General features: G+C 39.0%; 22 protein-coding genes and 1 long non-coding RNA gene across 32 annotated transcripts in view; 8 read left to right on the top strand and 15 right to left on the bottom strand.

The window, feature by feature from the left end:
• Positions 1-3,422: 3,422 nt before the first annotated feature.
• On the top strand, positions 3,423-12,607 carry LOC144076231 (leucine-rich repeat-containing protein 3-like). Of its 3 annotated transcripts, none has more exons than XR_013300767.1 (4): positions 3,423-4,239; positions 7,426-7,534; positions 8,837-10,750; positions 12,468-12,607. XR_013300767.1 is itself a non-coding variant. In XM_077603904.1 (3 exons), the coding sequence occupies exons 1-3, from the start codon at positions 3,994-3,996 to the stop codon at positions 9,634-9,636; spliced, it is 1,155 nt and encodes a 384-aa protein (XP_077460030.1). In that variant the 5' UTR covers positions 3,423-3,993; the 3' UTR covers positions 9,637-11,112. The 3 variants fall into 3 exon arrangements, 1 of the variants encoding a protein (XP_077460030.1); XR_013300766.1 differs by having other exon boundaries at positions 12,465-12,607; XM_077603904.1 differs by lacking the exon at positions 12,468-12,607 and having other exon boundaries at positions 8,837-11,112.
• A 7,982-nt stretch (positions 12,608-20,589) lies between these two features.
• col2a1b (collagen, type II, alpha 1b) lies at positions 20,590-61,380 on the bottom strand. The gene is made up of 54 exons (XM_077603113.1): positions 58,074-61,380; positions 53,087-53,293; positions 50,509-50,525; positions 49,779-49,811; positions 49,173-49,205; positions 49,029-49,082; positions 48,085-48,186; positions 47,608-47,688; positions 45,762-45,806; positions 43,870-43,923; positions 43,315-43,368; positions 42,616-42,669; positions 42,471-42,524; positions 42,324-42,377; positions 41,998-42,042; positions 41,334-41,387; positions 41,203-41,247; positions 40,954-41,007; positions 40,682-40,780; positions 40,566-40,610; positions 40,403-40,501; positions 40,227-40,280; positions 39,232-39,339; positions 38,664-38,717; positions 36,321-36,419; positions 35,264-35,317; positions 34,340-34,438; positions 34,204-34,257; positions 34,070-34,123; positions 33,939-33,992; positions 33,100-33,153; positions 32,165-32,209; positions 31,435-31,533; positions 31,047-31,154; positions 30,882-30,935; positions 29,989-30,042; positions 29,837-29,890; positions 29,693-29,746; positions 28,497-28,604; positions 28,366-28,419; positions 28,245-28,298; positions 27,179-27,340; positions 26,804-26,911; positions 25,690-25,797; positions 24,890-24,943; positions 24,693-24,800; positions 24,563-24,616; positions 24,389-24,496; positions 24,247-24,300; positions 23,939-24,046; positions 23,578-23,866; positions 22,591-22,778; positions 22,279-22,521; positions 20,590-21,514 (listed from the first exon to the last, which is right to left on the bottom strand). The coding sequence occupies exons 1-54, from the start codon at positions 58,162-58,164 to the stop codon at positions 21,368-21,370; spliced, it is 4,473 nt and encodes a 1,490-aa protein (XP_077459239.1). The 5' UTR covers positions 58,165-61,380; the 3' UTR covers positions 20,590-21,367.
• Positions 61,381-80,951: 19,571 nt separating this feature from the next.
• On the top strand, positions 80,952-101,648 carry nckap1l (NCK associated protein 1 like). Its single transcript, XM_077603114.1, has 31 exons — positions 80,952-81,134; positions 81,636-81,746; positions 81,815-81,907; positions 83,239-83,295; positions 83,374-83,516; positions 83,590-83,680; positions 83,753-83,890; positions 85,412-85,460; positions 85,548-85,704; positions 87,127-87,183; positions 87,258-87,354; positions 87,419-87,528; positions 87,614-87,746; positions 87,808-87,889; positions 88,204-88,262; positions 89,120-89,265; positions 89,339-89,471; positions 89,532-89,651; positions 89,718-89,857; positions 90,703-90,834; positions 91,420-91,629; positions 91,699-91,829; positions 93,000-93,097; positions 94,291-94,384; positions 94,468-94,550; positions 95,102-95,182; positions 96,823-96,916; positions 96,988-97,104; positions 99,995-100,104; positions 100,317-100,406; positions 101,359-101,648. Exons 1-31 carry the CDS (start codon positions 80,976-80,978, stop codon positions 101,473-101,475), a joined length of 3,432 nt encoding a protein of 1,143 aa, XP_077459240.1. The 5' UTR covers positions 80,952-80,975; the 3' UTR covers positions 101,476-101,648.
• Positions 101,649-107,700: 6,052 nt separating this feature from the next.
• Positions 107,701-121,521, top strand: LOC144075756 (dual specificity calcium/calmodulin-dependent 3',5'-cyclic nucleotide phosphodiesterase 1B-like). Its single transcript, XM_077603115.1, has 14 exons — positions 107,701-107,881; positions 112,775-112,888; positions 113,255-113,437; positions 114,411-114,477; positions 114,558-114,674; positions 115,397-115,537; positions 116,170-116,270; positions 116,829-116,954; positions 117,138-117,239; positions 117,303-117,423; positions 118,648-118,729; positions 118,803-118,920; positions 120,364-120,500; positions 120,589-121,521. The coding sequence occupies exons 1-14, from the start codon at positions 107,829-107,831 to the stop codon at positions 120,663-120,665; spliced, it is 1,539 nt and encodes a 512-aa protein (XP_077459241.1). The 5' UTR covers positions 107,701-107,828; the 3' UTR covers positions 120,666-121,521.
• On the bottom strand, positions 121,092-137,415 carry LOC144075753 (uncharacterized). Of its 2 annotated transcripts, XM_077603112.1 has the most exons (9): positions 137,342-137,415; positions 136,850-137,089; positions 136,569-136,735; positions 131,006-131,066; positions 126,588-126,625; positions 126,280-126,343; positions 125,394-125,576; positions 124,040-124,174; positions 121,092-123,305 (listed from the first exon to the last, which is right to left on the bottom strand). In XM_077603112.1, exons 3-9 carry the CDS (start codon positions 136,647-136,649, stop codon positions 123,226-123,228), a joined length of 642 nt encoding a protein of 213 aa, XP_077459238.1. In that variant the 5' UTR covers positions 136,650-136,735; positions 136,850-137,089; positions 137,342-137,415; the 3' UTR covers positions 121,092-123,225. The 2 variants fall into 2 exon arrangements, with proteins under 2 accessions (XP_077459238.1, XP_077459237.1); XM_077603111.1 differs by having other exon boundaries at positions 136,569-137,089.
• A 4,822-nt stretch (positions 137,416-142,237) lies between these two features.
• hyal1 (hyaluronidase 1) lies at positions 142,238-147,608 on the bottom strand. Its single transcript, XM_077603832.1, has 4 exons — positions 147,462-147,608; positions 146,182-147,071; positions 146,011-146,100; positions 142,238-144,342 (listed from the first exon to the last, which is right to left on the bottom strand). Exons 1-4 carry the CDS (start codon positions 147,487-147,489, stop codon positions 144,016-144,018), a joined length of 1,335 nt encoding a protein of 444 aa, XP_077459958.1. The 5' UTR covers positions 147,490-147,608; the 3' UTR covers positions 142,238-144,015.
• A 1,277-nt stretch (positions 147,609-148,885) lies between these two features.
• Positions 148,886-163,339, bottom strand: LOC144075523 (hyaluronidase-2-like). Its single transcript, XM_077602639.1, has 6 exons — positions 163,052-163,339; positions 161,348-161,457; positions 156,663-156,949; positions 154,527-155,502; positions 151,695-151,784; positions 148,886-150,302 (listed from the first exon to the last, which is right to left on the bottom strand). The coding sequence occupies exons 4-6, from the start codon at positions 155,457-155,459 to the stop codon at positions 149,952-149,954; spliced, it is 1,374 nt and encodes a 457-aa protein (XP_077458765.1). The 5' UTR covers positions 155,460-155,502; positions 156,663-156,949; positions 161,348-161,457; positions 163,052-163,339; the 3' UTR covers positions 148,886-149,951.
• Positions 163,340-163,346: 7 nt separating this feature from the next.
• Positions 163,347-166,217, bottom strand: LOC144075525 (tumor suppressor candidate 2-like). The gene is made up of 4 exons (XM_077602642.1): positions 166,063-166,217; positions 164,716-164,957; positions 163,969-164,089; positions 163,347-163,897 (listed from the first exon to the last, which is right to left on the bottom strand). Exons 2-4 carry the CDS (start codon positions 164,862-164,864, stop codon positions 163,832-163,834), a joined length of 336 nt encoding a protein of 111 aa, XP_077458768.1. The 5' UTR covers positions 164,865-164,957; positions 166,063-166,217; the 3' UTR covers positions 163,347-163,831.
• A 17-nt stretch (positions 166,218-166,234) lies between these two features.
• Positions 166,235-175,404, bottom strand: LOC144075524 (ras association domain-containing protein 1-like). 2 transcript variants are annotated; one of them, XM_077602640.1, is made up of 7 exons: positions 175,037-175,404; positions 173,808-174,163; positions 172,655-172,779; positions 169,011-169,115; positions 168,655-168,940; positions 168,457-168,572; positions 166,235-167,414 (listed from the first exon to the last, which is right to left on the bottom strand). In XM_077602640.1, the coding sequence occupies exons 1-7, from the start codon at positions 175,075-175,077 to the stop codon at positions 167,268-167,270; spliced, it is 1,176 nt and encodes a 391-aa protein (XP_077458766.1). In that variant the 5' UTR covers positions 175,078-175,404; the 3' UTR covers positions 166,235-167,267. The 2 variants fall into 2 exon arrangements, with proteins under 2 accessions (XP_077458766.1, XP_077458767.1); XM_077602641.1 differs by lacking the exons at positions 172,655-172,779; positions 173,808-174,163; positions 175,037-175,404 and adding an exon at positions 171,216-171,805.
• A 626-nt stretch (positions 175,405-176,030) lies between these two features.
• zmynd10 (zinc finger, MYND-type containing 10) lies at positions 176,031-180,988 on the bottom strand. The gene is made up of 12 exons (XM_077602638.1): positions 180,766-180,988; positions 180,270-180,378; positions 179,971-180,087; positions 179,844-179,897; positions 179,250-179,405; positions 179,094-179,182; positions 178,453-178,547; positions 178,204-178,376; positions 177,861-177,986; positions 176,537-176,658; positions 176,355-176,480; positions 176,031-176,270 (listed from the first exon to the last, which is right to left on the bottom strand). The coding sequence occupies exons 1-12, from the start codon at positions 180,852-180,854 to the stop codon at positions 176,123-176,125; spliced, it is 1,404 nt and encodes a 467-aa protein (XP_077458764.1). The 5' UTR covers positions 180,855-180,988; the 3' UTR covers positions 176,031-176,122.
• Positions 180,989-181,599: 611 nt separating this feature from the next.
• Positions 181,600-186,727, bottom strand: nprl2 (NPR2 like, GATOR1 complex subunit). 2 transcript variants are annotated; one of them, XM_077602995.1, is made up of 11 exons: positions 186,295-186,727; positions 186,068-186,159; positions 185,820-185,988; positions 184,230-184,338; positions 183,660-183,796; positions 183,484-183,581; positions 183,345-183,381; positions 182,508-182,601; positions 182,138-182,255; positions 181,911-182,053; positions 181,600-181,846 (listed from the first exon to the last, which is right to left on the bottom strand). In XM_077602995.1, the coding sequence occupies exons 1-11, from the start codon at positions 186,370-186,372 to the stop codon at positions 181,779-181,781; spliced, it is 1,143 nt and encodes a 380-aa protein (XP_077459121.1). In that variant the 5' UTR covers positions 186,373-186,727; the 3' UTR covers positions 181,600-181,778. The 2 variants fall into 2 exon arrangements, with proteins under 2 accessions (XP_077459121.1, XP_077459122.1); XM_077602996.1 differs by lacking the exon at positions 186,295-186,727 and having other exon boundaries at positions 186,060-186,134.
• A 151-nt stretch (positions 186,728-186,878) lies between these two features.
• hemk1 (HemK methyltransferase family member 1) lies at positions 186,879-195,755 on the top strand. Its single transcript, XM_077602880.1, has 14 exons — positions 186,879-187,127; positions 187,738-187,911; positions 187,980-188,071; positions 188,173-188,266; positions 188,594-188,710; positions 189,624-189,688; positions 189,767-189,816; positions 189,889-189,994; positions 191,360-191,455; positions 191,618-191,728; positions 192,465-192,522; positions 192,662-192,774; positions 195,350-195,477; positions 195,559-195,755. Exons 1-12 carry the CDS (start codon positions 187,068-187,070, stop codon positions 192,695-192,697), a joined length of 1,059 nt encoding a protein of 352 aa, XP_077459006.1. The 5' UTR covers positions 186,879-187,067; the 3' UTR covers positions 192,698-192,774; positions 195,350-195,477; positions 195,559-195,755.
• cisha (cytokine inducible SH2-containing protein a) lies at positions 195,140-200,639 on the bottom strand. The gene is made up of 3 exons (XM_077602881.1): positions 200,020-200,639; positions 198,571-198,737; positions 195,140-195,864 (listed from the first exon to the last, which is right to left on the bottom strand). The coding sequence occupies exons 1-3, from the start codon at positions 200,037-200,039 to the stop codon at positions 195,362-195,364; spliced, it is 690 nt and encodes a 229-aa protein (XP_077459007.1). The 5' UTR covers positions 200,040-200,639; the 3' UTR covers positions 195,140-195,361.
• A 10,172-nt stretch (positions 200,640-210,811) lies between these two features.
• Positions 210,812-222,219, bottom strand: twf2 (twinfilin actin binding protein 2). The gene is made up of 8 exons (XM_077603425.1): positions 221,948-222,219; positions 218,912-219,090; positions 218,229-218,324; positions 217,441-217,545; positions 215,342-215,467; positions 215,118-215,268; positions 213,322-213,443; positions 210,812-212,174 (listed from the first exon to the last, which is right to left on the bottom strand). Exons 1-8 carry the CDS (start codon positions 222,042-222,044, stop codon positions 212,007-212,009), a joined length of 1,044 nt encoding a protein of 347 aa, XP_077459551.1. The 5' UTR covers positions 222,045-222,219; the 3' UTR covers positions 210,812-212,006.
• Positions 222,220-223,426: 1,207 nt separating this feature from the next.
• wdr82 (WD repeat domain 82) lies at positions 223,427-227,665 on the bottom strand. Its single transcript, XM_077603424.1, has 9 exons — positions 227,253-227,665; positions 226,549-226,646; positions 226,209-226,275; positions 226,022-226,121; positions 224,830-224,946; positions 224,610-224,765; positions 224,440-224,509; positions 223,688-223,830; positions 223,427-223,598 (listed from the first exon to the last, which is right to left on the bottom strand). The coding sequence occupies exons 1-9, from the start codon at positions 227,411-227,413 to the stop codon at positions 223,569-223,571; spliced, it is 942 nt and encodes a 313-aa protein (XP_077459550.1). The 5' UTR covers positions 227,414-227,665; the 3' UTR covers positions 223,427-223,568.
• Positions 227,666-228,402: 737 nt separating this feature from the next.
• Positions 228,403-234,273, top strand: aurka (aurora kinase A). 2 transcript variants are annotated; one of them, XM_077603822.1, is made up of 9 exons: positions 228,403-228,683; positions 228,885-228,950; positions 230,185-230,608; positions 230,688-230,727; positions 230,802-230,999; positions 232,183-232,321; positions 232,389-232,537; positions 232,617-232,791; positions 233,802-234,273. In XM_077603822.1, the coding sequence occupies exons 2-9, from the start codon at positions 228,888-228,890 to the stop codon at positions 233,982-233,984; spliced, it is 1,371 nt and encodes a 456-aa protein (XP_077459948.1). In that variant the 5' UTR covers positions 228,403-228,683; positions 228,885-228,887; the 3' UTR covers positions 233,985-234,273. The 2 variants fall into 2 exon arrangements, with proteins under 2 accessions (XP_077459948.1, XP_077459947.1); XM_077603821.1 differs by having other exon boundaries at positions 230,799-230,999.
• Positions 234,274-236,087: 1,814 nt separating this feature from the next.
• On the bottom strand, positions 236,088-239,700 carry slc32a1 (solute carrier family 32 member 1). The gene is made up of 2 exons (XM_077603137.1): positions 238,786-239,700; positions 236,088-237,678 (listed from the first exon to the last, which is right to left on the bottom strand). Exons 1-2 carry the CDS (start codon positions 239,224-239,226, stop codon positions 236,491-236,493), a joined length of 1,629 nt encoding a protein of 542 aa, XP_077459263.1. The 5' UTR covers positions 239,227-239,700; the 3' UTR covers positions 236,088-236,490.
• Positions 238,640-273,178, top strand: LOC144075771 (uncharacterized). 2 transcript variants are annotated; one of them, XR_013300628.1, is made up of 5 exons: positions 238,640-239,600; positions 239,753-239,913; positions 240,675-240,893; positions 244,013-244,095; positions 272,684-273,178. It is a non-coding gene; the product is annotated as an uncharacterized LOC144075771 (long non-coding RNA). The 2 variants fall into 2 exon arrangements; XR_013300627.1 differs by having other exon boundaries at positions 239,690-239,913.
• A 4,921-nt stretch (positions 273,179-278,099) lies between these two features.
• On the bottom strand, positions 278,100-366,106 carry arhgap40 (Rho GTPase activating protein 40). 3 transcript variants are annotated; one of them, XM_077603133.1, is made up of 30 exons: positions 366,033-366,106; positions 365,440-365,552; positions 361,790-362,026; positions 355,557-355,617; positions 348,312-348,490; positions 339,207-339,338; positions 326,401-326,686; positions 326,099-326,316; positions 323,595-323,670; positions 323,431-323,502; positions 318,237-318,534; positions 316,802-317,017; positions 312,013-312,078; positions 306,942-307,053; positions 304,832-304,936; positions 304,654-304,720; positions 292,719-292,969; positions 290,936-291,150; positions 290,335-290,401; positions 289,464-289,582; positions 289,206-289,371; positions 287,892-287,983; positions 287,553-287,630; positions 286,592-286,751; positions 285,242-285,324; positions 283,605-283,811; positions 283,384-283,527; positions 282,075-282,226; positions 281,894-281,943; positions 278,100-280,600 (listed from the first exon to the last, which is right to left on the bottom strand). In XM_077603133.1, exons 17-30 carry the CDS (start codon positions 292,948-292,950, stop codon positions 280,497-280,499), a joined length of 1,869 nt encoding a protein of 622 aa, XP_077459259.1. In that variant the 5' UTR covers positions 292,951-292,969; positions 304,654-304,720; positions 304,832-304,936; positions 306,942-307,053; positions 312,013-312,078; positions 316,802-317,017; positions 318,237-318,534; positions 323,431-323,502; positions 323,595-323,670; positions 326,099-326,316; positions 326,401-326,686; positions 339,207-339,338; positions 348,312-348,490; positions 355,557-355,617; positions 361,790-362,026; positions 365,440-365,552; positions 366,033-366,106; the 3' UTR covers positions 278,100-280,496. The 3 variants fall into 3 exon arrangements, with proteins under 3 accessions (XP_077459259.1, XP_077459260.1, XP_077459258.1); XM_077603134.1 differs by lacking the exons at positions 316,802-317,017; positions 318,237-318,534; positions 323,431-323,502; ... (7 more) ...; positions 365,440-365,552; positions 366,033-366,106 and adding an exon at positions 313,262-313,686; XM_077603132.1 differs by lacking the exons at positions 304,654-304,720; positions 304,832-304,936; positions 306,942-307,053; ... (11 more) ...; positions 365,440-365,552; positions 366,033-366,106 and adding an exon at positions 295,560-295,778.
• On the top strand, positions 313,136-363,864 carry ppp1r16b (protein phosphatase 1, regulatory subunit 16B). Its single transcript, XM_077603136.1, has 11 exons — positions 313,136-313,325; positions 331,318-331,722; positions 346,760-346,830; positions 356,479-356,624; positions 356,690-356,793; positions 358,350-358,474; positions 359,126-359,251; positions 359,324-359,399; positions 359,479-359,608; positions 360,673-360,832; positions 361,538-363,864. The coding sequence occupies exons 2-11, from the start codon at positions 331,455-331,457 to the stop codon at positions 361,979-361,981; spliced, it is 1,650 nt and encodes a 549-aa protein (XP_077459262.1). The 5' UTR covers positions 313,136-313,325; positions 331,318-331,454; the 3' UTR covers positions 361,982-363,864.
• Positions 365,450-369,011, top strand: fam210b (family with sequence similarity 210 member B). Its single transcript, XM_077603139.1, has 3 exons — positions 365,450-365,956; positions 366,734-366,933; positions 368,056-369,011. Exons 1-3 carry the CDS (start codon positions 365,672-365,674, stop codon positions 368,270-368,272), a joined length of 702 nt encoding a protein of 233 aa, XP_077459265.1. The 5' UTR covers positions 365,450-365,671; the 3' UTR covers positions 368,273-369,011.
• An 18,701-nt stretch (positions 369,012-387,712) lies between these two features.
• On the bottom strand, positions 387,713-404,656 carry shmt2 (serine hydroxymethyltransferase 2 (mitochondrial)). The gene is made up of 12 exons (XM_077603138.1): positions 404,488-404,656; positions 397,609-397,800; positions 396,085-396,164; positions 395,666-395,866; positions 395,486-395,567; positions 393,802-393,924; positions 391,273-391,412; positions 391,047-391,209; positions 390,865-390,964; positions 389,459-389,614; positions 388,879-388,986; positions 387,713-388,771 (listed from the first exon to the last, which is right to left on the bottom strand). Exons 1-12 carry the CDS (start codon positions 404,518-404,520, stop codon positions 388,644-388,646), a joined length of 1,506 nt encoding a protein of 501 aa, XP_077459264.1. The 5' UTR covers positions 404,521-404,656; the 3' UTR covers positions 387,713-388,643.
• A 2,734-nt stretch (positions 404,657-407,390) lies between these two features.
• The window catches only part of nxph4 (neurexophilin 4), a 43,301-nt gene continuing 19,451 nt past the window's right edge, over positions 407,391-431,240 (bottom strand). Inside the window, exon 2 of the mRNA XM_077603301.1 lies at positions 407,391-410,546. Coding sequence (XP_077459427.1) covers positions 409,749-410,546 — 798 coding nt within the window. The 3' untranslated portion in view covers positions 407,391-409,748. The remainder of the gene's footprint in view (positions 410,547-431,240) is intronic.

The raw sequence follows: 431,240 nt of genomic DNA, 5'->3' as shown, positions 1-431,240 counted from the left end.
GCGGGGAAGTAGGATTTGACGGGGTATTAGCTTCAAAACATCTTTAATAACTCAAAAGGGCTTTACAAAACAACAAAGGCTTGGAACCAAAACGGGAGCATGCAGGACGCATGCAGGAACGATCCGACAACGATACTAGGACTCATTCATGTTTAAATACCAAAACAGGAAGTAATCAGCAGATTGACCGCAGCCGCTCTGGCCTGACGGCATGCCAGGAGGGACAAACGGGCCGCTCCTGACACTTTCAGATGCAACCTTTCGAGGGTTGTTTGCTTTTGTATTCCCTTCAAAATATCCCCAAAATGATGCACACAAATGTCCTCACAATAGGATAACGCACGGCCACTTGCCAACAAGAAGTAGTATAAACTCAACTCGTATTAGCGAACAAGCTCCGCCATTCGCACTGACTAACGGGAAAAAACACTGAAATAATGCAACGCTCCGCCCAGTGCTCGCCGAGACATTACACGAGGTAGTTGCGACCAGAAAGACAGTGGCCATGATGTTCTTATGAGCAGCCTCTTGCGTCCGCTGTATGCTCATATATCAAAATTTTCTCGTATCTCAAGATAAATATTTGCCCGAAATTTTACTCGTATCCCAAATTGCTCGTATGTCGAGGTATTACTGTATTTAAGAAAGTAGAATAACACTGTTGGTTGTAAAATCGCAAAATAATTGGTAGCGTCATGCTGAGTTGAGTCCAAACAAAATTCCATTGTCTTCTGTCGCATGTCCCTGGAATTGACTGGCTTCAAAATAGTGTATTTTGACCCAAACATTTCACACGTTTGTTACGGGTGTTAAAGTAACCGTGACGATAATAAATAGATACGATATTTGCTGATAGTACGCAGTCCATCGTTTATTTTTCCGGACGTGCGCGCCAAGAAAATAACGCATTTCTTTTGGATGGGTAGCGAAACCTAATCCACTGTTTGTGGTTCCTTGCCAATCAAACAAAATGCTTTGCGCTCCGTTCTGTTTGTCCAACAGCGAATTGGCGGATTTGCCAAATCAGATCATGTAATCGCCGTGGGCCATCTGCCAAGATGGGCCATCAAAGCTGGCCAATAGACACCAAATCCCTTTTTCCAGGAAGTCCAATTTACGTCGGCGTCATTCGTTGGCGGTCTCGTACAAAGCGGCGCGCAGGCGCCACATTTCTGCCAGGCTGCCGCCATCAAAGCGACCCACCGCCTTGATTAATTCAGAGAAATTAAATTTTCAAAGGCCGCAGCGGTTCAAGGAGATTTTCAATTTTCTCGTTAATATTTCCTTCACTTGCAAATGTGTATGTCATAATTGCAATGTCATTTGTACGCAATTTTTAACCCATTGATGGCCATCATTCGCTGCTAGCCTCCCAGTTGAAATGGATTGGACGTAAACATCAAATCATTCAAAGAATCACTTAAAAACGGCTCTCAGAATCCCATTTTTTTAGAATTATATTCCTAAATATTCAGTTAGATTTGTCATTTTTTTCATTAATCTTTTATTCCTATTGAAAAAGGGTATGTATAACACATCCCCTACTACTACTACGACTACAACTCCATCTAGTGTATGTATAACACATCCCCTACTACTACTACGACTACAACTCCATCTAGTAAATGTATACCCCCTATAACTACTACTACAACTCCATCTAGTGAATGTATACCCCCTATAACTACTACTACAGCTTTATCTAGTGTATGTATAACACATCCCCGACTACTACTACTACTACGACTACTGCTCCATCTAGTGGATACATATCACAACCCACTACTACTACAGCTTCATCCAGTCTATGTATAACACATCCCCTACTACTAATACTACTACCACCACCATCACTACTAAAACTGAGTTTTATACTACTACTACGACTACTGCTCCATCTAGTGGATACATATCACAACCCACTACTACTACAGCTTCATCCAGTCTATGTATAACACATCCCCTACTACTAATACTACTACCACCACCACCATCACTACTACTACTGAGTTTTATAATGCAGTGCGCCTTTTATATATAAAAAAAATAAAATAGGCCCTGGTGCATCCAATCCAACCAATCTAGCCAGATAGGTGCCCATTCCATCTTGACTGGGAAGGCCGGCAGCCATCCTTGGTTGCCATCCTCCCAAACCGTCAACAATAGCCAGTGAGTTCATGTTTTATAACCGTCGTTTTAGCACAATCCAATGTTTCTACTCCTTTTTTGAGGGGAATGGATGTTTTCATTTGCTCAACAAAACAAGAGCGTACTGTCTTCTGCACGCAATGTTCACATCGGAGGTGACGAGGTCCCACGAGGCAGCGCGCTGGAAAAAAAAAATGGCTGGAGATGGGCTGGCGGAGCAGAACACCTGCCCTCATGCTGACCTGTTATTAGCGCATTGAATCCCAGAAGGAAGACGGGCAACGCTCCAGCGATTTGCACGTCCATGCCGTCTTTGTCTCGCTCGTGAATCTTTTCCGCTCTCGCCGTCTGTTTACGGCCCAGCGCCAGCTTCATTTCATTTGCTGACAAACAAACAAACGACGCCGCTCGCTCGCTCCACCGGGTTTACGTCGTCGAGCCTCTTTTCCTTCTCGTCGTTCTAGTGGAAAAAGTGCAAAAGTCAGCTTGTCCTCCTCATTCGTTTCTTTCAACCTGTCAGGAAAAAAATGCAGTCACAAAAGCGGGGAAAAAAAAACTTTCCTTCCACGATAACGAGGGTCTTTTTATTCGCCGTGCCCTGGAGTTTATGGCAAATGTCATTTTTGACTACGTTGACGGATACCCTGTCGAGGTCCGTCAAATGCTCGGGAGCTTACGAGGTAGCAAAAAATAGGAGGAATATCTCTCCGCTAAAATGTGAACCTGCGAGAGACATTTTCATATCGCGGCGAGGCAATTTGTTTTTGTCATCCGAAGGGAGTCGAAATGGATGATCGATTCTCACTCAAGCCTGCGTTCGGCACCTTGAATTGATGGAATGGCGTTGTTCTGGTCGAGTCAATGACCTGAAAATGAAATGACCTGCATGACTGAGACTATTTGTAGCAGGGCTAGGCAGCCTATGGCTCGCGAGTCATACGTGGCTCTTTGAATGGCTACTCTTATTGTAGAATATTTTGTGTTTATATGAGCAAGAAAGATATCAGACGATGTGTTTTGGCCAAAACGATGACGAAAGAGAGCAGATGTCCTTTATTTCATTTGATTCCCTTTTTAATGCACACTCTCATTGATATTAGTAGAATTTTTTGGTACTTTTAAGTGTTGAAATGATAAAAAGCTCACATTTTCATTTACTTTGACTTTTCATTTCAATGTGGCTCTCAATGAATAATATTTAAAAATAGGAATTCTTTCTGGTTCTCTCTGTTCCCGAGCCCTGATTTTATAACCTAGTCTAATCAAAATTTTTAACCTTTTAAATTTGCTAGCAAATGAAGTCTATGAATTAATCCAATGGTTGTCAAACATATGGCCCTCGGGCTAGAAATGACTCGCCAGAGGGTCCAAAATGGGTTGTTTTGCCTGACAGGAACATCATAGCGCTTTTATTTTGACATCGGCACCATCAAATCAGAGATTTGTGATCTGAAAAAAAAAATCAAGCACAAAACGAACAGGAAATGACCTGCCATTAACTTAAAGTGACTCAGAAATGCCCCCAAATCAACAAGAAGCGACCCGTAAATGCCCCCCCAAAACAGGAAGTGACCTCTACCCACCGTAATTGCCGTTAAATCTACAGGAAGTGAGTTTACCGACCTTCAGAGCAACTCTATCTTGAAATACAATGGAGTGATGAGCACAACCATGAAAACAAATTGGATGTTTAAATTGCCAACCACAGACTAGAACCCCATTTTCCCCCAAAATTTCATATTTCTCACCCCCCACTCCCCTTTAAAATATTCATGCCCTCTTGACGTCTCCCCTCTGAGGTCCCGTGACAGCCGTAATCAATAAGATGATAACATAGTCTTTCACATGGCGGGGACGCGAGGAACGATGACACGTGAGATGCACCTTGGGAGGAAAGCGGGAATGAGAGATGGGAGAGAGAAGGACACGCCCCTTCCTCTTTATTACAAGCGCTCCCCCCCCGCTCTCGCTCCAGTCTCCGACGAGGACGGAGCGGACCGCGCCTCCACCAGCGCCTCCACCAGCCAAGATCCAGAAACGGGATTTGAGAAAAGACAAACTTGGGAAAGGAAGACACCCATCCATACACTTGTAAGTTGAGTCATTTACTTGCTATTTTTTATTTTATTGTCAGAATAGAGTCAAGTGATGATACATTTTTGATTTAGAAAAGAAACATATGGCAGGTCTAAGCTTGGGAGCTTCAAACACATTTTTTTATGAGTGTGCGCGCTACGTTTTGATGAGTATTTGTCATTTCTTTGGCTGGTACTTTAATTGGAAACTCTTCATTGACGCTATGTTATTTTTTTAAATGTCACTGTCACTTGAATGCACTTTGGAGGAAAACTGGGATGGAAATTAATTTGAGTGCATGTGTGTGTTATAAATGTGTGTACGCTTTGACTTCAGTCATCAACTATTAGCTCCTCCCACTTCATTTTGCTTGGAAGTCAACACGCTCTCAATGATCTTTTCCTATTGAAATGGACAAACGACAAATCCTTACAAGTTAAAAAAATGCGGAATAAAATGTTATTTTGTAGCTTATTATAATATATCGTAATAACATGATTACTTAAAGAGCTGAAAAAGGCGCCTTGTTGTAATTTGAGCTTTCAGGTGCGTAGCCACACTTTGTTCCGCTTTATCTTATAAAATATATTTGTTGCATTGGATTTTCCCTTCAGTTTTAACGACGGGAAATTTAGATTGTTTTTAGAGAAGCGGGTCATTTTTTAGGGAATACAAAAAATCTGAGAAATTTGGAAAATATGCCCAATATATGTTTGTATAAGCTATTTATCAACAATATATAAATTGCAAAAGGAAATTTTGTATTTTTTTTGTTACAACAAATTTTAAATTAAAAATGTAATAAAAATTATTAAATTGAAACAATGCAATTCAGTGCAATGGCAAATAGCTGGGATAGATTTGTTTACTTATCAATCATAATATCGGAAAATCCAGTTAAAATGAGGTTAAAAATGTAGAATTTAAATATTTTTTCTGAAGCACTCTTTTGGCTTTAAAGAAAAGCCTGGCGAACCGCCAGGCTTATAAACCACAGTGGAAAACCCTTAGAACACTTATTTTATGACTTATTTTATTTTATATGAAGCAAATATCAATGAATTCGAAAAAATACGTATAAAACAATGAAAATATATAATTGAAAATGAAAATATTCCAAAGTTAAAAAACAGTTTTAAAAATAAATAAATAAATAAAATGAATACATTTAATATTTTTTTTTAATATGGCTATTGACGATCCATTCTGACTGGTAGCCCTCTCAGTCAATGTTTAAATGCATTTAAAATTTTCTGCCCTCCCAAAAAAAACAAAAACTGCATTTTATTTGATTCCCAGTGCAGGTCATCACAACTCCACTTGGACACGTGCTGTTAATGTTTAGCCTTTGAAATGCTTTGGGAATTGAACCGTCGCCCCACCTCGGCCGTCCCTCCCACTTGTCCCCTTTGTTCGTCTTATTGACGGCGAGTGACTCCGACTGGATTGATGTGGTGGCCGTTAATAGAGCGCCAGGCCTTACGTCCACATCCATCTCAGCCACTTTTTCTAACCCTCATCCTCAAAATGTCCGTGTCAACGCCAATGAAATATGATGAAGGCGCCGGTGCATCATGGGAAAAAAAGACGGAGTATAATGAATGTGATTCTTTTTTTTCCCCTTTGTGTCAAAAGGTAGAAAAGCTAGGATGAATCATGTTAATCAGTGAATTTTTATATTTAATAAAAATTCAATAGAAGCTAACAAGGAAGAATGTAACCTTGACCAGAATGCTATTTTAATTAGCAAGCTTGATATGTTTTTTTATTTTTGCTTTGAAAACCTTGAGAAGAATCATTAACGGTTTAAAAGAACAAAAAACAAATTCAAAAGAACTAACACTGAGTTTGGGTATCATATTTCCAATTTGCAGGTTAATCGGAGTATTGTTTTGAATTTATGAACAGATATTATCACAGAGATAACAATAAAAATTAAATACAGTAATCCCTCGAATATCGCGGCTTCAACTATTGCGGTTTCACTACATTGCGTTTTTTATGGGGGATTTTTTTTGTCAATTAAATTTTTTTGTAAGTTCATAAAAATGTGAAAATTCACGCTGAAACTCGCAAGCAGAAGCCACTCCCCTTTCTTCCACTAGCTACTAGAACTCAGCACTAAAGTTTAAAAAAGAAAAAACATTTTAAGTTAATAAAAATGTGAAGTAAAAAAATGTTTTTATTAGCGGTGAGGCTACTTTGCGGTTTTTCCCGCTCTACATTAACCGCGATAATCGAGGGATTACTGTAAATTGCTCATTGCACACATTTCAGAGAGACGGGTACCGTATTTTTCGGACTATAAGTCGCACTAGCTAAAGAATGCATAAAGGTAGGGGAAAAATATATAAGTTGGACTGGAGTGTAAGTCTTTTAAAATGATCAGAAACCAATCAAAAACATTGTACTTAAGTATAATAGTAAATTTGGGAAAAAAATGGCAAACCTCTTCTTTCAATGTAACATATAAACTGTTTTTGGATACCTATAGCCTTAAAAAAAAGATAGGCTATTGATAGTCAGAGTGAAATAAAATAAAATACATATATTAGTCACTCTATAGCCAAACTACAAAAAAAACCTGCGACTTATATTCCGGAAAATACGGTACAACCCTCTTAAAGGAACAGACACAACAACGCCTAAAAAACGATAACAGGCTATTGATAGTCAGTGAAAAAAAATACATATATTAGTCACTCCATAGCCAAACTACAAAAAAAACTGCGACTTATATTCCAGAAAATACGGTACAACCCTCTTAAAGGAACAGACGCAACAAACAGTATCATTAGGTCCGTACAATAATATATACATGAATTTTTGCACATCATACACATCATTTAACATATTGAAATAGTTGAAATAGTGACATTTGGTCAGGAAAAAAGGATTTTGGGGCCTCAAATTTGCCCCCATGAATAAATCAGCAGGAAATAAAAAGGCCATCTTCATCGGTTTCAATTTGCAGCCATAAAACCTGAAATGACGGCTATATTCCAAAGGCTAAAATGGCCAAAATGCCAAAGGCCAGCACGGGGGGGGGCGCGACGTTGAGTACACAGAAGGTGCGAGCGATAAGATTGTCCCAGAAAATGAGGTAGCTGAAAGGCTTCTTTTTTTTATTGGCGTCCCCCAGCGAGAAGGTCGGCGCGTGTTTGAGTCCCCCGCCACAAAGTGAACCCTTTCCTCCTCAAGGTGTCAGACTGCGGCGCTGACTTCCCAGCGGAGGGGCTTGTCGGGGGGCCACGCCGAGGCCATGTGCACGGTTGCGACGCCACAGCGATGGAGAAAAGAAGACTCCCACGTAAGTCTGCAAATTTTATCAAATTTTTTTTTGCTGTTGTGCTTTGGCTGGAATTTTAATTGAATTGTGCACATTAAAAAATAAATAAATAAAAATATATAGTACATATGTATGTGTACAAAATGCATAGAAAAATACAACAACAAAATTGAAAAATCTCAAAGTAGAAGAAATTCAAGAAATGCAATTAAAATATATGTATATAGTTTTTGTAATTTAATATTTTTTTCTTTTTCATATTTTTTTTAATTCATTATTTCGTACCCTAGTTGATGTTTTGATTTTCTAACTGGGTTCTCAATTAGAATTTTTTTGTTGATTATTATTCCTATCAATACTATTTTGACTTATGTATTACTCCAATGCTTTATGGTTGATACCGTTTATAACAATAGCTCGCAGAGGGATGATTGGACAGCCACGTGATTGGACGTCAGGCATCGTCAATGGCAGCAAAATCTTAATTAAAAAGCGTAGCACACTCATGTAAATAATCTCATCTCAGTTAATACGACTATTTGACAGCGTTCATACAAATTCAATAGAATTGAAAACAAATTTCACTATTTTACTATTGTTACTTTATCGTATGTTCTTGGTTTGCGATAACATCCAAAATGGCCGCCCCAAAAGTGCGACTATCATTTTTTTCTCTGTCATCATGCATTACAGTGGTACCTCGACCTACGATCAGCTCGTGGTACGACGAATATTTCGAGCAAATAATTTGCTCTAGATACGAGAAAAATTTCTAGATGCGAGAAAGCCAGGTGGCCATGACATGAGAGGCTGTTTATCATTGTAGCGCACTGTCTTTTTTTGCCGCATCTCTTTCGTGTATAACTACTATATCTACGAGGACTGAATGATTTATTCAGACGAGTTTCAACCAGGAAACGCACAACGCGCATGCGCGGGCAAAAAGAGGGCTTTCTGGGTAATGAAGTATACTCGTGCACACAACACCCCCCATTTTTACTTCTATTAAACACATTTTATTACTATTAAACCACTAGTTATGTTACTTTGTTAATAGATGGCGAATTAGAAGAAATATTTTTTTTTCCAATCCAATATCCTATTTTGGGTGTTTTTTCAGAGGGTTGGAACATATTAAATAGTTTTTAGTTCATTTCAATGGGAAACGTCCGCTCGAGTTACGAAAAGCTCGACATACGATCTCAGTCCCGGAACGGATTAAGATCGTATGTCGAGGTAACACTGTATTTGCCCGGTGCGACTTATAAACTGAAATTTAAAAAAAGAAGCTAACGTAGTGCAATAACAACTCTCTCCCTGAAGGAGGCGACGCAGCGGCGCTCCGATGGCTGTTCGGCACGCTTTTTCTCCTCTCCCTGTGGTGCCCGGCCCGTCCGCATTGCCCCGACGGCTGCCGCTGCGCCCGCGACACGGCCACCGTGCTGTGCTCGGACGCCGGTCTCCGCGAGGTCCCCGAGGGGATCCCGGCGGACACGCTATCCCTCCACCTTGAGCGCAACGACATCCGCAACCTGCCCGAGCACGCCTTCGCCCGGCTGGCTCAACTGCGGGACCTCCACCTGGCGCACAACCGCATCGACTCGCTGTCCTCGGGGGCCTTGCGGCGGCTGGGGCCCGACTTGCGGCTCCTGGACTTGTCGCACAACCAGCTGAGACGAGCCAGCCGCGACGAGTTCGGCGGCACGCGGGCCAAGACGCGACTCTACCACAACCCGTGGCGCTGCGACTGCTCGCTCCAGGAACTGATGGAGTCGCTCAACCTGGAACCCGAGACGGTCAACGGCATCGTGTGCGAGAGCTCGGCGCGGGGGCCCGGCGAGGCCGGCCGCTGGGAGGACCCCATGGCCGGCGGCGAGCACGCCGGACAGCCGCTGGTCCGGCTCTTGGACGCCGGCGTCAACTTCTGCAGCCTCCACCGGAAGACCACCGACGTGGCCATGCTGGTCACCATGTTCGTCTGGTTCTTCATGGTCATCGTCTACGTGGTCTACTACGTCCGGCAGAACCAGGCCGAGGCTCGGAGGCACCTGGAGTACCTCAAGAGCCTCCCGAGCCCCCGCAAGACCCCCACCGAGACGGACACCCTCAGTACCGGCTTCTGATTGGATGCTTGCCTTTCCACGGTTGACAATGAACTGTTTGATGAGTGAAATGACCACAAATATTTTGATATTTTGAATCATTTGGAGAGATTGACCTTAAAAGATTATTTGCAAAAATGCTGGACACCGAATCAGGGTGCCCCCCCCCCGTAGTTAGCGGGGATAGGCTCCAGCACCCCCGTGTCCCTTGTGATGATAAGCGGTTTGGAAAATGAATGAGCAATTTTCTCTTTTAATTTATTAAAAAAAGACTGCCTGGTGTCCACAGTTGGCTTGGATGGGCTCCGGCACCCCCCGCAAACCTTGTGAGGATAAGTGGTTTGAAAAATGGATGGAGGAATGCATATTTTTTGCATTTCTGATTTTCATTTTTTAACTTTTATAACTTTTTGATTTATTGGGCATGCATTTCAGGTTCGTATTATGATTACCATGACAATTATTGTCATCTTTGGCTGTTTTATTTTTTTATTGCTTGGATGGGCTCCGGCACCCCCCGCGAACCTTGTGAGGATAAGTGGTCTAAAAAAAAAATAATGGAGGAAGGCATAATTTTTGCATTTCTGATTTTCATTTTTTAACTTTTATAACTTTTTGATTTATTGGGCATGCATTTTAGTTTCATATTATGATTACCATGACAATTATTGTCATCTTTGGCTTATTTTTTTATTTTTTATTTTTTTTAACACAGGAACAGGAGAAGTGTTGATTTATCCTCAGGAATATGAAAACAGTCACCCAAAAAAAGGCCAAGAAGTCTCTCACACACGCTTTAAAAAATAAATACATACTGGAATAAGACAATACAGAATGTATGAAGTTTCCTTTATTATCGTTGTCCCTTGAACGCAGCATTGTTCTTAATCACCGTTGGAGTTTTTCATAAGTGCCTGCTTCCCTTTTTATCAAACACTCAAACTGACGTGTGCCATCAAACGCATCATTGTTACAGATTGGATTTGTGTTTTTTTTCCTGCCCTGTGATTGGCCAGTCATTTCACTTGTGATTTCCCTGCCCCCGGTGACCCAGCTGTTGCTGATTGCCATGCCTGTCTATTGTGTTTGTCAGTCCTGTTTGGATGGTCTGCGTTTCTCACGTCCTCTTTTTCAGGTATGTTTATGTTATTTGAATTATAAGTCTGTTATTTTTCTTGAGAAGTTTGCTATGTTTGTTAAAGTTTTCTTGTGCGCACGGCGTTTCCCCGCGTTTTGGTCCTACCACGCTTCACGATTGGCAAAATCTAATAATCATTCAGTTTTTTTGTTGTTCTCGTTGGCCTGGATTTAATCGGTCTGTTTTTCTTTGATGTTTGTGTGACATCACGATGATAACGTGCATTGGTATAGCCGTGACTAAATATAATGTGTTATATGTGATGACAAATTCTACCTTGTATAAGGAGGCGGATTTGGGGGGAGGGAAAATGATGTTAATTGTCATGTGACGTTCCCAATAAATGTGTGGACACTTGAGTTTTCATTTTGGTCCAGCGGCACTAGTAGGTTCTGAGGAAGGGCGTTTATGATCATAAGCAATACCCTAAATTCCCAAATAAAAGCCTTACTATACATAGTCTAATTTTAAGAGTCCATTTAAAAAAAAGCCTTACTATACATAAACTATTTTTAAGAAAAAAAGCCTTACTATACATGGTGGTTTTTTTGAAGAAAAAAGCCTTACTATACATAGTGTATTTTTTAAGAAAAAAAGCCTTACTATACGATGTAGTTTTTTTTTAAAGCCTAACAATACTATGTTGTTTTTAAGGAAAAAAAGCCTTACTATACCATGTCGTTTTTTAAAGAAAAAAAACCCTTACTATACATGGTTGTTTTTTTAAAAGAAAAGCCTTACTATACTATGTCGTTTTTTTTAAAAAGCCTTACAATACTATGTCTTTTTAAGGAAAAAAGCCTTACTATACTATGTCGTTTTTTAAGAAAAAAAGCCTTACTAAACTATGTATTTTTAAAGAAAAAAAGCCTAACCATATGTCGTTTTTTAAGAAAAAAGCCTTACTATACTATGTCGTTTTTTAAGAAAAAAAGCCTTACTATACTAGTCCGTTTTTAAGAAAAAAAGCCTTACTATACTATGTCGTTTTTTAAGAAAAAAAGCCTTACTAAACTATGTATTTTTAAAGAAAAAAAGCCTAACCATATGTCGTTTTTTAAGAAAAAAGCCTTACTATACTATGTCGTTTTTTAAGAAAAAAGCCTTACTCTACTATGTCGTTTTTTAAGAAAAGCCTTACTATACTGTCAATTTTTAAATAAAAGCCTTACTATACTGTCGTTTTTTAAGAAAAAAGCCTTACTATACTATGTCGTTTTTTTAAGAAAAAAGCCTTACTATACTATGTCGTTTTTTAAGAAAAAAGCCTTACTATACTATGCCGTTTTTTAAGAAAAAAAGCCTTACTATACTATGTCGTTTTTTAAAGAAAAAAAGCCTTACTATACTGTCATTTTTAAGAAAAAAAGCCTTACTATACTATGTCGTTTTTTAAAGAAAAAAAGCCTTACTATACTATGTCGTTTTGTAAAGAAAAAAAGCCTTACTATACTATGTCGTTTTTTAAAGAAAAAAAGCCTTACTATACTATGTCGTTTTTTAAAGAAAAAAAGCCTTACTATACTATGTCGTTTTTTTAAGAAAAAAAGCCTTACTATACTATGTCGTTTTTTAAAAGAAAAAAAAGCCTTACTATACTATGTCGTTTTTAAGAAAAAAAGCCTTTTACTACACTGTCATTTTTTAAGTAAAAAAGCCTCCGTCAAAGCACTCCGTCATATTCTCACTTAATGTAATTTCCGTCTTTCAGCAGGCAGCGCGGCTCCTTAGTTTGGGAGACCATTCAAGAACCGACGGTAGACTGAGAAATTTGTGGATCTCTTCTCCAAGAGCGCAGGAAAAGAAAATAAGAAGCCCATTTCCGACACAATCAGCGTATCCAAACCCAAGCAGGTACCATCTTTTAAAAATTCTCTATCTACTTTGATTCTGATAATTGGGTGCACCTCAGGGCTCCTACTTACTATACTATGTCGTTTTTTAAAGAAAAAAGCCTTACTATACTATGTCGTTTTTTAAGAAAAAAAAGCCTTACTATACTATGTCGTTTTTTAAGAAAAAAAAAACATTACTATACTATTTTGTTTTTTAAAGAAAAAAAGCCTTTTACTATACTATGTCGTATTTTAAGAAAAAAAGCCTCACTATACTGTCGTTTTTTAAGAAAAAAAGCCTTACTATACTATGTCGTTTTTTTAAGAAAAAAAGCCTTACTATACTATGTCGTTTTTTAAGAAAAAAAGCCTTGCTATACTATGCCGTTTAAAAAAAAGCCTTACTATACTATGTCGTTTTTAAGAAAAAAAGCCTTACTATACTATGCCGTTTTTTAAGAAAAAAAGCCTTACTATACTATGCCGTTTTTAAAGAAAAAAAGCCTTACTATACCATGTCGTTTTTTAAAGAAAAAAAGCCTTATTATACTATGTCGTTTTTTTTAAGAAAAAAAACCTTACTATACTGTCGTTTTTTAAGAAAAAAAGCCTTACTATACTATGTCATTTTTTCAAAGAAAAAAAGGCTTACTATACTATGTCGTTTTTTTAAGAAAAAAAAGCCTTACTATACTTTGTCATTTTTTAAGAAAAAAAGCCTTACTATACTATGTCGTTTTTTAAGAAAATAAGCCTTACTATAATGTTGTTTTTTAAGAAAAAAAGCCTTACTATACTATGACGTTTTTTAAAGAAAAAGCGCCTTACTATACTATGTAGATTTTTAAGAAAAAAAGCCTTACTATACAATGTCGTTTTTTAAGAAAAAAAGCCTTGCTATACTATGCCGTTTAAAAAAAAGCCTTACTATACTATGTCGTTTTTAAGAAAAAAAGCCTTACTATACTATGCCGTTTTTTAAGAAAAAAAAGCCTTACTATACTATGACGTTTTTAAAGAAAAAAAGCCTTACTATACCATGTCGTTTTTTAAAGAAAAAAAGCCTTATTATACTAAATCGTTTTTTTAAAGAAAAAAAGCCTTACTATACTATGACGTTTTTTAAAGAAAAAAAGCCTTACTATACTATGTCGTTTTTTAAGAAAAAAAGCCTTACTATACTATGCCGTTTAAAAAAAAAAAGCCTTACTATACTATGTCGTTTTTTAAAGAAAAAAAGCCTTACTATACTGTCGTTTTTAAGAGAAAAAGCCTTACTATACTATGACATTTTTTAAGAAAAAAGCCTTACTATACTATGTCGTTTTTTAAGAAAAAAAAACATTACTAAACTATTTTGTTTTTTAAAGAAAAAAAGCCTTTTACTATACTACATCGTATTTTAAGAAAAAAAGCCTCACTATACTATGTCGTTTTTTAAGAAAAAAAAGCCTTGCTATACTATGTCGTTTTTTAAGAAAATAAGCCTTACTATAATGTCGATTTTTAAGAAAAAAAGCCTTACTATACCATGTCGTTTTTAAAAGTAAAAAAAGCCTTACTATACTGTGTAGTTTTTTAAGAAAAAAAGCCTTGCTATACTTTGTCGTTTTTTAAGAAAATAAGCCTTACTATAATGTTGTTTTTTTTAAGAAAAAAAGCCTTACTATGACGTTTTTTAAAGAACAAAAGCCTTACTATACTATGTCGTTTTTAAGAAAAAAGGCCTTACTATACTATGACGTTTTTAAAGAAAAAAAGCCTTACTATACCATGTCGTTTTTTAAAGAAAAAAAGCCTTATTATACTATGTCGTTTTTTTAAAGAAAAAAAGCCTTATTATACTGTCGATTTTTAAGAAAAAAAGCCTTACTATACTATGTCGTCTTTTAAGAAAAAAAGCCTTACTATACTATGTCGTTTTTTCAAAGAAAAAAAGCCTTAATATACTATGTCGTTTTTTAAAGAAAAAAAGCCTTATTATACTGTCGTCTTTTAAGAAAAAAAGCCTTACTATACTATGTCGTTTTTTCAAAGAAAAAAAGCCTTAATATACTATGTCGTTTTTTTTAAGAAAAAAAGGCTTACTATACTATGTCGTTTTTTAAGAAAAAAAAGCCTTACTATAGTATGTCGTTTTTAAAGAAAAAAAGCCTTACTATACTATGTCGTTTTTAAGAAAAAAAGCCTTACTATACTATGTCATTTTTTAAGAAAAAAAGCCTTACTATACTATGTCATTTTTTCAAAGAAAAAAAGCCTTAATATACTATGTCGTTTTTTAAAGAAAAAAAGGCTTACTATACTAAATCGTTTTTTAAGAAAAAAAAGCCTTACTATACTATGTCGTTTTTTAAGAAAAAAAAACATTACTATACTATTTTGTTTTTTAAAGAAAAAAAGCCTTATTATACTATGTCGTTTTTTTAAAGAAAAAAAGCCTTACTATACTGTCGTTTTTTAAGAAAAAAAGCCTTACTATACTATGTCATTTTTTCAAAGAAGAAAAGCCTTAATATACTATGTCGTTTTTTACGAAAAAAAGGCTTACTATACTATGTCGTTTTTTACGAAAAAAAGCCTTACTATACTATGTCGTTTTTTACGGAAAAAAAGCCTTACTATACTATGTCGTTTTTTGAAGAAAAAAGCCTTACTATACTATGTCGTTTTTTGAAGAAAAAAGCCTTACTATACTATGTCGTTTTTTAAAGAAAAAAGCCTTACTATACCATGTCGTTTCTTTAAAGAAAAAAGCCTTACTATACTATGTCGTTTTTTTAAGAAAAAAGCCTTACTATACTATGTCTTTTTTTAAAGAAAAAAGCCTTACTATACTATGTCGTTTTTTAAGAAAAATGCCTTACTATACTATGTCGTTTTTTTAAGAAAAAAGCCTTACTATACTATGTCTTTTTTTAAAGAAAAAAAACCTTACTATACTATGTCGTTTTTTGAAGAAAAAAGCCTTACTATACTATGTCGTTTTTTTACGGTAAAAGCCTTACTATACTATGTCGTTTTTTGAAGAAAAAAGCCTTACTATACTATGTCGTTTTTTACGAAAAAAAAGCCTTACTATACTATGTCGTTTTTTGAAGAAAAAAGCCTTACTATACTATGTCATTTTTTGAAGAAAAAAGCCTTACTATACTATGTCGTTTTTTGAAGAAAAAAGCCTTACTATACTATGTCGTTTTTTTTTAAAGAAAAAAGCCTTACTATACCATGTCGTTTCTTTTAAGAAAAAAGCCTTACTAGACTGTCGTTTTTTAAAGAAAAAAGCCTTACTATACTATGTCGTTTTTTAAGAAAAAAGCCTTACTATACTATGTCATTTTTTAAAGAAAAAAGCCTTACTATACTATGTCGTTTTTTAAAGAAAAAAGCCTTACTATACTATGTCGTTTTTTTAAAGAAAAAAGCCTTACTATACCATGTCGTTTCTTTAAAGAAAAAAGCCTTACTATACCATGTCGTTTCTTTAAACTTTAAAGAAACGACATGGTATAGTAAGGCTTTTTTCTTTAAAGAAACGACATAGTATAGTAAGGCTTTTTTTCTTTAAAAAACGACATAGTATAGTACGGCTTTTTTCTTTAAAAAACGACATAGTATAGTAAGGTTTTTTTCTTTAAAGTTTAAAGAAAAAAGCCTTACTATACTATGTCGTTTTTTAAAGAAAAAAAGCCTTACTATACTATGTCGTTTTTTACGAAAAAAAAGCCTTACTATACTATGTCGTTTTTTACGAAAAAAAAGCCTTACTATACTATGTCGTTTTTTGAAGAAAAAAGCCTTACTATACTATGTCGTTTTTTAAAGAAAAAAGCCTTACTATACTATGTCGTTTTTTAAGGAAAAAGCCTTACTATACTATGTCGTTTTTTAAAGAAAAAAAGCCTTACTATACTATGTCGATTTTTAAGAAAAAAGCCTTACTATACTATGTCGTTTTTTAAAAGAAAAAAGCCTTACTATACCATGTCGTTTCTTTAAAGAAAAAAGCCTTACTATACTATGTCGTTTTTTAAAGAAAAAAGCCTTACTATACTATGTCGTTTTTTAAAGAAAAAAGCCTTACTATACTGTGTCGTTTTTTAAAGAAAAAAGCCTTACTATACTATGTCGTTTTTTTAAGAAAAAAGCCTTACTATACTATGTCGTTTTTTACGAAAAAAAAGCCTTACTATACTATGTCGTTTTTTACGGAAAAAGCCTTACTATACTATGTCGTTTTTTGAAGAAAAAAGCCTTACTATACTATGTCGTTTTTTTAAAGAAAAAAGCCTTACTATACTATGTCGTTTTTTAAAAGAAAAAAAGCCTTACTATACTATGTCGTTTTTTATGAAAAAAAAGCCTTACTATACTATGTCGTTTTTTACGAAAAAAAGCCTTACTATACTATGTCGTTTTTTGAAGAAAAAAGCCTTACTATACTATGTCGTTTTTTGAAGAAAAAAGCCTTACAATACTATGTCGTTTTTTAAAGAAAAAAGCCTTACTATACTATGTCGTTTTTTAAGGAAAAAGCCTTACTATACTATGTCGTTTTTTAAAAAAAAAGCCTTACTATACTATGTCGATTTTTAAGAAAAAAAGCCTTACTATACTATGTCGTTTTTTAAAAGAAAAAAGCCTTTCTATACCATGTCGTTTCTTTAAAGAAAAAAGCCTTACTATACTATGTCGTTTTTTTAAGAAAAAAGCCTTACTATACTATGTCGTTTTTTACGAAAAAAAAGCCTTACTATACTATGTCGTTTTTTTAAAGGAAAAAGCCTTACTATACTATGTCGTTTTTTAAAGAAAAAAAGCCTTACTATACTATGTCGATTTTTAAGAAAAAAGCCTTACTATACTATGTCATTTTTTAAAAGAAAAAAGCCTTACTATACTATGTCGTTTTTTAAAGAAAAAAGCCTTACTATACTATGTCGTTTTTTAAAGAAAAAAGCCTTACTATACTATGTCGTTTTTTAAAGAAAAAAGCCTTACTATACTATGTCGTTTCTTTAAAGAAAAAAGCCTTACTATACTATGTCGTTTTTTTAAGAAAAAAGCCTTACTATACTATGTCGTTTTTTACGAAAAAAAAGCCTTACTATACTATGTCGTTTTTTTAAAGAAAAAAGCCTTACTATACTATGTCGTTTTTTAAAGAAAAAAAGCCTTACTATACTATGTCGTTTTTTACGAAAAAAAAGCCTTACTATACTATGTCGTTTTTTAAAGAAAAAAAAGCCTTACTATACTATGTCGTTTTTTGAAGAAAAAAGCCTTACTATACTATGTCGATTTTTAAGAAAAAAAGCCTTACTATACTATGTCGTTTTTTAAAAGAAAAAAGCCTTACTATACCATGTCGTTTCTTTAAAGAAAAAAGCCTTACTATACTATGTCGTTTTTTAAAGAAAAAAGCCTTACTATACTATGTCGTTTTTTAAAGAAAAAAAGCCTTACTATACTATGTCGATTTTTAAGAAAAAAAGCCTTACTATACTATGTCGTTTTTTAAAAGAAAAAAGCCTTACTATACCATGTCGTTTCTTTAAAGAAAAAAGCCTTACTATACTATGTCGTTTTTTAAAGAAAAAAGCCTTACTATACTATGTCGTTTTTTAAAGAAAAAAGCCTTACTATACTATGTCGTTTTTTAAAGAAAAAAGCCTTACTATACTATGTCGTTTTTTTTAAGAAAAAAGCCTTACTATACTATGTCGTTTTTTACGAAAAAAAAGCCTTACTATACTATGTCGTTTTTTACGGAAAAAGCCTTACTATACTATGTCGTTTTTTGAAAGAAAAAAGCGTTACTATACTATGTCGTTTTTTAAAGAAAAAAAGCCTTACTATACTATGTCGTTTTTTAAAGAAAAAAGCCTTACTATACAATGTCGTTTTTTAAAGAAAAAAAGCCTTACTATACAATGTCGTTTTTTAAAGAAAAAAGCCTTACTATACTATGTCGTTTTTTAAGAAAAAAGCCTTACTATACCATGTCGTTTTTTTAAGAAAAAAGCCTTACTATACTATGTCTTTTTTTGAAGAAAAAAGCCTTACTATACTATGTCGTTTTTTACGAAAAAAAAGCCTTACTATACTATGTCGTTTTTTGAAGAAAAAAGCCTTACTATACTATGTCGTTTTTTTACGGAAAAAGCCTTACTATACTATGTCGTTTTTTGAAGAAAAAAGCCTTACTATTATGTGAGAATATGACGGAGTGCTTTGACGGAGGCTTTTTAACTTAAAAAATGCCAGTGTAGTAAAAGGCTTTTTTTCTTAAAAACGACATAGTATAGTAAGGCTTTTTTTTCGTAAAAAACGACATAGAATAGTAAGGCTTTTTTTCGTAAAAAACGACATAGTATAGTAAGGCTTTTTTCTTCAAAAAACGACATAGTATAGTAAGGCTTTTTCCGTAAAAAACAACATAGTATAGTAAGGCTTTTTTCTTAAAAAACGACATGGTATAGTCAGGCTTTTTTCTTTAAAAAACGACATAGTATAGTAAGGCTTTTTTCTTCAAAAAACGACATAGTATAGTAAGGCTTTTTTCTTCAAAAAACGACATAGTATAGTAAGGCTTTTTTCTTCAAAAAACGACATAGTATAGTAAGGCTTTTTTTTCGTAAAAAACGACATAGTATAGTATGGCTTTTTTCTTCAAAAAACGACATAGTATAGTAAGGCTTTTTCCGTAAAAACGACATAGTATAGTAAGGCTTTTTTTCTTTAAAAAACGACATAGTATAGTAAGGCTTTTTTCTTTAAAAAAACGACATAGTATAGTAAGGCTTTTTTCTTCAAAAAACGACATAGTATAGTAAGGCTTTTTCCGTAAAAAACGACATAGTATAGTAAGGCTTTTTTTTTCGTAAAAAACGACATAGTATAGTAAGGCTTTTTTCTTAAAAAACGACATAGTATAGTAAGGCTTTTTTCTTTAAAAAACGACATAGTATAGTAAGGCTTTTTTCTTTAAAAAACGACATAGTATAGTAAGGCTTTTTTCTTTAAAAAACGACATAGTATAGTAAGGCTTTTTTCTTTAAAGAAACGACATGGTATAGTAAGGCTTTTTTCTTTTAAAAAACGACATAGTATAGTAAGGCTTTTTTCTTAAAAATCGACATTGTATAGTAAGGCTTTTTTTCTTTAAAAAACGACATAGTATAGTAAGGCTTTTTCCTTAAAAAACGACATAGTATAGTAAGGCTTTTTTCTTTAAAAAACGACATAGTATAGTAAGGCTTTTTTCTTCAAAAAACGACATAGTATAGTAAGGCTTTTTTTTCGTAAAAAACGACATAGTATAGTAAGGCTTTTTTTCGTAAAAGACGACATAGTATAGTACGGCTTTTTTCTTTAAGAAAAAAACCTTACTATACTATGTCGTTTTTTAAAGAAAAAAAGCCTTACTATACTGTCGTTTTTTAAGAAAAAAAGCCTTACTATACTTTGACATTTTTTAAGAAAAAAGCCTTACTATACTGTCGTTTTTTAAGAAAAAAAGCCTTGCCATACTATGTCGTTTTTTAAGAAAAAAAAGCCTTGCCATACTATGTCGTTTTTTAAGAAAAAAAGCCTTACTATACTATGTCGTTTTTTAAGAAAAAAAAACATTACTATGCTATTTTGTTTATTAAAGAAAAAAAAACCTTTTACTATACTACGTCGTATTTTAAGAAAAAAAGCCTCACTATACTATGTCGTTTTTTAAGAAAAAAAGCCTTACTATACTATGTCGTTTTTTTAAGAAAAAAAGCCTTACTATACTACGTCGTTTTTTAAGAAAAAAAGCCTTACTATACTATGCCGTTTAAAAAAAAAAGCCTTACTATACTATGTCGTTTTTTTAAAGTAAAAAAGCCTTACTATACTATGTCGTTTTTTAAGAAAAAAAGCAATACGATACAGGCTCACATTTTTAAGCATTATTATATCAAAATTGTAGCAACATTTTTTCCAGCGTAAAAAAAACAGCTGTCGACATTGATTTTTGTCTTTTATTTTTTCCAATTTACATTAACAATAAAACAAGTCACGATCATCAAATTACTATAAGAATGCTGTTTTCCATCTTATTATTCATAATAATAAATATACACAATCTCACGCACATGTGAGCTAATTTTATTTAATATTTTAAAATAAAGTCAAGTCACATCTCGTGTAGGGGATGAGTTTTTGCCTTTTATTTTTTTAATTCCAGGGGTCCGTAAACAAACATTTAGTCAATTTTTGTCCTCATTTTGATGCTGCGTGAGGTAGCTTAATAATTGGAAAACAAAAAAGACGACAAACTTTGAGTTGGGTGTGTAAAAACAAACAAAAAAAACACGGAGCAAAGGCACCTGTTTGGCAAAAAAATGCACATATTTTTCTTTGGAATAAAAACCTATGGAACCATAGCACCATTGTAAGCATAAACAGTAATAGTTGATATGAGAAATATTTATGGATATGACTTTTTTGGGGGGCGACATGTGTAAGTGGGCTTTTTATTGACTTCAAGCAACGCATTGAGCCCAAACAATAAATAAATAACACGGACACATGAAGCTGTAAAGGTGATATGCTGCTTTTGGTTGGATGGTGGCGCCAGTCAGTGCAGGTATATCTAGCCTACATAGTCAGTTCAATTTAGGAGGGGGGGGGCACTTTTTTGACCTAGAAAAATAAGTCCCATTTACCAAAAAAAAATGAAGAAAAAGTGTCTTGATTTCTCTCCTGGTGTTCCACTTTGATTTATTTGGAATTTTTTTCCTTCTTACAGGAAGCAGACGGCACCCACTTCTATGCCAAACTCCTGCTCGGGACCACCGATGTCCATGGGGGCCACGTCTACGATGGGAAGGCGGGAGGTCTTCTGTGACCGGTACTCAAACACTGTTTTGCCCCACTTGCCTGTGTGTCTCTGAAGGTAACAACAACAAAAAAGGTAGGCAAAATGTTAAATTCCTTCAGTATTCAAGTCCCACTAACAGACTTTAGTTAATTCAATAGATTGGACTTCGTTTGACACAAAATGGCGTCCTTTTCTTTGTTAGGTAAACCCAAAAATATCTGATATTTGAAGTTACTAGTGCCCAAGATGGTTCATTTTAGGGCATTCTCGCTCTTGTTTTCTCGATTTTTTTTTGCCTCCAGTTTGAATGTATAATTGAATTGAATGCTTTTATTGTCATTATACAAGTATGAGATTTATAGTTTTCACCACGTAGTGCACAATTCTAATTATATTAGTAGCATGACATTTTAATTAAAGCTTCTGCACAAATAAATCCATAAAGTAGTCACATATAAATAAGTTGATTGTTTTCTGTCATTAGCTTCCTTCGCTAACCCAGTTTCAATTTCATATTCCAGCGCACCACCCGAAAAAGACAACGAGTCTCAGCTACTGGTTTCCATTGAGTCCCCCTGGCAAACAATAACGATCCAACCTAACTTTTGACAACTTCATCTATCAAATTCAACTATGCAGAGGCAAACCATGACATTGATTATTTTTATTGTATGACTTCAGGAGTAGTAAATGTGTGCGACTCTTCATGAATGACTTTTGAATGCTCTTTGACAAGATTATCTGATTTAAATAGGAAGTGCAAACTACTTCCTGATGCAAACACCAGGTCCAGTTTCAATGCCATCCCTCCCAGGTAAAATAGATCGTCGTACCGTGCACCCGTCCTCCATGACGCTGTAGGTGAAGCGGCTGTTGCCCTCGGCGCGGATCTCCACGTCGTTGGAGCCTTGCAGCAGCACGGCCTTCTTCAGGTTGCCGGTGCCGGCGTCCATGTAGGCCACGCTGTTCTTGCAGTGGTAGGTGATATTTTGGGACGCCTCGGTGGACAGCAGGCGCAGGAACGTCATCTGGATGGCCGCCGTGTTGGGCGCCAGGTTGTCGTCACCGTAGCTGAACTGGTGGGAGATTTGCAAGTCAGCGAGAATCTACACCTTGATTGTCAGGTACATTTTAGATCTACTCACGTGGAATCCTCCGTTCATGGTTTCTCCAAACCACACGTGTTTGCGATCTTTGCTCTTGCTGGACCACCAGTTCTTGCGGGGGATGCTGGACGGTTTGGAGCGAACGCAAGATTCGCCCGTCTCCATGTCGCAGAATACTTTGATGGCGTCTACTGTGCAGCCCTGGTTGGGGTCGATCCAGTACTCTCCTGAGGGCGCAAAAAATGTGTTGGAAGTGTACACTGTCACGCCTTTCAATCTCCCCAATCATGCGTCACGCTTGGTGAAAGGTAAACATTTCATTTGTTCAGTTTACCTTCACCACACCACAAACAACAACAAAGGAAAAAAACAACAGGCTTATTTATTTATTACTTATCTATTATGTCTAAAATGTATTTTGCTGTGTCTGTATTCTCACCCTCTTGCTACTGTGACAATGAAATTCCCCAAATACTGGATGAATAAAGTTATCCAATCCAATCCAGTTTGCTACGACAGAACTACTATGTGTTTGCTAGGTACAAGTTAAGGCTAGCTATGTTTTGACAAATTTAATGAAGACAAAACAATTATATTGATAAATTGCCAATGAGAGAACCATTATGCTATGCTAGCATACCTGTCAACCTCTGCCGATAACTGCCCTTATAAATGATTATGATTCCCCTTACAAACCCCACAAAAACCTTACAAACACCGTACGAGTCGTACGGTGTTTGTAAGGTTTTTTGGGGGGTTTGTAAGGGGAATCATAATCATTTATAAGGGCAGTTATCGGCAGAGGTTGACAGGTATGTAGCTAGCACCCTGCCGGCCAAGTTCAGACTAGCCATGAGTGGACTGTCTGCTACGATGAAACTGCTATGCTGGCATTCTTCTAGCCAGGTTAGTTAGGCAAAAGTTGAGGTTAGCCATGATTGGTTTGAAACATTTGAAAAGAAAAGCCATATTGCCATGAGTAAAATGTTGGACCAGATTTAGCACTGACACTTGTTAGCCACTTACCGCTCTTCCAGTCAGGATGGCAGAGCTTGAGGTCCCTGCAGGTGCGAGCCGGGTTCTTCCTGGACCCTTCGGGACTGCGAATGTTCTCGATCTGGTTGTTGAGGGACTTGAGCGTGGCGTCCACTTCGGCGTCGTGCTGACGCAGATTTCCCGAAGCCTGGTCGGCTCTCATGTACCTGAGAGGGTCGGGAGACTTCTCCGTGTGACCCAGGCCGGCGAAGGCCGACATGTCAATGCCAGGGCCGGGGGGACCGGGAAGACCGGGTGGGCCGGGATTTCCGGGAGGACCCTGACGGACGAAACGGGGTCTTCACTTTATCTGCATTTTTACTAATTTGTTTTTTTTCTGTCCGTTACTCACTGAAGGACCAGTATCGCCACCACGACCGCGTACTCCCGGGGGTCCGATGGGTCCGGGCGAGCCGTTTGAACCCTCCTTTCCAACAAGTCCAATAGGTCCGGGTGGTCCCTGTAGTCATAGTTAAACCATTAGCCAAACTTCCTGTGTGTGGCTCCATTTTTTTTAACTAGGTCTATAATGTCTTCTGTGTCTGTGCTTGCTACTGCAACCAAGGGAATTTCCCAAAAACAGGATGAAATAAAATTATAATATAATCTAATCTGCTGTGGAAAATTTGAGTCAGTGCAGGACAAAAATGGGTTTCTTACTCTTTGTCCAGAAGGTCCAGAGGGTCCAGTGGCACCTTGGTCTCCAGATTGACCCTGAAAAAGACAAAAGTGTTGACTACTAAATGGCCTCTACCCACCATAGTGGAGTCTACTTGGAGTTGGCGCCTTCACAGCCACTCACCGGGGGTCCAGGCAGACCCTGCAGACCGGTGAAGCCTCGGTGACCTTTCTGTCCTCTCTCTCCAGACTCTCCGCCTTCTCCCTTGTCACCGCGAGGTCCTTGGGGTCCCTGGGAACATGAGTTGATCAGGTATACAATCGTTTGGAATAGAATTGAGTATTTTTTTTTACATACAGGCATTCCTCTGGCTCCAGCAGGTCCCGTAGAACCAGCAGGTCCTTGCGCACCCTAGGACGGAAGGATGGAAAAAAATGAACGGAATTCAGACTGGAGCCTCACATGAAGGCAAAATAGGAGCGCTCACAGCTTCTCCTCGGTTTCCTTGCTTCCCCGTGGGACCGACCGGGCCCGTCGAGCCGGGGGCGCCTGGTAAACCAGGAGCACCGACTGGACCAGTGTTACCGCGATCCCCCTGAAGTAACATAAATATAAAAAAATAAAAAAGTTGATGTTTCAACGAGATGAGCAGTTATTTACAAGTAATGGAATGGAAAGTGTCACCTTGATTCCAGGAGAACCATCTCTACCAGGAGGTCCATCTGATCCAGAGTTGCCCTGTCAAATGGGAAACAAATTCAGACGCAGTATCTTGAAAGCGGGCCATTCAGCAGACAAAAAATAAAGCGGAATATAAAGGACCGAGTCTATTTTTCATGCTTGTCTATAATTTAATTGAAAAGTCCATGTTATCTTCATCTTAATATTAGAAACAAACAAATTATTTAAAAAATAATTTCTTTTAAAATGAATGATTTAGTAAAATATACATTTCTCGTTTTAAATGAATGGATTAGTGATAATATATATATATTATATTTGTTGTAATTTCTAAAAAATAAACAGGGATAGTATTTATGAAAAAAGCAAGAGTAGTTTTGGCATCTGTGATTTTTAACAAATAAAATGTTAGTTATTTTTTGACGTAACATGACTTTTAATAAACTACATGATGTAAAAAGTGAGTGGACTTTTACATTTATAATCGTTATCAGCCAGAATAATCAAATTAATAATAAGAAAAATAAGGTGCTTTCATTTTGTTTCAGTGATCCAAAACCTGATTGGATCCTAATCATTGTCTTTTATCAGAACTAGAAGCAGCCCACTTTCAACATATCCCTCTTTCTTATTTTCCTTTCCTGGGAAAACAAAGACTAAAATAAAATAAAAATGGATGCGTTATTGATAGCTGAAAGAAACGTCTCCCGCTAACGAGCACTCGTTGACCTCCAGTACCAATCAGAGTCGTACCCACGGGAAGTCCTTTTAATAACCCGCGGCGTGCTCGGCCTTTAACTGACCTCTCTGCCGGGCTCTCCCGCCGGTCCGGTGAGCCCAGGCGGTCCGACGGGCCCGGGGGGTCCGCGATCTCCGCTGCCGCCGGGAGCGCCTTGCTTCCCAGGCTCGCCCTGTGTGCGCCAAAAGACAAACAGGAGGGAGTGCGTGAGTCACCGTAGTACGCACGATGACGATCCTCTGACTCAAAAGCGTGGACAAAATGTCACCGCCGTGACTGACGTCGTGGAAAAACAAAAATAAGCCTGACCATCTTCACCGCCGCGGAAACAAACGAGCGGCCTTTTCGTCAAAATCAACGATAAATGTTCTCATTTTCGGTAAATCAGCGAGAGGTGAGGAACACTTATGTCCTTTTTTATGTTTTGTTTGGACGGCCTTTGCGCTAAAATAGCAGGCTGAAGTGGAGCGTTTGCATGAATCACGCCAGGAAAATGTTTTATTTATGAGCTCACTCATTTTAAAAACATTTTAGAAGGGCTTTGATGGACTAAATTGTTGACAATAGCTAAAAAAAAAGTGATTGAAATCAAAATATTACATTGTTTCATTGAGATGAAAATCACCCAATGCTGTAATTGGCTTGCAATTAGGTTAACTAGTTACTCAGTACTCTGCCTTCTGCCCATTGTTAGCTGGGCTCCAGCACCCCCGCAAGCCTTGTGAGGATAAGCTGTTCAGCAGATGAATCAATGATTAAACGCCGATTGACGGCAATAGATGTCCAATCCATTTGGATGGATTGGACGTCTCTGGCAGCCAAAAAGTTAAGCTATGAGGTCACTATTTCTAGTATATTGTGCATAACTAATATTATAATTTGATGTCAAAATGAGGTCCAGAAATTATTAAAAGTTTGACACATTGAAGGAAAAAAATAATAATTTGTGCCTGGGTGAAATCATGCAAATAAGTAGATGAGTTACTATTTTGAAAAATACAAATGTCCTGTATTATTAATATTAGAAGAAGGACTTGTCATGGTACTATTTTTATCATGTCAGGCGATAGGGAACATTACCATGACAACCGATATCACACGACCTGAGAGCTCACGGATTCAAATGTCATGGCATCAGATGTCACGGCTTGGTTTTTCGTTTTTTTGCGGTGACTTACAGAAGGTCCGGGAAGACCGGGGAAGCCTCTCTCGCCACGTTGTCCGGGCAGACCTACGATGCCACGCTGGCCGGCCAAACCTTGAGGACCGGAGGGACCCAGAGCGCCCTGGAATGGAGGAAATGGACAAAAAAATGTCAATTCGAAAGCAATTATTCAACCATGGGTCAAAATGGATTGGACTTCTAAATTGGTTAATGCTAGCTAACACGTTAGCCCGTTTTTTCCATTAATTAAGTTTTTTTTTGTTAATATATATCCCTTAGACCAAGGGTGTCAGACTCAATGGCTGTATTAATGGATGGAAATGACTTTTTTTGCAGGCTGACAGCCACGCTTTCAACTTGAAATGTATTTTTTTTTCTGTCAACTCACAGGAGGACCGTCCTCTCCAGCGTCTCCCTTCTCGCCGGGGGTCCCGGCAGCACCACGCAGGCCGGCGTCGCCCTGCCGGCCAGGGGGGCCGCCGTCTCCCCTCACGCCCTTGGGGCCGTCTTTGCCAGATTGGCCAGCGGGACCGGCGGGTCCGGGGTTGCCCTAAAAAACATCCGACATGTATTTCTGTCACTTTTACGTCCAAATATTAAACCGCATGACAATATTATATATGTTTTATTTCCTCGAATTGTGTCTCAAAATCATTGTAAAATTTTATAAATCAAGAAGAGACTTATTTTTGTAACATATAACGTATGCGACTAACATTGTTGAAAATTGTCACAAGGAACCTATTTAAAAATGATTAACATTCGTAATAGCGCATTAAATTTAGAGTTAAATTATTTTAATTTAATTTTGCCTAATGAAAACTATATATAAAGGTTCTTAATATCTTTCAAATATTCCAGTTTTTTTTCTCCCTGATGACAAAACTGAATGAAGTTGTATAGTTTCACTCATCCTCAAAGAAAAAAAAAATCATTTATAATTGTTATTTTGTATTCGATTTTTGTTTCACTTCATCTAAAAACAATGGTGTCACTGTTGGACAAAGAATCAATTTTTTTCTCTAATTTGGATTAAAAATTACTACTGTATACATCACTAATATTTTGTAAATTTTGAAAAAGCATGCCCAAACTTTAATGGATTTTTTAAAAACAAGATAGTGTTGTAAATAATAATGCGCAATAGAAATTTCCCGAATACGGGATGAAATAAAATTCAATTCTAATCTAATCTAAATTAGCCCCACCTCCGAAAAAAATCAATAAATTGATTTAAGATTTAAGAAAAAAAAATCTTTTGAGAAAAAACATCAGCGCAAATCCAAAAGCATATTTTGTTTCCTTTTCTCAGCAAATGATTGTTATTTCCAAGTACAAAAAAATAAATAAATATGAAAAGGCATGTTTTTAACACTAGCGACAATAATATAATAATATAATGACAATAAAAAGCATTCCATTCAATTCAATAATAAGTCTGTAATACGACTTACATTGGGACCAGGGGGTCCGACTCGGCCGGCGGCTCCAGGAAAACCGGTGGCGCCCTGAAAAAGAGCCAGGTGGTCAAAACCTGCTGGAGTAAAGAACGGCGACCTCCATTGGGGGACTTACGGGAGGTCCCTGAGCACCACGTGCGCCTTTGGGTCCAGAAACACCAGTTGGGCCCTGAAAGGCAAAGAGACAACTAAATGTACCTCAGCGGGATGCTGACTCCCCTGTTAAAATGGAACCGGGTCACTCACAGCTGGTCCAGGGGACCCGGATGGTCCTTGAGGGCCGGGGGCGCCGGCGTCGCCCTTCTGCCCGGACTCTCCCATCTCTCCCTTAAGTCCGGGTTGCCCGTCAGAGCCCTAGCAAAAACACGAACACTTTTAGGTCATCTGGATTGAGTGTTAGCTTGTGGTGGCTAATTGGTGTACTAGTGCTATTTATTAGCATTAGCATTTACTTGAAAAATGTTGTAAATCTTGTTTTGTAGACAATTTGTAGCTAACTGGAGCTGTTTCAGATCCAACTGGACCAATTCCACCCACCGGAAAAACTCCATATAATAATATACAGTGGTATCTCTACTTACGAAATTAATTGGTTCCAGAACTTCTTTCGTAACTTGAAAATTTCGTAAGTAGAGGTGTACTTTATATGTAAATTCTCTTATTCGTTCCACGGTCCGCACAAAACTACCAAGTAACCCTTTAAAATTGGTCAAAGTGTCCCAATTTTGTATGGAAGATGTGAAAAAAGACAAAAATGAGAGAAAATTATAAGGAAATTTAGTTATATAATTATATTTATTAATGTCTTAGAATAAAGTACATAAAAATGTGTGCTGCGCCGCTGAAATAGTTCCCCCCGCAGCCTATATAATGGGAGACTAATACCCATGTTTGATGCTGAAAGCCGTCCACTTTGTAGTACATTTTAGACTTTTACGTGTGCCCTGTGTGAGTGTGTGGAAATATGTGCCGTGTGTCATTTGTATGGTTTTTAATCACTTAATAAGGGGAATTCAAAATAAAATAACAGATAAGCAAATGCATTTACTTTTGGGGGATTTTGTAACTTGGCCTTTTGTTGCTCGAGTCACTTATTTGCATATAAAAAAAAATTGTAACCTGAAACTTTTGTATCTAGAGGCATTTGTAAGTAGAGGTATGACTGTAGATTATATTTACACAGCAGATAGTGTTTTTTTTACCATAACAAAGAGACAACGTGTGCTAAAGGGTTAAAAGCAGAATAGAATCTGCAACCCTCCAATTGAAGGCGGTTGATGAACAAGTAAAAGTGACAAGAGAAAAACCTGTTTGGAGTGCGTGTGGTGTTAAAGTGTGACGGCTATTAACGGAAGAGGAACGGAAATGGCAAGAACGACATCGTGCGTCATCCTAACATATCGGCCATAATTAGCCGTGCTAATACGCTAGGTGTTACTTACAGGGGGTCCGGCAAATCCAACTGGCCCAGGAGGTCCTGTCTCGCCTCGGTCGCCCTGTAGGAGGACACAATGGGATGAATGTGCAAACGTGATGACAAATTGGAATCATTTGGCAGGCTTAGTTGGGGGAAAAAAAAAACCTACAGGAGCGCCACGGGTACCAGGAGCACCAGAAGGACCAGCTGGACCAGATTCACCCTTAAAAAAAACAACAACAAAAAACAAACAGTCTTATTAGAATGATACCCATATATGTTTCAAGATGAACTATATACATGTGGAAAAATGTATCTTACTTTTTCACCATTAGGTCCACCCGGACCAGGAGGGCCAATGGGACCAGTAAGTCCCTGAAACAGTAAAAAAAAAAAACAGTTTTTAATCCTGGTGCAAATATTGATTGAAAATTCAACCTGGAGACGCAAAATTGGTTAAGCATATACCGTATTTTTAGCGGCTAAAGAATACGCAATTTAAAGGGGAAATATATATATGTTGCATTTTTGGTAAGGCGATTTTTTTGTGTCAAAGTGGCGGCCCGGGAGCCAAATCTGGCCCGCCGCATCATTTTGTGTGGCCCGGGAAAGTAAATCATGAGTGCCGACTTTCTGTTTTAGGATCAAATTAAAATGAAGAGTATAGATGTATATTAAATGTCCTGATTTTCCCCCTTTTAAATCAATAATTTTAATTTTTTAATCCATTTTTTCTGTGTTTTTAGTTCAAAAATCATTTTGTAAAATCTAAAAATATATTAAAAAAGCTAAAATAAACATTGTTTTAGATCTATAAAAAAACTGAATATTCAGGGCTTTTAATTCAGTTATAAAAAAAATCTAATTATTATATCTAAAATGGTCCGGCCCACGTGAAATCAAGTTGACGTTAAAGCGGCCCGCGAACCAACCCGAGTCTGACACCCTTGCAAATGGAGATCAAAAAGCTAAACGGGCATTTTTTATCTAACAGTTTTTCATAGTACCAGATTAAAAACTATTAACAGTAGATTCAAAATGACAAATACAAGTCACATCATTTTCATAAATAAAATGTATAAAAGGGGTCCAAAAGAGACCTTTTTGGGAGGATTTTTTCGAGTTCGAAACATAAATATAGGGCAAGCAGTTGACGCACAAATGCTAAAATCTTTAGTTCTATTCAAAGTTCAAGTCGTTGTAGTATAACTCACCCTGCCGCCATCTTTTCCGGGAGCCCCTTCAGGTCCTTTCTCTCCAAGGTCACCCTAACAAATTAGAAAGAAAAAAAAACATTTTTGATAAATATAATAAGTGAAAACGAAAGAATAACGCATTTTGTGTTTGTGCAGTCAAAGTTGCAATCCAAACATCCTTACTCTGTCTCCTTTGGGTCCCGGGATACCTGAGCCGCCTCTCTCTCCGGGCATCCCCTGCAGACCGGGGGGTCCTTGAGCTCCGGCACCCCCAGCAGGTCCAATGGCCCCCTACATAGTGAGATTAAAATGAATTTAGCTTGACAGTAAACCATCTCTACTTCAATTGAGGATCTAAAATATGGCAGAACACAACCACATAAAAACACACTTGGCGGATTCCACCTGCCTGAAGTGGATTTGTCATAAAATGAGGATTGTTTACCGGGTAACTTGGCGGATTATATGATAACATTTCCCCTTCGGGGAGCAGCAGGAAGCTATTGATTTGCAATGCCATAAACGGAAGTAGCTGATAAGCGATGACTCATATATAATAATAAGAGCTCACCTTGGGGCCGTCGGTTCCGGGCGTTCCGGGCAAGCCGCGGGGTCCCTGCAGACCCTGAGTGCCGGCGGCTCCTCGCTCTCCGGGGAAGCCGCGCTCTCCCTGCACGTCAGCAGCGCTCAATTAGTTCATGGCGTTTGTCTCCAAGTACAACGTTCAAAGCGGGAGTTATATTTAACCTTAGCATTTTCTTAAGATGGCGTGTATTCGTTAAGGGAGGAATTTAACAACTTGGAGCCACTTATTTGATGAATGAAATGTTGACGATGTACCAAACCACTGTTTACTACCTCCACCGGTATCGGTGAAAAACTACAGAAGTTAGTTAAGTATTCCAACTCAATGTACTACAGTAATCCCTCGAATATCACGGATAATGTAGACCAGATATAATCGAAAAATCGCAAAGTAGCATCACCCCAATTTTTACCTTGTATTTAACGTATGTAATGATCTAATAACTTGGAGGCACTTATTTTATGTTCATAAACCATTGTTTACCTCCAACAGAAAGTAAAAACTAGTTTTTCGGTTTGTTTTTGTTCAAGTTAACTTGAGAACAAATGAAGGGATTATTATTAACAAACCCGCAGGATTTGTTTTTAATGTAAAATGGCAGAGGTGACTAAAAGTTGGGGTCGTGATGTCAAAGTTCCAAGAATAATTTTACGCTAACTTGTTTTCTACCTATTGAAATCGGTCCCTACGATCCAAAGACATTTTATGAACTTACCCTGGGTCCAGTGGCACCGGCAGCTCCGCCTTCTCCTGGAACACCCTGTTGCGCAAGAGAGAAGTCTTAAAGAATATTCAATGAAAATATTCAAATGAAATATATTAATTTGACATTAAACCTGCGTTTTATAAAATCAGAAAATTACTCAGATTTATTTTTAACCCCAAATACACACACCATGCGGTAAAGTGAATGTCCAGTGGACAAAATAAAAGCATTTTCAATGGCAATAAAATATAAAATGGATGCTGCTGCACGAGTGGTTAGCGCCTTGGCTAGCACCTTGGCGCTATAATTTTGAGACTGAGGGTTCGATCCCAACTTCGGACATTTCTGTGGGGAGTTTGTATGTTCTCCTCATCTATGTGGGTTTTTTCCGGGTACTCCCGTTTCCTCCCACATTACAAAAACATGCTAGCTAAGCTAATTGTACACTAAATTGCCCCTAGATATGAGTGATTGGTTATTTGTCTCCTTGTTCCCTGCAATTGGCCGGCCACCTGATGCCCAAAGTCAACTTGGATAGGCTCCAGCACCCCCCGCCACCCTCGGAAAATAAATGAATTCTTGTGATTCACTCCCAAAAAAGCGAAAATATATTTTATGAGTCACACAAAAGCAAGCAGCAAGGCTGTGCAATATTATTATTATAAAATGTGTGTGTGTATATATATATATATATATATATATATATATATATATATAATTTATGTTTTTACTGAGAAACACACACTTTGTGGAGTAGCACCAGCAATTTTGTTATACGCAGCTGTTGTATAATGAAAGTAAATATTGATTTTGACTTGCAGTCAAAGCAAAATAATTAAGCCCCCCCCTCATTTTTGCCATTTTTATTGAGGACTAAATAAGCAACACCGTCAAGCTTGCGTGCTTGAAATGATTGGCCGAATGGTCAGCACGTACGAACGCACCTGATCTCCGGGCTTGCCTCCTTCGCCGGGGGGGCCGGGTGGGCCAGGCAGACCCTGCATACACACACACACACACACATTAAGGATACGTGCATAAAATGATACAACATATTACTCTTCTGTTGCAATTCATAAAACGATAAGTGCAATTTTGAACACACCGTGACACTGAGATTATGCACCGTATCTTCTGCACTATAAGGTGCACCCTCAATTAATGGCCTATCTGATTTTTTTTTAATATATAAAGGTGTATCGGATAATAAGAGTAGATAAGTAGTAGCAGTGGTAGTAGTAATAAGGGATTGTGTCCACTAGATGGAGCTGTAGCAGTAGTGGTTAGGAGTTGGGTTATACACACTGCGCTAAAAGGGAATTTCATACAAAGATGAACCATTATTGATCATATATAAGGCGCAATGCCTTTTGAGGAATATTTAAGTTGCGCCCTATAGTGCGGAAAATACGGTATTCCGTCTCATTTGTATGCCTATGATCAAAATAATTCAGTGAGGCACAAAAGGATTATTATTAAACTGGCAGGATATTTAACATGAAAGGTTGCGAGGTGATTACGTTTCGGGATAATGAAATTAAAGGTCACAGAAATCAGAAAATGAATTAGGAGATAACTTAAATTTGCCAGGCAGGTGGTATGATGAGAAGAGAAAGTGTTGATATTTTGAGGGCAAAGTTAGATTAGCTTTTCCAAATATGCCGAAGTTTTGAATTTGGTTGCTTAGGCAGAAGTCTGCTGATCTCTCATTTTTGTTTTGATTTATTCTAAAACAAAACTCATTTCTATGGACACAAAAAAGGAAAAAAAAAAATGAATATACCTGGAAACCAGAAGGACCGGGCTGACCTTGCTCTCCTCTCTCACCAGCAGGGCCCTAGAAATATTAGCCAAATTAGCAATAGCCATAAAAGAAAATCCCTTTTCAAACAACTATCCAATCCGGATACATACCGCAGGGCCAGGAGGTCCGGCAGCACCCGTTTCGCCATCTTTACCAGGCAGACCCTGAGAAGAAGAAACAAATCCAACCATTACGTGACCGTGTCATCGGCGTTTTCTTTTGTCGACGATTGGCTGGCACGTACTCGCAGGCCGTGAGCGCCGCCCAATCCTTTTTCTCCAGATTTGCCGGGCTCCCCCTAAAATTAAGACACAGAAACGGGGATTACAAAGAGATTTCCATTGTTGGGTGGATGTGTTTATGCTTGAAAAATCACGTACGGTTGCTCCTTTGGGGCCGGGGAATCCCATGACGCCAGGCTGTCCGCGGGCACCCTGTGGTCCCGGGGGTCCCGGTCGGCCATCTTCGCCGAGGGCTCCCTGTCGGAAAAAGCCAATTGTAGCTTCCAGTTTGTTTTATTTTTATTTTTTAAGTTGTTCATGTTGAATAGGAACCATGACACATTTGGACTGGTATGAATTGCAGGTGTCACCAATTGCACAATTATCGTTTTTTTTTTTTAAATATAAATCGAAGCAGGCAAAAAAAATCGCAATGAAAGGGAGAAAGAAGGATATAAAGTTGTTGCATTTTGGGGGGAATTTTATGTGGTAAAATCCCAAAACCTACTTTAGAGGTCTTCTTGAAATGAAATAAAAAATAATAAAAATGAGAATAGAAGCAACAATGTGCTGAATTTAATGTTTAACAAAAATAATAAAATAAAGTAATTGTTGTTATAAGTTACAGTCGATTCTACGGGCCAAACGTCTACCCAGCGCCAATGTCGAAATGATAAACACGGCCTAGAGCACCCTCTAGTGGTTGAGTGTAAAATAACTTTTTTTAACCCTAAAATTTAAAAGAAACTAATTTAAACATTTTAGTAAGCACTTTTCAGTTGTTTTTATAAGTTACAGGCAATTCTACTGGCCAAACGTCCATCCATCGCCAATGTTGAAAATATCAACACATGCCTAGAGCGCCCTCTTGCGGTTCAGTGTAAAAAATAACATACACAACTCGCACTGGAGTATAAGTCGCACCCTGGGCCAAACCTTTTTTTAAAGCGATTTATAGTCCGGAATATACAGTACTAAAAAAGCCTTCCAGTTAGCCTAGATGCTAAATCGTAGCCCCTGAAGCTGGACATCGTCTTTTTTGGTCTAATTTTGATTGACGCGAGTCATGCAAAATGCACTCACAGAAGGTCCGACTTTGCCTTGAGGACCCGCATCACCAGGACGTCCAGTAAGACCCTGCAGACACACACACGCACACACACAACAAAACAAAAAGTTAATTTGCATAGAGACGAGTGACACAGCCCCATGTGGGAATTGAATCATCTTCGAAATTGCATGAGGAATAACTTATTTGGGTAACAAATGGAAAACACAAACAAGTTGTGGAATTTGAATGGCTGAGGGAGGCCTTTTTTTGTCTTTGCTGATAAAATGATCACATTCTCAAACTAAAAATTTTAATTAAGGTGTGTTCGTTTTAATTTAGTGTTTCTCATCGTAGTTTTATGGTTTTGTCCTGGTCCCGAATGGAGAAAAATAAATAAATGAAGATGAAAAAGGGCTTATTAAATACATCTTGTCATATATAAAATTGAGTTTTTTGTATCATATTTCATTATTTGAATTTCCCCTTTTATGTTTTCATACTTTTCAGTTATACATATTTTAGTAGAATAGGGCATAATAAAAAGCATCATTCTTGTTTCTATATTTATGTATTTTCCCTAATATTTTTTTAGTGCTGCATAAGCAAAGCATAAAATAAATTAATGAATTTAAAAAAGTTTCCAAAACATTTTAAGCATTTTTGCTGTGCATATGCAAGTTTTTGAACAATGTATTTCTATTTTTCAATGGAAAGTTATTCCAAACATGGATGGAACAATATAAATTAGTATATTCTGTTACAACTAGAAATATATCATGAATAAAAACACTACATTACAGTTGGCTATGACAACTTCTCCACACAGTAATTTTTATTATAAGTATTTGATAATATTTTTTTCAAAACCTCTTAACAGTACTTTCTTTGAACTCTTTCCCTAAGCACATCATGTGCACCTCATTTTTTTACTGGCACAAATCCGTCCTTCTGAGCACAATGTTAATAATTCTCATTTTGACTCAATAATGGCGATATAAAAATTTCATTCCATTAAACTACGTGACCTTCTCCACTGAAAAAAAACCCACACCTAAGATCAATGACTCTGTTTCTATCCCCACAACTTACTCTGGCGCCGGTTAGACCAGACTCTCCGGGACGACCGGGGTCACCACTGGCACCCTTAGGACCACTGGCACCTGAGGGTCCGCGCTCACCGGGGGCACCCTAAGAGAGCATGAACATAAAAAAATTAATAAAAAAACACACACAAGCCTTTTATTCCTCCTTCAAGAAGTCATAAGAGAAGATTTTCTCTCCATTTACGGCATGAAGCCTTTCATTGACCCACTCCAGATGGGCAGATTAAATTCTGGCAGGATGATTTGAGCGTAAATGAGATGTGTGCGCGAGGAGACGACTTTAAATGAGATTCTGCAGCTGACGTACGACACATTTGGGTCGTCGGTGCGGAGAGGGATTTGGAGCTATGCTACCATCGGGTGGCCGCAAATTGAAACGGCATGCTTGATTGACACTCAGTTTAGCTGACATGAATGTCAAAACATCCCGACGTAACGCCACTTTCGATATCCACTGGATAACATTGTGACTTTTTATAACTACTTTTTCAAGCCAATGTACCTATGCGTATATTTCCATGTGACTCCAAGTTGCCAGATTTGGAGAATCTGCCGATATATTTTAAAAATGTATTTTCACGACTATAAGGCGCACTTAAAAGTATAAAATTTTCTCCAAAATAGACAGGGCGCCTTATAATCCAGTGTGCTTTATATATGGGAAAAAAATTAAAATGTGTCATTCATTGAGGGTGCGCCTTATAATGTGGTGCGCCTTATAATGCGCTGCGCCTTATAATGCGCTGCGCCTTAAAATGCGGTGCGTCTTATAGTCGTGAAAATGCGGTATATAAAAAGGTGATTTCGACAAAGCATAAAATAACTCATTTTTCTCAAAATAAGGTTGCAAACAAATTGTTTCAACAATGTATTTTATATAAATAAACTTATACGGCCAATTAACTTGGTCACCCAATGCGATAAATTGAGCTATTTTAGTTTACTAATTTGCTGGACATTTACTTTTTGTACTTCAATAGTGTCGAAATATTCTATATATTTGTATTTTTTTTCCATTACATGTAATTATGGATCATTTTGTTACCTTAAAGCACAGGTGTCAAAGTGCCGGCCCGGGGGCCAAATCTGGCCCACCGCATCATTTTGTGTGGCCCGAGAAAGTAAATTATGAGTGCTGACTTTCTGTTTTAGAATCAGATTCAAATGATTGTAGATGTACATTTCCTGATTTTCCCCTTTTTAAAATCAATCGTTGCAATATATTCAATCCATTTTTTTTTCTTTTGTGTTTTTAGTTCAAAAAGCATTTTGTAAAATCTAAAATTTAATATACAAATATTTGCCGTTTTCCACTTAAAACAATATTTAGTTTCCATTTGAAATAAAAAACAAGATTAAAAGACATTTTCCATTACTAAGAAAAAAAAGCTCAAATAAACATTGCTTTAGATCTATAAAAATTGACTATTTAGGGCTTTTGATCCAGTTCTTTTAATCCAATAAAATAAAAAAATAAAAATCTAGATATTAGATCTAAAATGGTCCGGCATGAAGTTAATGCGGCCTGCGAACCAACCCGAGTTTGACACCCTTGCCTTTAAGTCATTAACTGCCATAGCAAAACATAAAAAAAAATCTTTTTTTTTTTACCCGATTCCGATCCTCTGAAAAATACTATATATACTATAATAATAATACTATATATTGTTGCTGATTTCCCATAAATTCCAATCCGATTTCTGATTAGGGACATCCCTACTATTTATCTTTTTTTTTTGTCAAATACCTTCAAGTTAAACTACCCACTGAAAAAAATAATACAGAACATCTAATTATTTTGGCCTTGCATGTGTAATTGTCGGGAAAAATGGCATAAATTGTTCTAGAAATGCTCAAGAAAGGTTAATGAGAGTGTAAGTGGGCGTTTACTCCTGGGAACACCTGCCTTATTGTTGCAACACGCATCATTAAACTGATTTTTAGTGCATGTAAGCAATTTAAAAATAAAAGTTTGAAGGAGCTAATGAGGTGCATAATATCCAGCCGGAATGACAGGTCGTTTATTGCAAGACAATGTGCGATTGTGATTTGAGGGAAATGGGAATGCTAAAAGTGTTTTAGGGCTGAAGGTTAAGATATTTAGAGGATTAAAATGGAATTAGAGTGCCGAGGGATGAGATAACATTGACCCAAAAGTGACTTTTTATAACAAAAAGTTGCCAGCGCAAATTTAGGATTGGATTCCATGGAAGCCACGGCACGGCGCCTTCTTATCTCTTGCTAATGCATTTTAATAAAGGCATATTTCCATATTTGTCAGTAATGCAATCATATTAGCTGTCTTCTTGGAAATGAGGACGTGACTCACCTTGGGACCCGCTAGACCATCTTGACCTGGGAAACCGCGGTTACCGGGAGATCCCTGAAAACCAACCAAAATCAACATTAGAAATATTTTCCAACTTTTAATCTATGCTAAAAACTTAAAGAAAAAATTACATTTCAGTTTTTGTGCATGCAATTTATGGTAGTATTTTTTCCAGGACTTATTAAACCCCAAATACCATCTTGCCTTGCATCCAGACAAGATAGGCAAAGGACTTTAACATGTAATTTGCACCAATATGCCACTGGAGGGCGCCAAAGCAACCTTTCATATTTAGCCCAAGCACAACCTATTTATCTTATATAAATAGGCATTATACGAGTGAACACCTCCACATAGTGTTGAACCTGAGAAGTGCAAATCAATGTAGATTCAAGTCAAGCTTCTTCTGTGGGCCATATTCAACAATGTTTTCATAATTTGCTACGGTTCAATAAATAATTAAATAAAAAAGAGTTTGGACTAGCTCTAACTGGAGTGAAAACATCTTTTAAATGAATCAGCAACCACGAAACGAATGGTCACAATCCCGAATTTTAAGCGGACTCACTCTCTCTCCGTGAGGTCCAAGAGGTCCAGCAGCACCAGGTTCTCCTCTTGGTCCTCTCTTGCCCTCTTCTCCTTGTGGGCCATGGGCTCCCTGAAGACCAACTGGTCCCTGCCAAGAACAGCCATTATCAGCGAGGCGGTTATTAATGACATTTTCTTGAAACAATCTCTCCTCAAAGTCAGAAGTCATCATAAGCAATACATTTTCCGGCCATCTTGCCGGATACGGTTTGGGGATTTTGTCGTTTGTAAGATGTCTTCTCTTATGTATCGGGGAGTAACATCTACTTTCCGAATGCTGGTTGCCCCATCCAAGATGGCCGCCAGCTATGGACACTACCGTAAAAAAAGGAGGAGTCGTTGCCATTCCCGAGAGGATGATAGCCGTCCAATTGTGTTTTTAAACATCCTTCTGCTGTGAATGTCAATGTGTTTTCTCAGTAGTAAATGTCCAATCCATTTGAATGGGAGGTATGGCAGCCAATGAGGTTGCAATTGGACATCTCGTCATTGAGAGCTCGTAAATAAAGTAGTGTGTTACTGAGTCATTATTTTACATTCAAGTGACTATACCGTAATTTAATATTGAAATATTAATTTTTAAAATTTATTAAATTATTTCTAATTATTTTTTATTTATATAATTGTATTAATAACTCAGTGACCTATCATATTGAGCACCCAAAAAATATTAAAATTAGCTGACAGTAAAAATAAAGAGACCCAAGAGCCAAGACAGCTAAATTTAACAATTTTTCTGGATGCCCATAACAAAAATAAGTTTGACATCTTTGCTACAGATTTCAATGTAAGATTCAATTTCAACTCAAAAACAACAAAACGCTAATGCAGGCGTGGTTTTCTGCCAAAAATTGCTAGGATTAACTCGGAAATGGCGATAAAAATGTTCGGTATGACTTCCCTAGGTTGTGTCTTTAAAGCTTATGTTTCACATAGTTAATTTCAATTTATAAAAAAAGAAAAATGTGGACTTACAAACTCTCCTTTAGGCCCCGCCTCTCCCTTAAAGCCTGTAATACCTGGATCTCCCTAAAGGACAAAAAAAAAACAGATCATCATTCTCAACTTGAAGAGTGGAAAGCCATGTATTTTCCAGAGCAAAAAAAAAAAGCCACTATCTCTGCTCCCCGTATTATAATGTGATCACGTACAGATGTTCCTTTTGGCCCGAGAGGTCCGGTGGCTCCCTGAGGCCCGGGAGGACCGCGAGGTCCGGGGAAACCGGGGGCGCCTGCGATACCGGGAGCGCCCTGGAAGGAAAAAAAACTAGATTTTATTTTTTTCTTGCTTTCATGAAAACGCAAGTGGACTTACCGATGATCCTTTGGATCCGGGGATCCCGTCGGTACCGGGGTTTCCCTTCAAAAGGAGAAAACAGGCAAGTGAGCCTCACCAGAAGCCGTCAAAATATTTCATTTGAAATCGTTTACAGAAGCGCCAGAAGGTCCGGATGATCCAGGTGTGCCCGACTCTCCGCGGGGTCCTTGAGCACCCTCGGGTCCACGGGCACCAGTGGGACCAGCTTCTCCCTAATGGGCAAGACAAAAGGATTTTGTTAAGTGGGGGCTTCCTCTGGTGGTTGGTGAAAGTATCCGATTATTATCACGGCCCAGTGCACTTTAATGGCTCATTTAACTTACTGGCTTCAATTTTTCATTGAATAATGACAGTCTTTCCGTTAAAAAGAAACTTTGCGACTGACCTTTGAACCAGGAGAGCCAGGGAAGCCCGGAGCTCCAGAAGGACCAACGGGGCCCTAGAAAAAAAAAAAAAAAATAAATAAAAAAAAAAAACATTACAACATTGCATATCCAGAATTTTCAAATTGAGAAAAAAAAACACGTGCAACTTTCTGGATACTGGCCATAGAAAGTTGACATTTAAATTGGCATGCTATTGGACGACAAAAATAAATAAATTAAAAAAGACATTTTCAATATGGGGTGCCTACCGGGGGACCAGCAGGACCAGGCAAGCCGTCGTTACCACGGGCACCCTGCAATCCAAAAAAGCGGCCACAAAGTCAAGATGTTAGCCCAACGATTGTTTTCCCGTTCTGGCCTCGTTCTTTCGGGCACTCACAGCGACACCACTGGGTCCGGGACGCCCTCTCTCACCCGGAAGACCTCGAGGCCCCTGTGCAGGTGGGTGACAATAATAGCATTAAAATTGGACTCCAACCGCAAGGCTAGGCTAACGTAGCGTATTGGCCCGAGTATAAGACGGTGTTTTTTGCATTGAAATGAGAGTGAAAACGTCAGTCATCTTAAAATCGGGGTATAGACAGTATACCCACTCATAACGTTAGATGGCGCCAGATATATTTAAAGCGAATGCTTAACACTTTGATGGTCAACACAGCTATTGCAATTTATTATTATTATTTTTACAGGAGATGGGTTAATTTGAATTTCAAAAGGCAGAAGCCATTCATTTACAAATGTAATTGCACTTAGGTTACATAGTTAAATGTTCGAAAATTAAGATGTCATAGCATTTTTTGCATGATTTGAATGAGGCAAAAAATATGCTTTTCCTATATTGTTATAATCATTTGTTTCATATCCCACTGTCATCATTTTCTATATAAAATTGAATTTGGTGCTCACAAAGTCTTTTTTCAAACTTGAGTCTCGAAAAAGAGGAGATCGTCTTATATTCGGGTCAATACGGAATTCAAATGGTTCAGTCTTAGTCTGTTAGTGTTGAATATAGTGGAAATATATATAAATATATATGTACATACCATTGGTCCAGGGGCGCCACTCTCTCCACCAGCACCAGACTCTCCCTGCAGAAAGGACGTGACAACATTCATTCATTCATTTTCCAAACTGCCAGGGGGTGCTGGAGCCCATGCCACCTAACTATAGGCCCGCTGAATCAGTGGCCAGCTATTCACAAGGTTGACAACATCATTTTAAAAAAAAAGGTCTTTTATTTACTTGAATTCACAGCTGCTAAATACTGGAAAAAAAAAGTGGTAGTTAGCTGGGTTAGGCTCCGGCACCCCCTGCGATCCTATAAGCAGTTGCGAAAGTGAAACAAATGAATAAATATTGTTGATAATACCTTTGCCCCAAGTGCACCGGTCTCTCCCTTGGTTCCATCAAGACCAGGGTACCCCTGAAGAAAGAGAAAAAAAGGCAACATGGTGAAGAAAAGATCTGAAAAAGAACGTTGGAATCGTTAAAAGAAAAATGGAACAAATGGACTTACTCGATGTCCCTTGATGCCAGGCAGTCCCGGCGTTCCCGGGAATCCGCGAGCTCCCTACAAAATAAGAACAGCGTCAAGGCTCAACGGAAGCGGGGCGCACGTATGACATGGCATCGCCATGGAAACAAACCACGTGATTACTCACCTGAGGTCCTGAAGGTCCACGCTCACCTGATTTTCCAGGTTTGCCAGCATCGCCCTATAATGCAAAAAAAAAAGTGAATCAAGAATTCAACACCTTTCGGTGAATGAGTTCATGACAAAATTGGGAAAAATTATAAAACATTAACTAATGTCATTAAAAAAATGCTTATATAATACCAAAACAAAAGATGGGTAAAATGAGATCGGTTTTACAAAAAACGTACTTAAAAAAACAATAGTTGATATATTAATAATTTCATGGTGTTTAAATTAACATAGAAAAAAAAACAAATCTCCGTTAGATTCGTCAAGCATGTATCCACCAACCACATTTAAAAAAATGAATAACTTCGCTTTACATGACATTATTTACAAAACCCAATTAGACTCGCCGCGTGTTCGTACGAGGGAAACTAAATATACTTATGATACAATTCATATGTATATATATATATATATATATATATATATATATATATATATATATATATATATATATATATATATTTCAGCAACACACTAATTTATTGATTTATTTTTTCAATACCTATTTATTTATGTCTAAAATGTCTTTTGCTGTGTCTGTATTCTCCCCCTCTTGCTACTGTGCCAATGAAATTTCCCGAATACGGGATGAATAAAGTTATCTAATTTAATCTAACCAAGGCAAACCACTGCCATCCAACTTTTCCACACTCACATCATCACCAGGTTTTCCAGAAGGCCCCGGGGGTCCCCGAGGTCCCATGGGACCCTGAAAAACACCACAAAACAAGCACAATGATGAGATCAAGACGCCCCTGGCCTTGGAATCGTTACTTCCAAAACACGCGGTCCGCGGCGGGACCGGTTCGGCATTGATTTTAATCACGCATAATGATGCCAAGCAAGATAATCCCAAACTGCAGGGGGGAAGATTAGCACAGCTCAGGGTTCAGTCTACCTGCTGAGGGTTTGTGGGGGGGAAAACGGGTGGGGTCATGCCATTTCTGGAAGCTAAATAAAGGGAAGCCGGGAAGAGAAGTAAAACGACAGACAGGCCGCGTGTCCACGTGAAGAAATCAATAAAAGAAGGACGCAGATGTTAAGACAATCTGCATGTTGGAATTCCTGCACGACGGTAGAAGCTCGTTTTTCAAACATTTTTTTTAGGAGATGCTGTCGGCTGGAATGGTAAAAAGGTGCTCGGGCAGGAGAAATAATGGTGGGAGATGATATATTGAAAAATGGAGTAGAAGGTGGGAATGAGACTTACAGATTGTCCTGATTCTCCACCTTCTCCAGGGCTGCCTTGGAATCCTTGAGGGCCCTAAACCATCAGAAGGGGATACAAAATGGTCACTGGTCTGCTTATTCACATGTTAAATAGAAAATAGGATGAGTTAAGATGACTGAAAAATGCCTTTTAAAGCACAAAAATGCATGCAATGAAGAAAGAGAAACATTACATAAATATTGTGCAGATAAATATACATAAATGAGAAAAAAATAAGGAGCAAAAATCTATTATTCAAATGTGACTATCCAATTCATAAAAAAATAATACTGCCAAAAATGCCGGTATTGAATAAAAAAAAACAAAAATAAACAAAAACCTTTAAGTATTCTCTAATGAAAAAAACACTACAAAAAAGTAACAAAAAAATGTACAATCGTAAAAAGAAAAATGCCTATTAAAGCAAAAAATCCAATAAAGAAAGAGAAATGTTAAATAATTATGGTGCTGATAAATCTACATAAATGAGAAAAAAAAATAAGGAGCAAAAATCTATTATTCGAATGTGACGATCCAGTTCATTCAAAAATAATACTGCAAAAAAAGCCGGTATTGAATAAAAAAAACAAAAATAAACAAAAACCTTTAAGTATTCTCTAATGAAAAAAACACTACAAAAAATGAACAAAAAATATACAATCATAAAAAGAAAAATTCCTTTTAAAGCAAAAACATCCAATAAAGAAAGCGAAACATTATATAAATATTGTGCAGATAAATATACATAAATGAGAAAAAAAACAAGGAGTAAAAATCAATTATTCCAATCTGACTGTCCAGTTCATTCAAAAATAATACTGCAAAAAATGCCGGGAAATGAATAAAAAAACAAAAAAAATAAACAAAAACCTTAAAGTATTCCCTAATAAAACAAACACTACAAAAAATGAACAAAAAATACGCCTATTATCAAAATAAAAAATAAAATCGTAAAAAGAATGCAATAAATGCTAAAATGAATCCTGAAATGCAGTGGTTAAAATTCAGCCAAAATGCCATCTAATGTACAAACACACACTTTTTTTCTCCCTCTTCCTGGAAGCATCCGGAGGCCTCCAAATGTGAAACACAACATTGCACTGTACATCAAGTGGAGACCCGTCAGACATAATTTGGCTGGGAGAAAGCTGCGAGGCCTTACAGCCTTAAAAACCAGGTGGGACGTGCCAGACGTAAATCCTAAGGCGGGCTGTCAAACTGTTTACTTGGCGGGCCACATTCATCATGCCAACTAGCTCTCTTCTAATTTTGCCCCAAAAAGTGAACTTTTTACAGCAATTTTTAGGGGTCAATAGCAGAGTTCATTTGGCGTCACTTCCTCATCATTTTAGGTTTACTTCCTGTCATTTGCTACTGATTTCAAGGGACTGTTTGTCAATTTCAGGTGACTTTCTGTTGGTTTTGGGGCATTGGAACTTGCTACCTTGGTTTCCATTGACTGCAGAGGGCGAATGAACAAACTTGATTGCAGATAGGAAATGAAGCAAAGTGTATTTTTGGATCACACAACTCACAAACATATGGTTTTGTGGCGCCATTGTCGAAAAATTAAAAGCATTTCATTATGTATGTACAATATAAATGGGCTACAAAGTGCCAGTGGGCTGGATAGGGGCCCCTACCGGGCCTCTTCCCGGCCCACGGGCCACAGATTTGACACCCCAGTTGCAAGGAAATGGGCGTGTCGTCAAAAAAACAGGGGGGGGGGCAAACATATACCTTAGGCTTGCAACTCGGAATTCTTGTATTCCACACTAATGTTTCTTTGAAAAAACTTAGTTTGTCCCGATTATCTGATTTTATACACAAAAGTTGTTGATGAAAATAATTGTGTGGCAGTGGAAAGTGTGTACTGAAAAGATAGTACTTACAGGGGATCCAGTGGGGCCAGGTGGTCCGCGGGGACCCATGGGGCCCTGAAAAAAAAACGGGAAAAATTAAGAAATAAGCAAACATACATTTCTCATATAACATCGGGATGTTTTGCGATTTGTTTTGCGATTTGTTTTGCGATTTTTACAGGCTGGAGTGCTATCAAATCACCACTTGGGGTATTTTAAGGTTCCCTGTTGTTCTTCTTGTGTACACAACTTTAAATTCTGCCTTTTCCATCATTTGAGAAACAATTTTCTTGAAACTTGTCGACTATGTAGCATGGACTAGTATCCTTCAATCTAAGACCCCGATTTTTGATTTGTTTTTGTATGAGGGCTGAATATTTAGTCGTAGAATTATAGTTAAAACTGAGCCACTAGTGGGCAGCCTTCTGTAGGTTAGACATTTACCTCGAGCTGTCACGTGTACTTATTGGTGCCTGTATTGACTGTAGCTCGGAGGAATTATATCAGTTTTCCCACTTTTTTTAGTTTAAATTTTTTTTTTGTACTTTTATTTAAGTAAAGTGTGCATTGGTTTCCCACCTTTAGCAGTTTTAGTATTTGAAACCCACTTTTGGCAGGCAGTAAAACACTGTCTCGGGCCTCAAGGTGAACTACGACACGTAAAAAAACATTATTTGGAATTCCACAGTGTCATTCATAGTTAACAGTTCATCGCCATGTTTGAACTCTGCTTGACACGGGGCGAAAATGAAGGCTAACGCGGGTATACTTGCTCCCCTCAGCGGTAGCAGGTGAGATTCCTCCGACTCATTTCTCTTCTGTTCAGCCTCAACGTCAACACGCACACACACACATACACACACACACACCCTGACCACCGAAAACGCTTAACATGAGCAAATCACATTCTGCGAAGGTGATGAACCAAACACTCACTTTGTTGAAAAGCCATTAAGCGCGGACAAGACATTTCAGTCACTTCAATTGACAGACGTCCAATCACGTGACTGTTTGCATCCTTTGGCTGTAAATTTAAATTTGTTCAATCCAATGAACAGTCTCATGTTAAAAATAACTTTCCTACCCAAATGTGAACGACAATGAAATTAATGCGGGTTAGTTTGCACTCATTGGCCTCTTCAGTGTAGCAGGAAACCAGCCTGGGTGGGCGGGGCTATATGTTGGGGTACTGACAGCTAAATTTTAACCCCGAAAAAACATATTGCCTTGCACGTCATTTTCCAATTTATTAATACTCTCATCTCACCCAATCACGCCCTCAAACAAGGCCCCAAAGTCGGGGGCCCGGTTGCGAGTGTGCCCCCCCTATGTTCCGCCCCTGTCCTAACCCCTCTTTAACAAGTGCTATAGAAAATAGATGGAAGTTGCTCAAATATTTGGAGAGTTAAACATATATTTTTTTACATAAATGCTCCTTTCAGGATGTTGGCGTGGCTTTAAAATAATTCCCCCAAATTCAAATAAATGCAGCACAGTGGTCCTCAGAAGTGAATGAAAGTCACCATTGAGTGGGAAACCTTGACCACCGTGGCTCCAGGATTATCAATGGAGGTCTGTAGGATCGCAACTTCGGCATATATAGTCGTCTATGTGTGTTTAAGTAGTCATGTTGTTCCCCCGTGTGCTCGGAATGGGCGTGTTTTTGATTAAAAGTCAAGCTGCTAGTCCAATTCAAGAACTTTCCAGGTGGAATAAGGTTCTGGAGTCTGAACCTTCTGCTTTATTCTCCTTCTTGATCAGTTTAATCCCCTTCCGTATGCATTGCAAGATGCTGATTTGGTCTAGCATCCAGATTTTATCAATTTCTTTTGACCGCCGGCTTTTTAAGAAGAAAAAGGGGAAGTTTTTGGCTTACCATAGGTCCTTGCATGACACCCATTTGGGCGCCGCCACCGGCTTTCTCGTCGAAGCCACCGGCCATTTGAGCAGCAAAGTTCTAGAAAATCAGAACAAAACGCATTTTGGTTAGAATTCATAATAACATTTCAGTGCAAGTGTTACTGCAGAAGTCGATCTTCAAATTAATGTTAGCCTTTATGTTAACATACAAATTTGAATGCTTAACTGTTGTATTAACCAACCAGGTCGACCTATTTTTTCCCCATTTTAAACATGTACTCATCACATTAAAAGCATACGAATCCTTAATTCGGATTAGCCGCCTGATAGTTTTTATTCACTATTATTATTTCTTAACAACAAAAATGTCTTGTTTTATTATCAATAAAACAATAAAGCTACTTCCCTTCCCTTGTCCATCAAAAGCCCCGCTTTTTGTCTTCCTAAAGTAATGATTTTATTGATGTTCTTTTGTCTTTGAGTTGACACTTACTCCACCAAGGCCAGGGGGTCCATTTGGACCTGGTGGTCCAGGGGGTCCAGGGTTTCCAGGGGTACCGGGCTCGCCATCTCGGCCACGGGGACCGGGGGTTCCCTGGAATCAATAGGGAGAAGAATGAACTAGTGTGTACCTTCAAACAACGGCTATTGATCAAATCGTGATTGGAATAACTTGGAGTTCCTATTCCCTAAAAATATATATATATATTTTTTTGTTAAAAGCTTAAATTGCGTACAAAATGAGGCCCCCTTTAATTTCTTTTGATTATGATTGAATGGTTTTGATCCAATCAGAGCAGAGCTTACTATACTTAAATGCTGCATAATAATGAACTGACTGTCACACTGAAAAAAATAAAATAAAATAAAAACATCTTTAAAAATGGCTAATTTTGCTAATTTCATTTTGCAAATCTAATAAAAGGACAGCAAAAAAGTTTCAAACGTTATTTAGTGTCACTCAATAATTGACAGCTTTTGTATTGGACTTCAATAAATTGTATAACGCTGCAAAAAATGTAATAATAACTGATATCTTTCAGTAATATAGTACGCATAGTAAAATCCAACTAGTTTAAAAAGTTGCTATTGTGTATATATACTGTTAAACGAATGTATTTCAATTTCCCCCAAAAAATATTTGATACACACTTGATTCCCCTATTGACAAAGCTTAAATATTAAGTGTAAGTAAACATGTGTCATATATGTAATAAAAAAAAAACTATAAAAATGGTAGGAAATATATTATAGCACTAATATCGTATTGGTTAAAATACAAAGAAGACTACAATTTATAATCAAGAGACGCTGACTGGTGGTAAGATATGAATCAAAACACACGCGATGACTCAAAAGACCACCTGCACACCTTAATAAAAGCATACCACAGACAGAAAAAAGTGACATATTGTACCCAAAAAAGGAGAGACTGACCTTCTCTCCCTTATCTCCTCTTGGTCCTCGATTTCCCTGCTCTCCTGGTGGACCCTAAATGTGTAATAAAACTGATTCTAACTCTGAGGATTATTTAATCCCGGCGCAATGAATGAATGAAAAAAGTCATAAACGAGAGTAGACCATTGGGCCAGATGGTCCTCTTGGTCCTATGACCTAAAAAAAAAAAGAGAAGAAGACAATCATGAGTACGATTTGATTGGTTTGTCTTAAAAATGTGGATAAATGAGTAAAAATCACGGGAATACATCTATACCACACTATAAAAAATATCAACGATACAAAGGGAAATAGGACTACCGACTCAAATGAACTTTAATTTGAAATATTTTTAGCATTGTACACATCTATGACCGTATTGACCTCCAAATGACCCTTCAAAGTAAGACGCTTTTACTTTCATACAATAATCCGATCGTTGTCCAAGACTAAAAGTCTAACAGCGCCACACAAATAAATCTTTTAAATTTCCTGAGGAGAGCTTTAATAGGTTTTTACAGTGGGGTGCTTAAGCCCCGCCCCCTTCATCAAAGCACACTGGTTAAGGGCAAACGTTTAAAACCAAAGATAGGATAAACAATTCCGTTTTTATATGCCACTGCATAGTATTCCCATCTGGCCCCCGTTTACACAAACCTTTCGGGGTCACATTTAACCCTTTCTAGTTCACAAAAAACACACTCTACAATCTGATCTTAAACTTTATAATATTGTATGGTGTTGACTTACATCTGTAATATCTCCGGGTTCCCCTTTCTGGCCCTGTGTGAGAAACAACCCCCCCAAAATAAAAGGAACATTAATACATATAAATGATATAATAGTGTCTTAGTCATGTGGGGTTTACTATAAAAATCAATAGTATATTAAGGTTGGCATATGTTTAGCAGAACTTTACAGTATTGTCAGTTACATAAAGGATGATTATACATAAAACATTCTTAAAAAAATGATCATAAAACTGATCCTAAATAGAATATACTTGACCAGATATGACTACATTGAAGTCCTTATACAGTAATCCCTCGATTATCGCGGTTAATGTAGACCAGACATGGCCGCGATAAACGAAAAACCGCGAAGTAGGGTCACCCCTATTTAAAAAAAATAATAAAATAATATATATATGTAGGGGAGGGGCTTCCACTTGTGAGTTTCAGCGTGAATTTTCATATTTTTATGAACTTACAAAAAAATAATGTAATAAAAAAATCTGATGTCGTGAAACCGCGAAAGTTGAGGCCACGATATTTGAGGGATTACTGTATATACATTCCATTTTTCTTTGCATTATCTGCCAATTAAAATATTAAAATATACATTTCTTATAGCTTCACTGAACCCGTAAACATAGCATTTCCTGATTTAAAAAAAGAAACAACTGCCTCTAATATTTGAATCCTTATAGCAGCAGGTTTAAAAGCAAAGAAAAGACATTCTTTACACACAAAAAACTCACCTTAGCTCCAGGTGTTCCTGTGACGAGGCAGTGGAGAGGAAAGAAAGCGTTAGCGTACAGTTTATGGAACAAATGCAAAAAAACAACTCTCAAATTTCTCTATGAATATATTGCTAAGTGGCTTTAAATCGTCCTATTTCAAAGAAAAAACGAGCTAAATGTGATTGTTTGAAATCCCTAACGACCCATTTGGATGTTGCTAACTCTCCATCTTGAGCTAAAGAGCGTTAAAAGCAGAAAAAGCAGATGCTTCGTACAATCTGCCTGGCAACAGACGATTGTGGAAAGCACATTTTAATACAGGGTGACCCAAAAAATATGTACTCACTCTGGCTGCCTCTATTTAAATTGCATATCATCATGTACTATATCTAATGTTAAAATTTTGGCTTATCATACCCAACATATGTGAACACTTTTTTTAATTACCAAAAACTTACTTGCCCTCAAAAATGTCAAGTTTGGTACTGTCACTCATAAATAAATGAAATATTCAAAATATGCTTATGTTCGTTTCAACTTTAATCTAAATCTAGTACAGTAATCCCTCGCTATTTCATGGTTCAACTTTCACAGCTTCACTACATCGTGGATTTTTTTCTGCGGATTTTTTTTTTACAATTTTATAAATTTTTAAAATTGTTTTAATTTTTTTAAACAAAATTTAAAACAGGGGTGACCCTACTTTGCGGTTTTTCGATTATCGCGGCCATATAGTCGAGGGATTACTCTATATGATATTGTAAATTTACGGTTTAATCTAGTCAATTGTTAGCTCCAATTAATTCCAATTATGCAATACAATTGAATGAAATCATTCGGCAAATAATATAATTAATATTATTAATACTATATATAAAGCATTATATTACAGCGGCTAACAAAAATATAAAGTGAAAAGAAATGTATTTACCTCAAGGCTAGTTAATGAGTTAAATATACTTGGTTTTCCTTACAAGAATTTGTGGTAAGAATTGATGTTAAAAGTTTGATAACCATAAAAAATATTGAAAAAGTGAGTACATTTTTTGAGGCACCATGCATATGAAAAAATTAAATTATTGCTCATTTGGAAGCAAAATTAAAGCACTTGTTTACCTAAAAGAAAGGAAAATAAAGCATTTTCACTGTCCAAAGAAAAATGAAATCATAAAAGCATAAGGATATCAAAACATTAAAAATAGATTTGTGTTTTCAATGTATTTTTGGGGGGATGAAATTAAAATCGTAATCATGGTATCATGGTGGTTTTCATGTCCGCCTCACATCGCTAAGATTTAGGTTTGAATCCCGATGGGGTTTGTTAACCAAAATGGAGCGCTTCCGCAGATCCTTCCTCCCAGCAGCTGTCAGGCTCTTTAACAAAACAAATGGCTGAGTGTTAAGACCTACCGTATGCATGCATGTACATCTATGTGTATGTATGTATATGTGCTTATATATATGTATGTGTATGTATGTATATATATATATGTGTATGCACTTGTATCTGTATATGCATGTGTATATATATTTAAGCAACACACTTATTTATTTATATATTTATTCATGTATTTATTTATCAACTTACTTATTACCTATCTATTTATGTCTAAAATGTATTTTGCTGTGTCTGTATTCTCACCCTCTTGCTACTGTGACAACGAAATTTCCCGAATACGGGACGAATAAAGTTATCCAATCCAATCCAACTAAAATGACCAAAATTCACCTAAAGAGGCGGAGCTTATGTATAAAATTCCGTATGTCTTTGTGTTTGTATTCAAGATGACTCAAGAACGAATAAAGGGATGATGATCAAACTTATGGATGCATTTATGATATGAAATGTGATTAGATTTTGGGGTGATGGGCCAAAGGTCATAAAGGTCAAAAGGATTAGCATATTTGCAGATGAATTTAGGTGATAAGATAACGAGTGATGACATTTTGTGAAATAATGCTTTGAATTTGGATCCTTAGGCAGAATCTGCTAGGGATAAATTGGAATAAATGCAGTTTTCCTTAGACAGTGAAAATAGAAAAATTAGATTGCCTTGTGTTAAAAAAAAAAAAAGTATATTGAAAAAGGTAGCAATTTGATAAGAAACTATGCCGCACCTGTAGTCTTACCGCCATGACAGTATGTTAACACGCAAAAAGAAAACAGCTTCAGATTTAATCAGCAGGCAGGCACTTGATTTCACTCATGCTTCCCCAGGGACTTCTTTTTTCCCCAAAATATAAAACTCATTCATAAAAATCAAGGGCGTGCGGCCGCATTTTTCTCCCCACATCACACAAAAGTAAAGAAAGATTGAAGGGATATGAAGGAAAAATGTCAAGCTGCTTCTCCTTGACTTTGGCTATTTCACTTAATCGTTGCCTCATGTTATTTTTTTTCCTTCTTTTTCAAAGTGTGCAAGGAAAAAAAATTTTTTTAGCGAGGGAAGCATGAGAGTGAAATGTGAAATCATGTCTTTACTTGGAAAGCTGAAATAGAAAAGTGGAAAGCCACTTTCTCCAAGTAAATGTCATGATCCTGCAAGCTTTGGGTAATTTATTTATAGAGAGGACGGGGAGATAAATAAATTACAACCAATGGGCGTGGCCAGGTCAGCGGCGCAGATGGGGCAACACTCTCCGAATGGGATTTCGGGTTTGGGGCAGTCTCGGAGCTCCTCGCAGACTATTTCGTCGCACAGGACCGTCCCGGTGTCGCACACGCAGATGCGACACGGCTCGGGTTTCCACACGTCCTTGTCGCTATAGCGTTGGCCGTCCTGCGAGCAGGTGGAGGCGTCCTCTGTGCCGGGGTAATGGGTCAGATTGTGCAAGATGTTATTGACATTCCGCAGACGCAAACGTTGTTAAAAGAAAGTTTATTCCTTGCAGGCGTTTAAATAATATGCAATTTTTATATTATTAAGTCTTTCCCTGGCATTGACGGTGATGGACGTCCAAATTGTTGTAACTAGGAGAGGCGGAAGGCAATCATTCATTCATTTTCCATGAATTCGCACAAGGGTTGCTCGCGGGGGGTGCTGGACGGGAGACACCGTGAATTGGTGGTCAGCCAATCACAGGGAAGAAGGAGATGGACAACCAATTATAGCTAGAGCAGGGGTGTCAGACTCGGGTTGGTTCGCGGGCCGCGTTAACGTCAACTCGATTTCATGTGGGCCGGACCATTTTAGATATAATATTTAGATTTTTTTTAATAAATGGATTAAAAGAACTCGATTAAAAGCCGTGAATATTCAGTTTTTTATAGATCTAAAACAATGTTTATTTTAGCTTTTTTTAAATATATTTTTAGATTTTACAAAATGATTTTTGAACTAAAAACAGAAAAAAATGATTAAAAAATTACAATTATTGATTTAAAAGGGGGAAAATCAGGAAATTTAATATACATCTATACTTTTCATTTGAATTTGATCCTAAAACAGAAAGTCGGCACTCATCATTTACTTACCCGGGCCGCACAAAATGATGCGGCGGGACAGATTTGGCCCCCGGGCCGCAACTTTGACACATGTGAGCTAGAGGCAACTTAAGAGTTTCCGATCAGCTAGCCTAGCATGCGTATTTTTGGGGATGTGGGAGGATTTTGGAATACCCGGAGAAAAGCCATGCAATCCCAAACTCCATCTGGGATCGAACTCTCGATCCCAGAACTGTGGGGCCAATGCGTCAACCACTCGTACACCGATAGTTCGCTAGTTAAAACGGATTGGACGTCAGTCGCAGTCAATGCTAGCAAGTGAGTTAAATGCTAATAGTTTTAGGAGGTCAGTTTGTCCCCAATTTTGGAATTATAAATATTTTGATAGTCATTTTATACACATTGAGTCTAATGATTGAAATGTTACATCTGTAGTGAATATACAGTATATCAACAAAGTTTCACTTTTAAAATAGCATTTTCTAAAATTAATTAAAATTAAAGGTGAAGCAATTAATTGATCAATATATCAGAGTTTGAAATTCCATCAAAACGCAATTTTATATTTGCTGTTTTGGTAAAAAAAAAGATTTTTATTCAAGTGTATGAAATGGTAACAAATTTGTCCCAAAAAATTGCTTTGTATGTTTATTATTTTAGGTGAAATTAAAATGTTTATGGTGTTCTCCAAAGAGTTAATATTCTATTGTCATTAAATTCCTTGATTCAAACCCTACATGTAGTATATTAAAAATCATCTTCAAAATGAAGGATAGATTTTTTTCCCAACATAAATGATTATAACCTGCAAAGGATAGAGGACTTTCCAAAAATTAAATCACAAAGTGGCATAATAATAATGTTAGTTTGACGAGGGAGTTACATCAGTTCACTCCAAAATTGAGTTTAAATATCTAAAATTGGATTTCCATAATAAACTTTTTGACAAATAGCCCTTACTTTATTAAATATGTCATTTTATATTTATATCATAAGTGACAATATTATCTGATCTTTCAATTGAGGATAATCTAACAGGCAATAATCTAATTTTATTACTGAATTTTATATTATCTTCTTGATATGACATTTTATTGCATTTTTTTGCTGACCCATGTTTAAATACGCCGTTTCAAATTTCTCAACATATTTTAAACAGCAATAAACTAATACAAAAATCGAACAAACAGCAAAATCAAATCAATCAATCACTTCTATGAGAGGCCATTTTATACCTTAACTTTGTTTGACACTTAAAGCATGACTAAACCCCAAATAATTTATATCCTGGCCAATGTTACTCTTAAAAAGGGGATTTTTATGTGTTCAATTGGTATATTCCACTATGAATTTAAACCAAAAAGTGGCATTTAAGACATTTGCCACCATTTCCAAGAAACCTATTACGCTAATAAGAATAGATGACAATTACAAAAAAAAGTAACCGACTAAATTTACAACTTTGCCCTGAAAAAGACCACAAATAAATACGTGGAATTTAACTAAAAATGCAACAACAGCAAAAAACTCTTGACTTCTTTTTCAAACTGACCAACAAAAACGACCAAACAACCAAGTGGAATCCTAAAATCCCATTTAACAGTCAATCCCTGCCACCACCACCGGGTGGCGATAACACATTGCAAGATGGAGCCGAACAGGAAATCACAAGCGATGAAGAACATGTGCAAAAATTTGTACAAGGCTGCTTTACATTTATCGAACAGGCGAGACAGACTTGGCATAGAGACGCTAACTTGGCACGCTAGTCCGATACCTCCAAAAGCCGCTACTGTACATAAATCCAGGCCCCTCCCCCTTACAATAGTTAGTCCGTTGTAGCACTGTAATACACTCACAGATGTGAAATGATCCAAAAAAAAGACCCCCCACCCTCCAAGTACAGTAGTCATATTTAAGTCATGAAAAAAATGCTCAGGTGGAGTTGACCAACAAGCCCCGCCCCCTCCCATGTATCCACAACGAATGAATGAGGCCTTTCTGGTAGGGCGGACAATTCCCGACCTTCATAAGCACAGCATGCCAGCCCACCTGGATGCCAAGGTTGGGGTCGGGGGGTCTCTATGGCCTTTTGATTGCTTCATTTTAAAAAGATATTCTGATATTTGGCGCTCTCTGCTGCTGGCCAAAGGTAGAGGGAAAAAATGAAAAGCATAAAGTGTTCCCAGGTGCATTTTGACGAGCTGTTTTCCATCTTATGCTGTCTGCTTAGCTTATTACACTCTGGGACCCCTTTTTTTACCCCCCCTTCAAACTAAAAGTGACCCGAGCCTCCTCAAATGACTTTCCTCGAAATCTCCAGCCAAAAGCTTTCTTACCCGCGTTTATAGCGAGAAAAGAATGGGCTGCATTATAAGACAGGGGTCTGTGTTTTAGTGTGGGTAACCTGAGAGCTAACTGGCTTTTTTTCTTTTATTTTGCCGTCCGTCTACTCCCATTTTTTTTTAGATGTAAATACACCTTTTATTCGGTCCCGGTCTAGACGATAACAAAAGCGCTAGTCTTGAATTTTTTTTCCAATCATCTTTTACTTGCGTGCAGACCGACTGTCACATTTTATGGCTACCGGTAATCTTTAAAGCAGATGGAAAACTTGCTTATGGAACGTTATTCTTGGAAACAATCCTTTGCTCTTAAATCTCTTGCGTTTGACTTTGCATGACAAAAAGGGCATTTTATGGGATGGCCAATGGAGGGGTTGCATTGAATTTTTTACGTGAACTTGAGAAGATTAGGCAAGCCATGATTGGCCCGGATGCCTTTTGATGGTAATGGAATGCGAAACCTTTTCACCAAAGGCCTTTCAGCCTGACCACCTTTCATTTATTTTTTGGGCGACCAGTGATGCTCAATATATGCGACATTGGCTCTCTCTAGTGGAGAGCACAGGTATGACTCAATAAAATATTCAAATATCACCAAATTTAAGTGACTTTCTTCCTAAATTCAAGTAGAGTAACAATGTTTAAACAGTGAGTCATGATAAAGTGAATCCCAATATTAAAATATGACTTAATGGATGCCATGGACGGCAATATACGTCTAATTCACTTTAACTGGGAAAGGGCTGTAAATGAGTTATGGATTTAAAACATTCTTATTGGATGATTAGAATTAGTAAACTTGGTTTATGGTGGTTTGATCTCCAGCTTGTTTAAAAATCTAAAAAAAATGAGTACAGTATATTTCCTCCCACCTAAAATTTGAATTTTTAAACCTTTGCTTTAAAATGTAGTTTAGAAATAGTTCAAATCTATAGCATCACGAGAATGAGTGAATTTTATTCAAGTAAATTACAATAGTAAATAGTCTTGGGGAGCTAGACATCCAATATCTTAAATTAGATTATTTTACTGACGATTGCTGCCAACCCTCTGTGCTCAAATGGATTGGACATCGACCTTTATGTTCAATTAAAAACCTGGTGTTGAACACGTGACTATTGCCCTTTAATTTGGGGCTTTAAGTTAGTAAGAGCTCCAGGCTGCTCCAAAATGAAAGTTTTACCCTCAAAATTTGATGCAAAGTAATTAAACGTAATTTAAAAAGCAATTTTCCATATTTCTGGAGGCCTGCTAAGAAACGACTTCTATAAATTCAGCTAAAAAAACAGCTAAAATATACTATACAATGAAAATGAGTGGGCATATAATTACTAACTACACAAGTATCTTCCAAACCCTTAAAATTTCATATCCTAGGGGCAACTATACATGAAATAAAAAGATAGTTAAGGCTCTGGGGGGAGGAAAAAGTTTTTTTTATGACTATTTAATCCTGTGCTGCCTTTATATTAAGTACATTAACAGTTAAAAGCAAAACCATAACAGCCAAACAGGTTTTCATCTTATGAGGAGGAAGGAAAGAGAGTAAAAATGATGGACTTATAAACTTTTAGCACTAGTTCCTCATCCAATATGACTTAAATAATAATAATAATTGTTATTATTATTCCACCAGGGACCGCAATACACACCAACAACCACCATCCTTATAAACCAGAAGGTCCTCACAACAACACCTGCTTCTCCAGACTTTTCCAACTCGCGCGTCCCATCACCCAAGTCGATCAAAACCTCTCAATCAGCCTGACCCAAAACCATAAAAGCGCACTTACGGTTGTTGTCCTGACATGTGACAACGGCTAATAAGCACACGTGTGCGGCTGCCAGTAGCAGTAGAGTCCTTGAATCCAGGAAGCCGACCATGTCTAAATATTAGACACGCAGTGGCCCTGGAAAAAAACAACTTCTTGCCCGAATAGATTCTCTAGAGTGCGTGCGATCTCCTTGTAATTTCAACACCACTCGACGGTCACCCTTGCCCAGCCAGCGGCGGCGACCAGGGGATGAGGGGGGGAAATCCAGCGGGCAGGACTCGGACCTGCAGGTAGCAACCAGCTCAGCACCGACCGCGTTGAGGGCCACGAGCGGTAGTTTTATGTCCCCGTTGCCTTCAATGAATCTTCGTATATTCCCAAATATGAGTCCGGCCCCTTTACCCCCAAGTGAGGGTGAAATTTGAGTCCACTTTCCCTCCCATTCTGTCTCCCAGAGCCCCCCTCCAAATCAGTTCTAGACCACTCCTTTCCCCACGTGCTGCCACTGAAGCCCCTCTACCCAAAAAAATAACTTTCTTCCCAACTTTGCGTCCCTCCCCCCCTTTCCTTCCTGCAGGGTTCATAGAAAGATTTCCACTTTTTTTTTTGCTGTCGTGACCTCAATGCACTGCCAGCAGGTGTTATGTTGAAAAAAAAAAACACACAAATCACCCCAAAACGGCACGGCGAGCTTTTAAAAAAAGTTCTGAAAATGCCACTTCACGTGGAACACGACATAAAAAGGCATCTGATCGCACCCCGAGGCTGACTTAAAAATACCGATGCGTTTGCCTCAACAGGTTGATTCAAAAGCAAACATATTTTTGGGCGGTTTACGCTGGACCGCAATCATTTATGAAAATCTCATTTGCGCCAAGTATTGCTAAATTGCTCTTGTCAGGACATATGACACCTAAATGATTTGGAAAAGAATACATTTAACGACTGTGATTGGCCCGTAATTTGTTGAGATAGGCTCCAGCACCCCCGCGACCCTTATGAGGGCAAGCAGTTCAGAAAATGAATGAATACATTTAACTAGGGGTTTCCCCAATCAAAAATCAGATCAGAATTTCTTTGAAATCATTATCGAAGAATCGGAATTGGTTAAAAAAGTTGTCGTTTTTCTTCAAATTTAATTATTTACATTTTTAGGCATTAACTCATCAGCTGCCATTATTGGCAAAAGATGCCCAATCGATTTTGACTCCCAATCAAATTGGATTGGACGCCTCTCGCCGTCAATGGGAGTGAAATAAGATCACTTGCTAATGGCAGTTAATGAGTTAAGCTAACAAGTAACAAAATGATCCATAATCCAAACATCTATAGCAGTACAGCATATTTTATAATATGTCTCTATATTAACACTATGGAAACAATCCTTGCAGTAAAAAAGTAAATAAATCCCAACTAAAATATCTCATTTGTTTGCATTGGGTGACCAGGTTTAATCGCTGCATATGTTTATTTATGCAAGATACTTTGGTTAAACAATTTGTGTACAACGCCATTTTGTTCCGGCAAAAAGGGATTTGTAATGTTATTTTCTGCTTCATTGAAATCACCCATTTATAAGAAAAAAAAATGCCATTCCTGCAGTATACCCACAAAACTGTCTTGTTTCTAAATATAAAATCACGCGGGAGAAAGTTTAAACTGAGCCAAAGCAGGTTGTGACCTTTGACCGTTGACCTTTGCCAACCTCGTTCGCTTTATTAGCCAGCTGAGTCTATTTTCAGGGAACTTTCGTATATTTTGGAGGGTCATTAATCGAGTTCCTACATAAATTGAATTCGACAATTATTAACATATCCTGTCATAAACACCTGCCAGTCTCATAAGCACCACACTTGGAGGAAAGGTGACTTCTAATGCCAGGAACAATTTAATACACTTTACTTTACGTAATCCTCAAGAAGTCAGGAGACCACGAACATGCAAAGAACGGTTTGAGACGTGTCCAAACTGGTCCTAAAGGGCCGAAGCGGGTGCAGGTTTTCATTCCAACCGACCAACGGGAGACATTTTCAACAATTTGACGTCTTTAAAGTGCAATCAATTGAGTCTCACTCAGGTGTTGCTTGTTTCAGAAGAAACCGCATTGGTTAAAGAGTCCGTGCTGGATCAGTTGGAACCAAAACTTGCACCCATGTGGACCAAGTTAGTCAGAAACAAGGCAGGATTTCTTCATTTTCCATAACGCTAATCATCACAAGGGTTGTGGGGAGGTGCAGACCTGGGATCGAATGCTCAGCCCACAACTGTGAAGCCGAGGCGCTAACCACTCAGCCGCCAAGACAGTATTCAACCCCCAAATTTGAGCAATATGAGGTACCCCTTCTACCCACAAAGTCAGCATGCTGCCGTCTGTTTGACTATGTAACCGAAACTTATAATTGTTGCACTTGTGCGGAGGTCCCATAAAGCCAAGAGCTTTGCGATCAAAGTCAAATGTTTACTAAGCTACCAATTACACATTGAAAGACTGCAAGACCTAATATCAGCTTTGGAGGCGGTCTGCTCTACAATCTGGTTTCAGCATAGGGGGGGCTTTTGGTATGCAATTCAAAAACCAAAGATCACTTGTTAGATCTTTGGGTGTGTTTATAAAAAAAATAAAAAATAAAAACAACCACAAACATCATGTGTAGGACTTTCTAATCACACATTACACTTTACTCACAGTTTATTTCTTTGGCACGTGCCATTATTGTGTCATTGTTGTTGTTTGATACTAGTGAGAATTCCAAGGTTAACTCAAGAACGTTTAAGAGTTTTTATGGGGTCTATTTAATATTATTTGGACTTCTAAAACCCTCTCTGACCGATTATTTAAGGCCCAAAAGTGAATGCTGCTCTTTATTGGCCAGTGAAAAATTCTCCCAATTGTGACACATTCACACACTTAATATATAAATATTTATCATGACTCAAAGCTAATTTTTGGAGGACATAGCTCAACTTAAGTAGCATCGCGATTACAGGAATTTGACAGGGTCAAGTGAGTGTTCAAAAATGTGGGAAAGTATCTTTGTCTGAGGCTGTTTAGGAACAAAGTCTGGAAAAATAATCAGCAGTGAAATGATGGGAGAAAAGAAGAAAAAAGGGGGATGATGCTACACTTGCAGGAATTATGAAACGAGAGGTAAAGTGGGCGGGAAAGCTGGAACGCGGGGAGCGATGGATGGCAAAATGGAGATGTGTGGGATAAAAGTAAGATGCACACGTACGGGTTATCATTTTAACGGAAGCTGGGTAACAAAAAGTGATGACGTCGATGGCTAATTTCTGGTGGGCTGCCGATAGTAGCAATAACGTTGCTAATTTCAGGGACAGTGATTATTACTAAAAATCACTGTGATTAAATGTTAGTTAAACCAGTGCAAGAAACCAAATACACTTTTGGTTTTTGCCGTTTTTTTCTGAAGAAAAAACATTTTTTATTCAGTAAAAATATGCCTATCCGTCATTTTAACCCTTCAATTCTTAAGGAATGTATTCCATTTCTCACCTTACATAAGTCCCAAATAACACGTCTCTTGTCTCATGAACTGCGATGTTTATTGACACAGCGTACAGCAAAAGCTGGGAACCGGCATGCTAATGTGTATCCATCCAGGCTAAATAAATGCTCAAAAGCCACCCAAAAACAAATGATGCCTTATTAATGCAAAAGACCGCCATGGGAGCGAGGCTTTCAAAACCATTGCTGGGTTAATTGTACGTACACACAAGCGATGCGTTGATGGTGATCCCATTTCGCGCCGGATGTGAAGATGGAACTAAAATGCGCTAACGTGCCGCCCAGATGGAAATGCTTCCGACGCTAACCCGAATGCAGACACGTGGATGAAAGGATATGTACGTCAGAAAGGACGTCTATGTGTACCTGCCGCGTAGTCAAGACACACGCCCGTCTGGCTCGCGGAACGCAGAGTCAACACGGCGGTCCCGTCATGTTTACCGAAGGCAGCGGGCATCGAACACAAGGCTAGCGCTATTCCGCCCAGCTTCTGCTGCACCAAAGTGTCACTTTGGCTTCCACCTTTCAGCCAGAACATCCATTTTCATCATCGGAAAAAAAGCAATGTTCTAGGATTTATGGATTTATTCATTCACTATCCGTACCACCTCACAAGGGTAGGCGGGGGTGCTGGAGCCTATGCCAGCGAACCCTCCATCTCAGAACTGCGAGGGCCACGTGCTAACCACTCATCTACCAAGTCACCTTTAATATTTAAAATAAACATTGTTTTAGATCTATTAAAAAACCTGAATATTCAGGGCTTTTAATCCAGTTTTTTTAATCCATTTATAAAAAAAAATCTAAATATCATATCTAAAATGGTCTGGCCCACATGAAATCGAGTTGACGTTAGCGCGGCCTGCGAACCAATCAGAGTCTGAAACCCCTGCTCTAATCCAATTGCTTTCATGCCACCATCACAAAAACCAAGGTTTGATACGACTGTAAACTACCCACACAAAATGATTTTCCAACCTAAATGTCCAAAACATTTAAGATTCACGATGCTATCTATATCTGATCTTTTTCCGATAGACGACAATGTTCAGTGTTGATGTATTGCGATTGAGAGCAAGAAACCAGACAGCCTGACTGAAACAAATACCTTTTCAGGTCCAAAAAACTGGACCTACTGCAAAAGTCTGCTGGCCGACGGACATGCTAATAGACAAAGCAGATGTATCCAGAGTGGAAGCAGAATGTCGAAAACTACATTTTGTAGGCTCCAGATATTGCTTATTGTCAAGTATTTATTAGCATCGACCGTATTTTTTCCATCGCACCTGAGTATAAGTCGCACCGGCCAAAGAATACACAACGAAGATAAATCTCTCAATCTAACCCTAGGCTAAAAAATGCATCTGTTAATATAACAGTTTTTCAAAAAACTATACCCTAAAAAAACAAAAACAAAGTTACAGGCTTTCGGTGGTCACCGAGGGAAAAAAAGCACAAGTTACACTTGAGTATTTGTCTAAAACTCAGGCAAACTATAATAAAAAGTGTGACTTATAGTCCAGAAGATGCAGTGCTAGCACTTTTTAAAGTAGTTATAAGTCCAGAAATGTTTGTTTAAGAGCTACAAATCCGTAAGGGTAAGCGATATGGACAGTAGGTGGATGGATGGACATTGATGATACCAAAAAAACTATTTAGGGGACAAATATAAGGAAGCAAGATGGAAAGAGTAAAGCTAAACTATCATTTTGGGCGGAAAACAGACACGGTGGAATCTGATTGAGTGCTTGAAGCGAAATTACATCGCCAAAGAAGTGAGGCTACCTTGAAGCTGATGATAAACAGACCGTATTTTAGCCAATCTGGTCACCTGGGTTCTGGACCAGAAAGGCAACATTGCACCGACCGGGTGTGTGAGCTGTCTCGCTCGTCCACCGGGAAGGATTTCCTCACCTCCAGTTCTTAACTAAACCATCTGGAATCACTTTCTCCCATGAACACCAAAGGGAAAGAATACATCGTTGTGCGCGGACTTAAATGTGAAAATATATCAGATTGGCTTTTAATTGCTTGGATACCCAGGAAATGTATTAAGTACTATATTCAAATGTCTATGGTCCATCCAATTTGAATAGGGATTTCGCACCATGATAAACACAAGTCTATTTTTAACACACACAAAAACCCCAAAAATCAAAAGTCCCTTTTTTAACAAATCCGTTGTGCAGCAGTAAAACAAATTGTTTAAACAACGTACTCTACATAAATAAAATTATACAGCGTGTAAACTTGGTCACCCAATGCCATAAATTGAGCTGTTTTGGTTGGGGTTTATTGGACATTTATTGCTTCTGAAATTATTTTGGGTGGAGCTAGTGGGCGGGGCTAGTGGGTGGAGCTAGTAGTGTGATTGATGAACAATTGCTGAATGAAGCCCTTGACGTTCGGGGAAAAAAATGAGGACCTAGAAAGCTTCAAATTTGGATAAATATTATTTCTTGAGCTTTTCTTGGAAGAAATGAGCCTGTGGCTCAAACTACTGCGTTTCTAATATTATGTATAACGCTCTGTAAAAAAAGTAGCTATGCTTACAGTCCCTAACGAAATATAAATTTTATTACGACCCAAAAAGAAAAATTAAGAAATGGCACCTAATATGTAGTATATCTGATTTTGACCACAATTAGGACAACAATAGCCTCATTCATCTTCTAGCATTATGAGCTAATTGACTTACCTGTCTTGGTCATTGTCATCTCTCTTGCAGTTTTGCCTTAAACGCATCCTCCTCCATTTCCCCGCCCTGCCATTTCCCAGCATTCCACAGGTTCACCACACAGACCTTCATTGTGTCACTGGATTGGAGAAGAAGGAGTTTGACTTTAGAACACCACACACTCACAGCGGATCAACTTCCACCTTACCCTCCATGCACATGTGATTTTTGGACCCCCAAACTAATGCCCACAGACCCTCTAATCTCCCCACTTTTTGAACACTTTGATGTCATTCCATCCATGGCCACCATTTTCTTCTTCTCTTACTGCCATGGCTTTTGGACATAAGCCACCATCAACAAGCTCCAGCGCCACCACTTCTTCAAACCCTGTTTATAACCAAACATCGACTCAAAAAGCCCATTGATGAGTCTCACATTTTTTCAAAAAGGGGGAGGATGGGAGGAAGGAAGGATGGAGGGGGGCAGGCGGGGCATAGGGGATAATTTGAGAGGCTACATTCTCTATAAAATTCCTGAGATGCCAAAGTTAGAGCACCTCCGCCCTGGCGTGGCCAAACTAGTGGTTCATCATCATGAGAGCGCCCCTTCATACTTCATAATTTGGAGATCAGCAGTTACCCCCAAACGCCATGTTTGAAATCATAAACTTTAGAACCAGCAAATACCATAAAATGATTTAATATTGGCGGCTGGTCATCGTGTCGGCATCACATTTCTGAGATCAAGGGTTCGATCCCGGATCTGGAATTTCCCATGTGGAGTTTGCATGTTCTCCCCGGGCTTACGTGGGTTTTCCCTGGTTAGCCCGGTTTCCTCTCACATGCACAGTAGGCTGGTTCGACACTCTAAATTGCCCCTAGCAATGATTGGTTGTCCTTAATGTCCTCATGCCTTGTGATTGGCTGGCCACCAATTCAGGGTGTTCCCCTGCCTTGTCCCTGAACTCATCTGGGAGAGGCTCCAGCACCCCCCGCGACCCTTTGTGCAGAAAATGAACGAACGAATAAATATTAAACCTTTTTCGTACTGTATTCCAGAAGTTGCTTTTTTGTGTTCGTGCCAGTGTTTGACCTATGACCCATTTTATCAACCCCCATTCTAATGAGTTTAATTGGAGCCATTTGAAAGATTACCCCTTGTGACTGAGAAACATAATTCTCTAAGTCCCCGAGATTCCAAAACGGGTCTAGAACAACAATGTTGTTGTTATTCTACCTGGAAAGTTGGATTCCACAATTTGAAGGGCAAGCATGGGGTGCCTCGAAAAGAAAATTTGCGGTGTATAGATATGATTTTCTGACACACCTGCAAGCTGAAACACAAGGAGCGATTGATTTCTTACACAATACGAACTTGGCACACTCGGGGGGCCGTGATTGACTGACATTCCTGCAAGGCTTACTAGCTTGCGGCTGAAAAGAATGAGCAACCGCCCCGGGGGGATCTCCTCAGAAGATAAAGGCCTATACGGATGGCTTTCGGCGTAACCACGGCGACGGGAGGGCGTAAACTTCAGTAATCCCTCGAATATCGCGGTTAATGTGGACCAGACATGGCGGCGATAATCGAAAAACCGCAAAGTAGGGTCACCCCTATTAAAAAAGTGCTGAGTCCAAGTAGCAAGAGTGGCTTCTGGTTACGAGTTTCAGGGTGGATTTTCACATTTTTATGGACTTAAAATATAATTTAAATTTTTTTTTAAAAATTGGGGATGTGGGAGGAAAGCAGAGTATCCAGAGAAAACCCACACAAGCCCGGGGAGAACATGTAAACAGCACATGGGAAGGACTCAGCTGGGATCAGGGTTGGTTTACCAAAATTTGAACGCAAACGCAACCATTTTAGAACATGCCGAACAAGATGCCCTTCCAAGATGGCCGCTCTGTAGGACGGAACATCCATCAGTAGCGGAAGACACGGTGATGTCATACCTTCACTTTAGAAACAAACGTATTTTGCATGCCGCTCCACTCGACTTGTCCAAAAGGGCAGCGAGCCGAGGAAAAAGCCAGGAATCTCGTTTGGGTGCGAGGAATGCTTTATTTGGGGAAGTCTGCTGTCTTGTATGTGTGAGAGTGTCCATGGGCATGACTAAGCATATGTTGGCTGTTTGTATCCGTGATGGATGGAGTGAGTAAGCGATCAAGTAAGCGTTGGATTGATTCAGCTGCTCAAAAGGAGCATGTTTCTTTCTGCCCAGAAACAAAAGAAAACAGGAGAAGGATGCTAGATAAAATAGTTTTTTTGGTCATATTAGTGTTTTTATACTCTGCGGCCAAGCGGTTCTGGGTCATGAATTCCATCCCTGGTCAGTTATCAGTCTGTGGAGTTTGCATGTTCTCCCTAGGGTTGTGTGGGTTTTGTCCAGGTACTCCAGTTAACTCCCACATCCCCAAAACATGTATGCTAGGCTAATTGAATGCTATATGGGTAACAGCAAGCATGCATAAGGACGAGGAAGTAAGGATTCCCAATCAGAAATCGGGCCTGATCGCATCATTTTTCTATGTGGACTGCTTATCTACGTGGACTGCTTATCTACGTGGACTGCTTATCTACGTGGACTGCTTATCTACGTGGACTGCTCATCTACGTGGACTGCTTATCTACGTGGACTGCTTATCTACGTGGACTGCTTATCTACGAGGACTGTTCATCTATGTGGACTGCTCATCTACGAGGACTGCTTATCTACGTGGACTGCTTATCTACGACGACTGCTTATCTATGACGACTGCTCATCTATGTGGATTGCTTATCTATGTGGACTGCTTATCTATGTGCACTGCTTATCTATGTAGCCTGCTTATCTACATGGACGACTTATCTATGTGGACTGCTTATCTCTGTTGACTACTAATCTATTAGGATGACTACTTATTTATTCATTACTTATTTATTTTTATTATTATTTATTGATTATTTATCTGTTTATTTGTTTGTTGTTGTGATTGGTGCACTTCCCTACTTATTTATGTTGTTGACTACTTATTTATTGATTATTTATTTGTCACTTTGTTCGTTGTTTTTTTGTGCACTTTGTGGTGAAGCTTTAAATCTCATAATACTTGTATTATGACAATAAAAGCATTAAATTCTATTCAATTCAAATGACAGTGAGAGGCGTCCCATTGAATTTGACTGGGGGTCCTGGCAGCGATGGAACCATGAGGAGGGAAGAGGAAGGTAAAATTCTGTGATTTTAAAGCTGGCAGGAGAGAAGTGATGACAGATTTGTTTGCTGAGTCACCCATAGTGAGTGTGCAGGCTCCTGGGGTCTTAAAGGAGAGTGGGACTGACCGGAAAACTTTTCAAAACCAATAACTTAAAGACCTTAGAGGGAAATGTCCACCATTGTCTTTTAACAAACCGTGCAGTAAAAAAAGAAGTAAATGTCTAACAAATCACAGCAAAAATAGCTCAATTGGTTGGACCAAGTTGATTCACTGTATTAGTTCATTTATGTGAAATACATTGTTAAAACTATTAGTTTGCAACCTTATTTTGGTGCTGCACAACTGAAATAAGGGATTTTTTTTGCTATGTTAAAATCACCCTGTTAAATGATTGTAATGTTGAGTAGCTCTGTTTAAATTGGGTGGACAAAAAACTTTTATAATATTTTTTTGTATTTAATTACTAGAATTTCCTGGTTATAGAATCGACAGATTCTCAAATGTATGTGATCAGGAGATCCCTAAAACTTTATATTCTGTGTGTATCTAAGGAAACCCACAAATGAAGGTTCAAAGATTGGATTTAAAGACTGACACCCCCTGCAATTCCCACACTTTTCTCAGAGAAAACACTATTTTTACCTCACAGGAGCTCCACAACAAGCCGTAATCCAGTGGAACGCTAGGAGGATTTTAAACGACAATAAACAGGTCACTGGGCCATTTTGGAAAACTAGCATGTCTGGACAAAAGAGCAGTGTTTGGGAGCCGCCGTCCTAACGTGCAGCACGTATGGCGGAGATGGCGCTATATGGTTAAAGACTAAACACATCCCGGCATATTTGACTTGCGGTTGGAGCTGTTCGTACACCTTCATGAATATGAATCTTTGACAGAGTCGTGCGTCGGCTGGAAATAGAGAAAATTATATTTTGGTACACTGCGACGAGTGTGTGCACAAGTGAGAGAGGCCTCGATTCATGGTCGTTTTCGGAGACGCGGTGGCGAATGATGCTTGGGAAAGTGCGTTTGTAAACAGAGTGGCTATTCACTTGTACTGTACACTGTCAGGGTCCGGTCCAAAAGGAGCCCCCTGGTGGCAGAAATGCAGCAGCGGCTTTGTTAGGGGAAAAATAGCAATCCGCTAAGCTGATTATGGTGGACCATTAAACAAAATGAATCAGGAATGAAACAATATCGCAGAGCAAATGTAAAGCTGTAAGAAGGCAGAGCCACCAATATCATTTAAACTAAATTTTGGGGTTGCCATTCATGATTTCTTGATTATATTTACACTTATACACTATATTAATATGTAAAAAAAGAATAAAAATGTAGCATTGTTAGCCCAGGAAAAAAAAATGTTAAGTCCCCCCCATTAATTTAAATGTAGGTAATGATAATCAATACTAATAAGACTGATAATTTTGCTGCATCCAGAAGGAACTGGCAATTTATTTTTACTTTTGGAAGGATCAACCTTTAGAAAGGCTTTACATTTTTTCTGTTGATTAGTAGATTCATTATTAGTAGATTACCTATGTAATTATATCTAAAAATGTCTTTTGCTGTGTCTGTATTCTCACCCTCTTGCTACTGTGAAATTTTCCGAATCTAATCTAATCTAGTCTAATCTAATCCTGTTTGGAATCAAGAGATACTGCGTACACCTACATATTTTGATTGAAGTCATAGTTATAGAATTAAATGATAAAAGACGAGTTTACCCAATTTCACTACCAGTGTTGCATGTGGAAATTTGACCCAAATTCTGATCCAAATTTGAAAGATTTCTCACCAAAAGAGTTGCAGCAGGTATGAATCCATTGCCTAAGAGTACAAACTATAATGTTTGTGTCATGGGGATTATTACAAAAAAGCATATTTGTGAAAAAGGTCGCTCTTGGAATGTCTTAGGTTTTCTTATGGCTACAGTACTGTATCTCATGTACATTTTCAATATATCCGTCAAAAGTTGGATCGACCTTGTGTACATTTTCATTACAGAGAACCCTCTATACATACCGTTTGGAAGATCTTTTGATCGTGGACTGCGAATGACGCCGTGCCCAAGGTAGTTCAAGGTGTGGATCGTCACTAGTGCAAACAGGAACAGCTTTTTAGGAAACAGAAAAAAAGCCTGTGTTAATACCAGCTACCGGTCTGGGACAAGGTACAGATTCAATGCTGTTACATGCTAGAATTAGCGCCGTTTAACAGTTTCCATAGCAGAATTAAATGCTGTCAAATAGTAGCAAGCAATGTACCCAGACAGTCAATCTGTCAGCGACATCTGCAGAATCCTGAATTTAGTGCCTACTGATTGGAGAAATCACTTTGGAGAAACTTTTAGACTTTTAAGTGCGCCCTATGTGAGTAAATATGTACCGCTTTGCATTTCTATTTTTTTTTTTTTTTTTTTTTAAATCGCTTAATAAGGGGAATTGCAATCATTAATAAGGGGAGGAATTGGCCCAGGTTGACATGTATGGAAATGGTCTGAATAAAGAAACCACCAGATAAATTTCAATTTCTTGAAAACCAGCACATTATCTTCTGAAGAGTCCTCTAAATATTATCAAATGTGTCAAGTCTGTCATCTTCCTGGACCATTTCCCAACTTTAATCAAGCTGCCTGTAAAAGGAATGTTGGCATTTTACACCAAGATTGGGTAAGCAGACAATCAGAAGCTCAGACAAAACAAAACACTTTTGCTCTTTTGAGGGTAAAAAAAAAGATTTAAAGCTTTAGAGAGGAAACAAATCCCTCTGAATCTGCTGCTTCTCAATCATAACTGAACTCCATCTTGATCTGTGTTGATTTTGGAGATGCATCAGAAGAGTTCTTACGCAGCCGCTGGACATCAGACATTACCCATAAATCCGAAAGACAGACAATTCATGATCATTTCACCACAATTCCTACAAACTGGCACAAAAATCTTATCATATTTGTCAAATAAAAAACCAGCAAAAATCTTGTTCTTGAGAAAAATCCATTTAGGATACATTTTTCTTGCCTTCTTTATGAGTGGGCTTGCAAGAATCAAGTACAATAAACAGCAACACGGCCCCCCGAATGTCCACAACAAAAGCAAATAGCCCCGGCGTGGTTATAGCTTTATTAGTGGTCAGCTGGTTCCCATTAGAAGGGCTTTGTGAATCGCTATCGTCGCTCAAGAATCCCAAACAAACTGACCCCGGGCTCTGTTTGTCTCCTTCGAACCTCTCACCAAATTGGCCGCCCCCCCCAAAAGAAATATCCCTGGATACTGCCTCCTTCCCACAAATAGGAGAAGGTCCCACTGACCTTGCTGGCCATTGATATTTTTATACGGCTACTTAGGTGGACATGGTGTTGAGTTAAGGATTTGTTTGCTGCTTTTAACGGGGTGGGGGGGGGCAAAGAAACATGTTGCTAATTGTTTTGGGAGGCTGTTAGCTTGTCGTTAAGTAACCCTGGAAACTTTGCGACTTCAGTCACCCTGACAGTTCTTAACGTTAATTACATCTACTCGCGTTCTATAAATTCTGGCCTGTAAATAATTCAAATATGGATTGGAATTTGCACGATTGCTACATTTTTCGGACTATAAGTCGCACCTGAGTATAAGTCGCACTTGAGTATAAGTCGCACTCAAGTATAAGCCGCACCCGAGTATATGTCGCACCCGAGTATATGTCGCACCTGAGTATAAGTCGCACCTGAGTATAAGTCGCACCCAAGTAGAAGCCACACCCGAGTATAAGCCGCACCCAAGTATAAGCCGCACCCGAGTATAAGTCGCACCAAACATAGTATATGTAAGTCACTGGAATATAATTTTAGGGAGGTACATTGCTTGCTGACACGCTATATTTATGAAATGTGAAAAGAGCGGAAATATGAAAGGGGAATGCGCGTGCTCATTATCATGCTTAAAGCATAACAATATTACGCATTTTTCGAAATCAAGGTCAAACATACTTTGAAGTAAAAATAGTTCAATGGAGAACAACAGTCTAAATAGATTACTTTTAATGTTGCATTGACTTTTTTTTAAATAAATAACTATAGCCTAAAAAAACAGACTTTCGGTGGTCGGAGGGAAAAAAAATAGATAATTCGAACTTGAGTGTTAGTCGCAGAAAAAAAGTGCGACTTAATAGTCCGGAAAATACGGTAATTCAGGTTAACTATTTGAACTTTTGAAGTTGGAATTTATTTCGATCATTGTTTATCTGCAATGAATTTCTGTTAACTCAGTATTAGTTGAGTAAAATCAGTCAACGTGAGTAAAGAATGTGCCGAAGTTGGTGTGTGGCAGATGAAAAAAAAACAAAAAAAACCATACTTTTCTTCTCCTCACTAAGTAAGCTTGGTCAGGCCCAGAAGACTGAACAACCTTTGTTCAGCCCTATTTGTGTTCCCAGATGGTCTTGGGATCAAAGCCTTCACTCAACCTAGTTCCTTTGATGGCCATAAAAAAGGCAATATCAATCCTCAAAAAGAAAATCAAGTATTGTTTGTAGTAAGAGCGCAAGAAGGCATGGTATAGATGGTTTTAGGGGTATACTTAGCTTGGTGGTCTAAGGAGCCACTTCAAGTCCGGGCAAAAAACTAACATGAAGAACAACCAACAAAGCTACCATTCATATTCCTTGCCCGGCAATGGAAAATGTGCCCCCCTGCCTCGGCGTTAAGAACGGAGAGAGGGGCAAATGTGTAAAGACAACACACAGGGAGAGGTTTCCTTGACTGTGGACCAGGATCTGCTTGCTGTGAGCCAAATTTAGATCTGCATTGATGTGAAAGGAACCCAAACATCTGGACTATGGACGGCAAAGAAGTTTAGTCCATGGGTGGGACGGATTATGTGCCCTCCAAGGTCTACTAATGCTGCGTTCAGACTGCCTGACGGGAAAATAAGAAATATTATAAGATTAACCTTGTCATTTTACGACTACTTTTCACCTAATATAACATTAATCTCATACTTTTGACTTGAAACGTCACCAATATTGTCAAGCAATTTCCAAATCACATGAGCAACAAACCAACTTTAATCTTGCGATATTACAATTTTAATCCTGTAATATTCCAATACGTGATTATCGTAATCAATCAATAATAATATCACAATGTATGACTTCCTTCTTATAATATTGCCATTTTATAACATCAGAATATTTTAGCAACTTAACGCGCACCCTATCTGGTCAAAGCGGCAATATCCCGTCGCTAGGCTACATGCTAACATCCAATGCGTGATGACATTGACTTTGCATGGGAAGAAAAAAAACAAAGAACAATAGATACGTGCAAGAATCAGGCTGATTAAATCCGATAAGCAAGCCGACTTTACTTTGTTTAGCATTAGCGTGCCTTTTATCAAAACGCCACCCCTCATCATCTTTTAATGTTTAGAGAAAGTGTTTTTCTTGGAATCAACTCTCCCTCTCAGATGATATCAGGATGTAGCGGGGATTAAAAAGGGGTAAACTATTTTGGGTGGCCACTGACTGAGTTTCCGATTGCCTCACACCACGTTTTGAAAGGCTTTATTTTGTTTTGGGTCTGAGGGCACTTGTCATAGTACGGATATCCTGTTCCAAGAGGATCGGTCCTGGGGAACTTACAGACATTAGTGCTGATATTTTTACACAAATGCATTGCTTGGATACGAGATGAAAGTGTCCTGAAAAGAGGATGTCATTATTGGAATGGATTGGATAATTTTCTTCATCCCGTATTCGGGAAATTTCGTTGTCACAGTAGCAAGAGGGTGAGAATACAGACACAGCAAAATATATTTTAGACATAAATAGATAGGTAATAAGTAAGTTAATAAATAAATAAAGACATGAATAAATATATAAATAAATAAGCGTGTTGCTGAAATATATACATATACACATACGTGTACATTCACATAGATGTACATGCATGCATACGGTAGGTCTCAACACTCAGCCATTTGTTTTGTTAAAGAGCCTGACAGCTGATGGGAGGAAGGATCTGCGTTCTATGTTATAAGTCGTTGTCTATGTTACTCCCTTAGTGGGCCAATGTCGTTCTTGGATTCCAACAGTCTTCAGTTTGCTAGAATACTACTAAATGACGCCCAAACGATGATTTCAGAACTAGACAAAACATAGACTTGCACGAGCTTGTGAAAAGTGTAAAGAATTGGCAGAAATAAATGTAAGGGAATAAAGTCAAGGTTTTCCAGATTTCGCAACATTAGCTTCCACATCCAGTTCTTATGACTTGGCTTAAAAACGTATTCCCTGAGGGTAGCATAATGTAGAGTTTAACGTGTTGGTCTCTGTACGATCTAGTATCCTAAAATAACCCGTGAACCACAAACAGTTGTGAGCATTATCCATGAAAATCACGATCCGTTTAGTGAAGAACCAAATTGAAACCGACACCCAACTTTTTTTCGGAAATACCATTTACTACTGGCTTGTCATATGACATATTCACTTTGTACCAGACAGGGGCGATTGATCCAACGGTCTGCCCCAGGGCTCAACATTTAGCAAGCTGTCAAAGTCTGACGATTCATTCTGTCGGTTTGACAGGCAATTATCTCGTCGTCCATCACCGTCCCCCCCTCGACAGCCTCATCAGTCGCACGAATTCTGCGCTGACGGCTTAAACGTATTTTTCCTGAACTTGGGCATGTCAACTGTGGGCTCTCGCAGTGCCTACCAGCCAAATGAGAGGTGAGTAGTTTGGTGTAATTAAGCTAGAAACTGCACGTGAGGGCCTAGAGGAGGGAGGGGATGGCTTATGAAGAGAGGGGCTTGTCGGGGGGCAAGCAGCTCGAGGTTCAGTTGGGCAGGAACACTGGGCGCTCTGTGGCCTGCTGAGGTGATGCTATCTTTACCCCGCTGATACAATGGCCTCATAGACATCGAAACTTGGGCCAGGGCCGAGTGAGCCTGAATCGTGGCGAATTACCGGGAAGACTGCGCCACCTACCGGTGCTCGATAGGGGGCCTCAGGGTTGAAAATGTATCGTGATTGCTAAATTTGCCGATAGATCAGAGTCAATAAACACTGTTAATATGAATATCAGACATTTTCCCTGTACAGTGGTACCTCTACTAACAAAATTAATTTGGTCCAAAACCTGTTTTGTAACTTGGATTTTTCGTAAGTAGAGCAGAATTTTTATATGTAAACTGTCTAATTTGTTCCCCAGTCCTTAAAAAAAACTATAAAAAAAGATCAAGGTGTCCCAATTTTGTGTAAAACGTGAGATAACCACGAAAAAAATGAGACGTATGAATGTATTAAAATGATTAACAAGAATTTTCTATTCACGCAGTTGCATAAGTGTAAGCAAGAAGTTAAAAGTTTACACATAAACATCTTGGCAACTTCAAATTAAAGATTCCAAACTATTCATCATTAAATAAAACTCAATTAATTCACACCAGTAATTTTAAATAAAAATAAAGTTTCTTTGACGAGAAGAAATAGAGAGTTGTTGTTGTGAGACAGCCAATGGGAGCTCAATAGAGTGTAGGGTGATTGTCAAGTAGGATGCAATGCTACTGCCCCAATTTCAAAATAAAATGGATACAGGAAATGTATTTACATTCAAGGGAATTTGGTCATTTGGACCTTGCTTTCGTATATTGGAACAGGGATTTGCATATCAAAGGTTTTGTAACGTGAAAAATTTGTATTTAGAGGCATTCGTAAGTAGAGGTACCACTGATTGCTCTTTTTTCAATCAAAGTCAGCACATATTAATTTTCATTCCAGCCTCACTGTCCTGGTTTCTGAATTTGGCCTTCTCCTTAATCACACAAACGGACGCTGCAACAGACACGAGGCTTGCCCAGGATCGGTCACCGGCCAATTCACAGGCATGACAAAATCCATCGTTCCAAATATGACTTTTGGCACACAGGAACGATGCTAAATGACAGCCTTATCATTGATATTGTGAGCTATACCTGCTAATCGCTCATCCAGGAGACAATCAAATTGAAGGATTTCTAAAACTTCAATTGTTGGGACTGAAAACTAAACCTGCTGGAAGGCTAAGTGCAGCAGCTGCTGGACGGCATCCCATAATTCTGCTCTCGTGATGAGACGCATTGGCAGACGGGAGAACACTCAATGGAAGGAAGTTTGTCTGTGTGTGTGTGCGTGTGTTTAACTATACGAACACATGGCAAAATGTTAGTCAAAAGCACACACATGAAGATAAATATGGACATTGCATTGTAGCCCGAATGTCGCGTCAACCACTCGCGACATTCCGGGATTTAAGAGAAATAGCCGGGACGGAAACGTCACGTCGGTGAAAGAATGTCTTTCCCACTGGCTTCGGCTCGTTGCATTAACTGCTGCCTCCTCACCTAGTTTCCCCTCCTTTCCCACCGTCCCGGCCATCAAGACATTCCTCCAATCCCGAGCTCCGATTCCCTCGCCAGATGTCATTAGATTGACTGAAATGGCTCTTTCCAGAAGAGGAGACTTGGCAGATCACTTTCGTTTTGGGGCCTAAATTAAAGAGGCCGTGATAAATCTAGTATGGAGATAAAGTGTACTTTAAAGTGATAGAGAGAGGCAAAACAACGAAAATAAAAGTCGCAAATTGAAAGACAGGAATTAGTTTGGAGTGCCAGTTGAGCTGCCAAAACGTTTATTATTTTGGGCTGCGACGTCTGTGAACAATTTGCATTCTTCTCACGGAAGCCATGATGATTTTTTTACGTCACAAGACAGACCAGTAATGTGGGTATAAAATTAGCTTTAGCTTATAAATTAGCTTGCAAGTGCTTATTTTTGGTCTGTTCAAAATAAACAAGTCCATAAAACTTGACTTTTACTGAAAAAGGGATATAAACAAATGTATAAAATGATAATTAAAAAAAAAGAATAATACCAGAAATAGACAGTTTTTTGGTTATGTCATATGATTTAAATCATTGCCTACCAATGACACAGATATATATCCAATTTATTTAAACTGGGAGGAGTGGATGTGAATGCTAATGTTGCTAAAATTGCACAATGAAGTGACACCATCTAAATCACGTGTCAAAGTGGCGGCCCGGGGGGCCAAATCTGGCCCGCCGCATCATTTTGTGTGGCCCGGGAAAGTAAATCATGAGTGCTGACTTTCTGTTTTAGGATCAAATTAAGATGAATACTATAGATATGTATTAAATTTCCTGATCTTCCTGATGAAGAGAATAGATGTATTAAATTTCTTGATTTTCCCCCTTTTAAATCAATAATTGTAATTTTTTAATCTATTTTTTCTGTGTTTTTAGTTCAAAAATAATTTTGTAAAATCTAAAAATATATAAAAAAGCCAAAAAAATAACATTGTTTTAGATCTATAAAAAACTGAATATTCAGGGCTTTTAATCCAGTTCTTTAAATCCATTTATAAAAAAATATATCTAAATATTATATCTAAAATGGTCCGGCCCATTCTATGGAATTTTCCTTGTTGACATCTTAAAATCCATCCATCCATCAGTCTGCAGAAGATCCCCACCTTGTGGACTTCCTGTGTGTGGCTCCAGGTTTTTTTTGGCTAGTTCTACAATGTCTTCTGTGTCTGTGCTTGCTACTGCAAGCAAGGAAATTTCCCAAATATAAAATTCTAATCTAATCTAATCTAAAAGTGGCTCTCAAATCTTCATATGGAATTCCTCAATTCTTTCAGGCGAATATATCGGATGACATTCTTTTATTTTGGAAAAAAAAAAACTGGCGAGTGAGCGCGCTGATGATGACTTGGCCATCTGTGAAGAAGCAGTGGCTGATCAAACGTGCACATTTCCCAACTGATTTATTCAATATTTTCCAGCCATCACCTCCACTTGACACTCATTGCTTTCTCTCCGCCTGAATTTCCTGCGTCGGCCAGACTTTACAGGCCACCTCTTCCCCCACTAGACCGAGTTTGTAACAACGCGGTCGGCGAGGTTGAACCTGCCGCCAGGTCGAAGGATTACTGTCTGACTGAATCCTTCAAAAAGACCCCCCTCTTGCCCCAACTTACAACTGCCTTCCATTTTCACCTCTGGAGTTCTGTCAGCTGTGTGAACTCATGCCAAGTAATGGGATTTACAAGGCTGTGAACGTCTCACGGCCATGCAATTGGTTTTTTTTTCTTACTAAAGTACCAGCACCATAAAAAAGCGACTACTATGCGAACATCTTGGATAACAACAGGCACATAACGATCTCATTTCATGAACTGCTTCCACTGAAGTAGCTGCAGTGTCTGATTTTCATAAAAAAAAAAGTGTCATACCATATTTTCTCGCATATTAGCCACCCCCTCGTATAAGCCACACCCTTAAAATTGCCTTAAAAATCGTTGAAATTTACAATTTCTCGCGTATAAGCCACACCCTGAAAATTGCCTTAAAATTGTTGAATTTTACATTTTCTCGCATATAAGCCACACCCTAAAAATTGCCTTAAAATCGTTGAATTTTACAATTTCTCGCGTATAAGCCGCCCCCCTGATTCCCAATTTTCACCTGCATATTCATGGTTTTAATAGGGAGTACAAATGTCTTACTTTGAAGGGAAAATCTGAATAAAAATCATCGCACGTGGTATTTCTGAGATACAGTATGCATCAATTGTTGGATTGCACATTCGATTCATTTACAGCTCCAAAAAAATCTTCCGGCTCACACTTTTCCAAACAAATGGGAGGGAAAAAATTCCCCCCAAATCTGTATAATGCATTAAAAATGCTGTAACTATAGTTTAAATCAGGTCTGACACGGGTATAGCATGTTTTTAAGCAATAATTCATGTACTTGCCACTTAAAGCGAGTTTCGTGTGCTATGATAAGCATCTGCCTTGTAAATATCAGATTTTGTACAGTATATTTTCATTAACATCAAATGAATTCCACCGAGCAGTAAAGCGCTCAGATTTAATGTACGTGGTCGTCGTGACATGTCAAATAACGTGTAACTCATCATTACGCTTGTATGTGAATTTTCTCTTCCGCCGTGTCCCGACTTGAACGAAAAATTCCATCTCTTTCAAATCGGTCTTATATTTAATGATTTAAACGCATTTTGCTAACTGTCAACACTTTGGCACCCTTTCGAAAATGAACCCCAATAAGTTCCAGATTTTCGTACATTGTTTCAATCATATTAACATACAGCAATTTATTATTATTTTCCTTAAAGATTGCAGACTAGAGTGCTAAATATGACTCCCAATCATGTTAAAAATCAATCAATTAAAATAGTGTTTCCCAACTACGAGTAATTAATGACAAGACATCATAAATTGTAATATTCCGATAGAAAATTCTTGATATTACGAGATTGCAATAGAACTACTATGACATTAAAATCAAAATATGATGAACATTAAAACACAGATTGTATTATTGCAATTAAAATTGAAATATTATGAGATTAAAGTCATTTTGTGTTTATTTTTCAGTTTTTGGTGACATTAGGTCGGTTTGAAAAATTAGATTTTCGAATAATTTGGAGGTTTATTTGATCCCTGTTGATAAAACTTTGATAATAATGACTTTATCTTATCAATATAGGCCACATAGTTTGAAATTAGAACCTTTTCATTTGGTGGTGTGCCATTTTGTCCACTGCAAAAAGTGTGCCTCAGCTCCAAAAAAATTTCAATCAAAATGGATAGGATATTTATCAGTTTCTGTGGCAAAAAACGACTTCAACATGCAAAATATGAGCAAACCTGAAGCTATGTCTGATCATTTACTTATCCGAACCCGTCCCGCTTCAGACATCTGGACGACAGCCGAGCCAAATACTTCCAAAAACGCTCCTGTCTACTTTATGTAATGCACTCTATCATCTCTAAAATTATTAAATGGTCTGTTGATTTTCTCAATATGGCTGTTTTAGCATGTGGAGAGATCTTTATTCCTTATATTTTTATGTAGGATATATATTTATATAATTATTTATCTCTATATATTACTATATATATGCTGTCTTGACATTTTCCCACTGTCCCCTCCAAGTTTTATCAATGTCGATAGAAAAATAAGTTTTTTGTTCGTTATTATTTTTATGAACTCGCATGAAGACAGTGAATCACTGTTTTCTACTCTTGCATTCACACTAATCAACCCGTTAGAAAACCCACAGAGGGACAAGCAGGAAAAGCGGAAAGTGACACTTGGCTGCTGAGTTAGCTTTAGATTTTTTTTGTTTACATGGCAAAAGGTGGGAGTCGCAGTAATTAGCCTGATGTGTTAAAAATAGACGTTAACCAGGAATGGAGTCCTTCTTTTACCAGTAGGGAGTTAAAAAAAAAAGAATAAATCCAGCTCTGACCTTGATGATTTGACCTACAGCTTTTATCTTCAGTATTTTGAATTTGATGGGGTTTTTTTTAAATCAAATTAAGGACTTATAAGTCTAAAACTTTAGATCTACTCTCAAAATCTCCATGTTTTTTGACCTGTCCTGACTGGTGCAAGACATTTTTAAAGGCTGTATTAGGTCAATTATAGGGAACTGGTAGGCTAATGCTAACTCTGTAATTTTACAATGTGTGTAGGCTAACATTTGTTCTATATAAGATGAAGAATAATAACATATGCTCAAACAATGTTGGAAGTTTGGTTTGTATCTTACCTTCATGAGGCAATGCTTCTTCTTCTTCTACTACGAAATTCTCACAGCTCACTAGCGCCCCTCAGGTGGAATCCTGGTATTACAGTACAGTTTTACCAGTCTCATACTGTATTAACATTTATTAGCTTAAAAAAAAATATGACACGGTTTTATCTAATAAAATGCATTCTAAAATGGATTGGCAATTTTCAAAATTACATTTAATTATATTAATTCGAATGCTCTGTGACAATGGTTACATTTTTATTGGAAACTATTTTCAAAAAAAAGCAAAAATGTGTCACTGTTGAACGTCAATTATTCCACCATAACTAGAGTGACTAAATTTCACTTTGGTATATCACCCCACCTTGTGGTAGAACAAAAAAAATTTTGATATATTATTTTTACATGTCTATTGGACATTATTTATAATCCAGTCAGTGAAGTTGGCAGATTTTACAAAGAATACATTTGAACAATAATATATAAAAATAAGATACAATATAGTTATATTTTTATATTGTGATATTGTCTTTTTTTACATGAACTGTAAATTAGCAGTGTACTACTGTTGGGTTTCAGATGAATTATATTGTTCAAGAAATCCCTACAAACACTTTTGTTCAATTTCGTGTATCTTTGAAATAAAAATAGATGAATATATCATTAGGGTCCCCAAATATAAACATGTCTGAATTATTAACAAACAAAAAAGTGCATTTAGTAAAGTTAATCAAATTGAAAGCTATGAGAATGTGAAAATAATATCTTAGAGTTGATATTATAATACTATAGGCTTGTTGACACTTTTTTTCCACCATACAGACGATTGTGACAAACTCACCCCAACAAGTCCAAACTCCGCCCACAACCACGAGGCCATGTGACCCAGAGGCTGGGGTGTGTGATGCTCGTTTGCTTCCAGGTTCCAGGAGGCCAAGGCTCTAGCGGAGGTCGCGGCCAATCTGGGGGCACCATGGAAGTCCATCAGAAATTGGCGGAAAAGTTCACCATCCTCAACGAACGCGGGAACGGCGTGCTCATACGCATCAACTACATCAAGAAGGTACTGCCAAAAGACATGAAATGAGGAACTTGAGTCACATTTAAAAAAAAAAAACATGTAAAATGTCATTTATGCATTTTTTACAGACAGTACAGATAACATTTAGGGACATAAATTCAAGTAGAAAATTATTTTGTAAGTATAACATGTGGGTGGGTGACCAAAATGAGAATTTTGTTGACTTTTTAAAGCTCCCGTTTGACAGTTGTCGTCTTGAACATACTTCCCGTCTTACTCCGCTCCATTTGATCAAAGAGGAAGTGTAACCAGGAAGTGGTCCCGAGCTGTCAGTTTCAGTTAGTCTGAAACTGTCAGAAAAAATTCAAAAACAACCAAGTCGTGAAATCAGACCATCTATTTTCTTTTAGCATTGAGCGTACACTCAGCCTAAAATAATTAAACAATTGACTTCCTCCTTCTTGTCTCAAATATCATTTTTACCGTTCAGTCACGATCTATGAACTAAATAATCATATTAACGTCCAGTAAAATATTTTGCAGATCTGCGCAGATCCAAAGCTGCGACCGCGCATCCTTTCAGACAAAAACATGGAGCCTGCCATTAAATATATCAGCAAGAAATTTCCCACCATTGATTTTCGTGGGACCGTTGTAAGTATTCTGGTATTTTCTTTTGTGATTGGGGCATATTTGGCTGATTAAAAATGATCTGGTCCTAGCAAAGTCTGACCTGCATCCAGAGACAAAAGTCCGAAGTGATGGAAGCCACGACGAGCTACTACGACTCCTTTCTCGATGTGATAGAGTTCAGGGTAATTGTACACTAAAAAGCACTCAAATGACATACGCAGAGGGAACATCCAATTTTCAACTGGAGATTAAATTTACATATAGAATGGTTTATTTTCAAACTTAGTTTAGTGAGGTACACTTTGTGACACTGCCGTATGCTTTTTGTGTGATGGAGGTCGCTGTAATTATGATCACTAATTATGAGGACCACTCAGTCATGGTGATGATTTCATGCAATTTCTTTTAGAGTGATAAAATCATTTCCAGGGCGGCTGTTATGCGACAACAGAGTGTGTGTGTGTTATTTTGTTAGAATCCTTGTTTCGTTTTAATTACCGTATTTTCTGCAGTAAAAGATACACCGGAGTATAAGGCGCACCCCCGAAAAAGTTGTTTCATATATAAGGCGCACTGGATTATAAGACACCTTAGTAGTTAGTAGGAGTAGGAGCAGGAGTAGTAGGGGATTGTGTTGCAGTAGTAGTAATAGTAGTAGCAGCAGCAGTAGTAGTAGCAGCAACAGTAGCAGCAGCAATACTAGTAGTAATAGTAGCAGTAGTAGTAATGGTAATAGTAGTAGTAATGGTAATAGTAGTAGTAATGGTAATAGTAGTAGTAATAATAGAAGTAGTAGTGGCAGAAATAGTAGTAGTAGTAGTAGTAATAGTTGTAGTAGTAGCAGAAATAGTAGTAGCAGCAGTGGCAGTAGTAGTGGCAGCAGTGGCAGTAGTAGTAGTAACATTAGTAGTAGTAGTGGCAGTAGTAGTAGTAGCATTAGTAGTAGTAGTGGCAGTAGAATTAGTAGCAGTAGTAGTAGTGGCAGTAGTAGTAGTGGCAGTAGTAGTAGTGGCAGTAGTAGTAGTGGCAGTAGTAGTAGAAGTAGTAGTAGCAGCAGTAGTAGTAGCAGCAGTAGTAGTAGCAGCAGTAGTGGTTGTAGTAGTAGTAGCAATAGTAGTTTTAGTAGTAGTAGCAGTAGTGGTTTTAGTAGTAGTAGTAGCAGTAGTAGTAGTAGCAGTAGTGGTTTTAGTACAGTAGTAGTAGCAGTAGCAGTAGTGGTTTTAGTACTAGTAGTAGTAGCAGTAGTGGTTTTAGTACAGTAGTAGTAGCAGTAGCAGTAGTGGTTTTAGTACTAGTAGTAGTAGCAGTAGTGGTTTTAGTACAGTAGTAGTAGCAGTAGCAGTAGCAGTAGTGGGTTGTGTTATACATCCACTAGATAGAGCTGTGCTAATGGAATTTCATACAATAACCAATATTGATCCATATATAAGGCATACTGCCGGCTTTTCAGAATAAAAGTGTTTTAGTGGCATCTTGTATTACGTAAAATATGATATCTTTTTGTTGGCTACAGGACCATGTCTATGAGTTATTGAACATCATAGACGCCAATCAGTGCTTCTTCAATATAGTAAGTACGGATCTTTTTCGGAGTCGTATTACAACTCACCGGGGGAGGAAAACGCTGAGCGGAAATGTCCCATTCCAGGCCATAAACTTCGATTTCACCAAGAACTACTTGGACTTGATCATCACATACACTTCGGTTATTGTCACACTGGCACGCTTTGATGAGAAAAAGGCTCTGGTGGGAATGTTCAACTGTGCCCATGAGATGTCCAAAGGATGTAGGTGAGAGAAAAATCCGATGCGGCACCCTACACAATGTCTTTTTTTTGTTCACACTCCCCATCTTGACCTGCAGTGACCCCTCCTACCCACGGCTCAGCCAAATGTTTATGGAGTACGAGCATCCCTGGAGGAAGCTAGCCGAGGAGTTCGGCCCGCATACCAAGGTTCTATTCAACATGCCAACATTAAAATGTAAGAAATATTCCTTCTCAACGAGAGCTGGCGTGTCGCTTTAGTCTGTGACGGCCGCTTTGCTGTCCCTGAGGATCATCTACCCACGGAGGAATTTGTCGGTGGAAAAATGGCAGAGCGCCCAGCTCCTCAGTTTGCTCAACGCTTCCGGGACCATGTTGGACCCGGCCTGCTGTGATACCGTACGTCCTTGACCTAATTAATGGATCAATAATTATGATTAAGTATGGAGTCAAACTAAGCAAATAGTAACTGAGATTTTTTTTTTGCAATATCGGCCAATTAGCTGGTAATGTTACTCAATGTTTTACATTTTGATGTGTTTTAGAACAACAAACTGTGCTAAAAAAGGGCCACAAATATGTTGTGAATTAATTTGATCGGCAATTAGTTGTCAATTAATTATTGCATAAGCCTTTGTGTGGAGGTTAATGCAGGCTAGGTAATAAATAATTGAATTGAAAGCTTTAATTGTCATTATACAAGTATAATGAGATTTATAGTTTTGCCACAAAGTGCACAATAACAACAACAAACAGACAGATAAATAAATCAAAAAATGATAACAATAAGTAGTATTTTGTCAAGATGATGGTTGAATTGGGACAGTTTCAATGTTGTTGTATTAAATCACATTGTGAAAACCAAAAATAATAACAGTAATCATAATAAAAAGGAATTTTGATAGTGTATACCAGGGGTGTCAGACTCGAGTTGGTTCGCGGGCTGCGTTAACGTCAACTCGATTTCACGTGGGCCGGATTATTTTAGATATAATATTTAGATTTTTTTAATAAATAGATTAAAAGAACTGGATTAAAAGCCATGAATATTCCGTTTTTTATAGATCTAAAACAATGTTTATTTTAGCTTTTTTATATATATTTTGAGATTTTGCAAAATGATTTTTTTAACTAAAAACAGAAAAAAATTGATTAAAAAATGACAATTATTGATTTAAAAGGGGGGAAATCAGGAAATTTAATATACATCTATACTCTTCATTTTAATTTGATCCTAAAACAGAAAGTCAGCACTCATGATTTACTTTCCCGGGCCACACAAAATGATGCGGCGGGCCAGATTTGGCCCCCGGGCCGCCACTTTGACACGTGGTGTATACCTTAATTTAAGTGTGCACGTTTATGTTAGTTGACTATTTCTAGCATTACATGCTTTTCTAAATGTCAATTTTTCATATGAAAACAATGTCTGACAACTATAAATTTCTTCTAATATGGCCTTATATGGTGTTAACTTATTTATTGTGCATTTATACGCGGGAAAAAACATGTTTAGGTGGGCTAGGGATATCTCGCTTGGGGCCCCTAGAGACGCTAGCAATGCTAATGCTAATGAGAATGCAACCGTTTAGTTATGAAAAAATGAATCTTGCTTAGGAAACGAATTGTCGATGACAGCAAATGATAGTTTTGCTCCTGTCGACCATTAATCATCGCAAAGCGTGCCCAAATCGTGTAGGCATGTCTTGTCCTTTACACCTCATTAAATCTTGTTTTCGCCGTTTTTGTCGGGTGCAACAACCAGCGGGCGGCTTTTTATCTGAAGATCCAATACGACAGACAACAAGTCGCTTTGTCTACTGAAGACAAGTGCCTGCCAAACATGCAATTTGGGCCAAATGATTGTAATCCATCACAGTTTGGCAGTTAAGAATCCCAATGTTGCTCCACTCTTCGCAGATGGCGTGTGAATATCTGTCTTTAGAAGTCATGGAGCGTTGGATCATCGGTAAGTGTTGAACTCTCGCTTAAAAATGACGAGCGTCTTGTTATATTGCGGTGAACACTATTTCGATTGGTTGTGTTTTCCTCGTAGTCGGCTTCCTTTTATGCCACAGCAGCCTGAATAGCAACCCGTCCTCGCAAGACTTGTGGAAAATGGCTCTGCGGGGCGGCCTGTACATCGGCCTCACCAGGGACGAGCTACTCGGCGTACACAAAGTCACCGAGGAGCTCTTTGACGGCATCAAAGGGTAGGGAAGATCCCCCTCGGCGGTGCGCCGAGCGAGCGCTAGTTGCGCGAACGTCTGCGTTCGTGACGGTGAATTAGACTAAAGTGAGTTTTAATATGCACGACTGCTTCAAACGGGAAGGCCTATTTATATTCTGCTCGCACGCAAAAAGTAGATACAGTGGTACCTCGAGATACGTTCCAGGACTGAGCTCGTATGTCGATTTTCTCGTAACTCAAACGAACGTTTGACATAGAAATGAACTAAAAACTAATTAATTTGTTCCAACCCTCTGAAAAAACACCACAAACAGGATATTGGATTGGATTTTTTTTGTTTTGTTCTAATTCGCCGTCTATTAACAAAGTAACAAATAACTAGTGGTTTAATAGTACTAAAATGTTTTTAATGGTACTAAAATTATATATATATATATAGAGAGAGAGAGACTTTTTGCACGGCAACACGCTCGTAACATAACAAACAAATTTAAATGAACTTGGATTACGATGCAGACACTCAAAAATAAGTTTAATTTAGCCTTACACTAAACTTAATTCTAATTTTGTTATAAATTTTGATACTTTTCTTCTCCTGGGTTGGCTCTATTTGCCCCGCCTCCATCCTGACTTTCAGATGCAACCTACCGAGGGTTGTTTACTTTTGTATTCCCTTCAAAATATTCCCAAAATGAAGCACACAGTTGTCCTCACAATAGGATAACACACGACCACTTGCCAACGAAAAGTAGTATATAAGCCATTCGCACTGACTAACGGGAAAAAATGCAAATTTTTGACAGCACAATCTATAGGTGAATGCAGTTTTTCTTGGTATCGCAACTATAGTATTATTTTCCAAAGCAGACCTACTTACAATGTTGTTACTACGTACACACAACTGACCTATTATTTTGGTTAAAAAGGCTTAAGTAGACACTGCAGTTATGAATGTTGGACACTTGTTGGTGCTACTTCTGTATAGGCATCGTGGGTTGGTATTCCACTTGGATGTGGTGTAATTGTGAGCGCCCTATGACTGACTAGCGACCAGTCGAGTGATGAATGGAAAATGTAATGAACTAAAACGAATGAATGAGTTATGACTGTTACTTTTACATTCTATTGAATTACAATATTTAATTTGATTTAATATACATCACTGTTTCCCAAGAAAACAGGTATTTGAAATTGGCCTGAATATAAGACAACCCCGATTTTAAGATGGCCAACACTTTTTCAGCCTTATTTCAATGCAAAAAAACATCGTCTTGTATTCGGATCAATACAATAGTTAGTCCAATAGTCCCAAAAAATCAACACGATGGGTAATACCTGAAATGGGTTTTGGATTCCGCACAGAAAAAATATGTTAAAGCTCCTGTCCAACCAAAAATGCCTTTTCCCCGCCGTTTAAAGTTTCAAATGATTCCATCTACATCAGATACGGCAAGCGAGTGACTGACATCAAGGAGTGCCGTGATCACGCCCTAGCCAACAGGTAAGACGCTAAAATTTCTTGGACTGGTAGAAAAAAAATGGGGATGTTTTACAGTAGGAGAGTTTTCTTGACAGCGGGACGCTACATCGTGAGAGAAGAAACTACCTTCGCGGAGCTTTAAAGGAGTTGGTGACAGTCCTGGAGGATGAACCGGGACTGCTGGGACCAAAGGTAGGATTCATTTGGGTCAAAGACACTTTTGCCACAGAAAAAACTGTGATTTTTGTCCCCCAAGGCTCTGTTTGTCTTCATGGCTTTGTCCTTCTGCCGCGATGAGGTCCAGTGGCTCGTACGGCACTCTGAGAACATGCCGAAGACAAAAAACCCAGAGGACTACAACGACAAGTGGGGCGCTCCAAACCTCGCTAAATTCCGCCAAACTGGATTTGTGGAGATGCGTTTAAATTAAAAGAACGTGTTGCCTTTTCAGTCAGATGGCAGAATTGCTTTACCACATGGAGAAACTAAAAATACTGATAAGGAAGCACCAACACGTGGTACAGCGTTACCACATCCAGTACCTGGCTCAGTTTGATGCCTTGGTTCTCAACGACACGATTCAGGTACGTAAACTTAGACGTTTGTTTTCAATGCTTCGTCTTCAACCGCGATTGTCCTCTACAGAACATGCAGGTGTGTCCAGAGGAGGAATCGGTTCTGCTGAGCTCTTTTGTTTCAACCCTTTCTGCACTCTCGGTCAAACAAGGTAACGACAGTCCTTGGCGGTCCTAGCCTAGCTTAGCACTCACCACCCTCAAGACATTGAACCACCAAAATAGCACACACATTAGCTCACACAAATGGTTTAAAAATACATAGGTATGGCTTCGTTTTTAATGCCAAAGTACATCTGTAACATCTGTAATGGGAAGGTCAATGTCAACTTCTACAAAATGGCCACCATGACTGATGAAAGCGCTAGGTGTGGCTCTGGAGTCAAAGGTCGCCGACTCCCGGCATAACCCGCAAAGTCGATGGCCTCCAAATGGGCCGCCGGCTTTATGTTTGATTTGTTTGCAGTGGAAAACAAAGAGGAGTTTGATTTTCGGGGTGTTCGATTGGATTGGCTGAGATTGCAGGTATGAACATAGAAGTCTTTACTGTAACGTATATTCATATATATATATATTCATATATATATATATATATATATATATATATTCATATATATATATATATATATATATATATATATATATGTGTGTGTATATATATATATACACACACACACACACACACAACTTAGGCTTTTTTCATTTGAATTTCAAAATTACACTCGTTCAACTCATTGGCTATCATTGACAACTCTGGACGTTTCGCGCCAAAAATGGCGCTGAAACCAACATTAAATGCAGTTTTAGTGAACTGGACATCCGCCATTGTTAATGGCAGACAAAGAGTTAATAGTATAAACTTTCAATATATAATGGAAAAAACAACAACAACAACAACTATACAGTGCTGTTTCAGACCGTACCCAGAATGTATTTGCGTTCTCCTTCATTTTAATTGTATTAGCATCATATTTATATATATTTTAAATATAAAAAACATTATTTTTTAAAAATTGATAATAATAATAATGAGCAATTGGATAGCAAATGTTAAATTGGGAGGCTGGACTCACAGTTCTGTGATGGAGGGTTGAATCCCTGGTGGGTTCCGAGTTTCCTGTGTGGAGTTTGAATATTCTCCCCTTGCCTGCGCGGGATTTCTCCGGGTACTCCAGGTTTCTCCCACATCTGAAAAACACACACGGTGGACTAGTTGATCACTCTAAATTCCCTCTAGTGTGAATGGTTGAGAATAAGCAGTAGGGGGAAATGAATGAATGATTACCAGAAATAGCCATTTAAAAAGGGGGCGTTAACCTTCATATTTTTGACCTGCTTCCTACTTTTGATGGCAAATTGCTTTTCTCCAACTTTGTCAAAAGGCCTACACCAGCGTCAACAAAGCCCCTCTGCCAATAAGCGACTACCCAGACTTAGCCAAGGTGATGAACTTGATTCAATTCCACACCAAGATGGTGGACGCCACGGAAGAACTCCTTCACGAGACGTCGGACGTGTCTATTCTCTGGTCGGTTTGCTTTTCTACCGTTTCCATTATTTGCTCTGCTCCTCTCAAAATGGTGTGTCGATCCCTCTGCTAGCTTCAACCCACGCGTATTTGAGAAGATGTTCTGCCAAAGCGGCGATGAGATGACGATGAAGAGATACCTCATGGCCTTCCCTCATGTCTGCTCCCATTTCCACAAATGTGGGCACCCACTCTGCCCCGAAGAGGTCAGTATTGTTTAACGTGGATCAGTTTTTGGACTGGTCTTGACTTCTTTGGGAGTCCAGGAGGAGGCGGTAGAGAAGAGGAGTCTCCACTTGTGCGTGACCTTCCTGGAGCACATCGCCAAGCAGAGCGCCGCAATCGTGTTGGAGTTATGTGCCGAGCAATGCAAACTCGATGAGCAGGTTGAATGCGCCACATTTAGCGACCATTTTAAAAGAAGGAACTAATCGTGTCCATTCTTTCTCTAGTTGCTGCCCAAACATAGCGCCGAAGCCATCAGCGCCGCTCGCTACAGGAAGCAAAAGAAAGCCGTGATCAAGAAAGGGGAAGTCCACAAGGAAAAACCTGGAGCTGAAAGCCTGAGAAGGGACCGCACCATTTTCACCAAGTCAGATTTGCCCCCATTTTACTTCAAAAATCTCAACCCAGGCTGCCATTGAATGATAACAATGTGATCAATTTCATTCATTTTCCGTACCGCTTATCCTCGCGGGGGTTGCTGGGGCCAATCCCGGCTAACTACATACAGACAACGGGTGTGAGAAACCCTGAATCTGTGGCCAGCCAATCGCACCATTAATAATAAGATTGGAGTGATCTGGGGTCCTGGGTGTAAAATCCGGTTCTCTCCGGGCCTGCTTGGGTTTCCTCCGGGTACTCCGGTTTCCTCCCACGTTCCAAAAACATGCATGGTAGGCTGATTGGACACTTTAAATTGCCCCTAGGTATGGTGTGAGTGTGCATGGTTGTCCACCGATTCTGGTCCGGAGACCGCTGGGATTGGCTCCAGCATCACCTGCGACCCTAATGAGGATAAAGCGGTTCAGAAAATGCAATGAGATGAGATTGGATTGAATTGTTTTGCCTGTGTTTTGCATAGATGACATACATGTAAGAGAGAATCTTGAAACATGGATAGTGGTTGTTGTGAGCCAATTGAATTGATTCAAATGCTTTTATTGTCATGATATGAGATAGAATGAGAGCGATGAAATGAGAGGTCACTGAAGTGAGAATCAATGCAGCGGCGACAGTATTTTCAAAACAAAATAACGGATAAAGGAAATGGATTTACGTTTTGGGGGATTTCGTAACTTGGATCTTTTTCGGATCTCGAGTCACTCATTTGCATAGAAAAAAAATTGTAACCTGAACATTTCGTACCTAGAGACATTCGTAAGTAGAAGTACGACTGTTATTGTTTTTAACATGTTTTTCTATTGGCATTCCCAGCATGGACAAGATGCATCTGACGTTGAGCGAGATATGCACCTCCTACGACCTGTGCAGCGAGATGGTCGTCTCCCGGCACGTCATCGTTCCCATCGAGTTTCTCTCTTCTCACCTGGAGAAACGCCTCTCCGAGTATGGCCGCCGGCGGAAACGGGAAATGGGAGTGGGGGGTCTACTTACCAGTGAATTAACTTACTAGCGGCATTTTAACGCTATCTGACACCATCTAGCGTTGCAATGGGTATAATGTCTAGACCCCGAATTACTTTTCCAGGCTTATTTCAATGCAAAAAAAAACACCGTCTTATATTCGGGCCAAAATGGCAAGTCATCATTTGTAGGCCAAAGCACTAGATTAGTGATCTGGACATCTTATGTTTGTTTTATGCTGCCCTCTCACTCAACCACGCCCCCTAGAGGCCGGGTGCTGCCCCTGAGTTAATGTCTCCTGGGTGAATTTGAATAGGATTTTTATGTAGTCCACTTCAAGGTTCTCCACGCAGTCAATCACTCGGATGCATTAAGTCAAGTGGCATGTGTGCTCTGCCTTATTTCAACATAAATGTATTTAGATTACAGTTTGGCACTTATGTTTTTTCATACACTAAACTCTACTTAATCCCCCTCCCTTCAGCTGATGATTATCTAGCACATAACCCTAAAATGAATACCCTCCAGTAAAAAGTCCTGATTTTTTATATTCCCTTTTTCTTCCAGGATCATCGTGAGAATGGCCCAATGTGGCCAGGAGATAACCCGGCCCACCGAGGTGCTGGCGTCGTTGGCCGCGTACGGCGCCAGCCTGCAGACGCTCCCCAATTACGTCAACGTGGACGTCTCGCGGCTCTTCAAGAACGTCCTGCTGCAGCAGATGCAGCCTGTGGACTCCAGAGGGGAGCCCACACTCACAAATCTTTACACCAAGTGGTCCGTACGTCCACGCGCCCTTTCAATCCACCTTCCTACATCTTCACGTCTCTTAACTGACCCATGCAGGTACCTGGAGTATCTTCTCCGCCTGGCCAGCAACTCGCTGGTGCTGCACAGTCCGGCCATGCGGTGTTTCGTCAATCAAACATCCGAAAACGACTCCCCCTTCCAAGCAGAGGAGTTCTCCGATATATCAGGTTGGCCTTCACGATTTCAACCAATCACCACGTAGACCAGAGGGTGTCAATAGTGCGGGCCCACTTGGTTGTTCTGCCTGACGGCCATTTTGGTGCTAATTCATTCTACACGAACACAATGACACACAATTGAAAATAATCCCAAAGTACAACTCACTACCTTCATTTTCCATCTACTATCTGAAACGGGATAAAATTAGATCATTCATATGATTTTTTTTACACTTTTAACATTTTGACCTCATTCTGGGAAAACTCCATCTTTTCCCGACCTCAAGCATGAAATGTAGGCATACTATACATACGGATTATGCAATAAAAAATAACATTTCCACATCATATATCAAGACTTGAACACTTCTCCCGCCCACTTTTATCTGATCGAAACTCAACAAATCAACATGCACAAAATGTCGGAATAGAAAATAATGAGATGAATCCCAATTTATTGGGTACCATATTTTGCTGTTTAATATACCCCCCCATTTAATATACCCGGGTATATTAAATGGCGCCCAAACGGGAAGGCACGATCCACTACGCACTCTTTATGCCGTGACGGCGTGCATCAACGTTTTACAGACTAAAACTACTTACTGCTGAATAAAGTCTGACTTGGAATTTTAATGAACTTAAGTATATTATAATTATGCCCCCATGAACACCATACAAATCTTGCCAAAAAAGCGGAGTTGCCGTTTAATATACCCGTGTATATTAAACGGCAGGGGTATATTAAAAGGCGCACAAACGGGAGGCTCAAAAAAGCAAAAATCATTTCATACACCCGGGTATATTAAACAGCAATATACGGTAATACTAAAATTCTATTTGACCAAATGTTGTTTATTCACCCACTAACTCCACAATGTAAACTTGACTTGAGCTTCTACCACCCACGAAACTATTAGAGAACCCCTCTAAACTGGATTGGAGGACCTCTCCATTAACCCACATCACACACACATACACACCCACATTACACACATAGAGCAGACCCCTCATTATGTGTATATTTGAGTCCGCCATGTTACGTGCCCACCCGGAGTGATTCATAGCCGAGCGCTCAGTCCACCAACTGCCTCCTCCAAATGTTAATAAATACACGGGAACGGACTTTTCTAAATAAATCTCGAAGGCTCGCTCGTGATGTCACGATGTTGTTAACAGAACTGCGAGCGTTGGCTCAACTGCTGGGTTCGTACGGCCTCAAGTTCTTGAGCGAGAACCTCATGTGGCACGTCACGTCGCAAGTCGGTGAACTCAAGGTACGGCAGATCAATCACACTCACACCAATGTACAAATCTTAACCCTTGATTTATTTATGATCCCGTCCCCTTTTCTTTAAATATCTTGATCGCCTTCATGTAGGACGGGCGACTCAAAACTGCAGCCCAAATGCGGCAAGGTTTTGACATCCACTTGTAGTATTAGTGTTTCCCGCGTATGGTATTTTCTGGACTATAAGTCTACTTATAAACTACTGATGACATATACTCAAGTGCCACTTATGTCTTTTTTTTTTCACTCTGACTGCCAACAACTTGCTATGTTGTGATTTTTGGACAATACTTATCAACTCTTAATATGTTACATGAACAGATCTTTTTTTTTTTACCGTTGTTCCCAATTAAAACTAAAAAATGAAATTCTTTGGTTAGTCAAACTTTTTTTTAAGTATAGAACTTAAATTTAATGAAGGATGTATTTTGTAAAAAATAAATAAATAAACGTCATTTATGAACAATAGTAAACGATAATTTTAAGGAAGGATGCATTTTGTAAAAATAAATAAATACATGTAATTTAGGAACAATAGTAAACGATAATTTTAATGAAGGATGCATTTTGTAAAAATAAATAAATAAACTTTATTTAGGAACAATAGTAAACGATAATTTTAATGAATGATGCATTTTGTAAAAATAAACATCATTTAGGAACAATAGTAAACGATAATTTTAAGGAAGGATGCATTTTGTAAAAATAAATAAATAAAATTTAGGAACAATAGTAAACGATAATTTTAATGAAGGATGCATTTTGTAAAAATAAATATATAAATGTAATTTATGAACAATAGTAAACGATAATTTTAATGAAGGATGCATTTTGTAAAAATAAATAAATAAACGTAATTAATGAACAATAGTAAACGATATTTTTAAAAAAATCTAAAAAAAAACATAAAAAAAAAAAAAAATTGAAAATAAAAAAGAAAAATCCAGACTTAAATTCAAATAATTGCAGTCTTTATGTATTTGATCTGGAAAGTGAATTTCTTGATTTTTATTTTGCCTTAAAAATTATTCCATTGTACCTTTATTGCCATCAATGCATATTTTCAATGAGAATTTTGCTCTTTTACGAACAACTACAACGCAATTTGTGACTTGGACAGAGTTAAACGAATGAAAGCTTTTCATTGGTTGGCGAGTTGACTAATGAGACTTTAATCAGAAATTAGTGGTGGAAAACATGGACGTGCTGGTGCAGATGAGGAATAACTTTGATAAGGCCGAAGAAATGGCATATCTCAAGAAAAGGCTGACGGGTGAGAGATTTGGGGGTGCAAAAAATTTGGGGAGAAGTAGGCTCATAAGCACGTTGGCTAAATATGTGTTCCGATATTTCCAGGAGGAGAGAATTTGCTGAAGAGGATGACCATCATCGGTGTGATCCTATCCTTCAGAAACATGGTGCAGGACTGTCTCAATGAGGTAAAAATGGCAGAACAAAACGTGGGTTTGAAGCAGCATGAGTCAATGGGACTACAAAATAATGGTGGAAAACTTATTTTTATATCATTCACGAATGGTTCGTACTCTTTGATGGACTGCAATTATTGATGCTATGACAAAAGGTTTATTTTTTATTTTTTAGATGAAATGTTTTGATATGTATTCATAGGAATTATACTTGGGAAACACATTTGTACTTTTAATATTTATTTAGATCAAGCACAGAGGCTATTACTATTACAGAATAAAGTGAAAATAGTTTTCATCTTAATTTGTAATATTGCTGGATTAATTACATTTCAGATTGTTAATATTATGGGCGTAAAAAACACAGAAGACATTGTAGACCTAGGTAAAAAAAAATGGAGCCTGAGACTGAGGTTAAATGTGCAGAATCACTCTTTCAAGATGAGCTGCCATGGCTTTTTAGAAAACGGAAGTCTTTTAGTTGCAGCTTATAGTGCAGAAATACGGTCCAAAATGTGAACTTTTGAATCCAACAATCATTTTGTTTGACTGCCAATACACAGGTGCTCCAAATGCATTGTCCCTTCCTGATGGGGCCAATCCAGTGCCTGAAGGACTGCGTCTCCCCCGACACAGACATCAAGGTAGAAACACGTCCAGTCACATTCATTAACTCATGAAAACCATGTCAACCTCGGCCAACTACTCCCCATAGAAATGATTGCAATTCATCTTATTGATTAAAAATGTACAAATGCAACACGACACATATTTACTCACATAGGGCGCACTTAAGTCTCAAATTTTCTCCAAAGTGGACTCGGTGGCCAATCAGTATGCATTAAATTCAAGATGGTATAGATGTCGCTGTATGACGCTGATAGCTTGACTGTCTGGGTACATTGCTTGCTGACGCGCTATATTTATAGAGTGAAAAGGGCGCATATCATGCTTAAAGCATCACAACATTAGCAGTCGACGATGATATTTTGGTCAGTTGGTATTCCAAAAAAGTTGTTATACGGCATATAGCACGTGTCAAAGTGGCGGCCCGGGGGCCAAATCTGGCCCGCCGCATCATTTTGTGCGGCCCGAGAAAGTAAATCATGAGTGCCGACTTTCTGTTTTAAGATCAAATTAAAATGAAGAGTATAGAAGTATATTAAAGTTCCTGATTTTCCCCTTTTTAAAATCAATCATTGCAATTTTTTCCTCCATTTTTTTCTTTTGTGTTTTTAGTTCAAAAAGCATTTTGTAAAATCTAAAAATAAATATACAAATATTTTCCGTTTTCCACTTTAAAAAAATATTTAGTTTCCATTTGAAATAAAAAACATGATTACAAGACATTTTCCAATACTATGAAAAAAAGCTCAAATAAACATTGCTTTAGATCTATAAAAACGGACTATTTAGGGCACGTGTCGAAGTGGCGGCCCGAGGGCCAAATCTGGCCCGCCGCATCATTTTGTGTGGCCCGGGAAAGTAAATCATGAGTGCCGACTTTCTGTTTTAGGATCAAATTAAAATGAAGAGTATATATGTATATTAAATTTCCTGATTTTCCCCCTTTTAAATCAATAATTGTAATTTTTTAATCCATTTTTTCTGTGTTTTTAGTTCAAAAATCATTTTGTAAAATCTAAAAATATATATAAAAAAGCTAAAATAAACATTGTTTTAGATCTATAAAAAAACTGAATATTCAGGGCTTTTAATCCAGTTCTTTTAATCCATTTATTTAAAAAAATCTAAATATTATATCTAAAATGGCCCGGCCCACGTGAAATCAAGTTGACGTTAAAGCGGCCCGCGAACCAAACCGAGTCTGACACCCTTGGCCTACACGATTTGAAATGATAAAAAAACGTATAAAAAAGGGGAAAACCGTATAAGTTGACGGGTAGGAAACAATCTCAAGTGGAGTAGACAAACGACGCAGACCCACAACGCGTGCCCGCCGCTACCGAGCAAATGAAATTCTTTATCTCCCTGCGGAGCCGTCTACGGCGAAGGCGACCCGCCGAGGCCCCCCTTTTGCTTACGTGCGGCCCCCGAGCGAGGCACGACAGCCGCGCCACAGCTCAGACCAGGATAACCCCAAAGACGTCAGCAAGCCCCCCTGCGTGCCCACCCTGCAGCCGTGGGAGAGACCACACCAGTGGAAACAACACCCTGGCAGCGTTGATATTTTAGCCTGAAATGAGCTTAAAGCAGCTTTTTGCTGGGAAAGTTAACAGATACGCAGTTTAGAAAATGAATGACTGACGAAAGACACTTGCAGGTGACACTGAGCGTCTTTGAGTTGGCGTCGGCTGCGGGAATGACTTGCGACGTGGACCCGGCCCTGGTCTCCGCCGTCAGAAGCATGCAGACAGGTGAGCGTCCGTCGCAGCTCTCCTTCACTCACCCCCACACCCTAACCCTACCCCTAACCGTCCGCCAACAGACAACATGTCCATAGATGAGGAGTACAAGCTGTCGTGTTTACTGCTGGTCTTCACGGCCGTGTCCCTGCCCGCCTTGGCCCTGGACCCCAACTCCTGCTACTCCCGAGAATACGGAGGTGGGCGTGCCTTTATTACCTTCAATGGCGGCAGTTTGACAAGATGGAGCGCTCACACGGCCCTCAACCTGACATTCGTCGGCTAACGTGAATAGGAATGCATTTTATAGGTTTGCCGACAATATTTTAATTTGGCCAGGAATCAAATTGCTTTTGCGGAAGACGGAAAATCACGTCTTTTGGCTACTTTCAAATGTAAAAAAATTAGTGAGAGTGAAAATTTTCTTTAAAAAAAATCACCTAAAAATTAAAACCTAGGAGTTACACTCTGGCGTTTGAGTAGTTAGCGCATCAGCCTCACTGTTCTGGGCTCCTGGGTTCGAATCCAGGTTGGTCCACTTGAGTGGAGTTTGTATGTTCTCCCCCGGGCCTATGTGGGTTATCTTCGGGTGCTCCGGTTTCCTCCCACATCTCAAAAAGTAGGTGGATTGGACACTCTAAATTGCCCCTAGGTCAGGGGTCTCAAACTTGCGGCCCGCGGGCCAACTGCGGCCCTCGGGACGATAATTTGCGGCCCCCGTCTTAATATGAAAGATTAATGTTCGTGCGGCCCGCAAAATTGATATGAATGACACTTGTGTTCGGAGCAATGTTCCCTCTAAGCTGCGCGCGTGCGCAATTGCGCACTACTCTCGTCTTCTCTGCGCAGTAGCAATCATATGGCGCGCAGTAAAAAAAAATCGATTTTTAAATTTTTTTAATTTTTATTATTATTTTTTTTTTACCCCTTTCCCCATGATGGCGCCGTTTAAGTGGCAGCCAGTGGCAGTAGCTCTGTCCACTCATGTTTTTCGTGTTTTACAGCATGTTTCGATCGATTTATTTTTTATTAATCTTTAAGTTAATTTATTTAATTCATTATTTTTTGTTAAAAAATAAAGATATTTGATAACGTTGGAATGTTTTATCAGTGCTTTTCTTGTGGAAATCCTGATGCGGCCCAGTCTCACCCAGACTCGGCCTCTAGCGGCCCCCAGGTAAATTGAGTTCGAGACCCCTGCCCTAGGTGAAGGGTGTCAGACTCGTGTTGGTTCGCAGGCCGCTTTAACGTCAACTTGACTTCAAGTGGGCCGGACCATTTTAGATATAATATTTAGATTTTTTTAAATAAATGGATTAAAAGAACTGGATTAAAAGCCCTGAATATTCAGTTTTTTATAGATCTAAAACCATGTTTATTTGAGCTTTTTTTTTAAAATATATTTTTAGATTTTACAAAATGACTTTTGAACTAAAAACACAGAAAAAATGATTTAAAAATTACAATGATTGATTTAAAAGAGGGAAAATCAGGAAATTTAATATACATCTATACTCTTCATTTTAATTTGATCCTAAAACAGAAAGTCAGCACTCATGATTTACTTTCCCGGGCCACACAAAATGATGGGGCGGGCCAGATTTGGGCCCCGGACCACCACTTTGACACATGTGCCCTAGGTGCAAGCGTGAGATTGAATGGTTGTCTGTCTCCTCGGAGTCAGCTGGGATAGGCTCCAGCACCCCTTTAGAGTGGTTCAGAAAATGAATGAATGCATGAATAGTTAGACGACCACCAACTTAAATCATTCAAATGCATAACTGCTAGTAAAAATGATTTATAATACCTGGTGTTAAGACTAATCTAGAACATGAACCAAAACCAACCTAAACAAAACTAAATCCACAACTTTATACAAAAAAAATGCATTCAACTGGGTCGAAAATGACCAGATTTGATGGGTTCCAAATATTGTTGCGTGAGTAAACAAGTCACCCCACCCTGAGAACAGCATGCGTGTCATACTTTCCACTCTCAAGTATGTCTGTTCCTAACGAGAAACATGTTTTGGCCCCCAAGACTTTTTGTTTGCTGACGTGCGTCGGTCGATAGTCGCCGCGGCTATTTGCTGCGGAGCCCAAGTCATAGCCGCTATCTCAGCTCAGTTATTTACTTTGCCTCCACTTTCCATTTGCCAGCTCCCAAAAAAAACACGGGAGCCGGGAGGAAACGCGGGCGACGTGCTTTCATTTTGAACTTTACGGCTCATTAACGGAATTGTGCTAATCGGCGGGCCGCTAAATACATCCACTTTTGACTTCCGTTCGCTATATGGCGCACACGCACACTTGGGGGGGGGGAAAGGAAAGGGTCACAGATGTTGGGGGAAAAAATGGAACACAGTAATACAGCCCTGCCCCTACTTATGTATTCCTCTACTTACAAATGCCCCGACTTACAAATGCCCCGACTTACAAATGCCCCGACTTACAAATGCCCCGACTTACAAATGCCCCGACTTACGTATACCTCTACTTACAAATGCCCCTACTTACAAATGCCCCGACTTACATATGCCCCAACTTACAAATGCCCCAACTTACAAATGCCCCAACTTACAAATGCCCCAACTTACAAATGCCCCTACTTACAAATGCCCCTACTTACAAATGCCCCTACTTACAAATGCCCCTACTTACAAATGCCCCTACTTACAAATGCCCCTACTTACAAATGCCCCTACTTACAAATGCCCCTACTTACAAATGCCCCTACTTACAAATACTTACAAATGCCTCTAACTGTATTACTGTATTATTAAAAAAGTTTTTAAGGGTCATTACAGAAAGTAAAACTTGTTTTATATACTCGGAGTGAAATATTACACTTAAAAAAATACTTCCTCTCTGACGGAAGTCTTAATTATAATTGTGTTTCCAGCACGACTTGATTGGCTGGCAATTTCCCCTGACCTAAACCCCAATCTGTGGGTATAAATTCACAAATGCGCCATCAATGCTTGCAAAAATCATTTTGGATTTAGTAACGTGAAGCTTTGTCTGAAATATTTCAGTTTGTATTTTCACAAAACTACAGATTTTTTAATTTATTTTTTTCTCTTTCCATCAGGGCACAAGAACAACATCCACTGTTTAGCGCTAGCCATCAACCACGTAGCTGCCGCCATGTTTACGGTGCAGAACAAGAACATAGAGCAGCACCTCAAAGAGTTTCTTCTGGTCAGTTTCCACAAAACCACTCTGTTTTTTTGCGAAACTTTTGGGACCAATCACAAATTATCAGAATGGAAAATCTGTTAAGTAGAAACTGGCTTCAATGAGGTCAGCAGACCAAAATGCTTATGAGTAGACTTTACAAATGACTCCCACTCTCGGCTTTAGATTCAGTTCCTGATCGCTCCTAACATTTTTTCTCCCCTAAACACACACAGTTGGCGTCTTCTGCTCTACTTCAGATGGGACAAAACATGGAGAAAATTGAGACCAAAAACCGGGAGTCCATCTACTTGCTCCTGCACATGGTGAGCCCCTAAAAAAATTACATCCATCCTGATCTTAGAAGAACCACGGTCCTATTTTTGCGGGGGAAAATTGGACAAATATTGGTCAAATCGTAAATTATGATACAATTTCGTATTATTTAGATCACCAGTGTCAAAGTGGCGGCCCGGGGGGCAAATCTGGCCCACCGCATCATTTTGTGCGGCCCGGGAAAGTAAATCATGAGTGCCGACTTTCTGTTTTAGGATCAAATTCAAATGAAGAGTATAGATGTATATTACATTTCCTGATTGTCCCTCTTTTAAATCAATAATTGTCATTTTTTAATCCATTTTTTCAGTTTTTAGTTCAAAAGTAATTTTGTAAAATCTAAAAATATATAAAAAAGCTCAAATAAACATTGTTTTACATCTATTAAAAACTGAATATTCAGGGCTTTTAATCCAGTTCTTTTAATCCAAGGGTGTCTGACTCGTGTTGGATCGCGGGCCACTTTAACGTCAATTTAATTTCACGTGGGCTGGACCATTTTAGATATAATATTTAGATTTTTTTTTTTTATAAATGGATTAAAAGCCCTGAATATTCAGTTTTTTATAGATCTAAAACAATGTATATTTTAGCTTTTTTTATAAATATATTTAGATTTTACAATGATTTTTGAACAAAAAAACTAAGAAAAAATGGATTAAAAAATGACAATTATTGATTTAAAAGGGGGAAAATCAGGAAATTTAATATACATCTATACTCTTCATTTTAATTTGATATTAAAACAGAAAGTCGGCACTCATCATTTACTTTCCCGGGCCACACAAATTGATGCGGCGGGCCAGATTTGGCCCTCAGGCCGCCACTTTAACACATGTTTTAATCAATTTATAAAAATAAATCTATATATTATATCTAAAATGGTCCGGCCCACGTGAAATCAAGTTGACGTTAAAGCCGAGTATGACACCCTTGATTTAGATAGTGGAGGAGTCGGCCTTCCTCAGCCAAGACATGCTGGAGAGATGTTTCCCGTACGTTCTGCTCCGAAACGCCTACAGAGAAGTCTACAAGTCTGTCGCCGTCACCCTCGGGTGAAGACGTGCCATGCTAGATTTCATGATAAATTTCATAAACGATACTAGGTTAAATCCTTTGGGAAAGCAGGTGTAGTCTTTTTGCTGCCACGGCACTTTTCAAACTGCAAATTCCTTTGGTGCCATGTGTGTATTATTCTTGCAAAGTTTCCATGAATAAAGATCTTAATGATATTTAGTTTGTTTTTCTTCTCTGGGCTCCGAGTCAACACGTGTTCCTCATCTGGTTGCAGCCATCCGAACGTTTGCCTCATCAACTCTATTTCACCCAAATAAAATGAGGGTAAGCTTCAATAAACCAGGGGTGAGAAAATAGGATTCATAAATGACAATACGTAGAATTTAATGGGGTATGTTTGAACAAAATTGGAAAGACAGTGCGTCTTAAATGTGGCAAAATGTTTGTTTAGTCGAATTTAATGCAATTTTTTTAAAGGGTACCACAAAAAAAAATTGAGAAAAAAGTGGGGAGTGGTTTAATTAGGGTGCTAAAATAAGACTAGTACCACAAACAGAACATAATAATTAACTTTCTAAGTACCACCAGATGACGAATATTGAAATACAGTAGCACAGTTGATCCCTAATCATTAAAAACAATTTCATAGGGTTTTATCCTTATACGATGCCGTATTTCCCGGACTATAATACGCAAGAAAGAATTTTTTTCCCCAAAAATTGCCACTGAGCCCATCAAGTGCTCAAGACATTTTCATCATTCAAACCCATAAATATTTTTTAAATAAATTAATATGAGTAAATTAAATACATTACAGCAAAATCAAGAAGGAAAAATCGAATTAATTTTTTTAAAAACTGAAAACAAAAACTGGTTGATCCAATCCAAATAAACCGCCCAAAAATTCCAACTTGAATGCATTTAACCCCAAAAATTAAATATAAAAAACGTCCTTCTTTTGCATCCGACTTTATTAAAACGTGTTACGACTGAGAAGAAACGCTCACCATCTGCCAACCCCCCCAGGAAAACAAAATGACCCCTTGTATTTTGCAAAACTTCTCCCACGTGATCAGACGACATGCCACACTGCAACTAAAAACAAACTTCCTTTACGTATCCTTCTATTCTGGAGACCGCCTCCATTGGATGAGACCATCTACTCCAATGGGTCCCAGTCCCGAGACACTTGCCCCCATTAATGGTGGTGGAATATAAAGACTCTCTACTGATTGTGTTGGTGACACCTGAGGGCCACAGGGACACACCTTGCACCAACACACAAACACACACAGTGTTCATACACAGAGGAGAAGCCATGAAGTAGGCGTGAGCGTAAACATAGCTCACTGACATCGACCTGGTCAACATATACACACATGCTGGATTTACAGCAAGACACTGGGGCTCATGTTCATTTTGGGGGGCTCGCTTAGACACAAACACACATGCGTGACGAGATGGCGCACCCCCGCAAGACAAATCGGCATCTGAATCTTGCGACGTGGAGGACCACTCGAAGACGGTAATGCTGATTTTTTTTTCCCCTCTCTCGTCGTCTTTGACTCGATGGGGTTTGAGTTGGGAGGGGCTGGCAACCCTCTCCGTTGTCAGGGATTGGTCGAGAGAGTTGAAAAGAAACGTTGCGAGAACCATTGAGTCGACTATTTGGGTCATTCGAGTATGAAGGCTGCTTAAAGAGAATTAATAGGCACACAAGGATGATGTGGTAGGCAGAATATTACAAGATTTAAGTCGAAATGGTACCTGAATAAAGTTGTAACAGTTCTAGATTTAAATCATATTATTAAAAGAATACCGGCGACCCTGGTGAGAATAAGCGGTACGAAAAATGAATGAATAAATATTACAGCATTTAAGTTGTATTATTATGATAATTGTGACATTGCAGGAGTAGAGTTGAAACATTACAGGAATACTACAGTTTTCGTACAAAAACAGAGTGGAAGCGTTCCCAGAATACTACTCCAGTACTCTTACCAAAACCGAGTCAGACAATACCGGAATACTACTCTAGAACTCTCACAAAAACAGAGTCAGACAAAACCGGAATACTACTCCAGTACACATACAAAAACAAGTGTCAGACAAAACCGGAATGTTACTCCAGCACTCTTACGAAAACACAATACTAGTGCAGTACTCTCACAAAAACAGAGTTAGAAAAAACGAAATACTACTCCAGTACTTTCAGGAAAACAGAGTCAGACAAAACGGGAATACTACTCCAGTACTCTAACGAAAACACAAACAGTCACAACAAACCCCAAAATACTCCTCCAGAACTCTAACAAAAACCGAGTCAGAGCATTACCGGAATACTACTCCAGTACTCTCAGGAACAGAGTTAGACAAAACCGGAAGAATTACTCCAGTACTCTTATGAAAACACAATAGGAGCGTTACCAGAATACCAGTCCAGTACTCTCATAAAAACAGAGTTAGCAAAAAATGAAATACTACTCCAGTACTTTCAGAAAAACAGAGTCAGACAAAACGGGAATACTACACCAGTACTCTCAGGAACACAGAATCAGACATTACACCTGTAATATTACAAATTAAATAACATTGGCCCTTTTGTTTATTATTTTTGTGTAGCCCCAACACTGCATGGTATTTAGGACTACATTTTTTTGGGGTCAAACAAAAAAGACCACTCGCAAGTAAGTCACTGTGCACCCTAGACCTCACGGAAGGAAATTTCTCATATGAGGTTTTGCAACATTTCTGCATGATTTATGATCTCATGGAGTGATATTTCTTCCTGGAAAGATCAAAAGCTGTGTTTGTCATCCTCAAGGGAGGGAAAGACTGAAAAATATTGCCAACCTCAAATTTCAACGATTCTCCCAAAATCGTATTCTCTGGAATTTCAAGAACGAAGAAGACCTTTCTCTCTCTCTCAATTTTTTTTTTTGGTCTATAAACAGGATCCCGCACAAAGCAAATACTTTTTATCCAAACTTGGTTACGGCTTTAAGCATCGAAACCCAATAAAGTCTAGAGGCGATCTATTTATGAGCTGACACAAAAGAGCATTTTGGAGGATTAACGGGGAGAACCTGAGCGCCAGATGGCTCCTTTCAAATTCCGCTTTGTTTAACCCATCCATCAGGGAGCGAGCCAATAGCCACGGCGGGGAAAAGGCCAGGTACATTTTCTGGTCCGCATCCATCAGTAACCAATCTCATCAGCGAGAAAAAGAAAACGCCACTTTTTCAGAATTACAATAAGGTTAGAAGGTTCAAATGACTTATTTTGAACTTTAAGTCACAACAGCCAAAGAATACACAACAAAGAGAAATAAAATATATATTTTCTCGCATATTAGCCACCTCCACGTATAAGCCGTACCCTTAACATGGTTGAATTTTACAATTTCCCTCATATAAGCCTCCCCCTGATTCACAATAATAACCCCTATATTCATGGTTTTAATAGCGACTACAAATGTGTTACTTTGAAGGGAAAATCTTTTAAAAAATCATTGCACGTGGTATTTCAGATACTGTATAAATGGATTGCAAATTTCTAAAGGGTGGGGCCTGCACATAGACAAACTCAAAAAGGAAGTTAGGTGACCAGTACAACCTGGAGGTGTGTCCGTAGCAAGAAAGTGACTTTTTCACATTTTATGTAAGATACAGTTAATTTTTTTCCTTGAATTTCATTCATATACGTCAAAATAAATGTTAAGCGTTTTATCTGTTTACTTTTTCTCTATTTTGAACTAAATGACCATATCGGCCGCATTGTTTTGCGTTATGGCATTTTTATGCACGTCAAGTCTAATTTGTGCGCATATAAGCCGTAGCCTCGATTCAGTCATCAATTTTTTGGAGTGACAAATATGGCGTATATGCAAGAAAATACGGAACGTAAAATGCGAAAGCATCTGTTAACATACATTTTTTCAAAGTAGCTGTATCTTAAAAAAACAACAACAACATAACAGTTTGTTGTTGGTCAGAAAGGAAAATTATATACAAGTCACACTTGAGTATAAGTCAGAGGCTAAGCTAAACTATGGAAGAAAAAAAAGTGTGACTCTGAAACATACAGTAAAAGGGTCATTGGGCAAAATGGTTCAAAAAATAAATGCTTAGGAAGGGAAATAGGCCTTTAGTATTCATACCTGTCAACCTCGGCCACTTGCTCCCTTTATTAATGATTGCAAATCCCCTTATTAAGCGATAAAAAACGTACAAATGCAACGTGGCACATATTTACTCACATATGGCGCGAAGTCTAAAATGTACTCCAAAGTGGACGCTATGTTTATAGAGTGAAAAAAATCCCGTACAAAAGTTGTTATACGGCATACACAATTTGAAACGATCAAAATAAATGTCTAAAAAACATAAGTTGACAGGTATGAGTATTTCATGATCAATTTTAAAGCGAGCTGTAAATAAAAATGCCCTTTTGGTAGCAAGACAAATGTGAGCAGGTTTTTCCCCACTTTGACATCAGCGGTTGCTTTTTATCAAAACAAAACCAGCTTTCCCCGTGTCAAAGTGACTTTCCTTCATTTTGGCAATATGTCATGCCATGTCAAAAGAGCATGGGAGCAGGAGAGGGAGTCTGACCCGGGAGCCAAAACCAGTACCGGCAACCAAGCGGGGGCTTTCCGCCCCGTCACCGTCACATCGCTGCTCCAATTCCATAAAAAGATTCGATATAAGGCGGAAAATGTTAAGGGCGGGCGCGTTTAACAACCTGAACTGACTGATCTTCTCCCATTTGGGACATTTTTGTTTTTAAAATTTTGACCATTACTATAGCTTTATTTACTTGTGTAAATAAATAATTAAAAATCCAACAATCAGTGATTTTAACTTTGAAAAAGGCCAGTTTTGGTTTTATCTATTAATTGTAAGGAATTCTTAAGTGGATTTCTTCTTTAAACTCGAGAAAAAGTACATTTGTTAATGGCAGTTCAGTTGTATTTCACTTTAAATTGAAATTATTCGGCTATTAATGCTATTTTGTGTTTGATTGTGCGATACGGTAAATTTGCCTCTACAAGGCAATTGACTATTTTTGGGTCATTTACAAACAGCGTCAGTAATATTAATTTTTGGAGAATTACGAGAAGCTTTATTGTTTTTGGTTCACTTCCTATTAACCTCGGGTCACTTCCTGGTGATCTTGCGCCATTTCCGGGTCACTTTGGACGGATTCTGGGAGAATTTCTAGGTCATTTTCTGTTCAATTTTGGGCACTGACGAATCACTCCCAAAATTGAATGTATGTTCTGGCTCACTTTTTTTGGTGCATATTCAGTTACTTTCCATTGAAGTTGGGTTCCTGTTCTTGCATTTGTGGGTACTTCTGGTTTATTTGGGGACATTTGAGGGACTTCCTGTTGATTTTGGCTCATATCTTGTTAGTTTTGGCCCATTTCTAGGTCACTTTTTATTGATTTGTTGAATTTGAAAAGACTTAAAAGGGAGAAAATCTTTGGTCGTGGGTCTAAAGTGGGATTAAATTTGATTCTATTACAATAAGTCTCCTATTAATTTAAAAAAATCACTAGTTTAGAGTAATTTAAAAAAATCTACTCCAATACAATTGCTATTGAAATGTGTGAAATACATTTGCACAATCCCTAAAAGATATTTACGTAGTACTCTCAGGTCTCTAGTGTTCATAATTCATAAATCCAGCCTATGAAACCTGTCCCATAATTAAATTTTTAACATGACGCCCCACAATTGCCAGCAGAGTTCATTAATGCTAATCAAAAATTCTATTGACATTTGCACAAAAAGAAAAAACAAACCAAACAATAGTCCGACCACAAGCCCCAAAATGGCCGCCTGGCGATGGTCATCTGCAGTTGTTTCTTACGGATTCGAACCACTTCAGCCAATCTGTATTCAAAATGGCCGCTCTGTTGTGGGCGCCTTCGGAGGACACGATTTGTTTTACGAGGACCGGTTGGACCGAGTCTGCTGAAAGACAGTCTGTGTGTGTCTCCCCCCCGATTCGCGCCGTGGTTGGAAAAATCTCATTCGGCGTTTAAGTACACGCAGCTTGAAAGGCTCGCAGTCAACACCTCATCAGTGAGGTCAGCTCACTCACACTCGTTCACGTCGAGCGAAAAGATGCTCGCACACACACACACAGGGTCTGGCTTCTTCCAACCAATCAGAGGGGAGTGGAGTAACCCCCCCATACCCCCCTGAAGTGGGTGGGAGAGTTGTTGAAACACAAGTCTGTCTTGGGACACAAGTTTTTTGGCATTGGAACTTTGAGGAACTTTTTGGGGCTCTCCAGAAAAAGCCTTCCTGTATTTTTTGTTTCGACCTGCGGGGGGAGGCGAAAAAACTTTGGGGTCCATCGGGGGGCTAAAACTCCGACACAGAATGGCTGAAGTGGTTCGAATCCGTAAGAAACGTCTGCAGATGCCCATCTCCAGGTAAGGTGGGAGGACATTTGGGGTCTTTGGAAAGCTAGAAGGACTTGGAGGGTCAGGTCCGAGGGATTGATGGTTCTTTAAAAAGTGCACAGTAATTCGACGAAAGTGACTAATGGCGTGGTTGGTAATCATGGGGTTGCCTATACTTAGCCGGCTCGACACTTGCCAGTTGTTTCAGGAACACTTGACTTCCTGGCACGGTGGATTAGCGGGAGAGGAAAGGCGGCTCATGCGCTTTTTTTGTTTTGGTTAGCGCGTTCAGGTCTTGGCATCTATTGGTTGACACGATTTTGTTTGTTAGTATGGGTAAAGATGGCGCCCATCCGCAGTGGTCATGTGCACATTGGAGGTGTTTTGACGACTGAAAATAATTCATATGTTTCTCAGGATGTAAATATGGATGGCAATTTGAAAGGAAAGCAGTTCAAGAATAAAAAAGTTTTAAAAAAAAAATAATAAACAAAAAAAATATATATATATATATATCTACACATACACGTGTGTATGTGTATATACATATTTATTTTTTTGTTTATTTATTTATTTTAATTGTTGAACTGCTATCCTTTCAAATTGCCATCCATATTTACACACACACATATGTGTGTATGTGTATATACATAGATATATTTATTTTTTGTTTGTTTATTTATTTATCTATTTTTATTCTTGAACTGCTATCCTTTCAAATTGCCATCCATATTTACACACGTGTGTATGTGTATATATATATATATTTATTTATTTTTTGTTTGTTTATTTATTTATTTATCTATTTTTATTCTTGAACTGCTATCCTTTCAAATTGCCATCCATATTTACATCCTGAGAAACAAGCGTACACGCGTACACACATACATATATACATATATACATATACACGTACACACAATAGGGGCGATCCTGCTTCGCGATTTTTCAATTGTTGATATTCGAAGGATTACTACACACATTATATAGACATACATATTGCTGGCAAAATCTTTCGATATTACTCTAACCTTTCAAAATGGCCGGAATTGTGTTTCTTGCGCTAAGACTAATTTCTCCATTTTCTATAACTAAAAATGCCTCTTATATTTTATTTGTTCAATCCTGTGTACTTAGTCAACTGGTAATTATTTGTCTTGACAATTTTGAGCATGCATTTTGTAAATATGGATAACATCAGCAGTTTTTTAACCTAAAATTTGACAGTTTCCTGAGCAAATCCATCTAGTGCCGAAGCCCAACAGAATGTAGGATGAACTGAAGGTTCCTGAGTGGGCTATTCAAAATTGAGTGGGCCAATGAAAACGAGGCTGCAGATTGGACACTAGGGGGAAAAAATCAAATAATTACAGAGCAGAAGTACTCTTAACGTAACAGCTGCCATTGACAACAATGGGCAGTCAATCCATTTGAACCAGGAGGCGTGGCAGCCATAATCTCCTGCTAGCCAACTGATTGGCTCCCATTGATAGCAACATACAAGCGAGTCATTTGAAATGTAAAAATAAGAGTCATTTCAAATGGATTGGGCCTTTATTGTGAGAGATGAAAGAAAATGCAAAGCTAAACTAAGTTGAAGCAGCTTGATAAAAATAGACATTTTCAGCCTGTTGAAATAACTTAACGACAGCAAAGTCCTAAATTAATCACAGGTGTCATAGGAGGGTCAAAATATTTGCACCGTATTCAATTTCTAGGCCTGATAGCGTAGTTGCTGTAGTCAGTGAAATATACGTATTGGGAAGACGAAGTTAAACATGTCGGAACGTTATGATTTTTAGGGCAACCAATTGATAAATAGAAATCAAATATATTGGGATTCATCATGGATTGGGGAAGAGGAAGCTAAAAATGACTGATCATTTTGATTTTAGGGCAACAAATTGAGAAATAGACATCAAATAGCTAGTTTTGGGATGCAGCTAACCAAACCGAGTTTGATACTAAACTAAACAGAACAACATAATAGAAAAAGAAAAACAACTATTAAAATATACAGTCATACCTCTACTTACGAATGCCTCTAGGTACGAAAGTTTCAGGTTACAACATTTTTAATATGCAAATGAGTCACTCAAGATACGAAAAAAGATCCAAGTTACGAAATCCCCCAAAAAGTAAATGCATTACCTTATCCATTATTTTGAATCACCCTTATTAAGTGATTAAAAACTACAAATGCAACGTGACATATTTTCACACAGACACACACACAGGGCACAAAGTAAAAGTCTAAAATGTACTACAAAGTGGACGGCTTTCGGCCCGGGCTAATGCCGACATCTGGCGGGTATCACATCTATAACGGCCGCGGAGGGAGATATTTCAGGGGCGCACGGCACATTTTCATATATTAGATTTATTTGTTTTAAGACATTAATAAATCATCTTATAATTTTCTCTGTGTTTCCCCACACCTTTCATACAAAATAGGGACACTTTGACCAATTTTAAAGGGTTTAGTTGGTAGTTGAATGAGGACCGTGGAACGAATTAGACAATTTACATAAAAAGTACACCTCTACTTACGAAATTTTCAAGTTACCAAAAAAGTCTTGGAACGAATTAGACAATTTACATATAAAGTACACCTCTACTTATGAAATTTTCAAGTTACAAAAGAAAGTATTGGAACGAATTGGAGAATGTACATATAAAGTAAACCTCTACTTACGAAATTTTCAAGTTACGAAAAAATTCTTGGAACCAATTAATTTCGACTGTACTTGTAAATGTCATAGGCCATGTTCATAATATTACAACACTTTAAACTAACTCCATTCAAGACTTGATTAGACTTTCCAATCCGCTGCGTACAGCAAGGCAAAAAGCACATTTGTCATTAATCTCTATAAATAAAAAGCGCTTCTGACAAGTCATTTCCGGGGAAAAGGGGCCGCCAAACAAGCCCCCCGGCTTCTAAAAGCCAAAGCAAGGCGTCGACGGGGAAGATTATGAGCGCTATTTTAGCCCGGCTGCTTTATGAAGATGGTGGCGGCGTGATAAACGCTTGAAAAAAGTGGCGAGTGCCGCCTGCCGTTTCCCCGCCTACGACGACGACGGCCTCATCTGGCGTTGCGTAAACAACAGCCACGGGGGAGGGTCGTCCGTTATTTGAAAGAAACTCACGTCACGTCCAATAAATCTGCGTGAGAGAATAAATCTGCTCGTGTAAACAGACGATGAAATTTCTCATGGACACCAGAGCAAACCTGTTGAAGCTTTGGGGATTTATAAAAAAATAAAAATTTCTATCGCCGGAACTTGGGCGTCAAGACGGAGATCGTCAAATCTATTAACCCTTAAGAAGTAAAAAAATTATAATTAATTTCACCTCGTCAGTGGTTATTAAAAGTTTGAATTGACCTTTGACCTTTTATAGAGCAAAGGACTATACTTTTGATCATTAAAAAATAATGTGAGCAATTCTTGTGAAATTATTTATTTATGATAATTACATATTTGAATGCTATTTATTGAAATTTTGTTTTCATTTTTTAATTATTATAAATAAAGTAAACCATTTAAATAGTTGATTAAAAGTTCAATAAATACAATTAAAATCGGAAAAACACACTCGTTACGTACGGGTTTGACTAACACTATAAAGTTATTTTTTTTCTACATAATATTTAACTGATTGTGTGCTATTAATGTGATGGATGTCCAATTCATTTAAACTGGGAAGACTGGCTTTCAAAATTCATGTTCCAGGGCTATCAACTGCAATAGAAGTCCAAATTTGACATTAAAAATCATAATTTCTGTGCTGTGAACATGCAAAAATGTCGTCATTTTCCCCAAAGGACACTTTTGCTGCAAGAAATCTCAGTTTTTTTTGTTTGCCGCTGTAAGTTGATTCACCCACATAAAAATTGTCGCTTTATTGTAGTCAACAGATGCAGTAAAAACATTAATAGTGCAAAACATCCCAAGCGTATAGATAGCGTTATTACCATGCAACAATATGGACCAAATCCAAACGTTCATTTCCACCCAATTGTGGCCAAAAGCATGGGAAGTTTCCCTCTCACGGAAAGACTGTCAGCCACATTCCCCATTTTTTTCCCACCTTAGGACAATTTGGCGTGAAATGCTTCCAAATGACCTCATGCAAAGACCTCATTCCCCCCCGTGAACATCAACTTGCACCTTGAAACTCCAACATGAGCTGAATTGCCAATGTGGCTTGCTTAAAAGCACAAGGGTCAAATGATGCAATTCTAATGGTTTTCTTCCCATTTGGCCTAGTTTGAACGCAGCTTCTTACAAACTTTAAAATTCCCTGACAATTCCGAACCCGTCTGCCTCAATATTTAAGATCCGGATGTTTTATTTTTATTTTTTTTTAACATCTATGCTAGGCCTGCATTTCCCAAACATTGTTGAACTAAGGCAAATCTCCTACATTAAAAGATCTCACATCATAACATGCAAACGACATTAGACCGCCAATTCCCAGAAGCCACCCATGTGGCGCTAATCCGTAAATCCAGTCGACCTGCCAATGTAATCAAACCAAGGTCAAGTCGCGTAAAGTTTATTTGCAAAGCTCTTAAAAACAAAAAAGGCTGAAAGGGTTCCGCGGTTTCATAAAGATCGACAACAAAACCTGCTTTAGGAAAGGGAAATAATTCTGAAAACCAACTAAATGGCTGTTAAACAGGCTGAAGACTTGGTTTCAGCGTGAAAAGGACTTTTTCCACTAAAATCGAGAGTCTGAGGTCAATATTTATACATTTCTACCAAGATTGCTCTCTATTTTTTGTGTCTGGGGATTGCGGAATTTGTTAGGGGAAAGAAAACCTAAATTAAAGAGCATGACGACATGTCCTGACCAGTCAAATTTGTGTTTGTCAAAAACAACAATAACCAAAATGAAACTGTCATGGCTGCTTTCAGGCTACGAAGCATTTTGAAGCAGCTGGAGGACCGAGACGTAGACTACGAGGACATTAAAAAAAGTCTGGATTTGACAGCATCACTGCTAGAGGCGGTTTATCTGGATGGAACCAGGTAAACAGGGACTACCGTATTTTTCGGACTATAAGTCACACATACTACACAATGGAGAGGAAAAAAATATACAAGTTGAAGTTTTAGGAGAGCCATTTTTTATTTGATTAGAAAACAAGAACAAACCCATTAAAGAAACTGTGGGAAAATGGAGAACAATATGCTAATGCTAGTTTTTCAGATAACTATAGCCTTAAAAAAACAACATAGGATGTCGGTGCTCTAAGAAGAAGAAAAAACAAGACGCAGTTGCGTATGAGAAACATGCAAAGCCAAACTATGAAAAAAGTGCGCCTTATAGTCCGGAATATACGGTAACACCCGCAGAATGGCGTGCCCATTCAAAGACCGACTGTCAACGTCCAGGCAGTGCTTGGAATCCGAGGATGACCTCCACCAGCTTCAGTCGGACGGGGTGCCCGCGGAGGTCACCGATTGGCTGGCGTCAACATTCACGCAGAGGGTACGGCCGTCGGGCCGGCGCTCGGACGAGAAGCCAAAGTTTCGGAGCATCGTGCACGCGGTTCAGGCGGGGATCTTTGTGGAGAGGTACGACGCAAACCGCTGTGAGCCGTTTTCATTTATTTACAATCGCACAGGTTCGCCCTTAGACATTTCCACGTCTCAACTCCAATAGGAAGGGGTGGAGTCTAGAGCCTAGTATCGTATTTTCTCGCATATTAGCCGCCTCTGCGTATAAGCCGTACCCTTAAAATTGCCTTAAAATTGTTGAATTTCACAATTTCCCTCGTATAAGCCGCCCCCTGATTCACAATTTTCACCTCCATATTCATGGATTTAATATGGAGTACAAATGTGTTACTTTGAAGGGAAAATCTTAAGAAAAATCATCGCACGTGGTATTTCAGACACTGTATAAATGGATTGCTGGGTGTTGACTACAGGTAGACAAATTCAAAAAGGAAGTCAGGTGAGCAGTACAACCAGGAAGTGTGTCCGTAGTTTGTCATCCCTAGGTAAAATGGCGGCACCCTGAGCGAGCAATGGCAGGCACAAGTGAGTTTTTTCCCCATTTTATGCAAGATATGGTTTATTTTTTTCTTGAATTTCATTCACAGACGTCAAAATAAATTTTGTTTAGCCTTTTATCTGTTGATCTTTTCTCTATTTTGAAATAAATGACCGTATCGTCTTGCGTTATGGCGTTTCGTGCATGTCAAGTCTAATTTATGCGCATATAAGCCATACCCTCGATTCAGTCCTCATTTTTTTTAGCGACAAATACGGCATATATGCAAGAATCCTTTTTTTCCCAATCATAAAATACGGTAAAACCCCTGACACAATCTCAAGGCCATACAATATTTCCCTCCAACAACCTCGGCGATCCCAATGGACAGCAAACCATTGGCCCCTCCCTCTTCCTCTTTGAAAACATCCTCGGCAAAGCGTAAGGAGCCTCGGAGGATTTGGAATATAAACACCTCCGGAGATGAGCACGCTGCACAATCTCAGCATGTGAACTTGAAGTGAACTCAACATAAACATTGCCTTCTTCCAGGATGTTCAAGAGGACCTACACGGCGGCCATGCCGGACCAACCCTTGGCCGTGGTCAATTGTCTGAGGGTAAGACACAGAACGCTATGTCGGCTTTAGCAGTTTTTTGTTGCGATTGGATCATCTCCTCTGGAAATCTCTCCCAAAAGGACGTGGACCGCTGGAGCTTTGACGTGTTTTCGCTGAACGAGGCCAGCTCGGATCACGCGCTGCAAACTCTCTTCTTTCAACTGGTGACCAGATATGAACTCAACAGCCGTTTCAAGGTCTTTTTCCCATCCGGTTTCATCACACGCGATGTATAAAGTCAGGTTTTTTAAATCAAAGCAACCCACGTCCCAGTTTCCAAGTAACGATGGCAAATATGGGACTCCAAGATCACAGTCTGGTACCGCTTGTCCGTCAAATTGAGCTCTGCCATTGGCTGGGATAGGCTCCGGCACCCCCATTTCCATTGAAAAGTCCAAACATCAATTCAGAACAGACGCGCTCTGCTTGCTGCATAACAAAAGCTGACGTTTGGAAATTGTTTACAGGACAGTAATTGAACCCTTGTTTTTGCCATTTTTGATATCGCACACATGGAACATACTAGACCAAGGGCGTCAGACTCAGGTTGGTTCCCGGGCCGCTTAAACGTCAACTTGATTTCAACCTTTGAATTACCCAAAACCAGCAGGAAGTTACCTGAAAATGCCCCAAAATCAGCAGGAACTGACAAACAAACAAGAAGTATCTCGGAAAGTCCCTTAAAAACAATAGGAAATGATCCAAAATGTACCAGAAGTGACCCATAAGACCCTAAAATGATGCAAAATGAACTCATTGCCTGCCATTGACAATGATAGATGTCCAATGTCGGCCCCCATGCGATCTAGTTGGCATTAATGTGGCCCGCAAAACTGAGTTTGACACCCCTGTTGTGAGGTTTGATAAAAGAGGAGGCCATTTAAAAATAAAATGTCTCCATCAATGGATGTTTTTCTAGATTCCCATTTCGAGTCTCACGCTGTTCATGTCTGCGGTGGAGAGAGGATACTGCAAACACAACAACCCGTACCACAACCACGTTCACGCCGCAGATGTCACCCAGACCATGCACTGCCTGCTGCTGCGATCCGGTCTTGTGGTAAACTTAACCAGTTACAAGCAACTTTAGCTTACGACATAAATAGTCCAAGATGTTTAAGGACCAAGACCAGATGCGGAATGAGACTTTGAGGACCGGAGCAAAACTGAAGACCCTAAGACCGATGACGAGAGAGCAGTTAAGACCAAGTCGAGACTTTGGATATTGAGAAGCCTTTTATGAGTAGACAAGACAAATATTTTGAAATGTTTCAGTTAAACCAAAATTACGTTTTTGGGGAGTCAACGTAGATATCGAAGTCTGGAAAAGCCAAATAATCAAATTTTCCAAGACCCATTATGCCAAAACCCTTATCTCGGGTGCAGAACGTTCTGCCAAATATTCCGACCTTGCGCCAAGATAAAATCCAAAGACAAGAACCACGAAAAAAGAGCCCCAAAACCTTTAAGACTGAAGACCAAACCCACACTTGGATGACCTAAAAGCAAGTCCAGACTGAAATTTTCAGTTGGCAAGAACCAATTCAAAAATTCAAGACCAAGTTAAGGTTTTTACGAGGTAAAACCAAGACCTTGACGAAATCAGAGTACGTTAAATTAGAGACTTTGAAGAACAGAACATTCAAGACCAGATTTCTAGTCATCTAACCAATTCCCAATTGTACTAAACAGCACTGGCTAACGGAGTTGGAGGTGATGGCCTCGCTGTTCGCCGCGGCCATTCACGATTACGAACACACGGGGACCACCAATACCTTTCACATCCACACAAAGTAAGCCATTTTCCCTGGAACATTTTCTTTCCACTCACCCGCATTCCAACAAAAGCAGCATTCAAGTCGGGGAGTATTAAATGCACCGTACACTGCGAGTGGTTAGCACGTCGGCCTCACCGTTCTTGGGGTCGTGTGTCCGATCCCAGGTGGGTCGTCGGTATGTGGATTTGTGTGAATGTTCTCCCCAGGCTTGCGTGGGTTTTCTCTGGGTACTCCAGTTTTCTCCCACATCCCCAAAACATGCATGCTAGGTTAGCTGGTTGAACACTTTAAATTTCTACTAGCTAAGATTGGTTGTCCGTCACATTGTGTTCTGCGATTGGCTGGATTAGTCAGTTGGGATAGGTTCCAGCACCCCCTTGTTAGCATGAGCAGTTCTGATAATGAATGAACATTTAGCTAACCAACTAAATACAGTAGAACTGATCAAGAATTAGCTGGAAATTTACAGTCTAAGGCTCAAACCAAATGTTTCGTGTACTCTTCAACAACAAAAATTCTCGTATTTGGGAAAAGCTCTCAAGTTTGCTAACTTTGCTAACTCTGCCTCTCCAGGTCCGAGTTCGCACTGATCTACAACGATCGATCCGTGCAAGAAAGTCATCATTTGAGCGCGGCGTTCCGCCTTCTACAGGACGAACAAATGAATATCTTTATTCATTTGACCCGAGAGGAGTGGATGTAATTGTTTTTCTTCCAAAAAAGCTACTTTTCCCACTCAATGTTTGGTTACTCAGCCATCCAATCCATTTTAACTGGGACTGCCAGTTCAAGGAGATTGGATGGCTAACGCCATTGTTGCTAGTCAATACGCTACAAGAACCATCTCCAAAAAAAATCCTTCTTCATTCTCCTCCTACGCAGGGAACTACGTTCTCTTGTCATTGAGATGGTGCTGTCCACCGACATGTCCTCTCATCTTCTCCAAGTAAAAGCAATGAAATCCTGCCTGCAGCAACAAGAACGGTAAAGAAGGGATATTTTCAGGAGGCGGCCAACGGCTGAATTTGGTGTTTTTTCATCAAACAGGATTGAAAAGTCCAAAGCTTTGTCCCTGTTACTCCACACGGCTGACATCAGCCATCCATCGAAACCCTGGTGTCTTCACTCCAGATGGACCAAAGCTCTAATGGAGGAGTTCTTCAGGCAGGTAGGAGGAGCATGATATAAGAGTCCAAAGTCAGTTTTATCATCCATCACCTACCGCTGTACTTGTGCAAGGTCACTTGGAAGGTGAGGGACTAATAGCCAATCGCGTCGGACGTGTAGCAGGAGGCGGGGCTCATACATCAGATAGGCTACCGTTTCTGATTTTAGCAACATGCATGTTGAGCACACCGGAACAAAGATCTTGTAGTATGTACAGGCTCTCATAGTAGTCCAAAGACTTGTAGTACAAGTATAGTATTTAGTACACTTCATAATTGTACCTGTATTTTTGTATAGGCGCAAAAACATGTCATATGGTATGTCATAATACTTTGCGTTTTTTCCATTATCGTGGCCTTGTCTGGTCTACATTATCCATTAAATTACTGTACCGGTAATACAAGTACCGTATTTTCTGTACTATAGTCACACTTTTTTTCTAGTTTGTCTAACACTCTACTGTATTCTCTCGCATATAAGCCGTATTTGTAACAAAAAAAAAATACTGAATCAAGGCTACGGCTTATATGTGAAAAAAGACTTAGTTGCTATACTCTTTTTCACCAGTAGATGTCGGCAAATTAATATTTACTATTTGTTGGTTATTTTCAGTTTTGCAGCAAGAAAACAACCATTACTGGATGAATTACTAACTTCCTTATGATATTGAACCTAATAATGTGCTTTTGATTCATACAGTATCTCAGAAATAGCACGTGCAATGATTTTTCTTAAGATTTGCCCTTCAAAGTAACACATTTGTACTCCCTAACAAAACCATGAATATGGAGGAGAAAATTGGGAATCAGGGGGCGGCTTATACGTGAGAAATTGTACAATTCAAGAATTCTAAGCCAATTTTAAGGGTGCTGCTTATACACAGGGGCGGCTAATATGGTAGTTTAACACATCTTTTTTTCTGACCAGCAAAAGTCTGTTTTTTGTTAAAGCTACAATACCTTAAAAATAAAAATTGTGAATTACATCCCGTTAAATTCCACCACATCATTCTTTCCATGAAATATTTTGAGGGGCCTAATACAAAAATATAATAAAGAGGCGTACAGTGCCTCCTCTGCTATTCAGGTTTTTTTCCCATTACTGTAAAAAAAACAAAAAATATGTACTTGGATATATGACATAAGGCTACTATCGTTATTTTGAGCTTTTAGAGTGGGATGCCTTTTAAGATATCTGCTGCTTGTCTCTTTTCTACCATGGGGAGGGTGATAGAGAGGCGGAGCTCGGTTTGCCCTTCTCGCCACTGTGCGATCGAAAAACCACCCTAGTGGCCGAGTCCCAGATCGGTAAGTGCAAAATCATAAAAAATTCAGAAATGGACTTACCCGGATAACGTCGGATGGGCTGTCTTTCCTTTAGGTTTCATCGACTTTATCGTGTATCCGACGTTTTCCCTCCTGACGGACATGGCGGAGAAGATAGTGGTTCCTCTGGTGGAGGAGAACCCGGGACCGCTAGACCCGTGCAACAGACACAGGTACAACGGATTTGCAAATCATTGGCTTTGTTTAAGTGCAGTCAATAAAATGGTGAATGTTATTGAATGAATGAAATTGGCGGCCCGGTGGGCAAGTGGTTAGGGCGTAGGTCTCACATTTCAGAGATTGGTGGAATCCCAGGTGGGTCCTCAATGTGTGGAGTTTGCATGGTTTTTTTCCAGGTACTCCGGTTACGCCCACATCCGCAAAACATGCACGCTAAGATGAGTGAAATTGCCTATAGGTACAAGTATGAGCGTGAATGGTTGTACTTGGTTGGGGACCCTTGCGAGGATAAGTGGTACGAAAAATTGAATTATCTGTGCTTTTTTTGTCCTAAATACCGCGACTACTGTACTTTCTGAGTGACTTTTTTTTGGGCAGTGGCTGCTTAGCCGGTAACCAGTCAAAAAGTCCCAGGGACTATTTAGCCGGTAACCTATTATTTAACATTGAGTGAATAGGGGATTTTCTAAACCATTCAACCAATCTTATTGAAATTTGATGTGTTATTGCCAATTAGATAGATTTTAACATTAGGTGAATAGGGATTTAATGACTATTATTTAGGCAGTGGCTCCGGAGCCATAGTTTCTTACTATTTACCCCACACAGAATTCTTACCGGCTAAATGGCCATATGGGGCCATATAGACTATTTGACCGGTTACCGGCTAAATAGCCCCTGGGACTATTTGACCGGTTACCCACTGCCTTTTTTTTTTTAGAAAATGTGTATCACATTTCACCATGTAGCTAAAGGCAGGCACAATTCTTACACTCAAAAGTCCGAAAGTGGGGCATTGGATGCATGATGATGATAATATGATGATAATTGGATGCATATAAATATATATAGTGTTTTATAAGCATATGTTACACCGGGGGTCGTGAAGATTTTTAACAGAGAGCCATAAACAACTCCTATTTTCAAATATTATTCTTTGAAAGCCATAATCAGAATTTAAAAGTAAAATACATAAAAATATGTGCATCTCTTAGTTATTTTACCATTTTTAAAGTACAAAAAAGTCTCAGAATTGACAACATTGTTACGCTGTTGCTAGTCAATTAGTATCAATGAGGGTGTACATCCAGAACATTCTAATGGGAAAAAAAGATTCAAAATACTACAAACATTTGCATCAAACAAACTGCTGATAAAACAAGTCAGCTTACCTTAGTTGAGTCTTCGCCTTGTAAAAAATAAAATAAAATAAAAACATCTCCAGAAAAAGAAAATAGTTGCCGATGTAACTCCAAATAACGTATACAAAACGACGACCCAACAACAAACACCTGGTTAGCAGACGAGCGCAGGTGGAAACGGAAATCTAATCAGAACAGAGCCTAACAAAATAATGGCTGAAAAGAAGGCATATTTGAATCGGAACAAAAAAATACATATATGTACTACAACTAATGTTGACTTTTACATGTTAGTAACGTGTGGAAAGAGAGCTCCAGAGGCCTTCAATGGAGTCTGGCTCACATCACAGCCGAACTGGTCAGCTTCCGATCCACTTGGACGCGGCATGCTGACGACAACAAGCTAAAGTGGAAAGACGGAGGCTCCAACGGTAGAATTTCCTTTCAACGAGGATCCGTAAACGCATCACGGTTTGGGCTGCATTTCTTTTTTTTAACGCATTTACTTTTGTTTTGAAGGATTCTCAGAAGTGACAAAAGAGCGGAAATCAACAAAAGATGCGTCGCACAAATCCCAGCTGGACACAAAACACTAAACTTTATACAATCCTGGTACGAAAAATATGTTGAATTGAGAGTCACTGTTTCTTATGCTGTCTCATTTATTATGTCATAATTTAATTGTATAAAGTATAACATGCGGGTCGTGTTGTGCTATAGCTAGAAAATATTAAATTAATTTCCTGGGAGGAGAAAAAATGTTTTTTTTTGTGCCATTGACTGCAAAGAACGTCCAATCCAATTTGATGAGGTAGGCCGGCAGAGATTATTCTCAGGAAAAATTGGCGTCTATGGCAGTCAAAGGCAGCCGATGATGCTGCGAATATGTTTATGAAAGATGTATGCGTTTTTAAGATTGCGGCTCATAGTTGGATGAATTATTAATGCGAAAGGCCTATTTTTAGGGGAGTCACCTCAAAAAGTCCAATTTTGTCTTTTTTTGCTGTAAGAAAGCACAAGTGTTGAGCAATTGAAAACATTTTTATTGTATCAAACACATTTTTGATAAGCCATGTCATCAGTTCAAGTAAGGCTGAAACATGGGAGTTCAATTAGGGACAAAATCCAGAAATACACAAAACATTATTTCTTTATTTGGACTTTTTGGCATTCTGATTCATGAGTTCCTTTCTATTTCTGTCATTTAATATTAAGCATATGGAAAGATTGTCACAATCTATATATTTAACTAGATTTTTTTTTTCATTTTTTGGGGGCTACTTGGGAAAAAAATGGAATTGGAGAATACTTAACAGAAAAAAAATGGTTTAGTTAGGTTTTTATGCTAATTAAAACTAACACTATCATGCGAATTCCAATTTTTTTATGCTATTCGATACTAAAAAAATGTATGTACCTATATGGAAGAAAATAATATGAATTTCTCTAAGACATTCTCTCAATATTCTGGTATTTTTTGACAAAATTAACAATTTCATTCATCCACATTGACCTAAAACAGGAGGTTAATCCTCATTTTGACCCCCAAAAATGAAAATATGAATGTAAATCTACTTGCTATTTACAGTATTTTGAAAAGATGGGCATCTGTCACTCAAAAATTTGACGTGCCAGGAAAAAAATTGAAATGAATTCCGCACCAAAATTTAGTTAGTAACAGCTGTCAACAAAAATATTCTTTCCTGTGTCTTATTTGAAATTAGCACAGTAAAAGTACGCTAATAGTGGCATGCTAGGTGTTTAGGAAATATTTATATTTAAACAAAAAGAAGATGTCGAAATGAAAAATGTCAATTTATTGATCATGGACTTTTAAAAATCCCCAAAAGATTTCATGACATAGTAATTAAAATCATGACATTTGAATTTGAGGTAAAATAAGGAGGCAATGACAACAATTAATTAACCGTGACTATTCATAGCTGAAAATAAGAGTCAAACTAACTCCTAAATCCAAGCACAACTAACTCTATTACCCTCCTATTCTCTTTTCTATGACTTTATCTTCTAGAATATTAAAATGACACTTCTCCCAAAAGTGATCTATTTCTTAAAGTACAAACGGGGTGTTGTTGTTATTATTATTGCTTCCATGTCATGGCACATAAATGACATTAAAATTAGTGTTTGGATATCGGCTTTATAGTGAAAAAAATCCTTTAATCCGGATTAAAATTATAGGATGATTTCCTGGATATTCAGGAATAAACCCTTCCGGAACAAATTATTTTAACATGCGCGGATTGGCCAAATGTAGCGGAAACAGTAGTAGAAGAAGCCGTACTTTAAACATGAGGGTTATTTCGTAAATATTTCCACTTTTTATTCTACCGTTAGGCCTTTCAACCTTTGTAAGAGCCTTTAATTTTTTTATTTGATAAGATGTACCCTTGAAACTGCCTTAAAATCGTTGAATTTTACAATTTCTCACGTATAAGACACCCCCTGATTTAACTGTATGAATCCAAAGGAACGTCTACTGAATTGCACATTATTTGGGTCAATATCATTAAGAAGTTAAATTCAAAAAGGAGGTCATGTGAGCAGTACAACCAGGAAGTGTGTCCGTAGCGGTCTGGTTTGTCATTCTTAGGTAAGATGGCGGCGCCCTGAGCGAGCAACGGGAGGCACAAGTAAGTGAGTTTTTTCACGTACAATTATGCAAGATACGGTTTATTTTTCAAAATAAGCGTCAAAATAATTTTTCTTAAGCCTTATATCTGTTTATCTTTTCTCTATTTTGAAACAAATGACCGTATTAGCTGCATTGTCTTGCGTTATGGCGTTTTGTGTATGTCAAGTCTAATTTGTGCGCATATAAGCCGTACCCTTGATTTAGTCATCATTTTTTAGCGACAAATACGGCTTATACGCGAGAGAAAATGCGGTAAATGTAGCCATTGATGCCTAGGCTGGTCAATAATAGCCAAAATGGGGAAAATTTGAGTTATAGGAGCCAAAACAAAGACTTGAACGTATGAATATTTTGCAGCTGGTAACCGAGGCCCTATAAAGGACTGACCTGGTGTGTTTGCACACAAACACAATGTTGTGTGATTGTTTAGGAGGAGTCGCGGCGTTGGCGACGTACACCAGAGCGCTTCAATTCATTCCTCTTATCTTGGTTTTCAGTATTTATTTTTCCGTCCCCGGGTCGACCTTGTTTGTTTCGTCGCCGGCCGGCTGACTGCTGCTCAACGTCGCCGCTTTTGTGTCTGGAAAATACGGACGGACATGAAAGTTCATTTTCGGAACTGCTTTTATCTGGATTCAGGGCTTTACGGTATTTATCTTTTTTCCATGTTTGTGCTTTAAAAAAAAAATCTCGGCTTTAAAGGAGGAAGTTTTGTTTGCCAGCGTATTATTTATTTAACCTTGAACTGTCTTTAATTACTTTTGAAAACTCTAATCAAACAAACTTTGCTCACAATCGCACTATATTTGGAAGAACATATTTTGTGAGATGTTAATTTTTTACAACAGTAAAATGGAATTCCACTTAAAAAACGAGCTGTCGTCTACTTAAACAAAAGACCCTTTGCTTATAACAATATTTTTGCTGTGTATAATCCTCATATTGGCCATAATAACTTCATTTAAACAATATTCAAGATAAGTACCGTATTTTCCGGACTATAAGTCGCACTTTTTTTTCATAGTTTGGCCCTGGTACGACTTGTATATGTATTTTTTTCTCTCTGTTAAGTTGTGTGGTTTTTTTTTAGGCTATAAGTATCTGAAAAAATGCTATGCTAACAAATGCTAATTTTGCCTGTCCATTTTATTTTTGTTGGTTTCTGATTTTAAAAAAATGGACCACCCAAAGTACATGTATTGTTTTTTTCCCTCTTAATTGTGTATTTTTGTGCGACTTCCAGTCCGAGAAATACCGTCCGTCTTCCCATCCGTCAAATTTGACAGCTTACACACCCCAAGAAAAACAACTTACCTTCGCGCGTGTTATTGAGCCGAAACGAGGAATCCGCCAAATCCGCCCCGGAGCCGTCGTGGTCTCCCTCCGTCCAGAGGGGGCGCTGCGTGCCGCCCAGGGCCGCTTCCGACGCGGTCTCCCTGGAGAACGCCGCTGCGAGGGACGTCAAGCAGAGTCATGATGATCGAGCGCTCGTTAGGCCCAATTATACGCCGGATCGATCCCGTCTGACATTTCCTTGTGCGCCTTACTGTATTTACTCATGCTGAGTGCATTCGAAAGGGCACGCGGCCAATTCGTCATGGAAACATCGGATACACTAACCTCTGCTATTACATGTTGCACGGTAGTCCTTTTGATACGATAAGACGGCTCGGTGAATGTGGGTTGGTTGGGGCGAGTTCCTGTGTGTGTGTGTGTGTGTGTGTGTTTGTGTGTGTGTGTGTTTGTGTGTGTGTGTGTGTGTGTGACCATCTGGTGACCTGCTATTAAAGTGAATTAGTGATCCCGAGATGGATCTCCTACGCGCACTCGTCGTTGCTAAAGCAAGGCCGCAGCATCTGTGCAAGCAGCAGGAGATACCGGCGCGAACGTATATTACAAGAGGGAGCCAATCAGATTGTATTTCCAGGAGAAAGGAAGGAGAAAGATGCGGTAAAACTTTGGGGAAAATAGGAAAATAATGTACTATAGTTCGTTTTGGAGTGATTTACATGTTCATTTATTTGTGCATCTTCCAATATGGTTGACCTCAAGGGGGTATGGGGGTGCTGGAGTCTATTCCGGCTAACTACTAGGCGGGGGAAATGGGAATTGGTTTTTGGTCGATCGCGGGGGAAATAAACAATGGGGCTTTAAGACAAGGTTAACCCTCGTACTGTACAGTAATCCCTCGAATATCGCGGCTTCACTACATCGTAGATTCTTTTCTGCGGGATTTTTTTTTATTGAACTCAGCACTGAAGTTAAAAAAAATCAACAACAAAAAAATATATATATATTTTGTTTTTTGTTTAAAGTTCACAAAAATGTGAAAATCCACGCTGAAACTCGCATGCAGAAGCCACTCCCCTCTCCTCCATTTGCTACTAGAACTCAGCACTGAAGTAAAAAAAATCCCCCCCAAAAAATTAAAATATATATTTATATATATTTTGTTTTTGTTTTAAGTTCACAAAAATGCGAAAATCCATGCTGAAACTCGCAAGCGGAAGCCACTCCCCTGTCCTCCGCTTGCTACTAGAACTGAAGTAAAAAATTATTATTATTAAATAAGGCTGACCCTACATCGCGTTTTTTCGTCTATCGCAGTCTACATTAACCGTGATAATCGAGGGATTACTGTATTCACTGGCCTGGATTGCCCACTTACCCTCCATTTGGCAGCGCAGTTTCTCAAAGGCCTCGGCGGTGACCTCGTCGTCCCTCGGGAGCTCCTCCCCCGCGACGGCGGTGTCGGGGCTGGGCCGGTCCGACAGGCAGCTCTCGGAGGAGCACTCGTCGGCGCCTCCTTGCTGTTGCCTGTACAGGTGGTGCTCCACTAGAAATTGCAGCTCTGGGAGAAGGAGAAGAAGGATGGAGGAGAACACGGTAGGAGGAGACTGAGTGAATGTGAAAGGAGTGACGAGGAGGACAGAGGAGCCACACGGGGGAGTCACAGGTGGAGAGCTTGTTGTCAAACAGCCAATGAGAGCACGGTAGAGTGAAGTGAAATTGTCAAGCAAGAAGCAATGCATGGGCGACGATTTCAAAATAAAATAACCGATACAAGAAATGTATTGTTTATGTAACTGGGATCTTGTTTTGATATCCCGAGGCCCTCATTTGCATCCCAGAAGATTTTGTAACCTGAAATTCTGGCACCTCGAGGCATTCGTAAGTAGAGTTAGGATTGGTTATTACTCATTTGGTTTAAGGCTGCTTTGCGGCAAAACTTAGAGATAATAAAACCGCCAGCGATATTTTTGTACTTAATTAGAATCAGCGTGAGCAGGGCATTACAGAAATTAAATCCCACGTCTTTTAATATGTTTTAACACCCTCCTCTGATTTTGCCTCGGGCAACTTGAAGTTGAAACAGGTCATTTTTGTTTTGCTCAACTTTTTAATCCACTGTAACATGGGAATCTGCGATTGTATTTCTGAATTGCCCACTCAAGTTTCACATCAATAATTCTTATCTTGCTTGAGAAAGAAATGTGGCGCATCACCATGGTTACCACACACACACACACACACAAGCAGAAGCTGTCACTCACCTTTCATGGTAGGCGTTCCCTTTTGTCCTTTTCTTCGCTGTCGAGGGGAGTTCAACAAAGCAGCCTGGATAATAATTCAAAAAAAAATTCGATTTTTCACCAATTGATGAAACAATTACGATCGTTTCAACTGTTTAAGACACTCCTTTAACTCATCTGCTGATTTTTTTAAAGACCAAAATGAGTCAAGAAGAGTTAAAGGTTCTAAGAAAAAAACTTTTGTCCAACTGTCCCTTAAAGAGTTCATTAATGAAAAATTGTATAATTTTATCTTTCATTTCTAGAACAGAGATTGTAAAAGGAAGCACCTTGTACAGCTGGTTTGGAAGACGGTCTTCGTCTATTTCTGTAAGACACAAAAAATATTAACTGATAAAAACATATTACATATGACGTTGCATTTTTTTGTCTCTCAAGCTGATTTTCAAAAAAATTGACAATGACTTCATTTTGCGTCACTTCCTTGCAATTTTTGGGTACTTACGGGTCACTTCCTGTCAATTTCGGATAATTTCCTATTGATTTTGAGGGACTTTCCGGGAAGCTTCTTGTTCGTTTGTCGGTTCCTGCTAATTTTTGGCCGTTTCCATGTGACTCTGGGGGCATTTTAGGGTTCCTTTTTAACTCATGGGCTGGCATTGAAGGCACCATTTTGAGGGCGGGATGAACGAATGGGATTGCGGACCGGAAATGTAGCAACACGACTCACAAAAATCTGGTTTTGGCGAAAAACAGAAAGCATTTCAATCTGCGCGTCGGGTAGAAATGAGCTACAATGTGCCCGTCAGTGGCCGGATTGGACCCCCTTAGCGGGCCACTTTCGACCCACGCACCACACCTTTGACACCCCGTTGGGTTATAAGCTGTCAGGGCCCTGACATTGGTTCCTCGGCTAATTCTTCACTGTAAAAAAAAAAATCAAGTCAAATTCCTCAGTTGTTAAGTTCAAACAAAATGGACGTCTAACAGGAACTTTTTTTCCATCCAATTTGTTAGCAGGCCTGCTTTTGCACATGAAAAAAATGCTATGCTAGTTTTGCAGTCAGCTCGAGGAGAATCACAAGACCACCAAGAGACAAAGAGCAGCTTTCCCGTTGCCAATTTGGCCCCCATGACTTTAACACATCGGCCTCTCAAAAAAAGAAAAAAAAAGAAAAGTATCCGTTGAACGGAAGGCGTAAACTGTGACCAAAAGAGTTAAACGCACACTCGCTGGGAAGTTTTTCTAGGACAGCGCCCTGTTGCTCGGCAACCTACACGTCCCGGAGGCGGCGCGCCACTGCGCATAAATTATTCCGGCTTAAAAGCCAGCGCCGGTGGGTTTCTTCATTCGTCCGTCATTGAATTTGGTAGACGTAGATTCCGATTTCCACTCGGTTTTAAGTTAGGAGGTTTATGACCTAATTACGCATGTGGCCAGAAATCCATGGCGGTAAAAGTGGGTCAAGTTCAAATGAAGATTGAGGCTCGGGACACGTACGCAACTCAGCATAATTGCGTTAAAAACTAATTATTTTGGTTTAAACTTCAAATTTATTAAGTTTTCCGGGCGAGGGGGCGCACCAACAAGTTTATTTTTCATACCTGATTAAATGGAGTAATAATAAATCAATCAGTATATTTGTTATTCATTTTTTAATTTTTTGACATTTAAATTATTGCTATATTTTTTATTTTTTATGAGTATGATAAATATAGTTCTTGAATAAAATAGGTTTGAGGTCATTTAGCAGAAACAGAATTTATACATAAAACATGCTGTCTTTTTTTATGTTATACATACTAAAATTAATTTTTAAAATTTTATACAAGTACAAAAAAACATCTGCAGTTTACATTCATATTACATAACAATTACAATTTATTGTAGGGCTGGTGTTGGGACCTAAAAAAATGATTATTATTATTTTTATTATTTGTAAAAATCCACATGAAAAGTTAAGAGCGGCTTTTACGATTGAAAAATGCGAATTGGTCAGTAAACAGATTAGATTTGCATTCCGTACCCCTAAAAATAGCTGTTAGACCTTGAAAAAAAAGTTAATATGTGAATATGCAGTGATAATAATAATATCATTTGATAGAATCTCTCAAAAGAATGATGATAAACTCAAGTCCGAATGACCGAGACATCTACCACCGTGTAAAAATACATTTAAAAATGAAAAAAGTAATCACAGAGCGCAACCCGAAACGATGCTTTCACTGATCACAGGAAATCGGAGCACTGACATCTACGGGGAAAGTGAGCAGCCGTGGCCGTAAGAAGAGACGAGTTGAGTTGAAAAAAATCACCAAACCCGCCTTTGCTATTGATCTCCTTCTAATTGCCTCCCCCCATCCCATCTGCGCCCCCGAGAAGCGGCCATGACGGCGTTAATGAAAGGCTTTTTCTTACTGGCGGGGGACTCCCAGCTGACTAACTGGTGGACACAAAGTAAAGTCAGACAAGAAGCCGCGCCCTCGTTCTTCAACGTGCTTAGCAGCCGAGGGGTGCTTCACTTCAACTTTTTCATTCCTCATGGAGTCCTTTTAGGCTCCTTCTTTAGTTTATTTTTCTTTTCTCTGGCTTCTTCTTCTGTGCTCTCCAACTTAGTTTGATTGGCGGGCCACATTCATGCCAAGATCTCATGTGGGCCGCACCACTGCATTTTTTGGCCATAAAAAAGGGAACTTAATGGCCGCCATTGATGATTGTAGACGTCAATGCCACTCAAAGATGAATGAATTGGACGTCTATTGTTGTCAATGGCAGGCAGTGAGTCAATTTTGCGTCACTTCCATATCATTTTAGGGGACTTACAGGTGATTTCCTCTCAATTTTGGATTATTTGTGATTTATTTGGGGGGAATTCCTGGGCTGTTTCCGGTGTGTCGCTGACTTTCTCCTGATTTTGGGGCATTTTCACGTGACTTAATGTTGGTTTTAAGGCAAGGGTGTCAGACTCGGGTTGGTTCGCGGGCCACTTTAACGTCAACTTGATTTCACGTGGGCCTGACCATTTTAGATATAATATTTAGATATATATTTTTTATAAATGTGTTAAAAGAACTGCATTAAAAGCCCTGAATATTCAGTTTTTTATAGATCTAAAACAATGTTTATTTTAGCTTTTTTTAAATATATTTTTAGATTTTACAAAATGATTTTTGAACTAAAAACACAGAAAAAATGGATTAAAAAATGACAATTATTGATTTAAAAGGGGGAAAATCAGAAAATTTAATATACATCAATACTCTTCATTTTAATTTGATCCTAAAACAGAAATCAGCACTCATGATTTACTTTCCCGGACCGCACAAAATGATGTGGCGGGCCAGATTTGGCCCCCGGGCCGCCACTTTGACACATGTGTTTTAAGGCATTTTAAGGTTCCTTGTTAACTCTTCGGCTGCCATTTTGACGGCAGGGAGCCAAAGAACGAATAGTATCACAATGATTTGATAAGAAATTGAGTTGAACAGTACGTGCACTCCCTCACAAAACTCACAAAATTCTGCTTTTACAGCGCCTGCATCGAAAAAACAAAAACAAATTCTGTATGTAGAGTATGAATGAGCCAGAAAGTCAGGCAGAACACCCCCGCGGGCCGTATGACTGACACGGATTGTTTCTATGGGGGATTCAGGGGGCCCAGCTGGTAAATAATGCAGGCTTTCTGTGTAATTTAGGTGACGCAAAACATATCGCCCTCCCCCTCGTGGTGGTATCGCTTCCTCCCCCGTCTCCGTCGCCCCCCCAGGTCAATCAATGCATCTGTTCCAACGTTCCACCTCGTATTTCAATCGGCTGTGCGTCTTGTGGTTAATCTATTTTTACTACGGAAGGGTAGACGCACACGCGCGAGCGGGTTAAGGCTGACTCTCCAACAAGAGAACTCTGCCGCTGTTGCGTCAATTCCCACGCGGGAACGCGTAACTACTTTTGTCGCCGTGACATCGCCGACACAAAATGACATTTTGAATTGTGGATGAGGTAAAAAAAAAATGCTTACACCCAAACTCGTTATCGTCATATCTTATCGAATAAGAGTTGCACCTAGAACCTTTATGACGGAGACAGCCACAAACTATTTTTTTCTTATCCTCATAAGGGTCGCGGGGGGTGCCGGAGCCTATCCCAGCTAACTATGGACACCCTGAATCGGCGGCCGGCCAATCGCAGGGGAAAAAGAGACAAAGGACAATCGATTATAGCTAGGTGCGATTCAGAGGTTTCAACTAGCTAGCTTAGCATGCATTTTTTGGGATGTAAGATTGTAGCCGTGGGCTAATTTCCATCTTTAGTCCCTTGTGTAGGTTGAAAATAAACGATGACACATACTACACACACACGTAGCACAGTTTTAGACAGCGTTGAGACCGCAATTTTGTTCGTCCAATAGCCAGGCTTTAAGATGATTGGCCAAAAGGTTCAGAGACGGGAGTTGACGTATGCTAATTGCTATGGAGTTGCAGGTATGAAGAAAGAAGGTACTTTGGCTAATTTAGCATTCTTATTTTTTTAAGGGAACTACACAGTCACCTCTAGAGCCAGCCCTTGTCGATTTGTTGATTTTTTTGGTAAAAAATCTTGCAGTGGAGGAGGAGCTTTGTGTGGGAAGATTTTGTGAACTAAGGTGGCATCTGCATATTTAACAGTATTGTTTCAGTTCAGTCATTTGTGTGTTTTTTTAATACCTGACAGTGGGGCTACCTACATGATGGTTTAGTTTGTTTGTACCTGGTGATGATTGGTCACTGGACGCCACCAGGGTTGCAGGTGTTGGTCGACGTCTTCGAATCTGAAAGCGTAGAGGAGAGTCATTTAAAACTAGACATCTTCAAATAATGTTTTTTATACAATAGTATATTATCTCATTAGGAACATTTGTCACTACCGAGCACTCATTCAAAAAGTGTGTGTTGTGCTAGTTAGTCAACGAGGAAAATGGATGACAAAGACAAACTAATACATTTTAACTGAGAACGGTTGAAAGCCATCGAAAAATTGCTAGCGTAGCTACGTTTAACATCGTCAATAGCATTGAAGGATACTCTTTGACTGCCAACATGGCTAATGAGATGCTAATTGTTCCATCAGGCTATTAGCGTAAATGAGACGACATCGACGTGCGTCACAGACGCTTAGCGAGTAGTCAGTAATTGCAATGAAGAGCGTAGTACGACCGCCGCATAATTCGAGTGGGAGTTGAAAAAGGTTTGGCCAGGCTCTGAGCTCCAGCTGCTTTGGATGATGCCAACCTCACCTCACATCCTCATTTCAAATTGACCTTCTCAGCACTTTCCACTTCTATTTATATTCATGACGGCGAAAAACAAGCACATATAAAGGGGTCATTTGCAGGGAAGCAAAAAAACTCCACTTCTGTTCTAGAAAAAAATGCCTTTTACGTAAATCCAAGTCTGGCGCCGCTGTTTTCAGGACCAACTTAGAAATACGGAATTAGCATGGCGACCGATCTTCAAATGTCAACTTGCGTTCATCGCGTATATTTGTCATTCTCGGACTAAATAATACATGAATAAAATGGCTGACATAACGGTTTGTGGATGCTACACTATAACAGTAAGAAAATATGCACTCATACTATATATATGAATCTAATTCTATATCCATATGCTGCTAAAGGAGGAATTACACACGACTGAATAAAGAAAATCATACTAGACTTTAAAAAAAAAGGAATGACAGAGAAGAGAAATTTAAGAAGAAAAAAACAATAGCTGTTTTGAAGAAATTCGAGATAATAAAATCTAAAACAACGACTAAAAATGAGTTTAGCAAGTGTGTTTTATCGTCTATCACAGTATTCTAGATTAGATTAGATTTTATTTCATCCTGTATTTGGGAAAATTCTTGGTTGCATTAGCAAGACAGACACAGAAGACATTGTAGACCACATGTGTCAAAGTGGCGGCCCGGGGGCCAAATCTGGCCCGTTGCATCATTTTGTGCGGCCCGGGAAAGTAAATCATGAGTACTGACTTTCAGTTTTAGGATCAAATTAAAATGAAGAGTATAGAAGTATATTAAATTTCCTGATTTTCCCCCTTTTAAATCAATAATTGTAATTTTTTAATCCATTTTTTTCTGTGTTTTTAGTTCAAAAATCATTTTGTACAATCTAAAAATATATTTAAAAAAAGCTAAAATAAACATTGTTTTAGATCTATTAAAAAATTGAATATTCAGGGCTTTTAATCCAGTTCTTTTAATCCATTTATTTAAAAAAATCTAAATATTATATCTAAAATGGTGAAACCAAGTTGATGTTAAAGCGGCCCGCGAACCAACCCGAGTCTGACACCCTTTTTGTAGACCTAGTTAAAAAAACTGGAGCCACACACAGCAAGTCCACAAAATGGTTGCTGGCTAATTTTGCAGCCTGGTCAGTCAACCCCCCCTACCACCCAGACCCCACTGATAAAATACTGTGCCCCCTAACTTGAGCCCTCCCAAGTCAATCCCCAAATTGCTCATAGCAAAAACCAGCCCTGCCCTTCTATAAAAACAAACAAATTCCGTCCCTCGATCTATTCGGGCGAGTAAACAGCCAATTTAGCGGCCCCCATTTGCCAACCCCTGGTAAATCCAACCCCAAGGGTCTCGTTATGTCGACAAACAAAGCCACTGTCATTACGAACGCGGCAAGCGAATGAAAAGCTAGAGTTTGACAGTCAATCCCGTAAATCACAGTTCAAGGCCTGGGTGTCAAAGGCTTATTATGTGCCATGTCAAAGGTTTAATAGCGTTATAAAAATCACTGACAGATACATTTTCTCATCTCATATGACTTTGATTTCAACATGACATTTTTTTTACGGCCAATACGTTCGTTTTTAGATCATAACATCCAACATTTCAGCTAAATAATGAACATTGTTTTATATTATTCCGATTGTCTTCCTTGCAGGATTTAGTTCCATGTTATTCCGCTCAAGGACAAAGATAATAGAATATGAAAGAGTCTCGCTCTCTCACTTGGCGGGGGGTCTATCATAAAACATATGGAAGCCCATCATCTTGGCATTCTACTTTTCCTAAATTGTTGACCCTCATCTAAATGATAATGAGCTCCCACGAGCGATGGGCCACTTCAATCTCGGCTGTAAACACGTCCGATAAAACGGAATTTTATGTCGTCTCGTGTACGCTGCGCTGCAATTACTTTTTTTTTAACGGGAAAAATAACCATAAAGCAAAACCATTTTGAGCCTGTTGAAATACAGAAAATGAATTCTCAGCATGATGGATATATTTCCATCTCATTTGCATATTAAGTAGAACACACGCATGGGGCGCTTTGAACGTCGTCGACAATCAAAAGCGACATTTCATCTAAAATCATATTTTACCAATCACCATTTATCAAGTCAAACACTTTTTTAGTACTTTTTTCGGACCAAGTCATTCAAAGTGCAGAAAATTATGTTTGTGCGGGTGTTGTTGCGGTGACAGTTGCAAACCTCGGGGAGGTTTTTATTGACATGCACCCCCTCACAAAAAGTGATTCACAAGCACAGAGGTGTCAGACTGAAGGGTGTGTGTGCGTGTGTGTGTGTGTGTGTGTGTGTGTTTGTTTTTGTTCAGTCAACCATGCATGACACATGGACATACACACTTTTTACGTCTTTCACTTCCCTGGCGTTCTATCAGATTAGCATACCCGAATAATTATATAGCATAACATTAAAGGTTGCTCATAAACACTTTGTTATGTGTATACATGTTAATTTAAATATGTATTTGCGGACTAATCAGGTTTTGCATGCACTTGCATTTTCATTTTTGTTTTTATTTACATTTATATTGGTGTTTTTTTCATCCTGATTTCCTGACTGTCATTGTATTAAACACTTGAGGGTTGAATTTAATTTTGGAAAATATATGTCAAAAGGATTGGGCGGGAATACATACAGTAAGCATATTGTTAACAAAAATAATACATGGGAAAATAAAATTAGAGTTGCACGGATAGGGATTCTGTCCCATAAGACATTTAATTGGAGGCATCGATATTAAATTGTACTCTGAAATAGTGCGCTGATGGTGCACAATACGTACTCTTTAGTTTTTAACCATTGATTACTGTTCCCAAGATGGCTTACAAATGTTGCCAAAGAAGCAGAAAAGCCAAATAATGTTTTTTTCCAGCCTCCAAGAGTTTTTCTTCCGCTAAATGTAGTTAAATGTGCTCCATTGGCGCTCATATTTATGATTATATTGAATAAATGTGCATATTAAATGGTAATACGAGCCAGAATCACAAGTTTTACGAACACTGACATTGAAACGAGCGTCACTAAAGCTGTTTATATTGTTGAAAGCGCACATTTATCGTTAGCGAACTTGTGTCCTTTTGCTAGCATGAAAGATTTAGCACGTGTCATGAGCGAATCTAATGGACTAACGCGGTGTGAAGGCGCTGACTTGATTTGTTACGAGATAGTGACTTGAAATCAAGTGGAAAAAAACAGAACAAAAACAACATTTTGGTTTTTGATAGCATTTGATAGCATTCAAGGTCACGCTAACGAGTTAGCATAAAGCAACTTGCTCCACTAAATATCACCATCCGGCCAAGCCTGAGTCACGCCGGAGGCAAAATGGATAGTCGCACGTCACGAGCGGCGGAAGAGACGCGTGCTCGTGAATCTCTGCTATTTATATATACAAGGTTCATTCAATATGAATGGCCCGGCTTGTTCGTGGAATATTCATCTAATGTGGAGAGCGGGACATGCTATCTGGCCACTGGATTCTCTAGTGGCTCTTAACATGCAGCCTTCTTTGCTTTACTTTGCTTTGCTATCCCCAACCCCCTTCTTTTACGAACACAATGCCTCAAGGGGTGTCAAACTTGGGTCCAGTTCGCGAGCCACAATCGTGATAACTAGATTTCAGGATTTTTGGGCCCAAAAAGGTCACTAAAGTCAAAATGGATTGGACGTCAATCCCATTGAACGATAAGCACCCATGGCCAGTTTAAGTGAATTTGACATTTATCGTTGTCAATAGAGTTCATTTTGCGTCACTTCCTTGTCGTTTTAGGGTACTTATAGGTCACTTCCTGTCAATTTGGGATCATTTACTTTTGATTTTGAGGACCCTGTTTTGACGGCAGAATGAACGAATGGGATTGCGGATAGAAAAACTCACTAACATCATGTGGACATACAGGATGAATGAGCTACAAAGGGCCCGAACGACCCCGCTAGGGGGCTGGATCGGACCCCCCTTAGCCACTCCATGGGCCACATGTTTGACACCAACGGGTTTTGCAAAAAAGCACACAAGTTCTTTTTGACTGCTGAGATTTCTCATTATAAGAAACTTGCATGAATGCATGCATGGGTGGGTGGGCACGTGTGTGTATGTGTGCAGAAGTTACACACACACACACGATTCGGCATGTGAAGACAACTAATTGACTGCACGGGAGTCATGAAAACGCAACGTGTGTCTTTTTTGGTAGATCCTGTCGGTGACAGGAATATCTAACGGGAAAGGATAGCTAACGAGCTGCCATCAATTGCAATGGATGGCCAAAGAATTTTAACTGGGAGGCCTGGTAGCGGCCATTCAAACGGCTTGCGGTGAGAATTTTGAAATTAAAAACTTTTTTGGGGGGGGAATAAAGTAAAGTGCCCTCCCAAATGATGCATTTTTGTCAGTAAGAAAATACCCCAAAAATAAAATATGTATCTGATATTTACAAAGTGAAAAACGAACAGAAAATAAATTGAATAAGACATTAACTAAAAAGGAAATTTAGAAGTAAAATAAATGTGGGATTATTTTTTTCATCAATATTTTTAACTCATTTTTAATATATATAATTTACTTAATGTATAAAATGAATAAAATAAGAATAAATATTTCGATTATGTTTTTAATCAATATTTTGAAATCATTATTGAAATTGTAACACTATTTTTATTTTCAAATTTTTAGCTGTAATTTCCATATTTCTATATATTTAGTATTTTTTATTGAATTAAAATTAAATCATTCTTACCTTATTTCGCCAGTACATTTAATTAAAAATGACCTAAAGAACGTTCAACTTTTTTTTTTCTCGCCACTAAAATGACTTTGAAGTAACCTTTCCTTATTTTGCGAAAACATGACTTTTGATTAAAAATGACCAAAAGAATGCTAAACTTTTTCCCCCCACGACTCTGACAACATTCTCCTTTTTTATATATAATCTGAAGAACAATACCTATTTTTCCAACAAACAACTTTGTTCTTCTGAAAACACACACGCTTTAACGAGTACCTGTTCAGCGGCCTCCGGGTCCAGGTGGGTGTCCAGCAGTGGGACGGTAAACTGGATCTTCCTGGGACTGCCCGTTTCCATGGCGGCGGAGTGCGTGCGCTTGATTGACAGCTGTCCTTAAAGACACCCAAGAAGCAGAAGTAGAAGGACGCCACTGTGCGAGGACGCTTGCAAAGAAAGTGAAGAGAAAAAAAGGGGCAAAAAAGAACAAGAATGAAAAGACAAGAGGTCAAAAGCGCACTTTTTTGCTCGCTTGCTAGCCAATGTTCAGTGCGACCTACTTGCCAGCACCTGCCAGCCTGCCTGCCTGCCTGCCTACCCGCCGCGGATCGCCTCCGCTGTGGATGGCGATGCTGAGGCGACAAGGGCACCCCGGGCTGGGGGGCGCCTCTCCTTGGTTGTCATTGGCCCATCGGCCGGGTTGGCCACGCCCCCGCCGCACGCATTGGCGCGCTCAGAGCTCTGCGGCAGGAAGAGCCGGCGTGACAAACACATTCTCGCTCTCTCTCTCTCTCTCTCTTCTGTTGTAGGAGGGAAAGATCAACATCATCATCATCATCATCATCATCATCACCATCATCATCATCACTATCAATCATCTTCATCATCACTATCAATCATCTTCATCATCATCAATCATCATCTTCATCACCATCATCTTCATCATCCTCATCATCGTCATCATCGTCATCATCATCAACATCATCATCATCGTCATCGCCATCGTCATCAACATCATCATCACCATCAATCATCTTCATCATCATCATCACCTTCATCAATCATCATGTTCATCATCCTCATCACCGTCATCATCATCATCATCACCATCATCATCGTCATCACTATCAATCATCTTCATCATCACTATCAATCATCTTCATCATCATCAATCATCATCTTCATCATCATCAATCATCATCATCCTCATCATCGTCATCATCGTCATCATCATTGCCATCGTCATCAACATCATCACCATCAATCATCTTCATCATCATCACCTTCATCAATCATCATGTTCATCATCCTCATCACCGTCATCATCATCATCATCTTCACCATCATCATCATGTTCATCATCATCATCATCGTCATCATCATCACCACCACCATCATCATCATCATCAACATCATCATCATCGTCATCATCATCGCCATCGTCATCAACATCATCACCATCAATCATCTTCATCCTCATCACCTTCATCAATCATCATGTTCATCATCCTCATCATCATCATCATCATCATCATCATCAGCACCATCATCATCATCATCGTCATCATCATCATCAGCGTCGTCATCATCATCACGCAGCATTAGAATACACAAATTATAGCAAAGATTAGAGTCATACTTTTTTGGGGAGGCAATAAAACTGATATTTTATTTTTATTTTGCTTAAAAACACAGGTCACTATTTGTTTAGCTGTTTTATGCCGGGAAAATCCGAATTTATCGGAAGTAGAGGATCGGAATCAGGTCAAAAAGATTGTTATGTTTTTGCTATGGTAGTTAAGGGAATAAATAAGTATAATGAAAAAAATATACAGACTATTTTGATATTATCGAAATAAATAAGTACAAAAAAGTAAATGTGCTACAAATTAATAAAAGGAAATAACTCAATTTATGGAATTGGGTGACCACAATTATTTGCCGTATAAGTTTATTTATGTAAAAATGCATAATTCAAATAATTTATTAGTGCTGCACAACTGAAAATTGATTCGTGGTTGACTTGTGTCAGGCGACTTGGAGTCACATGCAAAAATATTTAAATCAATTTATTCATTTTGTACACGCCATGTTTGCCGTATTTTCGGGACTATAAATTGCGCTTTTTAAAATAGTTTTGACTAGTACTCCAGTGGGACTTGTGTGAAATTCTTCACACATTATTTCATCACGTGTTAATTTTACACTGAACCACAAGAGGGCGCTTTAGAGCTGTGTTGATCATTTCAACATTGGCGGTGGGTGGAATTTTTTTGGCTTATCGAATGTCACTTTTTTAAAGGGATTAGCAAAATAACCCAATAAGACGTGTTTTTTTTCATTCATTGTGCATTTTTTTGGCTAGTGGGACTTATACTCAGATGCGACTTATAGTCCGATAAATACACCCATGACTTTTTTGGTTTTGTGTTTAATTGGATTGAGCGTCAACTGGAGTAAAGAGCAAAAAGTGAAGTGCAATATGTTGTGGAATAACTATTTAAATGAGGGAACTTTAACAAATAAAAATCAGTATCATGTTGGCTGTAAGGAGAGCTTTTTTTTCAATTTAATGTTGTTTTATAGTGAAATACTTTCACAGACAAAACAAGAGATTTTCTTGGCCCGTGTGGCTGGGCGCATTTTCTTTTATTTCTTGCCAAACCTCTGTGGCACAGCCATGCTCCAAATCTGGCTGGGCGCCTCCTCCCATTGGGGTGAGTTGAGGTGCTCCTCCAATACGAGCGGTCCTCGGGAAGATCGGCCAAACCTGTCGGGAGGACGAGAACCGTGAGTCGATGATATGGTCTTGGGGCTACGCGTTCCACTGGGGAAATGATCGGAACGGATCGGACGTCCGCCACCGTCGATAGCGGTTAAAGAGCTCATTAGCTGATTAGCTGATTAGCTCATTAGCACTGACCTCTGTGGTTCTTGGAGCACCAAGTTGCGGGCTTCTTTGCGAGCTCCCAGGAGAAGAGTTCTGATCAGCGCCGTCAGCAGACCATTATCTGCGCCTTCGTTCTGGCGGACATCGAAAAAATGAATGCGAGGTAGAGGAAGTGCTTTGAGGAATCATTTCAATGCAGATTATAATCGTTTTTTGTTTTTCCTATTCAACTCAATCACTGCCGTTGATCAAAAATCGGATCGGAATTTATCGGAAATTGTGGCTTCATTTTCAGAGGATCGAAATTGGGTAAAATATAAGATTTTTTTTTAAATGTACTGGTTTATAGTATTTTTTTATATTAACTCATTAGCTGCCATCGATGGCGAGAGACGTCCAATCCATTTTGACTCCCGGTCCTGGATTGGACGCCTCTCGCCGTCAATGGGGATGAAATAGGATCACTTCCTATGGCAGTTAATGAGTTCAGATAACAAGTAACAAAATGATCCGTAGTATAATGCAAAAATGCATAGCTATACAGCATATTTTATATTTCAATACAATGGTACCTCGACCTACGATCAGCTCTACCTACGACATGCTCGAGATACGATGAAAATTTTGATTGAATAATTCGCCCTAAATACGATCAAAATTTCGAGATGCGACCAAGCCAGGTGGCCATGGCACTGTCTTGTCTTTCGTGTATAAAATATATTTTCGTCATTTTCGAAATACTTTGAAGGGAAGGCAAAAACAAACAACTCTTGATGCGTTTGTTTTGAACGCTCCGGCTGAACGTGCGGGTGGAGTCAACCCGTTACAAAGGTAAAAAAGATTAAAACAAAATTAGAATTCAGTTTTGTGTAAAGTTACATTAAATGTACGTTTGAGTGTGTCTGTATGTATTAATCCAAGTTAATTTAAATTTGTTTGTTCGGTTACGAGTGCGTTGCCGTGGATAAAGTCCCCCCCGCCTCCGTGAATGTCGCTGTCTCTCCCCTCCGCGAAATGCGTCTAATTTTACATCTATTAAACACATTTTATTACTATTAAACCACTAGTTATGTGTTAACTTTGTTAATAGATGGCGAATTAGAAGAAGTAAAACATTTTTTTCCAATCCAATATCCTGTTTTTGGTGTTTTTTCAGAGGGTTGGAACAAATAAATTTGTTTTCAGTTCATTTCAATGGGAAACGTTCGCTCGAGTTACGAGAAGCTCGACATACAATCTCAGTCCCGGAACGGATTAAGATGGTATGTCGAGGTACCACTGTATTTATTTTGGCACTATGGAAACAACCCTTGTAGTAAACAAGTAAATAAATCACAACTAAAATAGCTCCATCTATCGCATTAGTTGACACGGATACAAAAAATATGCGATGGGGACATCCCGAGTTTGAAGCCCAACGTTGCCGATGGAATTCCAACCCATTTCGACAATTTCGAGAAGCGGACGGCGAATGATCGCCGCCTGCCCTCCCCATCGAAATGTCTCGGACGCCCAACGGTGGATACCAAAGACGCTTTTTACGATCAACCTCACCATCTCCAGCAAGTGTTTTTCCACGCCGTCCATCGAGCCGGCGGGCGTGGAACGTTCGCCTCCGACGAAGACCCCTTGACCGACGCCCGCTAGCAGCATCAGCGCCACCAGAACGCTCAACGCCGCGCCCGTGTCCATGTTGGCCAACCTGGGGAGGAAGAAGGAAATGACTGTCACAAGAACGGACAGACTTTGAGCACACGGCGAGAGTCACCGACCTTTTATGCGGGAGCGTCCAACCTCTGGAGAACCCAAGGAAGATCTTAATGGGAGCGAGGGACGAAACGGACGCCGGATGCGAGGCCGTTTAGGCTCGGCGTCGGGGTATTTAGCGACGACGGAAAACAGTCATTACGCGGCTCAGGGGAGTAGACGCGGAACAATTATCAACACTTATTAAACAGATAAATCCCCGCAAATGGGCCGTGATCCACAAGCCCCTCGACGCCGGAGTGCGAGGCGGGAAATGTTCGGGGAAGCGTTTGTCAGCCTGTAAATCGACATAAAGTCGGATAGCACACGGTCAACAAAGCATGCGTAACATTGCAATGGATCGTTGTGGTGGTTTTTCATTTTAACGAGGCTTTCTTGAAATGGATGGACAATTTGGGAGCCTTGAATAGCCTGCGTTAGCATAACGCTAACAGCATGTATAGCGAGAGATTTTTTCCATTCGATTCAAGCCACCCAATAACATCGACAAGTCGAGCTGAAAGCATTTTTCGATATCAATTTCGAGAATATTTACCCAATTGCCATTTTGGGATGATGGGTCAAAGGTCACAGAGGTCAAAAAAGAAATTTTGCAATAACTGGAACCAATAAAAAGGGTTAATATTGAACTTGCAAGATATGTTCGCAACATGAAACGGAAGAGGTTTTTATTTTGGGGTCATGAGGTCAAGGGTCACCAATTTCCTCCAAAAGGGAGTGTCCAATATTTTCCATTCTGTTTATGTCAACAAATAACATCGACAAGTAAAGCTGAAACCATTTTTTGATGGTCGAATATTTAGCTGATTGCTATTTTGATGTAATGAGGTCAAAGGTCACAGAGGTCAGAATAGGATTTTTGCGATAACAAACAAATAAAGGGGTTAATATCAAATTTGCAAGCTCTGTTTGTAACATGAAACAGAAAGTTTTTTTAATTTATGGGTCGTGAGGTCAAAGGTTACTAGTTTCCTTCAGAAGAGTGTGTCCAATTTAACTGCTTTGAATTGGTATGCTTAGGCAGAACTCTGCTTTCTCATACACTGCCAACTGGATTTCAAAATAAGGCCACGACCGGGGGGAATTGCTGCATTTCGAATTAAACTATTCCACGTTTAATTGAAGATTACTAAAGAAAATGTGAAAAATAAGTCTTACTATTCAGGAAGCAAAAACAGTCAATTCCTTAAATTGACATATTCCGAGTATACACCCCCATGGAAAACAATATTCTACACATCTTGAATAAAAAAAGTCAAAGAAATGAAAAAACTAAAAATAATCACAATCATGCAGTATGTGGGATTTATTGTATGCGCAGTAATTAATCATTCCCACAGGGCATGTGCTTATACAGTTTTAATGTGGGAGGTGGGGAACAATCGGCTTAACGTAAACACACACACAAGCGCCACAAGAATATATACTAACTGCCATGGCAACCAGCTCTTAGTCACCAATTTATGATTTTCAATAGAGATCATAAACCATTGCCTGAGATGCCACTCTAAATTCCCCTGGTGTTATATTAAGGGTGTGAGATTTATTTGTATTTTTTTACAGGAGCAAAGGAGTCATCTCAATGCTAATAAGTCCTCATAATGACGTCAATGGGGACTCACAGGAGCAAACATAAAATGTAATAGATATTAAATTCCTAGCTAATCGTAACATAGGACCGCAGAGTGAAAACTGTAAAATTTAGTTGATTATTTTCCATATTGGAAAATGATTTTTTTTTGGCTACAATTTTTGAAATCATACACATATCAACATACATCAATCATTTGCTATGGTTTCTTTCCAGTGCCATTTATATCAAAAATATAAATAATGAAATACATTCAATTTTTTTTAGTATTTAGTTAAAATGTTCTTTTGAAGTTTTATTTTACTTGATGACTTTAGTTTTTTAGTTTGACTAAACTTGTATTTGCAATTTCAAATTCCCACTATTTTTTTTTGAATTCTTTTGATATTTTTGTTTATTCATAGAATTTTTACACATCTATTGGAAAAACTCAACTATGTATATATTTTTAAATAGTTCTATGGTCTTTAAAGTATTTATTTGATTGGATTTTAATTTTTAATGCATTTTTGACCAGAGCCTTTTAACATTCTAGACTAGCATGGTAGCAGCCAGTAAGTTTTTTTCCCCGTGTGTGTTTATCCATAAAACTAACCTGATTAAACTGCAGAAACTTATCTTCTTTACTTATATACATGTATAAATAGCGTTCCAACTATTGCACTTTAAAAACTGAAACTGGTCCGGGCCCCGGCTACATTTCTTTACATTGTGCTATATTACCATCTACTGGTCAACCACACTTCTACACAAAAGTCTTTTTTAACACAGATAGCCAAAAACAATTCATACTTATAAATGTTATTCCTTGAGAGCCATAATCTGAATTTAGAAGTCAAAAAAGATGAAAAACTGTGCCCTTCTTTGTCATTTTACCCCATTTACGGTACAAAAAGTACCTGAATTCTTTTGACAACATTGTGACGCTGTTGCTAATCAACAAGTTTGTATAGTTGTATACCAACTATGGCTCCCAAGCTAAATGCACCCATCAAAAGAACCATATCTGGCTCACGAGCCATATGTTCTGTTCCCCTAGGTCAGGGGTGGCGAACAAGTTAGACAGAAAGCCAAAATTTGAAACCGTGAGAGTTTAAGACCTTCAACCGCCATATTTATTATTATATTTACTTAATTTATTATTCGTTTTTAATGAGCCCTGATGAATTTGAGTGTGTTTTAAGAGAGAATAGAAAACAAGAGAAAGTCAAAAGAGCCGCAGTATATTCAATAATTCAATTCAATGTATACAAATCAGGATCAGACGCAAAGAGCCGCATGCGGCTCGAGAGCGACATGTTCGCCACCCCTGCCCGAGCTGCAAGGAAATGAAAAAATACACTTGCTGTGATATGTAGTTCCCGCCTTTGCCAGCTAAAAACGTCTAATCCGTTTGAACTAGGAAAGCGAAGAGCGATCCAGTTCAAAAGTTTTGGACGTCTATAGCAGTCAATGGCTCTGGAAAAAACATCATTCCCTTAACCACGCCCCGGCGTGGAACATCTGTCACCCACCCACCCCGAGTAACACTTACATTCAAAGTTGGACCTCATAAACATCACCTCCTCCTCGTCGAGTCGTCCCAGCACGGCGTAGTGGCGCCCGCCGGAGCCCCGCCCTTCGGACGTCACTTTCCAGCGGGCGGCGGGGAGGTGGAGGTAGGCTCGCGAGCGGGGGTCCCGCCTGGCGCACCTGCCCCTGGACGAGCACAAGGCCCGGCTGCAGAGGACGGCCGCCGACGTCACGTTGACCAGGTAAGGACCGAGGGCGCCGTCGATGTACCACTTGAGGACGTCGCAGGAAGCCTGCAGGGGACGCAATGAAGTTTTGGGCGGAATTAAAACATTACTCGATTAGGTCGTCTTTATGGTGAGGACACTGCGTAAAATGCATGTGTTGTTTGAGGACAGATTAGGATTAACCTAGGTGAGTGTATTTTAGGGATTTAGTTTGAATTTTTTTTTTTACAAAAAAATCTGTGTTTTGTATTTATTGTAATTACTGTATCCAAAATATGGCAGTCTCGTCCGGCATTTTATTTGGGTCCTGGTTTAGTTGAATTATTTTAAATTAAAAATGTTAGTCTTTTTTAAATTAAAATATCAAAATGAAACCAGGTATTATAATTCATAACATAAACCTCTAGAATAAAATTATCTTCAATTATTACTAGTTAATCCTTTTATATAATAAGCACTATAAAATATTCATAAATAGCAAAAATACATTTTTAATATGCCATTTAAATAATTTACTAAAACATATACATTTCACTAGGTTTAACATAAATGCTGCTATTTTATTCTACTAAATGATTTTATTTTATAATACAGTATTTGTCATTTAGTGCACATTCCTATGAAGAAAATAATTAACATAAATACAGACACTCCTCAACTTACGAACGCAATTGGTTCCGAGCGATTGTTCATAAGTTGAATTTGTTTGTAAGTTGATTTAGTGCTATATTTTGTATTATAATTTATGTTTAAGGCCCATATAAGTATATTGAAGGTTTATATAAGTGCATTTGTATGTTTAAGGCTTGTATAAGTAACACGCATTGGTTTGTACTGAAAAAAAAAAAAATTCATAAAATGGAGAGAATATGTACAGTACTGTAGAGAGAGAGATAGATTTATGTATTAGAAACTGGCCAAAAGAAGCGACCTAATGACGATTGCACAGTTTTCTTCTTTTTTTCATCATAAATGATGCAGTAGCACTGTATGGCATCATTCAATTGATTTGCAAACTTTGTGCAACGTTCAATATTTGGGTCCTGCTGCTCGATCTTTCTGTTTATAAATGGTACTGAATGTGCAACGCTCACCACTTTCTGACGCGCATCAAGCTTCGTTATTATTGCCACTCGTTTCAAATGAAATGGCTTGACTCTTCCTTGCAACTCCCTCAATAGAAGCCTTTAGCTTTTTACCAACCATATTCAATATTGGATGCATGAGATATTTAATGATACAAATGAAAAAGGTTCTTTGCACACTGGAGATACATTCACGCACTTCCGCATTGCAACGAAGAAGGTAGATGCAGGGTGAGCTGAGCTCTCACAGCGCCAGGCGTCGGTATTAGCGGCGGAAAGAAGTACTACTTCGAAAAAGACGCGAAATACAAAATTGGACTTGCGAACATTTTTGGACTTAAACGCAATTTGCAGACATGTTCGTATGTACCGTTGTTCGTAAGTTGAATGTTCGTAAGTAGGGGAGCGTCTGTACTGCTTTTTTATACTACTAAATGATTTTATTTTATAATACAGTATTTGTCATTTAGTGCACATTCCTATGAAGAAAAATGATTGTGCCATTCTTCAACCTCAGTTTGATAAAATCTTTTCAGATTTTAAAAAAAAATCTCAAACCAAAAAGGATGTTCATCTGATATCCAGGGAGAAAATGAATATAAACTCATGCATTGGCATTAAATAGCAAACACTCATTTGATTACTGTACCTTGGATTTGGAGAAATTGTTGTCACCCCAGAACACTACCCCAGCAGAGCCCAAGGCGGCGCTCTCTCCGACAGTGTACACCAGATGCTCCTGTGTTGGTAGAATTAGCATCACATCATCCGTCAAATCAAAAAATCGCTAAAAATCCATACTTTTACCACTCTTACCGACCTGTGAGAGGAATTGGAAGGAGTAAGTGTAGACGAGGGTGGCGTAGGGTACGACGAGGCGACCCGGCGCCGCCACCCGGTGGGCCTCCAGAATGCGATGCCGAGCGTAGAGCGCCACCTCTTGGCCGAGCCCCCTCATCTCCTGGCTGAGGTAGATGTCGGGATACATTACCGACGAGGCCTTCCACAACCACGCCAACTTGTCGTTGGCCTCCGACTGGGTGGAGGGACACTCCCCCGTGTAGTTGCCGCTTTTGTAGTAGTTGTAGCAGTTGGGGAACCCGTAGAACCCCCACAATCCACCGGGTCGCTCCCTCTGGCCCAATTTCAGCGTCTCTTCCATGAACTTCCTGGCCGCCGCTTCAAACTCGGCACGCGCCAACAACTCCACCAGCGCCGGTTTCAAGTCGGCGTGCTGGGATCGCACCAGGGCTCGCGATCCTTCCTGGTAGACCTGCTTGGTATCCCAGTTTCTCTCCCAAACGGGTCTCCAGCTTTCCCAGTCCACCACAGCCAACCCGCGGAAGTCCCGGTCGGGGATGTAACGGCGGATATCGTCTGCGGACGCGTTCAGGTGTTTGCCGAGGCTGGCGTTTTGGGGGACGCCGCCGTTGACCGCTCCTCCTTGGCTGTAATGCGGGTACGTCCCCAGCTTGTCCGCGTAGAAGACGGTGATGTCGTCGCCCATGAAGGTCTGGTTTTCGTTCTGGCCGATGCTGAACGTGCCCAAGTCCAGATCCACGCCGTACTTGGAGAGGCAGGCTGACGAGGGGGCGTTCCACACACCCGCGAAGGGCAACTGGGAGAAATATGCGGGTGACGTGGTGACCCTCGGAATGTGACCCGAGAGGCTGAGGAAGAGGAGGAGGATGGGATGAAGGCCTCTCATGTCTATGAGGGAGTGAAAGCAAAAAAGGGTTACCATTTATTTTAATATCACCACATTGCTGCCTTGTGTAACAAGTTAGAAATGTCATTCTAATTGCCACATATTACGGTAATTTCACGTTTTATTGGACAATGGGGTCTTGTTAGTTGGAAAGTCACAAAAGTTTGGCGGAGATATCTTGCTTCACCGGGCTACTAAAACACAGGACGTTGCACCACTTGTGACTTCATTCGTCGTTGTAAACTCAATTTTAAGTGATACAAACTCGAATTTAAGCAGTGTTTTGAAGTTTTCACGTCCTTCTTACGTTCAATTCACGCTCTTAAAAAGCGTGGAGACGAAGTACGAAGCAAAATATTATTCGTTTTAGTTAAAGTCTTTGTCACACTTACCAGCATGAAGTTGGCGAATTAATAGCATAAACAGAGTAAATTTCGGAAAACGAAAAATAAATAAAACAACAAAAAGTGACTCGTGACTGGCATGGAAAGGGGAAGAGGATTAAAAACAGATGTGTGGGATTTGGCACAACCAATCAGAATGGTTCTCGGGGATTTGGCCGCCGCAGCCAATACGAAAAGCCTTCTGGAGTTCTAATAGCCAATCAGAGGGGAGATGTGGTAAACAACAGGCAGTTTGCCTAACATCGAGTCGGTTTTCTATTATATCATATATTATAATAGCATATTTATAATACAATAAAAATATAACCATGTATCTTCTATATATATATAATTACAACTGCGAAATTGAGCTATTTAAAACATTTCAGGCTTGGCTTAACTATGAGCAAGAACAGTGCCCCTTCGTGGTAATATTTGGTAGCCCATGGTGTGAACCGTTAATAACGTAACATTACTCATAAAAACATTATAAACACGGTCATTTTGAAGGAAAACATATATATTTACATATTAAAAACAATTGTATAATAATAAAAGATAGTAATTGTTCATCAGCTTAGTTGTACGGTGTGCAAAATAATACATTTAGTTAGTTTAATCAATCAGATATGTTAAAATATTTTTTAACAATTTAATAAAACGGCCATTAAATTCAAGCGAGCCAAATAATAATAGTATAAAATATTGGTATGTATTTTTAAAGATAAATTTAAATATAGAAAGTCAAATTTAGTAGCATATTTCCAAATGGTGTGCTTAAGAACTATATCTTCTACCATACATACTATATATTGATAGATATAGACCTTATAGATGCGACCACTTACAACAAAAATGTAATCAATTAATTGAGTCAGCTTTTCAAAATGTCAAATAATTATAGAGTGAGAATAAATAAGAGCCAGTTCCCTCAGTCAATCTATTTATTCTAAATGTATTGTATCTTTTTTCACAATGTATTTTTTCACTCTGGAGGAGGAAATTAGTAGTCGCTGTGGCATTTAAGGCACAAAAACATCATTTGAAAAACAGCTCAATTACATTCAAATAAATACTGTGATGGCCTTCATAATTCTTTTTTTAAAAAGTGAGTCAGCTCAGCTAACGGCGTCCACTCACTCCACATTTCCTTCGGCAAACATCCTCATCGCCGTGAGAATCGAGGAATCTGACACCTTTGGGAGAAACGACTGGGAAACTGAGCAAAAACGTAAACACCATCATTCCCGCAAGCTCTTGCTAGGTGAAAAAGTTACAAAAATAACTTTTTCCCCTCTACTTGCTACAGTGTTTCTCACGAAAAAAAAATCACTTTGTGTCATTGGGGTTTTACAGTATTTTAATATTATAAAATCATAAACAGCCTCTCATGTCTTGGTCACCTGGCTTTCTTGTATCTCGAAATTTTTCTCGTATCTAGAGATAATTATTTGCTCTAAATTTTACTCGTATCTCAAAATGCTCGTATGTCGAGGTACCACTGTACTTGAAAAAGGATGTACACTAGGGGTGTCAAAGTCCGTTTGGCTGGGGGTGAAAAATCAGCATCCACGGCCAGTTCAAGTGAATTGGACATCCATCGCTGTCAATGGCGGGCAGTGAGTCAATTTGGTGTCATTTTAGGGTACTTAGAAGTCACTTCTTGTAAATGTTGGATCATTTACGGGGGAATTCAAGTTCAGATTTCCAATTTGAAATATTCATTCCTTCATTTTCGGAACCGCTTATCCTCACAAGGGTCACGGGTGGTGCTGGAGCCTAGCCCCGCTAACTACAGACAACCTGAATCGGTGGCCAGCCAATCACGGGGCACAACGAGGCGTACAACCAATCATAGCTAGGGGCAATTTAGAGCAAGGGTGTCAGACTCGGGTTGGTTCGCGGGCCGCTTTAACGTCAACTCGATTTTGTGTGGGCCGGACCATTTTAGATATAATATTCCGATTGTTTTTTTATAAATGGATTAAAATCCCTGAATATTCAGTTTTTATAGATCTAAAACAATGTTTATTTGAGCTTTTTAAATATTTTTAGATTTTACAAAATGATTTTTGAACTAAAAACACAGAAAAATGGATTAAAAACTTACAATTATTGATTTAAAATGGGGAAAATCAGAAAATTTAATATACATCTATTCTCTTCATTTATAATTTGATCCTAAAACAGAAAGTCAGCACTCATGATTTACTTTCTCGGGCCGCAAAAAATGATGCGGCAGGCCAGATTTGGCCCCCGGGCCGCCACTTTGACACCAGTGATTTAGAGTATCCAAACCACTTAGCGGGCATGTTTTTGGATTGTGGGAGGAAACCGGAGTACCCGGAGAAAACCCACGCAGGCCCCAGGAGAACACGCAAACTCTACAAAGGTCGACCGACCTGGGATCGAACCCTCGACTTCCGAACAGTGAGGCCGACGCGCTAACCACTCGCCCTATTTGGAATATTTTCCCCTAAAATTTGAAGAAGCCCGATTTTACAGTACGTGTTGCACCCCGGCGCACAAAATCAATAAAATAAAAGACGGCCAGGTCCGAGACGCCTCCCCTTTCTGGTACTGAGGGTCGGATTTCTGACAGCGTTGGCCCTCGTAGCCGCTGTAGCACTGGCATTGAAAGTCGGCGCTGAAGTCGGCGTGACCCGGCTCGCCCGACGCCTCCATCTTCCCGTTCAGGTGCAGGTAGACGTCGGCGTCGAGGTCCCGGCGGAGACAGCGGCCGTGGGAAGCGCACAGGGCCCGGCTGCATAACTCGGCTGCCGTGGAGACGTTGTGGAGGTATTTGCCCAGCGGACCCCGGAGATAAGCATCCAGCTTGGAGCAGGTGCTCTGAGAAAATGAGAACGTGACAAAAGGGCAATGAGAAAGAGGACAAGAGTTATGGCTTTTGGACGTGGGGGGGCGCAGTTTGCGTGCCTGCAGAAAAAATAGAGTTTATTTATGGTTCTGTCTTTTTTTCCTGTTTGTTCATGTTCATGTTCTGTTTATTTTCCCCCTTTTAAATCAATAATTGCATTTTTTTCATGTTGTTTTTCTTTGTGTTTTTAGTTCAAAAATCATTTTGTAAAATGTAAAAATATATCAAAATAGTTTCAGTTTTCCACTTTAATATGGAACATAATGATTAAAAGAGATTTTGCTTTACTAAGAAAAAAAAAGCTCAAATAAACATACTAATTAGCATTCGTCAACTCCCGTCTTTGAACCTCTTGGCTACAGGTGTCAAAGTGGCGGCCCGGGGGCCAAATCTGGCCCGCTGCATCATTTTGTGTGGCCCGGGAAAGTAAATCATCAGTGCCGACTTTCTGTTTCAGGATCAAATTAAAATGATAGATATAGATGTATATTAAATTTCCTGATTTTCCCCCTTTTAAATCAATAATTGCAATTTTTTAATCCATTTTTTCTTTGTTTTTAGTTCTAAAATCATTTTGTAAAATCTAAAAATATTAAAAATATTTTCAGTTTTCCACTTTAATATTGAACATAATTAAAGAAAATTTTGGATTAAAAGCCCTGAATATTCAGTTTTTATAGATCTAAAACAATGCTTATTTTAGCTTTTTTTTCTTTGCAAGAGAAAATCATTTATTTAATCATTTGTTTTTCATTTCAAAAGGAAACCATTTTTTTAAATTATGTTCCATATCAAAGTGGAAAACAGAAAATATTTTTACACAGAAAAAATGGATTAAAAAATTACAATTATTGATTTAAAAGGGGAAAAATCAGGGAATGTAATATACATCTATACTCTTCATTTTAATTTCATCCTAAAACAGAAAGTCGGCACTCATGACTTAATTTCCCGGGCCACACAAAATGATGCGGCGGGCCAGATTTGGCCCCCAGGCCGCCACTTTGACACCTGTGACCTAGATGCTAGAAAACGGGCCCAGAGGACAAAAAAAGCCGAAAATGGACGAGAAGCGCTTGACTTTGGACTGACTCACGCACAAACAAATGAAAACGCAATTGGAATATTCCGGCCACTCCTGGGATTCATTTTCTTTTGATTCCTTCTCCGTTTCAAGTGTCATGCCAAGATTGCACAAACATCGCGACCATCGAAGCCAGCACGTGACGCCGGACTTTGAAGCGGCGCCCGGGGAAAGAAGAAGCCCAAAGTGAAGCAGCTGCCCGAAAACCGCGACGTCACCCGGCACGAATGTGGCATTTACAAAGCACGCAAGCACGGCGGTCGGTGCGGTGAAGGCTCACTTTGTTGCTGGCGTAGGCGGCGTCTCCCCACAGGATGATGCCGGCGGCCCCCAAAGCCACGCTCTCGCCGATGGTGGACACCAAATCCCTCTGGAAGAAAAGAAGCGTACGTTCTGTCAATAAATCAAACACTCATTCTCTTGTTTTTCCTGACATTGAGAAATAAGTCGCGAGCCGTCTTGGATGACGTTCCCAAAAAAGGGGAAGTCAGATTAGAAACCATGATGTCATTGCATTTTTTGTGGCCTGTTTAGCTGAGTTGGAGTTTGATTTATCTAATAAGGGACGGCACATTTTAATCAATGTATTTATATTCATGTTAATGAGCATTATATATGTAAATATGTAACATTGTAGCCGTGGGCTAATTTGCATCTTTAGTCCCTTGTGTAGGTTGAAAATAAACGATGACACATACTAGACACACGGATGCCTACGTAGCATAGTTTTAGACAGCGTTGTGATGGCAATTTTGTGGGTCTAACAGTCAGGCTTTAAGATGATTGGCCAAGAGCAGGGGTGTCAGACTTGGGTTGGTTCGCGGGCCGCTTTAATGTAACCTTGACTTCACGTGGGCCGGACTATTTTAGATATAATATTTAGATATTTTTAAAATAAATGGATTAAAAGAACTGTATTAAAAGCCCTAAATATTCATTTTTTTATAGATCTAATTCAATGTTTATTTGAGCTTTTTTTTTCTTAGTAAGGGAAAATCATTTATTTAATCATTTGTTTTTCATTTCAAACGGAAACCAAATTTTTCTTTGATTATGTTCCATATTAAAGTGGAAAAGAGAAAATATTTTTATATATTTTTAGATTTTACAAAATTATTTTAGAACTAAAAACACAAAGAAAAAATGGATTAGAAAATTGCAATTATTGATTTAAAAGGGGGAAAATCAGGAAATTTAATATACATCTATATCTATCATTTTAATTTGATCCTAAAACAGAAAGTCACCAATGATGATTTACTTTCCCGGGCCACACAAAATGATGCGGCGGGCCAGATTTGGCCCCCAGGCCGCCACTTTGACACCTGTGGCCAAGAGGTTCAGAGACGGGAGTTGACGTATGCTAATTGGTATGGAATTCCAGGTATGAAGAAAGAAGGTGCTTTGGCTAATTTAGCATTCCTATTTTTTGAAGGGAACTACACAGTCACCTCTAGAGCCAGCTCTTGTTTATGTGTTGGAATTTTTTGTACAAAATCTTGCAGTGGAGGAGGAGCTTTGTTTTGGAAGATTTTGTAAACTAAGGTGGCATCTGCATATTTAACAGTATTGTCCCAGTTCAGGCGTTTGTATTTTTTTTTTTTTATATCTGACAGTGGTGTTCCGTTTGTTTTTTTTTCCGTCCGTTTTTCTGCGAGTGGTTGGTTCCAATCTCGGCACGGGACAAAGTCCGAGCGCTTATCAGCGAGCGCAGTCCTTTCCTGCGCTGATGTGACAAAATTGCGGGCGGATGTGTGTTGTTCCATTTTAAAAGCTCGCCCACACCCTGTTTAAGGCTTCCTTAATCTCGGGGAGAAAAAAAACAGGCCGCAGGTGAACGATGATATTTATTTTACAATTTGGGCGAGTGATTAGCGCGTCGGCCTCACAGCTCTGGGGTCCTGGGTTCAAATCCAGGTGACATCCACCTGTGTGGAGTTGGCATGTTCTCTCCCCGGGCCCACGTGGGTTTTCTCCGGGCTTTCCGGTTTCCTCCCACATTCCAAAAACATGCATGGTAGGCTGATTGGACACTCTAAATTGGAGTGTGGATGGTTGTCCTTTGTCTCCTTTTGCCCTGCGATCGGCTGGCCACCGCTCCAGCACCCCCCGCGACCCTAATGAGGCAGCTGAGAAAATTAGATGAGATGAGATTTTTTTTTTTTTATAAGGCACTCTCATGGTCTGCCATTGATGGGGATAAAGGTCCAGTGACAGACAGAGGGTGGGACTAAATTAAAATAAGCAACAGGAAACACCACCTGCTGGTAATTGACACCAAAGAGTGCCGTCAGACAGAAGAAAAAAAACACTGAATTAAAACAGCAATGACATATGAATGTAAACAGAGTAAAGTGGAACAACGGGTACGGCTTATATGCGCACGAAACTTACAGTTGCTATACTCTTTTTTCACCAGTAGATGTCGACAAATTAATATTTAGTATATGTTGGTTATTTTCTGTTTTGCAGCAAGAAAACTATCATTACTGGATGAATTAATTCAATATGATATTGACCCTAATAATGTGCTATTGATTCATATAGTATATCAGAAATGCCACGTATGATGATTTTTCTTAAGATTTTCCCTTCAAAGTAACACATTTGTACTCCCTATAAAAATCATGAATACGGAGGTGAAAATTGTGAATTAGGGGTGGCTTATACGAGAGAAATTGTAAAATTCAACGATTTTAAGGCAATTTTTCTTAAGATTTTCTCTTCAAAGTAACACATTTGTTCTCCCTATTAAAACCATGAATATGGAGGTGAAAATTGCGAATCAGGGGGCGGCTTATACGCGAGAAATTGTAAAATTCAACGATTTTAAGGCAATTTTTCTTAACAGTTTCCCTTCAAAGTAACACATTTGTACTCCCTATTAAAACCATGAATACGGAGGTGAAAATTGTGAATCGGGGGCGGCTTATACGCGATAAATTGTAAAATTATACGATTTTAAGGCAATTTTAGGGTGCGGCTTATACGCGGGGGTGGTTTTTATGCGAGTAAATACGGTAAATTTAACACAAAAGACCGATTTGTTCGGAACGAAACGTGGCGTGGTTTCAAGAAGAAGCGGCGCCAAAGAAATTGGACGGCGTCTCACCTCAGTCAACTGCTCCAGGGAGTTCATGTACGTGGGGCGAGCGTACACAAAGACGGGCCGTGCCAGGCCGCTTCCCGCCGACGCCAGGCGCATCCCCTCCTTCACGCGGTTTTTCACGAAGCGCCTCCCGGAGGCGGACGAGCGTAGGACGGAGCCCAGGTAGACGGACGGGAAGAGGGCGGTGCTCTCGGTCCACAGCCAGTTGAGCAGCTCGTTGCGCGCCACTTCCACGTCCGGGCAGCGGCCCGTGTAGCTCTGCAGGGTTCTCCGGTAGTCGTGGTTGTAGCAGTCCGGGAAGAGGTAGAACCCCCACAGCTGATTGGGTCGCAGGTGCTTGGCCAGCTTCAGGGTCTCCAACATGAACCTCTTGGCGGAGGCCTCGAACTCCTGCATGGCCACTTTGGAGACCCTCTCGGGCGGCCAGTCGGGGTTCTTCTGGCGCACCAGTTCCTTGGAATGGCGGCGGTAGACGTCCTTGGCCTCCCAGTTGCGGATCCACAGCGGACGCCATTCTTCCCAGTCGATCACCGCCAGGCCTTTGGCGCCAGGCTCGCGGATGTACTTCTCCACGCCCTCCGGCATTTTAGCCAGATGGCGCGCTAGGCTAGCCGCTTGCGGGAGACCGCCGTTGACGGGGGTGCCGTCCTCCTCGAAGTGGGGGTACAGACCCAGTCGGTCGTTGTAGAAGATGGTGAGGTTCTGCTTCACGAAGCCCTCGTTGGGGGAGGCCACGATCTGGAACTGGTCCAGCTGGAGGGCAACGCGGTGACGGGGGAGGCAGTCCTCCGTCGGGGCGTTCCACGCCAGCAGCAGAGGCTTGTGGGAGTACAGCGGCCAGACGGTGGCTTTCACTTCCGGGGATCCGCCGGCGACCCGTCGTAGAACCATCAGCAGCAGGAGGACAACGTTGGGATTGGACGCCGTCCACGGCATGTCTCCAGATGGGAAGGGACAGAACTGACCGTCTCTCGTTGCTCTGGAATTAGCATAAACGTCTTTTTCATTGACTTTTGCATTGATAATTTCAGCGGTGACAAACTGAATTGATTTTTGGGCCCAAAAAGGTCACCATTTACGGCACTTGATGTCAATGGCGCTGAAAGATGAGCATTCACAGCCAGTGAAATAAGTGAATTGGAAGTCTATTATTAGCAATGAGTTCATTTTGGATCACTTTGTTTTTCCTCTTGCATTTTAGAGTACTAACACAGGTCACTTGCGGTCATTTTGAGGTCATTTCTTATTGATTTTGAGGGATTTTCTTGTTCATTTGTCGCTCCCTGGTGATTTTTTAGTATTAGCAGGTGAATTCCTGTTGACTTTGGGCCATTTTAAGGTTCCTTATTAACGCATTAGCTCCTAAATTGACCTGCCATAATGATTATATATCCATTCTATAAAGTCAGTTTAACATCACTTTAATGGAGTTGAACTGAGACGTCTTTTCCACTATTGATTCATTATTTAACCCTATATAGAGCATTTATTTAATTTTTCAGCTGCCATTGACGCTCCTATATGTCTAATATATTTTGTCCGGGAGAGGCGGGCTGCGACCATTCCAGTCAAAATAGATTGGACGCTTAGTCCCGTCAATGGCAGCAAATACGTTAAATACTACGAAATATGAAATAATTAAAAAATGAAAAATAGATGCGATAATTTCAAATTCAAAAGCCTTTATTGTCATCATAGGGGCTTTTGAATTTGAAATTATCTCATCATTTTTTAATTATTATTTCATATTTCGTAGTACTTAACTATTTGCTGCCATTGACGGCGCTAAGCGTCCAATCTATTTTGTAATTCAGGCTTCACACTGTCTATGCCCATAGTTACTTTATAACATTATTTTAAAAATTAAAATACATTAATGATTTGTAATATAACTTCTGCTGTGATTTTGAATGAGTTATATTAACCAGTATATGTCAATCAATTGCAGTCTGAGTTCATTATAAAGTCACTTGCCTCGCGATAAAGGGTTAAAATATTCACGACAGAAATTTCAAATACAATTAACGACTTACAAAAATACAAAACTAATACAATTTCAATGACGTTGTATTGACAAATTTTAGGGATATAAACCGATAAAGTCCGTTCCCAATGAAATAAATCATCAGCGAGCCTTACCTTTCCCAGCGTTGTGGACAAGCATTCCCTCCGAAGTTTCCGACGACTATTCACGCCGCCATCATTTGTTGCTGTCGCTTAACGCCAAAAAGAGCCACCCGTGGACATTTCGACTCTTTTGTTAGCGTGCTGCGGCGGGTCGTTGAACAAGAGAAAGAACCGGACGAGTGGCCTCCTTAGCGGGCTGAAGACACGGACTGCAGCCCCCCTGCGAAGATACAAGAACCACCGCTGGGCGGTACCAATCGGCTGCAAGCCAGGGGGTGCACCGTAGCTAACCAATCTTCCTGTAGTGACGAAAAAAAAACCTTTTAATTCACAAAATCACCCCAAATCACTACGTAGCGACCGCTACTCAAATCCCATGTATTGAAAGTTTTCCCTCAGCATTCCTACTCAAACTACTTAAAATAATCCCCCCGTAGATCCCGCAAAGTGAACCGCTCCAAAAGTTTGCTCCCATCCATGAGAAGCAGATATACAGTAATATATTTCATGCGAGATCACAGCCACACTGTCGCTTCCCTAAAAATAAAAATAAAAAAGCAGGCACACACACACAAATGAGCACTTTCGCCACACGGGCTTTAAGTATGATTATTTACAGTCAGATAAATACATGGTAATTAGGTACAAAGTTGCCACAAAAACCTCTACACAATTTATTCATTTCCCATTAGCTCATCCAAAGATGATTTAAGTGAAATTATATTGAATATTCAGTTTTTAATAGATCTAAAACAATGTTTATTTTAGCTTTTTTTGTATATTTTTTTAGATTTTACCAAATGATTTTTGAACTAAAAACACAGAAAAAAATGATTAAAAAATTACAATTATTGATTTAAAAGGGGGAAAATCAGGAAATGTAATATACATCTATACTCTTCATTTTAATTTGATCCTAAAACAGAAAGTCGGCACTGATGATTTACTTTCCCGGGCCACACAAAATGATGCGGCGGGCCAGATTTGGCCCCCGGGCCGCCACTTTGACACATGTGCTCTAAATTGCCCCTAACTATGCTACGTTGCAATTAGCCCGCCACCAATTCACAGTTGTCTGGGATAGACTCCAGCACCCCCTGCGACCCTTGTGAGGATAACCGGTCCAGAAAAGAAATGAATTATTTACCTTTTATTAATCTAGTTTTATATTTTTCCTGATTGTTAAAATCTATATTTTTGGCGTTAATAAAACAGTAATAGTGATCATTTGGGATGATGACTCCGCCCCTAAAATTGATTTTTTAAATGTCATAAAATAAAAAATGTCTAAAATATATATTATTATATATATATATTAATAAATATATTCTAAAAAGTCTACACATCCGTGCTCGAAAAAAAAAAAGATAATATATCTAAAAAGTCTACACACCCCTTTTCTTGAATGCCTCCTTTTCTCTTGATTGCTAACGGAGCTGCAACGCTCCGCCGAGCATCTCCCGGTTGTCTACAATTAGTGGCGGAAAGCCATTTTTAAGGGCCTCACTTAAGCGCCCCCAAGAAATGGGATTCTTCCACCGACAAGAGGCAGAAAGAAAAAGCTGAGTGCAAAAACACGCTGCTTTCCCAACAAAAACACGACAGGAGGAAAGTCAATAAATGAGAAAATGAGCTCCTTTTTTGGGATTTCCTTCCAATGTTTTATTGCTCTATAATTAGCTTTCTTTTCCACTTATACAAAACATGTTTTTTTTCCGTAGTGGTGACTTGATTGTTGACTGTTTTTGGAACCTTTGCACGTGTTGTGTTCATTTGCTGTCACGATGCTGCCATGTGGAATATCTAGCATAGAATAATATATCTAGAATATAATATATAATGAAAAACATCTTTTCAGTGCGATGATAAAACATTGATTTGTTCAGTTAGGGAGGGAATTATGAATAATGAGTTCAAATTCTGATTTATTTAAGTATTTTCTTTTTTTTAAAGTTTGTTGAATGACAGTTATTAGTTTTTAAAGGATTAACGTGGTTAAGTACATTGATTATATAATATTTAATTATCTGCAAACTATTTCATCATTAATTGCATGGACTTTTAGTTTATATAATTTAAAAAAAAATTAACTACTTATGGGACTAAAGAACACATTATTGAAAAAGTTAAGTCTGTGATTATTAGTGTTAATACTTACTATTAATATTGCTATTTAGATGACATTATTCATTTCTTCTTAATCATTATTTTTATTTTTTTCATGTAGTATCTATTAAATAAAATAGAATGTTACATTGTTAATTTTTAATGTATCTAAATATAAATATTTAAATAAATATTTTATTTTTATTTCATAATTCCTTTATTGTCATTAAACAAGTACGTACAATGTAATTTAAAGCTACACTATAAAGTGCACATAAATAAAAATATCTCTTAGTTTTTTAGGTATTTTTAAATGACGTCCCATTTAATATACTGTGTAATTGTTCCGCATTTGATGTATTATGTTTATATTATCTTTTTATTTAGCATTTTTATTGTTCAACTGTTCTCAGTCACCCTTCATGAAAAGCGTGGCCTTTTTTTCCGAGCGTACGCCAGACGGAAGGCGACATCTTTCCGCCGTTTGTTTCCAAACCTTTGCTGACTCATGCAAAACCAACAACGGGAATCCTCCACCCAAGTGCACTTTAAGCTTTAAGAAAGTGTTTGCATGAATGGACGAGCGATGGGAAAAGTGAACAAAGCCGCCCGCATTGCTTTGCTAACCCGACCGACCTCTTCCCAACAGGCGGGGGGGTCTCCGCCTCCTCTTTTGACCTACGCTTCCCGAACGTGACATCAGCAAAAGACAGGAAGTGGAAACAATGGCAGGGAAATGTTTGGCCACCTTCACTTGGTGGCCCCGCCGTGCTTTGATTGCGATGGAATGCTTTTTGCTCGTGGAAACCTTTGGGCCCAATTAGCCAAAAAACAAAGAACTGCAAATGTACTGTGTTCGCTTCCTGTTAAAGCAAAGGTGCTAAACATGTGGACGGCGGGCCAAAAGTGGCCCGCTAGGAGGGTCGGATCTGACAAAACGACTGTATTTTCTCGCATATACGCCATGTTTTTCGCTAAAAAAATGATGACTGAATGAAGGGTACGGCTTATATGCGCATAAATTAGACTTGACATGCACGAAACTGCAAGGTGATAAAAACGAAAAGCCATAACGCAAGACGATGCGGAAACTGCAAGGTGGTTTCGTTATGGCTTTTTGTTTTTATCACCTTGCAGTTTCGTTCATGTCAAGTCTAATTTATGCGCATATAACCGTAACCTCGATTCAGTCATCATTTTTTTGCGAAAAATATGGCGTATATGCGAGAAAATACAGTCATTTTGTCAGATTGGACCCCCTAGTGGGCCACAAATTCTTTATTTTATGTTCATTGGGTTTGCGCCTCAACACGACGATTTTGCCTGTTTATTATTGTATTTTAATAATTATTGTTGTTTTAATATTATATTTTAATGGCTAATTAAATCATTTTATGATCATTTTATCTCATTTTTGTGTGTCTTCACATCTTTACTACAAATTGGCCCACTTTGATCCATTTTTAAAGGGTTTTGGTTGGTCGTTTTGGGAGGACCGTGGAACTGAATTGACCTATAAAGTACTGCCTCTACTTACGAAAATAGTTAATTTCGTAAGTAGAGGTATTTTGATTTACATTTTGTTCTTCCAATGTACACTATTTGTTAAATGTCAATGGGGCATTAAGAGGTTAATTTCAAGGCTCTGGAGTATATTTTCATGTGCAAAAAAGAAAAAAAAGAAAAAAGAAAGCAGGAAGTGGACAAAGTAACGTATTTATGAAGGGAAGTCCAAGGGCTTATGGGGAAATTTGAAGGAGAGGTTCTTTGCGAGAATTATTGAAGCACGCTGGCCGCGCCCTGGGCAGGAATCGTTGCATAACGCCCAATGAAATGATGATGTTTGGGGAGGGACAATGCGGATAATTCAACATGAAAGGATTGGGTAATATACTTGGAAGAATATATGTATACGTACTAGTCTCTATTGTACAACAGAAGGGGGATCAAGTACAATTTATTTTCTTTTTCAGTACTAAGAAAAGCAAATTGGTTCAGTTTGTATGGCTTTGAAAACTTAAAAGCTATTATTATTATTATTATTTGAAATATCCATGAAGTCAAAATGAAAGGCACATGTATTATTGTAACTATTTTGATTAAGCTGAATGAAAATTTGGTACAAATATGTATTTATTCAATTGAACTGTGAATTATTTCAATGTCCATTTTGGGTTTATTATTGTATTTTAATTATTATTGTTGTTTTAATATTATATTTTAATGGCTAATTAAGTATTGGACATTTAAAATTATATTCCTTAAGAAATATCTATTTATATATTTTTGAACATTTATTTAAAGTCATTTTATTTTTTCAGATGTATATTTTCCTTTTCATATTTGATACTGTTTTTAGGTACTTCCTGTTTTCTACATGTTACTTAAAGTAACATTTTTTGACATCACAGAAAACATAATTATCACCTCACATGACGATCAAACAACCTTTTTTTAGCCCAACAAATAGCCAACCACCCGAACAACTACATATTTCACAGACCATTTCCAAAAAGCCAATGTTAAAAAGCGGGTGGCCAGAAAAAAAAAAAAGGACGCCCTCCCCCCCAAATGATGTTCCCATATCCTACCGTGCTCCCAGCACGTCATCAAAAGAAGCGCTTGGCTGGAAAGCGAGTGACCTCTGGCAACCGGAACACGCCCGACCGCATCGGGCGAGATTAGAGAGGGGAGGCCGGGCCTGGAAAAGAAAAGCGGGTCGTTTATCCACCTCCGAATGTTTACATTGCCATTAAGAGTTGGCGCGCCGCCAAAGCGGAGACGGCGAGGCCGCAAATTGGCAGGGTTGTCGTCGTGGGGGCAAGAGTCGGGGCCCATAATCACACATCATTAAATGGCACAATAGCTGAGGGTTATTATTACGAGAGGAAGCGACGACTTTAGTCCGGCGCTTTGGGAAAATTGGATTCTCTGCTGCCCTCTACAGGTGGGATAAATATCACATATTTTAGGAGACAATACATGCATGTTCGAGGGACAATTTGTGAGGACTGTTGTAAGACTTTTAGTGAATACATGACACGAAAAATGTAGTTATAAAAATAATAAATAATATAAAAATGTAAAATATATATATATATTTAAAACAATAAATATATATATAAAACAATAAATATAAATAAAAATACTAAATATAAAATATAAAACAAAAAAAATAAAAACTAATAAAATAAAACAAAATGAAATAAATTAAAATAAAATAAAATAAATAAAATTATAAATAAGTTTTAGTTGAGTTTTTTAATCTCTGTTTGGAATGTTATGAATTTAAGATAACTCAAGAATGAATAAAGGGATTTTTATATGTTTGAAATAAGAAGACGTTTGGGGGTCAGGAGGTCATAGTCATCTGGTGTTATGTATTTCTTTGAAAAATAGTGTAATTAAAAACTGTCACATTTTTAAATGTAATTTTAAGAATGAAAATAGTATACATTCTCAGATTTCTAGAGTCCTCCATAAGATGTATTTTTTTAATTGTACCTAGTCATTTTAAAGATTTAAAATGGAAAAACAAAATACTTTGAGCAATTTTTCAAAAGAAAAATAGAAATACATTAAATATTCTTGTATTTCTGTAGTACTCCATAAATCCATTTATCGATGTACTTAACTAAAATGAAATATTCTAGATCGAGTCCAACATAGTTTTACTAACTCAAGTGTAAACTGCACAATATTCATATAGGACACAGACACAAAAAAAGTCTGTTCTAACAGCATCATGTCATGTCAGGAAACTATTTATTCAAGTATTTCCAACTAATACATCGGAATCATTTACAGTGCGTCGTGTTCACTAGTGCAGGTCACATGACCGACAACAAAGGCTTTCAAACGGAACATTTAACACCATCACTCATCACACGCTTTAACCCACACACCACCTCTTTCAAAAGTGCAGCCCGTGGGCCAAAAGTGGCCCGCTCGGAGGTCCGATTCGGCCCCATAGTGGGCTTTGTAGCTCATTCATACCGTACCTACACAATGAAATGCTTTCATTTCTTCAACAAAACCGGATGTTTGTGATTCATGTGTTCAAGTACTACACTTTGCTTAATTCAAATTCGTTCATTCGCCCTCTGGGTTCAACGGCAGCCAATAAGAAACCTTAAAATGTGCCCAAAACTACAAAAATTAACCTGGAAATGTCCCCCCCCCAAAATTAATCATTGTGAGCGACAAACAAACAAAAGCAACTGGGAAACTCCAAAATTTACCGTAAGTCCCCTAAAACAGAAGTGGAAAAAAGTGACGCAATATGAACTCATTACCTGCTATTGACAAGAATAGATGTCCAATTGACTTAAACCAGCTGTGGATTCTCATCTCTCAGTGCCATTGACGGCGCTAGGCGTCCAATCGGTTTGGACTGGGAGGGAGGGGCCAACACATCAAGACACAGTTGCTACCTCTGCACTTCTAAGGCTGACACTAACTTCCACAGTGGTTTTTATAGAAGTCACTATAGAGCCACAAAGATTAGGAAAAGAGTCAGAATCCCAGAAATATCTAAACATAATCATCATAATAATAGTAATAGTAATAATTACCGTATTTTCTCGCACCCTTAAAATGGTTGAATTTTACCATTTCTCTCGTATAAGATGCGCCCCTGATTCATAATTATAACCTGTTTTATGCAAGATACGGTTTATTTTTTTAATGACCATTAATGACCATAATAACACATTTTCTTGCGTTATTTACCTTTCTTCGTTGTCACCTTAGTTTGGTGCATGTCAAGTCTAATTTGTGCGCATATAAGCCTTACCCTCGATTCAGTCATTATTTTTTTTTGCGACAAATAGGGCGTACATGCGAGAAAATACGGTAAGTGCTTTCCTTCCTTAATATGATAACTTAAGGAAAATAACTTTCCTCTTTTCACATCACTGCTTTTCCCAAAATGTGACTTTTCAGCGCGGTGCCAAAATATTGTTCTCATTTTTCATAACGTCCTCTAAAATCCAACGGCAAAACATGGATATGTCCTTTTGTGTTGGACTTTTTCTCCTTTTTTGGGGGGTCAAAATTGTATGAAAATAAAACCTTTACACCTCACAGAGGACAATAGGGAAGTCGACGTGAATACGGGGGTGCTGCAGCTTCACGATCCCCTAAAGAGAGTAAAGTTAAGGACCGTTAGAAAATGTCGTCAGATTTTTTTCCAAAGTTTTTGGAAGCCTACCTGCGGAATGAGATTTTTTTGTATCCTCTTCAACTTGGACTTCCGACGTCCGTTTTTCGTCACCACCGTCTCCTCATAGAACTCGTGAGCGAGGTCGCCGTCCTCGTCGAAGTACAGCGAGCTGTCGGACACGCCGACGATGAGAACGAGTTTAAATCGTGACCCCTCTATGTAACGTTTCGTGTGCAGTCGATTGGTCGCCAGTCTTTTGGTCGCCAGTCTTTTGGTCGCCGTCTTTTGGTCGCCGGTCTTTTGGTCGCGGTCTTTTGGTCGCGGTCTTTTGGTCGCGGTCTTTTGGTCGCGGTCTTTTGGTCGCGGTCTTTTGGTCGCCGGTCTTTTGGTCGCGGTCTTTTGGTCGCCCGGACCGTGACAACGGGCGACCAAAAGACCGGCGACAAAACAAGGTAAAACAACACGGTCTACGCATGAATAAAAGCCAACAATGGCCATGAGCAGTTTCACTGAGCCGACGTGTGAGTGTAGAAGAGTTTGTATGTACATGCGTTGTCCCTTTAAGAAGCGACGTCAGTCAGGGTCTTAACAAGTTCTCCAACAAAAAACAATAAAAGTCCGGGAAATTTGGAGCTTTTCTTTAGCCTAATAATTACTAGGGCATTAAGTATGACTAAATAGTCATTCGCAGTTTGTATTTAGGGAATTAGAGCAACGATTTAAATGGTCATTATCAATAACCTTCCGGGCGACCAAAAGACCGGCGACCAATCAACTGTGTACCATTACATTTACCTCCTCCGGGTGAAAACAAAGGGGGCCGCGTTTCTGGAACATTTGAGGCGGGCCACCGACTGCTCGCTGCCGTTATCCGCCGAGTCGCCGCCCGCCGTGCCGGCCGAGAAAGGCCAAGCGCCTTTGCCTTTGGATCCACTTCCTCCCATTCTCCTCACGCATAAGGCATTGTTCGATTGTGAGGTGAAGCGCTAATCTGGTTATCGTCGGCCAGCCTGCCAATTCCCTAATGAAGACCGGATCTGGAAGAAAAATAAATAAAACATTCTGTCAAGTTGTTGTGTAATTCCCTCAATTTTTGCCCCAACTTGAAAAAGGTCCCGATCTTCTCAACGCATGAACCACTGAAATTCTTCCTCCATTTTACAATTTTATTGAAGTTTATGGTGATAGGAAGGGATTATCTTTGGTTGCCTGTCTTGTCTTGTACTTTTCAAGGCTGGACTACTGACTTTACATACTGGCTATGACTTCAGGCAGGAAGCGAGGAGAGTTTGGTCTGATTGTGTTTTTTACTGCCCCCTGTTGGTCTGGAGGGGGGCAGACGTATCTTCCGCTTAGTTGACTTGACACATACTGTCATCCGAAACAGAACCAAAGGAATTCATTATTGATAATATTTTTTCCTGTCATTTTAATGTGCACTTGAACTCATCATTATTAACGTTCCGTGCTGAGTGTATTTATTCATCTTATGAGCCATTTATCCTCACAAGGGTCACGGGGGGTGCTGGGGCCTATCCCATCTAACTATAGCTAGTACACTTTATTATTATTTTTTAATGAAATGTGCAACACCCACATTTAAAGTAGTAGCGCTTGTTTGGAGAAGTACTTGGAGTACAAACACTACACCTACAGGTCCAAAAACTAATGTACTTTTACAAGTTGGAGTACTAGTATTCATACACAGTACAAATAAAAAACACATGTATGTACACATGGAGGGTCACCAGCGCACATACAAATAGTTTCCTAATTTTAAATCTGGTTCAAGTGAACAAAAACAACTACTAGCCCTCGCTATGTGTCGTTATATTTAAAGCCATTGATTAGCTTCGTGCAACGGTGTCCCACCTGGGATGCTAACGGACTCCCCTGGCAGTGCTCACGAGTTATTAGGCATAAGTTTATGATATTATCATTCACTTTACGCATTTGCTATTAATATACACACGGTGGAATAATAGTACAGCTCTCGGTAGCTGTGCTATTGGCACACGCTGAGTAAACAGCTAGCCTATTAGCAGCAGGTTAGCTAAATGACACCTCACGTTAATAACATTTAAACCTTTCAAAATGTACTCGACAGAACCGTGGCATCGAACAGTTGGTCACTCCACCTACCTTCTTTTAATATTTATAATCCCCATTATGGTAGCGTTGTTTGCTACGAAGATAGCAGTGATGGGATCATAAAGATGCCTGATAGCTAGCTAGGTAGCTAGCTCTCCTATTCGCACGAAGAAAAAGTGTGATGTCACAGGTGTGATGTCAAAGTCGATTAAAAAACACCGAATATCCAGAAAGAGTTTATTTTCAGTGCACATTTGAAAGAATATGATAAAGTCACTTGAACGTCCACTTAAATAAGCGTCGGTTTAGACAACAGTCCTGCTATTGTTCCCTAATAAAATAGTTTATCTAAAATATATTTAGTCCAATTCAACAGTACTAATTTAGTGCTATACAATAAGGATGAAAACTATAATAATTAATAATTACAGTATATACATGCAGGACTGTCGCACTATTTTGTGTGAATCTAACTGTATTTTCAAACATTGTGTGCGTTCAACAAATATAAAGGAAAAAGAAATTAAAGGACAGACAAAGATTAGACATTAGAGAACATTTTAGGTAAAAAAAAGATGTATAAAGGACACAGTGAAAGTCAAAACAAACAAGAACAGCTTCAAGTGAAATTGTGCACAATAAAAAAAAAAATCATTCACATTTACCATCAATACAAGTGACTATCATTCGGTGCGACGCAACAATGTCCACGCGAACGCTTCACTTGCAAACTGACAGTGAAAAATAAACTTGAGTTGCACCCAAAAAGGGGTGGAAGACATGACAAGACTGGAATGGCTCCTTTGAATGAACACCTATTGATACTTGACAATTTAACGTGAGGTTCCAATCATTTAAATCTCACAAATTCAGCTTTAAAAATTGGGATGTACCCCGACTTGTGTCTTCTGGCTGTCAACAATCGCAACGAGCCAAAATAACCATCAGTAAGGTGCAAAAAAATAATAATAGGGCTCATCAGGCCATAGATTTTGATGCCAGCTGTCTGTCGTCACTATCAACTCATTCTCTCAGGCACATCAGACTCTCCGTGTGTCAGGCACTGCTTCTCGCATCATCTCACACGCACATTCGCGGCAGGGTTCTCTCTCGCACGCTCTCATCGTCTCGCGCCCCCTTTCACTCTCTCGTTCACCGAAGAGGTGTGTTTAGCTTTCGTTCGTTCGTTTGTTTCTCGGTGAGCTTCGGGCGCACCGGCGACGGGTCGCCGATGCCACGCTCGAGGTCCGGTCCGTTCATCCCGGGGTGGAGCTGCGCAGGGCGTCTTCCATCTTGGCTCGAGCCACTTTGTAGCGCTGCACGATCTGCTTGACGTGCTCCTCTTCTTCGCGCTGGAGGATGAGCAGGAAGTTCTTCAGTTCCGGGGTGGAGAAGGCGTCCCACTGCAATGGGTGGGGTACATGGGATTAATTGTGGAAGAGCGGGAGAGGATAAGCGACTTGGAAAATGAATCAGTTTTAAGAAGGGGAGGTGGGGGTTGGTGGTCATATAGTTTGGTTGCTTGAACTTCACCAGTAGAAGTTAGTGTTCTGCAAAATCAGTATTGAAATGGTCCGAATTGGGCCGATAGATCTAGATCAAGGGTGTCAGACTCGGGTTGGTTCGCGGGCCACTTTAACGTCAACTCGATTTCATGTGGAGCCAGACCATTTTAGATATATTTAGATTTATTTAAATAAATGGATTAAATGAACTGGATTAAAGGCCCTGAATATTCAGTTTTTATAGATCTAAAACAATGTTTATTTTAGCTTTTTTTAAATATATTTTTAGATTATACAAAATTATTTTTGAACTAAAAACAGAAAAAATGGATTAAAAATTACAATTATTGATTTAAAAGGGGGAAAATCAGGAAATTTAATATACATTTATACTCTTCATTTTAATTTGATCCTAAAACAGAAAGTCGGCACTCATGATTTAATTTCCCGGGCCACACAAAATGATGCGGCGGGCCAGATTTGGCCCCCAGGCCGCCACTTTGACACCTGTGATCTGGATTGTCTTTAAGTGTCACTTAACTTGGGTAAGAGTCAATTAGAAGTCCCAATTTCAAGATCATTACTATTTTTAAATTGGCTTTTGTACTATAGGTTTCTAATCACACAAGTTTTGCTATTAAAAAGTATGACTCAAGGCTACAGTTAAGATTTGTTCTGTAGCAGTGTTTCCCAACCAGAGTACCCAGAGGAAACCTACGCAGGCCCTGGGAGAACTGTGTATCTCATAAACATTGGAAATAATTAAATGTAGTATAACAAAGTGAACTGTGATTTTTAAACAGAGACCTGACAAATTGATGTGATGTCGTGTTCTGTTGCAGCAACATTGTAAAACCTGTACTAATTTAAAGCTAATCTTTTACTTTTAAGATAATTCACGACCCAAAAGAAAAGTCTTCCATCTGTATGAAACGCTTACATTGACCTCTCCAGTCTCGTTCTCCTTCAGAACAAAGCTCAACGCCTTCTCGTTGGGTCCGGCACCAAGTCGTAGAGGTAGAGGGGGTTCCTTATCAGACAGCTTACGAATGTACACTAAATTAAACAAAAATAAAAAAACAAAGGTCACTTCCGAGACCATTTCTAGAAGCCAGCTACTAAAACAAATCTGCTATACCTTGATCGTGGCGCTCGCTGCGCTCAAACAGCGCAAACTTTCCGGGATTGTCGACCACGGTGAACTTCTTCAACAAGGCCTCGATGACTTCGCGCGCCGACGTGCGGGAGCTGATGTGCAGGTGTTTGGACGCGTCTTTAGGCAAGTAGAAGGAGGTCCGCCTCTTCACGCCGGAGCCCTTCTTGGAGGCGGCGTTCGGCGCTCCTTTCTTGGGGTGCATGACGGACACGGGGCGCGCCAGCTTGAATTGCACTTTGATGAAGCCCGTGAAGGAACCGTCTTTGTTCTGGAAGAACCAATCAGTGAGTATTTGACGCTGGGAAATGGGGGTTGAATTTGTTCAACCAAATACGTACCGCATTCATGAACAGATTGCTATTGATCTGAGCGTTGTACTCCTTGACCTTCTTCTGGGTATCGGCAGGCGTCAACACTTGCTTGCCACTTTCAGTCGCTTCGTCCTGAGAAAAAGGGAAAAAAAGGGTTTACACCACGAGTACAGACTTCTAAGTGTACCATCCCAAACATAAACAGGAAAGGAGGACCTCCACCCAGGCGGGACTGAGGAAGGAAAGTCACTTTTTCCTTACCTTCTGTCTCCATTTAAAAAAAAAATCTGTTGTAGTGTTAAAAAAGTAGTTGCATTAGGATTACAAAACAGAAACAAACTTAAAACTTAGATATTTTAATTCTCAGTGTAATTATTCGTTATTTTCTCCTATTTTTTTGTTTTTAATACAATTTGGGGAATATTTTAATTTTGTTTATTTGTAGTTCCACGTTTTATATGCATTTTTTTTAGCTTTGTTAATTGTATTAGTAACATATAGTTCATGTGAATATTGTTGGTACGCTTGGATTTTTTTTAAACTCAAGGTATAGTAATTTAGTTTTGGATTCATGTGTCGGCTGTGTATAAATTTGTTTTACAATTATTTTCTCCTATTTTTTGTTTTTAATACAATTTGAGGAATATTTTACTATTGTTTATTTATAGTTCCACTTTTTGTAAGCATTTTTTTAGCTTTGTTAATTGTATTAGTAACATAGTTCATGAGAATATTGTTTGTACGCTTGGATTTTTCTAAACTCGAGGTATAGTTTAGTTTTGGATTCATGTGTCGGCTGTGTATAAATTTGTTTTACAATTATTTTCTCCTATTTATTCACTTTTTCCCCCACCACAAGAATAAAAATCAAATGTTACCTATTTTTATACATAATATCTTACTATCCAACAAAATAAACAAACACTTGAATGCCTTGTTTCTAGCTGCCATTGTGTAATATTCTAGCTTGAATAGGCTTTTCGTTTTTTTTAATTTGGCAAGCGCCAGTTGCATCAGACCCACTTCCTGCCAACGCAGGCAAAAGTGACGCCATCCAATCTCGTTCGGCGCCTGCGCCTTGCAACTGCGGGGGGTCTGATGAGGGAATCGGGGGGTGGGGGGTGTCTGTGGATGGGGCCTGTACCGCGCAACTTGCAGCTGCTTGCCATGACACCAAGGAAAAACTCAACAGTGCATTCCTTCAGCGAGAGCTCATGTAAAAATAGCCCCCGCTGGTGGGAGATACAAAGCCCTCCCTTGTATAGACATCCTGCGCGGTCAGCTGACTCCTCAACCAGTCACGTTCCAGCATAAGTACCAAATTGCCGTTTTCCTGCGTTACGCAGGCCGCCCGGCATTTCCTGCCCCGATAAGAAGTACATTTCATTACCACCCGAGTTACTATTTAACGAGCATTAAAACTCCCAAAATCAATATTGAACGCTCTTTCCAATGTTGTAGTTTGAATACTAGCCTGGAAGAAAAACAATCAAGAATTAGAAGGAAAAAAATCAATTACTACATCCCTCTTTCATGTACTCAATGAATTGTGCTTTTTGAGGGATGCTGAGAACTAATCAATAACTCAATAGAAGGACACAGAGGAGTTGATGGAAGAAAAAAAAATCAAAAAATAGGTGTGGGCTACTATAACAAAATTCCACAACATCCCATGAATCATAGATGACGCAAGAATATAGTCGATGAGTAGTGGGTGTTAACGTGGAAATGTGAGTGGCTTAGGTCTCAGAAAATTCATTCGAATCAAGGCTGCATGCCGGCTAACATTTACAATGGTTACTATTATGGCACTTTGACAGCAGATAGAGTCACAACAATTTAAATAACTGAAGTAACTAAAACAAGCAAACAAAAAAACTGTCAAAATCGCTAATAGCCAAATGACAGTTCCCCCAAATCAACCAACTCTGTAACCAAGAAACAGGAACCGAAGATTAACTTCCACATTTAACTGATTTCCCCTTTTCTTTGTCTCTTTATTATTACAATTAAAACAACAATACTCAAGTTCCAAGTCCGTTTTAACTATAACATCGCCAATTTAAAAAAAAAACTTTTAAAGGCGTTTTAGTAACTGACGACGCTTAAAAGGAGCACTTCAAAGACAACTGGGAAATTTTGGAACTGTAGACATTAAAGACTAAATGAAGCCTAACTTTCCCAATGCATTCCCGATAAATTTGACGTGTATTCTTATTTTTCGTCTCTCACCTTTTTTACTTGGACGTTCGCTTTGCGACTTTTAGGAAAGAAGGACGTGCGAGCGGTGAAAAACTGCTCAAATTCGGCGTCGGAGTCAGCCGCCTCGTCGCTGCAGTATCCGCTGCTGGTGGAGCTTCCCCATGTCTTCTCGAAGGAAGGCAGCGACTTTTCCGAGCTAATGGCCGTGCTTGACATGGTGACGATGTCGTCGAGAATGGCTAAGCTACTTAACAACGTTTCCACAAATTACCTAAATGAAAAAGTTGTTGGAGGCTGCGTGAATTTCGACGAAGACCAAATGTATCAAACGAGCGACAAACTACCTCTAATAACTTGATAGGTCGAAAACAAATATAAAAGAAACCTTCGTAAATCAGTTTGGTAAACTTGTTCTATCAGCCACGTTTCCGCTCTACGAAGAGTTACTGTGTGAAACAGGATGTGCTTGGGTGGAGACCCCGCCCGTCCCGTGGCCTCGCCCATATGCCGTTAGCTTTGGAAAATACACAAATCCAACTCCGCGCATTCTGATTGGACGATAAGCGCTTCCGAAGAGACACTCGAGTTTGACATGTCTTCTGATTGGACAAACGACACCGGCGAAGAAAAAAAAAACTACGCATGCGCAAAAACAAACCACCATCCACCCTTAAGTTCCACGCAGGCAACACGCCAATGGTCACGTGACGGTTTTTCAAAGATAAACATCGAGCGTCAATTTCTGCCAACAATTTATATTTGGAACAGTAATTGTTTTGATAAATTACTATCCACACTGAAAAACCACGAACCTTTCTTCAAAGATTAAAAGTTGTGAGTCAAGTGATACAAAAAGGGGAAAAAGAGCATTATATTGATAATGTATTAGTAAGTATATTCCAAAGTATCTAATATATTCCTGAAAAAAAAACAAATATTATTTGAAATGTCATATTAAAGGCATTGAAAAGTTCTTCTCTAAAGTTTGACTTACTTTTAGCGTAAATATATTTTGTGAAAAAACTTGCACAAGGTTTTACTTGTAAATTTCTCAACATTAACGCATTACCCAAAGTACCTTGCAGCACTTCCCTTTATCCTTGGACGATACGTTAAAAATATTACCACACCTTTAATAAAATGTTTTTCAAAATCATCTTTCAAGCAAATGTTGAAAAGTCTCCAAAATTAAAACCCCGTATGTAGTGAGAAAACTTTGCACTGTCACTCGACAATTTCCCCAAATTAACGCATTTCACAGAGTATCTCTACAGTACTTCCCTTTGTAAATAATATACCAGTCATTTTTCTTCTTCTATGTACTTGGACATTGTGACCGTTTGAAAGAATGTGCCATAAGTAATCAGAGTATTTCTGGTTTTAGTAGGAAAAGATGCTACTTGGGTGTTATAATGTAATTGTCTAACTAACATGACCTTAGTGTTCGAGATAAATAGATTTTTTTTTACCACATTGGTGTCTGTTTCGATGGTGTGCTCCACAACCAACGTGTAGTCGGTAGAAGAAACTCGATCCCAGCTGCAGTCCAATTGGATCAGGGGCCGACAGCGGTAATGGCAGGTGAACTTGCAATCTGGAAGAATGTTTTAGATGCACAGGAAAAGTGATTAAAAATATATATATTGCATTAGGTAGTGAATAAGTGTAGTACTGTCCATTAAAGTTTTCACAGTGGATTTTGGGGGGTCTTTCAAGCATAAAAAATCAGTTTGGAAACCTGTCTTGCAAGATTTATGGTGCATGTATATATATTTTTGTATTAGTATACAAGTAGTGATGATAAATTGTGTTCAAATCTGGCGAAAAAGTAGCAGGTTATTGGACGAGAATTGCGGAAAATGATTGTTTGATAATCATAATAAAGATGCAGGGCTCCATTTTTTACACATTAGCTAAGGCGTAACTTTGTGTGGGTTTCTGCTGTACAACAGGAAGTTCAAGACTTTACCTCTAGATCAAGGGTTGGTTCACAGGCCGCGTTAATGTCAACTCGATTTCATGTGGGCCGGACCATTACAGATATAATATTTAGATTTTTTTTAATAAATGGATTAAAAGAACTGGATTAAAAGCCCTGAATATTCAGTTTTTTATAGATCTAAAACAATGTTTATTTTAGCTTTTTTTAAATATATTTTTTTAGATTTTACAAAATGATTTTTGAACTAAAAACACAGAAAAAATGATTACAAAAACTACAATTATTGATTTAAAAGGAGGAAAATCAGGAAATTTAATATACATCTATACTCTTCATTTTAATTTGATCCTAAAACAGAAAGTCGGCACTCATGATTTACTTTCCCGGGCCACACAAAATGATGCGGCGGGCCAGATTTGGCCCCCGGGCCGCCACTTTGACACATGTGCTCTAGATAAAGATAACATCTTGAGTGAGAGAAACCTAAAAGACAATGCGACTGAATTTGGGGTTGTCATCCATGTCTACAAAAGGCAATTGAAAGCAGCTCAATTGTTATTTAAAATGGCCGACCTGACTTATTTCCAGCCATTTCAACATGGCAAGATGATGGGCGATATGAGTGTTTTGAGTTGGGAGCGACGCCAGAGACAAAATGAAACTCTAATCTCAAGACTCACTTGCACAGCGCAAACTCTGTTTGTAGAGACCCCAGATGAAGTCCCCACACAGGTCGCACCAGGTAGGCTGAGTATGGCTGCAGGGCTGGAAGTCGTGGCCTTCTCCGCTCTCCTCCGCCTGATGCCGGTCCGACTCGCAGCTGCTCAGGACTCGGATGATGCCCACCCGGCTTAGGAGATCGGGCACTTTTCCCGGGCTGATCCTCAGGGCGTTGGCTCGCTCCAAGCGAGGAGGGGAGCGGGGGCAAGTGGCTCCGGTCAGCCGGATGGGTTCGGTGTCCGGATTCAGGTCGCGGAGCTCGATTAGCTCCCCCGTCGACATGGCGTCACTTCCCAGTTCGATACATCCGGGGTCACTGAGAAGGAGAACACCTTGGTTAATATATCTATGCCTCTGACAAATAGTGACAGGCAGACTAATTAGATGTGGGAAGGAACAAAAATACCATTTTGGCCACCACTGCTGATGATAGATGTCATTAGTTTTGACTGCTTATCAGTTAAAAGAATATCTAAGCCTTATCGGAAACCTTTTTGAGCCATAAACAATTGGTATTTTCAAATGTTATCGTCAAGAGCCAAAGAAAACCATTAAAATGGGTTCCTTTTGTAGTCATTTTACCACTTTTAATGTAGAAAGTCTTAATTTTTTGACAACATTGTTACGCTGTTGCTAATCAATGAGGATCAATAACAGTATGCATGAATTTTATCTCGGATTAGCGGAGAGAGCCGCATGTGGCTCTCGAGCCATAGCTTCCCTCGCCCTTATCTAAGCACAGGCATTGAAAGAGAATGATTCCGACGTCTATCGCTGTCAATGGCAGTGTATGAAGGAGTGCTGTGAGTTTATTTCGAATATAAAATGGGATTCCTCGTTTGGATAAATAACATTCGTATTGGGAAAGCAGGTGATGCATTCACATGTAATCGGTTTTCAAGTTTCAGATACTAATTATATTTTATTTTATTTATTTTTTGCTTTTGGGGGGTAAATGTTACAACACGCACAATCGAAAACGAAAACAGAAGCAAAGCACAATGCCTGAATGTCAGCAGACTGTGAGAAAAGTACCTCACCGCAACTCGCTCAAGAATAAACAGCGACGTCTTAACTAACCACCGTTAGAAAAGCACGCTAGCCCATTTTCGTTAAAAACTAAAAAAATAATAATAAACATTTCCATGAAAACGAACAATTCCACTCATTATCGCTTATTCCGACTCACCCAATGAGATGGGAAAGATACGCGCTTTGTTTGAAAAACATCTTTCATCCGGAGAAGAAAACTTTCCACGGCGGACATCTCTCTCCGCTCGGGCGGGAAGGAGCCTCTTTTCTCGGCGTGCAGTCTGGGGGTGTTGCGGTGTCAGCCCCGGTTGTTCTTGTCGGGTATGCCCGGGGCCATCACAGGGGAGGACGCTCCGTAAGAAGCACGGTGGAGGATATTGGTTATAACTAAGAAAGGTTGAAGTTAAAGGAGGAGGGGAGGGAGAATCAGCAGATGAACCGCATGAACATCCGGGATGTTTTCGAGGAGAAGGCCGAGGAAAAGGGCGTGCAACAATCTACAACTTCATTGACATTTTCCCCCCTGGTGGGAACCCCAACTGTGCTCCTCAAGATCAAAACATGGTCTATTTTTCATAGCTAAGCGTCCCAAATGTATCTTTTCTGAAAAATAGCATTTTAATGATAAATTATGATGGTTCTATTTCCTTCTTTTGCATTTTCTGAGGTTGTGGAGACTATTTCAAATACTATAGTAATGTTAGCTTTCGGGGATAGTTCATATACATAGTATGATTTTTTTTCTTGAAAAATGTGAACTTTTCAGAGTTTAAAAGCCAAAAAAAAAGTCCTGGAAAATGTCTGTCTGCGCTCATCTTTTGTTTACATTCAAACAGCTGTTTTGCAGAGGGTGATTATTTCTCCAAGATGGCGACTAACGGGTTCGAAGCGTTAGTTTCCGTTTCTACGTGGCGCTAACTTGCGTTTTTGCTAGTGAGGCCTGTCATGAGACTGTTTTAATTTCCACAAAAATGTGCTTTAGGCAGTCAAAGGCTTACAGATCATTTCATGCATTTATATTTTAACTGTAAATAAATGGTTTTGTGATCAGCTGGCAACCAATTAAACCAGTCGGATTGGATAGGCTCCAGCACCCTCTCGAGACCCTTGCAAGGCTCAAAATGAATGTATAAAACAGACAAAATCCAAAATGAAGTAAGAAGTTTAATAACCAAATGCAAAGTGGTTAAAATTAAGATGAAAATGAAAAGTCCCAGTCAGGAACGACTACTTTCAGGTCACCTCACAGGTTTTCATTGGAGTCGAGATCCACGTTCTGGCCAGACCATTTCTTTTTGTCGTTCCTCAGATCGCCTTGGGTCTTCCTGTTGGCCTCCATCATGAGCTGGCAGGCTTTCTTGTGTTTTGGCCAGTGTTTCACCTGGCATTCTCTACAAAACGCAGCCGAAAGATGATCACCGTTTTTACACTTGGTCGCATTTAGGACAGATGGATCACGTCGATGGCTATTTCACCTGTGACAGTACCACTCGCCTTGGCAGCGGCCGCATCGCTTGGCAGCCTCTTTCCCGCAACCGCCACATTTTGGCTTCTCGGGGAGTAAGCTTTCCATCACGTCCAAATTGTACGTCTGAGCCAACCTGGTCCGACGCAAAGGTCAGAGATGCTCTTGCGGGCTTTTATTTTTGAGTCCTACCTCTGCGCCTGCAGCCTCAGGTCTTTTTCTGAGGCGTTGAAGGTCTCTTTTACTTGATGCTTGGCAATTGCCTTCCATTTGTTGGAATTCTCCCTCATGATGTGGTTCCACATTTCGGGAATCTACACGTTGAGAGAAAGTTGTAAAAAGTTTCACTCTTCTCTGGTTTCTAAATTCCCTTAAACTACAATGGTGCCTCTACTTACAAATGCCTCTACCTACAAATGCCTCTACTTACAAATGCCTCTACTTACAAATGCCTCTACTTACAAATGCCTCTACTTACAAATGCCTCTACTTACAAATGCCTCTAAATACGACATTTTCGGGTTACAAAATATGCCGTTTTAATTTATGAAAACAAGATGTGTTGACATGTTAAACAAATACATTGTGTATCCGTTATTTTACTCAGAAATTGTCCTGCAAACTGTTACTACTATTTAATGCTAAGTTGTTTTGAATTCATAATTTAAAGTTGTTTAGATGTGTTCGTGTGCTTGTGTTAGCTTTCTCCTTATATTTAGGCACTTGCGCAAATACATGATTTTTCATGCTTGTTATTCATTTTAATACATTAATACAAGGGTGTCAGACTCGGGTTGGTTCGCGGGCCGCTTTAATGTCAACTTGATTGCACGTTGGCCAGACCATTTTAGATATAATATTTAGATTTTTTTTAATAAATTGATTAAAATAACTGGATTAAAAACCCTGAATATTTGATGATGACGACATGTCCTGACTTGCATAAAAACTTGTTTCCAGGGAAGTCCACATGGAACTAAAATGATGCTTGCTTACACAGTAACTGTGAAATTTGTCATAATACCTTACGGTTACGAACTAAAAACACAGAAAAAATGGATTAAAAAATTACAATGATTGATTTAAAAGGGGGAAAATCAGGAAATGTAATATACATTTATACTCTTCATTTTAATTTGATCCTAAAACAGAAAGTCGGCACTCATATTTACTTTCCCGGGCCACACAAAATGATGCGGCGGGCCAGATTTGGCCCCCGGGCCGTCACTTTGACACATGTGCATTAATGAATAATTTTCTCAAATTTTTATGTGTTTCTCTCACATCTTTCATACCAAATTGGGACACTTTGATCATTCTTAAAGTAGTGAGTTGGTCGAATTTACATATAAAGTACTCCTCTACTTGTGAAAAATCCAAGTGATGAAACATGTTCTGGAACCAATTAAATTTGTAAGTAGAGGTAGCACTGTACTTGATACCAGAACTCAGTGCCACCAGATGGCGCCATTTCCCCCTTTCAGACAGAACATTTGGGTTCAACGCCAAATGGTACCTGCTCTAAAACGAGTTCCTTTTTGGGCGGTTCGGGGTCGGTAACCGCCAGATGAGCCAGGAGCCGCTGGAGCTCCGCCAAATTGGGCAACTGATCAATCAATACCTCAGTCAGGAAACTACGCAGCTGTTAAAGAACAAAGACTTGACGTTAGTGCGCCAGCAGAATGAGGAAATTAAGGTCACAAAACAAACGTCTTGCTTTTTTTCATAAACAGGAAGTGGATGAGGTGTGAAAACAAAAGACTAAACAGTGCCGAGAAACAAGCATGAAGGACAAATGTCAACCGCCTGCATCTTGATAAGATCAAATATGATTTTGTTAGTGTATTTCTGTCCCTCACCTTTAGAAGCTGACTCTTATTGAAACTGTTAAAGTCATATTTCCGTTGACAGTCTTCTTTGAGAAGTAGATTATGCAGGGAAATCCAAACCTGCCCATCTAGTTTTGTCATCTTCAGGTGATCTTCCTCTGGTATCTTCTGCCATTTGCCGTTGATGTATTTTTCGATGTCGCCTACGTCGGGAGGGGGTCGGGAGTGAGTGATAATTTGAATGGGATGAGGACAATACTCTGGTGTAACGATACTCACCCTCTGTGCGCCGACTCCACGGGCAGCACTCGATCAGGCGCACCAGTAAACAAGGGACGTTATGCGTGCACAGCATTCGGTTAATGGCGCTGATGCTGGAAAGCAGGGTTATCAAACTCGATTTGGTTGGCATGCCAACGAGATGTCATGTGGGCCGGACCAGCCCAAAAAAATAACTTACTTCCCCCCCATTTGCGTTGCTATACGTCCAATCCATTTTGCCTGGGAGGGGCGAAAATGGATTGGACATCTAGTTTTACGGTGCCCTTGTGGAAAAAGAAAGCATTGCATTCTGTACGTAGGGTATGAATGAGTTACAAAGTGTCTGACAGGTAGAACAACCCCACTAGGGGGCCGGATCAGAACCCCTAGCGGGCCACTTAGGGCCCGCCGACCGCACCTTTGGCATCCCTGCTATTAAAAAATGGCGTCCTACTATAAAAAATGTTGTGACATTGTACAATAAATGACTGTACAGCATCTGTATATATTAAGGGGAAGGTCTTATTAAGTATAGATATTTTACCATTTGTTAAAAAATCAGTGGCTGCCGCGCACGCCAATGGAAACGTTTACCGCTGTTAATGATTATGAACGAGTTGAAAAACAAAAAGTTTTAACTAACATTTATTAAGCAGTACCTATCAGTGTGGTCAGTGATGTAGCGCAGGACGGACAGTGCCTTCAATGAAATGTTAAATTCCAAATCAGCAGCTTGAATCTGCAACTCCTAAGAAAGAAGGATGGGCAACCGTTTAAAATAGCGTGCGCTCCCGACTGAACCAATGGGGGTTTACCTCCTTTGAGGAAAGAACGGCTTCGCCGGCTGCCTTGTTCGTCTTGTGTTCTATGTTATGACCGTCCTTCCCCGTGTTGGCGGCCACCAATGTGAGCTTCCGGTGGCAGTAATCCACCAAGTCCAGAATAGAGTCGTCGCTGGCCTCGCACGAGTCCTATGTACACAAAATGTCTGTCAGTTAATATGTTGGTTTACAGTAATATCTTGACATATGAGTGTCCCAACATATGAGAAATTTGAGATGCGAGAAAATTCTGAGCAAATTTTTGCCTTGAGATAGGAGAAAACATCTGAGCAAATTTTTGCCTTGAAATTGGAGAAAAATTCTGAGCAAATTTTTGCTTTGATATAGGAGAAAAATTCTGAGCATTTTTTTGCCTTGAGATAGGAGAAAAATTCTGAGCAAATTTTTGCCTTGATACAAGAAAATTTCTGAGAATTTTTTTGCCTTGAGATAGGAGAAAATTTCTGAGCAAATTTTCACCTTGAGATACGAGAAAAATTCGGAGCAAATTTTTGCCTTGAGATAGGAGAAAATTTCTGAGCAAATTTTAAATTAAAACGTCCAAGGATGGACACAAATGTAAACAACCTTGTGATACATGACGGTTTCCAGCAAGTTGATGATGGTGGCTTCATGGTGGATCTGTGTATAAAAGAACGGGTGTTAATTATGGTTCAAGTTACTTATGACTAACCATGCGTAGGCATCTACTCACCACCATGTAAAGCGGAAATGTGTTCTTGGGGGTGAAGTCCTGCAGCTGGCATAAGATGGGGAATATTTTTTGCTTCCAGACTTCAGTCAGGATCATCTCGTGCACCAGAACTGTGTTCTGAAAATAGAATAGACAATCTGACATTTATCTGATCAATGGCAGGTTGGTTTCAAAATAATAAATAAGATCTGGAATCTGACCAAGGGACTATATTCCTTTAAAGGGCTTTTGCATGCGCAAAAATGTATTTTTTAAGAGTTAACACCAACTTGAGAAGTCATTTTTAATGTGTCACCCACCTTCCCATGAGACACCAGCATCTCCTTGATGTACTCATCCAGTGTGGCAGAAGCACTGAGTATCGCCTGCATGTTGAGCTTCTCAATGCGTTCATGCTGTCTGAACCACCTGTCAAGTTGAAGAAAAAAAAATGGTGTGTCGTATTGTTGTTTTGGAAGCGATTTAAATGGGTTAATTAACTAGTTTTTGCAATTTAGAGTCCAAAATAAAACATGCTAGATCAATTATTCATCCCTGTCTTAGCTTTTAGCTAACATCAAGTTAGCTCTTAGCTTTTACTGTGTCGGTACTAATGTGGACTTTTTTTTGCTATTAGAGCGTAAAAGAGAAATTGGAAGGGTAACAATTCATATTTATGTTATCTTAAAATTAAAAAAAAAAGTTTCAAATTAACATAGGAAGAAAAATGCCCCTAGGAATTCCAAAACATTTGAACATCAATGTACATATCAAGCTAATTAGCGCTAGCTTGTTAATAATTCGAGTAAAATGTACCTTGTCGAGCCCACGTCTTGGAGGGAAAATGTCTCCAAACTTTGAACAAATGCCTCCGCCTCCACTGGCAACAGAACTGAACCCTCCATTCCTTGTTAGCAAAATCCTATCGTGTAAAAAATAGTCAATTAAAGTGAAGTTTCGTCTGATGTACGACCTAATTTCTGGCAGTCGTGTGGGCCAAGCGGTTGCGGCTGGTCGTCATGGCAGCAGCACGCTGAGAGCGTCGTGACCTATGACGTCATTAAGAAGCGCCACATCACAAAGAGCGAGGTCGCTTCATAAATCAACTCAATAATATTTGATAAAATCATCCACTTTCCTAGATAAAATTAAACAATTACAACTTAAAATCGTTGATAAACTAACATCAAAATGTAAAATAATGTGCTTAAAACACTCATACTGAACGCTTATTCACCTTTTGGATGATTAATGCATGTCAATACGTCCTAAATCGTCACTTCAAAAATCCCAACAAATTTTTATTCCTTAGAAAATGTGTGTTTTGCTCATTTTCTTACTAGCACATGGTGAAAACTAAAATACTTGATATTAATTTATGCTGACGTTTTCGTTGTTCTAACTAAATACAGAAAAAAGTTGTCACATTTCTACATTTGTTTTTCATTGTTACTAAAAAAACAAGTTTTTGTTTTAAAATATTTGTAATCCCCCAAACCTCAGATATTTGTTTTCAACAGTTTTAAATTAAAAATGGTTCTTGTGAAATAATTTAGACTTTTATCAACATCTGAGAGGAAATTCTATTTTGCAATTTATATTTTTCCACTAAAAGTCTTTCTGGAAAAACAACCACATAAAAATACTGCAAAATGTTAAAACAATTTTTATTAATCATACTTTTTCATAAAATAAATATTTGTCCTGAACATTTTAAAGAAAATAATGTTTAAAAATCATGTCACTTTTCTGGTATGAAGAATCTTTGGTTGGTCCACTCTTCATCTGTCAATCAAACAGTCGTCCATTTTTGGGTGGCATACGGAACTTCATTTCCAGCACACAACAACATTGGGATCGTTTTCCAAACGTTCATCCAGCTCCTTGTAGCTAAGCCCTACCAATCAAAAGCAGCAAAGTGAGCACACTTGGTAAATAAATTAAAAAAGGTAAAGACCTACCCGTCTTGCAGCAGATGTCGTCGTAGCAGTGGCACCCCGTGAAAAAGCGAGGAATCTTATTCTTGTCGTCATGCACCACCGTGACAGGATACTTTTGCAGCCGGCGGATGAGAGACTTCATAAGGCCAAACTGAATCAGCTTCCTGATAGAGCGAGCGTACACGTGACATTATCAAACCTCATATGACCTCCATCGTGTTATAACATGTTTTTTTTAAACCACTGACCTCTCATCAACCCTTTGCAATTGCTGCGAGTAACGGGAACAAAGGTCACGGACAGTGGTTCCTGGACTCAAACCGCAGTACAGCTGGAACACATCTCTTACGCTTGGGGTCTTCTGACCTGACAAAAAAGACAATATCTGGAATAATTGGACACTGAACTCATTGACTCCAATTGGCGAATGTTAGCTAGCCTTCCCACTTCGAATAGATTAGACATCTGTTGCCATCAAGAGGTTTTGAATGTAAAAAAAATCAAAACATATACTTAAGACCACAACACATTCTGTCAATACTATACATAGAGCTGGCAGTGTATTATTTATACTACACTCTCTTATATTGTTGAATCCCCAACCCCAAATATATTTACCTAGCTTGGTGACATAGTTCAGACACTCCTCCTGGATGAGTTTATCATCGATCAGGCTCTGCACTTTGGGGGTGGTACAGTACATATTGGAGTACTAAAAGTAAACAAACAACAACAAATGAAGGTCACAGCGCAAAAAAAAGGAAAAAAAGAAAAAAAAAAGGGAAAGAAAAGCCCACCACCAAAATGTTACAAGGATACTTTGACAGTGCTTTGACGGCCACTAACAAAAACACACAAGTTTTTCAACAGTAGCAGCTCTGGAATTCAACCAATATGAACACTTTAGATCACAGGTTTCAAAGTGGCGGCCCGGGGGCCAAATCTGGCCCGCCGCATCATTTTGTGCGGCCCGGGAAAGTAAATCATGAGTGCCGACTTTCTGTTTTAGGATCAAATTAAAATGAAGAGTATAGATGTATATTACATTTCCTGATTTTCCCCCTTTTAAATCAATAATTGTAATTTTTTAATCATTTTTTTTCAGTTTTTAGTTCAAAAATCAGTTTGTAAAATCTAAAAATATATATAAAAAAAGCTAGAATAAACATTGTTTTAGATCTATAAAAAACTGAATATTCAGGGCTTTTTATCCAGTTCTTTTAATCCATTTATATTTAAAAAAATCTAAATATTCTATCTAAAATGGTCCGGCCCACATGAGATCTGGTCACCATGAATGTGGCCCGCCAACCAAACTGGGTTTGACACCCCTGATTTAGATGAAAATGGGTGACTATATGATTTACTAAACAATGTCCTAATCCAAATATTAACACTCAGTTTACCCAATCATATTCTAATCTTAAATGCAAATGTAGTAACTTCCGACAATACCTGGAATATAGACACCAAGGTGACAATATCATAATACCTGTCAAATGGAAAAGAAAATATGGATCACCTAGTGGTAGAACTTGGAATTAAAAATACAGGACTAGAACACAGTTCCATTTGTTTACATATGTTTACTCACAGCAGATTCTGCACGGCGATACGAACTATATTCAATTCCACGTCGGCTTCGGCAGAGATTTTTTGTACGTGTCGGAAACCGTCGATGTAAGGTAAAATCTGCAGGAGGAATAACAAAAAAAATAATGGATTACTTGACTATCGCGTTGCATAACGTGATATTCAACAATGAAGCACCTGCTGAGTGGTGAGATCCCATTGAGAGTTAATAAAGTGGTCAATGTTTTGGATGAAAACCGGAACGTCGTAGTCCTGGACCACCGGGGGATCATCCCGTAGAGGGATTAGCTTCAAGTGAATAGTGTTGGATTTATCTAAAAAAGGAAAAATGCAATAATGACAGTGAATCCCTCCAAAAGTTGTCCCTGCTGGGAAGATTCCATCCAGTCAGATACGCATTTTCATGAGCTTTTTGGTAGCCAAAATAACTGAACTGCCTGAAACATTGAGACAAATCATGATTTCATTGTCTGTAACTAATCCAAAATTTCTAGAAACGGTTCCAGCAAATAACTGAGACGCTTTGAATTTTACGACCGAGATATTTAATTCAACGTGATCAGATTCCTCGCAGCAGATTAGCTAAATGAGAAACTGGCCCACATGTTAGCATCCTCCCTGGAATCAGACTGAGAGGAAATTCAATTCTGATTGTAACTTTCACATTATATTCTTCATAAATCTGAGTTTGTTTTGAGAAAAAAAATGGTCAAAGTACATATATACGAGTACGATAATAAACGGTACCTATGGGTAAGGTGCAGGCGCCTGTTGCGTTGAGGTCGTCCAACAAGGTTGACATGATAGGTAGAAGTTTCTGCTTGCTTTCCTCGTTGGATATGAAGCAGCTTTCCAGCTGTAGCACAGCAAACACACACAGTATACCATATTGGCCCGAATATAAGACGACGCCCGTCTTTTTCGAGAGTCAAGTTTGAAAAAAAGACTTTTTGAACACCGAATTCAATTTCCGTACAGAAAATAATGGCAGTATATCTGAAACAAATGATTATGACAATACATTTGAGAGAAAAAGCATGTTATTTTGCTTCATTCCAATCATCCAAAAACACTTTTTGGGCTCCAAGATCTACTTTTCAATGAGCCAACCTCCCACAATCTACTTTGTCGTTAGCGTTAGAATTCAGGGCCACTGCGGGTGCAGGTTTTTGTTCCACAGACACTTTAACCAACAGCTCCAAGATCTACTATTCAAGGAGTTCACCTTCCACCATCTAGCTTTTTTACAGGCGACTGACAAAGTGTAGCAATGATGTATGTTGATCTACCTGGTTGATCACCATGAATGGGAACGGCAGGGAACGGGGGTGAAAATCCATTTTCCATTCATTCATGCTAAAGCTTATTGCGGACATGCCAAATTCATAAGAGCCTATCTAAAAAAAATCGACAGAGGGGAGGGATCAAAATGTCTATCAAGATAGTTCCTTCCTCTTGATCAACACAGCCCAAAAGATCATCAACTGCCCCTACCTACCCTGTCCAGCATCTACAAATCCCGGTGCCTTAGAAGGGCAGAAAGCATCATAAAAGACAATACACATCCCAGCTTCCACCGCTTGAACCTGCTGCCCTCTGGAAGGCGCTACAGAGCCGCAACACCTAAGATAAACAGACTCAAGGATAGTTTCTTCCTAAGAGCTGTCACTATACTCAACTCGAGTTCCGCACCTAGGACCTAATCAAGATTTATTACTAGTACTACTTATATGACTTATTTATTATGTTGACCACTTATCTATCATGACTATTTATTGATTATTTACTTATCATTACTATATATTGATTATCTATGTGTTTGTTTGTTTGTTGTTGAGTACATAGACTCAGCGAGTGGTTGCACTCTCAACAACTTGGCACTGAACATCTCCAAAACCATGGAACTCATCCTGGACTTGAGATGGAACAATCTGCTGATGATCTCACTTGGACTACTTATTTATATGTCTTATTTACTGATTATTTATCTGTCTGTTTGTTGTTATTTGAAAGCTTTAAATCTCATTATACTTGTATAATGACTATAAAAGCATTCAATTCAGTTAAATTCAATTCCTTGGCGATCTACGAAATGGGAACCCCTGGTCTATCTGCCTTTACATCTTAATATATCTATAGACTGATTATTTTTGTTTAATCGTGATAATATTTTTTTTGTCATATCAGCCAGGCCTAATTTTAGATATCATAAGATTGCCGTTGGTCCCACATGACAGCGCTTCCCATTTTCACATTGAAACTCCAGATTGTTTGACCTATTTCCCAATTTTTTTGGATCGTTTCTCTGTTCCGGAAGATCAAGATGTACTAATTTACCTCCAGCGTGGTAAGGTATCCAGAGAGCTTCTTCACAATTGGCTCGAGGACACATGTATTTGTTTGGGCATCACAAACAAAACCCAGATTAAACAAGAGGGCGTTGCGGCTGTACTTCTTGTGTTCGATGCACACCGGACACCCGATTAATTTTTTACCCATCGAAGTGCTATGGAGAAATGAAAAAGATGTTGGGTTACATAAAAATATCAATTAAATACTGGGTGATAAATGATTTACTTTCATACACTGTTATGAGTTTGTTTTGCAGCTCCTGTTTGGTGATAATGTAGACTTGGACAGTGTCAAAGAGCTCCCGTGAAATGTACTCTTCTGGGACCTATTAGAAGACAACAAGAAAAATATTTATACTTTTTATTATTAATTGGAGGGGATGACGATGATTATATTGTTCATTTTCTCATTGAGGGACTAAACAGAGACAGATAACACTGACACAAAATATTTCACTCACCTGATATGTGATTTTCGGACCCAAAGTCGGATGAAATTCGCTAAAGAATATGCACCCAATTCTCACGTCCATGCTCATAATAAATCTTGTATAAGGAGTTTATTTTTAATTTAAAGTGCCTTGAAACTGGCAAAATGTTCCGACGCTAACATATTTTCTTAAGCTAGCTGGTAAGATAAAGGTGTCGTTTGGACACGAAAAGTACAAATCAAAATCATGCTAATAATCAAACAAAATCGCATTATGAAGGTGACGTTTGGCATTTTCTGAAAGGTTAGATCATATTTGAAATTGAGAACATTTTGACAGAATCGCGACCACATTGAGGAAAAACAGTGAAGGTGCTTTCATGAATGGCTCGTACAAATGAAAACTAGAACAATTATTGTGCGTATGATTAATATGCACAGCATAATTACAGCAAAAGTTAACCAATAAAGACAAAAACATAAAAAAATAATGTCACTACCCATCAGTTAGTGATTGTTTTAAAGATTTATGTGCGTTAATGTTGTCGGAAGCTGTATTTTTACGACTGTCTGTAAACGCAACACTACTCAGTACAGTCAGTGCTGCGCAGTTTTAGCGCAAAAACACAGCTGACGTCACTTTAGCTAATCAAGAGGTTTACTCTTGCGCCTTGAACAGCGACAACATCCCACCTGTAAATGTCGAATAAACGCCGAACAAGACGGCTAAAAATATCTTAAACGTTCCCTGTTTATGACCAAACGTGTACCATTACCCCGACGAGAGCTAAAGTGGCTTGAAACATGTGGCGAAAACCACTGAGCAGATACATTTGTTTAATAAGCAGAAGCGTGTCATTGAAGGTAAGTGTGTCATTTCGAAATTAATATAAAATAAATATTATATATGTGGGTCAAACGTAGGTACAGGAATTCACCGACTTTAAGTACCGTATTTACACACCAATAGGACGCACTTAAAAGTAGTTTCCATTTAATAACATTTACGAAACACAATGTTATCTTAGTTTCCAATGCTGCATGCTAGGTATGCTAAAAGAGCGATTCAAGTTGACCCCCAAAGAGAAAGCCTGGTTAAACAAACAATTCATTCATTCATTTTCTGAACCGCTTTATCAGGGTTGTGTGGGGTGCTGGAGCTGACTTTAGCACAAGACGGGGGGAACAACCATTCACTGTCACACTCATACTTGGGAGCAATTTAGCATACAATTAGCCTAGCATGAATCTTTTTGGAATGTGGGAGGAAACCAGAGTACCCATATAAAACCAACGCAGGCCTAGGTAGAAGATGCAAACTCCACACAGGTATACTGACCTGGACTCGAACCCAGGACCCCAGATTTGTGAGGACGACTCGCTAACCACTCATCCACTAGGCCACCCGACATAATTCAAAAGACTTTTTGCCACGTTTTGCTTAATGAGACCTTGTTAAATCTTTTGTTTTCAGGATTTTTTGAGTTTTCCAGCTGTGCGTCATTGCAGTTCTCAGATTTCCCCATCAGGGAGAATAACCGCACAAGAAGCGGCGGATATTTGGAGGAAACGATTTGAGGCGGAAGGTGTTACCGAAGCCGATCTCTCCAGCCAATACATCATCGCCCATGCGCTCGGGGCTAAAACCGTGAGTGGAGGAATGTTATCCATGATCTGTTCGCTGACCTCACGTCACCTGATTCTTCATCCTGCTAGGTAGAAGGTGTCGGTTGGAAGAAGTGGTCCGAATTTCTCACCCAGGAGGAAAAACAGCAAATATGGGAGCTCTGCAAGAAACGACTTTCCAGGTTTGAAGTCCACGCAGAATTGTAATGCTTTTTTAAAAATCCATTCACCTTGGTTTGGGGTCACGTACTGTACATCTGTGTTTATTTTATCTTAATTTTAGGATGCCTGTGCAGTATGTGATCGAAGAGTGGGACTTCAGAGATTTGACCCTGAGGATGAGGCCACCAGTGTTCATCCCACGACCTGAAACGGAGGTTTGTGAGAACTCTTGCGAATACAAATGTCGCTTTCTTTTGCCTACAGATGGCCTTAATCATGGGTTAAAGTGGAATTTCCAAACTGGAATGCCATCTGGAATGCTCAAGTGATTCTAATTTGAAATTATTTTTTGTTTTAAGAATGCATGTTAAGACAAGTAAATGTATTTTGTTAGAAATTCCTCTTGTCTTGCTCCATTTCGCAACTTCATGTCAATGACGTCATGGGAAAATGGACTGACTCAATTGTCATTATTGTTGGTGACAAAAATAACTACAGGACAATAGAATATCATGAGTCATGTGCTTTGTGTGCCTATGTAGGAGTTGGTGGAATTAGTCCTGAATGATCTGCAAAAGAAGAGCGGCTCTCTTACGTGTTTAGAAGTGGGATGTGGTTCGGGTGCCATTTCTCTCAGCCTCCTGAAGACTTTACCTCAGGTGAAATGTCACAATTTTACCCAGTATAAGGCATTCATTTCATGATATGCTGTTTGAATTGTCATCCAAAATTCAAGGCCTTCACAATCAGTTCTGCAGGCTCTGCTGCATTAAACAAGCGTCAATAAGACTGTTGCTTTAACCAATCAGAATTCGATTTGGTAACACCAAGGCCTTCCATTACCAATTTCGTCATATGCAGCTGGGTATGACAATTAGGCTTTTGTCGAGTCAATGATGATGACAAAGCCTATGTCCTATTATTATTATTATTATACACGGACTTAATGCGTTCCGGGACCGAGCTCATATGTCAATTTACTCATAACTCGAATCAATTTTTCAGTGTCCAATTTTTCCCATATAAAATTAAATACAAATTAATTTGTTCCCTCCCTCTGAAAAAAAAATGCTCTGAATTTTCCTTGTATCTCAAATTTGTCAGATGTTGGGACACTTGTATGTCAAGGTATTACTGTACAATCTTTTTGTTGTTGTAAAAGCCATAACAGCTCTGTTGCATGTCATTTAATTCTTCAGAGTTTTTATTTTTATTTTTTAAATTTATCCTCGGTCTAAATCAAGTTTGTTGGGATAGGCTAGGATAAAAATGAATAGGATTTCTGTTGTTCAATGTAGGAAAATACATATTTTAAATGTAATGCAATGTTTAGAAAAATAAATTTCTCCTCACATTCGCATTTACTTAGGTTAGTTCACATTGAGCTAATTATGGATCCCACCTTTCATTCCAGGGAGCAATAGAAAAGAAATATATTTATGATGCCCATTCCTATTGATAAATTAAGTGTACTTTGCCCTGATGTAATTGGATAAGGTTTTATTTTAGCTGAACCAAATTAATAGTACTCTACACTGCATTGAAAAAAAAAACAATTGTTTATCATTGTAGCTCAGAGTTATTGCACTGGACCAAAGTGCAGAGGCTGTGGACTTGACAAGAGAAAATGCATTAAGGTAACTTTTAATTTCCTTTATTATCATCTCCATATGCATATTTTTTTACACATTCATTCCAAATATTCATCTCAACAGATTAGGACTTCAAAACCGATTAAAGGTTTATCAGGCAGATGTTACAAAAGGTAACAGAATTTCTGAATTGTGTCCCTCACACAAGGAATTGTTTAAAAAAAGGTCTATTTTTCTTTTGCCAGATGCAGAGAAGGTGTTGAAGCTGTGCCGAAACATCTCCGTATTGGTCAGTAACCCTCCCTATCTCCTCTCAGAAGATCTGCATTCACTGGAACCCGAAATTTCGAGGTAAGAAACACAATGCGAGTAACCAGGAAATTCATAATACTGTGTAAAAACCTTTGAGAAAGGGGAAATGTAACAACAGTGTGTGGACAATTTAGAAAATGGGAAGCGAAACTTTCTCGGTAGAGCTTTGTGCTGACTTTGAATGACGCCAATGGAAAAAAAAACGAGCTGACAGCAAGTGCTGTTTTGGTGAATGGAGTTGAAGAGGCACAGAAATTCAAACTTAAAATTAAAATTGATAGATTCACGCATCTACACATTTGATTCAAACTGACTAAATGTTCTCTGTGGCCTCATACCTCAAAAAGGTTCTGACATAATCTTGCTAAATGTGTCTGTCCTACTTTACGTACCTTCTTTAGTGTTTTTTTTATGTCAAGTTGAATGCATTTAAAAAGTTGCATGATAAAAAAAAAAAAAAGCGTGTGGAGGCGAAACCAAATTCCAAGAAATAATTCATCCTTTTTGTACTGCTTGTCCTCACAATGGTCGCGGGTGGTGCTGGCGCATACTGTCTCCAATGGAAGGTGGCCATTGGTGGCCAGCCAATCGCAGGGCAGAAGGAGACAAAGGAAAACCAATCATAGCTAGGGGCAATTTAGAGCAGGGGTGTCAGACTCTGGTTGGTTCGCGGGCCGCTTTAACGTCAACATGATTTCACGTGGGCCGGACAATTTTAGATATAATATTTAGATTTTTTTTTAATAAATTGATTAAAAGAACTGGATTAAAAGCCCTGAATGTTCAGTTTTTTATAGATCTAAAACAATGTTTATTTTAGCTTTTTTTAAATGTATTTTTAGATTTTACAAAATGATTTTTGAACTAAAAACACAGAAAAAATGGATTTAAAAAATTACAATTATTGATTTAAAAGGGGGAAAATCAGGAAATTTAATATACATCTATACTCTTCATTTTAATTTGATCCTAAAACAGAAAGTCGGCACTCATGATTTACTTTCCCGGGCCACATAAAATGATGCGGCGGGCCAGATTTGGCCCCCGGGCCGCCACTTTGACACATGTGATTTAGAGTGTTCAACCTGCTTGCCTAGCATGTTTTTGGGATGTGGGAGAAAACTGGAGTACCCGGAGAAAACCCACGCAAGCCTAGGGAGAACATCCAAACTCCACACAGTGAGGACCCACCCCGGGATCGAACCGTCAACTCCCGAACCGTGAGGCCGACGCACTAACCACTCGCCTCCTTTAAATTTGATTAGCAAATATACATGGAATTTCCCAAAAATCGGCTACTTTATGGGCTTCCGCGAACTGCCAACCCTCGCAGTCCAAATAAATTGGACATCTATTGCCATCAGCAGCAGCGAATGACTAAAGTTCAATGTTCTGTGTCGGCAGGTTCGAGGACCACGCCGCCTTAGATGGCGGCGAAGACGGCTTGAAAGTCATCCGTCAGATTTTAACCCTGACTCATCACCTCCTCTCAGACAACGGGTAATTTATTCCCCCAAAACGCTCTTTCCGATTGTTCCCCCTTAAGCCTTTTTCACGAGACAAGTGCCTGCGTCTTTCGCCCTAAAGGCCGCTTGTGATAATCTCGTGCTATGGTAATTACATTTAAATCAATGGCGTGCTCTTTTCCCACATAAACAACAGCTGCGTTTACTTGGAGGTGGAGCCCAGACACCCCGGGCTCATTCGGCAGTGGGCGGAGTCCGACGCCAAGTGGCTGCGTTTGGCTGAGACGCGCCGTGACATCGCCGGCAGGTCAGTCCGACTAATGCAATCATCATAAAAACAATAGTAGGCCAGCTTTTCCCCAAGCTTTTTTTGAGCGGCGTTATACTTTTTGCAGCGTAAAAAAATCTCAAGGATTAAATCTCAAATTTAAAACTCTTTCACCTTTTTTCCGATATAAAGTCATTCTCATCAAAGTTTTATCAACAGGAATATAAAAAAACAGTATTTCATTTTTCACACCGACCTTACGTCGACAAAAGACAACAAATTCCGGTTCACGTTTTATAGAAATAAGTACTCGTGTACCAATTTTATTCTGGTAATTTGATGACATTTTCTCCTAAGATAACTTCCATCTCGTAATATTCTGCAAAAAACAGTTTTGTGGTCGCACCGACTTTACGTTGCTAAAATTTGATGCCCCACAACTTCCGGCTCACGTTAAAAATAAGCAAGAAAACGACTCTAATCTTGTAATATTGCAATTTTAATCTTACAATTTGGATTTAACATCCGTTTTTATAAAAAAAAAATAGAATTTAATTGTGCACGTACATTATGAAGGAACTTCAAAGTGCCCGTCAGGCAGAACAACCTCACTAGTGGGCCGGATCGGACCCCTCAGCGGTCCACTCCCGGCCCTCCGTCCGCACCTTTGACACCCTCGGTCCATTAGATTCCCACCGTGTGGACAAGTTTAACTCGATTTGACAATTACACAGCATCGGGCAAGGATGACAGTGATTTTCTTTGTGCTTCCCAGGACCAGATTTTGCATCCTTCGGAAAGATGGCGAGTCCCACGATCACAAGCCGCACCTGGTCTGAGAAAATCCAGATCCTATTACATTGGCTTTAGTCCCCCCACTGCCCAGACTCCCAACCTCCCCCTCCCGCCTTGGCCCCTGAGCGTCTCAAATCTCAAAAACGCCCCCCCCCCCCCCCTTATGATCTGCTCCAGGAATCATACAAACGGACCTGCCGCTGCGCTTTTTAATCCACGCCCATCACGTGCCACGGCGACGGCGAAAAACGCTAGCGCGGTGGAGGCACAAAAGAGGCTCAACGCCGAAGGTAATTACCGAGGCTTTTCTCGGAAGCCTCCCTCTCTGAAACGTACCCTCCTCCCTGGAAGCGTTTTGTAGTTCCATGAATCGCCTGATGAACGGTCCTCCCCTTTGCCCGTCCGCTCGCTGACTCAGACCCACGCATGCACGCACGCAAGCCCAGCGCGGCGGCCTTTACAGCTCGCGCAATCTGCCGTAAACCAAGCTCAAAGGCCACAGACCATTAAGAATATCAAATATTTCTTGCACATGCCGAGTCGAGGAAAATAATCTGACACATTTGGAGGTTTATTTATTCATTTTCTTGAACTGGTTATCCCCACATGGGTCTTGAGGGGTGCCGGAGCCTATCCCAGCTAACCAACCAATTGGAAGCCACAAGGAACTGAAAATAGAAAATAACATTTGGCTATAATCTTACATATTTGCATATATATATTCATTGCCATGAATATGTATATGTACATTAATATGTACTAGACAAAGGGTGTCAAACTCGGGTTTGTTCGCGGGCCGCAATAACATCAACTCGATTTCATGTGTGCCGGACCATTTTAGATATAATATTTAGATTTTTATTTATTTATTGGATTATAAGAACTGGATCAAAGGCCCTAAATATTCAGTTTTTTTATAGATGTAAAACTTTATTTGAACTTTTTTTTCTTAGTAAGGGAAAACATCTAATAATCATTTGTTTTTCATTTCAAATGGAAACATTTTTTTTTTAAAATTATATTCAATATTAAAGTGGAAACCCAAAAATATTTTTATATATTTATTTTTAGATTTTACAAAATGCTTTTTGACCTAAAAACACCAAAAGAAAAAATGGGTAAACAATTGCAATTATTGATTTAAAAAGGGGAAAATCAGGAAATATAATATACATATATAATCTTCATTTGATTTGATCCTAAAACCGAAAGTTGGCACTCATGATTTACTTACTCGGGCCGTACAAATGATGCGGCGGGACATATTTGGCCCCCGGGCCGCCACTTTGACACCAGTGATTTAGAGTGTTAAACCAGCTAGCCTAGCATGCATTTTTTTTGGCATGTGGGAGGAATCCCATTTGAATTATTTCATTTTCGAAACAGAATGGCATTATGTGCTTTTCAAAAATGAAATTACTTGTTGGTTTCTTGACTTGATTGGCATTTTATGCTACAAATGTGTCGGATCAATTTTTTGCCTCACCAGCAATTGGGCCGATGGCAAAAATGCTTGTCTTTTTTTCCTCGTACGACTAATTTCAATGGCGAAAGGGTTGAAATTTAACATTCACGTTTCAGGGGAATCCGTGGTTTGAGTTAATCCATGTTCCCTCAAACAAAGAGCCGCTTATATTGCTAACAAAGAGCAAAACAGTTCTTGTCGCCAAGCAAAAATTTCTAAAGAATTGTATTGTATCACCCTTTTAAAAAGTACGCCTTTTTAATTTCCTAGCGAGGGAACCTGGGCGGGATATCGCCGGCAGACAAATTTATGTTTCCATGAAAGCCCACCGTAAAAAAATACACACAGCAGTTCAAAAGTGTTGTCAGAAATGTCCATATTTTCATAGAAAGCCACTTTAAAAATTGGCAATATTCCACAGGTTGGCAAATGACAATATATGCAATCATAATTTGAGCATGAAAATAATAGTACTGAATATAGGAAGAAACTGTGCTTAAATAACTATTATATTATACTATAAATTGAATAGTAGCTCAATCAGAATCCGGCTAGAAAAAAGTATAAAACCATTCTTGGAGATGTAATTGCAAATGCAATTTTTGCTAAAAATTGTTAAATACAACTGAACTGTACTCAGGCTTTGATTTTTTTTTTTTTTTTTGCTTTTAATATTTTATCGTTTTTGTACTAAAGCCACACATTAAATTAATGTCGTGTTGGTCCATTATTTTCAATTGTTTCTCTCATTCACTGCCATTTACTAATTTCATATTGTTTACAAAAATGTTTTTTTATCGTTCTAATTTTTAGATTATCTATATTTCAAAGAGTGGTTAGCGCGTCGGCTTCACAGTTCTGGGATCATGGGTTCGATCCCAGGTGGGTTCTCACTGTGTAGAGTTTGTATGTTCTCCCGGGCTTGCATGGGTTTTCTCTGAGTTCCCCGGTTTCCCCCCACACCCACAAAACATGCATGCTAGGCTAGCTAATTGAACACTCAAAATTGCCCCTAGCCACGATTGGTTGTCCTCAATCTTCTGGTGCCCTCCGATTGTCTGGCCACTGATTCTGGGTTTCCGTGCTTAGCTGGGATAGGCTCCAGCACCCCCTGACACCCTTGTGCGGATAAGCGATTCCGAAAATGAATAAATGAACAAACTGTGAAAGAATTGACACGATACACTTGTAAAAGGTAAAAAAAAAGTACTTTACTGAGTAAAATCAAATGGCAAAGATGTGTAAATGGAATCACTATTTACAACCCATGCACGTGCTTCGCCGATATCAATCGTTTTTTATACATTTTGTGTGTTTCAAATGACCCTGTATCCAAAGTTCTGAAGCAGCAAACGTCATTTCCAGGACCTCTTTATGTCTTTTGTCCTCTTTTTTGCCAGTCAAAAACAGCCTCATACCTTGAAGGGGTATTCCTGCAAGAACCGGAGCAGCGGCTTGGGCAGCGGCAGCCGCTCGTGGCACTCGGAATGCCGGTTGATGACGAGGCGCGCGAGGTGCTGCAGCGACGGTAGGCTCTGCGTCTTGTACACGGGCCTTTTCAACTTCAGCACTACTGACGCCGAGGCTTCTTGAATTGTCACTTTGGAAGGCGCGTCCGGGTCCTCCGGGCCCCCCTCCGGCTTTTCCGCCCTCCTCTGCGGCCCCATGTAGTGCTGCACCAGGCTGGGCACGTTGGGGAAGGACGACAGGCCGGGCCGGGCCGGCGAACTGCAGTCCAGCAGGAAGCGAGTGCAGCTGTACTGGATTCGGATGCTGGTGGGACCCCGGGCCGTCTTCACGGAGAGGGTAAGCATGTATAGAGGGTGGCTGCTGTCCCGTACTAGGAAAGCCCCTTCCGAGGCCTCTTGGAGTGCTCCGTGCGCCTGGGCCGCGCTGATCGCTCCCCAGTACCACCCTGCACGCACATGGGAGGGACGCCATTTTACATCACTTTTGGTTACATTCGCAGAGCTGCTAAATACTGCCCGTCTTCTAAAGTACTAAATAGGCATTTTGTATCAAAAGGATGACAATTCCCCCAAAACAAACCCCATTGAGAGTGCTTTGACATTCATTGGCACTTTCCGATTATTATTATTATAGTTTTTCAAAGTAACAGTTCTGGAATTCAACCAACACGGACACTAAATAGGCATTTTTTATCAAGTGTCAAACTACTAATTATTGTATATTAATTTTGTATCAAAAGGATGACAATTCCCCCAAAACAAACCCCATTGAGAATGCTTTGATAGCCATAGTTTTTCAAAGTACCAACAACCAATATGAACACTTAAGGGCAGGGGTGGCGAACAAGTTGGACACAAAGAGCCGAAATTTGAAACTGTGACCGTACAAATCCAATCTGCCAAATTGTTTTTAAAATAGAATTTATTATTTGTTTTTTTATGGACCATGATAAATTGGAGTGTGTTTTAAGAGAGGATAAAATCAGAGAAACATGAAACAAGGCAAAGAGCCACAGCATGTGCAAAATATGATAAGACTCAAACAACCGCATGTGGCTCGAGAGCCACGTGTTCGCCACCCCCACTTTAGATGGAAATAGCCGACTTCCTATAGCATTTGTGTATGATTTTCAAAAAAAAAAAAAGCAAGCTAAGCTGCCAAATACTAAGAAATCTTCCGTTGTTTACTACGCCAGTCTTTACCAAACTACTAAATATGCATCCAGTAAAAAAAATATCAAGCAATTTACTTCCATAGGCTTCTTAACTACCAGTTAAAACAATCTATAATAATCAAATAGAAATGTCAAGGTCAGCCCTTTTCCCATTTATGCATATTATTAATATTATAGTATTTTTAATGGTAAAATTCTGCCTACTAATATATTATCGTATGTTCGATGTCCCACAAAACTAAAAAAATCTTGTAAGCTGTTCTTGAAAGTATAAAATTATTCAAAAGTTATTGATATAATGCAGTCAACAAATTTTGAGGTTATGAAAAGTGCATTCAAGAAACAAAAAGAAACGGCAAGACTAGATTTAATTAGGTTTATAGTCAAAACGCTATTACCGTACTTACTAATATCGACTGTAACTTCGTTTTTACGACTGCATTACGTTACGTTTGCGACGATGATGACGACATGTCCTGACTTGCGTAAAAACCTGTTTCCAGGGAAGTCCCATGGAACTAAAATGACGCTTGCTTACACAGTAACTGTGAAATTTGTCATAATACCTTACGGTTGCGTGCTTTTGTGTACGATCAATCCGCTCCTAAGCATTAAAAGATAAACTTAACGGGGGGAAATTTGCACACACTGGCCAGGTTTTTAGCTTCAAATTTATCCACAATAATATTTTAAACAGAGTGTGCGGAGAACTAGCCAAACAGAGCCATGACTGATGGCTTTTATTTTTGTATCAATAATTAGTCACAATAGAAGTTCAAAAAATAAGAAGTGAAATGATAACTGGGTCAGAAATAAAACATATGGATGCTCAGCACATCATAAAAAATGCTTTTTTTTTTTACAACGTTCATATTATAACTGCATTTAATTTCTAACCTGAATTACTATGTACATCATCACTAATTTCTGTTAATGCTATATTGGTTGAAACATAAAACATCAATCAAAATGGTGATCTTTTAGGTATGCTAATTTGTCGGAAATATTTGTCACTAAATGTCAAATCTAATCATAGCAGACTTGACGTGTTGTATTGACTGAAAACTAATATATTCACTGAACTCAAACTTTATTATTTAGGATATTACACAGGAAATTAGCTAAGAAATATTAGGACTTAAAGTGGAATTAATTTTAACAGATGTTATAGCTCATCCAACTACTTCATAACTACAATTGACTGTTACGACCTTAATAGTTATGAGCAAGTTCAAATAAAAATCAAAATTATATTTACACCAATAGCTAACATTGTAGTAAAGACAATTACGGTCATAGAACTTTTGGCCATAAATGTAAAACAGCGTGACACTCCCACACAAACGAGTTCCTTTTTCATAACCTCAAAAATGTTTATATTTGTCCAAAGCCTGTGTGATAAATTGATCAAGTTTTAAACGCGGATAATTTAAACCAAGGGTGTCAGACTCGGGTTGCTTCGCGGGCCGCTTTAATGTCAACTTGATTTCACGTGGGCCGGACTATTTTAGATATAATATTTAGATTTTTTTATACATGGATTAAAAGAACTGGCTTAAAATCCTTGAATATTCAGTTTTTTTATAGATCTAAAACAATGTTTATTTGAGCTTTTTTTTTTTTTTTTTTTTTTACATATTTTTAGATTTTACAAAATGATTTTTGAACTAAAAACACAGAAAAAATGGATTAAAAAATTACAATCATTGATTTAAAAGGGGAAAAATCAGGAAATTTAACATACATCTATATCTATCATTTAAATTTGATCCTAAAACAGAAAGTCTGCACTCATGATTTACTTTCCCGGGCCACACAAAATGATGCGGCGGGCCAGATTTGGCCCCCGGGGCCGCCACTTTGACACATGTGTCATAGAGTTTCATAAACTGTATTAGATGTAAGATAGCAGTTGCGATAAATCGCTATTGACGGCCATAGACGTCCAATCTATTTGAAGTTGGAAAGGCAGCCTACCTGATGTTTCCAAGTAGCAGAAGTTGCTGGCAATAGCCCGCAGATCCTTGGTGGGATCCCATAGCGGCGGGCTGCTCTGAAGGCAAGGCGCCGGCGCCACCGTCCCCGCTCGCATGCCCCTCTGGGGTGCCTCAGGGGTTGGCGCACTGGGCAAGAGACCTCGGGGCCTGCCGAAAATGACACGACAGTAGCTCGGTAAAGCGACAAAAACACCTCGCGTATTGTTCCCTTTTAAAATGCGTCGACTCTAATCATGTTAGGCGAACCTTATTGACAAACGCCGCAAATTCCTCTCTCCCATTGGTCAATATAACAAAGTTCCGTCACGTAGTAGTACATTCAGAACCGAGTTTACTCCCAGAAGTCGTCCAAATACCTTAAACGGGGGCTTTGACGTGGCCCAAAACACCCCAAAGTTGCTAGGGTACGACTTAAAAAGGCTATTTAAAAAGTTGTAAAGCTCTCTCTAGGTATCAAATTAATGGTATTTAAAAAGGAGTCATAAATATAACCACCGTAAAAGCCGGGTTTAGTCCTCGGGGTCCGCATAAATTGTTGGGTAGGCATTTAACACGGCCCACAGCTTCATAATAATATGTTAAAATGTTATTTTAGAAGCACAACAAATGCTCACGGCAGGGTATCGGTATTACGTGCTAATTAGGGTTTGAATTAAAACAGCTCCAAATGTCGTTATAAGGAGGATTTAAGGGATTATGACAACAACAACAACAACATAGTGCCGTGTGTGAGTTATTTGTTTAATTGGAATCAGACAGAAAATTAATAATGCTAGTTTGTGTGCGGATAGAAACAAGATATTTTCCCTCCATTTTTTTTCTTCACTAAAAATAATTAAACACTTCTAAATGTCGCATACAAAAACCTTTACTTGATGGAAAATATAGCATTTGGTCCAAGTTTTATTGTTCTTTGGTTTCAAATAACTAATCTAAAGTCACAATGCCAGTAGAAAACTATTTTAATCCAAAAGTTAGGGAGCGTTAGTTTAAATAATGCCTCAATTTGTAAAAAAACAAGACAAAAGTATTTTTTAATCGGTTCTAGGTAAATATATGGGAAAAAAATAATAGTTTTGTATAATGTTTGAGGTCTAAGGTCTTACTGTATTTATGCAATAAGTATTTTTTAAGCATTTTATTTAAGAAACTGGCAACCTCTAATGGAAGTTACATACTCTACATTCCATTTTTGCAATGTTGAATAATCTTCATTTTGTAAGTTTAAGTTGAAGTGCCCACCTGTAATGGAATTTAATAGGCTGCAATTGTACATACTCTACATTCCATTTAGGAACAAATAAGAGCACAGTTTCACAATGTGAAAATACACACGATCTGTACTGAAGATTTAATTTAAAGTCACTTTATGGATTGTCATCGTCATATGTTGTTGAATTTTAAGCAAACAAAGACACGATGTACTCACCCTGGCACGCAGAGAATCATACTATTTCTTAAATTCCTACTAATTCCAGTCGTATTCCACTTCGGTTGATCAAAAGACTTCAAAATAAAGCAACAAAAATCAAAATCTGATGAAAAAAAATGAATGACAAAAAAAGAAGGAATAATTCTCAGGCTGTTTTTGTAGACGCGCGTCCGTCCGTCGTCAACCAAAAGACGACCACCAACATTTAGCTTGTCGTTCACCTTTTTTTTTCCCCGTGGAGTGTGTGTGTGTTGTCGCCGGAATAGGGAGCTCCCAATGTGGGAAGGGGACGCGCAGTCGAAAGCCTTTGGCTTTTTTCAAATTGCCTGTTTCCTAGAAGTCTATTCTGAGAACGCCTCTCGGCACCGGCACCTCTGACGTCACCTTCGGTCCGCCGAACGAACGAACGAGCGAACGAGTGAACGAGCGAATCAGCGAACAAACTAACCGAACGCTCTTCTGTCTAAAAAAAAAGACGTTTCGTGGCGAATCATCCCGCTTTTTCTTCGCCGTAATGTTTAAGTCACGCGCGCTCGCGCGTGCGTGGGTTGCGTGCGGCGTTCGCTGAAGCGAGGCGCGCGCCCGCGCGCTCCCGGGAATTGAGCGCAGGCTTCTCTTTACACGCTTTCCAGGAATAAAAGCTCGCCTGCGCTTTGACTCCGCCCCCCCTCCGTTCGGACCGCCCCCGGTGCGGGCTTCATTCTGGGAATTCACCGCCTTGACATTAAAGATACGAGTCGTGCCCGCCAGGGGCGTTTCTAGAAGCCTTCGGGGATCTGGCAACACAAAAAAAAAGAAAATAAAAAAAGGAGGGGAGTGTGATTAAAACATAACCAGGTGCAGGAAGGAAATGTATATTGCAATGCTAAATATGCTTGCACCAGTTTAACTCGTTGGCTGCTATCGATAGCAAAAACCGATTCAACTGGGAGGGCTGGTTTGATCATGTTTTGCTGACGTTGATGGGAATAGATGGATCGCTGCCAGCCCTCCAGTCAAATTGGATTGGACGTCTGTCATACGATCGCTTTCAGCCTGATTGGACCTCTATCGCCGTCAATGGCAGCCATTATTATTATTATTATTTTTAAAGCATGTCCTTTTTTTGATCTTGACTAAATTATCATTGGGTGGATGAGTGGTTAGCGTGTTGGCCTCACAGTTCTGGGGTCGAGGGTTTGATCCCCCTTGGGTCATTACATTTGCATGTTCGCACTGGGCTTTCGTGGGTTTTTTCCGGGTGCTACGATCGCTTTCAGCCTGATTGGACCTCTATCGCCGTCAATGGCAGCCATTATTATTATTATTATTTTTAAAGCATGTCCTTTTTTTGATCTTGACTAAATTATCATTGGGTGGATGAGTGGTTAGCGTGTTGGCCTCACAGTTCTGGGGTCGAGGGTTTGATCCCCCTTGGGTCATCACATTTACATGTTCGCACTGGGCTTTTGTGGTTTTTTTCCGGGTACTATGGTTTTCTCCCACATCCCAAAAACATGCATGCTAGGCTAATTGAATGCTAAATTGCTCCTAGATATGAGTGTGATTGGTCATGTGTGTCCTTGTGCCCAGCTGGGAGAGGCTCCAGCACCCCCGCAACGCTTTTGTGGGTAAACGGTTCAGAAAATGAATGAATTGTCATCATAAGATTACAAAGAAAATGATAAATTTACCACATCCAATCCATTGAGTGAAGATAAGTTCCATCCTGAAAAATAGGCCATTTTTATTGGAAAATGTTGAACTTTTCCTTGAAATGGAAATGATTCTATTTTGATAAAATAACATTTGTGTCTTTGTTATGATAGAATGATTTAATATTAAAACTTCAGGGTAAAAAAAGTGACTTTTTACATTGACAAAAAAATCAGTTTCAGACTTTTAAATAATAATTGACCAAATAATAGTCAATTGTTATAGTATAATTATAGTAATAGATAATTTGAGCTAATTCCATTGACGCCGATCGACCCATTTTGCCATTTTTAGAATTTTGTTTTTTGCTCCACCACGACGCCCCGTGAGGTCCATCCAGCATGCAGTGAAAGACCTTGCCCTTTATCCTACTTCCATTTTGTTGAGCTGAAAAAAAAAATTGTACACTACAGGAGAAAAAATGGCCACTCTAAATGTCCCACATAAAATCCAGTGACATTGTGCGATGAAATAGACAAACTCAAAAGTCACAATCCTTATCTCCGAAATCTCCCGTCTTGTCTTCCTGTGTGGAAATGAGTTCTCCCCGTCTTTCCTCCCACATTCCAAAAACGTTCCTAGCTTCATTGAAGACACGAAATTGTCCTTTGAGGCCGGATAAGGTTGATCCGTGACCTTTAACCCCCTCCCCCTCCGACCTTACGTTTTTTTGGAGCTCTTGCGTAAAACCACGTCAATCTGCAATTGGGCTACGATGTTATTGAAATGGCGTCTTTGTAAATAGTCGTAATCACGACGTGAGCGTGATAAGATTTGAAGTTAACACCGTTTGTGGATTTTTTTTCTTTCAGAAAAAAGGATCTGGGAGGAAGTTGTGGCGTATTTTGGGGGTCCCCCGAGGCTTTGGAAGGTGAGTGTCTTGTTTAAAACAAAGAAAAAATGAAGATTTAATTAAGTGGTGTAGAGCAAGGGTGTCAGACTCGGGTTGGTTCGCGGGCCGCGTTAACGTCAACTCGATTTGGACAATTTTAGATAGAATATTTAGATATTTTTATTATAAATGGATTAAAGGAACTGGATTAAAAGCCCTCAATAATCCGTTTTTTATAGATCTAAAACAATGTTTATTTGAGCTTTTTTTTTTCTTAGTAAGGGAAAATCATTTATTTAATCATTTGTTTTTCATTGCAAAAGGAAACCAAATTTTTCTTCAATTATGTTCCATATTAAAGTGGAAAACAAAATATTTTTATATATTTTTAGATTTTGTAAAATGATTTTTGAACTAAAAACACAGAAAAAATGGATTAAAAAATTGCAATTGTTGATTTAAAAGGGGGAAAATCAGGAAATATAATATATATCCATAATCTTTATTTGAATTTGATCCTAAAACAGAAAGTTGGCACTCATGATTTATTTCCCCGTGCCACACAAAATGATGCAGCCGGCCAGATTTGGCCCCCGGGCCGCCACTTTGACACATGTGGTGTAGAGCTTACCCAGAACATAAACAACGATGTACAAGCATCGCGTGTGTTTCTGCTGGTACATTTTCTGGGTATTCATTCAAGCAGGCAGTCACGCACTCCAAAATTATGTCGGTGCTACAGTCTGGGCTATGATTTATATGGTTACACTTAGCAAAAAGATCATATTGTTTTTTTTTTTAAAGATAACAATCCTTTTTTAGATTACTTTTTTTGCACTAATTTGCATGTTACGGACCATTTTCCTCATATAAAACATCCAAGTGTAAAACCCTAATGTAAAAAAAAAAAAAAAACATATTTGAATTTATTTTAGCGGTGCAATTTTGATTGAAATCCAAATTTTATCAAAATGTGCAATATATGTAAACATAAAAGACAAATTGCGGTTGGAATGGGCAGATGTTTTCAGGAAAGCTTATGAGTGCAGCTCACATTTGAAGTGTCCGAGATCAGTGCATCACTTAACGAGTAGGGACAACTGCTCGTTTATGACAGGCGAGTCAGCCGAATCCACACAAGAAGTTATTCGGCAGAGAGCCACATATGGCTTGTGAACAATTAGGAATATGCCATCCAATATGCAATCCTCGCCCGATTGGGTATCAAATATTCCAATTATTTTGCTATTTTAACATAGTTAACCATAGTGGGTGGTGTGTCGGCCTCACATTTCTCGGGCCCTGGGTTCGAATCCAGCGTGGTCTTCCTGTGTGGAGTTTGCATGTTCGTGGGTTTTCTCCGGGTGCTCCAGTTTCCTCCTATATCCCCCAAAATATGCATGCCAAGCTAGCCGGTCCAACACTCTAAATTGCCCCTAGCTATTTCCGGTTGCCCCTTGACTCCTCGTGCCACCCATTCAGGATGTCCCTAGTTCGTTGAGATCGGCTCCGGCACCCCCCGCGACCCTTGTGAGGTCAAGCGGTTCGGAAAACGAATGAATGAACACGGTTAGCGTATTCTGACAGCGAACACAAACATTTTTCATCTGACATCATTGACCTTAAAGCCCGCCAAGTACTTTTCATGACAAAAACAACAAAAAAAACGTATTTTTTTTCCCCTTTGGAATCCTCCCGCTCGTAACACAAGAGTTCCACACATTCCCACTCACACGCATGTGGCGGATTGGCCTCGCACCAACACATGCAACTATTCAAGCGTCTTAATCATTGCCATTTGGACGACAGCGCGTTGATACAGTGCCGCTCCCTGGGAACTTTTTCCTAGAAAACCTGAAGCGAGCGCCGTTCTCAGAAGGCCTCTGGACTTTTGTCTACCCGGACGCCATCCAAAAAAAAAAAACTGTTTTCTAGCGTAAAAACAACCAGATAAAAAAAAAAAATCTGCTAACCCGCGCGGCGTTACGTAAAGAAATCCGTTAGCGCAAATCAAATCAATCGCGATTTACAAGCTGAAGTGCTGGTCAAGTTAACCTCATAAAAACGGTCGCACCGATGATTAACCCGCACGCGGCAGCCGGCCTTTTCCGAGGAATGCCCCTCCCACCGCGGCATTTTTCTTTCCGGGTTTTCCGAGAGCCCGAGAATGTCTTGTTATTGAAATCTCACAATGTGAGCTGTCATGTTTTCCGTGGACGGAACGTACGGGAGTCGATTCTCAGAATGACGGAGAGGATTTGGTTGAAAGATCTGACGGGGGTGCCGGAGTAGAGAACGGGCGGGCGCTTAGCGAGAATACTAGAGAGAAAAGGCCGCCACTGGGGGGTGCCGCACGTGACACGTTTATAGGTCGCGTTTTCACGAAATGGCTGTTTATTTATTGGCGGGTGGCGTTTAACGATGAGCAGATGCTGGATGTGGCGTTTGTTTTTGTCATTTTGCTAAAGCAAAAATTGTGGAAAATTAAATATACGTGTTGATTATATAATGCAAGGGTGTCAGACTCGGGTTGGTTCGCGGGCCGCATTAACGTCAACTCGATTTGATGTGGGCCGGACCATTTTTGATATAATAGTTAGATATTTTTTTAAATAAATGGATTAAAAGAACTGGATCAAAAGCCCTAACTATTCCATTTTTTATAGATCTAAAACAATGTTTATTTGAGCTTTTTTTTTCATAGTAAAGGAAAATCTTTTTAAATCATTATGTTCCATATTATAGTGGAAAACAGAAAATATTTTTATATATTTTTAGATTTTACGAAATGATTTTTGAACTAAAAATACAGAAAAAAATGATAAAAAAATTAATCCGGTTCTTTTAATCCATTTTAAATATAAAATCTAAATATTTTATCTAAAATGGTCTTTTTTTTATAGATCTAAAACAATGTTTATTTGAGCTTTTTTTTTTTCATAGTAAAGGAAAATCTTTTTAAATCATTATGTTCCATATTATAGTGGAAAACAGAAAATATTTTTATATATTTTTAGATTTTACGAAATGATTTTTGAACTAAAAATACAGGAAAAAAAATGATAAAAAAATTAATCCGGTTCTTTTAATCCATTAATAAAAAAAATCTAAATATTATATCTAAAATGGTAATTTTTTTATACATCTAAAACAATGTTTATTTTAGCTTTTTTAAAATATATTTTTAGATTTTGCAAAATGATTTTTGAACTAAAAACAGAAAAAAATTATTAAAAAATTACAATTATTGATTTAAAAGGGGCAAAATCGGGAAATATAATATACATCTATAATCTTCAATTTAATTTGATCCTAAAACAGAAAGTTGGCACTCATGATTTAATTTCTCGGGCCACACAAAATGATGTGGCGGGCCATATTTGGCCCCGGGGCCGCCACTTTGACACCGGTGATATATTATCTCATTGCTGTTCTCAAAAACTCAGACTATTGGACACTTTTATGACTTTTTGATTTGTGACTGTTTTTTAATCAATTGAAAACCGCTTTATTTCCAGTGCAATCTTAATTGTTTGTTGATGAAATTAGGGTTTGTCATTTTTCAGATTTTGTAATATACTCTATTGAAAACAGATTGGACGTCTATGTCAGTCAATGAGAGAAAAAATTGTAATTCTTGCATGTATGCAAATGGAATATATCTCATTTTTTTTGCTAATTTAATACATTTAATGTTCAAACACCCCCAAAATGATCCCCGCTTACAAACAGCCCCAATTTAGAATACTCACATTTGATTGGCTAAATCAGTTAATAAAATGTCTTCTTTGTCCTTCACATATCAGAAAAATAAAATCTGTTTTTTCCCCCCAAGTAATCAAACACAATTTAATTGGCTGGCAACCAAATCACATGAATGAATAAACAATGAATTTTTGCAGGGATGCTCATCATTAAAATGTTTTATTTCCTTTTAAAAGTTGGAATGATTATTTAAAAACCAACTCAGCACTTAAGCACCTTTACATTGCAAAAATACAATATCAAACCCGTTAATTTTTTTATTGTGAATATTTAAAACCTATAAAGTCTATGCAAAATGCTCGGTTAAATGTATACATAATGGAGCACACCGATAGGATAAAATGGAATAGGTTCAGACGCCTGAGAAATTCAGACTAAATTCGTCGCTAAAGCTAAAGTTATTTATGAATATCCTGAATCGTCTGTTGTTTGAAAATGTCTGCTCGTGAGGATCACGCAGATCACCGATTCCAAGTAAAAGCTGTCCGCTTGTTGCCAGATGCCGAGACGCCAAGATTTGCAAAAGCGCACATGACCAATTATGTCTGCTTTTAACAATGTTCTTCTGAAATCAAATTTTATCTGGAATATTGGGTGAGTGGACATAAAAAAAAACCCACAGATTCGATTGGAGATAAATGCTGCAGCTGGTCTTGCATGTGTGTGTATGTGTGTGTGTGTGTGTGTGTGTGTCCAATCTGTCTTAGATTACCGTCCAATACATTTATTTTGACAACATGCATAATCAGTACTAGCTTGAACACACTTTTAGAATGTATTCATTCATTTTTGGAACTGCTTTATCCTCACTAGAGTCGTGGGGGTGCTGGAGCCTATTCCAGCTGACTTTGGTCCAGAGGTGGGGTGTGGGGGGACACCCTGAATCTGTGGCCAGCCAATCACAGGGCAGGAGGAGATTAAGGACGATCATTCACGCTCATACCTAAAGGCGAATTAGCATACAATTAGCCTAGCATGCATTTTTTTGGAATTTGGGAGGAAACCAGAGTACTTAGAGAAAAGCCACGCAGGCCCGGGGAGAACATGCAAACTCCACACAGGTGGACCGACCTGGGTTTGAACCCAGATCCCCAGAACTGTGAGGCTAACACGCTAACCACTCTTCCACTGGGCCGACCCCACTTTTAGAATTGAAAAAAGTCGCTAAATGCTCCTGATTTGGTGAGCAACAAACTTCCAATCAGCATGGGAATTGGACCGTGGTGTCAAAAATAGGGCGTGCGGCCCAAAAGTGGCCCATTAGGGAATCCGATCTGGGGTTGTTCTGCCTATGGTACATAGAGAATCAATGGCGGCCTGTATGCTAACATTTTTAGCCAAAAATTAACTGGTCAGGCCCAGATGAAAATCTAGTAGGCATGAATGGGCCCCCCCTACCCAACCCTGCTTTCACCCATGGGTGTCCAAAATGGTCCTCAAGGACATATTATAGTATTATCTTATTATAATGTAAGTTCCCCTCACATGTTTTCTCAGAGTTTGGTCTTGCACTTCAAAAAGGGAATAAATTGTGAGAGTGGACAACTCATCTGATAAGGCTGATAATCACATTTATCTTTTTTGGTTATTTTTCTGATGATTCTGGGAACCCTTGTCCAATTTTACAACAGTGTGCTGTGTGTGTGTTTGTGTGTGTGACGTCACCGTGGACAACTTATGGTTTTTCGTATATCTTCCAATGATTTGTGGAAAAATATGGAAGTTTATGAATAGGACCGCCAATGATGACTCTAGACCACATGGGTCAAAGTGGCGGCCCGGGGGCCAAATCTGGCCCACCGCATCATTTTGTGTGGCCCGGGAAAGTAAATCATGAGTGCCGACTTTCTGTTTTAGTATATTAAATTTCCTGATTTTTCCCCTTTTAAACAAATAATTGTAATTTTTTTAATCCATTTTTTCTGTGTTTTTAGTTCAAAAATAATTTTGTAAAATCTAAAAATATGTATAAAAAAATAAAATAAACATTGTTTTAGAACTGTAAAAAATGAATATTCAGGGATTTTAATCCAGTTCTTTTAATCCATTTATATAAAAAAAATCTAAATATATCTAAAATGGTCATTTTTTTATAGATTTAATGTTTATTTTAACTTTTTAAAAATATTTTTAGATTTTACAAAATGATTTTTGAACTAAAAACACAGAAAAATGGATTAAAAAATTACAAGTATTGATTTAAAAGGGGAAAAAATCAGGAAATGTGATATACATCTATACTCTTCATTTTAATTTGATCTTAAAACAGAAAGTCGGCACTCATGATTTACTTTCCCAGGCCACACAAAATGATGCGGCGGGCCAGATTTGGCCCCCGGGCCGCCACTTTGACACCAGTGATATAATGGTTATATCATTGCACCACGCAGGATTGGACTCTTAATTCACTACGACCAATCAGTTTTTCGGCACTTCCCAATTGATTCAAGTATACAGTAATACCTTGAGATATGAGCTTAATGCATGTATGTAGATTTACTCGTATCTCAAATCAACATTTCCCATAGAAATGAACTCAATACAAACTCATTTTTCCCACCATTTGAAAAAACAGCAAAAACCAGAATATTACAATGGAAAATAACTACGCAAAACAAGTTTGCCAAGTTCCCGTGTTGGCTAAGTCAAAACATCTTTAGCACATTAAACAGGTTTTTATTTGGAATTTGATTTTTGTTGAGTTTCTTACAAACATCGTTCGTACAAAAATGCCTCTAAAAGTCCACTGCAGATTCGTCGTGCCGTTCGTTCCGTCATTGTGTAAACGACTCCGCTATTCTCATATCCTAACAGAAGGGTTAAAAATAAAGAGATTGGCTTCACATGATCTTGGCTCAGGAGCCACATATGGCTCTTTTGATGGTTAGCATTTACAGTGGTACCTCTACATATGAGCAGCTCTACCTACGAGATGCTCGAGATACGAGGAAATTTTCAAGCAATTATCTCTAGATACGAGAAAAATTTCGAGATGTGAGAAAGCCAGGTGGCCATGACATGAGGCTGTTTATCATTTTTTGCCGCATCTCTTTCGTGTATAACAGATATCTACGAGCACTGAACGATTTATTCAGACGAGTTTCTGATACACATGGACCAGAAAACGCAAAATGCGCATGCGCGGTCAAAAAGAGGGCTTTCTGGGTAATGAAGTATACTCGTCCACACAACACTGATAGCCAATGGCAGCCTTTCTCAGAATAAAACTTCATTACCCACAATCAATACGTGGGTAGGCTGAGCTGTTGCATTTTTTCAGTGTTTTCCCCCCTAGCCTGTTAGCTCCCGTTAGCTCCCGCGATCGCTCATTCAAGACTACTTCTTGTTGGTAAGTGGTCGTGCGTTATCCTATTGTGAGGACATTTGTGTGCATCATTTTCGGAATATTTTGAAGGGAATACAACAGCAAACAGCCCATCGATAGCGAACGTAAGGGTGGAGGTGTGGCAAACAGCTAAGATAGGAAAAGGTATACAAATGTAAAACAAAATTAGAATTCAGTTTTGTGTAAAGTTACATTAAACGTATGTTTGAGTGTGTCTGTATATATTAATCCAAGTTAATTTAAATTTGTTTGTTCGGTTACGAGTGCGTTGTCGTGGAAAGTCCCCCCGAACCCCCCCCCCCGCCCTCTCTGTGCGACTCTCTCGCCTCCGCGAAATCCGTCTAATTTTAGTTCTATTAAACACATTTTATTACTATTAAACCACTAGTTATGAGTTACTTTGTTAATCCTGTTTATCCTGTTTTGGGTGTTTTTTCAGAGGGTTGGAACAAATTTGTTTTTAGTTCATTTCAATGGGAAACGTTCGCTCGAGTTACGAGAAGATCGACATACGAGCTCAGTCCCGGAACGAATTAAGCTCGTATTTAGAGGTACCACTGTACACTTTTGTTCAGAATGATAACAGTGGGTTTAAGAATATGCATTCGGGAACACTGCTTGGATAAACAATGATGAAATTGTATCAAATGTTTGACTTTGTTAAAGAAAGTCAAGAAAATTGAATAAAGGATGCCACAATTTATGCGTTTTCGATATTAGGGCTGTCACTCTACTAGTTGGCCATCAGATTTATGACACGCATTGGCTTGCCTTGCTGATCCAGATCGTTCATTAAGATATCTTAATGTTAGGCGATTAAAAATGATTTTTAGCATTTGAATGGAAAACTGCTGAAAAGTTTGCTTTCCGTGTATCTTTGAACTTATTTACTTTCTATTATACATACCTGTCAATGTATACATTTGTCTCGTATTTTATGCGTTTTTTTGTATCATTTCAAATTGTCTACCACGTATAACAACTTTTATTCGGGAAAAAAATATTTGTATGTTTTTCGTAAAACCGTAGTAGACGAAAACGGTCGAAACTAGTCGACTGCTAATGTTGCTATGCTTTAAGCATGATTTGCGCATTCCCCTTTCACTGCCTTTTCACTATAAAAATATAGCGCGTTAGCAAGCAATGTACCCTGACGGTCAAGCGGCATCTACATAATCTTGAATTTAGTGCCTACTGATTGGGCACCCCGTCCACTTTGGAGAAAATTTTAGACTTTCAAGTGCGCCCTATGTGAATAAATATGTGCCATGTTTTTTTATTATTATCGCTTAATAAGGGGAATTGCAATCATTAACAAGGGTAGCAATTCTGATCCACGTCCGATACCGTACAATTAGCACGCTGATACGCCCTTTACTTTTCAAATTAATTCCTTTTAGCGCCATTAGCTTATCCAATAACTCACCTGAAGACAAAAGCCTACCGTCCTCATCCTTTATCTGAACTCCCGACTATCAGATCAACTCGGACTGTTTACGACGAAAAAACGGGTGTAAAAAAGGAACTAAAATCGAAATACTGGCTTATACTGTCTGCTTACCAAACCAGTAAAGTTTGAAATGATACTCTACTGGTTTGGTGGTGACTGCATGACATCGCTAATACCGCCGCTAGCATTTTTTAGCCATATCGCTAACTTCTGATAGCCTTGGTATCGGCGCAATGGCAGCGCGAACGTATCAAAATCCATTTTGGACTGCGCAGTGTTCCCATTTCACATCAAACCCACTACAACAGGGGTCGGGAACCTATGGCTGGAGAGCCACATGTGGCTCTTTTGATGGGTAAATATGGCTATCCGCTAACATGTGAGGTAAACGATGGAAACTACTAGTGAGAAAGCGCAGGAATAAGAGCTTTACGTCGCTATTATGCCATTGACACTATAATTTCTAACTCAACTATAACTTATAATCATAATTTTGCATGGATATTCTCATTGATACTCATTGATTAGCAACAACGTAACTATGTTGTCAAAAGAATTGAGTCTTTTTGTACTTTAAAAGTGGTCATGTGACTAAAAAGGGCACATTTTCATGTATGTTGACTTTTCTTTAAAATTCAGAGCATGGCTCCCAAGGATTAACATTTAAAAAAATATGAATTATTTATGGATCTTTCCATCCAAAAGGTTCCCGACCCCTGCACGACAAGCTTTCTCTATTTGTAAACACATGGATATTATTCGGAACTTTGTACAGGGAGAGAGCAGCCAATTTATGAGCAAAGCTTAATCGCGGGCCTGTCGAGGTGTGGGTGTTTTTTTTTTGTTTTTTTTTTTTTACGAGGTGGCGGTAATGGAGAAACACCTCGTAGAAACTTCTAGCCGTCCTGTACGACTTCGTCCGGGCCCTTAATGAGGCGTTTGTGTCCCCGCTTGCCCGCCGGCCCACTCGGCTTGGCGAAGGCCTGCTTGAAGGCGTGTTGCTTGGGATGGACTTCCTCGTACAGGAAGTCCTCCGTCAGATCGTCTCCGTCGTCGATTTCCAGCTGGAACGAGAGAACATTTGTCACGTTTTGGCCACCATGGCTTCTTTTAGGAGGCTAATGAGGTTATTTTGCAGCATTTTAGGGGAGTCACGGGTCACTTTTGGTCAATTTTTGATGATTTTCTTTTGATTTTGAGGGACTTTTCCGGATGCTTCTTGTTCGATTGTTGCTTACTGGGGATTTTTCTTTTGCATTTCCAGGTGACTTTCTGTTTTGGGGCATTTTAAGGTGCCTCGTTAACGCATTGGTTGCCATTGCGGACGCCATTTTGACGGCAGAATGAACATATGTGATTGCTTATGTCAAGATTTCAAACTCGGGTTGGTTCGCGGGCCGCTTTAACTTCAACGCCATTTCATGTGGGCCGGACCATTTTAGATATAATATTTATATATTTTTTTAATACATTGATTAAAAGAACTGGATTAAAAGCCCTGAATATTCAGTTTTTTTATACATCTAAAACAATGTATATTTTAGCTTTTTTAAAATATATTTTTAGATTTTACAAAATGATTTTTGAACTAAAAACACAGAAAAAATGGATTAAAAAAATACAATTATTGATTTAAAAGGGGGAAAATCAGGAAATTTAATATAAATCTATACTCTTCATTTTAATTTGATCCTAAAAGAGAAAGTCGGCACTCATGATTTACTTTCCTGGGCCGCACAAAATGATGCGGCGGGCCAGATTTGGCCCTGGGCCGCCACTTTGACACCTGTGGCTTATGTAATCACTTTTTCAATGTTGACTATTTATTGATTAGTTATCTGTTTGTAGTTAGTCTGTTTTTTGTCTGTTTGTTGTTGTTATTTGTGTACCTCGTGGTGAAAGCTTTAAATCTCATTATACTTGTATAATGACTATAAAAGCATTTAATTCCATATGAAATGGAGCAATACCTCCAATCATTTGTTGGGTTTATTTCATTCCTGTTCATAAAACTTTGATGAGAACAACTTTAGAATGTTAATATAGTTAACATCGTTTTCAATGAGAAGATTTTCACCTAGTGGTGTGCCTTGGGATTTTTTTCAATGCAAAAAGTGCTGTGGGAGCTCAAAAAAGGTTGGGAAACACCTCAGAAATAAAAAAAAGAGCACCGGGAAGCGCTGTATTGATTGGTTAAAAAGTAACGTTTACCTTTTTGACCACCTGTAATTGGCAATCTCTCTCCGCCTCTTCCAGAAGTCGACTTTTGCAACTGGAGTAGAGCATCCTCTCCTTAACGCTGCAGCTGTATCCAGGCATGGAGTAAATGAACACTACCAAGAAAAGAAGACAGCCAATCAAACGTCAGGTATGGCCTCCACGCGCCCTCGTCCAATCGGATGCCGGCAATGAATTAACGAACGCGGCGTTGAAATAACGGTCAAGTTTGAGCATGCAGACTTCCTCCGCAATAAAAAAAATTGGAAATTCCCCAAAATGAAAGGAACAAGTTACTCATTTTATGCCCCGATTCAGGCTCAATAAACTTAATTAACCATGCAAACCCAATCAAAATAAATGTATGAACTACTATTATGGGATAACTATACAAGGCCATATTTTTTTATTTGTTTTTAACATTAAAAAAATGTCAATTTGATCAGCAAGACAGCCGTTTAGATAGTCTTTAGTGCCTGTCCTCATGGAAGTTGGGGGTGCTGGAGCCCATCCTAAGCTCAAAATTTCAAACTTGACCAAGTTTTGGCCCGACATTGATACTTATTTTAAAAAAATCAACTTTAATATCATTTAGTTTTTAAATGAGCTGTATACTCTTTACTTTATCATCATCTCTAAATTTGAATTTAACAGGCTAATAATTCATTTACATATAAAAGAACAGCTTTGATTTTCCTCCAAATTATTAGTTTTAGTCATTTCTCAAAGGCAGGATTTAAAAAAATATATATCATAAAACTCACCAACAGCTACAAAAAAGGAAAAAAACTTTAGTTATAACACATAATAGTTTCTTGTTTTAAGGATCCTTTTGATTGGTTTCGAATCGTGACCGGACGTTTTGTCGAAAGACGTTTGGTCGAACGGACGTTTGGTCGACCGGACGTTTGGTCGAACGGACGTTTGGTAGAACGGACGTTTGGTCCACCGGACATTTGGTCGACCGGACGTTTGGTCGACCGGACGTTTGGTTGAACGGACGTTTGGTAGAACGAACGTTTGGTCGCCAGGTTCGCTCGCTGTCAAATTATGACAGAGAGTTTACTGTTGATGTTTTGATATTAGATATTTAGATATTAAACTCACTCTCTCTTTCTCATGATTATAATTCTGAGAGCTGGTTTCAACAGTAACAACCCGGCGACCAAACGTCTGTTCTACCAAACGGCCGTTATACCAAACGGCCGTTCTACCAAACGTCCGTTCTACCAAACGTCCGTTCCACCAAACGTCTTTCGACGAAACGTCCGAGTACCGTTTCGAATAATCAAAATGCTTTTTCATTTTTTGCGTTTGTTTGCATAACCCGTCACCTTGAACCCCACAAGCCCCCCCTTACAAATAAAAATAAAAATGCAGGACAGGTGGATTGACGTGCCATAACAGCAAGGCATTCTGGGATTTGTAATTTTAAGGATACATGACGTGGGTCCTAAAATTCGACCACCCAAAATTTGTCACCCTTGGTACAAAAAACCCGATCTTTCCCATTTCTGAACAATTTTCCATGTGATAGGACGCCAAAACACCCAGTTAAAAGTCAACCCCTCACCGGTCCACTTCATCGGGGTGAGCTGAGACCAGATGAGGGACGCCAACTAACTCAATTAGTGCGTTCTTTGCGGTCGATAGCTAAAACTTTTTCTCCCAAATCAAATTAGCGCTCTTATTTTAGACATCCCATCTCGCCCGGCTTAACGTCTCGCCCGGATGTCAAGTTCAAAAGCCCGCCGTGACACATTCCGCAGAAATAGAAAATGGCATCCTACCGATGGACTCGAGGTAGTCGCCTTCGTGCAAGTGTTTGTAGAGGAAGAAGTGATATCTGGGCGTGTCTTTGGGAACCCGGCAAGGCAAGTCCCGCGTGTCCGTGGGTTCCGAATGAACCAGCTCGATGGTCTCCCTCTCCACGTCCAATCTCTGGCAAAGTAAAGGTCAAGGTTGGCTTGGAATTTCGGGCTCATTGAAAGGGGATGAGAGGGGAGGCGCTGACCAGCTGTAAATAGTTAATCTTTTTCTGCGCGAACTGCCGGAGTGCTTGTCTGGCCGTCTCCTGCATTGGGAAAGCCAGGCCTTGAAGGGTTTGGTGCTTACTATCCACGCTGTTCTCCGATGTCACCTGCAGGGGGAGGCAAACGTGGCTGTAAGAACAGACAGAATTGAGTTTTGGGCTTTTTTAGTTGTCTTATTCAGGAGGTGATTAGGATCTCAAAGACTTTCCCAGAACTCGCCGCTTTCTTTGAATGGTCGTCACTTGATGCCAATCTACTTTGATGTTTGCCCGTCTTTATGGAGCCAAGTCACGTCTTTTAGATGAGGACAATTTCAGCGTGCGACGTTTCAATTGACATTGTTCTTTGTTTTGTCTGTTATTGAAAATGGGAGCTGTTTTTTTAAGTGGTTATGGAAAGTTATTGTGTCTTTGGCATTCCTCTGATAGAAATAGTAGCACTTCCTTTAAAGCAGTGGGTTCAAACATACGACCAGACCCGCAAAGGTGCTGTGCCTGACTTTGTAGCTCATTCATACTGTATAAACAGAATTAAATACTTGGATTTTTTGGGGGGTACGGGCACTTAGAACTTGAATTTTATGAGTTCTGCATTTTCTGATTGGATTAGATAACTTTATTCATCCCGTATTGGGGAAATTTCACTGTCACGGTAGCAAAAGAGTGAGAATACAGACACAGGAAAAATCTACAATAATGTTCGTTCTGTCGCCCCCTGCAGGCAAAACTTAAAATGCCTCAAAATAACTTGGGAAATGGTCAAAAATGAGGAAAAAGCAACACACAGGAACTAGCAAGGTAATTCCCATCTACATCAATAGGAAATGATCCTAAATTTACATAAAATGACCCGTAAGTACCATAAAATGACACAAAATGGACTCAATGTCCACCATTGCCAACAATAGATGTCCAATTGATGCTCATCTTTCCATGCCATTAAGTTTCCTTTTTATGGGCAAAAATCAACTAAATTTTTCACCAACTGGACCTTCGACTTTCTTGTAGGTCTAATTATCACGGCGACAAAATTTTTCACTATTCATCGATAACGAGCAGCTATTCGGACACACAAAACGTATTTTCTGGACTTCAGAGTGTACCTCAAGATCATCGGGTGTTTTGGCCATTACCACGGGACACCCTCATTTGAGGGAGCCCCCCCCTGAGGGTCGATCAAGTCCTAGTTGTGTCCAGTAGCCAATTATTTGTGCTGTTGAACTCAAAGAAAATGGATTAAGAAGGTAACTCACCTGGCACACACGGGCGTCAGTGCGGTCCTGCAGTTTAGCGGTCGAGAGCTAACTCTTAAAAATTCCTTTAAGATATGATGTCAACGTCTTTTATATAGAGGGATTATCCGTCGACATCACTGACGCATGTCGGTTGCCGAAAGAGCTGTCGTGATGTCTTAACGGGCCGTGTGCCGCGTCGGCCATTTTGACAATTCAAATGAAAACTTTTCCTGCCACTCGTAACTCTTTCAAGGTGAACAGAGGACAAGGGTGTCCAACACACTAAATCTCATGTGGACTGGACCAATGTATTTTTGGCCATCAAAAGGGAATTTGATAGCACTTAAAGATGAGCATCCACAGCCAGTTTCAGTTGAGTTGGACCTCTATTGTTGTCAATGGCAGGCAGTGACTCCATTTTGTGTCATTTTAGGGTACTTTACAGGTTGTGCCCTGTGATTGGCTGGCCACCGGTGAAGCCTCCAGCACCCCCCGCGGCCCTTGTGAGGATAAGCGGTTCAGAAAAGTCATGAATGAAGGATGTGTACCTGTTTGACTTGGCCATGTGAAAAGAATCACAGTCATGGGTTAGCAAACAAATCAATCCAATCAAGCGCCTCACAAAGGTAAACAACCCCCCCCCCCCCACACCCACCCACTTTGACCTTGTTCCACACTTTGTCCCACATAAAATAGATTAAATTAGTATATTTTCTTTCTTTTGATGCATACATGCCCACAAAAGTATTTCAGAATTGAACCTCAATTGATTCCAAACGTAGAATGCCAAAATGCAAGCAAAAACGAAGGGGGCGAATACTTAGCGAGCCGATTTTGACCTCTGACCTCGGTGAGCTTGATCCTCTGTAGTTCTTGCTCCGCTTGCGTGAGGGGGGCGGGACCGCAAAACGATGACACGTGATGCTGATAGCCTGACAAGCAGACATCTTCCTGTGGTGAAATAATGATCACTACTACTACTACTACTACTAGTACTACTACTAAAACTGCTACTACTACTACTACTAAAACTGCTACTACTACTACTAAAACTGCTACTACTAGTACTACTAAAACTAGTACTACTAGTACTACTAAAACTAGTACTACTAAAACTACTACCACTAGTACTACTACTACTAAAACTACTTCTGCTACTACACTACTACTAAAAGTACTACTACTACTAAAACTACAACTACTACTAATAGTACTACTACTACTAAAACTACAACTACACTACTACTAATAATACTACTACTACTAAAACTACAACTACTACACTACTACTAATAGTACTACTACTAAAACTACAACTACTACACTACTACTAATAGTACTACTACTACTAAAACTACAACTACTACACTACTACTAATAGTACTACTACTACTAAAACTACAACTACTACACTACTACTAATAGTACTACTACTACTAAAACTACAACTACTACACTACTACTAATAGTACTACTACTAAAACTACTCCTACTACTGCTACTACTAAAACTACTACTACTAAAACTACTACTACTAAAACTACTACTACTAAAACTACTACTACTAAAACTACTACTACTAAAACTACTACTACTACTACTAAATCTACTACTACTCTATTAGCACTCCTCACCTCCGTTGTGCCAAACATCTCATACTTGACGTGGCCACCACCAAACTCTTTCTTCACGGTAGCACGTGTGGCAGCGTACACCATCTTGTCTTTGACCTGGAACCAGTATACCAAAAGGGATTCAGATTTACAACTTTACTGACAAGTATGAAAGCAATAGCTCAATGGATCATTCTAAAAAAAAAAAAATTACAAAAGAGACTGGCCATGAAAGTGCATCTGACCCTCCCAGTATAAAACGATTGGCTGTCATTGGTGCATGAAATGGTTAGAGCCAAAATGACATTTATTCTCATTTCTCATAATTGCATTAAATCCGTAGTTGATGATGAGAATGAGATTTTCTTTTTTTAGAGGTCATGCTTCTTCCAAAACTATACGGGAGTGGGTGTTGAATCATTTTAACGCAACTGTGTACCGGATAAACCACCGTTATTTTTTTCATAGTCAATATTTTGGAGGACTTGCATTGATTTAAAATGAGAACGGACAAAAAAATAATCCATACGTATGTACAGGTATGATGACACTGCACATTTAATATAAGAAAAGTTGGCGCACTTGTGATCAACTTCGATGCTGACGCCAAACCCACTTGTATGACAACCAACCCCGTTCTCCCCTCCGCAGCGAAACCAGCCAAATGGGCTATTTTGAAGGGCAAAGCGAGCGGCGCAACATACGGGTGACTGATCCGGCGACCAGGAAAGGAAGAGCCACTCAAAACCCAGCGCGTTCCGGGAGTCCAAGCGGTACAGCACGTAACATGGCTCTTGAGGGTCCAGCAGAGGAAGCAGGAAGCGGTCATAGTCCCTGTCCCAGCTCTGCCCTGGTTCCCTGTGGGCTCCCAGAACCAGCTGCTCTGAAAGTCACAGCGGGGGGACGTCAACGGGATGACGTGACCGTAGTGCACCGGCAAAATCGGCTCATGTAACTGTTTTTTTTTTTGTTGTTGCTGCCGGCCTTTTTGAAAAGAACCAAAAAATGCTTTTTCTTACAGGATGTTGGAGTCTGCCGACAAACAGCTGCAATTCTACGGGGCAACCCATTCCCGGTCTGCAATTTTTCCAGTGAGTACTCCCACATACACAACATTAGGAATGACTCAGGGAATTGACTAATCAATTAATGATCAAGCTATTTTGATAGTTGATTCAGTGTTCGGTAAAGACATTGTTGACCTTAAAATGGTCCAAATAGTCATTTTGGGGCTTTTTAAGAGTAACTATTCAATGTATTTATTTACTTTTATTTCATTTAATCATTTTTTTTGTGTGCAACCTATCCTCACAAGGGTTGTGGGGGTGCCGGAGCCTATCCCAGTTAACTACTGCCACCAGGGGGGTGACACCCTCAATTGGAGGCCAGCCAATCGCAGGGCACACTGAGGCAAACAACCAATCACTCATAGCTAGGGACACGTTAGCGTACAATTAGCCTAGCTTGCACATTTTTTAAGATGTGGGGGGGAATTGGAGTACCCAAAGAAAACCCATGCAAACCCGGGGAGCACGTGCGAACAGCACACAGTGAGGACCGACTTGGGATCGAACCCTCGACCCCAGGACTGCTGGGCCGACGCGGTAACCACTCGCCCGCCGGCCCACTATTCATGTTTAATATATTTAAAAAAAAGAAATATTCTCCGCATGATTTTTAAATTTATTTTGAAGTATTTTAAAATATTGTCTTTTTAATGTATTTGATCGTACTTTGTTAAAAATGTCAACAAAGGAAACACTTGTATCCGAATAGCAGTAATAGTTTAGTGCATACCTGTCAACCTCTGCCGATAACTGCCCTTATAAATGATTATGATTCCCCTTACAAACCCCCAAAAAACCTTACAAACACCGTACGACTCGTACGGTGTTTGTAAGGTTTTTTGGGGGGTACGACTCGTACGGTGTTTGTAAGGTTTTTTGGGGGGTTTGTAAGGGGAATCATAATCATTTATAAGGGCAGTTATCGGCAGAGGTTGACAGGTATGTTAGTGGTTCTCATACACACTTAAAATGCAAAGCTGAGAATCCAATGACCAATCAGTAACCAACAGGATATACGTACGATCCAAGTAATTAATTGTCGTCAAGGCTCGTGCCAGCCCTAATCGTAGTTGACGATCTTTCCAGTCTGTTGCTATTTTTTGCTCGGTGACTCCACACAAACAAAACAGCTAAAGCACCAATGACGGCGCCAGTGTCGAAAGCGTCGGTCGGCTAGGAACAAACAAGAGTCATGCGTGCTCAGTGTGTGTGTGTGTTTGTGTATTTGTGTGTGTGTGTGACACGAGATTTAAAAGTACACAACTGGTGGCCTCGTTAACCTCGATTCCTTGCAGCCTTCAGCAGACGGCAGCTGCTTCCAAATCTTATTTTCCTTTCCTGCCGCTGTATCTTTTCACGTTAGCTTTATTTCCTAGAAGTCGGTCGGATCACGTCGACATGAGACGGGACACATTGCATAATTTGTTTATTTTTATTTTTCCAGAAAACAAACTCCGCTTTTGGAAATTTGTTTTCTTATGTCATTTTTGAGCCTTGTTTTTTTTCATAATAATAATAAAATATTCGGATTCGCTTTTAAGTAAACACCAGATGTTTCTTTTGCGTTATGTAAGGACAAATTGAGGATTTTTGCCTAGGCTGCACCCATAAAAAATGTTTAAAAAAATATATTTATGTTTAAATTTGACAAATGACCCTTTTTCTTTCTGGAAAATTCACAAAATATGTCACTGGGCCTAAAAATGGATCCAAAATAGCTACTTAAAGCCTTTCAGGGACAGTTGTTGAAAAGTTGACAAAAAAATAGACCTTTAACCCTTTGTATCCTCTTGACTACCAGTAGTTGAAATTTGTCCTCTGTAGAGGACATTTGTAAACCTAAATATCTCCCACCCAGTGCATCCAATCGCATTAACTTTATTAATTTTGTTTTCTATAGAGGACATTCATAGCTTTCCAATAATACCAAATTTCTTTTGCAGTATTTCAATTACTAGTTTGGGGAATTTCAAAATAAATGTGATTGGACAACATTTTTTTCCTGTTGGTCAGGATGATATTAGTCATCTTTTAAACATATACATGCTAGTAATTATTATACTACCATTTTTTTTAAATTGTTATTCCTTACAATATTTTATAATATTTTCTATAACCAGAAACACAATGCAATGTGAAGACATGCTTACTAAGTTAGGTTCAAATTTGAAAGCGAAATTTACTCTTACTACCCAAAGTCATACTTATCTTTTCTAATAATACATTAAACTCCATGTTGGCCTCACAGTTCTGGGGTCGAGGGTTCAATCCCAGGTGAGTTTGCATGCTCTCCCTGTGCTTGCGTGGTTTGTTTTCCAGGTACTCCGGTTTCCCAACACATCCCATAAACATGCTAGGCTAGGCTAGCTGGTTGGACACTGATTTTATTGTTTTTCCGTCTCGATGTGCTATGCAAATGGCTGCCCACCGATTCAGGGTGTCCGTAGTTAGCCGGGAGAGGCTCCAGCACCCCCTGCGACTCTTGTGAGGATAAGCAGTATGGAAAATGAATGAATCCCAAACACCAACTCCATACATAAAGTCCACAAATGGACCATTTTAACATTTTATCCTCAAAATGAGACTTTTGAGACTCTTAAACCCGCAGTTTTGGTTCAAATTCAGGCAAAAATTCCAAGATTGAACCCCGTAGCCAAGCCACTGGTCACTCACCGTCCTGTATGCGCACTTTAATGAGGCGCACCGCTCCCCCTCTGGCCCAGGCCAGAAAGTCTCTCAGCTCTGGCGTCACCACTAAGGCCAGAAACATGGCGGCTGGAGCAGCCGGTCGTCCTCCCAAAACAAAAACGCCCCCCCAAAAAAACAATTCCCACTGAGAACGTTAAAAAAAAGTGTATATATATCCAAAATGTACAGATGAACGGCGTCAAATTGAAAATGGTGCCGTTTTGGAGAGCTGTGCGGGTGTCGGGGAAGCTTCTGGGGGTTGCAAGATACTAACTGGCAGGGTATCTATGGTGCGCATGCAGACTGGGAATCTGATCCCCCACCCTGACGGACCACCAAATTTAGCTCCCAATGACAGTCCAGTCATGGTGCTGACCTGGGAAAAAAAAATAGATCAATAAAAGGGAGACACCCACAAATGGAGGTGACGAATAGGCAAATCTCAAACTTGGTTGGGTGGATTTAATGTCAGGGATTTTTTTTAAATATTCATATAGACCAAGGGTTGGGAACCTATGGCTCGGGAGCCATATGTGGCTCTTATGATAGGTGCATACGGCTCTCCGCTAAAATGTGAAGTAAAATATGGTAACCGCTGTTGAGAGCTCAGTCCTGAATGCATCAGTAGGAGCGTTATGTGATCATTGTGGCGCCGACACTACTTGTAGTGCGGCTTTACACGTTTTTTTCCATTAGATTCTTCTGCATGCATGCATACTCCCATTGATTATCGTTGATTAGCAACAGCGCGACAATGTTGTCAAAAGATCTCAGTTTGTACTTTAAAAGTGGTGACATTACTAGAAATAGCACACATTTTAGTGTATTTTTTCCTTTTAAATTTTGAGTATGGCTCTCACGGAATAACGTTTGAAAATATGAATTGTTTATGGCTCTCTCATTCAAAAAGGTTCCCGACCCCTGATATAGACCATTAATATATTTTTTTTTTTTTTTTTTAATAGATAAATTCTATTCAAGCATCATTTGTCATTTTTTTTCATGTGCATGTAGTTTGTCTTGGTTTTCCAGAAGTTTAACCCCTCGATTTTGTTTGTAAAACCCTTAAAGGAAATTTGTTTAACTCTGTGACTGCCATTGATGGTGGGAGACATCCAATGCATCTTGATTGGTAAGTAAGATTTCTCATTTTCTTTTATGTTTTAAAAAAAAAAAAAATTCAGATAGATGTCAATATGTACGTTTTTAATGTTTAAATTGCAATTGGCCTTTAACCTTTAAAAAAAACAAGTCACTATATTTTGCCTCATTTAAAAAAACTTTATGTATTGTATTTTTAATCCATTTTTCTCATTTTAAGTGAGTTCACAAATGAATACATTCCCATTGATGGCGCCGAACATCCAATTAATTCAAATGACCAATCGTTCAAATGCATTGAACATCTATCGTTGTCAATGGCAGACGAGTTAATAAAAAAAGTAGTCCACACACACAAAGAAGTCATTTTTAACATTTTAATGCGTAATTTAAAAAAATATATAAAACACCAAATAGACACACTCCACTTTCGCATACCACCTATTTACAATTTATTGCCTCGCAAACACAGAAGAAATTGTGTCGCCCCCTGCTGGCCGCCACTTCAATCATCAATGGTGGGCAGCCAGAACGCCTGAAATAACATGCAAGCAAAAAAATGGAGGCCATTAGGAATGTTTGTTTTCAAAAAACAGGGCTCCCACGTGACGGGACGGGACTCACCATATTGGAACAGGCGCTGGCGAAGGTCATGAATTTGGGGTTGAATTGGAGGCACGTGATTGGCCCCGTGTGCTTGCCGTCCAGCACGGCCACCTTCATGCCGCTCTCGGCGTTCCACACGTGGATCTTGCCGTCCTCGGACCCTGATACGCAAATTCGCCGTTACCGGATTTTGTCAAGCGTAAGTACATAAATACGCAGTGAAAATAAAATAAATATGTATATACCGTATTGATCCAAATATAAGACGATATTTTTTGCAGTGAAATAAGACTGAAAAAGTGTCTTTTGGTCGTCTTAAAATTGGGGTATAGAGATTGTACCTATTCGCAACACTAGTTGGCGCCAGATATCTTTAACACGAATGCTGATGGTTAATGGTGTTTTATCACAGTAGATTGGGTCATTTACATTTAAAAAAACCATTAGGCATTTATTTACAAATGTGATTTCACTTTTGTTGACATATTTAAATGTTCAGATATTGAGATTTGATCGTTTTTGCATGATTTAAATGAGACAAAATAAATATTCAATATATCGCTATACTCATTTGTTTCAGATGTCTTGTCATTTTTTTTTGTATAAAAATTGAACGTGGTGTTCAAAAAGTATTTTTTTCCAAACTTGTTTTGAAAAAAATGGGGGTCGTCTTGTATTCGGGCCAAGGCGGTATGTACAAACATGGCGCCTTACCATAGAGATCGTTATTAAGCTCTGATTGGTTCGTTTGTAAGATCTCTGCCACTTACCGATGACGACGAACTGCGAGTCCGGCGTGAACGAGGCTTCCAGCGTCACACCTTTGTTGTTGTTGTATCCCTATGGCCCCCAAAAACAAAAAAATGGCAGGTAAGTGTGCATTCCCTTAAACCCGCGGGGCCTCCAATCTCTTTTCCAGGGGCTGTCCCTAACGTCTCACCCCGAACGAATGCAGCACGGCTCCCTTAAAGGCGTCCAATACGCGGAGCGCGCAGCCATTGGTGGACAGGAGGATGAGTTTGCCGTCGTTGCTGAACTTGAGTCCCGTCCACTCGCACGTCCTGTCGTACTGCAGCTTGAAGGTGGCGAAGGGACCCTGCGGACCACCCGAGGGGAGTGGGGTGAGGATTGGCGCCAAGCGGTCGCGCGCTAACGCTCACCTTGTCGAAGGAACGCAGGTCGTAGAGCTTGACCATTTCCGAATTGATGCCGGCGGCGAAGATGAGCCCCTCGGGATCGAAGGAGCACACCGGCTTCCCCTGGAGGTGCATGAGACCCTGCGTGCGACGGGACAACATCGTAAGGTGACGTTTCCTTGGTCCCGTCAAATGTATTTATCGCCCCAAATAACAAATAACACTTATCGCCACAAATAACACAATGAGATGTTCTATAGTTGTACTCATTGTAACAAGTTCTAATTTTGGGTAGAAAAATACAGGTGGTATTTTGGCCCTAATGCTCAATACAAAAATGTATCTTTAAAAAACTATTTGGTATTCTTTAGTTTTCATGCAATCTGCATTTTTGCTATTCTTAAATTAATATTTTTTAACGAATCGGTCTATTAAATATTGTTGTTTGTGGGTTATATGCCAGAAACCTTATAGCCACTATTTTAGAAATATCACTTTGCAATCATTTTTCCCCGACCAAGTAAAATTTGCTAAAAAACGTGTTTATCCCAATGCAACATTTTTTCCTTGTTGACCAGTATGATGATTCAATTCATTTTGGCCAAGATCCAATTTGATCAAATCTGGCAACCTAGGAATACCATTTTTTTTTCATCTTAGAATTCAATCACAAATAATCCAGTTGTATCAAATGACATTATTACAATCATTTCAAACCATTGCTAGCCATTGTTCTTTCGTGACACTAATAAATAACAAAATTTCACGTTGAATTGAACATTGACAGGGAAAAAAAATTTCCAACCCATTTGTCGGTACTCGGACGTTTCGTCGAAGGACGTTTCGTCGAAAGACGTTTGGTCCCCGGACGTTTGGTCGACCGGACGTTTGGTCGCCGGGTTGTTACTGTTGAAACCAGCCCTCAAAATTGTAATCATGAGAGTTTATTATCTAAATATCTAATATTAAAATATCAACAGTAAACTCGCTGTCATAATTTAACAGCGAGCAAACCCAGCGACCAAACGTCCGTTCTACCAAAACGTCCGGTCGACCAAACGTCCGGGGACCAAACGTCTTTCGACGAAACGTCCGGTCACGCATTTGTCGATGGTACATTTTGCCATTCCCTGCCAGCCCCCCCCAGACAAAAATCAACTCAAAGGCAAACATCCCCCCCCTCCCAAACACACTTCCCCCGTTGAACCACGACTACCTGACAATTGGGCGAACGCAGATCCCACAGTCTTATCGTCTTATCCAGTGATCCCGAAATGAAAGTGTCATCCACAGGAGACATGGAGAGCGACGTCACTCTACAACAGTCAAATGTCATTAATTCACTCTGCCCCCCCCTCCAAAAAAAAAAAAAAAACAATAACCACAAGACAACCCACACCTACCTTTTACTGTGTCCAGGAAAGTAGCGTATATATTTATTGTCGTGTAGGGACAAATATCTGATTGTGTCTTAGGGGCGACATAAAACAAACCATGAAAACCACGACACGTTATTAATCTAAGACAAAATTTAACGCTACCCCGGGGGAGAAGTGGGCTCAGACATGAGCAAGGCAGTCATTTGTACAGTTAGCTCCAGTGTGGGACACAATCACAAACCCAAAAACTGTACAAACAACTACCTCAGCTCAGGGCGAGCAATAGCGTGGAAAGCACCTGTACGGGTTTAAAAAAAGCAAAAAAGAATACGACAAAGTCCGACAAAGCTTGACATCCACATACCATCTATTTTGTTGGAACTGTAGACCACCGTGTTGGCCGCGTGTGTGTACCTGATCAAATCCACGCCGTATTTTTTACTGTATAGGGTCCTCTTGGGTCTGGAATCATAATTGAGAGAGGAAGGAATATTAATCAAGTGAAATGTACATTTTTTTAGGTCACTTAGAACAGAATTTAATGCATTTAATATTCAGGATACGATCGGAAAGGAGATTGTCTTTGTGACATCTCCATTCGGAAGCCTTGGGTGCAATTTTTAAACAGAAATATGTTTTTTTGTGTCTTGGCAACGGTCATTGGAATTTTGTTTTGTTTTTAACGCATTGGCAGCTGTTGACGGTGACAGAATCGTTGTTAAAATTGACTCTTTTTTTTTTTACATTAAAGCCGCTTAAACATCATTTCATAAATCAACTTTGATATTTGACGTCCGATCCATTTGGACCAGCAAAAAATAAACGGCTTTTTCCAGCGCAAATGGATTGGACGTCTATTGCCGTCAATCCCATTGAAACACGATCGCGCCATTCTAGTCAACTGATTTGAAATAAATTAGACGTTTATCACCGGCAATGACGGTTGATGACTTTCATTTTTTTGCAATCCCAACTTGTGGCCGCTAACTGATGTTAGCATGTCAGCTAACAGGACAACAAGAGTGGTGATGGGGGAGGGAAAAGAAATAAGCACCGCGTCTGACTTACTTGCCCTCCTGGCAATCGTACAAGACGAGCGAATCGTCGTCGCTGCTCGATATGATCGACTCGCCATTGGAACTGAAATCAAAGCAGTTGATTTTGTCCGTGTTCTCCCGAAAAACCTTCGCCACCCTGAAGCTCCGCAGCACATTGTCAGTCAGCTTCATGGCGGCCCCCCTCTCTCTCTCTCGCTCTCTGCCCCGAGGACGGCTACCACAATCCCCTTTCTATACTTTAAAACTTCTTTTTCCTACACCGCGTTTATAAAATATACTACGATGTCTGTAAAAGCTATATAATGGCTTTTATAAAGGAATTATAAACTGATATGATTTCTTTCAGCGCGGGCATTCCTTGATGCAACCATGTAGCTACGCGCATGCGCGGCCGCCGGCGCGAGAGATGGAACGTTTGGAATCTCGCGATACTCAATGTTTCCGTAATAATTTGATGACCATATTCATAGATGCTATATTATTATGTGGCATGCGTAGATAAGTGTCCATTAATGAGATTTATTATAAGCTTTTAATGTGGGTTTGCCATTTTTAACACATGCATCTTGTTCGCTTTCTTATTAGGTTTAAGATGGCGTGAAAATCTCGCGATACAAAAACATGAAACGTCACTAATTCTTAAACGAAAATCTATATGAATTGTTCTAATATTGAATCATTTTATAGATTCCACGTCACTATTTTCCTTACTGACATCATAAATAGGAATTACTTGTTTTGAAATTGCTATAGAATGTTCAATGTTTTTATTTTTTGAAATTATTTTTATACATTGTGATTTTATACACGACACATTAGGGATTCAGTATCTTAAATGCATAATTTAAAATGTTTTGTCATCATTCAACTTGATTTAGTGCCGCGTTATTAACCAAACTGTTGTAAACCTGTCAAAAATTCAGCAATTTGATGAAAAAAACCCACTATGTCCTCTACAACAGATCCCATTCATTGTCTGACGTAAAATGGTCGTCAGTTAAATATGCCGCCGACCCTACCTGAAAACACCTAACCTTATATTTCGGACATCTTTTTTTTCCGTCCAACGCCATTTTCTATGACGTTGCATTCTTGGCCGTTGTCAGCCAATGAGCGATCCACCAGTGCATTGTCTTAACCAATGGAAGAGCGTCGTTAGCTTAAAGGTTAGCAAGCGAGGGACGTTTGAATTGAACGGAGCCTATACTTGCGTTCAGGCGTCATTTTTGTACATCCGCCATTGTGAATTTCCTTAGCGTTAATTGTGCAGGAGTCCGATAGCCATCGAAAAATAAGCTAAATGCATCTGGATTTCTGAACCACCATACTTATTCTTCATTTTGTCTGCAATTATATAAACTAGACCGAAGTTAACGCTGCCGACCATCGAGCTTTGTCTGGGGTGGTTCCTCTTCGTCGCCGTGTAATATAACACATCCAGGTACATTTCCATTTTGGTTAATTTCCCCAAACAATAAACAAATACAAATTGGTTTTATGAACCTCGTTGTTCGTACATGTCTTTAGCTTATGCTAGCTAGCTACGAGCTTCAAGTCGAACTTTCTGCTATGGGGACACCGTCAGCAAACAAAATATATCTATATATTGTGATTTTTACCATTATTTTTTTTTCCTTGTCAGACTATGGAGACCACTGCCAGGGTCAAAATGTTAAATGAGTTGAAAAGTCGGAGATCTGAAGGGAAGGTAAGTCGTGTGCTTTATTTGAAATTTTAAGCTGCGACACACTTTTTGCATTGAAAAACTTTTGATTTAAAACTATGTCGCCTATATTAACACTAGTCATGCTCGTCAAAGTTTTATCGGCAGCAATCACACAAACCTCCAAAATGTAATTTTTCCACACTGACCTAATGTCACCAAAAGTTTGTTTGCGGACCCTCAACAATTTACGGTTCGAGTGATGCAAAAATAAGTAATGTCATGTATTTAATCGCATAATTTTATGATTTTTCTCCAAATATATGTCTCCTAATATTACGCAAAAAAGTCCTCACACAGACTTTACGTCGCCAAAAGTTGATGCCCTAAAAACCAAACAAAAGGACAGTTTCATAATTTGAATCTTGCAATAGTAAAGTCTATAATTTAACGTTGGTCATATTTTGATTTTAACCTTGTAATAGTTCAATTTTAATCTCGTTATGTTCATATTAATTTCTCTCTCTGAATATTACATTGTATGACTTCTTGCAATGGTTGGGAAATACTGCACTAGTGGACATATCAATAACTCAAGTATGTGTGTTGTGCCATTTAAGTAAAAGAAAGAAAAAAATAATTGACGGCGCTTAATGTCCAATTCAAAGCCGTGCCAATGAAGTAAAAAGTAAAAACTCCAGTCCTCGAGAGCCCCAATCCACTCTGTTTTCCATAGCTTACTCCTAGCACACCTGAATCAAATGATCCACTCGTTAGCAAGCTGTCCAGAAGCTTGATACTGATTATTTGATTCCGGTGTGTTGGTGGAGGGAGACATGCAAAACAGACTCTCAAGGACTGGAGTTGGCCACCCCTGGAGTCAAGTTTAAATTCAACGGGCGACCAAAAGATCGGCGACTAAACAAGGTAAAACAACACGGTCTACGCATCAATAAAAGCCAACAATGGCCATGAGCAGTTTCACTGAGCCGACGTGTGAGTGTATAAGAGTTTGTATGTACATGCGCTGTCCCTTTAAGAAGCTACGTCAGTCAGGGTCTTAACAAGTTCTCCAACAAAACACAAAAGTATGGGAAATGTGGAGCTTTTCTTTAGCCTAATAATTAATAGGGCATTAAGTATGACTAAATAATCATTCACAGTTTGTATTTAGGGAATTTGAGCAACAATTTAAATGGTAATTATCAATAACCTTCCGGGCGACCAAACGACCGAGTACCATGTGAGTGTAAATTTAATTTCTTTCCTTCCCTTTCAGCTCTATGAAGACGGACCGAAGCGTATCCCCGTGTCCCAACAGCGCCCTCGCGTTCTGTCGGTGACCAACGGGCCTCAGCGCCAGGTGCCGCCGTTAAAAAACGTCAAGTCTGTGCCTCAGCTGTGGAACGCCACTAAATCTGCCCAAGGAGCGGATCAGAATGTCAAACCGGCAACCGCCGACGGCAAACCCGCCGGCGAACGAACCCGACCTACAACCAATGAGCCCAAATTGACAAAACCTGCTGTGGCAACGACCGCGCCCGCGAAACCCGTGGCGGGACCCGCGAAACCCGTGGCGGGACCCGCGAAACCCGTGGCGGGACCCGCGAAACCCGTGGCGGGACCCGCGAAACCCGTGGCGGGACCCGCGAAACCCGTGGCGGGACCCGCAAAACCCGTGACGGGACCCGCGAAACCCGAGAGTATGCTTGTGTGATATATTATTATTTTTTGTTCTTGTGTGGGGTTTATTGCCAAAACATCTGCTTTTATTTTCCTCAGACAATCCGGCCAAGAAAGAAGCAGCCGGGGGCTCGCTAAAGTATGTCCTTCCACGTTTTCGTCACGTTCGTATTCCTCGTGGCTTATTGACATTTGTTTGCGTCTGGCCAGCAGCAACAGGAAGCGCTGGAGCCTGGATAGCTTTGAAATTGGCCGGGGGCTAGGTAAAGGAAAATTTGGCAACGTCTACCTGGCCAGGGAGCGCCAGACCAAGTTCATCCTGGCCCTGAAGGTGCTCTTCAAAAAGCAACTAGAACAGGCAGGTGTGGAACACCAGCTGAGGAGAGAAGTGGAGATCCAGTCTCATCTCAGGTAAAGTCAAACCACTGTTTTTAATTGATGTTTTTCTGCTCGATATTTTGATTAAATCCCAGATTTTCTTCCAATTTAAGATATAATGCCCGCTAAAGTGATGTAGTAAGATTACAAATGCATGCCTGTCGACCTTGGTCAATTGCTCCCCTTTATTTATGATTGCAATTCCCCTTATTAAGCGATTTATAAAATAAGAAATGCAACGTGGTACATATTTACAAAAAAATTATTCCAAGTGAACTTGGTGCCTAATCAGTATGCACTAAATTCAAAATTCTGTATATGTCGCTGACAGCTTGACTGTCTGGGTACATTGCTTGTTGACGCGCTATATTCATATAGTGAAAAGAGCGAACGTGACTGACACGCGTGCGCATATCATGCTCAAAGCATGACAATATTTCAGTTGACAATGACGTTTTCGTCTGCTACCAGTGACCGAAACAATCCGGATTAGAGCCGAAATGGGTAAAATCACATTGGTTTTACAAAAAAATGTACTTAAAAACAAATCCCATACAAAAGTTGTTATACAACGTACACAATTTGAAGTAATCAAAAACGGGGAAATGTATAAGTTGACAGGTATGCAAATAGTAATTTAAAAATACACCACACCAATAAAACACATTTTCTAACTCTTAAAATGTAATGATGCTAAAATCAAAGCTGCTGGGCTGAATCTGGCACACAACAGTTTTATTTTGTGGTCATGTTTTTGAAACAACTTTAAGTCTTTAGCTAAGATACCCAAAATAGTAGACGGTAGTCAACATGACTTTATTCAGAGTTTTTTGCTGTAAACATTCTATTTCATGTCAAAATTCAGATTAAAAAAAAAAAAGCACGACTCTTAACTCTTTACCAAACTACTAAAATACACTTTGTATCAAAACTACAAAAAAAATACAATCAAATCAAGCAACGTTTTTGGCCATTTTAATTGACCTTGACGATTCATTTCGAAACGCAACGTCACGTTCCAAATACTAAGTTAAGCATTTTGCACGTTGTCAAAACATTATTTTGAAAGTTAAGTCGCGGACTCATTTCTTTTTCAACAACACGGGTTCATTCTCATCATATTTTTTGTGCCACTCGCAAAAAAGGCTCACCAAATCTTTACCCACTACGAAATAGGATTCTTTTTTGGGTTGACTGTAGCACCATTCCTTTCCAGGCACCCCAACATTCTGCGTCTGTACGGCTATTTCCACGACGCCTCCCGCGTCTACCTCATCCTGGAGTACGCACCCAAGGGCGAGCTCTTTGGGGAGCTGCAGCGCTGCCGCTTTTTCTCCGAGGAACGCAGCGCCACGGTAAGTAGTCCTCACCCGAGACCTCGGCGCCGACGCCGAGCCGTCTGTGACTGCCGTGTGGCGTTAGTACATCATGGAGCTGGCCGACGCCTTGGACTACTGCCACTCCAGGCAAGTCATCCACAGGGATATCAAGCCTGAAAATCTCCTGCTGGGCGCCAATGGGGAGTTGAAGATTGGCGATTTCGGTTGGTCCGTTCACACCCCCTCGTCCAGGTGACCTTTCCTCGTTTCTTCTTTGCGCGAGGGCGAAGGAGAAGGAACATCTCTTGTTGACTTAGCTTCCCTGGAACAGGAGGTCGACGTTGTGCGGAACGCTGGACTATTTGCCCCCCGAAATGATCGAAGGGAAGACCCACGACGACAAGGTGGACCTCTGGAGCCTCGGCGTGCTTTGCTACGAGTTCCTGCTCGGGAAACCGCCATTTGAAACCAAATCTCACGACGACACGTATCGCAGGATAGCCAGGGTAAGGCAAGGAGGATATGATAGGATAGAAAGGGGAGGCTTTTGTCTCTGAACCTAGACCAGTACCAAAAATTTCACAAAATTTGACTCGTCAATTTTCACAATATGGAGTCACACGTGGAGTTAGCATGCGTGACCGGACGATTCAGCGAAAGACGTTTCGCCGACGGACGTTTGGCCGGTGGACAGTTCACGGAACGGACGTTTCGCCGAAGCGCCCGCCCCGCCCCCGGACCGTGTGTACATGTTTTTCAATCTCGGCCCGCGGGCCATATACGGCCCATTACAGATAACATTCATTTAGGAATAACAAGGGCATGACGTACGTCGGCGAAACGTCTTTCGGCGAATCGTCCGAGCACCGTTACCATGTGCTTTCTGTGCTTGAGTGTGGTTTTTCTCCTGGTTATCCGCCTTCCTCGCACATCCCAAAAACACAAGGTTGGTTGATTGATCCAAATTGTTCTGATTCATTGTTTGTCTCAGTTTTCCCTGTGATTGGCTGACTGATTGGGTGAGCCCGCCCACTGCCCGTAGTTGTCCGTGATAGGTTCCAGCACCCCTTGGAGGCTCGTGAGGGTAAATGGCTCGGAAAATAAATGTATGTATTGTATAGTAAGTTTGGGGAAACTTCTACAGGGGGTGCTGGAGCCTATCCCAGCTAACTACACCCTGAATCGGTGGCCAGCCAATCGCAGGGCACAAAGGACAACCAGTCATGGCTAGAGCCACTTTAGAGTGTTCAACTAGTTAGCCTGTTTTTAGGTTGTGGGATTAAACTGGAGTACCTTGGGAAAACCTACGCAAGCCTGGGGAGAACATGGTAACGCCACACAGTGAGGGCCGTCCTGGGAATCGAACCCTCGACCCCAGAACTGCGAGACCTGACGCTCTAACTCCGCCTTGAACGATTTTTTAAAATGTTTTCCCATCTAATAGCCAAAAGTGCTAAATGTATTGTCCAAGTATTTTGAAGGCATGTTGAAAATCTTTGTGGTTTTCTCTCGGCAGGTGGAATACTCGTACCCCTCCCATTCCAACGTCAGCGCACCAGCCAAAAACTTGATTTCCCTCCTTCTAAAGCACAACCCGGCCCACCGGCTGCCCATACGGGGGGTCATCGCCCACCCATGGGTGGTCCAAAACTCCACCAAGAAGTCCATCGCCCGTCCCGCAGAAGAACCCAACTATTGATGCTAATCAATTCACGCTAACCTTTCCTTATAGGCGACTTTCTGGTCCACTTGTAAATATTTCAGTTTTTTTTCTTCTAATAAGTAAGAATTGTTAGCTTTTATCATTCTTCTTACTTGAATTAATATAAAAATGTGCCTGCACTTTCCCCTCAGTATCTTTTTGAACTTTTGCTGGATGTGCTGTTTTGTATGTAAGCAGCAGGGGGGCGCCATTGCACGGCTAGTAATGTGACTCGTTTATCTCCGTGTTTGCGTTTAAAGCTCGAATAAAAGTGTTTAAATACAAACGGTACGTTTATGGTTTTATTAAAAACATGTTTGTCATTTTATTTGTGCCATTTATGAATGCTTTTTTCTCTTTTTCCACCAGGTTTTGGAGGTTTAGATACTACAATCAACAGTGCGTGCATGAACAAGGTAAGAGCAGAAGGACTTAAAATGCTTGGAGCAAAAATCTGTTCATTTTCGTTTTGGATGACTAAAATAAGCAACAGAGTTAAATAATTGTTTAATTTGGCTGATATTTAAAGCGATAGAAGCCCATTCTATTCGGGCTGGTAGCGTAAATTAATGACATGGACGCCAATCGCCGTTAAAAAAACACTTTGCACGTCGTTTTCAGTCCTTTATTACTGAGAAAAAAATACATGTTCTGACCGTTTTAGTGTTACATAAGACCACACATGATTTTTTTTGTTTACAATAGAATTTCACGTCTTTTCATCTTGTATTCATTTAATATTAATTTCCACGATATATGATGACGACTTTGCGATATACATTCCATCAGTTTTGAAACCACAATAATAAACACTACACGTACGCTTATTTTTTCATCTTTTTTTTTGAAAGAACATTTCCACAGGACCCCATTTGGATTGCACAGAATGAAAAATGTCCGTTTGCACGTCTTTCGTTTTCCTCGTGTTTTTTTTTCCTTATTTTTTTTCCCGTACATCGAACGCATCCATTGACGTTAATAACAGGCCACGTTTTTGGAATGTGATGAAAAGCAGGGAGTCTTTGCATTTTTAGAGCTGCCAATTCTAGCTAGAGAAAGAAAATATGCTAATTTATCCAATTCCTTTCTATTTTTCTTGAACTATCTCCTTCGATGTTGCGTTGTGTTGCGTTTGTGTGCTCTCTAAATATCGTACATTCAATGCATAGTTTTTTAAGGTCCAATCTCGTTACTTTTACAGACTAAATAGGCTACGACTCTGGAAAAAATAAGGCTGCTTTGAGGCCTTATTTTGTAGGGCTGTAAGGTAAGGATCCAATCAGAACGCAGAACACAGATTAACCCTTTATAGGACAGTTATTTAAGTAGCTGGTGAAATGTCTAATCCATTTAGATGTGGGGAGGCTGGTAGCAAATAATTGCATCCCAGTCAAAGCTATTATTGAAATACTGTCGTAATTAAGAATTATTGGGAGCCGTAAACAGAGTATTCCTGTTTGCATTTTATTCAATTGCATTTTTTAAACCTGTATGCTTTTGTTTATTCATATACATTTTAGAGGGAGATAATTTAGTAATGTTAAAGTAGGCCACACTTACCAAATGTTATTGTTTTGGCCTACCTGATTCAAAATGTGGTGCCCACATATCCTTCTTAGCAAATATTGTCACTTGCCCTGTAAAGAGTTACTATTGTCACAATGTTTAGTTGAAAAGATTCATTCCAAGGTCTAAAATTTCAAAATTGCTTGCTATTTTTATTGCTTTATGTGAAATGTGTTCCGTTCCAGAAGGCCCTTGAATCGTCGTGAAAATGGTGAGTTATACACCCTTACGATTTTTCCCATTTTTAATAATCTGCAAAAAAATGGTGCTGCCAATCTCATTTTTTAATGAATTTTGCCATTGAGAATTTTTTTCCAGAGCTGAATGTTTATTTGTCTTTTGCGCTAAATGATTTTATTTTAGTCTTGCCTTCAAAAATTAAGCACTTAATTGTTTATTTGACGAGTGTGTAATGCCAATGTCTACACTCACGTGAAAAGAAAGCATTTTTTTAAACTAGGGGTGGGACTTGATTTAAAAAAATTGAATCAATTTGAGCATCTGTAATTTATTAATCTTGATTCAACGCATAGTTTGGCTCTAAAAGGTTTAAGTTGAAGGGGTTTTAGTAGATAAAGAACTTCAGGTTTTAAACAAATCTGGGGACATGACTTAAAATATCCAATTTCAAAGTGCACATTAACTGAAAAATTATGTTTCATTATATTTGCACAATTCCACTTTAAAAGAAAACACTTATTTTAGATATGTATTTGTATAATTGGATTTCTGGTCATTAGCTGACTTTATTGGTCTCCTGTCGGCGTACCAGAAAATGGCGCTTTGTTATTTCCAATTAATAGGAACCAAATAAAATGGGGATCAATTTGCCGTTAATTGCAAGCAACTCGTCGGCGTGGACGTCCCACCCCTAGTTTGAAGGCGGTATGTGATTCTCTTTTTTATTTAGCGAAGCCAAGTGACGAGTCGGCGCCGCCTACTCGTGGATGTTGTACCTGTAGGCCTCGATGAGGCCCTCCATGGAGTGGATGAAGCCGGAAATGCTGCAGATGCCGCCGATGACGAAGATGGCCACGTCGAAGAACACCTGGTGCCACTGCAGCTTCCTCCACAGGAGCTTGAGGTGGAAGAGGCTGGGCAGCAGGAAGCAGAGCCCGGCGCCCGTCAGGCTCCCCGTCAGCCCCATGAGGAGGGCGAAATGCGGCACGTAGATGGCCATGAGCAGCGTGAAGACCACCAGGACGCAGCGCAGCGTCAACCCCCAGGACTTGAGGCGCCCGTCGCCGGCGTAGCAGTCCGGGAAGAAGGCCCCGCGCCCCTCCTGGAAGAAGCTCTTCTCCAGCACCTCCACGGCGGCGAAGAAGGGCAGCGGGTAGGAGAGCAACGCCTTGGCCACCAGGAAGAGGTTGACCACGGCGCGGATGCCCGGCGGTAGGTTGTCCGTGATCACCTCCTTGGTGGTGTTGGCCCACGTCAGGTAGGCCACCAGCGCGAAGAGACCCTTGAGGATGCAGGCGGCGATGTGCGTCCAGTTCATCATGCAGTGGAACTCGGCGGGCCGTTGCATGTTCCCCTCCAGCGAAGGCAGGAAGATCTGCGAGGTGTAGCTGAAGACGATGATGCCGATGGAGATGGGGAACTTCTTCACGTCGATGTAGAACTTCACCTTGTCCCAGGCCCACAGGCGCGCCCGCGACAGGCAGTAGGCGATCACCAGCACGTTGATGACAAAGTGCGCCAGCGTGCACAGCAGGCTGAACTTGGACACGGCTTTCAGGTTCTTCAGGAAGGCGCAGGGCAGCAGCGCCGCCGTGGCGATGATGGCCCACGACTTTTGAGAGATGGGCATGTTGGGGAAGCTGTTGTACATCAGGTTGCCGCTCACCACCACGTACAGGATGCACGTCATCACCAGCTCGATGATCTGCGCCACGTTCACCACGTGGCCGCCCAGAGACGGGAAGCGCGGTGCGCAGCAGGCGTTGGCGATGTCCACGTAAGAGTCGCGCACGCGGACGGGGCGTCCGTCTTCGTCTTCCTCGTACAGGCAGGCGATCAGGATCTTGCCCGTGTAGCAGCACACCACCGCCGCGAAGATGATCAGGAACAAGCCCAGGTAACCGCCGTGCAGGATGGCGTAGGGGAGGCCCAGCACAAACATGCCCTGCAAAAAAACACAACCATAATAATTGATAAGGGTGATGTCCAATGTTCCCTCTAATTGCGCACTACTCTCGTCTTCTCTGCACATAGCAAATCATATGGAGCGCAATTTTTTTTTTATAAGCTGTGAGGACGATGCACGAACCACTCATCCGCCGGGCCGCCCATTCATAGATATTAACATTTTATTATTAATAAATAATTTATGTGTAGTAGACCTGCACCTGCTTATGGCAGGTGTGATACTGGTGTGTGCCCATAGCGAGCAATGATGATGTTGCTCACACCGGTACTCGGCATGCTCAGTGAGGTTGTCTTTCTGCTCAGACAAACAAAAATTTAGAGGGAACATTGGTGATGTTTTTTTTTTGACCGGTAGTAAACATGCAAAAAGATATAATCAAATCCCATTTGACCTATACAGTAATCCCTCACATATCGCAGACAATGGACCCATGGCCACAAGAAGACAAAGGACTTGGACTAAAACGCCCATTAACCTGTTTTTTTCTACCTGTACGTACACAATTGAATGCTAGCTGTCCAATCTATTTTGACTGGGAAGGCCCTGTGAACGAACTTAAATAAACAATTATCTAAGTTAACTTTTTGGCTTTTTTTTTTTGATGCAGTCAACATGATTTCAAATATTGCTTCAATTGGATTGGACGTCTATTGCTGTCAAACTCGCAAAAATAATTATTCACCCCGCAGATTTGTCATTCCAATGTCCTTATTTACTGAGGGGAGCTGTCTGGACGTCTATCGTCGTCAATGGTAACGAGTGAAATTTAGACATGTGGGTTTTTCTCTCCCCCACGCGGTTTTGACGTCACCGCGCGTCGAGGAGACACGTGGTGACGTCACAACCTCGATCAAGGCTGCCTATTTTTTTTGTCGCAGAGCGAGAACTCCCGAGGGGGGGGGGGGGGGGCACTCGCTTTGTTAACGCCCACTTTTTTTTAGGAGGGGGGGGGGGGGTGCGCCATGGCCGTGCGTAATTGCGCGCGCAATGCATTCGAATAATAAGTAATTAAAATGATGGGCAAAGATGGGATTCAAATTGCAGAAGAGTTGGAAGCACAAAAGTAAAATAAGAATGACTTACCTGTATGGCGTTGGTGACGTTCCAGCCCGCTTCCCAAGCCGTAATTTTGGGTTTATCCTCGGACAGTTCGTTGTTGGAAGCCCCGTCCTTGGAGGACGAGCGCGACAGTCCGGTGCCGTCCCGTTGGTAGTGCGTGTCCCCGTCCTGGGCGCCGTCCGCGGGGCCGCCGTCGGGGGAGCGCTCCATGCCGCCGTCCGACGCGGCCTTTTCGCGGCCACCACTGCCGCCGCCGCCGCTCTGCAGGACGTCCATCTGCATGCCCTGCCGGTGGTCGTAATCCAGGTCGTCGCAGGCGGCGAAGCCCAGCGCCTCTTCGTCGGTGGCGGCCTGGAAGCCCATCCGGGCGAACATGCCGCTGACTTTGGCCTGCGATTTGTGGCTGACGGTGGTCGCCGCGTTGGAGAGTTTATTCGACAATTTGCTCCGGATTAACGTCGCCATTTTTGCCCTTTTTTTTCTTCTTCCCGAATTATTCTTTTTTTTTTTTTTTTTTTTACAGATGAGGCTCCTTGCGGTGGCGACGTCCGCGAGACACAAGAGTGGGTGGGTGGGCACGAGTTGAGATGAAGACACCGATGGTTTTTTTCCCTCCTTTTTTTGCTTTTCAAAAAAGCTATTTTTTTCTTTTTAGTTGTTATCTCCACTTCTTCCTCAGTGTGCTTCTCCTCAGGTTCATTTCACCTTCAGACGTCGCCAATCCGTTTGTGCATCCTGCCGTCCCTCCTCGTCTCCGTTCCTTGGCCTCTCGTCTCCTGGCTGCCGTTGGACTCCGGACGCCGTGCGCCCCCCACCCCCCCAAAAAAGTGGATTTGGAAGTAAGGCCTTTTGTGATATCCTTTTTTTTTTCCAGGGAAGGTGCGTTCAGGTGTCTTCACTGATGCCAATGCGGTATCGTGGCGTTCAGGGGGGGTGGGCTTGACTGCCCCCTCCCTCTCTTCCATCTCCTCCCTTCCTTTTTTTTTTGTAGACCGAGCCCCGCACCAGGAGAACACGGGAGAGATTTGCTGCATTTCTAGGGGAGGTGCTTGTGGTACCCCTCATCACCCGACGCCCACCCTTCACACCCTCCCACCCCCCAAAAAGCCATGCAGACATTCCGACGGTTTCCGAGTTTTACGCACATATAAGGTAAAGGAAAGCGCGTTGGAGCACAAGCGTAGGATTTTTGGAAGATTGAAAATATGAAAGTGGGGGGCAGGAGGGGGGAAAGGTTGCTTTTGTTGATTTTGGCTGGTTGAATGTCGAATTTTTAGACATGGAAAATTGATTTTTTAGCTGTAATTAGGTGTTTTTAGCCGTTTTTTATTGTTTAAAAGGGGGGAAATTTAATTCATTTATCCTTTCATTGAGGGATTTTGGTTGGGCCATTGTGAGGAAAAAAGGGATTTTATTCATGAGGAAATTACGGCGTTTTGGCTTGATTTTGTTATGATAAAATACTGAGATTAATTTTATTTATCATTTTCAGTCATTTGTTGAGATGCTTAGGAGAAATCGTGTCTATCATAATTGTTTTTTAAATTGTAGCATTAGAAGTGTGCAGAAAATACTTTTACATTTTGCATGCCATTAGGACAGAAAATGCGTCGTTTTTTATATTAAATCAGATGCGCAAATTGCAGTTTTATGCAGTTAAAAATTTGACAACAATAGAGATTTTACGAAATATACACCTTTAGGGTAAAAAATATTTTTCCATCTCCCCCCCTCAAACCCCGGAAAATACACAAATGAAATCTCTTCACGTGCACGATTTAACGACGAGCGCTTATCAGCAGCAGCCAGGCAGCAACATGAAGATTACTTGTGTCTGTGTGTGCGCGTGCGTGCGCGTGCGTGTGTCCTAAAACCCCATTTAACGTCGTTTTTGTGTTTGATTTTTTTTACAGGCCCACCAAATATGTGCTTTCATCAAACAAAACATTCGGAGCTGAAAAATGAGCGCAAAATAAGGCATTTTGCTCCCACAGGGGAGGCGCAATGATGAGGGGGCGTGGCCAAATCCCACTGGGATTCACGTCTGACGTCCAACCAATCCAAATTGTGGATGTGTTACACAGCCAATTGAGGGAAAAGATGCAAGCGCCACCACAGAGCTGCGTTGGAAGGTTGAATTCATTCTTGACTTATTTTTCTATTTTTTTAAATGTATATATTGGGTGCCAAATCCAAATGTCCTAGATGTCTTTCGCCGTCAATTGTTGTTAAGAACCCTCGCAGTCAATGGCAAGTGACCACGTGGCATCCTTTTCCCCTCCCCCTCCGCAATTTGCCCGCCCACCTCCAATCAGTCACCTGGTGTCCTTTTCGCATTACACACATGGCTGGTGGTGGATGGACCACCTGGATTTGTTTGTCACGTGCCTCCTGGCTTCTTGCTTTCAATTCAGCAACACTGGGAAGCCATCTTTGATCACTTCCCGACATTCTAAGGACCGCAGTGTTGTTCTTGTGCTAGAATGTCGATCGGGAAGTGTGGCGATGATGATGATGATGGCGATGATGATGATGATGGAGGTGATGAGGATGATGATGGTGATGATAATGATGATGAAGGCGATGAGGATGATGATGGTGATGATGATGGTGATGATGGTGATGATGATGAGGAGGTGATGATGAGGAGGTGATGATGATGATGATGGTATTGATGATGATGACGGTGATGATGGTGATGATGGCGATGATGGCGATGATGGCGATGATGGCGATGATGGCGATGATGATGAGGTGATGATGAGGTGATGATGATGATGGTAGTGATGGTGAGGATGGCGATGATGATGATGACGGTGATGATGGCGATGATGAAGGCGATGAGGATGATGATGGTGATGATGATGATGATGGTGGTGGTGGTGGTAATGATGATGATGATGGTATTGATGATGATGATGCCAATGATGACGGTGATGATGATGATGGCGATGATGAAGGTGATGATGGTGATGATGGCGATGATGATGAGGTGATGATGATGATGGTGGTGGTAATGATGATGAGGTGATGATGATGATGGTATTGATGGTGATGGTGATGATGAAGGCGATGAGGATGATGATGGTGATGATGGTGGTGGTAATGATGATGAGGTGATGATGATGATGGTATTGATGGTGATGGTGATGATGAAGGCGATGAGGATGATGATGGTGATGATGATGATGGTATTGATGATGATGATGCCAATGGTGATGACGGTGATGATGATGATGGTGATGATGATGATGGTGGTGGTAATGATGATGAGGTGATGATGATGATGGTGGTGGTAATGATGATGAGGTGATGATGATGATGGTATTGATGGTGATGGTGAGGATGGCGATGATGATGATGACAGTGATGATGATGATGGCGATGATGAAGGCGATGAGGATGATGATGGTGATGATGATGATGGTGGTGGTGGTAATGATGATGCCAATGATGATGACAGTGATGATGATGGCGATGATGAAGGTGATGATGGTGATGATGGCGATGATGATGATGATGATGATGGTGGTGGTGGTAATGATGATGAGGTGATGATGATGATGGTATTGATGGTGATGGTGAGGATGGCGATGATGATGACGGTGATGATGACGATGATGGCGATGAGGATGATGATGGTGGTGGTGGTAATGATGATGGTATTGATGATGATGATGCCAATGATGATGATGGTGATGATGATGAGTGTGATGATAAAGGTGATGATGGCGATGATGAGGTGATGATGATGGTATTGATGGTGAGGATGGCGATGATGATGATGATGACGGTGATGATGACGATGATGGCGATGATGAAGGCGATGAGGATGATGATGGTGATGATGATGGTGGTAATGATGATGGTATTGATGATGATGATGCCAATGATGATGAGGGTGAGGATGGCGATGATGAAGGTGATGATGATGATAATGGCGATGATGATGATGGCAATGACGATGATGATGGCGATGATGGCGATGATGATGATGATGCTGGTCAGGACGATGATGATGAAGGTCATGACCTTCATCATCATTGTCATCATCAACACCGCCATCATCATCGTCATCATCATCGCCATCATCATTATCCCCATCACCTCATCATCATCATCATCATTACCACCATCATCATTATCATTCTCATCGCCTTCATCATCATCAACGCCATCATCATCTCCATCATCGTCATCATCATCGCCATCATCACCGTCATCATCATCGTCACCATCGCCATCCTCACCATCATCGTCATTGGCATCATCCTAATCATCATCATCACCTCATCCTCATCCTCATCACCATCACCTCATCATCATTACCGGCTTCCCGGTGTTGCTGAAATGAAAGCAAGAAGCCAGGAGGCGCGTGACAAACAAATCCAGGTGGTCCATCCACAGTAGAAAAACCACTAAGAGCCTTTTCATTAGCCCCTAATGCGGGTCGTTTAATGACTTATTATGGCCTCCCCGGAGAAATTGTCCACTGGGAGCTTGCGCTGGAAGTGCTTTCTCTCCCACCTTAACCCTTTCAAGGCCAGCTGACTGACAATATCTTTGTTTTGTGTGCTGTATATTATGTTAAAACTGCTATTCGATTTGTCTATTTTACTGATGATGCATTCAATGAATACGGGATGTTTCTGTTCTATTTTCTATTCAATTCTGACTGCCAAAGACTTCGAGGCATTGTTTTTTTTTTTTTGCCGAAGCCAACGACTCCCCTGACGCCATTTTGCGGTTGACCCGGGTCGTCCCCGTCAAACGTCGGACGCGGTCGGCCCTCGGGCTCCGGCCTCCCGCTGCGACACATTAACATTGTAATTGGCTTTTTTTTCCTTTTCCCTTCCACCATAAACGGGGGAGCTCCTCGGGGACGGGCGGCAAACACAAAAGCAGCGGTTCGACATTTTTCACGCCGCGTGTCGGCTTTTGGAAGGTCATTTTTTTTTTCCAAGCCCTCCTCGGTCCTACATTTGAAAAATGACAGAAAAGAGGTTTGTCAGCAGGATTGGGAGAAAAGTACAACATTCTTGCACCAAAATGGAGGCCTGGCATAAATGGATCATGTGATTTGTCACAGCCAATGACGGATCAGATGCAATTGTATGTTTTTTAACTAAGGCTTTCCATTTCAACTTTGATCATGTTTTTGTTTACATAGTATTTCTTGTTGACATTTTTGGAAGATTCTTCAAAATTTGGAATACATATATTAATTTTACGAACCGCTTATCCTCACAAGGGTCGTACAGGGTGCTGGAGTCTTTTACCGAACTACGGGGGACACCCTGAATCGGTTGACGGCCAATCACGGGGCACGAAGAGGTAAAGGACAACCATTCACACAAACACACTTGTTTTGGATTAGATAAAACCGTACTATAACTGTTGTCATTTCCTGCACGCAAGTTTTGTTTTGAAAGGCATGCTTGAAAAGAACGCTTTCTTGCACTTTGGTGTCCCTGTTTCTGCCTGTTTTTTTGTGTCTTTTTTCTGTCTTTGCCATTCATAGAAAGCCTCCTTTAGCCGCTCTTGATTAAAATGCGCATCTCGGTGGTGTGCCGGCAATGGGCGACATTCTCGACCAGCTGAAAGGATTTTCTATTTTTTTCCGGCAGGGTCTCTATGATGTGAAACACTTTGATTTAATTGCGGTACACAATGCCCGTAGGTCTACGGAAAAAAAGACCATGAATAGTAAGGATTATTTTCTTCAAAAAACGACATAGTAAGGCTTTCTTCTTTAAAAAACGACATAGTATAGTAAGGCTTTTTTCTTTAAAAAAACAACATAGTATAGTAAGGCTTTTTTCTTCAAAAAACAACATAGTATAGTAAGGCTTTTTTCTTCAAAAAACGACATAGTATAGTAAGGCTTTTTTCTTCAAAAAACGACATAGTATAGTAAGGCTTTTTTCTTCAAAAAACGACATAGTATAGTAAGACTTTTTTTCGTAAAAAACGACATAGTATAGCAAGGCTTTTTTTATGTAAAAAACGACATAGTATAGTAAGGCTTTTTTCTTCAAAAAACGACATAGTATAGTAAGGCTTTTAAAAAAAAAAGACATAGTATAGTAAGGCTTTTTTTCTTTAAAAAATGACATAGTATAGTAAGGCTTTTTTCTTCAAAAAACGACATAGTATAGTAAGGCTTTTTTCGTAAAAAACGACATAGTATAGTAAGGCTTTTTTCTTTAAAAAAAAGACATAGTATAGTAAGGCTTTTTTTCTTTAAAAAACGACATAGTATAGTAAGGCTTTTTTCTTTAAAAAACGACATAGTATAGTAAGGCTTTTTTCTTTAAAAACGACATAGTATAGTAAGGCTTTTTTCTTTAAAAAACGACATAGTATAGTAAGGCTTTTTTCTTTAAAGAAACGACATGGTATAGTAAGGCTTTTTTTCTTTAAAAAAGCGACATAGTATAGTAAGGCTTTTTTCTTAAAAAAACGACATAGTATAGTAAGGCTTTTTTCTTCAAAAAACGACATAGTATAGTAAGGCTTTTTTTTTGTAAAAACGACATAGTATAGTAAGGCTTTTTTTCGTAAAAAACGACATAGTATAGTAAGGCTTTTTCTTCAAAAAACGGCATAGTATAGTAAGGCTTTTTCCGTAAAAAACGACAGTATAGTAAGGCTTTTTTTAGTAAGGCTTTTTTTCGTAAAAAACGACATAGTATAGTAAGGCTTTTTTCTTCAAAAAACGACATAGTATAGTAAGGCTTTTTTTCGTAAAAAACGACAGTATAGCAAGGCTTTTTTTATGTAAAAAACGACATAGTATAGCAAGGCGTTTTTTCATAAAAAACGACATAGTATAGTAAGGCTTTTTTTCTTTAAAAAATGACATAGTATAGTAAGGCTTTTTTTCTTTAAAAAATGACATAGTATAGTAAGGCTTTTTTCTTCAAAAAACGACATAGTATAGTAAGGCTTTTTTCGTAAAAAACGACATAGTATAGTAAGGCTTTTTTCTTTAAAAAAAAGACATAGTATAGTAAGGCTTTTTTTCTTTAAAAAACGACATAGTATAGTAAGGCTTTTTTCTTTAAAAAACGACATAGTATAGTAAGGCTTTTTTCTTTAAAAAACGACATAGTATAGTAAGGCTTTTTTCTTTAAAGAAACGACATGGTATAGTAAGGCTTTTTTTCTTTAAAAAAGCGACATAGTATAGTAAGGCTTTTTTCTTCAAATAACGACATAGTATAGTAAGGCTTTTTTCTTCAAAAAACGACATAGTATAGTAAGGCTTTTTTCTTCAAAAAACGACATAGTATAGTAAGGCTTTTTTTTTGTAAAAACGACATAGTATAGTAAGGCTTTTTTTCGTAAAAAACGACATAGTATAGTAAGGTTTTTTCTTCAAAAAACGGCATAGTATAGTAAGGCTTTTTCCGTAAAAAACGACATAGTATAGTAAGGCTTTTTTTTTCCGTAAAAAACGACATAGTATAGTAAGGCTTTTTTTTTTCTCGTAAAAAACGACATAGTATAGTAAGGCTTTTTTTCGTAAAAAACGACATAGTATAGTAAGGCTTTTTTCTTCAAAAAACGACATAGTATAGTAAGGCTTTTTTTCGTAAAAAACGACATAGTATAGCAAGGCTTTTTTCTTCAAAAAACGACATGGTATAGTAAGGCTTTTTTTTTTAAAAAAAGACATAGTATAGTAAGGCTTTTTTTCTTTAAAAAATGACATAGTATAGTAAGGCTTTTTTCTTCAAAAAACGACATAGTATAATAAGGCTTTTTTCGTAAAAAACGACATAGAATAGTAAGGCTTTTTTCTTTAAAAAAAAGACATAGTATAGTAAGGCTTTTTTTCTTTAAAAAACGACATAGTATAGTAAGGCTTTTTTCTTTAAAAAACGACATAGTATAGTAAGGCTTTTTTCTTTAAAAAACGACATAGTATAGTAAGGCTTTTTTCTTTAAAGAAACGACATGGTATAGTAAGGCTTTTTTTCTTTAAAAAAGCGACATAGTATAGTAAGGCTTTTTTCTTAAAAAAACGACATAGTATAGTAAGGCTTTTTTTCTTTAAAAAACGACATAGTATAGTAAGGCTTTTTTCTTCAAAAAACGACATAGTATAGTAAGGCTTTTTTTCGTAAAAAACGACATAGTATAGCAAGGCTTTTTTATGTAAAAAACGACATAGTATAGTAAGGCTTTTTTCTTCAAAAAACGACATAGTATAGTAAGGCTTTTTTCTTCAAAAAACGACATAGTATAGTAAGGCTTTTTTTCGTAAAAAACGACATAGTATAGCAAGGCTTTTTTTATGTAAAAAACGACATAGTATAGTAAGGCTTTTTTCTTCAAAAAACGACATAGTATAGTAAGGCTTTTTTTCGTAAAAAACGACATAGTATAGTAAGGCTTTTTTCTTCAAAAAACGACATAGTATAGTAAGGCTTTTTTTTCGTAAAAAACGACATAGTATAGCAAGGCTTTTTTATGTAAAAAACGACATAGTATAGCAAGGCTTTTTTTCATAAAAAACAACATAGTATAGTAAGGCTTTTTTCTTCAAAAAACGACATAGTATAGTAAGGCTTTTTTTCGTAAAAAACGACATAGTATAGCAAGGCTTTTTTTATGTAAAAAACGACATAGTATAGCAAGGCTTTTTTTCATAAAAAACGACATAGTATAGTAAGGCTTTTTTCTTCAAAAAACGACATAGTATAGTAAGGCTTTTTTTCGTAAAAAACGACATAGTATAGCAAGGCTTTTTTTATGTAAAAAACGACATAGTATAGCAAGGCTTTTTTTCATAAAAAACGACATAGTATAGTAAGGCTTTTTTCTTCAAAAAACGACATAGTATAGTAAGGCTTTTTTTTTAAAAAAAGACATAGTATAGTAAGGCTTTTTTTCTTTAAAAAATGACATAGTATAGTAAGGCTTTTTTCTTCAAAAAACGACATAGTATAGTAAGGCTTTTTTCGTAAAAAACGACATAGTATAGTAAGGCTTTTTTCTTTAAAAAAAAGACATAGTATAGTAAGGCTTTTTTTCTTTAAAAAACGACATAGTATAGTAAGGCTTTTTTCTTTAAAAAACGACATGGTATAGTAAGGCTTTTTTCTTTAAAAAACGACATAGTATAGTAAGGCTTTTTTCTTTAAAGAAACAACATGGTATAGTAAGGCTTTTTTTCTTTAAAAAAGCGACATAGTATAGTAAGGCTTTTTTCTTCAAAAAACGACATAGTATAGGAAGGCTTTTTTCTTCAAAAAACGACATAGTATAGTAAGGCTTTTTTCTTCAAAAAACGACATAGTATCGTAAGGCTTTTTTTTGTAAAAACGACATAGTATAGTAAGGCTTTTTTTCGTAAAAAACGACATAGTATAGTAAGGCTTTTTTCTTCAAAAAACGGCATAGTATAGTAAGGCTTTTTCCGTAAAAAACGACATAGTATAGTAAGGCTTTTTTTTTCCGTAAAAAACGACATAGTATAGTAAGGCTTTTTTCGTAAAAAACGACATAGTATAGTAAGGCTTTTTTTCGTAAAAAACGACATAGTATAGTAAGGCTTTTTTCTTCAAAAAACGACATAGTATAGTAAGGCTTTTTTTCGTAAAAAACGACATAGTATAGCAAGGCTTTTTTTATGTAAAAAACGACATAGTATAGCAAGGCTTTTTTTCATAAAAAACGACATAGTATAGTAAGGCTTTTTTCTTCAAAAAACGACATAGTATAGTAAGGCTTTTTTTTTAAAAAAAGACATAGTATAGTAAGGCTTTTTTTCTTTAAAAAATGACATAGTATAGTAAGGCTTTTTTCTTCAAAAAACGACATAGTATAGTAAGGCTTTTTTCGTAAAAAACGACATAGTATAGTAAGGCTTTTTTCTTTAAAAAAACGACATAGTATAGTAAGGCTTTTTTTCTTTAAAAAAGCGACATAGTATAGTAAGGCTTTTTTCTTAAAAAAACGACATAGTATAGTAAGGCTTTTTTCTTCAAAAAACGACATAGTATAGTAAGGCTTTTTTCTTCAAAAAACGACATAGTATAGTAAGGCTTTTTTTCGTAAAAAACGACATAGTATAGCAAGGCTTTTTTTATGTAAAAAACGACATAGTATAGTAAGGCTTTTTTCTTCAAAAAACGACATAGTATAGTAAGGCTTTTTTCTTCAAAAAACGACATAGTATAGTAAGGCTTTTTTTCGTAAAAAACGACATAGTATAGCAAGGCTTTTTTTATGTAAAAAACGACATAGTATAGTAAGGCTTTTTTCTTCAAAAAACGACATAGTATAGTAAGGCTTTTTTCTTCAAAAAACGACATAGTATAGTAAGGCTTTTTTTTTGTAAAAACGACATAGTATAGTAAGGCTTTTTTTCGTAAAAAACGACATAGTATAGTAAGGCTTTTTTATTCAAAAAACGGCATAGTATAGTAAGGCTTTTTCCGTAAAAAACGACATAGTATAGTAAGGCTTTTTTTTCCGTAAAAAACGACATAGTATAGTAAGGCTTTTTTTTTCGTAAAAAACGACATAGTATAGTAAGGCTTTTTTTCGTAAAAAACGACATAGTATAGTAAGGCTTTTTTCTTCAAAAAACGACATAGTATAGTAAGGCTTTTTTTCGTAAAAAACGACATAGTATAGCAAGGCTTTTTTAATGTAAAAAACGACATAGTATAGCAAGGCTTTTTTTCATAAAAAACGACATAGTATAGTAAGGCTTTTTTCTTCAAAAAACGACATAGTATAGTAAGGCTTTTTTCTTTAAAAAAAGACATAGTATAGTAAGGCTTTTTTCTTTAAAGAAACGACATGGTATAGTAGGGCTTTTTTTCTTTAAAAAAGCGACATAGTATAGTAAGGCTTTTTCCCTAAAAAAACGACATAGTATAGTAAGGCTTTTTTCTTCAAAAAACGACATAGTATAGTAAGGCTTTTTTCTTCAAAAAACGACATAGTATAGTAAGGCTTTTTTTCGTAAAAAACGACATAGTATAGCAAGGCTTTTTTTATGTAAAAAACGACATAGTATAGTAAGGCTTTTTTCTTCAAAAAACGACATAGTATAGTAAGGCTTTTTTTCGTAAAAAACGACATAGTATAGTAAGGCTTTTTTCTTCAAAAAACGACATAGTATAGTAAGGCTTTTTTTTTCGTAAAAAACGACATAGTATAGCAAGGCTTTTTTATGTAAAAAACGACATAGTATAGCAAGGCTTTTTTTCATAAAAAACGACATAGTATAGTAAGGCTTTTTTCTTCAAAAAACGACATAGTATAGTAAGGCTTTTTTCTTTAAAAAAAGACATAGTATAGTAAGGCTTTTTTTCTTTAAAAAATGACATAGTATAGTAAGGCTTTTTTCTTTAAAAAACCCACATAGTATAGTAAGGCTTTTTTCTTAAAAAAACGACCTGGTATAGTAAGGCTTTTTTCTTCAAAAAACGACATAGTATAGTAAGGCTTTTTACTGTAAAGAAACGACATGGTATAGTAAGGCTTTTTTCTTTAAAAAAACGACATAGTATAGTAAGGCTTTTTTCTTCAAAAAACGACATAGTATAGTAAGGCTTTTTTCTTTAAAAAACGACATAGTATAGTAAGGCTTTTTTCTTAAAAGAAACGACATGGTATAGTAAGGCTTTTTTCTTTAAAAAAACGACATAGTATAGTAAGGCTTTTTTCTTTAAAAAACGACATAGTATAGTAAGGCTTTTTTCTTAAAAAACGACATAGTATAGTAAGGCTTTTTTCTTTAAAAAACGACATAGTACAGTAAGGCTTTTTTTCGTAAAAACGACATAGTATAGTAAGGCTTTTTTTCGTAAAAAACGACAGTATAGTAAGGCTTTTTTCTTCAAAAAACGACATAGTATAGTAAGGTTTTTTTCTTTAAAAAAGACATAGTATAGTAAGACTTTTTTTCTTTAAAAAAACGACATAGTATAGTAAGGCTTTTTTCTTTAAAAAACGACATAGTATAGTAAGGCTTTTTTCTTTAAAAAACGACATAGTATAGTAAGGCTTTTTTCTTTAAAGAAACGACATGGTATAGTAAGGCTTTTTTCTTTAAAAAAACGACATAGTATAGTAAGGCTTTTTTCTTAAAAAAAACGACATAGTATAGTAAGGCTTTTTTCTTTAAAAAACGACATAGTATAGTAAGGCTTTTTTCTTAAAAAACGACATAGTATAGTAAGGCTTTTTTCTTTAAAAAACGACATAGTATAGTAAGGCTTTTTTCTTTAAAAAAACGACATAGTATAGGAAGGCTTTTTTCTTAAAAAAACGACATAGTATAGTAAGGCTTTTTTTCTTAAAAAACGACATAGTATAGTAAGGCTTTTTTCTTCAAAAAACGACATAATATAGTATTGCTTTTTTCTTTAAAAAATAAAATAGTATAGTCAGGCTATTTTCATCAAAAAACTCAGTCACTGTGGTCCAGTGGCAAAGACAATGGGTCAAAATTAAAGGTAGACACAAGTTCAAATCTGGAGTGAGTTCAATTCCACTCTTTGCAATTCTCAAATTGTTTATTGAGGTAATGAAGAGGATGAATATATCTTCCAATCACATCATTTCAGAAGTCACTGTGGTCTAGTGGCAAAGACAATAGGTTGAAATTTAAAGTGCACACAAGTTCAAATCTGGAGTAAGTTCAAATCCACTCTTTGCAATTCTCAAATTGTTTATTGAGGTAATGAAAAGGATAGATATAACTCCCAATCCTGAAGTCACTGTGGTCCAGTGGCAAAGACAATGGGTCAAAATTTAAGCTGGACACCATTTCAAATCAGGAGTGAGTTCAATTCCACTCTTTGCAATTCTCAAATTGTTTATTGAGGTAATGAAGAGGATGAATATAACTTCCAATCACATCATTTCAGAAGTCACTGTGGTCCAGTGGCAAAGTCAATGTGTTGAAATTTAAGTTGGACACAAGTTCAAGTCAGGAGTGAGTTCAATTCCACTCTTTGCAATTCTCAAATTGTTTATTGAGGTAATGAAAAGGATAAGTATAACTTCCAATCACATCATTTCAGAAGACACTGTGGTCCAGTGGTGAAGACAATGGGTCAGAACTTCAGGTGGACTCAAGTTCAAATCAGGAGTGAGTTCAATTCCACTCTTTGCAATTCTCAAATTGTTTATTTGGTTAATGAAAAGGATAAGTATAACTTCCAATCATGTATAGGCGGGCCGCCTCGTGGTGCAGTGGGTAAGTCACCTGCCTGCGACGTGGGTGTCGAGGGTTCACGTCCCGGTGTCGCCAGTCAACGACTGTATGGTGTCGGCAGTCGGCCGAAGGCCGACTGTCGAACACCACCAGGGATCCCCCCTCCCAACTGTCTTCCGGTCAGCCGAAGGCTGACCGGAAATATTGTTTTGCTGAAAAAAATGACTAAGTCTTTATTTGAATGAAAAAAGGATTACCCATTTACTGAACTACATAGTGTAGTGATCAGTCAAACGAGAGCGGGTTTCGAACCCCAGTCTCCCACCCAGCAGTCAAATTCACTAACTTGAGTTCTGACCCATTGTCTTTGCCACTGGACCACAGTGACTTCTGAAATAATGTGATTGGAAGTTATATTTATCCTTTTCATTACCTCAATAAACAATTTGAGACTTGCAAAGAGTGGAATTGAACTCACTGCTGATTTGAACTTGAGTCCACCTGAAGTTCTGACCCATTGTCTTTGCCACTGGACCAAAGCGACTTCTGAAATGATTTGATCGGAAGTTATATTTATCCTTTTCATTACCGCAATAAACAATTTGAGAATTGCAAAGAGTGGAATTGAACTCACTCCTGATTTGAACTTGAGCCCACCTGAAGTTCTGACCCATTGTCATTGCCACTGGACCAAAGCAACAACTGGAAGAAAAAGATTGGAAGTTATATTTCTCGTTCCTCTTACCCCAATAACATTGGAAAATTAGTTTAAATATGTAAGTGGTGGATTTGAACTCACTACTGATTTGAACTTGTTCCCACCTCAGATTCTGATCAAATGTTTTTGCCACTGGACCACAGCAACAACTAGGAGAAGAAAAAAGCCTTACTATACTATGTCGTTTTTTTAAGAAAAAAGCCTCACTATACTATGTCATTTTTGGGAGAAAAAAGCCTTACTAGACTGTTTTTTTTTTTTTTTTTGAAAAAAGCCTTACTATACTATGTCGTTTTTTAAGGAAGAAAAGCCTTACTATACTATGTCGTTTTTTAAGAAAAAAAAACCTTACTATAGATACTGTCTTTTTTTTTAAAGCCTTACTATACCATGTCGTTTTTTGAGAAAAAAAACCTTACCATTCATACTATGTCGTTTTTTTTTAAAGAAAAAAAGCCTTACTATATTGTGTCGTTTTTTTTTTTACAAAAAAGTCTTACTATTCTATGTCGTTTTTTAAAGAAAAAACCTTACTATATATACTATGTCGATTTTTTAAAGAAAAAAGCCTTACTATATATACTATGTTGTTTTTTAAGAAAAAAAGCTTTACTGTACTATCTCATTTTTTAAGAAAAAAAGCCTTACTATACTATGTCGTTTTTTGAGAAAAAAACCCTTACCATACATACTATGTCGTTTTTTTTAAGAAAAAAAGCCTTACTATACTGTGTCGTTTTTTTTTTTTTTTACAAAAAAGCCTTACAATTCTATGTCGTTTTTTAAAGAAAAAAGCCTTACTATATATACTATGTCATTTTTTAAAGAAAAAAGCCTTACTATACTATGTCGTTTTTTTAAGAAAAAAAAGCCTTACTACATATACTATGTCGTTTTTTAAGAAAAAAAAGCTTTACTGTACTATCTCATTTTTTTAAAAGAAAAAAGCCTTACTATACTATGTCATTTTTTAAGAAAAAAAGCCTTACTATACTATGTCGTTTTCTGAGAAAAAAGCCTTACTATACTATGTCGTTTTTTAAGGAAGTATAGTAAGGCTTTTTTCTTTAAAAAAACAACATAGTATAGTAAGGCTTTTTTTCCTTAAAAAACGACATAGTATAGTAAGGCTTTTTTCTTAAAAAACGACATAGTATAGTAAGTAGGAGCCCTGAGGTGCACCCAATCATCAGAATCAAAGTAGATAGAGAATTTTTAAAAGATGGTACCTGCTTGGCTTTGGATATGCTGATTGTGTCGGAAATGGGCTTCTTATTTTCTTTTCCTGCGCTCTTGGAGAAGAGATCCACAAATTTCTCAGTCTACCGTCGGTTCTTGAATGGTCTCCCAAACTAAGGAGCCGCGCTGCCTGCTGAAAGACGGAAATTACATTAAGTGAGAATATGACGGAGTGCTTTGACGGAGGCTTTTTTACTTAAAAAATGACATAGTGTAGTAAAAGGCTTTTTTTCTTAAAAACGACATAGTATAGTAAGGCTTTTTTCTTCAAAAAACGACATAGTATAGTAAGGCTTTTTCCGTAAAAAACGACATAGTATAGTAAGGCTTTTTTCTTCAAAAAACGAGATAGTATAGTAAGGTTTTTTTCTAAAAAAAAGACATAGTATAGTAAGGCTTTTTTTCTTTAAAAAACGACATAGTATAGTAAGGCTTTTTTTCTTTAAAAAACGACATAGTATAGTAAGGCTTTTTTCTTTAAAGAAACGACATGGTATAGTAAGGCTTTTTTCTTTAAAAAAACGACATAGTATAGTAAGGCTTTTTTCTTAAAAAAATGACATAGTATAGTAAGGCTTTTTTCTTAAAAAACGACATAGTATAGTAAGGCTTTTTTTCGTAAAAAACGACATAGTATAGTAAGGCTTTTTTTCGTTTAAAAAACGACATAGTATAGTAAGGCTTTTTTCTTTAAAAAACGACATAGTATAGTAAGGCTTTTTTCTTTAAAGAAACGACATGGTATAGTAGGGCTTTTTTCTTTAAAAAAACGACATAGTATAGTAAGGCTTTTTTCTTAAAAAAACGACATAGTATAGTAAGGCTTTTTTCTTAAAAAAACGACATAGTATAGTAAGGCTTTTTTCTTAAAAAACGACATAGTATAGTAAGGCTTTTTCCTTAAAAAACGACATAGTATAGTAAGGCTTTTTTCTTAAAAAAAACGACATAGTATAGTAAGGCTTTTTTTTCGTAAAAAACGACATAGTATAGTAAGGCTTTTTTTCGTAAAAAACGACATAGTATTGTATGGCTTTTTTTCTTAAAAAACGACATAGTATAGTCAGGCTTTTTTCTTTAAAAAACGACATAGTATAGTAAGGCTTTTTTCTTTAAAGAAACGACATGGAAAAGTAAGGCTTTTTTCTTAAAAAAAACGACATAGTATAGTAAGGCTTTTTTCTTAAAAAAACGACATAGTATAATAAGGCTTTTTTTCTTAAAAAAACGACATAGTATAGTAAGGCTTTTTTTTCGTAAAAAACGACAGTATAGTATGGCTTTTTTTCGTAAAAAACGACATAGTATAGTAAGGCTTTTTTCTTTAAAAAACGACATAGTATAGTAAGGCTTTTTCCTTAAAGAACGACATAGTATAGTAAGGCTTTTTTCTTTAAAAAACGACATAGTATAGTAAGGCTTTTTTCTTCAAAAAACGACATAGTATAGTAAGGCTTTTTTCTTTAAAAAACGACATAGTATAGTAAGGCTTTTTTCTTAAAAGAAACGACACAGTATAGTAAGGCTTTTTTCTTCAAAAAACGACAAAGTATAGTGAGGCTTTTTTCTTCAAAAAACGACATAGTATAGTAAGGCTTTTTTTTCGTAAAAAACGACATAGTATAGTAAGGCTTTTTTCTTCAAAAAACGAAATAGTATAGTAAGGCTTTTTTTTCGTAAAAAACGACATAGTATAGTAAGGCTTTTTTTGTAAAAAACGACATAGTATAGTAAGGCTTTTTTCTTTAAAAAACGACATAGTATAGTAAGGCTTTTTTCTTTAAAAAACGACATAGTATAGTAAGGCTTTTTTCTTAAAAGAAACGACATGGTATAGTAAGGCTTTTTTCTTTAAAAAAACGACATAGTATAGTAAGGCTTTTTTCTTAAAAAACGACATAGTATAGTAAGGCTTTTTTCTTAAAAAAACGACATGTTATAGTAAGGCTTTTTTCTTTAAAAAAACGACATAGTATAGTAAGGCTTTTTTCTTCAAAAACGACATAGTATAGTAAGGCTTTTTTCTTCAAAAAACGACATAGTATAGTAAGGCTTTTTTCTTCAAAAAACGACATAGTATAGTAAGGCTTTTTCCGTAAAAAACGACAGTATAGTAAGGCTTTTTTTTCGTAAAAAACGACATAGTATAACAAGGCTTTTTTCTTAAAAAAACGACATAGTATAGTAAGGCTTTTTTCTTTAAAAAACGACATAGTATAGTAAGGCTTTTTCCTTAAAAAACGACACAGTATAGTAAGGCTTTTTTCTTAAAAAAACGACATAGTATAGTAAGGCATTTTTTTCGTAAAAAACGACATAGTATAGTATGGCTTTTTTTCGTAAAAAACGACATAGTATAGTAAGGCTTTTTTCTTTAAAAAAACGACATCGTATAGTAAGGCTTTTTTCTTAAAAGAAACGACATGGTATAGTAAGGCTTTTTTCTTTAAAAAAAACGACATAGTATAGTAAGGCTTTTTTCTTCAAAAAATTACATAGTATAGTAAGGCTGTTTTCTTCAAAAAACGTCATAGTATAGTAAGGCTTTTGTTTTCGTAAAAAACGACATAGTATTGTAAGGCTTTTTTCTTAAAAAACGACATAGTATAGTAAGGCTTTTTTCTTTAAAAAACGACATAGTATAGTAAGGCTTTTTTCTTCAAAAAACGACATAGTATAGTAAGGCTTTTTTTTCGTAAAAAACGACATAGTATAGTAAGGCTTTTTTTTCGTAAAAAACGACATAGTATAGTAAGGCTTTTTCCTTCAAAAACGACATAGTATAGTAAGGCTTTTTTCTTTAAAAAACGACATAGTATAGTAAGGCTTTTTTCTTAAAAGAAACGACATAGTATAGTAAGGCTTTTTTCTTAAAAAAACGACATAGTATAGTAAGGCTTTTTTCTTTAAAAAACGACATAGTATAGCAAGGCTTTTTCCTTAAAAAACGACACAGTATAGTAAGGCTTTTTTCTTAAAAAAACGACATAGTATAGTAAGGCTTTTTTTTCGTAAAAAACGACATAGTATAGTATGGCTTTTTTTCGTAAAAACGACATAGTATAGTAAGGCTTTTTTCTTTAAAAAACGACATAGTATAGTAAGGCTTTTTTCTTAAAAGAAACGACATGGTATAGTAAGGCTTTTTTCTTTAAAAAAAATGACATAGTATAGTAAGGCTTTTTTCTTCAAAAAATTACATAGTATAGTAAGGCTTTTTTCTTCAAAAAACGACATAGTATAGTAAGGCTTTTTTCTTCAAAAAACGACATAGTATAGTAAGGCTTTTTTTTTCGTAAAAAACGACATAGTATAGTAAGGCTTTTTTCTTTAAAAAACGACATAGTATAGTAAGGCTTTTTTCTTAAAAGAAACAACATGTTATAGTAAGCCTTTTTTTTTAAAAAAACGACATAGTATAGTAAGGCTTTTTTCTTAAAAAACGACATAGTATAGTAAGGCTTTTTTCTTAAAAAAAACGACATGGTATAGTAAGGCTTTTTTCTTTAAAAAAACGACATAGTATAGTAAGGCTTTTTTCTTTAAAAAAACGACATAGTATAGTAAGGCTTTTTTCTTAAAAAAACGACATAGTATAGTAAGGCTTTTTTCTTAAAAGAAACGACATGGTATAGTAAGGCTTTTTTCTTAAAAAAATGACATAGTATAGTAAGGCTTTTTTCTTAAAAAACGACATAGTATAGTAAGGCTTTTTTCTTAAAAAAAAACGACATAGTATAGTAAGGCTTTTTTCTTTAAAAAACAACATAGTATAGTAAGGCTTTTTTCTTAAAAAACGACATAGTATAGTAAGGCTTTTTTGTTTAAAAAACGACATAGTATAGTAAGGCTTTTTTCTTTAAAAAACGACATAGTATAGTAAGGCTTTTTTCTTTAAAGAAACGACATGGTATAGTAAGGCTTTTTTCTTTAAAAAACGACATAGTATAGTAAGGCTTTTTTCTTAAAAAAACGACATAGTATAGTAAGGCTTTTTTCTTAAAAAAACGACATAGCATAGTAAGGCTTTTTTCTTAAAAAACGACATAGTATAGTAAGGCTTTTTTCTTTAAAAAACGACATAGTATAGTAAGGCTTTTTTCTTTAAAAAACGACATAGTATAGTAAGGCTTTTTTCTTTAAAAAACTACATAGTATAGTAAGGCTTTTTTTTCGTAAAAACGACATAGTATAATAAGGCTTTTTTCTTAAAAAAACGACATAGTATAGTAAGGCTTTTTTTTCGTAAAAAACGACATAGTATAGTATGGCTTTTTTTCGTAAAAAACGACATAGTATAGTAAGGCTTTTTTCTTAAAAGAAACGACATGGTATAGTAAGGCTTTTTTCTTAAAAAAACGACATAGTATAGTAAGGCTTTTTTCTTTAAAAAACGACATAGAATAGTAAGGCTTTTTTCTTCAAAAAACGACATAGTATAGTAAGGCTTTTTTCTTCAAAAAACGACATAGTATAGTAAGGCTTTTTTTTCGTAAAAAACGACATAGTATAGTAAGGTTTTTTTTCGTAAAAAACGACATAGTATAGTAAGGCTTTTTCCTTCAAAAACGACATAGTATAGTAAGGCTTTTTTCTTTAAAAAACGACATAGTATAGTAAGGCTTTTTCCTTAAAGAACGACAGTATAGTAAGGCTTTTTTCTTAAAAAAACGACATAGTATAGTAAGGCTTTTTTTCTTTAAAAAACGACATAGTATAGTAAGGCTTTTTCCTTAAAAAACGACATAGTATAGTAAGGCTTTTTTCTTTAAAAAACGACATAGTATAGTAAGGCTTTTTTCTTTAAAAAACGACATAGTATAGTAAGGCTTTTTTCTTAAAAGAAACGACATGGTATAGTAAGGCTTTTTTCTTCAAAAAATGACATAGTATAGTAAGGCTTTTTTCTTCAAAAAACGACATAGTATAGTAAGGCTTTTTTCTTCAGAAAAACGACATAGTATAGTAAGGCTTTTTACGTAAAAAACGACATAGTATAGTAAGGCTTTTTTCTTAAAAAAATGACATAGTATAGTAAGGCTTTTTTCTTAAAAAACGACATAGTATAGTAAGGCTTTTTTCTTAAAAAAAACGACATAGTATAGTAAGGCTTTTTTCTTAAAAAAACGACATAGTATAGTAAGGCTTTTTTCTTAAAAGAAACGACATGGTATAGTAAGGCTTTTTTCTTCAAAAAATTACATAGTATAGTAAGGCTTTTTTCTTCAAAAAACGACATAGTATAGTAAGGCTTTTTACGTAAAAAACGACATAGTATAGTAAGGCTTTTTTCTTAAAAAAATGACATAGTATAGTAAGGCTTTTTTCTTAAAAAACGACATAGTATAGTAAGGCTTTTTTCTTTAAAAAAACGACATAGTATAGTAAGGCTTTTTTCTTAAAAAAACGACATAGTATAGTAAGGCTTTTTTCTTAAAAGAAACGACATGGTATAGTAAGGCTTTTTTCTTCAAAAAATTACATAGTATAGTAAGGCTTTTTTCTTCAAAAAACGACATAGTATAGTAAGGCTTTTTTCTTCAAAAAACGACATAGTATAGTAAGGCTTTTTTTTCCGTAAAAAACGACATAGTATAGTAAGGCTTTTTTTTCCGTAAAAAACGACATAGTATAGTAAGGCTTTTTTCTTTAAAAAACTACATAGTATAGTAAGGCTTTTTTCTTTAAAAAACGACATAGTATAGTAAGGCTTTTTTCTTTAAAAAACGACATAGTATAGTAAGGCTTTTTTCTTAAAAGAAACGACATGGTATAGTAAGGCTTTTTTCTTTAAAAAACGACATAGTATAGTAAGGCTTTTTTCTTAAAAAACGACATAGTATAGTAAGGCTTTTTTCTTAAAAAAAACGACATAGTATAGTAAGGCTTTTTTTTCGTAAAAAACGACATAGTATAGTAAGGCTTTTTTTTCGTAAAAAACGACATAGTATAGTATGGCTTTTTTTCGTAAAAAACGACATAGTATAGTAAGGCTTTTTTCTTAAAAGAAACGACATGGTATAGTAAGGCTTTTTTCTTAAAAAAACGACATAGTATAGTAAGGCTTTTTTCTTTAAAAAACGACAGAATAGTAAGGCTTTTTTCTTCAAAAAACGACATAGTATAGTAAGGCTTTTTTCTTCAAAAAACGACATAGTATAGTAAGGCTTTTTTTTCGTAAAAAACGACATAGTATAGTAAGGTTTTTTTTCGTAAAAAACGACATAGTATAGTAAGGCTTTTTCCTTCAAAAACGACATAGTATAGTAAGGCTTTTTTCTTTAAAAAACGACATAGTATAGTAAGGCTTTTTCCTTAAAGAACGACAGTATAGTAAGGCTTTTTTCTTAAAAAAACGACATAGTATAGTAAGGCTTTTTTTCTTTAAAAAACGACATAGTATAGTAAGGCTTTTTCCTTAAAAAACGACATAGTATAGTAAGGCTTTTTTCTTTAAAAAACGACATAGTATAGTAAGGCTTTTTTCTTTAAAAAACGACATAGTATAGTAAGGCTTTTTTCTTAAAAGAAACGACATGGTATAGTAAGGCTTTTTTCTTTAAAAAAAACGACATAGTATAGTAAGGCTTTTTTCTTCAAAAAATGACATAGTATAGTAAGGCTTTTTTCTTCAAAAAACGACATAGTATAGTAAGGCTTTTTTCTTCAGAAAAACGACATAGTATAGTAAGGCTTTTTACGTAAAAAACGACATAGTATAGTAAGGCTTTTTTCTTAAAAAAATGACATAGTATAGTAAGGCTTTTTTCTTAAAAAACGACATAGTATAGTAAGGCTTTTTTCTTAAAAAAAACGACATAGTATAGTAAGGCTTTTTTCTTAAAAAAACGACATAGTATAGTAAGGCTTTTTTCTTAAAAGAAACGACATGGTATAGTAAGGCTTTTTTCTTCAAAAAATTACATAGTATAGTAAGGCTTTTTTCTTCAAAAAACGACATAGTATAGTAAGGCTTTTTACGTAAAAAACGACATAGTATAGTAAGGCTTTTTTCTTAAAAAAATGACATAGTATAGTAAGGCTTTTTTCTTAAAAAACGACATAGTATAGTAAGGCTTTTTTCTTTAAAAAAACGACATAGTATAGTAAGGCTTTTTTCTTAAAAAAACGACATAGTATAGTAAGGCTTTTTTCTTAAAAGAAACGACATGGTATAGTAAGGCTTTTTTCTTCAAAAAATTACATAGTATAGTAAGGCTTTTTTCTTCAAAAAACGACATAGTATAGTAAGGCTTTTTTCTTCAAAAAACGACATAGTATAGTAAGGCTTTTTTTTCCGTAAAAAACGACATAGTATAGTAAGGCTTTTTTCTTCAAAAAACGACATAGTATAGTAAGGCTTTTTTCTTCAGAAAAACGACATAGTATAGTAAGGCTTTTTACGTAAAAAACGACATAGTATAGTAAGGCTTTTTTCTTAAAAAAATGACATAGTATAGTAAGGCTTTTTTCTTAAAAAACGACATAGTATAGTAAGGCTTTTTTCTTAAAAAAAAACGACATAGTATAGTAAGGCTTTTTTCTTTAAAAAACGACATAGTATAGTAAGGCTTTTTTCTTAAAAAACGACATAGTATAGTAAGGCTTTTTTGTTTAAAAAACGACATAGTATAGTAAGGCTTTTTTCTTAAAAAACGACATAGTATAGTAAGACTTTTTTCTTTAAAAAACGACATAGTATAGTAAAGCTTTTTTCTTTAAAAAACGACATAGTATAGTAAGGCTTTTTTCTTAAAAAAACGACATAGTATAGTAAGGCTTTTTTCTTAAAAAACGACATAGTATAGTAAGGCTTTTTTCTTTAAAAAACGACATAGTATAGTAAGGCTTTTTTCTTTAAAGAAACAACTTGGTATAGTAAGGCTTTTTTCTTTAAAAAAATGACATAGTATAGTAAGGCTTTTTTCTTTAAAAAACTACATAGTATAGTAAGGCTTTTTTTTCGTAAAAACGACATAGTATAATAAGGCTTTTTTCTTAAAAAAACGACATAGTATAGTAAGGCTTTTTTTTCATAAAAAACGACATAGTATAGTATGGCTTTTTTTCGTAAAAAACGACATAGTATAGTAAGGCTTTTTTCTTAAAAGAAACGACATAGTATAGTAAGGCTTTTTTCTTTAAAAAACGACATAGTATAGTAAGGCTTTTTCCTTAAAGAACGACATAGTATAGTAAGGCTTTTTTCTTAAAAAAACGACATAGTATAGTAAGGCTTTTTTTCTTTAAAAAACGACATAGTATAGTAAGGCTTTTTCCTTAAAAAACGACATAGTATAGTAAGGCTTTTTTCTTTAAAAAACGACATAGTATAGTAAGGCTTTTTTCTTTAAAAAATGACAGTATAGTAAGGCTTTTTTCTTAAAAGAAACGACATGATATAGTAAGGCTTTTTTCTTAAAAAAAAACGACATAGTATAGTAAGGCTTTTTTCTTCAAAAAACGACATAGTATAGTAAGGCTTTTTACGTAAAAAACGACATAGTATAGTAAGGCTTTTTTCTTAAAAAAATGACATAGTATAGTAAGGCTTTTTTCTTAAAAAACGACATAGTATAGTAAGGCTTTTTTCTTAAAAAAAACCGACATAGTATAGTAAGGCTTTTTTCTTTAAAAAACGACATAGTATATTAAGGCTTTTTTCTTAAAAAACGACATAGTATAGTAAGGCTTTTTTGTTTAAAAAACGACATAGTATAGTAAGGCTTTTTTCTTAAAAAACGACATAGTATAGTAAAGCTTTTTTCTTAAAAAAAACGACATAGTATAGTAAGGCTTTTTTCTTTAAAAAACGACATAGTATATTAAGGCTTTTTTCTTAAAAAACGACATAGTATAGTAAGGCTTTTTTGTTTAAAAAACGACATAGTATAGTAAGGCTTTTTTCTTTAAAAAACGACATAGTATAGTAAGGCTTTTTCTTTAAAGAAACGACATGGTATAGTAAGGCTTTTTTCTTTAAAAAAACGACATAGTATAGTAAGGCTTTTTTCTTAAAAAAACGACATAGTATAGTAGGGCTTTTTTCTTAAAAAAACGACATAGTATAGTAAGGCTTTTTTCTTAAAAAACGACATAGTATAGTAAGGCTTTTTTCTTTAAAAAACGACATAGTATATTAAGGCTTTTTTCTTAAAAAACGACATAGTATAGTAAGGCTTTTTTGTTTAAAAAACGACATAGTATAGTAAGGCTTTTTTCTTTAAAAAACGACATAGTATAGTAAGGCTTTTTTCTTTAAAGAAACGACATGGTATAGTAAGGCTTTTTTCTTTAAAAAAACGACATAGTATAGTAAGGCTTTTTTCTTAAAAAAACGACATAGTATAGTAAGGCTTTTTTTTCTTAAAAAAACGACATAGTATAGTAAGGCTTTTTTCTTAAAAAACGACATAGTATAGTAAGGCTTTTTTCTTTAAAAAACGACATAGTATAGTAAGGCTTTTTTCTTTAAAAAACGACATAGTATAGTAAGGCTTTTTTCTTTAAAAAACGACATAGTATAGTAAGGCTTTTTTCTTTAAAAAACGACATAGTATAGTAAGGCTTTTTTCTTAAAAAAACGACATAGTATAGTAAGGCTTTTTTCTTAAAAAACGACATAGTATAGTAAGGCTTTTTTCTTTAAAAAACGACATAGTATAGTAAGGCTTTTTTCTTTAAAAAACGACAGTATAGTAAGGCTTTTTTCTTAAAAGAAACGACATGGTATAGTAAGGCTTTTTTCTTTAAAAAAAACGACATAGTATAGTAAGGCTTTTTTCTTTAATAAACGACATAGTATAGTAAGGCTTTTTTCTTAAAAGAAACGACATGGTATAGTAAGGCTTTTTTCTTTAAAAAAACGACATAGTATAGTAAGGCTTTTTTCTTTAAAAAAACGACATAGTATAGTAAGGCTTTTTTCTTTAAAAAAACGACATAGTATAGTAAGGCTTTTTTTTCGTAAAAAACGACATAGTATAGTAAGGCTTTTTTTCGTAAAAAACGACATAGTATTGTAAGGCTTTTTTCTTAAAAAACGACATAGTATAGTAAGGCTTTTTTCTTTAAAAAACGACATAGTATAGTAAGGCTTTTTTCTTTAAAGAAACGACATGGTATAGTAAGGCTTTTTTCTTTAAAAAAACGACATAGTATAGTAAGGCTTTTTTCTTAAAAAAACGACATAGTATAATAAGGCTTTTTTCTTAAAAAAACGACATAGTATAGTAAGGCTTTTTTTTCGTAAAAAACGACATAGTATAGTATGGCTTTTTTTCGTAAAAAACGACATAGTATAGTAAGGCTTTTTTCTTTAAAAAACGACATAGTATAGTAAGGCTTTTTCCTTAAAGAACGACATAGTATAGTAAGGCTTTTTTCTTTAAAAAACGACATAGTATAGTAAGGCTTTTTTCTTCAAAAAACGACATAGTATAGTAAGGCTTTTTTCTTCAAAAAACGACATAGTATAGTAAGGCTTTTTTTTCGTAAAAAACGACATAGTATAGTAAGGCTTTTTTTTCGTAAAAAACGACATAGTATAGTAAGGCTTTTTCCTTCAAAAACGACATAGTATAGTAAGGCTTTTTTCTTTAAAAAACGACATAGTATAGTAAGGCTTTTTTCGTAAAAAACGACATAGTATAGTAAGGCTTTTTTCTTCAGAAAAACGACATAGTATAGTAAGGCTTTTTTCTTCAGAAAAACGACATAGTATAGTAAGGCTTTTTACGTAAAAAACGACATAGTATAGTAAGGCTTTTTTCTTAAAAAAATGACATAGTATAGTAAGGCTTTTTTCTTAAAAAACGACATAGTATAGTAAGGCTTTTTTCTTAAAAAAAACGACAGAGTATAGTAAGGCTTTTTTCTTTAAAAAACGACATAGTATAGTAAGGCTTTTTTCTTAAAAAACGACATAGTATAGTAAGGCTTTTTTCTTAAAAAACGACATAGTATAGTAAGGCTTTTTTCTTTAAAAAACGACATAGTATAGTAAGGCTTTTTTCTTTAAAAAACGACATAGTATAATAAGACTTTTTTCTTAAAAAAACGACATAGTATAGTAAGGCTTTTTTCTTTAAAAAACGACATAGTATAGTAAGGCTTTTTTCTTTAAAGAAACGACTTGGTATAGTAAGGCTTTTTTCTTTAAAAAAACGACATAGTATAGTAAGGCTTTTTTCTTTAAAAAACTACATAGTATAGTAAGGCTTTTTTTTCGTAAAAACGACATAGTATAGTAAGGCTTTTTTTTCGTAAAAAACGACATAGTATAGTAAGGCTTTTTTCTTCAAAAAACGACATAGTATAGTAAGGCTCTTTCCGTAAAAAACGACATAGTATCGTAAGGATTTTTTCTATAAAAAACGACATAGTATAGTAAGGCTTTTTTCTTTAAAATACGACATAGTATAGTAAGGCTTTTTTCTTTAAAAAACGACATAGTATAGTAAGGCTTTTTTCTTAAAAGAAACGACATGGTATAGTAAGGCTTTTTTCTTTAAAAAAAACGACATAGTATAGTAAGGCTTTTTTCTTCAAAAAACGACATAGTATAGTAAGGCTTTTTTCTTCAAAAAACGACATAGTATAGTAAGGCTTTTTCCGTAAAAAACGACATAGTATAGTAAGGCTTTTTTTTCGTAAAAAACGACATAGTATAGTAAGGCTTTTTTCTTTAAAAAAACGACATAGTATAGTAAGGCTTTTTTCTTTAAAAAACGACATAGTATAGTAAGGCTTTTTCCTTAAAAAACGACACAGTATAGTAAGGCTTTTTTCTTTAAAAAACGACATAGTATAGTAAGGCTTTTTTCTTAAAAGAAACGACATGGTATAGTAAGGCTTTTTTCTTTAAAAAAAACGACATAGTATAGTAAGGCTTTTTTCTTCAAAAAATTACATAGTATAGTAAGGCTTTTTTCTTCAAAAAACGACATAGTATAGTAAGGCTTTTTTCTTCAAAAAACGACATAGTATAGTAAGGCTTTTTTTTCGTAAAAAACGACATAGTATAGTAAGGCTTTTTTCTTAAAAAACGACATAGTATAGTAAGGCTTTTTTCTTTAAAAAAACGACATAGTATAGTAAGGCTTTTTTCTTCAAAAAATTACATAGTATAGTAAGGCTTTTTTCTTAAAAAAACGACATAGTATAGTAAGGCTTTTTTTTCGTAAAAAACGACATAGTATAGTATGGCTTTTTTTCGTAAAAAAATGACATAGTATAGTAAGGCTTTTTTCTTAAAAGAAACGACATGGTATAGTAAGGCTTTTTTCTTAAAAAAAACGACATAGTATAGTAAGGCTTTTTTCTTTAAAAAACGACATAGTATAGTAAGGCTTTTTCCTTAAAAAACGACACAGTATAGTAAGGCTTTTTTCTTAAAAGAAACGACATAGTATAGTAAGGCTTTTTTCTTAAAAGAAACGACATGGTATAGTAAGGCTTTTTTCTTAAAAAAAAACGACATAGTATAGTAAGGCTTTTTTCTTCAAAAAATTACATAGTATAGTAAGGCTTTTTTCTTCAAAAAACGACATAGTATAGTAAGGCTTTTTTCTTCAAAAAACGACATAGTATAGTAAGGCTTTTTTTTCGTAAAAAACGACATAGTATAGTAAGGCTTTTTTCTTTAAAAAACGACATAGTATAGTAAGGCTTTTTTCTTTAAAAAACGACATAGTATAGCAAGGCTTTTTTCTTTAAAAAACGACATAGTATAGTAAGGCTTTTTTCTTAAAAGAAACGACATGGTATAGTAAGGCTTTTTTCTTTAAAAAAACGACATAGTATAGTAAGGCTTTTTTCTTAAAAAACGACATAGTATAGTAAGGCTTTTTTCTTAAAAAAAACGACATAGTATAGAAAGGCTTTTTTTTCGTAAAAAACGACATAGTATAGTAAGGCTTTTTTTCGTAAAAAACGACATAGTATTGTAAGGCTTTTTTCTTTAAAAAAACGACATAGTATAGTAAGGCTTTTTTCTTAAAAAAACGACATAGTATAATAAGGCTTTTTTCTTAAAAAAACGACATAGTATAGTAAGGCTTTTTTTTTCGTAAAAAACGACATAGTATAGTATGGCTTTTTTTCGTAAAAAATGACATAGTATAGTAAGGCTTTTTTCTTAAAAGAAACGACATGGTATAGTAAGGCTTTTTTTCTTAAAAAAAACGACATAGTATAGTAAGGCTTTTTTCTTTAAAAAACGACATAGTATAGTAAGGCTTTTTTCTTCAAAAAACGACATAGTATAGTAAGGCTTTTTTTTCGTAAAAAACGACATAGTATAGTAAGGCTTTTTTTTGTAAAAAACGACATAGTATAGTAAGGCTTTTTCCTTCAAAAACGACATAGTATAGTAAGGCTTTTTTCTTTAAAAAACGACATAGTATAGTAAGGCTTTTTTCTTAAAAGAAACGACACAGTATAGTAAGGCTTTTTTCTTTAAAAAACGACATAGTATAGTAAGGCTTTTTTCTTCAAAAAACGACATAGTATAGTAAGGCTTTTTTTTCGTAAAAAACGACATAGTATATTAAGGCTTTTTTTCGTAAAAAACGACATAGTATAGTAAGGCTTTTTTTCGTAAAAAACGACATAGTATAGTAAGGCTTTTTTCTTCAAAAAACGACATAGTATAGTAAGGCTTTTTACGTAAAAAACGACATAGTATAGTAAGGCTTTTTTCTTAAAAAAATGACATAGTATAGTAAGGCTTTTTTCTTAAAAAACGACATAGTATAGTAAGGCTTTTTTCTTAAAAAAAACGACATAGTATAGTAAGGCTTTTTTCTTTAAAAAACGACATAGTATAGTAAGGCTTTTTTCTTAAAAAACGACATAGTATAGTAAGGCTTTTTTCTTAAAAAAAACGACATAGTATAGTAAGGCTTTTTTCTTTAAAAAACGACATAGTATAGTAAGGCTTTTTTCTTAAAAGAAACGACATGGTATAGTAAGGCTTTTTTCTTAAAAAAAAACGACATAGTATAGTAAGGCTTTTTTCTTTAAAAAACGACATAGTATAGTAAGGCTTTTTTCTTCAAAAAACGACATAGTATAGTAAGGCTTTTTTCTTCAAAAAACGACATAGTATAGTCAGGCTTTTTTTCCGTAAAAAACGACATAGTATAGTAAGGCTTTTTTTTCGTAAAAAACGACATAGTATAGTAAGGCTTTTTCCTTCAAAAACGACATAGTATAGTAAGGCTTTTTTCTTTAAAAAACGACATAGTATAGTAAGGCTTTTTTTCTTAAAAAAATGACATAGTATAGTAAGGCTTTTTTCTTAAAAAACGACATAGTATAGTAAGGCTTTTTTCTTAAAAAAAACGACATAGTATAGTAAGGCTTTTTTCTTTAAAAAACGACATAGTATAGTAAGGCTTTTTTCTTAAAAAACGACATAGTATAGTAAGGCTTTTTTCTTAAAAAAAACGACATAGTATAGTAAGGCTTTTTTCTTTAAAAAACGACATAGTATAGTAAGGCTTTTTTCTTCAAAAAACGACATAGTATAGTAAGGCTTTTTTCTTCAAAAAACGACATAGTATAGTAAGGCTTTTTTTTCGTAAAAAACGACATAGTATAGTAAGGCTTTTTTTTCGTAAAAAACGACATAGTATAGTAAGGCTTTTTCCTTCAAAAACGACATAGTATAGTAAGGCTTTTTTCTTTAAAAAACGACATAGTATAGTAAGGCTTTTTTTCTTAAAAGAAACGACAGTATAGTAAGGCTTTTTTCTTCAAAAAATGACATAGTATAGTAAGGCTTTTTTCTTCAAAAACGACATAGTATAGTAAGGCTTTTTTTCGTAAAAAACGACATAGTATATTAAGGCTTTTTTTTCGTAAAAAACGACAGTATAGTAAGGCTTTTTTTCGTAAAAAACGACATAGTATAGTAAGGCTTTTTTCTTCAAAAAACGACATAGTCTAGTAAGGCTTTTTACGTAAAAAACGACATAGTATAGTAAGGCTTTTTTCTTAAAAAAATGACATAGTATAGTAAGGCTTTTTTCTTAAAAAACGACATAGTATAGTAAGGCTTTTTTCTTAAAAAAACGACATAGTATAGTAAGGCTTTTTTTCTTAAAAAAACGACATAGTATAGTAAGGCTTTTTTTCTTAAAAAAACAACATAGTATAGTATGGCCTTTTTCTTAAAAAACGACATAGTATGAACATGTAAAGTGACCATGTACAGTAAGGCATTTTTTTCATTAAAAAGATGACAATGTATAGTAAGGCATTTTTTCATTAAAAAAGACCATGTATAGTAATGAAAAAAGACGTACTATACATGGTTATTTTTGATGAAAAAAAAGCCTTACTATACATGGTCATTTTTTAACGAAAAAAAGACTTATCCCTAACCTTAACCCATAACAATAAAAAACAACAACCCTGAGGAACCCCAGTAAACACCAGGAGCCAATATTACTATTGATTTGACTTCTGACGTGCGAGACGACGCAGGACGAAAGGTGTTCTTTGGATTTTTTGAACGTCAGATCGTCTTGGCATCACCCAGACAATGGCCGCCTGTGTGACCCCGCCCCCTCACAGATCGTGTACATAGCCAGAAGTGAGGTGAGAAGTGAGTCAGCTCAATAGCCGGTCCCGAGGGTGCGCTTGTACCCTTCTCACATACAAGCGTGTCGATACGGCCAAGTTTTTGGTGGCCCTCGGGCGCCCGCTGATTGCTTCGCGTGAAACACACTTGGCTGCGCTCGCGCTTTTATCACCCTCTCAGCATCGCGTCGATCGTTATTGCGCCCACCGCCGATACCATCGGCGCCGAGATAAACTATATTGCACGCCTCCGTATCTCAACTCAATGTAGGCCGCGATAGCTTTCCTAAGTGTTGACCGATATTAATGCTAAGTGAGTTAACTCACATTATTTATTAATTTCAACGATGCATTAACTCATTCTAAGTTAATATAGAGTCAATTATTAAAATAAACGTTCTCCTAACTGCTAACGTGAATGGTGAGAGTGCGCGATTAATCGCGGTTAATCTTGCCGTTGATTCTTTTAACTGCGCATTAACTACCATTGAATGATCGATAGTGTGTCACTCGTAAGCGTCCAATCCATTTAATGTGATAAGAGAATCAAAGGATGCCGATTTGCTGCAACCCCACCACTTCAAATGGATTGGATGGCTAGCTGATGGTTTAAATATAGACAAATTTATCATTATGGTCTTTAGTACTTGGAAATTTGTTATAGAATGCAATTAATCCCGATTATTCTCGTGGTTCATTATTTTAACTCCACATTGTAAGATAAGATTGTAAGATAAAATGACAAAGTCGCTTGGCAATTGCTTGTTCATATTGTATCAGTTTTTGTGAGTATAGAAACATCGTTGTCATAAGAAACTTGCCCAGAGTTTGGTCGTTGTCATAGAAACTATACTATACCCTGTTTTCCTATATAAAGACTGACCCCACAGACTGTGAGCGGTTCACAGCTGTTCGAACTCTCTCCCCATCCTGCAGTCTGGTAATAAACCTATTTCCCAATAAATTGATCTCACTCTTTCTTAACCTGTTCTTAAAGTTGTATTTTCTGATCTATCACACGTTCACTCATTGCCTCCCATTGGACGATCGAGAGTGAATGTCCACTCCATTTGAAATGGAAGGGATGGCAGCAAATGAACATTTGTTCAATGAATTGGACGTCCATGGCTGCCAATGGCAGTCAAGCCAAAGAATTCCTATCAATGGCCATTTCATGATTTTGGCAAGAGATTTAGACACAGAATAGGATTGAACGTCATTAATCTGACTGGATTCATCTCAATGAAAACCAGTGACCACTTTTTATCTGTCGCCACAGCTGCAATTCATTGTGAGCTGGCGAATGAAAGGAGACGGGGGGGAAGGGGGGTCATCGGCTGATTGGGGGTGTTATATCGACAGCGCTCTCCAATTCCACTTTTCTTCAGCTGCCGTCTGAATTAGACAACGTCTCCGTTGAATGGACTCGACGGCAGCTGGAAAATCAAAACCAAGCCAATGTCGGAAATGAAACAAAAATGACAAAAAAACAACTGAAAAAGTCGGAATATATTAAAACGTTCCATCAACTCCGATTGTCAGAAGCACTTCGTGTCTGTAGAATTGATGTGATAGCATCTTGTTATTACATTGTTGATTTACAAACCGAGTTGAAGCCGCGCTAACGCTAACCCTCCGCCACAAAATGGTCAAAAACATCAAACTTTGTTGACTGATTTTGATTCAAATGGAATTGTGGCAGATTTTATAAACCCCCCCAAAAAATATTGTGTCGTTTTCACCCCAAAATGGAACCTCAAAAGTCTGACTTCCACTTTTAGCTTTAGTCCTTTAACTTAACGCTAAAACGCTAGCATGCCCTGCATTTTAGCGTCCCCCTCTGCCCACGCGAGGGTCCTCGGTGGTCTCCGTGTGGCTGTTCGCGCTCCACTGAATCTCTTTGTCCAGCTGCCATTCATCCCGTCCCTTGGTTTGCCCCACTTAAGACCACGTCGCCACGTACGCGCAAACGGTAGCGTGTTTCTTACGTCGAGTCGGAGAAAGGCACTTTTCCCCCATAATGCGCCTGCTCGTCTAATTCCCGCTATTACTGAAATTACTCCCAATTTGTTGCCATGGCGATTCTTTTTTTAAGCTGACGACAAGAGCGCGCACCACTCACTGTGTGATTGGCAGAGAGAAAATAGGCTGCAAGGCAGTGACCTGGTAATAGTCAACGTAACCACGGGCCATATTTCTAGATAGTTGCCATGGTGACCATAATTGGCTGGCAGAGGAACACACACTCTCACGGGGACTAAAATCATGTCCGTGTCTTTTTACGCCTCAACGGGTCTAAGGATCCTGAAACCGTATTTTTTTAATGTGCTATTAAAAGAGGCACGGTGCAAGAGTGGTTAGCACGTCCAACTCGCAGTTCTGAGATCGGGGTTGAACACAAACGACAAATGGTCTACCCTGCGATTGGCTGATCACCCTTGTGAGGATAAGCGGCACGGAAAATGAATATGATTATTTTTCATATATTTGTCTATTATTCTAAATAGACTTAAATTAATAAAATCAGAAGTACACTCTCGTTACCACACCAAGTAAAATGTTAACATTAATTTAGTTTTTCTTTAATTTCTGGTGGGAGATGCTAATCATTCAGTGCTATTGACGGTGCTAGAAATCTAATCTATTTTGTCTAATTTATTTTGTCTAATATTCTAAATACACTTAAATAAATAAAATCATACACTCGTTACCACACCAAGTAAAATTTTAACGTTAATTTTGTTTTTCTTTAATTTCTGGTGGGAGATGTTAATCATTCATTGCTATTGACGGTGTTAGAAATCTAATCTATTTTGTCTAATTTATTTTGTCTAATATTCTAAATACACTTAAATGAATAAAATCAGAAGTACACTCGTTACCACACTAAGTAGCATTTTAACATTAAATTAGTTTTTCTTTAATTTCTGGTGGGAGATGCTAATCATTCATTGCTATTGACGGTTTTAGACGTCTAATCTATTTTGACTTGGGGTTTTGGGGGGACTGATTGAATGTTTAAGTATTATTGCAGACTTATTGTTGCCTGTAGATCCCAAAATAAGCCTATTAAAGGAATACGCGTCATTTTAATGATGTTTTGAAAAGGTTTCTGACCTCATGAGACGTTCAGGGAGAAGGCCAGGCAGTTGTAGTACACTTCAAGTTGTTGTTTTTTTTATACTTGGCAGGGAATTGCAGTAAATCAGGAGCTGCCAAATCTCCCAGTCCAAACGGATCAGCGTCAATAGCAGGAAAGGAACGTCACGCAGCACGTGGCGATGTTTCCCTCTCGAGTAGAAAGCCGGCCACCCCCAAGCGAGGGCTTTCCTGACCAGAGAAGAAGGAAGACAAGCGGATTAGACGGGAAGATGCTGGAGGGCAGCGAGCTAGCACCCTCGTAAAATGTGTGCGGTGGGATAGGCGGGGGTCTCGGGGGAGGAGGACGAGGATGGTGATGGTGATGATGATGATGCTGCGTGGTGACAGCGAGACGAGCAAGAGAAACAAAGACGCTAGGGGATTTTTTTTTCTCCCCTGGGAAAGACGCTATCTATTTTAATTATGTTTATTTAAAAAAGTGTGTCACTATTTGAATCCACTACAAATGATTTTGTACTGATTTAGAATTAGGCTAATTATGTAGATGTTTTTTGAATAAAAATATTAATGTAAAAGGTAATGCCCTGAAGGATTTTTTGTCATTTAAATGAAATGATCAAAATTAAAGATCTACGTCTTTGTGACACTGTTTGGAAAAAGTTGTATTAGTTATTGTAAATGAGTCCAAAATCATTTAATTCACAGAATATAAGTATCAACTTAGTTCTTATTGGCTCAGGAACTGAGGAGTAACCATTTTTGATAGTGTCCTTCAAAGTGAGCGAGACCTTGAGCCCTCCCTAAATCTAAAAAAAAAGGCTGTTATTGGGAAATACTGAGCCAAAGAGATATTAGCAACATTTTCAGGTCATGCTTCATGAGATTATTTTCCTATTTAATGATTTTTGGCAAAATCGGGTTTGGGGAGCTGATTCTAAAACATTTTAAAACAGTTGATGAAATATAAAACCAACCTTGAAAATTCATCTTCAAAATTATTACATTCAAAACGATGTTTTTAGGTATTGTTTCACAAACATTTTTTGGTGTGTGTGATAGACATTTCAACCGCTAGTCGCTAAATCAAGCTAACTGGGAATTTGCATTTACATTACTATTACAAAAAAATATGGATGCCATGTTCACAAACACTGGCTTATACAGGCATTCCCACACAGGTTAGACAATCCATGGTGACCACACACACATATACACACACACACAGACGCACACACAGGCGCAGTCAGATGTCGCTTTGTGTTGGAGATAAAGATAGTGTGTCATTCAGGGCTCACTAGAAAAATATGCGTAAACATTCACAGAACACGACATCATGTCACTCGCTCAAGTGCTAGCTTTGCACGGGCGTGTGTGTGTGTGTGTGTGTAGGGATTCTCCTGTCTGTCCATGTTTGTGTCTGTAAGAGTTAAAAAAACAACAACAACAACAACAACAACAAAAATAGTAGTTTGAGAGACAGGCAACAATTGTAAAAATGAAACAAAAATCATTAAGACTTTCCAAATTAACTACATTGACTGAAATATGGAGTTGAAATCCTGATAAGCCGATGCTATCACTTTTTTTTTAAATGTACAAAATATTACAATAATTTCAGACCCCTCCTGGAAGGCTTTTGTGAAACAGGGTGGAAAAAAGTGAATAATAATTTAAAAAAAAAAAGAATTAACCTGGGACCGTTTCCATTGCTTATCTAGTATATTATTGCATTAGCTTAGCTCATTTGCTAATCACTTTTGCTAGCCACACGAGTTCGCTAGCCTACTTTCCCCGTTTTCCATTCTTTTAACAAAGCTAACGTTTAGCTCACTTTATAGATGTTCATTTCAGTGTTCATTAAAGGTTAAATCATGGCTGTTTTTACTCTTTAACACGAACATTTATCTAACATTTAAATTATAAGCTAATCACCAATTGAAAATACCAACGCTAAATGATTACAAAAACAACAAAAATAAATAAACATGACCATTTTCCATCTTACCCCAAAAACATGTAATGACTTATAAGTTATTTATTTTCAACCATTAATTCTTTCTTCTGAAAAGTGTTTATAATTGTAGGCTATCTTAGCAAGAACAACGAGCACCGCTACTTTTAAGGCAACGTTCGCAACCGGCGGCCATCTTGGAGGGGGCAACTAATTCTCATTTGCTTATACGAGTATCTTAATATTTTCTTTCAAATCCAACATTATTTTCCCGAGTTGTAAATATTACCTCTTCAAATATGATCATATTTCAGCTCGACTATTCCAACTTTGAAACAAAATCCCATCCAGTGTCAGCACGTATTAAAGAAGGTTATCAGTGGAGGAAGCCGCCTCCTTTAAACACATTTGCTGCTGATGGCTATTGAAAAGATAAACTCACCTTTTGGCGCAATCGTTTTATCTTTAATTACGCGAGTCACTAAGGAGACTTTTTATATGGAAATGGGAGCATATTAAAACATAACACACACACACACACACACTCAGACACCTCTACATATTCCAGCTGCTTTAAAAAAAAACCCAACGCATGTCCATTTGAATATGTTTGATGTTCCTTTCACATGATTTACCATTCTGGAGCACTGATAGCACTCTTCATTACGCGCTTCATTAAGTCCATTGATAATTGATTCCGGTCTTGTGTGCGCGTGTGTGTGTGTGTGTGTGTGTGTGTGTGTGTGTGTGTGTGTGTGTGTGTGTGTTTAGAGTGTGACACTAATGTGCACTAGAGATGTAAAAAAAAAATGGGGAGAGTGAGAATCGAGACAATAATGGATGCTGGGATGGTGGAAAAAAAAGAAAAACAATCCAAAAATGCTTGTTGCCGTGTTGCTAGGCGACAAAAGTGGCTGGATGGGGGAGATAAACTCGGGGATGTGCCCCCCGTAAAGCAGGGGGGGGGGGGGTCGACAACAAGGAGAGAGGAGATAAAGGAGAAGAATGGGGGGAGGAGTCATGTGACATCATTGATTTGATTTTCTTTTTAACATGTCATTTTTCTTTAACGTATTCGTTGCCATTGACGGTGAGAGGCGTTCAATTTATTTTGATTGGGAATTTACGCCGTCGAGGCCGATTGGACGTCTAGTGCCGTCAATGGCAGTGAAATTAGTTAAACAATAAGAAAACAAAACTTTAAAGTAGTATTTTTTAGTCCAAAGTGTGTATTTGGGATTTTATTCATGTCAGTGAAGCGAGCCTTAAAAGGCTTTAAAGTGGGACATTATTATTTTAAATGCACTGATTTAATAAGGACGAGGGGGGGGGGGGGGGGGGGGGGGGGGGCTGTGGTCAAGGGGACTAGCCAACTGAAATGGTTACATGTGTGTGTGCTGTAAATAGGTGGATATATAACTTTTCTCTTTATGATAACTATTGGTAACAACTACAACATAAAAAAATGAATAAAAAATAAATACATTTTTTGCCGACATTTAGTTCTATTTTAGACCAGAATTGTCGCTTTAGACTTGACATAAATGACAAAAGGTGTGTGCGTGTGTGTGTGTGTCATGATTACTTGTGAATGAGGGGCATCAGCCTAATTATATGGGGGGTGGCGGTGGTCCAGAGTGGTGCCAGGGTTTGCTGATTGCTATTCATACAAAGATTACAGTCATTTAGGTCTGCAGAACCAGAATGGGGCGGGGTGGGGGGTTGAGTCTGGGAGGACGGCTGCTCCAGATCTGTCTGCTTTTTTTTGGGGGGGGGTCAAATTCTGAAAAGGCTAATCATGATCCGAAGTGATGTTTATGAAACAAAATCTTACATTTTTAATCCTGCTCATTTTCTGAAGCACTTTATATTCACTAGGGTGGCGGGGGGTGCTGGAGCTTATCCCAGCTGATTTCAGCCCAGCGGTGGGGGACATCCTGAATCGGTGGGCAGCCAATCGTAGGACACAAGGAGACAAACAATCATTCACGCTCACACTCATAGCTCGGGGCAATTTAGAGTGTCCAATCAGCCTACCATGTGTTCGAAATGTGGGTAGAAAACGGAATACCCGGAGAAAACCTACGCAGGCCCCAGGAGGAGAATATGCAAACTCTACACAGGTGGACCGACCTGGATTTGAACCCCGAACCCCAATGTAATAATATACTGAATAAAACATCTTAATAAATTACACTAGAATATGCACAAATGAGTTAAATTTTACCTGATTTTTCATGTCGATGCTTCTCACTTCTCATTGTCGTTCAAATGATGTTTCTTCTGAATGTGTCACTGGAAATAGTCAAGTTTCCATTTATATGCAATATGATCCATTGGAAAACTTGCTTACAACTTTAGCTTCACTGCATGTTTTACAGGGGAGAACTTACTCAGGCAACTTCATGGCTTGTTCTTCTATTTGCACATACTCCGACAGCCATCTTAATAAAACCGCATTTCTATTTAACTCGTTTCGCCATGATATATTCGTATAATGCCAATAGCATTCAATTCAATGGTAAGGGCTTGCCATCAGCTACACCATACCGTTAGCTCCATGCTAACCTGCCAATCAGTGGCACCTGCGCATAACCCACAACCACGCAGCCAATCAATGTCGTCACATTTCGTCATGCCGCAGCTGTAAACACACGTGACGTGACCGCGTCATATCATTGGCTGGACACAGTGTTAGTCATAGTTTACCGTTTCTTGTCGCTGGTCAGTGACAGGCTGCCACTCTCCGAGTGTCGTTACAAAATGGGACAGAAAAAACTAAAGTGTATTTTTTTTTTTTTTTACAATTCAGGTTGGATTTTGTGCGCTGCATGTTTGCTGTGCGCGTAGAACACGAGAGTAGTGCGCAATTGCGCACGCGCGCAGTTTGGAGGAACATTGTTTTAACAGCCTGATTTTAGCCAACCAGATACCGATGATGATGACGTCATTAATACACATCCTGTGTATACATGTATTCTAGTGTTTTAGTGTATGAGTGTGTGTGTATTTGGACTACTTATTTATTTATTGATTATTTATTTGTCTGTTTGTTTGCTTTTGTAATTTGTGCACTAAGTGGTGAAAGCTTTAAATGTCATTATACTTGTATAATGACAATAAAAACATTCAATTCAATTTAACTGACATCACAAAATCCTTTAGCATGTTATGTGTCATGTTTAAACATTGTTTTAACCATTATGACAAGTCTAAGAAAATTGTCATTTGCATGCCAAAACTTTGAGCATCCATCTTTTACATAAATATCATTTTGTAGAGTGAGTAGAGTTACAAAACGGAATGCCGCAATACATTAGCATTTTCCTTGCGTGCTATATATGAAGATACCCTGGAAAAATTGTGCGTCGTCTTTTTCGGGCTTTGACTATGATTAATCCAGACACCCTCGCACACACATGCATCATCTCCGTATTGATTAGAAAGCCGTCAGTTCACCCGCGACGCTCGACGTCCAGATGCGCTTGACGAATGCTTTTTCCCCGGCTGATTCCATCTACCCGTTAGGCCATATTGAAATAATACATCACGCGTCGCGTCAGATTCCCATTTATTGACCCAAAACAGAATCTAACGGCTTCTTTTGTATTCCAAACACTCGGACATAAATACTAGTACAGCGTATATTGACATATTCACATAAAAAAAAGGGGGCCGCTTGATTTAGGACGCGATTCCTTCACCGCTATTGACGACGATAGGCGTCCAAAAACATTCGCACGGCCCGTGTCTCCCATTTCGAACGCCTTGGACGTCTATCGCCGTCTTTGAGAGACACATGGCGGTGAAGCGAAGAACCCCCGTAAGCGTGGCGTGAGAGGGCGTGACGCAAGCCGACCCGGTCCGAGGCCCCGTGGGACGCCGTTTCCGCCTCGGAGGTGACCTACTTCTCCCTGATTGTCGGCAGAAGGCCGCTCCATCAGCTCGCCTTTGTACGCGCTCGCTCAACTGTGTCGCCGTGATGAAGCTCATCACACACATGCACGCACACGGCGGCGCGTGCGCGCGTTCCCGTCACGGATTCCTGAATTTACAACATCCATTTATTAGCTTCTCCTTTATCGGCAGCGGCGAGGACGGCGCCCGGCAGCCATCACGCTCCATTACGGGCCAGATGACAGCGAGATGGCGAGTCGGGGCGATGATGGATGTCGCCCGCGCCAGCGCCGACCACAAAATGGCGGCGGCGGCGTAACGAAATGGCGGCCGGTACCCGTTTTCGCGGCGAAAAAAAATGAAGCTAATGAACAACGGCGTCACGAAACACTTTGACATTCATATAAATAACATCCCATAATAGTCCCGCCCCCGTAAAAAAAAAAATGAAGACCAGCTTCACCGTGTGTCCTTGAAATGACACCGTTCGACTTGAAAATGCCCTTCGATACACGGTTAGGAAGTCCATTCAGGTTCTTGATAACGCCCGTGAGAGTGGGGGTCTTTGATAATAAGATAGCCATCAGTGCATCGGGGTCTTTGTTTTTTTTTAGGGGGGGTTAAAGGTCACACGCTGAAGTCAAAGGGAGGTCGGAAAGAGACGAAATGCTCAGGACAGTCAAAAAGTTGGAGAAGGAAACCATTTGGTTTCTCAGACCGAATGTCAAGCATATTGTCTTTGTTGGAACTCTTTCAACGCCATTGACGTCCAATTAAAACTCTTCGACGGGGTTTATCGCCAGTAGACGTCGCCTGGGGAAATGCCTCATCAGTTATTCTTCTATGAATGGTCTCATATTCATCAACTGAAACCCTAAAACTGAGAGGAGGCTGAACTGAAGCTTCTTGTGCGGGCCTTTTTCAGTAAAATTGTCATCATTTCATGCGGGATAATAAAAAATGACTTTCAGGCCTTAGTTTGAGACCCACAAGAGGATTTGATCCCAGTCCAGTATTCTGGCGTTTTGAATTACAAAAAAAAAAATCAGTTTTGCCTTCAAAAAGGCCAAAAAGTTGTTGCCTGAATTCAAAATGGTTGACTTCCAATCCATTCAAATCGACTGTAACACATTGTCTTCTTTAAGATATGCTTTTTTTGTTGTTGTTTTCATTCAAATGTCAGCAAAAATGGTGTAAAAAATGTCCAAATGACTCTAGGGGAAATATAATCCATTATGTTAAACAATATCAAGTCTCTAGAATCAAATTGAATAATAAAAAAATCTATATTACATCAAACGGGTATTGTCAGGAGTACTTTTTTCCCCTTTTGGGAAGCTCCAAAAATATTTGAACTGCAGGCACGTGTGGCCGTTTTGGTCAAAATAAACCAAAAAAATCCCAAATTCCAGGAAATAAAAAAGTGAACCAGCCCTTGGGAAGTGTCTTGTTTTAGTGCAACGGACCAAAAAGGTTCCAAAGATATGCCAGGAAAAAAAAAAGCCACAAAAAAACAGGAGTGCGTCCCCTCGAGCAAGGCACTGACTGAACCCTGGTGTGTGTGTGTGTGTGTGTGATGAATTTCTGCTCCTGTGGTTGTCTACGTGATGATGGGGCGGGGGAGTGGAAAAAAAGGGGGCGTGGGGTGCTGGGGTATCGCCAGAGGTGCTCGGCGGACCCATCTGCTCGCTCTCCAGCGGCGATGATTGCTGGAGAGAAAAGATGGCGCACCAAAACTGCCCGGAGATCTCCCTCTCTCGTTTTTTTTTCCTCTCTTTTGCTTCCTCTTGCTTTCAATGCAGCGGCAGGTCCTTCAGTGGGAAGTAATGAGTCACGACCAAAGGAGGAGGAGGAGGAGATGGAGAGGGATGGAGAAGAGGAGGATTTTTTTTTCTTTTTTGGGGGGGTATGCTGTTTTTTTTTGTTTGTTTTTTGCTGCTGGCAGATTGCTCGTCCGTCCATCCGTCCTCCATCTGGATGCTTCTGCCTTGTTGCTCTCAGCCACCGTGAAATGCCCGCTGACTCCGCCTCTTGAGCTTTTTCAATGCGTCTTTTCATATTTGCTTGGCTTTGGGCTTCATCTTGAGGACCCACTCGCCTCCCGAGTTGCTGTTGTACAAATCCAGCAGGTGCGTGTCCCAGTCCAGGCGGCGCTCGCCTAAAAGGGGAAAAAAGACACGGGTTTTATTTATTTGGTATGGCAGAGAAATAGGGTAAAAAAAAAATACAGGATTGGAAAATGTCCCAGAAAAGTTGTAATGTCACCAAAATAATGTCACTTGTTGTAATATTACGGTATTGGAGGGGTAATATTAGGGGAAAATTCGTAATATTACAAAAGTAATGTCACACGTTGGAATATTTATGGTAAAATAAATACAAGAATGGAAAATGTCGCAAAAAAGTCGTAATATCACAAAAATAATGTCACATGTTGCAATATTACAGTATTGGAGGGTGAAAAATGTTTAATATTACAAAAGTAATGTCACACGTTGGAATATTTATGGTATTGGAGGGGTAATATTAGGGGGAAATGTTTTAATATTACAAAAGTAATGTCACACGTTGGAATATTTATGGTAAAAAAAAATACAAGACTGGAAAATGTCCCCAAAAAGTTGTAATATCACAAAAATAATGTCACATCTTGTAATATTACGGTATTGGAGGGTGAAAAATGTTTAATATTACAAAAGTAATGTCACACGTTGGAATATTTATGGTATTGGAGTATTAAGATTAGGGGTAAAAAGTTGCAATATTACAAAAAATAAGCCACACGTAATATTACGGAATTGGAGTGGTAATATTATGAGGAAAAAGTCGTAATATTATAAGATCTACATTTACATGTATGTAATATGGATGGAAGCATTATGGCTAACTTATCTAAATTAGCTAATATCTTTTTTCTATATTAAGCTTTGTCGTCCCTGATATAATAAACAATAGTAACACTGAGGCTGGATTTCAGAATCATCAATTAATAGTCAATAAAATGACTTGTATGAATAATCCATTCATTTATTTTAAGAGATGCGGTCCATCGCCATCAATGACAGCTAAAGAGTTTTAAAAAAATCTTTAAGCTTGCACGCATTCCAATACAGAATATTAAAACCATATCTATCTTAGCCATCATCATGAGTGTCATTGCGCCCTCAAATGGCCAAATGGGAGACTTACAGTTTTCCGTCAAGCCTCACAAAAAAAAATCAACGCTTATCCAATAAGAGCTTTCGGCCATTTTGAAACCAGCATAATGTGACTCCAATTTTAGAACCATATATTAAAAGGTCTTCATTCATTTACTCATTTTCTGAACTGCTTATTATTAACCATTCGAGGTCAACAACAAAAAGTATCAAACGTGTTCAATAGGGAATCCTTAGACCTGATTTTCCCCATCACGTTAAAACTTTTGAAGAGGTAATAAAAAATTTCTTACCAATGTTCCCCCCCACTTCGTACAGTTCGCAGGAGGACATGGAGCCATTCCTGCAAGGTAAAAAAAAACAAAAAACACAATTTGTCAAGCTTAGTCACTAGTTCACGTCAAGATATCACCATAACCTGGACAAAAAATAAGATTCAACGTTTTTTGCCCAAAAAAATTCTATGTTATTCACCTTTGTCGTACGTCCTTCCCAATGTCAGGGCTGCAGATGAACTGCTTTTCAAACTGGGTCAGCAAGTCGGACGCTCGCGAGTCCTTGTTGACCTTGAAGTCCATGGTCCCGCTCACCCGATCGCCCATTTGGATCTTCACCGCGTGGCGCGTCTGCAGGGATCAGGAAAACATATTTTTTGTTCATTTTTCCGACCCACAGGTACCAAAAATAGCATCGCTACCGGTACGGCACTGAAATGACCAAATTTGTTCTTCCTCTGGCCAAGATGCACCCCCTCCCACAATGAGTTTATTACTATTTATTACTAATAGAAGTCCAATCCATTTGAACCCTCCCACTTTAAATGAATCCAACGTCTAGTGTTGATGACATCATGAAATACATACTTTGTTCCTACCGTATTTTGCTGTTTAATATACCCGGGTATATTAAATGGCGGGGGTATATTAAATGGCACACAAACGGGACGGTACGATGACACTACGCACTGACGGGGGTGCATCAACCTTTTGCAGACTAAAACTACTTAGTGCTCAGGTTAAAACTACTTACTGCTGAATGAACTCTGACTTGGAATTTTAATGAACTTAAGTATCTATAATTATGCCTCCATGAACACCATACAAATCTTGCCAAAAAAGCGGAGTTGCCGTTTAAATGGCGCACAAACGGGAGGCTCAAAAAAGCAAAAAACATTTAATATACCCGGGTATATTAAACGGCAAAATACGGTAAGTTTTAAGTGTAATTTCTAGGTTTTTTTGGCGCAGTGACATATAAAAAATGCTTTTGTTTCCTAAAAAGTTTGGGTTTCAGGGGCGAAAATTTAGTAGTAAACTTTTCTTTACTGTTGTACTTTATAATACACTTATAATAAGATTTGGATGTTGTCCTCCTTATTTTTATAGACGTAGTTTAAACTGAAAAAACGAATGACATTTAACATTATTAGCATGTGAAGTAAAATTGGACGTTTTAAGTATAGCCTCTAATTTTAACAAAATCAAACTTTTACCTGATTAGTGGCAGTTTTGGACCAATTAAACCGATAACAACTTAAAAAAAAAATATTCTCCAACATGATCTCATTTAATCTAACCAACCAAGCCATTTTAGCATTTACTTTAAAATACTTCATTATTTTAAGTATAATAAGTATTTCATTATTGTACATTATAGTGGAATCGGTATCCAAAAACCACTATTTTAGATATACTAAGATAAACTGAACCTCTTTTCCAAATTGCAGTATCCCAAAAAAATGTAACGATCCTTAAAAGGGTTCCAAAATTTGATGAAAACTGACCTCTGAAACATTTTTATCGGGTTTTTCCTTGTTGTCGGCGTGGATCTTCCTCAGCAGGTTTTTAAAGCGGCGATCGTAAAACTGGTAGCGCCGGTTGTGATTCTCGTTGATCTTTCGCACTTGCTTCATGAGAAAATTTGGAATCTGCGGTCAGAAAGTGAAAAGACGTCAGCGTTCCTTAGCTCGCGCAAGACGAACAAAGGCGTCCGTCCTTTGCGTACCATCCAAAGCAGGTCCTGGTAGCGGATGAGGAGCCTCATGACGTCGGCGGCCTTCTCCACCTGCCATTTTTCGGCCCCCTCGGTCAGCCTGCCGGCCACGGTCTTGTGGAGGAACAGGTTGGGAGCCATAATGGTGGCCACGGCCCACAGGTTCATCCTGTTCCACTTCTCGTGGTTCACCACCTTGTTGAGGAACTCCAGAAGTGCCTGCGCAAAATAATTATTATTGAATACAATTTTATATCAGCCATGTTTACATTTTTTTTTCAATTTGATTGTTGCATCCATAGACATTCAGGAGTTATGGATATAAAATTTGGTTATCATGGGAAAGGTTGAAAATCGAAGAATTGTTTTTATTGAATGCAGGGTGATGCTGTTCATAAGAAATAAGAAATGAGTTGGGAATTTTGGAGCCTTGTTTGAATAGTTTTTTTTGTTTTGGGCGTTTGCTACTTTTGTGGATGTAATTATGATTTTGAATTGAGTTTTTTTCTTCTCTGCTATTGCATTTAATTGATTCAGTTGTTGCTGTTTTTTTAATTTGTATTTTAAAAAGTGGGCTTTTTTGTATGATTGTTAGTGTTTGTACAGTAATCCCTCGATTATCGCGGTTAATGGAGACCAGACATGGCCGCGATAAACAAAAAAACGCAAAGTAGGGTCACCCCTATTTAAAATATTAAAAAAAGAAATAAAATAATATATATATATATATATATATATACACACATTTTTTATTTTTTTATTTTGTTTTAACTTCAGTAGTTAGTAGTAGTTCTAGTAGCAACTTACTAAAAAATAAACAAAAAAATCCCCCAGAAAAAATCTGTGATGTCGTGAAGCCGCGATATTCGAGGGATTACTGTATTTCTAATAAATAATCATTTAAAAATTCTAGTTTTACAAGGCTTGGATTTGCATGTCTATTAGTTTCAATAATTAATGCTTTCCTGAACATAGTCCAGCTTCAGTTCTCATTTTCATGTTGACTACTTATTTCTTAATGAATTATTTATGTGTGCACTTCAAATCTCAATATACTCGCCTAATGACACTAAAGGCATTCAATTCAAAATGGATTGGACGTCTAACGCTGTCAACGGCGGGCAGTAAGTTAACATTTTTGCTCTAAAATAAACTGTCCAATCAGAGTTTACGCACACAAAAAGCCAATATCTTGAAGGCAAAACAGCAGTCATGTTGAGGGCAGCTACTCGAGCACTGCAGGTGGATCACACACTCCTCAATTGATCCTCTAATGTCCTCGGCCCCTAGCCACTTCACAGATTTGCCACTAAAAGCATATTTTTGGTTGAAAGCGAAAGTTGCTCACCCCACGCTCTCCAATTTGCATCATAAAAGCCTCGACCAGCCTTGCCGGTGCAGACAAAAGCCGAGGGCGCTCCACCCACTTTCACCGCTAAAAGCCTAGCCGCCTTGTTTGTGTAACGGGCGCTAAACTCAAGTGCAACCACACAATTTACGGTTTGCTATGATTCAAGCGCCGTTGCCAGGCAACCGTTGGAATCAGGAGGAGGTCTGCCGGGAAATCCTGCTAGGTCTCGTTACCAAAATACTACAATGTGACTACAAATAAAACCCACACAAACGGAGCCAAGTGCATGTGTGTTTACCTTCAGAGTGTTCCTGTTGGGTTCAGGCAGCAAGAGAATAAGTAGGTTTAACATGTGCAGTTTCTGCTTGAGCTCCGTAATGTCTGGAAGAAGCACAAAATAAAGCTTTAGCAGCTTGAAAACTGTCGTATACTCTAAATATATCCTCACCACACTTATTTTGAGATCCATAATTTCTTCTCTGTTAAGCCCTGACTGTCCAGGAAGGTATGATATTTTTTCAATTCTAGCCGGAAGGATTCTACTAGTACAGTAATCCCTCGATTAGTGCGGTTATTTAAAAAAAGAAAAGAAAAAAAAAATAGGGTTCAGAGTTCTAATAGCAACTTACAAAAAAAATAATTAAAAAAGAATGTGATGTCGTGAAGCCGCGATATTCGAGGGATTACTGTATTTCTAATAAATAATCATTTAAAAATTCTACTTTTACTCATTTGATCCACCACAAGGCTTGGATTTGAGTGTTTGTTAGTTTCAATAAAAAATAAAATATATATACTGTATTTTCACGACTATAAGGTGCACTTAAAAGTCTTAAAGTTTCTCCCAAAATAGACAGGTTGCCTTATAATCCAGTGTGCTTTATATATGGAAAAAAACATTAAAATGTGTCATTCATTGAGGGTGCGCCTTATAATGCGGTGCGCCTTATAGTCGTGAAAATACGGTATATTTTTTACTTCAGTGCTGAGTTCTAGTACGTGGACAGGGGAGTGGCTTCCGCTTGCAAGTTTCAGCGTGTTTTTTCACATTTTGTGAACTTACCAAAAAAATTGTTTTAAAAAAAATCCCCAGAAAAAAAAATCTGCGATGTAGTGAAGCTCCGATATTCAAGGGATTACTGTATTCATAAGGCCTAATTGCTAAATCAAGTTAATTAACATACTTGCTATACTTACAAAAATTATTCTATGGAAATTCCTTTTTAACTGAAAAACACCCACTAATATTCAAATTAACGCCCACCTTTGCCTGTTGGATAAGAATTTAGAAACGAGAGTCAGATGATCAGAGGTTGTCTTTTCTCTTGCACGTGGCGTTGCGAGTACGACGTCGAAAAGGAACAAACGCCAATAAAACAAACCGAGACCCTCTCATTTCCTGTGTGTTTGTGGAAGAGTAATGGGATGTCCCGAGATGGATGGGGTTATTGACGGGGGGTCATTTAGCTTTGTCGTCTTATATCCGCGCTCGCACGCGTGGTTTATCAGCTAGCACCAAGTCTCCATCTGTGAGCCATTAATCAGAATGTTATTAAAATGAAAAATAAAAAACAGATTTCCTGGGAGGGGACGCATGTTAAGAAAATCCTAAACGTCGGTGCGCCTTTTGTATGTGTTTTGTTCTGACCTCTGACGGCGCTAAAAGTGTTGAGGTATTCGGCGGTGAGCAGAGGAGACGGAAGGTCTCGGATGAATTTCTTGAGAACCGTGGCGGCGTCGTTGGGTCGCACTTCGTCCCATTTGACGCGACCCGCGTAAAAGTCGGCCTCCAGCTCCTGCTGCAACGACTACGTGCAAAAAAAAAACACATATGTACTCTTTAGATTTATTTTCCAACTTCAGGTCCCCCTTACTAAGATGGCTGCCAGTTACAAATGTCGAAGCGGAAAAAGAAAAGGGAAGAAAAATATATATTTTTTTAGCCAGTGCAAGTGAATGTGTTCTTTTAGTGACATTTTTATATATGGGCCCATACTTTAAATGTACACGTTAAATGGTAATACCAGCTACAGGGATGCTAACTGTGTTAGAAGGAAAACTGGAAAAAGTAAGCTAACTTGTGTTCTCGGCTAGCGCTAACCACTCGCACACAAAACCTACATTTAAATGTTCATTTTAAATGGTATACCAACCAGAATTGGAAGTTTTATGAGCACTGACATTGAATTGAACCACTATAAGGATGTTAGCTGTATGTTAGCTGTAGAAGGAGGAATGCTAATGTGGAATAATGGCACTGACTATGAAATTGAGTACCAGGACAGCATTTTAAAAAAACAAAAACTATATTTTGGTCTTTGGGAGTATTTAAGTCCCAAGTTTAATTTAAATGAGTTCATTCATTTATTATCACATTTAGCATGTTGACTGCCATTTTAATTGAAAGACATCCAATTGAATGGTGATGGTTGGCATGTTCTATAGCCATTGACGGTGATAAACATCCAATCCATTTTGACTAGATTGCTGCTGCCAAACCTCTCAGTCAAAATGGATGGGACATCTACGCATGTCAAAGGCAGTTAATGACTTGAGTAAACCTTCCTATTATAAAAGTAAGATACATTTCTTTGATTTGAATTGAGTACCTTGATTCTGGACAGAGATCCAGGAACCCGCAAGATACCTTCGGAATGCACGCCATTCTCTTCCAAGAAGTCCAAAAGCTGACAGAAACACAAGAGAAGACAATTTACCCTCAGTGAAATGACTTGGAATTCCCTGCAATTGACGGCCATAGACCTCCAAAACCATTTGAACCGCTGAATCGATTGGATGTCTTTTGCCATCAATGACAAGTGAATGAGTTGAGGACAAAAAACACACTAATTTGAATGCCATTGTAATTAAACACTGCAGTTCTGTAAATATATTTCTGAAAAATGTTGAAACACACCCACACGGTTGAATTTCTTTTGGGAAAATACCTTCTGGAGGAGGAGAGGAGTGGTGGTCCCAGGGTCCAATTTTTGATCATTTTCCAGCAGGGTGGACAGTGGCACGCCAAATAATGGACTATCTGCAAAAACAAAACATACCTTCCATTCATTCATTTCCTGAGCCGCTTATCCTCACAAGGGCCGCGGGGGGTGCTGGAGCCTCTCCAAGCTAACTGCGGAACCCTGAATCGTTGGGCAGCCAATCGCATGGCACATAGAGACAGACAACCAATCAAAGCTAGGAGCAATTTAGCGTGTTCAACCAGCTAGCCTAGCATGTTTTTGGGATGAAGGAGAAAACCGGGGTACCCAGAGAAAACCCACACAAGCCCGAGGAGAACATGCAAACTCCACACAGTGACGACCGACCTGAGATTGAACCCTCGACCCCAGAATCATGAGGCTGTCACGCTACTCATTTATTTATTGTTTATAGATTATTTATTTACTATTATTTATTGATTATTTATTTACTATGATTATTTATTGATTATTTATTTACTATTATTATTTACTGAATATTTATATACTATTATTATTTATTGATTATTTATGGACTATTTATTTACTATTATTATTTACTGATTATTTATTTACTATTATTTTGCACAGATTATTTGTTTACTATTATTATTTACTGATGATGTATTTACTATTATTATTTACTGATTATGTATTTACTATTATTATTTATTGATTATTTATTTACTATTATTATTTACTGATTATTTATTTACTATTATTATTTATTGATTATTTATTTACTATTATTATTTACTGATTATTTATTTACTATTTACTTATTATTCATGGATATCTATATATTCTTATTATTTCTTGATTATCTATTTACTATTATAATTTATTGATTATTTATTCATTGTTTTTATTTGTGAATTCCCTACCTATTTATGATGTTGACTACTTATTTATTTATGGATTATTTATTTATTCATTATTGTTATTACTTATTATTTGTCTGTTAGTTTGTTGTTGTTATTGTAGACTTTTTGGTGAGGCTTTAAAACTCATTAACTTGTATCATCACAATAAAATCATTCAATTCAATTCATTACTTTTTCTTTTTTTTCTTTTACTTTCAACTGCATCTAGTCTGCATTATGAAATGGTGTTGTTATGAATTGTTTATGCGCAATTAAGGATCATTAGTATTGAGTTTAGAAGCCGAAGAGCCATAGTTTTCCATTCTAACTTTACTGGCAGGCTGATAAAAAAAAGGAAGCAATGTAAACTGAGTATAATTGTGGCAGACATTGTCGATAAAGTGGCGCGACTCCGCACCTGGCATTTTCCTCTTGGCCATCTTCTGCCGTTTGAGATCCAGCCCGAAATGGTCGCACAGCGCCGTCATGTCGATGAGGGCGAACTGGCGAACCTTCTTCATGTCGGAGTGAGACAGGTCTTGGATTCGGGTGACTCCCAGGCGGCATTTGGGGCACACCACCCGCTAGAGACAAACAGGCAAAATCAAGCGGACACGTTGAACTTTAAAGGCCGAGAAATGCGCCACCGAGGTCGAAAAATGAAAGGCGTACGTACTGGCAGGGTGCCGTCCTCCCTCCTTCGCTGGATGCTGTTTTTGGTCACTTTGGCCTGTTGGAGGATGCGAGCCTGTTCGCAGTAAGCCACGTCGGTGATGAAGATCTCCTCTTCGGGAGCTGGCCAGAAAATATACGTTTGAGGCCTGATTTCTCAGTGCTTTCAACGAGTGGAATTGTCATTTTAAAATCACTTGGAACAGAATGTAATGTCATTTTTAGGGCAAATTTCAAAGCCAGTCACCCCCCCCCAAAAAATCACTAATTCCTAAAGTGCAAAAAAATGCATTTGCTTGCATTTTTTTTCTGCTGCTTGAACACATCTCAAAACGCAATTGAACATCGTGTGCGGTCGATTGGTCGGCGGTCTTTTGGTCGCGGTCTTTTGGTCCCCGGTCTGTAATTATCAATAACCTTCCGGGCGACCAAAAGACCGGCGACCAATCAACCGTGTACCTTGAACATAAACTTAAGCCCAAACTTAAGGAATTTAAGAAAATGTCTTCTTTAAAGCACTTTATCAAGATTAGAAAGGAGCCTGTTTTGTTAAAGCCATTTTCAGCAATGAATATTGTGACACTATTTCTCGGGTTACAACCATGTAAACATAAAAGCTGTTTAATGTAAGATACATTTTAAAAAGAACAGGCTTGTTTCTATTGTTCCCTTTAAAAAAAAAATTAAAAAGTAGTGAACGACACTAAACATTTGAAGAACGTTGAACGAATGAAGGGATTATCCTCAAATTTGCAGATTAGAAGTGTCATAAGAAAGGGAAGCAGTGATTCAATTTGGGGGTAGTGAGGTCAAAGGTCGCAGGGGTCAAGGAGGAAGTCTGGTTACTATACTTTGATTTTGTCAGGCTCTCTCACCTGATTTGGAGACTGAAGTCATACTGTTGTGGGCCAGGTCTTCACTATGCTGAGAATCAGACAAATCCTGTTGGGAAAAAGGAAAATATGACACAACTGCCAACCTCTTTTCATCAGGAGTGAATGCCATTCGCGCAGATTCGATATAAAATGTAAAAAACCAACAACAACTAACTATTGAAATCAAACTGCTCGGATGATCCACACTGCACTGGTGTTACCGAATTGATCCGGTTTAGAATGCAGTTGAACCAAATGCGGAAGCAAGATGGCGGAAGATGTAGCGATGGTGCCAATTTTGAGGCATTTAAATTGGAAATGTAGTACTTTTCCCAAATGGTTGCTTCAAAAAAAAAAAACGGTGACAATTTTTGGGATTTCCGGAGGTTGCCTTGCTTGTCCAGAGTAAAATAAAATATTTATATAATATAATAATATTTATAAAATGCTTTGTCGATGTGTCGATCTGTCTATCTGTCGATCTACCTACCCATCTACAAAGTTGTTATACAATTTGAAATGATTAAAAAAACGTACAAGTTGAGAGGTATGTATTATTAAAATGAGTCACGTGACGAGAAAGGAGTGACGTGAAGCTCACCAGACGGACGATGGTTTCAAAAACTTCTCGAACGTGGCGTTGTTTGTTCCTCTTGCGGTGGGAAGTGGTGTAGGTGTCCACCCTCCGCTGGACCGCTTCGGCCTGAGTCCGCGTCAGCGTGGATAGAAGCAAGGTGTTGTCGCCATCCTCCATGTCCTCGTTGATCAGGTTGGAAAGACCCACTTCCAGTAGCCACTGCTCCTCTTGCTCCCCTTCTGACCAACAAACACAAAAAAAAACTTTCACCATTGATGGAAACTTCCAAGTTTACACTACAAGTGTGGCTTTGTTAGCCAAGTGACGACCATAAACGTCCAATCCATTTGGACTGGGAATCAGTGTTTGTTTTTTCTTCACTTATCGCGAATTCACTACGTAAAATTGCCCCTAGCTATGAGTGTGAGCGTGAATGGTTGTTTGTCTCCTTGTGCGCTGCGATTGGCTGGCAGTGTCCCCCGGATTTGGTCCGAAATCAGCTGGGATAGGCTCCAGCACCCCCCTAGTGAGGATAAAGCGGTTCAGAAAATGAGATTTTGCCGTCAATGCGAGTCGTCCATTAGAACGTGTATCGTCGTCAACAACATTAAAAATCCTTTCAGTTCCTTTAACTCACATTAGTGAAGCTTTAAATCTCATTATACTTGCATACTGACAATAAAAGCATTCAATTGGCTGAAAAGCGGCGTAGCCCTTTCAAGCTTTTACACAAAGGAAGTCACATGACCCGGCGGCGTGTGCCATCACAAAGCCGGATGTCAATCTCTGATTATCCACAATTTTAAAAAGCCAACACGGATCTATTTAAAATAACGTCAATAGGGTTCCGATCGTAGGGCGGTTAGATTCCGGGGTGTGTCGTTATGGCGACATTATTTTGAAAACCACTAAAATCAGTTGGACGTTATTTTGAAAACCACTAAAATGAGTTGGACTTTATTTTGAAAACCACTAAAATGAGTTGGTCATTACTATTTTGAAAACCACTAAAATGAGTTGGACATTATTTTGAAAACCACAAAAATGAGTTGGACATTATTTTGAAAACCACTAAAATGAGTTGGACATTATTTTGAAAACCACTTAAAATGAGTTGGACATTATTTTGAAAACCACTTTAAATGAGTTGGACGTTATTTTGAACACCACAAAAATGAGTTGGACATTATTTTGAAAACCACTAAAATGAGTTGGACATTATTTTGAAAACCACAAAAATGAGTTGGACGTTATTTTGAAAACCACTAAAATGAGTTGGACATTATTTTGAAAACCACTAAAATGAGTTGGCTGTTATTTTGAAAACCACTAAAAATGGGTTAGGACTTTACTTTGAAAACCACTAAAAATGAGTTGGACATTATTTTGAAAACCACTAAAATGAGTCTGTCATTATTTTGAAAATCACTAAAATGATCATTATACTTGTATACTGACAATAAAAGCATCCAATTGGCCGAAAAGCGGCGTAGCCCTTCCAAGCTTTTACACAAAGGAAGTCACATGACCTGGCGGCATGTGCCATCACAAAGCCGGATGTCAATCTCTGATTATCCACAATTTAAAAAAGCCAACGCGGATCTATTTAACATAACGTCAATCGGGTCCCGATCGAATGGCGTTTAGATCCCGGGGTGCACGTAACGAGCGGGTCGCGCGTAAATAGGGAACCCCCCCCCAGCCCCTCCTTCGAACTGGGCGTGTGTCGTCATGGCAATGCGCTCTCCTCCGAAACCTGATATGTCGCCGTGGTGGGAGCGCGCTAAGGCAAACGGCGTCTGCTTACCGTCCGATTGCCTGGAATCCCGGCGGGCGCTGTCGTCGGCGAAGTCGCCCCCCTGTTTGATGGTCTCCAACTCGCTCCAGAAGGATTCCACGCACAGTTGGTCGGGATGCCGCTCCCGGTCCAGCGAGGGCGGTGTGGGGACGCCGTCGTGCTCAGCGGCGCCGACGGCAAAGGCAGCGGCGGCGGCGGTGGTGGCCTGGTCCTGCGGGCTGGCCCAGGGCTCGGCGCTCATCTCGGTGGGGCTGGGGTCTCTGGCGCACGCATACACACACGGGAAAAAATCACAGGCGTGCATGCAAACAAAAGGGAGACGCCGACCGCGGGGGGCCCAAAAACGCGGGGGAGACCGAGCGAGGTGCCGGCGAAGGGATGGAGAGACAAAAGGGCGAGAGAGAGGGAGGAGGGGAGCGCTATTGTCCCTGTGAAATGCGCTTGCGAGGGGCGGTGCGGCCGCTAGGTGTCGCTCTAAGGACGGGGTGTGGACGCGGAAAAAAAAATTGGTGAATTCGCTTCTTAATAAATGCATTTAAGAAGTCGTGTTTAAAAGGTGCGGTGATTGGCAAACTAGTAATTCAGGGTGTTCTCTGTTATAGTGAGCTGGGATAGGCTCCAGCACCCCCCGCAAACCTCGAGGGGGTAAGCGTGTTAGAAAATGCATGAATGGACGTTTAAAAGTAGTGTTTAGTGTTTTGTCATTGGACGCATTGGCTGTCAGTGAAGGCGCAAGGCAGAGATGTTTTTTTTTTTGCTGCCGTGCGTCCCAGTCCACGTGGATTGGACGTCCAGTGGCATTAAAGGGGCTTAAAGATGAGCATCTATAGGCAATTTTTAAAGGTCAAATGAATTGTCGATCATTGTCAATGGCAAGACTAATGATACTTTAAAATGGCTTTTGTTTTATTACATATTATGAATTTAGAATGGTGTATTTATTCAAAAAGACTGTAAACATGTTTAGATAAAAAAACTAATAACGCAATTCAATGCAATTTTGTCACCACAGTGAAAGATTTTAAGTATCGGTTGAAACATTTGTTATTTGAATTGAACAATGTGAGATAGTCGACCTAAAAATTGATATTTCACAGAAAATATTCTTAGTTTTCAATTGATTATTTAATAAATTCACATTTGAAAAATGATTCTACAATTGCACACAGTAGTCGCATAGACATGAATTATTATGAAAAGCACGGTACTTTTTGAGTACAATTTTACAGACCACAAAAATCAGGAAATCAAGCAATCATTCACATTTGCCGCCAACATTTTCCACCTACAAAAAGACTATTAAATAAACAGCAGTTAAAGCAACGCGAAGCATTGGTATCCCCAAAAAGCTTTAAAAAATGCGATTTTTAAATATGCAAGTATGTCACTCAAAAAAAATGCAACTCACGGAGCCACTCCAAGCCTTCGTGAGTGACTCAGTCGCATTCCAAAAATGACAAACAGGTTCGCCAATTACAAATGGTCCAGTCACGATCGCAATTTCCTTGACGGGCCAATCAAAACAAAGCCGTAAACTATGCCAAACCAGCAAGAAATACAGGTGTCAAATCACTCTTTCGCCTTTTGCACAGCATCCATCCGCAAATTGGACATCTATCACAACAACGGCACTTTGTTCACATTCCATTTCCCCCCACAACGTTCACAGGGGGTGCTACAGCCTACCCAGCCAACGCCGTCCAATGGCAAGGCACAGTGATACAAACAACCATTCCCATGGACAACTTTGAGCATTCGACCAGCTAGCCTAGCACACGTTTTTGGGGAATTCGGGCGAAAACCGTAGTACCCGGAGAAAACCCACCCAAGCCCGGGTGAGAACATGCAAACCCCAGGGTATAGAACCCTCGTTAGCACGTCTGACTACTACGCTAACCACTTCAATGACTGCTAATAAGGTCAAAAATACGATGTAAACAGATATGGGAGATGATTGTCTAATGTAAACCACTAAATACAAACTTTATTTAAAAAAAAAATCAGGACAACACCACAAATACTTTAAATAACTGCCCGATGGATCACCCACATATCTGCACTTAATTAGCAAAAGTGCTCCAGTGCCAGTTTCTCGCCATTTAATCAACAATTGTCTTATCAAAAATTCAAATGACAATCAAACATGCAATTTCCAATGGATTAATCAACACTTGTTGTGAGCATTTCAGACAGAAGTGGAATTTTTCAAGCTAATCAAATGTCATTGTCAGTGATTTTTTTTCATTTTTCCCCTTGAGTTTACTATTGAAATCCGGACAAACATTGTTTTAAGGTTTCAAGAACAGTGGTCACTACAGTCTATCCAAAAATTGCGATTATTTTATTTCAGTCACAGAGTATGTGCTGTGGTAGTTAGTTTAAGAAGGAAATTGATATAGAAACAAATGGTCGCTTCCAGCCCCTCCCAGTTAAAATTGATTGGACGCCCACTGCCGTCCACGAGTTTGTCAGACCATAAAAGATTTATAAGACAAAAAAATCCCCCTTTTTTCAATTTATTACACATTTTAAAAATATTTTTAATTATTTTATATAAGATTTTTTTTTAAACCTCATGACTTTTCAATTGTTTTTTAAATATTTTCACTCATCACTAGTTAAAAGATTGATTTTATTTCACATGATTTATTTTACTTAAAAATACCAATTATTTTTAATTGCCTATTTCAACATATGTGAATGTCACATTAATACTACAATTGGTTGCCGCCAAAATAAAATCATTTAAGAAAAAAAATATATAATCTGTGTATGAAAAGAATGAACGCATGTCCTAAAAAGTAAAAGTTCAACATTTTTTATGGCTAAAGCTGGTGATTTTTCGCCTACCTGATGATCTTTTTACGTGAAGACGCCTTGGATTTTTTGATCCTCATAGGTTTCCGTGTCGGACCTAGTCTCATATTGGTCCAGGTGGGGAAAACGGCGGGCCCCATGGCTCTTGTCACCTTGACCTCCTCCCGTCCTCCCATGTTCGTAGCGCCCGCCAAAACAAATCCGGGGATGGAGGTGGCTAGCTCGAACGTGAATGGCCTTGCTGAACAGAAAGTGGCGGCCAAGCTCCGCTGGTTTTGAGTGCGGGAGCCGGGCCAAAATGCGCTCGGGGGGAGGGGCCACACCTTCGGGGGAGGGGCCACGCCTTCAAATGCAAGGCGTTACCTGTCGCTCGAATTGGAAACAAGGTGAAAAATGAACATGGCCTTTTACGGAGTGTTGGCGTCAACGTTTTGTTATTGGGGTCAGGGGTTTGGGACTGGTGGTTTTTTTGGGGGGGTGACGGTACTTGACAAAATGGGGGAAGATTTAAGTTTGGGGACGATAATCGGCCCTGTGGGAGGGATTTGTTCAAGATAGAGCGGGGGTGTCCAAGTTATTTTTTGTCGCTAGCCATGTGGTTTTGTTGGGAAGGCTATCTGGCAAGTAATGGGTTAATAGATCATGTGAAAGGATTAGCAAATGATGTTATTACAATATATACAATACAATGTGTTATTTCAGGATGTTGCTAAGCTTAAAATTTGATTGTCTTCTGTATGCCTCTTAATAACAAAATTAATTCACATTTTTAAATCTAAATCAGTATTTTTCCCCATATGTATTTACTTGACTTCATTCATGTGCTTTATTTATTTGTTTGTTTATTTATGATATATTGTGATTTGAAAAAAAATATGGGTATTTTTTTTAAATAATGTTGAAACAAACAGCGACTATTCTTGTACTTATTTTTTCAATTTGAAAAATGTTAAGAAGACACTACATGATTTTTATTTTATTTTTACTTTTTAGTACATTTTTATTTATTTATTTTTATTCATGATATATTGTGATTTAAACATTTTACAGTGTAATTTCTTTAAAATGTAAAAACAAACAGTGACTATTGTACTGATTTTTTCTATTTGAAAAAAGTTAAGAAAACACTACAATATTTTTATTTTATTTTTACTTTTTAGTACAAAAGGACATTTTTATTCTATTGTTATTTTCACTCTTAAAACAGGTTGATATATTTATTTGATTAATTAAAAGGCAATATTACATAATCATTATTTTAAAGGGGAAACGCTAAATATTTTCAAATTATTTTCTAATAAAAAAATAACATTATTTTACTTTTTAAGGGTAGAATTTTTTTTAATATATATTCTCAAATGTTGTACGCATCAATCTTTTGATTAAGACTCAATTGAAAGATAAATTACATTTTATTTTGGCGAAAAAACCCAAAGTCAAGGCACATGCTTTACTTTGGGTAGACGACTCTCTTCACGCTTTAATCAATGATCACTGTTCAAAAATCAAGGCCAAATCTTAAATGAATCAAAGTGTGAAGGTTGTTTCTTCACACTTGGATAGAAAAGTGGCCTCATTGGGGGAAAAAAAAACTCTCTCTGAAACAACCGCCTCATTTGTTAAAATGCAAGAACTTTCTTCCACATACCGGACAGTTTGTGTGACTTGCAAAAAGGGGCGTGGCAGGCAACAAGAAGGCTGAAAATGTTTGGCCTGTCGCTCAAGCACAACAGGTCTGTCAACATTGGCACGTGTGAACAAGACCTGTCGCTTTCAGTCCAGTCCGTCCTTTCATTTGGGAAATCAAACGCTCCTTCTGATTGGCCGTCGTTGACGGCGACTGGGGACCGATCCATTTCGACCGGGTGGGTCAGCACCCGTGGAACGGACCCCCTGGTACAATTGGATTCCACGTCAGTCGCCGTCAATGGCAGGGAAACGAGATCGCTCAATGCCGACCCTCCCACTAAAATGAGTTGGACATTATTTTGAAAACCACTAAAATGAGTTGGACATTAATTTTAAAACCACTAAAATGAGTTGGACGTTATTTTGAAAACCACTAAAATGAGTTGGACGTTATTTTGAAAACCACTAAAATCAGTTGGACTTTATTTTGAAAACCACTAAAATGAGTTGGACTTTATTTTGAAAACCACTTAAATGAGTTGGACATTATTTTGAAAACCACTTAAAATTAGTTGGACGTTATTTTGAAAACCAGTAAATTGAGTTGGACATTATTTTTAAAACCACTAAAAATGAGTTGGACATTATTTTGAAAACCACTAAAATGAGTTGGATTTTTATTTGAAAACCACTAAAAATGAGTTGGACATTATTTTGAAAACCACTAAAATGAGTTGGATTTTTATTTGAAAACCACTAAAAATGAGTTGGACATTATTTTGAAAACCACTAAAATGAGTTGGACTTTATTTTGAAAACCACTAAAATTAGTTGGACATTATTTTTAAAACCATTAAAAATGAGTTGGACATTATTTTGAAAACCACTAAAATGAGTTGGACTTTAATTTGAAAACCACTAAAAATGAGTTGGACTTTAGTTTGAAAACCACTAACATGAGTTGGACTTTAATTTGAAAACCACTAAAATGAGTTGGACATTATTTTGAAAACCACTAAAATGAGTTGGACTTTATTTTGAAAACCACTAAAATGTGTTGTACTTTATTTTGAAAACCACTAAAATGAGTTGGACTTTATTTTGAAAACCACTAAAATGAGTTGGACATTATTTTGAAAACCACTAAAAATGAGTTGGACATTATTTTGAAAACCAGTAAAATGAGTTGGACATTATTTTGAGAAAACCACTAAAAATGAGTTGGACATTATTTTGAGAAAACCACTAAAAATGAGTTGGACATAATTTTAAAAACCACTAAAATGAGTTGGACTTTATTTTGAAAACCACTAAAAATGAGTTGGACATTCTTTTTAAAACCACTAAAAATGAGTTGGACATTATTTTGAAAACCACTGAAATGAGTGGGAAATGAATTTTAAATCCACTAAAACTAAAACACTAACTTGCTAACATAAAAACGATTTGTGATGATAACATATTTCTCCACAATTGTAATTGAGTTCAGTAATCACGATTTGTTCATTTTTCTTCTTTCTGAATCATTAAAAAATGCTATAACATGCCTAAATAAAGCAATTAAGATGAAGTCATTACTGTAAAATCCTTCATTAGCGTCAAGAGATTACAGTTTGTTCACTGCATAAAATAAGTCATTTATTTATAAGCCATTGCACTGCTTTTTTTGTGGCTTAGCTCATCAGTCCCGCACTAACAACAATTGCTTTATGCAAGCAATAAAAAGTACATGCCATTGTTTGTCTACATATGTTGCTGCACCCATTGTGTTCAATACGTTACGTTAAGGTTCATAAACAGTAAAACGAGTTCCATTTATTAGAATTTCCACATAAAATGTTCAATTCATTTTAGGATGAAGTATTTACAGCAGTTTTAAACTACATAACACTATTTTTAGATCATTCACGGGGGTGTATTTAGTTATTCAAATTTTTACAAGAGACGTTAATTGGTTGGAATTTTGGCTAATTACGGCAGGGCTTGGTCCCAATCCGCCCGGCAACCATAAAAGGATCTCTGTACTCATAATGGATTATAAAGAAGTTGATTAAAAAAAAAAAGTTAATCGCTCACGATGACGCATTGGCGATTAACACCGAAAGTCCGATTAAACAATGAAACCTTGAAATTTGTTGCAGGTAACCAGGTAAAAAAACAAAAATGACGGTCAAAGGAAATGCTTAATAAGCCCGAACAAGGAAATAACCTGCAGGAAGTTTTTTTTAATCAAATGTTTCAAGCGAATTTCTTAATTGCACTTCTAAAACGTCCGATAATTTTTTCCCCAATTGAAAAATGTCAAGTTTCTGGCTTAGACCCACAAAATGTCGCAAGTGGTTTCTCGAATCCAAGAAGCCGACTCGGTAACATTAATAACGCAAAATAACCCTGTATGAATAACTCTGTCAAGGAATACGGTAATCCTCAGCAAGAAAAAAAGGGGGTCTTGTGTCGAAAGCGAAGCAAGGTTTAATCCCAGCGGAGGAATTTCATCACAAGCTTCTTAACCTTTAGAGAATGAAAGGCTTGCTTGACAAGGATCAGTAGACTGATACAAAAATGTGCTTTGAATCACTTTACAACGGGGGTCTGCCTCAAACCGGTTCTCAAGGGGCCGCAGTGGCTGCAGGTTTTCATTCAAACCCAACAAGAGGACGGCGTACACCAAGGGTGTCAGACTCGGGTTGGTTCGCAGGCCGCTTTAACGTCAACTCGATTTCACGTGGGCCGGACCATTTTAGATATGATATTTAGATTTTTTAAATTATAAATGGATTAAAAGAACTGGATTAAAAGCCCTGAATATTCAGTTTTTTTTATAGATCTAAAACAATGTTTATTTGAGCTTTTTTAAATATATTTTTAGATTTTACAAAATGATTTTTGAACTAAAAACACAGAAAAAATGGATTAAAAAAATTACAATTCTTGATTTAAAAGGGGCAATATCAGGAAATTTAATATACATCTATATTCTTCATTTTAATTGGATCTTAAAACAGAAAGTCGGCACTCATGATTTACCTTCCCGGGCCACACAAAATGATGCGGCGGGCCAGATTTGGCCCCCGGGCCACCACTTTGACACCCTTGGCGTACACCTTTTACAGTTCAGCTACTTCTTTTAGAAGACACCTTATTGTTGCGGTAATGCACTTTTATTGAGACTTTTTTGCACAGCAACGCGCTCGTAACATAACATACATTGTTTAAATGAACTTGGATTACGATGCAGACACACTCAATTTAACCCAACCTTACACTAAACCTAATTCTAATTTTCTTTTAAATTTTGATACCTTTCTTCTCCCAGGTTGGCTCTATTTGCCCCGCCTCCACCCTGACTTTCAGATGCAACCTATCGAGGGTTGTTTGCTTTTGTCTTCCCTTCAAAATATTCCCAAAATGATGCACACAAATGTCCTCACAACAGGATAACGCACGACCACTTTCCAATGAGAAGTAGTATATACTCCTCTCGTATTAGCGATCAAGCTCCGCCATTCGCACTGACTAACATGAAAAAAAAATGCAAAAAAAGGCCTCCAAATCAAATCTTTGCGTTAACACAATAGTAGGAGAATAAAATCCTACCTGGCCTTGGCCCGCCCGGATCCCCGACCCGAGAGCAGCAGCAGAGCCACCGAGCTGGCTCTCCCCCACGGCATCCTGCGGACTCTTAAAGCGGACCCCCCGTCCCCCGATTTGGAGGAAGCGGCGGCCGCCCGCCACCGGCAAGCTGTTTCCTCGCAATCTCTGGGGCGCGCAAAAACACGACTAGAACAAGGATGGTGCGCGTCGCTACAATGCATCCTGGTGCAGGAAGAGGGGCCTTGGGGGGGGGGTCCTCCAGCAGAAATGGAAATGTTTGTTCTAAGCAGGGACACGATGACTTATTATATTTAATGGTTGAGCTGCAATAGACTTGAGTCAAACGTGATTGCGCAGTGGTGATGTCAATCATTAAAAACAAGTCAAGATCCCAAAAAGTCAACTTGGCTTCACTTATTTACTATCCTTGACAGTCCCAGACGTCAAATCCACTCGGATTGGGATGGCTGGCAGTGCGTGATCACGTTTCACTGCCGGTCATAGACGTCCAATCCTTCTGGACTGGGTCAAAATGGATTGGACGTCTACACCTGTGAATGGCGGCCAATGAGTTCATGCTTATTTGCTCATGACTTAATACTTTTAACAGTAATGAATTTTTTTTTTTGCTTTTTAACCTATTCTGATCCTCTGAAAATGACATGATCGGGCCAAAATAGATTAGTAGTTTTTTTTTTTTTTTTTTTATACAATGGCATTTACCATTTTATATTAGCATTAAGTTAGCGACCGCAAGAAAAATGTATTTTACTCCAAAATGAGTCATTTCCATTAATATGTTTTCAATTGCATATGGCTGTCACTAATATATATCCACAAAAATGGTTTTTGATATTTGATTAAAATAAATTTTAAAAAAATCATCTTTCTAACTAAATACTCCAAATTAACGACATCGCTCAGAGTAGTTTTTGTCATATTTTTTTGTTTACAAAAAATAATCAGCGACAATATGAGGACAAAGAATACTAAAATGCAAGTGTATAAAACTATCTGCCCAGTAATAATATCAAATAGAAGAGAGAGTAGAAAAGACAACATGGCCGCCATGTCCTTTGAGACACTGGATCCAAAAATCCAGAAAAATAAATCAAATCCAAATTTCAAATTAGTGCCTAATTGGTTTAATCTCCATCAGGACCTCCTGAAGAGATTACAAATGAGGATTATCTTTCTTAACAAACAGCTGTTTGTTAAGAAATATCAAACCATGTAAGTAGGGCTCATGGATATAAATAACACAAGTCTGGAGAAACAAAAGAACAACGCACCAAATCACGGGAGGTTGCGACCACGTCAAGCGTGACGTCAGAACAAAAAAACAAAACAAATCTCCGGCCTTCAGGTTAGTGAGCACTTTTGCTTAGGACGTGACCAATCCATCCACGTGGATTTAGGCGTAGTAACAAATCAGATCAGGTCATGAGGTCACGAGCCTTGGCGATAGCAGGTTGGAGATGTCCTGCTGACTATCAACTCGATGGCAACTTGCCCGCTCACCTCCTGGACTTTGGCTTTAACCCGATCAACAGATTAGCGCAAAAACGTCAATCTCTTCGAGGATTCAGCTCTCCTCAAACTTTCCTCCACTTTTGACTATTCCACTAGACAACCCAAACTGCTTTTTTTCTACTGAACAAGGCCTTGAGACGCCCCCCAAAAATGTCTCCTCCACAATCTCAAAGAGACACCCTGAAACCGAGACCTCTGACAAACCAGCTTAGGAGGCGGCAGGAGAGAGTGCCGGCCGGAGGAGGTCGGGCACGTTTGCGTGCGTGACCCCGCCCACCGACGGCACGTGAGGGCCAGATCGGCCTCATGCCCCGCTCACCCGCGTCTCGGCCACGCACAGCCAAGGACTAGAGCGGGAAAGTGTGGCAATACGTAGATAAGAGTCACGGTTGACAGACAAGGCTTATAGTCGTGGAGAAAATTGATTGTGTGGTGTCATATTCATGACTGGCCATTTTCCCATCATGCATTTCACTCGGTCGACATGTCCGACGTGCTGCATTTCAGCGTGAAACGGAAAAGTCTGCATTTAAAACTTTTTAGATGAGGGCTTACTGTGTGTTACCCAAAGCTTGACAAGAGTAATACCTTAAAACAGTGGTCCCCAAACTATTCCAGAAAGGGCTGCAGTGGGTGCAGGTTTTCGTTCCAACCGATAAGAGGAAACCTTTCCACCAATCTGGTATCCTAGAAGTGCAATCAGTGGATTGCAGTCAGGTGCTTCTTTTTTCAGCAGAAACCTCATTGGTTAAACTGTTTGTGTTGGATCGGTTGGAACAAAAACCTGCACCCACAGCGGCCCTCCAGGACCGGTTTGGAGACCTCTGCCTTAAAAGGCCATGGAATATATATGCTACCTAGCTATAATTATCATTACAGTGGTACCTCGACATACGAGTGCCCCGACATACGAGCAATTTGAGATACGAGTAAAATTTTGGGCAAATATTTATCTTGAGATACGAGACAAATTTTGATATAACAACATCATGGGCACTGTCTCTCTGGTCGCAACTCCCCCGTGTAATTTCTCTACGAGCACTGGGCGGAGCGTTGCATTTTTTTTGCATGTTTTTTTCCCCGTAAGTTAGTGCGAATGGCGGGGCTTGCTCGCTAATACGAGAGGAGTATATACTACTTCTCATTGGCAAGTGATCGTGCGTTTTCCTATTGTGAGGACATTTATATGCATTATTTTGGGAATATTTTGAAGGGAAGACAAAAGCAGACAACCCTCGATAGGTTGCATCTGAAAGTCAGGGTGGAGGCGGGGCAAATAGAGCCAACCCGGGGAAGAAAGGTATGAAAATTTAATACAAAATTAGAATTAAATTCAGTGTAAGGTTAGATTAAACACATTTTTGAGTGTCTGCATCGTAATCCAAGTTCATTTAAATTTGTTAATGCTATGTTACGAGCGCGTTGCCGTGCAAAAAGAAAGGGCACCCAGTAGAATACGAAAAAGTATTCATCTCGATTTGAACAAGGAGTTGCTCGAGGAAGTAAATACCCTGCCCAATCCAGCCACGCAATGGGAAGGGCGCCGTGGCACAGACAATAAATGCCGCCCAATTAAAAAGACGGGAACATGGGCGTTCTCTCCAATTGTTTACGTTGGCTCATTTATTCACTTCGAGACAGTCAAATTGTTCAAGGAACAAGTCGGACTAAACTTTAATTATGAGTGCAACAGAACATTTCAACTTTTATGTCATTGGCACTAGCTAAACAATCTGCTTGCTTAATTTAGTCACTTTTATTTTCAGTTTAAGGTCACAAGTTGAATTTACGCAAGAAAAAACAATGACTTTATTCTACTTTTTTAACTAAAAGGGTGATTCCAAATATATTTTAGTTTCTCTATATATAAATAATACATAATGTAGTAAAAGTGATTTTTAACCTTCTGCTATGAGTTTTTATAGTAGGCAAGATCATTATTTCAGTTTTAATGTACTCTTTAATTCAAAAAAATTGTTGATTTGATGCTTTATCTTTTGTAAAATCCAATTTTTTTGCAATCCAAAATTTATGCAAAGCAACATTTTATGTTCTACAACATTTTAATGTGATAAAACGTTATATTCTCGTTTGTTGCAACATATTTGAAAGCCGTAAACCAACGTTTTTTTGTCGCGATGAATTGACATTTTAAAAGCTATTTAATTTAAAGTGAAACCGGTTTAAGCAGCGTCCGTTCCGTACGATCAAAATATTTTTCATTTCCGAAGCATTGTCGACTAGTCTGGAAACTTTTACTTTAACGACACTTAGCAGACCACAAAGAGGAAATGAAATGCCTGTCGCCATGGCAACCACCAACGCGGAAATATTATACATACTACCGAAATTAAATATGGCGATTTCTTACCTGGAGAATAAGCGCTGATCCCATTTTAGCCACGGGAGGTTTTAAGTCTTGTTACATTTTGACTTTGCTAAAGGGGAAAGATAAAAATATAAATAAATAGAGCAGCTGATTCACTGTGCTTGTTGGCCCACTGGATGAAGATGAGGATGAGGATGATGCCAACGGCTTTAGCACTTACCTGGCAGATGACGTTGGCGCACTTATCCTCCGTCGCACAGGATTTTTATCTTTTAAAAAAATGCTGACTTTTATGGACAAGGTCAGAAGGTTATTCATTATAATGCTGTGGAAAAAGAACAGAAAAGTCAAGCACACTTTATTAGTTTTGCTGTTAAATCATTGAATAGTTATATTTTCTAGTTTTTTCATGAAGAAAAATATTGTTTACAAACACAAATATATATGACTCCTTAGAATACAAAATTTTATGTAAAAATGATTGGAAAAAAACAGATTTTTTTTTCTGCCATTAATCATTATTATTATTATTTTATTTTGTTAAAGTTGACTGTTATGATGTCTAAAAATAACCCTCGATTATCGCATTTTTACTTCTTAGCGATTTTTTCCTGCTATTAATTATTATTATTTTATTTTTTTAGAGTTCATAAAAATAGAAGATCCACGCTGAAAAATCGCTTGCTAATAGGACTCAGCACTGAATAAATGTTCTTTTTTAAAAATTATTATTTTTTAAACTTCATGAAAATGTCTCCCTCAAAATTCCTCGACTATCAAAACCATTGATCTATTTGACAATCCATTGTTTCACCAAACAAAGCTAAGGTTTGCTAATTTAGGTTCTCACTGACCTTAAGTCTCACAAATTATTGCATAATAATGTTTTGGTTTCACCTAATTTTTTCCAATTTTATGTAAAAATGTTTTTTTTACATCTTGCTATAAAAAAATGTACCAAATAACCATTGCTTATTAGTTTTTATTAATAGTAGTACCAGCAGTTGCAGTTTTATAATCCCAGTCACACTGCGTGTGAAAATATTAAGCTTATTTTAAAAATAGAAACTACCTTGCATCATTAAAGATTAAAAAAAAAGTCAAAAAATATTCATAACACCCACATAGGGACAATCTTTTTTTTTTTAAATATAGTGTTAATTATTTTGTACTACTAAAAATATGACTATACTTATTTTCTATATACAACATACTATATTGCATACTTATTAAATTCCAAATCCTTTTGAAATACCAAAACCATGACAAGCCATATTTCCAAAACTTGGCCTAAAAATGTCAATTATTTGGCTTCATCCCAACATGTCAATCACAGACTTCATAAAAACCGACAAATCAACAATAGAGACAACGATAAACCCGTGAATACCGAATACGGCAAAACGACACGAGAGAACAAATCCTGTTACAAACTGCCTTTTGGAGACAACACATACGGCCATTATTCATTGAACGTCGGCGTGACGCTGTGAGCCATCGACAAAACATTTCCTCTCGTGATCGAGTGTCATTTGAGCGGCAGGCGCTCATTTTTGACATGCTTGCAAGGCCTTGCCTGCCGAGTCAAGGTGAGGAATTTGCTCTCAAACGTAGCCTGGCGCATCCTGTTTTTCTTTTGGTTGCCCTCCTCTCAGGTCATCCGCTTCATTCCAGACAGACCGACACACACACACACACAAACAGACACACACACACACACACATGGATAGAGAGGGGGGTCTTAAAGCAAGCCACGCTCTTCCTGCTATTGTTTCATCTCAGGAACCCTCACAAAAACTAATATCCACTCCACTGGTGGTCCTTCTGTTGCCTTGGAGACAAAAAGCCTCTTTTTGAATTGCTTCTAGAAAAAGGCTGAATATAAAGTCTGCTCTTTGGAAGTAGAATCAAAAAAGTCAGTGTAAAATTATCGTTAAATATCTTAAAAAGGGCATTTACGCAACTTTTTTCACTATCACTTCTGTATGAACATCACCATTTAACTTCATTGATTTTTCCGAACCACTTATCTTCGCAAGGGTCGCGGGGGGTGCTAGAGCCGACCCCCCCTTGCCCTGAATCGTTGGCTAGAGATGTGTGAGGAAAGTACGGGGTACCCGGAGAAACCCCACGCAAGCCTGGGGGAGAACATGCAAACTCCACACAATGAGGACCGAAACCTGGGATCGAACCCACTACCCCGGAACTGTGAGGCCAACGCGCTAACCGCCGGGCGGCGGGGTTTGACTTCATCTGGTAATTTTCCTGCTTTTTCTATCTGTCAGTTTGATATGGGGAGAAATGTTGAAGTTGTTTTGTGGCTGGCTTACTTAGTGACATGTGCGTTGCGTGGTAAGCAGGATGGCAAAGTTCCTTAAGGCTTTCAGCAGCTTTGGTGGGAGAAGGGCCAGCTAGACATCTGCTGCTCACTCTCAAAGTATTCTATATGGTAAAAAAGAAAGAAAAGAAGGCAGAAAAATGACATTTAGTGTGGCCTCCTTCAATGTTTGCTCAAACTTTGACTTCAATTTTAGCACTGAAATCTTTTATCTTGCATTAAAACACCATAGCTAGCTCACTTGAGACACTTTTAAAATTTTTATTTTTATTTTTTAAACCTGTTTATTGTATATATATAAAAAATTATGACTACTTTTTTATGTGTGCATTCTATGATGTAGCTTTAAATCTCCTTGTATTAGTAACTTTTGTACTTATATGTTGATTACTACTACTGACTACTACCGCATTTTCACGACTATAAGGCGCACCGCATTATAAGGCGCACCCTCAACGAATGACACATTTACATTTTTTTCCATATATAAAGCACACTGGATTATAAGGCGCCCTGTCAATTTTGGAGAAAATTTAAGACTTTTAAGTGCGCCTTATAGTCGTGAAAATACGGTAATTTATTATGTTGTACGTACTTGTGTATTATGTTGATTACCACTTATGTATTAACTGCTTATTTATTACCTTTTTATTGATTATTTATTTATTGATTATTTACCTGTTCAATTGTTTATTGTTATGATTTGTGCACTTCCCTACTTACGCTGTTGACTACTAATTTATTATGTTGTACTTGTGTATGATGTTGATTACCACTTATGTATTATGTTAACTACTTAATTATAACCTTTTTATTGATTATGTTGATTTATTGATTATTTATCTGTTCAATTGTTTACTGTTACGATTTGTGCACTTCCCTACTTACGCTGTTGACTAATTTATTATGTTGTACTTGTGTATTATGTTGATTACTACTTATGTATTATATTAACTACTTATTTAATACCTTTTCATTGATTTTTTATCTGTTCATTTGTTGTTATGATTTGTGCACTTCCCTACTTACACTGTTGACTACTTATTTTTAATTTACTTAATGATTATTTCTATATTATTTATTGTTATGTTTATTTCTCTGTTGTTGTTGTTGTTGTTATTTGTGCACTTTGTGGTGAAACTTTAAATGTCATTAAACTTGTACAATGACAATAAAAGCATTGAATTCTATTCATAGCTAGCTCACGTGCTGCTAACCACTTTACCCCCTTTTTTCAACCTGTTTATTGTATATAAATCTTTTTACGACTACTTATTTATCATGGTGAAGCTTTAGATCTCATTGTACTTGTATAATGACAATAAAGGCATTCAATTCAGTTCAATTTTAGCTCTTTTCTAAAATGTCACTCATTGAAAAGATGTTATTCCGGATTAAAACTGTGCTTCAGATTATAGGGCTTTCATAATACAATGTTCTGTCTAAATAATAAACAACATTTGTGTGCAAATATTTGATTAGCGGTGGTTTAATCTCAAGGGCTAGCTCGCAAAGCGGAAAGATTTAGCAGAAACGGCGGTTACATAAATTACGCAGAGAAAGGGAGCTATACAAGCCCTTTTCTATTTTTAATTTGGGTTAGCATTATCCTACTTTGGGATTAGGAATCATTTGCACACGCATCTGAAGAGCCATGTTTAACGAGGGAATTGGAAAAATGGTTGGCATTGTTTTCACGTGGTTTTTTTCCCCTTTTTCTTGGAGTCCGAAGCAATTGAAACTATCTTCATTCCATTCCTTTTTGGGACTTTTTAATATTTGAAACAGTGCTCACATCCGTCTGGTATCTAAAAATGGGGATTAATACTTTAGATCATTCATTGGCAGCTGGTGTCGCAGGGTATGTGCTGCAGTAGTTAGTAAAAGAGGGAATTTGATGCCATTGTTGAAATGGCTTGGACGTCTATTGCTGTCAAAGAGTTTCTCTATGAGGTCACAAACCATTTATAAAATAAACATTGATAAACTTTGCTTTACTTCAATTTATTGCAATTTTTATTTTAGAATTATTTCAGCTTTTTGATGACTCATGGCTTCCTTTTTTTGTGATCAATACTTAAATAATAGATTTTTTAAAACACAATTTATCCATTTTATTTTTCATTGCCTTTTGAAACACTAATACTACATTTTGATTGGAAAAATACATAATTTGATGTCATTACTCTTTATTGTATTCATATTTTATTTATATTTTTCATGAATTATGTTTTTTTTAATGAATTAGTTTTGATGATTTTTGATGTGTTACTGTTTAAAATAGTACTTTTCCCCCCAAATGGATCTTTCAATGGCCACAAATTTCAGACCTTTGTCCTATATGGATGTAATGAAGAATAAAAAATAAATGACTGAAAAAAATCATAATTCATGCAAAAAAAGTTATTAATCAATATATAGATATGTCCTTACCCTAACTAAATCAGCAGCACCCCTCAGTGTCTACCTGCCTACATCACACATAAAAAAACTCTTCATTCAATGATGGATATATTAATAATTTTAATTTCTCTACAGCAAAATACAATTTAGATTTTTTTTTTTACACCGAAATTTTCTTATTAATGTGAGATATTCTGCTTTAAAAAAAATAAAAGTTGCAATTTTCCAATTCAGCCACTGAAAGGAGCTCTGACCTTTCAGTTTAAATCAGACAGATGAATAAAATTCTTGCTATTTTAAAATCCATCAATCAATAATTTTAAATAGTCATTGTTTATATATATAATTGTTAAGTTTTTTTTCTTTTTCTGCTATTTTCTGCTTGTATGTTTTAACTCCAAGTGCTCTGTTATTCGTCCTCTTAGCAAAAACAATGTTATTGACGGAGGTATGCTAATCTGATAAACGGGGCCCATTCCACTTTACCTAAAATAATAGATATCATATTTACATATTTCATCTGGGGTTATAATCTGTGTCTAAACTTGAAGTCATCCCTGCCATTAATAGAAATAGACGTCCAACCCATTGGACGTGGAATGATTGGCAAAGATGATTCAATTCGAGCACTTTGACTGCCATTGACAGCAATAAATGTCCAATCCACTCAAACTATTCAAACAAATTGGACATTTGAACATTTTGTGCAGTAAAAAAAACAAACACTGAGGAAAATCAAAACAAATTGGGACAAATATATCATTTTCAAAAGGTTTCGCTGCTAGTTTTTTTGGAGGACCCTGAAACGAATGAGAGAATTGACATATAAAGTACTTCTCTACTTACGAAAAATCCAAGTTACAAAACCACTTAATTTTGTAAGTAAAGGTACCACTAAAGTCTTGATTTTAATGCTGACTGTAGTAAGAGTAGCCAGAAGCTCTATGTATCCGCCATTTTTTGTGAGCAGTTACTGCGGGTGTTAACATTTTTCTTTTAGAAGGAATGGAAAGGGCGCACAAAAGCAGCAACATCTTTCGTCAATGTTTCTTTCAGTCACGGCCATTAAGTCTGCGGTTTATGACGCGGGACGAGAAGAAAAGGAAGCGCTGGAAGAGACGCTCTTATCGGATTTCTGCCAATGCAAAAGATTTCACCAGGCGATCTGGTTTGCTGTCAAATCCTCTAAAGACCTCCAGGCGTGACACGCATGTGAGGAGAAGAAAAGAATGCTTCGGTTAACAGATGGAGAGCAAACAACAACAAAATAACTCAATGCTGCGCTATAATTAAGGAAGTGAATTTATTTGTTATCTGGGTGTAAAAAAAAAGCTCACATTGCCCCTTTGTCAAGGATGAAATTGACTATTTGCGTTTATATTGTGATTTGGTAGTGCCAAATTTACGTATTTTTTCCGAATTTACAGGAAAAATTGACTGTTATGATATCTGAAAATAACCTTCAATTATCGCCAATTTACTTCTTTGCAATTTTTTTCTGCCATTAATTATTATTATTTTATTTTTTTAAAGTTGACTTTTATGATGTCTAAAAATAACCCTTGATTATCGTATTTTTACTTCTTTGCGATTTTTGTCTGCTATTAATTATTATTATTTTATTTTTTGAAAGTTGACTGTTATATCTAAAAATAACCCTCGATTATCGCAAATGTACTTCTATGCGATTTTTGTCTGCTATTAATTATTTTATTTTTTTTAAGTTGACTGTTATGATATCTAAAAATTACACTCGATTATCGCAAATGTACTTCTTTGCGATTTTTTTCTGCTGTTAATTATTATTTTTATTATTTTATTTTTTAAAAGTTGACTGTTATGATATCCAAAAATAACCCTCGATTATCACAAATTTACTTTGCGATTTTTTTCTGCTATTAATTATTATAATTATTATTTCATTTTTTTAAAGTTCATAAAAATATAAAATCCACGCTGAAAAAAAATCGCTTGCTAGTAGGACTCGGCACTGAATAAATGTTCTTTTAAAAATATTTATATATATATTTTTTTAAATTCATGAAAAGGTCTCCTTCAAAATTAATCGACTATCAAAACCGTTCATCTATTTGACAATCCATCGTTTCACCAAAAAACGATAAGGTTGACACCCCTAATTTATGTTCTCACTGACCTCAAATCTCACAAATTATTGCATAATAATGTTTTTGTTTCACCTATTTTTTTCATTTTTTCCCCCAAAACATCAAAAATTAAAATGCAACAACTTTCTACTTTTTGTACCGTGCCGTCATATCATGACACCCACTTTATCCGAGACCTCTCCAGCTTTTTATGGCCTCGTAAAAATGACTTGCACGGCACTCTGGCAGAGAAAAAGAGGGTGGCGAAAATTTACAGCGAAATCTTTGCTTTTGTGCGCCAAGGGCCGCAAAACTGTCCATCAACGGCCGGCGTTGGAGATAAATGTAATCATTGGATTGAAATTCTTGTCCGCTCTAAAGTGCTTCTTTTGTTTTATTCAAGTGAACTGTCATTTGCATCTGTCTCATTTGCATGTGGATGACATTGACGTATATTCATATATGCGTGCACTCTGCAATCCGCCTAGATGTGAACAAATAACTATATTTAATCACCGAGCAATACGCCCGTGTGTTAGAGCGGTGTAAACTCACTCAGGCCATTGGCGTCCAATCCGTTTGGAGTGGGAGAGCTGGACAAAATAGATGATCGGGACATTCCTGTAAAAATACAAAAATATTTGTTAGGTGGCATATTATAATGGTCAAGTATAATATTTACATACATTATGTTTACAAAGCTGATGTTTTCCATCAGATTCATGCATTTAACCACAAAAATCAACTTTTCTATTTATTACTTATTTAGTGATTTTTTATTTGTCTGTTTGTTGTTGTTATTTGTGCACTTCTTGAAGCTTTAAATCTACATTGTTAAGACCTACCGTATGCATGCATGTACATCTGTGTACGTATGTTTATATGTGCTTATCTATATGTATGTATATATGTGTGTATGTACACGTGTGTGTATATGTATATATATATATATTTCAGCAACACGCTTATTTATTTATATATTTATTCATGTATTTATTTATTAACTTATTTATTACCGATTTATGTCTAAAATGTCTTTTCCTGAATCTGCATTCTCACCCTCTTGCTACTGTGACAACGACATTTCCCGAATACGGGATGAATAGAGTTATCCAATCCAATCCAATATTACTTTATAATGACGATAAAAGCACTCAATTCCATTTTGGGAAGTGGGAGGAAACTGGAGTACCCAGAGAAAACCCACAAATCATGCAAACTCCATTCAGGCAGGTCGGCAGCACACCGGGGATTTAACCCTCGATCTCAGAACTGCAAGGCAGACGTGCTAACATCCTTCTAATGTACCATTGTCTAAAGAATTACTATTATTATTATTTAAGTTTAATTAGAAATAATTGTCATATTTTTGCATGCATACATAAATTTGCACATATATTCCATTCAACATTGGTATACTTTTGTCATTTAAAGGGAATTATAGTGACTAGTGAAACGAATTAAGGTAATTCAATGCAAAAAGATGCTGTTTTTACGAACAATCCAAGTTACGAAACAAGTTTTAAGCACCAAATTTCGTAAACAGAGGCACCACTGTATCTTCCCGCTCAACTAGTGGTGGGGGCTGGTGTCCTCGATGCACCCCTTCCCGCATCCTCCTATTCCTCTTAGCCCCGCCCCCCAGAAGACCAACTCCGCACGCACGCACACACACACGCGCACACGCACGTCCCCACGCACGCACGCAAGCAGGCATGCACAGACTTTTCTAATACACATGCACGCCATTGCTAAGCAGCTCGACAAAGTCTCCCTCCCCTCTAACGGGACAAGTTTAACCCACCGGGATAACTAGCGACTTCTGGGCGCTGCTCTCCCCGCACTGGAGCGCCTGTCCCCGGGCAGAGGTGAGTGACGACGGCCGGACGTGTCGAGCAAGACCCCGGGAAGGGATTTCCTTTTCGAAGAGGGGGCGAAAAAAAAAGAAGCATGCCTTACTACTCGGGATTCTTTTCTTCGCCTTATTCGTCTGATTTTCGGGGTAGTTTTTAGCTAGTTAGCCTACTTTTACCGGCTTCTGGAGAGCCATCGAGGGCTCGGGGGGACGTGGTCCGCGTCTTGGCTGCGGTAAAGCGGGGGCTGTTGGACGATTAGCGGGGCGGCTTTCGACATCCTTCCCCGGCGTAAATGTTGCTGTAATAACACTGTTATGATTGTCATGGTGCACCAGACGTTGCATCTGAGCACTTTGGAAGTTTTTATAAACGTGCTTAATGTTATCTTTTGGTTTTAATAGTGTTTTTAATTTTAGATCGGATAACTTACTGCGGTTTAGGGTTGTCAAAAGTATCGACGAGTATTGATAGTATTTGAAATGTTGTAGATCCGGATACGATTGTCATTTGAATTTTCGCGACTGTTGGTCACTAGAAATGTGTTTTTATGGGGTTAAATTCATTTTGCACTGCTCTTTAGTCGTGATTTTTATTTATGGTTAACTCATTAGGTGCCATTGATGAGGTCTAATCCACTGAAATATGTTCATGTTTAAGTATGTTTGTTTTATATATTGTCAATGGTATAACGATTTATTAAATAAGGATTATTATGAATTTAAAATAATTCTAAAAGGTGGAATTATTACATGCATTACACATCGCTTATTACACATGTAACAAACAAAAAGTAAATGTCCCAATTAAAATTAGAATAGAAATAGGATACTACAAAAAACTACTAATGAAAAAAGCATTGGTTCTCTTATGGTTTTCTAATTGTTTTTTTAAATCTACTTTGCTGCTGCATTCTGATTTATTACCATTTATTTGCATTTAGAGCAGGTGTCGCAAACCTTTTTGACAGAGAGAGCCTTAAACAATTCAAAATTTGCAAATGTTATTCATTGAGAGCTATACTTAACATTTAAAAGAAAACATAGTACATGAAAGTGTGCATTTTTTAGCCATTTCACCACTTTTAAAGTACAAAAAGTCTGAATTCTTTTGACAACATTGTTAGCCTGTTGCTAATCAATGTAGTTTGTACGCATGAAGACGAGTGTAATGAAAAATAAATAAGAATAAAGTGGCGCTAGAAGTAGTGTCATTGCCACAGTGCCGACGTGACGCCAAAAGAGCCACATGTGGCTCCCGAGCCATAGATTCCCTGATTTAGAGTGTTCAACCAGCTAGCCTAGCATGCATGTTTTTAGGGTGTGGGAGGAAACCAGAGAACCCAGAGAAAACCCACACAACCCCGCGGGAGAACATGCAAATTCCCCTCGGCATAGGACCCAGCTGGGCTCGAACCCTCGACCCCAGACCTGTGAGGCGGACACGCTAACCACTCTTCCACCGTGCCACCATAAAATTTTAGGTTTTTTAATTCATCTTTCTAAAAAGATGACATACTTTTTTAGGATTGTGTGGCAGGCAGAATGAAATGCTGACTTGACTCATTGATTAGCGTAACTGAATGGACTTGTCCAAGTGAAAATGAGCCTGTTGAATGAATAGACACAAGCAAGCACTAATGGAAAGCAACATCGTTGGATGTGTTTGCCGCACTTTGCCATGGCGGGCGGACGGCTTTTAAATGTTTGATGTGCCGAGCCGTCCCGAGGCAGCTGCTGTTACAGAGATGCTCTTGTCAACACGCATGCATGTGTTTTTTGTGTGTGTGTGCAGAATAGAACAAAACTGCTTGTCAACACTTTGGTTTTACATTTGTTTTAACCCAGGGGTAGTGAACCTATGGCTCAGGAGCCACATGTGGATCTTTTGATGGGTGCATACTCAATGAGAGTAGCCATGAAGAAGACTCTATTGAAAAATAAAAGAATTAAAGCAGCACTAGAGGTACATTTTAGCTTACAGGTTAGCTAACCTAACACATTTGACATCGAGTAATAGTATTAGCGTTTCTGTAGCATTTTTCACTTTTAAAAAAGTATGTGTGTGTGTGTGTATATATATATATATATATATATATATATATATATATATATATATATATATATATATATATATATATATATATATATATATATATATATATATATATATATATAAGATGAAGTATTCATTTTGGGAATAAATATATTTTAAAAACTCAATTAAAAATAAGTCATTATTTAAAAAAATATACAAATGATTTGAGATAAAATGAATTAAAAAAAGTAAAACAAATTGTAATATATTGGAAAAAAATCCACTTAGCAAATAAAAATCTAAATGATTTGAAATAAAATGAATTTAAATAAAAGTAAAACAAATTGTAATACATTGGAAAAAAAATCCACTTAGTAAAAAAAGTATAAATGATTCGAGATAAAATGAATTTAAAAAAGTAAAACAATTTGTAATATATTGGAAAAAAATTCCACTTATAAAATATTTTTAAAAAGTAAAACAAATTGTAATATATTGGAAAAAAATCCACTAAGTTTAGCCTTTGTATTTTCTTGTTTTAAGAAATAATTGTCATATTTTTGCATGCATACATAAATTTGCACATATATTTCATCGAACATTGGTATACTTTTGTCATAATTTTGCATGCATACAAAAGGTTAGCTAACAGGTCTGCTAACCTGTAGGCTAAAATGTACCTCTAGCACTGCTTTAATTCTTTTATTTTTCAATAGAGTCTTGTTCAGGGATGCTCTCGTTGATTAGCAACAGGCTAACAATGTTGTCAAAAGAATTCAGAGGTTTTCTCCACTTTAAAAGTGGTGAAATGTCAAAAAAAGTTGACATTTTCATGTATTTTGACTTTCAAATTGTGATTGTCCCTCTCAAAATTAACGTTTGAAAATAGGAATTGCTGATGTATACGGTCAATTACATATGCCACAGTTGACCACACCAAGTGTGTTCTAATTTGCTACAAAATATTGGAAAAATCCCTAAACTGCAACTTTTGCTTGACTTGCCAAAAAGTGTTTTGGAGCTAAAAACTTAAGTTGCAGTCCAACATCAGACCCTTACGTTCCGCTTTCTTCTTCCGTAATACTTGAGAAACGACATGCATTAATTTTTTTATTTTAGCTTATACGGGCGGCATTTCATCTTGCGTTTTGAAAAGGTTAAAGCGCGCGTCTGTGCATCAGCAAAAGCAAATTCCTCTGAAGCGTCCTCCCCGCTCGGCTGCCTCCACAAGTACTTTTCGCCCCTAACTTGCATTTAATTATTCTGCAGCGTCCCATTAAATATTGATGGACGCCCAGGAGAGAAAAAAAAAAAATCAAAGCAAAACATTTGCTTTGACTTCAACCTCCCGCGTTCTAACCACCGTCCTGACTTTTGAAAATCTGCTCCTTGACCTCCCGCCGACGAAGACGAAGTCTTCCTTAGCCTCGCCCGACACGGCTTCGCTTGCTTACTGTGGTTAAAAAGCGATTACGCTAGATCAGCGTGGTGATCGCTCCGCCGCCGTCTGCTAATCTGCCTTCTTGATGGAGCCGGATCGGGCGAATGTTGGGGGCAGCTATGGAGGTCCTTGAACTCCTTCACCTCATTTCCTCGCCATTTGCGGATGTGGTTTTCCGCCGATTGGCTCGAAACGGGAAGAGGTCGTAGACTTCGGGTTTGATTTGTTCCTGCGTGACGGGGAAAGAAATGGATGTCGCTTTTGGATTTGTGGCAAGCATAAAGCAATAAGTCGGCTTTGAAATGACAGAGTGAGGTAGAATTAGAGGCTTTTGGTTGCATGGTTACTTAGGTGATCAAGCCCCCCGCGAACCCCCCGTGGTTAGGATTCACTGACCACTTGCTGAGAGAATGAAAAAAAATAAAAACATCAGCTTAGGCATCAAGAGCCTTCTGTCTGAAAAGATGGATTCTAACCTTGTGGAATAAAAGGATATTTTACTTTAAACTCAATTTTAAATCATTCACATACAAAATAATACGTGTATTTTTATATAAGCAAAATAAATGGGGAAAAAAAGGATGCTTGAGAGCATTTTTGAAAGAAAAAAAACTAATAAGTTGGCGTACCCGTACACATTAGATGACTATTTTTCTCTTAAAGTTAAAAACTTAATGTCATTTTGGGGTATTTTTATTTTCTGTATTTTTCTGTAATTTTATTTTCAGTCTGTGAGAACTGTGGGAAGATATTTATTTAATTAACATAATGCTGCAATTGCTAGCTATTATTGGTGGATTTAATGTCTTTACCCCAAAATAGGGAGAGAAAATTAATGCCTTTGCGCCTGTTTTTTTAAATATTGTTCCGAAATATAAATATATACTAATAATCAGAATATTCTTTTCCTTCCATATTTACATCTGCAAGCTAGGCAGCAGCCACAGGTCGCTGAACCAATCCGTGACTGATCCAGTAAAAAAAAAAAAGAAGCTAACATCCATTTGAATTTCCAACTCAGTTATTGCTAGCTATTATTGGTGGAGTGGATTTGATGTCTTTACCCAAAAATAGGGAGAAAATTTATGCCTTTGCGTCTGTTTTTTTAAAAATATTGTTCCGAAATATAAATATATACTAATAATCAGAATATTTTTTCCTTCCATATTTACATCTGCAAGCTAGGCAGCAGCCACAGGTCGCCGAACCAATACGTGACTGATCCAGTAAAAAAAGAAGCTAACATCCATTTGAATTTCCAACTCAGTTACTGCAATGATGCTAGATAACACAAATAAATATATAAAGATTCAGTCATGAAAATGTTAGCATTATTCCACACCTTTGATAGTTTCCTACAATTCAGTTTGACCGATGTAATATAGAGCAGAAAATGAAAGACATTTTCAAGCTAAAAATGTCTTTCATTTCTGAAAAGACCTTTGTACCTTCTGTCCATGCACTTGGCGGGTCTTCGGGGCTTTTGTTGTATTTTTCAAGAGCCTAGCCAATCAAAAGCCAGGAGGCTCTGCTAGAGGAAGTCATCTGAGGGTTTGTCCAGGAAGGTGTGTGACTGCGGGAGGCTGGCGCTCTGGCATTGTCAAGCTTTTTTCCTCGCATTGTTGCGGGGAAAAAGCTCGCAGACTGCCGTCTCTCTTCACGTGAAATTCTGTCCAGGTCGCCTTGGCGACCGAGTTGTTGAACTTTCAAGACAAAGTCGTTGCCCAGGTAGTTAGCAGCGCCATCCTGAAGGGATTTTAACAGGGAGACAGTGAATGAGTGGATGTTGGGATGGAGGGAGGCCTATCATTTTTACGGGTGGACATCATCGTAAAGAATTGAAGAACCGTGTGAAATTGATTGAATTCGCTGCTTCATTAAAGCCAAAAAGAGGGGTGGGTGAAGAAAGGTTACTTTCTAGGCATTCGAATTTGGAGTATCAGTTGGTATCACTTAAGTCATGAGATGAATGCCCTGCTTTGTACCCCGCATTGTTGTTTTTTTGAGAAATAAAGTGAAGTACAGGTGTACTACATAGCTAAAACCGGTGTGCTATATGTTGCTCTATACCAAGGGTGTCAGACTCGGGTTGGTTCGCGGGCCACATTAACGTCAACTCGATTTCATTTTAGATATAATATTTAGATTTTTAAAAATAAATTGATTAAAAGAACTGGATTAAAAGCCCTGAATATTCAGTTTTTATAGATCTAAATCAATGTTTATTTTAGGTTTTTTAAAATATATTTTTAGATTTTACAAAATGATTTTTGAACTAAAAACACAGAAAAAAATGATTAAAAAAATTACAATTATTGATTTAAAGGGGGGAAAATCCGGAAATGTACATCTATATTCTTCATTTTAATTTGATCCTAAAACAGAAAGTTGGCACTCCTGTATTTACTTTCCCGGGCCACACAAAATGATGCGGCGGGCCAGATTTGGCCCCTGGGCCGCCACTTTGACACATGTGCTCTATAGGAACTTTTTTGACATAGAGAGCCATAAACAACTCATATTTTCAAACATTATTCCTCGAGATGCAAAATTTAAGAGCAAAATTACATGAACATGTGTGCATTATTTTATTTTTTTGGGTCATTTCACCCTTTTAAAAGTCCCAGAATTCTTTTAACAACATTGTTACACTATTGCTAATCAACAAGAGTATACATGGAGAACAGACTAATAGAAAAATTTATATAATTAGCGAAACTAGAGGTAGTATAAACACCAGAGTGCCGACGTGACGCTCCTATTGGTGCGTTCGGGACTCGGCTCTGTCGCCATATATTACACTCACAGGTCATCCACATACGGCTCTCGAGCCATAGGTTGGGCCTCCATTATGGTGCAGTCAGCTTTTCCTAATCATCATTGAACAAAGATAAAATATGAATATAGAAAATGAATGTAGGACTGTTGCACACCTGCAGTTGTATTTAAAAAATAAAATAAAAACTAGACGATTCCAATAGTAGTAGTTGTTGTTCCTCTGTATTACACGATAATCTTGTCCAATTTCCACTCAGCACATGGTTTGCCCGTGGCTACAATTAGTCACATCAGCGGAATATAATTCTTTGTGTGTGCCCTTTATTAGAGTTATTCTTTATCCGTGTTTCCTCTTTCGTTGACGATGTGCAGCGTGATTGAGAATTTGCATCGGCGGCTAGACGTAAGTTGCGATGCACGGAGGGAATTAAAGATGTTATCTAGCCTAGATTAGGACAGATCCGATATTGGATGTAAATGCTGGATTTAAGGTCAGCTACTTGGTTAAAGCTTGTTGGAGATATTTTTCATCAACTTTCCCTCTGCTGTTGGTTGAGTCATTTTTCATGTCTGCGTGCCCATTGGCCTACGGGCGATCACGTGATTGCTGTGCTTGGCGGTGCCTGGTTTGGGATAAGCTGCACTTCAAGCACGTGTGTGTCTGTTTTTGACGAGCGTTTTGTTCTTTCGTCCAGTTGAAGCGTTTCACGCCGTGTTTTTTTTCTTAAGAACACACACACATACACACACTGTCTCGCCCAGAAGCCTTTTAGGGGTTTAAATATTCAGACGGAAACTGTCTCGTAACTCAATTAGTAGATTCAACGTCTCAAGGACACTTTTGAAGACTTCTGAAAAATAATTCATAAATATAGAGTCCTGATTTCTGACTGACTGGCCGCTGTGTTTTATAACCTAGTTTAACGGACTGACTGGTTTAGTGCGATATATTTCACATTTTGCACTCCATTTAGCAGCTACAGCGGTACCTCGATTCAGACACACTCAAAAATAAGTTTAATCTAAACTTATACTAAACTTAATTCTTATTTTGTTTTAAATTTTGATACCTTTCTCGGTTCTATTTGGCCCGCCTCCACCCTGACTTTCAGATGCAACCTTTCGAGGGTTGTTTGCTTTTGACTTCCCTTCAAAATATTCCCAAAATGATGCACACTAATGTCCTCACAATAGGACACAGGTGTCAAAGTGGCGGCCCGGGGGCCAAATCTGGCCCGCTGCATCATTTTGTGTGGCCCGAGAAAGTAAATCATGAGTGCCGACTTTCTGTTTTAGGATCTAATTAAAATGATAGATATAGATGTATATTACATTTCCTTATTTTCCCCCTTTTAAATCAATAACTGCAATTTTGTAATCTTTTTTTCTGTGTTTTTAGTTCAAAAATCATTTTGTAAAATCTAAAAATATATATAAAAAAGCTAAAATAAACATTGTTATGGATTTCTAAAAAAACGGAATATTCAGGGAATTTAATCCAGTTCGTTCTTTTAATCAATTTATTAAAAAAAATCTAAATATGATATCTAAAATGGTCCGGCGCACATAAAATCGAGTTGACGTTAATGCGGCCCGCGAACCAACCCGAGTATGACACCCTTGCCCAAGAGAATCAAATAAATACAAAATATCTGATTGATTTCAATATGTATCACTTTTTTGTGGATCACATTTTTTTATTCAATATATTTTATTATTATTTTATTAATATAATGGATATTTTTATGTATTTATTTCACATTTCACTGAATTCAATAATGATGTTCACAAAAATTTATTTCAACATTTCTTTAAGTGTGTTAATCCATTTTTTCTGTGTTTTTAGTTCAAAAATCATTTTGTATCAAAATTAGTCTCGTATCTCAAGATAAATATTTGCCCCAAATTTTACTCTTATCTCAAATTACTCGTATGTCGAGGTACCACTGTATTAACAGAGTTCGAACATACCGGCAGACCGTCAGAAAGTAAAGGTTTGAACCATCGACGCCGGCGTGATTGATTGCCCGCCGACATCCATTTTTTTCGTTTGTCATTGTAACGAGACGAGTCAAACGGCGTCTGCGCTTCCAATCATTTCAGCCCCCGCCGGACGACAGACCGTGTAAGTGGCGTCTAGCGATCTTTGGTACGGGAAAGGAAAGCGTGGCCGCTCAATGGGACGGCGATCTTTGATTCATCTTCGAGCGAGCGTTGGCTTGAGATTCATTAAAAAACCTCGCCTTGTCATTTTTGGCCTTATTGATTTTTCTTTTTCCTCCCGTGTTATAAAAGAAAACAATCGATACGCTGTATTTCGCTGCACACCAGTAATGACAATCCATGGTCTGCTGTTGCAAGCTGTCATCGTTTTTAAAGGTTTACCAGGTGTGCAGGAAATCACATCAAAAATTCTGGCGAGACAGTCACTTGTATTGATCATTTTAACTGTAAAGGCAGTACAAACGCTTTAAATCGGGGGCTCCAAACTATTGCAGTGACCCATTACTTTGTTATCTAATCAAGTACAGTACATGGGGCATTTCTAGATTACATCCTGTTGGTGTTGGGGCATTTCCAGGTGACTTCCTGTCGGTTTGGGGGCATTTCAAGTTTCCCCGTTAACTCATTGGCTGCCATTGAAGGCGCTGTTTTGAGGACAGGGGTCCAATGAGCGAATGTAATTGTGGATAGGAAATTGACCAATGAGGTTTCTTCTGAAACCAGCAGCACCTGACTGCAATCAAGTGATTAGACTTTTCAGACACCAGATTGTTATGGGTTATGTACAGTAATCCCTTGATTATCGCGGTTAATGTGGACCGGACATGGCCGCGATAAACGAAAAACCGCAAAGTAGGGTCACCACTATTTAAAAAAAATATTTTTTTGTAGTTTTTAACTTCAGTGCTGGATTCTAGTAGCAAGTGGAGGACAGGGGAGTGGCTTCCGCTCGCAATTTTCACTGTGGATTTAAAAAATTTTATGAACTTACAAAAACAATTAATTTAAAAAAAAAATTCGCCTAGAAAAAAAATCTGCGATGTAGTGAAGCCGCGAAAGATGAAGCCGCGATATTCGAGGGATTACTGTATTGTCTTTATGGGTTGGAATGAAAACCAGCACCCATTTCGGCCCTTGAGGGACGGTTTGGACCCCCGTGCTTTAAATCATGAACTGCCATTCACGGCAATAGACATTCATTTCACTTGAATTGTGAGAGTTCCCACTTTTGATGGATTGGACGTATTTTATCATCACCGGCAGTGAACGCTTTGGGCAACAAACTAGTTGAGACTCAGTTGCTTTACAAGAAAGCATAAATCGATATCAGTTCCACACTGTTGACAGAACTCACATCAAAGTTTTATCTCTTGAGGGTTTAGACCAAATTTGAAATCTTGACATGGGTTTGCCGTCCTCTGTAATCCTGCTCGCTTGTTTTTTTCCTAAACTGCGGTCGGTTTGTGTAACAGCGTCCTCATTAAAGTCCAGCTATCGACCGCAATCGAAGTCTGGCACTTTTGAGACCGGACAATAAACCACCCTTGGTGCATTGGGTGGACTGATTTCCAGTCTAGGTGACCAAGCATTATCTCTAAAGAAAGGCCCACTATTTCTAAGAAGACAACTGGTGCGCGAATTACACGTTCACACAGGAGATTTTATTATAATTACGTCACTGACTAGAGATTCCGCTTAGTATTTGGACGGAACTCCCTCTCATCTTTCTAGTTTTTATAGCATCGTAAGATAAGACATCACATCATGCTGGTTGATTTTTTTCCCGGGGTTTGCACATTATTAAGCAGGCCTCGGCGAGCACTCGTCACGCCCGAGCATCAGATTAGAAGTGACACTTACTGCAGGCTGGCTGGCTGACTCTCAGTCTTGTTGACTCTGGTTGGCCCATCATTAGCCAGTGAAATGACTCAACTGTGAAGGGAAAAAGATCCGGACAGGGACTAAGTGAAAGAAGCAACCTGGACCTCGAAGCATCCCAAAATATAAATATATGATTGACTTACTGTAGTACGAGAGGCTTTCTACAAGCGGAATGCGGCAGGCCAGCCGGAGGCTTTTCCTTTGCCCCCGAAATGGAGTCTGCAGACAAAAAAAAAAGATCTTATCCTTTTGAAGATTTACTTTAGAGGAAGAGGATCAGTGGGCCGTATATTCCCAGGAAGGTTTTAAAGCCTCGGATCTCGTCTCGAACTTGCTCTGCGACCTGCAACCTGTAGAAAGCTGATAAAACGATCAGAAATGAGCAAACTAATTAACACTGCGCCACCCAACCGTGACAGCCCGGCTTGTTTTGACGGTCAAATAATTGTGAGGACAGGGAAGTTGCTTGGGTCCTTTGCGTCTCATTAGCAGAGGCGGTTAAAGCTACAACGGATCATAGTTCGTAATGCATACCTGTCAACCTCTGCCGATAACTGCCCTTATAAATGATTATGATTCCCCTTACAAACCCCCCAAAAACCTTACAAACACCGTACGACTCGTCGTACGGTGTTTGTAAGGTTTTTGGGGGGTTTGTAAGGGGAATCATAATCATTTATAAGGGCAGTTATCGGCAGAGGTTGACAGGTATGGTAATGGATGTCTCAGATTAGTCTTTCTCAAACTTTTGACACAAAAGACTATTATTAAAGAAACAGAACTTTTGAGTGGCGTCTAGAAATGAGAAAGCTTGTAAGACCCATCGAGTGTGAAATTGCACCACTGATTTAATCCATTTTATCTGTTTATTTCTCAACGTTTCTCTGCTAACGAGCCTTTCTGTATTCGAATCTTCACACTTTTGGCTGCGTATGGGGTGTATATTAAATATTTGCGGCATCTTTGAATTTCCTATCAGGGTCCCACTGATGGTTTATTGGGCGCCGATGCTGACGGTCTAAAAACGCTAAACAGTTCATCTGTAATGTTCCCTCGAGGCCCATCATGTTGTGAGGAAATCCTTCACAGTCCATCAGTGCTTTCTAGAGCTAGAAACATTGTTTATGGCCCCACAGAGTGGACTAAAGTGCCCCTGCCAACCCTGCGCTCTCGCGCCAAAGAATGGCTGCTGAAAAAATACAAAAATCAAACGGTAGTCTGACCGGTAACACATCATCAAAGGCTGGCTCTAGAGGTGACTGTGTAGTTCCCTTCAAAAAGAATGCTAAATTAGCCAAAGCACCTTCTCTACTTGCAACTCAATACAAATTAACATACGGCAACTCCCGTCTCTGAACCTCTTGGCCAATCATCTTAAAGGCTGCCTGTTAGACGAACAAAATTACGATCACAACGCTGTCTAAAACTATGCTACGTAGGCATCTGTGTGTCTAGTATGTGTCATCGTTTATCTTCATCCTACACAAGGGACTAAAGATGGAAATTAGCCCTCGGCTACAATCTTACATATATCTGTTCATTAACATGAATATAAATATGTTCATTAATATGTGCTTAGATCTTACACCGTTAGTGCCGCACTTAAAAAAAGAACGACGCAAATGACAACTAATTGTAGAAGAAGTGGAATCCCAAACGGGTACGAAAAAAAATCAAGCACCTGAGCGTTGAGTGTCAACTCTGGCATTGAAAACGGAATTCCGACGAGATTCCCCCACACGTGAAAAATAACTGTGAATTTTTATAGCTGTGCTCTGAAAAGCTGAGCTAGAATATCCGTTTCAAACTACTGTGGAAATAAATTATTTACAAGTGAAGACTTAGGCACCGAAGCTAGTCATGAACATTCAGTCCACAGACGTATTATAAAAATGCAAGCATCAATGTGACCTTTTGCACGGGAGGAGTGCTGTAAAATGTTTTGGGCTTTAAGAGTTTATGTATATAAATAACAAAGTTGAACGGCGAGAGCGTTTTTTAATGCTCCGTTTTCTCACTGCGCGGTCGTCAAGCCGTTTTGTTGACATCGGTTTAGCTTCGTATCCATGAAAACTAGCATTTCCATGAGTGACATTTGTCAGAACTTATTATCAAAACCTGACTTTTCTCCTGTCGGTGTTACAGAGCTGCCAAATACTACAAATCCTCCGTTTTACGGATAACTAAAATACATACTAAATACGCTTTTTGTAACAAAACAAATATCATAATAAAGTAAGTAAAGCAAAGTTTTTTTTGTTAAATTAAAAATATTGAAAGTTTTTGTTTTTGGGTCGCCATTTTAACTAACCATGACGATTAATTTCGAAACATCGTGTTCTAAATAAGTTTAGCATTTTGCGCATCGTCAAAATGTTCCATTATTTTGAAAGTAGCGCGCTGGCTTCCTTCTCAAAGACACGTGTGTATTCTCATAATATGTTTTGAGAATGTTTTTGACGTGTTTGGCAAAACCAAACGTAAATCGTAGTTGATTCACTGTTTACGTTTCTCATTCCTTTGCAAGAATTAACATTAAAACATTAAAAGCATTCGAAAATGAGATCAGATTGAGCTACATTTTTGTACGTGTCGCTGCTAAACGCTACTAGCCAAAAGACAAAATCAGAAACTTCTCTTTACTTACTACGCAAGATGATTTTTGATGCTTGGCAGCTTTGGCGTCATCACGATGGTGCCATGGTTGGTGTTACAGTGCTTAAAACAGGTCCAACGATTCAGAGAATCAGACCAGAAGCAGAATATTTGCGTAATAATCTGGTGCTGTCGTTCTTTGGCTGGTCTGCGGTCGAAAGTCTGGTATGCAGCCAGATCTGCTTGGGTCCAGACTGACTTAATAGAATTCTAGAAGAAGACACAACGCATTGGTAAAGACCGTGTCAGGCAGGACTGAGTGCAACAGTGAGTTAAAAATAATTGCTAGTATACCGTTGGAAGGAAGTCAAAGCCTTAGAGTTCAAACTTGGATTTGTGTTAGGTACTGGGAAACTCCTCCAAATGCTGCAAACTTTGCGGAAGAATCCCATCACTAAGCAACATCTATGGTTTTTGGTCCCCGGCGGTTTGGCCGCCCGGAACGGAGACGACCTGAGATCTTTAAATCAAGGTTCTACCCGAGGAGATGGGTTTTTCTCTGAGAGCTGCAATAAGAGCCCCCGTGCCAAGTAGGACGAGTCACCCAGACAGAATGGAGAAGGTCTTTGGGGAGGACGCCCTGGGAAGAGAGAAGAGAGAGATTGTTCTGAAGTGGCGCATCGCTGCAGCAGCTCTTCAAACGCATCTAAAGCTCTAAGCCTCTTTAGCGCCGCTACGGTTTTAAGAAGCCTGTCGACAAGTCGGGATGACTCAAAAGTTCTTTCTTTATATTCATCGTTATTCTCAAATGGCAGAAAATGCAGGCAATTTTCACTTTATACATTTGCCAGATGTAATAAACAATGTCTTCCAACTTTCCTATCACTAAACCATGTTTCACTTTTTGGGGGGTGTTTTTAAATAACATTAAATACTAATGGACTTTAGTCCAAATTCAGCAGCATTTTTAGCAGTCATCATTTTACAAGAGCGTGTTCACAAATTAGATTTTTTCTCTGACCTTTTGTTGACACTGAACAGAAAAAAGGTTTTCCTTTGCTAGCATCTCAATCCTTGTTTGTATAGTTCTTTTACAAAAAGATAATTAAATGCTCTTATATTCTATGACACGGCCCTTTTAGCTTTTGATGAAATATAACTTTCACATTCATGATGGCTAGCCGGTTGAACAATTATATAACTTTGGTCCTCACGAAACAGAAATGGGTGAAATGCTAACATAGCATGCTAACACATTTTTTCATGTGATGAAGCTCATTAAGATATTTTAGAATATGTTAAGAATCGGTTTGACAACTTTAGCACAAGAAACAAAAAGGTAGATTACTGAGAATTTCAAATTAATTCACAAAATACTTCTAGTTGGAATGCTAACAAAACGCTAACATACCCCACTAATACAGACTATAAAATATGAAGATTTTGTCATTTGAATTGGCTATAACAAAAAATTAACATAAGTAATCCTTGAATAACAACTCTTATTAAAACATCTGCTGAACAGAACATTACATTTGACTATTAAAATGGAGCCATTTTTTTTACTGGATTGATTGAGTCGTATCATCAGCTTTAAATCACAATAAAATCTCCTCCAGCTTCCTGGATTGAGGTCACTGGGAAAAAAATGTCATAATCAGGATCTCATCTCATTTTCTGAACCGCTTCATCCTTATTAGGGTCGCGGGGGTGCTGGAGCCAATCCCAGCTGACTTCAGGCCAGAGGCCAGCCAATCGTAGGGATCACAAGGAGACATACACCCATTCACGCTCACTCAAACTTAGGGGCAATTTAGAGGGTCCAATCAGACCACCATGCGTGTCTTTGGAATGTGGGAGAAAACCGGAATACCCAGAGAACACCCACACAGGCCCAGGGAGAACATGCAAACTCCACACAGGTAGACCGACCTGGATTTGAACCTAGGTCCCTCACTGTGAAGCGCTCAGAAAGAGTCATACTTTTAGACCTTAGTGTAAAAAAAAGCATACATTTGCTTCTATTTACCATGAAAGTGTGACACAACAATTTTATTCTGCATTGAGAGAACCAACTACTTCACATTTTTTTCCGCTTTTGTGTCGGTGTGCTCTAATAGCTTACACAAAGTGTGCTTTACTGAAGATGGGCACATCTTGTGATTTTTTATTTTATTTTTTTGGAAAATAGCCCCACAGTGGGAAAGCCTGGAAAGCCTGCTCCTTGTCATGTCGACAAATGAGGCTTTTTGGAGACTGTCAAAACAAAATAAACATTCACCGCCCAACTCGAATCTCTTTGACGGCTGGCGAGAAATGTTATCACATGAACGGCTATTTTGTCAAAATGGCCAATGCATCCAATTTAGGCAGGGCCTGCCATTTTGTTCTCCTTTCTCTCCATAAAAATGTGCAATGCACTGTAGCATTCCTATCTGCTGCCAGCGAACTGATTGAGGTCAATCTGTGATTTGCAAGCCTCGGAGCGGCCGCGATCTCACGGCGGGGGCTCGCGGCGCCTCGTTCACTCTTCATATCTTCACATTTGTCTACAAATACTCGCTTCTTCAACTACAATTGGCCATTTCAAATCCCATTTGGAGATTCCAAGATGGTAAATGCTGTGCATAAACTTGGAATCATCTCTTTACTCCCCTTTAAATGCTGTGCTAATCGTTTTAAGGGAGATATGGCCAAATTGTGAGTCGCTTTAGGTGGATGGAAGGAAATGGCGTTCTATTATAACTTTCTGAGCAACAGTCAACTAACTGACGGCGGAGGGATATTCGGAAACAACCCAGTAAAAAATGTAACGCTCCCTAAATATTGTGAAGCATATTAAATGATTGTATTGTGAAAAACAAAATGGAACATGATGAGAAAAATGACATTTTTAAGAGAACATTCGTCTGTTCGCTTTCCATACAAGGGTTGCGGGGGGTGCTGGAGCCGATCCCAGCCAAAACAGGCACCAGGCGGGGGACACACCTGGAATCTGTGGCCGGCCAATCGCAGGGCTCAAGGAGATGTACATAGAATCATAGCTAGGGGCAATTTAGAGTCCAACAAGCTAGCTTAGCATGCATGTTTTGACCGGTTCGTTTTTAACAGACATTTTTATTTTTTTATTTTTTAGGTTTTAGTCACCTGACACGTTTCAGCCAAAACATTGGTTCGTTTATAACAGAAAATATTATTATTATTATTTTTTTTAAGGTTTTCGTCACCTGACATGTTTTGGCCGAAACATGTCAGGTGACGAAAACCTAAAAATAAAATATTGTCTGTTATTTACGAACCAATGTTTCGGCCAAAACATGTCAGGTGACGAAAACCTAAAAAAAAAAAATATATATATTGTCTGTTATAAATGAACCGGTGAAAACATAGATAACAAGAAGTCAAAATGAACTTAGCACTACTAGCTTAGCATGCATGTTTTTGGTAAACCATAGTACCTGGAAAAAAAACACTTAGGACGGAACTCCCGATCTCAGAACTGCGAGGCCAAAATGCTAACCACTCATCCACCATGCCGCCTATTTTATGCCAATAAACAAATTTTATTCTACCTTCTGTACTTCACTTTTCCCAAAACAAGATTCATCAAAAATCAGTCCCACAAGCTAAACTAAATTAATATCTAATAAATAAATCCATGAATATTCTCGCTGCGGCTTTCAGTCAGCTCAACCTTGGTGACAGAAAGTCAGAAAAATATAAAAAATAGCCGACAGCTTGGAGTTTGGAATTGGTCCAGGACAAATTGCAAGCCGTCGGCCTCGGAAATCATTTCCAATTTGCTTTCGACTTGTCCCTCTCTCTTTTGCTGCGCCGGCCGGCGTGTCACTCGCTCATGCACAATCATTGCACAAACCACGAATGCTGGTGTGATTTACGACGATTGCTTTCCTGACCTCGTACGTACCCGCATGGCCGTTCGCCTTCTTTAAAGCAAACCGGAGCGAACGGCATGTTGGATTAAGGTGGCAAGGCATGAAAAGTAAGTGCGTGATGATGACTCAAGCGTATAAATACATACTTTCTTATAAGAAAAAATAAATAACCAAAGAGGCGGGGGTTGACGAAAGATATTCCGGAGGAATCTCGACTGTAACCGGATGTTTTTCTTCAACCACTTTTAAAAAGTTCCTCATCAAATAAAATAAAAACTGTCGGCACCTTTCTTTCTTTCCTTTGTCGACATGTCAAAGTATTTCTTCGAATGGAAATTTCTACCGTTGTCATAAAAAAAAAAGACTTGTTTTGCCCCAGTTACTGAGCTTATCTTTAATGTGCAGCATCCAGGAAGTGGTAAACCTTAGCAGAGTGGCTACGGTGAACGGAAAAGTCTGATTGCACACTGTATTTTTGTTCTACTTTGGGTTGAAATGCAGATATTGGCCTCATTAAAAGGAGAAAAAAACTAATTAATGACAGGAGTCTTTAGTGAGAATAGCAGCAAGGTTAGCCTTTGTGGTTTCAAGTCGATACTGGCTTTCAATTGACTGATTTAAAACAAATGCATTGACTTGCTTGACGGACTGACTGACTTGAATTATGATCAGTGAATGGTGATTGTGATAGTAAAATCACTATAGGGTAGTTTTAGTGGCATTTTCTACATGTATTTTTAAGTCCAGCACTATATTTATATATTACATGTGTTAATAGCATTTAGGGATGCCGCAAAATATTATTTTGGTGACTAATCACTGATTTAGAGAAAGGTAAACTATGTATGCTTTACGAAGAAACAGCATTATGTTCTTTATTGTATTGATTACCATATTTACTCGCATATAAGCCGCACCCCTAAAATGGCCTTAAAATTGTTGAATTTTACAATTTCTCGCGTATAAGCCCCCCCCTTTTCTCTATTTTGAAATAAATGACCGTATCGGGGTTTGCTTGCGTCATGACGTCACGGCGCACGCATGGCTGCCATTCTGTCATGACGTCATTGTGTCAAATTGCTTTTTTTTGCAAGTTGTGTTTTTATGCGCATATAAGCTGCACCCTCGATTCAGTCATAATTTTATGTCTGACACAAGCGGCTTATATGCGAGTAAATATGGTAATACTGTCTCCTGCGCACACCAGAAAAAGCAACCCATTAAAACAAAGCATGGCATAAAAGATACAAGTTGGATTAGTGGAATTTCAATTCATTTCAGTTAGTCGAAATACTATTTAAGGCGATTCATGTAAAACCGCGAAAACTGGCAACTGGAGGAATACATACTAAGTCCCGAAACTATGTTTTCTCAGAACTACTGCCACAACGATGACCAAGACGCTGACAGGGGGAGGGCACCGCCGAAGGCGCAGCCCTCGTTAGAGCACCCCATCTGCTCCGCTTCGCCCGCCGCCCGCCCGCCCGCTCCCCACCCCTACGCTTCGCCATCATGGCCAACCACCTGGAGCTAATCCAGGAGTTGCAGCAGCTGGACAAAGTGCCCAGTCTGGAGAGGCTGCGGGCGGCCCAGAAACGTCGCACGCAGCAACTCAAGCGCTGGGCCGTGTACGAGAAGGAGATGCAAAACAAGAAGCGCAAGGCGGACCGGAAAGGACGCAACGCCAACGGCTACCATCACGCCGAGGTCAAGAGGCGAGTGTCGTTCGCCGCCAGCGTGGCGCTCTTGGAAGCGTCGGCCAGGAACGACCCGGATGAAGGTACGCCGCTCGGCCGGCCCGATTTGCCGCTTAGTCATCATGCGCAAAGTCGTATCGGAGAATTCATGGCTGAGGTCAAACGTTTAAGGACTATTGCATCTATCAAAGTTGGAGAATAAAAAGTCATCATTTATGACCATCCCCAGCTCTTTAAAGTACTGCATTTTGTGGGCTAATTAAAAATCCCAATTAAAATCCTTTGTTTTTCCCTGAAAATTAAAGTGTGCCTTATAAATCACCTTAGCTATGAAGTCTTAGTGTATTTGTTAACTATAACCCATAATGTCAAAGCATAACTATATTATAAAGTAGTGAGTTAACTATAACTGTACCTGGAACAAAACCACGCAGACACGGGAATAACTTGTGCTAAGCTCTCCACAACCACGTCGCTGCTCAAAATTCATGTATCAAATAGGACAGGTCTGGCCATCTCGGGTTAACTGTAAAATTGCTACTGCTACGCATATATTTGTTTAGATTTTTTCGCTGTGCGAATAAATTCAACCCGCAATCGTCACCTGACGCCTAACAAAATAGCTCGTCGGTTTGTCTTCAGCTTTGCATTTATGCACCATCGCCGGCGCCGCGGCACCATTAATCTATTGGCCGTCAGCTGCCGCATAATGAGAGCGACGGCGTGAGGATGAGGATGGCGAAGATGAAAGAAAACGGCTGTGATGCGGCCTGTGTGGCAGCTGGCTGCTCTTCGGGAGCTTTTTGGGAGGTCGCTAACCTCGCTAACCACTTCACGCAAGACGCTTCTTATTTGCTCGCCCTCCAAACTACACGGTCACGCGGATGATAAACGAAACAACGATAGCTATCAAGAGTCGTCAAATAATAGCGCAACAAATGCCGTGGAGGTGACACGTAAGAGATTCACTGAAGCCTGTGGAGATTACCTGCGTTTCAACCACCGGGAATTGGGTAATAAATGTAAACGCGGTGATTTACGGTAAATAGACAGTCAAGGAAATGGGATATGCTACATTGGAATGAGAATGGAGACTGGCAGTGTAAATTCAGCCGTGTCGAAATTATGGATAAGCCTTTTGGCCCTACAAAAAATCACACTAAAAGGGTGTTTTATGAGGGTGTACGTAGAAACGCCGGGGGCTGGTGAGGATACATCCCGACTTGACGTGGATGCTACACATCTTCTCTGGGTTTCATCTGATCAAACGCTCCCAAAAACGGAAGGGCTATCTTTCAAAGAGAAATAGATGCAAGTATAAATTGGAAAGAGGATGGATTGGGAATTATTTACCGCAACAGACGTTTACGTAAGTATTGACATCAGACGTGTCGAGATTTAAGATGAAAATCGATGAACCCGTTCATAGCCGTTGAGGGAAAATTGGAACGGGAAGGTATGACGTTAAGTGATCAAAATATATTGGACGTCTAGCAGTGTCGATGAGTTCCAGGTTTTTCCTAGCGCTAAATAGAGCTGCAAAATGAAGTAGGGAAAGTTTTTCCACGATAACGCACTCGTAACAGAACAAACAAATTCGTACGAGTCGTACGGTGTTTGTAAGGTTTTTGGGGGGTTTGTAAGGGGAATCATAATCATTTATAAGGGCAGTTATCGGCAGAGGTTGACAGGTATGGTATGTGTATACATATACACATATATACATATATAGATAAACACATATATACATATACATACACATATATGTACATGTATACATACTGTTGGTCTCAAAGAAATGTTATCCATCTAAAACTAGCCAAGAGCAGCAAATGAGTTAAGTTATGACAACTCGTCAGTTTAAAAAGCAACATTTCGACGACATAGTCATGAATAGCGGAGTCGTTTGTGTCAGATTTCCCAGCGTGTTTTCATGAGTGACAACGCAATAATTCCACCTGGCACGCACGCCATTTGCGATTCGGAGTCGGAGGAGCCTCGACCTAAAAAATCCACGGTCCATTTTTAGACGCTCGCATTTGCCTTTTGGTTGAGCGCCTATTTTCCTTCCCTTTTTTTGCTACCATGTCATTAGCATCAAAAGCACGCAGGAGGAGCCAACAGATTTTCGGCTCCGGCGGCGAGGCGAGGCGAGTCGGGCGGCCTCACGCAAGAAGGCTTCTCGCTTGCTTATTTGTGTGCAAATGAGCTCTCACCGGAGCTTTTTGTCTTCTTCTCGTGCCTCCCGTCTCGCTGGAGCGAAGCGCCTTCGCCGCCGAGCGTACAGCCTCGCGCGAGGGGCGCTGGAGCAAGGCGCAATTAGAACACATTATACAGCGCAGGGGAGTACTTTGAGTTAATGCGAAAACGCGTTGGAGTTTTTTTTTCTCATACATTATGGCTGAAAATCAATGAATCCATTCAGGGTTTTTTTTGTTTTTTTGTTATCTGGTATTAGGAAATCCCTTTTTGAACAAGTGTTTCTTGTTGTTTTTTTAAGGGGATGTGGGATGGAGAAGCTACTTGTATTTTATCGCTTGTATAAAGTTTTTCAGGGTTTTTATTGTAAGCTTACTTAGTGTAATGTCTTCTAGCACAGTTGCCGATGCGCTTTTTGTTAGCTTATTGAACGCCGGGGAACAGTAAAAAGACAATTAGCATATTCGTGCTGAATCTGCCATTTGCAAGAGCAAACAGAACTATTACACGTTGGGAAAAGTCTGCTTAGCACGATGCTAACAAGCAAAGCAAAAAAAGGCACAGAAAAAGTCATGGTTAGCGTCAAATTTCACCGTTTTAGAAGCAATGTATGTATTGACAACCAATATCAAAATACTTACAGGGGTAAATTCTTTATCCTTTAAAAACAAAAACTGATAACGCAGCATTAGTTTCGTCACCTCATGATTTTTTTCTATTGATTGATTGATTCTACAAATTTCAAATGCGAAAGATACGAATGTTTTGAGTTAAGACCCGAGTCACAGAACTAATGAAATCCTTTTTTAAAGACCCCCAATAGTGGAGTTTATAGGCTACCCTGGCAAGTGTGAACTTACACCGTGACCGGACGTTTGGTCACCGGACTTTTGGTCGCCGGACGTTTGGTCACAGACGTTTGGTCGCCCGGACCCAAACAACCGGCGACCAAAAGTCCGGCGACAAAACAAGGTAAAACAACATGGTCTACGCATCAATAAAAGCCAACAATGGCCATGAGCAGTTTCACCGAAACGACCTGAGTGTAGAAGAGTTTGTATGTACATGCGTTGTCCCTTTAAGAAGCTACGTCAGTCAGGGTCTTACCAAGTTCTCCTACAAAAAACAATAAAAGTACGGGAAATTTGGAGCTTTTCTTTAGCCTAATAATTAACAGGGCATTAAGTATGACTAAATAGTAATTTGCAGTTTGAATTTAGGGAATTTGAGCAACAATTTTAAATGGTAATTATCAATAACCTTCCGGGCGACCAAACGTCCAAGTACCAACTTACACAACCAAGGAAATCACTTGTGAGCTAGCGTCGACCATACATATTTCTCAAATGACATTAATCAGCAGGTTGTTAACCCCTCAAAAGTAACTAATTTGGAACGCTAATGCTCCGTTTGGGTTGTGGCTGTGGGAGAAATATTTTTTATAGGCAGAGAGGGTTATAAATAACTTAATTGCTGTCAACTGTCACATGCTGAAACAGTCAAATGACACATATTGAGCCTTTGCTGCATTTGTTTAATATTATTGTGGCCGTTCGTACATGGCTGTGATGTACAGCTGCTTCTACTTTGTTAGCATAATTAGCACTACACGTGGGGGCAAACCCAACACATTTCTAATGGAATTGGATCAAGACCAAAGGGATGAGAGAAGCTGGTTATCCATTTGAATTCCTCTTTCAACTCTCGTAAAAAGACGTGAGATTCATGAGCTCAGCCAAGATGACTACCATTAAAATGGATGAGTGCCCATATTGTTTATTAGTGCGCCATAGAAGTTAAAAATGGGACATCATTTTTCTTGTCGCTTTGCAGTTTTCTTTCTACTAAATAGTGATCCGTGACAAGAAGAAACCGGTTTACCAAGGCAATTCCTTCTTTGCATTTTGACAACTGCGCCATTGACCGCATCAAAACAAAACTTTGTGCCTCATTGTGGCCATTTGTTTGTAAATATCAGATTTACAGCAAAGTCTCTACATATGAAATATTTAGGCTTCAATTGGAAAAATTCTGTCACAGGAAACGAAACAAATTCAAGTTACGAAACTTTAAAATCTCCCCCCAAAAAACTCCCCTGAATTGTAAATACAAAGCAGTCCATAAACACCTCACAATATAAGGATACAACAATTTTTGATACATGGCTCAGAAAATCAATTCTATTCTAAATGACAACTACTGAAAAAAAAGTTATTTAAAAATCTTTTTCTGTCTGGCAATCTGTCAAAAAATGCACTTCCTCGCAGACTAAGAATATTTTCAGTGCAACATTTACTTTACAACTTTCTTGCAAACAAATGAGTGTGCTTAACATAAAAATCAACCGAGTGCAGAATTTTGCTAGCAACCTGTTGCTGACTTTATAAAACAGAGATATCTTTTCAAAAATAAATCAATTCCAAGGCGAGTAAATACCTAAAACGTATTGACAAACAAAGTTCAGACTTTGAATGTGGTTCTTGGGGCTAAAACGGGCTAAAGCGGAACAGCACACAGTGCGCATTTGGTCCTATTTTATGAATAAGGCTTCCTTACACAAAAAATGGTCACAACAATAGAATCCCTGGCACAAATCTAATAAGCGTTAATGCAAAATCTGTTGAATTTTCCGAGTAAGGCATGAATAAAGTTTAATCTAATCTAATCTCCCTTCACAAAGATCTTGCCCAATTTTGATTCCCATTGCCACGTTGTCGTAGTAACCGTTGTTGGAGCCTTGGGAAATACGTCTGGGAGGAAAATACACAGTATTTTGGGATACAGACTAACTTTACCTGTGTAAGGTTTCATTCACCATCTTAAAAGCGACAATTAACTCTTTGGCTGCCATTGACAATTTATTTGAGAGGGCATTCAAGTCAATAATAACACAAAGTGTTCTTCCTGTGCACGAAATACTAAGCACTGCGGCAATGAGGTCCCTAAAAGGGGCTTATTATGGAAAATTGACTTTTTAATGGCTTGTGTACAATTAGTTGAGTCTCTGGAGTGCTCGTCTACTAATCAAGTGTGAAATTAAACAAGTAAACAACTGTGTTTTGCCACTGTATGTCATTATGCCACTTACTGTACACAACTGTTGTGTGTGCGCGTGTGTGTGTGTGTGTGTAAGTATACATATATGATTTTAATTTAATTCTCTTTTCCGGATATTATGTTAGGACACGTGTCAAAGTGGCGGCCCTGGGGGCCAAATCTGGCCCGCCGCATCATTTTGTGTGGCCCGGGAAAGTAAATCATGAGTGCCGACCTTCTGTTTTAGGATCACATTAAAATGAAGAGTATAGATGTATATTAAATTTCCTGATTTTTCCCCTTTTAAATCAATAATTGTATTTTTTTAATCCATTTTTTCTGTGTTTTTAGTTTTGTAAAATCTAAAAATAGTCTGACACCCTTTTGTTAGGATGAGATTTGGTAATGGAACCAGTGTATATTTCAGATTGTATTCATTTTAATGACATGAATTTAGTTTTTGTTACCATTGTATTCATTCATAAAAAAATATTAATATGAACTAGGGCTGCGGGCGGCCCGGCAGATGAGTGGTTAGCGCGTCGGCCTCACAGTGGGAGTCCTGGGTTCAAATCTAGGTCGGTCTAGAAAATGGTATGATTGGTTGCCCGTCTCCTTGTGCTCTACGATTGGCTGCCCACCGATTCAGGGTGTCCCCCGCCTTTGGCCCGGAGTCAGCTGGGATAGGCTCCAGCACCCCACAAAAAAATCTGTAAAAATTCCCTTTTTGTTACTTTTATGTATTGATTTGAAATGTTGGAAAAAGGACCAAAAACAGTGAATATATAAATTTCAGAAAACCAAAGCAAACGCTTTACATCTGTGGACCAGACAAAATGAGGTGGCGGGCCGGATGTGGCCCCCAGGCCTGGTGTTTGACACAGGTTCCATGTTATCCTTTTACAACATATCTTTTTGCCATATTCGCAAAATCATCAAACTAAAGATGTCGGCTTGCCCTCTTTGATTCCATGCAATGAACACGATGCTGCCGTTGATTACTCAAGTGTCCTTCGCCGCTTGAAGCAACGCCACCGCCACAACTTGAGATAAACTGTATCCCCGTGGCCGTGACATCTACCACACGGTGTCAGGATGATCATTGTCTCACCCTTAATCGAAACCCACACATTGCCTTGGAGTAAAAGAGCTATGTTTTAATTACGCACCGTCAGCGACAATGTTCACGTCTGAATTTTCTATCTTATTCCATCCTCTCTTCAAATCAGCCTCTTTTTGATGAGCTTCATTTTTAAAAAAATAATTTGTCAAAGTAGCCTGTAGGCCATCTCAACAATTCTTTTCCCTCTTTCATGCTTCTATACATGAATGCTAACGCTCTCCAATGTGTTTGTGTTTTCTCATTTTCTATGTTTGAACTTCTATGATGCCTAATTATCATTTCATGAAAGGAACTGAAAGTTTTCGCATGCACGCACGTGGCGGTAAACCTCAGTCAGAAAAATGACTGGCCCCATTTGCATTTAGCATGCGATTAAACGACGGATTGCATTTTGCGACGGGCTTAATGGCGAGCACCGGTGTCAAACACGCGGCCCTGGGGCCCGATCCAGCTTGCCGCATCGTGTTGTGTGGCCCGCAAACATAAATCATGTGCCACTAAATCTGTCAGGGGAGTCAAGGAAAAAAAATGTGAACACCCTTCTGCGGTAATTGACGTCGGGGTGGCCTCGAGCACTGCGCGCCGGGGAACATTTTGCATCATCACGGATGCTGTATTGGCCTCGGGCTGCAAGATAATCAAACTGAAATGCTGAAGGCAATCAGAGCACTGTGTGTATGTGTGTGTGTGTGTGTGTGTGTGTGTGTGTGTGTGTGTGTGTGTGTGTGTAGCTATGGCTAGCTCCTCCCCAATTGCAATCATCAAGAAATAAAAAAGGTACCAATCAGAGGTTTCCAATTGAGCAATTCAGCCTTAAATGACAGATCTCATAGCAAATGTGAATGAACAAGACCCCGCCCCCTTTCCATCCCCCCTAATCTGGAAATAGGATTTCAGATTATCCGTTGAGGATTAGGCTTCCCCAAACCAAACCGTAGCAGAATGCCTCATTAGAACACAGCGTGCTAATGTTTATAAAAAAACTGAAGCACAAAAAGCTAAAAACATCATGTTCGATTTCAAATTGACGACGCAATTTCTGTTCCATACGAGTTTTTTCAGAATTGCGCGCATCTGCTATATGGCGATAGAAGACCACTACAATTGCACAATGTATATCTTGTAGACTGGAAATGTCTATAGGGGGTTGGTCTGTCTTGGGACACGACACGGTGGTTTATATAGCTGTATATTACACTTCAGACTTACCTCACTGACGCATGTGTTTGATGGAAGAAGGAAGTCCCACGGCGGTTTAGTTTGGTTTGACTGAATGTTGGCCAAATGTTTTGTTCCTCCCGATAATCAGCGGGTGTCAGTCACAGCTGCACAAGGTTGAGACTGCAGAGAAAGAAAACAAACATTTGTCTCGCCGATCCTTTTCTTTTTCTAAGCGCTTTTGTGTTGCGTCTGTAAGCCGAAAAAAATGAAAAAGAAAACAAAACTAAAAATAAAAGAAAAACAGAATGATTTTAGAGTTCCTTAGTCGTGCTGTGATGACCAATGAGTCATTCCAATGACTGTTTTGAAGGACATAATGAATGGAGAAATCTTTCTTTGTCTAATATTTCTATGAGAAATAGAAAAATATTTATCGGGATATATGGTATGGAGGCCCTAGAGCATGGGTGTCAAAGTGGCGGCCCGGGGGCCAAATCTGGCCCGCTGCATCATTTTGTGCGGCCCGAGAAAGTAAATCATGAGTGCTGACTTTCTGTTTTAGGATCAAATTAAAATGAAGAGTATAGATGTATATTACATTCCCTGATCTTAAATCAATAATTGTTATTTTTTAATCAATTATTTTCTGTGTTTTTAGTTCAAAAATCATTTTGTAAAATCTAAAAATATATTTTTTAAAAAGCTAAAATAAACATTGTTTTAGATCTATAAAAAACTGAATATTCAGGGCTTTTAATCCATTTATAAAAAAAATCTAAATATTATATCTAAAATGGTCCGGCCCACATAAAATTGAGTCTGACACCCTTGCCCTAGACCTAGAGAATCAAATAAATACAAAATATCTGATTGATTTCAATATTTATCACTTTTTTGTGGATCACATTTGTAGTCAATATTTGTTATGAATTGATATTTTTATGTATTTATTTCCCATTTCACTGAATTCAATATTGATGTTCACAAACATTTATTTCAAATGTATTTAAGGGTGTTTTGGGCTAGAGAACATCAACAGACGACTGAAACGTGTCACCTGAATTGATTCAAATTGTCTTTGTTGCTTTGATAAGTGCGGGTGAACCCGTAAAAATGAGCATCATTTGGAATAATATTTCAGCCCTCACTCTGTTTTAAAGTTGTCACACCGGCTTACTTTTATAATGAAGGTCTAACTTTACTAGGGACAGGATGTTTACGCCACTGATTCACGGCGGTGGCCCAGTCCACCGACCGGGAGTCTTATCTATTGTTGCTGGCTCTTGTAAACAAAAGCTTTCATCATAGAATATGACTTGAACCCCTTGGTATTACACATTCAATTTCTCATATACCATAGACTATCCAAAGTGAAGGGAGAAGAGGGAATTATTTCACCGCAGACAAAGACGCTCATGATTATCTGCCAACACCGCAGATTCCCAGTTCGCATTGGACCAGAACTAGGACAGGTTTCCCTATTTGGCACGGTTGTGGAAATATTACCTGGCCGTCCCAGCGGTAAGAACAAAAAAGCAAAAAGGATTTTCATTTCCTTGCCCGAATTCTCCAGCGTGTTCTAAAGCGTGTGTTTTGCGCGAATTCCGTTAACATTTCTTCTGTCTTAATAGACACTGTGGTCTGATAGAAAGTCTTCCATCCCCAAAACACTTCAACGGAGTGCTTGGCATCTTGCGTTGGGAAAAAAAAAGGCTCACACTCACCCAGCTAATAACTTCTGGGAATAGACGGCGTGTCTGCAACATAACCTGAAGGATTTGCCCGCTAATGACAACATGGGCATAACCGAGCGAAGCGATCACGGGGACGCACGACTCGTGTTTATTCTATTCCGTAGCAACCCTCGCATTGATGTGTCCTGCAGCAGCGTAGTGTACAATTAACGTCCCTCGATAGGTCATCGTGCGCCGGATAATTATAATGTCAGGCGGAATGCTAATTATATTACAGCCTCACCCCCCCTTCCAACGTCCTACTAAAACAATGTCATTTTCATGCTACTTATGGATGTGGCCTACTTTTCAATGCAGAAGAAAGATACCGTACCTAGCCACCAGATACGCATTTTGATTGACTGTTCTGGCATTGGTGGGAAAAAAGGAGCATCTTGTTGGGAAATAACGTGTACTTGTAGTAGTAATAATACCAGCAGTAGCAGTAGTAGTAGTAGCTAGCAACAGCAGTAGTAGTAGTAGTAGCTAGCAACAGCAGTAGTAGTAGTAGTAGCTAGCAACAGCAGTAGTAGTAGTAGTAGTAGCTAGCAACAGCAGTAGTAGTAGTAGTAGTAGCTAGCAACAGCAGTAGTAGTAGTAGTAGTAGCTAGCAACAGCAGTAGTAGTAGTAGTAGTAGCTAGCAACAGCAGTAGTAGTAGTAGCTAGCAACAGCAGTAGTAGTAGTAGTAGCTAGCAACAGCAGTAGTAGTAGTAGTAGTAGCTAGCAACAGCAGTAGTAGTAGTAGTAGCTAGCAACAGCAGTAGTAGTAGTATTAGTAACAACAGTAATAGTAGCAGTAGCAGCAGTAGTAGTAATAATAGCAGAAGTAGTAGTAGTAATAATAATAATAATAGCAGAAGTAGTAGTAATCATAATAGCAGAAGTAGTAGTAATAATAATAATATCAGTAGTAGTAGTAATAATAATAATAATATCAGTAGTAGTAGTAATAATAATATCAGTAGTAGTAGTAATAATAATATCAGTAGTAGTAGTAGTAATAATAATAATATCAGTAGTAGTAGTAGTAATAATAATAATATCAGTAGTAGTAGTAATAATAATAATATCAGTAGTAGTAGTAATAATAATAATATCAGTAGTAGTAGTAATACTAATAATATCAGTAGTAGTAGTAATACTAATATCAGTAGTAGTAGTAGTAGTAATAATATCAGTAGTAGCGGTAGTAATTGTAGTAAACTACCAATTTCGTCATACTCAATTGCTGGGTATGCTGACAATTAGGCTTTTGTCGAGTCAATGATGATGACAAAGCCTATATCCGATTATTATTAATAAAATCAGTAGTAGTAGTAATAATATCAGTAGTAGTAGTGATAATAGCAGCAGTACTAGTAGTAGCAGTAGTGATAATAGCAGCAGTACTAGTAGTAGTAGTAGTGACAATAGCAGCAGTACTAGTAGTAGTTGTAGTGATAATAGCAGCAGTACTAGTAGTAGTAGGGGATTATGTTAAACATTTACTCGAAGGTGCTGTAGTAGTAGTAATAGCTGTGGTGGTTAGGAGTTGTTACACATCAAGTAGATGGCACTGCACTAAAGGGAATTTCATACAATTAAGGAATATTGATCCATTTATACTAAGGGGGCATACGAATTATAAAGGTGCAGTGCCAACTTTTGAGATAATTAAAGTCTCTTAGTTGCACCCCAAAGTGCGGAAAATATGGTATTTAAATGTGCAAATTGCCAATTTCTTAGACTACCGATGATGGAGAAAATAAGGTTGAAACAAATGAGAAAAATGAAACCGCTTACGAGCGCAGAAATGTCGCTGACGCACAAACGCAGTCGATGCGCTTGTGAATGTTGCGAATAAGGGCGGGCAATCTGGGATACTCGTAGATGATTGGCTATAAAGGATAAAATGCCTCTATTTCAGGCGGACACTGGCTTTTATTGACAGAAAAATTCAAAGTCTGTTTTTTTTTCCTTTCAATGTATTAAATGCATTGAAGTTATTTTCCGCTGGGATGCACACGAGACCCAATTTAATCAGAAAAGCAAATTTATCTTATCTGATGGCCTCCAGTTATCTCTGCAAGCAGATTTATAATGCGATAGCATCATCTTTCAAAGCCGCATTCCATGTTTAATCATGCATCAGGATAGAAATATCCCCTATTTTTTCACATATCAAAAACTCTTGAATTCAAGAGCGGATCCTAAAAAGTATCAAGACAACAAAAGGCAAAGACCACATGTGTCAAAGTGGCGGCCCGCGGGCCAAATCTGGCCCGCCGCATCATTTTGTGTGGCTCGGGAAAGTAAATCATGAGTGCCGACTTTCTGTTTTAAAATGAAGAGTATGGATGTATATGAAATTTCCTGATTTTCCCCTTTTAAATATATAATTGTAATTTTTTTGATCATTTTTTTCCTGTGTTTTTAGTTCAAAAATCATGTTGTAAAACCTAAAAATATATTTAAAAAAGCTACCCAAAATGATGCACACAAATGTCCTCACAATAGGACAGGTGTCAAAGTGGCGGCCCGGGGGCCAAATTTGGCCCACCGCATCATTTTGTGTGGCCCGAGAAAGTAAATCATGAGTTCCGACTTTCTGTTTTAGGATTAAATTAAAATGACAGATATAGATGTATATTATATTTCCCTATTTTCCCCCTTTTAAATCAATAACTGCAATTTTTTAATCATTTTTTTCTGTGTTTTTAGTTCAAAAATCATTTTGTAAAATCTAAAAATTTATTTTAAAAAAGCTCAAATCAACATTGTTTTAAATCTATAAAAAACGGAATATTCGGGGCTTTTAAACCAGTTATTTTAATCCATTTATAATAAAAAATATCTAAATATTATATCTAAAATGGTCCGGCCCACATGAAATCGAGTTGACGTTAAAGCGGCCCTCGAACCAACCCGAGTTAAAATCGACATGATTGTCAGACGTTAAAAATGACGAGCTTCAAATGTACTCTCGGCGGGATTATAAAACGCGGCCACGATCCAGTCACATAAAACATATCAAGCGAATCAACGCCGCCCTTTAAGCTCTCGGGACGGAGGCCGACTCGGAATGGCGCGCAACAAAGATTTAGCGCTTCAATATCCCCAAAGTGAGCCGCGTGGATAAATTCCAGACAGCCGCCTCGACCCAAACTTGCTCGTTGCCCGACAGCGGATAGCCTCGGGGAATTTGCCGCGATTCAGCAAAACGTCTTCTGCTCTTATCTGGCCAGTAAAATGTTATTTCTCTGTACCGTTTGGTGTTGCGTAACCTTCCTGCTCGGAAAAGGGCGGGGGGCTACTTGAGAGAAAATTGCCTTCAAAAAATTCACAGGCCGAGAGATCAAAAATTTGGATTTCAAGACACTTCAAGGAAATAAAAATGAGTGAGATTGAAATCTGGGGTTCCAGGATCAAATTATTTGAATAGGTGTATAAAATGGAGTTGTGGTCAGAGGTGAAAAATAATGGTTGAACTCTTTTAGGGCTTTGGGATTGAAATAAAAAGTATGAAAAAGATTGTATATCTATACGTATCTACACATGTGTGTATATATATGTGTATATATGTATATATATGTATATATGTGTATATATGTATATATATATGTATATATATATATATGTATAGGTATGTATATGTATGTATGTGTATGTATGTATGTATGTGTATGTATGTATATATATGTATGTATGTGTATGTATATGTATGTATATGTATGTATATATATGCATGTATATATATATATGTATATATGTATATATGTATATATGTATATATGTATATATGTATATATGTATATATGTATATATGTATATATATACACACGTATATATACATATATATATATACATACATATACATACACATACATACATACGTACATACATATACATATATATATATATACACACATATACGTACATACATATACATATATACATATATAAATAAAATAGTTTTAATATTACTTTTTTCAGTTTTTCAGACACTGGGTTATTTTTAATGCAAAGGATAAAAAAAAAGATTAAAACCGCTGCCCCTAATAAAAATTAAGGAAGTCATTTTTATGTGTAAATAATAAATATATATAATATGCAATGAAATACTAAAATAAAGGGAGTAGTGCCGTTAGTTTGTTTTGTGAATACAATTGGTATTTATTTTTTCTTAGCTTTTTTTAAAAATTTTACGTTTATCATTTAATTAATTTACATTAATGATCCTGCTCTGTCTGATTAACGAACCCGGACTTAAACTCATTTCCCCTGAAAATGCGATCTTGTCAGATTTGTAAACTAAAAATAACCCACGCATTTACGACATTGGTCGTATTGCTTCTAAAAAAAGTCTCAGTGAATTTCTTTCTTGACCTCCACTAAAAGCACCCCGAGAGGAGAAAGTGTTTTAATAAGCGTTCTGACTTGGAGGCGTTATTATTGCCTTTGAACTATCTGTCGAGCCGCTATCGCTAATGTTAGCGCTATTGATGGCGCGCCCCCGTGGAGATAACAGGAAGGGAGGGTGCGCTCCTTTTACTGTGCCCTTGTTTGTTGATATATATTTTGTTATCTTTTGGGAAGCATCTTGTCTGGCATTTTTCCCCCGCCGCTCGGAATTCATCGAGCCCGCCCGGGAAGCGCCGCGTGAGATGTGTACGCCGATTACTCGCCACGGCGGATAATCGCCACGGTGACCCTCCCGTCTAATGGATTGCTTTTAAATGACGTGTGTGTCTGTGTTTGTTCGTTCTTGAGCACCGACGGATGGAAACAAGTCATTCCTACTTTGGTCACTGACAGACAAAATGTATTTTTTAGATTTATATTATATAGCTATATTTATTTATTTCAAATTTATTTAGGTCTAAAATGTCTTTTGCTGTGTCTGTATTCTCACCCTATTGCTACTGTGACAGTGAAATTTTCCGAATACAGGATGAATAAAGTTATCTCATCTAATCTAATGTACAAATAATTTGGTTTTTGGAGTGCCTGATTGGCCCTTCAGTGCATGCTGCCATTTATCGTCGCTTGTGCTGCTAACGATTGTGTTAAAATTTAACTCATTAATTGTATATGAGCTTCTTTTGCCGATGTTTATTGGTCATAACACACTAGAGTTCATCTATATTAAATTAAACACAGTTTAAGGTTAGCATTGCTACATTTTTTGGAGTACGTGCGTGTGTGAATTATGTCACAAGTGACCCAAAAAAATTGTAACGTCAATCTTTCTCATTCTTTGTCCTATTTTTTTTTTCTTCGTGTGACATAACGGCAGATGGCGGGAACAACAGGATGTCACTAACCGTCACTTCCTGCTCAGAGGTTTACCTAAGATCACATTGCTGATTTTTTTCCTGTGTATTAGTGAAGTAGGGTTTATCTTTTTTTTTTTGTTGAGGGGGGCAGCGGGCTGTCAGACACTTTTAATCCTAGAGGACATTACATGGAGCATAACAAAAAGCTCCGCCCCTCCCTTCAGATTTCCCAAGGTCAATTAAGTAACATCCATCCAGGACTATTAATTTAAAAGACTGAACATTCCACGTGTGATTGACTAATGGAATGAGGATTGACTGGCGGCAACAAACGGGGACAAAACGGCAAAAGCTGCATCTTGTGATACCGTTACATTTGTTATGTAACATTTGACTATGTTCTCATTCTGTATAGTCTTTAGCAAACAAAAGCAATGAACAACATGATTAATAATTCCTATCCAGCACCAAATGGTATACGTGCGCAAAACTTGAATTGTTATAGACGAGCTCATTCATTTTAGATAAATGAAAGATACTTTAATATTTCCTATCCGTCATCTTACATGAATCATTCCCCTCCCTCTCTCCGTCTGTTTGTTTTCCACCAGTGCGCTACCTGCTCAAGAACAACGTCAGCCCAGACCTGTGCAACGAAGATGGCCTCACCGCACTTCATCAGGTGGGACACAATTGGATTGGATTTTTAATTGTTATAGCGAGCCTCATTTGTGTCGTCCTATGTGCTCCTTCATGCAAAAAGTGAATGCAACTTTTACCATTTTTGCAAAATATATCCCCCCCCCAAAAACCATTAATTTCATAGTAAATTGCAATTTTATTCCAGACAAATTGTCACCATAAAACCAGATTAAACCTGAGTTTTTTTTATTTTTTAAATACACTGAGTTCTTATAAATAATGAAACTATTTCATGACGCATTGTTGAAGTCCTGTAATGAGTCAGTAAGCAAACAGCCACAGGGTTATTTTTGACACCGGTGTTTAAAACGTTAAATTAATTCCTTTCTGAAGCAGTATTTTAGTCACGTAGGTGATGTCTATAGCTATAATGGACAACCAGTTGCTGCTGAAATCTAGTGTGCTACTACAGACATGACAAAGAGCCAACGTTAGCTTTGGCTAACTCCTTACCTACAGGCAACGAGTCTGCAATTAATTAATCGGTCCTTGCACAAAAAATTAAAAAAACGGAATCGGTGCGAATACATTCCTAAAATATACCTACCAAATTTGACTCCTGTCCGCCCCAAAAAAATTCAATGTACACAACCCCAACAACAACATGAGTTGACGTGACAGGCTTAAATGGGTTACCTATAAACGATACTTTGAACGCTATTATATTTGTAACATAACATTGTTTTATGCTCCGTTGCCAATTGCTAAACTTGATGAAATTAAATAACGATTAACCAGTGATTAACTCAGTGCTCTCTTGATACACACCTGGAAAAAATGTGGGTATTTGTCTGTGTTGCATACAGTTCCCAAAAATAAACGATTGTAAGAAGGGTAATAAAATTTGATCGGGAATAAAAACAGTTCTTTGAAGACGAGAGGACAAAAAAACGTCATTAGCTTCAAATGTCAAAGTTGGTTTTTCAGGTGTTACATTTGATCCTTTGATGAAATAGTCAATAAAAATGCATGGCAGAATATTGCAGTACTAAATTATCATCTATCAGAAGGACATACTTTTATATGCCTATAATGAAACAGAATAAAATGAAGTCTGATTTTGACGGGCGTTGTGGAGAGCGTAACAGATGTTATTTCATATTGAGGAAATGATTTGCACACTGAGTGGGTCGCGTTGGAAACGGAAATTGAAAAGCAAACAGCCCCTTTTTTCACTTGTTAATGGCGCCACTACCGCTTCTAATATACGTAGCTAATATACATTTCCCTAATGTGTCGCCTCGTTTAATCGCAAATCAACCTAGCTCTGTTTAGAGTCCTCGGCGACTAATCGTCTTTTAGTGTGATAATTACAGCCGACTTAAAGATGATAGAAGGTTGCCATTCGGGCTGCAGAAGTTGAATTTTTTTTTTTCGTCCAAAACTTGTGGAATAAAACCCATTTTGGAGTCGAGTCGTCTGAGTAGATGGCATGCGGCGCACTCTCAACGCAGTACTTACAATGCGACGAGCCACTCGAGGAGAGCAGAGGCAGCCTTTTCGTGCCTATTCAAAGGAGGCAGCAGAAAAGATGGCTGGGTGGAGAGTAGAGGGTGCTTGAAGACAAATGCACGTAACAGTATGCGGCGGCACGTTTTGTGCCGCAGAATACCAACAAGGCCATCTTCGCCCAGAAGAAACTGAAGAACAGAAGAAGAATCACACACGATCAATTCCACACTACAGAGCACACCATGCAAAATTTGACAAAACATTAGGGGGAAAAAAGAACCCCATATAAGCCTCAACTGACCATATAGGCCGCAGGCATCCATGCCTTAACAAAGTACTCTTAAATTTCCCATATAGTTCTAGATCAAGTGTCAAAGTGGCGGCCCGGGGGCCAAATCTGGCCCGCCGCATCATTTTGTGTGGCCCGGGAAAGTAAATCATGAGTGCCGACTTTCTGTTTTAGGATCAAATTAAAATGAAGAGTATAAATTAAATTTTTATTACATTAAATTTCCTGATTTTCCCCCTTTTAAATCAGTAATTGTAATTTTTTAATCCATTTTTTCAGATTTTAGTTCAAAAATCATTTTGTAAAATCTAAAAATATATTTAAAAAAAGCTAAAATAAACATTGTTTTAGATCTATAAAAAACTGAATATTCAGGGCTTTTAATCCAATTCTTTTAATCCATTTATAAAAAAAAATCTAAATATTATATCTAAAATGGTCCGGCCCACATGAAATCGAGTTGACGTTAACGCGGCATGCGAACCAACCCGAGTCTGACAACCCTATTCTAGATGATCTGGATTCAGGGCTTTTCGGCACTAGCATAGCAGGTTTATCGTACCACAATGTGGGTACCTTACCACCCATGGCTAGCCTTTAAGTTTTGTAATTGCACTAAGCATACAACGAAGCCTTCATCTTTTAAGATAAAAAAAAACGATCATTCAGCACCAGCATGGCATCCTGTCGTATAGTTTTTTGAAAAGTCTGTCTGTATCCATCATATCAACTAATATGGCTCTAATTATTCCCAAAATACCCAAACCTTTTATGAAGTTTTACAAGTCAGCACTAGCATAGAAAAGTTTAGATATATGTTCTTTTAAATGATGTTTAAGCAGGGGTAGACATTGAACACACTTCCTGACGCGATGGTTTAAGGACTGAATTATTTTTTTATTTAACCTTAACAATAAATAAAAAATAAGCAAATAAATAAAGCACTTGGTTATTAAAGCCGCATAGTTGCGATTGAACTTATGGTGCAAAAATGATGGTTTCCAGACAAAACTGACAATCCCATTCAATATATAAACACGTTGTACAGACCTACTGAATATTGTACCCTTGAGCGTATGCTGTTGAAGCCTATTTAAATGAAATAACAGTGATGGATGGAAAGCGTAATGTCATTTTTCTTTAATTTCATTACTGTTTTCCCCCCAACTCCGCACAGGCCCTGCAGCTATAAATATATATACATTTTTTTTGCAATCACACATGTTCTCCCTCTCTTCTCTTGACGAATACTCCCACGCTCGCTGAGAGGCGGCGAGACAAACTGCACAGAACTCTAACTGTCACCTCCAGCGTCATTTTGGCGAGACGTACGAAAAAAAATCATCACGATGACCTTACGGCGTTTAATAAATGTAGGGTTTGCGTTGGTGTGGGTGTGAACGGGGGGGCCTCATTTTCAGTTTGGGTCGATTCGCCTCAGACTAAAGTTGTTCTCTTGAGCTGTGATTGAACTAACTCACACGCACATATATGTAGCCGTGGGTGATGGCCTCTCCAACAGAGCATGTACGTACGTGTGTACCTGGATAGTAAAAGCATTGAACTGGTTGTGTTGTCATCCATCCCATTAAGGGCAGGTGAAAACAAAGATGGGATCCAAACTCACGCACACACAAAGTATAGTGGCCCTGATCTTGGTGAAATGAGACGCCACATTCCCCCCTGCTAGCTGCTCTTTCACGTTAGCTAACTTACTTTATTTACGCACATAAAAGCCGCTTTTGTCGGATAAAAAAAATGATGACTGAATCGAAGGTACGGCTTATATGCGCATAAAAAGTTGACATGCAAAAAACTGCAAGTTGACAATGCCATAACACCATAACGTCATGACGCCATGGCGCCATAACACCATAACGTCATGACACCATGATGCCATGACGCAAGACAATACGGCCGATGCGGGCATTTATTTCAAAATAGAGAAAAGATAAACATATAAAATGCTAAACAAAATTTATTTTGACGTCTATGAATGAAATTAGAGAAAAAAACTCACTTGCCACTGCTAGCTAGCTCGGGGTGCGGCCATCTTACCAAGTTAAATGTGCTCCGACTGTCCAGTCGCGAGGAGCCTTGATTTTGAAATAAAACAAAATTCCACTTTGATTTGTTTTAATTTTATTTCTTGTTCGAAAGTGATAACTATTGCAGTAGTATGAACCATCGAAAGAATTGAAATATTTTGACATTAGAAGCAATATGGCTGCCACAACACCTTAAACTTCTGTGAAGAAAACTGCAATTTCTGTCATTTGAAAGCATCGGGTTCTCATCAAGATAAGACTCCTTTTTTCAAATTGAAGAATTTGATATGTTGCATTTACAGAGACGGGCATATTAACTTCCTAATAACTAACAATGTGCTTTTGAATCATAAAGAATCTCAGAAATACCAGGTGTGATGATTTTTCTTAAGATTTTCCCTTCAAAGTAACACATTTGAATGAATATGGAGGGAAAAATTGTGAATCAGGGGGCGGCTTATACGCGAGAAATTGTCAAAATCAACAATTTTAAGGGTGCGGCTTTATGTGAGTAAATAGGGTATTCATCCAGGTGTATGTATAGAATTAACAGGATGTGTTGCGGTAGGTAGGAAAAGAATATTTCTGTTAAAAAAACACTTAACAGCAGTTTTTTTTTTTTAACACCCAATCAGATGAGAGAAACTAAACGTAAAGAGCAGCACGGAAAAATGGATGATTTGGGGAAGCGAGTGTGCTAATTTGCCTGCTGGAGTGTCATTAACTACCATTTACTTCAATGATTTTGCCGCTTAAATATGGATGAGGAGCGCAAAAAGGATTCAAGAAAGGCGCTTTAATGGCCATCACTGATTTTTATTTAACCAAGTGCAGCATTGCGACGACATTTTTGCTTTGGTCATGATTTTCTTGAGCTTATGTTAATTTTCCTCCCTAAACCGCAAAGCCTGGTTTTAGAAAAGTCCATTGGGGGAAATAATAGATCGAAATGTGTAATGGACTGGACTTTTAAAAGGATGACGATTATGTGTTATTAACAATACTTGCAGTAAACCTCGAGTCTTTAAATCCCGTTTTAACACCAAAAATGCGGTACACGGTCGATTGGTCGCCGGTCTTTTGGTCTCCGGTCTGTTTTACCTTGTTTGGTCGCCTGTTGTCGCGGTCGGGACGACCAAAAGACCGGCGACCAAAAGACCGGCGACCAATCAACCGCACATGAAAAATGCCAAGCAATTCCAGTTTAAAACATTGTCGCTAATATTTTAGCCTGTCTTTGTTATATGTATCAATATTCCCTATGACAGAACACACTAATTACTGCAATTTGATGCCTAATGAGGGGCAGCAAAATCTCATCCCCCGAGTTCGCGACCTCGCTTTCAGAAACTGCTCGTCGGTATCTTTGAATTTCAACGAATGCCCTTCCCAAAAGTTCAAGTCCGACTCGGTGCAATCTCCAGACAGATCCCAAATGGCGAGCACACCATTTGTCATTCACGCCAGCACAGTTCATTCTCGCTATTGCCGTAAAACCAGGATCCGGGCTCGCACGTGCGCTTGACACGCTCCACAAATCAAGACTGGCGGTCCCCTCGGCTCAAAATGTTCCACTCTTCGCTCACTTTGGCTATTTTCTGCTTAAAAACCCCCTCTGGCTTCCATTCCTTAATTGCGGTCTCACTCACCGGACCAGCGCGAGCTCACCCCAAGAATCCCGGCCAGACATTTTTCCGTGCTTCAGCGAGGCCATTTGTCACACTAACGTCGCAGATGAGTTTATTTAAAGTACGGCGCGGGTGGTCTGGCCTCGTCGACGGCGGCCGACGACTTAAGACTCGCGACCTCGGTGGAGACAAAACGTGCGGCAAGAGATGAGCTTAGCGAGCGGCTAGCAGGTGGGCGAAGTTCTGTATGTGGGGTTATCGAGGAGGCTAAGAAGATTAGCTTGGCTGTAAATTAGTGTGTAGGTTGGTTGGCATTCACGACATCTGCCGCTGCCGCGGGCTGTTTGGAGCTGAAGATGTGAGATAATCTTTTTGAAAACATAGCATCAGGTTGGGGTTTGTTTTCGGGGAGGCACGTCTCAGTCTTTTATTTTGACGGATAAAGGAAGTGGCTGACACACTTATAACAGCCTCCGCACTGCTAATTTTGTAACCTTTGTGTGCATCATTTTGGGAATATTTTGAAGGGAAGACAAAAGCAAACAACCCTCGATAGGTTGCATCTGAAAGTCAGGGTGGAGGCGGGGCCAATAGAGCCAACCCGGGAGAAGAAAGGTATCAACATTTAAAACTAAATTAGAATTAAATTCAGAGTAAGGTTAGATTAAACTTATTTTTGAGGGTGTCGGCATCGTAATCCAAGTTCATTTCAATTTGTTTGTTCGGTTACGAGCGAGTTGCCGTGCAAAAAGTCCGATCACCCCACCCCGCCCCCCCTCTCTCTCCCCTCCGCGAAATCCATCTAATTTTAATAATATTAAAGAAATTTTAGTATTATTAAACCACTAGTTATTTGTTACTTTGTTAATAGATGGCGAATTAGAACAAATAATGTTTTTCCAATCCAATATCCTGTTTCAGGTGTTTTTTCAGAAGGTTGGAACAATTTTGAAAAATTTCCATAAAGTCCAATAAATGTTAAATACAGTGGTACCTCGTCATACGACCGTTCATCATACGGAATGCTCGTCTTACGGGGGAAATTTCGATCGAATAATTCGCCCGTGATGCGGTCAAAATTTCGTTATGCGACCAAGCCAGGTGGCCATGGCATTTTTTTTTGCATATCTTTCGTGTACGTATAACAATATTTACGAGCACCGGATGAGCTATTCAGACCAGGAAACGCACAACGCCCATGCGCGGGGAAAAGAGGGCTTTCTGGGTAATGAAGTATACTCGTGCTCGCAACAGCATCCCCGGGGATGCGAACACAGATGCTACAAGCTAAAAGGAGCCGCTAGCCAGCGCCCCTGAAGCTCCCATGAGCAGCGGGGCGATCGCTGATAAAAGACTCTGCTCGTTGGCTGCTCATAAGAACATCGGGGGCACTGGCTCGCAACAGCATCCCCGGTAGCAACTCTATCATAGTCGCCGTTCGAGGGGATGCGAACACAGATGCTACAAGCTAAAATGAGCCGCTAGCCAGCGCCCCCGAAGCTACCATGAGCAGCGGGGCGATCGCTGATAAAAGACTCTGCTCGTTGGCAAGTGGTCGTGCGTTCTCCGATTGTGAGGACATTTGTGTGCATCATTTTCGGAATATTTTGAAGGGAATAGTACGACAGCAAACAGCCCATGGATAGCGAACGTGAGGGTGGAGTGTTTGTTCTGTTTACGAGTGCGTCGTGTTGAAAACAAACCGAAGCCCCCCGCCCCTTTTGTGCGTCTCTCTCTCCCCTCGGCGAAATCCGCCCAATTTTAGTTAGATTAAACACTTTATTTCTATTAAACCACTCGTTATTTATTACTTTGTCAATATATGGCGAATTATAAGAAATAAAACATTTTTTTCAATCCAATATCCTGTTTTTGGTGTTTTTTTCAGAGAGTTGGAACGAATTAATTTGTTTCCCATTCATTTCAATGGGAAACTTTACCTCGAGTTACGAGAAACTTGTCATACGAGCTCAGTCCCGGAACGGATTAAGATCGTATGTCGAGGTACCACTGTAAGTATAAATGAAAATACAGTGCCAATAGGTTGTTAAAACAAAATGCTTTTAGAAGGGCACTTCCATTTTTGAGAGCATTTGTTTTTTTTTCCCCTCACCACAATGACCACAACATTCATTTATCAAAAACTAGGTTTGTGTCACTCTCGTCTCCAGTTTATTGTTATTTTGTTTGGCGGACCTCTCTTTCATGTCTTATCGCTCCTTCCTGCAATCTGTGCTTTGGTTGCTGAAGTAATTTCATTTCCTCTTGTGTCTTGTCTAATTTCTTCTGCCTCTAAACATGCACACATCCATTTTTTATCTCTAGCGCCTTCTTGGCGAATGCTACAAAACTGTAGAGGCTACAAAAAACTTTTTTTTTTTGCCTTGTTATAAATGACAGTACAACAAATCCTAGCTGCTGTTTTGTGGTATGTTTATAGTTTGGACAAGGAATGGTAGCATTTATAAATATATATGGCAACCTGTTTTGAGAATGACGGATTTCATTTTTTGCTCATCAGTTTATCCTTGGATGACAATGTCATCTTGGAACAATTAATAATATTAATAATAATATTTAGATTTTTTTTAAATAAATGGATTAAAAGCCCTGAATAGTCAGTTTTTTATAGATCTAAAACAATGTTTATTTTAGCTTTTTTATAGATTTTTAGATTTTACAAAATGATTTTTGAACTAAAAACACAAAAAAATGATTTAAAAATTACAATTATTGATTTTAAAAAGGGGAAAATCAGAAAATGTAATGTACATCATCTATAATCATTTTAATTTGATCCTAAAACAGAAAGTTGGCACTCATGATTTACTTTCCCGGGCCACACAAAATGATGCGGCGGCCCAGATTTGGCCCCCAGGCCGCCACTTTGACACGTGTGATCTAGTGCAAGAGTGTCAGACTCGGGTTGGTTCGCGGGCCGCGTTAACGTCAACTCGATTTCATGTGGGCCGGACCATTTTAGATAGATTTTTTTATTTTAATTTGATTATAAGAACTAGATAAAAAGCCCTGAATATTCAGTTTTTTATAGATCTAAAACAATGTTTATTTTAGCTTTTTTAATATATATTTTTAGATTTTACAAAATGATTTGGCCCCCGGGGCCGCCACTTTGACACATGTCTTGGAATATAGGCTTACGGGTAACGTGTTATTTGTATGCCACCGTTATGTGTGTTTGTGAGAGCAAGCTAAGGACACGTGACGAAGGACAAGCGTCATACGACATGAATTGTAGACGGATGTACGTAATAGAATGCTCGCTCACCTCTGAAGCTTGGCCTTGGGCTCGGTTCAGGCTGGGTGAAACAAACAACTGCAAGTGTCACCTGAAAAAGAAGAACAGCACAAACAGACAGCCGTGAGCTAAAAACGCTTCATTTCCCCAAAAGTAAATTTTCTGAAATTTGTGAATTTGATTGGAAACTGGTACTCCGGTATTAAAAGTGCATCTGTTAGTGTCAGTAAAACCCTACTTTTCATGACATTTCTTCTTTTAATGCAGTCTCTGTAATGGCGTTATTAGCGTGACTCACGGGAGCTTGACGCGCAGCTGTTGCGCAGTAAATATTTGACTCAAACGACAAAAAGGCTCAACGCCACAAAAGATGGTTTATGGAGCGAGGCGGCGTTTGGTGGTGTGCTCGCTGCCTAGTATCAATTAGCTCTGTTGGAGACGAGCGCTTAACACTGACAAAACAAATTCCAGGCTTGTAATCACAGTCCCATTAACAAGACAAATTGTTTTTTCAGCACTGATGGCTTTTACAGCTTTGTCTTTGCTCACTGACGGCTGTCCTTACATGACTGATGGATACACAGCGTTGGAAAACTTAAGTACTAATGACATAAATACAGGAGGAAAAATCTGGGGAGCATCATTAAGCGTGACTAACTGTCACTAAATCAATATTTTTTTCTAATCTCTTATTTATGCAAGGATCATTCTTACTGAAAAAAAAATCTTTCTTTTAGCATGTTCAAACTAAAACTTTGGGAATGTTTCCGCCCGATCTTTTCCATCTGTAACTCTTTTCCTGAGAACGGGTATTTACAATAATCTAGGCCAGATCTAGCAGAGACTCTAAAGAAACATTAAGTCAACAGAAAGTAATCTTGAGATGAACCAGATGGCCCCGTTCTTGTAAAAATCCCATCATTTTTAAACACGACGCCTCTTCCTTTACCAGTGCTGCATCGATAACTACGAGGAGATGGTGAAAATTCTACTGGACCGAGGGGCTGGCGTCAACGCTCAGGACAATGAACTGTGGACGCCGCTGCACGCCGCCGCCACCTGCGGCCACGCGGGCCTCGTCAAGATACTTATTGCGCAGTAAGACCACAAACACCCTCCGCTAGTTTGAGTAAAAGTTCTTAAGGCTTAATTTTCACTGGCAGCGGCGCCGATCTGCTGGCGGTCAACTCTGACGGAAACATGCCCTATGACCTTTGCGAAGACGACCCAACGCTGGACATCATTGAGACGGCCATGGCTAACAGAGGTGCAGTTTCAAACTTGAAACCCATTATTTGCAATGAAAATACTTTAACTGATTTTTTTTTTTTTTTTAACACACGGCAAAAATACGGTTTGATCGATATCGTCCAATCGGCATTCAGGACAAACTTGATTTGTCCTTGGTCGGTACCCTTGTGTGACTGAGAAACAGGGCTTGCCACTAATAAGTTCACTCTTGGAAAATAAAATAATAACTATGCCTGGTTGACAAAGAAAATAGGGGCTGTATATACATGCACATTTGTTTTCATATTTATTGGGTACTTCATTATCGCTACAACAAGTTAATTTAGCTGCCGTGGGGAAGAGAAACTGCAAACTCGTAGTTTGTATGATTAATGGTGATTGGGCAATCAATGGGTTCTTGTACTTCTCAAAGTCATGACCAGCCGTGACCAAGAGTAGAATTGAATTAATTGAAAAACAAATAGATATAAATAAAAGGTCCGTGTCAAGTAGCCAATAGACCAAGGATGTTAAACTAATCTTTGTCGCCTTATCCCTACGTTTCCTTTTTGAGGATAACGTTAGCTAACTTTGGTAACCGCGATGAATCGCCCAATCAACAGCTAATCAATTCTCAAAATTGAATTGAATGCTTTTATTGTCACTATACACGTATAAAACTTGATCATTTCTTACAGTGCTTTGCGTTGGCTTCATTTTTGACTGTATTTATTTTAGAGCAAAGTAAGCTAGCCTTGACGTTTTTCTGAGTTGAAGTTTGTGAGTGAAAGGAAAACTACAGCGGAATGACTTCCCCGTAGGCATTGAAGAAGACAAAAGAACTTCTGAGGCAGACTTTCTCTCAGATAGCGCTACAGTAGGTGAAAAGAATGACAATAAGCATCAAACGGGTGACCGCCGCGACGCTAATTGCTCTCGCCGGGTTGCCAAAATGGACAAAACCCACGGAAATGACGCGGTGGGTGACCTCTTTCTTAATCAAAAAGACGTTGCGCTAGATCTGAGGACATCAGTTCACTCAACTGATAAGACGAGGAAACAAAAAATGAATCATCAAATCATTTTAGCATCCACAAATATGAGATTAAATGAGCTGATGAGCATTAGGCAGTAACTAAACTCCTATTAAACAACCAAAAGACTGCTAATATCATTATTTGACGTTTGCATTGAAGGATTGCTGTTATGAGTGTCAAACTTTCATGAATGATTGTTTACATGCTCTACTTTTCAAAAGTTAAGGTAAAACAAGTGCTCTCTTGCTCTTCATTTCCCATTTGCCCGAATATTTTATCATCTAAATTCCCAAGATGGCGTTGCTTACATATTCATTGTACATCTACAGTTGTCAACCTCATCCTGACAGCGAGCTTTCTCTGCAAAGAATAACAATATCAAAAAATAGTGTGATATTATAGCTGATCCCTGAGAAGGAAAGAACCCGTCGAAAAGGACCGCTTTGCGATCATCTCAAGCGCGAATGCCAAAACTGCTAAACGTGCTGGGCTTGTAGATGAAATCCAATGAAGGAAAAATGACTGTGACGCCCATGAACGTGCATTTGATTGCCAGGCATCACCCAAGAGATGATAAACGAGACCCGGGCCTCTACAGAGAGGAGGATGCTGGGAGATATCCAGGAACTGGTGAGGCTCGGCAACGACGTCAACCATCAAGACTCGCAGGGAGCCACGCTGGTACGCTTAAAAGCCGCTTTTAGACTTGAAATATCGCAACTTTATCGACAATCTAACAGGATCGTCATAACTGTGAACTGCTAAAGATTGCGCTCAAGAATTTTTTTTAAAAAGTTCATTTACTGTGGTACTTACACCTACATTTTGACTAAACAACACTGCGCTATCAATAGCAATGTTTAGCTCACAAAAACGATAAAAAGAAGAAAACAGTAATCCGCCAAACTATCTGAATATGGTCAATAAAATGAGTTAAGCTAAAAAAAATAGGGCTATAATTAATCAAGGTAATATTGTTTTAAAACAATAAAGATAACATGACATGTTTGTCGTCCCCTATTAATCGGAAAGATGTATTTTTACGGATTATGGATTTTTTTCCATCTTTATACAGAACAATGTAACAAAATGTTAAAAGGCCGGTGAAGTGCAAACGCTTAAATTGTTGAAAGTTATATAACGCTAATCCTTATTTATTTTTGCGTCATGGAAGGACTTTGTTGTGCGGTCTGCTTAATCTCCGCAGAGACAAAACATGTCTGAGGGGGTTTTAGAATCAGCCAAACAGATAAATAGGAATCCTAAATAGCACGACTTTGAAACTTTCAAACGACTTTTGGAATGAAACGGGTGGCCTATATGTCTTTGCAGTTGCACATCGCCGCGGCTAGCGGCTACATGCAGGCCGCCGAGCTGCTTCTGGAGGGCGGCGCCCGCATGGACTTGAGGGACTCGGATGGGTGGCAGCCGCTCCACGCGGCGGCCTGCTGGGGTCAGGTAAGATATTGCCAGAAACGCTGGCAGGCTGGCTAAGACAGTTCATTTGCATTAACGCTACCGCTATTTTAGATGCACGTGGCCGAGCTTTTGGTGTCTCACGGAGCCAGCCTCAATGCCAAGACCTTCCTAGACGAGACCCCCATCGGTATGCTACGGGTTGACCCCAACGTGCGCCGCTAGCGTAGCTTTCCCGTGGCGCTAACGTACGTATTCGTCCGTTTAAGATTTGTGCGAGGATGAGGAATTCCGAGCCATTCTGCTGGACCTGAAGCACAAGCATGACATCATCATGAAGTCGCAGCTCAAACACAAGACTTCGCTGTGTCGACGGACATCCAGCGCGGGCAGTCGTGGGTGAGTGCTGCCCCCTGCTGGCCCCTCCTACTACTACTGCTGGTACTACAACAAAAAGAAGTTCGAAAATCGAGGGATGGCAGTGAATGATCATATTTCAACGTTATTGATGGCGAGAAATGTCCAATCCATTGGATGTGGAAGAGTAGTCGCTTAGTCATTTGTTTATTATGTAAAACTAAGGTAAATCATAAAATAATAGATCAAATATAATAAACATCAGGAGGTCATTTTTAGAATCCCTAGTAAATAACTTCAAGTATAATTGGGGCTATTATTTCCACGACAACGCCCTCGTAACGCAACAAATTTAAATTAACTTGGATTAATATATACAGACACACTCAAACATACGTTTAATGTAACTTTACACAAAACTGAATTCTAATTTTGTTTTACATTTTTATACCTTTTCCTATCTTAGCTGTTTGCCACACCTCCACCCTTACGTTCGCCATCGATGGGCTGTTTGCTGTTGTATTGCCTTCAAAATATTCCGAAAATGATGCACACAAATGTCCTCACAATAGGATAACGCACGACCACTTGCCAACGAGAAGTAGTCTTGAATGAGCGATTGCAGGAGCTTCTTTCCTGAGAAAGAATAACAGGGAATGCAACAGCTCAGCCTACCCATGTATTGATTGTGGGTAATGAAGTTTTATTCTGAGAAAGGGTGCCATTGGCTATCAGTGTTGTGTGCACTAGTATACTTCATTACCCAGAAAGCCCTCTTTTTGCCTGCGCATGCGCGTTGTGCGTTTTCTGGTCCATGTGTAGGCGAAAGAAACCATTCAGTGCTCGTAGATATCTGTTATACACGAAAGAGATGCGGCAAGACAGTGCCATGGCCACCTGGCTTGGTCGCATCTCGAAATTTTGATCGTATCTAGGGCGAATGATCCGATCAAAATTTTCATCGTATCTCGAGCATGTCGTAGGTAGAGCTGATCGTAGGTCGAGGTACCACTGTATATGTTTACGTTTTTCTCCGCTATGCCGCATATAAAAAGTACCCGACAAATCCCCTTAAGCCATTTTCACGGAGACTTCTTGACCTACAGGAAGGTGGTGAGGCGAGCCAGTTTGTCCGACAGACACAACCTGTGCCGCAAAGAGTACGAGACGGAGGCCATCGTGTGGAGGGGCGGCAGGGAGGAGGACAAGGAGGACAAAGAGGACAAGGAGAAGGAGCCCGAGCAGGAAAGCATCCAGGTGCTTCATGTGAGTCATCTCCTCAAAAGCTGTCATTAGCCATTTTTCTGATTGGAAACAGAGCCAGATGTCCAAGGAGGACGCTACACACGGGAGGTGCTTATCACCGTCTATTATTAGTGGCGGGGATGACGTTAATGAGCTGCGTGTTCGATTTCCCGATCTAATTTCCTGCAGGTCACCTCAATCAGTGCTTTGGTCAACGCGCGCTCCAAATAATAGCTATGTTGCAGGGAATCACGTATCTTTTGGACGGTACTCGGACGTTTCGTCGAAAGACGTTTGGTCCCTGGACGTTTGGTCGACCGGATGTTTGGTCGAACGGACGTTTGGTCGCCGGGTTGTTACTGTTGAAACCAGGTCTCAAAATTATAATCATGAGAGAGAGAGTGAGTTTAATATCTAAATATCTAATATCAAAATATCAACAGTAAACTCTGTCATAATTTGACAGCGAGCGAACCCGGCGACCAAACGTCCGGTCGACCAAACGTCCAGTCGACCAAACGTCCAGTCGACCAAACGTCCAGTCGACCAAACGTCCAGTCGACCAAACGTCCAGTCGACCAAACGTCCAGTCGACCAAACGTCCAGTCGACCAAACGTCCGGTCGACCAAACGTCCGGTCGACCAAACGTCCGGTCACGCTTTTGGACACGTCTAAACTCTGGTGCTGTATTTTCAAATTGTAACACTCTCACTTGTCATTTGAAGGTGAAGCCTGCGGAAGTGTCCGAACCCCCCCAGCAGACCAAGCTGCCCGCCATCCTCAAAGACGCCGGCATCAAACCCAACGGCCTCATCTCTACTTCTACGTGCGCACCAACGCCACCCGCCAACGGCAATAGCGGCGCCTCACCCGTCCAGGACGAGCCCTCCCCCCGCGAGCGAGCGCAAACTCTGTCGGAGCTGAAAAAGCAGCGGGCGGCAGCCAAGCTTTTAAAACACCCCCTTTTCAACGGTCACCTGGTCAACGGTTCCACGGACTCCTTCGCCGACAGCAAGTCGCTCTCGGACGACCCGCGCATGCCGTTGGTGTCGTCCAACGGGAGCGCCGTATTCTTCACGCCGGCCAGCGGCGAGGCGCCGCTCCTCAGATTTAGGCAGCCCGTCGACGAAGAGGAACCCAAGTCGCGGACCTGCTGCTGCGTCTCGTAGCGTGGTTGCCGGGCGGGGCCACCGCTGGCGTTTTACGCCGAAGAGCTGGATGGAAGATGAGAAAGTCATTCAAAATGGCGGACTTATTACATGAAGCCCAACAAACTCAACATCCGGATTACATTTAAGAACCATTGGTACTGATGGCGGAAGACAATTCAAGATCGGAATCTCCAAAGTCAACCTGACGCAACAAAATGGCCGACATCATGTTCACATTTCAAATGAATTTTGACCCAAACTGTGAGATAAACTCACATAATGAAAAAAATCTCTGCCATGCACTCTACTTATGGTTCAAATTTGCTAACACGTGGACAAAATATTCCAGCCCAATTGTGATGGGCATCAAGAAGAGACCAAAACAAAAGCAATTGAAGTAAAAAGTCGGGAGGTCGACATCTTCAGCGATGCTACTGAATGTTAGAATACTACAATGGGACTTCCAAAGTGGAACCCAATCCGTCCTGTGATTGGAGGCGAGATGTCAATGTGATACTTTAGATAATTGATACAATTTTCGGTCAGGGGAAATGTTGCCTTTACTCTGTTATGTTGCTCTTAATTGAATTGCAAATCGCACCAATTGACAAATACAAGTGACGATTTTGGGGGGAATATCAAAACATTTAATCCCATGACGACCTGCCGCTCACACAAATTGACATTTTAGCTCACAAAAAAACAACAAGAAAATGCAATGTCTACATGGGCATCAATTCTAACGATTTTAAATTCGGTTTTGCTGCATTTTTTTTACAGATAATACATATAAGCAAAATGTATTAAAGGAAAAGCAATATAAACTGAAATCTTATGACCCCAAATTTTTAATCTATAATAAAATTTAACTCATTACATGCCTGTCCCAATAATTAACATCTTTTTCATTTAAACTGGCATTACTGGCAAGTTTCTTATTCCCCACCCTCCCAGTCAAAATAGATTGGACATCATTAGCAGTGAGTTTAATTAGTGCCCTATAAAGGGTTAAATTTGCTGTATTTCAAGACGGATCAAAAGAAATTGAACTCTTTACACGAACGCATCAGTAAAGGGAAAGAATGGCATAAAAGTGTTATCATTACATTACATTAACGTTCCCTTTGTATAATGTCCGATATTCGTATTCGTTGAGTCAAAACTGTCGACTAAACTTTTTTCTTTTTTTAATTTATGACACGAGTTATGTGTCCCCACATTATTTATTGTTTGCGTGAGGAGTGAGTGTGATCCAGATGAGAGCCAGCAAATGACTTTTTAAGTAAAATGTAGCATTATTTGACATTTACCACCATTATTACCGTTACTGTACAGTGTTTGTTATTGGTCAAAATACCATACATGTTGCCTCATCTCCACGTGAGTGCCAAAGAGTCTTCCTTTACAAAAAAAATATCTAATTTCAGTGTTATCTGTTCATTTAAAACCACATTTGCCCTGCTCTCCCTTGCACAGTGTCAATTTGTACAAAATGTGTAAATACGAATGCGTCGGCTGTTCCCATGAATTACATTTGTCTTTATTGTGTTTGGTGTCCTAATGGAAAATAACATGAATTTTGCGCGTGTCATCTGCCTGCAAAGTACACTCAGGTGTCAGTGTTTAATGTGCTCTTCCACAGTTTATTTTCTTGCTCCTGAAATGGCAGGAATTCATTTGATTTTGTCACGTCAACAAAAGCATCTGCCTGCTACGGTGAAATAAATTGACGTGCTATTTTCTTTCGCAAAATATACAGTAGTTACGCGATTATCAACAGGTGTCCGCAAAGGGACAAAAGGATATACATAGATAGAAATACAACAAAAACTATTGACAATTTTGTAATTGCTAGACTGCATTCACCTATTTTGAATAAATTGTATATTTTGAGAATTGAACGTCATCTGTTAAAAGGTGTCTTGCTTTTTTGTGTGTGTGCATGTTTTGTAAAGATTTGCGCGCAAACAACTCTGGTTGAAAAGTATTTTAAAGCCTGTGTTTAGTATGTGTACCCATTTAATTAATTGATATTTTAAAATTAATCATAACAGATCAAGCATGCATAGGTTTCTCAATCTATTTTAATTTTCAATATATTGTTTAGCAACCCACATAGTGAATATTATCTTCTTTATCCTTTTTTAAGCAAAAAGGGGAATTGTAATTTTATTAATGTTTATTTTACATTTAAAAAAGGGTCAAATCTGGAAACATTTGTTTTTATCATTTGTTGAACATGCAGTTGATAGGCAAAATAATGTGCTTTTAAGTTTGACACCCTTTTTTTTTAAAAATATTTGTGCAATAATGTGTGTGGCCCGCACTCACTCACCCAAAATGAACTGAGTTTGAGACCTCTGCTCTAAATTGTCTATTCAAGAGAACCCAAGAACTTCTCAAATAAGGGGGGGTCAGTTAGTCAGCATGTTTGCCAAGTAAATGTTGAAGAATTCCCCCTTGGAACACGCGCCAGAAAGAGTGAAAGTAATGGATGTATGGGGACAAAAGCAAGGCAAACACAGCACGCGGACAGCATCCTACACATGGCCTGACCTTGACGCCCCCACGCAAGGCCAGCTGGCTGCGGTCCCGGTCCTTCACCGAAAGCCCACGTGGATCGGCGCCAGAACAAGGGCAGAGCCAAGTAAGACCGGGAAGTGTTCGGTGCCAGGAGCACTTGGGATTCCTGACCAGTGAATGGACGACTTGATGAGAAGAAGGTTCCCACAAGCCCAGATGATGTGTGAATGGGGACGCTGAATTTGAAATGAAGCTAAGGCTGAGTTTGCAACAAATTGGCCCTCAAACTCATGAAAGTTTATCAATCTCATTGAATTAAGTTAACATTATCATACCTGTCAACCTCTGCCGATAACTGCCCTTATAAATGATTATTGATTCCCCTTACAAACCACCCAAAAACCTTACAAACACCGTACGAGTCGTACGGTGTTTGTAAGGTTTTTTTGGGCATTATTAACATGAGACCAAATGAGTTAGGAATGAATGCTCGTAATAAGTTACATAGGATAACCTATATGCTTGGGATAAGGTTAAACTCTTAAATTAGCATGACTAACTGTAAATTTGACTTTTTACAGCGTGTTGGAATAATGGAGGACAAATGGAGAATGCAGTGAGTGTAGTTTGTAAAAGTGCATATGTACAGGGTTTGCTATTTTTTATACCATATATTCTGGTAGCTGATGGAAATGTCTATAGAATATTTTAAATCGTTTTTGTTTTACATTACACCCATTCTAGTCAATTATGGCACTCAAACTTAACTTCCAAGAAGGTAAATTCCCTCTCATATACGATTCAAAGTAGTAAAATACACTTAAAAACTGAAAATTGCATATTATAATGTGCTGAAGGATGCACGTACATTGTGTAACTATAAATATTACATTTTATGTAAGAAATACAAGAGCTCCCCCTGGAGGTCGCTTAAAACCACGCAGCTTACATACCTCACATCGGCGAGCTTTGTTCTTCCGCCGTGAGCCTCCTCCGGTCCGGTCTGCGGTTGCGCGGCCTGCCTGTCAACAAGCGCTCTGCTGGGGGAGAGTCAGCCGCCACCAGCCTGGGGGAGGAGGGGGGCCACAGTCAGCATGTTCGGACCGTCACTTATTGTTATCTAGCTTCTACCAACGGACACATTTTGGACTTGGAGCGACTCGCCTTGAGAGCGGAAAGACGGCCATGTTTCTAAGCCGTGCGGTGGCGACGCGTGTGCTACGTTATTCACCGGGCCCGTTGACATTAACGAGGGGCTTTCACCGGGACCGGACCTGCTACGGGGGCTTGACGCTCGCGCACTCTACCGGAAATGGAAGGGAGCAGCACCGCTACGTTTTGCTAACCCCAGACTGGGGACGCTGGAGAGGTCGCGGCGGCCCGGCGGCTCTTTTTTCGAGTCACCGCGAGCTCTCCACCGCGGTTGCCCCCAAGAAAAGCCCCGACATGGACGACAAAAACAACGAAGAGGTATATTATTCACCCCGCCGTGTAATGGCGAACGGCTGAGGGAAACAAATATGGTGAAAAGACAGTATCACTGTACCTTAACGTTACGTTATCTAAAACGTCTGTGGCTGCGCATGCGCTCTGCTTATCGGCAGGCAGGTGTGTCGTGACACTTAATTTTACTGTCGGTAATTACGTCAAACGTAAACACATTTGTATCCCCCCCGTCAATTAATCTTTACAACTATGTTGAAAAAGTAAACACTTTTCACATTGGAAAAAATACATTATTAATGTAACATACAAAAAAAATGGTGTGACACACTTTACTAAAAAGAACTAGTGTCCTCACTAAGTACAACTGGTGACATTTTGGCCCTCCCTCAACCTTGTTTTAACTTATATTAACAGTGTAAACAAGCTACCGTGCAACAAAGGTTGACAAAAAGTAAATGTTGTGCAACTGTTAGCCTCAGGCTGGCGGTGTGTTTGAGACTTTGTGTGTCAAGTCGGACTTGTTTAGAAAGAAGCTGTTATCAGTCACAGAGGTCCCAGTGTTCCCCCTCCCATACAGCCGCCCACTCTCACGACCCACCCTGGGCGCCACCCGGCCCCCTTTACTTTGAGTCCGGCCTCAGTGGCCCCTTTGCGAAACGGACAGCCGGCTGCCTCGCCCACGGCGGTTTTCTCCATTTTGCTTAGACCACCTACCCATCGGAAATGGTTTTTAAACATGAGATTTTAAGCACCACTGAATAGTATTCCGACTAACACTTTCATTTTGTGTTTCTCGACCAGGACGAGCGCTATCTAAAGGAAGCAGCGCCCACTCCCTCGCGTGAAGCCAAAGCCCCCGGGGGTCTGGAACCAGAGGGAGATAAGCCCAACAAGACCCAACAACTCAAAAAGGTCTTCAAGGAGTACGGCGCCGTGGGGGTCACCTTCCATGTGGGGATCTCCCTCATGTCTTTAGGAATGTTCTATCTTCTCATTTCCAGGTAACCCCAAAAACAATTCTGCAACTTCTGACACTTAATCACACACGAATGTAAACATAATTACTATATTGACAGCACCTACGCAAAAAACCCGGCATCCAAGTTATCTCCTGTGTGTTGCTATTTTATTTTATTTTTTATTACAACCTGAAGGCTTTGCAAAGCAATACGCAATTGTTGTTCTTCTTTCTGAAATCTAAATTTCAACTGTCATTTTCAAACCAAGTCATTCAAGTCACAATTTTAATTCTGTACGCATTTATGCACATAATTGACTTTTTATTTTACTTTTTCGGTATCAAAAATAACGCATTTAGTTGATTTCTTCTTTCAACTATTTTTTTTCTTTGAAAAATGGTTCATCTTTTTGTCCACAAATAATTTTGTAAATAATGAAAAATCCAGCAAGTTTAAATTAATTGTTTATTCTTTGCAAAGTTCTTAAATAAAACACATTAAATCAGTCTTTGCTCTAAATAGGCAACTTAAAAAAATCAATTATAAACAATCAAAGACTATTTCATTTTTCTAAAAAATATATATATACAATTCAGATAAGACAAATTCTTAGCATTCTGGAAAAAGAATAGTCTTTAGAAGGTGCTTTTAAAAAGTGGCAAATGTTTACTTTTAGTGCTAACAACAAATAATAACAGGAAGTAAAAAGTTCAACAGGAAGTGGAAGCCATTCAAAACAATCTTCAAGCTGCATGTCAGAAAACTCCAAATAGTTGTTTCTCTGGAAGTGAAAAGGCCACGTCCGGAACATCCTTTCTAACATGGACGTGGTTTAGTTTTAATTGAACAAAAGCGGCTCCAAACAGTAAAGCCTTTCAGCCTTGTGTCGAGTACGAGCGACGCTTGGGCCGCCTGCCAAAGAGATTTGCAGCCGATTAAGTGGAAGAGCCTGCGGTCTTTTCTCACACGGCGGATAGATAATAAGCCTTCTGTGGAAAAGTCGCCGCTAAGCGAGGAACATTATCAAGCTCAACACTTTGCCACCTTGTTCTCAGCTGATTACAACCAGTTAGCTCAGTGCGGCTAGCTTTGCTAACATCGCTTCTTTTTTGCAAATATACTAATGACGAGAAAGTAACGATAGTAACTTTTTTGTCTCCGTAGTGGCATGGACATGGCGGCCGTCCTGGGCAAACTGGGTTTCGGCGAGGCCATCATCCGCTCCAAGATGGCGGCCGGGACCAGCACCTTCGTCTTGGCGTACGCCGTCCACAAACTGTTCGCGCCGGCGCGCATTAGCGTGACGCTGGTGTCCGTGCCGCTCATCGTGCGCTACTTCCGGAGGACGGGGCTCTTCAAGCCGCCTCCTTCGGCGCCGTAATGCGGAGAATTTGGTGGAGGACTGCTGCGAGCTGAGCTTTAAGAAATGAGTGAAGGTGCAAATCGGCTGAGAAATGCTGGTGGATTTACAATCAGGGATGTTTGGGTTAGCGCTTGCTTTATTTTGCTAAAAATGTTCTTTCTTTGTAATGACTCCAAAGTTCTTCCTTTTCATTTTTCTTCCACTTGACTGCTCTTCTTTCTTCCTTGCGCAATTTGAAGTTTTAGCATACTTGAAAATTTGGTTAACCTCGGAAAAAACGGCTTTTAAAAAAATAAACAAACAAACCAAAAAAAATCTGTGAAAATCTTTTTTTGCACAGGAATATTTTTTTGTACGAGTTAAAAAAATCTGCTTTCTATTTTAGTTAATTTACTTCCTACTTTTTTTCTATATAATGCCCTGTAAAAATTATTTGGGTAATAATTCAGGGATCAGTCATCCACTGAAAAATGTCACGGAACTAAATCAAGGCCCAAGATATCCAATGCCAATTTTTTTTAAAATTTGTTCTTAATTTTTTTTTTTCTTTCAAAAAGTCACCAAAATTGTTTTTTCATCTTTTTCAAACGAGTCTTTTTGAATACTTTTGGCCTTGATTTAACTCTACATAACGACTGCCTTTTTTGTTATTCCTGGACCTCCTATTTTAACCACACTGTGGCGCTATTGCCTTGCAGCCGTTCCCAATACAATGCAAGAAATGTCTGAAAATAGCTTAATAAAAATGGTCTTTTCATCTTGGGTGGAATACATAACCTTTAAAAAAAAAGAATTAACTGCCAGTTAACATGACTGTTTCTTTACAGTGTGCATCTTTTCCCAAAAAGTCAATGAAAGCGACATCAACATACAAAGTCAACAATAAAATCCATTAAAAAATAAATCATAGAAATATAATATATTTAATTAACTATAGATTTCTTTTTAAAGAACTGTTGGGTCAAAACTGAGGCACCACTGAGAGGCAGTGTGGTACTATGCAGAAAAATGACGATAACACAATAGTAGTAAATTAAGATTAAAGAAATTAAGAAAAAAGTTCCATTAAGAAATGTTGCTATAACTTGTTATTAGCAGTCATACAAATATAATCTTTAAATTGGACCAAAACATTGACATCGCATAAATCATAATCTGGTCTGAAGCAGGTCAGCAAGCCCAATGTATGTAAACTTATCCCATTTTTTCCAACACAATTAGTCTGCTCGCAGCATAAAATCCATTATTAATAAGTGTTGAGACAGGGGCCAGAATTTTCAAGTGTACAAAGCCACAATAGTAGTGGACTGTTTCCCTGCAAACGTCTCGCCACCTTCAAGATTTGATGGGTCAGCCGAGCCCGTGCGACGACGTCTGCGTGTGTAAATGTTAAATAATTCAGCTCCCCAAAAGTTATCCGGCCAAATAAGTGCAAGGTGGTGTGACGGACGGCGTGTGCGCCAGACATCAAGTGACTTTCCTGGGAATGGAAAGCCGTGGCAGGCAGCTAGCTCTGTGACACAAATGGATACCAACTAAACACCCGCACACACACACACATGCCAGATAGGAAAAGCGTAGGTCTCATTAGCCACGAGGACGACAGGGAGCTGCCATCGCCTCTCCATCCCCTTCCTGTCCCCTATGGCGAGGAACAAATTGGTGACAGCGCTCCCAGCTAGCGCCACGTGCTGGCCTACCGGCGGGTCACGCTGCCGAAAAACGACGCCCGGGCGTCTGGTGGTACGCAGCTCAACCAAGAAAGCAATTCCCGCATTCCTCGTCTGTCTGCAGACCCCAAACGCTTCCGGACACGAACGCTGATTGTTTTACGAGTACTGGGAAGTGCTAATTTGCGTCATGCTATCAAGAAAGTTTGAGTTTTTTGGACTTCTACTTGCTGAAACGCCATTAAACGTGTATGCTAACCAACATACGTCGTTTTGTAAGACGCAAATTTGAATACTTTGTCTCAAGAATATTTCTGTGATAATCAGTAAACCGCCTCATTTCAGTCTCCAAATCCAGTGATTAGCACGTCAGACTCGCAGTTCTGGGGTCCAGGGTTCAATCCCAGGTGTGTCCTCCATGTGTGGAGTTTGCATGCTCCCCCCGGGCTTGCATGGGTTTTCTCTGGGTACATCGGTTTCCTGCCACATCCCAAAAACATGCATGCTAAGCTAGCTAGCTGGGTGAACACTTTAAATTGCACCTAGCGACGAGTGATTGGTTGTCCTTGGCCTCACAGTTCTGGGGTCGAGGGTCTAATTCCAGGCCCGAACCTTCTTCTAGGACAAGGGTGTCAGACTCGGGTTGGTCCGCGGGCCGCGTTAACGTCAACTCGATTTCATGGGGGCCGGACCATTTTAGATATAATTTTTTGATTGTTTTTTTTTTATAAATGGATTAAAAGAACTGGATTAAAAGCCCTGAATATTCATTTTTTATAGATCTAGAACAATGTTTATTTTAATATATTTTTAGATTTTACAAAATGATTTTTGAACTAAAAACACAGAAAAATCTGATTAAAAAATGTCAATTATTGATTTCAAAAGGGGGAAAATCCGGAAATTTAATATACATCTATACTCTTCATTTTAATTTGATCCTAAAACAGAAAGTCGGCACTCATGATTTACTTTCCCGGGCCACACAAAATGATGCGGCGGGCCAGATTTGCCCCCCGGGCCGCCACTTTGACACCCGTGTTCTAGGATGTTTGCACGTTCTATCGGGGCTTGTGCGGGTTTACTTCCACATCCCCATAACATGCTATGCTAGCTGTTTGAGCCCTCTAAATTGCCCCTAGCTATGATTGGTTGTCCTTTGTCTCCTTGTGCCCTGCGATTGGCTGGCTGCCGTTGCAGGGTGCCCCCTGCCTGGTGCCCGTGGTTAGCTGGGATAGTCTCCAACACCCCCCACGACCTTTATGTGGATAAACGGTTCAGAAAATGAATGAATGAATGGAATGAAATGCATTGTGCTGATGTCTTTGTCATTAGGGTGGAAAGTTTTGCATCGACGGCAAGTGGAAAGCAGCCGCCATTCAGCCAAGGAAGGATTCATCCATCACTCCAACTCCTGACTGCTCACTTTTGCGCTTTCAGCCTCTTATCTTCTTATTTTTTTCGAGCTCCCTCTCGCAGTCGCACATTGGCGTTTTTTTCCCTCTCCTCCCGAGTTAAGTTTAGCAGGTGCGCTCGGCGTCGTCGGCGTCATCCTCGGAGCACCTGTCAGCTGTCTGCCTTTATCACGAGTGGCGCGCCGCCACGGGGGCCACCGGGAAAGTAAACCCCCGCACCCACGCCCCCCCTCCCGACCCCCTGGATCAACAGCTGCATCTTATTATTTGAAAAACACTGCTGCCAATCAACTTCCGTCGTCGCCGATTTATTTATTTCGCTTGTCGCGCTCCTTCCTCCTCAGGAATTTGACGCTCACCTGGTAAATGTGAGCAATTATAGCGGCGACGAGGTGGCGGTTTGCACGTGTTGCTCTAAATTGGTCGTGCAAGCTGTTTCAAACTGACCAAAATGTCTTCATGCCAAGTAAAATCCAACTACGACACACCAATTCATTCATTTTTTGAACCGCTTATCCTCACAAGGGTCGCGGGGGGGTGCTGGCGCTTATCCCAGCAAACCAAGGTCACCAGGTGGGGGAGACCCTGAACCAGTGACCAGCCAATTGCAGGGCACAAGGAGACAACAAGGACAACCAGTCGCACTTAGTGGCAATTTAGCATACAATTAGCATAGCTGAGTAGGGAATCTATGACTTGGGAGCCATTTTGGCTCTTCGCTAACCTGTGAAGTAAAAGATGGTGACAGAGCCTAACTCAAATGCACCAATAGGAGCGTCACGTCACGTCAGCACTATAGCGCTAAAACTGCCTCTAACTTCAATCATCTTTTTTTTTTTTAAATTACTTTTCTGCGGTGACCGGATGTTTCGTTGAAAGACGTTTGGTCGACCGGATGTTTGGTAGAACGGACGTTTGGTCGCCGGGTTTGCTCACTGTCAAATTATGACAGAAAGTTTACTGTTGATATTTTGATATTAGATATTTAGATATTAAACTCACTGTCTCTCTCTCATGATTATAATTTTGAGAGCTGGTTTCAACGGTAACAACCTGGCGACCAAACGTCCGGTCGACCAGACGTCCGGTCGACCAAACGTCCGGTCGACCAGACGTCCGGTCGACCAAACGTCCGGTCGACCAAACGTCCGGTCGACCAGACGTCCGGTCGACCAGACGTCCGGTCGACCAGACGTCCGGTCGACCAAACGTCCGGTCGACCAAACGTCCGGTCGACCAAACGTCCGGTCGACCAAACGTCCGGTCGACCAAACGTCCGGTCGACCAAACGTCCGGTCGACCAAACGTCCGGTCGACCAAACGTCCGGTCGACCAAACGTCCGGTCGACCAAACGTCCGGTCGACCAAACGTCCGGTCGACCAAACGTCCGGTCGACCAAACGTCCGGTCGACCAAACGTCCGGTCGACCAAACGTCTGGGGACCAAACGTCCGAGTACCCTTTTCTGCATGCATATTTTCATTGATTAGCAACTGTGTAACAATGTTGTCAAAATAATTCATTTAGTACTTTAAAAGTGATATAAAAGACCCCCCTCCAAAAAAATCACATCTCATGTTCACATTTTTACTCTTAAATTCACAGTATGGCTCTCAAGGAATAAAATGTGAAAGTCGGAATTGTTTATATCTCTCCGTGTCAAAAAGGCTCCCGACCCCTGGCCTAGCATGCATGTTTTGGGGATGTGGGAGGAAAACCCACGCAAGCCCGGGGCAAATATGCAAAAACCACACAGTGCGGACCGACTCAGGATGAAATCCACAATCTCAGAACTATGACGCCAAGAAGTACAATCCAACTACAAGTAAAGTGCACCCTCAAAAGCGGCCTCCACGACCAAAGTCAGGTCCCGGATCAAGGCGACCGGACCACCATTACCCACCACCGCCTCAAACGCAAAGCAAACAGACAGACAATTTCTTCCAATTAGCCCCGAGCGGCCACTCCAATCCATTTTCGTCGCCCCCGGGAGACGAAAGGACCCCGTTGCACGTCCCGGCCAAAATGAAGACGAATGCGCCAAAGTCGTCGAGTGCTTAAATTTCGCCTCACGCCACCGACCTCCCCCGTGACTCCCCCCCCCGCCCCTCGAGCCGACCGCTGACCGGGCACAGAAGCGACGTTAATACATATATTCACGACCGGCTTTCATTTTGTGGCGAGCGTCGTTGGCGAGAAAGCGCATCTATTCATCACAAGTCGACAACGGCGGCGAACGTAATCATCGCTCATTCGGCGGAGTCGAGCGAGCGGCCTCGCCAATCCCGCCCGAGGACATGGAAATTTCTTTCAACCGTAATTTTAAAAAGCCACGTCATTTAGACTCTCTGCAGAAAGATTTGTTGGCGATTTGGAGCAATTTCAGGAAGAAAAAAAATGACAGTTTAACGTTTCTAAATTAGCGACACAGTACGACTCCCTTGCTTTTTCATTTTCAAGACATTTCAGGAATCCTTCCGCCGTTAGCATTTGACAGCTTTGACTTGTTCAAACTTTGGAGCATACGATTGATTCCCTCACCTGTTCCTTGCCGATTAATATTGAAGTGGTTTGGGGAAAAATGCCATCTGAAAAGAGGATATTCTAAACTTTCACTACTTACTGTATAGTTGACGAAATTTATGATAAGCTTTTTTGCAACTTGGCAAAGTTTTTTTTTTCATTTTCTCTCATACACATACCTAGGGGCAATTTAGAGTGTCCAATCAGCCTACCTTGTATGTTTTTGGAATGTGGGAGGAAACCGGAGTACCCGGAGAAAACCCACGCAGGCCCTGGGAGAACATGCAAAGTCTACACGGGTGGACCGACGTGGATTTGAACCCAGAGCTTATCTCGGCAAAGTAATACGTGGGGAAAAAAAGCATACCATATTTTCACGACTATACGGCGCATCACATTTTTAGCCGCAGTGTCAATAACGAGTGCTATTTCTGTATTTTACACAGACAAAGGACGCACCGTTTTTATAGACGCAACCAGGCATGGCAAAACATACAACAGCTTAAACGTACGGACACACACTAAAAACACGTTTTTAAAAAGGCAACGGAAGCAAAACTGAGTTGGGTTGTACTTTTTTTTTAGCCATTTTACAATGTACTCGCGTCATCATCACCCACAAATCCATCAAAGTCCTCATTTTCTGTGTCCGAATTGAACAATTGTCCAAATGAGTCATCGAAAATGCTGAGTTTTATACGTTCGTCCAGGCGGCCACAATCCATTCGCAAATAGTAGCTATCTAGTAGCTAGCGTAACTAGCCTAGCGCTGCCTGCCACCATTTGTTAAGCTGTGTTGATGTCGATGTCCAGGCCACAATCCATTGGGTGTATTGACAAAAGAACTACATATCCTAGCAGTCACTGCGCAGTACTTTTTCTACGGGGAAAATAGTAGAGTCGGGCGGGGGCTGCTTGCCGTAGTTGTGAGAGCTGTAGAGGATGGTGTACCCTATCGACTGATTTGTTTTATTTTATCGTGATAACAATTTTAGTATTGCTCCATATATAAAGCGCACTGGATTATAAGGCGCCCTGTCTATTTTGGAGAAAATTTAAGACTTATGTGCGCCTTATAGTCGTGAAAATACGGTCGTTAAAAATCTGGATCAATGGAGGAATCACAATCAAATTGAGAAAAACTTCAACATCATTCATCAATCAACAACGCCATCATTTAAATACGCCAATTGATTCTTACAACGAAATGATCCAAAATACTAAAATGGCTTAGAATTGTTGGGGCTTTATGTGAACAGAAACTGACTTTGTTGAATACGAATTTAACATCGTAATAAATTAATGTATCTATGGACATTTATATGCAATTCTTATATTGTATATTGAATAGCTAAACACGAGGTTAAAATTAAATAATAAATGTTAGCTTTCAGGGCATGAAAACAAGAAACCCTCTGTTCAAACATTTCTATTTCCTGAAAGATTCTCCATTAAAAAAAATGCGGGTATTCGGATACAAAGAGTGAACAGCCAATCACCCTGAGTGCATAAATGTGTGTTTTGGGCAGGCAAAACACAGAGCGTTCCTTTCATAAAATATATTAATAACGCAACGGAAGACGTGCACGTAACGTAATCCATTGTAATGACTTCATTAAATGCCCTCATCAACACCTGGAGATAAATCCATTCGGGTTGTGGCAATAAAATGAGCTTTTCATCAAGAGTGGAGAGGCTATTATTCCTCTCGCCTTCAGATAGGACGTCATCTGTCCTGCCATAATATTAAGCAATCTGGCAGGATTTATGACACCTGAATGCATCCATGCTGCTCACAAGAGGGGATTGTTTCTTGTATTTTTTTAAAGAGGACAGTTGTCATTATGCAAAGAAAAATATTTTTTCCATGTGGATGCTGAGATGGCAGGAAATGGCTAGATTGCGTTTGAATTTGTCATCCTGTTGCTTAACCTGCTAACAACTTCAGCACTATTATTATTATTAATTTTTACAGAAAAGGTGTCTGCATAGAGAAGGTGAAAAACTGCAATCATTCAGATTCAACATATGGTATGAGAACATTTTTTCCTCCTCATTTAAGAGAAAAATCAGCTGATGCGACATTATGACCAAATGGTAGAAGTTTTGTGGTGAGAAAAATTGCATTGGGCGATTGATTAATTTTCGCATTTGAATTTATGATTAAGTTTTTCATTTTTAAAGCTTGAACAACAACTGTTTAAAAAAATTAGTTGAGAAGTAACAAGTTTTCTCGCATATACGTCATATTTGTCACTAAAAGAAATGATGACTGAATCGAGGTTACGGCTTATATGCGCATAAATTAGACTTGACAGGAACAAAATTGCAAGGTAAAAAGGCCGAAATGCCATAACGCAAGAGAATGCGGCTGATACAGTCATTAATTATAAAATAGAGAAAAGATAAACAGATAAAACGCTTAAAAAACCTGTATTTTGACGTCTATGAATGAAATTAAAGAAAAAAATAAACCGTATCTTGCATAAAACCTGAAAAAAACTCACTTGTGCCTGCCATTGCTCGCTCAGGGAGCCGCCATCTTACCCAAGTAGACCACTACGGACACACTTCCTGGTTGTACTGCTCACATGACTTCCTTTTTGAATTTTCTACTTGCAGGCAACACCCTTTCGAAATGTTCAATCCAGCAATCGATTTATACCGTATCTCAGAAATACCACGTGCGCTGATTTTTCTTAAGATTTTCCCTTCAAAGTATCACATTTGTACTCCCTATTAAAACCATGATTATAGGGGTGAAAATTGTGAATCAGGGGGCGGCTTATACGCGAGAAATTGTCAAATTCAACAATTTTAAGGCAATTTTAAGGGTGCAACGTATACGTGGAGGCGGCTAATATGCGAGAAAATACAGTAATCTACAGTAAAAAGCTAGCAACAATAACAAGCTATGTATACATAAGTATTATATGCCCTACTTTGTCATGGCTTTGACAAGGGTGTGACAGAAAGAGCACACATTATGCAAAGAACCATGTTTTCCCCCCAAAATCTCATGTTAGATTCCATTGTGGGGAAAATACTCCCAAGGTCCTTGTTCATGAAACTGGTCCTTGTGACAAGAAGTAGCAAACTTATCTTGAGTAGCGCCACATATCTGCCAGCCAATGTGAAAGTTTTCGACAAAAAAACCCATCCGTATCACTGCGCTGGCAAAGAAAACGTGACAAAAGAAGAGTGATGCGCGAGAAACTGTTTGCCAACTGGAGAAATTGGAAGGCATCGGTGTCACCGTCTTTTAAAAAATGCATCAAGGAGGAACTCGCGGGATGACAGAGTCGTGACCGGCGTCATCGCATGCTTGGCGTGGGCTGCTCAATAATGAAAAATACGTCCTACTGGACAAGAGTAAGAGAAAAAAAATGAAGAAATAAAACTGCCTCACTCTAATTCTGTTCAGAATGTGAAAAAAAATCCATCAATAAGGCTTAATATGGCGTTTTAGTGCACAAAAAGTCATTTTTTCATTGACAATTTTGATTATGTTAAGCTACTTGCATGATTTTCAGTTTATGTTAAGCTACTTCCATGATTTTCAGTTTGTCGGGACAAACTGCCACCAAAATTTGAAAATGTCTCACTTACACCATGTGGTGTAAATCCAGTCTGTATGCGCTGGTGCCCAGTGAGCACACGGACAATTTGTTAGCTGTAGCGGCCACGCTTATTTTTCACACCGCTTGAGAAACTCGGAAACAGATTGTGTTTGTTTTTGTCCACGCTTAGCCTCACACATGGATGTTCGTCCAAGAACCTTCTGCTTGAACAAATAACGCGGCTCGCTTCTAATCGCAACTTTCTTAGGCATCGCGCAGACTTTTGAGGTAACCTTCTGCTTGTGTTTGTCTGGGAGGAAATATCTGATGCACTTATCTATTATTCGCCGGAGGTCACGTGTTGGGGTCAGCGTATATATTTCTACAGCAAGACGGATGTGCGATTGGGGTTCTGAGTGTCTTTACTCACCAGTGCCAAGTTTGAATTGGATTTATGCTATTAAAACTGATTAGAATTAAGAGATGGTGGTACTCTACGATGTTGGAGTTGTGTTTGACCTGTATTATCCATCACCAAGGTTACCACTTGCCTAACAATGTTGTTGTTTACAAAGTTGGCATCTTTACGAGTTTTTTTATTGCTAGCTCAAGTGTTCCGACTCATTTCACTAAACTGCGCAAACACATCCTTAATTGCCGGTTTCGAACTGATGAATATTGCCCGTTCATGAGTAAATGGGATGAATGGAGGAGCCAGTGTTGATTAATAAAGCCTGGCCTTGTTCTGCATTCTTAAACACATTTTACCATAGGAAATACATCTATTCATGCATTCATTGACTTTGCGACTCCTGTTCAGCATAGCCAGGTCATCAAAAAATTGCAGGCCATAGACAGACAACTATTTAACAAAACAAAACAGTTGATTTTGGGGGAAAAAGCAATATAAACGTGGGTCATTTTCCGGACATAAACCTCATAGAGAACCAATGTTACCTACTGACGAGGCACTCAAGAAACTCAAGAAAATATGCAAATAAAATCTGAACTGTACCACCAAACCTTCAATTGAATCTGTACGCTGCAAAATGAATGGACTATCTTAACTTGCTTAATATAAATCTAGGTCATTTTCCAGACATAAACCTCATAGAGAACCAATGTTACCTACTGACAAGGCATAAAAACTCAAGAAAAGATGAAAATAAAAGCTGAACTGTACCACCAAACCTTCAATCGAATCTGTACACTGCAAAATGAATGGACTAGCTTAACTTGCATTGAGCCAATTATCAAACCGTATCTACTTTAAGCAAGATCAATGGCAAAAAAAGAAGAAGAGTAATGGCCACCTTGTTTTTTTCCCCCCACAATTGCATTTTCCTTTTAATCACATAATGACTCTGATTGCTGTTAGCGAAACTGCAAGGGCCTGACAGATGGATCGGTACGATCACGGCCGGGGACAAAAGGCCTCGACCCGAGAGAGCTCTGTAAAGGCAGCGCTCCTCAACTGCCCACCGAGGAAAGCTTTGAAATCGTCGATTGTTATCCGTAGGAAACAATGGCGAGTCATTTTTGAGGCGACGAGGCACAACGGAACAATCCACGGACGCAAGAGACTACTGATATGGGAGCTAGCAGGCAGTCTCCTGGAAAAATGATCACGGCAAACACCATCTCCACAAAACGTTAAAATCATTTTTATTGCTACGCCGGGAGCTTGTTAGGACTCCACAAATTGGACAGTTTACAGACTCTGATAGCTACACTGTGATTTCTGGTTAGCAAAGGAGCGTTCAAAAGTGCTTTAGAAAAACTCTAACCTCACTATTTGGATAATATACACCCATTCACAATAGAGCTAGAACGATATCGATAATTATTGTAAAATATTTTTTTCAATAAAAATATTAACCTTTCGATAAAAATTAGATCATTTCAAACTCTAATTACATGACTCGACCACCACAGAGAATGTGGCGCTGTTGCAAGATGAACGCCAGTGCCAGGAGAAGAAGAGAATGACGCGGAAACGTGTTTTAGCAATAAAAATACGCGATTATGAGATGCAGGACAACACCGAGTCGACCCAGTAGATGATCCAAGGATTTAACTTTAACAGTCATATCAAAGAAGATTTTTTTTTTACTAGCAGGCGAACACCTAATGAAAAACAAGGTAAGTGGCGGCACAGATGTTGTGATAAAGTTCGAAACGCAGACGTCGCTCAAGTTCGAGCCGTCGTCTCTGCGCAGCTCATCAAGACTTGTGTGGGTTGAAAACAGATGCTTGTTACGCGGGTGACAGTTTGCAGAGCATACCGTCTCGGAAAGAGAAATTAAATATGGTCTGTGACAACCAGGTTTGTCCAATTACTTGTTTTTGTCAGAAGAAGAAAAAAATTAACAGCATCTAGACAGCTGTTTCCTGACAGGTTTAGATCAATAAATGAGAATTTTGCGAACCGAGCATAGTTGGCTTACAAAACGCACAGTTTGGGAGAAGTTTAATAAATCCTATGCATCATCTTTATTTTGAATGTCCATGTACTTTTCGGTCATTTGATTTTTCTTCAGAAAATGTTTTTAAAGTTGCTTTTTTGTTTCATGAGTTAACAAAAAATATTCTATACAGTAGGCAGATGTTAAAAGCACTGTGACTGGATTCCTAATAACGTTTTGTTATTTTACCTTTCCGCCTTCCCAACACAACGATTTTAAAAATGGTTTCCTCAGAGAGAGCGATCACTCCGCTGATTCCAAAGTTATGAGTATGTCCTCCCTAAAAATCCACTATATCTTCTCCGGCAACATTTTTTGAAATTCCTTTCGAAAAAATACGTTTCAATGTGACATTCTAACCACATTGAAGTATAGCATTGAAGAACGAATTCTGAGTGGATTACACCAGGTTAGAGTTTTCACAGGGCAATTTCACATGACCTCAACATACACCAAGTGAGAATGCGTGTTTAAAAATTCACGTCTACGTGTGCGGACTTGAGCATGCGGCTCACGTGTGTATGTATCGGTACGTGACGCCGTCACTCAGCCTGACGGGTATATTGTTGAGTAAAAAGAAGACTCTCACCACGGCAACGCGTCCTTGCCCGCTCAACCCCGTCTGACAGTGAGCCGCCATACGGATGGCCTACGCCTCATGCATATGGAGGAGAGGGCACCAAGAGGCAAAAACAACCATCTGTGTGGCGTGTGCATGCTAGCTCGTCGCCTATGATAAAAATCACCCATCACAATCCACCACTTCAATATTTGTCCGCATTATATGAAGGAAGACTAGGGCCTATGGGATTTTTTTAAAAAGCCTAACACATGGGTGAAGTTCTGTACAGTGGTACCTCTACATACGAGCAGCTCTACCTACGAGAGGCTCGAGATAACAAGGAAAATTTCAAGCAAATAATTCGCTCTAGATACGAGAAAAATTTCTAGATGTGAGAAAGCCAGGTGGCCATGACATGAGAGGCTGTTTATCATTGTAGCGCACGGTCTTTTTTGAGGCATCTCTTTCGTGTATCACAGATATCTACGAGCACTGAACGGTTTCTTTCGCCTACACATGGACCAGAAAACGCACAATGCGCATGCGCGGACAAAAAGAGGGCTTTCTGGGTAATGAAGTATACTCATGCACACAACACTGATAGCCAATGGCACCCTTTCTCAGAATAAAACTTCATTACCCACAATCAATACATGGGTAGGCTTAGCCGTTGCATTTCCTGCTTTTCCTTCCTTAGCCTGTTAGCGATTGCTCATTCAAGACTACTTCTCGTTGGCAAGTGATCGTGCGTTATCCTAGATTTGAGGACATTTGTGTGCATCATTTTCGGAATATTTTGAAGGGAATACGTAGTACAACAGCAAACAGCCCATTGATAGCGAACGTGAGGGTGAAGGCGTGGCAAACTGCGAACCCACCCAGAACGAAGGTAAAAATAAAAAATAGAATTCAGTTTTGTGTAAAGTTACATTAAACGTATGTTTGAGTGTGTCTGTAGGGTTCTTGTGAGGATAAACAGTTCCGAACATGAATGTATGAATGAAAATGCCAGACTGGTGTTAAAATAAACCAAAGATAAGTTCAATCAACGCCACAGAATACAGTCCAACTTCAAGACACCATCACAAGAGCACAAAAAACAGCGGAAAACTCACAAACATAATCATCAGTCACGTCCTCAGCGAAAGCAAGTTTAAAAAGAATAACCGTCTGATTTGTTCAAAGAAAAGTCAGACCTGGCATAAAGGAATGCAGATTTTTATCGCAAAACACGTAAAATCATTAAAAGTGTATCATCGTGACCTGAAAGATGGAAGTGATCGACTATCTAAGGTTCCCGAGAGGTGGCAAGTGTCCCCGCACTGAGGAATGGAGCCTTTTCTTGGGTTTTTAAGGGTGTGCTCTGTGAGCCGGCGGAATAAAAGTGGCCACCGACAAAAAAAAGGTCGGGCTACAGCATGTTTAATTCTCTGCAGGAAGGCAAAGGTCTCACATCAAAATTCCACTAAAGTCCAATGGAGGCTTGTAACGAGAAGAAGGTGTGAATGGCGTCGGGCCAATCAAGGGAAAATACGCACGGGGGCAAAAACAATTCTACTTATGCCATTCTGCCAGACAAACTTCAAACCTATGAGTTTTGAAAAAAAATCCTCTAATCTAATGTATTTTTTTTCTTCCACTGACCCATTGTAATTTTCCATATCTTCCAAAACCGAGTTTACCATATTTTCACGACTATATGGCGCATCGCATTTAAAGGCGCAGTGTCAATAATGAGTGCCATTTCTTTATTTGACACACACAAAGGACACCGTTTTTATAGACGCAGCCAGGCATGGCAAAACATACACCAGCTTAAACATACGGACACACGCCAAAAACACGTTTTTAAAAAGGCAACGGAAGCAAAACTGAGTTCGGTTGTACTTTATTTAGCCATTTTACAAAGTACTCACGTCATCATCACCCAAGAATCCATCAAAGTCCTCATTTTCTGTGTCAGAATTGAACAATTGTCCAAATGAGTCATCGAAAACGCTGAGTATATGTTCGTCCAGGCAGCCACAATCCATTTGCAAATAGTAGCTAGCGTAACTATTCCAACGCTGCCTTCCATGCTTTGTAAAGCTGTGTTGATGACGATGGCCACAATCCATTGGGTGCATTGACAAAAGAACTATATATCCCAGCAGTCACTGCGCAGTACTTTTTCTACGGGGAAAATAGTAGAGTCGGGGGCTGCTTGCCGTAGTTGTGAGAGCTGTAGAGGATGGTGTACCCTATCAACTGATTTATTTTATTTTATCGTGATCACAATTTTTGTATTGGTCCTTATATAAAGCGCACTGGATTATAAGGCGCCCTGTCTATTTTGGAGAAAATGTAAGACTTTTATGTGCGCCTTATAGTCGTGAAAATACGGTACTTCTTGTAATCTATTTTTCCCCCAAAAAAACCCTACGCACTACATTTTTTACCAAAAGCATGGTCATGCCCACCTATTTTTACATTCTGCCAGAATAAACATGATTTACACATTTCATCAACAAAATCACACATGCTGATACGAAGCGTGACATCGGGAGGACCGAAATAGAACTCAGTCATGAGCGATGAATACATTTGTGTGGGTCACAGAGCTCTTTTTTATTCTTTTTATTTTTTTAAGAGAGCGAAATCAATCAAGCGTTTGATCACAATTATTATTTCCAGTTGAAAATAGCACTTTGTTCAAAAACACCTTCTGTAGTGAAGAGTTCATTCACACAGTGATGATTTTTTTGTGTTTGTTTGTTGTAACACGTCAGTCGGTCTGAATGACGACAAACGACAAAATAGCCAAAGTCCGTTTGTAATGACTTCAAAATAGTCTCGATGTCAGACTCCTAGTTTCTCCTAACTTTGTCCTTAATGGTCAATCTACCAAACGTTCCCGCGTACGGCCGTGGGTGGGCGCGGGTGTGTGTTCCCGCTCCTGTTAAAAAGCAATATGCTCCCAGCAAGTGACGCTGACCTGCCCAGTGGGTATTGTCTATTGCCAGTTGCTGATGTGTGTCGCTGTTGTTGTTGTTGTGTGTGTGTACGTACAAAGGCTGCTGACAGGTAATTGGCATCCCACTCGGGTGCAATCGCAAGGTCATGGGCCCGCACCGCAAACGGCTTCAGTCAGTAAGTGGTGATTGTTTTGGTAAAAGGTCCAAACCCCTTGGGCGAAAAGGCTAACAAGAGCGCAAACAACTTGTCTTCAAACAGGATGCAAACTTGTGAGATTTTTTTTCTTAGAGGTCGTGGGGGCAGGATTTTACTTTTTTTTTGTTGACACTTTTAGTTTGGAGCAATTTTAGTTGATACTAAAGTAGTGATAGATGTTAAATCCAAACTAAATCGATTTAGTCATCATTTTTTGGAGTGACAAATACGGCTTATACGCGAGAAAATACGGTAGCTATGCTAAACATAATGGCATAATATTACAAAAAAAAAAATTGGAGTGATAAATACGGCTTATATGTGAGAAAATACAGTACCCTATTTTCACGACTATAAGGCGCACATAAGTCTTAAATTTTCTCCAAAATAGACAGGGCGCCTTATAATCCAGTGACTATTTAGGGCTTTTGATTCAGTTCTTTTAATCCAATTTTAAAAAAATATATCTAAATATTAGATCTAAAATGGTCCGGCCCACATGAAATAGAGTTGACGTTAATGCGGCCCGCGAACCAACCCAAGTTTGACACCCCTGCTCTACGTAATGAACCTGCCACATTTCACAGTAGCATAAACAAAGGATAACTGCGCGGCCAGCGTGAAAAAGGCTACACACACACACACACACACACACGTCCTCCTACCCGTCGATAGAAAAGTAAGTGACTCTTTCTCCAGATATTTTTAGATATGGATTCATTTCATTGGGCGAGATAAGATGGCAGTAGTAGGACGGATAAATAAGTAAATAGGACATGGTGCGAAAAACAGGAGGCTAGTTTGGCCCTGGGCACATCCATTGATGCGGCGGAGATAGAGATGCCTTTCATCGTTGCTTCTCAACAGCCAGCGCATCAAATTCCACAACTGTCAGTCGACTACTCCGAACGGGGGTGCTGTTAACTTAGATGGGTTGCGTTTTCTTTGCGCCAAATCTCATTTGTACTCCGGTGAGACGTTAAATCATTTGGAAAAATTAAAAAACATCATTGGGAACTATAGACTGATAACAATTCGATCTGTGAAACCGAAATATTTCTTCTTCCGTTTGGAATTCAGAGAAACTAACAATTGACCACATCGCTAAGTTGTGTAATACCCATAATGCAACACTATTACAGCAAATGTCAAACAAAACTGAGCATTATTATCCTGGTCAACAATAGCATAACATCCATATATGCAAATTCCATAGTATAATGTGAACACTTGAAATACAGTTTTGAACTTTTGGTGGGTGTGGCTTATTGTCCCCAAATGACAGGTAAAAAGTTATATTATTAATTTGAAAAATATTATTGATGAACTCACCAACGCATCACGGTACCTTAGTGGTTAGCACGTCGCCTCACAGTTCTGAGATGAAGGCTTCAATCCTGTGCAAGTTCTCCCCTGCTTCATGCGTGGGTTTTCTCCGGGTATTCCAGTTTTCTACAATAAAACAACAAATATGAGAGACTGGCTAAACAAGCCAAATAGTCCTTATATACGTAGTCCATGATTGTCCATAAGTGTCCATGATTGGTCATTTGTCTCTGTGTCGTGTGAGCCACTGGTCTTACACATTTCACACTAAGAAATACACACACATCATTGAAATCCTCAAGACATAACGTACCTGTCAACCTCGGTCAATTGCTCCCCTGAAAAATGATTGCAATTCCTCTTATTAAGCGATAAAAAAAACGTACAAATACAATGCAGCACACATTTACTCACATAGGGCGCACTTAAGTCTCAAATTTTCTCCAAAGTGGACTCAGTGGCCAATCAGTAGGCACTCAATTCAAGATTGTGTAGATGTCGCTGTATGAAGCTGATAGCTTGACTGTCTGGGTACATTGCTTGCTGACGCGCTATATTTATACAGTGAAAAGGCACGTGCGCATATCATGCTAAAAGCATGACAATATTAGCAGTCGACAATGACGTTTTCGTCTGCTACCAGTGACCAAGACGATCCGGATTAGAGCCGAAATGGGTAAAACCAGATCGGTTTAAAAAAAAAAAATACTTATGAAAAAAAATGTAATAAAAAAAATCCCGTACAAAAGTTGTTATACGGCGTACACAATTTGAAATGATCATAGAACGTATAAAATACGGGAAAAATGTATAAGTTGACAGGTGTACATACCATAATGACCAAGTAATTAGAATCAGATCCAAATTAGTTTACTAACCGAATCGATTTGCTGCGAGATCTCCAAATTCAAATGCTTTGGCAGCAAATTAGAACATATCTCCTAAGCCACATGTGTCAAAGTGGCGGCCCGGGGGTCAAATCCGGCCCGCCGAATCATTTTGTGTGGCCCGGGAAAGTAAATCATGAGTGCCGACTTTCTGTTTTAGGATCGAATTAAAATGAAGAGTATAGATGTATATTAAATTTCCTGATTTTCCCCCTTTTAAATCACTAATAGTAATTTTTTAATCCATTTTTTCTGTGTTTTTAGTTCAAAAATCATTTTGTAAAATCAAAAAATATAAAAAAAGCTAAAATAAACATTGTTTTATATCTATAAAAACTATATTCAGGGCTTTTAATCCAGTTTCTTTTAATCCATTTATTTAAACAAAAATCTAAATATTATATCTAAAATGGTCCGGCCCAAATGAAATCGAGTTGACGTTAACACGGCCCGCGAACCAACCCGAGTCTGACACCCCTGTCCTAAGCGAAATCAACGGTTATTTTACGTTTCGTCGTAACCCAACGTTCGCACGACCTACCCGCTCATCCCAAAACAGCTGTTGTGATTAGCGGCGGTGCGAATGACGGGATCGTCGTCCTGACGAGACGGGCCGTCAACACTCTGTCAACAGCTGAAACATGAAGACCATTAAGACACAATTACAACGCGTTAGCGTGCCTTGGATGTCTCAATTACAGACACTGCGCTACTGGTCTTTTTTTACACCCACATCAAGTATAATGATATCAGGTATTGTCTTGACACCCACCCTATTAATTGCTGACATTGTCATTTATCCCTCTGCTCATTAAGCAGGCATGATTTATAGCCACACGCTACTGTGGTAACAGGATTTTATCGTGTCGTCCATAGAAACAGCGTGTGTATTCTTTCAATCAGAGTAGATTAACATGGCCTTGATATATGAGCAACATTAGGCAAGAGCGGAGCAGATGGCCAATACAGTGCACTATTATGACAATTACACAGGCCGAGTACTTTTTCATCCCGTGTTTTCTTGCTTACGGATCCATTCTTTTAATGTGCCAAGATGCAGCCGTTTTAATCACTGCTCATAGAGATGGATATATCTTTCTCACGTGCCATTTGTTTGCCATTTTATAATGGACAGCTTATAAAATGCAAGTCCTTGGAGGTCTCGGCGGTTGCATTTATTTCCATTCGTTTTAATTGACAAAATATATTGGAATGCTTGAAGGGATATCCAAAAAAACATATTGCCTGGACATCAACATTGTACATTATGCATTTAATACATTGCACATTATGGCTTTTATACATTACTTAGCTGGTAGCCTTATTTCCGCGTGGCGTTTGTGGCACGTTGTGAAAATTACGACTCGATTAGGTCACAAAAGCGGTTAATAAAAAGTTAAATCTCACCTTTGAAAAAGCAAACATTGAGCAGCGAGACTAAAGAGCAACGCCATGCTATGCTATTCAACTAGCATCTGTTAGCGTTTAGCAGGTGGATTTAATTAACACACGTTAAAGTCAACATAAAAGATATAAAAACATACTCACAAGTCAGATAGCTCTTACGTCGAAATGTCGAGTTGCAAAAGATCGTATTGTGTATGATTTCGTTTTGTAAAATGCAAATTAAATAGAACTTAAATGAGCTTGGTGGACGTTTGTCTACTTGCGCCATTGATTTGAAACCCGGAAGTAGTAAAAGCCACGTGATGCAAAGATGGAAAAAAAATAAAAGCTGGGCGATGAACGACGATTACTTAATTGGTAATACGAATTAAGTGTACAATTAACGCTTGCTTTTTTAACGTGTCTTCTAGGCTCTTGGCGTATATAATTAACCATCATTGTGTCAAGAACCCAACTTTAAGCCATTAAAAACATCTTTGCACAGCACACATGATTTTGTTTTGAAAGACATTTTATTTAGACTCCATCAAAATAAATGAAAATCTGTCAGCAAGTCCAGTTGAAACAACAAAGATAAAACTGCTGTATTTTGGCAAATTTAACTCTTTGAAGAAACGCTGGGCAAATGGAAAGACACACCAGGATTGGTCACTGATGCAGTGATTATGGTGGTATCTGAAACCCATAGATCTTGAGAAAAGCGATAATTATTTATTTCTTTGAAATGTATTCGCTGTTAGAAAAACAAGTCGTTATAGAAAAATAAAATTAAGACTTAGTTGCCATTGACGATTTGCTGGTCATGCTTGATCTCATTTGGGTTGCGGGTGAGTTGGAGCCCTAACTAAAGCATGCTGACTTTCTATGAGGGAAGAAGGGTAAAGCGTGTGGATTGGTCGCCAGTCAATCAGAGAATCATTTAAAGTCACATTCACACCACAGTACAATTATCCTGAACTTCAAAACAATGAAAGTCCGCTTGAATGTTTAACACTAGGTAGAATACGTTGACAATATTATCATACTCGCACATTGATTAATGTTATGCATGTTTCAGAGCGATGAATCTAAATAGCAATTCTCATCCAGTAGATGGCATTAGATTCATAATTAACCTGAGTGTCCACTTTTTTCTGACTTATTTCCTTAAAAAGTGTCCAGTGAGGTTATTTCAAATGTCAAAAATATATACCTGAGCTCAACAAAACATGGGAAACACTGTTTCTAAACGAGTGACACTGATAAGTTGCTTTACAACATTAAGACGACTCAATTTATCTCAAAGAACAATGGCAACTGCAAAGAAAACCTGAACAATATTTTACAATAGAAAATAGGTTCGTCTATGCTATAAAATCTGACAAATTGTATCCTTACACCTCAATACGAGGCTTTATTCTTTTTTTAAAACAAGAATGTTTTCTCTAATGGTCGTGGAAACCCGGCATGGGAAAAGGCCTGGCGAAGGCTTCCACGCGATGGCGCAACTCGGCGATACGTGCCACCGTCTCGTGGTCTTCCAGAAGGAAGTTCTTAAAGTCTTGCAACTTTCCTGCGAGGAGACATGAAGAGTTAAAAAAGCTACACCGACGCAGGCCATGCAACGTGATTGGTCGGCAATTCGCGGCCATCCATTGCGATGCGTTCCTCTGCCCTCACCTGTCTTTTTCTTCACGTCCAATGCGATCTTAAAGCCCTCGTCCATGAGCTCCACGACCTGCACAAAGTCAGCTTCTTTGAACTGACGCGAGGTCAGAGCTGGAGCGCCTGCGATACACGAAAAGAAGAAAATACATCGAAATAAAGTCCCTTTTTTTCCTTGCTTCTGGAGCCAAACACTATCAGTGTATGAGTAAGGATGCATTACAAGTCAACATGGAGAGGTAAAGATCTAGCTTTGATATTATGCTAAAAAGAAAAAAAAATGGGGCCGAATAAATGTGGTGCTTGTGAACTTCCTGGAAGATGATTAAAAAGTTAAACATATTTAATTAATCATGCACTGCAGCGCTCATGGCTTAATTGGTAGCTGACTCATTTCCATATGCGTGCATGATTTTTTTTTTTTTTGTACTTTGAAACCAAACAAGCAAACAAAATTATTATACGGAGATGCTGTGAAGCCCGAGATGAATATGACTAAGATATTTCGCCTCATCTTATTACTGTAGAGTTCTAAGTTTATTTTTGCTTTTAACTTTTACAATGTCAAAAGAAGAAAAAAAATTGTCGTCCTTACCAAGCCGGAGTCCACCGGGGGTCAGGGCGCTCTTGTCGCCAGGGCAGGTATTTTTATTGGCCGTGATGGAGACCAGCTCCAGCACCCTTTCGGCCCGGGCGCCGTCGATACCCTTGGGCCGGAGATCCACCAGGACTAAGTGGTTTTCGGTTCCCCCTGAAGCAAGTAATCAAGTTAGCATTAAAATGATTTTTATTTTTATTTATTTTTTTAAACAAATTTGTTGTTGAATGCAGAACAAAAACAACCATCAATAACATTGTAAAATGAAATGTCTTGAATAAAATCTTTTACCACGTGTCTCAACCCCCTACTTGTGCTGTAAGCCCCCCAATACAGTGGTACCTCTACATACGATCTTAATTCGTTCTGGGACTGAGCTCGTATGTCGATCTTCTCATAACTCAAGCGAACGTTTCCCATTGAAATGAACTAAAAGCAAATGAATTTGTTCCAACCCTCTGAAAAAACGTTTTATTTCTTCTAATTCGCCATCTATTAACAAAGTAACACATAACTAGTGGTTTAATAGTAATACAATGTTTTTAATACAACTAAAATTAGACGCATTTCGCGGAGGATACTACACAGGCGGACATAGAAGCAGGCAACGCACTCGTAACCGAACAAACAAATTTAAATTAACTTGGATTAATATATGCAGACACACTCAAACATACGTTTAATGTAACTTTACAGAAAACTGAATTCTAATTTTGTTTTACATTTTTATACCTTCTGGCTGGGTTAGCTGTTTGCCACGCCTCCACCCTCACATTCGCTATCGATGGGCTGTTTGCTGTTGTATTCCCTTCAAAATATTCCGAAAATGATGCAAACAAATGTCCTCACAATAGGATAACGCACGACCACTTGCCAACGAGAAGTAGTTTTGAATGAGCGATCGCGGGAGATAACAGACTAAGGAAGGAATAACACTGAAAAAATGCAACAGCTCAGCCTACCCACGTATTGATTGTAGGTAATGAAGTTTTAATCTGAGAAAGGGTGCCATTGGCTATCGGTGTTGTGTGCACGAGTATACTTCATTACCCAGAAAGCCCTCTTTTTGCCCGTGCATGCGCGTTGTGCGTTTTCTGGTCCATGTGTAGGCGAAAGAAATGGTTCAGTGCTCGTAGATTTCTGTTATACACGAAAGAGATGCGGGGAAAAAAGACAGTGCGCTACAATGATAAACAGCCTCTCATGTCATGGCCACCTGGCTTTCTCGCATCTCGAAATTTTCATCGTATCTTGAGCATCTCGTAGGTAGAGCTGCTCGTATGTAGAGGTACCACTGTACAAATAACTTTACACCACTAAACAAAGGCAAAATCATTCTCATGCATTATTCCGGTTGAATAATTCTTGCAAAACGTCCACGCTGTCATTCCAAAAGAGCTTACCTGATACCAGAGTGTAGCCTTTGCTTAGCAGTGCGCTAGCCATGGCCTTTGAGTTCTTGATAACTTGGGCAATGTACTCTTTGAACATAGGAGATTGACTCTGAAATCACAACAACGGCGAGATTGTTAAACATCAAAGACATATCATTAATAGCTAATCATTTTTACAACTTAATCTTTACCTGCCGGAGGGCCACGGCGACACCGGCGATGGCGTGATTGTGAGGACCGCCCTGCAGTGAGGGGAAGACTGAGAAGTTGACCTTGTCCTCCAGGTCGTACAGGATCTCCTTGCCCTTCTTGTCCACCGAGCGGACGCCCTTGCGGTAGAAGATGAGCCCCGCCCTGGACAGATAAAAGGCAGGATAAATGAGGCAAATATTTCGAGGGAGCCAATTGGTTTGTTACCTGGCCCCTCGGAGGGACTTGTGCGTGGTGGACGTGACCAAGTCGGCGTGTTCGAATGGAGACGGGATGGCTTTTGCCGCCACCAGGCCGCTGATGTGAGCCATGTCGGCTAGCATGTAAGCTTTGATGTCAGTACACAGCTAAGAAAGACAAAAAAAACATTTCAACATGACACTCAAGTTGAAAACGTTACTCTTTCAGTACCACTAACAATGGATGTCCAATCATGTTGGTGTACAGCACATGTGTCAAAGTGGCGGCCCGGGGGCCAAATCTGGCCCGCCGCATCATTTTGTGTGGCCCGGGAAAGTAAATCATGAGTGCCGACTTTCTGTTTTAGGATCAAATTAAAATGACGAGTATAGATGTATATTAAATTTCCTGATTTTCCCCCTTTTAAATCAATAATTGTATTTTTTAAAATATTTTTTGTTTGTTTTTAGTTCAAAAATCATTTTGTAAAATCTAAAAATATATAAAAAAGCTAAAATAAACATTGTTTTAGATCTATAAAAAAACTGAATATTCAGGGCTTTTAATCCAGTGCTTTTAATCTATTTATTAAAAAAAATCTAAATATTATATCTAAAATGGTCCGGCCCACGTGAAATCAAGTTGACGTTAAAGCGGCCCGCGAACCAACCCAATTCTGACACCCCTGGTGTACAGTTAGCATGTCCACCCAAGGCATTTAAATGAGATCAAGTGTATTTAGCAATCAGCGTTATTTTAAGGGACCCACAAAACAAATAATATGCCAACCTGGGACTCGTCTTTGCCAACATTCATGGAGAGGAGGCACTCGAAATAAGCAAATTGCGAGAATGCAAACGACTTTCTGGTGAGGGATCAGAGCGCCGCAACCTTTTAGCGCTCTGGCAAAAATGTGCCTTATCATGAAAATCTGTCCCATCTTAACTAGATCACAACATGTTTGTTTTTGGGTCCTCTGGTGATGATGGCCGTCTGCTAAAGGGTTGGGATGTGTGTGTGTGTGTGTGTGTGTGTGTGTGTGTGTGTGTGTGTGTGTGTGTGTGTGTGTGTGTGTGTGGCTGCGTATTCATGTGTGGGTGTCGTTTCAAAGGCCATCCAGGTAATGACACTGAAAATCTGTCCTGGGGTCCGCCAGTTTGTGCCATAAAACAGTGAACGATTCCACGGAGACTCGCTAGTAGGAGGTGGAGAGATATGGCTTTACTTCAGGTGTAGTGGCAGAGCCGTTATGGATCTTAATAATGGTGGGACACTCCATCTGATGGCGCCTTGCTAAAGTGGAGATGTGCACCCGAGACAAATCAGTGGGTAGGTTGGAGTAAAAAAAAAAAAGATGACAAGCTCTTTGGAAGTACTTTCAAGAGTGAAGTGTGGTTTAAAGTTACTCTGAGTGTCTGCTTTCTCTCTAATTTGGTCGAACTGAGAATAAGATAATGGATATTGTTGTGTGTGTGAGAAAATCAATTCTAACGTCAAATTTAACCTCAAATGAAAATGAATGATTTGGTGTATTTAATGGAATTGTTGCTGTCGTTAATTTTAAGATGTCCTGTCCACGAGCATTGTGAATTAAAATAATACAAAGTGCACAACACAAATAAGCACTAGTATTCCATTGGGAAAGAATGGGCCAATTAGAAAGCTGAATGAAATGATTAAAAGGTTTATACAAAAAGCCATCACAAGGAATGCTGGGAATTCCAAAGTCATTTCCACTTTTATCTCTCTCCAACTACCTCTCCCAACCCATGCTTGACGTGTGTATTAAAAATCCTTAGCAATACGAGTGTTTTAAAAAATAAAAAGGCTTTAGTTAACATATATGGTGAATGGCGGATAGTGTTTATTTTTCCTCACATGGCAGTCCACTTTAATTCCGAACCTTTCACCGTATATCACAGGTGACAAAGTGGCGGCCCGGGGGGCAAATCTGGCCCGCCGCATCATTTTGTGTGGCCGGGGAAAGTAAATGATCAGTGCCAACTTTCTGTTTTAGGATCAAATTAAAATGAAGAGTATAGATGTATATTAAATTTCCTGATTTTCCCCCTTTTAAATCAATAATTGCAATTTTTAATCCATTTTTTCTTTGTGTTTTTAGTTCTAAAATCATTTAGTAAAATCTAAAAATATATAAAAATATTTTCTGTTTTCCACTTTAATATTGAACATAATTAAAGAACAATTTGGTTTCCTTTTGAAATGAAAAATAAATGATTAAATAAATGATTTTCCCTTACTAAGAAAAAAACCTCAAAGCTCAAATAAACATTGTATTAGATCTATAAAAAATGGAATATATAGGGCTTTTAATCCAGTTCTTTTAATCCATTTATAATAAAAAAATCTAAATATTATATCTAAAATAGTCCGGCCCACATGAAGTCAAGTTTACGTTAAAGCGGCCCGCGAACCAAACCGAGTCTGACACCCTTGCCGTATATGATCTGAAGCTAACTTTGACACACCAGCAGCTGGATAGAGGAGAACAAAATGCCTAAGAGACACAAGGTCAAGGGCAGGTGTGGTGCGTACCTTCTTGATGCGAGCGTAGTCAATGAGCCGGGCGTAGGCGCTGGTGCCGGCGATGATGAGGCGGGGCCGGAACAGCTTGGCCGTCAGCTCCAGCTGGTCGTAGTCGATGAGTCCTGTCGAAGGCTGAGGGGCGCAGGAGCGTTCATGAGGAGCAAAAAAAAAGAAGAAAAAAATGCAGGGATGAGGGAAGGAGATTTAGCAGAGAAGTTGGAAAGTAACCAGATTAAATTACACAAAGAAAGAGCGAGGTGGGGAGGAAAAAAGTTAGCTATCTCTAGCGCCGTTGCAAACAACATCAAAGAGAGATTACTTCTATTCGACGTGGCTACGTTTTAAGTAACTCGGCTACCTTAAAAGAAGGATGACATTTATTTTAAAAGAAAAATTTGGACAAAGTAGAGCAACCCAAATGTAACCTTTGAGGATTTCATTTCACTGGAGACTGTGCACGTTTATTGGAAAAAAAGTCAAATTAGGAGAAATGTCCGGCTCTGTTGAGTTTGAGAAAAAAAACGGGCAAGCGAGAGATGAAGTGAGACAAGTGGAAAGAGGAACGCTCTATTTAGGCAATCTGATCATCTCCCATCTGCAGAGCACATCTCGGGCTGCGCCCCTCGCTCTATCAAGCTGACCAGTGTGAGGAGGACAGAGCTGGCGGTGATGGTCGGCATGTCGATTTCCCATTATCTCTCCCACAGAGAGGTCCCGGCCTGCCCATGCATCACAAAGCTTAGGCGGGGTTGATTCTCAGTGCCATCAGAGAAATGCCTTGATGGACTCAAGATGCCACGATAGGGATTCATTCCATTGGTCATCTCAACGCTCATTAATAATCAGACATTTTATCGATGCAGGTACTATTTCAGCCAAACTAATGTGACTATCTCAGATTTCCCGCCCTTCCTTGTGACATTGTTTTTAGCCATTATCCCATGCAACTGTGTTCATATATTACTTGTTGGCAGACTATGCCACACTGAAAATGTTACGAAAACTGCATTTCCACTTACTGTATTTTCTCGCATATTAGCCGCCTCCGCGTATAAATTTATTATTACAGTTAATTGTTTTGATGAATTTCATTCATAGACGTCAAAATTAATTTGTCGTGTTATGCCGTTTCGTCGTTGTCACCTTGCGGTCTCACGCATGTCAAGTCTAATTTGTGCGGACATAAGCCGTACCGTATTTTGCCGTTTAATATACCCGGGTATATTAAATGATTTTTGCTTTTTTCCCATTTGTGTGCCATTTAATATACCCCTGCCGTTTAATATACCCGGGTATATTAAATGATTTTTGCTTTTTTCCCATTTGTGCGCCATTTAATATACCCCTGCCGTTTAATATACCCGGGTATATTAAATGATTTTTGCTTTTTTCCCATTTGTGCGCCATTTAATATACCCCTGCCGTTTAATATACCCGGGTATATTAAACGGCAACTCAGCTTTTTTTTGGCAAGATTTGTATCGTGTTCATGGGGGCATAATTATAGATACTCAAGTTCATTAAAATTCCAACCAAACGTTCGGGGACCAAACGTCCGGGGACCAAACGACTTTCGACAAAACGTCCTAGTACCGTGAGAAGATTGGTTACTTGCATTTGTATCCATCTTTCTGATTATCATAGCTTTAGGAGATTCAAGCAATACGTAGAGGGTAAAGTGAGGTCTGCTTACGTTCAGTTTGTAGGGCATGGACTCAAAATAGATGGAAGTAGCCGAGATCCTCTTCACATCTGACATGTAGCCATGGGTCAAACTGTTGCACAGTAAAACACATCACATCAAGTTTATACCAATGGAAAAAAAGATATTTCCTATCATGTTTTCAAGGGGTTAAACGTCTAAAGTACTGACTGTCCTCCATCCGGAAGGTCAAGACCCATGATGCGGTCGTGGGGGTTGAGGACGGCAGTGTAGACGGCGAAGTTGGCAGGAGATCCCGAGTAAGGCTGGACATTGACGCCCCACTTGGCGGGATCCAGGTCGAATGCTTCCAGGGCTCGCTTTTGGCACAGGAGCTCAATTTGATCCACCACTTCTGCTCCTCCATAATATCTGTGAAAAGAAGAGAAAACGAGAAACGGGTTAGAACTGGCAGTCGACGATTTTGTTTCAGTTTGGCGATCAGTCGCCACCGGACTCTCCCAGTCCAAATGGATTGGATATCTATCACTGTCGATAGCAGCGAGTTAATTCCATTTGTATACTAGTGTTTACGCATGTAATTACAACACTAAGAGGATGGTACGCACTTAGCTGACACGCACGCTCACCTTCTCCCAGGGTAGCCTTCAGAGTATTTGTTGTTCAGACAGGAGCCCTGAGCCTCCAGAGCAGCTCGGCTGCAAAAATTCTGCCGTGAGAACACATAAAGCACACCGATGAATTGCATGACAACAGAGGCCGGCGAGGACAGCAAATTAAAGTGGGTTAGGCAATAAGAGCCAAGTCATATATTTTTTTAGAACTTACAGAGTCCGATGGACAGCAAAAGTTGGTGTTTTCGCAATCTTTTTTACTTTGCCTTAAAAAAACATCACTTACTGATATTAACTTAAACACTGACTGGTGATTTTAATCAATCAGTAGTCAATCAAGTCAACCATAAATCAAATAGGTTTTTCTGCTGTGAAATTTTGTTTTGGCAGTACAACCAAAATGAGCAAAAATCATTTATGGCAAGGGTATCAGACTCGGGTTGGTTCACGGGCCGCTTTAACGTCAACTTGATTTCACGTAGGCTGGACTATTTTAGATATTATATTTAGATTTTTTTTTATTTTTTATAAATGGATTAAAATAACTGGGTTAAAAGCCCTAAATATGCCATTTTTATAGAATACAATGTTTATTAGAGCTTTTTTTCTTAGTAAGGGAAAATCATTTATTTAATCATTTGTTTTTCATTTCAAAAGGAAACCAAATTTTTCTTTAATTATGTTCAATATTAAAGTGGAAAACAGAATTTTTTTTATTTATTTTTAAATTTTACAAAATGATTTTAGAACTAAAAACACAAAGAAAAAAATGGATTAAAAAATTGCAATCCTTGATTTAAAAGGGGGAAAATCAGGAAATGTAATATACATCTACACCTATCATTTTAATTTGATCCAAAAACACAAAGTCGCCACTGATTTACTTTCCCGGGCCACACAAAATGATGCGGTGGGCCAGATTTGTCCCCCGGGCCGCCACTTTGGCACACGTGATTTATGGCTTGTAGATGCTGTCATTTAACAAGAAAAATCAGAACCTCCAAAAAGATTGTAAAAAGCACTGTCTGAAACAGGTGAAAATCAAAACAATCCTCACAAAAGCGCAAGTTGATGTGCCAAATTTCTGTTTCAAATAAAGCCTAACACGGTGAATTTGCTATATGTGTTAGTTACAAAGACCGAGACGGTGGTGGCACTTGGTGAAAAATACACCCGAGTGCCCGTCGAAGCTGCACTGCACTCTCTTCTTGCTCGCAGCGCAAAGCGTGGAGTGGGCAAAATGAAGATATCAGCCTTATCTCACACCAGAGCGCTATGGCTTTCCGCGGAGAGGCGGTCGACACATTTCGCCGAGCAGCTACCGGGGCGAGGAAAGAGCAGGCGGCAGACAAAAACCTTGTCAAATAAGATATCGCCTTCAAATGAAAATCGGACGCTGACCCGAGTTGCTTTGGTGCTAGCAAATAAACTGACCTAGAAACACTTTTCATCAACGTGGCAGTGCTTCTGAACCACCAATCAAAATCCAGCTTGAGAACTTTGACCTTTTTTCGTATCTATTTATTTATTAATGTTTACCTCTGACGCAATTAGCTCCAAGCCACGACACTGCCGGTCCTTCTCCTTCAAGAGCAGGTCCCACATCTCCGGGTCGTCCTGAGCCAGACTTTCCTGGCCCGTCCACGGCCGGTCTTCGTCCACCACGCGAGTGGCGGCGTGGGACTGTTGACCGCGTGCGCAGATACGTGCTGGGGCGCGCTGGCACAGTGGCTGTAACATAACACACACACAAAAATATCAGATATAATCATCTTGAATAATGTGTCTTTTATTTTCAGGACAGGTCTCCATTTAGAGCTTTTAACAAAACCGCTAATGTAGCTACATGAATTGAGCTCTATGATGATTACAATAGTCTAATCCTTAATTATTCATTTCTAATACCCAGCCTGATTGAATTGGACACTGGCATGTTTTCATGATAGGAATTATCAGCACGGTTGCTCATTACACTGGCATCAGCGCTTTTGCAAAGACATTTTTACAGCCCCTGTGTATATACTCAAACAGAGAAGGGATTCAGCACTTCTCTTTTATCTAATCTGGACGTGGCCAGTTTGACAACTGCAATGTTCGACCATGAGTGTTGGTGAAGACAATATAAGGACTATTTATTTTTTTAGATGGACCTGCCTTACATCACACCCCAAGCCTGAAAAACATTTTTTGATTTGAATACATGTTTACAGCTGAAAGGCTAACAAAACAGTCAATAACATGCAATTAATATGAAGTAGTAACTGTATATTCTCGCATATTAGCCGCATCCGCGTATAAGCCGCACCCTAAAAATTGCCTTAAAAATCGTTGAAAACAAGAGAGTTTTTTCACATTTTAGGCAACATACGTTTTATTTTTTTTCTTGAATTTCATTCAGACGTCAAAATTAATTTTCCTAAGCGTTTTATCTGTTTATCTTTTCTCTATTTTGAAATAAATGTCCATATCGTCCACATTGTCTTGCGTTATGGCGTTTCATCTGTCACCTTGCAGTTCCGTGCATGTCAAGTCTAATTTATGCACATATAAGCCGTACCCTTGATTCAGTCATCATTTTGTTCAGTTACAAATGTATGAAGAAAAATACGGTAATTATCAACTCACAAAATAGTCCATTGTGGCAACCCTCAATCATCTTCGTTATTCAACGTGCAAATTATACCCACGTTTTACTTACGCTTTGACTTCAAATGATATACTCCTTCCTTTTCATCTCCCCTATTGTTTTAGCAGCCATGTTTTGAAAATTGCGATTGTATTTTTTCTAAAACTGTCAGTAAGAGTTAGCACCAAGATGCATCTGGAAAGCAGTAGATACTTTAAATATCTGAATTTGAAAATCCTTAAACCCAATTCTGTTTATGTTCACACACCAAATTCTATTGAACATTTTCCTCTGTGGGCGAGAAGAAAATTATTTGAGCCAGTTGCTTTCAAGGCAACCAAAGAGGAGAAAAATGTGGGTCAGGTGTTTACAAGCCTTTGATGAATCCATCTTTGCACAGTTTTAAGACTGTTCTAAGAATATATCTAAAAACAAGGTGACCGTGCAAACGCACAATGTAAATGTCAGAAGGTTGATTGGACTCCTAACAAAGCGGCAGTCATACGTCACTTAATCAGCGGTTAAAAATGACAACTGCTGTCGAGAACACCCCCGTCGCCGTCATAGGTCGATAGTTATCGTTAGTCAGTGCGCATTGAGGTGCGAGGGACGGCCCCCCTCCAACAGTGCCATTATAAAGCAATTAAAAAGCTGGAGAGTTGGCTGAAAGTGAATACAAGAGTACACCAGCAGGCGTAGTTAATGTAGCGCACGGTGATTAGGATTTGACAAAAAGAGGGACAGCAAAGGGTTGCCTAATTTCGTGACAAGATCCATTGTGTCTAGGGCACATGTGTCAAAGTGGCGGCCCGGGGGCCAAATCTGGCCCGCCGCATCATTTTGTGCGGCCCGAGAAAGTAAATCATGAGTGCCGACTTTCTGTTTTGGGATCAAATTAAAATGAAGAGTATAGATGTATATTAAATTTCCAGATTTTTTCCCTTTTAAATCAATAATTGTAATTTTTTAAATCATTTTTTTCTGTATTTTTAGTTCAAAAATCATTTGGTAAATTCTAAAAATATATTTAAAAAAACTAAAATAAACTGTTTTAGACCTATAAAAAACTGAATATTCAGGGCTTTTAATCCAGTTCTTTTAATCCATTTATAAAAAAAAAAATCTAAATATTATATCTAAAATGGTCCGGCCCACGTGAAAGCAAGTTGACGTTAAAGCGACCAAAGTCGACCAAATGTCTATCGACGAAACGTCCGAGTACCGGTTTTAATAGGCAGTACAATTGTGTTACTTTGAAGGGAAAATCTTCAGAAAAATCTTCGCACGTGAAGTGTAGAAATATTCTGTTGTTGTTATGAAATAGGACACTTTCGTTAACGTCTACAACGCCAGCTGCTCGAAAGGCCGCTATGTTAATGACTACACTCGCACTGACATTCCCTTGCAAGTTCTAAAAGAAAACAGCTCATGATTGGACATCCTTCCCGCCTCTAGCGGTGCTCTTGCAGGTGGCGACGAGGACAACGGTGACACGCCGAGGGAGGCGGTCGGCATGTTAATGGCGAAGGTGGTCTACACTTTGCCCTGGCCTCCTGTCACCTGTGGCAGTGAAGGTAGAAAAAGGGAACGTAACCCCGACCCCATTTCCCCTACTGGGTTCTGGAGGCAGAGGAAAAGCAGGTGGGGGAGAAAAGACCTGGCCGCTTTGGCGGAGAAATCACATGGGTCGTTAAACTTTGACGAAAACTGTCCTTTGCTGTCTACGCTCCACGGCGATGGCACAGAATGCCAGCAAAACTCTTGAGCTCCCTGCTCCCGTCTCCTTGTGCCGTTAAGCAGCCGGCGCCAAGCACCGGCGTGGCCTTTTTTATTAGCTTTTCATCAAATTTGCCTCCGAGTGGAACAGGGGGCTGCTTTTTAACAAACATGGGTCAGTTCCCTGCGGTCTGCCCGCAAGCTTCGCCGCCTCATTTCCCCTTGCCGACTGACGGTGAGCCGGGATTAATTAATAATCGTGACATAAAGTCATCCGGGGAGGGCGGGGGCCAAGACACCAGCACCAAATGTGTCACACATTGAGTATTTTTAGGCAACAGATGACTCGGTCCAAGGTGAACTTGAAGAAAACTAAAAAAAAAAGGACAGGCTCTAAAATTCAACGAAACTGACTCATCACAATTGGCGTATGGCTCCTTTTTTTTAAAGGCCCACTGTTATTGAATTAGATTGGAGACCAAATAAGTTTTAGATCAAACTATGTGTTTACCTGTGTCAATTTTTTTTACTTAAAGTGAGGTTAGATTTTGAACAATCCTTTAAAAAGAATCCAAAGGTGATGGTTTTCAGGCTAATACTGCAATGCTACACCCATGGAAATAAAATTCCAACAATTCAAAACACAGTTTATTTAACAAGTGCATGTTATCTTATCTATAATCCCTATAAAGTGTGATTTATGGGTATGAGAGTGTGTGTATGTTAAGATTCTCTCGCTACATTTGTCCAAACCGTGCAACGTAAAGAGTTGAATTTTTTTATGGTGGCCAGAAACGGATGTCTGATTACTATAGACGATTCACGAGAGTGATTGAATTTTTTCACCTTCTCTAAGTGTGTAAACTCAATCTATTTGTTATTGACTTTTGGTTTGCCGGTCCCCCTGCTTGTAAAGACTATAAGTAAAAACAAAAAAAGTGTTCAAGAAAATCAAGAAAAGAATCTAAATCCAAAGATTTTTTTAAATAGCAATTTTTTTTTAGTGCAGGGCCAAATTGACAGTCAAATTTTTCATTTTCAGTTGCAATAGTAATGGACCTATGACCAAGACGATTCATTTTAAAATATATATATTTACTGATAGCACTGCTTACTTAGGTAACACAACTATCACCATTCATCAAACACACCCCTGTTTTGTTTTTCTCCAGTAACTATCCTGCTCAGTCGGGACGTGACTTAAGGCAGTCTGCCTTCCCATCACAAAAAAAAAGACTGATGGTAAGAAAACTAAAACATTCCATTCATCCTTCCCCCTGTATTATTGCTGCCCATTTTCCGAGGCGACTCTTGAGGCGAGTCAATTTTACAGATGACTGCCGTCCATCAATGGTCATACCGAACAATCAGTCGGGTGGGACAAGGGGAAAAAAATGAGGATTAGGGAGGAGGAAAGAAAGACACGTGAGGTAGGAGCAAAAGCAGAAGCATCCGTCAGTCTGACACAGTTTCCTTTGCTCTGTCAGCGGCTAATAGGAAGGCTGTCCGTTACAAATTGCTCCGTGATTCAGTCAGGACGACTGAGGGAGTCGGGATGAGCGCCGAAAAGATGTGCGCTGATGGGAGGAAAAGCCCTCGGCGGCTTCACTTGATCCGGGTCGGAGAGTTTTCAGACTGACAATCAAGACTTTAAAAACGCCAGTGAAGCCGATTGTCGAGTCACTCAGCTGTCGGCTGCCGTGGCGCACGGCCACGCAACGCTGGGCAGCATTTAAATCCGCTCACTTTTTGGGACGACTTTTCTGCACCCCAAAAGTAGAAATTTGGATGACTAGCTTACAGAATGATGCTAAATTGAGCATGTTAGTCATAAATCACTGTATTTTCTCGCAATATTAGCCACATCCGCGTATAAGCCGTCCCCTTAAAATTGCCTTAAAATCGTTGAATTTTGCAATGTCTCTCGTATAATTCACAATTGATTCACAATTTTCACCTCCGTGTTCATGGTTTTAATAGGGAGTACAAATGTGTTACTTTGAAAGGAAAATCTGAAGAAGAAAAAAAAAATAATCGCACGGTATTTCTGAGCTACTGTGTGAATCGAAAGGATCGTCTGCTGGATTGGACATTCCTAAAGGGTGTTGCCTGCACATAGACAGATTCAAAAAGGAAGTCATGTGGGCAGTACAACCAGGAAGTGTGTCAGTAGTGGTCTAGTTTGTTATCCCTAGATAAGATGGAAGATACGTTTTTTTTCTTCTTCTTGAATTTCATTAATATTTTTATCTATTCTTTATTTTGAAATAAATGACCGTATCGCTACATTGTCTTGCGTTATGGCGTTTGGTCTTTATCACCTTGCAGTTTCGTGCATGTCAAGTCTAATTTGTGCGCATATAAGCCATACCCTTGATTCAGTCATCATTTTTTTAGCGACGTAAATGCGAGAATATACAGTATTTAACCTATTCAGCTTGAGATGAAAATGCAATTTTGTTCATTTTACATTATGGCAAAACAGAATGTCATTTTGTGGAGTGAACCTTAACGATACGAGGACCTCACCTTACCAGTTTTTCACGGTAGCATCGTCACGAGTCTCGTCATGGGAGCGAAATCTTACCGTATGAGTGACGTTTCTAACTGCATCTCAATCACTGGTGGTAAGAACTTACCAGAAGCACGTGAATTGGACAACTTATTTGTAAATTTGTCATCACATGATAGTTTAGAGTAGGCTATCACGGGTTACTCAAAGAAAACGGCAACTTCTGTTCTGCAATTAAGAAAGTACTGCAAGCCAAACCTGCCAATCTAAGCGTTGGTAAAGCTTTTTGTGCTTACGTATATTGGTGTACACAAAAACATTTGCGTATTGACATTTTAATACAGCCTACTCTCATTCATAAACCACCCTTTGATAGATAGAGATAGAATTGAAAAAAATGTATGCTCCAAGTTGGGCTTTGTTGTCATGGAAAAAATTTAATTACAATGAATTAAACCTTTTAACTTGATTTCCTCTAATTCGATTCAGAGGAAAGATTTGCTTGCCTGACTCATAAACTTAAAAATTGCTGCAACAAGGAAAACTAAATATAAGGTAGAAGAATCTTAAGTATAGATCAACAAGAACCATGGCGCATTTTCACAATGTGTCAAATCCTTATGTGCACGTTCACCACTTGTGAGAAATGAACAACTCCAACATAAACAATAAAGGTTTTAAGCACACGCACACACAATTTCAAATACAAAAATCTGCCAGGCCGTTAAAAATCTGCCCTAAGCGTACCACTTTTTTTTACCATAGCTATAAAATCACGGGCTGACAACAACCCTTGTAACTTATTTCTTTACCTCACTTCATTTTTATTGTATATAAATATATTTATGACTACTTATTAATGTGTGCACTTTATGGCAGAGCTTTAAATCTCCTTGTACATATAATGACACTAAAAACATTCAATACAATTAAGGTTTGTGTCCTCTAATCACCCCAAACAGCCTTTTTGACTTACATAACCAAACTTGGTTGTTAATATTTACTAGGTTACCTTGGAGTTGTTGTTTTTTTCCTTTTTCTTTTTTTTACACGCTCATTTTGCACTTTGGAACCATAATTGAGGCCAAAGACAAAACATTGATAAACCTTGGTAGGGTATATCTAGGTGAAAACGTGGGTTAAGTTAAATATTGACTTTAAATTGTAGATTTTTGATATTTTTTTTTTTTTTTAACACCTGAAATATTCCCCTTTAGATTAAGTTCCATTCAAACCCAACAGCGGCTCTCATGATGAAACTAAGCAGTGACTGTTGCATCATTGCAGCAGCCACACTCACATAATACACTCTCTGGCTAGCTTGGCACGCCAATTTCAAACCGTGTCAGAACGAAAAGCCATAAAAACACAGCATATTTCAATGAATGAGTGGAATTTAAAATTGTACGATAAGAAAAAAAAACAAGCAGGTGGTTACGTATCACCTCATTACACGGGAAGGCAGCTCGCAATGTACTGCAAGCTAGCAAGCGACGTGCTGACAAAGTGGACAAACTCGTTGCCAAAAAATGTCATTAAAACGCTTTGTCATGGATTCACTTACCCGGGACATTTGTCTCAAGGCGAAGGACAGCATTTTTGCAGTTTTTCCGTGCCGGTAAGGAAGAAGCAGCTCAGCCTGCAACCACACGGGTGTCACACGCACTCCGAAAAGGGGGCCGAGCGAGTGTTCGGCAACGGATGCTGACGTCACCCAGCTTCACGAAAGGCATGACGGGAAACGGAGTTCTCTTCCGAGAACTTACACAACCATATCATAGCTCTACACTAAGGGCTACAAACAGTTCATAAGTTCAAATGTTATTTCTTGATAGCCATACTCTGAATTTAAAAGTAAAAATAAATGAAAATTTGCCATTTTTAGTAATTTCCCCACGCTGTTGCTAGTCAATAGGTTTCCTACCTTACCATACACAATTTGACCGGCTTAAGTAATGATGAAAAAAATTAAATAATTCATTAGACGTAAAGCGTCGTCAATGGCAGCAAATGACTTGAGGCGAATGTATTTTTTTCCAGATAGTAAAAATATCTACAATATCTATATTTCTATTTCTTCCTCAACAATATTTCTAGTGTTTATGTTTATGTCCATTGACTTAAAAAAATAAATACATAAATAACCATCTCAAATATTATGGGTGTAGGAATTCAGTTTAAATTTGTTTACAAAATGCCTAGTTTGTTTATTTAATAAAAAAAAGCTCTGCCAACACAAAGTACTTCATAATAAGTGACATATTGCTAGCCTTTGGGTGTATAAATGTTTGCTTTTTAAATACAATGACATGATCTGATGAAAATAAAGACATTTTATAGTGAGGAATGAAGAACTTAATAAAAATTATAACATAGTAAGGGAAAAGTGTCCTATTTGTTGAAAGATAAAATGGCACAACTTGAATAAACACATTCTAACGATATGTATATTATCTATATTATTACAAGGCTCAGAAACAAATCTATTATTTAACATACAGGTAATTAAAAACATCTTTGTTTTCTTCATGTTTAAGAAAGCACTCGGAAAACGATGTGCAAAACTTTACATAAAAATATCTTCATTGTTTTGCTCATTTTACAAGAGTGCAGTGTGCATACTAAAGCTTTATGCCACAAACAAAATGCAGCGTACCATTTGGACGTATATAATAAATTGTTCGTGCACCAAAAGCTTTAAACAGAGACGATTGATTACTTCTGCGTGTTCAAACTGGTTGAGTGCATTCTTTTTTTCTTTTTTCTGGCCAGCTTTTCATCCAATCTTTCATCTTCTGTCCCTGAAGAAATGCATTCATCATAAAATAAATAATACATTAAAAGGGCCATATTATGGAAAGTTGACTTTTATTGTTTCTTATGTTAATAGTCGGTTCTCTGGAGTGCCTAGCCAACCATAAAGAGGGAAAATAAACAAACTATGGTGAATGTTTGAATGTATTTTGTTGTGTTAAAGCAAATGGGAGACTCAGAAAACACCTTTAATGTAACTTATATTTAGGGAACAGATTCATTGGCAGAGTTTAAAGAGAAAGATGCATATGAATTTTGTGCAATTTGAGATTCTCAAGAGGAAACAGTCAAATTGTCAGCACTGAGACAAAAGATAAACCAAAATGAGTCAGTTATGAAAGACAGATTATATACCAGAAGGCATCTTTTTTTTTACTTACCGTATTTTCACGACTATACGGCGCATCGTATTTTAACGTAACGAGTGCTATTTCTGTATTTTGGATTGGATTGGATAACTTTATTCGTCAAAGGACGCGCCGTTTTTATAGGCGCAGCCAGGCATGGCAAAACATACACCAGCTTAAACATACGGACACACACTAAAAACACGTTTTTAAAAAGGCAACAGAAGCAAAGCTGAGTTCGGTTGTACTTTATTTAGCCATTTTACAATGTACTCACGTCATCATCACCCACAAGTCCTCATTTTCTGTGTCCGAATTGAACAATTGTCCAAATGAGTCATCAAAAACGCTAAGTTTTATATGTTCGTCCAGGCGGCCACAATCCATTCGCAAATAGTAGCTAGCTAGTAGCTAGCGTAACTATTCCAACGCCGCCTTCCATGCTTCGTAAAACTGTGTTGATGTCGATGTCCAGGCCACAATCCATTGGGTGTATTGACAAAAGGGTACCCGTTGTCGCGGTCCGGGCGACCAAAAGACCGTGACCAAAAGACCGGCTACCAATCGTCCGCACACGGACAAAAGAACTATATATCCCAGCAGTCACTGCGCAGTACTTTTTCTACGGGGAAAATAGTAAGAGTCGGGGCTGCTTGCCGTAGTTGTGAGAGCTGTAGAGAATGGTGTACCCTATCCCCTGATTTATTTTATTTTATCGTGATAACAATTTTAGTATTGGTCCATATATAAGGCGCACTGGATTATAAGGCGCCCTGTCTATTTTGGAGAAAATTTAAGACTTTTATGTGCGCCTTATAGTCGTGAAAATACGGTAAATCCTTATTTTCGATTTCGAAATGAAAAACAATGTCTTGTACAGTTGAATATTGTCGCAAATATAATACATTGACTGAAAAACCAGCAGGACGATTGTTTCACATCGCGAGCAAAACGAGTGTAACACATAGCCTAGCGTGAAGCCGCAATTTTCTTTCCATTTACACTCTGTATAATGGAAATATATATCAAATAAAACCATCTTGCCTCTCCAAAGAAGTCAAAAGTTATCATTTCCAGAATGCTTAGGGCATTCTTGTTCAAATACCAAGCCCAAACAAACTTTCCTTCAATGTGCTTGGGAAAATTAAAAGACATATCTTCACAGCGAGGCTCGCCACGCGTGTTCGTAATCGTAATGAAACGTTAACTTAATTCATAAGGCCGTCCTTGCCGAGATATCTCAAGTACGACGACGGCGGCTTGTAATTGTGCTTGTGGCCTTTGAAAAAGAAAGGGAGAAATTCGCTTGGAAGGTTTAAAATATTTTAATGTGCTTTTTTTTTGTTCATACAGCATATTGTATGCATATCCGGCATAGCATTTCTCATATATAGAACTCTCTCGTAATGATAGGATAGAAATGTAGGGCGCGGGGGATGATTTCCAGTCTATCAAAACAATAAATAAATAAAAAATAAACCACTACTGTCATACAGTATCTCACAAATGTGACTACACAGCACATATTTGTGTAAATTTGTGGTAGTAGGACTGATTTTAATTTAAAAATGTACTCGTTTTACATATTGAGGAATGTGTGTGAACTCGAAGGGACGTAAAATTGACATTAAATGAGTAAGTTTGACCATGTGACCATTGTGTCAAGTATAATGCAAGTACTACTGTTAAAGTTAAACATTTAACTCATATCTAATGTATATATTGGTAATATAAGTACATTTGAATTTGGTCAAATATACACTACAGCAAGGGTGTCAAAGTGGCGGCCCGGGGGCCAAATCTGGCCCGCCACATCATTTTGTGCGGCCCGAGAAAGTAAATCATGAGTGCCGACTTTCTGTTTTAGGATCAAATTAAAATGAAGAGTATAGATGTATATTAAATTTCCTGATTTTCCCCCTTTTAAATCAATAATTGTAATTTTTAATCCATTTTTTCTGTGTTTTTAGTTCAGAAATCATTTTGTAAAATCTAAAAATATATTTAAAAAAAGCTAAAACAAAAATTGTTTTAGATCTATAAAAAACTGAATATTCAGGGCTTTTAATCCAGTTCTTTTAATCCATTTATAAAAAAAATCTAGATATTATATCTAAAATGGTCCGACCCACATAAAATCGAGCTGATGTTAATGCGGCCCGCGAACCAACCCAAGTCTGACCCCCTTGCACTACAGTAATCCCTCAAATATCGTGGATAATGTAGACCAGACATGGCCACCACTTTATTTATATTAAGCAGAGAGGAACTATTTTCACTGTGAGTACAGTATTTAAAGTATTTAAATTTTTGTATATTTAGATATTAGTACATGACAGTCTTTTGATATGCTTATAGCTGTAATATTTAATAAATAACATGTATTGTGGTAGTTATGGGGGTGATCCTATTTTGCGGTTTTTCGTTTATTGCGGACATGTCTGGTCTACATTAACCTAACCGTGATATGCGAGGGATTACTGTATATAATATATGCGTGTTAGATGTATGTATTATACTGTCAATTTTAAAGTAAAAGGGACGGAAAGTTATGTTCATCTCTAGCATTTAATAATAGACTGAATAAATATAAATTCCTCATTTGCAAACTGAAACCTTTTTCAAAAACCGTCCTTTCCACGAAGGTCATTCAAAATACATTTACAAAAAATATGATGTGTACTCACTTTTTTGAGATACCGTAAACATGGCGACTGCTGCATCACTTTGTTTTGTTCTCAGGAGGTTGTACTGATGGCTCTCATCTCATTTTCTGAACCGTTTTATCCTCATTAGGGTCGCGGGGGGTGCTGGAGCCAATCCCAGCTGTCCCCAGGGAGGCGGGGGACACCCTGAATCGGTGGCCAGCCAATCGCAGGGCACAATTAGACAAAGGACAACCATGCACACTCACACTCATACCTAGGGACAATTTAAAGTGTCCAATCAGCCTACCATGCATGTCTTTGGAATGTGGGAGGAAACCGGAGTACCTGGACAAAACCCACACAGGCCCCGGGAGAACATGCAAACTCCACACAGGTGGACCGACCTGGACTTGAACCCAGGACCCCGGGGTGTACTGATGTCTAAAAAGTAATTCCGGGGAAAAACAATGATCTAAAAACAAGAAGTGAGCTGAGGGTAAGATCAATATTTACAGAAACAACGGCAAAAAACATGGGTTACCGGGGCAAATTAGGAAATGACTTTGCCTTGGCTTCTATATAACTTTGATTATACAATGGTACCTTGACTTCAGAGTTGATCCATTCCTGGACAGAGCTTGTATCTCAAAGCATTATTCCCCGTTAGAACCTCCCGTTGCCATCGTCCGCAAAGAAAGCTAGCACTGTACTGTCAATGACAACCATAAAAAACATCGTAAAAATGAACAAGCGTACACTCGGGTCGTATTCGTGCGACGTGGGCCTTTTCAGTCGGTATTCCCGTTTAATAAACAAACGATAGTTGACGGACGCATACAAATGAAAAAGGTGTACTAAGCAGCGGCTCTCGTAAGTCAAGGTACAAGGGAACTTGATTTCCATCCACAATTTGCAGCAGTGGAGAGGCGAGAAACGAACGGTCCGCTGCTCCAACCTCGGAATCGACACGACTAGCGTTCCCTTCGCGGTCGTCATTGCGGCCGTCTCTGTTCGGCTCATCCGAAGTAAGGGTGCTCACTTTGAAAGTTGTAGTCCGGACAAACCTTTTGAACCAACTTGTAGTCGATGCTGAAGAAGGAGATGAAGATGCAGATGACTTTGAAGGGCTTGGCGCAAAGCCAGGCGGCGTGGGATTGGGTGTGCTCCGTGAAGCACGTCTGGGACGGGTCGTACAGGCAGGGCTTGGGTTTCTTGGATCTGTTGGTTTTCTCGTACTCCACCCGGCAGTTGAAGGTCTTGATTTCTTTGGGGTCGATGGTGGATTGGTGGGATTCCTGGATCTGTACTTGCTGGGTGTGGGGGTGCAGGAACTGCTGCTGTTGGAGGACCTGGAACTCCACCACTTTGGTCGGCGGCACGATGCTAACCGACACGTTCCCGAGACTGGAGGAATTGTGGCGGAAATAAACGGTGAAGGTCCCATTGATGTGGTCCACGATCTTCCCCGTCACCAGCAAGCTGAACTTGAGCGTCTTGACGTTGAAGTAGAAATCGCCCCAGCCGAAGATCTTCTTGGTCTTCATCGCCGTCTTCAGCGAGGGCTTACGCTTGGAGCGGTAGCCTGTCTGGTCCAGCATCAGGGACTGGTTCCTGGCCGCGTCGTACGGGTTGAAGAAACTGTAGGTGGGCGGCTTGGTTTTCACCGCCGTCTGATCCAGGGAGGTGCCGAAGACTCGGCTTTGGTATGGCGGTTTGACGGCTCCTCCGGGTTGACCGCCGTAAGGGAGAGTCTTCATGGCCGAGCCCACCTGGCCCAGGTCTGAGAAGCCCACGCTCTTCTCCAGCCCTTGGACCTGGATGTGTAACAAACAACGTTAGTTTTAATAAATAAAACATGCATCTGTTCATTTTTTCTACCATTTAGGAAGCTCAAATATATTTTAACGGGCTCTGATTGGTTGAGGTAAGTCTATTGACAACACTAGGCGCGTGTTAGGGTTATTAGTCTTACATTACTATATAGTATTTGCTTTACTTAGCTTATTAACATAAAAAAGTCATTTTAATACATCTGAGTGCAACCGTGTAATGCTTGCTCCTGAGTCCTGAGTGAACCTAAACAACGTGAAGGTCACTCCCCTCTCCAGCTGGACTTCTCAACTTCTGTTGTTCACACCGCTCCCTTGGGAAGATCCGGTAGACCTTCGATTGTTTTGAGAAACAACGAGAAACATCGACTTCTGAAAGTGTGGTTCACGGTACACGGTCGATTGGTCGCCGGTCTTTTGGTTGCCGATCTTTTGGTCGCCAGTCTTTTGGTCGCCCGGAAGGTAAGTGATAATTACCATTTAAATCGTTGCTCAAATTCCCTAAATACAAACTGCGAATTACTATTTAGTCATACTTAATGCCCTAGTAATTATTAGGCTAAAGAAAAGCTCCAGATTTCCCGGACTTTTATTGTTTTTTGTTGGAGAACTTGTTGAGACTCTGACAAGACGGCGACCCAAAGAACGGCGACCAATCGACCGCACACGGTGGTTCACACCGCTCCCTTGGGAAGATCCGGAGGACTTTCTATTGTTTTGAGAACTGAGATGCCTGTTGTAAAATATTTTGTAATAAACAGCAAGAGAGGCGTCCTACGTCAGAATGATCCGGAACGAAGGGGCGTGAGGATTGATTCTCTCTTGCAAGACACCTGTTAGGAGTCTGATGTCTTTTTTATTTAAGCTTTCATTTGGGAATGCCTATTGGTGAACCTATCAGTGCGCAATTCATTTGGACTGTTGGATTGTTGGCGGACATGAGCAAGTGGCCGCACTGCAAGAGAGCAACCTTGAGAAAGTAAACATTTTGGTTTTTAAGTAACAAGAGTAATTTCAGGACGAAATTAATTTTAAGAAAATAAAAAAATGAAATAAATTCTACAAGTAGACGCTGTCTGAAGTCTGACGTTTTCGCGTAAACAAAAATGACGTTGTTTCTTCAATACCATCTTTTAAAGGTTTCATTTCCTTTGCACAAAATGTTTCTTCCATCCTTCTTGCTTTGGATTGTTACAAAGTTCCTATCTTAACATTGGGCTCATTACGTTAAAACCATCTAATGAACACAATTGGCAAACGAATCAGAATTCAGCCATGCGTTAGGCGATCCATAATTACAGTAGATATTTAAAAACGAGCAAGTACAAAGTTAAATGAGCTTTGTAGTGCACGACCGCAAACTCTTAAGTTGCCGTCCAAGTTAGTCCATCAATCAAAACTTGAAATGTCACACAACGAGTCGGAACCGCTGCAAAAAACTGCCGAACCCATTTTTTTTTTAGATTTTTTGATTATTCCAGCTCGCGCTACAGACTTGAAAACACCTCTGAAATTGGAATGAAGATGAAATGGGCTGTGGAAAATAAATAAATCAATCAAACAGGGCGTGCAGTCCTCACACGCCGGTTCAAAACAATTTCCTCCGCTGGGACGTGCAACCTAAATCCAGTTCTTAATGGGTCTGTTGACCCAGTGTCCATAATTAAAATCCAGTTCAACTAAATAGCCCACATAGGAAGTCGCATGATGATTGGGCGGTGGCGCTAAATGCTGCGCCATTTGCAGGGTTTGCAATTTCTTCGATGATTTGCTTTGCTCTCTCATCTTCCCCCAAATCCAGAAAACATCTATTTTTACGAGCGCACTTTTGAACGCGGCTGCTCCGAAAGCCAAAGAAGACGGCAGTAAGACAATGGATGCCTGTCACTTTTGTTTGCTTGTTTAGACAGCTCTCTGCCTTTGATCCAGCGTCTTTGCGGCTTATTCTCAAATTAAAGTGACGACAACTTCCCTTCGATATTCTTTCATGTCTCAGCCGTCACAAACACACAAACACACATACACACACACACCTTGCCAACGTGTGAAGACCCGCAAATGCACCCTAAAACAAGAGACAAACATGCCGTTATGACATCTTAACTTATTATTGAATTTTGAATGAAGCCACACGTGACGAGGAGACGTTTTATAGTTGTTTTTTTTTAAAGATGAGTTTACAGTTCTGAACAAACTATTAAAATGGGATTAGTTTAAAAGGTTTTCATTTTTTTCTCTTGGAGTACAAGGGCAAATTCCTTTAATATCTAATTTTGTAGCTATACCTACTCAATGTGTGTGTATACATGTATACATGTGTATGTGTATGTGTATGTGTATATATACATATACATACATATATACATACACATACATATATACACATATACATATATATATATACATACATATATATACACATATACATATATATAAATACATATATACACATATACATATATATACATACATATACATACATATATATACATATATACACACATATATACATAAATATACATATATATATACATATATATACATACATACATACATAAATATACATATAAATATACATACATATATACATATATATATACATACATACACATATATACATACATATACACATACATGTATACATATACACATATACATATATATACATATACACATATATACATATACACATATACATATATATATACATATACACATACATATATATATATACATATACACATATATACATACATATATATACATATATACATACATATATACATATTTACATTTATATATACACACACAAACGCACACGCGTACGCGTACACGTACGCGTGCACATGCACATACACATATTTTTACACATATACATACATATATATATATATATATATATAATATGTAATATAAAAAAAGTCAGCGAGAGAGACCATACATCGTTTTAGTATAGTACATTATTTTTTCAGCGAGAGGGAAGCCCGGCTCGACCCGACCCGAAGTAATGATTGACATTTTCGGTCTCAAGTTCTTACCTTTAACTCGAAGCCAAAGTGACAGGTCGGCGTGGTGGCCCATCCATCACCGAATCTAATAATAATAATAATAATCCACACCGCTATTAGCCGAGTCAACGACGCGTCACTCTGACCGACTAATGCGTTCCGTCATTCAATTAATGTATCTATTTCTCGTGCCCGTTCATTAACAGTGGGCGAATTCCGCGTGGATGGATTGATGCCACGACAAGTGATGGTGGGAAAAGTGAATGCTTATTGATCACGGGAAAAGTGAATTATCACAAAATAAATGCCAGCGGTTGACAAATGTTTGTCAGGCGACCGCTCTTCCAGTGCGGCCTGAATCAGTCCTCACAGCTAGAAGCGCTAACAACTAGCTTTCAGATGTCTGCTAACTACAAAACTTTGCTTTGTTTTCAACGGAAACGTCAGAAACTCGAGACCGTTTACCCGAATAACCCCAAAGTTGGATATTCTGAAGAAAAATAGCAAGCAGTCAGCAGCTTTATAGACAAAATTATAATGACAAGACGGCTTCCGTGATTTAAAATGGCAAAAACAGGTGATAAAGCGACGGAGTTTACAACACGAGTACAAAAAAAAACAAGCTAACAAAACCAAATGCGTGTTCTTGATGGTAAATCAATTTTAATGGTGAAGATTTTGAAGAAAAATATCAGCCATTTGCACTAGATGCAAAATCCATACGGCATAGAGTACTTTTTTGTGGCTAAAAGAGGAATGCTTACAAAATAAAGGCTTATCTGCTTAGTTAGCAACAACAACAAGAAACTTTTCCAAATGATTGAGATGCCGTATTACAGACGATAAGTCAACATATTTTTTCAGAGTTTTGTAGGATCTGCCATTTATACTGACTTGAAACTTGGATATATATATTTTTCACTTAAAACCGATAGAAAAGCCAATAAATGCTACGTACATAGCACATTGCACTAATTGTAGTTAGCATAAACGGATTTTGTTTATGTTAACACGCCATTTTTAAAACTAAAATAATACTAGTGATGAAAAAGGATAATAAATTCTGACACCTGTCTGGAGTTTGCATGTTCTCCCAGGGCCTGAGTGGGTTTTCTCCGGGTACTCCGGTTTCCTCCCACATTCCAAAAACAAGCATGCTAGGCTGATTGGACACTCTAAATTGCCCCTAGCCAAGAGTGATTGGTTGTTTGTCTCCTTGTGCCCTGCGATTGGCTGGCCCGGAGTCAGCTGAGATAGGCTCCAGCACCCTCTGCGACCCTAATGAGGATGAAGTGGTTCAGAAAATGAGATGAGAAAAAGTTCTGATGACTGAAGTTCCAACATGTTTTGTTATTTTTTAGTTTTAGCCATAGAAAGTAGGTAGAAAAATCCAGAAGTTCTTAAATTGCCTCTAAAGATTTTGCAAAATGACGAAAACAAACGAATGACAACATAAATTTATCAGCTAAAAATGCAATTTATGCGAGGCTTTACTCTTTCTTTTTCACTAATGCAACTCAAACTCTGGGGCCACATGGACAATATGGCAGGCAATCCTACTTGATTTGACAAGGGAAAGCCTTTTTTCGACTCTAACTCTATTGCGTCGTCTTTTGTCAAATTAGCAAAAGCATAAAAACAAAACAAGGAACATTTCTCCTAAAACGGAATTTGATTCCTTCGTTTCAGGAGGACCCCGCCCGCCGACACAAGTTGACACCCGTCAACACCTCACCGTGCTCGAATCCCGAGAGCTAACGTCTGAGCTTAGCCTTCTCCAGAATGCTTCAGGATATTGTATCTGAAGATGGAATACGCGTCTATACATATGCATGATTGCGGCAACTCAATAAAAGAACAATCATAAAGCCCCCCAATCAAATTACACCGCTTGTGAGACAGAAGAGGATGGTGAGGAAAATGTCATTAGCCCACAAGTGCGATAAGCGGAGGAGCTCGTGTACATTTCCTCGGAATGGAGGAGCATTAATCATCTCTAACTTCATTTGGGGGTTCATCTTAGCAAAAAAAAGTATCGGCGCGGAAACTTAGAAGCTACCTGGGCGTGGGACGGCTAAGAAGTCCATTTAAGGACGCCGACACGGCACAAGATCTGGCTAATTTAGCCTTCTTTATGAAGGGAACTACACATTCACATCTAGAGCCAGCCCTTGTTGATGTATAGGAATTTTTGGGGGCAAAATCTTGCAGTGGAGGAGGAGCTTTTATTTTGGAAGATTTTCTAAACTAAGGTGGCATCTGCATATTTAACAGTATTGTCCCCGTTCAAGAAAAAGTGGAGAAATTAGTCTTTAGGCGCTCAAGTCTGGGAGGAGGAGCTAAAAGTCAAGGTCGCTAGCAAGTAAAAATTCAGCTGTAGCTGTATGAAAAATTAAAAGAGAAAGTTTCTTCACCCTTCCCCAAAAGAACCAATTCTTCATCGGCGAGGAAGGTTACGACTGTGGAAATAGCGAACAGACCTGACAGGAAATGGAATGAGATGTGCACGCAAGCATGCAAGTGGGCGGAGGGCGCCGAGCTTTTCGCTATTATTAAATGGAAAAGGTCAGAACGGCTGCAGAATTGACTGCTGAAAGCTGATATATGACCACAATTAAGATCTCTTTTCATCATTAAGGAAGTGCGGGATCAATGTCGGCGCCGCGCAGGTATCTGATGCGCTTCCACGCCCACGTGCATCAGTAACTACCAAACCACGGCCTGCAGACCACCCCCCCCCCACCCCAGAGAGGAGGGCTGACCAGATGAGAGCTGCCTGTCTGCGAGCGCTTTGCCACGCTTGTTCTTTTGTTTAATTGGACTTTTATCGGCGACAATCAATTCATCTCCATCGGCGCTGCCGGCCCGCATCGATTCGCTGTCACGGGGAAGAGTCCAAATGAAGAGTTCCACTCTGACGATGCGTTCTTCTTTTCAAGGGAGGTGCCCGCCTGTGGGGGGATGGGCGGGACTTTTGATGAATTAGTTAGAAAAATAACAAAAAGTACTACTTGGAACTTGTTGAATTGCTCAACATTAAAATCAAAATTCCTGTTTAAAGCTTTTCATTGCAGTGTTAAATATTCAGTCATTTTACGAACCACTTATCAGCATGGGGATCTCACGGGGTGCTGGAGCCGTCCCAGCTAACTACAGGTACTAGGTTGGGGGACAACATGAATCAGTGGTCAGCCAATCGCATGAAAATTTTGAGCACATGTGTCAAAGTGGCGGCCCGGGGGCCAAATCTGGTCCGCCGGATCATTTTCTGTGGCCCGGGAAAGTAAATCATGAGTGGCAACTTTCTGTTTTAGGATCAAATTAAAATGAAGAGTATAGATGTATATTAAATTTCCTGATTTTCCCCCTTTTAAATCAATAATTGTCATTTTTTAATCTTTTTTTTTCCGTGTTTTTAATTCAAAAAACATTTTGTAAAATCTAAAAATATATAAAAAAGCTAAAATAAACATTGTTTTAGATCTTTAAAAAATGAATATTCTGGGTTTTTAATCCAGTTCTTTTAATCCATTTATTAAAAAAATCTAAATATTATATCAAAAATGGTCCGGCCCACGTAAAATCAAGTTGACGTTAAAGCGGCCAGCAAACCAACAAGTTTCAACAAGCTAGCCTAGCATGCACCTTTTTGGGATGTGGGAAGAAACCGGAGCACTCAGAAAAAATGCAAACTTTACACAGTGAGAACCCACCCCTGGAATCGAACCCTCGACCCCAGAACTGTGAAGCCGATGCGCTAACCACTCTCACACCAAGCCACCAATGTAATTTTTTTTTTTTTTTTTTTATGTGTACGGCCGTATTCCTCTGTCCAAGTGGGCGGGACTGAGCACATGGGGGTGCTTCAGTGCGTGTACTACTGAAAAACATATTTATTTTTCCTTTACATGACTTTATTTAGATCAGGGAAAAATCATAAGGACTATATTTATGGTTTAAACCCCAAAATGCCAAACCAACAAAAATATCTGTGGTGTTATACTTTGTATTGATTTTTAATGCCTATTTATTGTGTGCACTTTTAGGTGAAGCTTTAAATTTCATTGTACTTGTCTAATGACTATTAAGTCCTTAAATTCAATTCATATTTAAAAGTGCAAAATATTTGTGTCCATTTGACGTAATTCATAGCCAAAGTATGAGATATAAAAATATGGAAGTGGAAAGGGAAATTGAACATGAACTGCTAGTGTGGTCCAGTGGTTTAGACATGTTCAATTTTACACCTCATGCCTCCACTCTGTTTTGACATTTGTCACATTTGGAAAAATACAACTTTTGACCAACTCCACAAAAAGTGAAACTCAATATAATTCTTCTTTAAAAAAATGTGTATATATATATATATATATATATATATATATATATATATATATATATATATATATATATATATATATATATATATATATATATATATATATAGATAGATAGATATGTATATATGTGTATATATATGTATATACACAGATATACATATATATATATATATATATATACACACATATATACATACATACATACACATATATATATATATATACACACACATATATACATACATATATATATATATAGCATTTCAACTCATGGATACCATTTGTCATTGATCCTTCACTGCCAGCCACTCCCACTTCTCAAAAATATCAAAGTAAAATTGTGATTTAATTAAATAAAAGGACCATGAAAAGCAGGGGGGTTTAAAAGAAATAATAAAAAGGGCAAGATAAAGCAATAAGAGAGAGATGGCTGGATTGAGGGAGACACCGAAAAGGCAGTCAAAGCGATTTCGCAGTCGGCCGGTGTCACTGGATTATCATGAAAATGAAAACTAGCGAGCCAGGGAATATCAGGGAGCACAGAAATGGAGCCCAGACAGATAACAGCAAGTCGGAGAGACGAAAAAGAAGAAGAAAACATGAATAAGAGGAGCAGAGCGCAGAAAGCAAAGAGATCCACCCGACAATATGAGGATGAAAATGTAAAAAGACAATATATATACACACCGTGCGCACTGAGATTATGAGCGCAATAAGGCTCCAACCGCAATCACTTCGCCCAAAAAGGAATAATAAGAGCTTTCTGGAGAAGTAATATCTGTAATGTTGTTTTGAAAAGAGCCGCTCGGGCTGAGAAAATAATTTCTCAGTTAAAGAAGTGATGGGGAAGAAAGAAGAAGAAGAAGAAAAAAAACACCAGTGTGTCGCCAAAGAGGATTTATGAAGGCATTGTGCGCTGGTTTAAGTGTAATATGCCGACAATATTGCAAAATATTGCGGCTACCGCTGAAAGAAACATCCTCTCACGTGCACCGTGGTGCGTTTGAGTGCGTGGGGTAAATAACAGAGGTCATTTTTGGGAGGCGGGGTCACCGTGATGGATGTCTTTTAAGATCTTTTGAGTAGATATGGGTGACATTTTTAGGCGGATACTTTATAACTGGGAGATTTCAATTTACATACTGTTGGATACAGCCACATATATAACAGAGTTCCTACATTTTTTACAGTGTATTGTCCATTTCTGTGAGCACTATGGGATTAATACATTTTTATTGTCGCCTCCCCGTTGTGACCAGGTGGGGACACTTAAAATGGCGGAGTGGCACAGAATTGTAAAAATATTAAAAGCCAGAGTCTCAGAATAACTTTACACGGTTGGCAAGTCGAAAACTATAACTAAGATTTAAGGGACTGTCAAAATATATAAGGCAGCCAACAAGGAGCTGACAGTTTTTTTTAATGGCTAATCTAAAATCGAAAAAAAACTTTTGGGTTAGCTTAAGCCGCTTTTGTCGGACAACAAAAAAAAGACTGAATTGAAGATAAGGTTTATATGCACATAAAAACACAACATGCACGATGACGTCAAGACAAAATGGCAAAATGGCGTCATGACGCAATGGTGCCGTGACGTCAAGACAAAATGGCAAAATGACATCATGACGCAATTGCGCCGTGACGTCAAGACAAAATGGCAAAATGACGTCATGACGCAATGGTGCTGTGACGTCAAGACAAAATGGCAAAATGATGTCATGACGCCATGGCGCCGTGACGTCAAGACAATGGTTAAATGATGTCATGACGCAATGGCGCCGTGACATCAAGACAAAATGGCAAAATGACGTCATGACGCAATGTCGTTGCATTATGGTGTTTTGTTTTTGTCACCTTGCAGTTCCCTACAGGTCTAGTAAATCTAATTTGTGCGCATATAATCCGCACCCTTGATTCAGTCATAATTTTTTTCGTTACAAATACGGCGACTGTGCGAGAAAATATGGTAATTGATCATTTGATTTTCCTGATCCAAAAATACAGTACATTTTGACATCAGATGTTGTTTTAAAACTCCAAACAACAAAAAACAACCCTGTAGTTAAACCCTGAAAAATTCCACTTCTCCTTGAACAAATCCACTCTACTTGCTGCAAGAGAGATCAGGATACGAACCTTCTAGCAAATGTATTTATAGCAAAGCCTTCAACTTGAGCACGGATGGCCAGAAACACAAACACGCTAATTAAATCAACTTGCTTCTTGAGCCTTCACAAGCATTTCGCTTGGTTACACTTATTAATATTTACACATGAAGAAGTTTCCACCTTCAGGTAAACAATCTGTCACATCAAGGTGCGAACTGGCTAGCATGACAATTAATCGCCAACTGGAAACGCGATCACGAGTCCGGAGGAGAAAGAATTTATTTTTCCCCCCACAAAGTGACGTAGCATCAGCATGTCATTTCACAGAATAGAAACCTTTGCAAATCCTATTTGAGAAGTTACACTGCCAAATAGATTAAAACAAAGCATGTTATGTCAACCTTTTGTAATATTTTTTAAAATAATTTTGACACTATAGTACATTAATATGGTTCCTACTTTGCGGAAAATCAGTTAATACGGGTGGTTATGTCACAGATTAACCGCGAAAATCGAGGGATTACTGTACTGTCGTATTCTCGCCAACAGCAAAATGGGATTAAAACCATTTTTGGAGGAATTTTTTGGTTTATTTCCCAAAGAAAATAACTTTGGGTTGTGTCTCAACAAAATCCAATCCATCGAAGTGAGCAAAGTAACCCCTAAGGTGATAGGACGACTTCACGGGGTGCCTGAACCCCCCCAAAAAACGCAAAAAAACCTATACAATCCATCTCCCTGATGACATCACGCTTTCCCCTCTTGGACTGAAGTTCTCCAGTGACCTTGATTGATCACCCCCTGAAACTCTTTTTTATTTCGGGGTGTGGTAGCCGATCGGGGAGGGGAGGGGAGCTGGGTGGCATTTGTCGAATGAGGGCACCTCGTTTGCATTCGGCCTGGCAGGCAATGCATCAAAAGATGACAGCTCGCCCATTCCTCTTTAAACAAGAGTGCCGGGAGTCCCGCTGGCCGTGCCTTAACTTTAATCATTCATCTAAATAACTGTTGCACCACTCGTCTGAGTGTGTGTTTGTGTGTGGCTGACGTCTCGCTTGTGCATTTCTCATTTGTAAACATATATTTGAGTCAGATTGCAAACAAAAAAAAAACACTTGCCCCCCATCGCCTCGTCGCTGTTTGTCTGCCAACGCGTTCAAGTTAGTCGAAACCAGGAAGGCGTGGCGCCGTGAGTGACACGTTGAGCGACAGTGATTGATGCCCCGACGCACCCGGGCAAACAAAGATAAACATTTGAGACGGATGACGAATGAAAAGGAGCCCGTTGGGGGGGGGTGACGGTGGAGAGCGTGGTTCGAATCTGCATCAAGTTGAGTACGAAGGGGGGAGGAGGCTAGTCTTTTTGGGATGCAAAATATAGTTTACATCACAGGTGTCAAAGTGGCGGCCCGGGGGCCAAATCTGGCCCGCCGCATCATTTTGTGTGGCCCGGGAAAGTAAATCATGAGTGCCGACTTTCTGTTTTAGGATCAAATTAAAATGGAGTATAGATGTATATTAAATTTCCTGATTTTCCCCCTTTTAAATCAATAATTGTATTTTTTTAATCCATTTTTTCTGTGTTTTTAGTTCAGAAATCATTTTGTAAAATCTAAAAAAATATATAAAAAAGCTAAAATAAACATTGTTTTAGATTTCATGTAGGCCGGACCATTTTAGATATAATATTTAGATTTTTTTTAAATAAATGGATTAAAAGAACTGGATTAAAATCCCTGAATATTCAGTTTTTTAGAGATCTAAAACAATGTTTATTTTAGCTTTTTTTTGAATCTATGTTTAGATTTTACAAAATGATTTTTGAACTAAAAACACTGAAAAAAATGGATAAAAAAATTACAATTATTGATTTAAAAGGGGAAAAAAAAATCAGGACATTTAATATACATCTATACTCTTCATTTGAATTTGATCCTAAAACAGAAAGTCGGCACTCATGATTTACTTTCTCGGGCCGCACAAAATGATGCGGCGGGTCAGATTTGGCCCCCGGGCCGCCACTTTGACACATGTGCTCTAGGACAATTGTTGTTGAGATTTTTTTTTTTAAAAATGTAAAGGCATTACTGAACCATGGGAATTTTGCGGCTAGTTAACATTGCTAAAAAAACATTACAGTACATTTTCAATCCCAAAATGAACTTAATACAACTAATAAAACCTCATCTTATGAATCTTAGTGGCTATCCTATCACAGTTTTAAATCAAGAGGGAAAATAAATCGTGTTTTTCCTTTAAAAAGCACCCAGCGAAGGCCTCTTTAGATTTTGCCGGCGCTAACGAAGTGGCTATCGGGTCAGCCATCTTGGGTCAGTCCGTCCTCACAGCCAGTTCATTGTTTGTCATTAATTGAGAGTAGTACATGAAAGGTCTACAACCCTATTAAAAGATAATAGCAAAGGGGAGTAGGGCGACATTTTCTTATTCTTTCTGAAAATAAGACCGCAAACAGCAAAGAATAACCTGGAAGAAATAAGAAAACCAAGTTCCTCTTTTCTGATTACCTCCACCGAGGAGCTTTTCAGTGCCGGACGACACAAAAAGGTTTAAAAGGGATACAATTTGAGAAGCAATTACAATTTCTCGCGGATCTAAAAACAGACAAAATATATTTCTTGGCCCGGAAAAATCAAATCTGACAAATTGGTGACGAAGCTCTAGCTAGGTGAAACCTCTGCAAAGAAAGGCCAGATAATAAATGGAGACCCCCCACATTTGTGCATCAGCCACTGCTAAGTTGCATGTCCTCGCGCTGCCTTTGGCGTGCCTTTGCCGGCTTATAAATCACCCGGTTTCAAGGGCACCGCGCCGGGACCCCTAACTGGGACCCTTCAAATGCACCATCTGGAAAAGCAGAGTGCTGACCAGAGGCTTCGCTCTCATTCTGCAGCACGGGACGGGTTGCCAGATGAGTGGGGATTTTAGCCGTATTTATACACTTGCTACTTCCTGAGGGTCACACTTTGGGGGATCTTTTTCCAATGGGGACCCATTTTGCTTAATGAAAACTCCCCCCTCAAAAAAAGCATCATTTGTAATGTATGTAAGTACATACTACAATTACAATTACTTATGATGGAGTGGGAATGTTTTACATATTTTATTTCTCTTATTTTTGTCAGCCCAACTCGACGCCCGGATTACAAATATATAATATTATATTTAATATTTTGTCAAAAAATATTATTTATTATTATTATTGAAAAGACACATCCACATTTTTCAGTCGTCACCTACAAAATTCTTTCCATTCACTATTATTTATAGATTAGTTTATTTATGACCTATTTATTTAGGTCTAAAATGTGTTTTTCTGTGTCTGTATTCTCACTCTCTTGCTACTGTGACAGGAAATTTCCCAAATACAGGATTATCTAATCTAATCTAGTCTAACGTAATCTAATCTAGTCTAGTCTAACGGAATCTAGTCTAACATAATCTAGTCTAACGTAATCTAGTCTAGTCCAACGTAATCTAGTCTAGTCCAACGCAATCTAGTCTAGTCCAACGTAGACTAGTCCAACGTAGTCTAGTCCAACGTAGTCTAGTCCAACGTAGTCTAGTCTAGTCCAACGTAGTCTAGTCCAACGTAGTCTAGTCTAGTCCAACATAGTCTAGTCTAGTCCAACGTAGTCTAGTCCAACGTAGTCTAGTCTAGTCCAACCTAGTCTAGTCTAGTCCAACCTAGTCTAGTCTAGTCCAACCTAGTCTAGTCTAGTCCAACCTAGTCTAGTCTAGTCCAACCTAGTCTAGTCTAGTCCAACCTAGTCTAGTCTAGTCCAACCTAGTCTAGTCTAGTCCAACCTAGTCTAGTCTAGTCCAACCTAGTCTAGTCTAGTCCAACCTAGTCTAGTCTAGTCCAACCTAGTCTAGTCCAACCTAGTCTAGTCCAACCTAGTCTAGTCTAGTCCAGTCCAGTCCAGTCCAGTCCAGTCCAGTCTAGTCTAGTCTAGTCTAGTCTAGTCTAGTCTAGTCTAGTCTAGTCTAGTCTTATCAAGTCTAGTCTAAATCTAATCTAACTATTGTCTTTCTGAAAATGAAAAACAAAAATCAACAATAACAAAACAGCAACAACACAAAATCAACAAGTGGCCTGAAATGAACATGAAATCTTTCGGAAATGCCACACATTGAATAGGAGGTGACCCAAATAAACGAAAAGTGCCGGTGGAAATGCCCTAAAATAAAAAAAAATCACCAGGAATGACCCAAATTCAACCGCTAGAAAGACCCAAAACTAACAGGCTGTGATCTGGAATCAACTGTGAGTGACCCGAAAATGCCCCAAAAGTCGCAATTAACGGGAAGTGAGTCGAGAAAGCCAGAAGATCGACAATAAGTGACCTGAAATCAGCGAGAAAAAATATCCATAAATGCTCCACAATCATCAGGACGAGAACTGAAATAAATGGGAAGCGCCTTTGAAATTCCCTAAAATCAACAAGAAGTGACCCAAAAAGACCTAAAAGTGCTCCATAACCAATGAAAATGAACTAATAATGGGGAGTTATAGCCCTAGAATCAACATAAAGTTACTTCAATAACCCAGAAGTGACTCAATTTTGCCCCAAATCACATCTTATACTAACATACATAGTTCCACACCACATACTTTTAGCATACACACCATCAACAACAACCACCAAAGCATTCCTCAATCAACTTCTCCAGAAATAGCATTTTCTAGTTTTCTGACATCTACAATCAATCCAACGATGATCCGTTGTGCCTCTTAGCAATTTTAAGGAGCGCATTTCTGGAAGAACTTTAGCGGAGGAAAGCACTACTGATGTTTTATTTTTTGTTTGTTTGTTTGTTTGTTTGTATCCAGAATTACACTTGGGTCGACCCACCAACGCACTGAAGGATATTGGTAGTGAAGGAAATATCGGAGAGACTCGATTGCGACTCTGGAGAGAGAGAGGATTTATCAAAGCGAACATCAACAGCAGCCAATGAGACAAGACACAATAGAATCCAACGTATTTATCCGGGAGAGGTCACCCACGCGCTGACCTCTGCGTCTCACGTGTCTACACGCTCTTCCGTCAGCTTGAAAACATGACAAAGGATGAAAATGCTCCATTTTTCTCCTTCCCTTCACGAGACAAGGCTGTCATTATTCTCACAAAGTGTACGACGACAGTGTGATCCAAAACCAACAATCGATAAGAGCAATGAATTTTCCGTCCTTAAAGCCGAGGCCAGAAGAACCATTGATGGAAACCCACGTTTGCTTGAATTTATCATTTCAAATTTCGGTGTAAATATGATAAAAGGCCTTGCGATTGGCTGTCAACAAATTCAGGGTGTACCCTGCTGTGTGTTTGTTGTTGGCTTGGATAGGCTCCAGCACCCCCAATGACCCTCATTAGAAAAAGCGGCTCGGAAAAAAAAAATAATAATAATAATAATAAATTCTTACAAGACGGGTTGGTTCGCGGGCCGCTTTAACGTCAACTTGATTTTTTTTAAATAAATGGATTAAAAGAACTGGATTAAAAGCCCTGAATATTCATTTTTTTATACATCTAAAACAATGTTTATTTTAGCTTTTTTAAATATATTTTTAGAATTTATAAAATAATTTTTGGACTGAAAACACAGAAAATTGATTAAAAAATTACAATTATTGATTTAAAAGGAGGAAAATCAGGAAATTTAATATACATCTATACTCTTCATTTTAATTTGATCCTAAAACAGAAAGTCAGCATTCATGATTTACTTTCCCGTGCCACACAAAATGATGCGGCGGGCCAGATTTGGCCCCCGGGCCACCACTTTGACATGTGTCTTACAAGTAGGATTCACATAAAATGGAAATATATATATACATATATATATACATATGTATATATATATATATATATATATATATATATATATATATATATATATATATATACATATACAAATGAAAAGGGTCCAAAACCATTTTTAAGTACCATATTTTCACGACTATAAGGATTATAAGGTAGCTGCAGTAGAGGTTTTATAGCCATTAAATAGTTTTTGAGGGTTGGATTGATACGTTGAAGGCGCTACCAGGAAAATGCACGGACCGCCACTGGAGCTGAAATAGGTAAAACCAGATCTATTTGAAGAAAAAAATGTACTTTACAAATATCTCATACAAATGTTGTTATACACAACATATAAAATGTGTATGAGTTGACAGGTATTTTGACAATTGTCAAATGTGTACTATAACAATGAAATCAACCAAAGGCGCTTCAATCGAATCGAATCACTGACCAAAGTGCTTCTTTCAGTTAAAACAAACCTAACAAAAACTCCAACTAAAACGCCTAAAATCGATAACCGCATGCAAATAAACGCTGTAAAAAAAATATGGAGCCAACAAATTCCAACAGGAAGACAAAGAAGTATCTGTCCACCGTCCCTTTGGTGGACTTATCAGCAATAAGCGACTCAGTAGAAGAGCCAGTCCGGTGACTAATAGTCCGGCGAGCGCCGCGGTTCAATTACGGCGCGGGACAGCTCTCCTCTGTCCCCGGGCGAGACGGCGGACGTTGGAATAGCTTCAGTAAATACACTCCGAGTAAACACACACTTTCTCAACGCAATGTCAGCAGTCAAGGGAGCGGGACGCCGATATACCTCTCCCAACCCCCGACAAGAAATGTCCAGAAGAAACACAAGATTATATATCGGCACTGTCTAAATGATTGTTTTCAAGCCCGCGGAGGCACAAAGTTCACTGAGGCGTCTGGATTCTCATTGGCGGGTTGACAAAAAAAAGCTCAAGCTCAAGTAAATTGGTCGGCTCTGAACACGGAATACACAGGAAATGAATTGTGACCTATGAAGTCAATCTCGCTTGGGTTTTGATCATCAAAAATCGATGCTATTATGCAGCGGCTGACTTGGCGTCAGACAAGTAAGTTGGTTTTAACTGGTTTAGAGCTGCCATTGAGGCAACCAATGAGTCACGGTCTTTGGAACCATTCCAGTTAGCGATGGACATGCTAATACCGTAGCTTTCATTGTCAGTGATAGGCTTACAATCCCCTTTGATTGGGATTAAATCAGATGATCAAATTAAGATAAAATGGCAGTCCAGTGAAAGAGTGGTTAGAACGTTGGCATCACAATTCTGGGGTCCTGGGTTCAATCCCAGGACCGCCCCGGGATAAAACTTTCGATTCCAAGAACTGTGAGGCCTCCCAGTTTGATATTTTATTTAAAAAATATGTTTTTGGTGAGGTGAAGAGTTTAGTGGCTATTTATTTCATGAATGATTGAAGAAATAATTTTACCCAATTTTCTTATTTTGAGATGTGGTCACAGAACTATTTGAAGTCGAACCTCAATGGAAGACGACATAATGTAGTTAAAAAATAATGATATATTTGGTTCATGCATGTAGCACTTTACAGCTCACTCAAAGAGACTTTCCATTGCACTTACCGTATTTTCTCGCATATTAGCCGTACCGTTAAAATGGCCTTAAAATCATTGAATTTGACAATTTCTCTAGTATAAGCCGCCCCCTGATTCACAATTTTCACCTCCATGTTCATGGTTTTAATAGGGAGTACAAATGTGATACTTTGAAGGTAAAATCTTAGGAAAAATCTTCGCACCTGCTATTTCTGAGATAATGTATAAATCGATTGCTGGATTGCACATTCCAAAAGGGTGTGGCCTGCACGTAGACAAATTCAAAAAGGAAGTCACGTGAGCAGTACAACCAGGAAGTGTGTCCACAGCGCTCTAGTTTGTCATCCCTAGGTAAAATGGCAGCGCCCTGAGCGAGCAATGGCAGGCACAAGTGAGTTTTTTCATGTTTTATGCAAGATATGCTTTATTTTTTTCTTGAATAGACGTCAATATAAATTGAGACAAAATGGCAAAATGACGTCATGACGCAATGGTGCCGTGACGTCATGACGCAAGCGAATGCCTTGTCATTGCGTTATGGCGTTTTGCCTTTTTCACCTTGCAGTTACGTACATGTCAAGTCCAATTTGTGCGCATATAAGCCATACCCTCGATTTAGGCATAATTTTTTTTGCGACAAATACGCCGTACATGCGAGAAAACACGGTATTAATTTCACAAAATTTGCTGATAGGCTACTAGCGTAGCGACAGCTGCTTTGCGGCACACTGACACAAGCAAAGCTAACAATTTGCACCTTGAGACCACCATCTACTACCACAAGTCCAATTTCCTGGCGACCACTCCGAACCATAAAACCCTCGCCACACTGAACCACTTTTCCGTCTTAGGTCAATTCCTCGTGACCGCGAACCCGCAAATCCGGCAATCGGGCTCTCCGGGATCGGTCTTGCCGTCATTTATTCAAGGGAGCTCAACAACAACACGCCACACACACACAGACGTCCTAAAGATGCTGGCTGGAATCCAGAGCAGATGGGTGGGTTGAGTAGGAGACGACGGCGGGCAGGACGCTGGAGAGCGTCAATCTGTCATTCCTAACAAGCCGGGAGACCGCGAGCCGGGGCAGGTCAAAGAGACAGGACATGTACTCACACATGCGCGCATTCCAACTGTGACATTTCTGCTAATTAGAACACAAATTAATGAAGCAAGCAGGGGAGGCGGGCAGATTCCAGTCAACGTTTAGCATTGCGTGTCTTCTACAGGGTTTTTTATCCTCCACTTTTTTGTTTTTGTTTTGCCTTTCTTGGATTAAGAAATTTACTTTTAGTGTCACAGATATGAAAGCTCACCAAAATTTTGACCTAGTTCTTTGAGTTTTGAAGGCGGATGGATTACGTGTCTGATTGTAATGCCATCCTTAGCGCTAACATGACGTACATTGATTTGGGTTAGTTAGCAAAAATTGATTTTAAAAAATTGATTAAGAAATTTACTCCGTGTCACGGAGATGAAAACTCACCAAAATTTTGACCTAGATTCTAGATTTTTGGAATTTTAAAGACAGATGGATTGTGTCTGATTGTTATGCTAACGCTAACATGACGTACATTGATTTGGATTAGTTAGCAAAAATTGATTTTAAAAAATGGATTAAGAAATTTACTTCTCGTGTCACGGAGATGAAAACTCACCAAAATTTTGACCTAGATTATAGATTTTTTGAATTTTAAAGACGGATTGTGTCTGATTGTTATGCCCTCGCTAACGCTAACATGACGTACATTGATTTGGGTTAGTTAGCAAAAATTTATTTAAAAAATGGATTAAGAAATTTACTTGTAGTGTCACAGAGATGAGAACTCATCAACATTTTTACCTAGATTCTAGAATCTTTTAATTCTAAAGACAGACGGGTTGTGTCTGATTGTTATGCCATCGCTAACGCTAACATGACGTACATTGATTTGGGTTAGTTAGCAAAAATTGATTATGAAATTTACTTCTAGTGTCACGGAGATGAAAACCTACCAAAATTTTGACCTAGATTCTAGATTTTTTGAATTTTAAAGACAGATGCATTGTGTCTGATTGTTATGCCACCGCTAACGATAACCATAGGAGTACATGGATTTGGATTGACGTATCAAGTTAGCAAAAATTCCATAAAATCAATAGAAGCAAAACATCAATCAGCAAATTCGTTTTTGTTTTGTTTGTTTTTAGACATCTTTTTGTCATGACTACTCTGAGTCGCACAATTCACACAGCCTTCTAAATTGTATGTTGTCGGATTGTTAACTATCCAAGCATATGTAAATCTTGATGCACGTAACGAAATGAGTCTGTGGAACCATCTATGGTGGTTTTGAGAGAACTCCCAGTAAAACAAATTCTCACTCCAAATTGTACCAGTTTCAAAAGCCATCTAGCGAGAACGCACTGACTGATTGTTATGCCACCAGAAGGAGAACAGAAAGTCAAAAGTACAAAAAAACATCGCTCCCCGTCTTCCGACGTTCCGGGACACGTCGTCCCACAATGCATCGGTGTGCGGCTGACCTTGAGGACTCAGGCGGCAAGGTCAAGAGGGCTCATTAGTCGAGCTCCCCCCTGCTCGCTTGCTAAGAATAGTCCAGCTGAACAAAGAATTCAATCATCATCTCTGTGCATCTCCCTAAAAAAAACACGTTTTGTGGTGTAACCCATCATAACCAATCAGCAAGGCGATACTCACTACCAACATGTATTTCAGAGAGGAAAATAGGACCAAAAAAACAACAACGTATGATTTTTAGAAGACAATTACAGCAGTCCGATCTTTAAAACCAACTCTGCCTTAATTGACGAGTTGTGCAATTACATTCGTAACTCAAAAAATATATTCCAGTACCAAAAGGATGCCAAACATTTTGGAACCATTTTCAAATAAGTCAAACAGCCCTCCACAATGCAGAATATTATATTGAATACATGTCATCTACTCGTGTTGCCTCACCATTTGTGTTCAAACAACCATTGCTAACAATCAACCCATCAAGATTGATATATCCTTTCGTTAAACACAATCCCATCAAAATAGATCAAAACCCAAAACAACGATTGATGATTTCCTTTCAAAAATCTAATCACTTGAAGTATTTATACACCTAAAACAAACTGAACCGAGCACTTCAAAAACCAAACAAAACAACTTTTTCGTGTACCATTACGCGGCTAATTTCTTTTCCCGAAAATTTTGGCCAAACCCTGAGACGTGGCGTTTCCTTCATACTTCACAACACCCCCCATATTGATTAATATTCATATCCTAGCCCCCTATTCGACATATTTCATCGTTTAGCCAATCCACGCCAATAAGGGCAGATGAGGAAAAAACAGAAAAAAATTCATAGGGTTATATTTATTAAATAACGTGAAAAAACGTCCACATATTCCCCATGTTTTTTTTGTGCCATATTCACACTGTGGCCCATTTGCGCACTCATCTTTATTTCCTTTTGTGTTTTTTCTTTTTTCTTTTAGAACAAAATGTTTTTTTTCCCTTTTTTCCCACTTGCAACCATCCATACGTCGTCATCCATAACAAGGCACTCTACCGCCCGAATGGATAATGACATTATGCATCTTGAAGCTTTCAGCTACACAAACGCACTCTGATATTAACCTTTCCTGTCGAGGGAGGAGTGAAAAAAAAAAGTAAAAATTGAGATCCGAATGGCTGTATTTGTACCATTATGACGATTATTATATCTGGGACAGCGTGGTGTGTGTGTGGATGATGATGTTTACCTTGCCTGATGCAATAATGGTTACACTGCCTGGGGATGT

The sequence above is a fragment of the Stigmatopora argus genome, chromosome 6 (genome assembly GCF_051989625.1).
Source record: "Stigmatopora argus isolate UIUO_Sarg chromosome 6, RoL_Sarg_1.0, whole genome shotgun sequence".
Taxonomy (NCBI): domain Eukaryota; kingdom Metazoa; phylum Chordata; class Actinopteri; order Syngnathiformes; family Syngnathidae; genus Stigmatopora; species Stigmatopora argus.
Note: the sequence above shows the minus strand (reverse complement) of the source record. Positions and strands in the feature narration are given on the sequence as shown.

Coding starts and splice junctions, on each gene's coding strand:
- LOC144076231 (XM_077603904.1), top strand. CDS start 3,994: ATGGCGGGGACGCGAGGAACGATGACACGTGAGATGCACCTTGGGAGG. Junction 4,240..7,425: donor AGACACCCATCCATACACTT/GTAAGTTGAGTC, acceptor TTCCTCCTCAAG/GTGTCAGACTGCGGCGCTGA. Junction 7,535..8,836: donor GGAGAAAAGAAGACTCCCAC/GTAAGTCTGCAA, acceptor CTCTCCCTGAAG/GAGGCGACGCAGCGGCGCTC.
- col2a1b (XM_077603113.1), bottom strand. CDS start 58,164: ATGGTCGGCTTCCTGGATTCAAGGACTCTACTGCTACTGGCAGCCGCA. Junction 49,206..49,778: donor AACCCGGAGATATTACAGAT/GTAAGTCAACAC, acceptor TTTTTTTTTTAG/GTCATAGGACCAAGAGGACC. Junction 49,083..49,172: donor GAGGACCATCTGGCCCAATG/GTCTACTCTCGT, acceptor TTACACATTTAG/GGTCCACCAGGAGAGCAGGG.
- nckap1l (XM_077603114.1), top strand. CDS start 80,976: ATGCTCGTTTGCTTCCAGGTTCCAGGAGGCCAAGGCTCTAGCGGAGGT. Junction 83,681..83,752: donor AGTTCGGCCCGCATACCAAG/GTTCTATTCAAC, acceptor GTGTCGCTTTAG/TCTGTGACGGCCGCTTTGCT. Junction 87,747..87,807: donor TTCTCAACGACACGATTCAG/GTACGTAAACTT, acceptor TGTCCTCTACAG/AACATGCAGGTGTGTCCAGA.
- LOC144075756 (XM_077603115.1), top strand. CDS start 107,829: ATGGCTGAAGTGGTTCGAATCCGTAAGAAACGTCTGCAGATGCCCATC. Junction 116,271..116,828: donor ACCTTTCACATCCACACAAA/GTAAGCCATTTT, acceptor CTGCCTCTCCAG/GTCCGAGTTCGCACTGATCT. Junction 117,240..117,302: donor TGCCTGCAGCAACAAGAACG/GTAAAGAAGGGA, acceptor TTCATCAAACAG/GATTGAAAAGTCCAAAGCTT.
- LOC144075753 (XM_077603111.1), bottom strand. CDS start 136,649: ATGGAAACGGGCAGTCCCAGGAAGATCCAGTTTACCGTCCCACTGCTG. Junction 131,067..136,568: donor ACCCGGAGGCCGCTGAACAG/GTACTCGTTAAA, acceptor CTACGCTTTCAG/ATTCGAAGACGTCGACCAAC. Junction 126,344..126,587: donor TTCCAAACCAGCTGTACAAG/GTGCTTCCTTTT, acceptor ATTATTATCCAG/GCTGCTTTGTTGAACTCCCC.
- hyal1 (XM_077603832.1), bottom strand. CDS start 147,489: ATGCTATTAATTCGCCAACTTCATGCTG. Junction 147,072..147,461: donor AATTCGCCAACTTCATGCTG/GTAAGTGTGACA, acceptor ACTCCCTCATAG/ACATGAGAGGCCTTCATCCC. Junction 146,101..146,181: donor CCTTCCAATTCCTCTCACAG/GTCGGTAAGAGT, acceptor CTACCAACACAG/GAGCATCTGGTGTACACTGT.
- LOC144075523 (XM_077602639.1), bottom strand. CDS start 155,459: ATGCCGTGGACGGCGTCCAATCCCAACGTTGTCCTCCTGCTGCTGATG. Junction 151,785..154,526: donor CCCTGGAGCAGTTGACTGAG/GTGAGACGCCGT, acceptor CTTTTCTTCCAG/AGGGATTTGGTGTCCACCAT. Junction 150,303..151,694: donor CCGCCTACGCCAGCAACAAA/GTGAGCCTTCAC, acceptor TCATTTTCTCAG/AGCACCTGCTCCAAGCTGGA.
- LOC144075525 (XM_077602642.1), bottom strand. CDS start 164,864: ATGGGAGGAAGTGGATCCAAAGGCAAAGGCGCTTGGCCTTTCTCGGCC. Junction 164,090..164,715: donor TTTGTTTTCACCCGGAGGAG/GTAAATGTAATG, acceptor CGTGTCCGACAG/CTCGCTGTACTTCGACGAGG. Junction 163,898..163,968: donor AAAAAAATCTCATTCCGCAG/GTAGGCTTCCAA, acceptor TACTCTCTTTAG/GGGATCGTGAAGCTGCAGCA.
- LOC144075524 (XM_077602640.1), bottom strand. CDS start 175,077: ATGTTTTTCAAACAAAGCGCGTATCTTTCCCATCTCATTGG. Junction 168,941..169,010: donor GCAATCTGTTCATGAATGCG/GTACGTATTTGG, acceptor TGGTTCTTCCAG/AACAAAGACGGTTCCTTCAC. Junction 167,415..168,456: donor ACGAGACTGGAGAGGTCAAT/GTAAGCGTTTCA, acceptor CACCCATTGCAG/TGGGACGCCTTCTCCACCCC.
- zmynd10 (XM_077602638.1), bottom strand. CDS start 180,854: ATGGAGGGTTCAGTTCTGTTGCCAGTGGAGGCGGAGGCATTTGTTCAA. Junction 179,183..179,249: donor CCGTTCTTTCCTCAAAGGAG/GTAAACCCCCAT, acceptor CTTCTTTCTTAG/GAGTTGCAGATTCAAGCTGC. Junction 176,481..176,536: donor CTGAGGCTGCAGGCGCAGAG/GTAGGACTCAAA, acceptor GCGTCGGACCAG/GTTGGCTCAGACGTACAATT.
- nprl2 (XM_077602995.1), bottom strand. CDS start 186,372: ATGAGCATGGACGTGAGAATTGGGTGCATATTCTTTAGCGAATTTCAT. Junction 185,989..186,067: donor CAAAACAAACTCATAACAGT/GTATGAAAGTAA, acceptor ATTTCTCCATAG/CACTTCGATGGGTAAAAAAT. Junction 182,256..182,507: donor GAACTATGTCACCAAGCTAG/GTAAATATATTT, acceptor CTTTTTTGTCAG/GTCAGAAGACCCCAAGCGTA.
- hemk1 (XM_077602880.1), top strand. CDS start 187,068: ATGTGGCGAAAACCACTGAGCAGATACATTTGTTTAATAAGCAGAAGC. Junction 189,817..189,888: donor TCAGGCAGATGTTACAAAAG/GTAACAGAATTT, acceptor TTCTTTTGCCAG/ATGCAGAGAAGGTGTTGAAG. Junction 189,995..191,359: donor CTGGAACCCGAAATTTCGAG/GTAAGAAACACA, acceptor CTGTGTCGGCAG/GTTCGAGGACCACGCCGCCT.
- cisha (XM_077602881.1), bottom strand. CDS start 200,039: ATGATTCTCTGCGTGCCAGG. Junction 198,738..200,019: donor ATGATTCTCTGCGTGCCAGG/GTGAGTACATCG, acceptor CATTTTCGGCAG/GCCCCGAGGTCTCTTGCCCA. Junction 195,865..198,570: donor CTGCTACTTGGAAACATCAG/GTAGGCTGCCTT, acceptor ATGTGCGTGCAG/GGTGGTACTGGGGAGCGATC.
- twf2 (XM_077603425.1), bottom strand. CDS start 222,044: ATGTTTCTGGCCTTAGTGGTGACGCCAGAGCTGAGAGACTTTCTGGCC. Junction 213,444..215,117: donor CGACTACCTCGAGTCCATCG/GTAGGATGCCAT, acceptor TTTTCTTGGTAG/TGTTCATTTACTCCATGCCT. Junction 212,175..213,321: donor AATTACAGGTGGTCAAAAAG/GTAAACGTTACT, acceptor CTCTCGTTCCAG/CTGGAAATCGACGACGGAGA.
- wdr82 (XM_077603424.1), bottom strand. CDS start 227,413: ATGAAGCTGACTGACAATGTGCTGCGGAGCTTCAGGGTGGCGAAGGTT. Junction 226,122..226,208: donor TTTCCTGGACACAGTAAAAG/GTAGGTGTGGGT, acceptor TGACTGTTGTAG/AGTGACGTCGCTCTCCATGT. Junction 224,766..224,829: donor ACCTGCGTTCCTTCGACAAG/GTGAGCGTTAGC, acceptor GGTGGTCCGCAG/GGTCCCTTCGCCACCTTCAA.
- aurka (XM_077603821.1), top strand. CDS start 228,888: ATGGAGACCACTGCCAGGGTCAAAATGTTAAATGAGTTGAAAAGTCGG. Junction 230,609..230,687: donor GGGACCCGCGAAACCCGAGA/GTATGCTTGTGT, acceptor TATTTTCCTCAG/ACAATCCGGCCAAGAAAGAA. Junction 230,728..230,798: donor GCAGCCGGGGGCTCGCTAAA/GTATGTCCTTCC, acceptor GCGTCTGGCCAG/CAGCAACAGGAAGCGCTGGA.
- slc32a1 (XM_077603137.1), bottom strand. CDS start 239,226: ATGGCGACGTTAATCCGGAGCAAATTGTCGAATAAACTCTCCAACGCG. Junction 237,679..238,785: donor ACGTCACCAACGCCATACAG/GTAAGTCATTCT, acceptor GTTTTTTTGCAG/GGCATGTTTGTGCTGGGCCT.
- arhgap40 (XM_077603132.1), bottom strand. CDS start 295,702: ATGGGAGGACGGGAGGAGGTCAAGGTGACAAGAGCCATGGGGCCCGCC. Junction 283,812..285,241: donor CCAACAGGAACACTCTGAAG/GTAAACACACAT, acceptor TATTTTGCGCAG/GCACTTCTGGAGTTCCTCAA. Junction 283,528..283,604: donor ACCAGGACCTGCTTTGGATG/GTACGCAAAGGA, acceptor TTCTGACCGCAG/ATTCCAAATTTTCTCATGAA.
- ppp1r16b (XM_077603136.1), top strand. CDS start 331,455: ATGGCCAACCACCTGGAGCTAATCCAGGAGTTGCAGCAGCTGGACAAA. Junction 359,609..360,672: donor TCCAGCGCGGGCAGTCGTGG/GTGAGTGCTGCC, acceptor CTTGACCTACAG/GAAGGTGGTGAGGCGAGCCA. Junction 360,833..361,537: donor AAAGCATCCAGGTGCTTCAT/GTGAGTCATCTC, acceptor TGTCATTTGAAG/GTGAAGCCTGCGGAAGTGTC.
- fam210b (XM_077603139.1), top strand. CDS start 365,672: ATGTTTCTAAGCCGTGCGGTGGCGACGCGTGTGCTACGTTATTCACCG. Junction 365,957..366,733: donor ACGACAAAAACAACGAAGAG/GTATATTATTCA, acceptor TTTCTCGACCAG/GACGAGCGCTATCTAAAGGA. Junction 366,934..368,055: donor TTCTATCTTCTCATTTCCAG/GTAACCCCAAAA, acceptor TTGTCTCCGTAG/TGGCATGGACATGGCGGCCG.
- shmt2 (XM_077603138.1), bottom strand. CDS start 404,520: ATGCTGTCCTTCGCCTTGAGACAAATGTCCCGG. Junction 395,568..395,665: donor GACCTTCCGGATGGAGGACA/GTCAGTACTTTA, acceptor ACTGTGCAACAG/TTTGACCCATGGCTACATGT. Junction 393,925..395,485: donor CCATGCCCTACAAACTGAAC/GTAAGCAGACCT, acceptor TGCGCCCCTCAG/CCTTCGACAGGACTCATCGA.